The 487,587-nt window shown below is 37.6% G+C and overlaps 4 protein-coding genes, 1 long non-coding RNA gene and 2 pseudogenes across 12 annotated transcripts in view; 4 read left to right on the top strand and 3 right to left on the bottom strand.

The window, feature by feature from the left end:
- Positions 1-15,237: 15,237 nt before the first annotated feature.
- On the bottom strand, positions 15,238-275,724 carry NUBPL (NUBP iron-sulfur cluster assembly factor, mitochondrial). Its single transcript, XM_007180692.2, has 11 exons — positions 275,586-275,724; positions 274,863-275,010; positions 271,416-271,450; positions 217,169-217,259; positions 175,946-175,985; positions 175,769-175,859; positions 82,692-82,785; positions 52,501-52,586; positions 32,347-32,467; positions 28,644-28,726; positions 15,238-19,665 (listed from the first exon to the last, which is right to left on the bottom strand). Exons 1-11 carry the CDS (start codon positions 275,691-275,693, stop codon positions 19,603-19,605), a joined length of 960 nt encoding a protein of 319 aa, XP_007180754.3. The 5' UTR covers positions 275,694-275,724; the 3' UTR covers positions 15,238-19,602.
- Positions 107,500-108,292, top strand: LOC103003961 (cell division cycle-associated protein 3-like; annotated as a pseudogene).
- A 63,765-nt stretch (positions 275,725-339,489) lies between the features above and the next one.
- On the top strand, positions 339,490-340,512 carry GPR33 (G protein-coupled receptor 33). Its single transcript, XM_007180846.1, has one exon. It carries the CDS (start codon positions 339,490-339,492, stop codon positions 340,510-340,512), a length of 1,023 nt encoding a protein of 340 aa, XP_007180908.1.
- Positions 340,513-360,166: 19,654 nt separating this feature from the next.
- Positions 360,167-365,805, bottom strand: LOC103000279 (ATM interactor-like; annotated as a pseudogene).
- Positions 365,736-393,929, top strand: DTD2 (D-aminoacyl-tRNA deacylase 2). Of its 2 annotated transcripts, XM_057544181.1 has the most exons (4): positions 365,736-365,914; positions 369,531-369,600; positions 390,750-390,821; positions 393,879-393,929. In XM_057544181.1, the coding sequence occupies exons 1-4, from the start codon at positions 365,804-365,806 to the stop codon at positions 393,884-393,886; spliced, it is 261 nt and encodes an 86-aa protein (XP_057400164.1). In that variant the 5' UTR covers positions 365,736-365,803; the 3' UTR covers positions 393,887-393,929. The 2 variants fall into 2 exon arrangements, with proteins under 2 accessions (XP_057400164.1, XP_007198663.2); XM_007198601.2 differs by lacking the exons at positions 390,750-390,821; positions 393,879-393,929 and adding an exon at positions 373,273-374,801.
- Positions 393,930-397,843: 3,914 nt separating this feature from the next.
- HEATR5A (HEAT repeat containing 5A) overlaps positions 397,844-487,587 on the top strand; it is a 118,704-nt gene continuing 28,960 nt past the window's right edge. For 2 of the 5 annotated variants that reach the window (XM_007180690.3, XM_007180688.3), the window contains exons 1-23: positions 397,844-397,979; positions 418,675-418,875; positions 420,465-420,676; positions 422,542-422,650; positions 426,217-426,366; positions 427,048-427,222; positions 432,781-432,941; positions 434,386-434,641; positions 435,255-435,410; positions 437,186-437,436; positions 439,799-439,910; positions 444,868-445,020; positions 446,041-446,140; positions 461,654-461,763; positions 467,192-467,355; positions 467,579-467,754; positions 474,122-474,227; positions 474,986-475,176; positions 476,492-476,651; positions 479,660-479,849; positions 480,753-480,922; positions 483,310-483,336; positions 485,588-485,726. In XM_007180690.3, the coding sequence (XP_007180752.2) occupies positions 418,750-418,875; positions 420,465-420,676; positions 422,542-422,650; positions 426,217-426,366; positions 427,048-427,222; positions 432,781-432,941; positions 434,386-434,641; positions 435,255-435,410; positions 437,186-437,436; positions 439,799-439,910; positions 444,868-445,020; positions 446,041-446,140; positions 461,654-461,763; positions 467,192-467,355; positions 467,579-467,754; positions 474,122-474,227; positions 474,986-475,176; positions 476,492-476,651; positions 479,660-479,849; positions 480,753-480,922; positions 483,310-483,336; positions 485,588-485,726 (3,394 nt within the window). In that variant the 5' untranslated portion in view covers positions 397,844-397,979; positions 418,675-418,749. Of the gene's footprint in view, positions 397,980-398,069; positions 398,204-418,674; positions 418,876-420,464; positions 420,677-422,541; positions 422,651-426,216; positions 426,367-427,047; positions 427,223-432,780; positions 432,942-434,385; positions 434,642-435,254; positions 435,411-437,185; positions 437,437-439,798; positions 439,911-444,867; positions 445,021-446,040; positions 446,141-461,653; positions 461,764-467,191; positions 467,356-467,578; positions 467,755-474,121; positions 474,228-474,985; positions 475,177-476,491; positions 476,652-479,659; positions 479,850-480,752; positions 480,923-483,309; positions 483,337-485,587; positions 485,727-487,587 lie in introns of those variants that run through there. The other 3 variants (XM_007180689.3, XM_057544687.1, XM_028166007.2) reach the window with 3 other exon arrangements.
- Positions 426,279-487,587, bottom strand: part of LOC114237727 (uncharacterized) — a 140,351-nt gene continuing 79,042 nt past the window's right edge. The window contains exon 7 of one of the 3 annotated variants that reach the window (XR_009007791.1): positions 426,279-426,358. This is a non-coding gene — a long non-coding RNA (uncharacterized LOC114237727). Of the gene's footprint in view, positions 426,359-444,857; positions 444,945-468,182; positions 468,308-487,587 lie in introns of those variants that run through there. The other 2 variants (XR_009007789.1, XR_009007792.1) reach the window with 2 other exon arrangements.

Here is a 487,587-nt window from a genome sequence, read left to right as displayed (position 1 = left end):
GAGCCACGGTGCCCATTCATTTGGTCAAACGTTATTCTGGATGTTTCTGTGAGGGTGTTTTCAGATGAGGTTAACATTTAAATCAGTAAACTTTAAGTAAAGCATATTGCCCTCCATAACGTGGGTGGGCCTTAGCCAATCAGTTGAAGGCCTTAATAGAACAAAAGACTGACCTCCCCCAAGCAAGAAGGAATTCTTCCAATACACAGCCTTTGGAATTGAACTGCAACACCAGAGTTTTCCATGGGTCTCCAGCCTACCAGCCCACCCTGCAGATTTTGGACTTGCCAGACTCCATCATCATGTGAGCCAAGTTCAGTGAAGGTTAACAGAATGTGGGAACAGGAAGAATGGTAAATTACTAAATTCACAGTTAGGGGAGTTTCAGAGTTCAGATGCAGAGCAGAACTGAATGAGAACAGAGTCAGGAGAGTGGAGGCAGAGAATGAGGTGCAGGTGCGTCTGTGGGCTGTCTGCCCACATGCACTCTGAGGCAGTGCACTCAATGAGTGTGGGAGAATGGAGGGAGAAGACTGCAAGCCAGGGTGCCAGCAGACAGGGAGGGCTGCTTGCTCACATTCCAACGGCTCCTTATCACCTCTAGGGAATAGCAGGAACCCTTCATGACCTGGCCCTTCGCCCCTTGCTGGCTCACCTCTGCTCAGCCCCAGGCCAGCCCAGCCTCAGCCACCCTGACTTTCTCATCTGTGGTGCATAAGCTGACTAAACTCTCAGTCTTCAAGCCTTTGCACGTTCCATTCTTCTTGCCCTTCTTGGAAGGGCAATCCACTCCTCGCCTTCCCCCCACCCCATTCATACTGGCAGTTTCAAATGAAACCAAAAAGAATTCTCACCTTGACAAGCACGCCTAATAAACCCAAGACCATCTGGGCAACAGTCTCTTAAAAGGTCAGGAAAATTTCTTCCTATACTCAGTAATTAGCTGTACCTTGAATGAAACAAACTGCACTTTCCTGGGGAACTGCAAGTTCCACAAATCCTTTAAAAACTTTCAGGCTGCTCAATCCAAATCACATCCCAGGATTTGAGCTTTCAAGATTTACTGATAATTCAGGTAGCATCAGAGAACTGTATTAATTACTTGCAAAGATGATAACAGGTGGCAACAGATGGACTCACCTCCAAGCTCTTCATTATCTGCAGGCCCTTGCCCATTGCCAGACTTCGAATCTCAATGTTCAGTGCAGAGACAGGCTTTCTGCCTTGATTTCTTTTCCTATTCTTGATTTTCCCCCCTATAGCCTCTCTTGAACTTAGGGCTTTACCTAAAAAGTGGTAAATAAAACATGAGCCTGGTTTTAACTTTTAAAGCATAAAGTAGTTCAATAAATAGAAGAGTGGATGGATGTTAATCAATTACACTTGATTCATGGCTTTCCACCTGATACCTGCATCAGAGACTCTGGCAGTAAACTTTAAGGAACCAGGAGCTCTGATTTCTTTCTTTGGCCTGAGAAAAATTCACCCCTTTGGCTCATTTTCTTCCCTCCGTAAAGATTGTATGGTGGTGGGGAGAGACCTTAGGGGACTGGAATAACTCTATTCCAAGTGGCCACCCTTGCATGTTTGCTCATCTTCCCAAACCATTGTCTTCAAGTTCTCCCTAGTGATACAGACGACAGCATCATTATAGAGTCACACTGATGAGCAGAGTTGTCCACAGGTGACCCTTTTTACATTAAGCAAGCTGAAGCTCTTAGTGGCAGACACAAAATATGATTCCTTGCTTTCTTAAACTAAATGCTCTCCTTCTTTAATAAACTCCTCATTCACTGTGAAATTGAAAACATAGCCTTTTCCTGATGACCAGATGGCCTAGCAAACTTAATCACTTCAAGCACTCCACACTTCCTCCCCACTACCCTCCACAGTGGGGAAATCAAGAGGCAAACTCCTTATTCCTCCCATATGCCTACCTCTCTCAAGGGCTACCCCCAATCTTTATTCTTTAAAAAGACAGAGCAATGGAGTTGGGAGAAAGCAAATATTTCTTTAAAGCTCTAAAATAAATCTTTCAGAGGAGGGTAATAGTAAATGAATAAAAGAAATGAGTCAAAATTATACCTTGACTAATATTTAATTCAACAAGAATGTCACTTATGGTTATTCTAATTTATCTGGTATAGTTGTTTCAATTACAATTTCCCTTCAAATTCATATCTAGTATTCCAGACAGTAAAGCAAAGAAATTCTGATGGGTAATGTAGGGCAATGTGAGTAGAATCTTACCTCCATCAGTTGATATCCACTTAATACTATGGACTGTTCCAGCTAATAAAAGCTTATCATGATTCCTGAGTTTCTTTGGGTTTATTTTTCTTTGACAATCTTACCTAGGCAAATTTATTGAACTTCCCAAACCTATTTCTTCTACCTGAGAAAATGGGTACCTTAGGCTTACCAATATATGAAAAAATAAAGGGAAAGAAATTCATGTTGGTAAGCTACTTTCCTGCACAGATAAATTGACTACCAAAAGGAATTATTCCCACAGTTCGGTCTCTCACATCATCAGGAAATCTACCCTCTCCTCCTTCTTCAAACCAGTTTCGGAGATGGTGACTAATGTTCTTATTTACATGGGAACTGATATCTCCTTCATTTATTGTTTAAAATAGTAGCATGTTAGGGTTGCTATGAATTGTCAAGGAAAATTAGCTTGCAACAAGAATTTTTATTAACAGAGTTGTGAAGTGAAACCAAAACTGAAGTGGCAGCAGCTATTCTGCATTTGGAAAATATGGTCTCAGAAAATGCACAAGCAAGTCACATACACACTTGTTTCTAAAAGCTCAGGATACTAAAGCGTTCTCAAAAGCATGGCAATAAAGCCATCATTCAGAAATAAAAGTGGATTATACAGGTTCCAGCCTAAACACTTAGATGGCATATTTTCCTATCCTTTCAATATTTCATTTTATAAAAAGGCAACTTGACTAAATAGCTCCTGTGTCCTATTCTTTACTAACAGGAAGTGGTTATTATGAATCTTCATTTTTTATATTCATTGTAAAATGTAGTTAATTGGAAGCTTTAGATAAATACAAAAAGCTTGTTTATATGAAAATTCCTCCCTAGAAAGGATAAGAAATCCTCCCGGTTCAACAGAAAACAATTACTCACTAATTCAAGACAGTAAAAACTCTCTCCTCACCATAAAAAGGCATAAACTAATAAAAAGTTTTGATATTTTTGTTTATTGGTGATTTTATGCATACTATGTATACAAATTGGTTAGTGCAGAGGGAGACTAAATAATGTTAACTGTTTCAAGCAATAGTCTGAACACTAATTAAAGAGTAAAGAGCTAGAACAATGTTTTTTCCCTCCACAAAACATTTTAACTAGAGGGTCATAGGATATTTATTTTAAAACTTTCTAATCAGTAAAAGAAACATCTCCTTGGTGCAAAAAAGGAGCAAACATCACCCAACATTCCCTATAAATTCTTCAGCAAGGAAAATTGGGCGTAATAGAAAAAAAAGAAAAGAGCACAGATTTTTGTTCCTAAAATAAACTTTATGCAATCACAGGAAGCACTTAGATCCCTTTTTTTCCTCCTCTTGCAGGAAAATGAAACAATCTCTGGGCCGCAGAAAATAACACAAGTTTTAGAAAATCCCTGTGGTATGAGAGAAAAAAAACTTCAAGTGAATCTCTTCTGAGTCCCATCAATGATGTAAAGGACAACAGATGTTGAAAGACTCAGGTACTTCAACAAGAAGTAATTGATTTGTACTGGTGAGAGTGATGACTCCATCCGAGGTTCAGGAAAACAGGACAGCAGAGAGTCACACACACAACACTACAATCAATACGTCTGCACACAACTAGCTCCTGGCTTCATTTTGGCTAAAAGAGCAAGTGTAAGAAGAGTAATGATGGCAAGAAGTGCAGAAGAAAAGAAGCATAAGAAGAGGGGAAGGAGAAAAAGTGGATAGGACTATTTTATTTTAGATTGCCAGCAGATTCCACTAAAAATTAGTAAAAATATGGGCATGCCAATCATGGATGGGGCAATTTAAGAAAAATCAATTCACACCTGTGGATACATATGATACATATTTAAAAATTCATATCATAATGCGATTGGGTGGAAGAAAAAGTTTATAACATTTTCATTAAATTTAATTATAGGTATCAAGAGAATAATATAATATTTTCTGCCTTAAAAGTACTTTTTCTTAGAATATCCAGTTAGGAGGGTATTTTTGCCATTGCTACAAAGGGCACATTAGTAGGCAAACATTTGTATAATCCCACCATAGACTTATCAATTAAGTCCTTCTCAGGATGAAAGATCAAAATATAGTTTATACAGAGTAAATCAGGGAGAACTTCAGACTTTGTAGAGATTTCTCCCTCTGTGGCTTTAATGTAAAAGGTGTTTCCACAAAATCTTAAGACCATCTATTTGGGCTGTGACATTCCATGACCACACCTTGAATTTAACAGGTCATAATAAAATAAGTTGCATTCAATAGATTAAAAATGTAGTTTCACATGACTTTTTAGACTGTTGGGTTTTGGCAACAGCAACTAGGCAGAATGAACTGCTAAATCATTTATGGTGCCAAAATACACATTTCACTTCCTCACGCTCTTCCATCACCCTTCTCCAGCCCTGGTTCCCTTAGGGCGCTCTTCCTGTGATGGTTTTCCAGCTGGTCTCCCTATTTTCCCAGATTTTGTTACTGAATTCCCCTCCCTCGTACCCCCAGCCCATCACCACGGCCCTCACTTCCTACATATGGCTGGATCAACCTTTTAAAAACATGGCTTCCATAAGTCACTTCCAGAGTCAAGAACTTATGAGAGCCAGTTTCTTCGTTATCTTACTGAGATAGCTGACACATGCATGCACAAACACGTATGCATGTGTGTATGTTTTAATGCAGGTTGTAGCTTTCCACGTACACTTTTTCTTTTAACAACATAACCCAGGGATCATTCCATTTCAGAACATATGGAGGTGCTTTATTCTCTTTCAAAAGCTGCATGATACTCCGCTATAGGGATGTTCCACAATTTATTTAACAAGGCTCTGTGGAAGGGAAATGGGTGGTTGACTGAGTAGAAGGAGGAAATACATTTTTTTCTACAAATGATATTTTTAAGGTTACATCATACACACAAAAGAATATGTACAAGTGAATATGTACAAGAAACAAAACAATACCAGTGACTCCACCCATCCTCGCAAGTTAAAAAAAAAAACTAGTTTACCAACACTGTATTTACCTTTGTGTTCCTTTCATGCCTCACTCCCCTGTTTCTCACCCTAAAAGTAACTCTTCCCTGATTTTAATGTTTATCATACCTATGAGTTTTTAAGAAAATTTTATCATATATGTTTATATGGCTAAATCAGAAATTAGTTGGTTTTGCTTGTTTTTGAGCTTTATAAGATGTTTTTGCAAAGGTGTTGCTGAAATAGGATCTCCATACTGTAAATAGTCTTCTGTAACTTGCTATTTTTGCACATCGTTTCTAAGATTCATCCATTTTTAAAAAGTAGCTGTAGTTCATTCATTATCACTGCTGCAGAATATTCTACTGTGTGACTACACTACAATGAATTTATCCATTCTTCTATTGCCAGACACTTGGGTTATTTGTAGGCTTTTGCTACTCCGAACAGTGCTGCTATGAACACTCATATATGTCTTCTGGTGCACATGTGCAAGAAATCCTCTAGGAAATACCAAGAACAGAGTAGTAGGTTATGTGACTGTAATATTATAACAAAGTGTTCTTCAAAGTGGTGGTTTACCATCTTACCACTAATGTCTAGGATATGTCCCTTCTAATACTTGGTTTATAAGACTTCTTAATTTTTACAATCCAGTGAGTATAAATGGTCTCTCATTGGTTTTGATTTGCATTTTCCTCATTACTACTGGGACTGAGCTGCTTCTCTTATGTTTACTGGCCATTCATGTTTTCTCTTCTGTGAAATGCCTGTTTTGTTTCTATTGCCTAGTTTTCAATTAAGCTATCCTTTCTAAATTTTCTTACTGATTTGTAGGAATTCTTGAATTCTCAGGAATAACTAGTTATAGGCACTGCAATGTGTTCTCTCAGTTTACAATTTATCTCCTCAATTTCTATATGATGTCCTTTACCAAAGAGACATTCTTAATTTTAATGTAATGCCAAATTTATCAGTCTTTTCTTTTATGATTAGTACCTTTTATATCTTAAGAGATTCCTCACTCCTAAGGTCACAAAGTCCTATATTTTCTGCAAAATTTTATAATTTTTACTTTTAAAATTGATTTTTATATGGCATAAGGTAGGGATCCAATTTTTTCTGTCCCAGCACTGTTTCCCCAATGATCTGCAATACCCATTTTGTGGTAAATCAAATATTCAAATATGCACACACTGTTTCTAGGTTCTCTATTTGTCAATTTTCTATCTTTTATTAACACTATCTTAATTACTGTCAGTTTATAGTGTCTTGATATCTGGTAGGACAAGTTGGCCTCCTTGTCTTCCTGCTTATTTTTCTTCTTCTTCAGGAGTTTCTTAGCTATTCTTGGATCTTTACTCTTCACATAAATTTTGAAATCAGTTTGTTAGGCTCTATTAAAAGGGAGAATTATTTTTCATGGAATGTCTTTTTATATCTTTAAAATTTTGTCTGGAAGGCATGTATTATAGATAAAAATATATTTTTTAAATCTTATGACTGCTTGTTGTGTCAAGGTCGAACTGCACTTCATGTCATTCAAGGCCCTCTGTAATCTGATCAGTTTTTCCCATGCTATTATCCTATTACCCATGACATCCAAATATGAAACTACATCTCTAAGTAGGCTAGTTTTCCCACAGCTCCCCAGGAGACACTATATTCCGCCCACTTACACTCATTTCTTTGCTCGTATTATTTCCTCCTATTTAACCCCCTATTCTTCAAACCTGATTCCAGATCTTCTTTCTCCAACCCATTTCCCTAAAACTACTAATGTACTTAGAGTCTGGCTCTTATGCATTTTAACATTTACTTTGTGATAGTTTAGTGTCCTCAATTAAAGTAGAAGCTCCCTATGGACAAGTAGGGGCTGGGAAACAGTTGAAGAAATATTTTTGATTGGTTCTTCTCAATGTTAAATGGATTTTAGACTAATCACTATTGTTGACCTTTGGGTCCAGTCACAATAAGGCCTTTTAGCCTGAATATGTTGGCTTTCTTTTGTACTTGATCTCGGTGAGTAACTAGATTAGTGAACTACAAGAGAAAGCCAGTAATTAATGGAATTTATTTGCAAGGAACTTTTACAACATAATTAGAAAATACTTTCATCCGCAAAGACAGCCTAATAACACATTCTCATGGTGGTTTACAATGTATCTGTATAGTCCTCCATCTGAAGAGGTGATAAAGAAACAAGTGTGTGAACCATAATTAAATCCATTAGGCACAGTGTGAGAAATAATGTTTAAACAACCGTTCAACAGCCGCAACACCCATATTCTACCAAATGTTTTTTTAATGCTTGAAACAGATACAGTTAAAGATAATTTATTGTTCCTATCTTATATTTCAAAATGAATAACAAAAAAATAAAAATTATTATTATTGCTTGATAACATTCAATTTGTAAAAGACAACTGATGTTATTGTAGAGATCCAAAGTAACCTACAGTATTAAAATTACTCAAGCCATGGGGTATAAATGAGCTAAAACAAAAAATAACAACTACAGAACTTTAAAATATCTACAAAAGATTAAAAATAATAAAGAGTAGGAAAGTAGTTTGCAAAAATCTTCAAAAAACACAACCACTTTCTGTCTTCTTTTTAAATTAAAGGATACTCTTTTGTTTTAAACATCCTTTACGTATTAATCAAGGTATCTGTTGTTATGAACCTGACATTCCTGGGAATAAAAGTCAGCTGCTTTTCAGTTAATAAGTTGAAAGCATGGTACATCCATGTTTATACAGGCCATCTAATTTCAGACTTTAACGAGGTTTTCAAAGCACTGATATACTTTAAAGGGAAGATCGGGTTTAAATGTTATTCAAATAAGAGTTTCTGATTAGAAAAGTGGCCTATGACCAACTTCTATACTATACTCTATAGAGACTTGAAGCCAAATTATTTAAAAATAGCTTTAAATGTGAAAACAATTTGCTGCTTCGGGTCATACAAGCAGACGTGGCAAAAGTAAGGAAAGAAAGCAAATAACTGAACTGATTATGCTTCAAGTTTCCATCTGAACTCCAAACATCAGTAGTCACTCAGACTGGCACAAGGAAGAGACATTGCTCGTCTAGTTGTTCAAAAAGGTATCTTTAGTTAAAAAAACCAAGAGAGACTTTGAAAAAGGGATTTGAAAACAACTATACATGGAAACTGTGACATTTCAGGCATTTAAAAAAGGTGATCGGGCTTCCCTGGTGGCGCAGTGGTTGAGAGTCTGCCTGCCAATGCAGGGGACACGGGTTCGAGCCCTGGTCTGGGAATATCCCACATGCCGCGGAGCAACTGGGCCCGTGAGCCACAACTACTGAGCCTGCGCGTCTGGAGCCTGTGCTCCGCAACAAGAGAGGCCGCGACAGTGAGAGGCCCGCTCACCGCGATGAAGAGTGGCCCCCGCTCGCCGCAACTAGAGAAAGCCCTCGCACAGAAACGAAGACCCAACACAGCCAGAAATAAATAAATAAATAAATAATTTTTTTTTAAAAAGGGTTATCTTCTTATAAAAATACTATTCTGGAAAGTATAATCCAATATCAGAAAGCAATTCATGAATACATCATTCTTTTTTTTAATAACCTTATTGAAGTATAACTGATGCACAATAAACTGAACATATTTAAAGTGTACAACTTGATGAGTTTTGATCTAGGTATATACCTGTGAAAACTTCACCATAATCAAGTTAATGACCATTCCATTACTTCCCAAAGTTTCCTCATTTCCTTTTTAATCTGTCTCTCTCTCCATACCCTTTCTCTCCCAGTACCCATGTCCAGGCAACCACTGATCTACTCTGTCTAGTAAAGTATGCATTTTCTATAATTGTATGTACATAGAATTACACAGGTTGTACCCTTTTTGTCTGCCTCATTCATTCAGCACTATTATTTTAAGAGTTAATAATTCATTTTAATAATTCACTCTCAAGATTTAATAATTCATTTTAAGATTTAATAATTCATTCCACTTTATTGCTAAGAAGTATTCCATTGCATAGTTACAATTTGGTTTATCCATTCACCTTTTGGTGGACATGTGAGTTCTTTCCAGCATTTGGATAATATAAAATAAAGCTGCTAGGAATATTTGTATGTAAGTCTTCATGTGGATATATACTTGTTTCTCTTGGATAAATATCTAGGAGCAGAAGAGTTAGATTGTATGGTAAGTGCATCTTTAACTTTTTAAGAATGTGCCAGACTGTCTTCCAAATGTAAATGTACTATTTTACATTCCCACCAACAGTGTATGAAAGTTCCAGTGGATTCACATCATCATGGACACTTGGTGTGGTCAGTCTTTTTCATTGTAGCCATTTTTATAGCTGTGTAGTGGTATCTCATTGTGGGTTTTTTGTTTTGTTTTGTTTTGTTTGCATTTCCCTAATGACTAAACATGTTGAGTATTTTTCATGCTACTTTTCAATGGTATCTCTTCTTTGGTAAAGTCTCTAGTCACATTATTTGCCCATTTTAAAACTGGAGTTTTTGTCTTCTTATTAATGGGTTGTAAGAGTTCTTTATATAGTTTAGATACAAATTCTTTGTCAGATATGTTTTACAAATATTTTCTCCCAGTCTGTAAATTTCCTTTAAATTTTCTTAATTATGTTTTTCCAACAGCTGTTTTAAATTTATGAAGTACAATTTATTAACTTTTTCTTTTATAGATTTATAGTGATTTTCTGTGCCCTAATTAAGAAATCTTTGCCTAACTCAAGATCATGAAGACTTTTCTCCTATGTTTTCCTTTTAGAAGTTTCATAGCTTTAGATTTTACATTTAGGTATATGATCCATTTTGATTTTATTTTTGTAGATATGTAAGGTACAAGGCAAGGTTCATTTCTTTGCAAAAAGATGACCACAGTTGCTGAAAAGATGATCTATTCCTCATTGAATTGCCTTGGCAATTTTCTTGAAAATCAAGTTGTCATATCTGTATATGTCTATTTCTGAACACTCTATTCTGTTCCATGGATCTATCTATCTTACACCCATACCACACTGTCTTGATTACTGTTGCTTTATAAATCTTAAATCAAGTAATGTAAGTCCTCTGACTTTAATTTTATTTTTTGGAAACTGTTTTGGCTCTCCTAGACCCTCTTTTGTTCCATATAAATTTTAGAATCAAGTTGTCAGTTTCAACAAACGAGTCTCCTGGGATTCTGATTGGGATTGCATTGGATATAGATCAATATGGGGAGAATAGATATCTTAACAATACTGAGTCTTTCAAACAATAAACATGATATCTCTCACCATTTATTTGTTTTCTTTGATTTCTTTCATTAGTGTTTTGTATGTCAGCATAGCAGATCTTGCACATATCTTATTAGATTTATATTTAAATATTACATGTTTTGTGCTATTATAAATTGTACTATTTCCATTTCAAATTCCAATCATTCACTGCTAATATATAAAAATAAAATTCATTTTTGTATATTGACTTTGGATACTACAACTCTACTAAATTTACTTATTAGTTCTAGTTACTTTTGTGTATATTTTCTCCATAGACAATCATGTTACTTGTGAAAAGACACAGCATTATTGCTTCCTTTCCAATATGTATGTTTTTATTTCTTTTTCTATTGCACTGATATGACCTCCAGTACAATACTGAATAAAAATGGTGAGCATGGAGAACCTTGCCTTGTTCCCTTTCTTAGGAGGAAAGCAGTCTTTCACCATTAGTTAAGATATTAAGTGCAAACTTTTTGTAGATGCCTTGAGTGAAAAAGTTGTCTTTTATTCCCACATTGCTGAGAATTTTTATCCTAAATGTTGAATTTTGTCATACGCTTTTTCTACACCTTTTAGAGAAACATATGGTGTTTCTTCCTTGGTCTGTCCTTCTTCAGTTTCTTTTTTTCTTTAATCTGCTGTTTACACTGATTGATTTTCAAATGTTGAACCAACCTTGCATTCCCAGGAAAATGACCCCCTTGGTCACAATGCATTACCCTTTCTATATAATGCTGGATTCAATTAAATAATATTTTGCTGAGGATTGTTGTATCTATGCCCACGAGGAGTATTTGTGGTCTTCTTGTACTGTCTTTGTCTGGTTTGGGTATCAGGATAATGCTGGCTTCAAAAAATGAGTTGGGAAGTGCTCCCTCCTCTTCTATTTTTTGGAAGAGTTCATGTAGAACTGGCATTATTTCTTCTTTAAATGTTGGGCAGATTTTGCCAGTGATGGCATGTGGGACTGGAGTTTACTTTGTCAATTTACAACTACAACATACATTTCCTTTGGTGATTTATGACATTAAAGTTATTTCTTTTTTAGTGAGCATCCTTCTTCATTCCTGGTAACGTTCCTTATTCTGAAATCTGCCGTACCTGATACTACTATAGCCACTCCACCTTTCTTTTGATGACTGTTCATACTGTATATCTTTTCTATCTACTCCTTTTAATCTATTTGTGTCTTTATATTTAGGATGAATTTTTTTTAGACAGTATAGAGTTGGGTCTTGCTCTTCTATCCACTCTGACAATCTCTGATTAGTCTGTTTTAAACATTTATATTCATTGTAATTATCAATATGTTTGGATTAAAATCCTCATCTTGCTAGCTGTTTTCTATTCATTCTGTTCTTCATTCCTTTTATACTTCGATTTCTGCTTGATTTTGGATTATGTACTTAGGATTCCATTTTATCTCTACTACTGGCTTATTATTAACCTCATTTTAAAAAATGTTAGTAGTAGTAGGCAGTCAACTGTCTTTTAGAATGATCAAAAACAAGTCAATAAGTTTTTTTTTTTTTAATTTTTTTATAGCTACTTTATTTATTTATTTATTTATTTATTTATTTATTTTTTGGCTGTGTTGGGTCTTCGATTCGTGCGAGGGCTTTCTCTGGTTACGGCAAGTGGGGGCCACTCTTCATCGCAGTGCGGAGACCGCTCTTCATCGCGGTGCGCGGGCCTCTCACTAACGCGGCCCCTCCTGTTGTGGGGCACAGGCTCCAGACACGCAGGCTCAGTAGTTGTGGCTCACGGGCCCAGCTGCTCCGTGGCATGTGGGATCTTCCCAGACCAGGGCTCGAACCCGTGTCCCCTGCATTAGCAGGCAGATTCTCAACCACTGCGCCACCAGGGAAGCCCAATAAGTATTTTTTTATATTTATTTTTAACCATTTTCAGAGATCTTCATTTCTTTGTACAGATCAAAATTTCTATCTGGTAAGATACCTGGTATTCTATTCCTTCTGCTTGAAGAACTTCCTATATAGCATTTATTGTAGTAAAGTCTGCTATTAATGAATTCTCTTAGCTTTTGTCTGAAAGAAGTGTGAATTGTTTTCACTGACTGCCTTCGAGATTTTCTCATCCTTGTTTTTCCAGCAGTTTTAATATGATATATCCAGGTTTTTAAAATCCCACTTGGAACTTTCTGAGTTTTGTTAATTCCCTAGTTTAATAAATTTTATTTTATTTAGAGAATTCTTAGCAGTTATCTCTTTAAATATTTTTTCTGTCCCAAGGTCCCTCTCTTCCTCTTCTCCTTATGAGATACAATTTATCCCCAGCTCTTGTTTGTGTGTATGCGAGTTTTAAACTGTTTATACTCTTCGTATTTCAATTTGGGTAGTTCCTGTTTACCTATCTTCCAAGTTCATCAACACTTTCTTCATTTGTGTCAAGTTTCCTAATGAGCCCAAAGGTATTCTTCTTCCCTGTTACTGTGTTTTTAAATTTCTAGCATTTCTATTTTACTTGTTCTTACAGTTTCCGTCTTCTGTGAAATTCCTCATCTAATCAAGCTTGTTGTTCACTTTTTCCATTAGCCCCTTTAACATACTAATTAGCCATTTTAAAGTCCTTATTTGATAGTACCAACATCTGAGTCATCTCTGTGTCTGGTTCTGTTAAATGTTTTGTCTATCAAGTAGGGGGTTTATTTTTCTTGCTTTTTATGTTTTATAATTCTTTCATTAAATACTGGTTATCACAAGTAGGACAGTAAAGACTGAGGTAAATAGCATTTATAGCTGAAAATGGGCATGCCTCTTATTTTGCTAGAAACTTAAGGTGTAGGACTGAGTCAATTTCATCAGGAGTTGATCTTATTTAGGTTTTCTTGTTGTTATGGTTAAAGTGCACCACTGGCTTCAGATCTCTCTGGTATTACCTTGTGCTTAAGTTGAAGGATGGAGTTGCCAAAGGATTTTTTCTTATTGTTCCTGCTCTACCCTTAGCTTTTGACCTTCTCTATTCACATTTTTGCTCCCTCCTCCAACAGTAGACTGCTGTTGCTTGATACTTAGTGCTTGCTAGCTTGCTGTGGGGCAGGGGGTTCTCAGTTGTCCTGTCTCAGCCTCAGCTTTGGGCAAGTCCTGTGTCCCTGAGCCTTGGTCATTGGGCTTTCTTGGTGGTCTTCTTCCTCCCCAAGGATAGGATATTTTTAATGGTCCCTGGGGCCAGGATGTCTTTCTCTTCCTATTCCCCTAGGAATAGAGGGTTTTTCTGTTTCCTCTCCCCAGTCATAATGGGTCTTCATCTGATGACAATAAGATTTGTTGCCCTCCCCCAGTGACTTACAGTATTTGTTCCACAGGGAAGGGAGGTCAGGCAGGGCTCTGTTTTTCTCACAGAAGCAACTGCTCTCCTGCTCCAGGCCTATACACTAAGAAAGGCTTTTTTCAGTCCCTTACCCCATGCTCAAATCTTCTCTTAGGTACCCAGTGAAGTCCACAGAGAAAAGTCTGTAAGTGGGTGTAAACTCCCCTTCTGTTAGTAGCTTCCAGGGGTTCTAGATTCTCCTGTTATCCACACTCAACTTTTAGCAATGTGTGAAAATTTTTCACTGAATTTGTCTTACCTGTTTGTAGGGAGCTTGATGTCTTTTGTCTGTGCTCTGCCAAAGGTGGGGAAATGCTTACATCCTGTCTCTCCTTGGAGGGCTCTGTCTTTCCTTACATTTCAGGCTACTACGTTGCACTGTAACTTAGGTTCTCTGGTCAGTTTAATTAAAAGTTATGATTTTGTAGATCATATAGTTCTTTCTTATAGTAAGGGTGGGTACGACGTTCTTTCCAGTCTTCTCCATCCCAAGCAAAATTGAAACTCTCCAGTACTTTGCTGTTGTTGTTTTTGAACTTCACAAGCTGGCCCTAAAATTTATATGGAAATGCAAAAAATCAAGAATTGCCAAAATATTCTTGAAGAACATCAAGGTGATGATAAACAAGACAGTGAGTTATTGGTGCAAAGACAGACAAATACACCAATGGAAAAGAATACAAAGCCCAGAAACAGACCCACAGAAACACAAACACTTAATTTACAACAGAGGTGGCATATTGCAGAATAGTGGAGGGAAACACAGTCTCACAAGTGACAATTAGATGTCCACCTGGTGGGGAGGGGGAGAAACTTACACCCACCTCACCTAATAACCAAAAGGCCAATTCCACATGGACAGTAGAACAAAACGTAAAAGGCAAAACAACTCAGTCGCTTCTACAAGTTAATATAGGGTAATATCTTCATGACTTTGAGGTATGCATAAAAAAATCAACAATCATAAAGGAAAATAATGATAAATTTGAATACACTAAGATTAAGATCCTTTGTTTATCAAAAGATACAATTAAGAGAGTGAAAGGCAAGTCATAGAGGGGGAAAGATATCTGCAACACATAGAACTGACAAGGATTCATATCAACAATATAAGAATATATACATTCTCCAACAACACGTTCAAAAAACGGGCAAGAAATTTGAATGGCACTGCATACAAGCCGATATCTAATTAACCAATAACTGTATGTAAAGGTGCTCAACTTCATTTGTAATGAGGGAAATGCAATTTAAAATCACAATGAGATACCACTAAACAACTACCAGTAATTCCACTCCCAGAAATAACTCGACAGAAATTCAAGCACATGAACACCAAGAAAATATATACAAGAACGTTCAGAGCAGCATTATTTGTAATAGTAAAACACTGGAATCAATGCAAATATCCATTTAGACAGTGGAATGGGTAAGTTGTTTATTCAAACAATGGGATTCTCTACAGCAAAGGATATGAATAAATCACAGCTATATGCAACAATAGACATGCATCTCAGAAATATAATACAGAACAAAAGCAGTCAATATAGAGCAAAATAAAAGCAGTTAATATAGAGCAAAATACCGTATAGTTCCATTTAATATAAATTTCAAAAAAACAGGCAAAACTATAATGTTTAAGGGTACAGACTTAGGTGCTAAAACATCAGTTTGTTGTTAACTTTGTAAGGGAAGAAGACGATAGTGATTGTGAAGGAAAACACTGGGGCTTTGGGGATGCTTGTTGTGGTCTACTCACTAACCTAGTTGGTAGTTACATGGGTGTTCACTTTGTAGATAATTAATTGACCTGTATATTTATGTCTTCTGTGCTTTACTACATATGTAGTATACATCATAATAACCTCCCTTCACTCTCCACCCTCCCCCCCAAAAAAACTTCTGGCCATTAATGAACTTATTTTTTACTACAGGTGCTTCAAATAGAGTGGTGGACTTATCTGAAATATATTTTTCAGTTCTAACTTTATAGGATTCTAGAAAGGTATTTTGTGTTTCCTTGGAGTCTGGTTGGGGGGATTCTTCCCCTGTTTGGAACTGAGAGACATAGAATCCAGATAATGGTTCAAAAAAAAAATTAGCTTTATTACTGACAAAAAGCTGGATTAGAGGGTATGTGACCACAATGGGCTACCAAATACCCTACCTCTAAATTAGACGGACTTGCTCACCCAAGTGCAAGGCAGAAGTGGACAGCTTCAGGCTTTCCTGTAGCCTACCTCAGAAAGCTCAGGATTTGGCTGAAATCAAAGAAACACAGATATAAAGAAATTTGCCCATGAGTCACTCCTCTTTCCCCAGGATGGAGTGAGTGGGGGAGCTTGCCCTTCCCTCCTGGACAGCGGAATGGAAATTCTCTACACTCTGTGGAAATGTGAAGAATGAGGAATAAATATTACCCCTAGCAACAGGCAGACTAGCTATGCTTGATAGTCTATTTGAAGTCAGCTCTCTGAAGCTTAGCAAAGGCTACCAGGGGCAAAAATTTTAGAATAAGCTTCATTCTTGCTCTTAAACCTACTTTCCCCTCCTCCACTTTTAAACCTGGGTATAAACCCCAACCACAATTTTTTTCAGTGGCTTTCCTGGAAGCATCTGCAGAGACTAGTAAGTGAGGGAGAAGGGAGCAGGTGATTATATATGTGAATCTTCTCTAAGTTGTATATTTATGAGTGAAGTCTATCTTTCCCATTTCTCCATGAGATGTATTAAATTCTGGTACACAACTTTAAGCACCTCTGGAGCTTATTTAAATTATTCTTTTTCCAGGTAAAGTTAAGCTTGGTTCAGTTACTTGCTTTTTGGTATTTAGAAATACTCAATGATTATCTACATTGGCCTTCTTCCAAAGACAATAAAATACAAATACATATCTACAACTTAAAGCTACTTCCTTTTCAGAGTGATGAATGATGATTACTGTGTATCCACAAATACTTTTATTCATGATTTTAATTAGCATGGATAATTTGGTCCAGGAGATTTCAGTTCAGACACAGCAGGGCAAGTGTGCTTTTTAAAATTATACTCTTATTTTTATTCTGAGATAATTGTAGCTTCACATGCAGCTGTAAGAAATGATACAGAGAGATTCCATTGTGCCCTTTACCCAATTTCCTCCAATGGTAACATCTTGCAAAGCTGTTGCACAATTTCACAACCAAGATACTGACATCCATACGGTCATGATACAGAGCATTTCCATCCTCACAAGGATTTCTGATGTTGCCCTTGTATAGCCACAGACACAATTCCCTCCCCCAACACCAATCCCCTCCTTAACCCCTGGAAACCACTAATCTGTTCTCCATTTCTATAATTTTGTCATTTCAAGAATGTTTTATAGGGAGTGTTCTAATTTCATACTTTTACATGTACCTATCCAGTTTTCCCAGCACCACTTATTGAAGAGGCTGTCTTTTCTCCACTGTATATTCTTGCCTCCTTCATCAAAGATAAGGTGACCATATGTGCGTGGGTTTATCTCTGGGCTTTCTATCCTGTTCCATTGATCTATATTTCTGTTTTAGTGCCAGTACCATACTGTCTTGATTACTGTAGCTTTGTAGTATAGTCTGAAGTCAGAGAGCCTGATTCCTCCAGCTCTGTTTTTCTTTCTCTTGATTGCTTTGGCTATTCGGGGTCTTTTGCGTTTCCATACAAATTGTGAAATTTTTTGTTCTAGTTCTGTGAAAAATGCCAGTGGTAGTTTGATAGGGATTGCATTGAATCTGTAGATTGCTTTGGGTAGTATAGACATTTTCACAATGTTGATTCTTCCGATCCAAGAACATGGTATATCTCTCCATCTATTTGAATCATCTTTAATTCCTTTCATCAGTGTCTTATAATTTTCTGCATACAGGTCTTTTGTCTCCTTAGGTAGGTTTATTCCTAGATATTTTATTCTTTTTGTTGCAATGTTAAATGGGAGTGTTTTCTTAATTTCACTTTCAAATTTTTGTTGTGCTTTTCTAGGAATTTGTCCATTTCTTCCAGGTTGTCCATTTTATTGGCATACAGTTGCTTGTAGTAATCTCTCATGATCCTTTGTATTTCTGCAGTGTCAGTTGTTACTTCTCCTTTTTCATTTCTAATTCTGTTGATTCGAGTCTTCTCCCTTTTTTTCTTGATGAGTCTGGCTAATGGTTTATCAATTTTGTTTATCATCTCAAAGAACCAGCTTTTAGTTTTATTGATCTTTGCTATCGTTTCCTTCATTTCTTTTTCATTTATTTCTGATCTGATCTTTATGATTTCTTCTGCTAACTTTGGGGTTTTTTTGTTCTTCTTTCTCTAATTGCTTTAGGTGTAAGGCTAGGTTGTTTATTTGAGATGTTTCTTGTTTCTTAAGGTAGACTTGTATAACTATAAACTTCCCTCTTAGAACTGCTTTTGCTGCATCCCATAGGTTTTGGGTCATTGTGTTTTCATTGTCATTTGTTTCTAGGTATTTTTTGATTTCCTCTTTGATTTCTTCAGTGATCTCTTGGTTATTAAGTAGTGTGCTGTTTAGCTTCCATGTGTTTGTATTTCTTACAGATTTTTTCCTGTAATTGATATCTAGTCTCATAGCATTGTGGTAGGAAAAGATACTTGATACGATTTCAATTTTCTTAAATTTACCAAAGCTTGATATGTAACTCTTTACCTAATTTTCTGGCTGCTTAACTACAGAGCAAAGGAACTCAGGCATTTGCCAAAGGTCACAGACCACCTCCTTGTAAGTGAGGATTAACTAATGACTCTTATCAGTACTTGCAGCTTTATAACCTTGGGAAGCCCTTGACTCTCTCTCTCTCAGCCTCCAAGAGACAAGATGCTTTTCAAGGTGTATTCTTTGAAATATGAACTCCAAGAAATGCTCCTAAAGGGGAGGTTGGGGGAGTTCATGGTCAAATAAGTTTGAGGAAATTCTGAATACTATAATCCTATTCCTCTTTTGAAATAAACAAATGCCCTCTGGTGTACAAAAGGAAGGATCCAGTATCCAACTGCCCAATTTCAAACCTCCACTTGCTAGACAGTAACCTTCAGGAAGACAGTTAACTTTCCCATATCTCAGTTTCCCCATCTGTAAAGTGGAAATAACAACAGTACCCCACTCATATGAATGAAAGATTAACTATAAGGACACGAGAAAACACTTGATAAATGTTAATTACTATTATTATTGCCATCATAATCAGAATCATTATGATCTTGTTAAAAACACACATGTCCAGACTCCACCCCTGGAGATTGAGATTTATTAAGTCTAGGGGAGAGTCGAGTCCAGATGAAGAAGTAGAGGTTTATCTGGAACAAGAATGTGTCCAAGATAGTACTAGAGGCAGGATTCAAACCCAGATCAAACTGCCTGATGGAGAGATGTCACACTTAACATCCATACTCACATTCAGTAAATTCTTTAACTCTGTAGTCCTGCAAAAAGAGCACAGTTCTCTCCTGAACTGAAGGTTGGGCTTGTAATATAAACTCGTGATTCCTTAAGGGGTAGTTCAATAAAATAGAATGCAGTTCTGTGACGCTGGTACACAACAGCTTGCAAAAACATTCCTAAATGTATCAGTAAGCATCGGTATGTAAAAACTTTATTTGTAAGTCATTGTTTAGCAAATCAAATCTGAGGATAAGACATTATTTCTTTAGAAATACAAGAAAACAACTATGATTGCTATTATTTCTGTAGGTTTCACCACCACACTGCTGATTTCCAAAGGTCTTACTGTCAAGCACCAGGCGGATTTCCAAGACACTTGGGGAATCACTCTGGAGGTGGCGGCAATCTTCTTACCACTTCGGTAGCAATCCTTAGGTAGGCTTTGGCCTGGAAAAGAACAGATTTGTTTGTTCTATATTTCTCCCTAGTAGACATCAAATGACTCACAAACTGTTTGCCATAGCTGTCTACTGAATTGAATAGTAGAAAGGCTGAATGAGATGAGGAAACTCAATAGTTAGAAGATACTGCTGTGAACAATGCATGTAGGGCAGGGGAGAAAGGGGTTTAGATTATTTGGAAGGTGACTTTCTGAAAAAAATATTTAGTAGCAGCAATTACTGTTTTTCACACTCTAACTCCCATGTCAGCAAACTAGCAACCCAGTCTAGCTGCAGAAAACTTACACCTTCCTCTTCTGACAAACTGATATCTTGAGTTAGATACTGCCAAACTTCTTTGGCGTAAGGGTTATTAGTCATTTTTGAAAAGACTATCTATTACCGCCCTATGTTTATCTTCAGAAAGCATTTTCTTTATTCTCTCTGACAATGGTGTCTAATACCAGCACCAAGCACCTCTAGGCTCCTCCATTTGGTGAGATTTAAGTACCATGCAAGAATTCCTGGAATCAGTTGTCATACTCTTCATCTCTGGGACCCCAGTATAACAGAACACGAAAAGCAGCTCCCAGGAGCTAAGTGGGCCACAACTAACCTAATGCCTGCACAGTCCAGTTAGAACAATGGTCATGGCATTTGCATTTTAAAGTTTTAAACAATTGAAATGTAAATACTACTTATTTCTCCTATCTTATCTATAAAAAGTAACTGTAAGACAATAGTAAGATTTTCTAGAACCAGTAATATATACATTTATATATTTACAGTTGTATACATACTACTTCTACTACTACTACTACTACTACTACTACTACTACTACTACTGCTGCTGCTGCTGCTACTGCTGCTGCTGCTGCTGCTGCTGCTACTGCTACTACTACTGCTACTACTGCTACTACTGGAAGTAATGCTAATGGCTAAAATTTGCTTGAGTACTTAATATCTGCCAAGTATTATTTCATCTATCCTCAAGTTATCCTAAGGGGTAAATTCTGTCACTATTCCCACTTTATATACAAGAAAACCAAGACCACGAAAGGTGAAGAGTCTTGTCCACAGCATCACAGCTAGTGAGATGAGCTGGGCTCTGAATCCAGGCTGACCAGCTCCCTGACTCTGCATGGTAAAAGGACTGTTTGAGGCTTCTTTACCCTGACTTGATGAAGTACTTAACTGTGTTTCACACGTCTTGATTTTTTAAAACTATGCTTGAAAGTAAATATTTCCTCCATTTGGGGAAATATTTTAATATAGACCTCTCTGTATTTACATTATGAAGTTGATACAATGTATTAAGAAACCAGCAATTTGAAAAACAAAAGAATTATTTTTATGTAATATATAATTATATACATATATATATAAAATCTTGTGCCACAAAGAGAAACCCATATTTGTAACTCACATCAGAAACTTAAATATTTGCCACATATTAAGATCATAAAGAAAGAACAAAAAATGAATATACGCACACACATATTTGTGTGTGTGTATATGTACCTGTATCTGTGGATACATATGTATGTATACATATATATATATAAACAAGGAGCTACTGTATAGCACAGGGAATGCTGCTCAATATTCTGAAAAGAATTTGAAAAAGGATAGATACATATATATGTTAAAAAAAAAAAAGTTACTTACATTTGCCCCCTGGGGGGTGGTGAAAAAAGCCAGTCATGTCTGTTATCTCTCAATCAACATGTTGGAAAATTGTTCATTATGAAAATTTTAAATGATACTAATTACAATAATGACAAACCTTTAAGTGTATGTTGTCTGTATGTATACTGCCATGCTACTTGTTTTATTGTTGAAACATAAAATATATGTTTCACGTTACTACTTTAAATCTTATATTTTGGCTCTACTTCTTGAAAAAAAATCCAATGATTATAGTCAGAAATGTCTGACTTTAAAAGGAGCAATTGGTTATTTATATTAATATTAATAATTGATATATTTGGGTTTGTATTTATCAAGTTTTTGTGGTCTCTCCAAAAGACCTGGTTTAATTTCTTATTCAAGCTATGTTAACTTATTTTCTACTAACTTTTAAAAATAAGTATACACTTGACCCCTTTTCTTTGGAAGTTGTATATTTAATATTTGTCAGTTTTTAACCTAGAAACATCAGTATAATTTAAAAATAATCAGAGAGTAACTCTATTTAATACCTTTAAGATCTACCTTGACAGTGTAAGGACATTACGCATAAATCTACTTTCCAATGCTACTTTTTCATTGGTGATACATATTTTAAAAACTTTTTAAAATACATGCACTGGTCCTAAGTGCACAGATCAGTGAAACTGTACACACTGAACACACCTCTGTAACTCAACACCTATGTCAATAAACAGAATACCTATGTCAGATCCCAGAAAAAAACAACAACTATGTTCGATCCCTAATAGTTGAATTATACTTTATTTTAACAGGAAACTGTTAAAATTTCATTTGCGTCCTTTTTTTAAAGAATAGCTATCAAAACATGAATAAGGCCTTACACGTTTTTACTGAGTACATACTATACCAAGTACTAGTATAAGTAATCTCATTTATGTAATCTCATAAGTAATCTCACTTATGTAAAATAAACACCATTGGTTCAATGTGGATGAAGAAATTGGAGTTGTCTGCTCAAAGTCACAAAGTCAGCAGGCTGGAGAACATTCACACGTGGGTCCGCCTGACTCCAAAGCCCAGCTCCTTCTACCACATCACATATTAAACAGCAAATCCAAAATACAAGTAATTCTAATCATAATTCTCTATCTAAAAATGGTTTCAGTCTCTGCTATAGTTAACAGAAACAACAGACTTTGTTTAAAAATGGAAATAACATATACTTTATAAAGAAGTATTTCTCTTAAATCTAAAAGTGCTGATTTTCAGCCATGTATCTTTTTTTTTTAAACATCTTTATTGGAGTATAATTGCTTTACAATGGTGTGTTAGTTTCTGCTGTATAACAAAGTGAATCAGCTATACGTATACATATATCCCCATATCCCCTCCCTCTTGCGTCTCCCTCCCACCCTCCCTATCCTACCCCTCTAGGTGGTCACAAAGCACTGAGCTGATCTCCCTGTGCTATGTGGCTGCTTCCCACTAGCTATCTGTTTTACATTTGGTAGTGTATATATGTCAATGGTACTCTCTCACTTCGTCCTAGCCTTACCCTTCCCCCTCCCTGTGTCTTCAAGTGCATTCTCTACGTCTGCATCTTTATTCCTGTCCTGCCCCTAGGTTCATCAGAACCTACAAGGAATAAATGCTGGAGAGGGTATGGAAAAAAGGGAACCCTCTTGCACTGTTGGTGGGAATGTAAATTGATACAGCCACTATGGAGAACAGTATGGAGGTTCCTTAAAAAACTAAAAATAGAACTACCCTATGACCCAGCAATCCCAGTACTGGGCATATACTCTGAGAAAACCACAATTCAAAATGAGTCATGTACCACAGTGTTCATTGCAGCTCTATTTACAATAGCCAGGACATGGAAGCAACCTAAGTGTCCATCAACAGATGAATGGATAAAGAAGATGTGGTACATATATACAATGGCATATTACTTGGCCATAAAAAGAAACAAAATTGAGTGATTTGTAGTGAGGTGGATGGACCTAGAGTCTGTCATACAGAGTGAAGTAAGTCAGAAAGAGAAAAACAAATACTGTATGCTAACACATGCATCTTTATAAATACCTTTTATCTCCCAGTAGCTTTTCTAGGTGTTTAAAGCCTAATATTTTATGATGAAAATTTAAAGCTCACTAAGGCAAGCTGAGGCCGTCATTCTATAATCTTAGTTCTAATTTTTGTTAAATTAGAGACATAAACCTATCTGACTGCACAAAATACTGAATGATTCCATAATAATCAAATTTGCTACATTTAACCTTTGCTTTTTAATGGACTTTCTCCAAGCTTAAACTTTCAACATATCGCACTCAAAGCAATGGTTAGATTTTTATTTGCTGAGAAACCACTAAAAGTGCTTAGTTTAACAGTTTCAATTTCCACAAAACTGTTGAGATTGAATTTTTTCAGCCAGTGCAGTATCATTTCAACAAATACGTTTTGGTTCTTATTGTGTGCAAGGCATTGTTTCGGGAAATCTGTGGGAGGTAACAATAAAAAAGGGAGGCAGAAGTGCTCACTAGTGAAGAGGTGGGGCCTTGAGATCAGACAGGTATGGTTTAAAATCCTGGTTCCATTACTTATTAACACTGGCCCTGGGCAAGTTAGTTAACCCTTCTAGGCTCAGTTTCCATAGGTGTAAAATGGTTATAATAATAGTATCTACCTCAAAGGGCTTGGGGGCATATTAAGTAAGAATAAACTATGTGAAGTACTGGAATATAAGAAGCAAATAATAAATACTAGTGGCTACTATTATTACTATTATGTCCTCAAGTAATTTACAATCTCATTGAAGGGCTCATATTAACATATCCTTTTGGAAACTTTCCCTGCCTGAGGAATAAGTAAATTAAATCCCTTCCTTTTGTTTAATCCACAACTAGGAAAAGCAAACACATACATGTCATATGTAAAAAATATGATTTAGATTTCTCAGACTATTAATACTCTCTTTCTCACCAACTCAACTCTACATGAACTAACCCTTCTCTCCTATTCAAGATCTTTCACTGGGCCATCTAGAGACACAGATAATACAGCTGGATCTTATTTGTCTGCTCTGTCATTACCAAGTAAAGGAACTGGACGGCAACCAAAGTGCAGAAGTTTTATGGAGAGCTTTTCCCTTTGTCTTTGTTTTTAAATATTTGAAGTTCTAATTTTCCATACACAGTCATTTCATATTAGGACTATGAGGTAATAATATAGAAATGATAAGATAATAAAGTTTCTACTTACATTTAAACGTCTTTACCAGGAATATCTTATAGCACACCTTTTAACACACCAATATTAAGATTTTCACTTGACAAAAAGAATGAAACCACAAAATTAATAGTCAATCATGAGTCCATCACTGTGTCCTGGACTCAATCAAAGGCAAAAGGTAGATATAGTTGAATGAACAATTATAATTACACAAACAAGAGGAAATGCTATTGAATTTAAGAGTTCTGAATCCTAAAGTGTCCACTTTCTCTCCCTTCCTCTATTGCTTTCTCTGGCTATTTCACACTACTTGTATTTGGAGTTTCAATTACTCCCCTTTCCTCAGTGGTGCATGTATTCAGAAGGTTCTGGCCTTTGGCTGAGTAGGCAGAAGCCTGATGGAGATTTTTAATTGGTACTGTAACCCTTCCCAACTTTTCCAATGATGCCTCAAAGTCAGCACATTTCATACCTCTCGATTAATCACTGTGTTTTTAGTGTTTGTCTCTTCTGAAAGTTAAATATTACTGGGAGAGTTAAATCCCTAATGCCTAATTTTAAAAGATTTTATGGGCAGAGAATGAGAGCCCTGGAACCTGGTGCTGAGAGGAGGGAGTGATGGAAGATGGAGAAGAGAAGGTGGAATTAGAAAGAAGACAAAAAGCTAAAGATGAAACTTTTACTTATTAATAAATTTGCCTGTAGTAAACCCCTAAAAGCAAACAATAAAAAGTATCAATCTAAGGGGCTAACAATTAACAAATAATTTTGCATATTCCGTCCCATTAACTTTTGCAGAAGTTTATCACGTTGGCAAATAAACACTTCCTTCATTCTTTAAATGAAGACATGCAGGTAGAATGGGCACTAAGCTTCCATGCATATGGCAGAATTTGTTCAGAGGGCTGTGACCAGCTTCTGAGAGCGTATTTCCATTTAAGTTCATAGGGGAAAAGGGAAGGGGATTATCAGGAGGTAAGATTCACCATAAGAATAACCAGAAGGATCCTGATTCCAGGACTCAACAACAGCTTCCTAATATCTAGGACTTAATATCTTTAACGCTGAAGCTGAGAATTCTACCCATATGTCATGATTCAAATTCTGCTCTGATTTTTAGATGCCACCAAAGAGTGACATTTACTTGAAGCTACGTAAGGGGAAGGGCATAAATGGACTCAATCCTTTGATAAAGGGCAGAAGAAAGACATTTATTATTATAGCATCTTATACAGAACATTTCAGAAGACATAAATACTCATAGTTGTATTCTACTTGGCATTTTTCAAAGTATTTTCACATTATCATCTCATTTAATCCTTCTCATTATGATATCAATTTACAGATGGAGAGAAAGGTTCAGAGACATGAGGGAACTTGCCTAAGGTCACACTTAGAAAGTGGCATTCTTCTTAATGAAAACCCAAGCTAATACAGATCAACGCTTTTCCTTTCATGCAGAGACCTCTTTGAGAATCTAATAAAGCCCTTGTTCGATTCCCCAGAAAAATGCACACTCATACATTCCGGATATAACTTCAGGGGATTCTCAGACCCAGGTTAGGATCCTCTCCGTATTATGCCCTGTGGTTGTGCACACCAGTGGGACTTGAGGGGCAGAGTGTGCCCACCCTCTTCTCTAGATCTCTGTGATATGAAAAGGAGGTGAACTGAAAGCTAGCCTAAATATACACAATAGACAGACACTGAAGTAATCTTGCAATTAATTAGGAAGGGAAGCAGATACTGCACCGGGAAGAGGATACATGGGCTATGGTTTCAGAGCTGAGTGTGGAAATAGCCTCTGGTACTACCTTGGACAAATTCCTTACTATAAATGGATCTCTGCTTCTTCATCTGAGAAATGGAGATTATCATACATGTCCCACAAATGTGCTATGAGAATCAAATAATATATTGTATTTAATACACTCAAGTACTGTACTCACTTCTTAGAAGGAATTGAGGAAATCACGGCTATTAGTAGAGGACCCAGAAGGTGATACAATGGAACGACAACAACATTTGGAAGGAACAGACTTGCCTTTTAATCACATCTTGCCATTTATTAGTTCTGTGACCTTGGGAAAATTATTTAGCTTCTATGAGCCTCAGTTTCCTCATCTGCAAAATGCGGACTATTTATATATTACATTAAGTTCTTGTGAGCATAGAAAGTATATAAATGTCTAACAGTGTCTAGCATACTCTAACTGCTATTATTATTAGGAAGATGGTTAATAATAATGAATGTCTACAATCTAAGAGTAGGAAGCAATAACTTCCATGGAAACAAAATAAATACAAGGCTCCATTTTTTTTCCTTTTCATGGACATGTCTAAATCTTAAAATTGCTCATAAGTCTTCATATATAAGGCAGAAGTCTTCACATGTAAGGCTGACGATGTGGTGCATGAAATTCTTACTACTTTAGCAGAGACCTCACTAAATCAAATCTAACTTAAACCCCAAAGAGGCAGCTTGCTCACATTCCCATAAATGTCACCCAGCAACAGCAAAATAATAGGTCTAATGTTTATGTAAATGTAAATGAGATTTTAAAAACATGTAACTCCAACAAACTCTACAAACACTGCTGTTTAGAGTTTTAAATCATATTACCTTTTGATGGTTGCTATATGCTCTCTGTTATATTACATTCCTTTAACTTTTTGAAATGTTTCTTGCTTTTGGAGAATCTCAAAGAAAAAAAGCAATAATGGACAGGTGGGAAAATATTTAAAAATGTAAATTCATAATTGAATAAACTAGTAGGTAATTATTTGTATTCACCACAGAATGTCTTTAAATAGTCTCTTCTCAGGAAGCATTTAAAAGTGTGTAATTTAAAAAACCCTCAATTTTCGTACAACTTTTCATTCACTGCATAAAGTACACCTATGGTAGTTGGGATTGCCAGACTTCAATTCTGAAAGCAATAAAAGGTTATGGTTTTTGCTTATCCGAAAGATTTCTAAGAAAAGACTGAAAAGGAAACTTAACATTTATTACCTAAAAGGCAGAGAAAAGAAAAACAATGATAAGTACTACACTACATTTACTCAGAGATCATATTCCCAGCAACCCAATCACCTATACCATAACTGCCAACCCTTAAGAAAGAGAAAGAAGCTCTGGGCACCTAAAAGAGATAATTCAGAGTGAATCTACTTTACCAATCTGAGACTCCTGACTGTCAGTTTTGCCCTTACTTTATTCACAGCTCTAACCAAGCTTGGCTCTTTTATTTTCCAGGTCACATGGGATTAGAAGAAGCAAACTAGAATGAAAGGGGTAGTAGTTATGGACAGACAAAATAATGGTACTCTAAAGTTATACTCATTACATACGGGAAAAAAAAGAAACTACTAAAAGACTGATTGGGGCTGTTTGGCAAAGGAGCACAAAAACTACATCAAAACTGATGTACCAGATGATGGCTCACTTTCAAACTTAAATAGCAACTGCTACTTAGGAAAGAAGAGATATATATGGCTGATTTTATTTCTATTTTAAAAAGGAGTAAAATTAAAGAATTTATGCTGAAAGGGATTAAGCTTCAGCAATCTTTGAAAATCTATCAACTGTATCCCCAATGATATTAGCTAATGAAACACTACTAGTTTTCCCACCTCACCTCCTCAATCTTATTTATTAAAATAAATGCAATGAAAATCCCGTCTCTAAAGGTATATACAGTTTCCCTATAACCGACTCAATATTTTCTTGTATTAGGTTTCCTTCTCCCAACAATCAGCTGAACTTCTAATACCGAAATATGATAACCTCGGGCAGTTAGATATTGCTAGCCAGCAAGATAAGAACTCTACAAGCGCTACTGTTCGTGTTCTTCATGAAAAAACTGGTTGGGTGATGATTCTTTCTAGGTGAACGTGTCCAGTTGATAATTCAGAGTCAGCACTGGTATGTCTACCACATAAAATAGTAACTTAAAGATACTTTGGATAAGTTAACTAATCTTTGTTTAACATATGCATTCCAAATAGACAAACTTGATCTCCCCAACTTTCTTTCTATACATCAAAAAGTATATAACCTGTGAAAAGAAATTAAAATACATATTTAGAAATATAACTTACCTCATCACTTTCAGGCTGTGAAAACACAATCGGCTGGCCTGTATCTGAAGCTTCCCGTATATTAAGATGTAAGGGAATGTCTCCTAAAAGAGCCCACCAGACATCCATTAGTACCACAAAAGTTTATATAGGCTTTTGGAATTTAATTCTTTGAATTGCAGAAAGAAAACAAATCGACTCGAATCAACTTGAGTTATGACTATCCTCAAATTGCTAAATCTCTGAAAAACAAATTTCAAATGAAAATTAGGGGCAAAATATTCCATTTGAGGGCAGTTCCATGATCACATATGTATATATGACAGCAGTGTGGCAGCCAATCATGGAATAAGGCCTCTGATTTATTCTTTGCTGGAAGTCTTTCAGCAACAAATGGCCTGGAAGACATCTGTAAATTTTTCTCCCTGTAATAACTGATATAGACATATCTTGCCACATAATAAGAGGAAATTGAAGAGGAAAAGATGGGGCGGCAAAGTAGTTTAAAAAAAGCCAACAAAATAATCTTCCTGATGGCAGATGACTGAGCTAAGAGAACTGCTGAAAAGTAGGCCAGACCTGTTATTTCAACTATCTGCCTCTTTATCAGATAGAATTATTTTTCTTTTATTATGTATTAATCTATACAGCATTATATATAACTTGTGAGCTTGATGAGCTCTCAGAAAATATATAAGAACCCCCAATATACAGACTTGAGGTCAGAGAGGATATGTGTCTTCCCTGAGGATATATTAGGTAGTAGGATTTAGAGGAAAAATGCTCTGATCCATCATCCAATTGACTCTTTCTACCACACCATCACAAATGAAGCCTTTCAAAAGGCTGAGATTAAAAATGCAGTAAAAGGAGTAGAAGAGTTGACTTGTCATGGTACTCAGCATTATTACACCTGCTCCAAGTCTACCCAAAGGTTATTAAAACGTGTGTGTGTGCATGTGTGTGTGTGTGTTTTATATAAAGAATTCATTCAGCACCATGCCAGGCAATGGAAATAATGCAGAAGAATGTGTTACAAAATTACAAACCTACTATAATTTATATTATGAGCTACATGGAGGAACAGATATTTCATGCTCCTCCTACCAGCAAATTGTGAGATCTTAACCAACTCTTTAACTCTTTCCTAAAAGTTCAATAGACAAAATACATGAATACTTCAGTAACCATTTAAAGACCAGCTTTTCAGTAAATTTGATGTCTGTTCTACAGATCAACTTTAGACTGTAGGAAGCTATCACAGGGGCAGGCAGGAGAAGATATTACAGAAAATACTTAGAAACCCACAAAGTTTTTTCTCTTGATTTATGAACTGCCATTATATAGTAAAGAATCCTGAATGCTTTCATTTCTACTGCAGTAATGAAAGAAAAAAAAGTAAAACCTTCTCCATTTTATAGCCACCTAGTGACATCACTTCTGCCCTCCAGAGACTCACAATCTGCAGAAGAGTAGAACAAGAAAGATGAAAACCTTGTTAGAAAACAGGTGGCACAGTGAGAGCAGTAATGGGCTAACAATCGTACACAGAGAAGGATAAAAAGGAGTAAAGGTAATGAGATTGGGTGAGGTTCAGCCTGGCCTTGAAGAAGAGTATTTTTGAGGGGTTAGGGCTGAAGGAAGCACATTTCAGAGACATAAGTTAAAGGGGTTTCTGTGGCATGATCTGAGAGCTTTAACTACTATGTACAAACTGTCCCTGTAGGTGAATATGGATAAAGTTCTGAAGAGCCATTTTACCAAATAATCATTTGAAACACAGCCCCATGGATGAAAATAAGAGGCAGCCAGAGAGTCAGTAAAGGGTCCTGGGGGTTTCACCCAGCCAGGAGGCCATAGCTGTGAGAGTTCTTTCCCTGATTTCAGTTCCTCATTCCCAATTCCAACCTCTTCATCATCAGAGCCCCTGCTCCAGTTCATGGGAGATCCCTCTGGGTCCCATGACCACATTAAAAGGAGGAGATGTGCTCGACATTAGAACTCTAAATTATTTTTCCCATAACACTTTGAGATACAGCAGTCTATAGCACTACCCACTTTCTGTGATCAGTAATTAGTGTTTCTGATTTTCTGATTACACTTGTGAGCTGTTGGTTAAAATGTATCTTCCATATGTGAAATTGTTTCTCTAGGAGACATGTTTCAAATTCTAAATAACTGACTTACAAAATCATACCACCCATTCATAAATTAGGGAATTATAATACTGTCAGCGTAATTCAATAACGTCATTATAATTACACATTTACTTTATTATATAAGTGAATGTCAATCTGTTATGTTATTATGCAGATTTGGGAAATTGAACTTCCTAGGTTAAATGAAAAACTGTTGCAGAATATAATTAGTAGCTATAATTATAACAATGTATCAAAATATATCATTAGTATTCACCTGGTACTGTGGTAGCTGCTTTAGTACAAATGCATAAAAACAATAATACATTTAACATCAACTTTTAGAAACTTAATTATAATAAAGAATGTTTTGAAACTCCTTGATCTTTAAGGGATCTTAATTGTTAACTACCCTAAACTAATAATTCACTCTATGCCTCCCTTATTTAGCATCTAACATCTGCCTTTGCTCAGAACAGAAACTCATAAGTAGGGACTTCCCTGGTGGCACAGTGGTTAAGAATCCGCCTGCCAATGCAGGGGACACGGGTTCAAGCCCTGGTCCGGGAAGATCCCACATGCCGTGGAGCAACTAAGCCTGTGTGGCACAACTACTGAAGCCTGTGAGCCTAGACCCCACAAGCCACAACTACTGAAGTCCATGAGCCTAGAGCCCGTGCTCTGCAACAAGAGAAGCCACCGCAATGAGAAGCCCATGCACCACAATGAAGAGTAGCCCCTGCTCCCCGCAACTAGAGAAAGCCCACAGGCAGCAACGAAGACCCAATGCAGCCAAAAATTAAATAATTAATTAATTAATTAATTAAGGAAAAAAAAAAAAACAACTCATAGTAGAATATCAAAACATGTTTCCTAAAAAGTCCATTAAGTTGCTTTTGGATTTGTTACAAAACATGTTTTATCTAAAATCTGTGTTTTGCTCCTTTAACACATGATTTTACTTCTCCTCAAAACACTAATGAATCCTTCAATTCAGTAACATGAACTGTACAGACAGTGTAAATTTCAAGTGTCATATTTTATAGACATGGCATAAAAAGATTACAGAATAAAAAGGTTACATATAAAAAGATTACAGAAAACAGAAAATACTGTTTTCTACAGCAAAAGGACTAATAAATTCAGAACTGATCAGGAAGGCATTTCTTCACACATACCAAGAACTGACACTTCCAAAGGTTGCTACAACATACAGAACAGGTATTTCTGTATATATCTGCTTATACTGAGAGCTGTCTTCCCAACTTAGCAGACAAACTGATGATCATTATTTAAAATGTGGGCTTCAAATCACAGTACTCAAACCACAAAACTCTCCTCTCAAATTCAAGTTATAGGCAGTTTTTATCTATAGCAAGAGTTATCATAATTGGCAGAACAAACCCCCTATTCAAAAAGCCTTCCACTAATGAAGTATCACAAAAAGCCAAAGAAAGGTTAACACACAGAACTGTGCTATACTAACAATTTAAAACACAAAGCCAAAAGCAATTCATCCTTTTTTAAGACATTCTTCATTCATCACCATGCCATTTCCTTTACAAAAGAATATCCTGTGGTCTTACCTAGAATATCAAGATCAAGGGTCCGTGCTAGTCTCCTTGCACCATCAGCACCAAATATATGAGTTTTGTGTTTACATTTTGGACACTGGAAAACACTCATATTTTGGACAAGGCCCAGAACCTAGAATAATAAAGACACACTGAAATCAAAACAAAATTAAACCAAGTTTCAATCCATTATTTCAACAAGTTTTTACTGCATGCCTACTAGGTTCCAGTGATACAATAATGAATAAGTTATGGTCTCTGCTCTCAAGGAACTCAAGCTGGTGGGAGAGCAAGACACATGTCATTAACTCTAATAATGAGATAAATGCTAAAGAGTTATAAATGACAGGGATCAAAAAATTCTGTTTGGGAAGAATGAGAGGGACCTCTGAGTTGCCCATAGAGAATTGCTTCTTCAGGTTGAGTGTGAGAAGAGGGGTTGAGGCCTACAGCAGGAATTCTAGGCAGAAGAAAGAGCATAAGCCAAGGCAGCAGACTACAACTTGTATGGCCTATTTGGGCTGCAACCCAGTAAGCTGCCAAGGCAGAAGCTAGTTTGGTAAGAAAGGTCAGGGTCAGATGGTAAGGTGCCAAATGCCATCCCTGTATTTGAGACTTTCTTCTTGAGACAACAGAGATGGTACCAAAGCAGCAGTGATACACAATAAGATGTACGTTTTAGAAATTCACTTCTGAGGGCAACATGGGAAAAATAGCAGGAAGAAACACAGGAAAAGAAATAGTTAAGAAGCTAACTGTGGACAAAGCCTCACAGTAAATAACAGCTAACACATACTGAGCGCTTATTCTTTGTCAGGCACTGGGATAAGTGCTTTATATGCACTACCTTATTTCCTCCTCACAGAACTTTATGAGATGGGTTTTTATCATCTCCTTTCTATAGGTGAGAAAACTGACACAGCCAGCAAAATACTGAAACTCAGCTCTTATCAAAATGTTATTGTTCAAAGCAAAAAATTAAAGCTATATACAAAGTGTCCATCTCTTTCTGAGTTTCCCCAACTTCTGGCACAAACTAGATACTTCATAAACATTTGTTGAATAAATAGACAGGTTCTGCAAATATAATCCTTATTCATGATCCTTTTAATCTTACTTCTTATTGATGGGAAGCCGTGGTTCTCTTCTAGAATAAAAATGGGGAAAACAACTATCAGAGGCTTAGAGATAATAATGTCTGTATCATCCTATCAATCCCACCAATAAGATTATCATTATGGGAGATATCTCTATTAGAACATTTGCATTTTAAATGCAGAATAGCACCGATAGTCCACAATGAAACATATAAATAAGAAGGTGATCAAATTTGTTATTCTTTCTGAAAAGAGAAACAGGAAAGACTAAGGTTTTCTACAACACATGTAAATGAAGGCAAATAGTGAGGGACATGCGTTTGTAGGTAAGCATTTTCCAAATATTATATGCCCTTTTGCTGATGCAAAGTATCACAAAAAATAAATCACACTGTGTTCTGGTAATTCAGTACCATCTTCAGAAAGTTAGAGGAAAACCTAGCTAAATACCACACAGCTTATTTTATTCACTATGTCTATATAATACACTCATTACTTGGGCAGTTTTACTGCCATTTATGTTAAATGTGATATACCCCCTAACTGTAAGGCTTTCAGCTTTAATGTAAAAATATCACTCGAGAAGTGGGAAAAGGAGAAACACAACGTGAAAATTTAAGTGAGGGTATATTCTAATCCAGAGAGAATGGGAGAAGTATTCCTTCTCTGGAATCTCTTAGACTTCCCAAGATATAGAGGCATGGAGCAAGAGTGTATTTGCAGTTTGTTTGTGATTAGCTTATTATTAAATCGTTCACTATGGACTGTATAAATGTCTCAGACATTCTCTATATAGACTACATACATGTCACAGACATAAGACTATCACCAAACTCTTTAATGACATCCTATCATATGCCAGTAACTAGGCTAAACACAAGGAGTAGCATATAGTGGTGAGCAAAACAGACTTGGAGCTTGCACGCTAACTGGAGAAACAGATTGAAAAATTAGTGCAAAAATGTATTTTAAAAACTGGAACAGCTTCTCTAGAAGCAAAGTACAGAGTATTATGAGACTGTAGAAAAGAGAGGACGCTATCTACCCTGGAGTCACAGAGGACTTCCTGCAGGAAATGTCTGATCTAACAGTTAAAGAATAAGCAGGTAAAAACAAGGAGAAAGGGAGGAAACACACTCAAGACAGAAGTAGGAGCATGTCTCCTGTCTCCTTCAAGGAACTGAAAGGCAGTATAGTTGAGGTATGGGGTGAGTGGTGCGAGATGAGGCCTGAAAGGTAGGCTTGCAGGCCATGTTTAGTGTCTGGGTTGTATGAGTACAGAGACACCACTGAAGGGTTTTAAACAAGAGAGACCACTGTGCCTATAGTTGTAGGAGACTCATTTCTCAGGACTGTAGGGTTTAAAAAACAACATGGAATGGAAAAACTAAAAGGACTTGTCTTTGTGTGTTTATTTTCTTAGACAAACACAAATCCAGGGCTGTGTGCTCTGAAATCAGTCATTTCAGAGGTGATCGTTTTTAGTGCTGTCTAAAATACTCTAGGTCTCCTCCTGCACAGTTCTCTGCATAGGATTTTTCTCCTGGGCACAAGGTTAGCATTTTTCTTCTTTGCAATTAGGTGAGGACACGTAACTTGTTCTGGATGATGAAATGTGAGCTGAAGTGACATGTGTCACATCTAGGCAGAAGCTTTAAGTGCTAATTCCCCATTATGTTTCCCTCTGTCCCTGGGACTAGCAAGCTTCCAGAAAGTGTCTGCTCCATCAGCCTGGGTGCCAGAGTAAGAACAATGCAGAGGAGTGTTAAAGCCAAACCATAATGGACGTGAAGCATGAGAGAAATAAACTCATGTTGTTTTAAGCCACTGAAATTTGAGGGTTGTTAGTACACATAATCCAGCCCATACTGGCTGACACAGGGGTATAAGAAGAAAGTATTAAAATTTCTATTTCTTCCTTATGATTTCCTTTTTAATTCTAATTTTGTGTGTGTGTTATAATGAAAATAACATATTAGTACAGTAATAAATGTGTACTATATATAGATACGTAGAATTTACAATATGTATTTATATATAGTGTACATTATAAAATCTATATATAGGTACAGATAATTTATATTATATATCTATATACTTATATAATATAATTTATTATATGTCTATATACAGTATACATGATAGAATCTCTATATCTATAATTATATATATATTTTCAAACATCATTTATTAATTAGCATGTATAATCAAAACAATTTAGAGATAAACAACCCTCTGTATGTTTGAAATTAAGAGGTTGTGATACCTAAGCTTGGCTCTATTACTGATAATATTCTTCTAGTTAAAGGATAAATGCCCTAATACTGCTTCCTAGGTTACCTTGAACAAAGTAATTCCTCTTAACTCTAGAATTCCTTCATCTCAAAAACTTCCCACACAAATACCATTTTCCTTAAAAAAAAAAAAGTTGTAACGGCACAGAAGAGTGAGCCCAGAACAGACTCACACATGGAAGTCACTAATTTATAATAGAGATGACACAGTGCTGCAATGTTAATTGGATATCCATATGGAAAATAAGGAATCTTAACCTTCTATCTCACACCATACACAAATATTAATTACAGATGGATTGTAGAGCTAATATGAAAGATAAAACAAAACACATTTGGAAGAAAACAGCAAAATAAACTTATAACCTTGGAGGCAGGCAAAGATTTTTCTAGCAGGACACAAAGAAGCACTAAACATAAATGAGAATTTTTTGTTAAATTCGACTACTTTAAAATTAATAACTTATCAGAAGACATAATTAAGAGAGTAAAAAGGCAAGCTATAGAGTAAAAGATGATATCTATAATACACATATGTAACAAAGGACTTTTATCTAGAATATATAAAGAATTCCTAAAAATCAATAAGGAAAAAAAAAAATCAGATAATACAACAGAGAAATGGGCAAGAGACTTAACAGGAACTTCATAAAAAAAGATATCCAAAGACAAACAAACATAAGAAAAAGTGTTCAATTTTAATTATCATCAGGGAAATGTAAATTAGAACCGCAACGAGATACCATACATTTATGCTTAAGACCTGATTAGAACAGAAAAATGTCCTTATGACTACAACAACCCAACCCCCCCCCCCAAAAAATCCCAAATACCAAATGTTGGTGAAGTCATGGAACAACTAAAACTCATAGCTTCAGTGGACTGTAAAGTGGTACACCATTTTGGAAAACTGTTTGGTAGTTATCTACTTAAAGTGACGTATGCCTATATTAAGGCACAGTATTTCCACTCTGTTATACATTAACAAAAAATGTGAACAGTTACCAAAAGACATTACAAAGTGTTCATAACTAATTATCCAAAAATGAAAAACTACACAAATGTCCATCAACAGTAAAATGGACAAGTAAATTGTGGTATATTCACACCATTGAATGCTACACAGCAATGAGAATGAGAGAACTATAGCTACAATCAACAGTATGAGTGAAGCTGTCAAACATAATTTTAAGCAAAAGAAGCCACACAAAAGTATATACTTATTATTCCATTTATGTTAAGTGCACAGACAGATAAAACTAATCTATGGTGTTATAATTTGGGTTCCGCTTTGGGGGTAGTGATCAGAAGGTGGCACAAGGCAGGAGCTTCCGGGGATGCTGGTAATGTTCTGCTTCTTGAATACAAGCAATGGGTGTGTTCACTTTGCAAAAATTCATTGAGCTATGTACACTCACAATTTATGCCCTTTTGTGTATGTGTATCAGACTTCAATAAAATGTCTGCTTTAAAAAAAGGTGGTCATGTGAACAGTGGCCAATAAAGCAATAAGAACAAATAATCAAGATGATGTTTTATTGGGCATCTTGTGAACCTGCACACAAAAATAACTGTCTGTTTTAAACAGAAAATATTCTATAAAAACAGAGAGGTTGCAGTAAAACTAAGATGAAGTCTTTGGGAAGAACAATCCCCTATTCTTTCCACGTGACACTCCAAGGAAAGAACTGAAATAAAAGCCTAAGCCCAGAGAGCTCTGAAATGATGGAGTTCTAGACCATCAATGTCTAATAAGGTAGCCACTAGTTCACATGTGGCTACTGAACACTCGAAATGTGGCTAATCTGAATTGGGATGTGCTGTAAGTGTAAAATACACACTGGATATCAAAGACTTAGTATAAGTAAAAGAATGTAAAATATCTCAATAATTTTTTAGAGTTTACAAGCTATTCTTTAAGCTTTTTCATTGAAGTGTATCATGAATACACACAAAAAGTACACAAATCACAAGTGCATGACTGAATGGACTTATCATAAAGTAGGCCCATGTTACCATGATGCTGTCCATAAAACATTGCCAGCACCCTAGAAGTCTCCCTGTATACTCTCCAAAACGTTGCCAAAAGTATAAACGAACAACCTGATTTCTAACACCATAAATTAATTTTGTTGTCTTGAATTTGATATGAATGTAATAATGCAATGTATTCTTTTGTGTCTGTATGATTCATCCAGCTAAACCACGTACATCTGTAGTTCATTTTCAGTGAGTCCTAAGATTCCATGATGACTATATCACAGTTATGCATTCTCTTGTTAGATCATCCGTGTTGTTTCCAGATTTTTATAAACAATGCTTCTACGAACGTTTTAATACATGTCTTTTTTGATGGGTATTAGGTTATGCATATTTAACTTCAGTTTAAAAAACGCCAGTTTTCCAATAAAGTTCTACCTATTTATACTCCCACTAGCAAATGAACGAGAACTCCAGCTATGCCACAGCTTCATCAACATTTGGTGTCATCAGGCTTTTTTCATTTTGGCAAGTATGGTAAGTATGGAGTAGTACCTCATTATGCTGGATTTTCAATTGTCAATCTGTTTATACCAGGAACTATATTTCCTAGAATCTCCTTCCTTATATGGTTCCTGGTTAAAGTTCACCACAGGTAAAGTGGCATGAGATTTGGGAAGAGAAGGTGTAGGCTTAGGCCTTACACTCTAAAGGTTTCCTGTGGGCAGAGGTGGTGACAGAAGTGTGCAGAGGTAAAGGTGCATTCCAGTTTGTTCTCATTCTGCCTCTGTGCCCAGCTCTCCTGTGCACTGTGGTTTTAATTTGTGTTGCCAAAATTAGTAAGGAAGTTAAGCATATTTTTACATGATCATTGGTCATTTGTATATTCTGCTCTGTGAAGTATCTCTTCAGGTCTCTTGTCTATTTTTTCCATTGATTACATGGTTCTTTTCCTACTGAATTGTCAGAATTCCTAGTATTTTTTTGGTTTTTTTAAACTTTGGGTTTATTTATTTATTTATGGCTGTGCTGGGTCTTCGTTTCTGTGGGAGGGCTTTCTCTAGTTGTGGCAAGTGGGGGCCACTCTTCATCGCGGTGCGCGGGCCTCTCACTATCGTGGCCTCTCTTGTTGCGGAGCACAGGCTCCAGACGCGCAGGCTCAGTAATTGTGGCTCATGGGCCTAGCCGCTCCGCGGCATGTGGGATCCTCCCAGACCAGGGCTCGAACCCATGTCCCCTGCACTGGCAGGCAGACTCCCAACCACTGCGCCACTAGGGAAGCCCTCCTAGTATTTTTAAATGCAGTTCCTTTTTGCTTGATTCTCAATTTTTATATTGATTTCATGCTGAAATGACAGTATTTTCAATATACTTAGTTAAGTATACTATTAAAATTAACTTCACCTGTCTTTTTCTATTTTTAAAAAAATGGCTACTAAAAATTTTTAAATCACATTTGTGGCTTGAATTATATTTCTCTTGGACAGTGCTGCTGTTGACAACTAAAGGCTGACTGTAGAACTTATTTTGATAGTTCTCCTACCTAATGTTGTTCTAAGGTCCTAGAGATGCAAAAAAAAAAAGTATCAGGGTCTGTGATTTATGAATATTTTAAAAACTTGAACAGAAATGAAACATTTACCTTTAAGACTATTCAGGACAGATAAACTGTCAAGTTTCTTTGCTTTTAGTTGAAATTACATCAGCTGAGTGTGCTAACACTCATGTGTGGTTATCTCTTTCTGTTCAGAAGCTCATACAACAGTCGTACACACACGTATATTTAACTAGAAAAGAGAAAATAAATTACTTCCTAAGATATGCAGACTATGTGGCTGAACAACTTTTTCAAAACATGGGGTTAGCTGGAAGAAAATTTAAAAGAGAGCTTCCAGTATTAAAAAGATTAGAAAACACTGCCCTCTTCATTTACGAGCAATCCTCTATAATCAATTATTTTTGAACAGGGGGAGCTAACGTAATAAGAAAGAAGATTATAATGCCCATATTACAATGTTATTCATAAAAATTCTTCTTTTAAATAGGAAAGAATACATATCTACACGACCACCCCCTACCCTCACTCCCCCAAAAAGCCTTATATTGTGTGAATACTTTATATGTTGCTAAGCTGTTTGTGTTTATTGTAGAGCTATTTTGTGCATCCTTTGATCGTAGAAACATTAGAAAACAGTTGCTTTGCCACAGCTTAATTTACATAATACCACTGAGACGCAGCTGTAAGCGTGCTCAATCATTTTTTAATGTCTCATCAAAGTATAAGATCCTTTTTTCTTTTTACCTCAGCTGGTTTTACTGAAAAAAGTAAATGCTACGTGCCTGTCTAACATCAGCCACCACAAACCTTTAGCATGTTATTCTTATATTATTCTAATCCATCACTGGCTCAGGAGAATACTTCTTTTATTAACTTTTTAAAAATTGACTGTCTTGAAATATCAACATTGCCCTGAAATACTGGATTTTTGTGTCTAAATGTATTGAATTAAGCAGGCTCAAAAGGCCCCAATTTTAATTTCTTCTTGGCATTTTAAACCCAGATTCAGGTAAGTAACAAGCAAGATTTTCAGGTTACTATATAATCCAATTTTTCAAGGTTACAATCAGGTTAAATTCTTGCCGGTTGGAACCTGTCACAAGGATTAAGAGCTATGATTTAAGAAAAAATGAAGAGGAAAAACTCACTGTTAAACAGAGAATGAATAATAACAAATGAAATTGATTAGATTCACAAGTGTTTTTCAGTTCTCCATTAGCCTTGAACCAGTTTTTGGTATATTCCTTGAAGCGTGTGTACAGATATTATAATTTAAAAAATTAGATGGGTGTTCTTGTTTTCTCTTTCAGAAGTAGTCTGGTAATGGAAAAAACAATTAATGGGGAGGCCTGCATTCATTCTCCTCTCAGGGACCAACTAACTACCTCTGGATCCATGAAGTACAACTTAACTTCTCCATGCCTTGAATTCTAAAATGAGGGATTGTAATGATCTCTAAAACCTACCACTGTAACAATAACATTCAGAGCTACCCTTCACAATGTCATGTGCTAAGACCTATGCAAAGTACTGTACATGTAATCTCACTCAACTGCCACAACGACCTGTGAGATGGGTCACGAAACACTTAAGCTAAATTATTTGCTCAAGGTCACACAGTTAGTGAATAACAGAGCCAAAATTCAAATCAGCTGGGTCTATGTGTGGCAGTCACAAAACCAGATGACAAGTAAATGAACTGAAGGATTTTGTTCATGGAACTAGATGGCCTAAAACTATTGACCAATCAATCCAGTTCAGTAAGGAGATTTAAAATAGTAATTAAGAGCACAGTTATAAGGGAAGACCTGATGTGAACCATCTTCATCATTCACTGATGCAGCTGAGCCTCAGACATCATTCCCTTCTCCTGGCTATGAAACTCCCCTTTCCCTTAACACCCTCAGTATACCTCTCCTGACTGTCAACAAAACCTATGGTCCCCTTAACTCCTCCCCATTTTTCAATCCACCAATTTTCTGTCTTTACTTGCCCTAGGCAATCAGGACCCCAAAGGAAAGCAAATTTAAAGGAGACTCCTCTTAATCTCTCATACTGTGATATTCTACGACATTCACATTACTAAACCTCAACTCTAGATAATCCACAGAAATAGCAATTAAGAATGTGGGCTCTGGAAAGCAGACCATTTAGGATAGGATCCCAGAGGCCCACTAAACAGATGGGTAGCCTTATACGAATTATTTAGTCTCTCTGTACTACAGTTTCCTCATCTGCAAAATGGGGAAAACAATGTTACTACTTCACAGGGTTGTTGTGAGGGTTAGATTAGTTTAATTCACATAAATCACATAGAACAGCATTCCCGTTTAAAGCATATATGGACTTCTGAGAGATGCTAGAGAAAGACAAAAATGAGCAAACATCTTCAGTCTTTAAGATGCAACTATGGCCGAGATGCAGAATGCTACCTACCCAGTCTTACAAAGATTGTCACTGAAGAAAAGTCATTTTTCAAAAGTGGAAAGATTACCCAATTGTGAAGAAGGAAGCCACATGCGATACATCACGTTCAAACTAATAAATAGCGTTCCTAGAAAGAATACTAATAGCACCTTCCAAGGCCTGCAAAGCCAATAATGAAAGATTCTCTAAATACATCAAAGGTATTAAATTTCCCAAAGAATCAAGTGAGACAACTTGATGATTGGAGAGGAAAAAACTATGCTCAAGGATGAAAAGAATAAATGTGTCACTTGCCTCCATTTTTATGTAAGATTACCTATTTCTAAATCGTTTTGTGAGGTAGATAGGCTTGAGGTATTAAAGAAAATAGAACTTTTGGGGTCCAAAAGACAAACTAGATGCGGAACAAGCTCCGAGACAGATATGATGAACACATAAGTTTTGAAGGCATTCAAGGGTGAAGATGTGAAACTCCTGGTCCAAATGGATAACCTACTGCCATGAATGGTGACTGTGCCAGAAAAAGAATAAACTACAATTCTGATCCTCATCACTAGGAACAACTTGTAGGGTCTTTGGTAATAAAAATAGAAAACGGAAAGAAAACATTGATAAGAATCAACTATTTTAGGTTCTAAGATCACCTAATTTTTCTTAGGAGACAACATAATCATTAACCCTTACAAATAAATACCACAAAGTCCACACCGCAGTAGGACTCTTTGTTTTTTTGTTTTTAGCCAGCAGGAAAAGAAAACCTGCTGGCTAAAGACAAAAGCAAAATTCCTATCTCTCTTTTATAAAATAATTAACTATTTGCAAGGCTGAAATAGTTATAGAATTTTCTCTATCTCTCTCTTTTTTTTTTTTTTTGGCTGTGTTGGGTCTTCGTTGCTGCTCACGGGCTTTCTCTAGTTGCGGTGAGCGGGGGCTACTCTTCGTTGGGGTGTGAGGCTTCTCATTGCGGTGGCTTCTCTTGCTGCGGAGCATGGGCTCTAGGTGCGTGGGCTTCAGTAGTTGCGGCATGTGGGCTCAGTAGCTGTGGCTCACCGGCTTAGTTGCTTTGCGGCATGTGGGATCTTCCCAGACCAGGGCTCAAACCCGTGTCCCCTGCATTGGCAGGCGGATTCTTAACCTCTGCGCCACCAGGGAAGTCCCTAGAATTTTCAAAATTAATTATAAGAAAAAAAAAAGTTCAGTGACCAGCATTAGGCTTTAATATATTTGTTGCCACGTCAACTATAGCACAGACAGCTAGCTGCTCACCAAAATCCATGGTCTCATCTTTCTAGCTTAGCACATAGCTAACCTATGTTTCTCAGGCTCCTTGAGAGACATGACTGTGAGCACATAACAGAGTCTTAGTTGGGGGAATGAGAGTGTAAGTACGTGTGCCACAATCAGGCCTCATCCATAAAAAGCTCCCATGACATACCTATGTACTGTCTTTCTCTTCTGGCTAGCTCAAATGAGGCTGGCTCAATGGTGACCTTAGAAGTCACATTTTAAAATGGCAGAGGCTCCAACAGCCTAAATGACTTTGTGGAAGAAAGCCACCATGCTCACCTGTTAATATACTAGTACTGTTACGTGAGCAAGAAATAAGCGTCTATTGTATTTGCATCATTATAAATTTTGAGGTCTACTTGTGACAGCAATTAGCTGACATTAAATAATGCAAATTTTAAATAATGCAGAATTTTAGACTCTAAATAACTTTAACAACTTAATAAATCTAGAGAACAATTTAGGCTGAACTAAAATACTCAAGAAATAAGGAGATCTCAAAGACACTATTTATCTAAATTTTTAAAAATTTCTTGTTAGAATTCTTATTAGCAAATAAAGAGACTAGTCAAAATACCTAGGCCAAATACAAAAACACCTATGAACTATAAATTTATGTTTCATGATAGCAATTATAATAAGAAACATTAATTATATAACATTATATTGACATCGAGTGTTTAGATTGTACCAAACACTGTACTAAGCCCTCACTTATTTCTCACCTCAACCTTCTGAGGGAAATACTATTATAATTCCCATATTATGAATGAGAAAACTGAGGCACAGATTAAGTAACTTGCTCAGGTCATACTGCTACAAAGTGACAGATCTAGGATTTGAACTCTAGCATTCAGACTCCTGAGCTCACCCTTCTTAACTACTATGTAAAAATGCCTCTGTAAGCTGTACCCTATTGTCTTAAAATTATAATACAATTTCTAATGTAATTTAATTTGCAACCATAAAAGATATACTTAAAGAATATAGCTCTCTATGTGCTTTTAAAAGTCTGTGTATAAGAGGCTACAAATATACAGATAAATAAAAAATCTGGTTCGGTGAGGAGAAGGGACAGTCACATATATCATGTGATGTGAATAGTACTAAAAAGGCCAACACCAAATCATTTTCTCTGCCAGTCTCTTCCTTGCCAAACAGTTTTAAATCACAACCCTTAGAGAAGAGGGCAGGGATTTGTGACTGAGAATCTAACCTCTTATTTCTAGTTCACTGTCAACCTGAGTGAAAAACTAGCTCCTGGTAGATTTATTAACGGCAGCATAACTCTCAAAATCCCTTTGATTTCTGCCTTTTTTTTCTAACCACCCTACTCTATGTAATCAATTGCCAAGCCTGTCTATTCTTCTTTCAAAATGTCAATTACATTTATTTCCCTTTCCATTTTCATTGCCATTACTCTAAATCAGACCCTTACTGCCTATCACCTACACTAGTGTTTTCCCAACTTATTAAAACTGCCTTATAAGAAAAATATTTGACAGCTTGATCTGATACAAAAACACACGTATATATGTTTATGACTGAGACCATATCCCTATGAAATAACACTTTCTCTTCTTAAGGGCAATTTACCCTGATATTGTTTAAAAACTTTGGTTACATCTCTCAGTGAATTGATTTCCTGACTCATCTGTGGGTCACAACCTGCACTGTGAATGACTGTGACCATTGCTAACGCTTCCTTACTGCCTCCGCACTCTCCTGGCTCCTATTCTTTCTATTCATCTCCATCAGATTAAATCCTTTTAAAGCTCCATTCTTTTCTTTTTTTTTTTTTTTTAGCAATTTCATGTATCTTTATTTATTTATTTTTATTTATTTATGGCTGTGTTGGGTCTTCATTTCTGTGTGAGGGCTTTCTCTAGCTGCGGCAGGTGGGGGCCACTCTTCATCGCGGTGCGCGGGCCTCTCATTATCGCGGCCTCTCTTGTTGCGGAGCACAGGCTCCAGACGCGCAGGCTCAGTAATTGTGGCACACGGGCCTAGTTGCTCCGCGGCATGTGGGATCTTCCCAGACCAGGGCTCGAACCCGTGTCCCCTGCATTGGCAGGCAGATTCTCAACCACTGCGCCACCAGGGAAGCCCTTAAAGCTCCATTCTAACTGTCTATTTCCTATCCAGCATTCTTTACGGACGCCTCTAAAAATCTCAAGAAGAATGTCCAAATTTCTTAGTCTAGTGTCTAAAGCTTGACTAAACCTAGGCCTAGCAAAGACATATCCAAACATATCACTTCAGCTATAGACAAACTGAACAACCCTGAACACCTGTGATTTCCTGATTCTTTTCAGACTGAATTCTGTCCTTCCCCCAGTCCTGTGATATACCTATGAAAATCCTCCTCCACTCATTCATTCAGTATATATTTAGTGAGCAGCTATATGTTCTGAACACACAAGGGGATCAGTGGTTGGAGCTGACCTTATGGCACTATAAATGTGAAAGTACTGACAAAATGTGAAAACAGTTACAAAAGGGGAAACAGAGTGTTACTAAATGATACACTAGAAAGAGCTTACCTAGTCAACAGGGTCAAGGTAAGTCCCCCAGAGAAAGAGCTGTTCAATCTAAGCACCAAAGGATAAAAAGGAGCTACAGGTGAAAAGTGAGGGTAAAGCGTTCTCAGATGGGCAAACAGCATGCTGAAGTCCATGAGAAGAGAAACTATGGAAATCTTCCAGAAGTGAAAGACGACCAGTTTGCCTGTGGCAGAGATAATGCCAGTCAGAGCGGCCTTGAGGGGGGAATAGCAGACTGTGGATGGCATTATATCCCAGGTCAAATGGCAGTATAAGGAGTATTCATCATATGCATGCTATATGCCAGGTAGTGAACATTTAAGGATTTTAAGGCATGTTTCTTGCCCTCCAAGAGCTCACATTCTTCTGTTGGGACTGACAGGTAAACTTGTAGTGGGATAAGAGCCAAACTAGATATATGTTCAAGTAGTTCAGAGAAAAAATTATTAACCTTTTCTGGTAGTTTGGGAAAAGCTTCCTAGAGGATGTAATGCCTGAGCGGGGATTTGAAAAATGAATATGAACTGACAATGGCTTCTCAAGGAAGGGACCAGCATGTACAAAATTACAGGGACATTAAAAACAAACAAACAAACAAACAAAAAACATGGCTTTTCCATGAAAACTTTCCTTGATAGCCCAGAGAAAAGTGTTCTCATGTCCCTCAGAATTTAGGGCCCCTGCACCATAATGGAGTTAGTCTACAAGATGATAACATACTTAAAGAAAAAGGCTTCATCCTCACCTTTTTTTAAATCACCAATGGAGCTTACCATAGTACTTTGCTTATAGAAGGCACTCAATATAAGTAAATATATATTTGTAGAATAAACTAATAGCTATTTATTGAATTAATATTAACTAAGTGATCCCTTATGTACAGAAAGAATAAGAGAGTATACTTGAATATACTTTTCAGGAGCTGGAAAGGAGATTACCTAAGAAGAAAGGGCTGGATAGTGAAATCCCTGTGACTCTAAAAGTTCAAATGGTAGAGGAAGGGCTCCAAATTGAGGTGCCTGGTTTTCCCTTATAAAAGAAGGCAACAAAAATGGATGAGATAAACAAGATGAAAAGACAACCCTCAGAATGGGAGAAAATATTTGCAAATGAAGCAACTGACAAAGGATTAATCTCCAAAATTTACAAGCAGCTCATGCAGCTCAGTATCAGAAAAACAAACAACCCAATCCAAAAATGGATTTAGAAGACCTAAATAGACATTTCTCCAAAGAAGATATACAGATTGCCAACAAACACATGAAAGGATGCTCAACATCACTAATCAATAGAGAAATTCAAATCAAAACTACAATGAGGTATCACCTCACACTGGTCAGAATGGCCAGCATCAAAAAAATCTACAAACAATAAATGGTGGAGAGGGTATGGGGAAAAGGGAACCCTCTTGCACTGTTGGTGGGAATGTAAATTGATACAGCCACTATGGAGAACAGTATGGAGGGTCCTTAAAAAACTAAAAATAGAACTACCATATGACCCAGCAATCCCCTGCTGGGCATATACCCTGAGAAAACCACAATTCAAAAAGAGTCATGTATTACAATGTTCATTGCAGCACTATTTACAATAGCCAGAACATGGAAGCAACTTAAGTGTCCACCAACAGATGAATGGATAAAGAAGATGTGGCACATATATACAATGGAGTATTACTCAGCCATAAAAAGAAACGAAATTGAGTTATTTGTAGTGAGGTGAATGGACCTAGAATCTGTCATACAGAGTGAAGTAAGTCAGAAAGAGAAAAACAAATACCGTATGCTAACACATATATATGGAATCTAAAAAAAAAAAAATGGTTCTGAAGAACCTAGGGGCAGGACAGGAATAAAGATGCAGATGGAGAGAATGGACTTGAGGACATGGGGAGGGGGAAGGGTAAGCTGGGACGAAGTGAGAGTGGCATGGACATATATACACTACCAAATGTAAAATAGATAGCTAGTGGGAAGCAGCCGCATAGCACAGGGAGATCAGCTCGGTGCTTCGTGACCACCTAGAGGGGTGGGATAGGAAGTGTGGGAGGGAGACTCAAGAGGGAGGGTATATGGGGATATATGTATACGTATAGCTGATTCACTTTGTTATACAGCAGAAACTAACACAACACTGTAAAGCAATATACTCCAATAAAAACGTTTAAAAAAAAATGGATGAGAATGACACAGCACATAAAGTAGTCACCATTAAAAATCTGTAAGATTGAAAAATTCTTATTATTTTTTAAAAAAGTCTACCTACAAATACTGAGATAATCAAGGATTTGGCAGAGTTGATATCATTTCAGGCAGAGAAAAGAGAATTTAATAGTCATCTCTTCTTCTCCTTTCCCTATCTCAGCCTCGAGTTTTAAGAAATTATTTAAATTAACTTCAAAATGTTCTTGTAGACATTAATAAACTCTGACCATACCAATGAATTCCAAAGACATCATTGTTTCCATGGTAACTAATGCACTTCAAAAGGGGAAAAAACAGAGAGCAAGACTAAAACCCAGGAAGAAAATGAAATAAAGTGGTATACACAAGGCATAACATTTCTCCTTTGCATTTATGGAAAACCTTCTAATTTCAGACTCCGAGTGCCAGAAGGATCTCAGAGGTCATCAAATCCACACCCTACTGGAAGCCGGGATTCCTTTTACAATGCAGCTATACAGTGGCTGTCCTCCAACTGCTTACAGAGCTCTCTGCTGGAAAGTTCTCACTCATTCACTTGCAAAGATTACTGAGCACCTGTCTTGCTCTGCAGGTTAAGAGATGATTAAGACATTCTACCTCTTTTTTCAAATTTTTGCTGTTTAGAAGGCAAATAACTAAAACGGGTGAAAAACGAGGGCTATAATAAAGATATAGGAAGAGTCAAAAAACAATAGAGGGAGTATGCATTTCCAATGACTTTCATTTCCACTCCTCTTCAGCCCCGCACACCCATGAGCAACCATATCCTGTACCTTGTCGTGACCCAGGGCTGCTCCGACTCTGCAGACTTACACTCCGACATCCACTTTCAGATCACAAACAGCTCCTTTACTCCATAACTAATCCTGCACTAGTCCTATGAGCCTTATGCAGCCCAAGATCCTTCACCTGGAATACTTCCTCACAATATTTCCTTGCTGACAGCCTCAACTTTTATCCTTCAGTAGCACCCACCTAACAAAAGTCTGGCTTCTGCTCTTTTAAAAACTTTCCTCTCAAGGATTTCATGATGCTTTAGAGTGAGCTGGACACATGCCTCCACCCTCATCTTACAGAATGAGAAGCTAAGCATTCACTTAAATGCTGATAGAATGGCTATTATCCTGACCTTGAAGTGGCAGTAAGAAGGATTATGAATTATTTGTTCTCATAATTTTTGGTGGATAGCTCTCTCTAACTTTTTGCTGATTTATAGTTTAAAATCTCATATAAGTAATCTTATTTAGTTATCTGAGTAGGCATTACTTGCATCTAGTTTATCTTGGAGGGCATAATAGGAAATAATACTGTTCAACTAAAGTGCTTCACTGAGACAGTTTTCTATCTGAAATGGGCATTTGGTTACCATTGCTTTAAAATTTTTCCAAGCTAAACTTCAAACATAGAACACCATGGGGGGTTTTTATCACTCATTTATCCTCATACAAAATCAGGCCCTCAAACATTTTCCAACTCTGCTAGTGAGAATACCCTCAGATCATCTAGGAGGTAAGCACACAGGCATCATCTTTACCAGGGTCCTCAATTTTCATAAGGGCATGTTGATCCATCCAGAGCTCCATGGCTTACTAACTGTGTACAGGTCTGCACTAACTGGCAAGGGAGAACAGGTACTTGTTGAAGAGGATAACCTCAACTCCACTACTCTACAATTTTATGCTTTTCAGAAGCTCCCCTGAGATAAAAACATTTACCAAAGCTTCCCTGAGAGTCTATTCATTCTAATACATCATTGGTTCTTATACTGCATCATGCTCTCATTGAAGAATTCTCTCCATACCAAAACAAACACAAAGTGTACAATTTGGTGGGGATGGGGAAGGAGAGAGAATCATGAGACCCTCTGAAGCTAATCCCTGGCTACAGTCTAAAAAGCTCTGCTCTAGGCACAAAAACAGACATACGGATCAATGGAACAGAATAGAGAGCCCAGAAATAAAATCACACACCTAGAGTCAATTAATCTTCCACAAAGGAAGCAAGAATGTACAATGACAGTCTAGTCAGCAAATGGTGTTGGGAAAGCTGGACAACTACACATAAATCAACGAAGTTAAAACACACCCTCACACCATATACAAAAATGAACTCAAAATGGCTTAAAGACAAATATAAGACATCACACCATAAAACTCCTAGAACAGAACATAGGTAAAACATTCTCTGACATAAACTGTAGCAATGTTTTCTTAGGTCAGTCTCCTAAGGCAAAAGAAATAAAAGGAAAAATAAACAAATGGGACCTAATCAAACTTACAAGCTTTTGCACAGCAAAGGAAACCATAAACAAAATGAAAAGACAACCTATGGACTGGGAGAAAATATTTGCACATGATACAACTGACAAGGGCTTAATTTCCAAAATACACAAACAGCTCATACAACTCAACAACAAAAAAACAAACAACCCAATCAAAAAATGGGCAGAAGACCTAAATAGACATTTCTCCAAAGAAGACATACAGATGGCCAAGAGGCACATGAAAAGATGCTCAACATTGTTAATTATTAGAGAAATGCAAATCAAAACTAACAAAGAGATACCATCACAGAATGCCCATCATTAAAAAGTCTTCATATAACAAATGCTGGAGAGGGTGTGGAGAAAAAGGAACCCTCCTATACTGTTGGTGGGAATGTAAGTTGGTGCAGCCACTATGGAGAACAGTATGAAGGTTCCTCAAAAACTAAAAATAGAGTTGCCATATGATCCAGCAATCCTACTCCTGGCCATATATCTGGACAAAACTGTAATTCAAAAAATACACACACCCCAACGTTCATAGCAGCACTATTTACAATAGCCAGGACATGGAAACAACCTAAATGTCCATTGACAGATGAATGGATAAAGACGATGTGGTATATATATACAATTGAATATTACTCAGCCATCAAAAAGAATGAAATAATGCCATTTGCACCTACATGGATGGACCTAGAGATTATCATACTAAGTAAAATAAGTCAGAAAGAGAAAGACAAATGCTATATAATATCACCTATATGTGGAATCTAAAGTATGACACAAATGAACTTATCTGTGAAACAGAAACAGACTCACAGACATAGAGAACAGACTTCTGATTGTGAGGGTGTGGTTTGGACTGGGAGTTTGGGGTTAGCAGATGCAAATTATTATATATAGAGTGGATAAACAACGAGGTCCTACTGTATAGCACAGGGAACTATACTCAATATCCTGTAATAAACCATCATGGAAAATAAAAATAAAAACAAAAAGCTCTGCTCTATAAGCTCAAAAATCTAACCCTGAAATTAAGCAAGGCCACTAGGAGCCATAGAGATGGAAGCATCACGTTGGCTTCTTACTGAAATGCTTGTTCTAAACCACTCTCTAGCACAAGTCCACTTGATTTTGATGAGGCACACTAGGAGGAAGAACCCTCTATTTATGGTTACAAAGGTGACAAAAATGTGTTCATTACATACAGGGTTTCTGTTATTTCTGAGGACCTAGAGAGTTATGCCTCTCTTCTCTCACCTCTGCTTCTCTTGAGCATCAAGTTTTTAAAAAAAAATTTTATTGAAGTATAGTTGATTTACAATGTTGTGTTAATTTCCTCTATACAGCAAAGTGACTCAGTTATACATACATACATATACATATATATATATTCTTGTTCATATTCTTTTCCATTATGGTTTATCACAGGATATTGAATATAGTTCCCTGTCCTATACAGTATGACCTTGTTGTTTATCCATCCTGTATATAATAGTTTGTATCTGCTAATCCCAAACACCTGTTCCTTCCCTCCCCTACCCCCCCACCCCCTTGGCAACCACGAGTCTGTTCTCTATGTCTTTGAGTCTGTTTTTGTTTCATAGATATGTTGATGTGTATTGTACTTTAGATTCCACATATAAGTGATATCATATGGTATTTATCTTTCCCTTTCTGAGTTACTCCGCTTAGTATGATAATCTCTAGGTCCATCCATGTAGGCGCAAATGGCATTATTTCATTCTTTTTGATGGCTGAGTAATATTCCACTGCATATATGCACCACATCTTCTTTATCCATTCATCTGTTGATGGACATTTAGGTTGCTTCCATGTATTGGCTATTGTAAATAGTGCTTCAAGCTCTTTTTTTAACCTCATGGAAATGGACAGTTTTATAATGGTCCTATGTTTCTTTCCCCATGGCTGCTGGAAAATTCATGGCATACTTCTAGCATGTATTTAAGTCCCCTAATGGCATGCAAGTTATTTACAGACTTCACTTCTGACTCTATCTGATTTTAATTGTCCTTTCTCTTATTTTTATATTTTTTATTTTTTTGCCATTTTTGTATACAAAATTCTTAGATACTTTCAAGAAAATGGTGAGTTACAAATGAGTTAAACTGTAGAAGACAGAAGGAAGAAAGTTATCTTTTTCACCTGTTTCCCATCAGTGATCTGTTCAAGTGTATCTACCTAAATAAGTTCTTAAAATTCTCTTATTATTTTTACTTCAGTGATAGCTACAAATAGTTGAGAAAGGTAGTACTTGTTCAGAAAATTCATGCCTGAAGGATGTTTTAGAATTCTCCTTGATTAATATAACATGCATACATGTTTGCACCTATATGTGTGTTTTTAGAGTAACCATTAAAATGAAGTAGGGTGTTCATACAGATTTCTGCACAGAACTAAATTAAAATTTGGATTGTATTTCTCAATGATTTGCTTTTTCAGTTAGAAGTGTTTCAGATTTTTGCAACAATGAAGGTGTAAATGCTTACAGGCACGTGGACTTTTCGAAACATCTCAGCTCCCTTATGTGCGTCCATCAATGCAATGTCCTGGGGTGTGGAGACAATCACAGCTCCTAACCAAAAGAAAACAAAAAGACAGCAAAATGATGCTATCATATAATTCCTTATGGAAAGATTACTTCCAAAATTATGTTGATTACACACTAAAAGAGTCTACTATATTAACTATTTAGGTAATTTGTATAAATTTCACATATATGAATGGGAAAGACAAGGAAATGTCTACTTTGCTCTTGCCTATTTTTGACTCCTCATTCCTAAAATTACAACTGACCTGTGATTCAAGATCACAGCTATATCATCAGAACCCTCCTCCTTTTCAGACAATGTGCTACGTAAAAGATGCACAAGGTAGGCTTCACTTTTAAGAACCTAACATCCTACTTGGGGAGACCCAAAAATTAAGGATTCAACACAGTGTGCTAAGCATTTTAATAAAGGTAGGCCTAGGGTGTTATGGAGTTATAAAACAAGAATAAAGGAAAGGTAACTAATTCAATCTAGGGGAGAGGATAGTGAAGGTGATAATGGATAGGGTCAGGAAGCAGGTAATAAGAAGAAATAGGGCTATAAGTAGAAATAGCCCTATACTTATAGGGCTATAAGTAGAGCTTATAATAGAGCTATAAGTTTAAGGAATTTCTGTTTATGCTTAAAGTAGTCTAACAATAAAAATAAGTCTATTTGGGGCATGGGGCAGATTATTTTCCTTTAGAAGGAGGGTCTATTCATTAGTCAAGTTTCAGAAACACTAGCTTTGGAATTCAAACAGAATCAGAAATCAAATTTTTATTCCATAGCTGACTACCGGTGTGACTAGGGTAATAACTTAATCTCTTTGAGATTCAGTTTCTTCATCTACAAAATGGCATAGTAATACTTAGGTCACAGGGTGCAATAATTTAATGAACTAATGTACATAAGATACTTGACATGATGCCACAGGGTAAACATTCAATAAATGGTAGCTGTGTCGGTAACACCATTTTTATTATCTTTATTATTGTTATTAATAAAAATGTCTTAGAAGTTGCTAGCAAGGTCATTTTCATATTTGCCATCAGGCAGCTCATCCTACTTTTCAATTTGTTCCATGGATCACTACATTCTTCTATTTTGATTTATTCTTCCGAAAAAAACAAAAACGAATTAACATTTCTCTTTTCCCTCTTTTAAAGATTGATGGAAATAACTTCTCTGCAAAAGTGTACTCAACTCTACTCTTCACAAACAATGTATTTCCATAACTTGCCAACTTGTAGATTCTGTTATCATATTCAGGCATTTGGAGGGGAACTAATTCCAGTTCTGCCCCCATCCACCTGTGTGACTAACCTTGGGCAAATAACTCAGAATCACTCAGGTCTCAGTTTCCTTAGCTGTAAAATTAATGCAAGGACAGACAGCCTTCAAGGTCTCAGCTAGCTCTCTGATTATGTGATTTAGCATTCTCTCTTAACTATAGTTTCCAAAACCACCCCTGTTCAACCTGACTGCCTCAGTAATCCTATTTAAGCAAGTGTGAAATACTACCTCCTCCAAAAATTATGGCCCCTCAATCTCAGAGCAATTCTCTTCACATGGAAACAAAACCTCCTTGGCTATTTCCTCCAAATTCTCTCATAACTATATACTAGTACGCAGGGAGTTTTCTACTGCTTTAGCCCTAAAAAGTACCTTTAGCTTTTATATAATATAAACATTTTTGTTTGAAACACCCTTTGTCCACTCTTTGTATTACCACTGCACAATATAGTTTCATGGATGGTTATGATTTTTCTCAATTTTTTATCAAACAAAAGTAATAACACAATGCTGTGCACAAAACAGGCACTTAACAAAGGATCAGGGCTTAAATAATTTTCCTATATTTTCAAATCATTCTAGACTACAACTGTATGAACTCTTAGTTCGTAACTCCTTGAACCAGGAGTCAAAAGCTCTGAATTCTGGTTTTGTTGACTATCCTAATGTACTACATAATCTTGAATAGCTCACTAAATCTAAATACATCTCAATTAACTCCTCTATAAAATGACCCTATTTCCATTGGTCCTATTTAATTTAAAGAGCTGTCTCATTTTTAAAAAAGAATGTAAAACTGTTACAAAAATGCTTGGTGACATTACTTTGATAGCTGTAAGACCCCAGAGAGAGGGATTAAAGTGACTTGGTTTCCTCTGTACTTAACCCTAACACAGTATCACAAATAAGCATCTATGCCACCTGAGTTTCTTTGTAATCTAAATAGCACCACTCACATTATCATAGTAACTTCTTGACAAGGACAACGATCATCTTCCATGTCCCATCAAATGCTCACAAAACATGTAAACATTCCATTGGAACTACCAGCCACATTTATAAAAGACTTCTGTAAGTTTTTTTTCCCTGAAATATATGTTCTTAGCTAATGACTAAGTCCTTAATCACAACGCAGTCAGTCTTTAGAATGCTCTTCTGAGAAAAAAATTTCTAGCCCTTGTTAAAAAATACAAAAACATAACTGGCTCATGCATAAATCACACCTCTTTTGCTATACCAAATTTTAGTACATCATACAAGTAACCATTTCAGACACCCCTAAAATGACCTCTGGAATTTATAAAGAAATAAAGCAAACAAAAGACAAACAAAACCTCCAGTAAAATTAATCATTAGCCAATCTGTGCATCACAACACATATTTTTAAATTTTAAAGGAATTATGTCGATTTTTTTCTTGTTAATATATCTCAACTTAAAACATGGTCTCCATATCTGATATTACAGTTTATCTCTATAGTTCTTGGCTTTCTACTCAATAAACTTTAATTTTTCTCAGGGACCCTGGAACATGAACCAACATGAACTAGCCTAGATTTTCCCCTTTATACCATCACTGATGATGTCACTTCAGTTTGTGATGGTTTGTTAGAAAACTTGTGCTCCCTCTACTGACCATAAGGAATGCTAATAGCAATAAAGAGAATGTTTAGTTTGCAATAAATGGAATTATTTTCTGGGGGTAAAAACACAGTATCATAAAACACCCATCTCAAGAATCCCATGGAGAATTTTCTATCCATTGTCTAGGGTAAATGTCTAAGTCCAAATAATTAAATAATATTGTTTAAATGTTATTTTCCAAGTTGTAATCTGTGTAAAGGCTTTTTATCAGCTGAGATTTACTGTAAGAGGTTAGTTGTCTATTGGATTCTGGCAAATATGTAAACATCCTAAAAAATAATTATTTTGCGTATTGTCTTAATTGCCAATTCTCTTGAGTATTGAGAGGAAAAAAACTGCATATCTGGATTTGGGTCAGAGTTCAGAGTAGTTAAGCATTTAAAACTGATTATTCCAGATGTTAGGCTGATAATAATTATACCAGTGTGGAATTACCCAATTATGCCATTCTAAGTCTCCAAGGCATAAATTGTATCTAATTCCCAGGCTTGATTGAGAACTTCAGGGCTGGAACCTAATAAAAATGTACAACAGAAACTGCCCATAATTATACCTGGATGAGTAATTCTATACAGTCCTTGAGCATGTCAGTGTAAAGTCAACTAAGACCTAAAAGAAGAAATCAACTGCTATTCTTAATGTTCACAGTGCTCTAATATTTACTGCTACTGATGCTCCTTGATTTATTTAAAGATACTCGCAGCAAAAGAAAATAATCATTTTCTGCTAGCTTAACATAAACACAATTGTTTACTGACTATAAAGGAGATTGGTATTTTTTAGCTCTCCCCTGTCATTCTCCTCTACAACTCCCAAACCTCCTGAATTATAAACATTATTTGCTTTAATATCAAGGAATGCCCACTAATATTAGTATCAGATTAACTAAAACATAATTAAAAAGGTAAAGTCACATCAAATGTACCCACAGACTGTGTTTCAACAGGGAATATAAGTAATTCTTTCATGAGTCACTGTTTTGGACTCTATGCTCCACTCTAGCAGAGGAGAGAGAGAATTGACTATAGTCACAAAGGGGATATGCTTTATTAATTTAAAGATCAATCATTATTTTGCTCACTTTAGGAATGAATTTTGTTACAGGAAATTATGTCAATTGCTGCCAAAAAGAATTATAAAACACAATAATTAGTGGAAAGCACAGTATTTCAAAGTCACTAGTGAGAGAGAGCACTTGCACTTTGGAACTTAATTAAGAATTCAAGTTTGTCAAAGGAATCTGGATGCGTATCTGCTGTTTAAGGATAAAGACTGGCTCTTCAATAATGGAGTCAACAGGCTTCCAATCACCTCCCCTTAATGATGCTAACAAAGAATTCACCAGGGGATCCAGACTACATTCACTGTGAACCACTGGGGACAGGTGAAGCTTCTAGAGATTCTAAAGAGCTTGGGCTGGAATCAAACAGTTCTCTTATGCTCACACTTCACTCTCTCTCTCTCTTTCATTCTCATCCTCCCCCACTTCTGATATTTCCAGTAAAGTTAAGATAAAATCCTGGCTTCTCTCCAGTCTTGAATCCATCATTATGTTGATCAGTAAACACCTAGGGGAGCCTACTTGTTGTACACGTATTTCTCTGCAACTCAGAGAACTCTTTTGCTCTTCTGTGAGCATCTGTTCATGTTGGGCTCTTAGATTTAATATTTTGTATTTCAAATTCTGTTAGATGCACATAAAGCTCAGCCGCCCATGCTCACAGTGAGCTACCACCAAAGGCTGTTTGTTTAATAATGAAACACATTCCTTTTTATACATATTCTTTCTCTAACATAAACTCCAGAGAGGAGAACTGCTATACCCTGATTACCTAAACTTTATTTAGCCAGGTGTATTTCAGGAAATAAAGGCTGAGACTTTACATGGAAAAGCTTTGCTCCATTTCCAAATACTGTCATACTTAAGACGTGAAGACATTCTTCAGAGCTACACATCAAACTCTGATCAAATTTCTAACATCAATGACAAAGTGCAAAAATTTTTAAATGATAGACTGTGGGACTTGTACTTTTTCTACATATAAATGTTTAATAGATGTAAAAGTAGTTTCGAATATGAATCTGACTACCCATTGGCCATTAACTATTCATTGAACTTCAAGATATTAAGGAATTTTAGCTGTCAGACATATTATGAAGAAAATGCCTAGAAATTCTTCAACGACAAAACTGAATGAACTATATCAGAAGCATCCCATCCAAACACAGCCTAGATAATCAAGGAATTCAAACATCAGATAAGCTGGTCTAGACAAAGTGATTCTGAAAGCTGACTATATAAGAATCATTTGGGAGTTTTAAAAATCCTGGGTCTTTCCATGTCATAGTTCAAAAGTTGTTAATTCTCCGGCTATTCCTTTGAACTGTTAACTAACATACTATAACTTCTACCTATAATATATGTTGACCCAAATACAAGAGCTCTGCTTCTTAAATTTAGATTGGAAACACTGTTGTTCATTAACCAATGGCATTATATCAATATCTGCTTTATAATTTGATTCCCAATCTAACAAGGACTGAAGTTTCAGACTGAGTACCAGGAGTGTCCTTAAAGATAAAACATTGGCCACTAATATGTATAAAATAGATAACTAATAAGAACCTGCTGTATAAAAATAAATAAATAAAATTGTATTAAGAAAAGGATAAAACATTGGAATACAATTCCTAGTCTTTAACCCTTGGCTACAATTTGTCTAACAACAAAACAAATTTATTTTGGAAAGAATTTTTATAATTTGATGGATAAAACAATAATTCTCTTCCACATCATGCGATTCTTTGCCAAATATCCATTAATTATAATCCTGCCCAACATTTGCATGGAAAGACACCTGGAAGAAGTCCAAAATTGACTGTCTCCTTTAAAGTTTCACACTACAAACTGAAAACATAATGAAGATTTACTATCTCTGAATACCAGGAAAAGCTATGACTTAAGTCTACCACCTATTAGGTACAAGCATGTTTCAAGCTTTACAATTTGAGGTAATTATAAGTTATAAAATGTAGGGGAAAAATAGCACAAAAATCCGAAGTAGCCAAAGATGGCCCATGGTCATTTACTTATTTAACGATGGCAACAGTAAGTTTCTGATTCTCCAAACCCCAGTAGGTTTTCATGTTATAAAAACTACTGTCCAAATTGGCAAAGAGTATTACTGTAAAAGAGATAATTGAGGCCAAGCAAACTGCTGTTGGTGGGGAAAATACTAGTGTGGACTTGTACACTTTTTCTCAAGAATCTATCATGAGTGAATAGGAGTTCAGTTAATGTGGCAAAAGGCCCACTGCCTTTCACAAGCAATAAATGCCTTTCACTTTAAATGATGACTGAAATATTAAGGTGGCTTAATTTAAAATTCCCACCCCATCTCATTTAAGTGAATGAGAGGCAGAAAAGCCTCTGGCTTTCCTTCTATCTGTAGAGTCCAGACAGGAAGAAAGGGCATCGCCTCATTTTCATAATGTAATGCCAGTCTGCTAGTGCAGCTTCTCTTGAGCCCATGGATATTTAGCATATTGTCTGACTACTCTCCCATATACAGTAGCTTCTCCCTCCCTATAGAAAAGAAATCAAGACAGGACCCACACTAGGACTACTTGGCTGTTTTCTCTGCCCTCCCCTGGAAGAAAAAGAGAGAGGACCAAGATGGGATCGTGTTGCTCCCCTTGCGAGTGCTCAGTCTTTGTCCCTTCTAAGAACCATTTCCAAAAGTTTTATTCCTGCATCAATCTTTACTTAATAAAGTGAAGGAGAACTTTTTTCATAACTCTACCCTATCAAAATAAACTCTTCTATCCATTACTCCCCACTGCAACAAAATATACTTACATCAGAGTTTATCTCCAATATAAATACTCATTTGATGACAGTAAAATTTTGCTTTCTGATAGCATGGATTTTCACTAATTTGACTGTACTACTGACATCTGTATTAGCTTCAAACTTTTAGAGGGCAGGAATCTTTGCTTTGTATTTCATCTATTGCAAGTCACTAATTCACAGTTACAATGAAGATCATGAAGAAAAAATAAACTTCTGGTTATTTTCCACCTGCTGTGCTCCACTTCCTTCCTCTCCACCTTCCCCAAGCTCTGCTTCATTCTCTGCCCTGATCAGTGCCCAGGTAGCTGACCTCTGTGGACTGTATCACCTGAGTTTCCTTACCCTCTGGCTGTCAATAAGGATCTGCCAGTAGGAGGTACCAGCGGGACATGAGGCTGTGGGAGGAGAAAGAGGCTCTAGTACTATTAGTACCACACACAACTGCTCCCTCCCTGCCTTGCAGGAGTTCTGCCCTTGGCTCTGTTCCTCTGTGGCCACAAATCCCAACAGGCAGCCCCTCCTCCATGGCTTCAGCAGTCGCCAGGTCCCACTGACACAGTTCACTCTCTGCCCCTTCAGGCAGAGAGACAGTAAAAATTCCTACTGTCACTAGTCTCTGGGTACTTCACCATCTCTTGTTGGTTTCCTTAATGCTGCCCACACCTCGGTAACTAGTCCCTTCATTAAACCCACTCTGTTAATTCCTTTAAAGATGTGTCATCTCTTTCCAGCCAGGACCCTGACTAATATAGTACCTTAATATGAATAACTTACTAAAACTCTCCAGTCTCTCAAAAAACAAAAATATGCTTCACAGATTTCATGAGGCATATACTCTTAATTCCAAGAGTTAAAGTCAAATTAAGATAGTCTTCAGATAGTCATACAGAGGATCTTGGTTGAAGCAAAGGAAGGAAGAAAAATATTTTAGGCAACATTTATTAGAATTCAAATACTAGCATAGTGCATATATTTTCAAAATTTCAAGGAACTTATAATGTTCCTCAAAGAAATATTAATCCTCTTCCATTATGGATGAGCAGTTAAGTGTTCAATAATTCCCAAGAGTTCATCACTATTCATTAAAAAAACAAAAACCTGGAAGTCAACAATGGAATCTACCCAATTCAATATACGGCACCAACTAATTTACAAGTGAAACAAACAACAAGCAAAAACTCAGCAAACTTCAAAAAAAAATTAAAAAAAAAAAAAAAGAAGTAAGAAAAATAACAAAACAAAACCAGCACTGATAACTCTGGCTTTTTCCCTCGGCAGGTTCAACAAGACAAGAGTAAATCCAAAGACTGTAACTGGTTATTTCCCACCCTCTATTCTGTCTCCTTTCCCTCTAGCAATTACTACAACTACAAGGTACTTGCAGTATGTAATGATTCAGTAGTCCACGTAAGCTCAAATTTAAATCATTAGCCACTAATACTACTGTCAACACATTTATCACTATTGTTGCTACACGATTTTAACACAAATAAGAGGATGATTTTTTTTTCTTTAAAGTTTCTTCTTATAATAAGCTTGTCATCTATCCCATGGAACAAAATCGAACACATACAAAGAGTTGCTAATTAGCATTCAGAAAGAAGGTCTTTTTGCTTGTACAGGTCTGCCTCCATGAATTTTGCAAAAGGATGTCTCTTTACAAGTATAAAACACTTAATTTCATTCTCAACATGGCTTGGAGAAATGCAAAGTTCATATAAAGGCTCTTTGTAATTCACAACATTTCACCATCCACCCCCCCCCCAAAAAAAACCTCTTTTAAAGTGTTCAAGTAGTTTCTAAAAAATACCATACATTTAGATGGAGCTTTTATATTCATTATCTCATTTGATCCTTATAAGTCTATGGGGTAGGCAGGTGTTCCACAGGTAAGGATAAAGAGAGAGGTACTTAACACCTTGCTAAATATCCCTGCAAGTAAATAAAAGAATTTCTTACTATTATCTTACAATGGAACAACGCTAGTGATTCTCACCAATAATTTAATACAGAGCCTGCATGTAACCAAATAACAACTGCCCACATGCACACTATTATCCCAGACACCAAAAAAAGTTAATACTAAAAGGTATCAACTAACCACAAGGATGTTATATATAGTACAAGAAAAAAGATAGCATAAAGAAATCTCTAAAATGAAAATATTTTTCTCTCAAAGGAAGAGGGAAATAAAATGTATGTTTTTAAAAATAAATGCTTTCTTTAACTTACACATAGAAAAAAAGCTCCTAGGTAAAAACAGTTGGGGTGGGAGAGATCACAGGAATGAGTTAGCAGGATGGTAAGAAAGATAACAGGGCACAGATCTGTTCACATAAACAGTGACAATTAGTCAACTAGCTTTGTCATTTATTCAATCAGTATTAATTGCATAAGCCATTGCCCAAGGTACTCTAAGAAATACTATGATAAATAGGAAAAAATTATTGCATTCAAGCAGCGTACCACCTAGTTGGGAAGATAATACCAACACAGATAAAACACTCATTCATTGATCAACATTCCCTGAGTGGTCACAGGAAGGCACTGAGTTTAGCATTGTGAGAAACACAAAGATGAATGAAACAGAGCCTTAGCCCTCCAGGGTGTAACAGTCTGGTAGAGAAGATAACACAGTTATGCAAGTTTTGAACAGAGAACATAAGAAGTGCTATAGGAACGGTCCAAATAAAATGCTACGTGAATTCTAAAGAGGGAGAAATGGTTCCTAAATGGGGGTTTGGGGAAAATGGTAAGTAGTAGGCATTCAGAATAAAGGGTATGCAGGATTGGGGTACCCACTGACTGGGGAGGAAAGACATTTTAAGTGAGGGTCAAACGTACGTTAAGTTAGAGATTCTGGAAAGTAAAGGAAGGAAAGAGGGGGCAGTGAGTATATAAGGTATTGGGGGAGTGATCCCATGGTATGTGAAAGCGTTTAGTGGGTAAGAAAGGGAAGTCAAATCACAGGGGGGCTCAAATGGGAGTCTAAAAAGCTTATGTGGTTTGTGGGATATGGGACATAAGAAAAAGTAGAACACAGCACATCTTAAAAGAGATCTAAAGTCAATGATAAGAGGAAAGGAAGATTAGGTTCATAAGTAGAGAAAAGATAATTCAATTAGGTCTAGAAAGGCAGACATGATTCTGACAGTCTGCTCCAGATTATATAAATTGATGAAAGCCATGGTTCAAGCCAGGCCAGTAACCCTTTGGTTGGTGCCCTTCCGTCTAAATCTTGGGAGGTGGCTCAATTCTGGTATCTACTTAGATATGTTAGTTGTAAAATGACATTGGCCTGAATAAAACCAAACCTCAGGAACTAAGCCTTTAGCAAACACACATATACAGAGACACAATCATCATATGCACCTGTCCCCACCAAATCCCCCTCACATCCTTTTTGGTAGGATACTTTCTTTGTTTGCTATTTTTTTCTAATTATAAAATTAAGACATATTGACTGTAGAAAATCTAGTCTTCTCATTGCCATTAATTTTAACATTGACATAATAAGCCATAGTATGACTGTATTAACACTGATAGCTACAATGCTATACTGAGAGCCAGTGTGCCTGGAAACCAGCCATATGCCCAAGACCAGTATGGTCAGCCCAAAGACAATATTGGTCTTCCCAAGAATCATTTGGGGCTCTCCTCCTAAAGCCCAAAGGAGACTGCTTCTAGACTGCCTCCAACCTTCCCAGGATGTATAAAGGGGCCCAAAGCAATCTCTCAGGAGTCAAAAACAAACAAGCAAAAACCGTGAATATAAGAGACACCAATCTAGACCATTGGCTGGATACTCACCATGTAGGGGTGCACAGGTTTAGGCATATTCATTGACAAATTTATTTTTATCAGAGATTGCCTAGATTAGAGTAATTATAACCTAAATAGGTTGAATGGACCGGAACTAAACTTAGAAAACCAATGAGTCAAATATTGTTGGGTTTTGTATTAGGGCAGCTTGATGTAGAGGTTAAGGGCATGAGCTTTAAACTCAATCAGAACTGATATGAACCTCAGTTATGACCCACTGTAACTGTGTGGTCTTGGGAAAGTTACTTAACCCTTCAAAGATTTAAGAAAATAGGGATAATATAACACCTGTGATCATTAAATAAAAAATGAATATATGGAAGACTGTCATTAAATGCCAGTTTATTAATAACAGCCAATCATCATGGTACCAATTTACACAGAAATTTATTGTCCTTAAAGAATGCATGCTTTCTCAGCAAAGGAAACCATAAACAAAATGAAAAGACAACCTATGGATTGGGAGAAAATATTTGCAACTGATATGGCCGACAGGGCTTAATTTCCACAATATACAAACAGCTCACACAACTCAAAAACAAAAAAAACAAACAACCCAATCAAAAAATGGGCAGAAGACCTAAACAGACATTTCTCCAAAGACATACAGATGGCCAACAGGCACATGAAAAGATGCTCAACATCGCTAATTATTAGAGAAATGTAAATCAAAACTATAATGAGTTACCACCTCACACTGATCAGAATGGCCACCACTAAAAAGTCTTCAAATAACAAATGCTGGAGAGGGTGTGGAGAAAAGGGAACCCTCCTACACTGTTGGTGGGAATGTAAGTTGGTGCAGCCACTATGGAAAACAGTATGGAGGCTCCTCAAAAACTAAAAACAGAGTTGCCATATGATCTAGCAATCCTACTCTTGGGCATATATCCAGACAAAACTATAATTCAAAGAACCATGCACCCCTATGTTCACGATAGCATTATTTACAATAACCAGGACATGGAAACAACCTCAATGTCAAATGACAGATGAATGGATAAAGAAGATGTGATGTATATATATACAATGGAATATTACTCAGCCATAAAAAGGAATGAAATAATACCACGTGCAGCACATGGATGGACCTAGAGATTATCATACTACGTGAAGTAAGTCAGAAAGAGAAAGCCAAATACAAATACTGTATGATATCACTTACATGTGGAATCTACATATGACACAAATGGACATACTTACAAAACAAAAACAGACTCGCAGACATGTGGTTGCCAAGGGGGAAGGAGGCAGGGGGAGGGACGGAGTGGGAGTTTGTGGTTAGCAGATGCAAACTACTACATATAGAAATGTTAAACAACAAGGTCCTACTGTATAGCACAGGGAACTATATTCAATATCCTGTGATAAACCATAATGGAAAAGAATGTGAAATAGAATGTATGTATATGTATTACTGAATCACTGCTGTACAGTAGAAATTAACACAACATTGTAAATCAACTATACTTCAATTTAAAAAAAAGAAAAACAAGAATGAGTGCTATCTACTTTTTAAATTATAAAAATATACACATTCATTATAGAAAATTTAGAAAATACTGATAAACAATAATTTTATTGTCATAGTCCAGATATAGCTAAGTTTATGTATTTTCAAAAACATCTTTAGTACCTGGCCCTATTGTTTTTTTTTTAATGAATCAGACTTGGGAAGTGAAATATACGTTAAGTTTCCATAACAGAATTATAGAACACTAGAAGTTTCATTTTCAGATATTCAGATTTCTTTCCCAAGAAAAGACAAAGCAAACTAGGTATAGTGCTATCTTCAATGTGCTACAATGAATCTCATTTATTCTTTAAGGTTCATCTCCATGATGTGTTTTACAATTCCCTTCAAACTCATGATCTCTTCTTCCTTTGATCCTCTATACCATAGGGTTTACATCTCTCATACAGCACTTCTCATACTCCACATTGTAGCTATCCATGTTTTTTTTCCTTACCTGCCACTCCCTCTCCCTGCCCTTCCCCTTGCTCTATCTCCTAGGGCTGGGACCTTTTTTTTTTTTTGGAGTATAGTTGATGTACAACATTATATATGTTACAGGTGTACAATATAGTGACTCATAATTTTTAAATGTTATGTTCCATTTATAGGTATTATAAAATATAATATCCTTGTAGCTTATTTTATATCTAATAGTATGTACCTCTAAATCCCCTACCCCTATACTGCCTCTCCCCCCCCTTCCCTCTCCCCACTAGTAACCACTAGTTTGTTCTTTGTATCTGTGAGTCTGTTTCTTTTTTGTTATATTCACTAGTTTGTTGTATTTTTTTGGATTCCACATAAAAGGGACATCATAGTATTTGTCTTTCTCTGTCTGACTTATTTCACTTAGGATAATACCCTCCAAATCCATCCATATTGTTGTGAATAGCAAATTTTCATTCTTTTTTACAGCTGGGTAGTATTCCATTGTGTGTGTGTGTGTGTGTGTGTGTGTGTGTTTTGTGTACATCTTCTTTATCCATTCATCTGTTGATGGGCATTTGGGTTGCTTACATATCTTGGCTTTTGTAAATAATGCTGCTATGAACATTGGGGTGGCATGTATCTTTTCGAATTAGTGTTTTTGTTTCTTTCAGATATATATATATATATATATATATATATATATATATATATATATATATATATATATATATATATATATATATATTCAGGAGTGGAATTACTGGGTCATATGGTAGTTCTATTTTTAGTTTTTTGAGAAATCTCCATAATGTTTTCCCCAGCAGCTGTACCAATTTACATTCCCACCAATAGTATACAAGGGTTTAGGGATGGGACTTTTAACTGGAGGACTGCAAACCTTCTGAAGTCATACATAAAAATAGTGTTTCTGTAGGTACAAATACATTTTCCTGGATGGAATCCATTTATATAACAAATACTCAAAAAAAGGTCCAAGAATCGAAAAAAGGTATGGAACGCTTGTCTAGGGCAGCAGTCCCCAACCTTTTTGGCACCAGGGACTGGTTTTGTGGAAGATAATTTTTCCACGGATGGGAGGGGGATGGTTCAGGCAGTAATGCGAGAGATGGTTCGGGTGGTAATGGCAGCAATGTGGAGCGATAGGGAGTGGCAGATGCTAGGGGAAAGACTTGTAATTTAATTATCCTTGGATTCTCTACAGCAGGGGTCCCAAAGCCCCAGGTGGTAGACTGGTACCAGTCTGCAGCCTGTTAGGAACCAGGCCACATAGCAGGAAGTAAGTGGCGAACAAGCGAGCAAAGCTTCATCTGCCGCTCCCCATCGCTCCCCATCACTCGCATTACTGCCTGAACCAACCGCCCCATCGCTCACATTACTGCCTGAACCATCCCCATCCCCTCCGACTGTGGAAAAATTGTCTGCCACGAAACCGATCCCTGGTGCCAAAAAGGTTGGGGACCGCTGCTCTACAGTGCTTAGCACCTACCTTCATATGGATAATATTTGCTGATTTACAACCTTAACATTGACTATACTTCAATAAAAACATAAAATGTAAAAAAGAGAAACAAAAACAAAAACTTGAAAAGAAGAAGAAACAGTAGCAAAAGCAGCAGCTACCTACTATGGAATATATTGCAAACTTTGAGTTGATGAGTTTTTCCCAAAGGAAGATTCTAAGAATGACAACAAAATAAAGTAAGCACTGGTTTCCTCATTAAAAAAATAAAATAAAATTTTATTAATAAATCATAAAATCAATGTTAGGTTTATGTTTAATGCAATCTTAAAAAATATGTTTTCCTCATGCTTCATTCTCTCATCTTATTATAAAAAATACTGTTTCTGAAAGGAGAATGGTGCTTACCAGGGGCCAGGGGGAGGAGGGAATTCAGAGTTATTGTTTACTGGGTAAAGAGACTCAGTTTGGGAAGATGAGAAAGTTCTGGAGAAAGATGGTGGTGATGCTTGCACAACAATGTGAATGTACATAATGCTACTGAACTGTTATGTATATTTTACCACAATTTTAAAAATGCTGCTTTTTATTCTCATCTAATATGAATCACCTATTAGAGGGTAGACTCTTCATCAGAGGTAAGAAACAAAGAAATATACTGCTTAAATTTTAGGATATAAGAAACAAAGCCTCAAAGGAAAAGTAAATATTAACCCCAATCTACACATTGTTGGTTTTAGAATATAAGCACAAATTAAAACAGGGTGATATAATAAAAAATCCTGTCCAAAGAGAGGGGCTGTTATCTCAGTAAACAAAGGAAAATTGCTAAGGGAAATCAGTTTATCGGTGTGAAGTAAATTAAACTTTTTCAAGGTACCAACTCACAACTCAGGGAATAACTGATAATTTAGCTCAATTTTACCAATAGTATCCACATAAATAAGAGTTTTGGAAAACTGCAAGATGCATTTCAAACTTCCAGGAGTACAATTTAGTCAATAAACATTTATAAACATTCTTTTTTTTTTTTTTTAACATTTTATTGGAGTATAATTGCTTTACATTGTTGTGTTACTTTCTGCTGTATAACAAAGTGAATCACCTATACGTATACATATATCCCCATATCCAATCCCTCTTGCGTCTCCCTCCTACTCTCCCTCCCTATCCCACCCCTCTAGGGGGTCACAAAGCACTGAGCTGATCTCCCTGTGCCATGTGGCTTCTTCCCACTAGCTATCTATTTTACATTTGGTAATGTATATATATCAATGCCATTCTCTCACTTCTTCCCTGCTTACCCTTGCCCCTCCCTGTGTCCTTAAGTCCATGCTCTATGTCTGTGTCTCTTTTCCTGTCCTGCCCCTAGGTTCTTCAGAACCATTTTTTTTTTTTTAGATTCCATATATATGTATTAGTATACAGTATTTGTTTTTCTCCTTCTGACTCACTTCACTCTGTATGACAGACTCTAGATCCATCCACCTCACTACAAATAACTCGATTTTGTTTCTTTTTATGGCCGAGTAATATTCCATTGTATATATGTACCACATCTTCTTTATCGATTCATCTGTCGATGGACACTTAAGGTTGCTTCCATGTCCTGGCTATTGTAAATAGTGCTGCAATGAACATTGTGGTACATGACTGTTTTTCAATTGTGGTTTTCACAGGGTATATGCCCAGGAGTGGGATTGCTGGGTCGTATGGTAGTTCTATTTTTAGTTTTTTAAGGAACCGCCACACTGTTCTCCATAGTGGCTGTATCAATTCACATTCCCACCAACAGTGCAAGAGGGTTCCCTTTTCTCCACACCCTCTCCAGCATTTACTGTTTGTAGATTTTTTGATGATGGCCATTCTGACTAGAGTGAGGTGATACCTCACTGTAGTTTTGACTTGCATTTCTCTATTGATTAGTGATGTTGAGCATCCTTTCATGTGTTTGTTGACAATCTGTATATCTTCTTTGGAGAAATGTCTATTTAGGTCTTCTGCCCATTTTTGAATTGGGTTGTTTCTTTTTCTGATATTGAGCTGCATGAGCTGCTTGTATATTTTGGAGATTAATCCTTTGTCAGTTGCTTCATTTGCAACTATTTTCTCCCATTCCAAGGGTTGTCTTTTCATCTTCTTTATGGTTTCCTTTGCTGTGCAAAAGCTTTTAATTTTCATTAGGTCCCAACTGTTCATTTTTGCTTTTATTTCCATTCCTCTAGGAGGTGGGTAAAAAAGGATCTTGCTGTGATATATGTCATAGAGTGTTCTGCCTATGTTCTCCTCTAAGAGTTTTAAAGTATTTGGCCTTACATTTAGGTCTGTAACCCATTCTGAGTTTATTTTTGTGTATGGTGTTAGGGAGTGTTCTAATTTCATTCTTTTACATGTAGCTGTCCAGTTTTCCCAGCACCACTTATTGAAGACGCTGTCTTTTCTCCATTGTATATTCTTGCCTCCTTTATCAAAGATAAGGTGACCATATGTGTGTGGGTTTATCTCTGGGCCTTCTATCCTGTTCCATTGATCTATATTTCTGTTTGTGTGCCAGTACCATACTGTCTTGATTACTGTAGCTTTGTGGTATAGTCTGAAGTCAGGGAGCATTATTCCTTCAGTTCCGTTTTTCTCTCTCAAGATTGCTTTGGCTTTTGGGGTCTTTTGTGTTTCCATACAAATTGTGAAATTTTTTGTTCTAGTTCTGTGAAAGATGCCACTGGTACTTTGATAAGGGATTGCACTGAATCTGTAGATTGCTTTGGGTAGTATAGTCATTTTCACAATGTTGATTCTTCCAGTCCAAGAATATGGTATATCTCTCCATCTGTTTGAATAATCTTTAATTTCTTTCATCAGTGTCATAGTTTTCTGCATACAGGTCTTTTGTCTCCTTAGGTAGGTTTATTCCTAGGTATTTTATTCTTTTTGTTGCAATGGTAAACGGGAGTGTTTTCTTAATTTCTCTTTCAGATTTTTCATCATTAGTTTATAGGAATGCAAGAGATTTCTGTGCATTAATTTTGTGTCCTGCTACTCTACCAAATTCATTGATTACCTCTAGTAGTTTTCTGGGAGCATCTTTAGGATTCTCTATGTATAGTATCATGTCATCAGCAAAAAGTGACAGCTTTACTTCTTCTTTTCTGATTTTGATTCCTCTTATTTCTTTTTCGTCTCTGAATGCTGTAGCTAAAACTTCCAAATCAACGTTGAATAACAGTGGTGAGAGTGGGCAACCTTGTCTTGTTCCTGATCTTAGTGGAAACGGTTTCAGTTTTTCACCACTGAGAATGATGTTGGCTGTGGGTTTGTCATATATGGCCTCTATTAGGTTGAGGTAAGCTCCCTCTATGCCTATTGTCTGGAGGGTTTTTACCATAAATGGTTGTTGAATTTTGTCAAAAGCTTTTTCTGCATCTATTGAGATGATCATATGGTTTTTTTCCTTCAATTTGTTGATATAATGTATCACATTGATTGATTTGCATATATTGAAGAATCCTTGCATTCCTGGGATAAACCCCACTTGATCATGGTGTACGATCCTTTTAACATGCTGCTGGATTCTGTTTGCTAGTATTTTGTTGAGGATTTTTGCATCTATGTTCATCAGTGATATTGGCCTGTAGTTTTCTTTCTTTGTGACATCGTTGTCTGGTTTTGGTATCAGGGTGATGGTGGCCTTGTAGAATGAGTTTGGGAGTGTTCCTCCCTGTGCTATATTGTGGAAGAGTTTGAGAAGGATAGGTATTAGCTCTTCTCTAAATGTTTGATAGTATTTGCCTGTGAAGCCATCTGGTCCTGGTTTTTGTTTGTTGGAAGAGTTTTAGTCACAGTCTCAATTTCAGTGCTTGTGATTGGACTGTTTATACTTTCTATTTCTTCCTGGTTCAGTCTCGGAAGGTGGTGCTTTTCTAAGAATTTGTCCATTTCTTCCAGGTTGTCCATTTTATGGGCATATAGTTGCTTGTAGTAACATCTCATGATCCTTTGTATTTCTGCAGTGTCAGTTGTTACTTCTCCTTTTTCATTTCTAATTCTTTTTTTTATTATTTATTTATTTATTTATTTATTTATTTATTTATGGCTGTGTTGGGTCTTCGTTTCTGTGCGAGGGCTTTCTCTAGCTGCGGCAAGTGGGGGCCACTCTTCATTGCGGTGCGTGGGCCTCTCACTATCGTGGCCTCTCTTGTTGCGGAGCACAGGCTCCAGACGCGCAGGCTCAGTAGTTGTGGCTCACGGGCCTAGTTGCTCCGCGGCATGTGGGATCTTCCCAGACCAGGGCTCGAACCCATGTCCCCTGCATTGGCAGGCAGATTCTCAACCACTGCGCCACCAGGGAAGCCGTTCATTTCTAATTCTGTTGAGTTGAGTCTTCTCCCTTTTTTTCTTGATGATTCTGGCTGATGGTTTATCAATTTTGTTTATCTTCTCAAAAAACCAGCTATAGTTTTTTTGATCTTTGCTATCATTTCTTTCACTTCTCTTTCATTTATTTCTCATCTGATCTTTATGGTTTCTTTCCTTGTGCTAACTTTGGGGTTTTTTGGTTCTTTCTCTAATTTCTTTAAGTGTAAGGTTAGGTTGTTTATTTGAGATTTTTCTTGGTTCTTGAGGTAGGATTGTATTGCTATAAACTTCCCTCTTAGAACTGCTTTTACTGCATCCCATAGGTTTTGGGTCATCGTGTGTTCATTGTCATTTATTTCTAAGTATTTTTTGATTTCTTCTTTGATTTCTTCAGTGATCTCTTGTTTATTTAGTAGTGTATTGTTTAGCCTCCATGTGTTTGTACTTTTTACACTTTTTTCCTGTAATTGATATCTAGTTTCATAGCATTGTGGTCAGAAAAGATACTTGATATGAATTCAATTTTCTTAAATTTACCAAGGCTTGATTTGTGACCCAAGATATGATCTATCCTGGAGAATGTTCCATGAGCACTTGATCAGAAAGTGTATTCTGTTGTTTTTGGATGGAAAGTCCTATAAATATCAATTAAGTCCGTCTTGTTTAATGTACCGTTTAAAGCTTGTGTTTCCTTATTTATTTTCATTTCGGTTGATCTATCCATTGGTGAAAGTGGGGTGTTAAAGTCCCCTACTATGATTGTGTTACTGTCGATTTCCCCTTTTATGGCTCTTAGCATTTGCCTTATGTACTAAGGTGCTCCTATGTTGGGTGCATAAATATTTACAATTGTTAAATCTTCTTCGTGGATTGATCCCTTGATCATTATGTAGTGTCCTCCTTTGTCTCTTGTACTAGTCTTTATTTTAAAGTCTATTTTGTCTGGTATGAGAATTGCTACCCCAGCTTTCTTTTGATTTCCATTTGCATGGAATCTCTTTTCCATCCCCTCACTTTCAGTCTGGATGTGTACCTAGATCTGAAGTGTATTTCTTGTATACAGCATATATAGAAGTCTTTTTTTTGTATCCATTCAGCCAGTCTATGTCTTTTGGATGGAGCATTTAATCCATTTACATTTAAGGTAATTATCATTATGTATGTTCCTATTACCATTTTCTTAATTATTTTGGGTTTGTTATTGTAGGTCTTTTTCTTCTCTTGTGTTTCTTGCCTAGAGTAACTTCTTTAGCATTTGTTGTACAGCTGGTTTGGTGGTACTGAATTCTATTAGCTTTTGCTTGTCTGTAAAGGTTTTAATCTCTCCGTCGAATCTGAATGAGATCCTTGCTGGGTAGAGTAATCTTGGTAGTAGGTTCTTCCCTTTCATCACTTTAAATATGTCCTGCCACTCCCTTCTGGCTTGCAGAGTTTTTGCTGAAAGATCAGCTGTTAACCTTATGGGGATTCCGTTGTATGTTATTTGTTGTTTCCCCTTGCTGCTTTTAATATTTTTTCTTTGTATTTAATTTTTGATAGTTTGTATCTTGGCGTGTTTCTCCTGGGATTTATCCTGTATAGGACTCTCTGTGCTTCCTGGACTTGGTTGACTGTTTCCTTTCCCATATTAGGGAAGTTTTCAACTATAATCTATTCAAATATTTTCTCAGATCCTTTCTTTTTCTCTTCTTCTTCTGGGACCCCTATTATTCGAATGTTGGTGCGTTTAATGTTGTCCCTGAGGTCTCTGAGACTGTCCTCACTTCTTTTCATTCTTTTTTCTTTATTCTGCTCTATGGTAGTTATTTCCACTATTTTATATTCCAGGTTACTTCTCTGTTCTTCTGCCTCAGTTATTCTGCTATTGATTCCTTCTAGAGAATTTTAAATTTCATTTATTGGGTTGTTCACCATTGTTTGTTTGCTCTTTAGTTCTTCTAGGTCCTTGTTAAACGTTTCTTGTACTTCCTCCATTCTATTTCCAAGATTTTGGACCATCTTTACTATCATTACTCTGCATTCTTTTTCAGGTAGAGGGCCTATTTCCTCTTCATTTGTTTGGTCTGGTGAGTTTTTACCTTGCTCCTTCAACTGCTCTGTAATTATCTTTCTTCTCATTTTGCTTAACTTACTGTGTTTGGGGTCTCCTTTTCGCAGGCTGCAGGTTTGTAGTTCCTGTTGTTTTTGGTGTCTGCCCCAGTGGGTAAGGTTGGTTCAGTGGCTTGTGTAGGCTTCCTGGTGGTGGGGACTGGTGCCTGTGTTCTTGTGAATGAGGCTGGATCTTGTATTTCTGGTGGCCAGGACCATGTCTGGTGGTGTGTTTTGGGGTGTCTGTGAACTTAATATGACTTTAAGCAGACTCTCTGCTAATGGGTGGGGTTGTGTTCCTGTCTTGCTAGTTGTTTGGCATGGGGTATCCAGCACTGGAGCTTGCTGGTCATTGAGTGGAGCTGGGTCTTAGCGTTGAGATGGAGTTCTCTGGGAGAGCTCTCGCCGTTTGATATTATGTGGGGCCAGGAGGTCTCTGGTGGTCCAATGTCCTGAACTCAGGTTTCCCACCTCCGAGGCTCAGCCCTGACACCTGCCCGGAGCACCAAGACCTTGTCAGCCACACAGCTGATCCGGAGAACTTCCAGGAGAGGAAGCTACAGCTCATTCAGTCCATGAAGAACTTCCTGCGAATCGACAACTCCCGCTTCGGCAAGTTCAAGTTCAAGAGCCACTCAGGGGAGCTCAGACTGGGCGTGATCTCCTCAGCCCAGTATTCCAAGAACTGCCTGTACCTGCCTGCTGGGGAGAATTTGCAGAACATCTTTGACGAGCTGCTGGTGCTCGCGCACCTGGATTTTGGTGGCTTCGAGCGGGCTGCCCGCACCACCACCAGGAAGAACAAGAAGAGTGCGTGGCGGTCCAGCAGCTGCCAGGTGGCCTGGACTTCAAGACCCACCGGCCAGCAGGTGCGCTCTAGCAGCAAAGTCAGCAGCCACCAGGGGCTGCATGTGGCCACCACCAGGAGTCTCAAGTATCTCTCCCCACCGTGGGCAGGGGCTGCCACATCCATGAGCCTCCTTTCTCCTTCCTCCTTCGCCTGGGCTACCAGGCAGCCGGGTGAGGCCCTGGGGAGGTATCCTGCTCAGGCTCTTTGCCGCCGGCTGCCTTAGTGACCATTCTTAATATTTAAAAATACAAAAGTCCCAAAACTACTTTAAAAAAAAAAAAGCAGACTATATAGAACGCTTACTACAAAAAGGATGAATTATTTTCCTATGTTACTTCACTTTACTCCCATCTCATGCTTTACAATTTGTCTCAACAAAGAAAAAGGCTCAGACTTCAGAAAGGTTATAAATCTATCTAAAACAGCAAAAATACACATAATTATTAGTGACATTATAATCATATTTCCAAACAATGTGTATATATTATCAAATACTTAATTTCTAAACCTTTTGATGATTGTCAGTGATATCTCTTGGTTATTTATTACCAATAAGTAACTGATTTAAAAAGACATTTAAAAATTGCATTATTTCCCCCAAAGTCCTCATATGTATATAAGAGAGATTTACAACTATTTCTCCATTGGGATCTAGGAAAATCCTTAGAAACAGATTCAACATAAAAGCTAATACTAATATTAAAATCCATAGCATAAAAAAGATATCCACTACCATACTGAAGTATTGTGCATTTGATGTAAACTAATGTTTACTGCTCTCAACTTTAACATTAACTAATTAGCAGGATATAAAATTTTCCCATAGTTGTATTTATCAAAAAGCCAAATTTTCCCAATATATATTCTTATTCAGCATTTACTCAATAAATTATTACTGAGTGCCTGCCACATATCAGGCACCATGCTATAAGTGCTGGAGAGCTATGAACCAAACAGCCATGTTTTACCTAAACAATACTTAAGCACTGCTCCTTTTCTAGAACACAGATATACATCACCACCTTTTCAAAGTGTCTTTATGTTTTGTAAACATGTTCATTCTGGCAATATTTTGAAAAATTTAGTTCATGAATCAGATCTCTAAAGGTAAATTTATATGTTTTTTAATTTTAAAAATTTAATGTTTTTTAAGACATAGAAATGTTTGCCTGTCATGGAGTGTGTTTTTCTGTATGGCAATAACAAAACATCAAAGATAGCATATATTAATTTAAACTTTAAGAGTTACCTGAAATAGGGGGGCAGAGTCAAGATGGCGGCATGGGAAGATGCGGAGTTTGCATCTCCCCAAAACTAGGGCACCTGCGGACGCTGGTGGGGACCTTGATGCCCAAGGAGACGGGGAGGAACCCCTGAGTGACCGGGTAGGACATGGGGGGAGTGAGGGAAGAGGAGAAGTGGAGTCCAGACAGGACTGGTGCCCCTGAGGGGTGGCTGGGAGGGGGGAGGAGTTCCCACACGGGAACCCCTGGGGAACCTGGGGAGCCTGTAGGATCAGCGGGGAGTGCGCTTAGTGTTTCCCTTGCCCACTCAGGCCCCAGGAAGCCTGCTGGGCTCCTGGGACTGGTCCTTCGTTCTGCAAGGCCCCCTCCGGCTGTGGGGGTCCAGGCCTGGTCCTCTGCCTCCTGGGGCCTCCTCTGGCCGCATGGCTCCAAGAGGCATGGGGGGGCCATGTGGAGAAGAAGAAACGCCAATGGAAAGGGGCCCTTAGGGATCGGAGGATCAGGGGGAACGCGCCTAGAGTTTCCCCCGCCCACTCGGGGCCAGTGAACCTGATGGGGTCCTGGACCTGGTCCTCCAACCTCCAAGGCCAGAGGCACTCCTGGGCCCCTCCTGCTGCACTGAGCCTAAGCCCCACCCCTTACTCCACCCCCAGAGCCTTTTCCAGCCCCATGGGTCCTAAGCATAGGCCCCACGTACTGCCTAAACCCCACCCCCCGCCTAAGCCCCGCCCCCCACAGACAAGGCCTTTTCTGGCTTTTTTTTTTCTCCCCTCTTTTTTTACTATTGTGGCTCTGTTTTACCTTCCGCTTGTTGTTTCAACTATATTTTTATTTTTTTATTCTTTCTAACATATCTGTTAGTTTTCTATCTTATTTTTTACTCTTTGTTATTGTTCTGCTCCGTTTTTTCTTTTCTTTTTTTTTTGCCGCCCCGCACAGCTTGCAGGATCTTGGTTTGTGAGCCCGGGGTTGGGCCAGAGTTCCTGCAGTGGGAGGTCCAAGCCTGAACCACTGGATTAACAGACAACCTCAGACTCCAGGGAATATTCATTTGAGTGAGGTCTCCCGGAGGTCCTCATCTCGGCACCAAGACCCAGCTCTAACCAACAGCCTACAAATTCCAGTGCTGGAAGCCTCAGGCCAAACAAGCTGTGAGACAGGAACACTATCCCACCCATCAAAAAAAAGGGGGGGGGGAGGGTGACAAAAAAATATGTCACAGATGAAGGAGCAAGGTAAAAACCTACAGGACCAAATAAATGAAGAAGAAATAGGTGACGTACCTGAAAAATAATTCAGAGTAATGATAGTAAAGATGATCCAGAATCTCGGAAATAGGATGGTGGCATGGATTGAGAAAATACAAGACACGTTTATCAAAGATCTAGAAAAACTAAAGAACAAACAAACAGATGAACAAGAAAATAACTGAAATGAAAAATACACTAGAAGGAATTAATAACAGAATAGCTGAGGCAGAAGACTGAATAAGTGAGCTGGAAGACAATGGGGGAAATAACTGCCAAGGAGCAGAATAAAGGGAAAAGAATGAAAAGAATTGAAGACAATCTCAGAGACCTCTGGGCAAACAATAAATGCACCAACATTCAAATTATAGGGGTCCCAGAAGAAGAAGAGAAAAAGAAAGGGTCTGAAAAAATATTTGAAGAGATTATAGTTGAAAACTTCCTTAATATGGGAAAGGAAATAGTCACCCAACTCCAGGAAGTGCAGAGAGTCCCATACAGGATAAACCCTAGGAGAAACACACCAAGGCACACATTAATCAAACTAACAAAAATTAAATTCAAAGAAAAAATATTAAAAGCAGCAAGGGAAAAGCAAAAAACAACATACAAGAAATCCTCATGATGTTATCAGCTGATTCTTCAGCAGAAACTCTGCAGGCCAGAAGGGAGTGGCAGGATATACTTAAAGTGATGAAAGAGAAAATCCTACAACCAAGATTACTCTATCTAGCAAGGATCTCATTCAGATTCAACAGAGAAATCAAAAGCTTTTCAGACAAGCAAAAGCTAAGAGAATTAAGCACCACCAAACAAGCTCTACAACAAATGCTAAAGGAACTTCTCTAGGCAGGAAACACAAGAGAAGAAAAAGACACATGAAAACAAACCCAAAACAATTAAGAAAATGGTAATAGGAACATTCGTATGGATAATAATCTTGAAAGTAAACGGATTAACTGCTCCAAACAAAAGACACAGGCTGGCTAAATGGATACAAAAACAAGACCGGTATATGTGCTGTCTACAAGAGACCCACTTCAGACCTAGGGACACATACAGACTGAAAGTGAAGGGATGGAAAAAGATATTCCTTGCAAATGGAAATCAAAAGAAAGCTGGAGTAGTAATACTCATATCAGATAAAATAGACTTTAAAATAAAGACTGTTACAAGAGATAAGGAAGGACAATACATAATGATCAAGAGACCAACCCAAGAAGAAGATATAACAATTATAAATATTTATGCGCCCAACATAGGAGCACCTCAATACATAAGTCAAATGCTAATAGCCATAATAGGGGAAATCGACAGTAACACAATCATAGTAGGGGACTTTAACACCCACTTTCACCAATGGACAGATCATCCAAACAGAAAATAAATAAGGAAACACAAGCTTTAAATGATACATTAAACAAGATGGACTTAATTGTTATTTATAGGACTGTCCACCCAAAAGTGGCTGAATATACTTCTTTTCAAGTGCACACGGAACACTCTCCAGGATAGATCACATCTGGAGTCACAAATCAAGCCTCGGAAAATTTAAGAAAATTGAAATTGAATCAAGCGTCTTTTCTGACCACAACGCTATGAGATTGGTAATCAATTACAGAAAAAAAACTGTAAAAACCACAAATACATGGAGACTAAACAGTGTGCCACTAAATAACCAAGAGATCACTGAAGAAATCAAAGAATAAATTAAAAAATACATAGAAACAAATGACAACAAAAACACGACGACCCAAAACGTACGGGATGCAGCAAAAGCAGTTATACGAGGGAAGTTTATAGCAACTCATTCTCACTTCAACAAACAAGAAGAATCTCAAATAAACAATCTAACCTTACACCTAAAGCAACTAGAGAAATAGGAATCAAGAAAACCCAAAGTCAGTAGAAGGAAAGAAATCATAAAGATCAGATCAGAAATAAATAAAACAGAAATGAAGAAAACAATAGCAAAGATCAATAAAACTAAAAGCTGGTTCTTTGAGAAGATAAACAAAATTGATAAACCTTTAGCCAGACTCAACAAGAAAAAAAGGGAGAGGATGCAAATCAACAAAATTAGAAATGAAAAAGGAGAATTCATAACTGACACTGCAGATATACAAAGGATTATAAGAGACTACTACAAACAACTATATGCCAATAAAATGGACAACCACGAAGAAATGGACAAATTCTTGGAAAGATACAATTTTCCAAGACTGAGACAAGAAGAATTAGAAAATATAAACAGACTTACCACAAGTAATGAAATTGAAAAAGTAATTAAAAATCTTCCAACGAACAAAGGTCCAGGACCAGATGGCTTCACAAGCTAATTCTATCAAACACTTAGAGAAGAGCTAACACCCATCTTTCTCAAACTCCTCCAAAACACTGCAGAGGGAGTAATACCCCCAAATTCATTCTATGAAGCCACCATCACCCTGATACTAAAACCAGACAAAGATATCACAAAAAAAGAAAATTACAGACCAATATCACTGATGAACATAGAAGCAAAAATCCTCAATACTACCAAACAGAATCCAGCAACACATTAGAATGATCACACAGCATGATCAAGTGGATTTATCCCAGAAATGCAAGGATTCTTCAGTATATGCAAATCAATCAGCGTGATACACCATATTAACAAATTAAGGAATAAGAACCATATGATCATCTCAATAGATGCAGAAAAACCTTTTGATAAAATTCAACACCCGTTTATGATAAAAAATCTCCAGAAAATGGGCACAGAGGGAACCTACCTAAAAATAATAAAAGCCATATATGACAAACCCACAGCAAACATCATACTAAATGGTGAAAAACTGAAAGCACTTCCACTAAGATAGGAACAAGACAAGGATGTCCATTCTCGCCACTCTTATTCAACATAGTTTTGGAAGTCCTAGCCACGGCAATCAGAGAAGAAAAAGAAATAAAAGGAATACAAATTGGAAAAGAAGAAGTAAAACTGTCACTGTTGGCAGATGACATGATACTATACACAGATAATCCTAAAGATGCCACTAGAAAACTACTAGAACTAATCATTGAATTTGGTAAGGTTGCAGGATACAAAATTAATGCATAGAAATCTGGCACTCCTATACACTAATGATGAAAAATCAGAAAGAAAAATTAAGGAAACACTTCCATTTACCATTGCAACAAAAAGAAAAAAATACCTAGGAATAAACCTACCTAAGGAGGCGAAAGACTTGTAATCAGAAAACTATAAAACACTTATGAAAGAAATCAAAGATGACATAAACACACGGAGAAATATACCATGTTCTTGGATTCGAAGAATCAATATTGTGAAAATGACTATACTACCCAAAGCAATGTACAGATTCAATGCAATCCCCATCAAACTACCAATGGCATTCTTCACAGAATTAGAACAAAAAATTTTACAATTTGTATGGAAACCCAAAAGACCCCGAAAAGCCAAAGCAATCTTGAGAAAGATAAACGGAGCTGGAGGAATCAGGCTCCCCAACTTCAAGCTATACTACAAAGCTACAGTAATCAAGATAGTATGGTACTGGCATAAAAACAGAAATATAGATCAATGGAACAGGATAGAAAGCTTGGAGATCAACCCACGCACATATGGTTACCTAATTTATGACAAAGGAGGAAAGAACATACAATGGAGAAAAGACAGCCTGTTCAATAAATGGTACTGGGAAAACTGGACAGCAACATGAAAAAGAATAAAATTAGAACACTCCCTAACACCATACACAAAAATAAACTCAAAATGGATTAAGTACCTAAATATAAGACTGGACACTATAAAACTCTTGGAGGAAAACATAGGCAGAACACTCTATGCCATATATCACAGCAAGATCCTTTTTGACCCACCTCTACAGAAATGGAAATAAAAACAAAAATAAACAAATGGGACCTAATGAAACTTAAAAGCTTTTGCACAGCAAAGGAAACCATAAATAAGACGAAAAGACAACCCTTGGAATGGGAAAAAATATTTGCTAATGAAGCAACTGACAAAGGATTATCTCCAAAATATACAAGCAGCTCATGCAGCTCAATATCAAAAAAAACAAACAACCCAATAGAAAAATGGGCAGAAGACCTAAAGAGACATTTCTCCAGAGAAGATATACAGATTGCCAAAAAACACATGAAAGGATGCTCAACATCACTAATCATTTGAGAAATGCAAATCAAAACTACAATGAGGTATCACCTCACACCAGTCAGAATGGCCATCAGCAAAAAATCTACAAACAATAAATGCTGGCGAGGGTGTGGAGAAAAGGGAACCTTCTTACACTGCACTGTTGGTGGGAATGTAAATTGATACAGCCGCTATGGAGAACAGTATGGAGGTTCCTTAAAAAACTAAAAATAGAACTACCGTACGACCCAGCAATCCCACTACCGGGCACATACCCTGAGAAAACTATAATTCAAAAAGAGTCATGTACCACAATGTTCACTGCAGCTCTATTTACAAGAGCCAGGACATGGAAACAACCTAAGTGTCCATCAACAGATGAATGGATAAAGAAGATGTGGCACATATATACAATGGAATATTACTCAGCCATAAAAGGAAACGAAATTGAGTTATTTGTAGTGAGGTGGATGGACCTAGAGTCTGTCATAGAGACTTAAGCCAGAGAGAGAAAAACAAATACTGTATGCTAAGACATATATATAGAATCTAAAAAAAAAAAAAAAAAGGTTCTGAAGAACCTAGGGGCAGGACAGGAATAAAGATGCAGACATAGAGAATGGACTTGAGGACAAGGGGAGTGGGAAGGGTAAGCTGGGATGAAGTGAGAGAGTGGCATGGACATATATACAGTACCACAAGTAAAATAGATAGCTAGTGGGAAGCAGCCGCATAGCACAGGATTATGAGCTCAGTTCTTTGTGACCACCTAGAGGGGTGGGATAGGGAGGATAGGAGGGAAACGCAAGAGGGAAGAGATATGGGGATATATGTATATGTATAGCTGATTTGCTTTGTTATAAAGCAGAAACTAACACACCATTGTAAAGCAATTATACTCCAATAAAGTTGTTAAAAAAAAAAAACTCTTAGAGGAAAACATAGGAAAAACACTCTTTGACATAAACTACAGGAAGATCTTTTTTACCCACCTCCTAGAGTAATGAAAATAAAAACAAAAATAAACGAATGGGACCTAAGGAAACTTAAAAGCTTTTGCACAGCAAAGGAAACCATAAACAAGATGAAAAGACAACCCTCAGTTTGGGAGAAAATATTTGCAAATGAATCAATGGACAAAGGATTACTCACCAAAGTATATAAACAGCTCATGGAGCTCAATATCAAAAAAACAAACACCTCAGTTAAAAAATGGGCTGAAGACCTAAATAGACATTTCACCAAAGAAGACGTACAGATGGCCAAGAGGGACATGATAAGATGCTCAACATCACTATTTATTAGACAAATGCAAATCAAAACTACAATGAGATATCACCTCACACCGGTCAGAATGGCCAGCATCAAAAAATCTACACACGATAAATGCTGGAGAGGGTGTGGAGAAAAGGGAACCCTTTGCACTGTTGGTGGGAATGTAAATTGATCCAGCCACTAGGGAGAACAATATGGAGGTTCCTTAAAAAACTAAAAATAGAACTACCATATGACCCAGCAATCTCCTGCTGGGCATATACCCTGAGAAAACCACAATTCAAAAAGAGTCATGTACTACAGTGTTCATCGCAGCACTATTTAAAATAGCCAGGACATGGAAGCAACCTAAGTGTCCCTTGACAGATGAATGGATAAAGAAGATGTGGCACATATATACAATGGAATATTACTCAGCCATAAAAAGGAATGAAATTGGGTCATTTGTAGAGATGTGGATGGACCTAGAGTCTGTCATACAGAGTGAAGTAAACCAGAAAGAGAAAAACAAATATCGTATATGAACGCATACACATGGAATCTAGAAAAATGGTACAGATGAACCTATTTGTAGGGCAGGAATAGAGATGTAGACGTAGAGAACGGACATGTGGACACGTGGGTAAGGGGAGGGTGGGAAGAACTGGGAGATTAGGTTTGACATAAATACACTACCATGTGTAAAATAGATAGCTAGTGGAAACCTTATATAGCCAGGGAGCTCAGTTTGGTGCTCTGTGACGACCTAGATGGGTGGGATGGAGGGGTGAGAGGGAGTTCCAATAGGGAGGGGATAAGGGTGTGCATATAGCTGATTCACTTCATTGTACAGCAGAAACTAACAAAACATTGTGAAGCAATTTTACTACAAAAAAAAAAAAAAAGAGTTACCTGAAATAGGAATATTCTGTGAGACTGATAACTGCACATCTCCAGTTCCTGGTGGCATGTCAACAACTAAATAGTCCAGTTGACCCCAATCTACCTAAAAACCAAGATGACACAAATAACATCACTGTATAAACAAATGTGGTGAATAGTGATATAAACAAAAATAAATGAATTAATAACAAAGCTAAAATAATAGCTTTCACTTGAGCCATTAGTAAATGCCAGGGACTGTGCTGAGGGCTGATAAATGAATGAATAAGAAACAATCTTTGCCTCTAGCAGACCTTTTCTGACCAATAAGGTTAAATTTTCAAATGACACTGCAAAACACACACATACCGCCGTAATGGTGAACTCCTTGCACAATGGACTTCTATTCAGGACCACTCATTTATTTTCACTGAAAATAGCCCGTATTTTACCTAAGGAGGTCTTAGCTTTTTGTCCTTTGTGGTTTTTGGTACAGTGTTTCCTATAGCAGATCTTAATATAATTTTTTAAAGTTTATTATTGTTCCTTCATAAAACACACTAATAATGAAAACCAAAACTTAATAAGAAAATTTTAGAAATATAACTAGAGTTCCAAATTAACATTTTAATTATTTTTTTTCAGGCACTTTTCTAAGTATCTATATCTAGAAAATTCAGCTGTTTAACCAAGTCCTTAATGCTCAGCCTCAATTAGATAGGGCTCAAGGGTACCTCAGGCTCTTTTCTCCTCAAGTGGTTCTTCCTTCTGAGTCCCCAGTTTCAGTGAAAGGCCCTAGGATCCTCTTAGCTACCTAAGGCAAAGGCTTGGGATAATACTTAACTGTTCCCTTTCCCTCGCTATCCCCAGTCACTGATTATGCCTTCTAAAAATCTCTCAAATGTATCCACGTCTCTCTTTCTGCGTGGCCGAGAACCAAACATAGGCCACAGGCATCTATCACTAAAGTCTCCCAACCAATCTCTCTGGTCTAGCACTGCCCATACAGTGTGTTCCTAATACCAGTGAAAATTGGTTTGATAATGCCACTTTTTTGCTTAAAACTCTTCTATTGCTTTTAGGATAAAATCTAAGCTTTAGCTTCAGAACCTCTGCCTGGTCTTCTTCACTTGCTAATTCCTCCTCATTCTTTAGATCGTAGCTTGAAATTTACTTCCCATAACTTCCATTAAAGATTAGATATGGTGTTCCTACTATGTAGGAACAATTCTTCTAATCGTTTGTTCATTCATTCATTCACCCAACAAATGTTTATTGAGTACGTACTATATATTAGGCATTGAGCTAGGTATTAATAATTAAATGGTATCATGGTCCTTAGCCTCACAGAATTTACAATACAGAGGGAGACAGATATTAAGCACATAACGATATAACCTGTGCAAAGAAGTTAGTGAGAGAAACTGAAAGATCAACATAGCTGAAGAGCAGTGCAAGGGGAAAGATGGCATTCATTTACTGTTATTTCAGTATCTGTCTTCTCATGAAACTGTAGATGACTTAGAATACATAACAAAGAATGGATACATAGGAGATGCTCAATAAGTTTTCTTTCAAGGAATGAATGAATAAATAAACACATGCAAAGATCCAAAAATTTCTAAACGTAAATGTAAATCATACTGTGTATATAATCCCATATCCTGCTTCTTAAAACTTAATAATGTGGGGGAGAGAAGATGGCGGAAGAGTAAGACGCGGAGATCACCTTCCTTCCCACAGATACAGTAGAAATACATCTACACGTGGAACTGCTCCTACAGAACACCCACTGAACGCTGGCAGAAAACGTCCGACCTCCAAAAAGGCAAGAAACTCCCCCCGTACTTGGGTAGGGCAAAAGAAAAAAGAAATAACAGAGACAAAAGAATAGGGACGGCACCTGCACCAGTGGGAGGGAGCTGTGAAGGAGGAAAGGTTTCCACGCACTAGGAAGCCCCTTCGCGGACAGAGACTGCGGGTGGCAGAGGGGGGAAGCTTTGGAGCCACGGAGGAGAGCGCAGCCACAGGGGTGCGGAGGGCAAAGCGGAGAGGTTCCCGCACGGAGGATCGGTGCCGACCAGCACTCACCAGCCCAAGAGGCTTGTCTGCTCCCCCACCGGGGCGGGCGGGGCTGGGAGCTGAGGCTCGGGCTTCGGTCGGATGGCAGGGAGAGGACTGGGGTTGGCGGAGTGAACACAGCCTGAAGGGGTTAGTGCACCACAGCTAGCCGGGAGGGAGTCCGGGAAAAAGTCTGCAGCTGCCGAAGAGGCAAGAGACTTTTTCTTCCCTCTGTGTTTCCTGGTGCGCAAGGAGAGGGGATTCAGAGCGCCGCCTAAATGAACTCCAGAGACTGGCGCGAGCCGCAGCTATCAGCGCGGACCCCACAGCAACAGGGGCGCAGAGGAAAAAACGGAGAGATTCCCGCACAGAGGCTCGGCGCCAAGCAGCACTCAGCAGCCCGTGAGGCTTGTCTGCTCACCCACCGGGGTGGGCGGGGCTGGGAGCTGAGGCTCGGCTTCAGTCGGATCGCAGGGAGAGGACTGGGGCTGGCGGCGTGAACACAGCCTGAAGGGGTTAGCGCACCACAGCTAGCCGGGAGGGAGTCCGGGAAAAAGTCTGCAGCTGCCGAAGAGGCAAGAGACTTTTTCTTGCCTCTTTGTTTTGCTGCGCGCAGGGTGAGGGGATTCAGAGCGCCGCCTAAACGAACTCCAGAGAAGGGCGCGAGCCGTGGCGATCAGCGCGGACCCCAGAGACGGGCGTGAGACGCTGGGGCTGCTGCTGCCGCCTCCAAAAAGCCTGTGTGTGAGCACAGGTCACTCTCCACACCGCCCCTCCCGGTAGCCTGTGCAGTCTGCCACTGCCAGGGTCCCGGGATTCGGGGACAACATCCCCGGGAGAACGCACTACGCGCCTCAGGCTGGTGCAACGTCACGCCGGCCTCGGCCGCAGCAGGCTCGCCCCGCCTCCTCTGTACCCCTCCCTCCCCGCGGCTGGGTGAGCCAGAGCCCCCGAAGCAGCTGCTCCTTTAACCCCGTCCTGTCTGGGCGGGGAACAGACGCCCTCAGGCGACCTACACGCAGAGGAGGGTCCAAATCCAAAGCTGAACCCCAGGAGCTGTGCGAACAGGGAAGAGAAGGGGAAATCTCTCCCAGCAGCCTCAGAAGCAGCGGATTAAAGCTCCACAAACAACGTGATGTGCCTGCATCTGCTGAACACCTGAATAGACAACGAATCAGCCCAAATTCAGGAGGGGGACTTTGGGAGCAGGATATGTTAATTTTTCCCCTTTTCCTTTTTTTTGCCGTGTGGACGAAAGGCTCTTGGTGCTCCAGCCAGGCATCAGGGCCGTGCCTCTGAGGTGGGACAGCCAACTTCAGAACACTGGTCCACAAGAGACCTCCCAGCTCCACGTAATACCAAACGGCAAAAATCTCCCAGAGATCTCCATCTCAACATCAAGACCCAGCTTCACTCAACGACCAGCAAGCTACAGTGCTGGACATCCTATGCCAAACAACTAGCTAGACAGGAACACAACCCCATCCATTAGCAGAGAGGCTGCCTAAAATCATAATAAGGCCACAGACACCCCAAAATACACCACCAGACGTGGACGTGCCCACCAGAAAGACAAGATCTAGCCTCATCCACCAGAACTCAGGCACTAGTTCCCTCCACCAGGAAGCCTACACAACCCACTGAACCAACCTTAGCCGCTGGGGACAGATACCAAAAACAACGGGAACTACGAACCTGCAGCCTGTGAAAAGGAGACCCCAAACACAGTAAGATAGGCAAAATGAGACGACAGAAAAACACACAGCAGATGAAGGAGCAGGCTCAAAACACACTGGACTTAACAAATGAAGAGGAAATAGGTAGTCTACCTGAAAAAGAATTCAGAATAATGATAGTAAGGATGATCCAAAATCTTGGAAATAGAATAGACAAAATGCAAGAAACATTTAACAAGGATGTAGAAGAACTAAAGAGGAACCAAGCAATGATGAAAAACACAATAAATGAAATTAAAAATACTCTAGATGGGATCAATAGTAGAATAACTGAGGCAGAAGAAAGGATAAGTGACCTGGAAGATAAAATGGTGGAAATAACTACTACAGAGCAGGATAAAGAAAAAAGAATGAAAAGAACTGAGGACAGTCTCAGGGACCTCTGGGACAACATTAAACGTGCCAACATTCGAATTATAGGGGTACCAGAAGAAGAAGAGAAAAAGAAAGGGACTGAGAAAATTTTTGAAGAGATTATAGTTGAAAACTTCCCTAATATGGGAAAGGAAATAGTTAATCAAGTCCTGGAAGCACAGAGAGTCCCATACAGGATAAACCCAAGGAGGAACACGCCAAGACACATATTAATCAAACTGTCAAAAATTAAATATAAGGAAAACATATTAAAGGCAGCAAGGGAAAAAAAACAAATAACACACAAGGGAATCCCCATAAGGTTAACATCTGATCTCTCAGCAGAAACTCTGCAAGCCAGAAGGGAGTGGCAGGATATACTTAAAGTCATGAAGGAGAAAAACCTACAACCAAGATTACTCTATCCAGCAAGGATCTCATTCAGATTCGATGGAGAAATTAAAACCTTTACAGACAAGCAAAAGCTGAGAGAGTTCAGCACCACCAAACCAGCTTTACAACAAATGCTAAAGGAACTTCTCTAGGCAAGAAACACAAGAGAAGGAAAACACCTACAATAACAAACCCAATACATTTAAGAAAATGGGAATAGGAACATACATATCGATAATTACCTTGAATGTAAATGGATTAAATGCTCCCACCAAAAGACACAGGCTGGCTGAATGGATACAAAAACAAGACCCATACATATGCTGTCTACAAGAGACCCACTTCAGACCTAGGGACACATCCAGACTGAAAGTGAGGGGATGGAAAAAGATATTCCATGCAAATGGAAATCAAAAGAAAGCTGGAGTAGCAATTCTCATTTCAGACAAAATAGACTTTAAAATAAAGACTATTACAAGAGACAAAGAAGGACACTATATAATGATCAAGGGATCGATCCAAGAGGAAGGTATAACAATTGTAAATATTTATGCACCCACCATAGGAGCACCTCAATACATAAGGCAAATACTAACAGCCATAAAAGGGGGAATCGACAGCAACACAATCATAGTAGGGGACTTTAACACCCCACTTTCACCAATGGACAGATCATCCAAAATGAAAATAAATAAGGAAACACAAGCTTTAAATGACACATTAAACAATATGGACTTAATTGATATTTATAGGACATTCCACCCAAAAACAACAGAATACACATTTTTCTCAAGTGCTCATGGAGCATTCTCCAGGATAGATCATATCTTGGGTCACAAATCAAGCCTTGGTAAATTTAAGAAAATTGAAATTGTATCAAGTATCTTTTCCGACCACAAAGCTATGAGACTAGATATCAATTACAGGAAAAGATCTGTAAAAAATACAAACACATGGAGGCTACACAATACATTACTTAATAGCGAAGTGATTACTGAAGAAATCAAAGGGGAAATCAAAAAATACCTAGAAACAAATGACAATGGAGATACGACGACCCAAAACCTATGGGACGCAGCAAAAGCAGTGCTAAGAGGGAAGTTTATAGCAATACAAGCCTACCTCAAGAAACAGGAAACATCTCGAATAAACAACCTAACCTTGCACCTAAAGCAATTAGAGAAAGAAGAACAAAATAACCCCAAAGCCAGCAGAAGGAAAGAAATTATAAAGATCAGGTCAGAAATAAATGAAAAAGAAATGAAGGAAACAATAGCAAAAATCAATGAAACTAAAAGCTGGTTCTTTGAGAAGATAAACAAAATTGATAAACCATTAGCCAGACTCATCAAGAGAAAAAGGGAGAAGACTCAGATCAATAGAATTAGAAATGAAAAAGGAGAAGTAACCACTGACACTGCAGAAATACAAAAGATCATGAGAGATTACTACAAGCAACTCTATGCCAATAAAATGGACAACCTGGAAGAAATGGACAGATTCTTAGAAATGCACAAACTGCCGAGACTGAACCAGGAAGAAATAGAAAATATGAACAGACCAATCACAAGCACTGAAATTGAAACTGTGATTAAAAACCTTCCAACAAACAAAAGCCCAGGACCAGATGGCTTCACAGGTGAATTCTATCAAACATTTAGAGAAGAGCTAACACCTATCCTTCTCAAACTCTTCCAAAATATTGCAGAGGGAGGAACACTCCCAAACTCATTCTACGAGGCCACCATCACCCTGATACCAAAACCAGACAAAGATGTCACAAAGAAAGAAAACTACAGGCCAATATCACTGATCAACATAGATGCAAAAATCCTCAACAAAATACTAGCAAACAGAATCCAACAGCACATTAAAAGGATCATACACCATGATCAAGTGGGGTTTATCCCAGGAATGCCAGGATTCTTCAATATACGCAAATCAATCAATGTGATACACCATATTAACAAATTGAAGGAGAAAAACCATATGATCATCTCAATAGATGCAGAGAAAGCTTTCGACAAAATTCAACACCCATTTATGATAAAAGCCCTGCAGAAAGTAGGCATAGAGGGAACTTTCCTCAACATAATAAAGGCCATATATGACAAACCCACAGCCAACATTGTCCTCAACGGTGAAAAACTGAAACCATTTCCACTAAGATCAGGAACAAGACAAGGTTGCCCACTCTCACCACTATTATTCAACATAGTTCTGGAAGTCCTAGCCACAGCAATCAGAGAAGACAAAGAAATAAAAGGAATCCAAATCGGAAAAGAAGAAGTAAAGCTGTCACTATTTGCAGATGACATGATACTATACATAGAGAATCCTAAAGATGCTACCAGAAAACTACTAGAGCTAATCAATGAATTTGGTAAAGTAGCAGGATACAAAATTAATGCACAGAAATCTCTTGCATTTCTATACACTAATGATGAAAAATCTGAAAGTGAAATTAAGAAAACACTCCCATTTACCATTGCAACAAAAAGAATAAAATATCTAGGAATAAACCTACCTAAGGAGACAAAAGACCTGTATGCAGATAATTATAAGACACTGATGAAAGAAATTAAAGATGATACAAATAGATGGAGAGATATACCATGTTCCTGGATTGGAAGAATCAACATTGTGAAAATGACTCTACTACCCAAAGCAATCTACAGATTCAATGCAATCCCTATCAAACTACCACTGGCATTTTTCACAGAACTAGAACAAAAAATTTCACAATTTGTATGGAAACACAAAAGACCCCGAATAGCCAAAGCAATATTGAGAACGAAAAATGGAGCTTGGGGAATCAGGCTCCCTGACTTCAGACTATATTACAAAGCTTCAGTAATCAAGACAGTTTGGTACTGGCACAAAAACAGAAATATAGATCAATGGAACAGGATAGAAAACCCAGAGATAAACCCACACACATATGGTCAACTTATCTTTGATAAAGGAGGCAAGCATATACAGTGGAGAAAAGACAGCCTCTTCAATAAGTGGTGCTGGGAAAACTGGACAGGAACATGTAAAAGTATGAAATTAGAACACTCCCTGACACCATGCCCAAAAATAAACTCAAAATGGATTAAAGACCTAAGTGTAAGGGCAGACACTATCAAACTCTTAGAGGAAAACATAGGCAGAACACTCTATGACATACATCACAGCAAGATTCTTTTTGACCCAGCTCCCAGAGAAATGGAAATAAGAACACAAATAAACAAATGGGACCTAATGAAACTTAAAAGCTTTTGCACAGCAAAGGAAACCATAAACAAGACCAAAAGACAACCCTCAGAATGGGAGAAAATATTTGCAAATGAAGCAACTGACAAAGGATTAATCTCCAAGATTTACAAGCAGCTCATGCAGCTCAATAACAAAAAAATGAACAACCCAATCCAAAAATGGGCAGAAGATCTAAATAGACATTTCTCCAAAGAAGATATACAGATGGCCTACAGACACATGAAAGAATGCTCAACATCATTAATCATTAGAGAAATGCAAATCAAAACTACAATGAGATATCATCTCACACCAGTCAGAATGGCCATCATCAAAAAATCTAGAAACAATAAATGCTGGAGAGGGTGTGGAGGAAAGGGAACACTCTTGCACTGTTGGTGGGAATGTAAATTGATACAGCCACTATGGAGAACAGTATGGAGGTTCCTTAAAAAACTACAAATAGAACTACCATACGACCCAGCAATCCCACTACTGGGCATATACCCTGAGAAAACCATAGGTCAAAAAGAGTCATGTACCAAAATGTTCATTGCAGCTCTATTTACAATAGCCAGGACATGGAAGCAACCTAAATGTCCATCGACAGATGAATGGATAAAGAAGATGTGGCACATATATACAATAGAATATTACTCAGCCATAAAAAGAAATGAAATGGAGGTATTTGTAATGAGGTGGATGGAGTTAGAGTCTGTCATACAGAGTGAAGTAAGTCAGAAAGAGAAAAACAAATACAGTATGCCAACACATATATACGGAATCTAAGGGAAAAAAAAAAAAGGCCATGAAGAGCCTAGTGGCAAGACGGGAATAAAGATACAGACCTACTAGAGAATGGACTTGAGGATATGGGGAGGGGGAGGGGTGAGATGTGACAGGGTGAGAGAGTGTCATGGACATATATACACTACCAAAGGTAAAATAGATAACTAGTGGGAAGCAGCCGCATAGCACAGGGAGATCAGCTCGGTGCTTTGTGACCACCTAGAAGGGTGGGATGGGGAGGGTGGGAGGGAGGGAGATGCAAAAGGGAAGAGAAATGGGAACATATTGTATATGTATAACTGATTCACTTTGTTATAAAGCAGAAGCTAACACATCATTGTAAGGCAATTATACTTCAATAAAGATGTTTTAAAAAAAAACTTAATAATGTGAAATAAGCCTTTTCCATATAATCACATATTTTTAAAATTAAAATTTAGATGATACTGGGTCAGATGGATTCATTCATGTATTAACACATTTATTCAACACATATTTACTGAGAATTGATGCCAGGCACTGTTCCAGGTGATGAAGACACAGCAGTGAAAAAAACAAAGTCCCAGCCACCAGGCAACTAACGTTTTAGTGAGGAAGACAGGTAGATAAACAGGCAGAAAGACAAGCAAATCAAAGACAAGCGCTACAAAGAAACAAGTACCCCTTACTATACAAAATTACTTGGTTCCTGATTTGGATATATCCAGATCAAGTAGCAAGAGACAGTTTTGGGGACTTCCCTGGTGGTCCAGTGGTTAAGACTCCGTGCTTCCAACACAGGGGGCATGGGTTCAATCCCTGGTGGGGCAACTAAGATCTCACATGGCACACGGCATGGCCAAAAAACAAAATTTAAAAAAAAAAGAGAGATAGTTTTAAAATCTTTAATTCCTGAATTTCAGAGGGCAAGTAGTAAGAGTTCAGACAGCTAAGGATTTATCAAAGAATTTCTTTGAGTCTCTTCAGTTCCCAAGGTCCGATGGTGAGAAACACATGAAGAAGAGGGAAAAGGAATAGAGTAGTAGAAGATGCTACTTTCGACAGGGTGGTCAGAGCCTGGAGTGAAGTGAGAAAAATAACTGATGCAATTCTCAGAAAGCATTCCAGGCAGAAGCAATAGCAAGTGCAAAGGACCTGAGATGGGGATATGCTTGGCACATTCAAGGAATAGCTAGGAAGGCAGTACAGCCTTTCTAAAATAGCACTCCCCCAACCATCAGTCTCTTTCCTTCTCTGAATGTGTCCTTCTTCGACACATTTATCAGTATATGTCATTATATACTGACATGTCTTTTAGGAATTCTATTAATATTTCTCAAACACAAGTACTTGACACTGATTTAATGACACATTTTAAGAGAATGATGAAATGATGAACATGAAGTAGTTCATTTTCAATATAGGGTTTCTTGGTTTGAAAAACAGTTACCCCTAAGTTACCCATGGCCATCATCTATGAAACTGTTTACAAAAAAGGTAAAGGATACTTTTCATTTTATATCCTCTGCACTGAAACTCCTAGCACGGGCAGACTAACAAGTCTCTTTGTTTCAGAGGACATCAAATGACTGGTGCCAACAATTTATCATTGTGGTTCCTTGGCACTTAATCATATTTATCACATTGGCTCCAATTTCTTATTTCTTTAAAGAGAACTGCTATTATGGTTCCAAGGAACTAAAAATATATCACTGTTAAGGCAATTAATTTCAAATGACTGAAACTGAATTCAAACTTTCTGGGGGGGAAAAAAAAAACCTGGACCAACACCTTCATCTCACATAGTAGGCATTTCACAAAGGCTTGCAGACTTGAAATGAACTGAAGTCAGTATCTGAGTTCCAGTTTTAGAGCATTCACTAATATTAATATTGAAATATACTGGCTGCCAGGAAGTTCCAGTTCTCTTGCAAAATAATCACGAAAGCATTGATTTTAGAATGATTTAGGGATTCTCTAGTTTCTACTCAGTGTTTGTTTATGCATATAAATAATTTATTACTAAATGTAGAAAAATAAGTACTAGCAAAACACCCCGGTATCTCATTTAGTAAAACCAAGCGACCAATCCAGATTTTGTGTGGCCTGAAACATATACAATTTGGGTGGTCTTCTCTAAGAATTAGAATGCAGTTAGGAATGCAAAATTTGGTACAAAAGTAAATATTTATTTAGAATGTACAAGAAATCATCATAAAATGCTGGAGTCTTAGAGATTCAAGTTCCTTTCTCTGAGGTCTCTTGAACAACAGAAATGCTTACGTACAAATGCTTCCTGACTGCAACCGGCTTCCTCTCTCCACTGAGAACACTCTACAACTCCCAGCATCTCTTAGGAGCCCATGACAGTGTGGAACCCTGAACTTAAGCTTCATTAGCCTCAAGGTAACCCCACCTCTAGTAAAACCTTCTTGGCCCCCTCTCAGGCTCCAGACTCAAAGGATCTCAGCAGAACAGACTGAATCAGTCTAGAAGTGGAGTTACCAAGGTAGTTCAGAGATGCCCTGTGGATAAAGAGGCAGTGCTGCAGCAGAGAATTCAGCAGTGCAGCCAGGAAATCGAATATGTGCATTACCTCTAAAGGGGGATATAAACAGCATAATGGGAGAGTAAAAAAATAAAATAAAATCCAATGGTCAGGGCAATTGTGAAGGCTGGGATGAGGTACAGATTAGGGGCAGCATTCAGACCTGAGTCTGCCAACAGAGGCTTTGTGCAAGATGCCTCTTTTACACAGTAGTACATAACCTTTATTCCCCTCTAAAGTGTTTGAGATACAGGACTTCTGGAATCAAATATTGATATAATGTAGTCACTGAGCTTTTGTCCAAAGACATTGAGATAACATTAGAACAGCTGTTTTTCATGTGTCCTATAAATATGAATTTGTAATTGCTATAACAGCACAACTTATGGTATTGCTTTTTTTTACTGTTCTTTTCTTTGTTTATTAAGACAACCAACACTTGAAGTTTATGCTATCAGAAATAATTACTGGGACTTCCTTGGTGGCACAGTGGTTAAGAATCTGCCTGCCAATGCAAGGGAAGTGGGTTCGAGCCCTGGTCCGGGAAGATCCCGCATGCCACGGAGCCACTAAGCCCCTGTGCCACAACTACTGAGCCTGTGCTCTAGAGCCCGCGAGCCACAACTACTGAGCCCACATGCCACAACTACTGAAGCCCATGCACCTAGAGCCCATGCTCCGTAACAAGAGAAGCCTGTGCACCGCAACAAAGGGTAGCCCCCACTCGCCACAACTAGAAAAAGCCCACACACAGCAACAAAGACCCAACGCAGCCACAAATAAATAAATTTATTTTAAAAAATAATTACTAAATCTCTGTTAAATTATTTTTATTTCTCTCTTGTCAACCTTACACAGGGAAAATATTCCAAACTAGCACTGACTAGGGTAATTTTAGGCCAATATGTCTTCTCCAAACAATACTTTGTATTTTATATTCAGAATAATGCCTGATAATCTGAGGGTAACTCAAAAACTCAAATAAAGGCAATTCCCTCTTTTCTGAGGAATGACTGGGAGATAAAAGTGTGTCTTATATTTGGACAGATAAGGTTATGAAGACATCAGGACATCAGTTATGAAGACTGTGGTGCTATGAATGGGTAAAGAAGGGGGACCACTTTCTTCCATGGATACTTCTATTAAGAAGCTGACCAAAGCAGCAGCTATCAGGCCTTGCTCCAGAGGATGCCAGGAGCACAAGTGCAAAGTGGCTGAGTTGTAAGTGTTGAAAAGAAAGGGCCCGTAGATGCATTCCATTTTTGGCTTCTCAGCTGGCGGGAGCAGTGTACCACAGTCAGCCTCCAGGGTAGCGGACTCCATCATCAGCACCACACAGGCCACGTTTAAGTGCCACAGGGTCAACATATGCTTTTCCACAGCAAAGGCAGAGTGTCCCAGCTATCCCAGGTCTGCTAGCAAGGCCAATGTGAGCCAGGTGAAAACAATATCAGCAGGGGTGGGCCCTGGGCCCCTGTGGAATCAGGGAGGAAAAGCACTGCCAAGAAAGAGAGGCAGAGCTATAACCTGCTGGATCCAAAGTGGTGGCCAAGACTCCTGAGGGCAAGAAAAAGGTAACTTAAGAATGAAAAGAGGAATCACGAAGCAGGAGAAATGGGACAAAATCTACACTGAGTAATTTAAAAGTGGGCTGTGTCCCGGCAGCCCATTCATATAATGCTTAGAATATTCCATCAGTGAGAGGGCAAATTCTTAAAGGAAGTTGGGCTGAGCCAGACATTGCCTCTTTCCTTCCTGTCTGCTCTTAATTAGTCACTGAATAGTTGGTTTTGACTCTTATGCCTACTTGACTCATAATTAGTAGATCTCAAGGTAGTGTCCTGATGTCTGACTCTGTCTGTCTGGCCTGGTCTGTATCTGTTGCTACTTCTATCCTGTACCTAAGTCCTGCTACCTGTCCCTGATTTCCCGGTTCTCCAACCACTGTTAGGCATGTTTCAACCCTAATAGCAAATAGAACAGTGTACCTGTGCTTTGCTCAGAATCCCAGACATGAAACCATGCCACTACTGGCATAGGAGATGCAGCTAACCTTGTCTCAGGCCCGCGGACAAATTTGTCAGGCAAATTACCAAGCTCCTAGGATTTTTGATTCAACTAATTTCCAAGGTTTGAATGGGTCTTCAAGCTCTAAGAATTCTAGGGTAACTATTTTTATACAAAATTATCTCCCCAACTTCAGTGTAAGCTTCCTGACAGAAGAACCCATTCTTTATACATCTCCAGACTCCCCTTCCACAGCCAATCCCCTCTCTAATGAACCAGTGTTCAGTGTTCAATCAATAACCACTGACTGATTCTGAGTCAAGTTGCTCCTTACAATTTTTTTTTTAAACTTCTTTATTGGAGTATAATTGCTTTACAATGGTGTGTTAGCTTCTGCTTTATAACAAAGTGAATCAGCTATACATATACATATACATATATCCCCATATCTCCTCCCTCTTGTGTCTCCCTCCCACAGTCCCTATCCCACCCCTCTAGGTGGTCACAAAGCACTGAGCTGATCTCCCTGTGCTATGCAGCTGCTTCCCACTAGCTAACTATTTTACATTTGGTAGTATATATAAGTCCATGCCACTCTCTCACTTCGTCCCAGCTTACCCTTCCCCCTCCCCACATCCTCAAGTCCATTCTCTACGTCTGCGTCTTTATTCCTGTCCTGTCCCTAGGTTCTTCATAATCTTTTTTTTTTTTTTTTTTTTTAGATTCCATATATATGTGTTAGCATACGGTATTTGTCTTTCTCTTTCTGACTTACTTCACTCTGTATGACAGACTCTAGGTCCATCCACCTCACTACAAATAACTCAATTTCGTTTCCTTTTATGGCTGAGTAATATTCCATTGTATATATGTGCCACATCTTCTTTATCCATTCATCTGTCGATGGACACTTAGGTTGGTTCTATGTCCTGGCTCTTGTAAATAGAGCTAAATAGAGCTGCAGTGAACATCGTGGTATATGACTCTTTTTGAATAATGGTCTTCTCAGGGTATATGCCCAGTAGTGGGATTGCTGGGTCGTAGGGTAGTTCTAGTTTTAGTTTTTTAAGGAACCTCCATACTTTTCTCCATAGTGGCTGTATCAATTCACATTCCCACCAACAGTGCAATGTAAGAGGGTTCCCTTTTCTCCACACCCTCTCCAGCATTTATTGTTTGTAGATTTTTTGATGGTGGCCATTCTGACTGGTGTGAGGTGATACCTCATTGTAGTTTTGATTTGCATTTCTCTAATGATTAGTGGTGTTGAGCATTCTTTCATGTGTTTGTTGGCAATCTGTATATCTTCTTTGGAGAAATGTCTATTTAGGTCTTCTGCCCATTTTTGGATTGCTCTTTACAATTTTACTATACTACTAAAATTAACTTTTTTGCCATGTGAGGTACCTTTTATATAAAATATAAATCTAAAATAGAACACAAAATAGGATTAAGTCTGAACCATATTTTTTGCTCTGCCCAGTGACTTATTCATAAAATCATGCAATATTTTATTTTGGTTGCAAGAAGAAAATTGCTATAAAGGTGAAATTATTTAAATATAAATACCACAATAAAAATCTGAATAACAAAAAAATTTCTACTTGAGTCGATGGCCTACTGGCTTGTGGAAATAAATGACACAACAAAATATAATGAACTTATCCTTGAGACTATTTTGATAACAGCTGACCCAGTTATAAGATGAAAACACATTATTTAAGTTACAACAATGATCTAAAACTTCTTCCCTAATATTTTCATTTATTTTCGGATGAAAGTTCTCTAATCCATTTTCAACTTTCTTCCTTTCTGGGACTTCTCTGGTGGTGCAGTGGTTAAGAATCCGCCTGCCAATGCAGGGCTCGAGCCCTGTTCTGGGAAGATCCCACATGCCGTGGAGCAACTAAGCCCGTGCACCACAACTACTGAGCTTGTGCTCTAGAGCCCGCAAGCCACAAATACTGAAGCCCACGCGCCTAGATCTTGCGCACAGCAACAAAGAGTTGCCCCCGCTCACCACAACTAGAGAAAGCCCGCGTGCAGTAACGAAGACCAACACAGCCAAAAATAAATAAAAACAAATAAACAGATTTATTAAAAAAAAAAAATTTCTTCCTTTCCATAGGAAAGGGGGGTGGGGGTGGAAAACTTCTTGACTAAATCCCTCCAAAGGCACTACCAACCCATGTGATAGCAGTAATGTTTTGAGAAAGAAAGAAACCGTACTCTTTATCTTTCCCTTTATCATCATCTCACATTTCCTTAATTGTTCTAGCAGAGATACAGAGCAAGACTGACCCTGACAACCTGGAGATAGCATCAATTCACAGAGGACTTCTTATCCAAAAGTTGATATATGGGTCAATCTTTGTTACCTAGTTTCTAAAATAATGTTTTAAAGATTATCCAATTCCCAGGCTAGCCCACAGATGTCCCATGTAAATCCATAGTACAACTGAAACAGTAAAACTTCACAATATAAAAATAATGATGTTATCACAAAAGTAACAATATTTCAGTTAATTATGAGAACATCTCTCTAAATTCTCCAGAGTCTTGCTTTAGGCCACAGATGTTCATCACCCAGGAAGAAGATGTTAGTGAAGGATAGGACTGCTACCAAAAAAGGCCTAAAATATCACAAACTTGCCTGAGAATCATATTTTTATTTTTAAAAATTACTAAAAGAAATTAAAAAATAAAAAATAAAAACTCTCCCTAATCTTATATGTTCTGGTATAATGTTATAAGTAATAATCCTAGTTATTACTTTAAAATGTATATCTCAGAAATAACTAATTTTCTTGTCAACTGCATTATTATGAACTTTCATCAAATCTTTAACCGTGGTCATTTTTAAGTCTTTTGTCATTTACAGACAGTTCTGGGTGTACTCTGATGATTTTGCAAATATGTTCCTATAAAAGGGTTTCATCTTCAAGAAATTCATGGAAAAGACTCTGACAAGTACAGGTTTCTGGTAACTGACTGTACTGCTGAACTGAATGAATAAGCATTTTCAGAACTCTAATGAAAAACTGATGAACTCATAAAAGTGCTAACAAAAGATCAAGATAAAAAAAAAATTAATTACATGGGACTGAGTGAACTGATGAGGATGAGTATAATTTTTGTGACTTTCTGTCTGAATTTAAAAAAAAAAAAATCCCACAAGGACTCAGAGGCAAAGAATATACAAATCAATTTTCACTGCAAAGTAAAGGAGCTGTTACAGTGGAGGATTAGTGGACTGAATGTCAATATTATGACATAGTATGAGTGTGTTTCATGTTTGGTAATTGCAATCATTGTTGCTTTTGTTGTGGTCATCCATGTACAATGCTTGGTGTCAGTCTATTTATCTCTTGTAAAAATAAAATACAGTGTGTGTGTGTGAAAAAAAAAAAACTCTCCCTATATACCTAAAGGCTGAAGCTTCAGAATTTTTTTTTTAAGTAGGAGTAACAAATCACTTTATTAACTTAATCTGGGACAGTTTATAAAATATATTTAGATGTGTGGTACTCCCTTTAATTAGGAAAACTATAAAACCATAATACTCTTTTTACAAAATTCCTTAGAAAAAATATTGTACTTGGGAGGATTCAAGGTCCTGAAGGAGCAAGATGGTAGCTGCCATAGAAGCTGCATGGAGCCCCAGTCATTGTCCAATGGTTTTGATGGTTCTTAAAGATGTTCCTGAACTTGAGGGACACTATGTTCCAGGAGAGCAGTCTACCCAATGTAGTACTGCATGCTAGAGATGATCTGTCCCAGTCGAGCTTATTTCTTTAGCTCTAGTTACCTGTGATCTGGAGTCCTACATTTGAGTCTTAGGGGCCATCAGGTCGAACTGGCTAGTGAATAGGGAAGAGGTGAGGAGGAGGGTCTACAGAAAACAGGTAAAGGAGTGCAAATGGAAATGAATAGTTAATGAGAGCCTATTATAGGGTAGATACATTTACGTAACATTGTAAAATGGGCATTATAATCTCTTATTTTACAGAGATAAGAATATTCAGGATTAGGGAAGTTAAGAAAATTGCCCAAGGTCAGGCTGATGCTGAGTGATGGAGTTGGGATATAAATCCTGGTCGGTGTGACTCAAGTCATGCTCCCAAGTCTCCCAGAGAATTGGGTGCAGCGTCACTATTCTCCAAGCCCCTGAAGACTTCTGCTACCACAAACCCCAAGAACAAATGAGCTTTACGGGACTTCCCTGGTGGTCCAGTGGTTAAGATTCCATGCTCCAAATACAGGGGGCCCAGGTTCGATCCCTGGTCAGGGAACTAGATCCCACATTACACAACTAATAGATCTCACATGCCTCAAAGAAGATTCCCACGTGCCGCAACTAAGACCCAGCGCAGCCAAATAAATAAATAAATATTTTTTAAAAAAAGAACAAATGAGCTTTACTACACCACTTTTTCAGAGTATGATAAAATAGACATATAAAGTAGACACTATAGACCCACAGAAAATTATTTACTTAGATAATATAAGTAAGAAATAGAAGAATCATTTGTTTCCTTCCCCCCCCCCCCATTTTCCTGGTTAATTATAATGATGTTTCTTCTATTTCTGAGCATTTTTTTTTATGGTATATCACAGTATTCTTTCCTTACATTATCCTTTAAGAGTCTTTTATATATTAAAGCACGGTCTTGTAACCAGGGGAATGTTGACTTTGTGCTGTTAAAGAATATTTTATCTTTCAATAATCCACCACTAAATTCTAGTTTTGTTTTAAGTCAATAACCATCATTCTACCCACCGTCTATTTTTATTCTAAAAATTTAAAGATCTAACTCACATCAAATAGAAAACCAACTGTGAGAAACTGTAGCTCCATATTCAGTTACATTTTAAGTATGAGCTATTATAATGCAGCTTTCAGATTTCAAATTCTGATTCAGACATTAATCACTATGATTAAAAAAAAAAACAGCACTGGAAAGGAGGAGTTTGGTAAAAATCAAGACTATGAATCTAGCTGGGTACAGGTAACAGTCCAGATATCTACTCATCAAACAGAAGAATTCTAGTGTGGAAAATTGGCATACCTAAATTCCAATCATTTTTATCACTAATTAGCTAGATTACCATGGGTCAGCCAATTAACCTCTCTGGCCCTCAATTTTCTCATCTGTTAAAGTGTTTTAGATTAGATGATCACTAAGGTTCCTTCCAACTACTTAAAAAAAGAAAATGTGACCATGACCTGTTTATGTAACTTGAAAAACATCTGTGAGAGATCTGCTTACAGAAAAAAGTAAATAGAAAGTGTTCTTATCAAAAGCACCAAAATGACAAAACAAGCTATTTTTTTTTAAAGGGAGCACTTTATATAAAAACAAGAAAGCTAAAAGAAAATTGGTATATTTAAAAAATTTATTTCATGGAACAATCATATTTCTTATGGAAAATTAGCTTAAATTTACAAAGAACTCAAATCTAAATTTGTTTTGAACTACAATCTACTCTGACTGCCATCCTAAAATACCTCATTCTGGCTCATCTAGGAATTAATGTGTTATATCTATATAAAATGTCATAATTTACAAAATAGATGCATTCCTGAAAAGTTGTTGAGGGAACCACCACTGAGTTGAGGAGTGGGGAGGGGATTCAATCACAAACCCTTAAAGGTCGAGAGATCTAATCCAATTTTCCAGCTAATACAAAACACTCATGACTGAGATATACTCAACCAACAAAAGGAAGCTCGAATCATTCCAATGCTTATCACACATTCAGACACAAATTGTAGAATAATTTGCACAATAATAATAATAATATAAAATAAAAGGATGGAAGAAAATTGTCACAAGAATCTTTTCTATTTTTTTCTTTTGCTATACGTAAACTTGGTTTACTTTTGACTTACATTATTACTCATACTTCATAACTTAAGATATGCTTTGTTTTCTGATTTGTCTTTTGTTGCTATGGGAACCGCTGTTTGTAAGACCTCCTCCTTTTAAAAATATGAATAAGCACCTACTAAATCACAAGGATTTAACTTGAGACTACAGAAATATATTTGAGCTTTTAGAAAAATAAAAAGGATTATATTTGTAGCATAATTTTTTTTCACTGATATGTTTTCTGTAAGGAAAGAAAGAAATCAGCAGTTTCAGTTTCTGGCATAATGGTAGTGTGAAAGTGTCAATAAATAGGTCAGTAAGAAAGTCACATATCAAGGTTTTATTATTAATTCATTGTTTGAACTTACCCAAGCTGCTTAACTTTTTTATGCCTCTGTTTCCTCATCTTACAATGGTTATAAACAGAGAATTTTAGAGCTAGGAGGAACTCTAGAGATTATCTTGTCCAATGTCCTTATTTTACAGATAAAGGAATGGAAACTCTGAAATCAAATGATTTGCCTAAAACTTACTCTGCAAAATATGGATAATAAAAATAACTTTGTCTGATTTATAGAGGTTTCTTTCTGAAGAGGAAATGAAATCACGGATTTTCTAAAAAGCATTAAATAATTAAATAGTAGTATTGTATTGAAAAAAGTTACTTTAAAGAGAAGCTTGTCATATCATGCAAGTCAAAATTAAAATTTCTCTCAGTAAGCCTATCATGTCTACTCTTCTAACCAGGTGCTAGGAAAATATTTGTCTATTTCTGAGGTCACCACATTCCAAAATGACCTGAACAAGTAATTTAAAAATATATTTTCCATATGTTTAGATGTCATAAACTGAGTTAAGTGGCTTTTTGCAAATTAAAGGGAAATTTCTCTCCAGTAAAATTAAGCATGAAAACACTGGGTCAAAGTACAATTTAAAAGATGTAAATGACGAAAAATAAGGGCTAGGAAGTGAGCAGAAAAGAAGGCACATCTGTTGTTTGAATATATTAATTAAATTTCTACATTTTAGTGACCTGTATCTTGCTCCTGTTAAGTAGACCTGCCACCTACAAAGGTGAAGAAAAAAACAATAAATGTACTGTCACATGTGACTTTTCCTAGCGAAAACTAAAAAATGCAGCAGCTTTTAGCTATAACTACGTTTAACAAAGGATTTTGAGAAGGATTAAGGATGGAGAAAGAATAGAGATGAAGGTGATACAGATATAGATTGGAAGTAGGTTTGAGGACAGAGGGGGAAAAAAACACACGTAAAACAATCTAATTCCCATCTCATCAACTTCAGCACTTTCCGACTTCCTAAACTACATAATTACTTCAGACATACCCAAAAGACATCCAAGAAACCTGAAATCACTAAATTGCAAAGAAACAGGAAAACAGACTGAAGTTTATGCATCTCATTAAAAGACCGTTAAATGAGCAGCTGTTTCTCCGTTCTCATTTATGCACACTGGTCATTATATGCAGGCTTGTTCACAATAATCTTGTACCCTGATGAGCATGTGAATGTTGTACTATATCTAGAAGTTGTTCTCTCCTCAACAGGTATCTTCATATTTATCTTAATATTTCAGATCACACATTAATATGCATGCCTAAAACCAGAATATAAATAAGTGGATACACAGAATCATCATTATAGAGTTTAACCCTAACTTAGAAATTAATACCAACATTTACATGTGCCACGCGCTGTTCTAGACACTGGGAATACAGCAATGAACAAGATACCTGAAGCTCCTGTCCCCATGAAACGGGGATAGGAGGACAATAAACAAACCAATTAGTATATCACCTGTAATCTTGATGAAAGTTATCTTTCTAGACCTCAGTTTGTTGTCTATAAAACTGGAAAACTAATATTGCTTAAGTATCATCATACCCTTCTCAAACAAAAATTACCCCCAAAACCTGTAAATAAATAGAACTTGTGCCCTAATTCTCCCTAACATATCCCTGCCTCCAGTGGCACGTGCATAATAACAGAATGCAGGCCAGAGTAGGAAGTAAGCAATGCCATGAAGTACAAGAAAACTAACTGTATCATGGTGAGGCTCAATACAAACCTGTGTTCTATACAGAAACTAACTCTCGTTAGTAAGCTATGGTTTCTCAGATAAGATAATAATGATACATATATGTTATTTTGGAACATATTTTCTCTTAGTTTCGTACTGATGTCCAGATAAGTCATTTTTAATTTAAATATCATGGTTGTCCATTTAAAAATCTTTGTTATCAGCTAGACTCTTGTTAATCAGATTATAAATTTCAAGTCACATTTAACATGAGAATTCTTTTTTTTCTCTTCCAGTTGAAGAAATAATTTTATTTAATATGAGTACATACTTTTGCAAAATTGCATCAAAATAGGCATATAGTATGAGGTTTGATTCTTGTATTTAAAACAGCAAACTAGTTATGAATGAACAAATAAAGCTAAAGGTTGAAGTTCTGACCAAACTACTTTGGCATCAGAAAGCAAGACTATCTGGATGTAAGAAATTAACTCCTTGAATCAGGTATAGTCTCAATAATTCTGAAATATTAACATATAGGACAATAAGTCAGAGTAAAGAAATATATGCGGATACCTAACATAAAATGTAAGTTGATTTTATGGCCTGAATCAGTCCGTTGGTATCTCTCCCCTCTCTCTCAATTCCCCCAATCAATGAAAAAATAAAAATAGGGGGGGAAGAAAGACCAACAGTGAGCAAACTAAGACTAAAACTTGAGCACAAACCAAAAAACTGGAAGAAATGTGTACTAACAATACAGCCAAACTGCTGTCCTCCTATTTAAATAGTAGTCTTATTCACTTTTATATCTTCAGGCCAAGTATAGTACCCAGGTACGTATATACCCAATAAATGCCTAATTTTGTTGAAAAACATAGACAATCAAAAGAGACCTTCCACATCCTCCCACCACCAAAGCTACTAACCTTCTGTCACCACAGCCCACATTCTTTCCATATAATGTACCGCCTTTCCATAACAGTTACCCCATCCCCACTGTCCCATTCCTCTTCCAACATCCTCCAAAAGAAGAAGAGACATAGACATTTCTTACATAGACTCTTGATGAAAGCTCAGAACATAACATTTTCATGGTTTTGCAAAGATGACCTACACAAGTGATCTATGAAGAAAACCTGAGAATGACTGGTTAGCATTCCTCAGCTAGGCTCTTTCAATCCACAATCATCTTAGGCTTGTGCTAGATATTTGGCCAAACATTATAACATAAATTCAGCAGCAAATATCTATGAATCAAAAAGTCATGTGCTTTGAAATTTGATGCTCAAATGCAAAAATGTTGTGTTGTAAAAATAAAAGCCTGACTGGTATTCTCACCTTCATGGAGGGCTACTCCTCCCCCATTAGCAGTGTGGGCCAGGGAAGTTCCTATACGCAGGATCAACACATCTCTCAAAAATTGGATCTGGATGCATTTAAACTGCCAAATAATTTTGGCAACAAAGTTCTGCACATGAAATTTTCATCAACACTCCCAATTTTGTTCTCTGCTTTTTATAACAACTGAAATCACTGAAATTTGTCATCTGACGTAGCCATTCACAGAAACATGAAGCACCTAAAATCAATACTGACAGTTATTGGATGTTTGTGGGCCCTGGGTTTCACACTAGGAGGTGCTATAAGCATCGTCACCACAGGAGAAGTAGACTTGCCTAATGATGGCCATCAAACTGAAGGAAAAACGAACCACCCATGAAGCTACAAGTAAGGCGTCTAGCTCTTTCAAGAACTACTTACTCATTCTAAATTTTTTTTAACATATATACTCAATTTCATAGGTCCTGTCACATCTTTAAAAACCATTAAGAGTTTAGTTAAGTAAGAAACATCCTGAGATACAGATGATTCAGCAGTATTATCTTTACCTAAAGGCCTATGCATAACATGTTATGCTCCAATATAGTTAGAGAAGATTTTTACAAGATACCCTCAACTCTGTATTTTGAAAACATAGGCCTTCTGTCCTTTTCTCCAAAAACTAACTGTGGCAACAATTCAATTTCATTTTGGGTAATTATAGCATGACTAAATAAATTTTCTGATATGTTTCTGTTTAAAAAATTTTAAGAAACTATTTCCCCAAGAATATACAACAGGGAAAGGATAGTCTCTTCAATAAAAGGTGTTGGGAAAACTGGACAGCCACATACAAAAGAATGAACCTGGACCCCTATCTTAAACCATACACAAAAATCAACTCAAACTGGATTAAAAAATTGAAAGAGACCTGAAAGTAGAACTCTTAGAAGAAAACGGGGGTAAGCTCCTTGACATTGGTCTTGGCAATGACTTTCTGGATTTAACACCAAAAGCAAAGCAAACAAAAGCAAAAATAAACAAGCGGGACCGCATCAAACTAAAAAGCTACCGCACAGCAAAGGGAGCAATTAACAAAGTGAAAATGCAACCTACTGAATGGGAGAAAATATCTGCTAATCACATATCTGATAAGGGGTTACTATTCAAAATATATAATGAATTCATACAACTCAACAGCAAAAAATCAAACAATTTGATTTTAAAAGGAGCAGAGGAGCCAAAGAGACATTTTTCCAAAGCAGACACATAAATGGCCAACAGGTACATGAAAAGGTGCTCAATATCACTCACTAGTCTAGTCATCAGAGAAATGCAAATCAAAACCACAATGAGATACCACCTTCACACCTGTTAGAATGGCTATCATTAAAAATACAATGAGATAACAAGTGTTGGTGAGGGTGTGCAGAAAGAGAACTTTCTGCACTGTTAGTGGGAGTGTAAACTGGTGAGCCCACTATGGAACACAGTATGGATGTTCCTCAAGAAATTAAAAATAGAACTACCATATGATCCAGTAATCCCACTTCTGGGCATATTTCCAAAGAAAATGAAAACAGGATATTCAAGAGAATATCTGCACTCCCATGTTTATTGCAGTATTATTCATAATAGCCAAGATTCTGAAACAACCTAAGTGTCTGTCAATGGAAGAATGGATAAAGAAGATGTGATACACACACACACACACACACACACACACACACACACCCCGGAATATTATTTGGCCATGAGAAAGAAGAAAATCCTACCATTTATGACAACATGGATGGACCTTAAGGACATTAAGCTAAGTGAAATAAGCTATGTGGAGAAAGACAAATAAACACTGCATGGTATCACTCATATGTGGCTTTTTTTTTAAAGTCAGATTCATAGGAACAGAGTAGAAAAGTGGTTGCCAGGGACTGGGATGTGGGGGAAATAGGAGAGGTTGTTAAATGGGTACAAACTTTTAGCTGTAAGATGAATAAGGTCTGAGGATCTATAGTAAAACATATGATCATAGTTGATAACGCTGTATTGCATAGTTGAAATCTGCTAAGAGAGTAGAACTTAAACATTCAAAGAAAGAAAGAAAGAGAGAGATAAAAGAAGAGAGAGAAAGAAAGGGGAGAAGAAAAAAGGAAGGAAGAAAGAGGTTCTCAAAAAACTTAGTACAATGTAAAGGCACCTAAGAAAATATCAAATTAATTTGTGAATCTTTGGATTTTTGTGAATCTTAAACAAACACAGAAATTATATATCCAAAAACAGTGCTATCTCATTTGCAAAGAAGCTCAATGCAATAATTTTTTTAAATAAAGAAAAAGTGGCTCAAACTTCAATGTCCTTTAAAGGGAGAATGGCTAAACAAATTATCATTAGTCAACAAACTGGAGGAGTTGCTATGCACCCAAAAGTGGAATTGGGGCCCAGCATCTTCCTAGCCTGGGCTGGGTCCTAACCCACCCTATTCCTTCTAGTTGAGATGGGTTCAGCCAAGAGCATCCCTCTCACTCCACACGGCCTCCACTGCACAGCATGCATTTGGCTCTACAGGCAGATCCCCGTTCACTTAGTGCAGGTATCCTGCGCACTCCTGTTCAAGTGCAGACCCCACACTCCAACTGACCTACAGAGAAGTAGTGGGAGGGTCTTAATCAGTCCCAGGACTCAGATGCCTGCTCTCCTACCCTGGCACTGCATGGATACCTATGAACTCCAGCAGCAGAGACCCCCCAAACCCACTGATAAAACAACTCAGTGAACTATTTGAGACTGAAACCCCCAAACTGAATCCTCCCCCAGAGCCTGCTCTGCCTCCAGAGGCACCTTCATCTGAATTGGAATTGCCCATGGGCAACAGTAATCCCTTGAGGACCAGGCAACATCTTGGAGCCAGACACCATCTTGAGCTTCCCCTCCAAGCAGGTGTTTTCCAAGGAGGAAACAGGACAGCTCACAGAAACTGTTAGGGCCAGCCGGGGCTCAGGCAAGCCCTTGAGAGACCCCGAGACTCCCTGATCTTCAGGTTCTAAGCACAATAGACAGAAACCAAATGGCAAGGTACTAGGGAGATCTCCGCTCGCCATCCTGCAGGATGACAACTCCCCTGAGACCCTGACACTACAACAGAGTAAGCGGCCTTCTCCCCTGAGTGAAAATGCTAGGGATGTAAAGGAAGGGGGCATTCTGGGAACTGAACGACTTCTAAAACTGGAGGACAAGCTTGGGAGCAAGGCCAGGACCATGACAAGGGAAATCAGCACTTTCCTTGGTAGAGAACTAGGCCCTGTGTGGCCCCAGAGCCTAGTGATATTCTGTGACTTCTCACCCCTTCTTTCCCAGGTAGACCGAGGAAACGCTCGTTTTCTCTGACTCCCCCCAAAACTAAGATAGGACTATAAATGTGTGAGCACATAGTTAACTTAAAAACTCATTCTAAAGACAATTCCAAAAGACAAGTTCCAAAAGTGGAACTAGCTAAGGCAACATCCCTGAAATAAGTATATTAAGCTATGTTCATCTCTATCTTATTCCCTGCAATCTCAAAGCTAGTGCTTTCTGCATGACAAACCACAATAAACCTGACTGAATAGAGAAATAAATAGAAAAATAAGCAAAAGAACAAACAAACAAACCCACTTAGAATAAAATATGTCTTGGCAGAGTCAAATCTGAAGAAGTTTCCAGATCTGTAGCACTTAATATGAGACAGTGAACAAGAGAAGCGCATAGTGGCATATTTCTGGTGGAAAGGCCATGATCTAAGACTCCTATTTGCCGTACATGGAGGATGATGAGAGGAGCCACCCTGGCCATGAGCTCAACTCTGGAGGCCAAATTGTGCTGTGGATGGAAAGTATCCCGAGGACACAAGGAGGAAGGAATCCACCAGTCTTTGCATCACATATGTATCTCTAATAATAAATATTAGGATGAAAATTATTTCACCAGTGAAACATATCATTTTATTCAATACCCATTATGAACAACTTCCCTAAGTTATTTTAAATGACACCACTTACATATATATGTACATATATATATGTTTGGTTGTTCATAACAAAATATATTATCTTCTTTGTTTTTTTAAAAAGAGAAGTTCTAACTTTACTGTCTCATTTTCTCTATGCATTTATCTATAAAGTATTTCTCAGTTCCTTCTTGATGAAAGATATAATTATGTCTCATTATTATTCACATGAGCCAAGAAATGTTTGCCAAATTTTCATATCACACATAAACACATATCACAAAACTTAACCTCTGGGGCTTCCCTGGTGGCACAGTGGTTGAGAATCTGCCTGCCAATGCAGGGAACACGGGTTCGAGCCCTGGTCTGGGAAGATCCCACACGCCACGGAGCAACTACGCCCGTGAGCCACAACTACTGAGCCTGTGCTCTAGAGCCTGTGAGCCACAACTACTGAAGCCCACACACTTAGAGCCCATGCTCCACAACGAGAGAGGCCACCACAATGAGAAGCCCGTGCACCGGAACAAAGAGTAGCCCCTGCTCGCCACAACTAGAGAAAGCCCATGCACAGCAATGAAGACCCAATGCAGCCAAAAGTAAATAAATAAAATAAACAAACTAAAAACAAAAACTTAACCTCTACTTATCCAGATATGAACAACAGCTTTTAGACAAGATGTGACATTAATTACACAAAATACAAATATTTTAAAATAAATGCTAAGAGAAAATGTGACATTTTGTAAATTTTTAAAAATCTTTCTGAAGCTTTGCTACTGAGCTAATTCTCCCACACGTGAGCCTTTGAAAACATTAATAATGAAAATGCCAGCTGAATATTAAATACTTTCATTAGGCAACAATAGTATATACTGTTGATATTCCAAATGTAAAAGATTAATAATGTTCTTATAATTCAACAGCTTCACAAACATTTAATTGATTTATTCAAAAACATTTATTAAGTACCAGCCATATTTGCTAGGTATTTGTCTGAAGTGCTGGGAATTTAAAAGTGAACAAGAGTCAAGATCTTACCACCACTGTCATGTAGTTTACACTCTAATGGTGGAAACTGTCAATAAATAAATAAATATAAAAGAAAATGTCAAATCATGATAAGTGTACTGACAAAAATGAAACAAGATGAGATGATTGTCACAGCCAGCTCTTCTAGGGTGACATTAAAATGAGACCTGAAAAAAATTAAAATTAAAATTAAATGAGACCTGAATGTCAAGAGGGGTCAGACACTAAAGATCCAGGGAAAGAGGGTTGCAGATAGAGAGAACAGCAATTTCAAGGGCCCTAAAATGGAAATGAACTTGTGGTATCTGCAGAAAAGGAAGAAATAAGTGTACTCTGAGCAAGGATGAGCATGGTTGAGATGAGGTAAGTAGGGGACAAATTAGGTAGAACCTGCTAAGATAAATAGTTTAGATTACAGTCTAGGCACAATGGCTTTTTGTTTTTTTAAAAATTTAATTATAGGAAGTTAAGACATATGTGAAAAATGCAAAATGGACTCTGATATCTTTATCATCCAGTTTCAATAATTATTAATTCATGGGGAATTCCCTGGCGGTCCAGTGGTTAGGACTCCACGCTTCCACTGCAGGGGGTGCAGGTTCAATCCCTGATCGGGGCACTAAGATCCTGCAAGCTGCGCAGCGTGCCCATAAAAAAGAAAAACAATTATTAATTCATCACTGGTCTTAATTAACCTGTACCTTTACTCATTCCCCTTCTATCCCTCAGACATCGTATCATTTCCTCTATACACAATTTAGTATGTATCTCTAAAAGATAAGGACTCTTGTAAATGTGACCGCTATCAATATTACCATCATTACACATTATTTTCAATAATAATTTACTACAATCATCAACTATCTAGCCAGTGTTCAAATTTCCCTGTGTATCATTTTTTTAAAAAGCTTATTGGTTCAAATCAGAATACAAATAAGGTCCAGATATTGCAATTAATCAGTTTCTTGACCTTTTTAATCTATAGATCATTGCTCCTTTACTTTTTTTTTCTCTTGCAATTTATTTGTTGAAAAAACTGAGTCCTATAAGATTGTCCACATTCTGGATTTCCTGACTGCACTCCCACAGTGTCACTTAACATGTTTCTCTTACTCATACATTTCTTATAAGCTGGTAGTGAGATCTGGAGGTTTAATCAGATTCAGGTTAGAATTTTGAGCAAGACTACTTAATAGTTTATGTTATATGCTCTAATCAGGAGGGAGATCACATACAGTGTTCACTCTCTCTATATATATAGAGAGATAGATAAGCAACCAGGATAATTACTGACTTAGATCTATAATACTTCATTAAGAGTTATAAAATGATGATACTATAATTCTATCATTCCTTCTTTATCAGCTGGAATATTTCTGTAAAAAAAAATTCCTTCATCAACTATATGGTTAATAGCACAGGAAAAATAAAATAAATACTTGATTATTTTCAAGTTTTCCAAATAATAAGATGGTTGCCTAGCAGATGGATGGTTTTAAGCAGGAAAGTTTTTAAAGATCATTCTGAATATCGTTTGAAGAACAGAGTGATATATAAAAAAGAGTTGAAAGCAGAGACACCACCTAGGAGGCTCTTGCACTATTCTAAATAAATGATGATGGATTGTACTAGGTTGGTGGAGAAGATAAGAGAAGTAGACAGATTTAAGATCTATTTGGGATGTAAAATCTAGAGGACTTGCTGATAGGTTGTATATATAGAGTAAGGGAAAGAAAGAAATCAAGAATGAGTCCTAGACTTTTGACCTGAACAACTTCGTTATGGGAAACCCTAAGAGAGGAGCAGATTTAGGAAACAAAATCATCTGGGTAATGATATGGATGAAATTAAATCAATATTTATCCAATCCTTATTACTGTTTTTTCTGTTCTTTGCCCTGACTGAAGATAATTAAAATTTTCAGGAAGTAGAAATAAAATACTGTTATATGATATTTTTCTATAAATAATATTTTTGCTGAAATAAAATTAACACCAGATAAGATAAATTCCTACTTTTTTCTTAGATAATTCACTTTCTCATTATATCTCTCCATATATATTAACAAAGAATAAGCTGGGTTAAAAATTTTAAAGAATAGTATTAAATATTATTTTAACTCAGATTTATTATCAATCTCATATCATTACTGGATCACCACAAATATAAGGGATATACAAACAGGATACAGAAAAAAGGAGAAACAGAGCTTAAAAACATTAGTCAGTTAACTAGTATTAACAAATTAATCTTGAGGGATGATTTCACTTTTTAAAAGCTAATTTTCCACTCTCCCGTTTCTACACGAGTACTAATAATTCAAATTGTCCTGTTGGTTTCCCTTGCCTGTCTCTACAAAGTAAGAAGGAGATATGGAAGGTTTAAGAGAGAAGGGAAAGAAAAGAGCCTAACCTCAACATATCACCAATATCAACAAAAATAATTAAAATTACCTCCTAAGTCAGTGGTCCCCAACCTTTCTGGAATTAGGGACTGGTTTCGTGGAAGACAATTTTTCCACGGACCAGCCGCAGGGGATAGTTTCGGGATGACTCAAGCGCATTACATTTATTGTGCACTTTATTTCTATTATTATTACACTGTAATATATAATGAAATAATCATACAACTCACCATAATGCAGAATCAGTGGGAGCCCTGAGCTTGTTTTCACTTGCCACTCACTGATGGGGTTTTGATATGAGTCTGCAAGCAACTGATTTATTATGGTCTCTGTGCAGTCAAACCTCTCTGCTAATGATAATCTGTATTTGCAGCCACTCCCCAGCACTAGCATCACCGCCTCAGCTCCACCTCAGATTATCAGGCATTAGATTCTCATAAGGAACGTGCAACCTAGATCCCTCACATGTGCAGTTCACAGTAGGGTTTGCACTCCTATGAGAATCTAATGCCACTGGTGATCTGACAGGAGGCGGAGCTCAGGCAGTAGTGTGAGTTACGGGGAGCGGCTATAAATACAGATGAAGCTTTGCTCACTCACCTGTCACTCACCTCCTGCTGTGCAGCCCGGTTCCTAACAGGCCACAGACTGCTACTGGTCCATTGCCCAGGGGCTGGGGACCCCTGTCCTAAATGACAAGATTTCTAAAGATATATTACCTAAATTTTTGTATAGGAAAGGAATATCAGATTTGTCACAAATCATTTCTACACAAAAATTTTAGAATGTTATTCTATTTTGATAATACACATCTACAAAATATCTGATTAACTGGTGAGATAAAAATGACAAATCACTCTTTTTGTAATGAGTCATTCATATATATATTATACTTATGGATAATAGTTTACAAACGCTACTGATTTCCATTAGATCTAATAACTAGTTTTATGTGTAAACATAGTTTATTTAACTTAATAGGAACTAGGTTCCAGAATACAATGTCCTTCTTTTTAATATGCAAATGATAGCTCTGGGTTACATTTCCCAGCCTCAACAATGTCCCTGTTAATTGGACTTTACTGAACTACTCAGAAGAAGTAAAGGAAACAATTCTGCCAGCTAAAAAAAGAACTATAAAGTGAGAAAATAGATGCACAAATATAATTCCAAAAATTATCAATGCAGATAAAATACCTCATAATTATATCAGAGATAGAGATACCCTGGACCTATAGGGAACTATTGAAAGAAAGGAGTCTGAGTTCATTTAGAAAAGCTTAAAAGCCACTCATAATCAATAATTTTTAAAAATTCAATATAATATATACATTAAAATATATAAAATAATTCTATTATCCCATGCACAGTTATAAAATATTTTGAATTCTGAGATATAATTGTCCCTTAAGTACTATTACATTTTATCTTACTTTTAAATGTTTTTCTTGACATTTATTTTTAAAGAAACATAATTAAGTGCTTTATGCTTCTGTGTATTTTTCTTACTCAGAATCATCATGAATGTTGTAATGCAAATCAGTTCCATCAACATCTTTATAGATGACAAATTGTATTCTGAATATCAATTATTCAAAAATGCATAGTCAGAAGATTTCTAAGCTGGTTGTTTAAACACAGAATGTACAAATCTCAGATAATATATCTATTAACATTATCTAATACAAAATAGTCCTTTATATTTATGTGACATTAGGCTGACTGACTCTTACTTAGCCTTAAATTCCTTTACTAATCTACCTTCTCCATCTAAAAGAGCACATTTTTTTCCCCATATCTACTTCATTCCCACTGACTCCCTCTTGATAAAATGTTCCCTATGTAACTTCTTTCTCATTCTCCTTATCTAGTTGCTAAGCCTTCCCCAATGTAAATAACTGACAGTTTGTTTCTTCATCAACCTTCTAATATTATATATTATCCTTACTCTGAGTAAGGTGAGAAACAGAGTTATGGCCTAGCCTGAAAACAAGCAAGGCACATATTTTCATTCCCTTAACCTTTCTGATTGCTATTTCTTTGACTTCTTCTCAAAAACACTCTTCTTAGTCCTACCCTCAATTATAAGAATTAGTGTAACACAGTTTCTAGGAGCTGGTTAGAATGTCACTCTAATTACTTTAAATGAGTAGAGAGATGCAGATCTAGAATTTCAAGGATTATCTGATCTTGGGGGAAACTGTTCTCCTATTTTAGGTTGATTAGTACCAGGACGACAATGTCGTACCACCATGAGGTGTATGCTTTCCAAGCAAACCAGATATTTCCATCAATAAAACAGGATACTCACTCATCAGAAATATTTAAAATCTTAAATTGTACAGTAAATTCAAAATTGGAAGAAAGCAGCTTCCTGAGAGAGAATATCACCATAACCTGTAGTAAGGAGTATTTTGACTTACTTGCCTACAAGAGCCATATAAAACATCCACCAACTAATTACTTAAGACACAGGCCACTCTAGAGAATCACTGAAAATTTCACTCTCCAAATCTCCTTTTAGCAAGATATTAATATCTTCTGTTTTTACTTTATTCAATATATTTTCAGAATAGCTTAGAATTTCCAGAGACCTTAAATTGTATCGATTATACTTTAAAGTAACAATTTCTTGATGACACAGATATTACTGTAATCAGTAAAATATGTGCAAATTAGATTTGAGGAAGAGAGGCATTCTGGATAGCAATTCTCATTTAAAGAATGTAGTCTTATTAAACTTAAGACAATGATCCTTCTTGCTTTTCTTTCTCATACTTTTTTCCCTTTCTTAATGTCATAGCAGTGAAGTTATCAACCCTAGAAGATCCTGGAGAAATCAGGAAAAAATGAAATTATGAAAATACACAAAAATAGAGCTTTGAATAGGGAAAGGAATAAGGAATTGAGAACTACTGCAGATATGTAGGCAAGTGTTGAAGTGGGTGGGGGAAACTAAGAATTTTCTGCCATAACTCTTGATGTTCTGCACACCCTGAGGAACAGTATCACTGAGGCATTTGAGAAGTTTGGGTTCTTTCATTTGTTAAGTAATGTGACACACAAACAACAGTTTCTATTTTCAGGAAAACTTCATCCATTTTTCTATATGAACTCTCACAAAAAAATCTCTCCCAATTTCTCAAAGATGTTTCCTTTCAAAAACAATAAAATACTTAGGATTAAATTTAACCAAGGAGGTGAAAGATCTGTACACTGAAAACTACAGAATTTTGATAAAAGAAATTGAAGGAGACACAAATAAACAGAAAGATATTCTGTGTTTATGAATTGGAAGAATTAATATTGTTAAAATGTCTATCCTTCCAAAAGCAATCTACAGATCAATGTAATCCCTATCAAAATTCCAATGCAATTTTTCACAGAAATAAAACAAATAATCCTAAAGCCCATATGGAACCACAAAAGACCCCAAATAGACAAAGCAATCTTGAGAAAGAACAAAGTAGAGGCATCACTCTTCCTGATTTCAAACTACATTACAAAGCTATAGTAATCAAAAGAGTATGATATCAGCATTGAAACAGATACATAGATCAACAGAACAAAATAGAGAGCTCAGAAATAAACCCAGGTATGTATGTCAATTACTTTTCAACAAAGGAGCCAAGAATGTACAATGGGGAAAGGATAGTCTCTTCAATAAATGGTACTGGGAAAACTGGACAGCCACATGCAAAAGAATGAAACTGGACCTCTATCTTACACCATACACAAAAATCAACTCAAACTGGATTAAAGAATGTAAAGTAGACACGAAACTGTTAAACTCCTAGAAGAAAACAAGGGGCAAGGTCCTTGACATCAGTCTTAGCAATGATTTTTTGGATTTGACACCAAAAGTGAAGGAAACAAAAGCAAAAATAAACAAGTAGGATTACATCGAACTAAAAAGCTTCTGCTTAGCAAAGGAAACCATCAACAAAATGAAAAGGCAACCTACGGAATGGGAAAAAGTATTTGCAAGCCACATACCCAATAAGAGGTTAATATCCAAAATATGTATGGAATTCATATAATTCAATAACAAAAAAACAATAACCCAATTAAAAAATAGGCAAAGTACTTGAATAGACACTCTTCCAAAGAAGACATACTAAAGGCCAACAGGTATATGAGTAGGTGTTCAACATCACTAATCATCAGGGAAATGCAAATCAAAACTACAATGAGATATCACCTCACATCTGTTAGAATGGCTATTATCAAAGAGATAAGAGATAAATAGTGGCAAGGATGTGGAGAAAAGGGAAAACTTGCATACTGTTGGTGGGAATATAAATTGGTACAGCCATTATGGAAAACAGTATGGATGTTTCTCAAAAAATTAAAAATAGAACTACCATATGATCCAGAAATCCCACCTCTAGGTATATATCTAAAGGAAACAAAATCACTAGTTCATATATCTGTACTCCCATATTCATTGCAGGACTATTCACAACATCCAAGGTACGAAAACTACCTAAGTGCCTTAGGTGGATAAAAATACGGTACATATATACAGTGGAATATCGTTCAGCCTTAAAAGAGAAGGAAACCCTGCCATTTGCAACAACATGCATGAACATGGAGGGCATTATGCTCTAAGTGAAATAAGCCAGACAGAGACAGACAAATACTGCATGGTACCACTTATATGTGGAATCTAAAAAGGGAGCTGAACTCACGAACAGAGTAGAATGGTGGTTGCCAGGGGTTGAGGGGGTAGAAGAAATAGGGAGAGGGTGGTAAAAAGGTACAAATTTTCAGTTATAAGATGAATAAGGTCTGAGTATCTAATGTATAACATGGTGACTAGCATTGGTAATAGAATTTGCTAAGAGAGTGGAACTTAAGTGTTCACACCAACAAATTTTAAAAGTAAAAAAAAAAAAAAAGGAAATATTTGAGGTGGTGAATGTGATAATCAACTCAATGGTGGGAATCCTTTCAAATCATCATGTTATACAGTTGAAATATATTTTAATATTATTTATCAATATGACTCGATACAGCTGAAAATAAAGAAAGAAATATCCAGGATTCAGTAAAAACATGGAAGGATCTCACAGCATTATGTTGAGAGAAAAACGTAAGACATAAAAGCTTCTATTACATGAAGTTTAAGGATAAGCAAAACTTATAAATACTTAAAGAAGTCATGTCTAGAGTAGATCTTAAGCATTCTGATCACATACACCAAAAAACTCATGGGTATGTGAGATGATGAATGCGTTAATTAACCTGATTGTGGTAAGCATTTCAAAGCATACATATGTCACATCATCACATTGTACGCTTTAAATATATATAGTTCTATACGTCAATTATACCTCAAAAAAGCTGAAAAATACACATGTATATATAAATAAATATCAATCAATCAATCAATCATATACTGGTTACCTCGGAGAGTGAGCACTGAGTGGGAAGGAACAAGAGGGAACCTCCTGGATATTAAAAATGTTCTAGATCTTGATCTGGGTAGCAATTATGCAGGCATGTATAATATATTAAGATTAGTGCACCTTACGTACTTTCTTGTGAAGTAAATAGTTTTAAAAATATTTTTAAAGTTACGGTGGTGGAAAAAAGGCAAAAAAAAGTCAAGAAAAATCTGGAGTGAAAAGTAACATCACAAATGGCTGCCCAGACCCTTGGGAAGCAATTTGGCTTTGTAATATAAACTCTGTAATACACAGAAGATATTCTTTCATACAAATATTTATAATCGGGGGGGAAACAAAAACACTGAATTTCTAACAATGGGGAAAAGTTGGGAAGACTGAGTTATATATACTCACTCTGGAGTATATAGCTATTGTAAGGAGTTACTTTTATTGAGCGTATGTTTTATGTGTCACTGTAGCAGTTTGTGAAGCATGCTTCAGACATTTATCACACAAGTGAAATATAAACAAACACTGTGCCTTTCTGACTGTCCAAGATTATGAATGTATATCTACCTTGATTTTTAAAACCAGGGAAGCAGTTCTGCTTCTCAGTTATAAGATCAGTGGGAGACATCTAAGCAACAGACACAGAAGAGAGAGATACTGTTCCCCTGGACTCTTCTGATATTTGAACCATACATTCAAATGTCTTTAGTTGCTGGTCCAGATATCACTTGTGAAACCAAACAAGGTAGGAATGATAGCATCTAATCCATAATTTTCCTATTGCTTGAAGCAGCTAATAGCTGCCTTTGCCACATTCTTCCTGGTTTGCTATCAGTTGTAAAAAACAACTTAATATATATCCATTTTGCATGGAAACTCACTAGATCTACAGAAATAACAAAAATGACACAAAGATATTGGCCTAGAGCGGTGTTTCTCAACCAGGTACAATTTTGACATCATCCTCAACCCAGGACATTGGCAATGTCTAGAGAAATTTAAATTGTCACAAGTGGGGCTGCTATGGGCACCTAGTGGATAAAAGCCAGATATGCTCCTAAACATCTTCCAGTGCACAGGACAGCCCCTTTTCCCCTCCCAACAAAGGATTATCCAGTCTAAAAATGTCAAAAGTTAAGTTGAAAAACTTTGACCTAGAGCTGCCATGACAGGAACTATAAAATTTTGTCATCAGAACATCCCTGATTTATCTTTTTAGCTATAATCTGGAGGTCAAAGGCCAGATCCACAGAGACTATATAGCATTCATAGAAGAGGGGTAGTTAGCAGAAGCCTGAGTATGTACAGAACCACTTACTGGAATCTTATCTGTGACTGAGGTATACAGTATTCCTGCTGCAACATTTCATATCTTTGATTATAAATAATACAGAACATCTATTTAAAATGAGGTAGCCAAAGCAATACTCAGAGGAACATTTATAGACAAGTATATTTATGATTCAAAAGAAAATTCAACTAAAAAATTAGAAAATAATAATAAACCTTGAGAAACTAGAAGAGGAAAGTAATTTAAAAATGAAGACATTTATGCTATACAAAACCAAAACGCTGAAGACAACTTTGACAATAAATCACTACAGAGATATTATAAGGGAAGAAAATTACAGACCAACATCCCTTGTGAACACAGATTAAAAAAAAACTCTTAAACTATTAGAAAAACAAATCCATCAAAATATAAAATTAATAAAACATCATGACAGAGGGATTTAATCTCATGAACACATGGTAGATCTAATTTATAAAAACTAATGTAATTTATCACAGCAGAATAAAAGAGAAGAACTGTATGATCATCTCAACATATACAGAAAAAGCATTAGACAAAATTCAATACCCATTCATAGTAACAATTCTCAGCAAAGTAGAAACAGAATGATCTGAAGCTAAGAGGTGGTATCCATAAAAAAAACTACAGCTTACTTACTTAATGATGAAATATTAAATGCTTTTCCAAAAAAGTCAGGAACAAGATGAAGAAATCCATTCTCTCCACTTCTACACTGTACTACTGAAAAAGCTAGTTAGTGTAGTAAGGCAAGAAATAAAAGGCATAAATATTAAAACTGAAAGCTTCTTTATTCCTAGAAGACATGATTACATATGCAGAAAACCCAATGGAATCTACAAAAATTGCTATAATAAATGATCTTAGGAAGAGAGCAAGATACAAGGTCAATATACAAAACTCAATTGTGACTTCCCTGGCGGTCCAGTGGTTAAGACTTCACCTTCCAATGCAGAGGGTGCAGGTTCGATCCCTGGTCGGGGAGCAGATCCCACATGCCTCATGGCCAAAAAACCAAAACATAAAGCGGAAGCAACATTGTAACAAATTTAATAAAGACTTTAAAAGTGGTCCACATCAAAAAAATCTTTTAAAAAAACCTCAATTATATTTCCATATACTAGCAATACACAATTCAAAATGAAATTAAAAACAAAACAAAAAGATATCTAGAAATAAGCCTAACAAAGATGTGCAAGTTTATTACACTATAAAATACTATTGCAAGAAATTTCAAAAGACCTAAATAAATGGGAAGATATATAATGTTCATGGATCAGAAGACTCAATATTGCTAAGATGGCAATTCTCTCCAAATTGAGCTATCAATTCCACATAATCCCTAGCAAAATTCCAGCAAACATTTTGAAGAAATTGACAGGCTGATTCTAAAATTTCTATGGAAATGCACACAATCTAAAATTCCCAAAACAATCCTTTAAAAAGAAAACAAATCCAGAAGCCTTACCCCACAGCTATCAAGACTATGTAGTATTGGTGTGAGGCAGATAACAAAATACAGAATCCAAAAACAGACTCCCCTACACTCATACACACAAATATCTATCTACTTATCTATCTATCTATACATACATACATACCTACATATACATATACATGTATTTTTCTTTCAACCAAGGCTTCAAGTCAATTAAATGAAGCAAAGTGTCTTCTTATATTTAGTGCTAGAAAACTGGACAAATGTACACACACACACACACACACACAAAAAAGCTGAACTTCTTTCTCACACCATACACAAAAATTAATTTGAGATGAAGCACAGGCCTAAACATAAAAGCCAGAACCAAAATTTAAAAAACAATCTGTCTGTCAAAAGGCACCATTTAGAAATGACTGGCAAGCCTGAGAAAATATTTTTCTCTCTTTCTCTTTACCTCTCCCCTCTCGCATTCTTGCATGCACACATACACTCTCTATCTTGCTAGCTCTCAATAGGTAGGTAAGTAGGCAGATAGATGAAATTACATCAAATTATATAATAAATATATGACTGATATCCAGAATATTAAAAACTCTTACAAATCAACAAAAAAAACAATCATTTAAAAATGAGCAAAAGACTGAATGGACTCTTCACAAAAGAAGATATTCTGATAGCTAATAACCATAGGGAAAGGTGCTCACATTTTTAGGTCATCAGAGAAATACAAACTTAAAACACAGTAAGATACCGCCACACTCTTAACAGCATGGCTAAAATCAAAAAGAATGACAGCACCAAATGTTGGCAAGAATACAGGGCAAATGGTATTCTCATACACTGCTGGTGGGAGCATAAATCACTTTGGAGAACTCTTTGGTAGTTTCTTATAAAGTTAAATGTACATCTAATCTTTAACTCAGCAATTCCATTCCTAGGCATTAACACATACAAAAATATATGTTTTATATGTTCATCACAGCAACTTTATTCATAATAGCCAAAAAAAACACCCAAAAAACAAACACAAAAAGACAAACCAACTGTCCCTCAACAAAGTAAATAAATTGTGGCATATTCATATGATTAAGCAAAAAAATAAATAAATAAAAGAAGAAATTGCTAACACACAACACTGATAAATCTCAAAAACTTTATGTTGAATAAAGGCAAAACTATTCTATGATTTCAAAAATTCATAAAGTGGTTGCCTATGGCACTGATTGAAAAGGGGCCCAAGGGAAGTTTCTGTTGTAATGGAAATGCTCTTTATCTTGTTTTGCATATTAGATCAAATACATGGGTGTACCCAAAATCAAAACCTCACCAAAATGTCCACTTATCATCCTTGTATCTTATTATGTGTAAGTTATGCCTTATTAAAACAAAGAAAAATAACCAATAAACTCAATCAACAAAACCAAAATCTTTTTTTTCTCAAAAAAGACCAATAAGACAACATTTTGACAAGGCTCACTAAGAATAAAAAAAGAGATTTGATGTTATAAGAGATTACTAAGTACAACATCTACCAACAAAATTTTCAAACTAGATGAAATGGATCATTTTATAAGAACTATAAATTAACAAAAATGACACAAGAAGTAGAAAACATGAATGAATAACACAAAAAAATGGAAAATAGTCAAAGACCAACTCATAACCCAAAAACCATTTGGTCCAGATAGTTTTGAGGAAGAGTTCTTCCAATGTGGAGATTAATACACACACAAAAAAAGAAAACTAGTGTAATCCTACATTTTAAAACTAGTGTACTTAATATAGCAGTGCATTCAAAGAATATGATCCCAGAAATGTAAAATTTGTTGAACACCAAAAGACCTATTAATACAGTTCATTAAATTAAGTGAATAAAGAAAAAATGTTTAAAAATCATTACCATAAATGCCAAAAGAAGGAACTGATAAAATTTAATTCTCAGTCCTCATTATTTTTGGAATTTGGAATATAATTTTATAAGTCTATTTTTATTGTCTGTTGTACCTGCTGGTTCTTAATCATGGTATCTTTATTTTTTTTTGTAAATAACTTTATTGAGGTATAATTTACATACCATGAAATTCACCCATTTTACATGTACAATTCAATGAATTTTTGAAGTGAAGTATAATTGACATACATTATATTAGTTTCAGGTGTACAACAATGATTCATTTGTTTGCATTGCAAAATGATAACCACAATAAGTCAATTTACCATCTGCCACCATACAAAGTTACAAAAAATGTTTTCTCTTATGATGAGAACTTCTAAGATTTATTTTCTTACTTTCAAATTTGCAATACAATATTAGTAACTATAGTTCCCATGCTGTAAACTACATCCACATGACTTACGTATTTTACAGTTGGAAGGTTGTACCTCTTGATCACCTTCACCCATTTCACATACCACCCAACACTCTTCTGCTCTGATAACCACCAGTCTGTTCTCTGTAACTATGAGTACTTTTTTGTTTTGTTTGTTCCTTTGTTTTGTTTTTTAGATTCCACACGTAAGTGAAATCATATGGTATTTGTCTTTCTCTGACTCTTATTTCACTTAGCATAATATCCTCAAGGTCCATCCATGTTGTCATATATGGAAAGATTTCATTGTTTTTTTATGGCTGAGTAGTACTCCATTGTGCAAATATACCATATCTTCTTTATCCACTTATCCACCGAGGGACACTTAGGTTGTTCACATATCTTGGTTATTGTAAATAATGCTGCTGTGAACATCAGGGCGCATATATCATTTCAAATTTGTGTTTTCATTTTCTTCAGATAAATACCCAAAAGTGGAATTGCTAAATTGTATCATAGTTCTATTTTGAATTTTTAAAGGAATCTTCATACTGTTTTCCATGGTGACTGCACCACTTTATGTCTCCAAGAACACAGCACAAGAGTTCCCTTTTCTTCACATACTCTCCAACACTTGTTATTTCTTGTCTTTTTTGTAACAGCCATTCTGACAGGTGTGAGGTGTTATTTCACTGTGGTTTTGATTTGCACTTCCCTAATGATTAGTGATGTTGAGTATATTTTCATGTAGCTGTTGGCCATCTGTATCTCTTCTTTGGAAAAATGTCTATTCAGATCTTCTGGCCATTTGTAAGTTGGATTGTTTGCCTTTTTGTTATTGAGTGGTATGAATTCGTTATATATTTTGGATATTAACCCCTTATGAGATAAATGATTTACAATTCAGTAAGTTGCCTTTTCATTTTGTTCATGGTTTCCTTCATTGTGACAAAAACTTTTTAGTTGGATTTAGTCCCATTTGTTTATTTTTGCTTTTGTTGCCCTTGCCTTGGGAGTCAGATCCAAAAAAAAAAAAAACTGCCAAGGAGTCAAGGAGCTTATCACCAATGTTTTCTCCTTGGATTTTTATGGTTTCAGGTCTTACATTCAAGTCTTCAATCCATTTTGAGTTAATTTTTGTATATGGTGGAAGACAGTGGTCCAGTTTCATCCTTTTGCATGTGGCTGTCCAGTTCTGCCAACATCATTTACTAAAGAGACTGTCCTTTTCCCTTTGTATATTCTTGTCTCCTTTGGTGTAAATTAATTGACACATATGCTTGGATTTATTTCTGACCTCTCTATTTTATTCCATTGATCTATGTACCTGTTTTAATGCCAATACCATACTGTTCTAATTACTGTAGTTTTGTAATACAGTTTTAAATCAGGGAAAATGATGCCACCAGCTTTGTTCTTCTTTCTCAAGATTGCTTTGGCTATTCAGCATCTTTGTGGTTCCAACAAGTTTTAGGACTGTTTGTTTTATTTCTGTGAAAAATGCCACTGGAATTTTGATAGGGATTGATTGCATTGATCTATAGACTGCCTTTGGTAGGACAGACATTTTAACAATATTAATTCTTGCAATCCATGAACACAAGTTCTATTTATTTGTGTCTTCTTCAATTTCTTTTGTCAAAAAATACTTTTCAGTGTACAGTGTAATAACCTCCTTGGTTAAATGTATTCCTCAGTAATTTTTTTAATGCAACTGTAAATGGGATTGTTTTCTTAATTTCTCTAATAGTTTATTGTTAGTGTATAAAAACACAACAGATTTTTGGACATTCATTTTGTATCCTGCAACTTTAATGAATGTGTTTATTAGTTCTAACAGTTTTTTTGGTGGTGTCTTTAGGGTTTTCTATATAATAAAGAAAATTTTACCTCTTCCTTTCTGAACTGAATGCCTTTTTCCTGCCTAATTGCTCTGGCTAGGATTTCCAGTACTATGTTGAATTAAATTGGAGAGAGTGAATGTTCTTGTATTGTTCCTCATCTTAAAGAAAAAGCTTTTAGCTTTCTCCACTGAGTATGACGTTAGCTGTGGGCTTGTCGTATATGGCGTTTATGATGTTGATATATACCCACTTTGGTGAGAGTTTTTTAATCATAAATGGATGTTGGATTGTGTCAAATATTTTTTCTGCATCTATTGAGACGATCATATAATTTTCATCTTTTATTTTGTTAATGTTGTGTATCACATTAATTGAACCATCTTGGCATCCCTGGAATAAATCCCACTTGTTCTTGGTGTATGATCCTTTGAATGTATTGTTGAATTTGGTTTGTAAACATTTTGTTAAGGATTTTTGCATCTATGCTCATAGGGACATTGGCCTATAATTTTCTTTTTATGTGGTATTCTTGTCTGGTTTTGGTATCAGGGTGCTGCTGGCCTAATAAAATGAGTTTGGAAACAATTTCTCCTCAATTTTTTGGAAGAGTTTGAAAGGATAGGTATTAAATCTTCTTTGAATGTTTGCTAGAATTTACCAGTGAAGCTGTCTGCTACTGGGCTTTGTTTGTTGGGAGTTTTTGGATTACTGATTCAATCTCCTTACTAGTAATTGGTCTATGCGTGTTTTTTATTTCTTCATGATTCAGTCTTTGAAGATTGTATGTTTCTAGGAATTCATCCATTTCTTCTAGGTTGTCCAATTTGTTGACACAAATAGTAGTTCATAGTAGTCCCTTATGATGCTTTGTATTTCTTTGGTGTCAGCTGTAAGTTCCCCTCTTTCATTTCTGATTTTACTTACTTAACCCCCTCTCTGTTTTTCTTAGTGAGTTTGGCTAAAGGTTTACCAATTTTGTTTATCTTTTCAAAGAACAAGCTCTTAGTTTCATTGATCTTTCCTATTGTCTTTTTAGTCTCTATTTCATTTATTTCCACTCTGATCTTTATTATTTCCTTCCTTCTACTAACTTTGGGTTTCATATGTTGCTCTTTTCTATCTCCTTTAGGTGTAAATTAGACTGTTTATTTAAGATTTTTCTTTTTTCTTGAGGTAGGCATTTATCAATATAGACTTCCCTCTTAGAATTGCTTTTGCTGCAACCCATAGATTTGGGTATGTTGGATTTCCATTTTCAATTAGCCGAAGGCATTTTTGATTTCTCCCTTGATTTCTTTATTGACCCGTTGGTTGTTCATTATCATGTTGTTTAATCTCCACATATCTGTGGTTTTTCAGTTTTCGTCCTATAATTAATTTCTAGTTTCATACCATTGTGATCAGAAACAATGCTTGATATGATTTCAATATTCCAAAATTTACTGAGACTTGATTTGTGGACTAACATGTGATCCATCCTGGAGAATGTTCCATATACACTTGAGAAGAATGTATTCTGCTGTTTTTGGATGGAATGTTCTGGGTATATATTAAGTCTATCTAGTGTAAAGTGTCACTTAAGGCTAGTTCCTTACTGATTTTCTGTCTGGATGATCCATGCACTAATGTAGGTGAGGTACTGAAGTCCCCTACTATTATTGTACTACAGTCAATTTCTCCCTTTAGGTGCTAATATTTGCTTTACATATTTAGGGGCTCCTATGTTGGGTGCATAAATATTTACAAATGTTATATCTTCTTGCTGGATTGACCCCTTTATTATTACGTAATACCCATCTCTGCCTTTTATTAAAGTCTATTTTGTCTGATATAAGTATAGCTACCCCGGCTTTCTTTTCATTTCCATTTGCATGAAACATCTTTTTCCATCCCTTCACTTTTAGTCTGTATGTGAGTGAGTCTTTTGCAGGCAACAAATATATGGGTCTTGTTTTTATATTCATTCAGCCACTCTATGCCTTTTGATTGGAGAATTTAGTCCATTTGCATTTAAAGTAATTATTGTTTGGGTTTTTTTTGTTTTGTTTTTACTTTAATTAATTAATTAATTAATTAATTTTTGGCTGTGTTGGGTCTTCCTTTCTGTGCGAGGGCTTTCTCTAGTGGCGGCAAGCGGGGGGCCACTCTTCATCGCGGTGCGCGGGCCTCTCACTATCGTGGCCTCTCTTGTTGCGGAGCACAGGCTCCAGACGCGCAGGCTCAGTAGTTGTGGCTCATGGGCCTAGTTGCTCCACGGCATGTGGGATCTTCCCAGACCAGGGCTCGAACCCATGTCCCCTGCATTGGCAGGCAGATTCTCAACCACTGCGCCACCAGGGAAGCCCCTAAAGTAATTACTGATAGCTATATGCTTATTGCCATTTTGTCAATTGTTTTCTGGATGTTTTGTAGTTCCTCTCTGTTCCTTCCTTCTTCTCTTGCTTTCTTCCCCTGTGGTTTGATGACTCTGTATAGTGTTTTGCTTAGATTCCTTTCTCATTATGTTTTGTGTATCTATTATAAGTATTTGCTTTGTGGTTACCATGAGGCATATACTTATAAAAGTTGACATAAAAGTTTTATATGTATATAAAAAATTGATAACAAGTTAAATTTGAAGTCAGTCTAACACCCTACATTTTTACCCCCCCACCCCATGTTTCATGTTTCTTGAGGTCACATTTTACATCTTTTTTAATGTGTATCCCTTATTTAATTATTGTAGTTACAGTTATTTTTACTACTTTTGCCTTTTAACCTTTATATTAGCTTTATAAGTTTTTAATCCAATACCTTTAGTATAAATTTATCTTTACCAGTGAGATTTTTATTTTCATATGTTTTCTTGTAACTAACTAGTGCTCTGTTTTTTAGCTTAAAGAAGTTCTTATTAACATCTCTTGTAAGGCCAGTTTAGTGGTGATGAACTGCTTTAGCTTTTGTTTCTCTAGAAGGCTCTTTATTTCTCCTTCAAGTCTGAATGACAATCTTGCCAGGCAGAATATTCTTGATTGAAAGTTTGTTTTCCTTTCAGCACTTCGAATATAGCATGCCATTCCCTCCTGGCCTGAAAAGTTTCTGTAGAGAAATCTGCTGATAGGCTTACAGGTGTTCCCTTGTACAGGCATACCTCATTTTATTGTGCTTCAGTTTATTGCACTTTACAAATATTGCATTTTTTACAAATTGAAGGCTTGTGGCAACCCTGCATTGTCAGATGATGGTTTGCAATTTTTAGCAATAAACTATTAATTAAGGTTTGTACATTTTTTTAGACATAATGCTATTGCACTGTTAATAGACTACAGTATAGTGTAAATGTACCTTCTATATGTACTGGAAAAACAAAATATTTGTGTGACTCCCTTTATTGCCATATTCACTTTATTGTGGTGGTCTGGAACTGAACCTGCAATATCTCTAAGGTATGCCTGTAGGTCACAAGTTGTTCTACTCTTGCTGCTTTTAAGAGTCTCCCTTTGTCTTTCAATTTTGATATCTTATATTTATATACTTGTATTTATAATTATAATATGTCTTGGTGTGGGTCTCTTTGGGTTCATATGGCTTGGAACTCTCTGGGCTTTCTGGACCTGGATGCCTGTTTCCTTCCCCAGGTTCGGGAAGTTGCAGCCATTATTTCTTCAAATAAGTTTTCTGCCCCTTTCTCTCTCTCGTCTTCTTTTGGGACCCCTATAATGTGAATACTATTCTGCTTGATGTTGTCCCATCAGTCCCTTAATCTATCTTGACTTTATTTTTCTTTTTTCTTTTTCCTACTCTGTTTGGGTGAGTTCAACTGCTCTGTCTACCAGATCACTGAGTCTTTTGCTTCATCTAGTCTGCTTTTGAGCCCCTCTAGTGTATTTTTCAGTTCAGTTACTGTATTCCTCAGCTCTATGACTTCTGTTTGGTGTTTTCTTATATTTTCTGTCTCTTAGTGGAAGTTCTTGCTGTGTTCAATAGAATAGATTCTTCTCCTCAGCTTGGTGAGTATCTTTATGACCATTACTTTTAACTCTTTATCAGGTAAATTACTTATCACCATTTCATTCAGGTTTCTTTTCTAGAGTTTTATCTTGTTTTTCATTTGTAACATATTCTTCTGTTGCCTCCTTTTGCTTGGCTCTCTGTGTTTGTTTCTATATGTTAAGCAAAAGAGCTATCTCTCCCAGTCTTGAAGAAGTAGCCTTGTGTAAAAGATGAACCTTATCATTTAACCATGCCATAGCTTTTGGCTGTCTCTCAAGCCTTTGTGATTATTCAAGCAGCCTGATTATTTTCTTAATAAGTACAAGTTGTCAAGGGTGTCAAGAACTGTCTTTCCAATTGTTTCAGACCTATGGGACCCAGAAACAAAATCCTCCCTGGCTACCAGAGATAGGTGCTCAAGGGATGTCCCCTGTGTGAACTGCACATGCCCACTGGATTTGGTGGGGCCACAGGTGTGGCACAGGGGCAGGGCGCTCATCTGGCTGGCTTTGGTGGAGCCATGGGAGCAGCACAGGGGTGAAGCACACCCACCTGCACTAGGATAGAGGGTAAGCGCCAGCACTAGCAAGGTAAAGGCAATGCAAATATGGTGCCTGCCAGTGCCTCAGTCCAACAGGTTCTTGCCCCACCAGCAGATGCTTTAGGATTAGGAAATGAATCTACTGCACATATGTTCTAGGCACTTCTCAAACTGCTGCTTTTCTGCTGGGTCCCAGGGCGAGTGAATCTGTTTGTGAGCCCTTTAAAAGCAGAATCTCCATTGTTATGGGCCTCCTGGATGCAAGTTCCATTGGTTTTCAAAGCCTGAGGTTGGGGTACATGACATGGGGCACAAACACCTCACTCCCCAGGAAGAAGTTCCATATTTGTGAGACTCCCTTCTGTCTGTGGGTCACCACACAGGGGATGGGGCTTTTGGTGAGACTGCATCTCTGCCTCTCCTACCTGTCTCAATGTGGCTCTTTCATCCTTTGTTGTGGACGAGTTAGTTTTCAGGTCCTTCCCAGAGGAAACTGCTCCATATGTAGTTGTAGATTTGTTGTGTCCATGGAAGGAGATGAATTCAGGATCTTACTATCTTGAATCCTCTAATCATGATGAGTTTTGTCCTTCTATGCCTGATTATATTTGTCTGCATGCTGGACAATGTATTTGAAAAAAATTATTTGAAAAAACAAACTGGTGCATTGGATGATGGCATCCGCCTCCACAGAGAACTTTTATTTGCTTCTGTTAGAGCTGTCAATCCAAGACCACCTTAATCCAAGGTCTAGACTTAAGATTTCCTGATCAAACAGGTGATAGGAAGTAGTGCTACAAGTTTTAGGGGGGCTAAGTTAGCATGAATTCACTGCTATTCTGAGGGCTCAGCATTTTGTGGTTCCAGCTCATAGTAAGGGACAGACTACTCTTGCCAGACTCCAGGTTTTGATTTAAATCCCTCAGTCTTGTAAGGCATCTGAAAGCAGAACTCAGCTTCAAAGCTGGTAGGCTAGGATCAATAAACATCCTTAGAACAAAAGTAGTTTTGAGAGAATGACCTATTTCTATCAGTTCTGATCTTCTCACACTTCTAAGAATTTGTTTTCCATATTTTATTCAGCTTCTTTAGTTGTCCTTAGCAAAGTGTTGGTCTAAATTACCTAGGCTGCCATTATATAAACACAGTCTTGTTTCTTCTAAATCATTAAAATCTGTAAACTGGGGGTAAATGGAAATGTTCTTAACTTGCTGAAAGGATCCACTAAAAATGTAAGGTAAACATCATACTTAGCAGTGAAAAAGGAGAGACATTGCCATCGATATCATACTTGAGACAAGGATGCCTACTATCACTGTTACTATCTTAAATTCAACTGGTTGTGCTAGACAATGCAATAAGAAAAATAAAACTATTAAGAGATACAGACACTACAAAAGAAACGACCAACTACCTAGAAATTCTATTGAAAAGCTATTAGAATAAATGATTCTGTTAAGGTGATCAAATACAGAAAAAAACACAAAAATCAAGTTCCTAGACAACAACAATTATTAATTAAAATATATATAAGCAAAAAAGGTTCCATTAATGTGGAAACAATAATAGTTTAGGTGTAACTAAAGTAATACGATGTTTTAATCTTTCTGTTCTAATAAACATAAGACACTTGTATTGGGTTGGCCAAGAAGTTCGTTTAGGATTTTCCATTAAGATGTTATGGAAAAACCCAAACGAACTTTCTGGCCAACCCATTACATCTAAATGTAGATTTCTGTGTTATGGATCATTTATAAAAGGGTAAGCCTTTGAACTATTATTAACTCGACCAAAATAAATATGTGCTATTTATTTTTGTTTACTTGCATATTATCTAACTCCCATACTAGATTATGCAAGAGGGTAGGGACTGTGCCTGTTGCATTCATCATTATATGTTCTGCATGTAGTGTCTGGTATATAGGAGGTAAGATATACATACCTGTTAAATAATTATAAGTGAATGAACTAATTCAATTTCTGATCCTTACACTCCTTAATGCTTTTAATTTTGTATAAAGTTCACCTTTTATACAGGTAATCAGTGTCATAAGAGGATACCAAAATCTGAGGTTCAAAATCAGATAACAAATAAATAATAACTTTGGCTTTCAAGTGGTTTTCAAAGCAATTTGAAAATTATCATAGAAGCATCTACTGATAGCAACAATGACATCTCACAAGAAAGAGGGAGGGGCAGAAATCAGCCAGGTTAGTGATTGCAAAGTAATACCATTCAAGGAGGGACAAGGAGAATAAGAACCCCAAATTTTGATCACTAAACAGCTATTCACTTTCTCAACTATAGAACTGTCTCCAGAATCTCATTACAGTTGATGCTTTTGAAAGTTTCTCTGTTCACAGTAATCCTGGATCTGATTTCCTATGGGCTTTGTAAAGACACTTTCATGTTCTAAGGTGGTTCTAACAAAACACTTAATGCATCTACTCAGTAAATACTTTTCAAATAAATCTATCAAAAATTTTATAGCACAACACAGGAAAAGAAACAAGCCCATTTAAGAGGCTGTCGGTTTCCATTTCCTCACTTGGGTTCATGGGAATTAAATAAATATCAAGTAAAAAGCACCTGAATCTGCTAAAAATATATGAGTGTTTCAAATGCTGTGACACAAAGTAGTAGAAAATACTAACTTCAATTTTTCCCTCTATAATATAACAAAACTTGGATTTCTGCTGACAACTTCTTTACTAGGTTTCAGCACAAAGCAATTTAGAAATAGACAAGTCAGAGACTCTTTAAAAATAAATTAAGGTTTATAATGGAAATGCTGACAGATGCTCCTTTATAATAATGCCTGGTGAGACAATATTTTACAAATGACTACATCACAATATGTATGCAAGTGTTGTATATTAAAATGCAACAATGCCTAGCTCATAATTAAATCAGGACCATGAAAAGTTCAGTAGATGTTATAAAATGTGATGTGACAAGAAAATATACTAAGTTAAAATATAATGCAAGCAAGGATTTATTAACACTTGCCATTTAGAAGATTTAAACAAGAGAAAATCTCAGCATAAATACTAATGATAGAAGTCAGAGAAGTACAAACTCAGTACAGCCTAAAAATAGTTGACTTCCAATGTGACCAGTGTATACCATAGTTACTTAAGAAATCATATCCATTTTTGAGATGATCATATCCCTAGACTAAGACCAAAGTATAAATTTATATATATATATATAACTCTTTTTAAAAAAAACCTCTAGTATTCCTTCTTCTAGAATCCGTGATCAGCACTCAGCTTTCTGCTGCTGCAAACCTTTCCTGCTATTACAGCTCATGCTGCCTTTGTTTTTGATAGCTACAAGCCACCATTTCCAGCAACCCCTGCTCTTGAACTCTCCACACCTATACTACAACATATAATGGTGGTCAAAGCAATTTGGGTCCAAAGACCCAGCATAAGCAATTCTACCACTGTCAAAGAAATATGGTAAGCCTTCATTTACTGAGAAGTCAAAACTAAAGAATCAACTTCATGTTTCAAAGCAAAGTAGAAACCCAGGAGCATTACACAGACTTCTTCATTATAAAGCTATATGCACATATTAACATACATCTCATGATACTAGTGCATAGTTCATCTTAAAACAAATAATTTACAATGAATTTTCTTAAATGATACCATTTTCTCTAATTTCATCTAATGAAAATAGTGAATTTGTCTACTTGCATTGGTGTGTCCTACTGAGTTATTCACTAACTCAGTGGCTCTCAACAAGGGACTATTTGCTCCCCAAGGGACATCTGGTGATGTCTGGAGACATTTTTCATTGTAATGAGTGAGGAGAGGGGTGCTACTGACATCTGATGAGTGTTCAGCAGCTAGAGATGCTGCTAAAAATCCTAAGATGTACAGGATAGCCCCTTCCAAAACAATGACCTGGCCCAAAATATCAACAGTGCCGCTGTTGAGAAACGTTCCACTAACTCCTTTTTTTTCTTACCAAGCAACAATTCACAGTTTCCCTTATCTTGAATCCAAATAAACACCCGAGCCATCAACCAAAAATCAGAACTAAACTTAAGGCAAACAGGAGGAGTAAGGTATGCAGATGATCTCCAAGAACAACTGACTCATTCATTCATTCAACAAATGACAGTAGTACTGTCAAATTACAGTCTGATACAGTACTAGGCATTGAAGATACCATGGTGCAAAGACAAGATCTCTGCTTTTATCTAGCTTATGTTCTAGTGATTCTCAGGCTGAAGAAATAGTCAAACTAAATAAAAAACCTTCCATGCCTGACACATTCTGGAAAACTGGTGTAGCTATGCACACAGCTCCCAATGATACAGCATTCATTCTGTTTCTGGAAATGTCTTCATTTTAATGAGCCAAAATAACCTTCCCTGTAGTTTTCACCCTCTGATCATAGTTCTGCTCTCCTGAGTCATAAAGAACAAATCCCTGTTCCACATGACAGCCCTTTATACATTTAAAGACAGCTCTCATACATCTCTGAATTTTGTCTCCCAAAAGCTAAAACAATTCCTCCAGTGCCTCTGACAGTTCTTCATAAGACACGATCCTTAAGATTGGAAGGAAAAATACTAAGGTTTTGTAAGAATTTAGGCTATTAATTAGTAATTAATAAATTTTCTTGAGCTATCCTTTTCAAACCCACAAAACTGTTTTTAATAAGAAAGAACATAACATTTACTACCCCCTATGTACAATATGCTTGACACTTTATATGCATCATCATATTTAATTATCACAACAGTCCAGTGAAGTACATAATACTATCTTTACTTTAGACATGAAGAAATCAGACTCAGAAAGATTAAAGGAATTTTTCCAAGATCAGATGCTTTTCCTAAGCCCATGCTCTTTTCAGTATACCATGTTACCTGAAAATGGTGCTGGTTTTCACATTTTAGTTCAGTCACTGAGTTTTCATTATTTCCATGAACCAGTTTTAAAACGAAGCTAAATCTCAGAGTAACTTATGCTTGCATTAAGAAGAAACTTGCTCTAAGAAAAAAGCATTCTAACATCAAGTGCCTTTTAATAAGAATATACACATTCTTGCCCTACCTACGCAATTCTCCACATATATACATTGAATTCTGTTTGATTAACAAATTCTATGTAATATATGATTTCACAAGTTGCTATCCATTAAGAAAACAATCTAATTAAGAAAGACAACATTCATTTGAAATCTATACACCTATTAGCTATATTGAAATAATATACAATGCCAAAAATTCTTAAAACTCATTCATGGGAGTCAGGCAGAATAATAAAATGGCAGAGACTGGTAACAGACTGGATTTGCCTCTTACTCTCTCTGGGCCTCTGTGTTCTAACCTAAAATTGGAGAAAATAATAAAAACTACCTCACAGGGTTGTTGGAATACTGTAACAGGTTCTGAATTGGTCTCCCTACTTCCACCATTCTCACCCCTTCCTTCCCACTCCACCTACTTCTATTCTGTACACAAGCGGCCAAAGTGAACCCTTTAAAACAAAAACCATATCATGTCACACCACTGCTCAAAAACCTCCAATAGCTTTTGTCATTTTGGAATAAAATCCCAAATCCTTATCAGAGCCTACAAGACCCTAGATGATCCAGTCCCTGGCTTCCTTACTCATGTATTCCCTCCACTTTGAATGCTCTTCCCCCAAATGCCTGGATGGCTCAATCTCTTTCCTTCCATTCAAGTCTGCTTTAAATGTCATCTTCTCAGATAAGCTTTCCCTAGTCATTCTCTATTTCTTTCCAATAGCATTGATCACTAACTAATATTATATTATGTTTTTATTTATTTGTTTATTTCTGTCTCTCCTACCAAAAAGTATAACCCATGAGAACAGGGTCTTTGTTTGTTTCACCACTGTATCTCCAGCACCAAGCATGCTGCCTAGCACACTGTAGGTGCTCAAGAGTCAATCCATGAGTGAAATGAAATAATGCAAATAAAGAGCTTAGCACAAAAAAAAAAAAAAAAAAGAGCTTAGCACAACACTTGGCAAACAGAAAACATTCAAACAATGTTAGCTATTATTACTATCAATAAAAGTATTTCTGTTATTTTTCAGACATTCATTAAACAAACTATCTCTAAACACTAAGTTTGTGCCAGGCATTGTGCTGTGTAGTTTTTTACATGTTGATATTGCACTTTGGGAAGTTTCTGAAAACTAGCTAGAGAGCCACTGGCATAAGATGATAATCGCACTTCACAAAGTAATTAAATGCCTCCAAAAGGCTTCCGGAATTCTACCCCTTACAGAACTTACGGTTTTTCCTTTAACTTGATCTGGTTGTATCCCATTAGCCCAGGCACAGTACCAGGCAACAGCAGTCGATAATACAATGTTAACAGTGGGGCATTGGAATTTCCTCCTTTAATAGTTTTTCAGGCTGTTGATTTTTCTTAAAACCAAAACCCAAGACATACTCCAGCCATGAACAATTACAAAATATATGAATCACCAAAGCTACCCACAGGCACTGATCATATTAACAATTCAAATGAGGTTACATGAGAGGCAGCTGAGGTGTAATAGAAAGAGTCCCTTCCCAGCTCTATGTGACCTTATACAAGCTATTTAACTTCCCTATGCTTCTGCTTCCTTACCCGCAAAACAGAAAAAAAAAATTATTCTACCTCATAAAGATATTATGAAAATGAAATAAAATAAACAAGGTGAGATTTCAGGCACAAACTAAGACACCCTAAATGTCTGCTCTCTCAGCTCATGGAATATAAACTCAGGCAGTAGTGTGGAATCTACTAAAAATGCTCTATACTTTTGTGTAATGTCCACACTATCTAGCACAGATTCAGTAAATATTGGCCCTGTACTATATTATATAGGGGAAACACACCTAATTACCCAGCGTTTAGATGGTAAAAGAATCAGAAACCAATTTGTCTAAGGCTTTGTAAGTCACTGATGAAGTGAAACTGATAACCATGCACTTTACAAAAGGGAATCAGCATTTCTCTAAACTTGAAAAACCCCCAACATTTTCATTATTCATATGACTCCCCAAAACTCATGTCATTTTTCAGTCATGTGTTCATTCAGTCAACACATCTTGAAATTCAACTACATGCCACCTACTATTCTAGGTGCTAGAGATGAAAAGAATCAGGCTTGGTCCCTCATCTATCCTTAAAGGAATTCAAAGGCTTTTTAAAATAGTTAATCTTAAGGGTTATGGAAGCTCTGAGGAGGAAATCAATTATTTTAGGAAAGGCTTTATAGAAGTACTCTCCAATCGGAGTTTCTGCAAGGATGAAGATGTTCTTTAACATGTACTGTCCAATACAATAGCCACTAACCACATGCAGCTATTGAACACCTAAAATGTAGCTAATATAACTGTGAAATGGAATTTTAAATTTTAATTAACTTTAATTTTAATAGCCACAGGTAGCTAGTGGTTACTGTACTGCATTGCACAGCAGAGCTTTACAGCATAGGTAATAATTGAGCTGAAATCTTGAAAGAAGGGAGTAAGGAATTGCTGGGGTGGGCGATAGCACATTCTAGGAAATGAGAAGGGCACAAACGATATGAAGGGCTATGAGGAGGATACCTTAATGTGCTCAGGGAAGGCTGCCTGGGATGTGTGGCATGTGGAAGGAGAAAAAAGAAATGAGGTTAGATAGGACCAAAATATGACTGCCCCTGAATACCAGGGTAAGGATTTAAACTTTATGCAGCAGACAACAGGAAAACATCAAAGACTTTAAAGTCAGGGAATATATGATTATATCCACACGTTGAAAGACAATTTTGACCATAAGAGGAGCAATACACTGAAAGAAGAGACCAGAGAGGTAGAAAGATCAGCTATGGATGAGACTACTGCAGTCCTCCAAGTTAGATGATGAAGACTCTGACTACCGCAATCACAGTGAGAACAGGGATGAAGGAACGAATTCAAGAGACATTTTGGAGATAAAATTAGCAGGCTTTAGAGAACTATGAGATGTGGCAGACAGACAAGAAAGAAATCAAAGTCCAAGCTACTGGGACACCAGCCTGGAAAGCCAGATAATTTAGTCACTTTCTACATTGACTGAAGGGATAAAGAAAGTTTAAAGGCTTTTACTTACAGTTGTTTATAAGAAAACAATGTAAATATCCATTAATATCTTGAAAGCTAAATAAATTATGGAACTGTTAAAGACAGTATGAGTCTATTAAAATCATTTTTAAAGAATATATAATACCAGGTTAAAATGTCACGATATGATATATGAAATAAGTAGGCTACAAAGCAGCACATACAGCATTATCCCAATTTTGTTTTGTATATTGGTAGAATTTTTTTAATTGAAGGAATATGCCAAAAAGTCAACAGTAGCTTACTTTGATAGTGGGTTAATGGGCCATTATAATTTCTTTCTTGAACATTTTTTTCACTGTCTAATTATACTACAACAAATATAGGATATTTTTTATTTAAAAATAAACTTTTGCTCTAAAGCACTGTACCTTACAGCACTGGGGCCTGTGATAAATCTACTGAAGCCTGCAGCTTCACCAACAGAGGGAATTTGACACAACCATACCCCAAAGTCTACTGCAGGTTCATTATGGGAGACTAAATTCACAACAAATTGAATAAAGCAGTTTTTTTCCACTTGAAAAATGTACCACAATTACAAAGTGTAAAATGGATTCTTTCCCATTAAGTTGATTTGTAATGTCTCATTGTGTATGGTTTATGTCTGTATACATGCAACTACAAGTGGGAATTTGCTATAAACCTGTATTTTATTCTGTGTAGTCATGCAAAAAAAGATTTATTCTGTTCATACTAAATTTCAATTACTCAGGTTCATTTGATATAGAGCAGACACTGCATGTGAAGAAGTGGTTCAGCAAATACTAATCTCTTTTATAGGTACATCCAGTCCCTTTTTGCACTTAACAAAACCTCGCTTTCTAAGCTCTAAATTTAGATTTACAAGGAAATCCTGACCTGGTATAGATAAGCCTACTAGAAAGGCATATGACTATGGCAAATCCTCCTACATCCTGGATGTGAATAAAATACAATTAGATAAGCAACTTCCTTCATTAAATAGGAAATGAATAGAATTTTTCAACTACAATTTTAATCACTTTACTTTGCCATAAGATAGGTTGTTTTTCTCTTGGGAAACCACATGTACATTAAAAAGGGAGTCTTAACCTAATATTCCTAGCCATATGACAAGCCTTATTCTGATCATTTTACAGGAGGAGAAAATAAAGGGCTAGAATTAAAAGCATTTTTCTATTTCAGATGTTTAGAAACCTGGTTTGGTTTCCTTAACTAAAATTAGTTGTATATCTTATTTCTATGTTTTCTATTAAAACACACTGGTAGAGAAGCAGTCTTTTCTCTGGGACATCTGTAAATAAGCCCCACTAGGTAGTAGAAATGGGTTCATTCAATAAATATAACGAAATTGAGGTCGAACAGTGAGACAGTAACAGATCTGGGACTAAGGCCAGGTCTCCTGGCTTGAAATCTGACAAGATTACAGTTCTTAAATTAAAATATATTTTCCCTAAGAGTTGAAACAGGGAACACGCTTTTAGGACACCAGTTAGTGACACGTGGGAAACATCAGCTAGCTCCCAAACCCAGAAGCTGCCTTAGATGTTTTAGCTAACTACCACATACTACATAGAGGGCAAGAGTCACTAAAATAAAATAATCACTCCACAAACAAAGGGAATTCAGAAATCTGCAACAGCAATTAGCCACCAGTATCTTACTATGTTTCTGTGCTCTGATGTCCATTTCCATGGAAACAGAAAAAGAAGTGAGAGGCAGCCAAGAGAAGAGATGTCAGAACTTGTCAGGTTCAGTGGCTAGAGCTGAAAGCTGCAAATGCCATTTTTTTTCTTACAAACAGCATCAGCTGACTTCTGGCACATAATCGATTCTCAAGTTAGGCAATGTCAGCTTGCTTGGAGAAGCATAAAGCTAAAAAACAGGCTTAGGTTTTTGTTTTGTTTTTGAAGGCCTGGATTAAGGGAGGAGACGCAAATTAAAAGCAAACTGTTCAAAATTCTAAATTTCTAAAGCATAAGAATGCAACAGAATTGTTTCAAATTTCACAAAGTGAAGAGAAGGATTTCTTAACTGGGATGTGGGAAAAAGTAGCATCACCACAGAGCACTATCTGTAATGAATAGCAAGAGGGTAGAGGCAGGGAAGAGACAGAAGGCAGAGGAAGCAGCAAGTACAAAGCCCCTAAGACAACAGAATGTGTGATCCTTTCAGGGCACTGCAAGCACACAAGAGCTCTTAGTGTTGGGGAGAGGGTCATCACAGAAGGCTTTCCCAAAGGAGGTAACACCTAAGCTAAGACCTGAAGGACTAGATGGAGTTATAGAAGAGAGTATTCCAGCAAGAAGGAAGAGCATGAGGGAAGTCCTAGAGGCAAGACAGCAAAATGAATCCAGGAATAGCAAATAGTTTAGGACAGCTGGAGCAGAGAGTGGGAGTAGGGGAATGAGTTGTGATCAGATCAAGAAGGGCCTTATTTCCCAAGTTGGATTTTGAACTTTTGTCCCAGAAAACAACAAATTTTCACTGAAGAGTCTAAATCAGGAAAGTACATGATGAGATCTGCATTTTAAAAAGATTAGTCAGGGGACTTCCCTGGTGGCGCAGTAGTTAAGAATCAGCCTGCCAATGCAGGGGACACAGGTTTGAGCCCTGGCCCGGGAAGATCCCACATGCCGTGGAGCAGCTAAGCCCGTGAGCCACAACTACTGAAGCCCACACGCTTACAGCCCGTGCTGCACAACAAGAGAAGCCACCGCAATGAAAAGCCCACGCACCACAACGAAGAGTAGCCCCCACTCACCACAACTAGAGAAAGCCTGCACACAGCAATGAAAACCCAATGAAGCCAAAAATAAATTAATTAATTTTAAAAAAAGATTAGTCAAACTATCTCAGATTACAGACAGATTAAAATGTAGAGTCTGTTACAGGCTTCCCAGGAGAAAGATAAGGGTGGACCACACAGTGGGGGAGGGGCAGCACAGGAGATGGGAGAACAGGACACAATGAATATGAGCAGTGGGAGAAAAAGAAGGATGAATCAAAGATGACACCCAGGATTTTGGCCTGAACAGCTACATCACTGAGTCCCCATCACAAGCACAGAAGGAGGAGTTTCAGGTGTGTGTGGTACACTGATAAGCTCTCATCTGGACTTCATGACTTTGAGATATCGATGGGACAGTCAAGCAGAGCTATCCAGCAGGCAGATGCACATGGGATGGGTGTGTCTACAACTCAGGAGAGACATCTGGGATGAATATTGTATCTGGGCTTCAGGGCTGGATACCATTGCCCAGGGAAAGCACAAGATCAGAAGGGATTTCAAAAGATGAATTATAAAGGCTTTAGAGCCTGTTCAAATGTTGGCTACACCATTTACTAATTATATGATCTAGCGTTACTTAGTCTCTAAGCCTGTGAATTGGGATAATTATACCTGTGCTAAGGACTAATATTTTTTTTAATTAGTAGAGAAAGAAGAAACTATAAAGGAGAATGAGAAAGAAGATAAAGAGTAGATATCACAGGAGAATGCAGCATTATGGAAACTAATGGAAAAGAGTATTTCAAGATTAAAGTTAATACATCAAATACTGCAAAGAGTTCAATCACAATAAGAAATGAAAAGTGTACAAAGGATTTTTTTTTTAAAGACACTTCTGGTGACTTGGGCTAAAACAGGGTGAAGGTGAATATAGACAGAAGTATATGGTAAATGAGGGAGTGAGAGACAGATTTATTAAATTCTTTCAAGAAGCTTGCTTGCAAGAGAGAAGAAAAAATAGGCTGATATCTAGTAGAGTCAAAGCAGAGTTGCTTGTTTTTGGTATTTTATTGGGAGAAATTTATGCATCACAAGTTAAGATGCTTTCAACTGCAAGTAACAGAAAACCTAACTAAAAATGCTTAAGCCATTTAGGACATGTATTGTTTATTTAATAAAAAGTCTAAAAGTAGACAACTCTGGGGATTTTTCAGAATCTTAGTGATGTCATCAGACCAGGGAATCATGTCCTTACAACATATTCCCAACAGAAAGAAAAGAAAAGAATAAACCTTGTCCCTCTGTTAGGAAGCAGAACACCTTACCTAGAGCTTTCCCCCCACTGCCCATCAGACTTTCCCTTATATCTCACTGGTTAGAACTGGGTCACATGGCCACTCTTAGCTATAAGAGAAGCGGAGAAATTGTCTTACTTTCTAGACTCAATTTGGAGGCAATAAGAGAGATAGGAGTTGAGAATGACTTTCACATAGCCAGCCAATACTGTCTGCCTCATACATGTTTATATGCTAATGTGAAAGTGTTGGTAAAGAGAAAGAAGCCAAAGATACAAAAAGGAGGAGGGCAAGAATGAGTTCAGACACAGGCTATTTTGTAAGAGGGCTAGACGGAAGTTCAGCAAGTTTGTACCATACAAATTTAATTTTCTCTGTTAAGCAGAAAATGGAATCATTCAATAAAAGTTAAGGGAAAGTTAGAAGAACAGAGGTCTTCAGAATAACAAAGCAGATTTTTAAATGGAGAATACGAGACGGTTGCCTAGCATAAGAGCTTTCTGGGCAAGAGAGGGAAAAAAAAGAATGGAAAAAAAACTTTGTACAGATCACTGGGCAACAGATGATTCAGTCAATATTAGATATCATTAATTCATATTGACACTCACAAGGAGTTCTCTAGCAGGACCCAGCAGCCTGAGAGTAAGAATAGAGAAAGTAGAATGCTGAGTGCATTCTAGATTGGAGTTAGGGTGGGTGGTACAATGGAAAGACAAGGGTACAAAGGAGTTGAAGTTATCAGCAAGCCAGTGAGATAACAGGTCATGTACATCTATGTTAGGGAAGAAATGAAAGGTATGAAAAGGCAGACAGAGAGGAATAGTAAAGGAACCTGGGGTGTAGTAGCCATAAAAAGAAGGCTAAAAGGATGAAAAGCTGTGGCAAGATGAGTAAAATGAGTACTTCCAGGGAACAAGATTGAGGGTGTACCATAAGAATGGATGGCTGACATAGAATGGAGGTTGAGGGCACTCACATTAAGAAGGTGAAGAAACTGAAAGGCTAGGATATTAATTGAATTGTCCACATGGACTCTGAAGCCACTTATCCAAGATGGTGGCTAGAACTGAGGTAAAATGAAGTGTCAGTATCTTTAGCAAATAAAAAAGAATGACCGAAGAAGAGCAGGAGAAGTTGACTATACTTTTAATAACCATGATTATCAAAAAAGAATATAAGTACGGAGGAGTACTAGAGCAGAAGCTGCCTTAGGAAACAAGAAATGTGTCAAACCTTACCCTAAACCTATGGGTACACAGTAAGTGAAAGAAGAGATGCATCCACTTAAGAAGACTTCATGAAAAGCAATGCCTACAAGGAATTGCAGTTTTCAACTAAAGCAAAGAGACAGAGGAGTTTTCAGTTAAGGATACTATGGAGAATTCATTTAATATAAATTGGAGGTCCAAGAAACAGAATCAGAATCACGAAACAAAACTTTGGGAAGAGGAAGGTAAGTTTAGGTTTAGGAGAGACGAAATCCTAAACAGCGCAAAGATGAGAAAATACTTTAGTGACCAGAGAGGTTTATATTTGGGTAATTATCAAAAGTGACAGGTATCTGGGGTGTAATGGAATTAGTAGGCCTCAAGGTGTCCAAAAGAACCAGTCTCAGCAGCCTCTCTACAGCTCGGAAAAATTGTAGTTTCAAGGAATTCCCATATTGAGTTACAATACCTAGAAATTCTCAGCAACAATGTTTTCAACATACTAGATTAGTATCCAAGTTTAGCTTTAGACATACATTCATTCTGGAAACCAGTTTTATCCACATTTTATCTGTATAGTAAATAATTTAACCTTGCTCACAAAGGCCCCCAAAAAACTGACCTTTGATTTCAGCTTCTGGGAAGTAATCTCTAAGATCTTTGTTTTCTTGGGGCCATGGGTTAGCCTGGTAGTAACAATGTGATTTAGGATGGGGGCTTTGGGTCACACTCAGAGGAGCTGGAGACTAAAGGCTGAGATCAGCCACATGGATAATCAATAATGACCATGTCACAGAGTCCCAAAAAAACTCTGAATACCAAGGCTCAGGTGAGCTTCCTTGGTTGGCAATATTCCATGCACCGTGTCACACATCAATGGCAGGAAAGTAATGTGTCCTGGCTCTACAGGGAGAAGACAACGGGAGTTCCATACTTGGTAATTCCCCAGACACTGCCCTAGGAGCTTCTTCCTTTGGCTGATTTTAATCTGTCTCCTTTCCCTGTAATAAACCATACCCATGAGTATAGTAGCTCTCAGTGAGTTCTGTGAGTCCTTCTAGCAAATTATTGAATCTAAAGATGGTCTTGGAAACCCCTGAATTTGTAACTAGTGTCAGAGTGAGGGCAGTCTTGTGGGAACCCTCTAACTTTATATTTGGTCTAAACTGAGATATCTGTTCTCTCTAACTCAATTTGTTTGCAAGGGGAAAAAATGACTTGAAAAGAACTCAATATCTGAGGTTAGCTGAAATTTGTCACTGAATAGTAACTAGTCTACTGTGCTACTAATGGCCCTCTGCTCCCATAAATTCTTCTGAGCTGTAAAGAAGTCTCAACAAATAACCACTAAAAAAAGTACTGTTGAGTTTTAATCTGGATCTAATAGCCACTCACTACATCACTGAGACAGAAAGTCATTTCTCTTTAGTGAACTACAGCTTGTTCTAGGTAACTGGGAAATGTCATTGTACCTCAGTGAAGTGTGATCAAACCCAAATAATGAATACCTATAAAACAATTTTAATTCAATTTTTTAATTTTTAAAAAAGGCATTTGATAACTACTATACTTTATAAATGAATTGTATGATTGCAGTTACTGACATCACAACATAGAAGGGTTTGTCGAACTTCCCATCACCAAACACTACCAAAAAGACTTTATAACTCGCTTGCATATAAAAACTGTACCAAAATAACATATTGTCTAAATTTTTTAAAATGCAATTGAAGTAGAATGAAAAAGAGACATTTAAATAATGAGTGTCATTGTAAAGAGATTTACCAAGACATTCTCTCAGATATGCCTTATAAGGTACAAAGTATAAAATACAAAATCTACAGTCAAATGACACAGGAAAACTCTCAATATATTAACACCCATTAGAATTTCAGAGATGATATTAAAAAGTGTGTTTTCACTCTTTTAAGTGAAAACTTAAAACTTTAAGACTTCAGTTGTACAGTTTAGTTAAAAGCTCAGCCTAGGGGGACTTCCCTGGTGGCACAGTGGTTAAGATCCATGCTCCCAATGCAGGGGGCCTGGTTTCGATCCCTGGTCGGAGAACTAGATCCCACATGCATGCCACAACTAAGAGTTCACATGCCCAACTAAGGAGCTGGTGAACCGCAACTAAGGAACCCACATGCCACAACTAAAGCAGCCGGCAAGCTGCAACTAAGAATAACAGCGCCTATTACACAGAATTCTGAAGATTAAATGAGATAATACAGGTAAACAGTATAAGCCTTGGTACACAGTAAAAACTCAATAATAGGTAGCTACTTTCAGTAGTTTAAAATTATCTAGTGATAATACATTAAGTCAACCTATTTAATCTGATGCTTTCTACACTGAGGTAACAAATACACCAGACTTACACTCTACCAAAATGAACCAATTTTAAAGTTCCAACATATTTGTTTCCTTGGACATATATATATATAAGCTTGGCATAAATACAAAAAAGAAATTTTTCTTAAAAAAGGATGTTTTAATTCACCATGAGTCATTTCGTTTCGTGCACTTTTTATCAACATCAAATTAACTAATATTATTTAAAAAAACAAGAATTAAACACACAATCATCTATGAATATAAATTAGTATAGCATTATTTTCAAACTATGAATGATTAAATAGCACTGACACTTTTTTAAAATCTATAAGTAAAGGTTCACAGGAACGAAAAAAATCTATGGCAGCAAGTTTCATGCCTTTCTTATTTACAATTTCTGTATGTCTGACCATGGAACAAATGAATAACGTCAGAGGAAAGGTTGCTGTAAAAAGTAATAGGAAGGCACTAACAGTCTTTGCAATGACTGGCATCCCGAGAATTATACATTGGGAAGAATAACCTGGCAGTCTCTGGGTAAGTAATAAGGAGGAAAATTAAGTTAGTGATGAGGGGATGAAAGAGGATGAACAGGTTGCCAAAGCTGTCACCAGCAGTTTAAAACAGTCTTTCAACAATAAAAAACCTGACCCAAATGAACGACATAGAAGCACTCTGCAGTGACTGTGAAAAAGATGAGAATACAATTCAATCAGCACTGAAGCAATCACAATCAAAATAATTACGGTATCCCCTCAAATAGAAAACACCATAGATTCTAAGATACACCATATTTTATTTACTACAAAAAAGAATAAAAAGTTAATAATTAAACTGACATGATGTCAAGATTTATTGATTATAAAATATACTCCAATTTCAAAGATACTAAAATTTGAAAAACATGTATCTTAAAAACAATTAAATGCAGACCAGATGGCAGACAGCAGAAGCAAGAACTACAATCCTGCAGGCTGTGGAACAAAAACCACATTCACAGAAAGATAGACAAGATGAAAAGGCAGAGGGCTATATAGCAGATGAAGGACCAAGATAAAACCCCAGAAAGACAACTAAATGAAGTGGAGATAGGCAAGCTTCCAGAAAAAGAATTCAGAATAATGATAGTGAAGATGATCCAGGACCTCAGAAAAAGAATGGAGGCAAAGATCGAGAAGATGCAAGAAATGTTTAACAAAGATCTAGAAGAATTAAAGAACAAACAAACAGAGATGAAGAATACAGTAACTGAATTGAGAAGTACACTAGAAGGAATCAATAGCAGAATAACTGAGGCAAAAGAACGGATAAGTGACCTGGAAGACAGAATGGTGGAATTCACTGCTGCGGAACAGAATAAAGAAAAAAGAATTAAAAGATATGAAGACAGCCTAAGAGACCTCTGGGACAACATTAAATGCAACAACATTCGCATTATAGGGGTCCAAGAAGGAGAAGAGAGAGAGAAAGAACCTGAGAAAATATTTGAAGAGATTACAGTCAAAAAGTCCCCTAACATGGGAAAGGAAATAGCCACCCAAGTCCAGGAAGTGCAGAGAGTCCCATACAGGATAAACCCAAGGAGAAACACGCCAAGACACACAGTAATCAAATTGGCAAAAATTAAAAACAAAGAAAAATTATTGAAAGCAGCAAGGGAAAAACGACAAATAACATACAGGGAACTCCCATAAGATTAACAGCTGATTTCTCAGCAGAAACTCTACAAGCCAGAAGGGAGTGACATGATACACTTAAAGTGATGAAAGGGAAGAACCTACAACCAAGATTACTCTACAACCGACCTACAACCTACAACCAAGATTATCTCATTTAGATTTGACGGAGAAATCAAAAGCTTTACAGACAAGCAAAAGCTAAGAGAATTCAGCACCACCAAACCAGCTCTACAACAAATGCTAAAGGAACTTCACTAACTGGGAAACACAAGAGAAGAAAAGGACCTACAAAAACAAACCCATAACAATTAAGAAAATGGTGATAGGAATATACATATTGATAATTACCTTAAACGTGAATGGATTTAACGCTCCAACCAAAAGACACAGGCTTGCTGAATGGATACAAAAAAAAGACCCATATATATGTTGTCTACAAGAGACCCACTTCAGACCTAGGGACACATACAGATTGAAAGTGAGGGGATGGAAAAAGTTGTTCTATGCAAATGGAAATCAAAAGAAAGCTGGAGGAGCAATACTCATATCAGATAAAATAGACTTTAAAAAAAATAAAGAATGTTACAAGGGACAAGGAAGGACACTACATAATGATCAAGGGATCAATCCAAGAAGAAGATATAACAATTATAAATATATATGCACCCAACAGAGGAGCACCTCAATACATAAGGCAACTGTTAACAGCTATAAAAGAGGAAATCAACAGTAACACAATAATAGTGGGGGACTTTAACACCTCACTTACACCAATGGACAGATCATCCAAACAGAACATTAATAAGGAGGCAGAAGCATTAAATGACACCATAGACCAGATAGATCAAATTGATATTTATAGGACATTCCATCCAAAAACAGCAGACTACACTTTCTTCTCAAGCACACGGAACATTCTCCAGGATAGATCACATCTTGGGTCACAAATCAAGCCTCAGTAAATTTAAGAAAACTGAAAATATATCAAGCATCTTTTCTGACCACAATGCTATGAGATTAGAAATCAATTCCAGGGAAAAAGACGTACAAAACACGAACACATGAAGGTTAAACAATATGTTACTAAATAACCAAGAGATCACTGAAGAAACCAAAGAGGAAATCAAAAAATACCTAGAGACAAAAGACAATGAAAACACGACGATCCAAAACCTATGGGATGAAGCAAAAGCAGTTTTAAGAGGGAAGTTTATAGCAATACAAGCCTACCTCAAGAAACAAGAAGAATCTCAAATAAACAATCTAACCTTACACCTAAAGAAACTAGAGAAAGAAGACCAAACAAAACCCAAAGTTAGCAGAAGGAAAGAAATCATAAAGATCAGAGCAGAAATAAATGACATAGAAACAAAGAAAACAATAGCAAAGATCAATAAAACTAAAAGCTGGTTCTTTTAGAAGATAAAGAAAATTGATAAAACATTAGGCAGACTCATCAAGTAAAAGAGGGAGAGGACTCAAATCAATAAAATTAGAAATGAAAAAGAAGTTACAATGGACACCGCAGAAATACAAAGCATCCTAAGAGACTACTACAAGCAACTCTATGATAATAAAATGGACAACCAGGAAGAAATGGACAAATTCGTAGAAAGGTATAACCTTCCAAGTCTGAACCAAGAAGAAATAGAAAATATGAACAAACCAATCACAAGTAATGAAATGGAAACTGTGATTAAAAATCTTCCAACAAACAAAAGCCCAGGACCAGGTGGCTTCACAGGTGAATTCTAACAAACATTTAGAGAAGAGCTAACACCCATCCTTCTCAAACTCTTCCAAAAAATTGCAAAGGAAGGAACACTCCCAAACTCATTGTATGAGGCCACCATCACCCTGATATGAAAACCAGACAAAGATACTACAAAAAAAGAAAATTACAGACCAATATCACTGATGAATATAGATGCAAAAATCTTCAACAAAATACTAGCAAACAGAATCCAACAAAACATTAAAAGGATCATACATCACGATCAGTGGGATTTATCCCAGGGATGCAAGGATTCTTCAAAATACGCAAATCAATCACTGTGATAAACCATATTAACAAATTGAAGGAGAAAAACCATATGATCATCTCAATGGATGCAGAAAAAGATTTTGACAAAATTCAACACCCATTTATGATAAAAACTCTCCAGAATGTGGGCAGAGAGGGAACCTACCTCAGCACAATAAAGTCCATATACGACAAACCCACAGCAAACATCATTCTCAATGGTGAAAAACTGAAAGCATTTCCTCTAAGATCAGGAAAATGACCAGGATGTCCACTCTCACCACTATTATTCAACATAGTTTTGGAAGTCCTAGCCACGGCAATCAGAGAAGAATAAGAAATAAAAGGAATACAAATTGGAAAAGAAGAAGTAAAACTGTCACTGTTTGCAGATGACATGATACTCTATGTAGACAATCCTAAAGATGCAAGCAGAAAACTACTAGAGCTAAACAATGGTAAATTGTTTGAATTTGGTAAAGTAGCAGGATACAAAATTAATGCACAGAAATCTCTTGCATTCCTATACACTAATGATGAAAAATCTGAAAGAGAAATTAAGGAAACACTCCCATTTACCGTTGCAACAAAAAGAATAAAATACCTAGGAATAAGTCTACCTAGGGACACAAAAGACCTGTATGCAGAAAACTATAAGACACTGATGAAAGAAATTAAAGATGATACCAACAGATGGAGAGATATACCATGTTCTTGGATTGGAAGAATCAATATTGTGAAAATGACTATACTACCCAAAGCAATCTACAGATTCAATGCAATCCCTATCAAATTACCAATTGCATTTTTTACAGAACTAGAACAAAAAAATCTTAAAATTTGTATGGAGACACAAAAGACCCCGAATAGGCAAAGCAGCCATGAAGGAAAAAAACAGAGCAGGAGGAATCAGAATCCCTGATTTCAGACTATACTACAAAGCTACAGTAATCAAGACAATATGGTGCTGGCACAAAAACAGAAATATAGATCAATGGAACAGGATAGAAAGCCCAGATATAAACCCACGCACCTATGGTCAACTAATCTATGACAAAGGAGGGAAGGATATACAATGGAGAAAAGACAGTCTCTTCAATTAGTGGTGCTGGGAAAACTGGACAGCTACATGTAAAAGAATGAAATTAGAACATTCCTTAACACCATACACAAAAATAAACTCAAAATGGATTAGAGACCTAAATGTAAGACCGGACACTATAAAACTCTTAGAGGAAAACATAGGAAGAACACTCTTTGACATAAATCACAGCAAGATCTTTTCTGATCCACCTCCTAGAGTAATGGAAATAAAAACAAAAATAAACAAATGGGACCTAATGAAACTTAAAACCTTTTGCAATGCAAAGGAAACTACAAACAAGATGAAAAGACAACCCTCAGAATGGGAGGAAATATTTGCAAATGAATCAACAAACAAAGGATAAATCTCCAAAATATATAACCAGCTCATGCAGCTCAATATTAAAAAACAAACAACCCAATCCAAACATGGGCCGAAGACCTAAATAGACATTTTTCCAAAGAAGACATGCAGGTGGGCAAGAAGCACATGAAAAGGTGCTCAACATCACTAATTATTAGAGAAATGCAAATCAAAAATACAATGAGATATCACCTCACACCAGTTAGTATGGGCATCATCAGAAAATCTACAAACAACAAATGCTGGAGAGGGTGTGGAGAAAAGGGAACCCTCTTGCACTGTTGATGGGAATGTAAATTGATACAGCCACTATGGAGAACAGTATGGAGGGTCCTTAAAAAACTAAAAATAGAATTACCATATGAACCCAGCAATCCCACTACTGGGCATATACCCAAAGAAAACCATAATTCAAAAAGACACATGCACCCCAATGTTCAGTGCAGCGCTATTTACAATAGCCAGGTGATGGAAGCAACCTAAATGCCCATCGACAGATGAATGGATAAAGAAGATGTGGTACATATATACAATGGAATATTACTCAGCCATAAAAAGGAATGAAATTGGGTCATTTGTAGTGACGTGGATGGACCCAGAGACCGTCATACAGAGTGAAGTAAGTCAGAAACAGAAAAACAAATATCGTATATTAATACAATATATGTGGAATCTAGAAAAATGGTACAGATGAACCAGTTTGCAAGGCAGAAATAGAGACACAGATGTAGAGAGCAAACGTATAGACACCAAGAGGGGAAAGTGGGGGAGTGGTGGTGGTGGGATGAACTGGGAGATTGGGATTGACATATATACACTGATATGTATAAAATGGATAAATAATAAGAACCTGCTGTATAAAAAAATAAATTAAATAAAAATTTTAAGAAATCAAGTAAATACTGTTTCTGTTTAAATAATAAAAAGGGGTCAAAATCCTATAAAATCCCCAGAAACAACCGTAACTCTCCTTATAGACTGTTTAGGATCTACTCAAATCTTTTTGGAACTTGAATAGCTCCAGCAGGCTTCTAACATATGATTCTGACCCATGATTCTCCCTCTGCACCTGAGGAGATAGAATAAGGCTTTGCCCATCCAAAGGGGCCACAGCTCTAAGCTCTCCTAAGGACCCAGTAAGTAATCTTACTTTTTTCATCTTGATCTTTACTAAGACTACTTAATTATAACTGCAGAAGACACGGTCCTACCTTTCCTAATTACCCTCATCCTAGACTCAGCCCAAATCATTGAAGCTTATCCTTAAAAGCCTGTATCAACAACACAGAAGAATGAAAAAGTTAGAAATTCTGAAGTGTTCAAGGTAGAAATGGGATATTATATGGTTTGGGCAATTAGCCTACTCAATTTATTCATTTTTTAAGGCAAATTATTTTAGCCTCATTGGTTTTTGCTGCTAATGATTTGTGTCTGACATCATTCCCCCTTTGATTAATGTATTTCACTGGCTTGGCACATTTTTCTAGTAGTGATTCCTTTTGCACTAATTTTGATTGCTGACTTCAACTGAATGAAACACTCCATTTTGTCACTTTTCTTAAAAACCAGCCAGGATTCTGCATGCTTCCTACTTATATCAGAGCTACAGTAAGAGCCACCCTTAACATGAAATGACTGTCCAAGGACCCCTATTACTTCTCTCTGGTAGTTACACAAAGAAGGAAATAGGAAAAGCTTCTCTGTGTTGTCAGACACAAAAGAATACTCAAGCATCTTTGCTTTATCAATGAAATATTGGCCTAGTTTAAACCACAATAATGACTTCAATTTCCTGGTAACTTTCTGTCCTTTCTTTCTTTTTACTTCCTTTCCTGCTCTCTTTTCAGATTCAGGCCTGGAGTTAAACCAGATGCTCTGTTTTTCTTTAATTGTCCTTACTTCCCTGTTTAGGTACCAGGAAAATCATAAATGAAATCTGTTGTTGTACTCCATTTGGACTGAATAGTCAAATTGTGCCTCTCCCCCCATTCTATGTTCTGAAAGTAAGAATCCTGATTCTCTATGTTCACTGTTGAGAATGAGAAATTAATATGAAGGGACAAAATCAGGGCAAGGCCCCATCTCTCTCTTTAGGAAGCACTTGATCCACTGACAGGGAAATAAAACCAGTAACCTGAGTCCACAGCTTCAATCATTCCTAGAGTGTGGGTGAACCTACGAATAGGCTAAGAACACGTTTTTCACTAAGGCAAAAAGATCTATCCAAAGTAAACAAGAGCTTTGAACTGGGAAGAAAGGGAATATCAGAGATACGAAACCTAATACCCTACTGCAAAGTTCTAGGGAAGAAGGACAAGTAACTAGATAGGTGGCAAAGCCTAACCTTGCCAAAGGGGAGAACCATGTGAAGAAATAGCTAATGATGTACCAAATGAGAAGGGGAGGTGACATGCTGGTTCCTGCATCCAGACCAGAGCAAGATGTGACTGAAAGGCCTAAAACCTGTGGAAGGAATTCAAGGAATTCACGACAAAGAAGAGGAAAGTACCTTCATCTTCCAAAGGTGCCAGGACTAGGGCTGATCCAAGGCCAGTCACTGATATAGAGCAGAAGATAATCTGGCTCAGCTATATACAGTCAGAGGGCTGCAGCAGGAGGCCTTCCCTGGGTGTCAGGTTAGAAAAGAAGCTCTGAGAAGCAGGGCCCTCCCAGACTTAGGAATTGCTCCAACCCAAAACTACACAAAACAAGAAGTGAGAATATCAGTAGTTAACAGTGGACAACAATAACTCTTCTTTATTTTACTTTGGTTGCTTTACTTCTATGGTTTTCTTGATAAAATTACCCATCTAAACCTCTGGTCATTAAGTAGTTTTATCAAGTGAAAAGTGTCTCTACACCTGTGTTAACAGGAACCAGTACACACAAGTAAGTTGGTGAAGTAATGACATGTTAGATCTACTCTAACGCTTGAGAAATTTGGCACAAATGGCTTGGGGTGGGGGATTAGGGAAGTTGGTGCCCGTCTAGAAAACTGTAATAGCTTTCTGTCTTAGATATCTACAATAACAACATGTAAAAATAAATTACAATATTCAAAGCTGCATATATAAGAACTCAATCATCACAGTGAGCTGGAGGAACTTATGTAACTCATCTCTGACAACTGGCAGAAAAAGAAGGGCATTTTAAGTAGGAGGAAATAGCCAGCAATTTATATTCATAAGCCATTTCTAACTCCTGAGAACTTATTCCCTTTCAATGTGACTGCAGGGTTCCTTCTGTGACATGGAACCTAAATGAATCTGTGAAATCTGGTCTCTTGTAACAATACCACCAAGTTGAATGGTCAACGCTTTGTAACACTCAGCTTTCTCCTCTAAGTTCCAACTTTGATTGCCTTAAACAAAACACTATAAAACAATATCTGAAAATCATCAAAATGTCTAACATTCTAAACATCTTGCTTATGACCACAAGTCAAAAGTAGATCTGTAACTAAAAGCTTTGACATGTTGAAAGCTGGAACTACATCTTACATATCCTTGGTCCTCAGCATCTAACCAATGGCCCAAACATGGTAAGTAGCCACTTAAATATCTGCTGCTGAAGATGACAAAAAAGTCCAATGACATTTTAAAAGTACAACAATAATTATCTGATGCCAGCTCAATAAATAATGAGTGAATAAATGCAGTGATCAAAAGAAATCCCTGTTAGGTTCATCAAATTGAGCTATTTACTAGATAATACTGCCTCAGAAAAGTATTTCAAAGAACTAGGCTTTAGTTATATTATATCTCTATTTCCTTGTTGACTAATCTATAGTTTTAAAAGGGAAAGGAGAATTCAAAACTAGGCTTAACATGCTTGACTCTGTCACCTCAGATTAAGGTCCCAAAGAAATCTAAGAGCAACAACTGAGATATTATATAGAAACTCTGCCTCATGTTTAAAGAGTTTTTAAGGTAAAAATTTTGTCTTAGGTGCCTGAAAGACTACTATCCTGTCCAACTGAATTTATTAGTGTTCTTTATTCTTTAATGCTTCATGGAGGCCTAATAAAGTCTTTTTAAATATGAGACTGCTAAGTACCTGATGATGTGAAAATCATAGAGAGAAATGAATAAGGTCAGATGCCCAAAACTGACAAGGAAAACATTCAGTAACTTCATCTACAGTTAATGCATAGTCTGAAAACCTTTTCCATGCAAGGCAATAAATTTCTTTGGTATATTTAGATATGGCTAACTTAATTATCTTAAGAACATCACTTAATATTTTATCTCTTTGCCTAAGTGTCTGGGAACTTCTGAAATTTAATATATCATACTATAAATCTCAATGAGGGAGGTAATTTATATTAGGTATTAATGTCAAAAGAAGAAAACATAATTTCCTTAGAAACTGTTTAAACTATGAATGACTAAAAAAAAGGTCATTTAAAGTCATTTTCTCATGCCTCCCTATATCTTAAGAATCAGAAGACCTCTGATCTATTACCACTGCCAAATAAGAAGGATTTAGATATGCTCCAATTAAGTACAGACGCCTTACAACTAATTAGTAATTATTTAAAGTTAAACATTAAATTGTTCAACAGTTTACTCTAAAGCGAACTATTATAATAATTGGTGTAATAATAATTTTGTGTATAGAATACTGTTTGAAATCAAGTGGGTTATAGATTAGAAAATATGTTTTTGTTATACTGACTTTATATTGAAATGGCACTGGTAATAAAAATTTCTTATATATTTTTTCTACAGCACATTGGCCAGTACTTAATAAACCTCTGTTGCCTCCAACATTAAATACAGAAAAGAATTTGGCTGTTAATTATACTGTTAAACACTGGGAAAAATACACCCATTATAGCTTCTTGTATAATCACTTGCCATTTGAGAAATGATGTATCAAACTCCTTTGGCTCTTCCCATGAGAGGTACTTAGGGGGCTCAAGAAATTTTTTTCATTTTATACAAGATTAAGCAGAGCTTAGCCCACACTCAAAAGCAAAATTCTTTAGGAAACCAAAGGCTGAGAACATTCCTTATTCAGAAATTCCATTGTCAGGGAAATCACTAATACCAACTATCAAGGGAAAATGTCTCATTCCTATTGCAGGATCAGCTAAAGTGAAACTGCTTCTTTAGTTGCTAGGAAACAACCAACTCATTATATGCCATTATCAGAGCCCTAGAGAAGAAACTGGCATCTGCTTCACATTTGGGGATACTGGAGAATGAACTAAAAGCACTGAAACTGCTGCCAAAATCCCTGGCCTCCAGGGTTTACACTGTGACCACAGCAGGTGCTGACACCAGACTAGCCTTTGAAGTTTTCCTTTCCATACTCTTCTTCTAGTAACTAAAATTATTTTTCTACAGTGTGTGTGTGTGGAAAAAAAATAAATAAATAAAATAAAATAAAATAAAATTATTTTTCCAATATCCCGCATTTTTAAAGTCAAAGATTCTAACACTTCCTCATTTGAGTAAAATTAATTACATTTATGTTGAGCACAACTTAAGGGCAAAAAATATTACTCAGGAACCTTAACAAATAACAGAAAAATTTTAAACTATTAGTTATTCATTGAGTGAAATGTACTAGATGTTTATGCCTTTAATTATTTAAAGTCAAAATGGAAAATAAAAGGAAATTGTTTCCAAAATCAGGAGAATAAAAAGAAAAACATACCGATCAATCTAGTACTCAAAATGACTTTCTAACATTTATCTGCCTAGTTTTCCTAACTGATCACAAAGTTTAACTTCTATTTTTATGGGCTGGAATGCTTTTTTGCAATGCATTACAAAGTGTTCATGAACATCAACATATTTATTCATCAGTCTCTTCCCTTCCTTTTAGCAGATGAGGTTGGAAGGAGGTGGGGTGATATTATGCAGATAAATTACTAGACATTGCAGCTGAAACCATGAGACTCCCTATACAACTGCTTCTGTATCCAGGAAAAATAAGTTATCCTTTAGAATAAGCTGCAGACATCGGTAAAAGAAGTTGACAGACTATCTTCCTTCACAAAATTACAAAGAATGCTCCTGGCAGAGCTCCCCTATCCTAATATAATTCTTTGCCCCATCTCCCACTCTGATGCTCACCCCATTTCAATTACTCATACCCGCCACTCTCACCTAAATAATGTTCCCTTGATACTACTTCATACTTTTATTCTCAAACAACTCAGTTCCACTCCACCACCGTGACTATCTTTTCCCAGCCTGACTCTTACCTGTGTCTTATGAAACATCATCTCCACTAAAGTTGCCAGATTCAGCAAATAAAAGTAGAACAAAATAAGGCCATCTGCAGCAACATGGGTGGACCTAGAGATTCTCATACTGAGTGAGGTGGGTGAGAAAGAGAAGGACAAATGTCAAATGATATCACTTATATATGGAATCTAGAAGATGGTACAAGTAAACTTATTTACAAAACAGAGAGTCACAGATGTAAAAAACAAACTTATGGTTACCAGGGGAGAAAGGCAGCGGGGATGGGGGAGGGGGGAGGAGGAATAAATTGGGAGATTGGGGTTGACACATACACACTACTATATATATGATGGCTAATTAATAAGGACCTACTGTATAGCACAGGGAACTCTTCTCAATACTCTGTAATGACCTATATGGGAAAGAATCTAAAAAAGAGTAGATATATGTATATGTATAACTGATTCGCTTTTCTGTACAGCAGAAACTAACACAACATTTTTTTTTTTTTGGCTGCGTTGGCTCTTTGTTGCTTTGAGCGGGCTCTCTCCAGTTGTGGTGAGCAGGGGCTACTCTTCCCTGCGGTGCGCAGGCTTCTCATTGCGATGGCTTCTCTTGCTGCGGAGCACGGGCTCTAGGTGCGCAGGCTCAGTAGTTGTGGTGCACGGGCTTAGTTGCTCTGCGGCATGTGGGGTCTTCCTGGACCAGGGATCGAACGTGTGTCCCCTGCACTGTCAGGTGGAGTCTTAACCACTGCACCACCGGGGAAGTCCCTAACATGACATTTTTAAATCAACTATACTCCAATAAAAAATTTTTGAAAAATTAAGAGAAAAAAAAGGAGAGGACACTAACTCAGTTAAGTTTGAACACCAGATACACAATGAATACTTTTTTAGTGTGAGTATGTCCTAAACAATATTTGGGACATATCCATACTGAAAAATTATTTGCTGTATATCTGATATTCAAATTTAACTAAGTACATCCTGCATTTTATCTAGCAACCTTATTACCACCCCACCATGAGATAATTTGATCCTTGACATTTTTCTCACTTTAATAGAAACCTGCCTTTCCTCAACAATACCACATTTCCAAAGTCAGAAGGAAGGAAAAAGGGGGGACGGGGCGGGGGGAGGAAGGGAGGGAGGAAGGAAGGAAAGAAAAGAAAGAAGGAAAGAAAGGCCCAACTTGTCTAATGTCCCTCCTTCCCTGAACAAAATCAATTTATCTGTTACTTTTTACACCTGTTCCTCCCAAGCTACTGAATCACTTCTTCCCCACAACAGATGATTTCCAATTATGTGATGCCTCCAATTTTACACAGCCTCCTGATTCCTCCTGACTACCTGTCTTCCAGGAAACCAGGCCTTGAATTCAATGTTTCCTTCATTAATGCCCTGGATGTTTTTCCCCTTTGGCCTTTCTGCCATGCCATTCTTGGATCCAACAACAGGTTTGCCCATGGCAGCTTTCAGGCTTCAGAGAGCTGCTAAAGAGTCACAAAAACCCAGCAAATCTAAAATATCATAATATTTAGCATCCAGTGGGCCTTTGCTATTACACAGGGATCGTTTATCTCTTCATCTTTTTTTTATTGCTCTGAAACCTGTTAAAAAGCACTGCCTCTGGCCCATAGTATGCCTAAGCTTGATTTCAGAACCACCAGCATTATTTAGACTCACCTGGGATAATCTATTAAAAATGCAGGGCTTCCCTGGTGGCGCAGTGGTTGAGACTCTGCCTGCTAGTGCAGGGGACACGGGTTCGAGACCTGGTCTGGGAAGATCCCACATGCCGCAAAGCAACTGGGCCCGTGAGCCACAACTACTGAGCCTGCACGTCTGGAGCTTGTGCTCCGCAACAAGAGAGGCCGTGACAGTGAGAGGCCCGCGCACCGCACCGCGATGAAGAGTGGCCCCCGCTCGCCACAACTAAAGAAAGCCCTCGCACAGAAACGAAGACCCAACACAGTCAAAAATTAATTAATTAATTAATTAATTAATTGATTTTTTTAAAAAATGCAAACTCCTTGGCCCTCCCTCAGACCTACTGAAGGAAAATATTCAAGTGGAGGAGTGCAACAGAGAGGCTACAAATTTGAATTCTCAACTAGCTCTCTAGATGATTTTTATGAATACTGAAATTTGTGAACCAAATTTGCTCTATTGAGTAAACTCACTATCTTTTTCTTTCCACTGAGAAGATCAAGGAAAAAACAATTTTGGCTAACTTCTTTTTCATGTCAGGTATGATGGGGTTCCCTCATCTATTCTTCTTTCCATTCTACTCACCAAACTTGGAACTAGAGACTTATTTTCCAAAAATAATTCATAACCCCATTTTAACGCCATTCCCTTTTGCCTCTTTCATAATATTCCTCTTTCAATAATCCCCTCCTTCTTCACTGTATCCTATACCTTGGAAAAGATATGGCTGTCCCATTTGGAAAACAAATGAAAAGGGTTTTCATTTGATACCATTCCTCCTTAAGCTTCCACCCTATTTTCCATTCCTTTTCCCCACCCCCCTGAATGGCCTATTTTATATAATGAGCAGAATACACCTCTACCTCGAAGGTTATGCTATAAATCCATCCTTAAACCCCTATAATCTGACTTTTTTCATTCACTGTTCTACTAAAGGATCACAAATGGCTACCTAGCATTTACTATTCCTTGCCCTTTTTCAATCCTCATTCTCACTGACCTATCATTCTTAAAACTCTACAAACCAGTGGTTCCCAAACTAGTCCACACACTGGAATCAGTTGGAAAGCTCCAAAAATGCTGATGCCTGGCTTACACACCAAGAGTTCATGATTTAATCTGTCTGGAGTGTGACCTGAAACTTGAAAATTTTAAAAGATTCCCAAATGATTCTAATATGCAGATATATTGGAAAACCATGGCTGCAAACACTTTATCTTTATGACATTAGTATCCTTAGTCCTTTTCCTACTTAAACTACTTCTTTTCCTCTTTACTAACTCCTTTTCCTCACAAAATCACCACCCCAAACTACGAATATTAACCAAAGAGAAGTCTTCAACTCATTACTCTTCTCTTACTATAATTAATATAATTCAAGTCATGAAAGTAGAAGAGATGTCTCAGGGAGGATGGTGGTGATGACGACAATAATAATGATACCTAATATCAACAAATCTAATACCCTACTTATTATAAGCTGTATCATTATTTTATGTAGCAAGAAAAGAGGGAAAAACACCTAAGATGAGAAGGAGTCTAATAGAAGAAGCCTACAAAAAGTAGGGACCCCAAAAGACTAAACTCTCTTAAACTAAAGGTAAATAAAATATAAATCCTCAAGTTAGAAATAAATTTCAAGGAAATGTGCATCTCTCCAGGCCCTGGCGGAAGGCAGAAAAACACCATCTAAAGACAATAAATCAGAAATTGGTACACATGGAGCTTTCCAATCTGAATTCTTACCACCTGAGTGGTCCCAAAAACCTCTAACAGAGAATTCTATTTAAAGTTGCCTCAGGTTGAAGATGTCCCAGGTGAATGGAGGCACAACACAAAACATCTCTGAAAGAACCAGAATTCAAGCCACTGATAAAGGAATTCTAAGAAGCCGTCACTTGCAAGATGCAGCCTGATTTGAGAAATGTTAACATATGGAAAAAATCTAATTTGTATTAAGACTGATAAAATACAATAATAACAGGGCACATTTATATGACACTTACTATGCTGTCTAAGCATATTACGCATATTAACTCATTTAATCTTCGCAGTGCAGTAGTTACCATTCACCCCGTTATACAGGTAAGGAACGAGAGCCCAGAGAAGTTTTTGCCCAAGGACACGCAGCTCTTCGGTGTGCAGCAGCGACTGGCCTCAGGCAGATGTGGCTCCATAGTCCATGCCCTTCGTCAACATGTAAGGGGTGGGCAGATAAAAAGAACACAGATAGAAAGGGATTCATGAAAGCTGCCAGAGAAAAAAGACATGTTACCCACAGGGGAACAATTCAGAAATGATGGCAGATTTCGAATTGGAAATAATGAAAAGCAGAAGACAATGGAACAGCACCTTTAATAGACTGAAGGAAAAAAATGCCAACACAGAATCCTACATGCACTGAAAAGAGGAAGGGAAAATAAATACATTTCCAACAAATAAAAGTTAAAAAAAACTCTTCGTCAGGAGACCCACACCACAAAAAAAGACTAAAACAACTTCGTCAGGATAAGGAAAATGGATGAAACTCAGATTTAAGGAAATGAAAAGCACAGACAAAACAAAGTTGCGGGTAAATATGAAAGACTGTTTTCTTAATTTCTTTAAAAGATGACTATTTAAGTGAATTTATAACACTGTATTGTGAGATTTAATAAAGTATATGTATTTAAAATATATCACAACAATACACACAGAATGGGAGGTGGTATTTGGTTGGCCAGAAAGTTCGTTTGGGTTTTTCCATAACATCTTACACGAAAACCCGAATGAACATTCTGGCCAACTCAATAAATGGGATAATACTGTTAGAAAGTAATTAATCATGTGATTAACAATATAAACCTTAAGAAGACTGTGAAAAGAAAGCATATTATTGTCTCTAAAATGGCCACTGAATACTATCAGGAAGAGGTTTAGTTTAAAAGCCAATAAAAGAATTTAAACGGAATTCAAGAAATATTTCATTAATCCAAAAGAATACAGTAAAAGAAAAGCAGAGGAAGAAAAAAATAGATGGAACAAATGAGAAAAAAAGTAAAATGGCAGACTTAAACCCCACCACATAAATAATTATAGTAAGTGTAAATGGATTAAGCAATCCAAATTAAAAGGCAAAGATTATTAATTAGACTTCAGACTGGATAAAACAGCAAGGCACAACTAAATGTTGTCTACAAAGATCCACATTAAGTATAATGAAATAGAAGATTAAAAGTAAAAAGATAAAAAAGATATTCTCTGGAAACGGGGTATGCACAAGAAAACTAATGTGGCTACATTAGTATCAAATAATGTAGACTTCAAAATGAGCGTTTACCAGAGATAAAGAGGAACATTTCATAAAAATAAAAACGTCAATTGACCAGGAAGACATAACAATTCTAAACAGGTGATTAGAGCTTCAAAATATATGAAGCAAAAACCAAAATACAGAAATGAACAAATTCACAATCACAGCTGGAGATTTTAACACTCCTCTCTCACTAATTGACAGAATAACTAGACAAAAAAAAAAAATCAGTAATGATATGAAAGATTTGAACAACACTGTCAACCTGACCTAAATGATATTTATTGAACATTAACCACAACAACTGCAAAATACACATTCTTTCTAAAAGCACAATGGAACAATCACAAAGACAGATCACATGCTGGTCCATAAAATAAGTCTCAAAAAATTTTAAAAGACTAATATCTTACAGAGTAAATTCTCTAACCAAAACAAAATTACACTAGAAATCAATGCCATTAAGTTATTAAGAAGATTCCCTACTGTTTAGAAATTAAACAACACACTACAAGTATCCACAGGTAAAAGAAAAGGAAATTAGAAATTATTTTGAATTGTTTGACAATGAAAACATAACATATCAGAATTTGCAGGATTCTAAGCAATGACTAGAGATAAATCTATAGCCATAACTACATACATTAAAAAACAAGAAACGTTTACAATCAATTACCTAAGTTTCTACCTTAAGAAGATAGAAAAAGAAGAGCAAATAAAACCTGAAATAGGACTTTCCTGGTGGCACAGTGGTTAAGAATCCACCTGTCAAGGCAGGGGACACGGGTTCAAGACCTGGTTTGGGAAGATCCCACATGTCACGGAGCAACTAAGCCCGTGTGCCACAACTACTGAGCCTGTGCGCCACAACTACTGAGCCTGTGCTGTAGAGCCCACGAGCCACAGCTACTAAGCCCGCATGCCACAACTACTAAAGCCCGTGTGCCTAGAGCCGCTGCTCTACAACAAGAGAAGCCACCACAAAGAGAAGCCCACACACTGCAACGAAGAGTAGCGCCCACTCACTGCAACTAGAGAAAGAGAGAAAGCCTGCACACAGGAACGAAGATCCAATGCAGCCAAAAATAAAATAAATAAATTTATTTTTTAAAAAATCAAACCTGAAATAAATAATAACAGTATGACCAGAAAACAATGAAATAAGAAATAAACATAAAATAGCGAAATTTTAAAGGGCCAGAAGTTGATCCTTTGAAAAAATTAACAAAATTGAAAAATCCCTAGCAAGAAAATCAGGAATAAAAAACAGAAAAAACAAATTGCTAATATTAGGAATTCAGAGGGAACACTGCTACATCCTATATCCTATCTGAAAAGGTAATAAGGCAATACTATGAACAAAGTTCATGTATATATTCTACAAATCAGGTGAAATGAACAAATTCCTGTAAAACTCAACAAAACTGAAACAAGATGAAATTAAAGCTCTGAATAGAATTAGTCCTCAGAAACTTTCTCCCCACCCACAGGGGCTGAGGGCAGGGCGGTGGGGAGCGGGGGAAGTGCTACTCCAGCTCTAGGCTTCCTTGGTAAACTCCACCAAATACAAACTTTAAACCAAAGCTAATAATCTTTCACAAAATAGAAGAGGAGGGAAGTACTTCCAAACGCATTTTATGAGGCCAAGATAGTTCTCATACAACACCTGAAAAAGACATTACAGGAAAAACAACTTAGAAACCAATATTCTTCATAAATATTGATCTAAAACTCCTTAATAAAATACTGGCAAATTGAATCCAGCAACATATTAAAACTAAGTATACTATTATTTATTGTAATTAAAATATCATTACCAAGGAGAATTTATCTCAGGAATGCAAGGTTTGGTCTAAGATCAGAAAATAAATCAATGTATTATAAATTACCACATTAATAGAATAAAGGAGAAAAACCACATGATCATTTCAATAAATGAAAAAAAGAAGCATTTGAAGAAGTTCAACACCTATTCAGGATAAAAGCTCCTCGGCAAACAAAGAAACAGGAAGGAATTTCTTCAACCTGATAGAGGGCATCAATAAAAACCTACAGCTATCATCTTTCCTTCTTTTTTTTTTGAATTTTTGAATTTCATTTTATTTATTTTTTTATACAGTGGTTCTTATTACTCATCCATTTTATACACATCAGTGTATACATGTCAATCCCAATCTCCCAATTCATCCCACCACCATCCCCACCACCCGCCACTTTCCCCCCTTGGCGTCCCTACGCTTGTTCTCTAAATCTGTCTCCCACTTTCTGCCCTGCAAACCGGTTCATCTATACCATTTTTTTAGGTTCCACATATATGCGTTAATATATGATATTTGTTTTTCTCTTTCTGACTTACTTCACTCTGTATGACAGTCTCTAGATCCATCCACGTCTCTACAAATGACTCAATTTCGTTCCTTTTTATGGCTGAGTAATATTCCATTGTATACATGTACCACATCTTCTTTATCCATTCGTCTGTCGATGGGCATTTAGGTTGCTCCCATGCCCTGGCTATTGTAAATAGTGCTGCAATGAACATTGTGGGGCATGTGTCTATTTGAATTATGGTTTTCTCTAGATATATGCCCAGTAGTGGGATTGCTGGGTCATACGGTAATTCTATTTTTAGTTTTTGAAGGAACCTCCATACTGTTCTCCATAGTGGCTGTATCAATTTACATTTTCACCAACAGTGCAAGAGGGTTCCCTTTTCTCCACACCCTCTCCAGCATTTGTTGTTTGTAGATTTTCTGATGATGCCCATTCTAACTGGTGTGAGGTGATACCTCATTGTAGTTTTGATTTGCATTTCTCTAATAATTAGTGAAGTTGAGCAGCTTTTCATGTGCTTCTTGGCCATCTGTATGTCTTCTTTGGAAAAATGTCTATTTAGGTCTTCTACCCATTTTTGGATTGGGTTGTTTGTTTTTTTGATATTGAGCTGCATGACGTGTTTATATATTTTGGAGATTAATCCTTTGTCCATTGATTCGATTGCAAATATTTTCTCCCATTTTGAGGTTTGTCTTTTCTTCTTGTTCATGGTTTCCTTTGCTGTGCAAAAGCTTTGAAGTTTCATTAGGTCCCATTTGTTTATTTTTGTTTTTATTTCCATTACTCTAGGAGGTGGATCAAAAAAGATCTTGCTGTGATTTATGTCAAAGAGTGTTCTTCCTATGTTTTCCTCTAAGAGTTTTATAGTGTCCGGTCTTACATTTAGGTCTCTAATCCATTTTGAGTTTATTTCTCTGTATGGTGTTAGGGAGTGTTCTAATTTCATTCTTTTACATGTGGCTGCCCAGTTTTCCCAGCACCACTTATTGAAGAGACTGTCTTTTCTCCATTGTATATCCTTCCCTCCTTTGTCATAGATTAGTTGACCATAGGTGCATGGGTTTATCTCTGGGCTTTCTATCCTGTTCCATTGATCTATATTTCTGTTTTTGTGCCAGCACCATATTGTCTTGGTTACTGTAGCTTTGTAGTATAGTCCGAAGTCAGGGAGTCTGATTCCTCCTGCTCCGTTTTTTTCCCTCAAGATTGCTTTGCCTATTTGGGGTCTTTTGTGTCTCCATACAAATTTTAAGATTTTTTGTTCTAGTTCTGTAAAAAATGCCATTGGTAATTTGATAGGGATTGCACTGAATCTGTAGACTGTTTTGGGTAGTATAGTCATTTTCACAATATTGATTCTTCCAATCCAAGAACATGGTATATCACTCCATCAGTTGGTATCATCTTTAACTTCTCTCAACAGAGTCTTATAGTTTCCTGCATACAGGTCTTTTGCTCCGTAGGTAGATTTATTCCAAGGTATTTTATTCTTTTTGTTGCAACAGTAAATGGGAGTGTTTCCTTAATTTCTCTTTCAGATTTTTCACCATTAGTGTATAGGAATGCAAGAGATTTCTGTGCATTAATTTTGTATCCTGCAACTTTACCAAATTCATTGATTAGCTCTAGTAGTTTACTGGTTGCATCTTTAGGATTGTCTACATAGAGTATCATGTCATCTGCAAACTGACAGTTTTACTTCTTCCTTTCCAATTTGTATTCCTTTTATTTCTTATTCTTCTCTGATTGCCGTGGCTAGGACTTCCAAAACTATGTTAAATAACAGTGGTGAGAGTGGACATCCTGGTCTTTTTCCTGATCTTAGAGGAAATGCTTTCTGTTTTTCACCATTGAGAATCATGTTTGCTGTGGGTTTGTCATATATGGACTTTATTGTGCTGAGGTAGGTTCCCTCTCTGCCCACTTTCTGGAGAGTTTTTATCATAAATGGGTGTTGAATTTTGTCAAAAGCTTTTTCTGCATCTATTGAGGTGATCATATGGTTTTTCTTTCTCAATTTGTTAATATGGTGTATCACATTGATTGATTTGCATATATTGAAGAATACTTGCATCCCTGGGATAAATCCCACTTGATCATGGTGTATGATCCTTTTAATGTGTTGTTGGATTCTGTTTGCTAGTATTTTGTTGAGGATTATTGCATCTATATTCATCAGTGATATTGGTCTGTAATTTTGTTTTTTTGTAGTATCTTTGTCTGGTTTTGGTATCAGGATGATGTTGGCCTCATAGAATGAGTTTGGGAGTGTTCTTTCCTCTGCAATTTTTTGGAAGAGTTTGAGAGGAATGGGTGTTAGCTCTTCTCTAAATGTTTGATAGAATTCATCTGTGAAGCCATCTGGTCCTGGACTTTTGTTTGTTGGAAGATTTTTAATCACAGTTTCCATTTCATTACTTGTAATTGATCTGTTCATATTTTCTATTTCTTCCTGGTACAGTCTTGGAAGGTTACACCTTTCTAAGAATTTGTCCATTTCTTCCAGGTTGTCCATTTTATTGGCATAGAGTTGCTTGTAGTAGTCTCTTAGGATGCTTTGTATTTCTTCAGTGTCCATTGTAACTTCTTTCTCATTTCTAATTTTATTGATTTGAGTCCTCTCCCTCTTTTACTTGATGAGTCTGCCTAATGGTTTATCAATTTTCTTTATCTTCTAAAAGAACCAGCTCTTAGTTTTATTGATCTTTGCTATTATTTTCTTTGTTTCTATTTCATTTATTTCTGCTCTGATCTTTATGATTTCTTTCCTTCTGCTAACTTTGGGTTTTGTTTGTTCTTTTTCTCTAGTTCCTTTAGGTGTAAGGTTAGATTGTTTATTTGAGATTTTTCTTCTTTCTTGAGGTAGGCTTGTATAGCTATAAATTTCCCTCTTAGTACCGCTTTTGCCGAATCCCATAGGTTTTGGATCGTCGTGTTTTCATTGTCATTTGTCTCTAGGTATTTTTTGATTTCCTTTTTGATTTCTTCAGTGATCACTTGGTTATTTAGTAAAGTATTGTTTAGCCTCCCTGTGTTTGTGTTTTCTACGTTTTTTTCCCTGTAATTGAATTCTAATCTCAGAGCGCTGTGGTCAGAAAAGATGCTTGATATGATTTCAGTTTTCTTAAATTTACCGAGGCTTGATTTGTGACCCAAGATGTGATCAATTCTGGAGAAGGTTCCATACGCGCTTGAGAAGAAAGTGTAATCTGCTGTTTTTGGATGGAATGTCCTATAAATATCAATTAAATCTATCTGGTCTATTGTGTCATTTAAAGCTTCTGTTTCCTTATTAATTTTCTGTTTGGATGATCTGTCCATTGGTGTAAGTGAGGTGTTAAAGTCCCCCAGTATTATTGTGTTACTGTCGATTTCCTCTTTTATAGCTGTTAGCAGTTGCCTTATGTATTGAGGGGCTCCTATGTTGGGTGCATATATATTTATAATTGTTTATCTTCTTCTTGGATTGATCCCTTGATCATTATGTAGTGTCCTTCCTTGTCTGTTGTAACATACTTTATTTTAAAGTCTATTTTATCTGATATGAGTATTGCTACTCCAGCTTTCTTTTGATTTCCATTTGCATTGAATATCTTTTTCCATCCCCTCACTTTCAGTCTGTATGTGTCCCTAGGTCTAAAGTGGGTCTCTTGTAGACAGCATATATATGGGTCTTGTTTTTGTATCCATTCAGCCAGTCTATGTCTTCTGGTTGGGGCATTTAATCCATTCACGTTTAAGGTAATTATCGATATGTATGTTCCTATGACCATTTTCTTAATTGTTTTGGGTTTGTTTTTGTAGGTCCTTTTCTTCTCTTGTGTTTCCCACTTAGAGAAGTTCCTTTAGCGTTTGTTGTAGAGCTGGTTTGGTGGTGCTGAATTCTCTTAGCTTTTGCTTGTCTGTAAAGCTTTTGATTTCTCCATCGAATCTGAATGAGATAATCTTGGTTGTAGGTTGTAGGTCGGTTGTAGAGTAATCTTGGTTGTAGGTTCTTCCCTTTCATCACTTTAAGTATATCATGCCACTCCCCTCTGGCTTGTAGAGTTTCTGCTGAGAAATCAGCTGTTAATCTTATGGGAGTTCCCTGTATGTTATTTGTCGTTTTTCCCTTGCTGCTTTCAATAATTTTTCTTTGTCTTTAATTTTTGCCAATTTGATTACTGTGTGTCTTGGCGTGTTTCTCCTTGGGTTTTTCCTGTATGGGACTCTGCGCTTCCTGGATTTGGGTGGCTATTTCCTTTCCCATGTTAGGGAACTTTTCGACTGTAATCTCTTCAAATATTTTCTCACGTCTTTTCTGTCTCTCTTCTCCTTCTGGGACCCCTATATTGCAATGTTATTGCCTTTAATGTTGTCCCAGAGGTCTATTAGGCTGTCTTCATTTCTTTTCATTCTTTTTTCTTTATTCTGTTCCGCAGCAGTGAATTCCACCATTCTGTCTTCCAGGTCACTTATCCGTTCTTTTGCCTCAGTTATTCTGCTATTGATTCCTTCTAGTGTACTTCTCAATTCAGTTACTGTATTCTTCATCTCTGTTTGTTTGTTCTTTAATTCTTCTAGATCTTTGTTAAACATTTCTTGCATCTTCTCAATCTTTGCCTCCATTGTTTTCCGAGGTCCTGGATCGTCTTCACTATCATTATTCTGCATTCATTTTTCTGGAAAGTTGCCTATCTCCACTTCATTTAGTTGTTTTTCGGGATTTTATCTTGTTCCTTCATCTGGTACATAGCCCTCTGCCTTTTCATCTTGTCTATCTTTCTGTGAATGTGGTTTTTGTTCCACAGGCTGCAGGACTGTAGTTCTTCTTGCTTCTGCTGTCTGCTCCTGTGGATGAGGCTATCTAAGAGGCTTGTGCAAGTTTCCTGATGGGAGGGACTGGTGGTGGGTAGATTTGGCTGTTGCTCAGGTGGGCAGAGGTCAGTAAAACTTTAATCCGCTTGTCTGCTGATCGGTGGGGCTGGGTCCCCTCCCTGTTGGTTGTTTGGCCTGAGGCGACCTAAACCCGGAGCCTACCCGGGCTCTTTGGTGGGGCTAATGGCAGACTCTGGGAGGGCTCACGCCAAGTAGTACTTCCCAGCACTTCTGCTGCCAGTGTCCTTGTCCTCACGGTGAGACAGAGCTACCTCCCGCCTCTGCAGGAGACCCTCCAACACTAGCAGGTAGGTCTGGTTCAGTCTCTATGGGGTCACTGCTCCTTCCCCTGGGTCCCGATGCCCACACTACTTTGTGTGTGCCCTCCAAGAGTGGAGTCTCTGTTTCCCCCAGTCCTGTCAAAGTCCGGCAATCAAATCCCACCAGCCTTCGAAGTCTGATTCTCTAGGAATTCCTCCTCCTGTTGCCAGACCCCCAGGTTCGGAAGCCTGATGTGGGGCTCAGAACCTTCACTCCAGTGGGTGGACTTCTGTAGTATAAGTGTTCTCCAGTTTGTGAGTCAGCCACCAGCAGTCATGGGATTTGATTTTATTGTGATTGCACCCCTCCTACCATCTCTTTGTGGCTTCTCCTTTGTCTTTGGATGTGGGGTATCTTTTTTGGTGAGTTCTAGTGTTTTCCTGTTGATGATTGTTCAGCAGTTAGTTGTGATTCTGGTGTTCTCACAAGAGGGAGTGAGAGCACATCCTTCTACTCTGCCAACTTGAACCAATCGCTATCATCTTTCTTAATGAAGAAATATTTAATGTTAATGTCACTAGATGTGACATTTCCCTTTTATTGTATAGCTTGGTAAAGAGAATAAATATCATCAAATAAGAAAAAAAAATCTGGATGAAGACTAGCATGTCTGCTTTCACCTTTTCTGTTCAACACTGTACTGGTAGTACTAGCCAGTTCAATAAGAAGACAAGAAAATGAAATGAAAAGAATAGATTGGAAAGAAAGAAATGAAGCTGTTTTACTTGCAGACAATATAATCATGTGCATACAAGGTATCAAGAAAGCTACTAAATAACTACTTAAAAACAGAAATTTGGAAAAATTATGAATACAAGGTTAATATACAAAAATCAATAGTATATATACTATGTGCTAACTATAAACAATTTGAAATTAAACACACACAAAAAATTCCATTTACAATATCATCAAAGAACACTAAAACACTTAAGATAAATCTAACAAATGAATTACAAGACGTATACACTGAAAATTACATAATATTACTCCAAGAAATTAAAGAAAATCTAAATAAATGTAGAAACATACCATGCTCAGGGTTAGAAGACTCAATGTTGTCAGGATCTCGATTCACCCAAAACTGATCTATACTGATAGTTCGATACTGTCCTAATGAAAATAGCAACATGCTTTTCTACACAAATTGGTAAGTTGAATATAAAATTTATACAGAAATGTAAAAGAACCTAGAATAGTCAAAACAATCTTAAGAAAGAACAAAGTTGGAGGACTCTCACTTTCTGATATTAAGCCTTCTATACAGCTTCAATCATCAAGACAGTATGGTTCTACTCTAAGGATTAAACTATTCATGGAACACAACACAGTGTCCAGAGATAGACCCATACACATATGCTTAATTGATTTTTGTCTAATGTATCAAGTCAATTCAATGGGGGAAGGGAAGTCTTTTAAACAAAGTGCTAGAACAATTAGATAAACTATTATAATGTGTGTTTTCCAACACCACCAAGCAATTAAGTCAATTTTGACACTATCTACCTGGAGATAGCATCAGATCCCATAGGTTAAGTGCTTAGTCCCACAAGACTGCACACAATTCAGATGCCAATCACAAGTCCAGGCTATAACATGTGCTTCTGGGCTGACTGGCTATAAATGTGAGGTTTGCATGACCCCCTCCTCAGGTTCAATTAAAAGCATACCTCATTGTATCACACTTCACAGATATTGCATCTTTCACAAATTGAAGGTTTGTGGCAACCCTCCATCAAGCAAGTCTATCAGGACCATTTTTCCAAGTGAGCATTTACTCACTCTGTGTCTCTATGTCACATTTCAGTAATCCTTGCAATATTTCAAACTTTTTCATTATTATCATATTTGTTATTGTGATCTGTGATCACTGATCTTTCATGTTACTATTGCAAAAAGATTACGACTTGCTGAAGGCTCAGATGATGGTTACCACTTTTTAGCAATAAAGTATATTTTAATTAAGGTATGTACTTTTTTTTTTAGACATAATGCTATTGCACACTTAATAGACTACAGTATAATGGAAACATAACTCTCATGTGCACTGGGAAACAAAAAAGTTTATGCAACTGCTTTATTGTGATATTCCCTTCACTGCGGTGGTCTGGAACCAAACCCACAATATCTGAGGTTGCCTGTATTTTACTAGAGCAGCTCACAGAACTCAGAGAAATGTTTAGTTACATTTACCAGTTTATTATAAAGGGTATTATAAAAGATACAGATGAACGGCCAGATGAAGAGGTAAATACAAGGTTCAGAAGGGCCCTGAGCACAGGAGCTTCTGTCCCCATGGAACTACAGTACACAACCCACCCAGAATGTGGATGTGTTTTACAACCCAGAAGCTCATCGAATCTTGTTGTTCAAGAATTTTCATAGAGTTTAATCTGCAGCCCACCCTACTTCCCCTTCCCAGAGGTCAGTAGGAGAGGCTGAAAGTTCTAACCCTCTAAATACTTGGCCTTGCTGGTGACCAGTCCCATCCTGAGGCTATCTAGGGGTTCTACCCCAAGTCACCTCACTAGCATGAACTAGCAGGCGTGCTCAAAAAGAGGCTCCTTATGAATGACAAAGGACAATCCTATCACTCAGGAAATTCCAACGGTTTTAGGAGCTTTGTGTCAGGACCCAAGGACAAAGAATAAATATATTTCCTATTATGACACAGCTATGAAAAAATATAAACCTTGGTCATTATCTCACTTCATACAAAAAAATTAATTCCAGATATACAAGCCAGACCTATAAATCTTAAAGGTAAAAATATACACTAGAATATCTTTACAACCTTGGGGTAGACAGGCAAAGATTTCCTAGAGAGGGCAGAAAAAGCACTAAGCATTAAGAAAAAAAAAAATTGGGGGAGGGATAAATTGGATTTCACGAAAATTTAAAACTTCAGCTCATCACAAGGCAAGCCACAGACTGGGAGAAATATTCCCAATACCTGTATCTGACAATGGACTCATAGCCAGAATATATTAAAACTCTTGCAACTCAATTACAAGAAGAAAAATGAGCCAAAAAAAAAAAAAAGAGAGAAAGACTTGAACATACACTTCATGAAAGAAGATACAGCAATATCTAACATGCACATGAAAAGGGGCTTAACATCACTGACCATCAGGGAAGCACAAATTAAAACCATCAGAAGATATCATTTTATACCTGCCAGTGAAGAGAATGACCACACCAAACGTTGACAAAGATGTGAAACAACTGGAACTCTTATGAACACTTGTACAAGTATTTATAGCAGCATTATTCATAATGGCCAAAAACTGGAGACTACCTAAATGTCTATCAACAGAAGAATAGCTAAAACAATATTGGGTTATATTCATGCAAAGGAATACTACTCAGCAATAAAAAGGACTCAGCTACTGATACATGCAACAAGGACGACTTCAAAAGCATTAGACTAAGAAAAAGAAACCAGATACAAAAGGCTATATACTATAAGGTTCCCTTTATATGAAGTGTAAGAACATGTAAACCTCATTTATGGTGATAGAAATCACAACAATCATGGCCTATGGGTGTGGGACTGACTACAAGAGAGCCCAAGGAAAGTTTCTAGGGGGATGGAAATGTCTTCTATCTTGATTGGGGTATGGTTACACAGTCATATATGTTTATCAAAAATCACTGAACTCAAAAAAAAAAAAAAAAATCACTGAACTCCACATATAAGATCTGTGAATCCTATTATATGTATAAGTTTAACTCAATAAATTAAAAGAAAGAGGGAAAAAAACTTTTAAAAAGATTCCAGTTCAAGATGGCAGACCTACCACAAGTATTTATCATCTCCCCACAAAATAGTAACTGGGAAGGGACAGGAGAAGAGCTTCTGGAACATTGGCATTCTATTTATCTTGTCCTGAATGATGAGTATAAAGGTATTTTCACTTTGGGATAATCCATCTATCTGGACACTTATGATCTGTACCTTCTTCTATATATGTGCTATATTCAATTTTTTTAATCAGCCAATGAACCAGGTACCCTCCACAATCCACTGCTATATAGAGTATCTATCCAACTACTATATTTTCACAAAGGATGTTAAATTTACCAAATGCTGGTCTGCTTTCTAAAGCAAAACAAAAACAAAAACAAAACACTCCTTAATTAATAGCTCAGATGATTAGCACTGGTCACGGTATGATCCGAAAATACCAGCTTTCAGCTCCTATTAAAATGTGCAGATGACAGAAGCAACTTTACAAAAGACTGTATGGCAAACATGCAGTCCAATATCCTAATATCCTAGAGGATACTCTAGGTATCCTCTAAGAATCCCAATAAAATAAGTAATGGATTCATTTTCTCGCCCCTGATATTCATTCTGATATTTTGTAGTATGTTTGCTAAAAATGTATCTTCAGCACTTATCAGAATAAACTGTGACTTTTATATGATTTATGTGCCAGCGAGTCAAATCGCCACATCTCCAGTAGGTCCTCTGCCAAACTACCAAATTCCCTAAATATTTTTTAAGCTGAGCATTTAATAAATGTTGAGAAGAATAATGAATTAAATCAGATGATTGAAGTGTTCAGAGAATGGCTAAATTCAGAAATCAAAAATATAGGATGCCAGCAATTAACACAAGAATTCTACATTCTCCAACAGTATTCAGCAGTAGATACAAAAGGCTGGGTTATGGTGGGACATTGAGAATACAGAATTGGCATCTTGCCTCCTCTTCCCTTCCCCAACACCCCACAAAATAAAAAAAATAACATACTTCTGGTTCCTTCAGACTTTTGATCTTCTCACCTCTGGTCTCAAAAAGTTTTCTTTGTTTATAAAAGCAGGTACTAAATCTAAGTGTGACCTTCAGGTGCAGTCTTTCTGCAGCCTAATTATTCGAACTGTCAGGTTTAATCTCATTCTGTGGGAAACTCCCTTTGCCCATCTCCTGAGGGCAGGTACACACTTGCTCTCTCTCTTCCAGGCTCAGGGGCTCATTTGCAGATGCTTTTGTCACCTGTTGGAATCTGAAATTTAAAAGAATCCCTGAGATTTAAAAAGGACAGAAAAGAGAGAACTTGCTCACCCCTTGCTGGGCACGGGCTATGGGGATTCTATATCTCTGAACTAGGAACACCAACCCTTGGCCTGGACTTCTGTGTCTCTTCTCACTGACTTGGATCTCTAAGTGTCTGATCACTGTGGAAAGCGGAAGTACTTCCATCTTCTTGTGGCCATCCATAAAGACTTAGGAGGAATTCTGAATCATTTCCTGTTGAGAATTCTAACACTAACATAGGAGGGGGGAAATTAATATTGTCAGTGAGAAAATGTTGCCTGCCATATCAGTAAACAAGGATGTTGCAGCCATCAAGCCATCACATTACCGCCTCCCTGACAGTTAGCTCTGAGGGAACTCAGGATAGAAACAGGATGCCCCCCATCTAGCAGTCAGCTGCTGCAGCCACCCCTGATGGTGCACCCTGAGGAAACTCAGGATGAGAAAGCACAGGATACTGGCCCCAGATAACTGAGGGCCTCAGATATCAAAGGAATGATTTCAATGGGCCCAAACTCTTGCATCCTCCCGTACATAGACAAGCGCTTAATTCCTTAACTTGAGATATGTGATTTTCTTAAATTAACAGTAATCTTTTGATGTTCTGACTACCTGTCTTTGCTGCAAAAACTCTTATCCCTTACCTCTTCGAAGCAGTCCCTTAGAGTTATCTGAGAGACTGCATCCTGGGATGAAGTCCTCAGTTTTGTCCGCCAAATAAAACATAATTCTCAACTTACAGGTTGCACATTTTTTTCAGTTGACAATATTAAAATAAAAATTCTCCTTCTGGTGTTTCCAAATTTCCATTGACTCTAACTTTAACTATAAACTGAATAAAGATTGTTTTAGAATTTCCTTAAAGAAAAAAAAAAAAACCTGGCTTAATCCACACAAATAAATGTCAAGATCACAAAGGAACTGGAATGAATGGGGTCAGGAGTATAACTGAAATAACCAACTATGGGATCTGAGTGTGAAAGAAGAAGAAATGCTGCCAAGAGACTTTAATGTGCTGAGAAAATAGGAGGATTCTGGGACCAAAGATCAAAGAGCACATTTATCAGAACTCAAGCAGCAGAAAAAAGACAAGATGTTACAATGAAAAAAGAAGAGTTTCAGAGTTCAAGACATATTATATCTACTTACTTTTACAACCGGAAATGAATATAGGAATATCTATGATTAGAACTGCCAGCCTATGGCATGGTGCCTGACCCAAAGTAAAACATGAATAAATAAGGGGTAACTGTTGTAAGTCAGTGGAGAAAATCCAAAGTACTTATAATATTTACCTAGAATATAATTAACTATAAATTCACAGTTACTAAGAAAAAAATAAAATTTATTCCTATAAATAACATAGAGCCCATCTGATATTTTTAGATTATCCAATCAACTGTTCTTTTCCTTAAGGACAAATTCAAGTTGATTGGACAGATACTATATAAGTCAATATGTAGTCATATGTACTCAGAGTAAAATAAAATTTCATTTTGTTCTGAAGCAATTTTAATCATAAGCACTGTGGTTTATAGAATTTTTTCTACATCTGAGGAATTTCTACACTGCCCTTATAACTCAATATTGGCCACAATGAAATTAACCATAAATCTAAAGAAGGCAGATTACTTATAAAATAGATTTCCTTGCCTTGCTGTAGACTCAACAGAGTCTGAACAGAGAAACAGAATAATATAAAATAAGACATTAGATTTTAGTACTGCTAAGCAACGGGAAATATTCAATCATGTGACAGTGAAAGTTGGTCTTGGTGCCACACACCTCATTATAAATTCAGTATATCGACTGGGTTCTTTTGCGAAACACCTCAAACCTGACTGCAAATTTTAACGACTCTCCAATCAGAAAACATTAACCACAGTGTGCCGATAATAAAATGATGCTTAATGCAATTTTCTTACCTGCCTCAACAGTTTCTCAATGGCTGACATTACCATAAGGCCTCTCCAAACAATGGGTGCAGTCTCTTCAACCAGGAAGCCCATGGACATACTGCAATGGGAAACCAAAAATACAACTAATTTATATAAGTTAATATTATTCTGAAAAGTAACATAAAGTAAAAAAGATATACTCACCAAGCAATACCATAATTCAAAAGAGGCCGCATTAAGTTACCTGAAATAAGAAAAAACATCTTTTAGAAGAGTAAGTCATTATACATAAACATATTGACTGTTTTCTTATCAAAGAGTATCAAATTAAAAATATAAATAAGCTACTCATATTGCTAGTCTTTCACTTCCAACTAATTCACCTCAATTTGCAACAGTTTAAACATTATACCAAGCATACAACTAATACACCCAATGGATGCACCATCTAAAAATAGATGGGATATAGTTTTATTAAGAAACACTTCATCTACAATTTTCAAATCTTCTAAAAAATAACCTCAATAAGTAATTTTGTCCACCAGGTTTATTCATATATATTGATAAATAAATTATATACATATGCTTATCTAGTATGTGTATACATGTATATTTGCCAACATACACACACAGTTATTTCTTTTCTTTACTTGAAACTTTTGAAAAATATAAGAATACAAAAAACGTAACAAACTCTATTTCGTATCTCAACATAATAAAAGCCAAATGTGAAAAACCCACAGCAAGCATCATACTCAATAGTAAAAGACTGAACCTTTTTCCTCTAGGATCAGGAATAAGATAAGGATGCCCTCTTTTGCCACTTTTATTCAACATAATACTGAAAGTTATAGCCAGAGCAATGAGGCAAGAAAAAGAAATAAACAGCATCCAAACTGGAAAGGAAGAAGTAAAGTTTTCTCTTTTCACAGATGTTATGATCTTATATATATATAACCCTGAAGATTCCACAAAAAACTATTGGAGCTAATAAATAAATCTGGTAAAGCAGAGGATACAAAGTCAAAATACAAAAATCAGTTCATTTCTATACACTAAAAATGTACAATCTGAAAAGGAAATTATGAAAATCCCATTTATAACAGCATCAAAAAGAATAAATACTTTGGAATTAACTTAATCAAGGAGGTAAAAGACTTGCAAAATGAAAACTACAAAACATTGCTGAAAGAAATTATTTAAAGCTTGTGTTTCCTTATTTATTTTCATTTTGGATGATCTGTCCATTGGTGAAAGTGGGGTGTTAAAGTCCCCTACTATGATTGTGTTGCTGTCGATTCCCCCTTTTATGGCTGTTAGTATTTGCCTTATGTATTGAGGTGCTCCTATGTTGGGTGCATAAATATTTACAATTGTTATACCTTCCTCTTGGATCGATCCCTTGATCATTATATAGTGTCCTTCTTTGTCTCTTGTAATAGTCTTTATTTTAAAGTCTATTTTGTCTGAAATGAGAATTGCTACTCCAGCTTTCTTTTGATTTCCATTTGCATGGAATATCTTTTTCCATCCCCTCACTTTCAGTCTGTATGTGTCTCTAGGTCTGAAGTGGGTCTCTTGTAGACAGCATATATATGGGTCTTGTTTTTGTATCCATTCAGCCAGCCTGTGTCTTTTGGTGGGAGCATTTAATCCATTTACATTCAAGGTAATTATCGATATGTATGTTCCTATTCCCATTTTCTTAAATGTATTGGGTTTGTTATTGTAGGTGTTTTCCTTCTCTTGTGTTTCTTGCCTAGAGAAGTTCCTTTAGCATTTGTTGTAAAGCTGGTTTGGTGGTGCTGAACTCTCTCAGCTTTTGCTTGTCTGTAAAGGTTTTAATTTCTCCATCGAATCTGAATGAGATCCTTGCTGGGTAGAGTAATCCTGGTTGTAGGTTTTTCTCCTTCATCACTTTAAGTATATCCTGCCACTCCCTTCTGGCTTGCAGAGTTTCTGCTGAGAGATCAGATGTTAACCTTATGGGGATTCCGTTGTGTGTTATTTGGTTTTTTTCCCTTGCTGCCTTTAATATGTTTTCCTTATATTTAATTTTTGACAGTTTGATTAATATGTGTCTTGGCGTGTTCCTCCTTGGGTTTATCCTGTATGGGACTCTCTGTGCTTCCAGGACTTGATTAACTATTTCCTTTCCCATATTAGGGAAGTTTTCAACTATAATCTCTTCAAAAATTTTCTCAGTCCCTTTCTTTTTCTCTTCTTCTTCTGGTACCCCTATAATTCGAATGTTGGAGCGTTTAATGTTGTCCCAGAGGTCCCTGAGACTGTCCTCAGTTCTTTTCATTCTTTTTTCTTTATCCTGCTCTGTAGTAGTTATTTCCACCATTTTATCTTCCAGGTCACTTATCCTTTCTTCTGCCTCAGTTATTCTACTATTGATCCCATCTAGAGTATTTTTAATTTCATTTATTGTGTTCTTCATCATTGCTTGGTTCCTCTTTAGTTCTTCTACATCCTTGTTAAATGTTTCTTGCATTTTGTCTATTCTATTTCCAAGATTTTGGATCATTCTTACTATCATTATTCTGAATTCTTTTTCAGGTAGACTACCTATTTCCTCTTCATTTGTTAATTCCAGTGTGTTTTGAGCCTGCTCCTTCATCTGCTGTGTGTTTTTCTGTCGTCTCATTTTGCCTATCTTACTGTGTTTGGGGTCTCCTTTTCACAGGCTGCAGGTTCGTAGTTCCCGTTGTTTTTGGTATCTGTCCCCAGTGGCTAAGGTTGGTTCAGTGGGTTGTGTAGGCTTCCTGGTGGAGGGAACTAGTGCCTGAGTTCTGGTGGATGAGGCTAGATCTTGTCTTTCTGGTGGGCACGTCCACGTCTGGTGGTGTATTTTGGGGTGTCTGTGGCCTTATTATGATTTTAGGCAGCCTCTCTGCTAATGGATGGGGTTGTGTTCCTGTCTAGCTAGTTGTTTGGCATAGGGTGTCCAGCACTGTAGCTGGGTCTTGATGTTGAGATGGAGATCTCTAGGAGATTTTTGCCGTTTGGTATTACGTGGAGCTGGGAGGTCTCTTGTGGACCAGTGTTCTGAAGTTGGCTCTCCCACCTCAGAGGCACGGCCCTGATGCCTGGCTGGAGCACCAAGAGCCTTTCGTCCACACGGCTCAGAGTAAAAGGGAGAAAAAATAGAAAGAAAGAAAGAAAGAGGCTATAATATAGTGAAGTAAAATAAAGCTATTGTAAAGCAAAGCTATACAGACAAAATCTCACCCAGAAGCATATACATATACACTCACAAAAAAAAGGAAAAGGGGAAAAATTAATATCTCCTGCTCCCAAAGTCCACCTCCTGAATTTGGGATGATTCGTTGTCTATTCAGGTATTCAACAGATCTGCACATCAAGTTGTTTGTGGAGTTTTAATCCGCTGCTTCTGAGGCTGCTGGGAGAGATTTCCCCTTCTCTTCCCTGTTCACACAGCTCCTGGGGTTCAGCTTTGGATTTGGACCCTCCTCTGCGTGTAGGTCGCCTGAGGGCGTCTGTTCCCTGCCCAGACAGGACGGGGTTAAAGGAGCAGCTGCTTCGGGGGCTCTGGCTCACCCAGGCCGCGGGGAGGGAGGGGTACAGAGGAGGCGGGGCGCGCCTGCAGCGTCAGAGGCCGGCGTGACGTTGCACCAGCCTGAGGCGCGCAGTGCGTTCTCCCGGGGATGTTGTCCCCGGATCCCGGGACCCTGGCGGTGGCGGGCTGCACAGGCTACCGGGAGGGGCAGTGTGCAGAGTGACCTGTGCTCACACACAGGCTTTTTGGAGGCGGCAGCAGCAGCCCCAGCGTCTCACGCCCGTCTCTGGGGTCCGCGCTGATCGCCGCGGCTCGCGCCCGTCTCTGGAGTTCGTTTAGGCGGCGCTCTGAATCCCCTCTCCTTGCCCGCTGCGAGACAAAGAGGCAAGAAAAAGTCTCTTGCCTCTTCGGCAGCTGCAGACTTTTTCCCGGACTCACTTCCGGCTACCTGTGGTGCACTAAACCCTTCAGGCTGTGTTCACGCCGCCAGCCCCAGTCCTCTCCCTGCGATCCGACCAAAGCCGAGCCTCAGCTCCCAGCCCCGCCCGCCCCGGCGGGTGAGCAGACAAGCCTCTCGGGCTGCTGAGTGCTACTCAGCGCCGAGCCTCTGTGCGGGAATCTCTCCGTTTTTTCCTCTGTGCCCCTGTTGCTGTGGGGTCCGTGCTGATAGTTGCGGCTCGCGCCAGTCTCTGAAGTTCGTTTAGGCGGTGCTCTGAATCCCCTCTCCTCGCGCACCAGGAAACACAGAGGGAAGAAAAAGTCTCTTGCCTCTTCGGCAGCTGCAGACTTTTTCCCCAGACTCCCTCCCGGCTAGCTGTGGTGCACTAACCCCTTCAGGCTGTGTTCACGCCGCCAGCCCCAGTCCTCTCTGCTGAAAGAAATTAAAGAAGACATAAACAAACGAAAACATATGCCATGTTCATTAACTGGAAGACTTAATATTAAGATGTCAATACTACCCAAAGCCACCTACAGATTCAATGCAATCCTTATCAAAATGCTGATAATATTTCTTGCAGAAATAAAAAATCCATCCTAAAATTCATATGGTATCTCAAAGGATCCCAAATATGCAAATCAATCTTGAAAGCAAAGGACACAGCTTGAGGACTCATACTTCCTTATTTCAAAACTTACTACAAAGCTACAGCAATCAAAACAATGTGGTACTGGCATAAAGGCAGACATATAGACCAATGAAACAGAATAGAGAGCCCAGAAATAAACCCTCACATACACAGTCAAACGATTTTTTCACAGAGAGGCCAAGATCATTCACTGGGGAAAAAGCTGGGAAAACTGTATATCCACATGCAAAAGAATGAAGTTGGACCCTTACCTAACACCACAGACAAAAAATTAACTCAAAATGGATCAAAGGCCTAAGCGTAAGAGCTAAAACTATAAAGCTCTTAGAAGAAAACATAGGGCAAGAGCTTCATGTCATTGGATTTGGCAAGGATTTCTTGGATACAACACCAAAGACATAGGCAACAAAAGCAACAATAGACAAATTGGAGTTCATGAAAGTTTTTAAAAATTGTGCATCAGGAGATAATATCAACAGAGTGAAAAGGCAACCCAAAGAATGGGAGAAAATATTTGTAAATCATATATCTTATAGAGATTAATACCCAGAATAGAATATAGAGAGAACTCTTAAAACTCAACAACAACAACAAAATTCAAAATTGGGCAAAGGAAGTGAATAGACATTTCTCCAAGGAAGATATACAAATGGCCAATAAGCACATGAAAAAATGTTCATCATCAATGATCATTAGGGAAATTTGAATCAAAATTACAATGAGAGGCCACCTCACACTATTAGGATGGCTGCCATAAAAATAAAAAAAAAACACAGGAAATAACAACAGTTGGCAATAGAGACAAATGGCAACCCTTGTGCACTGTTCATGGGAATGTAAAATGGAAATGTTATGGAAAATAATATGAGTTCCTCAAAAAATTAAAAATAGAATTACCATACAATCCAGCAATTCCACTTCTTGGTGGAATTGAAAGCAGGGTTGAAAAAAGTATTGAAGGGTATCAGTGTCTTGAAGAGATATTTGTACACTCATGTTCACAGCAGCATTATTCACAATAGCTAAAATGTGGAAACAACCCAAGGGTCCTTTAATGAATGAATGGATAAGCTAAATGTGGTATAGATATGCAATGGAATATTATTCGGCCTTAAAAAGGAAGAAAATTCTGACATATGCTACAACATGGATGAACCACAAGAACACTATGCTAAGTAAAATAAGTCAGACACAAAAAGAGAAATACTGTATGATCCCCTTATATGAGATACTGAAAGTAGTCAAAATGATAGAGATACAAAGTAGAATGGTGGTTGCCAGAGGCAGGGGAAAGTGGCAATGGAGAGCTATTGTTTAATGGATAGGGTGTTTCGGTTTTACAAGATGAAAAGAAGTATGGAGGTAGATAGTGGTGATGGCTCTACAACATTATGACTGTATTTAATACCACTGAACTGTACACTTAAAAATGGTTAAGAAGGTAAATTTTATGTTATGTTTTTTACCACAATAAAAAAAGAAAAAAAAAACTCTACTTTGTATTCTGAGACAATAAATTGTTTTAATCTCAAAAGAGAAAACCAATGTACTGCTTATGCTCAATACAAAACAAAGAAAACACACTTCATGTAGAAAAAGGTTATTATAAAATATAGTTTCTTTTATCAGACTATCTGTGTAGCCACGTCCCCAGTCATTCTTGCTACCATATCCTAGTTCTTCACCATAACAAAGTACACTAGAAGCCCTCTTGCCTTACATAACTTGGACTAGTATTGGGCTAAAAGTTTAGGGCAAAATCATAAAAATCTAGCAGAATTACATATTCAGATTTTATCATATGTTCTTTAGGTTCTTTCTCCTCTTTAAAGAGACTGAAATTTAAAATTATGATAAAACATACAGGCATGGTTTATATAAGAAATCCATTACTGAACTCTATTCACTGGATTCCCTGCACACAAAAAAAGCTACGGCCCTTCATTAAAAGATTGGTGAATAAGTATGCATTTTTATGTTCCAAGCTAAAATAAAATGTTTAAGAATATATATACTTTTTAATGGTCTCCCTCTTTAACTTCTGACTAAACTAACAAGCTCAATATCCCCCATAGATAATTTGATTGCAATATTCTTTTCCATGTAACTAACTTTGTCAATTCTTTCCAAAGCATCCAAGTTAAATTTACAGAGAAATAACCTTCCTCCATTGTGCTCTGCACAATTTTCTACTTTCCATTTTCTCCAATAACATATGCATACCAATTAAAAAGTCAAGTAGTACTATAAAAATTATTACCAAATGTCAATAATCCCCCAGCACTGTCGCATTTCTTACTCCCCAGAGCCAACAACTATTAGTTAATTTTTTTAACTTCTTATGATGAATTAATCTTAGGCTTACAGAAAGTTGCAAATATAGCCAGAGTCCTCATATACCCTTCACCTAGCTTTCCCTAATGTTAATATTTTATATAACCCTAGTACAATTACCACAACCAGGAAATTAATGTTGATACAATACAATTAGCTAATCTACCAAACCAAGAGTTTGACAATTTTTAGTTATGTCATGACATATTAAAGTATTTAGCTCTTTTTCACAAACACAGGCACACTTTTCATGCACCCATCTTCCCAATGCAATTATATCACAATTTTTATTAGATAATCATGTAAATGTTATTAATAGCTGAGCAATATAGCACACAATATTATTTTTCCTTTGTCTCCCTGATCAGAAGATCTTTGCACAGCAGGTGTGTATGTGTTTCCTTCATTTTCTATGTATTTATTAGCAATTTCTTCCTATTTTCCAGTTGTGCAAATATCAAATACATTAATCAAATGCACTAGGCATTTGAGTTCATCATCTTGAACAACGCTCTGCTGTTCTGTCCCTTTATAATGTCTTTCGAATAACAGAAGTTTTTACTTTATATGTAATCAAATTAATCAGTTTTTTCCTTTATGGTCTATCTTTCTTGGGTCTTGTTTAAGAAAGCCTTTACTAATACAGTCATTGAGATAGTATCTTATATTGTCTTCTAAACCTTCATAGTTTTGCATTTTACATCTAAGTCCTTAAGCCATCTGAAATTAATTTGTGCGTGTAGTGGGAGGATCCACTATTTTATTTCCATGTGGATAATAAATTGTCCTACCATCAATAGTCTGCAATACTAGCCTTGTCATAAATCAGGTTTATATAAGTCTGTTTCTGGACTGTCTATTTGGTTCTACTAGTTTATCTGTCTATCCTTGAGCCAATACCAAACAGGGGGCATATACTGCAGTTTTATAATAAGTCCTGTTATCTGGCAGAGCAAGTCCCCTGTGTTTTCTCTCTCTTCAAGAGTGTCTTACCTACGCACAGGCCCTTTGCTTACCTTTATAATTTGTAAATTCAACTTGGTCAGCACTTTCAACAAGTGAACTTTTGACTGGATTTGCAAGACTATTAGGAAGAACTGAGATTTTTATAAAATTTAGTCTTCCTATCCATGAACATCATTTGTTTTCCAATTATTGACATTTTGAAAATCTTTCAATAAAATTTTAGAATTCTTTTCCTCATGAAAAGTGTACATTTTCTTTGTTAGATTTGTTCCCAGGTACCCTGCATTTCTGAAGCTATTTGTATCTCTTTTTTATGATCTATATGAAGTTTATTATAAAATTAACATAAACATCAATCTATATTAAATCTATAGTTGATATAAAATGTGATATCATCCAGTATACATTCACCAAGGATTTAGCAAAAAAAATTATCAATGGTGATTAATAATTGCAACAATCAAGTCTCTCCTGATACATTCTGAATTCTTCTTCCACTTTTTTTTTTTTAATAAATTTATTTATTTATTTGTTTATGGCTGTGTTGGGTCTTCGTTTCTGTGTGAGGGCTTTCGCTAGTTGTGGCAAGTGGGGGCCACTCTTCATCGCGGTGCGCGGGCCTCTCACTATCGCAGCCTCTCTTGTTGCGGAGCACAGGCTCCAGACGCGCAGGCTCAGTAATTGTGGCTCACGGGTCCAGTTGCCCCGCGGCATGTGGGATCCTCCCAGACCAGGGCTCGAACCCACGTCCCCTGCACTGGCAGGCAGATTCTCAACCACTGCGCCACCAGGGAAGCCCTTCTTCCACTTTTTAATCCCAAGGATATTCTTCAAAGTTTACACCATATTACTCTTGCCCCATATTGGTATACACCAAAATTCCAATTCATGAGAGTATTCACACATTCATTAGATAAAAATTTACTTTATGACTCCTATGTGCTAGAGACTGGGATAGGCCCTGGTAAAACATCAGTGAATGTCAGAGATATGGTCTGATGGAGCTTAAACTCCAGTAGACAGGAGAGACAGTGGTCAAGTTTTAAAAAGGCTTATTCTGTCTGCATAGCCTATGAAAGAAAATTTTTTTAACACCTTTATTGGAGTATAATTGCTTTACATTGTTGTGTTAGTTTCTGCTGTATAACAAAGTGAATCAGCTATACGTATACATATAGCCCCATATCCAATCCCTCTTGCGTCTTCCTCCCACACTCCCTATCCCACCCCTCTAGGTGGTCACAAAGCACCAAGCTGCTCTCCCTGTGCTATGCAGTTGCTTCCCCCTAGCTATCTATTTTACATTTGGTAGTGTATATATGTCAATGATACTCTCTCACTTCGTCCCAGCTCACCCTTCCCATCCCCATGTTCTCAAGTCCATCCTCTACATCTGCGTCTTTATTCCTGTCCTGCCCCTAGGTTCATCAGAACGATTTTTTTTTTTTTTAGATTCCATATATATGTGTTAGCATACGGTATTTGTTTTTCTCTTTCTGACTTACTTCACTCTGTACGACAGACTCTAGGTCCATCCGCCTCACTACAAATAACTCAATTTCGTTTCTTTTTATGGCTGAGCAATATTCCATTGTGCATATGTGCCACATCTTCTTTATCCATTCATCTGTCAATGGACCCTTAGGTTGCTTCCATGTCCTGGCTACTGTAAATAGTGCTGCAATGAACATTGTGGTACATGACTCTTTTTGCATTGTGGTTTTCTCAGGGTATATGCCCAGTAGTGGGATTGCTGGGTCATATGGTAGTCCTATTTTTAGTTTTTTAAGTAACCTCCATACTGTTCTCCATAGTGGCTGTATCAATTTACATTCCCACTAACAGTGCAAGAGGGTTCCCTATTCTCCACATGCTCTCCAGCATTTATTGTCTGTAGATTTTTTGATGGTGGCCATTCTGACTGGTGTGAGGTGATACCTCATTGTAGTTCTGATTTGCATTTCTCTAATGATTAGTGATGCTGAGCATCCTTTCATGTGTTTGTTGGCAATCTGTATATGTTCTTTGGAGAAATGTTTATTTAGGACTTCTGCCCATTTTTCAATTGGGTTGTTTGTTTTTTCTGATATTCAGCTGCATGACCTGCTTGAATATTTTGGAGATTAATCCTTTGTCAGTTGCTTCGTCTGCACATATTTTCTCCCATTCTGAGGGCTGTCTTTTCATCTTGTTTGCGGTCTCCTTTGTTGTGCAAAAGCTTTTACATTTCATTAGGTCCCATTTGTTTATTTCTGTTTTTTCTTCCATTTCTCTAGGAGGTGGGTCAAAAAGGATCTTGCTGTGATGTATGTAATAGAGTGTTTGTTCTGCCTATGCTTTCCTCTAAGGCTTGTATAGTGTCTGGGCTTACATTTAGGTCTTTAATCCATTTTGAGTTTATTTTTGTGTATGGTGTTAGGAAGTGTTCTAATTTCATTCTTTTGCATGTAGCTGTACAGTTTTCCCGGCACCACTTATTGAAGAGTCTGTCTTTTCTCCATTGTATATTCTTCCCTCCTTTATCAAAGATAAGGTGATCCCAGATGCGTGGGTTTATCTCTGGGCTTCCTATCCTGTTCCATTGATCTATATTTCTGTTTTTGTGCCAGTACCAAACTGTCTTGATTACTGTACCTTTGTAGTATAGTCTGAAGTCCAGGAGCCTGATTCCTCCAGCTCCATTTTTCTTTCTCAAGATTGCTTTGGCTATTCGGAGTCTTTTGTGTTTCCATACAAATTGTGAAATTTTTTGTTCTACTTCTGTGAAAAATGCCATTGGTAGTTTGACAGGGATTGCATTGAATCTGTAGATTGCTTTGGGTAGAATAGTCATTTTTACAATGTTTATTCTTCCAATCTAAGAACATGGTATACCGCTCCATCTGTTTGTATCATCTTTGATTTCTTTCATCAGGGTCTTACAGTTTTCTGCATACAGGTCTTTTGTCTCCTTAGGTAGGTTTACTCCTAGGTATTTTGTTGTTGTTGTTGCAATGGTAAATGGGAGTGTTTCCTTAATTTCTCTTTCAGATTTTTCATCATTAGTGTATAGGAATGCAAGAGATTTCTGTGCATTAATTTTGTATCCTGCTACTTTACCAAATTCATTGATTAGCCCTAGTAGTTTTCTGGTGGCATCTTTAGGATTCTCTATGTATAGTATCATGTCATCTGCAGACAGTGACAGCTTTACTTCTTTTCCGATGTGGATTCCTTTTATTTCTTTTTCATCTCTGACTACTGTGGCTAAAACTTCCAAAACTATGTTGAATAATAGTGGTGAGAGTGGGCAACCTTGTCTTGTTCCTGATCTTAGTGGAAATGATTTCACTTTTTCACCACTGAGAATGATGTTGGCTGTGGGTTTGTCATATATGGCCTTTATTATGTTGAGGTAAGTTCCCTCTATGCCTACTTTCTGGAGGGTTTTTATCATAAATCGTTGTTGAATTTTGTCACAAGCTTTTTCTGCATCTATTGAGATGATCATATGGTTTTCATCCTTCAATTTGTTAATATGGTGTATCACACTGATTGATTTGCATATATTGAAGAATCCTTGCATTCCTGGGATAAACCCCACATGATCATGGTGTACAATCCTTTTAATGTGCTGTTGGATTCTGTTTGCTAGTATTTTGTTGAGGATTTTTGCATCTATGTTCATCAGTGATATTGGCCTGTAGTTCTCTTTCTTTGTGACATCTTTGTCTGGTTTTGCTATCAGGGTGATGGTGGCCTCGTAGGATGAGTTTGGGAGTGTTCCTCCATCTGCTATATTTTGGAAGAGTTTGAGAAGGATAGGTGTTAGCTCTTCTCTAAATGTTTGATAGAATTCGCCTGTGAAGCCATCTGGTCCTGGGCTTTTGTTTGTTGGAAGATTTTTAATCACAGTCTCAATTTCAGTGCTTGTGATTGGTCTGTTTATATTTTCTATTTCTTCCTGGTTCAGCCTCGGAAGGTTGTGCTTTTCTAAGAATGTGCCCATTTCTTCCAGATTGTCCATTTTATTGGCATATAGTTGCTTGTAGTAATCTCTCATGATCCTTTGTATTTCTGCAGTGTCAGTTGTTACGTCTCCTTTTTCATTTCTAATCCTGTTGATCTGAGTCTTCTCCCTCTTTTTCTTGATGAGTCTGGCTAATGGTTTATCAATTTTGTTTATCTTCTCAAAGAAGCAGCTTTTAGTTTTATTGATCTTTGCTATCGTTTCCTTCATTTCTTTTTTATTTATTTCTGATCTGATCTTTATGATTTCTTTCCTTCTGCTAACTTTGGGGTTTTTCTGTTCTTCTTTCTCTAAGTGCTTTAGGTGTAAGGTTAGGTTGTTTATTTAAGATTTTTCTTGTTTCTTGAGGCAGGATTGTATTGCTATAAACTTCTCTCTTAGAACTGCTTTTGCTGCATCCCATAGGTTTTGTGCTGTCGTGTTTTCATTGTCATTTGTTCTATGAATGACATTTAAAGTCAAGTGGGAGGAGACAGAAATAAACACTGTCAATTATGAGATAATTGTTGTAAGATATAATCTTACAAATATGTAAACAAACTACTCTTGGCCAATAAAATGAGGAATGCTTAATTCCAATTAAAGAGAACGGGACAGACTTATGAAAGAGGTGATACTTTAAAGAACAGGCTGAATCTCTTTTTTTTTCCATTTCTGTATAATTTTTTAAATTAATTTTTATTGGAATATAGTTGCTTTACAATATTGTGTTAGTTTCTGCTATACAGCAAAGTCAATCAGCTATACGTATACATATATCCCCACTTTCTTGGATATCCTTCCCATTTAGGTCACCACAGAGCAATGAGTACAGTTCCCTGCTGTATCTTTTTTGAAACTGCATTTTCTATCTCTTTACTGCTAGTATATAGAAATTTAATTTTCTCGTATATTAACCTTATATGTAGCCACCCTGCTAAATTCCTGTGTTCATTTTAATAACTGTTCTATAGATTTTTTTTAAAATTTCTATGTAAATGATGATATTTTCTTCAAATAATGACAGTTTGCTTCTTTTATTTAATTTCTTATTCATGTATGTTAGTATGTGTTTGAACTTATTTTGCAGGTTAGGAGTGCCTGTATAATGTTAAATAAAAGCTGTGAAACCAGCCTCCTTCTCTTATTCATAATTTTAAGTGGAATGTTTTCAATAGTTCACCAGTGAGTATGATTCTTGCTATATACTTTTTAGAGATACACTGTATCAGGTTAAATAAAATTCCTTTTTATTCCTAGTTGTAGAAGAGTTTTAATCCTAAGTGGTTGCTGGGTTTTGTAGGATGTTTTTTTGGCATCTTTCTGAATTATAATAAACTATAATATACTTTTTCTCCTTTAAGCTGCTAAAATGGTGAGTTACATTAACACTTTTTTTCTAATGTTGAACCAAACTTGCTTCTCTGTATTAAACCCAGTTTTATCACAGTATAGTTGTTTAATACAATGCTGAATTTGGCTTCCTAATATTTACTTAAGTCTTTTTACATGCATTAATTAAGGAGACTATCCTGTAATTTTCCCTTTTCATTCTAGCCTTCTAAGGTTTAACTAGTCTCATTAACTAAGTTGTAAAGTATTATATATTTTTCTATTCTATGAGTGAGTTTGTGTAAGACTGGGATTACTAGTTTGTGTTGGCTTGCTATCTTCATGGTAATAAGATTTTTAACTACTGATTCCATTTTTAATAAGTATTGAATAATCTAGATTTTCTAATTATTTCTGAACCTGTTTTGGTGATATACATTTTTCCAGGAATTACCTATTTCAAGAAAATGTTCAAAGGTATAGTCAAAGAGCTGTGCAAACATTTTCTCATATTTGAAACCAATGGTTGCATTTGTCAAGTCCCTTCTTTAGTTCCAATTTATTTATAGGTTGTCTCTCCATTTTTTTTTTTTTAACTCTACCTTCCCAGGCATTTGTCTAATTTATTAGTTTTTTTTTTTTTTTTGGTTCTGTTGGTCCTCTCTACTGTATCTTTGTTTTCAAATTCATTAACTTCTGCTCTTAATCACGTCTTTCCTTCTACTTTCTTTGGGTTTATTGCATTATTCTAACTTCTTAAGTTAAATAGTTATCTTACTTATTTTTAGTCTTTCTTCTTTTTAAATATAAACACTTAACGACCATTTATCTCTAAATACTACTTTAGCTTTATCCCACATGTTTTCATTTTCATTATTTCTTCTTTCAACTATGAGTTATTTAGAAATTGTTTTTAATTTCCAAATGTGTAGATGTTTTTAGTTACTATTTTATTATAAACCTCAAAATTAATTGTGTTATATTAGAGAACATGATCTGAATGATACCCATCTTTGAAATTCACTGAAACCTGTTTCAGGGCCTAGCACATGGTCAATTTTTACAAATGTTTCAGGTATACTTGAAAGGAAGAGTCTATATATAGCCATTAGAGCAAGCTTATTTATAGGTAGTAATTCCTTACTTTCAGTAATACTTTTGCTTTAAAAGTCTTTAAAGTCTATTTTGTCTATTAACATTACACCCACTTTCATTTTGCCTGATTTATCATTTCCAATCCTTTAACTTTTAACCTATGTATATTTTTATGTTTTAGGCATATCTCTTCTAAATAGCTTTAACCTATCTGGATTTTGTTTTTGTTTTATTTTGGTTTTGTTTTCTCCGGTCTTACAATATTATTCTTTTAACTGAAGAGTTGTAAAATATTAATATTTATGTTGCTGATACATTTGAATTCACATCTATTATTTTGTTTTGTACTTTCTCTTTGCTTAACTTTTTTGGGGGGCAGCCTTATTTTTTTTTTATTGTGATTCTTTCCCTCATTACATTTTTCCCTCTTTTAAAATAGAAATCATACACTCCATTTCTATTCTTAAAATGATTACCCAGTTATTTAAACAAATATTTAAAGTATAAAGGTAATCAATACCCCTAACTTTTCTCCTTTGAATGCTTAAAATCTAATCACTCTCCTTCCCAGGCCAATTTATATGCTATTGTTTTCCTAAATTTTAGTTCTGTCTTGGAAAACTCTCAATCATTCTCTCTTTAAATATTGCCTCTGTCACATTTTCTCCATTATCTCCTTCTAGAAGTCTGATTAGACCTGTGATGGACCTTCTCATGCTGCCCTCCATGTCCCTCAAACCTTCATTTTTTGTTCCCCAGTCTTCTCTATATGTTATATTCTGGGTATTTTCTTTTCATCTACATTCTAGTTAACCAATGTCCTCTTTAGTTGTGTCTAATCTTTTGCTTTATCTGTCCTTTTTTTCTTTTCTTTGCATTCTACCCAGAGCCGAGGACAAGTCCAGCATATATCCCAATAACCACCAACGTAAGGAAGAGTTATTTCATTGGTCATTTATTAAGGATGTCATCCTTTGGGCATCCCAGCTTTTACATGGTGATTCTCCATTGAAACTTCCTCCCTTCTTAGGTGCCAAACTTCATCTCCATTCCTTCAGAAACAGACCTATAAAATATAGGCCCTAAGCCACCAAGGATCAGCAGGTAATACCTGGGTAACCATCAATTCCAATGCTCACCTATACCAATTAGCTCACACTTTCTTATTATTTCTAAGTTCTGAGAAATTCTCTTCCTTTCCTACTACCTCAGTCATGCATTGAAAAGTACTTTTTGTTAATATTCCACGTAATATTTTAAGGTATATTGTTACAAGAAGCGTTTTTCTAAACATTGTCTGCCACACTGCCAGAACTAGAAGTGGAAAGCTGCTGACTTTTATTCAGTGATCTTATATCCCCCAAGATATCTTACAGAATTCTCATTATTTTTCAAGTCATTTTCTGATCATATCTTTGAATTTTCTAGGTAGACAAACATATTACATAGGTAGACAAACATATTACAAAGAATTCATGACAACTCTCTTTTCTTTTCCACCATTAATAACCCTTACTTCTTTTTCTTGTTTTAGTGCATTGGCTAAAACCTGCAGTAGCAATAGCAGCCTCATCTTGTTTTTAATGTAACATGGAAAAGATTACACCAAAATAAATTAAGAGAATCTGAGTATCATCTATTGACTTTCTCCTCCATTGAAACAGATGGTCTAAGTAGTTTGACTCTATTTAAAACAAGGGCTTAAAGTTCAAACTGGAATTAGAAATTGAAACTAGGTGATATGCACTAAATGTCTGTGGCCCCCCAAAATTCTTATGTTGCAATCCTAACCCCCAATGTGATGGTACTAGGAGGTAGGGCCTGTGGGGTGATTAGGTCATGACAGTGGAGCTCTCATGAATGGGATGAGTGCCCTTATAAAAGAGACCCCAGAGAGTTCTCTTGCCCTTTCCACCACGAGAGGACCCAATGAGAAGATGGTCATCTGTGATCCAGGAGGCAGGAACTCACCAGACCAGAATCTGCTGGCACTTTGCTCTTGGACTTTCCAGCCTCAAGAACTGTGAGAAAAGAATGTCTGTGATTTAAGCCACCCAACGTATGGTATTTTTGTTACAGTAGCCTGAATAGACTAGGACACTGGGTCAGTCAAATGTCTTTTCACGGGACTTCCCTGGTGGCACAGTGGTTAAGAATCTGCCTGCCAGTGCAGGGGACACAGGTTCGATCCCTGGTCCAGGAAGATCCCACATGCTGCAGAGCAACTAAGCCCGTGAGCCACAACTACTGAAGCCGCGCACCCTAGAGTCCATGCATCGCCAACTACTGAGCCCACGCACTGCAACTACTGAAGCCCGCATGCTCTAGGGCCTGTGTGCCGCAACTACTGAGCCCGTGTGCTGTAACTACTGAAGCCCACACGCCTAGAGCCCGTGCTCCGCAACAAGAGAAGCCACGGCAATGAGGAGCCCGTGCACCACAACAAAGAGTAGGCCCCATTCGCCGCTACTAGAGAAAGCCCGCGCGCAGCAACAAAGACCCAACACAGCCAAAAAAAAAAAAAAAAAGTCTTTTCACAAAATTGAAAATCAAAATCTCTAACACTGTAAAGGAACAATCTTTAATCTACTTTATTAGTATGTTAAATCCTAATCTAGAGAAAATATGTACTTTAAATATTTCTTGTACTTTAGTGAAAAAGCAATTGTAAACCAAAAGCTCAGCACTGTGAGCAGATTCATCACCATGTTACTTCAAAATTTACCAGTGAATAATGTATACTGAAACTCCTAAACATGTAGGGCATATACATTAAAGAGAAAGTTAAAGGCACATTCTTCACTGTCTTCTCCTATGTATCAGTAAACAAAATTGATACTGCCGGAAAGCATTTTACTCTCATTAATAAAATTACCAGAATGGAATGTTGGCATAGGCTGAAGCCATACTTTTAAATTAATAGAGAAAGACTCTGAACAACTCATGATTACAAGTACAAATTAGTTTATTTGTCCTAGACTTCAAATTAAAGAAAACGTGTACAGCCATTCCTCCACATAGACTTAATAGAAAAACTAACAAAGTACTACTGAAAGTTTACATAGATTCTTTGGAATCCATTGCCCCATGAGTAACAGCATTTTGAAGAGACCATCATTAGCAGAACTTACCATGACACAGATCATTATTTCCCACTTCCTCATATCTTCACAGTAGCTCATGCATTGAAGCACAAAAGATTCTTACTGTAAGTCAAACTATTTCAATTGCCACAATGCCACTCACAGAATGAATGACACACTGCCACATCCTCCTCATTCTACTACAACAAAGTTCTATCATTTCTAACAGGTGCAAATTTAATTAATGGATTATATGTCACCAGTGGATTTCAAACGGATTTAGAGATTACTTTTATATTATAAATTAATTGTCAAGCTAGAATAGACACTGTGACCATGTCAAAATGAAAAGCTAGGTAAAAAAGAAATAGGTATAAGAAAGGCTGTTTTAAACCTTTCTATTAAAGTTGACATCATTAAATGTTCCAAGGATAATTCTGATCTAGAATCAGGTCTTCTTTCTGCAGGAATCCCATTGTTCATGAATCAGCTAAATAGTAGACGTTCCCATTTACTTGGTATTAGCGATAAGCCTGAAAAATCTCTGTACCTTCTACTCTGCTTCCTAGCTCCAAAAATAAAGGAAGCATTTTAAATACAGTTGAACACCAAGGTCAGGAATATATGTCTTTAAAAAATTATAACTTGGCATCATAACTAAAGGCATTAAATCCATTTTTTAAATGCAGACAATGTAGCCAAGAATACACAACCTCATTTCATGAGTTTTAAGAAATATTTAAACATAGAGTCAAGTAAATAATAAAACAGTTTTATAAAAACAAGCCTTTATCCACATATTAATGAGAAGACACTCAAAGGTACAAGAACTTCAGAAAATAAGAAAGGACATCCAGTGCAAATTTTACAATTTCACTTTCTCACATCTACTTTCCTATTCCTTCTTTTCTTTCTGAAACCAAGATCCTTTCTTAGGAGAAATCAGATGTAAGAAAGGAGTTGCAACCACTATTTTTCTTTCAGGAGGACTTCAAGTGGCTGTGAGACAAAGTAGTTCTACCAATTAATAGTACCCAGGAAAGGTTTAGAATACCCTACTTGTTTACCTCGAAGAAAAGAAGGATTTAGAGAGAAAGTGAGTAAAGATGAGAATGAAATGGGTCAAAATTCAAGTGCCAACCTGGAGGGCCCATAGGCAATATAATAATACTGCAAATAGAAGTGGCAAGGAGGGGGATCTAGAATATTAGAGAAGGGAGCAGAAAGTACGACTACAAAGAAAATTCTTCAATGTTTTTACAATTGTATACCTATCACTCAGTATTAAAATTTTGTTTATCTTCAGCATACTTTCCATTTCTGTACCACCTTGCAACCCTATTACACCATCCCAGAAACCCACTCATCTCAGAGCTGAAAGCCATTCAGGCACATCTTTCTTAAAATCTAACCTTTTTCCCAATTAGAAAACTGCCCCTTTCTTTTCCAACCCATCCCTTCCCACAACTAAAACTCTCATTTTCTCATGTGGGTGGTTTCCATTAAGAAAAGAACTGGATATGAGTAAACCACATTGAGAACTTAAGCTTTGTAGAGGATATAAGTATTTTTTAAATGGAAGGTGCTTCGTAGAATATAATGGAATAATGTATAAAGAGATATTTTGGAGCAATGGTTATTATCTCAAATTCTTGTCTAATCTGGGGCTAGGAGTTTCTTCATTTAGTTAACCATTCAGCAAATATTTACTGAGTATCTAGAAATATAGGGATAAACTTGGCATCCTACTTCTGAACCTTGTCAGTTTATACTGCAGAGTTTAACAGGAAGAGTGAAAGGAGGGCTAGGAAAAAAATAGGTGATAACAGGACTATAGGTAAGGATGATAAATACTTGCTTTACATACTCCAACAACCCATGCACCACCATCCTGGCCTCCATCCTGCTTTACACCTGCCCTTGGCATCACTAACTGAGCACTAACTGATCACATTCTTTCCTGCTGAAACCAGGTGTGGATCAGAATTTTTTCAACATTATGTTCCAGATAACCAGTTGGTATTTAAAATGAAAACTATGTGTTATCTCCAAGTTAAAGGAGTAGTCAGGCATCTGTGAAAGAAAAAAATTTTAAGATGACAGAAGGAACCACTTATATTCAGTCTAGAAGAGTAACAAAAATAGCAGTTACGTTATGTGTCATACAGCACTGCACAGATACTTTAAGATACTGTACTTCACTGAATCCTAATAACAATCCTATGAAGCAGTACTATTTCCATTTCACACTTGAGGAAAGTGGAAGGCTATCCCCAGCCTCTGCTTATCTAAATCCCTTTCTTCCATGGCAGCCTCCAAACCAGCTCTCCATAGCCATCCCCTCTTCTAATCTCCTCCAGCATCGGACACTTAACAAATGTTACGCTGTATGATTATTTATCTTTTTCATGCCTCTATCCTGCCTCTCCCACTAAATACAATATTCCCCTTCCTTACTATAGCTGGTGCTCAAAAATACATGTTTACATAATGGCCAAAACAATTTTGTAAATAGCCAAACAGTCGAAAGTAAATAGATAGTAAAGGAAAATTGCACACCCTATATTTGGTCACCCAGGCATTTTTAGTACAGTAAAATATTATTTACTGTAAGAAATTAGCCACTTCTAGCTGTGGCCTTGGAAAGTTGTCTTCACATGACATATGACATGTTTATATGTCATACTTCATATAAAGTAGTTAAAGATCAGAAAACTAGACTGCCCAAAGTTATACAGCTAGCAACGAAATCAGTAAGGATCTTAGTCTAGGCCTGTTTCATCCCAAGTCCCATATTCTTACCACACACATCTCCAAAGAAGCAGAAGGTTTAAGGTCATGCCAACATACATGAGATCAAAAGATAACACACATTTGGAAGGTTAGCTAATATAGGAGCAGATTTTTCTTCTATTGCTTGATGATGCCCAGACAAGTTCCCTGAAATAATTTAACAAGCTCTGATACACCAAGTTATTCTGTAATGAATGTGTATCATCTTTAAGCCAACAAAAAGGTCTTAGCTAGGGTTACAGCTGTAAAATTGCAGTTGACTATGTTTGGTTATTTTGATATATCTTTTAACTGAATTTCTGTAATCCCTATCTTTCTGTTTATATGGTGACATTTCCAGCCTTCTTATCAAATTTACATGACATATAACACTGGTTTTATTAGCCCACCTAGCTTCTAAAAACCTCAAATTCATTTTTAAGCAGAAACAGTGAGCTCCAAGTACAAGGGATTCAGGAGCTGTAATTTGAAACATACTAGCAATACATGCCCACAAGGCAAAATAAGAGCATTTTAGCAGCAAATTAGCAAAACAGGAGTGACGTACTGAAACAAGAAAAAGTTATCTTAGCCATGTGACAAGGGCTTAGCACAAAACTGTACTTCTTACAGTAACTAAAATACCTATTAATGTGTATATTGTGAAGCAACAAAAAAGTCTAAACATTAAAAAATTAGACAAAATTAAGACAGCCAGCATTAAAAAAAATAAGAATATAGAATACAATAGAGAAAATAAAGAGATGTACAGCAAAAGAGAAAACTCTGGCTTCAGTGCAGTCTTTACACAAAAGAATTACATTAAACTCAATTTGTTTTAAGAGTAAAGGAAAAGATACAAAGCATAAAAATGAAAAACCATTTTAAGAAGACTACTAAAAAATTACTATTTATTAAATAAAAGATAATACATCTACAAATACTGAGGGGCCAACTCCTTTCTATAAACATTTTGTATATACAATAAAAGCCTTACTACATTACCCATTTAAGTTATGCTAGAGATCTGGGGACTTACATGAATGGCCCATGTATCACAGTATCTAGATAAGAAACCAGAAAAAAAGAATTAATAGGAAGCAGAGTCACTGATGTCTGTGACCCCACAGTAAATTGAAGACTACCCAGAAGGGTAATAAACCTTTGCAATGTTAGCTAGTTTTTTATTTTGGTTACGGGATACCATTAAAGCATTTATAGAATAGTAACTGATTTAAAAATTCCATTCTCTGCCATTTAAAATTATAGGCAATTAACTTATGTAATAGCTATAACCCTAAGAAAGATTAAATATAAATCACATTTCTGTAAAAATGAGTTTCATTTTAAGGCATCAATGAACACTCACCACATAAGAGATTTCTCTCCATTCACTCTCTCATTCAACATATTACTGAGCACCTACTATATACCAAGCATGAGGTCTGGAACTAGGGATACAATGGTGAAGAAAAATAGACATAGTATCTTCCCTCATGAAACATAAAGTCTATGGGACAGACAGATACTAATCACACAATCACTAGACAAATGTAAACCTGTAACCAAAACAAGTCTTACAAAGGAGAGCACAGAATTCCCTAGTTGCAGAGATCTTTGGTATAAAGGAAAACTTCTTCATTATTCAAAGAAGCACCCCACAAACTTGATAGTTTTATAAAGTTTAGTTTTTATATATTGGTATCTTTTAAATCAGGGCACAGATATTGAAAATATTATTATTGGAGAGGAAAAATGCCATCATTTATCTAAGGAGAAAGGAAACTTTAAATGTGTATTACTCAATACCTGAGATAGCCCCTTTCTCAAAAATGTCACTCATGCTAAAAAAAGCTAAGTTAAAATTTGAGAAATAATTTAGTTTTCAAACAAATAACCAAAAACCTGGAATAGTATTAAATTTCAAAAGTTTTTAGACATAGGCATTTTTATGATATCTAGCCTTCAAAGAAATAGCCAATGGATAGGAAGTATGAAGACAGCATTCTGCATAAAAAGCTTTGTTAGGTTTTCTCTTCACACACATTTGCAGTTACCTGGACTGACCCCAATGACAACTAGTTCATGTCTTAAAGACTTCCTCTGTATACATGGCTAATATTTTTGACAACACTATCACTACTGAAAAAGTGAAGCTTTAATTTGAATCTCCTAACAGGAAAGAGCTAAACTTGTCAAAGTCTCGTGAAAGATATGCAAATATTAAAGAGATTATTTACTCCCCCTTGACCACATACAATGTATACTTAAAAGCATTTAAAAAAAAAAAAAGATGTCAGCTGTCTCAACTCCGGGTGCATAGTGTGTGATCTCCTCATTAACTCCAATTATACAGTTAGGTAAATTAAGTTGCCTAAAACATTTAAAACTACATTTACAAATCAAATAAATCTGATACTCTCAAACCTTACAAATGCCTGACAGGGTAGCCTTACCATCTACCAAAATCATTCTAAATACCCAAGCAACAATTGTAAATTTAATAAACAGAACTAATAAATGAAATAAATCCAATTATCTTGAATGCTCTAACACTATTTAGAAACTTAACCAAACGATTTTACATCTTTCAAATTAAAATCCTCCTAGGTATGGTGTAGCAGCAAACTGGGAAAAAACTCTGGTTCCTGAAGACCTTGTGGAATGAAACTGTCTTATCAGTCCTGTATGGATTGCGTCATCTTATGTGAAAGAGAAATAAACCTTGTTTAAGCTAACACTGCGTTGGGTTTTCTTTCACTCACATTTAAAATAATACTAATTAATACATAATATGTTTAATATCAAAGAAACATTTCAAATTAAAATTACAAAGCTAACATGACATTCTCTAATAGGTTTAATTCTCTTAAATGCTTCTAACACCTTTAAAAACAAATACACACATATAATATCACAATGATTATAAAATTTCTTCCTAAACTTAATACAAAAATGTTAATAATACTAATGGATTTGATTTGTTTCATAAAGTAGAACATTTACCAAGATATGGTGAAGGATACAGATTATCAGTCAGGGTCAAACAGGGTCACAGAATTTAGGGGCTTCTTCCAGGAGAGTTCTACCTGGCTAGCATGCTAAGTTTTGTTGTGTTGTTGTTGTTGTTGTTTTAATGGTACTAGGACTTTTCAAGCCAATGGCTTTGCTTACAACTCGATATATGTTCCTTCAATTTTTTTAAGCAACCTCCCAACATGTCATTTAATTGCCTACTTCAAATTGGTGATATTCTGTACGCCATACTCAGATTCAACTAATCTCTTTTCTGACTGATTGGATTCTGCTTTCCTTTCTTATCTTTCTCATCTGACTCAATGCCACAGTGCTACATTCACTTTATTGGCAGGAAAGATGGAACAGAGAAATTAGTTTATTGCTGTTGTTTTTACAAATGATAATCAACAATTAGGTATGATAGAAATCAACTCTGTAAAACAGAACCTTACATGTCTACCATTATTGATTACTTGACTTCCACAGCTGGCTACTTATACAGCCTTATTTATTACCATAAAAGGTTAAAGTTAATCTTTTCAAAGGGTGACCTTTGTAAGGCCAAGAAACATTCCACACTTTCAATGGGTTTTTGAAAATGAGTATGTCTAAGTGAAGGTGCAGTGTGTAAATTCAAGTATTTCACAGTGACTGCAGTTTGTCTATTCCTTGGAGCTGAGGAACTTAGATTTTAGGGAAAAAATCACAGACTTGCAATAGGGAAACAGATTAAGAGAATCTGATGAACCCAGCTGTTTCTTTCCATACCATGAGAATTAGGTAAGCATAAGCATAAAGAAGTAAGGAAGTGTAAAGAACTGATTACACTGCTTTTCCTCTTCCACTGTATTGCTCACCGTTTTGTACCAGGTGATTAAAAATCCATTCACTATATCACTTCAGAATATGCCTAGAAATAATGTTCAAATCCTGCAACCTTATTTAAGCGGGATACTGACAAAGTGACCCACAGCCAGGAATACAATCAGAATGATAAGCATACTCAAAACTGCCTCATATGAGAAAAAGCTGAAGGCCGGACATTGTTTAGCTGAGAAAAAACTGATCATGGTGTACAAATATTTCACAGGTTATGAAAGGAAAAAGAATTAGATTAGTTCGTTCTCATGAGGGCAGAACTCGTAAAAGCATGTGAAAGTTATAAGAAGGCAGATTTGTGGGATGAATTGGGAGATTGGGACTGACATATATACATTATTGATACTATGTATAAAATAGATAACTAATGAGAACCTACTGTTTAGCACAGGGAACTCTACTCAGTGCTCTGTGGTGACCTAAATGGGAAGGAAATCCAAAAAAGAGGGGATATACGTATACAAACAGCTGATTCACTTTGCTGTACAGCAGAAACTAACACAACATTTTAAAGCAAATATATTCCAATAAAAATTAATTTAAAAAATAATAAAGCAGATTTTTGTTCAAAATTATAATAAACAGACCTATCATGAAACAGCAAAATCTACCTCACTGGAGGTGTCTGACAGAAGCTAGGTCATCACTCACCACATATTTGTGGATTCCGTTATTTTCAAATTCACAAACTGAGAGTTTCACACATAGCCAAAGATGCAAGGCAGCAGCCTCTTTCCCCAATGTTCCAAATTCACCGATAATTACCAAATATCATCCAATAAATGTTCTCTTTCTGTGTATAACAAGGAATGACTCACACTTCCCCCAAGATTTTCTTAATGATTTATAGAAAGACTGAATTAAGCCTAAAATATCCATCCATGTCCATTAATGAGTTAAAAGTGAAAGATGCATGTAACATACAGCTTACATATAAATACAGCTTACATAAATAATTGCCACTATTATGCTTCAAAGTCGAATAAACACTCTGATATACAATATTTTCTTCTCTCTTCCTCTGGATAATTTTCTTATGCACAAATACATTATGGGTTACGGAGTATCTAGATTCTGGCCCATTACCCTGGGCAAACTTTATTAATTTTTTATCTCACTCTCCTTATCTGTAAAATAACAGAGACCTGCTGATGCCCTTAATCAAATTAGGTAATCTAACATTATTTCTCCTTCCCTGCTTTCATCAATTCTCCAGTGCACACAGAGAAAATAACTTGGGAGTGACTATATATACAAAAAGGCAGAAAGATGACAATCTGTAAGTTGGATTTCCTCTCACTTCAAATCCTAGGTTTGCATCTTGAAACACCTCTGTTTCTGAGGGAGAGGGGCCAGGTGGTTACTATAACCCAGCTCCCCTGACTTTGCTGACTATCTGTCATTTGCCCCTCCAGTTCACCCTCTCTCTGACCCAGGGGTTCTTCTATGGACTGCATCAAAAGCAGATCAGAAAGAGGAAGGCGGTGGGGGGGGGGGTTGGTTTGGGTATTTCATTTCCTGGTTTTCTCTCTGTGGGGTGATCTTGGGCTGGCTGGGTGCCTCTACCGAGTGTCACTGCTCCTCCCAAGACAGCTGTTTCTACGAGGACTGCCTCCTTCCAGGTTTGATATGCTCCCTCCCCTCACCTCTTCAGGCCTAGAGGTAACTGCTCAACTGTTATCAACAGTTATTATCCTACCTCTTGTGGTTTTCCCACACTTCTTCCACATATTTATAAACAGTCTCTCTCAAATAATTTGAAAAGTGCTTCCGCGTTTTTGTTGGAAAGTGACCCCAGGAAATAGATCTTTGAAATGAGATTGAGATTACTCTAGAAACTCAGGAATAATCTCCATAGCAGGAGAAAATGGGACCAAAGGGAATGCATTTACTGTTTTCAAGATTCATGATTATACAAATCAGATGAAGGGCAAAACTGGGAGATCCTATGGTGTGATGGTTAATTTTATGGCAATTTGACTGAGTCACAGGGTACCCAGATATTTGGTTTAACATTATTCTGGGTGTGCCTGTGAGGGTGTTTCTGGATGAGATTAACATTTGAATCAATAGACTGAGTAAAGCAAATTGCCCTCCCCAGTGTAGGTGGGCCTCATCCAATCCATTGAAGGCCTAAACAGAACAAAAAGGCAGAGTAAGGGAGAATATACCCTCCCTGCCAGGCTTCAAGCTGGAACATCAGTCTTCTCCTGCCTCCAGACTCAGACTGGAATTTACACCACCAGCTCTCCTGGTTCTCACACCTTTCGACTTGGACAAGAATATACCATCAGCTCTGCTGGGTCTCCAGCGTGCTGACTGCAGATCCTGGGACTTCTCAGCCTCCTTAACCACATAAGCCAATTCCTTATTATCCATCTATCTATCTGTACCTCCTATCGGTTCTGCTTATCTGAAGAGCCCAGACTAATACAAATGGCCAGGGCACTTAATTGCTATGAAAAAAAGGTGACTGTAAAGATTGTGGACTCATCTGACTTCCTAGAGAGTATATAGGAAGAAAAAAGAAAAAAGAAAAGCTATGAACATAACTTTGCTTCTGGCCATGAAAAAGTAAAAGCAGGATTTACCCTGTAACTACCTCCCGTAGCACTCCACCCCCCTGCCCCACCAACACAAGCACACTTTGAAAAACTAGAAAACTGGACCGAAACATATAAAACTACGTTTTCAGACACAGGGCAACAGGCAGGAAGACCACAATCCTTGAAAGAAGGGAAACAAAAAGATGAGCCCTACGACTGCCCCAGTTCACTGCCCTAGAGGCAGTTTCCAGGCTGCAGCACAGGAAGGGGGAATCCAAACAAAGCCCAGTAACACTGCTGAACTGAGAAAAAAATATTCAGAGTTAGGTGAAGCCAAGGCAGCGAGAATTTACAGGGCAGTATATCAGAGAGGAGAGAGCAACACAGAGAACTGCACAGGGGACCTGAGGAGTCTCTAGCTGAGTATTCATCTGCACATGAGTGAGAGGAAATTCCCTGGGACTGAGGAAAGAATCAGCAGAGAACTGCAGTTCCCAAAGATCACATACAGCTGGAAACAGTTTCTATGCTCCCACCAACCAGAGAGGAAAGATCTCCTAATACATGGTAGAGTCCTCTGAAAGGAATCAGAGTAGTTCTGGGGTAAATTAGCCCTAGGCTAAAGGCTGCTCTGGACCCACTCGAAGTTTAAAAGCTGTCCTCAAAAGAATCAAACTGATTCCAGGTAACTTAATTGCATATAATAAGAACTGGCAAACTCTTTCTGTAAAGAACCAGACAATAAATATTTTAGTCTTTTTTCTATGGATGGACCTCCTGAACTGGGCAGAGTGTGTCAAGATATTCATGACAATTGAGGCTGAACAAAATCATTTTCGATTAAAGAAGACACAAATACGTAGGTGGGCCTTGCTGACTATCTTCCTAAAACCAATCCCATTTATTGTAAAAATAAACTAAGTCTTGGAGAGTTTAAGTCAACTTGCTCAAAGTAAACAAAGGTAATAACATAGCTTGCAGTCAGGATGTGACTCCAAGTCTCTCAGACTCTAAAATCTACGGTAACAACTCTATATCTTATTGCCTCCCTTGTAATGATTCTTTTGCTATCCCCATCTAACCGATGAATTTCATCAGAGCATGCTATCACCTTAATTGAAGCATCCTCTGTTGCTACTGACTACTTGCAATAATGGTGAAAGGCGGTGAGCATTTACTGAGACCCTTTAAATTTATGACCTCACTTATTTTTCATACGGCCTTCAAAGTTGTAGACCTTGCCCACGCGCCCACAGCAGCAAATGGTGCCATCAGGATTGGGGGCTGGGTCAGTGAGACTCCAAAGCCCAAGAGCTTCCCACCACAGCGCCCTGTCTTAATAGCAGCACAGATCATAGGCCTCAGAGCGGTCCAAAGTTAAGACGTATAAGAAAAACTATGTCCCAAACCGCAGAAAGGGACGAGGGAGTGCAAGAGGGAAACTGGGAACGGCTATTTGGGAAGGGGAAAGCTTCACTGAGAAGTGCGACGTGTCTTCTGTGCACCTTGGCTCATATGGTTTCCCTGTTTCCATTAAGGTCCAATTTAATTCTATCAGATTCATAAAGCCATTTTCTACCTCCCTGTGCCCTCTCTGGTCTCCTATATTCTTTAAACCAATTATGTGATAGCATAAACTACATTATACTGCTATTTCTGAGCGTTTATTAATCAGATTACAAGCAGCTTGAGGACATTTTTTGTATCTTATAGTCTACATTCTAACATGACTGCAGCGTCTGTGTTGATGATGATCATATTCAAGTATTATATTTTTGAAAAATTAACTAGAAGTTTTTCAAAAATAGGTTATCAATTCCAGGTACCTTAATGCCAATATAGTAAACAAAGAGAGAAAAGACCTAGTTCAACTCTCTACAGGACTTGTTTCCAAAGTGCCACATTTAAATAATATTTCCAGACTTTAGACACAAACTAATTCATTTATAAAGCACTCACTTCCACATTACTTTAAAAAAGGAACAAAAAAAAAATGAGGTCAATAATTTCCTGAAATCTATAACAAGCATGAAGCTTACCAAACTAGAAACCAAGACTTCTAACTTCTGGTTGAAGAACTTTCCATTAAACCAGTAGGTCTCCAAGTACAGTCTCTGGTCCTCTAGAGATCCCAAGAATCTTTCAGATGATCCAAGTGGGTAAGACTGTTTTCATAAAAATACTAAGATGTTATTTGGCCTTCCTCTGGGTCAACTTTTACACAGATGGTCGAAAAGCAATGATGGGTAGAACTGACGGCACCTTAGTACAAATCAAGACAGTGGCACCAAACTGTACTAGTAGTCTTCATATTCTTCCCCAGCATGAACTACAGTAAACATAAATGCCAGTCCTGGATGAAGTAGTGAAATTTATTTAATTTATTAAATCTTGACCCTTCAGTACGCATCTTTTTAAAATTCTGTGTGACAAAATGGGAAGTACAAATAAAGCACCTCTGCAGCACACTGAATTACAATTCTCAAGGGAAAGCACTTGTGCAATTGGTTGAGTTGTAAGCTAACTGGACATATTTTTCATGGATCACCATTTTTACTTGAAAGACGACACAGAGAACAGACTTGTGGTTGCCAAGGGGAATGCGGGTTGGGGAGGGAAGGAATGGGAGTTTGGGATTAGCAGAGGCAAACTATTATATATAGGATGGATGAACAACAAGGTTCTATTGTATAGCACAGAGAACTATATAAAATATCCTGTGACAAACCATAATGGAAAAGAATATATATATATATAACTGAATCACTTTGATGTACAGCAAAAACTAACACAACACTGTAAATCAACTATATCAATAAAATGAACTTTTTAACAAAGAAACTACTACTTGTCAAATTTTGGTGTAGTATCAAAGAAGAAAATTGACATTTATTTGAAATGACTACTAAAATAGCCTCCCTTTTTCTAACTACATGTCTGTGTGAGGCTGGAATTTCCTCATCTGCTTCACCCAAAACAACATATTGCAACAGACTGAATGAAAAACTAGATAGGAAAATCTAGCAGTCTTTTGTTAAGTCAGACATATAAATGATTTACAAAAATATAAAGCAATGCCACTTTTCTCACTAATTTTCTACTTCAGAAAATACAGTTATTTTTCATTAAAATGTATGTTAAGAAGTATGAGTTTGTTGTTACTTTTAATGAATTAATGAACAAGGTTTATTTAATTTCTCAGTTTTAACTCTAACTTGATAAACATCAATAAATATAACCTACATTAGGAAAAACTGAGGGGGAATCGTCATTTTTAAGAGCATAAAAGAGGGCTTCCCTGGTGGCGCAGTGGTTGAGAATCTGCCTGCCAATGCAGGGGACACGGGTTCGAGCCCTGGTCTGGGAAGATCCCACATGCCGCGGAGCAACTAGGCCCGTGAGCCACAATTACTGAGTCTGCGCGTCTGGAGCCTGTGCTCCGCAACAAGAGAGGCCGCGATAGTGAGAGGCCCGCGCACCGCGATGAAGAATGGCCCCTGCTCGCCGCAACTAAAGAAAGCCCTCGCACAGAAACGAAGACCCAACACAGCCATAAATAAATAAATAAAATAAATAAATGAAAAATTAAAAATACTTAAACAAACAAAAAAAAAGAGCATAAAAGACCCCACCGGCCAAAAAGTTTGAGGAACTACTGCACTATATTATACTATAATTGAACAGTCAGAAGAGTATTAAGAGAAGTAAACAGATTTATAATCTAAATGTTAACCATGAAAACACACAAATTTCTGGGAAAAAGTCTCACTTCACCTCTGGTCAAACTCAGGGTTAGGAGGCAGGGAGAGGACTATGGTTTGTTTTGGAGGAAAGGAATAGCTAAGAGGAAAAGCCAACTCTAGGATAAACTTACCGGTTCTCCAGAAAACCCCCAACTCCCCACAGCCCTCGGTTACAGCTACCATTTACCATCTCTGCCTGGAATTACAAAGAAACAGAAGTGGGTAGACAGGAAGGAGGAAGGTTACAGAAATGAGACAAGCCTCAGGCACATTTGAAACATAAAGGGCTATTTTGGGGTAGAGGTAGTAGAAGGTGGTAGATTATGTTGTGATTTATAAATGAAACATCCCATACGTATTTTGCTTATGACAGATAGAAGATATCACCCATAGTCTCAATGTCCATTTTTTAACACCAAAATAAAAAAGATAAACATAATCTTTCCATTAATTTTTTTAATATGCCCAAGTCTTTTGCTCTTTTAAGCCTTATCAGGATCCAGGGTTGGCTGGACTACATCACAGAAATATTAGAAGGTCCTCTCTATTTGCATGGTTCTCTGTTCATAGCTTCATACGGTACTTAGTGTGCTGACATTTCCCATCACTCCCACTGTGAGCGCCTCAAGAATAGTTTACATCTTACTCATCTTTTTTCCCTGGAGCACAGCACAGTACCATTATAGACATACTCAATAAATGATTCCCAAATGATTGATTTCCCAAAGGCCAAATATAAATACTTTATAAAATATATTTCTTCAAGAAGCACAACACAAGTTGTACACGGACGTCTTCAAAATAGTAGTTTAGTAAATTGAAAACTTGGACATACTGTCAAATTTAAAACATAATTTTTAATTCTTATCTTATTTAGTCTCTCTGAAAATGTTGACCACTTCACCCTAAAACTCTCCCTTGGCTTCCAGGGTGCAGTTTTTTCCTTGTCTTCTTCCTATTTCTCTGGCCACTCCTTCTCAGTTTTTCTCTGATCACCTTACGTTATCTCCCCCAAATTCTATCCTCAGTCCTATACCGTACTTGACTCTCTCTAAAACTCTTTTGTGTTACCTTATCTAAATCAGGATTCCTCAACTCCAGCAGAACTGACATTTTGGACCAGATAATAATTTGTTGTGAGGAGATGTCTTGTGCATTACAGGATATTTAGCAGTATCTCCAGTGTCTATCTACTAGATCCCCCAGTTGTGACAATCAAAAATGTCTCTAGTCATTGCCAAATGCCTCTGGGGGGGTGGGGGGGGAGGCAAAATCACTCCTGGTTGAGAATCACTGATCTAAACTAACAACTTCAACTATCACCTATATGTATACCACTAACTCCCAAATCTGTATCTCTAGCCCAAACCTCTCTCCTTAACTCTCAACACATTCCAATCACCTGATGACTAACTCTCTTTGGACATCAAATTCAACATAAACCTTAACTCATCACTGTTTTCCTTAAATTTATTCTTTTTTCCTATCTGCTCCATCTTGATGAGTGACACAACTATCTATCCAGTCACTCAACCCAGAAATCCAGAAGCCATCCTAAAGACCTTTTTCTCATTCATATTCAATGAATTACCAAACCCTATTCATTCAATCTCTTGAATACCTCAGTTGGGTCCCTCCCTCTCCATTTCTACTAACACAGACTTAAATCAGGCCTCATTACATCTCACCTGGATCAATGTAATAGCATCTTAATTGGCTCTACCTCTCATCTAGTCCTATTACTGTTCCTCCACAATCCTGCCAAAGCGATCATCCTAGAATTCAAAACTAACAGTGTCACTCCCCTAAAATTCATGATAGCTTCTCATAGCCTTAGAATTACACTTCAGCTCCTCAAACAAGCACAAGAAGGAATTTATGATAGTACCCTGACCTACCTTCCTGGCTTATTCTTGCAACTCACCCACAGACACTCTTCACTTCTACCATGCCAAACAACTTGCATTCTGTTAACACATGAGAGTCCCTCTGCCTGGACTGTCCTTCTCACCTTCAATCCTCAACCCCTTCTTACAACAAACTCCTGGTTCATCCATTTTTCAAAAGTTAGCTCAAAAATCACCTCCTCCAGGAAGTTTTCCCTAAATTCCCACTTTAGAGTCACCATCTCTGGGTTCACAAAAAAAGGGCTTATACTTCTGTGACAGCATTTACTTATGCTTATGATGCTTACGATCATTAGCTAATGTCTTACTCTAAGCTCCTGAGAGCAAGGATCAAATCTTATTTGAGCTGATAGCCAAAGAACCAAGTATTTCTCATGCCTACTAACTACATAGAAGATACCCAATAAATGTTTGCTAAATAAATGGAAATGATGTCTCCTTCAACATTTCACTTTTGATACAACTGCAAATTTAAAAAGTAGGTCTAAAGTAAGCATAGTTTAACAGCAAACATTTTTATTTTAAGCCAGTGCTAGTTAAGCTACAAGTAACAAAAATTTTAAGGATGCTTTACTTAAATATATATGTGTATATAGATATGTGCGTGTGTATGCTTTTTCAGCCACAGGATCTGTAATAGAAAAAAAACCCAACTGTTGCTCTAATGACTATGGTGCCCACTAAATATTCAAACGGAGCCATCTGAATTCATGTCCTCCTGATGACTAAGACCGGTATCTCAATTTTTAGTTTCTGTTCTTGTCCAATCTGACAGTAAGAACAGTCTTGCTTACGTGAGGCTTCTGGATCAAGTGTACAACACACAGTATCAAATTGTGCAATTGTTTGTTTGAAATAAGAACGTGGCTTACAGCTGGATCTATCTTTATCTTATAACCAAGAGTTAAAACTTAGCCCTTTTAGCCCTTCTAATAGAATACCAATCCCCGTAATACTACTATGCTTAAAACAAACCAGCATTACATGTCCCCCATAAACCCCAAGCATAAAGAAGCCAAATTTTCAGATCTAGACTTTGATACTCAGCTTCCTGCCTCCATCCCCATTTTTCAGAAGCCCCACATGCATCACCCCAGGCCCTCTTAGCCTCACTCATCTCTCATTCCAGCCACCACTATGGCAACCAGATCTGCTTGGACTCTGACCAGTGTCACAGAGGAACTATCTGACACTACCTTGCTTCAGGCCTATATACTGTGTGCCTCTCACCTGCCACCCCAAAACTTTTGTGTTGAAGGACGAGACATCGCCAGACACCGTAGGTCTCTGCCAGGACTTACTCATACAGAGTTCAGAAATGCAGGTGAATTAATACCTCCTGAGGTGAGCCTTTGGTCACTGCAAGATGGATACCATTAGATAAATTGTTCCCCTTTTCTCCCAGATACACTGTCTTGAGATGGAGTCTACACAATCCCATGCAATCAAGCAAGCTGTCACAGTTAGCGACAGCCAGCTAGATAGCGCATTTTCATATTGGCTCTCTCTCCCTTTCTCCTTCCTCAGCCCGGTTTGGCACTCCCTAATAAATTATTACTCTACAGGGCTCTGCTTTCTGGGGAACCCAGTTTAAGACATTCCACCACTTCAAGAAAAGTTTGTGGTTTGTACACTGCAAGGGAGATCCCAAAGACCATTAAACCGCAAGCTGCTATTTCTGCTTTCTTTTCCTTAACTGAAAGACCTCAGAGACAGCAGAATAAAATCAAAACCTACCATCACTGCTTCCTCACTCACCATTTCTCCACACCTATCATAAATACCAATCTCCAGAATAAACAGTCTCAAATAAGATCTTTACACTAATACACTCAAATAATAATCTTTGTCCATGCACTATTTTAGCCTGGCAATGTGGATGGTCTGAGGAAAAGAATGATGGTGTACACTGAGACACTAGTTCCTTCTCTTTTTTCAGGTTGTTCTTAGTCTTAGAGCTGGCATTCTGGACACTGTCCTTTCCATCATGGCCCAAATTCAGGCCCCACAAGACTCTACCCCTTATGAGTAAGCAGATCTGTACTCAACATTTCAAAACTAAAATGTGAGGCAAGACTGGCACTGTCCTACCACACTGAAACAATGTGAGCAACCATTTCACTCCATGTAACATAATTCTCAAAAGTCAAATGCCTTAACAATATAGATTCTTTCTCTTTTCCTAAAAATGGACAAAAGTAGTATAAGACAGCCACTCACATATCACAAAGATTAACTGCTAAGATAATACCTTAAAACTGTCCATATTGTTCATTAAAATATATATATTATGATTGCAAATTAAGTTACTAACATACCCAAAGCAGAAACTAAAATATGCAGCTAATGTACAAGAAATTTAGCAGGAAACTTCTTCATCTATACAACTAAGATTTACTGAGCATCTACTATATAACCAAGCATAAGCGAAACAAATCAAGCCAGAAAGCCTCTGCTCTGTGAATGTTGTATTGCCTAGTAGAGGAGATTTAAAAAATTAAACAGGGGACTTCCCTGGTGGCGCAGTGTTTAAGAATCCGCCTGCCAACGCAGGGGACACAGGTTCAAGCCCTGGTCCGGGAAGATCCCACATGCCGCAGAGCAACGAAGCCTGTGCACCACAACTACTGAGCCTGCGCTCTAGAGTCCGTGAGCCACAACTACTGAGCCCACGTGCCACGAGTTCCGAAGCCCGTGCACCGAGAGCCCGTGATCCACAGTAAGAGAAGCCACCGCAATGAGAAGCCCGCACACCGCAATGAAGAGTAGCCCCTGCTCGCCACAGCTAGAGAAAGCCCACGCACAGCAATGAAGACCCGACCCAGCCCTAAATAAAATAAATAAATAATAAATTTCTAAAAATAAATAAATAAAAGTTTTTAAATTAAGACAGATAATTCAAAAACTACCCTTGCAATTGCAATAAGGAGAGTGATGAGTCAGAGAAGGAGTCATGGAAGAAGAAACATTAAAACTGAGACCTGATAGTAGAAACTTGTTGTGGGGCAGGGGTGGAAGACAGCAGAGATGGAAGGTGTCTCAGGCAGAGAAAATAAAACACACGAGGGTCCTCAGCACAGAGCGTGGCATTTTTGAGCAACAGAGGCCACTGTGACTGGTGTTCACTAAACAACAAGGCAAGTTTATTGGAAGTGAGCCTGTAGAAGTAGAGAGAAGGCGGAAACCAGATCACAGAGGGCTTTATAACATTGGTAATGTTACAAACGGTAATATAGGTAACAATAGCATTAAGAATTTTGAATATAATAAGCTCTATCACTTTTCGTGACGTGAAAATGTAACTTTGGGCTACAATTCCTAACAACTTGAAGGCTACTGAAGTTTCCAAACTGAAAATCAGAGGTTTACAGCTAAGCTGTAAGTCTCCCAATCAAACATCACTATTCTATTTTCTCCCAGTTCTGTAATGATTGCTCTTTTAAAGAACAGATTGATTCACTGGGTCGATACCACAGACACTTATCGAAGAAACCCTGTATTGTTATGTCCAGTACTGATAATATTGCCAGAACAAATCTACCCAATTTTTTTTCCCATTTTTTAAAATTGTGGTAAAACGTACATAACATAAAATTTACCATCTTAATTATTAAGTGTACAGTTCAGTGGTATTAAATATAATGTTGTCCACCCATCACCACCATCCCTCTCCATAACTCTTTTCATCTTATAAAACTGAAATTCTATACCTATCAAACAATAACTCCCCATTTCCCCCTCCCCCAAGCTCCTGGCAACTACCATTCTACTTTCTGTCTTTATGAAGTTGACTACTCGAAGTACCTCATATAAGGGAAATCATACAGTATTTCTCTTTTTGTGACTGGCTTTATTTCACTTAGCATAACATCCTCATGGTTCATCCATGTTGCAGCTTATGTCAGAATTACCTTTTTAAGGCTGAATAATACTACATTGTATGTATATACCACATTTTGCTTAACCATTCATCCACTGATAGACACGTGGGTAGCTTCCACATTTTAGCTACTGTGAATAATGCTGCTATAAACATGGGTGTACAAAATCTATCCAATCTTGATGAACAAGATGTCATTTCAATCCAATACCCTGTATAAACGCATACCACATAGACAAAATCCAGAATGGAAGTCCAAAAGGAAAGTGAAAAAGATGCCTTATTTCATCGCTTTTTTCTTTTGGTAGCGTGTCTAATTTCTCTTCTCTCTTGCTAGCCTCACCAAATCTAGACAATCAGAACTTTTCATGCCTCTTAGTATAATTTCATTATTAATGACCTCTTGCCTTTTCCCATGGAGTTCCCAATTCACGGATGAATATTCCCCAAATCTTCCACCTTCAAAAGTCATTTTACATCCTGCTTTCACCGAACTACTTTCCTTTCTAAATGCTTTACTTTCCTGTTAGCCCAAAAAGAAAAAAAAAGGGGGGTGGGGGGAAGCAGCATATGTTTTATTAAAATATTCCTGTAACTATGAATCAGCAATAATGGGTTCTATTTTAAAACGCAAAAATTTCAGAGACTACGTAAGTAAAAATAGAGTATTATAAATAAAATTGCAAGCTATCTCCGCTCACAATACCTAACAGTAGTAAGCTTCTTTTAATTTTTCTCATCTGAGAGAAGATACTGAAAATGTGCTGATAATGTTGAGAAACATTAAATATGATCAAAAGATTAGGAAATAAGAAAACAAACAAACAAACATTTTTTCCAGTCTGGAACTAGACTGGAAAAGAGAATATGAAGTATAAATAGCCTTGAAAGATATAGCCACATTACAAATGTACCCTCCTATTAATCTACACATCTTAAGGGCAGCCCTCTGATATTACTCAAAAAGTGAAGGAGGCATAAAAGGACACCAATCTTGTCGTGGGGCAGGTGCTAATCAGAAACTCAAAGATGTAAGGACTATTTGACATATACACAGATACATCCGGTCAACACCGTTTGCTGCCATCCTGTGAAAGAAAACAAAAATTAACAGGCAATAGCTACTAAAATACACTTAGTTGTTCTGTAGATAAATAAAGCATTCTTCAATGACTTCATCTGCTGCAGCCCCTGGCTAAGATGGTTTGCAGCAGAGCAAGTAGAACTCCAAAAAGAGGCTGCCTATTCTTCAGCTCAGGACTGTCAAAGAAAAAAGGAAAAGGGTTTTACCACACTAAAAAGGTATTTAGTTCAGCCTACTCAATGACCCATGCAAGAAACAATAAGCAAAGGATGGACTTTGGTCTTGATAAAGTAGGGTGATAGGATTCTTCAAAGAACAGATCTCATCTCTGAGATATTTTAAAGATAAAAGTGCCTAAAGCCAGAGCAAACCAAACTTTATAAGAATCCTTCAACCCTGATTTACACTTTGCCTTAATATTCTAGGTATAAAAGAGATTGTAAACAAAACCCAGGAAGGCAGCAAGAAAAAAGTTATTTCTATAACACTGTGATTATGGAATACATCCCAGAATCTTTCCCAAAGATAATCAGAGGAACTCCAGCGTCAGATGAAACCCAAGGGTCCACAAGACAATGACCAGAAGAAGCAAATTATAAATGAGAAGCTTTGGGAGCTCCAACCACTGGATCAGAATTTAATCATCCATGTCAATAACTTCAGTAACACCCCTAACTCTCTGCCTTGGAAGGAAACAAGGTAATTTCAGGAATGAGTAGAATTCACTCTCATTCTTTATGCACTTAAATTATCTTAAAGAAATCTTAGTCACTTCCTGGTAGTTCTTACTGGAGATGAGTGCTGTTATTAAAGGTCATTTGCCCAAGCTGATTTTCCACATTTTCTCTGTCTCATAAGCCCATACACACATTCATTCCTAAACTTGGAAAATACTTAATACCTTAGGACAGAGAGCAGAATACTGTGACATGAGTGCAAAATTTCTAGCCCACAACAAAAGAAAAGTGAATCCTACTCAAAAAAAAGTCTCACAGTCAATCATTAATAATCACTGTGTCATCCTCAATAAAGTTACTTGACATTTCAATTTTAGTAACCTCTCTCCACAGGCCTTAACATTTTCCTACTTTATTAGCTAAGTACACTAAAAGACATTGTTTGGTAAAACTAAGTAGTAAAAAATTCACAAGAATTCTGAAGGTGATTTATCATCACAAAACTGTGAAAGAAAGCAGATTCCTACCAGTAAAAGTCAGTTGAGAAAACTTAGTGAAAAATCCTCAACAAAAAAGAATATTACAGGGCTTCCCTGGTGGCGCAGTGGTTGAGAGTCTGCCTGCCAATGCAGGGGACACAGGTTCGAGCCCTGGTCTGGGAGGATCCCACATGCCGCGGAGCGGCTAGGTCCGTGAGCCACAACTACTGAGCCTGTGCGTCTGGAGCCTGTGCTCCACAACAAGAGAGGCCACTCTAGTGAGAGGCCCGCGCACTGCGATGAGGAGTGGCCCCCGCTCGCCGCAACTAGAGAAAGCCCTCGCACAGAAACGAAGACCCAACACAGCCATAAATTAATTAATTAATTAATTAATTAATTTTTTAAAAAATCTACTTAAAAAAAAAAAGAATATTACATTAACGAATTAACAATACATTTCTGTGTGCAACCACCATTTAATATTCACTCGCAATTTCAGTTTAAAACCTTTCTAGTCAATAATTTCTAGGACTGTACTTTGAAATCTGCATATTATGTTATCTAGAAAGTTAAAAAAGAGAAAAATGACTGGTATTTGTTCTTTAAAAAAAAAAAAAAGTTAATCCACACTTAGATGATAATTTCTCAAACTACATATGGATTTTATTCTAAATTCCATTAGGTTCCCAAAGCAACTGGTCACTTGCAGCCACTATAATGTCAACCTGTTGAGGGTTTTGTACACTACTCTTTCTACAAACTGGCTAGACTTTCCATTACCATAATTTTGCATATTAACATAGACAAATCACTATTGTCATTTTAAGCTGATAGAAATATTCCCAACCTAAGAAATCCAAAACTATTATAAACTTAAATTTTTCTTCAATTACTGAATTCACTTCTCTAGAATCAAATGTAAAATTTCCCTTGGTAATCAGGCTAAAATACCGTAAGTACAAGAAGTGTGGTTTCTCTACAGTCTCCTCAAAAAGAAAAAATATATGAGAATGAATCTGTCAACCTTAACATGGAGTTTTAAAATGAACAAGTTGACCAAAACTACATGACCATATGTCTGCTTAAATAATGAAGAGAAAAAGACAATCCTGAAGTCCCACTGCCCCTATGGTTGTCTAGCTAAGTCCAGGAACAGAGGAACATTTATAAAGCTAAGATTCTGCTCACCATTCTATCTCCACAAAATCTGAACTGCTGAAAACAAATCTTTTTTCTTATTGTTAATTAGATAATTCCACGGTGCACTGTGTTTTCTATAATAGAGAGTAATACAGGATAAATTAACTTGACAAAAATGTAAAAATGTCAAAATGATGCCAATTAGTATAATGCTAGCAGGTTTATCTAAGATTCAAAAAAACAATTTATAAGATGGGCTTTCAAGAATCCACATTCTTTTAAGTGAATGCCTTAATCATTTAGTTTATTTCTGGGGACTTAAGATCAGCTTGTCAACACACAAAAAAGTATTATTCTCAGGTTTTCCAAGATTTCCAATAGCTCATTTTTACCAGAAAGCCTATTTAATAGCAGCCAATTTGCAAACATCAAATTTAATATTACAGCTTCAGTAAAACAAGAAGAAAGACATTAAAGTTCACTTCAACTATTTACATTGGCATAGACTGAACAGACTACTTAAGAAAAAACTGACACCAAGGGCTCCATTTTGCTATCACTCATGTGCTACAGGCACTAGTTTTCACATTACTTTAATCAAGAGATAGATATAACAAGTCTATCATTTAAAGTACACAAATTCATTACTCCTTCTTTGTGTAAGTTTGACATTTTGCCTCACGGCACATATTTGCAAACTAAGTATGCACTCCACTAAAAGGGCAAAGAACAAAGAAACTAGAATAACTTAGCTTCCTTAAGTTTATATTTTCACGAAACAAGACAACAACTAAGTGGGTGCTTGTAATGTAGGACTGCTAGGGTCAATTTTATCATCACTAGAGCCTCAAGTTTCCTTCAAAGTGATAGGGAGAATCCTTATTATCTGATAAATGGTTATTCAGAACTTAACGTTGTAACTGATTTCAACAACTACAGCACAAACAAAAGCACCTTAAAGAGCAGACAATGTCTAATTACCTAACTTTTAATGACAACGATAAAAAAAAAAAACTTCTATTATGTACACAGAAAATCCAATAAATACCCTGCATTAAATACAGGCATTTTGTCCTAGATTCATGGACAATAAAAGGTCTAATAAGAAACAAAAGAAATTATTCAATTTTATACTCTTAACTATAATTAGAAATAAATTTTAATAAATTAATTTCACTGAAAACTATTCTTCAAGAAGAGTTACCAGTTGTTCCAATTTTTCATTTTTTGATCACAGAATTTCCTTGTTCTTAAAGCTTTATATTTAATAGCTTTGTAAGAAAATATAATAACAAGATCAGTAAATATTAAAGATTTACTCAAAAAATTACTCTGTCCTATTGATGGCAGGGAAGGCTGGGGAGAGAAACTAAAGTTCTATGGTTTTTTCAAAAACACTTTAAGACAAATGTAACAGATATCTGATTAGAGAAAATAATTTTCAGCTCTTCTAGCACAAATATATTAGATACTTTCTATTCAAATACCCCCATACATTCACACATTTTTATATACAGAGAGGATGATGAGCTGACTTTGACCACTTACGAGGTGCCAAGCACTGTGCTTTGAACGGACTACACTTAACGGCAACTTCGTAATTGAGCGATTATGTACAGCAATTCTGTCTGGTAAGTACAACTGTTAACGCTATTTACACATGGGGGTGTTGAGGCACGAAGAGGTTGAACAATTCATTCAAAGCGACACAGTTTATCAGTGACAGAGTCAGAATTTAAACCCAGACAGTCTGGCCCCGCATCTGATTTCGGAATTACTATATTATAGTGTGTATAAGGTACACATGGTGCGTGACACAATGCCTGACACTCCGCAGGCACTAAACAGAAGTGTAACTGTTGTCATACTGCTTCTCTCTTTTTTACTTACTCTGTGATAACTCTGGATCTCCTTTCAGATTCATCATCTTCGGAATAGAAGGGCCATACACATCCACATCTAGCAAACCAACAGCCTTTGACTGTAAGAAAACAGAATTTACCGTCAGATTTTTCCCCACTCTTCATCAAAGATAAAGTGCACAAAAACAGCAGGTCTGACTACAGAAAAGACAATTTGCAAAATATTCCAAAATCATAACCTAAACTTTCAAAGCAACAGTAAGGTAAAAGAACATAAACTGCTCAGGGTAAATATTGTTTGTTGGTTTACTAATCTCTTCTAGATAACTGACTAAAGAAATCCACTGCATCCACTTTAAACACTGTGGTTCAGATCTCCCATACACTCACAAACAGACTAAGACCTTTTGATCTGAAAACTAACAAATTACTTGCACACAATGTTAAAATAATGGTTTACAACAGCAAACATAACCCCAGCAAGAAGGAGCATTAACTTTTGGAAAGACCATCTAACACACCAAAGAATACAAAATGAAAGAAAAAAAGCATAGAAACAAGACCATAATTAAAGCAAGTGAGAAATGCTGATGCAAATCTGGCATGGAAATGCTAACGAGGATAGCAGCAGACATAGTACAGGGACAACCTCTTACGTGCCAGTCACAGTTAAAAACCCGAAGTCTTCCAGAGAATTCATAAACAACTAAAACTGTTTTCCTTGATGATCCACCCAGCTGCCCAAGGGCAGAATATCCCGACTGGTCTCTTCACTAGCTGACAGTTAATCAGCAGGTTAACAAAGAAAGACAAACAAAATTCACTATTTCCAAATATGTCTTTTTATTCTTCTCCCCCCACCCCCCCCCACTGCTCTTTCTTCTTTCACAGATTAAATCAATGTTATTGTTTTTTCTCATATACAAGCAAACAGAATGCTAATACTAACTATATGCCTTTGAGTTATGTTTCCCCAAGACATACAACTCTCCCTGCTCTCTCCCTGTATCCTGGCAAGATAAAACTCTTAACCTCTCAAAAAAAATTTTTTTAAACTAAACAATCTCTCATCTTCCATGTTATCTACCTATTTCCAGATACAAAATTACTTTTTAAACCTCACTGTCTGGTTCCTATAAATAGACAAAACAAGGTACATTCAAATTTATGTCCCTAACTTTACAGTGACTCAAACTGCAATTCTAAGAAAATCATTTAATGTCCCTGTGTGACTCACAGAGGATTGGGATTAATATCTCCCTCTACCAAAAATCTCAGCTTACTGTAAAATAAATGAGAAAGGAGGAAGCACACATTACCTTTAATAGAATGGTGATATATAAAATTTGGGTTTAATACTTAAAAAAAATCATTTGTAGTGTTAGTTTCCAGCTTTCTCATCAAAAGTAGGTATAATACCACCTTACAGGGTAGCTATGAGGAGTCAATGAGAAATGTAAATAAAATCCTTACCAGAGTGCCTGGCACCCCGGAGGAATTCAAGTGGTGGGGAGATATAATCAGGGAAAGTCTAGGTGTCTATTTGGGTGATTTAGGATGGCATGTTTTTAGAGATTCTGATTTGTCCACAGAGCTGGCTGTGGAAGCCTAGTTTATGCAGGTTCTTAATATAACATTGCTGATTAACTTCCCTCCATCCTTTTCTTCCTCCCTCCTTCCCTGTGTCCCTCTTTCCCTTTCTCTTTCCTCATTTCCTACTGATCTTCATACCTTTCTCTCCTCTGTTTCCCTTTTGATGTATGTAAGCATTGGTACTAAATTTAGGTCAGTCAGTAGCTTTAAAAAGGTAGGAACATTCATTGAGAAATTCTCACTGATTTTAACTCCTTTTTAAACCACAAAGAAAAGAATTTAGTTGAATTAAAAATAGAATTAAATTCACTACAGATAAAAACATTTTCAAATGAGGGGGCCTAAAACCTTAAGAAATGTGGATAATTGTTAACTATTATCTATGGGTCTGCTAATGTTATAACTATCACCTCTTTTCCATAGCTTTTCTTGTGACACCTACAAAATTAATGCAACCAGAAAATAATAATAATGCCAATAAAAACAAAAAAGATTCTAAGATTCTTTTTCCTTGCTCTCATTTATATTAATGTTGTTTTAAAATAACGTGAAAGGGTTAGGTCTCAGTTTTCAAATTAATCTTCTAAAAATACCTGTCAAGTACATTTAAATTTATGTTTTCATGAAACAAGAAAACAACTAAGTGGGTGCTTGCAATGGAAGACTGCTAGGGTCAATTTTATCATCACTAGATCTTCAAGTTTCCTTCAAAATGTTAGGGAGAGTTTATCTATCATCTATCTGTCCTGTCTTCTAGAAGAAAACCATGCTTGTCTAAAAGTGAGTCCTTGGCATCATGGGGTAAGACAAAACTGAAGACCTGCCCTAAAATTTGCTGTGGTAGGAATGGATTTTACATATACCTAGATAGCTGCTACTACACATTATCACATAAGAGTAAAGAGGGCAGGGAGGGAGATCACAAGATGATGGAGTTCCTCTATTTCCTGGAGAATGGAACTAAGAATAATGGAAAATCCTCTATGTGTTAGGTTCTCTACATACTCTACAAGTCTCTACTGACCAACTAAATTTAGTACCAGTGCTTACATATACCAAAAAGGAAACAGAGGAGAGAAAGGTATTGAGACAGGAAGGAAAGGGGGCAGGGCACAACCATTAAAAAAATTACACAACCATTAAGAAGAAAAGGATATGACCAAAACTGATTAGAACCTACTAGGCCCAAGATAGCAGAAGATTTGACTTCCAGTATACCTTGAGCCTCATTATACACTCATTGTAATACATTAGCATATGCTAAATGACATACCCACAGGTGCCATGAGAGTTCCAAGGCCAACTGTAAAAGGCCAAAAAGTAGGTGGTGTCCCAACTCCTGGAAATTAGAATATTCCTCCCACTCATTAGCATATGAAATTACCCAGCCCATAAAAACTAACCACCCCCTCACAGCCCAGCACCACTCACTTTTCAAGAGGACTCTATGTCCTGGGGCCATCTCTCACCTTCTAAGATGGAGTGTGTCTCTGTCTAAATAAACCTGCTTTCATTTTACTATGGCTCGTTTGCTCTTGAACTTTTTCCTGCACAAAGTCAAGGACTCTCACTTGGTGGCCCATCCCAGAGACTCACCCAAGACCTGGGACATGACCAGGCTCTCACACCCCATTTTTCCTGCAACATACAAAGGTCAGCAGAAGGAGAGGAAAGAGAAAGGGAAAGAGGGACACAGGAAAGGAGGGAGGAAGAAAAGGATGGAGGGAAGTTAATCAGCAATGTTATATTAAGAACCTGCATAAACTAGGCTTCCACAGCCAGCTCTGTGGACAAATCAGAATCTCTAAAAACATGCCATCCTAAATCACCCAAATAGACACCTAGACTTTCCCTGATTATATCTCCCCACCACTTGAATTCCTCCGGGGTGCCAGGCACTCTGGTAAGGATTTTATTTACATTTCTCATTGATTCCTCATAGCTACCCTGTAAGGTGGTATTATACCTACTTTTGATGAGAAAGCTGGAAACTAACACTCAAAATGATTTTAAGTATTCTTTCTTAGAATGAAGCAGAATGGAAAGTTAAACACAAAAATATGAACCACATAAACCTCCACCATAACTTGAACATGATCTGTCTACAAAAGACTTAGATAAAAAGCAGGATCAGCATGATTCTCCCTAAAGGGCCAAATTATAGGAAATATTTTGAGAGGACCTTCAAGATGGCAGAGGAGTAAGACGTGGAGATCACCTTCCTCCTCAAAAATACATCAGAAATACATCCACATGTGGAACAACTCCTACAAAACACCTACAGAACGCTGGAAGAAGACCTCAGACTTCCCAAAAGGCAAGAAACTCCCCCACGTACCTTGGTAGAGCAAAAGTAAAAAGAAAAAACAGACAAAAGAATAGGGACAGGACCTGCACCAGTGGGAGGGAGCTGTGAAGGAGGAAAGGTTTCCACACACTAGGAAGCCCCTTCACTGGTGGAGACAGGGTGTGGGCGGGCGGGAAGCTTCGGAGCCACGGAGGAGAGCGCAGCAACAGGGGTGCAGAGGGCAGAGCAGAGAGACTGCCGCAGAGAGGATCGGTGCCGACCAGCACTCACCAGCCCGAGAGGCTTGTCTGCTCACCCACCAGGGCGGGTGGGGGCTGGGAGCTGAAGCTCCGGCTTCAGAGGTCGGATCGCAGGGAGAGGACTGGGGTTGGCTGTGTGAACACAGCCTGAAGGGGGCTAGTGCGCCACAGCTAGCCGGGAGGGAGTCCGGGAAAAAGTCTGGACCTGCCTAAGAGGCAAGAGACCATTGTTTCCTGGTGCGCGAGGAGAGGGGATTCAGAGCACCGCCTAAATGAGCTCCAGAGACGGGCACGAGCCGCGGCTATCAGCGCTGACCCCAGAGACAGGCATGAGATGCTAAGGCTGCTGCTGCCGCCACCAAGAAGCCTGTGTGCAAGCACAGGTCACTATCCACACCTCCCCTCCCAGGAGCCTGTGCAGCCTGCCACTGCCAGGGTCCTGGGATCCAGGGACAACATCCCCAGGAGAACGCACGGCGCGCCTCAGGCTGCTGCAACGTCATGCTGGCCTCTGCTGCTGCCGCAGGCTCACCCCGCATTCTGTACTCCTCCCTCCCCCCAACCTGAGTGAGCCAGAGCCCCCTAATCAGCTGCTACTTTAACCCGGTCCTGTCTGGGCGGGAACAGACGTCCCTCAGGTGACCTACATGCAGATGCAGGGCCAAATCCAAAGCTGAACTCCAGGAGCTGTTCGAACAAAGAACAGAAAGGGAAATCTCTCCCAGCAGCCTCAGAAGCAGCGGATTAAATCTCCACAATCAACTTGATGTACCCTGCATCTGTGGAATACCTGAATAGACAACGAATCATCCCAAAATTGAGGCAGTGGACTTTGGGAGCAACTGTAGACTTGGGGTTTGCTGTATGCAACCGACTAGTTTCTGATTTATTTGGTTATCCTAGTTTAGTTTTTAGTGCTTGTTATCACTGGTGGATTTGTTTATTGGTTTGGTTGCTCTCTTCTTTTTTTTTTAATTACTTTTTAAAATTTTTTTATTTTAATAATATTTTTTTATTTTTGTATCTTTTTATTATAATAACTTTATTTTATTTTACCTTTTTTTTCTTTTGCTTTCTTTCTTTTATTTCTCCCTTTTCTTCTGAGCCATGTGGCTGAAAGGGTCTTGGTGCTCCGGCCAGGTGTCAGGCCTGAGCCTTGGAGGTGAGAGAGCCGAGTTCAGGACACTGGACCACCAGAGACCTCTTGGCCCCATGTAATTATCAATCGGTGAGAGCTCTCCCAGAGATCTCTGTCTCAACACTAAGACCCAGCTCCACTCAATGACCAGCAAGCTCCAGTGCTGGACACCCCATGCCAAACAACTAGCAAGACAGGAACACAACCCCACCCATTGGCAGACAGGCTGCCTAAAATCATAATAAGTTCACAGACACCCCAAAACACACCACCAGATGCGGCCCTGCCCACCAGAAAGACAAGATCCAGCCTCATCCACCAGAAAACAGGAGCCAGTCCCCTCTACCAGGAAGCCTACACAACCCACTGAACCAACCTTACCCACTGGGGGCAGACACCAAAAACAACGGGAACTACGAACCTGCAGCCTGCGAAAAGGAGACCCCAAACACAGTAAGTTAAGCAAAATGAGAAGACAGAGAAATACGCAGCAGCTGAAAAAGCAAGGTAAAAACCCACCAGACCAAACAAATGAAGAGGAAATAGACAGTCCACCTGAAAATGAATTCAGAGTAATGATAGTAAAGATAATCCAAAATCTTGGAAAACAAGACAAAAAGGCAACCCTCAGAATGGGAGAAAATATTTGCAAACGAAGCAACTGACAAAGGATTAATCTCCAAAATATACAAGCAGCTCATGTGCTGAATATCAAAAAAACAAACAACCCAATCCAAAAATGGGCAGAAGACCTAGAGAGACATTTCTCCAAAGAAGATATACAGATTGCCAACAAACACATGAAAGGATGCTCAACATCACTAATCATTAGAGAAATGCAAATCAAAACTACAATGAGGTATCACCTCACACCAGTCAGAATGGCCACCATCAAAAAATCTACAAACAGTAAATGCTGGAGAGGGTATGGGGAAAAGGGAACCCTCTTGCACTGTTGGTGGGAATGTAAATTGATACAGCCACTATGGAGAACAGTATGGAGGGTCCTTAAAAAACTAAAAATAGAACTACCATATGACCCAGCAATCCCACTACTGGGCATATACCCTGAGAAAACCATAATTTAAAAAGAGTCATGCACCACAATGTTCACTGCAGCTCTATTTACAATAGCCAGGACATGGAAGCAACCTAAGTGTCCATCGACAGATGAATGGATAAAGACGATGTGGCACATATATACAGTGGAATATTACTCAGCCATAAAAAGAAACAAAATTGAGTTATTTGTAGTGAGGTGGATGGACCTAGAGTCTGTCATACAGAGTGAAGTAAGTCAGAAAGAGAAAAACAAATACCGTATGCTGACACATATATATGGAATCTTAAAAAAAAAAAAAGGTTCTGATGAACCTGTGGGCAGGACAGGAATAAAGATGCAGACGTAGAGATGGACTTGAGGACACGCAGAGTGGGAAGGGTAAGCTAGGACAGAGTGAGAGAGTGGCACTGACATATATACACTACCAAATGTAAAACAGATAGCTAGTGGGAAGCAGTCGCAGAGCACAGGGAGATCAGCTCGGTGCTCTGTGAGCACCTAGAGGGGTGGGATAGGAAGGGAGGGAGGAAGATGCAAGAGGGAGGGGATATGGGGATATATGTATACGTATAGCTGATTCACTTTGTTATACAGCAGAAACTAACACAACAATGTAAAGCACTTATACTCCAATAAAGATGTCAAAAAAAAGAAAAGGGAAATATTTTAAGCCTTGTGGATCATTTGATCTGCAGCTATTCAACACTGCCATTGTAGCACCAAGGCAGCCACAGACAACATGTAAATGAATGAGCATGGCTATGTTCCAATAAAACTTTATTTACAAATACAGGCAGGATTTAGTCCACAGGTCATAGTTTGCCAACGCTGATTTAGAAAATAAGCTTTTTCATGACAAAGTTATTCAATCACCCAACAATGTAATTTTTGTAAAGCCAAGAGCAGACAGGACACAATCATCTCTTTTAGTGTCAGAGGAGCTACCTCAGTAAAGATCTACTTCCTCATCCTTAATTGGCTAGTTTTCAAAAATAATAAAGAGCACATTTTTCAGGCTGTTTCACTGGAACTAAGTTAGCATGTCTTGCTTTAATTTTATATATTGTGAATAAAATCAGTGTCCATAAGTAGAAACACCAAACCCTGTATTAATTAAAGCATACTGTACTTTGATTTTGGCACAGCTACTGACTGATAAAATTACCACCAGTACAAAAAGCAGCCTACACATATTTTCAAGTCTAGAATTCAGTAACGTTCAAAAGATGCCAAATAAACCCCATTTGTTTTTCATAATTTACTCCATTATTTTTAAATAGGCTCCTATTTTAAGTGTATAAACAGTTTTTCAATTTAAACTTTCAAACAGTTTTATATTGTAGGAAAATAAATGAGCAAGGTAGAGGCTATAAATAAACATATGCAGCTGGGTGTCCAACTAACTAAGTTTTGTGAATCCTTTCCAACTTATTCCACCTAAAGTAATTATATTTAGTCAAGAAAACTCCAATTAGGGTTTTCTTTATCATTAATTTCAGCCAGGCCCGAAAGAATAATCACCACAAAAGCCTCACCAAATACACAACAGATAAAGAAAATGATTATTAGCAAATATAACTATAAATGTACTATTGTAAAGTAGGATTGCCATCTTTAATGTCACCATAAACTTAACCCAATATGTTGGTACCCTTTTTTCTGACTCTCCTGCAGTACTCAAAGTCTAACAGATGACAAAAACAAGACAGATCAAACCCCAACACACTAGATTTTGGGATTTGTTTCCTTATAATTCATAATACCCTGTGAGACCTGTAAAAGGTGGCAGAATTCTTCAGAGTGATTATACTATTTCATTACCACTGCATGAAAGCTGCAATTTGAGAGCCTACAAGTCCTATTTTTTGTGTGTTGGATTTCAAAGGCACTGACAAGAGTTTTGATACTGCTTTGTTCTTCCAACAGAATTTACACTAAAGAAGATTGTAAAGCTTCATAATGCTCTTTTTATCCATGTCATGTGCTAATAGAACCCATCAAAACAATGTCTTAGAGTGGCCCACCCCATTGTTTGAAAGTAAACATTCATTTAAGATTAAGACCTACTCAAATGTGTCCTTTCCATAGAGGTATCCAGTTAAGAATCACATGAGTCTCTACACATTACATTACACTTAATCTTGGACTGGCAACTGGGATTTATTCAATTTAAAGTTGAATCAAGCCTCTACTTTCTTCTCTCTCTAGCTAGCTTTAAATCAAGCTGCCATTCACAAGAATTTTAATCTCTCAGTAGAGAAAAATATGTTTCTTAATTCTATTACCTAACGTTAAATAAGAATCTGAATGTCAGAAGAAGTAATGGTTGGACAAAGTGATAAGAGAACAATTTCCTACTACTTATCAAAGGACTGTCTAAATCTTCAATTTCAGTCAAGAAAGAAAGAGGAACAAGGGCAACATAAAGGAAAAAGTTCACGTGGCTGGACAGAGGGCAAACAGAGATGAGCTCATGAAAAGTACAGAAGAATCTCAAATGATAAACTGCTTGTAAACAAGCTGGAAAAGTAGAAATGGAAGAGTATCAAATTAAAGACTATTTTAGAACAACAAAAACAAACAAACAAAAAAACACCTAAGAGATCATCTTAGTCTTCTGACCAGTTTTTAGTGAAGAAGAAACAGGCCCAGAGATAAATGTCATAGCTGGATCTAGCTTCCAAATCTCTTTCCCACATACAATAAAGCCTAACTGCTAACAGCCACTAACCATTCCCCTTTGTCTCTCTCATCTCATCCCTTACTATTTTTCCCCTTTTCACTCCACTCCAGACACCCTGCTCCCTGCAGTGTATTTAACACACCAGGTATGCACCTGCTTTAGGACTTTTGTAGATGCTGTTCCTTCAGCCAAGAATCCATCCCCCCAGGTATCCACCTGGTTCTCTCCATCACTTCCTTCAAGTCTTGATTCAAACATCACCATGTAGTGAGGCCTTCACTGGTCACTCTATCTAAAACTGCAACTCCCTCATCATAACACTGCATATTTCCTACTCCCCTTCCTGCTTTTTCTTTCTTCTTAGCACCTATATCAATATTTAACATACTATATATTTACTTATTTATCTTGTTTATTGTGTCTCCCCACTAGAATGTTAATTTCACTAGGGTAAGGAATTTTGTATGTTTTATTCATTGCTGTACCTAGAATCTAGAACAACAGGCAGTCGTGGAGAGACTCTTGTCTATCTCAAGAAATTCTGATTCAGTAGGTCTGGGCTGGGGTCCAACAAACTGCATTGTAACACTCTAGGGTATAAGATGACCACAATGTGAAAAACAGTAATATAGATAGTATGGAAAGGCAAAGATGAAAATTTGCTGTAAGGCCCCACGTCTTGGGACCAGCAGGACCAGAGGAACAGTGATCTCTACAGTCATCAACAGTAACAATGAAGAGGGTTTTTTTTTTTAACTATAAAAAAGTAGTTCACATTCTGCCATATGGGTAAATAGTCAGTCACATATTGCATGGGACGTATGCATATAAAAAATTATTCGCTGTTTATCTAAAATTCAAATTTAATTGAGTGGGTGTCCTATATTTTTATTTGCTAAATCTAGCAACCCTACCCTGGCATCTCTTCTCAACAGTGCAGTGAGAATGATTCAGAGTTGAAACATAAGTCAGGTCATGTCTGCTCAAAACCCTTCACTGACACCCCCTCCTGCATTTCACTCATGAAAAGCCAAAGTCCTTATGACAATTCACCAGACCCCACAAAATCTATCCAGCTCCCCAGACCCCTGCCTCCCAGCCCTGTTAACTTTCCTCACCTATTACTCCAGTCCACTTCTTACGCCAGGGGCCACAGTGGGCTTTTCACTATTCCTTGAATAATAAGCTAGACATGCTCCCACATAGGAGCCTTTGAACTGGCTGTTCCTTTTGCCTGACACAATCTTCCCACAGATAGTCACACAGACTACACTCTCACCTTCTTCAAGTTTCTGCTCAAATGTCGTATTTTCAGTGGAGCTCACCCTATATTGAAGTGCAAACCCACCCTCACACACCAGCACTTTCCCTCCCCCTTATTTCAGACTACTTTTATCACTTTCTAACATACTATTTAACTTACTTATGATGTCTAATATCTATTTATTGTAAACTCCATAAGGGTAAGGATATCTCCAAGCACCTTAAACAGTAATCATAAGATAAATATCCATTTAATGAATGGATGGATGAATGGATGAACTAATGAATGAATGAACAAACCTCCATTTGTTCCTCTGTAGAGTATCAGGGTTGATTACTATATGATCCCTACGGCCCCTCTTAAGCTCTAACATTCTACGAGTTCATGAAATTCCCTCTCCTAATACCTCTAACCTCTCCTAATACCTCTCCTAATACCTCTAACGTTTTAAGTTATAGGATTCAAAATTAACTAATGTAGGTAAAGTTTAAAATATTCTGGTGTTAAAGAAAGGGTCATAAATTTCCTTGCAGTCTATTCCTAACCACCACTTTTCCCCCAAGAAAATCCAATGTCATCTTCATTTTTCTATTGATCTCCACTCCAGAAAAATGGAACTTCATGGAATAAAATCTAGTGCAAAGACTGGCTATAGTGGGCTGCTGTAAAAAAAATATATGATAAGAGTATACTACCTTAAAAAAAAAAAAGGACACTACCTAAATCTTTGAAAACTAAAGACACAATCCGGTATGAAAGGGCTCATTAAAAACAGGGCAATTTTTTGGGCTTCCCTGGTGGCGCAGTGGTTGAGAATCTGCCTGCTAATGCAGGGGACACGGGTTCGAGCCCTTGTCTGGGAAGATCCCACATGCTGCGGAGCAACTGAGCCCGTGAGCCACAACTACTGAGCCTGCGCGTCTGCAGCCTGTGCTCCGCAACAAGAGAGGCCGCGACAGTGAGAGGCCCGTGCACCGCGATGAAGAGTGGCCCCCGCTCGCCGCAACTGGAGAAAGCCCTCGCACAGAAACGAAGACCCAACATAGCAATCAATCAATCAATCAATAAAATAAAATAAAATAAAAAATAGGGCAATTTTTAAACCTGCTCACTACCAAGATTAGGTTCAATCCAGGGTTTTAAACATAAAATGGCTGCATAGGAGTTTTGGGTGTGTGTGTGTGTGTGTGTGGTGTGTGTGTGTGTGTGTGTGTGTGTGTGTGTGTGTGTGTGTGTGTGTGTGTGTAGGTTCAATCCAGGGTTTTAAACATAAAATGGCTGCATAGGAGTTTTGGGTGTGTGTGTGTGTGTGTGTGTGTGTGTGTGTGTGTGTGTATTTTCCTTTCCAGAGCACACAAGCAACATCTTCTTTAACAAGAAGAATTCCCTTAAGTCCCACATTTTCATCTAGTAAGTAACAGAGAAAGTAAATGAGGAGTAAAACAACTAAGATTAAGAAAAGAAAAACCCTGAATCTTTGGCCTTTTAATTAAAGAGGAAAAAAAGTATTGATGCGCTTAGTAAGTACTCTTCAAAATCAGAGAAAAATTAGGAAGCCTTCTATCACCATGGTAATACAAATGCAGAAAAAGATACTTCTAGATACTAACCCCTAAAAATAACAGTCATCTTATCTGCAATATCAACCAGCCACTTTTTTGACAGAATCTAAGCCTTAAGACCTAGAGACCTAACCAAACAAGAACCTTTCCCAAATCAGACAAGGTACTGCAGCAAAAGCACTGAAAACCAACATCGATTCCTTCGGAATGTCCTTAACTAAACTGCGGTGCAGGGAAGAGCATTCACAATTCTGACAGCAGCTCTTGCAAATAAAATGCAGCAACCACAGGAATCAGATGTAAACAGAGCACCTGATATACCCTCCAGACTCAAAATCACAGGAGCCAAGCAGCTGGTTTTAAAACCCATGTCTTCATGTGCCCTCTGCTCTCTTCTCAGCTACCCTTCTAACACTGCCCTACCGAGGATTTAGGGGCCTCCTTATTCCTCAAGGAGGTGTGATGGGGGAAATAAATTACTGAGAAAAAAAAAATTGAGAAAGGAAAAATGAATTGGTGAGAGCCAAGTTAGGGAGGAAGGGGAGAATAATTAAGAAAAAAAGACAGACTGTTCTGTAAGAAAGATCTGGATAACTTCTTATTGTACAGAATCAGGTCATGAAATTCAAAGGATGTGTACCAGTTTTGCCACCAATATGTTACAAACTAAATGAAACTAAGGAAGAATATACTAAATGTAAAATTTGGGTTACTGTTCTCTTTCTAACTCACAACAAATTCAGCAACTTCCATTCCATCCCAAAGTGAGAGAACGAATTACTGGCAGTAAGCTGCACTTTACCAAAAGAAATTTAAAAGGTAGGCCAAAGGGTGCTGAGAAGGAAACACACGGCCAACAGCTTCTTAAGAGCTATTCAAAACAAAATTGCTACTGCTTCTAATGGGAAATTTCAAAGCATATTGTGCATAATGCTTTCTACCTAAAACCATACAGAAAATAGACGGGAAAAGCAGTTTGGGGCTTCTACCTTCTGAAAATTACCTTATAAAACCATACTGTTATTTTATTGTGCTTGGTAAGTGCGGTGCGTGTGTCTGTGTGCTTATGGAGAAGGAGGAAGAGTAAGTAAGGAAAAATTCCGAATACAAGATTGGCTTTAGAGTCTAGTTACATACTCCCAACCCTCCGTTACACAATTGATTTTAAAAAAAAACACACGGCCTTATCTTTCACTTTAATATTTGACATTAAGTTTCTTCTTTTCTTATGTTATTTATTTATTTATTTATTTATTTATGGCTTTGTTGGGTCTTCGTTTCTGTGCGAGGGCTTTCTCTAGTTGCGGCAAGTGGGGGCCACCCTTCATCGCGGTGTGCGGGCCTCTCACTATCGCGGCCTCTCTTGTTGCGGAGCACAGGCTCCAGATGCGCAGGCTCAGTAATTGTGGCTCACGGGCCCAGTTGCTCTGTGGCATGTGGGATCTTCCCAGACCAGGGCTCGAACCCGTGTCCCCTGCATTGGCAGGCAGATTCTCAACCACTGCGCCACCAGGGAAGCCCCAACATTAAGTTTCTTACTCAGTACACTGAATTATTCTTATAAAAGATACCAGAGAAGTAGACACACATGTCTCAAGTCAATTAATACTATTTATATACATTAGTGGTGATCTGTTAGCAAGCAAAACTGTTTATATATTCCATTAAATGTATGAACCTTGAGGATTTAGATAATTCAGTTAATCACAGATGCAGCCATATCATGAGTGAAATAAACAATTGTATTGTATTCAAATATTTATATAACTACACAACAAATAAAAATAAAGTTCAAAAACTATGGAAAACCCTCAAGGTGCCATTATGATCATCAAGTATAAAATGATGTATTACCTAAAGCCAAGTAAGTTATATTTATACAATTAATTTCAATTAAATACCTACTGCAATATACAGTATACTTTATATGGTTTTTACAGTATATATTTTTTCATTATTTTTTGTGGCTGAGTAGTATTCCACTGGATATATATCTTCTTTATCTATACATCTATTTTTTTTTAAACATCTTTATTGAAGTATAATTGCTTTACAATGGTGTGTTAGTTTCTGCTTTATAACAAAGTGAATCAGTTATACATATACATATGTTCCCATATCTCTTCCCTCTTGCATCTCCCTCCCTCCCACCCTCCCCATCCCACCCCTCTAGGTGGTCACAAAGCACTGAGCTGATCTCCCTGTGCTACGCGGCTGCTTCCCACTAGCTATCTATTTTACATTTGGTAGTGTATATATGTCCATGACACTCTCTCACCCTGTCACACCTCACCTCTCCCCCTCCCCATATCCTCAAGTGCATTCTCTAGTAGGCCTGTGTCTTTATTCCCATCTTGCCACTAGGTTCTTCATGCCCTTTTTTTTTTTTTCCTTAGATTCCATATATATGTGTTAGCATACTGTATTTGGTTTTCTCCTTCTGACTTACTTCACTCTGTATGACAGACTCTAACTCCATCCACCTCATTACAAATACCTCCATTTCATTTCTTTTTATGGCTGAGTAATATTCCATTGTATATATGTGCCACATCTTCTTTATCCATTCATCCGATGATGGACACTTAGGTTGCTTCCATGTCCTGGCTATTGTAAATAGAGCTGCAATGAACATTTTGGTACATGACTCTTTTTCAACTATGGTTTTCTCAGGGTATATGCCCAGTAGTGGGATTGCTGGGTCGTATGGTAGTTCTATTTGTAGTTTTTTAAGGAACCTCCATACTGTTCTCCATAGTGGCTGTATCAATTTACATTCCCACCAACAGTGCAAGAGGGTTCCCTTTTCTCCACACCCTCTCCAGCATTTATTGTTTCTAGATTTTTTGATGATGGCCATTCTGACCGGTGTGAGATGATATCTCATTGTAGTTTTGATTTGCATTTCTCTAATGATTAATGATGTTGAGCATTCTTTCATGTGTCTGTTGGCAATCTGTATATCTTCTTTGGAGAAATGTCTATTTAGGTCTTCTGCCCATTTTTGGATTGGGTTGTTTGTTTTTTTGTTATTGAGCTGCATGAGCTGCTTGTAAATCTTGGAGATTAATCCTTTGTCAGTTGCTCCATTTGCAAATATTTTCTCCCATTCTGAGGGTTGTCTTTTGGTCTTGTTTATGGTTTCCTTTGCTGTGCAAAAACTTTTAAGTTTCATTAGGTCCCATTTCTTTATTTGTGTTTTTATTTCCATTTCTCTAGGAGCTGGGTCAAAAAGAATCTTGCTGTGATTTATGTCATAGAGTGTTCTGCCTATGTTTTCCTCTAAGAGTTTGATAGTGTCTGGCCTTACACTTAGGTCTTTAATCCATTTTGAGTTTATTTTTGTGCATGGTGTCAGGGAGTGTTCTAATTTCATACTTTTACATGTATCTGTCCAATTTTCCCAGCACCACTTATTGAAGAGGCTGTCTTTTCTCCACTGGATATGCTTGCCTCCTTTATCAAAGATAAGGTGACCATATGTGCGTGGGTTTATCTCTGGGCTTTCTATCCTGTTCCACTGATCTATATTTCTGTTTTTGTGCCAGTACCAAACTGTCTTGATTACTGTAGCTTTGTAATACAGTCTGAAGTCAGGGAGCCTGATTCCCCCAGCTCCATTTTTCGTTCTCAAGATTGCTTTGGCTATTCGGGGTCTTTTGTGTTTCCATACAAATTGTGAAATTTTTTGTTCTAGTTCTGTGAAAAATGCCAGTGGTAGTTTGATAGGGATTGCATTGAATCTGTAGATTGCTTTGGGTAGTAGAGTCATTTTCACAATGTTGATTCTTCCAATCCAAGAACATGGTATATCTCTCCATCTATTTGTATCATCTTTAATTTCTTTCATCAGTGTCTTATAATTATCTGCATACAGGTCTTTTGTCTCCTTAGGTAGGTTTATTCCTAGATATTTTATTCTTTTTGTTGCAATGGTAAATGGGAGTGTTTTCTTAATTTCACTTTCAGATTTTTCATCATCAGTGTATAGAAATGCAAGAGATTTCTGTGCATTAATTTTGTATCCTGCTACTTTACCAAATTCATTGATTAGCTCTAGTAGTTTTCTGGTAGCATCTTTAGGATTCTCTATGTATAGTATCATGTCATCTGCAAACAGTGACAGCTATACTTCTTCTTTTCCGATTTGGATTCCTTTTATTTCTTTTTCTTCTCTGATTGCTGTGGCTAACACTTCCAAAACTATGTTGAATAATAGTGGTGAGAGTGGGCAACCTTGTCTTGTTCCTGATCTTAGTGGAAATGGTTTCAGTTTTTCACCATTGAGGACAATGTTGGCTGTGGGTTTGTCATATATGGCCTTTATTAAGTTGAGGAAAGTTCCCTCTATGCCTACTTTCTGCAGGGCTTTTATCATAAATGGGTGTTGAATTTTGTCGAAAGCTTTCTCTGCATCTATTGAGATGATCATATGGTTTTTCTCCTTCAATTTGTTAATATGGTGTATCACGTTGATTGATTTGCGTATATTGAAGAATCCTTGCATTCCTGGGATAAACCCCACTTGATCATGGTGTATGATCCTTTTAATGTGCTGTTGGATTCTGTTTGCTAGTATTTTGTTCAGGATTTTTGCATCTAAGTTCATCAGTGATATTGGCCTGTAGTTTTCTTTCTTTGTGACATCTTTGTCTGGTTTTGCTATCAGGGTGATGGTGGCCTCATAGAATGAGTTTGGGAGTGTTCCTCCCTCTGCAATATTTTGGAAGAGTTTGAGAAGGATAGGTGTTAGCTCTTCTCTAAATGTTTGATACAATTCACCTGTGAAGCCATCTGGTCCTGGGCTTTTGTTTGTTGGAAGGTTTTTAATCACAGTTTCAATTTCAGTGCTTGTGATTGGTCTGTTCATATTTTCTATTTCTTCCTGGTTCAGTCTCGGCAGGTTGTGCATTTCTAAGAATCTGTCCATTTCTTCCAGGTTGTCCATTTTATTGGCATAGAGTTGCTTGTAGTAATCTCTCATGATCTTTTGTATTTCTGCAGTGTCAGTGGTTACTTCTCCTTTTTCATTTCTAATTCTATTGATTTGAGTCTTCTCCCTTTTTCTCTTGATGAGTCTGGCTAATGGTTTATCAATTTTGTTTATCTTCTCAAAGAACCAGCTTTTAGTTTCATTGATTTTTGCTATTGTTTCCTTCATTTCTTTTTCATTTATTTCTGATCTGATCTTTATGATTTCTTTCCTTCTGCTGGCTTTGGGGTTTTTTTGTTCTTCTTTCTCTAATTGCTTCAGGTGCAAGGTTAGGTTGTTTATTCGAGATGTTTCCTGTTTCTTGAGATCGGCTTGTATTGCTATAAACTTCCCTCTTAGCACTGCTTTTGCTGCGTCCCATAGGTTTTGGGTCGTCGTGTCTCCATTGTCATTAGTTTCTAGGTATTTTTTGATTTCCCCTTTGATTTCTTCAGTGATCACTTCGTTATTAAGTAGTGTATTGTGTAGCCTCCACGTGTTTGTATTTTTTACAGATCTTTTCCTGTAATTGATATCTAGTCTCATAGTGTTGTGGTCGGAAAAGATACTTGATACGATTTCAATTTTCTTAAACTTACCAAGGCTTGATTTGTGACCCAAGGTATGATCTATCCTGGAGAATGTTCCATGAGCACTTGAGAAAAATGTGTATTCTATTGTTTTGGGGTGGAATGTCCTATAAATATCAATTAAGTCCATCTTGTTTAATGTATCATTTAAAGCATGTGTTTCCTTATTTATTTTCATTTTGGGTGATCTGTCCATTGGTGAAAGTGGGGTGTTAAAGTCCCCTACTATGATTGTGTTGCTGTCGATTTCCCCTTTTATGGCTGTTAGTATTTGCCTTATGTATTGAGAGGCTCCTATGTTGGGTGCATAAATATTTACAATTGTTATATCTTCTTCTTGGATTGATCCCTGATCATTATGTAGTGTCCTTCTTTGTCTCTTGTAATAGTCTTTATTTTAAAGTCTATTTTGTCTGAAATGAGAATTGCTACTCCAGCTTTCTTTTGATTTCCATTTGCATGGAATATCTTTTTCCATCCCCTCACTTTCAGTCTGTATGTGTCTCTAGGTCTGAAGTGGGTCTCTTGTAGACAGCATATATATGAGTCTTGTTTTTGTATCCATTCAGCCAGTCTGTGTCTTTTGGTGGGAGCATTTAATCCATTTACATTTAAGGTAATTATTGATATGTATATTCCTATTCCCATTTTCTTAAATGTTTTGGGTTTGTTATTGTAGGTGTTTTCCTTCTCTTGTGTTTCTTGCCTAGAAAAGTTCCTTTAGCATTTGTTGTAAAGCTGGTTTGGTGGTGCTGAACTCTCTCAGCTTTTGCTTGTCTGTAAAGGTTTTAATTTCTCCATCAAATCTGAATGAGATCCTTGCTGGGTAGATTAATCTTGGTTGTAGGTTTTTCTCCTCCATCACTTTAAGTATATCCTGCCACTCCCTTCTGGCTTGCAGTTTCTCCTGAAAGGTCAGACGTTAACCTTATGGGGATTCCCTTATGTTTTATTTGTTGTTTTTCCCTTGCTGCTTTTAATATGTTTTCTTTGTATTTAATTTTTGACAGTTTGATTAATATGTGTCTTGGCGTGTTTCTCCTTGGATTTATCCTGTATGGGACCCTCTGTGCTTCCAGGACTTGATTAACTATTTCCTTTCCCATATTAGGGAAGTTTTGTTTGTTTGTTTGTTTTTCTTTTTTTTTTTTATATATATTTGGCTGCGTTGGGTCTTCGTTTCTGTGCGAGGGCTTTCTCTAGTTGTGGCGAGCGGGGGCCACTCTTCATCACAGTGCGCGGGTCTCTCACTGTCGCGGCCTCTCTTGTTGCGGAGCATGGGCTCCAGACGCGCAGGCTCAGTAGCTGTGGCTCACGGGCTTAGTTGCTCCGCGTCATGTGGGATCTTCCCGGACCAGGGTTCGAACCCGTGTCCCTTGCATTGGCAGGCAGACTCTCAACCACTGCGCCACCAGGGAAGCCCCGGGAAGTTTTCAACTATAATCTCTTCAAATATTTTCTCAGTCCCTTTCTTTTTCTCTTCTTCTTCTGGGACCCCTATAATTCCAATGTTGGTGTGTTTAATATTGTCCCAGAGGTCTCTGAGACTGTCCTCAGTTCTTTTCATTCTTTTCTCTTTATCCTGCTCTGCAGTAGTTATTTCCACTATTTTATCTTCCAGGTCACTTATCCGTTCTTCTACCTCAGTTATTCTGTTATTGATCCCAACTAGAGTATTTTTAATTTCATTTATTGTGTTTTTCATCATTGTTTGGTTCCTCTTTAGTTCTTCTATGTCCTTATTAAATGTTTCTTGCGTTTTGTCTATTCTATTTCCAAGATTTTGGATCATCCTTACTATCATTATTCTGAATTCTTTTTCAGGTAGACTACCTATTTCCTCTTCATTTGTTAGGTCTGGTGTGTTTTGACCCTGCTCCTTCATCTGCTATGTGTTTTTCTGTCTTCTCATTTTGCTTATCTTACTGTGTTTGGGGGTCTCCTTTTCACAGGCTGCAGGTTCGTAGTTCCCGTTGTTTTTGGTATCTGTCCCCAGTGGCTAAGGTTGGTTCAGTGGGTTGTGTAGGCTTCCTGGTGGAGGGAACTAGTGCCTGTGTTCTGGTGGATGAGGCTGGATCTTGTATATTCATCTATTGATATTAATGGATACTTAGGTTGCTTCCATATCTTGGCTTTTGTAAATAACGCTGCTATGAACACTGGGGTGTGCACATTTTTTCAAATTAGTGTTTTTGTTTTCTTGGAATATATACCCAGCAGTGAAATTGCTGGATCATATGATAGTTCTATTTTTAGTTTTTTGAGGAAACTTCATACTGTTTTCCACAGTGGCTGCACCAGTTTACATTCCCACCAACAATGTGCAAGGGTTCCCTATTCTCCACAACCCTTGATGCAATATTTTTAAGTAAGGATCAATAACGAATGTTTTTCAAAATATTAACACCTAACTTGAAGTTCAAAAATGGTTAATCTATTAATTCTATTCCCAAGTAGCAAAAATGTTTTTTTGATAAATGAAAAACAACGTTACTTAATACCATATGGGGACTTCCCTGGTGGTCCAGTGGCTAAGACTCCATGCTCCCAATGCAGGGAGCCTGGGTTCAATCCCTGGTCAGGGAACTAGATCCCACATGCTGCAACTAAAGATCCCACATGCCTCAGCCAGATAAATAAATTTTTTTTTTTTAAATACCATATGACTCACATAAGTAATTATTATTTTTAGGATTTTTTAAAAATAACTAACTTATTAAAGGCATAGTAGAATGTATGAAAAAGCTACCTGGGATTTGCATCACTAAACAGATGGGCGATTGTAGCTAAGTTACTAACCTCACCAAACCTCAGTTTCCTTACCTACAAAATAAAGATTAAGAAGATACATACCTTACAGGATTTTTGTGAGACCGCAGAACAGTGTGAATTTGTGAAACTTAAAGAACAGTTAACAGTTATATAGAACTATAAGCCAGGTACTTCCTTAATACTTCCTTAATACTGTAGGTATGTTAGCTTATGTAATCCTCACAACTACTTCATGAGGCAGGTGTACACTATAATGTCAAGGCACGCAAAGATTAGTAATTTACCTAAAGTCACACAGCTGTAAGTGCAGGCGCTGGGATAGGAACCCAGGCAGCATGCCTTCAGAGTTCACAGGTACCCCTACAGCATGGTGCCCCTCTCCTACAAGACATACTAAGTCAACTTCCTAGCACAAAGTAAATACCCAATGTTAGTGTCTTTTCTCCCTTTCACCAAGACCTCTTTATGCACTGAAACAGGAAAAACGAGCATTCATTCTCAGTGAGTAGTAATTTATCACACAAGACAATCATCCACAATAACATCCTAATTATTAATCCAGGCAACAAGCTTTGAGAATAACAAAATGATCCTTAATGTGCACTTATTGCTTTTATCCGAAATGTCTGTTTTTTGTTTTATAAGAGCAAGGATCCTGCCTAGTTTAAGGTTTCATATGAGATTACTGTGAAAAATAGGCTCTACTAAATATTAAGTAATGTAGGGCTTCCCTGGTGGCGCAGTGGTTGAGAATCTGCCTGCCAATGCAGGGGACACGGGTTCGAGCCCTGGTCTGGGAAGATCCCACATGCCGCGGAGCGACTAAGCCCGTGAGCCACAATTGCTGAGCCTGCGCGTCTGGAGCCTGTGCTCTGCAACAAGAGAGGCCGCGATAGTGAGAGGCCCGCGCACCGCGATGAAGAGTGGCCCCCACTTGCCGCAACTAGAGAAAGCCCTCGCAGAGAAACGAAGACCCAACACAGCCATAAATAAATAAATAAATAAAAATTAAAAAAAAAAAAATATTAAGTAATGTATTTCACAGAAATTGGATTAGAGTTTTTGGTATACTCGCTGATTTTCAAATTATATACTTATACAGATTACACAGAACAGACACAGCCAAAAATGCAGTTAAGAAAATAAAGTTTATATGCTCAAGCTTAGAAGATGTTTGGCTGGGCCAAAAAAAATCAGCTATTGATTACAATGGATACTAAGCAACAAGAAAAGCAATTTATTATATTTGCTTCTTATTTTCTTTTTGTTGTAGCTTTATTGAAATTTGTTTCTTTGCTAAATCAAATACCCAGTACCTACTACAGGCTAAGACATAAAAATAGCCAGTTACTGAATCCTTACTACATGCCAGTCGTTACGCTAGACACATTACATATATACTGTATATTTCAAAAGCTATGTAAAGTAGCTATTATTGTTGTTGTTGTTACACATTTCACAGACGAGGGACCTGAGCTCTGTGAGGTCAACTGCCTTGCCCAAGTTCACACAGTCAGTAAGTGAAGAGCTGGGATTTAAATTCAGGTTTGTCTAAAACCAAAGTCCACCTTTTTCCTACCAAATATACCTAAACCTAGCTGTGCATCAGAATTACCTGGGGAGCTTGTTAACAAAATTGACGGTCAAATCCCAGACCTAAAATAATCAAATTCTCAGAGATTCTGATTTATTTAACAAGCTCCCCAGGTGATTCTTATGCAGCAAGCCGGCACTGGTCCAAGGAGTAGTCGTTAAAAACCACCCAACCACTTCCAACAGCCTCCTCCCCAGCCCATTAGGTGGGTGATTAGAAGGTAAGATATCAGGATACTAGGCCTAGGTATTAATAGGTTAAGGAGTCAACTCAATTTTAGATAGGGAAATACATTTTGGTAAATGGCATTTCAATCTCTTCATTCACCACTAAACCTACAGCCAATCTTTAATTCTTCCTTCCCTTCTAATCTGTCTCTTAAATCTGTCTGTTCCTTTGGCTTTTTACTACTAAATGGAGGATATTAGCATCTCCAAACACTACTCATTGCTAACCCCTGAGAACTCCTACTCCCACCTGTTGTTTTCATAGGCAGAGCTCACCTCCCACTGTAAAGGTGGAAAATATCAGACTCCCCACTTTCCCAGTCTCCTCTGCAGCTAAGTCACAGTCACGAGATCCAATCCTGATCAGTGAAGCTAGGAGTGCCTGGTCAAAGTTTTCTTCTCTAACAACAATAACAACAAAAAACAATATGAGAACCCACCCTTTTTCTTCCTGTTTGTGAATGAATAAGACCATTTTGTGACCATAAAGATTAAACCAAGAGAAATGCAGAAATGCCACCCCAGAGCTCTGATATAGCTGGGCTGCTTTTTAACCAACTCTTTAACTTTCAGATTTCTTTTATATGAAATAATAAACCCCTATTTTTAAGCCAATTTAAGATGATAAGTCAGTTCTCACCCTTGCTATTGCAAATGCCTCCCTTACCTCCAATATGTCTCTAATTTGTTCTTCACCATCGCTATAAATCTTACCTTTGAAAAGCGCAGATTTTATCATGAACTGTACACTAGCAGATAACTTTCTAAAGTATCCCACTGACTACAGGACAAAATCCAAAGTCCTTTACATGTCATATGCATCCAGTCTATCTTCAGCTGGATCCCCCATGAGCCCTCTCGTCCCAATATACTCTAAACTATAACCATACAGAGTACTTCTCATTCCAAACTATAATTCCTGCTTCCATGACTTTGCTCACATAGTCCCTTCAATCTAAAATTCTCTTCTTTTCTGCTATTTTTCTACCTGCCAAAATTCTACCTAGCCTTCAAATTACTGCCTCTGCTTAAAACGGGAATTAATTTCTCTCCACTCTGGTATTAACATACTCTGTTTATACTCACCAACTGCTACACTTGCCACATTCTTCCTTATATGTAAATAAATATGTGTATCTGTCTCCCCCACAAGGCTAGAAGCTTTGTGAAGGTAGCCCCCATGTAAACACAGTAAACACAGTGTCTGGTACAAGATGGTCCTTGGATTGTTCAATTTTGAATTTGTCCAAAATCAGTCAGACGTTCTCAACTACGCTGCTTAGGAGCCAAAAGGGATGAAGACTGTATTTTAAAGAGAAAGAAAAACTATAACAAAAATATTTAGGGTATTTGTGAAAATTATTTTTGTGGAACCTGAAAACTGTTTTGAACTTAAGGTACAAAATAAAATGTTTTAACTGTTAACTGCTAAATGAGAACCAGAAAGACAACGCAAAGCCTTAGAAAATGCTTAAAAATAATTACTTGCATATATGCCAATTCATCTCTACTCTCTTAAATTCTATGCCAGCCAGTAAATTGCCCTGCTTCTATCTCATTATCATTTTAGTCCAACAGAAACACTGCTGGGAAACGCAATTCAAAATCACAATGGGAAACCACTTCACACCCCCGAGGATGACAGAAAATAAGTAAGTATTGGTGAGGATGTAGAAAAACTGGAACTTTCGTACACTGCTGGTAAGAATGTATAATGGTATACCCACTCTGGAAAACAGTCTGGCAGTTCCTCAAATGGTTCAACAGAGTTGTCACATGGCCCAGCAATTCCACTGCTGGGTATATCCCCAAGAGAACTGAAAATATATATCCACATAAAAACTTATACACACACACACACACACACACACACACACACACACAAACTTATACACAAATATTCACAGCAGCATTATTCATAATAGCCAAAAAGTGGAAACAACCCAAATGTCCATCAACTGTTGAAACAGATAAATAAAACGTGTTATATGCATACAATGGATTATTACTCAGCAATAAAAAGAAATGAGGAAATGAAACATGCTATGACATGGATGAACCTTGAACACATTATGCTAAGTAAAAGAAGTCAGTCACAAAAGACCATATATTGTGTGATTCTATTTATATGCAATGTCCAAAATAGGCAAACCTATGGAGACAGAAAGTAAATTAGTGGTTGCCTAAGGCTGGGGTACATGGGGAGATTGAAGAATAATGGCTAAGCAGTACAGGGTTTCTTTTTGAGGTAATGAAAATTTTCTAAAATTGATGGTGATGGATACACAATTCTGTGAATATATTAAGAGCCACTGAATTGTAAACTTCAAATAGATGAATTGTATGGTATGTGAATCATACTTCAATAAAACCATTAAAAAATGCTAGGACTCCAGTCAGTTATAACAATTAGCAAGCCTGAAACAAAGACATAGGTTACTCGTTAGTAGGTAAAACAGTATAGACTAAAAAAAAAGTATTGTGCATTTCTATCTTGACCAAAAGTTGACTGGAAAAGTTCAATATATTTGCTGAATTTTCACAATCAGGGGCAATTCTACTGTATATCAAACTTGAAAATGTGCACGTTCTTTTTCAAATACGTTGGGAAAATGTATCTGACATCAACTCAGTTGTACAATCAAGAAACCTGGAATGGAGGTCATCCCTGACTTCTTCCTCTCCTCTCTCATATCCAATCCATTGTCAAGACCTACCAATTTTACCTTCTCCTCCATTTCCACTGCCAAAACACTAGTCCAAGACATCACCATACTCTCCTACTTAGGCTACCATAATAGCCTAAATTGGTCTCCTGTGCCCATTCTAACATCTCCTCCATTTTCCATGCAACACTGAAGTAATTTTTAAGCAAATCTGATCATGTCCATCCCCTGCTTAAAATTGCTTCCCATTGTCCTTAGGATAAATTCTAAAATTCTTGACATGGTCTCCAAGGCTGCTACTCTCCTTCTCATACTGACCGCCACCTCACTGGCCTTCCTTCGGTTCCTCCACCTCCCCATGCTCCTTTCCATTCAGGGTTTTCTGGCACAAAGGTCCTTGCTCTCCAGGAGTTTCCATTCTAATGTGGGGGGCAGGGGCGAGTAGGGGAGTCGGAGGAGGAGACAAGAAGGAAGAAGATAAACAAGAATTTGGGGCAATAACAATTATTACCATGAAAAAAATAAAACAGTAATGGGACAGAGAGTAATGGTGGTTGTTGGAAAGCAGATATGACGGATGTTACTCCCTCAGGGAAGTCTTCCCTCAACCCTCAGATTAGAATCAGTATCCTGTTATATGATTTCCTGACAACAGAATTTCTCCTTTGCAGTACTTATCACAGATGTAAATAAACAACTTGGACTGTCTTATTCACCACTCTATCCAAAATACCTACCACAGTGTCTGACATATAGCAGATAGTTAATAAACACACTTTAAAGGAATGCCTTGGGTTCTCCAGTTTCACAAACTGAATCATAAAACCACAGACCATGTGATGTAATCAGTTAACCTAGCCAACTCTACCAGAACCAAAACCAACAGTTACCAAGAAAAACGAGAGGTTATCTGCCCCACCCCTGCTCCACGAGCCTCAGCAATACCCTCTCTGCAACCTTTGATTTACTATTGCCTGTGTTATAGTCCCTGCAATGATTCATAAGACACACACTTAAACAACATCTGGCTTCCATCTTCCCTATCTAATCGGGTATAAAAATAAAACATTTATATTATCACAATCATTTCCACGGAAAATATGAAAATGTCAGAGCCCTAATTCAACGACTACAAGCAGAGGTAGCAGCTTTGCAGGGGATTTTGTCAAAGGCAGATGTTAGCTACTCAAGTTCCAATCATAGGACTTGTTTCCAAGCAAGTCTATTCTTTCCTGACTTAAATTTCCTCCTTTAAAAATGACATTTCGTAGACTCCCAAATTTCCCTTTTTCTTTTGATTACTTATAACATCCTTTAGTAACATGAAATCAAACCCCCTTCTCTCCAGTATGAAAACAATTTCTACTACCAAACTACTTTTGCAAAAATCTGATGCTCAAAACATATATTACGTATAATGGGGAAAAATTTTTTTTAAAGGATTGGTATTCACAAGCTCTGTGGTGTGACCACTGTAAAGACAAAATTGGGAGCTAATGAAGCTCAGTGGTTCTCATTAAATGGAGAAAAACAAGTAATATTAAGATTTGGCCCTTGAGTACTTGGTCAAATGCCTATGAACCAGTGTTTAGAGAAAGTTCTAGCCACGTATTGTTGCAAACATCCCTCTTATTCCAAATATGTCCTCCACCCCAACCTCACCCCACCAGAGTGGGCTGATCCTTCCTTTGAAACTTAATCCTTTTAAAAGAAAAGAGACCAGTAGTCTAACTAAAAAGCCTCTCTGCTGTTTAAAAAAAAAAAAACTACACAAATTTTCCCCCAAATGTCCTTCCCCTGGATGAGTGCCACCCTTGGTCATGCACAGCTGGTGTTTGCTCACTAAAATACTCCATTCAGAAACAAGCCCCCTCTATCCTATTATCACTAGCAACTATTAATTTTCAAATTGTCTCTACCATGATAAAATTTCTATGCTATGTAGCTTTTGGAAATAACCAGTACCCAATTCATCCTGACACAATTTTTTTTAATTCCTCAGAGAAATCCTTAAAGAATGAAGCTTACCACTATTTTAAGCCAAAGAGAATATGGGAATTGGCTAATAAAATAACAAGTAGACAACTGCTTAAAAGCAATGTGCAATACCAATTAGGACATTTAAAACCAATGTCAATTTTTTAAACTTTCTAGAGGTTTAGCAACTTAGATAAGTCTTAAAATACATGCATTCTATTATCACAACCTTAAAACGTACTACTTGTTAAAAGGCCATTTTCCAAAATCTACTCTTACTTCCCAGATGATCTTATTCAGTTTCATAGCCTTAACTACCCCTTATCAACCTCTCCTCTGAGCTCTGTATTCCTCAGTGTATCCTTTCAGGTGTCTACAAAGCATTTTAAATTTAACATATGTAGAGAGAACTGATTTTAAACCCTAATCTCTCCTTCAGAAGTCTCCAACTCAGGCTTTGCTCCTGGCCATACTTGAGGATAAGTAGGTAGTCTGTAACCCGAAGAGAGCTCTCAGTAGAACTGATCATGCTTGGCACCTTGATTTCAGACTTCCAGCCTCCAAAACTAAAAAGAAATTCCTTTAGTGTTTGACAGCTTCCACAAGAAGTAAATATGAGTGGCCGCCCATATCAGAGGATGTAAAATCTATTAAAAGTGCTTTGTATGGGAGACCTTCAAGATGGCGGAGGAGTAAGACGTGGAGATCACCTTCCTCCCCACAAATACATCAGAAATACATCTACATGTGGAACAACTCCTACAGAACACCTACTGAACGCTGGCAGAAGACCTCAGACTTCCCAAAAGGCAAGAAACTCCCCACGTAACTGGGAAGGGCAAAAGAAACAAGAAAAAACAGAGACAAAAGAATAGGGACAGGACCAGCACCTCTGGGAGGGAGCTGTGAAGGAGGAAAACTTTCCACACACTAGGAAGCCCCTCTGCGGGCGGAGACGGGTCATGGCCGGGGGGCGGGTAAGCTTCAGAGCCACGGAGGAGAGCGCAGCAACAGGGGTGCAGAGGGCAAAGCAGAGAGATTCCACACAGAGGATCGCTGCCGGCCAGCACTCACCAGCCCAAGAGGCTTGTCTGCTCACCCGCCAGGACAGGTGGGGCCTGGGAGCTGAGGCTCGGGCTTCAGAGGTCAGAGGCCAGAGAGAGAACAGGGGTTGGCTGCATGAACACAGTCTGAAGTGGGCTAGTGCGCCACAACTAGCCGGGAGGGAGTCTGAGATCCCAAAGTCTAGACCTGCCTAACAGGCAAGAGACCATTGTCTCAGGGTGCGCAAGGAGAGGGGATTCAGAGCACCACCTAAACGAGCTCCAGAGATGGGCGCGAGCCGCGGCTATCAGCGCAGACACCAGAGATGAGAAATGCTAAGGCTGCTGCTGCAGCCGCCACCAACAATCCCTTGTGCAAGCACAGGTCACTATCCACACCTCCCCTCCCGGGAGCCAGTGCAGCCCAACACTGCCAGGGTCCCGTGATCCACGGACAAATTCCCCAGAACACATGGCGCTCCTCAGGCTATTGCAACATCATGACAGCCTCTGCCGCTGCAGGCTCGCCCCGCATTCTGTACACCTCCCTCCCCCTGGCCTGAGTGAGCCAGAGACCCCTAATCAGCTGCTCCTTTAACCCCGTCCTGTCTGAGCAGAGAACAGGCGACCTTCAGGTGACCTACATGCAGAGGCGGGGCCAAATCCAAAGCTGAACCCCAGGAGCTGTGCAAACAAAGAAGAGAAAGGGAAATTCCTCCCAGTAGCCTCAGGAGCAGTGGATTAAATCCCCACAATCAACTTGATGTACCCTGAATCTGTGGAATACCTGAATAGACAACGAATCATCCCAAAATAGGGGCAGTGGAGTTTGGGAGCAACTGTAGACTTGGGGTTTGCTTTCTGCATCTCATCTGTTCTTGGTTTTGTGTTTATCTTAGCTTAGGATTTAGAGTTGATTATCACTGGTAGACTTTTTATTGATTTGGTTGCTCTCTTCCTTTTTTTTTATATGTAGATTTCTTTTTTATCCTTTTTCTCTTTTTCTGAGTATGTATGTGCATGCTTCTTTGGGTGATTGTGTCTGTATAGTTTTGCCTTCACAATTTGTCCTAGGCTTCTGTCTGTCCGTTTTGCTTTTGTTTTGTTTTGTTTCACTACAGTTCTCAGAGCTGGTTATCATTGGTGGATTTGTTTTATGGTTTGGTTGCTCTCTTCTTTCTTTCTTTCTTTTTTTCTTTTTTCTATTGCTTTATTTTTTAATAACTTTATTTTATTATTGTTTTTTCTTTCTCTCTTCTTTTCTCCCTTTTCTTCTGAGCTGTGTGGCTGACAGGGTCTTGGTCCTCTGGCCAGGTGTCAGGGCTGAGCCTCAGAGGTGGGAGAGCCGAGTTCAGGACACTGGACCTCCACAGACCTCCGGGCCCCATGTAATATCACTCAGGGAGATGGCTCCCAGAGATCTCTGTCTCAACAATAAGACCCAGCTCCATTCAACTACCAGCAAGCTACACTGCTGGACACCCTATGCCAAACAACTAGCAAGACAGGAACACAACCCCACCCATTAGCAAAGAGGCTGCCTAAAATCATAATAAGGTAACAGACACCCCAAAAGACACCACTGGACGCGGTCCAACCCACCAGAAAGACAAGATCCAGCCTCATCCACCAGAACACAGGCACCAGTCCTCTCCACCAGGAAGCCTACAAAACCCACTAAACCAACCTTACCCACTGGGGGCACACACCAAAAACAACAGGAACTACGAATCTGCAGCCTATGAAAAAGAGATCCCAAACACAGTAAGTTAAGCAAAATGAGAAGACAGAAACACACAGCAGATGAACGAGCAAGGTAAAAACCCACCAGACCAAACAAATGAAGAGGAAATAGGCAGTCTACCTGAAAAAGAATTCAGAGTAAGGATAGTAAACATGATCCAAAATCTTGGAAATACAATGGGGGAAATACAAGAAACATTTAACGAGGACCTAGAAGAACTAAAGAGCAAACAAACAATGATGAACAACATGAATGAAATTAAAAATTCTTTAGAAGGAATCAATAGCAGAAAAACTGAGGCAGAAGAATGGATAAGTGACCTGGAAGATAAAATAGTGGAAATAACTACTGCAGAGCACAATAAAGAAAAAAGAATGAAAAGAATTGAGGACAGTCTTAGAGACCTCTGGGACAACATTAAACGCACAAACATTCGAATTATAGGGGTCCCAGAAGAAGAAGAAAAAAAGAAAGGGACTCAGAAAATATTTGAAGAGATTATAGTAGAAAACTTCCCTAATATGGGAAAGGAAATAGTCAATCAAGTCCAGTAAGCGCAGAGAGTCCCATACAGGATAAATCCAAGGAGAAACATGCCAAGACACATATTAATCAAACTATCAAAAATTAAATACAAAGAGAAAATATTAAAAGAGGCAAGGGAAAAACAACAAATAACATACAAGGGAAGCCCCATAAGGTTAACAGCTGATCTTTCAGCAGAAACTCTGCAAGCCAGAAGGGAGTGGCAGGACATATTTAAAGTGATGAAAGGGAAAAACCTACAACTAAGATTACTCTACCAGCAAGGATATCATTCAGATTCGACAGAGAAATTAAAAGCTTCACAGACAAGCAAAAGTTAAGAGAATTCAGCACCACCAAACCAGCTTTACAACAAATGCTAAAGGAACTTCTCTATGCAGGAAACACAAGAGAAGGAAAAGACCTACAGTAACAAACCCAAAACAATTAAGAAAACGGTAATAAGAACATACATATCAATAACTACCTTAAATGTAAATAGATTAAATGCTCCAACCAAAACACATAGACTGGCTGAATGGATACAAAAACAAGACCCGTATATATGCTGTCTACAAGAGACCCATTTCAGAACTAGGGACACATCCAAACTGAAAATGAGGGGATGGAAAAAGATATTCCATGCAAATGGAAATCAAAAGAAAGCTGGAGTAGCAATTCTCATATTAGACAAAATAGACTTTAAAATAAAGACTATTACAAGAGACAAAGAAGGACACTACATAATGATAAAGGGATCAATCCAAGAAGAAGATATAACAATTGTAAATATTTATGAACCCAACATAGGAGCACCTCAATACATAAGGCAAATGCTAACAGCCATAAAAGGGGAAATCGACAGTAACACAATCATAGTAGGGGACTTTAACACCCCACTTTCACCAATGGACAGATCATCCAAAATGAAAATAAATAAGGAAACACAAGCTTTAAATGATACATTAAACAAGATGGACTTAATTGATATTTATAGGACATTCTATCCAAAAACAACAGAATACACTTTCTTCTGAAGTGCTCATAGAACATTCTCCAGGACGTATCATATCTTGGGTTACAAATCAAGCCTTGGTAAATTTAAGAAAACTGAAATCGTATCAAGTATCTTTTCCAACCACAACGCTATGAGACTAGCTATCAATTACAGGAAAACATCTGTACAAAATGCAAACACATGGGGGCTAAACAATACACTACTAAATAACCAAGATATCACTGAAGAAATCAAAGAGGAAATCAAAAAATACTTAGAAACAAATGACAATGAAAACATGACGACCCAAAACCTATGGGATGCAGCAAAAGCAGTTCTAAGAGGGAAGTCTATAGCAATACAATCCTACCTCAAGAAACAAGTCTCAAATAAACAACTTTACCTTACATCTAAAGCAATTAGAGAAAGAAGAACCAAAAAAACCAAAAAGTTAGCAGAAGGAAAGATATCATAAAGATCAGATCAGAAATAAATGAAAAAGAAATAAAGGAAACAATAGCAAAGATCAGTAAAACTAAAAGCTGGTTCTTTGAGAAGATAAACAAAATTGATAAACCATTAGCCAGACTCATCAAGAAAAAAAGGGAGAAGACCCAAATCAATAGAATTAGAAATGAATAAGGAGAAGTAACAACTGATACTGCAGAAATACAAAAATCATGAGAGACTACTAGAGGCAACTCTATGCCAATAAAATGGACAACCTGGAAGAAATGGACAAATTCTTAGAAAAGCACAACCTTCCGAGACTGAACCAGGAAGAAATAGAAAATATAAACAGACCAATCACAAGCACTGAAATTGAGACTGTGATTAAAAATCTTCCAACAAACAATAGCCCAGGACCAGATGGCTTCACAGGCGAATTCTATCAAACATTTAGAGAAGCGCTAACACCTATCCTTCTCAAACTCTTCCAAAATATAGCAGAGGGAGGAACACTCTCAAACTCATCCTATGAGGCCACCATCACCCTGATACCAAAACCAGACAAAGATACTACAAAAAAAGAAAACTACAGGCTAACATCACTGATGAACATAGATGTAAAAATCCTCAACAAAATACTAGCAAACAGAATCCAACAGCACATTAAAAGGATCATACACCATGATCAAGTGGGGTTTATCCCAGGAATGCAAGGATTCTTCAATATATGCAAATCAATCAATGTGATACACCATATCAACAAACTGAAGGAAAAAAACCATATGATCATCTCAATAGATGCAGAAACAGCTTTTGACAAAATTCAACACCTATTTATGATAAAAACCCTCCAGAAAGTAGGCATAGAGGGAACTTTCCTCAACATAATAAAGGTCATAGATGACAAAACCACAGCCAACATAATTCTCAATGGTGAAAAAATGAAACCATTTCCTCTAAGATCAGGAACAAGACAAGGTTGTCCACTGGCACCATTATTATTCAACATAGTTTTGCAAGTTTTAGCCACAGCAATCAGAGAAGAAAAAGAAATAAAAAGAATCAAAATCGGAAAAGAAGAAGTAAAGCTGTCACTGTTTGCAGATGACATGATACCATACAGAGAGAATCCTAAAGATGCTACCAGAAAACTACTAGAGCTAATCAATGAATTTGGTAAAGTAGCAGGATACAAAATTAATGCACAGAAATCTCTTGCATTCCTATACACTAATGATGAAAAATCTGAAAGAGAATTAAGAAAACACTCCTATTTACCATTGCAACAAAAAGAATAAAATACCTAGGAATAAACCTACCTAAGGAGACAAAAGACTTGTATGCAGAAAACTATAAGACACTGATGAAAGAAATTAAAGATGATACAAACAGATGGAGCGATATACCATGTTCTTGGACTGGAAGAATCAAATTGTGAAAATGACTATACTACCCAAAGCAATCTACAGATTCAGTGCAAACCCTTATCAAACTATCAATGGCATTTTTCACAGAACTAGCACAAAAAATTTCACAATTTATATGGAAACACAAAAGACCCCAAATAGGCAAAGCAATCTTGAGAAAGAAAAACGGAGCTAGAGGAATCAGGCTCCCTGACTTCAGACTATATTACAAAGGTACAGTAATCAAGACAGTATGGTACTGGCACAAAAACAGTAATATAGATCAATGGAAGAGGACAGAAAGCCCAGAGATAAACCCACACATATATGGTCACCTTATTTTTGATAAAGGAGGCAAGAATATACAATGGAGAAAAGACAGCCTCTTCAGTAAGTGGTGCTGGGAAAACTGGACAGCTACATGTAAAAGAATGAAATTAGAACACACCCTAACACCACACAAAAAGATAAACTCAAAATGGATTAAAGACCTAAATGTAAGGCCAGACACTATAAAACTCTTAGAGGAAAACATAGGTAGAACACTCCTTGACATAAATCACAGCAAGATCCTTTTTGACCCACCTCCTAGAGAAATGGAGATAAAAACAAAAATAAAAAAAGGGGACCTAATGAAACTTCAAAGTTTCAAGACAAAAAGACAACGCTCAGAATGGGAGAAAATATCTGCAAATGAAGCAACTGACAAAGGATTAATCTCCAAAATTTACAAGCAGTTCATGCAGCTCAATATCAAAAAGCTAACAATCTAATCCAAAAATGGGCAGAAGACCTAAATAGACATTTCTCCAAAGAAGATATACAGATTGCCAACAAACACATGAAAGGATGCTCAGCATCACTAATCATTAGAGAAATGCAAATCAGAACTACAATGCAGTATCACCTCACACCAGTCAGAATGGCCACCATCAAAAAATCTACAAACAATAAATGGTGGAGAGCGTGTGGAGAATAGGGAACCCTCTTGCACTGTTAGTGGGAATGTAAATTGATACAGCCACTATGGAGAACAGTATGGAGGTTCCTTATAAAACTAAAAATAGGACTACCATACTACCCAGCAATCCTACTACTGGGCATATACCCTGAGAAAACCATAATTCAAAAAGAGTCATGTACCACAATGTTCATTGCAACTCTATTTACAATAGCCAGGACATGGAAGCAACCTAAGTGTCCACTGACAGATGAATGGATAAAGAAGATGTGGCACATATATACAATGGAATATTACACAACCACTGAAGGAAACGAAATTGAGTTATTTGTAGTGAGTTAGATGGACATAGAGTCTGTCACACAGAGTGAAGTAAGTCAGAAAGAGAAAAACAAATACTGTATGCTAACACATATATATGGAATCTAAAAAGAAAAAAATGGTTCCGAAAAACCTAGGGGCAGGACAGGAATAAAGATGCAGATATAGAGAATGGACTTGAGGACACGCAGAGTGGGAAGGGTAAGCTGGGACAAAGTGAGAGAGTGGCATGGACATATATACACTACCAAATGTAAAACAGATAGCTAGTGGGAAGCAGCCATATAGCACGGGGAGATCAGCTCAGTGCTTTGTGACCAGCTAGAGGGGTGGTATAGGGAGGGTGGGCGGGAGATGCAAAAGGGTGGAGATATGGGGATATATGTATATGTATAGCTGATTCACTTTGTTATACAGCAGAAAGTAACACACCTTTGTAAAGCAATTATACTGCAATAAAGATGTTAAAAAAAAAAAAAAGTCTCCAACTCAGGAAATATCACTACCATCCACACAGTTGCTAAACCAAAACCAAGGAACCTAAAAAGAAATATAATTCTGGGACTTCCCTGGCAGTCCAGTGGTTAAGACTCCATGCCTCCACTGCAGGGGGTGCGGGTTCGATCCCTGGTCAGGAAACTAATAAGATCCCGCATGCTGCACGGTGCAGCTTAAGAAAAAAAAAAGCACATAATTAAAGGTTTCTATATTTAAAAAATAAAAAAAGAAATAAAATTCTGATACATGCTATAATATGGATAAACCCTAAAAATATTATGCTAAGTGAAATAAGTCAGAGATAAGAGGACAAATATTGTAGGATTCTACCTATATGAGATACCTAGAATAGTCAAATTCATAGAAAACAAAAGTAGAATGGTATGGGCTTCCCTGGTGCCTCAGTGGTTAACAATCCGCCTGCCAATGCAGGGGACACGGGTTCGAGCCCTGGTCCAGGAAGATCCCACATGCCGTGGAGCAACTAAGCCCGTGCACCACAACTACTGAGCCTGCACTCTAGAGCCCACGAGGCACAACTACTGAGCCCGTGTGCCACAACTACTGACGCCAGAGCACCCAGAGCCCATGCTCTGCAACAAGAGAAGCCACCACAATGAGAAGCCCGCACACTGCAACTAAGAGTAGCCCCTGCTCACCACAACTAGAGAAAGCCCGCGCAGCAACAAAGACCTAACACAACCAAAAATAAATTAATTTTTTTTTTTTTAAAAAAAGCAGAATGGTAGTTGCCATGGGCTAGAGATTGGGGGGGAGGGGGCGTGGCAGGGAATGGGGAGTTATTGTTTAATGGATGCAGCTTTGGTTTGGGATTATGAAATAGTTCTGGGGATGGGTTTGGAACCTAAGTATTTATATCACTACCTCCACCACCAATGTAGATGCCAGTCCAAGTTACCGTCTTTAGCCTAAACTCCTGCATTAGCTACTAGCAAGTCTCCCTGCTTCCACTGTTATTCCCCTACAGTCTAGGCTCTACAGTGCAGCCAGATCCTTCTAAAAAGTAAGTAAGATCACATAACTACCCTGGTTTAAAAATCCACATCATACTCAGAAAAAAAGTCCAAGTTTCCACCATGGCTTATAAGGCTGCATGACATGCCCCTGCCTACCTCTCCCCTGGTCCACTCTAGTCACACTGACCTTCCTCCTATTCTTTAAACAATCCAAGTTGAGTCCACCTCAGGGCTTTTGCTCTTCCCCTGGCCCAATTTCTCAGTTCATTGTGGTCTCTGCTCTAACATCTTCAGAGAGCCTCTTCCTGACAACCCTATCTAAAACAGCACCTCCCATCACTTTCTATTTCCTTACACTGCTTTGTAGTCTCTCATAACTCTTACTACTACCTAAAAGTATATGTTTATTTATTATATCTCTTCCACCAGACTGTAAACTCCTGAAAAACAGAAACTTGGACTTTTTTACCATTGTATCTCCAGGACCCAGAAAAGTACCTAGTACATGATAAATACTTAGTAAATACTTGAGCAAGTGAATGAAAGTATCTCTATTTGTAGAAGCACCGAGTATTATATCCTTCATTTTCCTTTTTTTTTTTTAATATTTATTTATTTGGCTGCGCCAGGTCTTAGTTGCGGCACGCAAGATCTTCGTTGCCGCGTGCGGGATCTTCGTTGCGCCATGTGGGATCTTTAGTTGCAGCATGCAGGATCTTAGCTGCAGCAGCATGTGGGATCTAGTTCCCCGACCAGGGATCAAACCCGGGCCGCCTGCATTGGGAGCTCGGAGTCCTAGCCGCTGGACCACCAGAGAAGTCCCTACCCCTCATTTTCATATCATACAAATAGACTTTATTGAACATTAAAGGAAATTCATGTTATTTGAAACAATCAAGAGGAGCCTCAACCATCCAAGTTCCCATTTTACATTTTTGATCAGAATCAGACCTTGAAAATGGAACAATGCAGTCAGTGTGGCTCACAACACAAAACTCTTCTATCAATGTGAATTTCACCTCAATTTCTATAATTAACTGATTTTTTTTAAAGGCTCTTCTATCAGCATCAGGTAAGTCCCCAGACAGTTTCTGCTCAGATCTTCCTCCTCTGTTCACCAGTCCCCCACTGAGGAAATATGACTGTCAGAGCTCAGACTTCTAAAGATTATCATAAATATAAAGCCCTCCCTAACTTTAGCTACAGATTGATCATTTCAGATGATGTATTAGATGTCTATAATATCTGAATACTTAATTACCTTAATTGCTCACAGATGCTTTTAACTTTTATGTCTCTGACACCGTAACTTAAACCACATTTCACTTGGCAATGGTATGATATAATAGTACTCATACAAGTCCCTCTCCATCACTAAGCAGGTAAATGGAAATTTAGCATTTGTTGTTCTATTGCATATATAAGCATAGAGGCCAAAAGACAAAATCACAAACCAATGGAATTATGCCCACCCAAAATGAGAATTTTCATTAATGTTTCTTGGCCGGAATACTCTTCAGCTGCATAGAATGTTTTAAATAGCCTAATAGAAATAGGATACAGATACCCTATTCTCCCTTTAGTAAGCTGTATTTTTAATCATTTTTAAAGAAAATACATATGTGGAGAATAGGATTACATTTGTTGGTCATCTTTTATTTAAGCCACCCCAAACAGCCCAAAGGATAGGACTAGATAGAGCTTTGGTCAGTTTCCATGGTGACTGGCAAAGAGCCCCGTCACATTCCAGATAACATTCCAGCACAAATTTGAGAGCAAGACTGTTCCGGGGTTTGGAGAAACCTTACGTGTCTTATTCTATTCAGGAAAAATCTAAACAGAGAGCAACCCTATCTCCATGCAGGGCATCTAGGCTGCCTTCCAAGACTACCTGAATACTTTCCTACCTTAATTTCAGAATGTTACATTGTTTAAGAGCCACAGGCAGTAAACCAACTAGTCATTTATTGCTCTTACAAAATCCTAGCTTGTTATCTGTCCTGACAATAATAAAATCATCTTTTAAAGGAACAGTAGGATAGAGTTCTTCCTTCCAGCTCAGTTGAAAAACAGGTGGTTGTACTTTATTACTCAAGTAGAAAATGCTGCCTGCTCTCTTTAAGCGGCCAGTTCAGACGTTTATAGACGTACAAAAGAGACTTATGTCCTTTTGGAAGACAAGAGAGGAGAGAGACTTTCTGAAGAAGCTTCTTAAGGATAATAGCTAAAGAACTATTTAAAACATCAATCCATTTTCTGTAAAATTGGTTGATGTGGTTAATTTGGCAAGGCATTTGAGAGATGAAGGAGGAAGCAAGAACACAGTGAGAGGTTCAAGCTTATAATTATTTTGTCTTATTACACCAACAATAAATAAAGACTCTTTAAAAGTTTTTCCCTTTCATCTGAATGCTCATTGACCCATTTCTGCACAGCAGTGCTAACCCCAGCCCTTTCACACAGTGCAACTGCCAAAAGTGAACTATCACATGTTCCTGACCAAAAAGAAATAGGCTGGAACAAAATCTGTAATGTGAAATATTGCAAGGCCAAAACTGGAGCTTTAAAATGCCACAATGGAAAACAATACTGTTCTGATTTCAACTTTGTTCTCATAGTTTTTAACCTTATCAAAGCTTCTTTTAAATCTAATCCTTGCTCACTTCCCTAAATTTTCTGGCACACAATAATAATATTTCAAGTATAAGTTTTTTGGTTTTCTTGTATATGTTTTAACTGAAATAAAATGTCAATACACAGAATGTAAACTCCCTCACTTCAAAGCTTCTCTAAGCATAACTCTCCCAAGGCAAAAATGTCTCCCTGGCAATTTTATAAACATTTTAGAAAGCCCAGTAACTCATTCAAACCTTTAGAGAATTCCACCAAAGTGTAATCTGTTTTCAATCACCTAGCAAGCATTTACTGAGTATATAATGATAGGCCAAGCAATAGTGGCAGACGATTTTTTTTTTTTTTTTTTTTTTTGGCTGTGTTGGGTCTTCGTTTCTGTGCGAGGGCTTTCTCTAGTTGCGGCAAGTGGGGGCCACTCTTCATCGCAGTGCGCAGGCCTCTCACTATCGTGGCCTCTCTTGTTGCGGAGCACAGGCTCCAGACGCGCAGGTTCAGTAGTTGTGGCTCACGGGCCTAGTTGCTCCACGGCATGTGGGATCTTCCCAGACCAAGGCTCGAACCCGTGTCCCCTGCATTAGCAGGCAGATTCTCAACAACTGCACCACCAGGGAAGCCCAATAGTGGCAGATGATTTAAGACATAGTCCCTGACCTTGTGGAAGCCATGGTCATTCTAATGGCAGGAGATGAACATATGCACTAATGAGGAAGAAGTGACATTATTTGAAGCCACTAAGAAGGCTTCAGAGAGGAAGTGATTGCCAACATGAGACCTGAAGAATGAAAGGAACTGGGCAAAGAAAGCACGGAAGACAGTTAATGCAAAGGAGCAACTGAAGCAAAGCCAACTGCAGAGTGGAAATTTAGGTAGACCCAACCTTTAAGAAATAAATTAAGCAATTTGGACACAGACCTGTATGCAATAAGAACTATCCTACAATCAATGTAAGGAATCATTATTTAATTCAAGGTGGGAGAGATTATATAGAGCAATTACGAGGTTACAAAAAACTCCTCTAAGTGAAAGGTAATAAAATTCTTACCTAAGTTCATGGTAATGGAGAAAGGGAGACATTTCTCAAATTTAAAAAGGCTGCACTTAGTAACTGATATATAAAAGTGAGTGGGTTTGGAGAAATGAAAGAAAAGGATAATATCAAGGTTTCTAAGTAGGACACCAACAGATCTGGTGTGATGTTTTTAAAACACGGCCACATATTTACTAATACCCCTCCCATGATGAAGTGAGGTCTATGTCTCCTCCCCCTTGAATCTGGGAAGGCACGTGAGTCCTTCAATCCAGAACCTAGCCTGACTACCAAGGCTAGGTCACAAAAGGCCATACAGCTTCCTCCTTACTCAATGGGACATTAACTCTCGAAGTCCTGAGCCACCATGTAAGAAGTCCAACTGCACTGAGGTGAGGAACGCTGTGAAGAAGTCCTTGCAATATGGAGAGGCCATATAAAGGCACTCCAATTAACAATCCCAGCTAAGCTCAGCCTTCAAATCATCCCAGTCCAAGTACCAAGCATGTGAGTGAGGAGCCCCAGATAATTCCAGTTCTTAGCCATTTGTATCTTTCCTGGTGAAGCCCCAGTCATCAGAGAAGAAAGACAAGCCATCCCAGCTGTGCTCTGTCCAGAATCTTGTCCCATAGAATCTGTGAGCCAAATAAAATGGTTGTTGCATTATATGACTAAGTTTAGGGTAGTCTGCTACACATCAATAGATAACTGAAATGGGTAATGGTAACATATAAGTGAATTATCAAAGAATACAGGAACAGGGCTTCCCTGGTGGCGCAGTGGTTGAGAATCTGCCTGCTGATGCAGGGGACACGGGTTCGAGCCCTGGTCTGGGAAGATCCCACATGCCGCGGAGCGACTAGGCCCGTGAGCCACAGCTACTGAGCCTGCGCGTCTGGAGCCTGTGCTCCGCAACAGGAGGGGCCGCGACAGTGAGAGGCCCGCGCACCGCGATGAAGAGTGGCCCCCGCTTGCCGCAACTAGAGAAAGCCCTCGCGCAGAAACGAAGACCCAACACAGCCATAAATTTAAAAAATAAATAAATAAATGAAACTTTAAAAAAAAAAAAGAATACAGGAACAGGAGGTTTAGAAGAGGAAGAAAATTATGTGGTTCCATTTCGATAATTTAAATCTGACGTATCTGTAGAACACCAAATGGAGATGTTGAGCAAACTACTGAAAATAAGGGTCTGGATCTTAAAAAAGAGATAGATGATGAAGAAGCAGTATATGAAGACAAAGGGAAGACATGTAAGTATGAGGGAAAAAATTTTTAAATATAGGAATGGAGCAATATGCAAAGTTAGAGAGGAAACTGAAAGGGTCAGAGAAAGAGAGAAGAATCAAGAGAATGATGTAAAAGCCAGACAAAGATTCTCTAAGATGTCAGCCCCTGTGGTCAGCAGTATCAAATGTGGCAGGAAATCAAGTAGAATCAAGCAATTTGGACAGAGACTATATATTTGGTGGATAGTTGGTAACTACAAGAGGAAATTCAACAGCATGGTAATAAGAAGTCAAATTACAGACGTCGAGAAATAAATGAGAATTGGGTAAACTGACACAGCCAGTGTAGACTACTCTCTCAAATATGGCTGTAACGGGAAAGTCAGAGGGGGCAGAAGCTTGAGGGGACCCAGGGGCTAAAGAAGATCTGCTGATTCATTCACTCACCCAACAAAGACACATTTATATTTTTCAGTGTGTATGAGTAAGATGAGTAGACCTCTAGACCAAGGGGAAGGAATTAGTAATGATAAACTGAAGATAACCAAAAGGAATGAATGAGTCAAATCCTAGGATCAAGAGTTCAGGTAGAAGTTTCAGGTCTGAAATCTCTTTCTCTGATGCAGGAGGGGAAGGAGGCCATGATGACCGTAGAAAGATACACTTGATAGAGGGAGAGAATAGTAAATAAGTCACCAATGAAAAGTCCATTTTTCACCTTGAATAGGAGGCAAGACCATGTGCTGGGAGTGAAGAAACTGGAATGTGGCAGACAGCTTGAAAATGGGAAAGATTTGGAGGAGCATCTGTGGTAAATGAGAAAAGAAGCGGACTGGAGACAAGTCAAGGCATACAGAGATCCTGGCTCCAGCTGAAATGACAATCTCCCAAACAAGCACTCAGGCTGTAAATTAACTAAGATGAGGACAGGGGCAGGGCTTTTTCAGCTCTGTATCCCCATGTCAAGCAGAGCACCTAGGAGATGACAGGCCCTCAACAAATGTTTGATGAATGAATGAATGAACAAACCTATATATGAAGGAATAAGATAAAAGTACTTCATTGGAAATCTATTCATTCTTTTCATTGATTACAAACTGATAATCCCCCATGAATGTATGTATGAATATGAGTAGCTATTACAATTATCAAATATTTGCAAGAAAAGTCATTATAAATAAATTTATTTATAACTGTTATAAATAAATCCATTTCTTATCCTAAAAGAAATTCTTAGTTTTAATAGAGACTTTTGCTCTAGTTACAAATGTATCTTCTGAGTCTCTCTCCTCAGTAAATGTCAAAATTTGTGAATTCAAATTCACTTATAAAACACACTTCTTACCAAGAATTACTTTTGAATTGAAGAACAAAAAGGAGCAAAAATAATGATTTTGCAATTGTTCCTTCTGGATCTCTCGCCCTAGTTTCCCCTCTAGCTTTAAAATAGCTATATTTTAAACACTAATGGTGTACCCTTCCTCCAAAATGGCTAACCATAAAACAAAACAAAATATTTTTTTCATAAGAAATGTATAATACTACCAAGCTATGATAAAAACATTAAGAACAGGTTGCTTTAATATAGAGTAATTCTTTTACAACACTGGCGTTAAAGAAAAGATGAGCCCAATCTTACAAACTTGAACTAAGTAGTATGCATCAGGATTTCCCATTAATTGTGAGAAACAGTTTCATCCATATTTAACCCAAATTCACATCATAACTAATATTCCAGATTATAATAATGTGTCCAGGCTGGTATTTGGAGTACTAGAACAGCTTCATGAGAGGAGCTCTTATTGGCACTTACTATGTGCCAGACACTGTGCTAAGTGCTTTATATGCATTATCTCTTTTAATACTCACAGCCTTAAGAGGTAGGTACAGGCAAAAGTTATACAGTTTGCGGGGCTTCCCTGGTGGCGCAGTGGTTGGGAGTCCGCCTGCCAGTGCAGGGGACACGAGTTCGGGCCCTGGTCCCGGAGGATCCCACATGCCGCGGAGCAGCTGGGCCCGTGAGCCACGATTGCTGAGCCTGCACGTCTGGAGCCTGTGCTCCGCAACGGGAGAGGCCGCGATAATGAGAGGCCCGCGCACGGCGATGAAGAGTGGCCCCACTTGCCACAACTGGAGAAAGCCCTCGCACAGGAACTGAGACCCAGCACAGCCATAAATAAATAAATAAATAAAATTTAAAGAAGACTTAAATAAAAAAGGTAAAAATCCATGTTAATAGATTGGAAAACTCAATATTACATCATGTCAATTCTTTAAAAAAAAAAAAAAAAAGTTATACAGTTTGCAAAAGGCAGAGCCAGAATCAAGCCCAGGTCTGTTTGACATCAAAAAGCTAGAATGTTAACTGCTATACACATAACTATTAATGAAGAAAATCACAGTGGTTTTTTTTTTTTTGGTTCTTTTGTTTGTTTGTTTTTTTAATCACAGTGTTTTAAGTGGCAGTACATAACATGTTCTGTTCCCAAGATAACTGAACTTTTCAAAAACCAAAACCTAAATCTTGAACTAAAACTTCCCAGTTTTTCCTAGCACGATCACAGGACTTCAAAGGCTTAAGATAATCTTAATTATGTTTAAAGAGCCATTCATAATAATTTGTGAAAAAGAGCAGTACATCTGCAAAGAATAAGTATAAAGACATTATGTGATCATGGGGAAAAAATAAATATTTTGAGATAAACATCAATGGAAAAAACTAACCAAAGAAACACAAACTCTTGAAGATAATACTACTTTCTTTTCCATCTTTCAGTCCAATTAAAATTCTACTTAATGATTCATTCTAGCAATGCAAAATAAGTAAAAACTTAAAATAAGTTTTTGTTATAATAAGTAAGTAAAATGCCTATCAACTTTTATTTTGAGATATTACTTGCAAAAAGATTTTATTTAGCTACAATACTAAAAGTGACTTAGAACTTACTATGTATCAGCCATTGGGCTAAGCACATTATCCCACTTAGATTTTAATTTCACTTCCTCAGGGGGAAAAAAGACATAATTTAGCATTGAACAAACAACAGATAGCTTATCCAACACTTAGAATCTACCACATATATGAAATATATAAGTATATATATTCACAACCACTCTTCACTTAACATGTTCCACTATCATTACCAACATTTACCAAGTGCCTACTATATACCATCACTGGACTAGGCACTGAGGATAAAAAAAGGGAACAAGACCAACAGCACTGGCCCTAAAAGGTTCACAGACTAGCACAGGAGTTAAACAAGTAAACAAACCTCTAAAATAATGTGGGAAGCACTAGTCCTTTCCTCAAAGCATCACAGCAGAGAAAATGGAGAGCAGGAATCACCTCATAGAAGATCCATAATAAGGGTCTGAATAAGACAGTGGCATTAAGGAATTAAATGAGAAGACATATTCTAGAAAGCTTTGAGTGGTAGAAGCAGCAGTAACAGGTGACTGATTGGGAGGTGGGAGGGAACCACATGACCCTCATAGGACAAAGAGAGTTATAGGAAAGAAGAGATTGGTTTTACACGTGCTGAGTTTGAATGTTGGTAAAGCATTCAAGTGTACGTCTACAGTAGATGAGAGAGCCAGGTCTGGCACCCAGGAGAGATATCCAGGCTGCTGATGCATCTGGAATCCAGGGCACACGGGTAGTAACTGGGACAGTGGGAAAAGATGAGATTACTGGATAGAGTTTAAAATGAGAAAAGGGCCAAGTAGAATCATGGAGCACACTACCTTTTAAGAAACAGGAAAAGAACAGTGTGCAGGCCACCAAGCCACAAGAAGCCCTCGCATCCCACAGCACTCCTCAAAAACCAAAGCAAAACAAAACAAAACTTTGCACTTACATACTATGAAACCCATCTATGCACTCAAATCATCCATGTAGCAAACATTTGTTGTCTATTTCCTAAGTCATAAATCACTGTGCTAGCTGCTAAGGATAGCCAAGAATGAAGACGACACAGTTCTGAATCATAAGAATCTAGACAACATAGGAGCGGTATAACAAGGAGGTTAAGAGCACAGGATCTAGGCTGCATTCAAACCTGGCTCTGCCATTTACTTCCTGGGTGAGCTTGGGCAAAATACTTAGCCTCCAGGTGCTTCTGCTTCTTACCTATGACCGCGATCATAATAGTATCTATTCCTATATGGTTGCTATGAAGAATAAATGAATTAAGAACCATGTCATGAGGAACAGTGCTTGACATATTATAAATGTTCAATAAATGTTAGTTTTATTATTTGTTATTATAAAAATGGCCAGAATGGCTACATGGGTACATAATAATAGTACCAATAAATAGTGCTATTGGATTTCACAAGATGGAAAAAAGACCCTCACTTGGAGGGAATTCAGGGGAGCACTTCACTAAGCTGCCTCTCAGGGTAAGGCTAGCTCATACAGTGCCTCAGTGTGAATTAGAAAGCGGTCTGCGGGTGCACCTGAAGAGGAGGGTAGCCTGGATTTCTGTCATCACTCGATTCCCGTGACAAGTACTCTTGGGCAGGATATAACCAGCACAGCCATACATGGCAGCCTGGAGGACAGGACGTGTAAAGCTGAAGAAGATGTAGAGAACGCTCCAGTAGAAACATAGAAGAAAGGCTGTAAGCTATCAAGAACATAACATATCCAAGCCCAAACTGGCAACAGCAAGTAACCCAGACTTGCTAGAGCACAGGGACCATTTAGAAGAGCTGAAGATAAACCTAGAAAGGTGGATGGGAGCCAGATCATAGAGGATCTTGAATCCCAGCAAAGGCATTCAGCAGTGACTCTGAGTGGGGGGAAAATGAGGTTCCAGTGGTGCTTAAGTAAGAGTAATCTAGCATTATGTACTGAATGGATTTGAGCTTGGGCAGGTAAGAGGTCATTGCAGTGGTCTGCTGGTCTGTGAGTCCCTCAAAGGGGCTTATTCCTTTCTATGTCTTATTCATTTCTAAATCCTCCAATGTAGTAAAGTGCTTGGGAAGGAGTAGGCACTCAATAACTGTCTGAGGTATAATTGAATGAATGAGCCAAAAATAAGTAATGTGACCCTTAATTAGAGTGGGAACAGTGAAAATAGAAAGATACATATTGGAAAAATATTGCAGAGACCAAAAAAGTTTATTTGCTGGCTGATGAAATGTGACAAGGATAGGGCAGAATCAATGAAGACTGTAAAACTGATAAATACTAAGTGCACTGCATTACAGGGTTCTGTGAGAGGCAAATACAATTATGTTCACGAACATGCTCTATGAAAAAAGACTGCTTTTCTCTGGAATAAAAGTTAGTCACCTTAGACAGAAACACTATTATATTTGACCTTGAACACAGCTCATCATTTTAAGACATTTATCTTCCTCTTGTCTTTACTAGATTATAAAAACTTTAAGAGTACACAGTGTGTCTACTCTGTTATAAAGCACAATAAAATCTTATTAAGTGTTGCTTTAATTTACACTTACTCACAGGAGAAACTATTATTAAACCTAATTCAGCTATAAACCACCAAAATACACAAACACAGACATACACAGAGATATATACACTTATATGATTATATATATACACACACAAAACACTGTTTTGTGAATGTAGTCTTAGTAGGCATGTTTACTTTTCTTTATACCCAGGGTGTCTGGCAATGAGTGTTAGAGGCACTCAGTGAATGTCTGTTGAACTAAAATGAACAGAAATAAATTGACTTAGGAATCTCACAGAGCTTATCAGTCGTTTCTGGTGACCTTTACCTTTCCCTCTCTAGCTTCAGTGCTCTTCTCAGTGTTTATTAAATTTACACTGTAGAAAAATGAGATCCATAATAAAGGTGGTTAAGAAGACAGAAAAAAGAAAAACTAAAATATATGACTGTCAATATGTATGATCAGTGGGTATGCCAGTAAATGTTTAACAATGGCCCAAGGTGAGGAGGGGAGTCTAATTTTCAGTATTTGCCAATTTCTATGGTTTAAATACTCCCACCATGGCCTATTTCAAGGTAACAACATAATATCAACTGGTTTGCAAAATTCTTGAAAATTTAACAATCAGCTCTCAGAACAAGCATGAGCCAGCTCCAACATACCACGGGATATAATATTTAGATGCATGGCACACATGACATAATCCCAAATTCTACTCTGCAATACTACCTTCTACATCCTCAAAGAAAAGTACAAAGGGCAAGGAAAAGGCAAGGAAAACCCACACCCTATTCCTATAAGGCCTTTACCTCCATCTACAAAGTAGTCTTCTTTTGAACTGGCGTATGATCCAGCCCAGAAATTCCTTTAGCCTAGGCCAGTGACATCCAAACTTTTTTGATCATGCACCCCGATCAGTAAAAAATGTTTAGGTATACAACCTCAATATATGTTAAGATATCCGTTGATATTTTTTATTAGAGCTACTATACTAATTTAGTATAAATTAATAAGTATATACAAAAACATAAATTTTAAAAGATAAAAATCAATAAAAAGAAAAAAGAAAAATTTCCACGTATGCTCACTCCCTCTTGCGAGAGCACTGGAATCACAACTAACTGCTAAACAATTATCGACAGGAAGACACTAGAACTCACCAAAAAAGATACCCCACATCCAAAGACAAAGGAGAAGCCACAATGAGATGGCAGGAGGGGCACAATCACAATAAAATTAAATCCCATAACCGCTGGGTGGGTGACTCACAAACTGAAGAACACATACCACAGAAGTCCATGCACTGGAGTGAAGGTCCTGAGCCCCATGTATGGCTTCTCAAGCTGGGGGTCTGGCAATGGGAGGAGGAATTCCTAGAGAATCAGACTTGGAAGGCTAGGGGGATTTGATTGCAGGACTTCGACAGGACTGGGGGAAACAGAGACTCCACTCTTGGAGGGCACACACAAAGTAGTGTGTGCATTGGGACCCAGGGGAAGGAGCAGTGACCCCACAGGAAACAGAACCAGACCTACCTGCTAGTGTTGGAAGGTCTCCTGCAGAGGCGGAGGAGGCTGTGGCTCACCTCGGAGACAAGGACACTGGCAGCAGAAGTTCTGGGAAGTACCCCTTGTGTGAGCCCTCCTGGAGTCCACCATTAGCCCCACAAAAGAGCCGGGTAGGCTCCAGTGCTGGGTCGCCCCAGGCTAAACAACCAACAGGGAGGGAACCCAGCCCCACCCATGAGCAGACAAGCAGATTAAAGTTTTACTGAGCTCTGCCAACCAGATCAACACCCAGCTCTACCCACCACCAATCCCTCCCATCAGGAAGCTTGCCTCTTAGATAGCCTCATCCACCAGAGGGCAGACAGCAGAAGCAAGAAGAACTACAATTCTGCAGCCTGTGGAATGAAAACCACATTCACAGAAAGATAAACAAAATGAAAAGGCAGAGGACTATGTACCAGATAAAGTAACAAGATAAAACCCCAGAAAAACAACTAAATGAAGTGGAGATAGGCAACCTTCCAGAAAAAGAATTCAGAACAATGATAGTGAAGATGATCCAGGACCTCAGAAAAAGAACGGAGGCAAAGATCGAGAAGATGCAAGAAATGTTTAACAAAGACCCAGAAGAATTAAAGAACAAAAAGAGATGAGCAATACAATAACTGAAATGAAAAATACACTAGAAGGAATCAATAGCAGAATAACTGGGGCAAAAGAACGAGGAAGTGACCTGGAAGACAGAATGGTGGAATTCACTCTCATGGAACAAAATAAAGAAAAAAGAATGAAAAGAAATGAAGACAGCCTAAGAGACCTCTGGGACAACATTAAAGGCAATAACATTCGCAATATAGGGGTCCCAGAAGGAGGAGAGAGAGAGAAAGGACCCAAGAAAATATTTGAAGAGATTATACTCGAAAAATTCCCTAACACGGGAAAGGAAATAGCCACCCAAGTACAGGAAGCGCAGAGAGTCCCAGGCAGTATAAACCCAAGGAGAAACATGTCGAAACACATAGTAATCAAATTGACAAAAATTAAAGAGAAAGAAAAATTATTGAAAGCAACAAGGGAAAAACAACAAATAACATACAAGGGAACTCCCATAAGGTCAACAGCAGATTTCTCAGCAGAAACTCTACAAGCCAGAAGGGAGTGGCAGGACATATTTAAAGTGATGAAAGGGAAAAACCTACAACCAGCATTACTCTACCCAGCAAGGATCTCATTCAGATTCGATGCAGAAATCAAAAGCATTTCCTCTAAGATCAGGAACAAGACAAGGATGTCCACTCTCACCACTGTTATTCAACATAGTTTTGGAAGTCCTAGCCACGGCAATCAGAGAAGAAAAAGAAATAAAAGGAATACAAATTGGAAAAGAAGTAGTAAAACTGTCACTGTTTGCAGATGACATGATACTACACATACAGAATCCTAAAGATGCCACCAGAAAACTACTAGAGCTGATCAATGAATTTGGTAAAGTTGCAGGACACAAAATTAATGCACAGAAATCTCTTGCATTCCTATGCACTAACAACAAAAGATCAGAAAGAGAAATTAAGGAAACAATCTCATTTACCACTGCAACAAAAAGAATAAAATACCTAGGAATAAACCTACCTAAGGAGGTAAAAGACCTGTACTCAGAAAACCGTAAGACACTGATGAGAGAAATCAAAGATGACACAAACAGATGGAGAGATATACCATGTTCTTGGATTGGAAGAATCAACATCGTGAAAATGACTATACTACCCAAAGCAATCTACAGATTCAATGCAATCCCTATCAAATTACCAGTGGCATTTTTTACAGAACTAGAACAAAGATCTTAAAATTTGTATGGAGACACAAAAGACCCCAAATAGCCAAAGCAGTCTTGAGGGAAAAATACGGAGTTGGAGGAATCAGACTCCCTGACTTCAGACTATACTACAAAGCTACAGTAATCAAGACAATATGGCACAAAAAAACAGAAATATAGATCAATGGAACAGGATAGAAAGCCCAGAGATAAACACACGCACATATGGTCAACTAATCTATAACAAAGGAGGCAAGGATATACAATGGAGAAAAGACAGCCTCTTCAATAAGTGGTGCTGGGAAAATTGGACAGCTACATGTAAAAGAATGAAATTAGAACACTCCCTAACACCATACACAAAAATAAACTCAAAATGGATTAAAACCTAAATGTAAGACCAGACACTATAAAACTCTTAGAGGAAAACATGGAAGAACACTCTTTGACATAAATCACAGCAAGATCTTTTTTGATCCAACTCCTAGAGTCATGGAAGTAAAAACAAAAATAAACAAATGGGACCTAATGAAACTTAAAAGCTTTTGTACAGCAAAGGGAAGCGTAAACAAGACGAAAGACAACCCTCAGAATGGGAGAAAATATTTTCAAATGAATCAATGGACAAAGGGTTAATCTCCAAAATATATAAACAGCTCATGCAGCTCAATATTAAAAAAACAAACAACCCAATCCAAAAATGGGCAGAAGACCTAAATACACATTTCTCCAAAGAAGACATACAGATGGCCAAGAAGCACATGAAAAGCTGCTCAACATCACTAATTATTAGAGAAATGCAAATCAAAACTACAGTGAGGTATCACCTCACACCGGTTAGAATGGGCATCATCAAAATATCTACAAACAACAAATGCTGGAGAGGGTGTGGAGAAAAGGGAACTCTCTTGCACTGTTGGTGGGAATGTAAATTGATACAGCCACTATGGAGAACAGTATGGAGGTTCCTTAAAAAACTAAAAATAGAATTACCATATGAGCCAGCAATCCCACTACTGGGCATATACCCAGAGAAAACCATAATTCAAAAAGACATTTGCACCCCAGTGTTCATTGCAGCACTATTTACAATAGCCATGTCATGGAAGCAACCTAAATGCCCATTGACAGACGAATGGATAAAGAAGATGTGGTACATATATAATAGAATATTATTCAGCCATTAAACGGAATGAAATTGGGTCATTTGTGGAGACGTGGATGGATCTAGAGACTGTCATACAGAGTGAAGTAAGTCAGAAAGAGAAAAACAAATATCGTATATTAACGCATATATGTGGAATCTAGAAAAATGGTACAGATGAACCTGTTTGAAGGCAGAAATAGAGACACAGATGTAGAGAACAAACGGATGGACACCAAGGGGGGAAAGCAGCGGGGGGTGGGGGTAGTGGTGGGATGAATGGGGAGATTCAGATTGACATGTATACACTGATGTGTATAAAATGGATAACTAATAAGAACCTGCTGTATAAAAAAAATAAAATTCAAAACAAAAAAAAGAAAAGATAAATTTCCCTTCCACATTCCAATGGCCTGTCCCGCATACCCCTTGGGGTTTACATAACCCAGTTTAGAGATCTTAAGGCCAACATTAAAAGTAAAATGAATAACTTCCTGGACCTGTTTCCCCTAGACCAACAAATTAATCTTATTAGATCTTCCCACTCCAATGCTGAAAAGGGGCAAGCACCAACCCAAGGAAGATAGGAGAAAAGAATTAGCAAGGTCTTTGGCAAAGCTGGCCTAAGGACATGGAAGCAACCTAACTGTCCATCAACCGATGAATGGATAAAGAAGATGTGGCACATATATACAATGGAATATTACTCAGCCGTAAAAAGAAACGAAATTGAGTTATTTGTAGTGAGGTGGATGGACCTAGAGTCTGTCATACAGAGTGAAGTACGTCAGAAAGAGAAAAACAAATACCGTATGCTAACACATATATATGGAATTTTTTTTTTTAATGGTTCTGATGAACCTAGGGGCAGGACAGGAATAAAGACACAGACATAAAGAGTGGACTTGAGGACAGAGCGGGGTGGGGAGGGGTGGGTTGGGGGGGGAGGCGAAGCTGGGATGAAGTGAGAGGGTAGCACTGACATATATACACTACCAAATGTACAATAGACAGCTAGTGCGAGATCAGCTCGGTGCTTTGTGACCACATAGAGGGGTGGTATAGGGAGGGTGGGAGGGAGGCTCAAGAAGGAGGGGATATGCGGATATATGTATACATGTAGCTGATTCACTTTGTTATACAGCAGAAACTAACACGACATTGTAAAACAATTATACTCCAATAAAAATGTAAAAAAAACAAAAGTTGACCTAAGGGTAAGCAGGTCAGAGACCCCTCTTACAATATAAGCTCCATGGAATTAAGACTCCATGGGAATGAATCACTAGATCAGTTCCAAAGACACCATCCTAACTGGAGGTTTTCAGTCCCTAAAGTAACATACCCTAGTACCATGTCCCAATAAATGTCCTTGGACATAAGCCATCTATATATACCAGCTCAGGCAATGAGAAGGGCTTGGAGGAACCTTGAGTTTTCCCTAAAGACCAAACATGCCCTCTAAATAAGTGTAATATTAATAACATCTTAAGTTGGGCAATACAGATTATAAGACTATGCCAGATACATATAAATCATATATTTATATATGATTTATCTTCTTTTCTATACACAGGCAGTCCTCTGGCAGATCACAATTTAAGCCAAACATGCTGCTCCCAAATCAAAAACACTATTAATCAAGTATACATGCTGTATAAAAGTTATCTTTCCTAAGTATATATAAATTAAGGGGACAAGACAGTAGCCAATTGTAAAACACTGTATTATGTCAGATTATCTTTGAGTTCCATAGCATGCTGCTCAAATTTCCTGGCTTTCTTCTTTTTAATTTCTAAACTAACTTTGCTACAAAATATCAAGAAATGAAAAAAAAAAAAGACCTTCATCCAGATAACAGAATACTTAAGCCCTTCCTAAAGTAGATTTTACAAACATATTAAAAAACACTTAAAGGACACTAAAATGCTTTCTGAAAAAGTGGCCCAGGGAAAAACATTGCTTTTCCTTCCTTGTTGCCAATTTCCCTGTCATACATCTAAAGGATTAAATATGAAGCTGACCATCCCTGCTCCCTGAAAGGGAAAAAAAAAGAAAAAAGAAAAAAAAAATCTGAGCTACCATCTCATCAAAACTAGCAACATCTAACATGAAGGAATCAACCCCTTTTTAACTATTCTTTTCATCCTTTGATCGTTTCTTATATAGTTACTTCGCATTGCCTTAAGAATCAAAGCTTTGGCTGAAATGATAACCAAATTAAAAGATCCCCACACCTATGAATTTATTTACTTCTCATCCGTTGAATTTTCCTTGTTTCCTCCCTTCTTTAAGGAAGATGGGGTCCCTTCTCCAAGATAACTAAGTACTCTAATAAAAACTATTTTTTAAAAAGTATTACTGGCGGGACTTCCCTTGCGGTCCAGTGGTTAGGACTCTGAGTTTCCACTCCAGGGGGCAACGGTTCGATCCCTGGTTGGGGAACTAAGATCCCGCATGCTGCAGGGCGCAGCCAAGAAAAAAACAATATTACTGGCTTTTATTTCAATAAGGTTGCCTAATCATACATGAATATCTCTCTTCCAAATTCCCATTGAAGCAAGAGAAAAAATAGCTTAAAACTAAATTAAAAATATAATCACACTGGAAAACAAAAAAGGATGCCATTAGCAATTTAGAGTTTTAAAAAACTCTACATCCATGGTTCTGAAACTTTAGCATGCATCAAAATCATCTAGAGGGCTGATTAAAACACAGACTGTAGGACTCCACCTTCAGGGTTTCTGATTCAGGAGGTCTGGGACTCAAGATTTTGTATGTTTAACAAGTTCCCAGGTGGTGCTGATTCTGCTGGTCTGAGGACCACATTATAAGAACCACCATGCTAAGTAAATAGAGATCATTAAAAGGAACATTTTTTATTAATTCTAATTAGCATCCTCAGAGAGACTCAAACGAATGGTACAACCTTTTTTTTTTTTTTAAGTGGATAGCAATTGGAAAATAAAACAGTTCTGGAAAACTGGAAAAAATATCATTTCCAAATTAAAAATAAAAATTGGAAGGGCTAAATAACAACTACAACCCAATATAGCAGTGTGGAAAATGGTCTAAGACATCTTCCAAAACACAGAGCACAAGACAAAGAGATGGAAAATATGAGAGAAAAATTAACAAGCATGAAGGGTCAATATCTACCTAATAGGTTTCTGGAGAAAGAACAAACACATTCTAAAAAGTAATCAGTGAAGAAATTTTCCCTAACCTGAAAAAGACTCAAGCCTTGTACTGCTTGGCCAATTTCCAAACAGGTAAAAAAATGTAAAGCCAACAACCAGACACATATTTGTGACATTTCTAAACTTAAAAGACATAAAGAAAACTCTTAAAAGCTTTAAAGGGAAAAACACAGGTTATTACAAAGCAATATGAATCAGACTAGCATCAGACATCTCATTAGCATGCTAGAAGAAAATGGAATATTGTTTTCAAGGTTCAGAGGGGAAATTATTGTAAACCTGGAATTCTACATCCAGTCAAACTATCATATATTAAGGCAAAATAAAGACATCTTCAGAAATTTAAGAACTAAGAAAATTGACTTCCTGTATCAGTTTCCTACTCCTACTGTAAGAAGTTATCACAGAAGTTCAAAATAGGTTTCAATGAGCTAGAATTAAGGTGCTGAGAGGATTACATACCTTTTGGAGGCCATTTCCTTGCCTTCTCTAGCTTCTAGAGGCTGCCTGAATTCCTTGACTAGTGGTCCCCTTCCATTTTCATCATCATTATTAAATATAACCAGTACTTATGGCAGATTTTTGAGTTCCTTAAAGACATGCAAATGACTATAGCTACACTATATGCCAGACAGAGTAAATGAAAAACATCAGTATGCTCTTAATCATTGCCTTAAAAAACATTTTAATAAATTAGTATTTCTATTAATAAACACCTACCGAATCATTCGCTGATAAAGCAAGTGCAAGGTTCACTGTAAGAAACAAAAAAGTAATTAAATTTAGTAACTTTCCTTCTACTAAAATTCATTTTGTCTTTTAATATGTTCAATGTAACAACCAAGGCAAATAAAGTTTTAATATATCTCCATTACAAAAAACAAGGACATGGAGAGAATACAGAAAGTAAAAAACACAAAAAAGAAAGTAACATTTCAACATAAACAGTAGATGCCTGCCCCAAAATTATCACTTTAAATAATCCATTTATCATCTGTTACAATTGTGTTTAAATAATCCAAGTTTTTTAAAAATGACGTTAATGGTATATATCATTCAATTATTTTCAAAAATATATTTTGCAGAAAAATTACCTACTTTTTAATAAAGAAAAAAGGATGTGATCCTATTGCTTTTTAAAAATAAATGCTGGTAACGCAGGAATTCCAAATATCTAACTCACAAATACCCACGTAAATGAAAGGTTGGACCAGTGAGCAGAGGGAAGAGAGGAAGGTAAAAGGCAAGGCAGTGAAACATTTTCCCAAAAGTGCCTATTGTTAGTGAATCCCAAAGACATAAAGGGGGAAAGCAGTAGTCCCCAAAACCACCTTTAGCCCAGCAATAAGGATATGCTACATCTGAGATGAAAAAGAGGTCCAAAAGTAACACATTCCCAAAACTGATAAATAAACAGACCCTCATACTGTGGATCACAATTCCTTACAGAACAGTGTTATAAATGATGCCGATATTGTTTCCTTTAAAGTATTTAAGAGCATAAACTTTCAAGGAAGACCGGGTTCAAACCCCAGTTTCACCACTCTCTGTTTTATAATCTTGAGTAGAATATTTTACCCCAAGCCTGTTTCTTCCTCTATATAATGAGGTCCTATTTCATAACTGTTGTGAGAATTAAATCAAATACTATATGTATTAAAGTATTATGCCTAAGGCACGGCACTTGACAAATTAATTTTTATAAATTATAAAATAATTCTGAATTTCAGGTTAAACATAATCCAACTTTTAGGCAGAAACTTTTAGAGAGTAATTCATTTTAATGTGAGGGTCTTTCTGCATTTACACAATAGAATCACAGAGCATGTCTGTATTAATCAAATGTCATCATTTTAATCCAAAATATCTCCGGCACACATATTCAAATAGGAAGTATTCTGAGATAGTTTGGAACAGGAATAAATACATATAATGGAAAGAAATAGAATACCAACATAGAAATAATCTATTTCTAAGGCTTATGTATGCAGATAGAGCTGTTATGAAACCATATAGGCCAATTATTTGGGACAAGTGGTATGATGCTAACAAAGAAAAAAAAGCAAGGAAGGGACACTTACTGAAGCACTTATGTGTCAAACACTGTACATTTTCTCATATATTTTCCTGTCTAACTGCTGTCACATTCCATGGTAACAGACGATCTTACAACCAAAAACAATAAACAATTTGTTTTAAACAAGTGCTAGCCTACAGACCCAACAAATTATATTGCACAAAACCCAAAGAACTTATGGCTATTATCATGAAAACACTTTCCATCTTTAACCAGTCCAAGTAAACACAGAGCTTGCAAAAGGATTCACACCACTGAATACAGGTAAATGTACTCTGAATTTTCAAAACACAAGTAGAGGTGGATTCTAGAACCCAAAACTAAGAGCTTCCAAATTTTAAAAACAAAATACCAAATAGGTGGATTGTAGGTCCTTAGGAAAGAAAGCCAAAATGTGTAGGATATAGCATAAATTCATTAAGAACAATCACTAACTAATTATTTTTAATAATAATATAGTATCTATCAAATAGTATATTAGGGGTCTATCATAACTACAATACTTAGTAAATCTTAATTTCTTCAAAACATCTGAAAAACTCTTCCACAATTACATTCAGGTCAAAATGGGAAAAAACTGAGCTAATAACACTATACAGTTGGATTTGTAGCTGGTTGTACAACTATAAAACTGCTGCATCTAGGAATTACCAAATATGGCTTTGAGTCAAGACACAAGATCTCTAGTGAAAGTCACAGAACTCTGTACCTGGCCCTTTTTATTTGAAAATGTCATTGGTTTCAATGGAACTAAGGAATTTTAAGGTACATATATGCCCCAACTTTAGGCTACTATCTGAGGAAAAAAAAAAAAAAGTTTTAGAGATCTTAGGGGGGCGGGGCAAGATGGAGTAGGTAATTAAGAGGTACAAACTACTATGTATAAAATAAATAAGCCACAAGGAAATATTGTACAACACAGGGAATATATCCAATATTTTATAATAACTATAAATGGGCTATAACCTTTAAAAATTGTAAACTATGTTGTACACCTGAAACTTATATAATATTGTACATCAGCTACACTTCAAGTAAAAAAAAAAAATGCAGAAATTTGAGTCAAAAGCTAAAAAAAAGATACATACATAAATACATAAAAGATCTTTAACAGTGTAGAACTGTGCCAAAATTAACAAAATGAAATATAATAAGGATGGTTACTTTTTTTAAATCAACTGCAAAAAAGATAGGTTGGATAAGACCTGAATTAAGCCATTTCTATTAAAATGACTGAAAATTTTAAATGAGACAACAATAAGACTTGAGAGCTTTATGACTCCAAATGAATAATACAAGCTGCCTCTGTTGAGTTGAATTGGGAGGAGGGGAGTTACCTTTTTACATTATTACACTGAAAATTTCTGTTAGAAATAAAAAGTTTCTTTTGAAAACATCTGGGAATACCTGGTCATCAGTCTTGGATGGTAACTCTTCTATTTCTGGGGGCAAAAAAATTCTCTGTTCCAGTATAATATAAAAGATACAAAGCTTAAAAGATATTTTAAATAATTTAAACATTTTCAAACATTAGATCTATGTTGGCTTTATAAATGCTGAAAATTATATTATGGTTAAATGAAAATAAGCCACAATAATGTAAACAATCTCATTGCAACTACTTAGCTGTATGTACACTGAAAAAGACTAGAAAAGAACATCAAAGAACAGAAATAAATTTAGTGTTAAACTTACTAAATGTTTAATAATAATAATAACAGCAACCAAATATTGAGTACTTACTATGTATGAAACAGTGGGCTAAGTAGTTAGCTTGTTTAATTAATTTGCATAACCATCCTATGAAAAAGATTATAATCATTGCCATTTTACAGTTAAGTGAACTGAAGATGTGATGGGCAACCTGACCACCTTTCCCTCAGTTAAGGAGTCAAAGACCTGGCTACATATCTAGTTTTGTCTAACTCCAAAATCTAAGCTCCCAATCACTACCAACTCCTCATCCTAAGGAAGCAGCTGTTAGGAACTTCACAAATACTTTTTTAAGAACAAAACTATAATTTTAATATTGTGCACTTGCCAGTTGGCATAAAGTCCTAATCAAGATGAGAATTAATATCCTATAATACCTGCTGTAGTAGACTTTCCAACTCCACCCTTTCCAGAAGCCACAACTATAACTTGTTTAACACCGTCTATTGGTTTCTGCTTTGGAAGTCCTCGAGACATGACTTGTGTTCTTCTTTGTTTTAGGGTCTCACTCTCAGCACCAGAGAACTTAAGAAGAAAAAAAAACAGTTTTAAAACAAGCCATCTCCATTATCACGCTGTAAAAGTAAAAACAATTCGGTATTTGCAATTAACAGGGCTTTCTTTTCTACTCTAATTCTGCTCATCTCCACTATTTAGGCCTTTAGTGTTATTTACCTATTGCTATTGATCACAATTGCAGAGACACATTGTTTAAACTGAAATTTATTTGCCAGGATACGCAGACGTTAAAAATGGAAAGTAAATAAGCTGCCTCTTTCCGGAGTTAAATCCTCCACGTGTTTTCCTTCTCTTTAACCTATTTTCTAAATAAACCAACACTAAGAAAGCAAGTGCAAGTCACATATCCATGTTCTAACCATCTATTTTACGCCCCTCTAAGCCTCGGCCTGGTCCCACTGGGGGCCCGCCTGGAAAGTGGGGACGTCCAGAACTGGGGTCTCACTGAGCCGCCAAGTGGGCGGGTGCCCACGAGGCACTGAAGCGAGTCCTCGGCAAGAGGCAATTGCAGAGCACCCGCAGCCCTGGCGCCCCAGCGTCTCGGACCCGCCCGCCTCCACCTGCTCTGCAGCACCACGGACCTGGCGCCCCCAAACCAACACTCGGCTTCCCCCAAGCGGCACATAGGCCCCGCCGTAGCCCCGAAGCGACGCCCCCCGAAAAAGCAGCAAACGCTGCCAAGTCCCCATGACGCAGAATGCTGCCTTGAGCCCAACCCGGAAACCGTCGCGGCAAGCGCTGGGTGATGACGTCACATGGCAACGCTCGGCTTCCTCTCCTTAACGACTAGCCTCCTTTGAGTTTCTTCAACCCAGGAATACAACTTGTTGTCGTGATCTCGTCTGTAGCCAGGTACAAACATCTTACAGCGTTTTACCAAATGTTTGTGAAGCATTTTCACGTACCTCCTCTAATTTGGCCCTCACAGAAGTTCTGGAGTAGGTAGGTAGGAGACTCTTACTAGGATCCTCTTTTCATAGGTAAGAAAACTGAGACTCGGAAAGTTTAGAAAACTGACCCAACTGAGAAGTAGGAAATGGTGGAAGTTAAAAATGACTCCAGGCGTTGTCACAGCGCAGAATATAGTCACTTAAACACTGCCACTGTTAAGGATTTTATCTTTTTTTCTCCCCCTGAGTGATCTACAGTAATAGTCGGCTTTGTGTTGACATTTACTGCTGTGTTGCTGATAATTCTCTGAGAGAGAAGTCGGGGTGCTTTGCTAGGGTCGAAAAAGTTTAACTAAATCAGAAAGCGGGTCTAATGAAGCAAATTTCACTCAAGAAGCAACTTAAGTGAGACAAAGCTTGAGGAAGGAGATGGAATTCATCCAGGTAAAAGGAAGGACATATCCCTATATTCAAAGAAGGTGAGAGTGAAGGAAATTGCTTTAGGAGAGAAAGCTGGAAAGCTGATACAGGAACCCAGACCCAGCAAAAGAATCATATAGGGTGTAGAGTGGTTTACCTTCGCATATTCTCCACAATATTTTCTAAGGTTGATTTTCATTTCTATAGCTACTTTATTTATTTATTTATTTATTTTTGGCTGTGTTGGGTCTTCGGTTCGTGCGAGGGCTTTCTCTAGTTGCGGCAAGTGGGGGCCACTCTTCATCGCGGCATGGGGACCGCTCTTCATCGCAGTGCGTGGGCCTCTCACCATCGCGGCCCCTCCCGTCGCGGGGCACAGGCTCCAGACGCGCAGGCTCAGCAGTTGTGGCTCACGGGCCCAGCTGCTCCGCGGCATGTGGGATCCCCCCAGACCAGGGCTCGAACCCGTGTCCCCTGCATTAGCAGGCCGACTCTCAACCACTGCGCCACCAGGGAAGCCCGATTTTCATTTCTTTTATGTGCTTATCTGTAGAGAGTTTCTTGTGTAATCATTCAGTTTATTTTGCTCTAATCTGATCTTTAATTTCCTTAGTTTTAATACAGGCATAACATATCAACCTCAAAGAATTATTGTAAGAATTAAATGAAATATTACCAGCAATACACATTCAATTTAGTAAGCAGTGAAAAGAATTTTCAGTTCCTTGCTTTTTCTCCCCCAATCTCACAACTTTGTCACTTCATTCAGCTTTTGTCTTCTTCCATTAGGTTTAACACTCTTACTTATTGTTTTATATCACTTTCTTATTTCATTATTTTGTGATGTGCTTTCACAGTTAATTTTATCAATTTTTAAATTTGCATCTGCTCAATTTTTATAAATTATAAGCCAAAAAAATAGGGCTAAAGGGAAATAGCTGTCAGAATAATCCATTTACTAAACAAGAAATACTGAATATCTCTTTCTCTCCAGGTAGCTTTTCGAGTTCTTCCAGAATTCTACCAAAGATTCATTCATTTAACAAATATTTATTGAGCAACTATTATGCACCAAGCACTACCCTAATCTTAGGGTTTTCAATACTAAACCTGACATAATCTTTCCACCCAATGACTTTACAATCCAGTGCAAGAGACAGAATAAGTTAACAAACAATTACAGTATGGTGTGATAAGTATAGGAGAAAATCACTGAGTGATACAAAAGTATAAAGGAGGAGCACTGAATTCAATCAGAGAAGGCTTCTGAATAGGGTAACATCTAAGCTTAATCCTGCGTGTGGGTAATGTGTAGGAGTCAGCAGGGAGAATGGCTACAGGGTTGTTGTGCAGAAGTAAGAAATGAATTGTTAAGAACTGCAAATAATCTGTGTGGCTTGAGGATAGACTGTGAGGTGCAAGACTGAAAGAGATGAGGATAGAGATTGGTAGGGTGATAGCTACCCAGATCATGAAAGGCTTTATACATCATGCAAAGGAATTTGGACTTTATCCTGAGGGAACCATAGAAGGGTTTTAAGCAGGAAAGCAGCACGATCAGATTTGTGTTTTAGAAATACCACTATGATTGACAGGCAGAAAAAGGATAGGAGGGGTCAGATCAGAGGCAGGGAGACAGGAGGTTACTGCAATAATCCAAAAGAGATGTTGAAAGCTTGACTTAACGTCTCTAAATTTCACTTTGCTTATCTATAAAATAGATAATACCTATTTGTAGAGTTGTTATGCGGTTGAATTTAAAATAATGCACACCGAATGCCTATCACATAGTACACATATTCAATAAATGTTAGCTATTGTGTTGCTTATTGGGTTGTACAGAATTTATAATGTAGGCAACTAGATGAGCGGTACTGACCCTCTGAGAGAGAGCATAAGGGGAAGAACAAGTGAGACCAATGTCTGTAGAATGAATGAATGGTTAATTTGATTTATCCTTCAGCAGATTAGGGTATCAAGAGAGTAGTAGAGCTGTCCATTGTTTCTTCTCCAACCACCACTGCCACACACACACACACACACACACCCATGGCCCCTTCTCAAGAGTATTCTCCCTTAGTTCCTAAGAACTGCTAAGTCATTTGACCCCATCCCCATGGTCACTGATTGGATTAAAGATTGACATACCACCAAAATTGGACCAATCATATTCTTTCCCCAGAGAACTTAAAACATAAGAGATGCTACTCAATCTTAGTTTGCCTTTGAACCGATAAGGCTAAAGTGACCATTTTCTACTTTGTACACAGAGAAGTAGAAAAAGCCAATGCCAAGAAAGAGAACTAAAGCAGACCATAAGAGATCATGTGCCCAGAAAAGGAAGGGACAACAGCTGTACTGATTCATAACAGCTTTCCAGTTCCTGCTTCTGGTCCACAGTGAAGTTCAGCTATACTTCCTACCCTTAGGTCCATGAGGTACGCTTACATCCAACCAACAAATTCTCTTTCTACCTTGGCCTAATGTGGGTGGGTTTCTGTGTACTTGTAACCATGGTGAGATATATTTTGTAACATTTATAGAAGATTTTCCCCCTATAATTCCTTGTACCTCATATAGCCCTTCCCCATTCAGACATGACAAGCACAATAGTGACAAACACAATGACAAAAGCCAATAGCTGAGGGCAACAAAGTGGAAGTATGGCAGGAAGATGAATTCCTGGTTATACAGTGAAGCTGCTATGCCAGTCCTGGCCTGTGTCTCCAGACCTCTTGTTGTGTGAGATAATTAATTGTTTAAACCACTGTTGGTTAGGATTTCTTTCATTTGAAGTGAGAATAATCTGTGCCTATTACAGCTCCTAAGAAGGAACCCCATACACGTTTACTACCTCTCCCCCAAGATTCAGCCCCAGTGAGGAAGGGGAACAAGAAAGCCCCAAATCAGTTTGGGGGATGTAAGAACAACAAAATCAATGCCCCCATTCCCAGATAGAACTCAGTGTAGTGGCAGGACCACAGAATGAAAATGGTTGAGTGTTGTGTTTAGGCAGACAGCCTGAGGCAGCTTCATAGGGTTTGCCCCCTACAAAGAGCCACAGGACTGGCTGAGAGAAAGCTGATCCTTAAAGAGAGCTTAACGTCAAGAAAATGGTCAAGACTTGGCAACAATCTTCATGGTTAAGTGTGTGGCATCACAATGGATGCTGGTATGGATAGATAAGGACCTTGAGGATTAAATTCACATCACCATTTGGACATCTGGACACTACATAGACACAACCCTGGTATCTATGGTGGAATCTGTACTTATCAAGATTAAGTTTCTACCACCCTGAGAGAATTTTACAAATACTGATCAAAACAAAGAGGATTGTTTTGTATGTCTCCTATGTGCAGGGTAATATCTTATACCGTTTTCTAGAAAGGAAGTATTTGTATCTGCTAGATTACCCTCCCTAAAATACATATATATCCATATATATATACATATATGTATGTATATATTTATATCCTCAGGTGACCAAGGACTCACTGAAAGTTCAGATACCCACAAATAAGGAGCCTGCCTTATTCCCTGCCCATAAGTCTCAGGACTGCCTCAGTGTTTCATTCCTTTGTTCAACTCACTAAGGAAGAATAAGGTGTTGTGGACAGTTTCCAGTCTCTGTTGAATATTCTAAATAAAGCTCGAAAACTAGTGCTAGTTCCTTCAGTTTAAGGTGACTGTCCCCAACTGAACCTCTCATCCTGTTCAAAGGGCTCACTGAAAAGAAAACCCCACCCCATCTATGGACTTGTCGAAATGACAACCCCATTCATTGACCCTACTTTGCCCCATAGTGTGATTTGTTTCCAAATCTCTCTATTCATGACTAAGCATGAAACTGGCTTTATCTACATCTAATACAAATGTTCACATTAAAATATAGAGTAATTCTGCTTAGGAGAATAGCTTCCCAATGAGCCAGTCTCTCTGTAGGAAACCTGGTCCAGAAAGTTTGTGGATGTTCCCATATTGAAGACTTTGCTGGCCTTTCAGTACCTCAGCTCACATAAAGTAGTCCTGTCAAAGAAGCTCCTCATTCTTATTTTTTAAAATTACACAAAGCAAATGTATGTACAGAGAGTTCCTATGAAACCTTTTGTAAGCTGAAATGGTGTAAGGCAAAGAAGCAATCATCTTAGGACACATCTTACTAACAGATGCACAAAATAAATCAAGATGAAGCACAGATGCTCACAGACACAGCTCAAAGCTATGGTAGCTTGATGCTGAGATGCTGAGTATAGTTCCCGGAGAAGGAGCTTGGGATGCCACTCTCGCTGCTCAGGGGGGCACTGCCTCCATAGCCACTCACTGTAAAATAAATGCTGAGTGCTATTTTCACTTTTCACCTTTTTTCATAAAAGCAAAATTCCTCTTTAGATTTCTTTCATTTAGTGAAAGTAGGTACTTATGTAGGTCCTTTCATAAAGCCAAAGTGGCATAAAGTGAACTTTCAAAAAGAGGGGGAGATACCTGTATGTTCTTAGACTGGATGGGCATCTGGGAATACGCCTCCAAATGACTAAAAATCCACCTCTAGAATGAGACAGGATGGGTTTCTAAATGCCAGTATCCAAAGCAGGATAAATCATGGGTGATTTGACATTTGAATTTCTGATTTATAAGATTGAACTGAATCCTTGGACAAAGGTCAAGGGCTCATGTTATAACTGAAAATAGTCTCTTTTTAATGCTTAAAGCTTCAAAGAAGATCCTATCCTGAAATAGAAGCCACACTATCAGAATTTAGGAAAAGTATTTGTCACCTCAGGCAAATACTTGTCATACCCAGGGCCTTAGTATTCCCAGGCTTTTGCTTTTTTATTTCATTTTCTCCAAGTACCAAACCTATGTTTTTTCAGCCATGTCCTTCCTACCCTTCAGTTGCATACTAGAGATGAGAAGACATAAGTTTCTACAAGACTTTGCTAAAACATTACTTCATTCTGTACTCAGAAGAGAATTTTCCTGTACACTTTAGAGAACATTCCAAGGACAGTGACAAAGCAGAGCCCCGTCAAGATACCAAACCTACACTTCAGCTAATGGGAAGTTCTATTTTCCTCAGGAAAAAGGAAATAATGTAGATTTTTGTCTGTTTTAAGCTGCGACCACAATGTGAGAATGTCCTCTATAATCATGTGGCTTACATAATATCGTAGTCTACTTGGCATTGTAGTACCAAATCTTGTCAATTCATTTATTGACCTTTTCTATTTAGGATTTATTAACCATAGATATTACACATGATATGTCATAATAAATTTTTGCAGGCACAAAAGTTATTCAGTCCTTTTATGTAAGTGAAGAACTCCTACCAAATCACTCTAATGTCTCAAAATATAGTCTGATTTAGAGCAATAGAACAGAAATACTGACATTAAGGGTTACAATATCAATGTGCTCTAAGATAGACTGGCAAACTTAAAAATATGAAGTGTATCTTTGTCTTCAGCCTTCCACACAACTCTTAAGCTGCTGGAAATGCTCCAGTTCATACCAACCAACCTTACAGGCAGTATTTGGGTCCATTTTCCATGGCATCTTCTTCTGCAGCTTAAAAATAAAAACAAAATAGAATTTTCCTGACCACCCATTCAGGCTAAGGAACTTATTCTCAGTCGTAGAGGCCATCCACTACTATAACTCAACAATCCAAACACTGAAGTGATAATTACTAATCTCTCCCATCTTAGGCTTTCCAGTCTTTGCTAGTCTTCAAAACAGATAAAAATGTTTTTACACAGAAAATGTTCATTTTGTGCATAATTGTTCTAAATTGTTTAATAGCTGCTGTTTTGACTTGTTAAGAATACAAAGAGCTCTTTTAATTACCTGGTGAAGTTTTGTCCATTACTCAAAGTCAACAACCTTATTACATTAATGCCACACTGAATCTCTTTTGTGAATTTCTAATCATATCCAAGAATTACTATTTTATTTAACTCGAGCTATTTTTGTGGGGTAACATGCTGGCATGTGCTGTTGAAAATGCCATTTTTAATAGAATCATTTATCAGTATAACAAAATCAACACCATTTGCTGCTGAAATATACCATTCGCTGCTAAAACATATATATATATGTATATATATGTGATTGTATTTTCCTCTAACATTTTTTTGAAGTACAACTCTTTAGCACTTTTCCAGGGTCTGATGTAGGCTATCTCATTTCATAGCTGACAGCACTGGAGAAAGAGCAGAATAGTAAAGAAAAAGTAATGTGCTTAGTAGTTTACCTTTACTTGTTTGTGATACTCTATTGCTAACTGGAAAATTCTATTAAGCCATTCCCACCAGTTCCAATTTCTTAGTGGGCGTCTCTCTTTGTAGCTTATGTCATATGTCAAATTAATCAGTTCTTTTCCAACAGACTCTAAGATAGCCAAAATGATCCTTGTCTCTTGGCATTCACACCCTTGTGTAATCCCCTCCCCTTGAGTGTGAGCAGGACACGTAACTTGTTCTAACCAATAGAAAACAACAAAGGTGATAGGATGTCACTTCTGTGATTACTTTACATAAGATTGTAACTTCTAACTTTCTAGGAGACCTCCTGGCTGGCTCTGATGAAGCAAGCTGCCATGTTGTAAACTGCCTATGGAGAAGGCCACGTGGAAAGGAACAGCTGACAGCCAGCAAAGAACTGAGGTTCTCAGGAAAACAGCCTGCAAGGAACTGAATTCTGCCAGCAACCACGTGAGCCTGGAAGTTGATCCTTACCAGTTGAGCTTTCAAATGAGGCTCAAGCCTTGGCTGACCCCTTGATTGCAGCCTTGTGAGAGATCAGGAAGCAAAGGACTCTGTTACATTGTGTCCAGAATTCTGACCCACAGAAACTGTGAGATAATAAATGTGTTGTTTTAAGGCACCAAGTTCATGGTAATTGGTTACACAGCAATAGATAACTAATACTACTCAGTAACCCAGACTTCAGTAAGAATATAGTCAAGGGGTCTTCCCTGGTGGTCCAGTGGTAAAGAATCTGCCTCCCAATGCAGGGGATGTAGGTTTGATCCCTGATTGGGGAACTAAGATCCCACATGCGGTGGGGCAGCTAAGCCCACCCGCCACAACTACTGAGCTCACACCCTCAACAAGAGAGCCCACATGTGCAAACTACAGAGTCCATGCACTCTGGAGCCCACACACCACAACTAGAGAGAGGAAAAACACGCACACCACAACTAGAGAGAAGCCCGTGCATCAGCAAAAGATCCTGGACGCCTCAACAAAGACCCCTCACACTGCAACTAAAGACCCCACACAGCCAAATAAATAAACAAATAAGCAAAATAAATTTTTAAAAAATGCGTAATCCACAAAGAAAAGATTGAAATATTAAAAAAATAAGAATATAGTCAATGTATGGTTTCTTATAGGCGATTCTCTTTTTATTTATTGTTTTTGTCTGCGTTGGGCCTTCGTTGCTGCGTGCAGGCTTTCTCTAGTTGCATCGAGCGGGGGCCACTCTTCATTGTGTTGCACGGGCTTCTCATTGCAGTGGCTTCTCTTGTTGCGGAGCTCGGGATCTAGGCGTGCCGGCTTCAGTAGTTGTGGCTCGCGGGCTCTAGAGCTCAGTAGTTGTGGCGCAGGGGCTTAGTTGCTCTGTGGCATGTGGGATCTTCCCAGACCAGGGCTCAAACCCATGTCCCCTGCATTGGCAGGCAGATTCTTAACCACTGCGCCACCAGGAAAGTCCCTCTCTTTTTTTTTTTTAATTGAGATATAATTGACATAAAAGGGCAATTCTTTTTTGCCATATGAAAAAATATGCATATTTTGTTAAGAAATCAAGTCCTTTGTGTATTCTGAACATTTGTCAAGAGTTAAATGTTATTTGAGCACTGATAATTTATTAATTTTTATAATATTAATTATCAAGCCCCATAAAATAAGATTATAGTATCAGATGCTAGAGAATAGGGACATGGAGGCAGTGAATTGAAGACTCTCTTTACATCACAAACCAAGATCTGTTTTTCTTAGTAACAACTGAACTTACTTCTTTTTGTATGTGTGTGGATTTTTTATTTTCTTTAATTAATTTTTATTGGAGTATAGTTCATTTACAATGTTGTCTTAGTGTCTGCTGTATAGCAAAGTGAATCAGTTATACATATACATATAGCCACTCTTTTTCAGATTCTTTTCCTATATAGGTCATTACAGAGTGGATACAGATATGAAGAAAGCAATTTTTTGTACATATTGTATAAATAAAAAGTAACACAAACAAGAATTTTCCAGTGACACTCTAAATAACAGCTAACTGCATAGTTGTAAATCAGCCCAGTTTATGAAAGATGATTCAGTACATATGAAGCATTCAACTAATCATACTGCACACGTATATAGTTATCTACACCCCAGGAAAAATATAATACATAGTGCTTATTAGAATCTTTGGAAACAATCCAAGTCAATGCTGCAGAGAATTCTACAGTATTTATCTCTAAAAATATCTTCGTAGAATCTCCATTAGACCATAATCTGTACAATTCTTACTACTTACTGAATCTTATCTTATATCTTATACCTGACAGATTCCAAAGCATTTTTACACACATTATCCTGTTCAGGTTTCACAACTGCCATGAGGTTGGCAGTGAAGTTATTATTAATCCCATTTCTAGATAAGGAAATACGGAGTCAGAGATGTTAGTTTATTTTTTTTAGGGCAAATTGTTGAAAGCAAAATGGAAATACAGGTCTCTCATTACCTTTAAGGAATATTGTTGAAAAAACAATATTCCATTTGGACCAGCTGTCATAGAAGAAGCACCTAGGCAAAATAGCACCACCTCTACAGGAAAAAACCTAAATTTCTACTCAACTGCTTAATTCAGTAGGCATTTTCCACCTTTAACCTTCTCATATAAATTTAGGCTTCATTAGCTTTAGTTAAAAGTAATTTATTTCAGAAACCCATAAAGATATTTAATGGCCTTCTCTTGAACTGCATTAAAATTACATTTTAAAAACAATTACATTTTAATTTATAATGTATTCAAATTTTCATTAAAATAGTGTTTGTATCCCAATTATAATAGTTTATAATCCCCTTTGCCCTTTATAATTCCATCAATCCTTGAAATTATGTCTCAAACCCTACTTCTTCCATAAAGCCTTCTCTAATAATTTCATCAAGCATTAATCTTCACCTTCTTAACAACTGTTAACATTTTATTTAACAGAGCATGAATTTAAGGTGCAATTTGATTGCATTCATTTTAATACAGCTAGCCTGTTTCAGATCTCTCTTGTACAACCTGCTTTCAATTACAGTTCTATATTGCTCTAACACAGCCAGATTTATTTAAAAATGAGTCACAGTATTACTTCTATATGCATTTATAGCATTTTATCCAAAATTTGATCCAACTTGGAACATTATTATACATTGCCTTTTACTGTTTTCTAATTGTTTCTTGTCTTACACAGGACTCTATGGTATTTGAGGATCAGAGCTATATCATAATGATAATTTATATCATCTATACATAGCCTAATGCTAGGCACATTATAGGGGCTCAGGAATTATTCACTGGTTAGCTATTATGACAGCAAAGCATAGTGTAAATATCAGTGAAGTAGAGAGGTTGGAAAGCCTGGAATATTGTCAGAACTCTGCTACTAACTAGCTCAGTGATCTTGAACAAATCATTTAACTATTACTTCATATACAACATGAAGAGATTAAACTAAATAATCTGTAGATTTATCTCCCAAGCTCATATTGAATTAAAATAAGAATTGAAGAGAACAAAGTTGTGAAGTTTCACTTTTCCTAAAATAATGTTGAGAAAAACCAAGGCAAAATAGTTTAGAGATGCTACAGAGAAGAAAAATCAGTTTATTGCCTTCCTTAAATAGGACATAAGTCACAGAATAATACATGGATTTTTCACATTTAGCATCATTAGTTCATCTTGGAAATGGTTTCTGTTCTGTCTTTTGGAACCTAGATTCTTGACTTTTCATGCTCCATAGAGTCTGCAACTCTATCCCCAGGTACTGCCTAGGAAATTATTGTTCAAAGTCCCTCTGTGTAAACAATACAAAATGGAAGAAACAAAGACTATTATAGGTTCTCTTCTGGCCTGGATCATAGAAGACCCTGTTTTCTTTCTTGACAAAGTATTAAAATACATCAACCTATAGAGACATCCATTCCTAAAAATCTCAGATTAAAAATATCAAACATTTCTTTCATCATATCTAAGATGTATAGATTTAACAAAAATCCCGGTCATAATCCCAACAATTACCAAGCTGACTCTAAAATTTATATGGAAATTCAAAGGACCTAAAATACTCAAAACAATCTTGAAAAAGAACAAAATTGAAGGACGTCTGACTTTAAGACTTAAAACTACAGTAATCGAAACAGTGTAGTAAGGGCATGACGCTCAGTAAATAGATCAATGAAAGAGAATAGAGAGAACAGAAATAGATCCACACTTATAGTTTTTTGTTTTTCAGAAAGGTGCCAAAGCATCCAATCAGGAATGTCTTTTCAACAATGGTACTCAAATAACCCTGACTCCCACCAAACACCATCAAGGTGGATCATAAACCCAAACATAAAAATCGTGACTTAGGAGTAGTCAAAAGTTTCTTAGATGGGTCATAGAACACAATAACCATTAAAGAAAAAATTGAAAAATTAAGCTTGATCAAAATTTAAAACTTCTCCTCATCAAAAGATACCATTAAGAAAATGAATAGGCAAGCCACAGATTGGGAGAAGATAATCACAAAGCATGTATCTGATAAGGACTAGTTTTTAGAACAGCACTGTCCAATATGCTAGTCATTAGCCAACGTAGCTATTTCAATTTAAACTAATTAAAATTAAATACAATTAAAAATACACTTCCTCATTTGCAGTAGCCACATTTCACAATAAATATATTGGACTATGCAGAAAATTCTATGTGACAGAACTGATCTATAATGTAAAAAAAAACCCCAAAACCCCACGGTTCACAATAAAAAGACAACTCAATTGAAAAATAGATAAAATGTTTGAAAATATGTTTCATAAAAGTGAAGATAGGGACTTCCCTGGTGGCGCAGTGGTTAAGAATCCGCCTGCCAATGCAGGGAACACGGGTTCGATCCCTGCTCCAGGAAGATCCCACATGCCGCGGAGCAACTAAGCCCATGTGCTGCAACTACTGAAGCTTGCGTGCCTAGAGCCTGTGCTCTGCGACAAGAGAAGCCACCACAATGAGAAGCCCATGCACTGCAACGAAGAGTAGCCCCCGCTCTCTGCAACTAGAGAAAGCCCGTGCGCAGCAAGAAAGACCCAACACAGCCAAAAAGTAAAAATTTTTTTAAATTAAAAAAAAAAATGAAGATACATTAATAGCCAGTAAGTACATGAAGAAAGTACTCAACATTATTAGTCAACAGAGAAATTCAAATTAAAATTACAATGGTATATCAGTTACAACACACCACTAGAATGGTTAAAATTTAAAGGAATGACAAAACCAAATATTGACAAGGTTGTGGGGTAACTGGAACTTTCTTACATTACTGGTGGGAATTTAAAATGGCATAACCACTTTGGAAAATAGTCTGGCATTAGAAGACCTAAATATATAACTATCCTATGACCCAGCAGCTCCACTCCTAGGCATAAAATGAAAACATATTTCCCTCAAAGAATTGAATGCAAGTGTTCATAACAGCTTTATTCATAATAGCTCCAAATTGAAAATGGCCCAGATGTACATAAATAGAAGAATGGATTTTTAAATTGTATATTTATAAATAACAAGCAATGAAGAGGAACAGACATGAAACAACATAGATAAATCTAAAAAACATTATGCTAGTGAAAGAAATCTTACACATGAGAGCACATACTGTATGATTCCATTTATATCAAATTGTAGAACAGGCAAAAATAATCCATGATGGAGAAAAAATTAGAACAGTGATTCCAGAGGAGGTGAGGGCAGAGATTATTTGGAAAGGGGCATGAGGGAAATCTTCTGGAGGGATGGTAATGTCCCATATGTCATAGTGGTTTGGACTACCCATACCTATGTGTAAAAGTCAGTGAATATACACTTAAGATTTGCACATTTCATTACATGTAAATTTCACATTTTAAAAACTGTACTGAACTCTAGTTATTGGTACACATACTGAATGAAGTATTTAGGGAGACGTATACTGTTAACTGCAATTAACTTTAAAATGCATCAAAAAAATTAGATGGGTTAATGGATAGACAGATGAATAGATGGCTATGTGACAGAAAAAGTAGAGTAAAAAGTTAATAGTAAACCTAGGTGGTATGAATAGATTTCACTGTAAAATTATTTCACTCTAAAATTTTTTCAACTTTGCTATATGTTTGAATTTTTTATAATAAAATGTTGGTGAGAAAGAAAAAGCTACCCCAGGCCTTCCAAAGGCAGAATTCCAGTGTTGAATCTCCAAAATAAAAATTAAGACAAAAATATAATGTCAAAATCATATTTTCTCTTGCTCTTTTCCACAGCTTCATCTTACAGGTCCCTGAGCTGCACTTCTTTATCTCATATGAGATAATTCCATCCCTTCAAGCATTCTGAGAGTTATCAAAAAAGAAACACTCAGGATCTTTGCAACTGCAATTTTTACTTAAAGCTCTGTTTTTATCTTCTATGCTTTTATCTTCTGTGCAGGTTCTGATTTAGAGTTTCTAGATTTTGGTAATCCCACCCAACTCAAAATGGGGGGACTTCCCTGGTGGTCCAGTGGTTAAGACTCCATGCTTCCATTTCAGGGGACAGGGGTTCCATCCCTGGTCAGGGAACTAAGACCCCACATGCTGCATGGTGCGGCCAAAAAAAAAAAAAAAAAAAATCAAATCAAAATGGGGATGAGCACTGACTAGTAATATTATTTCCAAAAATAAAGTAGAAACAAGGAGTCAGGAATAAAAGAAAATGATTTTAAAAGAATGTAAGTAATGCTATTCTCCAATAAAAGAGTACAGTATAAAAAAGGTGGAGGGAGAGAAAATTTACAGTAGCAAAACCTGACAAACACTACCTCAGCCAGGTGATCAAGTCAACATCAACAGAGATAGGTCATGTTGATCCGTATGTACCTGTTACATAATAAAGAACTTGACGGCCCTTTATCCCTGGTTCCTGGGAAGGAGACTCTAAATCCTTGGAATTTCCCACGTGATAGGGGTATCTTTTATTCATGAGTCCCTTGGACCATATCTGAGTTTATGGTAATAACTTAGGATGGAAGCTGGCCAGGCCAGAGAGACCAACTATGTGATTAGAGGGTTGGGGCTTTGAGCCAGGTGATAGCAGCCCAGCCTGACCCCATCCATGGAGGGGAGGTACACTGGAGATTGAGTTCAATCACATGGTCAATGATTCAATCAATCATGCCTATGTAATGAAATCTCAATATAAATGCAGGACACCAAAGCTCAGAAGAGCTTCCTGGTTGGTGAGCACATTGATGTGCTAGGTGGGTGATGCACCCTGATTCCATGGGGAGAGAGCATGGAAACTCTGTGTTGGAGATCCTCCCAAACTGCCCCCTATGTGTCTCTTCGCTTGGCTGGTCCTGATTTGTATCCTTTATAATAAAGCTGTAATCATAAACATACCTCTTTCCCGAGTTATGTGAGTTGTTTCAGTGAATTAGCAAACCTGCTAATTCAGGGGTTTGTGGGAACCCCTGAATTTGTAGCTGTTTGATCAGAAGTGCAGGTGGGCAGGGAAACCCCAAACTGGCATCTGAACCGTGGACAGTCTTGTTGACTGTGCCCTTAATCTGGAGTCTGTGCTAACTACAGGTGGTTAGCATCAGAATTATGTTGCAATATTGCAGTACCCTTGATATGATGCGATGAAAATGGCATTATATCTCCATGGTCTTCCTCCCCAAAACCCACAACCCCAGTCTAATCATGAGCAAAACAGAGAAATTCCAGTTGAGGGACGTTCTATAAAATACCTAATCAGTACTCCTCAAAATTGTCAAGGTCATCAAAAGCAAGGAAAGTGTGAGAAACTGTCACAGCCAAGGAGACATGATGATTAAATTTAATGTAGTAGCCTAGATAGGATCCTGGAACAAAAAGGACAGTAGGTAAAAAACTTAAGAGACCTGAATAAAGTATGGACGTTAATTAATAATGATGTATCAATATTGGTTCATTAATTGTGACCAGTGTAACACATTAAGGTAAGATATTTATAATAAGGAAAAGTGAATGTGGGGTATGTGAAAACATTCTGTACAATCTTCACAACTTTCTGTAAACCTAAAATTATTCTAAAATAAAAATTTTATTTAAAAAAAGGATGTAGAGGAAAAATCAAAATGGATATCTAAGGGCCTAGAACACAATACTACACTAAATAAATCAGTGGTTAGTGATAAGTTGCTGTTAACTGACAGAGTTTAGTTGCTACTACAAGCATCCAGGAATCTTAAGTCAATTCAACAATTTTTAAATGCAGTACTTACTGAGCTATCTTTCCAGTTAAGCATATCTAGCTGAACACATTTATTTGCTCTCACTAATGGGAAAAGGAAATATAAAATTTATAAACCCACAAGGACAAAGAAAATGGGAGAGAAGATAATAACCAACAAGTGATGTCAAAGTCTTAGAAGACAGAAAGCAGATGGAACAGAAGCAACAGACCCAGGAGGGCAGAGGCACTGCTGTTAAGTGCCTGCAGAGAAGCTTATTGTACTGGCAGAGCCAAAGAGAGCTTAAGACTTTGTGGCATCAGTTACCATGGAAAGCAAGAGTTAGGTATGAAACTGAAAATATAGGAATTTGTTGCAAGTCCGCACAACAAGCTGCAGATCCCTAGGTTTACTCACTTAGGCCATCACTCTTTATCCTCCACCATCCCCTTGCAGAATACCAGAACTATTTTGTCAGAAGAAAATCAACAATAGATTCCAGAGTCAGAAAGACCAGACACAGTGAAGGGTGATGGACTGGGGCTGGAAACAGCAGCAATGCTCCCGAGTTAATTTGTACCAGAGTTAATTTGTACTAGCTCATAGGAACTGCTAAATTTTCAGGAATTTTGTAAGCCGGTTGTTAAACACAGCCATTAAAAAAAATTAAACTATATAAGCTTACGACTAAATAAATTGTATCAAAAACAGACATAATATATACTCAAAGGTTATAACTTCCTAATTATTTTTCCTATGTTTTACTATTTATACTCTTGAGATTATTTATATCTATTTTATCTGCATGACAGAAATACTATACAATGATGAACTACTGTGCATGTCTTCCCAACTCTGCATTCAGTGACATCATGTTAATAGCCTGAAATTGGACATGGTGGGAATATTTATACCACAGATATTGGGTTGTTACAAATCAGGGCTTTTTCTTCTTTCAGAGAGCTAGTTGCTATTATTTGCCAGCACATCACTGAGAAGGATTAAGCAAAAGTCTAACTGTGGGACCCATAATCACTTTTACCACCACTATCCCTGCTTCTAGAATGCTTGCAGGTATCCGTATACCTCTTTGAGGATTCTTTTTTGGAGAAATTAAAATCCTAAAAGAAAATATCTACAGATGCTGCTCTTTTGGAGTTTCAAAAAAAAAAAAAAAAAGAGCGTACTTGCTACCTAACCACCCTACAAAGTAGTCCACTCACATGCATAAAACTTCCAATCAACTCTCTAGGACCTTTTGCAAAAATAAAGAGACAACTTTATATCACCTGACAGTTGAAGAAAGCCTCCAGCCTTAAAAAACAAATAACAAAAAACAAACAAACAACAAAAAAAAACAGAAAAGAGTAACTCAGAAGAAATAGAGACAATGCAGGTAGCAGAAGAAAACTTTTCAAAACAATAATTAACAGTCTCAGATTTAAAAGAGGATGTTACATCCATGAAAACAAGATGTATTTCTTAAGAACTATCAAAGAAGAGATCTCGGCAATTAGAAATTGGAGAGCCAAAATAAACAATTCAGTAGAATGGCTGAAAGCTAAAACTGAGGAAATTTCCCAGAATATTAGAACAGTGAGAAAAGGATGGGGAAAAAAAAAGGGAGAGAGAGGTAAGAAAATTAATCTAAGAGCCCCAACTAATAGGAGTTCCAAAAGGGGAATAGAGAAAATTAAGGGGAAAATTTTATCAACGAACTATGCTTCAGTTAGAAGTCATTTGGTTGCAGTTGACAAAATAGCCAAGCAAAAACAGCAAAAATAATAAAAGGGTTTAATTATCTCATATAACACGAGGTCCGGAGGTAGGCTGTTCCACGTTTGGGGCTTTGACTCAATCAACTCTGCCGTATCTCAGTATTTTGGCATTTTATCCTTAAGTTTGTTTCCTCTACATAGCAAGAAGGCTATCACAATTTTAAAGTGACAACATGCCCTTTCACAAGTACATCCAAAGCAGGGAAAAAGAGACAACACAATGAACCCTTTCCATGCATCTGACTCATATCAGAAAATAAAACCATCCCCTGAAACTCTCCTTCCCCCAGCAGACTTCTTTTATTTCACTAACCAGAAAAGCATTACATGGCCACCATTAGTTACAAAGTTAAACTGGAAAAACAAGTATCTGGCAAATGGGAATGGGATTACCATGGCTAGCTTTAACATTCATTATGTATTTGTGCTCTGGGACTGGGCACACTGTCTGGATAAAATCAGAATTCTGTTAGCAAGGAATATCGGGAGAATGTCTGTTGACCAGGCAACTAAGAGTGTCTTCTATAATAATGCAAGGAAAATGTCAAGAACTGAAGGGTATAGATTTCCAGACTGAAAGGATATATCAAAGGCCAACCACAGTGAAAACATCAAAAGACCAACACAAAGACACATCTTCTAAACACTTCTTAAAGGTACATTCAGAAGTTAGGAAATTAGAAGGACACTACACTTCTCAACAGAAACCAAAGAAATTAGAAGAAAATAAAGCAATTCAAAATTCTGAGATAAAAGCCATTTTCAAGCTAGTATTCTGTACCCAACTAGACTCTTTTTAGATATTCAAGTCTTCAAGAAGTTCACTTCCCATGTATCATTTCTTAGGACACTACTAGAGTATGTGCTTCAGCAGAACAAAGAAGTAAACCAAGAATGTCATAGGATTCTAGAGGTATTGATAGCCAGCCTAGACAATTCCTAGACATGATTAAACAGAAAGAAGGTAGGGCCCAAGAAGGAGGTTTCCAGGAAGAAATAGAATTTATAGAGTGCCTAATGTGTTCAACCATCTTCCTAGAAAAAAATTAGCAAAAATTTTTTAAAAACCTAAGAAATAAAAAAATGAAATATTAACCAACTAGTGGAAAAATAAAAGACTGTGCCAGAAAGAAAATATACTTAGGAAACACTATGGTATTTGAAATATCATATTATTTTAAACAAATTTTGAATTAACCAAAAATTTTAATATAACTAAATTGGGAGGATAGAAGGAGAGTATAGCTGTCAGTCAGATCCCAACAGGAAGTAGATGGTACCCTCAAATTAGGATAAACCAAAAGAGTGTGTTTACAAAGGGATTATTTACAAAGATGTGGGCAGTATGTAAGAGAATCACAGTATTGGACCCCCTAGGCCCTAAGGAGGAAGGAAGGGAGCAGTGGCCAAAACCCAAAAGAAGAAAGCTGTAAGGCCCCTTTGAATGAAACAATGACCTTTGTCACTGGGAGGGAGTTAGGGTAAAGTTAGGGTTAGCCTCTCTCACTTCCCTCCCTCAGACTTCCTATCTGCTCCCCACTGACCAAACCCAACAAGAAGCCAGAGAGTATGGGAGCCACAGATGTGATCCATACAGGTGAGATTCTTGGGACAGAGAGCAGGTGGATGGTGGAACTGGAGGGGCAAACAGAAGACATCTGGCACAGAGGTGAAATGTGATGGTGTGAAAGAGCTAAATCCTCATCTACCGTAATAAGTCAGTTTTCAAAACTGATGAATCAAAAGATTGTAGTATATGGATATTATTTATCTGCACAAAAGCAGTACCACAAGAAATACTTGGTAATGAACATTCCCGAAGAAGGTACTATATGGAGAAAGGTACAGAAGTAGGAAAGTTCAAGGAGTAGTCAAAGAGCAAGTGGGGGGCTTCCCTGGTGGCGCAGTGGTTGAGAGTCTGCCTGCCAATGCAGGGGACACGGGTTCGGGCCCTGGTCTGGGAAGATCCCACATGCCCCGGAGCGACTGGGCCCGTGAGCCACAGTTACTGAGCCTGCGCGTCTGGAGCCTGTGCTCCGCAACAAGAGAGGCCGCAATAGTGAGGCCCGCGCACCGCGATGAAGAGTGGCCCCCGCTCACCGCAGCTGGAGAAAGCCCTCGCACAGAAACGAAGACCCAACACAGCCATAAATAAATTTAAAAAAAAAAAAAAAAAGAGCAAGTGGCCCAGTTTGTTTATACCATAAGGAATCTGTAAAGGAAAAGTGGGAGATAAAACTGAAGTGACAGGTTGGGGTCATATCACAGCACTTCCAAATGCCAGACTGAGGATTCTGTATTTAAACAGTATTGAGCCTTAAGTAAGGGAGTGACATAATGAGAGCTGAGCTCCAAGTAAGATTGATCTGGCAGTGATAGGTAGGATTAATTAAAGTAACAAAAACCTAGAGAACATGATACTTAGTAGCTTCTATTTCATAGTCCCAGTTAGAGTTTTCAAGTACCTAATTTATAACAGTGGTAATGAGATTAGAAAGGATGACATTACCCTAAAAGATATTTGGAAACAACATTGTAAGCAGTTGTTTATTAAAGTGGGTATAGGAGGAGGATAGGGAAGAGTTAAAAAGGACTAAAAAACAACTACAAGGATTTGAGCCTGGATAAACTGGAAAATCATAGTGCTATAAAAACCAGTGATGGCATTAGTCATGGCATTAGTCATTAGGACAGGAGTAAGTCTGGGTAAATATTTATTTAACAAATATCCATTGAATACCCACCACACACCAAGCACTATTGTAGACAATGGGGAAACAGCAGTGAACAAAATTTACAGAAGTTCCTACCCTCATGGAGCTTTCATTCTGGTAGAGGAAGTCAGTGGATAAAACAAGTAAGTGCTCTGGAGGCTAGAGGTCCTAGGGAGAAATCCAAAGCAGAAATGTGAAACTGGGAGTTTGAGATGATTAATTTGCATTTAGTGATGAGTTTGAGATGGACCTGGGATATCCAGATGGAGATGCCCAGATAACTAAAACTCAAGAGAAGTTAGAGCTAGAGAAGTGAAATAGAGATTTTGGAGTTAGAAACAGGAGAGCCAGAACATGATCTAAGGGGTCAGCTTACTGTTCACAGGGTAATATCTTTTTGATTTAGCTACTACATTCCCCAGTATGAGCTCTGGTTTTGCAGATCGAAAGAAATGCTATTTTGTCTGTGTCTCCAAAGCTGACTGTGTTTGGGACAACTAACGCATGCTAAAAAACAGACTGATGTAAGGTCAGAATTTTAATTTTACAATGAGAAACCACTTTCAGCTCAACTGTAGGGCTCACTTTATTTAGAAATGTGTACATAGGTAGCTAGAATATCTGACTCCTTCTTGCTTATCACAGAATCAGAGCTAGGAGAATTAGCTGAACAATGTCAAAGCTGTGATAGCCCCATGCACTCCTTAACCCCATAGAGAGACATCTGAAGGGAACAGTAACCCTTCTGCCTGGTGATCTGTCCACCATCTTCTCAGACAGAAGTAGAAACATGATGTCAAGCTTCTCCCCTTTGACTCTCTTCCTTCTAGGTGCCTTACAGACTCTTCCCTGCATTCCCTTTTACTTAGAATAATACATAGTTCTTTTGGAACTAGGATACACTTAGATACTATTGTTATGATTTATGGAATCTTGTGGTTTGACAGGAATTAGAATGGCAATAGCCTCATCTCTAAAGTATTTAGAACCATCCAGGAACTTTTCCAGGGCTCACGGGTGGAAGCTATATGTCATAATATCCTGAGAGGACTCAAGAAAACACTTAGGAAAAACATCTTAACCTACAATCATGTTCTTCCCACCCCCTTCTACTCATTTTGGCACGTGACTTATGTCTTATGACTTATGATGTGAGAGGCTGAACTGAGAAGTGAATGAAAATGTGTTGATGTTGAAGATGTGTTACTCTATTTATTTTTTAGCACCTAATATGTGCCAGGCACTTTGCTAAATGCTAGGATATAATAGAGAGTACCTCATGGGGTTTGCAGTTTATTGAGGCAGGAAATACAAACCTTTGTCAAAGTTAATTCCTGTGAATCTGTCTTAGATGTCACATCACACCCCTGGCCCCCACAATGTCAGGACTCATCATGAGAACAATGAAGTTTTCTAAGATTCTACAAGCCAGATCTATCTCTACTGTTACCTCAACAAGGCCATGGGTATTGAGGGGGAGTGGGTGCCCCGGTCATAATAACAGCTACTGACAACAAATAATATATGCAGAAAAGAACAGGTGGAATCATGAGCCTGTATAGGCAAGAAAAGAGAGCCAAAAACAGAACCATGAAAAATGGTTCTAGGAGACGAGCAAGAAGAAATGAAGCCAGCAAAGGAAATGGGAATAGTTTGAAGAGAAATAGGAAAAGCAGATGACACTATGCCACAGAAAGCAAGGAAGAAGGGAGGAATGAGCATTGGATTCGGAGACAAAGAAGTCATTGGTCATCTTTAAGATGGTAATTTCAATGAGATGGTGGGGTTTGAAGCCAGAAAAGAAGATGAATATGAGTGGGTGTGTGGTAGAGAAGCAGCAACAACACGTGTCTCCTAGAAGAGCAAGAAACTAGCCCGTCTCCGTCTCTCCTCAAATAACCTGAGCTAAGGAGAGGAAAGGGCCCTCCTCATCCAGGAAGGCCATCTCCTCCATATTATAGAGTGACCAACTCTTCCAGTGTGCTCAGATTCTCCCAGGTTTAGCACCAAAAGTCCCACATGTGGGGCCAGTCCTAGGTAAACTGGTACTGTTGGCACCTGATATTCATATGGGTATGACACTTTATTTTGGTGAAGTTTTAGATACCTGCTGGTAATCATCGTTTTAAACAATTTTATTGTGGTATAATTTACATACCATAAAATTCACCAGTTTTGGTGATCATTTAAAGCAAGGCTCAACACAAGCTGTACATTAAAATCACTGGGGAGCTTTTAATGAATACCAGTGACAAACTCTCACTCCCAGGGATGCCCAGGTGTTGTTACTTTTTGAAAGCAAACCCAGTTAGGGTCTTCCCTGGTGGTACAGTGGTTAAGAATCCGCCTGCCAATGCAGGGGACACGGGTTCGAGCCCTGGTCCCGGAAGATCTCACATGCCATGGAGCAACTAAGCCCATGCACCGCAACTACTGAGCCTGTGCTCTAGAGCCCACGAGCCACAACTACTGAGCCCGCATGACACAACTACTGAAACCCGCACACCTAGACCCCGTGCTCCACAATAAGAGAAGCCACAGCAATGAGAAGCCCGTGCACCACAACTAAGAGTAGCGCCTGCTCACCGCAACTAGAGAAAGCCCATATGCAGCAACAAAGACCCAACGCAGCCAAAAACAAATAAAATAAAGTAAAATAAAATAAAATAAAAGCAAACCCAGTTAATTCTAATGTGCATCCAGGATAAAGAACAACACGCAATATCAATGCTCTTCTAACTTTTCAAGAAGGAGAAATGAAGTAAGCACTCAAATGGATATGATAATGTAGGCTTCTTAAACTGAGTAAATATTTGAAAAGAGTGGGAAAAAAAGAGTATTTCAAGTATTTTTTATTTTGAATTCTAGTGCCAAATTCTAGAACTTAGATGAATTTTTCCTTTCATTAAAATGCAGTATAGTAATTATCTTGCTAGGAAAATTATAATGTATGTCCACATTTTGCATGAAATCCTGCTTCTGATTACACAACAGTCCTACAAATAAGAAAGTATAATTTTTAATTTTATACAGATGAATACATGTTTCCTTGGAATGTGTAAAAGGGAATGTTTCAAAATTCAAATCTTCAGTCAGCATTCCAACAGCTTTTACATGCTAAAGCATCATTGATTTCTGTGTAAAAGGGGATTGTCTTTTCTATAACAGTATTATTCTCTGACTCCAAATCAATTAAAGATACCCTGCTATATCCACAAAAGACTCCCTAAGAACTCAATGTTAATTCCTAAAAATGTTCCAGTTTTTTAAAATTTTATTCTCTAAGGCACTGGACTGATTCATATTGAACAGGACTGGCACCCAAAAAAAGTACATTACTTGAAATTATTTATTGTATATGCTCATTACTAGCTATGAGTGAAAAAGATCCTATATAAAAGCTACTTTTTTTTTTTTACTTTTTGATTAATAATAATACAGTGATTATGAGTCAGTTCACAATTTCAGTGAGCAAGAAATATAACTTTATTTTCCTACAACTTAAATTAGTTTCTATCTCAAACCCTAATTCTGCCTGTATGGAGCATGGCATAGGCTCTATTCTTCCCTGTCTCAAATAGTCATGGGGTATACCCTCTCCTTGGGGCTTTGTCCAAAAGGCAAGGCTCAAGACCTTCAATGTGAGACCCACCAACATCTATGTTTCCATTTCTTCCTTTCTGTCGCTGCTCTTCCAAGGCACCCTGATGAAGGGCATCTATGAAAAACCCAGAGCTAACATCTTACTTAATAGTGAAAGACAGAACGCTTTTTCCCTAAGACCAGGAGGAAGACAAAGATGTCCACTCCCACCAGTTCTACTCAACATTGTCCTGGAGGTTCTAGCCAGGGCAAGTAGCCAAGTAAATGAAAAATCATCCAGATTGGAAAGTAAAAAGCAAAACTATCTCTATTTGCAGATGATCTGATCTCATACATAGGAAATCCTAATGAATCTACTAAGAACTGCTAGAGCTGATAAAACAATTCATAAGATTGCAGGATACAAAAATCAGTTGTATTTCTCCACACTAGCAATACACAACCCCAAAATGATAATCATCAGACAAATGCAAATCAAAACCACAATGAGATATCACCTCACACCTGTCAGAATGGTTATCATCAAAAAGACCACAAATGTTCAATAATAAAAGGTGGCAAAGATGTGGAGAAAAGGGAACCCTTGTACACTGCTGGTGGGAATGTAAATTGGTGCAGCCACTATGGAAAACAGTATGGAGGTTCCTCAAAAAACTAAAAATAGAACTACCATATGACCCAGCAATTCTACTCCTGGGTATACATCTGAAGAAAACAAAAGCACTAATTCAAAAAGATACATACACCCCGATGTTTATAGCAGCATTATTTACAATAGGCAAGATATGGAAGCAACCTAAATGTCCATCAACAGATGAATGGATAAAGAAGATGTGGTACACACACACACACACACACACACACACACACACACACACATATATATATATATATATATATATATATATACATACATACCTATAATGAATTACTACTCAGCCAGAAAAAAGAATGAAGTTTTGAATAAACTCATAGAAATGGAAAGTAAGTTAGTGGTTGCCTAAGTTTGGGGGGTTTGGATAGAAATTGGGAATGACTGCTAATGGTTATGAGGTTTCTTTTGGGGTAATGAAAATGTTCTAAAATTGACTGGTGATGGACGCATTACTCTGTGAATATACTAAAAACCATTGAATTCTATAGTTTAAATTGGTAAACTGTACAGTATGTGAATTATGTCTCAATAAAGTTATTTAAAAAGTAAGTGGTTGATTGAGGATATTTCTGGAAATAAGAATGAAAAGTGATAGATTTAAAGTAAGCAACACTATATATATTTCTTACCTCTAAAATTTTTCAGTATATTTGAATACACTGGACCAAAAGTCTAAATAAAACTCTAGACTGTAATCACCAGATAACAACAAACTTCACATGAGACAAAAAAGAAGTCATTTCACACCTATGCTTAAGATTCTGCCATAGATTGAATCTCACTGATTCTAAGGAGAAAATGTGTTTACATTTTGATAGCTAGCTTGTAAGATGGTTGCCACAATTCCAAACCTTCCAACCCGACATGGCAATGTGCAGCAGAAAAAGAGGCTGCTTCATCCTGTGTGCCTCTTTTTAAGAATAAGGAAACCTTTCCCAGGTTGCAGATTTCCCCTATTCCTCATTGGTCAGAATTATGTCTCATGCTCCTTCCTAAATCAGACTTTGTGCGGGTGTGGGAGGGGATTGTTATAATTGACTCAGACCAGTCAGGATTTACCTGTGTCAAGAGGATGAGGAGTAGATACCAAAACAAAATCAGGACTCTGTTGGCAAGGAAGAAGGGGGAAGGGATGTTGGGTGGGCACCAGTAGACCCTCCTGTACACCAAAGACAAAAGAGAAACATGAAATTAAAATTTCATTGCACCTTATTCAGCTCAGAACAAGGTATGTGCCCTTCATTCTGTGCCAAGTCAAAATAAAGCAAGAATTTTATGGCCTCCTGGAGCTATTGGATTTCTCCAGGGATTTTTATCCCCCTCAAAAAGCAACCTGTACTTAGTGGAAAAGGGGTTCCACGGCACACATTTTAGGAAGTCATCAGAAACTTATTTCCAAGTCTTTGCTAGCACATTATTAGCAAAAGCCACTGTTCCCTACCAGTGGTCCTTCACCATACAATTTTGGATGAATGCATAGTTATAGAACACTATCAGTTTCTTACTTCTTGGGATTAGTGTCATTCAGTCACTTAACAAATGTTTATTAAGCACAGCTAACCCAGTGCCATACTAATGATGATTAACATCTACTGAATGCCTACTACATGCCAGGTACTGTAGCTATTACTACAGTTTTTATTCCACAGATGAGTGAGTTGTCAAATGGTTAAGTATCTTGCCAGAGAACACAAAAATAAGTAAGGCATGAATCACTATTTTACAGACAACAAAGGAAAGTGAGACTTACAACAAGCCATTTGCCTGAGGATAAGTAACATAAGAGAGGAGCTGGCAGAATCAGGACTCGAACCAGGAGAGTCTAATTGCAAAGCTGGTGCTAATAAACTGCTGCACTGTGTATTCACGGAGGCTATTTTGTCTTAAAAGATGTAAATAAGGGCTTCCCTGGTGGCGCAGTGGTTGAGAATCTGCCTGCCAATGCAGGGGACACGGGTTCGAGCCCTGGTCTGGGAAGATCCCACATGCCGCGGAGCAACTGGGCCCGTGAGCCACAACTACTGAGCCTGCGCAACTGGAGCCTGTGCTCCGCAACAAGAGAGGCCACGACAGTGAGAGGCCTGCGCACCGCGATGAAGAGTGGCCCCCACTTGCTGCAACTAGAGAAAGCCCTCGCACAGAAACGAAGACCCAACACAGCCAAAAATAAATAAATAATTAATTAATTTTTTTAAAAAAAGATGTAAATAAGTGTAGTTCATGCTCACCCAGTTAGACAATGGCTTTCCAAATAATATATTCAAAAATCCATATTGATTTTGGTAAAACAGCTTCAAGAGAATGTCTTGATTATTCCAGATGCCACTCAAGTCTCAAACTTCCATCTCAGATTTCTACTGCAAAGGTGGCTGTTCTGAGCCATTTATTTGTAACACACAGTTTACCAGATTTGTGTCTAATAACAGGTACCAGTTAGGCTTACTGGATTTAAAGACAAAAACTCTGCCTACTTATACATGCTGTATATCTCAATAAAACTGGGGGGGAAAAGAACTCTGCCTGATCCGTCAATATTATAGTTCAACTCTGCCAAGCAGGTGGTCAACTTAAAAGGATGATGGAATGTATTAAGGAGAATCAGGATCAGATTGTTGGAACACCAACTGTGTATCAAAAAGGATCGACCAGTTTAACTAGATTTCTCATCCCTCACCAAGTCACTCCATAGTCAATAACAGGAGATTGTCCTGTCTGATTATCAATGGTACTCTGACTTCCATTCTACTTGCCGACATCCCGTTAGAGTCTCCTTCCTCCAGGATGTCTTCCCAGATCCCTCTCATCAGAGTCGACTGGTGTTAAAACAATTTGCTATCTTTTTCTTCCTGTTGTGAGCTGAACTGTGTCTCCCCAAAATTCATATGTTGAAGCCCTAACTCCCACTACCTCAGAATGTGACTGTATTTAGAGATAGGGCCTTTAAAGTGTGATTAAGTTAAAATGAGGCTGTTAGGGTGGGTCCTAATCCAACCTGACTGGTGTCCTTATAAGAAGAGAAAATTTGGACACACAAAGAGATGAGCACACACAGAAGAAAGACCATGTGAGGACACAGGAAGAAGGCCACCATCTGCAAGGCAAGGAGAGAGGTCTCAGAAGAAACCAAGCCTGCTAACACCTTGATGTTAGACTTCTAGCCTACAGAACTGTGAGAAAGTAAGTATTCTGTTGTTTAAGCCACCCTGTGGGTTTTTGTTATGGCAGCCCTAGTACACTAATATACTTCCCTATCTTGAGACCCTCTGAAGGAGAGTCCATGTCATATTCAACTTTGTATGTTTCACAAAGCCTTGACCATTAAAGACACTTTTAAAATGTTAATCTCATTATTATTACTGTTTTAAAATTTGCTTCAAATATCCTCATCCAATTGTAGATGCTGAGGCTCTGCAAGACCAATAAATAACAACATAACATTCAATTACAAAAAATTTATGTAATATTCTGCTACGTGCTAGGTGTTTGATACACAAAGAGGAATAAGACCATTCTTACCCTCAAGGAATTTATTTCTAGTATTCTAGAAAGACATGTAAACGAATAATTGCAATTGTGCTTGACTAATTCCAGTGACAGGGTTAGGGAATGAGGAAGTCATGCCTCAGCAGATATTTGAAGACTACTTTGCTCATAAAACTGTCTTCACTCGTTTATTTCATGAGAGAAGCATGCATCTTATTTCTATGTATATAGATGAGTCAGTGGGGCACACCAGCCTGTTCTGCTGTAGATCTTGCCACATCCAAATTAATCTGACAACGATGGTTCCACTAAAGCAGTCCCTCTAAAACCACCTGGTAACAAGCGTTTATTTCATGAGGATAAGGATGATTCTTTTCTAGCCACCACAACTGCTCAAGTGTTGTCACCTAGTGTCTTTATATCCACCCTTACAACATAGAAGCAAGCTCAATTTAAACAGACAACTGCCTTGCTGGTTCAAGGTTTTGTTAGCTCAGCAGGAAGGGATGTTATGAATGCCAGAGATTCTTCGATGTTGTCACTTTTGTTCTTTTTTGGTGAAGGAATGGTTAGGCCAGAGTAGTTGTCCGAATAGAGAACCTTTGTTGAAGGCTTTATAATTTGCTGCTATCTAAATAGTACATTTTAATCATCTAGAAAATGAGAGGGTTGAACAAGATCATCTCAAATGTCCCTTTCTGTTTTAAAATTCTTTGATTCTGTAATCAATAGCCTGATTTTTTAAATGTGAAAAAACTTCAAGAAACCTTAAGATAAGTTTCTAGCTCATTCATGCACACTTACAATTTATTCATTCAGGATTATATTACATAACAGTAGTAGTTATACATGATGCTAAAAACTAATTCATTCCTGAAATTCATTTAATTTTTACTGAACTTTGAATGTTTTTGATGTTCCATTTTAAAATTCCTCAGGGTATAGCCCAATATAATATACTACATTATCTCAATATCTAAATATGTCATTGAGGAAAAAAATATTTTTATTGATTCCAAGAATGATGCTCCTACATAAAAATACTGGATTTTAAGAAGGACATTTCCCTGGGGAAAAAAAAGAGTTTTGGTCTCTACTACAAAATAACTTACTTTGAAAGTTAATAATTGAAGTATTTTTAAGACATTAAATACTTCCTTTCTTTAATGAGAATTACTATTCAATGTTTATTTCATTTATAATAAAAGATCAGCTGAATTTCTTAATGCCAAAAAAGTTTCTCCTAATGCTTTTAATTCTCACTGAAGCTCACTCAGACCCTTATATCTGAGTGGAAATGATGTCACTAATTTCAGATAAAATTAATATATAATTCAGATGAACTGTAGTGGTTTCAAAATGTAAATCAAGGTACATGGTTTACATTCACAGATCTCCTTTATGAAATCTGACATTAATGTGCCTCTTCATTCCTTCCTTCCTCTAGACCTCATTGTCTTCTCTCTCTAGCTCTCTTTTTTCTTCTCCTTTCTTTCACAGATTAAACTAAATAAATATAAAACTTAGGTAGCTGTGACCTAGGTAGCCTATCCCAGAATGGTGTCATCGAAAGAACACAATCCAAAAACAAAAAGGAGTTCAAAAACAAGGCAAGTCCTTTCCTTGTGCTGTTCAAATACCAAGAAGAGAACTCACAATTCACTTCAACACCTCTTAAAGCCCCCTGTATTCTCTCCCACGTCCTCACACATCCCAGGTAGTTCCTTGCTTCTTTTTGAACAAGCCCCTAGAACACTTTTCACCCAACCCTAGCCCTCTTGTTCTTCTCTTGTACCCTTTTGGTCCCAATTCTTTTCATAAAATTTCAAAAGAATCAGGTTGGTAGTTCATGTGTTAGTAATTTATGTTCAGTTACACCTTTCAAGTGCTTTATAGGGTATATGAAGAAGCACAGACCCTACCCTTAAAAGCCTATAGTTGAAGAGGGTAGACTCAACATTTGTTGGGTTTCTAGGTAAGTCAAGTGCTGTGTCAAGCACCATGGATGTAAAGATTCATAGAAAGAGTGTCTGCCTTCGGGAAGCTGACAGCCAGTGTGGAGGTGGCCAAATGGACAGATAACCATAATGCAATGTGACTGATAGATGCTAAAATAAACTCTACGCAGAAAGTGCTATGGAGACCTGATAGAAATTCTTTAAAAATGACTCACTGTCCTGTACTCTTAGTTAATGATATTAGCATTCTCCTTCTTATGGGAACTCCAATTTTGAAAACAGTTCATTTTTTTTTCCCACTTTCCCTACCTCTCTGCACTACTAGCCCCCAGAGTTTTACAGCTTCATTTTTATTTCTAGTAATATCCTCCCAATACATGGTAGGCTGGGGCAGGGATGGTGAGAGAGAGGGGTAAAAAAAACCTGACCCTTATCTCCCAGAGGAAAGAAATTTTGAAACTTCCAGAAACATGATAGAGTTGTCAGAACTACACGATTCAGCCCTATGAACTATGAAATATGTGGTCTGGGTTTTTTTTGTGTGTTCCATAGCAGTATAGTAATCAAAAATTTCACAAAGATTAAAAAAACTAAAACTCACCCCTATGTTCAAGTAATCTGTGTCTTCTCAACTATCGACTCACATTCTTCCAATGCCCTTTTCATCATATCTGACTCCTGCAACACCTTCCTAAGTGGGCTCTGCTCCAGTTTCTCCCAATTCTAATCCACTAACCTACTTGTAGATTAATTATCCTAAATACTGCTTCATCATGTCACTCCCTTTAAAAAACTGCAATAGGGACTTCCCTGGTGGTGCAGTGGTTAAGAATCGGCCTGTCAATGCAGGGGACACGGGTTCGAGCCCTGGCCCAGGAGGACCCCACATGCCGCGGAGCAACGAAGTCCACGAGCCACAACTACAGAAGCCTGAGTGCCTAGATCCCATGCTCCACAACAAAAGAAGCCACCGCAATGAGAAACCCGTGCACCACAACAAAGAGTAGCCCTCGCTCACCACAACTAGAGAAAGCCCATGCAGCAACAAAGACCCAACACAGCCAAAAATAAATAAATACATTTATAAAAAATAGTAATAATAGTTGCGTTGTTTAAAAAAAATATTTTTTACATAGATAAAAAACTTCAATAACACCCCAATGCCTATAGGATAAAGTTCAAATTTTTTAGCTGCACATAAAGGGTCTTGAAAATTTGGCCCAAACTATCATCTTTGCAACCTTATTTCTTTTTATCCCTAACTCAATCATATGCTCTAGTCCAGGGGTGCCAAGCCCCGGTACCCATCCGTGGCCTGTTAGGAACCGGGCTACACAGCAGGAGGTGAGTGGCGGCCGAGGGAAGCTTCATCTGCCACTCCCCATCGCTCCCCATTGCTCACATTACCGCCTGAAACATCCCTCCCACCACCTCTCCCCACCCTGTTCGTGGAAAAATTGTCTTCCACTAAACCAGTCCCTGGTGCCAAAAAGGTTGGGGACTGCTGTAGTCTAGTCAACTCAAATGCTCAGCCTCTCCAAGAAACATCTCTTGATTTATCTGCCTAGTAACCCTTTTTCTGAGAACTGCTTCTCCCTTCCAACAACATGGTTACAATTACTGTGTCCTTACAAGGTAACCCTGATTGCCACTGGTGATTGATCCAAGGGTGACACCTGACCCAAGCTGGCCGAATGAGTTCTTTCCCTGAGGAATTTAGAATGGAAACTGAGATAGTCCATGCTCAGTCTAGCTGTCCTTTTCTGCCATGTAGACCAGAAAGAATTAAGAGCTGATCTGTAGTAAGAAATGAAGTAGATATATAGAACCAAAGACAAGAGATAAAAAGAAAGGACTACAGTCACGGTCCATTCGGTTCATCTAACCGAGCTGCATCCTGCCCTTGGTCCCCAAGAGTCACTGCTGCAATCATAATAATAAATTACCCCCCTTGCTTAGGTTATCTTAGATAGATTCTGTTACTTGCATCCCAAAAGAGTTGTAATTAATCTAATCATATTTGCATTTTAGAGCAAATGTGTCCACAATGTGGAAAGAGGATGGGCTAATAAAGAGAACAGAGGCAATGAAACCAGTCAGAAGGCCATTGGAAGGGTCCAGGAACAGGATTTAGTGATGACTGGATGTGGGAGGTGAGGAAGGGAGGTCGGGACTGAGAATGACCTGAAGGCTGTATGATGGGTGGAGAGTAAGAAAGAGAATACTAAAGAATTTGGGGGATGATACTGAGCTTAGCTATGCATGAGAAAATTTATATGGAAGCACCTAGCACAATTCCTAGGACACAGTAGGTGGTCCATACATGTCAGTGTCCTAGGTCCCTTCTCCCACATCCTTACGTTTTTTCTCCCCTGTTAGGCTGTAAGCTCCTACAGGGCAAGGATTACACACTACTGTATACTTCTCCCTTGCCCTCACAGTGACTACTCAGGTCCTGGTACACTATAGACACTCATTAAACATTTGTTGATTTCATTGATTTTATGCAAGACAATTTTGTTTTGATTGCTTATAATAATATATCTTGTCAAACTGAACACTCTGAATAGTATTGTATAGACCTGCTTTTTTAGACAAAGAATTGAAAAAATGCTTTCCTCACTGTAATCTTGTTTGATTTTGGAATGGTCTTTAAAAAGTCTGAATTCTAATAAATGATCATTTTCTTTTTGATGAGTAAGAAATAAATAAAATCCAGACACAAAAAGAATAAATAAGTAAGCTTTTCATTTATAAATATGTATAAATCTGAAAATGCTTAGTAAACATCTATGCACAATACTTAAAGATAAATCTGAAAGCTGAATACAAAGCCTGACTCCTAATATAAAAACAAACTAATTAAAGCCAAGGATTTAGAATTTGAAACAATTCCTGTTGTTGAATCTCAATATCTATCTCAGATGTAACTAGAAAACTTTTAAAGCATTAATTCCTTCTTAATTCTCTATACAAAAGATTATTCTTATTATCCAATATATATTATCTCTCTATAAATTATCTATATATTTAATATATCAACTGTATGTAATATATAACTATCATATAATAATAGATTATGTAATATATTAATATATATTATCTATGTAGAGAGAAAATGTAAATGTGGCAAATATATTGAAATTAAATACCTTTTATCTTACCTAATTCCACTGCCATGGTGATATACAATCAATCCAAGAAAGTCATGACTGGACAGCTTTTATTAACCTGAGTTGAAGAGGAGAGATGAGCCATGGTCTATGCAGAGCTGCTGTATTTGGCCAGTATACCTGTGCAGACTCCTGGGCATTAATAGAAAAGAACACAACCTGAGAAAGAACCCTCTGATGTGGGAAATGTAGGCCACCCTATATAAGGTGTGATCTGAGACGCAATGAAATGCTCACCTACCATGGTGTCCCAAATTCCACCCGTGGGAGCATTCTTTTGAGTTAAGAATATTATCTCTGGGAGACTTCTGTTAAAATGCACATATTCAGTAAAAGTGATAAAGCATTGACTTGCTGATACCTATAAATTCATTGTCATGATTCGTTTGTTTTAATAGCTCCCTATCACCTAACAGAGAACCATGTTTTGGTCCTTCGGCCTCTACCTACCTCTCTCAACCTCATTTTTTGCCATTCTACTCTTCCCAACAAACCCTTCCTTCTACCTCCATGGCTGGTGCGTTTTCAGTCCTTCAGGTTTTCAAATTAAATGCGATCTCTAAGAAAAGCCTTCCCTCACCACTCAAACCAAAGCAGGGCCCCACTCTATCAGAGCTCTCCTCAGAGCACTACTAACAATATGTTATTCTTTTATCCTTTTCATTTATTTGTTGGCTACCTGTCTCCCCCTAGGAGCTTCAGGTCAACGACCTTGAGTACGTTTTTCTCCATTATAATCCTAGCCCTACATAGTGCCAAGCACATAGTAAAGGCTTGATAAATATTTGTTAAGTAAGCAAATAAATGATAAAGTGATAGAACACTTCTAGAAGTTTGTATCAAAAGTATCAAAAGACCTTAAAATGTTGACACAGAGTGATCAAATAATTCTTCTAGGAATTTATCTTAAGGAAATAATTGGAAATGTACAGATTTATACACAGATACTTCATCACAGACTTGTTTATACAAGGAAAAACGGGATCAGAATGTCCAGAAATAAGAAAAGTATTAAATAAGTGACATTTTAAAAGAATACTTAATGCCATGATAAAATGCTCATGATATAACAGTAAACGGAAAAAGCAGGACAAAAAGAGTTTATACAGTGCGATCTCAATTTTGCAAACAGTAAAAGAGTATAAATGCATAGGAAAGAATTGCTATATGTAGCAATGTAACAAAATATTAATGGCACTTATCTATAGGTGATGGATAAGTGGCTTTTATTATTAATGATATTCTATATTTTTAAAAATTCTCTACAATAAATACGTATTGCTTCTATAAGTGGATGAAAGCAATACATTTTAAAATATAAACGTAAACACCTAATGTGTGAAAAACTAATTACTGTGCTAATTATTGAAGGATTCAACACTTTTGAATGAATGATCAACACTTTTCCCACTCTCCAGCGGTTTGTAATTTATGACATAAGTAAACTTATTTCCAAAACCAAATGGGATCTGGCAACTGGAGCCATTAGCGGATCAGGAAGAGGATGGATGAAGACGATAAAATGGTGAGATTGGGTGAGGCAGGGTGTGGCAGCACAAATGAGAAGAAGGGAAACAAGAAGGGAGATGAGGGAACTCGGAGGACAAACTTCAACTATTCTCATCCTTTCAACAAATACTTAATGAGTGTCCACTGGGCCAGGTATTTTGCTAGGCCATAGTATTTCAAAGATGAATAAAACATAGTTGTAGCCTGCCCTGAAATTACAGTGGAGCAGGCTGGTAAGAAAAGCAATTATATTAGAGCTCTATTATATAATTATTAACAAGATATTCTGTGAGTATAGACAAGGGGCACCCAGCTCACATCAGAATAGATGTGGTCAGAAAACACTTCTAAGGGAACAAAAACTCATGCTAACTCCCAAAGGACAAAATACAGAATTCCAGTCAGGTGAGACAAAACACAAGGTACAGAAGCATGAAACTGCATGGCTATCAGGAGGCTTTAATCTGCATGTAGCCCTAACTAGGACCCCAGGTATCTGCTAGAAGCAAAATGTCATTTGCTCTGGGCTCCATACAAAATGCAGATGCCTAAATGAATGGCAGGTTTGCAACCCTCCCTGAACAAGCCTTTATGGTGTAAATCCAGACGTAATTAATGTTTGTGGACAGACTAGTATGTCTCAAGTATTTTAACCTGTTATTTCTTTTTTTTTTTTTTTGGCTGCACTGTGCAGCATGCGGGATCTTAGTTCCCCAACCAGGGACTGAACCGGCGCCTCCTGCAGTGGAAGCGCAGAGTCTTAACCACTGGACCGCCAGAGAAGTCCCAACCTGTTATTTCTTTTATACTCTAAGAGATAACAAAGCTCTTTCTCAGGACAAACAGCACGTCAGGGTACTTGACTACAGGTGGCAGCTGGTCTGGAGCAGCCAGACATAGCAGCAGATCTGGAGGGCAGAGAAAAGACTTTCTTTCATTTCTGTTGCCAGCCCTTTTTCTTCAAGAAAGAGGGGAATCAAGTTGATTTAGTATACTGGGTCCATTGTACAATCAATACATCACTTGTTTTTATGTCTCAGTCTTCCCTCTTTGAAGGGCATTTAAATTCAGCTTGGTGGGATTATGTGGGCTAAGCTGTGATGACTTAGTTTCTCACCCCTTTGCCTCATGGGATACACTAGGGCTACCCTTACATCAAAGCCTGGAAGTAAAGAACTGGAGAATCTGCAGCCACTGATCTTGCTCTCCAAAATCATAAGATCTCATGTGGACCGTAGAAATATATGAAACAATTGCCATAAACACCAAATGAATAAATATTTAGTAAATAAAAAAGTAATAAAATATAGTTTACCAGAAGATCCTCTAGGCCACTTTTTTTTTTTTTGCTTTACTATTTTACGCCTTAATCTAAAGCCTAAATCCTGAATGGGCTTTTAAATCTCATTTTGAATAATTCAGAGTTTGGGGAAACAACCCATAATGTCAATATGCCAATGTAATAGCTAAAGAAGCCTTCTCACAAAGTAATATATTAAAATCAATTCAGTAAGCTCCCAGAAGGGGAATCTACCATATGTTTAACCTCTCCATACTAAATATACTACATGACTCATGTACATCTATTGATTAAATTTATGTCTAGCCCAATTGTCACTCTTCTCACTAGATTTAGGACCTCTAGAATATGTCTACATAAACATTATAAAGAATATGTATTTCCTATTCTTTGAGGATGGCATTTCCAGATACAGAATATTAGATTACAAGCACAAAATCGGCATTATGTTCAAAATAAAGAGAATACTCAACTGATTTGTCAAGTATAAACTTATTCTGGTTGGTTGTCAATGAAATGTCAACATCTTTAAAAGAGGGAATTTTGAAAAAAGGAAATAAAATTTTTACACAGACAAAATATTCAACTTCAAAGAAAAGCAAACTAAAATAATAATAAAGATCATTTTATTAGTAAAAGATGGTTGCTGATGACAGGTTGTTTTAGACTTTCTACCATGTTATGGTGTCAACACTCAACTTTTTCTTTGAGTAATTTCCCCTTCCTTATTCCAGTGATCTTGGAGGGATTGACAAACACAATTGTCCTGTCTGCCTCCCCCTTGGATGAGCACATGACACAGGCCTGATGAATCAGAGTCCTTCCCCAGGACTGATATTTGAACAAAAGTGGGAAGTTCTCTCTTTCCACACTTTTTACTGACTTTGGACCAACATAAGCCTGGAGTTGCTTGTTGGCCAGCTTCTCCAGTTGCGTGGAAGAAGTCCATTTTCTGTAGGAGAGAAGAGGGCAACAAGTAGAGGAAAACAAAGGGGAGATAGTGTAAGAGAGAGGGAAAAGGAGAAGGGAAAAAGAGATCTGACCTAATAGTATCATTGATGCCATTTAGTAAAGCCCAAAGTTAGTTCAACGCCTATATTTTCCCCAGTACATGAACAAGTAAATTCCCTTTTTTTGTTTAAACTAGTTTAGGTTAGGCATTTTGATTTGCAATTAAGATCACCAATATAGTGCCTCTCCAATTTTAGTGACAATATCCACTATTATGGAGAAATAATTATGCACATGTAATTGCTATGCATTACTATTAGATTTTCTTTTGGTCTGATGCAACAGAAATATGACTACAGTTTCTTAACTAAATATGGATTAATCTATTCTTGTAACAAGAACCAGAGGATAGAGTCCAGAGCTGGTACAGATGTTCAAGAAAATCACCAGCTGCTTCTAGCTTCCTGTTCTACCATCTTAACTTGTAGCCTTCATCCTCAAAGTTGCAAGAAGGCTGCTCTACTTATAGTCAAGGAGAAAGGAAGGGAAAAAGGGAAATGTGGTGCCAGCTGGTTCCTTTTAATTAGTGAAACAAAATTGTTTCTAAAAGCTCAACCCAGCTACCTTCATAAACCAGAATACAGTCCTAAAGACATACCCAGCTGCAAGACAGTCTGAGGAAGTGAGGTTTTTATAACAACTCACATCTCTATAAAAGAAAGTCTTTTATTAACAAAGATGAGCATGAATATTGAGTAGGTATTATTTCAGTGGCCTTATAAGTTGGTGCAGCATTTGTGGAAAGCAATTTTTTTAATTAAGAAGTTTATTGTTTATTATTTATTTATTTATATTTTTGGCTGCGTCAGGTCTTAGTTGTGGCACACTGGATCTTCGTTGAGGCATGCGGGATTTTTCATTGCAGAGCACAGGCTCTTCATTGCAGCACACAGGCTTCTCGCTAGCTGTGGCGTGTGGGTTTTCTCTTCTCTAGTTGAGGTGCACAGGCTCCAGGGTGCGTGGGCTCTGTAGTTTGTGGCACGCAGGCTCTCTAGTTGAGGTGTGTGAGCTCAGTAGTTGTGGTGCAGCATGTGGGATCTTAGTTTCCTGACCAGGGATTGAACCCGCATCCTCTGCATTGTAAGAAGAATTCTTTACCACTGGACCACGAGGGAAGTCCCTGGAAAGCAATTTAGACTAACTATAAAAGTATTCATACCTGTGATCTAATGTACTGCTTCTGGGAATTTATTCTGAAATAATTCAGAATATGAAAAGCTATAATTATAAAGATATTTATATTGATGATCTTAAAAATAGAGAAAAAATCTGTATAACAACTATATTATCCAAAAATAAGGAAATAATTATGAAAATTATAGTAAGTTTGCAGATTGTATATTGTACAGGCAACAAAAGTTATAGTTCTTAAGACTGAAACAATATGGGGAAATGTTTAGGATATAATAAGTAAAAAAATTGACTACATGATTTTATATACACTAAAGTTTTATGTACATTAAAAATTGCAAAGGAGGGACTTCCCCGGTGGCGCAGTGGTTAAGAATCCGCCTGACAGTGCAGGGGACATGGGTTCGAGCCCTGGTCCGAGAAGATCCCACACCGTGGAGCAACTAAGCCTGTGAGCCACAACTACTGAGCCTGCACTCTAGAGCCCACGAGCCACAACTACTGAGCCTGCGCTCTAGAGCCCGAGCTCCACAACAAGAGAAGCCACCACAATGAGAAGCCTGCGCACTGCAATGAAGAGTAGCCCCCGCTCAATGCAACTAGAGGAAGCCTGCACGCAGCAACAAAGACCCAACACAGCCAAAAATAAATAAATAAATTTATTTTTTAAAAATTGCAAAGGAAAAAATTACTGAAAAAAAATATACCAAAATATTAACACTGGTTATATTAAACTATTAGGGTTATAATTTATTTTTCTTCTTTCCTCTGAGTTACAATTTTAATTTTTTCCTCTACTTTAATAATAAATTAATAATTAGAACATTTATTTTTAAATCAATTAGTTTTATCAGCATATCTATCTATTCTTTGAAGTAGCTCTCAGATATATTAGATACATTCTCTGTAAGTTGATACTATTCTAGTGTTCCCCATTGTTCAGCATAACACTGGGATCAAAATGGTACCAAATAGATATTGTTGGCAGATTATTAGATGCTTATTTTTAAACAGTATTAACAGTGTATTAATCCAAGTTCTCCAGAGAAACAGAATCAATAGGATATATTTATAGAGAAAGAAAGAGATATAAGAAATTGCCTCATGCAATTATGGAGGCTGGCAAGTCCAAAATCTGCAGAGCTGATGTCCCCATTCAAGTCTGAAAGCCATTAGGCAAGAGAATCCTCTCTTACCGGGGGAGAGTCAGCCTTATGTGATAGTCAGGTCTTCAACTGATTGGATGAGGCCCACATACATTATGGAGAGCAATCTTCTTTATTCAGTCTACTGTTCTAACTGTTAAATCAGTTAAATCTCACCCAACACCTCACAGAAACACCCAGAATCATGTTTGACCAACTATCTGGGCACCCCATGGCTCAGTCAGTTGACATAAAATTAACCATCACAAACAGTTATAGGCTAATCCAAATATATTTCACACATTAGACTAATTTATGTGTTTTTAGATCACCTATGCTTTTCTGTTTTATGTTTGTGTGTTTATACATTTTGCATTTGCCCAGCAGGACTTTACCTCCATGCCTTTGCTCATTCTGCTCCCTCCACCTAAATGCTTCTCCTGTCATTGCCACAGTTCTAAATCCTGAGTATCTTAGGCCCTGCTCAAATGTCACATCTTTCACGAAGCCTTCTCTGATTCCTCCTGCCTTCACACCCTCTACCCCTGACCACTCCCCACACACACACATCAAACTAGAAGTAACTTTTCCTTCTCAACACCCATAGTGCCCTGACTCTGCTTCTCTAATGGCATGTTCCACATCTACCTTGTTTTACAGATTTTTATGAATAGGCTTTTTTAGACGATAAATTTCTTGAGAAAAGAATTCATGTCCAATTCAGTCTTGAATCTCCTGAATATCTAACACTGAATAGTTGTTCAACATTTATTTGTTGAACTAATGTATTTTATATATTTTCCTTACAACTAAAAGAGTCAGGAATTTCTTGGTTAACAAATAATTCAAAGACAATTTTCCAACAAAGTAATAGAGTTCAAGAAATTGTCTCTTGATAAATCCATGTATTGAGTAGTCTAAGAAAAACACACCTTTAGCTGGTTAGAATCTTCAGTCACTTTATAACAAGTATGTTCTATATATTTAAATATAATTTTAAGTATTAATTGTCAAATTCACTTAATGCAAAGTATTGGGGAATTGTTTTGATTATAATAGTATTTTTCCTTTACTGCCACTTTTCCCACGTTTGAAGTCTGAAGCAGTTAATCCTTTCATTATTCATCCTTATTAAGTATGTTTAGTTATTGCACTTGCTCTTTGGGTAAAGGTATAAGTTGAACAAAACTATAATTTAGCTGGTCAACCATGGAATGTGTTGTTCCTCACACTTTAGAGAAGTCACATCATCTTTCTGTTACATTATTTCTACAGGATCCCTTAGAATCGACAGATCTCCAGCAACAACTGTATCTGTGAGTGCCTTCCTTGAATTCGGATTTCACTACAATTAGTACATTTTACTACTGGTATTTAACTAATCTCTCAGATTTGTCAAAATTTTCAAAGCCTTTCTTGTTTCTCCCTCTAGTGGTCAATAACATTCATTGAAATGGAAAACCAGATGGGTGATCTTAAACGTGGGCGAAAGGTAGGGGTGAACATTCAATTTTGGTGTAAGTAAATGTGAAATGTATTCAAATCTACGTTTCATAATCTAAGAAGAGGTTTATTTGGGATACAGCTTCCTTAGACACCACACATAAATATTATTTATACTTATTTTCTGAATAACTTCTATTTCTATTTTATACTAATAATTTTTAGACATTCTGTATAATTAATTTCCTATTCCAGAAATTAGGTCCAGAAATAATTTGGTTTTCATACCAAATTATCTGATATGTTTGAGTAATAAGTACATTACTAGATAATTTTAATTTTTTTAGTGTTTCCTTAATAGGATAAACCTTCCTCCACCCCCACTTAATTTGCATTGGCTTTTTGCCATATGTAATGTTTCCTCTTTCAACCTCTAATTTCTTGCTTATAAAACATTATGAAAAACTTGTTTAATTATAAATAAATTTTAAAATTCCATGATACTGGGCTTCCCTGGTGGCGCAGTGGTTAAGAATCTGCCTGCCAATGCAGGGGACACGGGTTTGAGCCCTAGTCCAGGAAGATCCCACATGCTGTGGAGCAACTGAGCCCGTGTGCCACAATTACTGAGCCTGTGCTCTAGAGCCCGCGAGCCACAACTACTGAGCCCGTGTGCCACAACTACTGAAGCCCACGTGCCTAGAGCCCATGCGCCACAACAAGAGAAGCCACCACAATGAGAAGCCCGCGCACTGCAACGAAGAGTAGCCCCTGCTCACCAAGACTAGAGAAAGCCCGCGTGCAGCAACAAAGACCCAACACAGCCAAAAATAAAATAAATGAAATAAATAAATTTATTTTAAAAAAAAATTCCATGATACTTTTGTGAAATAATGAGATGGTCAAATGTGAATGAGATAAAGAGGGAATGTATGTGTGTGTAATAAAATTCTGATTTCAGAGGTGAAACTATGGTCAAGTACTTCTGAATGGGAAAAGTTTTAATTTTTTAAAATGTATTTATTAAAAGTAGTGCATAGTGAATCATCTTAAAAGGAATACTGTCAAATATTATGATACAGAAATTGGCCTGCTCTGCCAAGATTCACAAAATAGTACTCCTGTTTAAGAAAAGATCATTTTATTAAAAGTAGAGTTACCAGATAACTTATCATCCAAATCAGGACACTTTTGAGACCGGAGAAGACACTATTAATAATGTGGGACAACAGGTATAAACTGTGATTGTTCCAGGAAAATTGGAGCATTTGGTCAGTCTAATGATCTCTAATTTATTAAAAATATTAATTATTTAATTTATTAAAAACATAAAGCAAATTGTAGCAGTCCTTTTACTGAGAATGTTATGGTGAGTCATGCAGATGTATTTGCTTTAGGCTAAAGTTATTTCTTCTAAGATAACTCAAGGACCAAAGACCCTAGGTCTATTAGAACCCTTTTATAGGGTAACCACCTCATCCCAGTTTCCCCAGGTCTTTCCTAGTTCTAAAACTGAAAGTCCTTCATCCCAGGAACCCCTCAGGCCCAGCAAACCAGGCAGGTTAGTCACCCTAATTCCTTATAGCTACCATTTAGTAAGCTGGCATCTCCTCCATGGCCCTTCAGGTAACGTGGGGCAGGCACTCAACAAGTACCTCTTTTACCAGGGGTGACCCAGCTCTTTCCCGACCTCTGACCTAGCTCCAGCCTGTCTCCAGCTGCCCCAGGGCTCAGCCCTCATTCTAAGGACGCCGCTGACCGTGACCCTGGTGCCACAGCACGCTGTGCCTCCTGACACTGCCTTTCTGCTCCCCGGCTACCATTAACACCCTTGCTCCCACTGAGGGGCCACCAATCCACACAGGACTGAACTGCCTGGGACTTCGTGCCGCCATGAAAAGGCCTTCTGTTCTACCATCTCCTCAGAGTTTTACACACTTCACTTTTAGTGCAAGACTTCATCCTTTACCAAGCTTTGGCATGCAGGAAGGAAATGAAAAGAGTTGTTTTATCCTCAAAAAGAGGTTAATAACATTAGACAATTCCTTTAGGCTTATTGAGTCACGCGTCAAGCTGACTACGGAAAATTGTTAAAGAAATATTCTGTAATGTTAACTATAAAAAGCTACTGAACCCTAGCCTAGCAAATTTTGAGAAAGAATTTCTAAGGACGCCAAGAACACATTTTTGAAAAGGGCTACAATTTTTTTTTCCCTAAAAAAGTAAAATACAAGGACCAGGTGACAGTGAAACAGGAGGAAAGGAAGCAAGACACAACCCTTAAAGAATGACATAGCCATTGTGAATATGACATAAACTGGTTAGAACCGACTTGGCCCAAGGTGGCTGAAGGTTTGACTTCCAGTAGACATTGAGCCTTATTAGGTGTTCATTGTAATACATTAGCATATGCTAAATACACACCCACAGGCTCCATGACAATTCCAAGGCCGACCATAAACGGTCAAAAAGTGGGCAGTGGACCAATTCCTGGTAATCCCGCCCCTTCCCCAAAATAGTTGGAACAATCCTCCCACTCAGCCTATGAAATTATACAGCCCATAAAAACTAACCACCCCATATTTTGGGGCAGCTCTCACCTTTTGAGACTGACCGCATTCTGTCTGTGGAATGTGTAACTCAATAAAGCTACTTCTTACCTATCACTTTGCCTCCTGCTGAATTCCTTCTGCACTGAAACATAAAGAACCTAAGCTTCATTAAGTCCTGAGATCAGGTGTGTGATCTCAATCAAAAGACAGCAGGTTAGAGTCCCAGCCTGTGGGTTCAATGCCCAATCTGAATTTTGGCTGGGTTCGAATCCCATTTGAGTTGCGCAGTTTTAACAGCAACTTTGTCTCTTACAGAGGTTGATCTATATGGCAATCAGCTCTGTCTATTATGGAGGGTGATTTCCTCTCCAGCAAACAATCTGCTCATCACATGCACTTGATATGTAACAGGCACGCCAAATTCCACATGAGCAGAACAGAACCCATCATCTTCCCCACAAACCATCATTCTCTTTTTCCATTCTTCTTTTACTAAATAAACTGCATCTCCACCCAGCCAGATGGAGAACCAGAAATTCATGAGTCATCTTTGACTCCTCCCTCTCCCTTACCCTCAGATTTTATCAGTCCTCCATCGAAATGCTTCTCAAACCCATTGCCTTTGTTCTATCTTCACAACACACATCCTGGCAGGTCAGTATCATTTTTCACAGTAGAGTCTCCACTATTGCCCCTCTCCAATCCATTCTCTACACAACGGGCACATAAATGGTATTATGAGCTGAATCGTGTCCCCCAAATTCATATGTTGGAATCCTAACCCCTCAGTACCTTAGGATGTGACTGCATTTGAGACAGAGCCTTTAAAGAGGTAATTAAAGGATGTTAACTAGACTTGTGGTGATCATTTTGCAATATATACAAATATTGAATCATTATGTTGTACAACTGAAACTAATATAATGTTATATGTCGATTATATCTCGATTTTTAAAAAAAAATTCCTAAATGCAAAAAAAAGAGGCAATCAAGTTAAAAGGAGACCATTATGGCGGGCCCTAATCTAAACTGACTGGTGTCCTCATAAAAAGAGAAAATTTGGGCACACAAAGAAACACTAGGGGCATACACACAAAGAAATGACCATTTGAGGAGGTGGCAAGAGTGGAGCCACCTGTAAGCTACAGAAAGAGGCCTCAGAGGAAACCAACCCTACCAGCATCTTCATCTTGGACTTCCAGCCTCTAGAACTGTGAGCATATTAATTTCTGTTGTTTAAGACACCCAGTCTGTGGTATTTTGTTATGGCAGCCCTAGCAAATTAATACATGTGGTATCTTCCCCCTTCCCATCATCCTTCAAATAAAATGCAGTACAATTAACATGGCCTGTAAAGCCCTACATGATCTGGTCCTATGCACATCTCCTGCTCCATCCTTCTCCCAAACTCTCTGCCCTCTAGCCTTACTGAATTCCTCAGTCATACCTGGGGCCTTCTCACAAGTTGTTTCCTTTGCTGGAAACATCAGTTCCCCACTCTCATTACCCACCTAACTTCAAGTCTCAGCTCAAATGTCACTCCCTCAAGGAAATCTTCCTGACTCCCGGTCTAGGTCAATTTTCCCTTTACATCACTAAACACAGTTGTCACTATTTGCCTCATATGTCCTGTGTTCCCCACTAATTCAGAAGCTCCCCAATAGCTGAACCACTCCTGTCTCGTTTACTTCTCTATCTACAGTGCCACCACACTACTTGATACATAGCAATATAGTTGACCATATGACCAATGCCCTCTTTCAATATTTACAGCTTCCTCTGTTGAAGAATTGAGACCTCAGTTGACTTAGTTGGAGAAGCCACTGGGACAGCACCATAAGATGCCAAATATGCAGCTCTCCTCCCAGTGGGCTCTACACCAGCACCCACAGCTCAAAGTGTCCTTCTCAAGAAGTGTAGTCTGAAGGAGGAATGGCCAACAACAGATCTCAAAGTTCCTCTCTTAGACCCTGCTCCAAGTGACTTAGGATATGACCTAGGATCTGTCTCTATCCCAGACCATCTGATAGTGCTTCTGTCAACTGGTATTCAGAGAGGGACTATGAACTAGCCTACCAGACGCTACATACAGTATTTTGAACTGCAGCCAAGATCAGTTGCAAAAATAATTCTTGGAATGTTAAAGGGAGTATTTTAAACCTAGAAATGTAGTAGGAGGAACACATATTTTCAAATAGGAATCTGGAGTATTCCTCATGTTCTGATAATCTCGCTGAAGTGGGAGGTCACTAGTTGAATTTTGTTCCATAAGGAAGAGAACAGACACTGCTAGGGTGCTGGAAATGAAGAACTTCATAGAAATGAAAGTGAACTTTCTGCTCTGAGAAGCTATCCTTTAAGTGTTTCTTTCCTCTGGGAGTCTCCTGTGCTTCCGGGTCCTGAACTGGTATAATATACATTTTCTCTCTCTAGAGCCTCAATATTCCATGATCTTACATCAAAGTCATTGTGACCTACATCTTCTATGCAGGTTCTTGAGCCACCTTCTTTCTGGCGCCTCCAGGGATGTCTGAGACACAGGGTTCCTGGTCCTGATGTATGAGGCAATTACACGTGGAGGTCTTGCTTGAAGGCAGCCGGAGACTGCCTGTACGATGGTGGCTGGCTAGCAAAGATAAGTGGGAAAAGGTCAGCCTGCAGGCTGATTGTATGAAATCTGAAATTCAGTTCCATTTATAGTCTAGTTGTTTTTAAATTGCTAAATGCTTGTTATGGTCACATACTTTATCTCATACTATAATCCTCAAAATAGCCTGCAAGGGACTACTACATAGCTATTAAAATGATCATGTAGATATATATTTATTAACATATTAGCTTGTTGAGATGAAAGACATTTATAACATATTATTAAATGGAAAAAGTTACCAAACAGGATGCATAGTGGGTCCCTTTATTATAGAAATGTAATACATATTTAGATGTATATACCACCATCAAAAGCAAAAACTAGGACTTCCAGGGTGGTGCAGTGGTTAAGAATCTGCCTGCCAATGCAGGGGACACAGGGTCAATCCCTGGTCTGGGAAGATCCCACATGCTGCGGAGCAACTAAGCCCACAAGCCACAACTACAGAGCCCACACGCTGCAACTACTAAAGCCCACGTACTCAGAGTCCATGCTCCACAAGAGAAGCCACCACAATGAGAAGCCACCACAATGAGAAGCCTGCACACCACAATGAAGAGTAGCCCCTGCTCACTGCAACTAGAGAAAAGCCCGTACACAGCAACGAAGACCCAATGCAGCCAAAAAATTAAATAAACAAAAATTTTTTAAAAAACTAGTGAGCTATAAACTTTTTAAAAAACTCTTTAAAATGAATAGAGGATATCTGAGGGACTTCCCTGGTGGTGCAGTGGTTAACAATCCACCTTCCAATGCTGGGGACAGGGGTTCGATCCCTGGCTGGGGAACTAAGATCTCACATGCTGCAGGGCAGCTAAGCCTGCGTGCTGCAACTACTTAGCCCCATGCAGGGCAAGTAGAGAAGCCCACACGCCAAATGAAGAGCCCACTCACTGCCACGACAGATCCTGCATGCCGCAACAAAGATCCTGCTTACTGCAACTAAGATCTGATGCAGCCAAAAATAAATAAATAAATAGGGGACATCTGAAACTTAGAGAATCTAAGTGATAGGACTGAGGCTGTATCTTATAAAAAAAAAAAAAAGTAAAAGATTTGAATTCAAGTACATCTGAAGCCAAAGCTCCAAAGCTTTTTTTACTCTTTTGTTAGATTATTTTGGGGGGTTACCCTTTAAGCAGTGGCCCAGGCTCCTCAGAGGAATGCTTTATTTATAAGTAAAGAGATCTACCCTACACTCCCTAAAGGCCTCATGAAAATAAGGTTCTGGTAGGCAGTAGTAAACTCTTTACCTCCAAATTGGCTATAGTTAATGATGACTCCATAGGCCTGAGTTGCCTTAGTTTTTATACTGTCTGTATGCACAAATTCAGAGAAAAACATAAGTAAGCCACATTTGACTATGGCTTTCATAAGAATATCTTAAAAGATGCAGTTTTATAAGTATATTAAAATATTTAATTACATTCCTCTAAGTATCTCTGGACCTTTGATATTATTAGCTCATAATCTCAGTCAACAACCATTTTATATTGTCCTAAGTTATGTCACTTACTGAGCAATAAAAATTTCTCATTTCCATCATGATGATGGAGAAAGAAAAGAAACATGATTGATAAGACAAGGAACTCTGGATTCCAGTCTTATATTACCTTCTGATAATTGTGTTTTTGAAATAAGGAAAGGAAGAGAGGGCACTAGGATACTGCCTAAGAGACATGAAAGTAAAATGAGCCATAAAAAGACTGATTTTGATATCAAAAACTTGAAGAGGATTTCCTGTCCAAATAGCAAACAGTAAGAAATATTTATCTTCAGGAAGCCACCCTTACTAGCTATTTTAAGATCAAAAAAGTTAAGAAAGTTGTCATTCTAGTTGTCTAGTTCTCATTAGTAGAAACCTACACTAAGTTTAAAAATTATATCTCCCACTTAACTTGGAAATCTCAAAATAATATAAGTGGAGGAGAGTCAGAAACCATATTAATATTGCCTAGTCCACTTTAGTTTTAACATTCAATACTTAAATGCAAAATATTTTCCTTCTACTATTTATTTATAATAGTATTATTATTTATAACACATTGTAAAAGAACAGATTTCTTAAATAAACTAAATCCTAGACCTGCACTGTCTAATATGGCAGCTATCGAGCACTTGTTTGAAGTGTGGATAGTTCAAATTAAGATGTGCTTTAAGTGTAAAATACACATCAGATTTTAAAGACTTAGTGCCCAAAAAAAGGATGTAAATACTTCATCAATAATTTTGTATTGATTACATGTTGAAATTATAATATTTGAACATATTGAGTTAAATGAAATACATCATTAAAACAAATTCTACCTATTGCTTTTTTTTTTAATAAGTTATACATTTTAAATTTTATTTATTTATTTATTTTTGGCTGTATTGGGTCCTCGTTTCTGTGCGAGGGCTTTCTCTAGTTGCGGCAAGCGGGGTCCACTCTTCATCGCAGTGCACGGGCCTCTCACTATCGCGGCCTCTCTTGTTGCGGAGCACAGGCTCCAGACGCGCAGGCTCAGCAGTTGTGGCTCACGGGCCTAGTTGCTCCGCGGCATGTGGGATCTTCCCAGACCAGGGCTCGAACCCGTGTCCCCTGCATTGGCAGGCAGATTCTCAACCACTATGCCACCAGGGAAGCCCCTACCTATTGCTTTTTACTTTTTAAATGTGGCTCTGGAAAATTTTTAATGTGACTTGCATAATATTTCTATTGGACAGCACTGCCTTAGATTTTTTGCCTTTCAGTAGTTAGTATCTTGAATCAGGAGTAAGAGTACCAGACTTCATTCCTGTCTTCTTGGGATATCTTGAGCTTACAGTTTACCTTAAAAGGGGATCAGAAACGTAAGATCTTAACAAATATGGTTAACAAAATGGAAAGCATGAAACTCATGTGCACATAAGTATATATGCACCTCCTAAATCCTTTCACTTCCCCCCATCTTCATCACCACTACTTGGTCCAAGCTGCCTTTGTCTCTTGCCTGGACTAACATAATAGTCTTTTGAACAGATTTAGCAGATCCTCTTTGATGCCCACCCACAACTACTTGTTATTACTGTGTCAGTTCTTGCTAGCCAAACTTCCTCTTCCAGGATCTACTTTCTTTTAACCTCAAAACTTTCTCTGGCCAAAGGGTCCCATTCTGCTCATATGTGTGAAAAAGGAAGTACCAAGAAATTAACACCCTCTGGGAGCATCCATAAACCAAAAATTGACACGAATTCGTGTATAAATACCCAAGCTCCTTGTCCCTTGGGTGAGGTAAGCTCCTTGTCCCTTGGGTGAGGTAACCCAGGGGTATGTGTTCTACACCATTTCCCAGAGTTCCTCAGTGGAATTAAGCGTTAATTACCCACAGCTGTATCTTGTTTAATACTTCACCTTTCATTTGCTTCTGCCCATCTCTATCTCCCTTCCCCACCCCTTACCAGGGTTTCCTGAGATCATTTCAGAAAAAAACCTACTTGCTCTAAGTCTACTTCTGGCGGAACCCAAACTGAGATAATTGGTTTTCCACTGTCACTCTCACATTTCAGCAATCCATTCTCCACCTCAAAAGCCAGGCTATCTTTTTTTTTTTTTTTTTTTGGCTGCATTGGGTCTTCGTTGCTGCGTGCCGGCTTTCTCTAGTTGCAGTGAGTGGGGGCTACTCTTCATTGTGGTGCCCGGGCTTCTCATTGTCGTGGCTTCTCTTGTTGTGGAGCACGGGCTCTAGGCACAGGCTTCAGTAGTTGTGACACGTGGGCTCAGTAGTTGTGGCTCGCGGGCTCAGTAGTTGTGGCTTGCAGGCTCAGTAGTTGTGGCTCACGGGCTTAGCTGCTCTGTGGCATGTGGGATCTTCCCGGACCAGGGCTCGAACCCGTGTCCCCTGAATCGGCAAGTGGATTCTTAACCACTGCACCACCTGGGAAGTCCCAGGCTATCTTTTTAAACTACCATCATAACCATATCACTTCTTACCTAAAACCTTTCAGTGATTTCCACTGCTCTTAGGATAAAGACCATCCAATACCTTAATTTGAAGTTTCTGGATGTTGATTCCAACGACTGCTTTACTACCTGTGTTCCTCTGCCACACTCTAGAGATTTTACCATCAAACAGAACTGCCACACCTTGAACATTAAAAATTCCAATATCCCACTTCAACCACAGTCTTCTATACTCATATAAACACTACTATGCCTGCACCAGGCCTCCAGTCCCTCAACTCCACCCTCTCTCTCCCTCTGTCAAACTCATGGTGGTTTTCCTATTCTACTTAAACCCTTAGAAATATCACTTCTGCTACTTTCTTATCAGCACTCTCAACCCTGCTGGCCTCCTCTCCTGGTAATATTAGCATGGAAACCATCAGCCAAGAATATTTTGACAACCTGCTTCTTCTACACCCAGGCTGGAAGTAAATGTAAGAGTAAGTGGCTCATAATTTTACATTTGCACAGCGAGGTATCTTCCCCCGTTCCCAGGGGGAACCCACAAATAAATGATCCCTAATCCCAAATAGACCCTTAACATAGCTCAATAATTTTTTTGTGTCTCATTACTTCCATAGGAAATTCTAAATTTTCATTATTTTCCATCACCCTTCCTCTGTTCACTTTCAGCAGACTACGTTGAGTCTGAGTTTGCAGAGAAACAAATCTATGCAAGCCCTTGACTCTATCATCCTGTCAAAAGCCCATCTCTCCACCTGTGCTCCAAAGCCCAAACCTTTCTCCCCCAAGACTGAACCTGAATCCAAGTCCTTTCATAATCAAAATGTAGACCAACTTCCCAGCCTCACCTTCTGCCTCTCCTCCAGATACATCCTACCTGCAATTCTCAGAATGCTGTCCAGACATGGGGAGGATCTGGAGCCTGATGTGGTGGATCTTATCCAATAAGGCCATGAGCAAACAGAACCCAGGAGACAGTCTCCTAATAAAGATGAATTCCTGTTTCCAGAAATGCTATCACAACAAGGACCCAGCCAAGGAGGAGAATGCAAGCCATAAATCATGGCATGAAGTTGAAAGGTCATGAGCCAAAGATTCTAATAAATGGGGAGACCCAATTTGGAGAGCAAGAGCACATAGAAAGCAGAAAGGGGTCAATAGGAGGAAACAGACATGGAGCAAGAAATGAGTTAGGTACGGCATAATGCTCTTCTCTTAATCACTGCACAGTTGTCTCCTTTAGGCCATTCCAATCCCATTAAATGTCACCTATGGAAAGGTCTTTCTCAACAGCCCCACTTGACTAGCCACTTAGTTACTCATCACATTTCCATGTTTTAATACTATGCATAGTACTGTAGGTGCTAGCTGATATTTCTTTAATTATTGGTTTATTGTACATCTCTCCCAGCTAGAATGTAAGCTCCATGAGAACAAAGCTCTTCTCATTTATTCTATATCCCCAGTGACAAGAACAGTGCTTGGTAAATATTAGATAAATGAATTAAATCTCAGGAATACTCTGTTTTTTAAAGACCTCCAAGTGCTTCTGACTTCAGCCAGAATGAAAACTGTTGGGCTAATACATATATTGCTGTTCCCACCAAGATGGTGAGAAGTGATCTTGAAAAGTGCAGAACCCAGCCAGACAAATGAAACATCACTGTCTTTTGCTAGGCCTTTAAACATACTGTTTCCAAGGCCTAAAATTTGCTTTCCTCAACATTCCTAAGCTATTCTGTTTAGGCATAATCTTTTTTAATAACTATAAACACTGAAGACATTATCTTGAATTATTTGCTTTCCTCAGCCTCGAACATTCTCTGGCATGCATTAAATACTCAATAAGGTGCCCGTGGCCACCGACTTCCCTGTGCATTTAGTGCCACCAGGACTCCCACAATCCAAGCAGTCATAACACCTCTGTGCCCTGTCCTCACCTGGGCAGACCCAAGAGCTCCAAGCCAGCCTCAGGACCAGACTCCTGTGGGTGGACCACAAGTAGAGGTGGGGATAAAACCAAAGTTGAACCCCAGGGGCGGGGTGACTAAGGAAGAAGATAAAAAATTCTTTCCATCAGCTGTACCAGCTGCAGGTTAAATCCCCACAATCAGCTAGGTAGACCCTGCATCTATGGAATATCTGAGTAGACAGTGAGTGTTCCCACAAATGAAAACGGTCTAGCTCTGGCAGCTGAGGACTTTGGGGGCAAGCACACGCAGGAGTTGGGCCAGAGCAGAGTCTGAGTGGTCCCCTCAGGGCACACAGCAGGTCTAGAGACCAGCCCAGAGGCAGAGGAGAGCCTACTGGGGAGGCAGAGGTGGGCTGTGGCTCATGGCATATGCAAGGACACCTACAGCGGAGACCTCAGGGAAACATAATTATTACTATTAATTTTATTATGTTTTGATTCACTCTATTGTTGGTTCTAGCCTTTTTTTCTTTTTTGGTTTCAATTTCTTCCCCTTTTTGTTTGTTTGTTGTTGTTTTAGTTTTTTTAATATATATATAGTCTTCTGGGATCTCTCTGTTTTATAACATTTTTATTTTTTATATTTTTTATACATTTCTATTTTTACTTTGCTTTATTATTGTTCCATGTTCTTTTCCCTTATTTTTTCTTCCTCTTTTTCTGTAACATATTTTTCATTTTTTTATATTTCCATTTCTACTTTGCTTTTCTGTTGTCCTGTGGTTTTTTCCCTTTTTATTTTATTTTATTTTTATTTTTATTTTAATCATTTTTATTGGTTTGTTCTGTTTCCTTGCTTTATTCTTCAGTTGGCACACTGTTTTGGTTTTGTTTTTAGGTTATGTGTTTTTGTTAGTATTAATCCCAACTGTTTGATTTCATTTTTGAGTTCTATTTGTCTGGTCGTTCTCTTGCTTTTTGTTTTATCTGGCCCTGTTTTTGCTTCTTTTACATGTGTGTGTTTCCTTGTTTCTGTTTTTATTTGTTTGATTTTGTTTTTACCATTTCTCAGGGGTTTTGTCTTTTTTTTCTAACATATTTTCTTTTTCTTTTTCTGTATCTACATTGCTTTTCTGTTGTTCTGTCTTCGTTCCCTTTTCTCTTTTTCTTTTCTTTTTTTTAATATCATTTTTGTCAGTTTGTTTTGTCTCTTTGCTTCAATCTTCAGTTGGAACTCAGCTTTGGTTTTGTTTCTTGGTTCTGGGTTTTTGTCAGCTTTCTTCTTAACTGTCTGATTTCATTCTTCGGTTCTTTTGTTTGTCTGGTTGCTCTCTTGCTATTTGATTTATTTGGTTCTGTCTTTGCTTCTTTTGTGTGTGTGCATGTTTCCTTTTTTCTGTTTCTGTTTGATTTTACTTTTTACCATTGTCTGGGGTTTTGTTAGTCATTTTATTTTTTTTAATCCCCTTTATTGCCGGGATGAGCAACTTGCAGGGTCTTAGTACCTTGACCAAAAGTCGGGCCTGAGGCTCTGCAATGGGAGCACTGAGTCCAGGATGCTGGACCACTGGAGAATTCCCAGCCCCAGGGAAGATTAATTGCCAAGAGCACTCACGGAGGCCTCTATCTGAATCCAAGACATAGCTCCACCCAACTGCCAGCAGCTTCCAGTGCTGGATGCCTCACAACAAACAACAAAAAACACAGGAACACAAACCCACCCATCAGCACACAGACTACCTAAACTCATACTAAGCTCACAGATACCCCAAAACACACCACCTGACACAGCCCTGCTCATCACAGGGAAAAGACTCAGCTCCACCCACAGGAATGCAGGCACTAGTCCCTCATACCAGGAAGCCTACACAAGACACAGGACCAACCAGACCACCAGGGGCAGAGAAGAGAAGCAAGAGGAAGTATGACCCTGCAGCCTAGGGAAAGAAGGCCTCAAATGCTGTAAATTAGACAAAATGAGCAGACAGAGAAATATCTTACGGACAAAGGGGCAAGATGAAAACCCACAAGACCAAAAAATGAAGAGGAAATAGGCAGTCTACCTGAAAAAGAATTCAGAGTAATGATACTGAAGGTGATCCAATATCTTGGAAATAGAATAGAGAAAATACAAGAAACGTTTAACAAAGACCTAGAAGAACTAAACAGCAAACAAACTGTAATGAACAACACAATAACTGAAATTAAAAATACTCTTGAAGGAATCAATAGCAGAATAACTGAGGCAGAAAAACGTATAAGTGAGCTGGAAAATAGAATGGTGGAAATAACTGCCACAGAGCAGAATAAAGAAAAAAGAATGAAAAAAATGGAGGACAGTCTCAGAGACCTCTGGGACAACATCAAGCACACCAACATTAGAATTATAGGCATCCCAGAAGAAGAAGAAAAAACAAAAGGGTCTGAGAAAATATTTGAAGATATTACAGTTGAAAGCTTCCCCAACATAGGAAAGGAAATAGTCAATCAACTCCAGGAAGCACAGAGAGTCCCATACAGGATAAACCCAAGGAGAAACACATGAGACACATATTAATCAAACTAACAAAAATTAAATACAAAGAAAAAATATTAAAAGCAGCAAGGGAAAAGCAACAAATAACATACAAGGGAATCCCCATAAGGTTAACAGCTGATCTTTCAGCAGAAACTCTACAGGCCAGAAGGGAGTGGCAAGATAAAGTGATGAAAGGGAAAAAACTACAACCAAGATTACCCGACCCAGCAAGGATCTCATTCAGATTCGACATAGAAATTAAAACCTTTACAGACAAGCAAAAGTTAAGAGAATTCAGCACCACCAAACCAGCTCTACAACAAATGCTAAAGGAACTTCTCTAGGCAGGAAACACAAGAAGAGGAAAAGGCTTACAAAAACAAACCAAAAACAATTAAGAAAATGGTAATAGGAACATACATAGTGATAATTACCTTAAATGTAAATGGATTAAATGTTCCAACCAAAAGACATAGACTGGTTGAATGGGTACAAAAACAAGACCCATATATACGCTGTCTACAAGAGACCCACTTCAGACCTAGGGACACATCCAGACTGAAAGTGAGGAGATGGAAAAAGATATTCCATGCAAATGGAAATCAAAAGAAAGCTGGAGGAGCAATATTCATATCAGACAAAATAGACTTTAAAATAAAGACTATTACAAGAAACAAGAAAGGGCACTATAAAATGATCAAAGGATCAAGCCAAGAAGCTATAACAATTGTAAATATCTATGCATCCAACATAGGAGAACCTCAATAGATAAGGCAAATGCTAACAGACATAAAAGGGGAAATCGACAGTAACACAATAATAGTAGGTGACTTTAACACCCCACTTTCACCGATGGACCGATCATCCAAACAGAAAATAAATAAGGAAACACAAGCTTTAAATAACACATTAGACCAGATGAACTTAACTGATATTTATAGGACATGCCATCCAAAAACAACAGAATACACTTTCTTCTCACGTGCACCCAGAACATTCTCCAGGATAGATCTGTCTTGGGTCAAATATCAAGCCTCAGCAAATTTAAGAAAATTGAAATCATATCTAGTATTTTTTCCAACCACAACGCTATGAGACTAGATATCAATTACAGGAAAAAAACTGTAAAAAATACAAACACATGGAAGCTAAACAATACGCTACTAAATAACCAATAGATCACTGAACAAATCAAAGTGGAAACCAAAAAATATCTAGAAGAAAATGACAATGAAAACACGATGACCCAAAACCTATGGGACACGGCAAAAACAGTTCTAAGAGGGAAGTTTATAGCAATACAATCCTACCTCAAGAAACCAGAAAAATCTCAAATAAACAACCTAATCTTAAACCTAAAGCAATTAGAGAAAGAAGAACAACAACAAAAAAAGAAAGCCAAAGTTAGCAGAAGGAAAGAAATCATAAAGATTAGATCAGAAATAAATGAAAAAGAAATGAAGGAAACAATAGAACAATAGCAAAGATAATAAAACTAAAAGCTCGTTCTTTGAGAAGATAAATAAAATTAATAAACCATTAGCCAGACTCATCAAGAAAAAAAGGGAGAAGACTCAGATCAACAGAATTAGAAATGAAAAAGGAGAAGTAACAACTGACACTGCAGAAATACAAAGGATCATGAGAGACTACTACAAGCAACTCTATGCCAATAAAATGGACAACCTGGAAGAAATGGACAAATTCTTAGAAAAAGCACAACCTTCCAAGACTGCACTAGGAAGAAATACAAATTATGAACAGACCAATCACAAGCTCTGAAACTGAAACTGTGATTAAAACTCTTCCAACAAACAAAAGCCCAGGACCAGATGGCTTCACAGATGAATTCTATCAAACATTTAGAGAAGAGCTAATGTCTATCCTTCTCAAACTCTTCCAAAATGTAGCAGAGGGAGGAATACTCCCAAACTCATTCTACGAGGCCACCATCACCCTGATACCAAAACCAGACAAAGATGTCACAAAGAAGGAAAACTACAGTCCAATAACACTGATGAACATAGGTGAAAAATCCTTAACAAAATACTAGCAAACAGAATCCAACAGCACATTAAAGGGATCATACACCATGATCAAGTGGGATTTATCCCAGAGATGCAAGGATTCTTCAATATACGCAAATCAATCAATGTGATACACCATATTAATAAACTGAAGAATAAAAGCCACATGATCATCTCAATCGATGCAGAGAAAGCTTTCGACAAAATTCAACACCCATTTATGATAAAAACCCTCCAGAAAGTTGGCACAGAGGGAACTTACCTCAACATAATAAAGGCCATATATGACAAACCCACAGCCAACATCGTCCTCAGTGGTGAAAAACTAAAACCATTTCCACTAAGACCAGGAATGAGACAAGGTTGCCCACTCTCACCACTATTATTCAACATAGTTTTGGAAGTTTTAGCCACAGCAATCAGAGAAGAAAAAGAAATAAAAGGAATCCAAATTGGAAAAGAAGTAAAACTGTCACTGTTTGCAGATGACATGATACTATACATAGAAAATTCTAAAGATGCCACCAGAAAACTACTAGAGTTAATCAATTAATTTGGTAAAGTAGCAGGATGCAAAATTGATGCACAGAAATCTCTTGCATTCCTGTACACTAACGATGAAAACTCTGAAAGAGAAATTAAGGAAACATTCCCATTTACCACTGCAACAAAAAGCATTAAATACCTAGGAGACAAAAGATCTGTATGCAGAAAACTTAAGACACTGATGAAAGAAATCAAAGATGATACAAACATGGAAAGATATACCATGTTCTTGGACTGGAAGAATCAACATTGTGAACATGACTATACTACCCAAAGCAATCTACAGATTCAATGCAATCCCTATCAAATTACCAATGGCATTTTTCACAGCATTAGAACACAAAATTTCACAATCTGTACAGAAACACAAAAGACCCCAAATAGCCAAAGCAATCTTGAGAAAGAAAAACGAAGCTGGAGGAGTCAGGCTCCCTGACTTCAGAATATATTACAAAGCTACAGTAATCAAGACAATATGGTACTGGCACAAAAACAGAAATATAGATCAATGGAACAGGATAGAAAGCCCAGAGATAAACCCACACACATATGGTCACCTTAATTTTGATAAAGGAGGCAAGAATATACAATGGAGAAAAGACAGCCTCTTCAATAAGTGGTGCTGGGAAAACTGGACAGCTACATTTAAAAGAATGAAATTAGAACACTCCCTAACACCATACACAAAAATAAACTCAAAATGGATTAAAGACCTAAATGTAAGGCCAGACAGTATAAAATTCTTAGAGGAAAACATAGGAAGAACACTCTTTGACATAAATCACAGCAAGGTCCTTTTTGACCCACCTCCTAGAGAAATGGAAATAAAAACAAAAATAAATAAATGGGACCTAATGAAACTTAAAAGCTTTTGCATAGCAAAGGAAACCATAAACAAGACGAAAAGACAACACTCAGAATGGGAGAAAATATTTGCAAATGAAGCAACTGACAAAGGATTAATCTCCAAAATACACAAGCAGCTCATGCAGCTCAATACCAAAAAAAACAAACAACCCAATCCAAAAATAGGCAGAAGACCTAAATAGACATTTCTCCAAAGGAGACATACAGATATCCAACAAACACATGAAAAGATGCTCAACATCACTAATCATTAGAGAAATACAAATCAAAACCACAATGAGGTATCACCTCACACCGGTCAGAGTGGCCTTCATCAAAAAATCTAGAAACAATAAATGCTGGAGAGGGTGTGGAGAAAAGGGAACCCTCTTGCACTGTTGGTGGGAATGTAAATTGATACAGTCACTATGGAGAACAGTATGGAGGTTCCTTAAAAAACTAAAAATAGAACTACCATATGACCCAGCAATCCCACTACTGGGCATATACCCTGAGAAAACCACAATGCAAAAAGAGTCATATACCAATGTTCATTGCAGCACTATTTACAATTGCCAGGACATGGAAGCAACCTAAATGTCCATCGACAGATGAATGGATAAAGAAGATGTGGCACATATATACAATAGAATATTACTCAGCCATAAAAAGAAATGAAATTGAGGTATTTGTAGTGAGGTGGATGGACCTAGAGACTGCCATACCGAGTGAAGTAAGTCAGAAAGAGAAAAGCAAATACCGTATGCTAACGCACATATATGGAATCTAAAAAAACAGTACTGATGAACCTAGTGGCTGGGGAGGAATAAAGACGCACATGTAGAGAACAGACCTGAGGACACTTGGGGGATGGGGAAGCTGGGATGAAGTGAGAGAGTAGCACTGACATATATATACTACCAAATGTAAAATGGATGGCTAGTGGGAAGGTGCTGCATGGTACAGGGAGATCAGCTCAATGCTTTGTCATGACCTAGAGAGGTGGGATAGGGAGGATGGGAGGGAGGCTCAAGAGGGAGGGAATACGGGGATATATGTATACTTATAGCTCATTCACTTTGTTGTACAACAGAAACTAATGCAACATTGTAAAGCAATTATACTCCAATAAAGATATTTTTTTTAAATTAAAAATAAATAAATAAATAAACAATAAATGTTTCTTGAATTGCACTGCCTGGAGATTTGCTCCAGCCCACTGGGCTTGCTAGTGTTCTCTGATACAGCTTACATATTAATACTAACTACCATGCATTTAATACCTACCATGTGCCAGGCACTAAGTCCTTACTTATAGTATCAAATAATTATTATTAATAATTCTTAATAATATTTAGTAATAATTATTAATCCTCAAAAGAATACTTCAGGAGTGGTGATTTCTTTCTTTTTTTTACATTTACAAATGAGGAAACTGAGACTTAGAGAGGTTATATATATGGTAAGTAAGAGAGGTAGAATTTATATCTATAGTTTTGTTTTCTATCCTATAAGGTTTTGTGCAATCAATATAGTGCCTATAAGCAGTTCATTAGTATTTTTAGTGTACATTATTTCTGCCCCAAATCTTTTATTAACTAATAATGGAATCTAGGACAAGTTCTCAAATATCTCGATGGGTCTTAATCTCTTCACCTATAGCACCAGGAATTAGATGAAGTTAACTCCTTGGTCCCCTCTAGCTCTAAAATTATATGCATCTGTGAGTTACTAGACTTTCAAGCATTTGATTTTGCAACTCTATCTGCTTCTGCATTTCTATCTGTTTCATACTGTGATCACATCCAAACCACATAAAACAGTTTCCATTTCCATTAATTCTTCTCTTGAAACCACTGGACTTATTTTGAAATATGAAAAGTACAATGAATGGAGTCATATCACCAAAACCACAGAAGAGAAGCTCCTTCCTCAAACAGTCTGCGTCTTTCTCAACAGAGTTAATATCATTGGTTTAATTACCTATTAGATAAAAATACTCACTAGTGAGAGTATTTCTGAGGGGAGTAATGGAAGAACAAAATTTTAGGCTATCTAATGGTGGTACTAGCCCTTGTGCATATTTTGGTGGAGGGTGGGAGTAGGGAATTAAACACTAGTCCAAAATATATTTGTTATTTATAAAATTTACTAGTTGTAGAGTTTGGAAGTATAAGGGGGAGGAGGAAGGAAGAAGAACCTGATCCAAATCCCTTTTTGCACTGATGAAATAGTACAGGAAGGCTGAAGGAGCCCTTGGTTCTTTTCTTGGTGAAAACCTATTGTGAATCACTTAACCTCTCTAAGTGTCAGTCTGCTCATCTTCAAAATTAGTGGGTTTGGATCAAATAAGATCTCAGGTTGTTCCAAATCTGTGAATTAGCTCAAAGGGTATGAAAACCTGGCAAGAAATTGCTTTTAAAAGGCAGTAGCAAGTTTGAAAACTTATCCTTAACTTGAAGCAAAGAAAATCAGTTCTTAGGTTGAAGGTCATAGCCCCAAATGAATTAAGAACTAAAATTTAAGCCTATTTTTTTATAAGGCTACAGTAGCAATGAAAGCTTTAAAATTCTAAGTCTAACCTAAATAACAGATTCCTGAGCTTCACTGCTGAGCCACACAGCAGTTTTGATGTATTTTCTCCACTGGTGGTGCAGAGATGAAGAGGAAAGCAAGCAGGAAAGAAATCAGGACACTGAGGTCAGCACAGAGGCTGATCCTAAAAATTTCAGAGGTGGATTAGAGAGAGGAAAATAGAAAATGTAGGGCTCAGTCAGTTCATAAATGTATTACCTGTGTTGTAGGATTTTCTTATAATGCGATTGTCTTCTAGGATATGGTAACCAATTCTGTGTTCTTTCCAGCCATTCTCAACAACTGCACAAATGCAGATCATTCTGCCCATCAGTCTTCATCTTCCCAGACTAAATAATATTAATTTTTGGCCTGTTATCATACATTCCATTTCACTGTGAAACTCGATGTTTGAGTTTTCCTTTCTGATCATTTTCTCTCCAGCAGGATTAGGTAGCTCATTTCCAAATTTTATTGTTTCCATGCTTGATATTTACCACCTCCCTACGTACCCAACACCATGCATCCATATGCTAACAAACATGCTAGAATCGAGGCAGAGTGGGTGCATGGTGGGATGACCAAATATGAGAAGGTAATTTTTAATCAGTGTTTTAACACGGGAAACAAGCTTTGTTATGGAATAACAACACTTAAACAGAATAACTTAAATAGAATAACTTTGTTTATAGAATTTTTGTAATCTTTCCTTGAAATGGAGAAATGATTTGAAGAAGTACTCATCTCTCTACCTACGCCTCTATAGCACACATTCCGCAGAAAAAGGAACAGGGAAACATTAAGAAGTCACTGAATATTTAAATATTCAAGGTTCAAGGCTGGGGAGTAGCGCCAGCAAGAAGAAAGGCAGATGAGATGAAGGCAAAGTGTCACTGACTTTTGCCTCTTTCCCTGGAGAGGAGATTGCTGATATAGAGTCCTTCTGGCCTTCCCAAGACCATCTGGCATGAAGATATAACTCCAAGGTAAGATTCCTTAGCAAGCAGCTTTATCCTAGAACTATCATCTGAATAGATTCTCTAGGCTTACTCCAGATCAGTTTCCCGAGGTTCTGTGGTTCCCTCCCCCACAGTAGCTCGATGTCCCCAAGCCGAGGCAGGGTCTTCCTGAAAGTCACTTATGCCAAAGCTGTCACTATAGCAAGGCTTCAAAATAACTCTAAATCTGACAGCCTCTGCCCCTCTAGATGAACATTGAGATTTTTTCAGAAATCCCTGGTGTGGTGGTACTCTAGAATTCAGTAGGGGGCTTTGGGAAGGAAAGAAATATGACATTAAAAGGGCAAAATGAGGCTCTTGCTAGCCTTAATATAACAAATTGAGGGGACTTCCCTGGTGGTCCAATGGTTAAGAATCCACGATTTCACCGCAGGGGGTGTGGGTTCGAGGGTTCGATCCCTGGTCGGGGAAACTAAGATCCCGCATGCCACCCAATGAGGCCAAATAAAACAAAACAAGTTGAGCAAACTAAGGGGTAAAAAGTTCTTGAATGCTTAATATGTGCCATGAAGGGAGCTAAGTGGTTCATATACATTATCTCACTTAGTCCTCATAAAAAGTCACCGGGGTTTACAAGGTGAAAGGGGCTCAGAGTTAAGAGTCCAAAATCACAGAGCTGTTTAAGTGGTAGAGGTAGGATCGAAACCCACTTCTGTGGGATGCCAGAGCCCCAGTTCTGCCCCACTAATTTATAAGCAAGTACTTCAAAACCGTTTTAAAAGATGTTTAAGGTGAAGAAATCTCCTGGTCATGTGCAATAAATCAAAGTTCTTAGGAAACTTTATATGCTCTTCAGAACGACTACCAGTGTTGCTTTGCTCGAGTCCTGCATTACTTTCAGATGCCCTTCTATACAGAGCTCAGCCACACAATTTTTAATAAAATCTTTCCTATAATTCAGTTTCTCGTATGCACATACACAGAGAGACCACACACATACACACACACACCCAGACATACAAACACTACACGTATACACACTACACAGATAAATACACACAGACCGCAGATACCACAGAGACCACACACAAATACACCACAAATGCACAGATCACAGATACACACACACACACACACACACATACACACACACACACACACACACACACACAGCTCCACACACATCCCATGAATTTCTACACACACTGGAGATACACACACTAGAGATACACACACGCCACAGAGACACACACCATATATGCACATACATACACACAAATGCACCACAGATATATAGACAGACTACAGACACACACACACACACACACTTATACACACACAAATAGACACACACAGGCCATACACACACAGTATCAGAAATCCTCCATGGGATTTTGTTTCTCCTTGTCTACTCAAGCCCCAATGTCTATCCAGTTTCCACCATGTTCACCATCTCATTAACAGCTCACCTCCCGCTACTGGCCTCTTCTCTCCATCCTACTCCTTCCCAGATAGGGAACACAAGCTCTTTTCTTTCCATTCCCCAGAGCAACCACCAACACAAGAAGTTGTGATTAATGAGGTTAAGGGAGACATTACATCATGTCAAACCATAACAAATGGATTAAAATTAAATATTAGACATTCGTCATTTTAAATCCCCTGTGTCATCTCTGTTTCTCAATAGCTCATTGACCCTTCCTCCTCTGCAAGCCTCCTAGCCTCCTGCTGTGATTTCCTGGGGCCCCTCTCTGAAGACCATCCTCCCTCCTCCCCCTCTTCTCATGGTCCCAGGACCTTCACCCAGTCTCTTCCTTGGGTTCCCACTCTTTCACTCATCATTGCCTATCCATTCCATGTCCCAAAACTTCACTTTTTATTCCCAAACAGACTACCAAGGTATCTTCCTGAAGAGAACCATTTTTCTACTTTGGGGGAAATTTTTGCAACTCCCTTAGCTGGCAGAATTAACGTAGTTATGGTTTTAACAGCAATTATTTTATTTCTTCTCTCTGTATATTCTTAGGATGTTTTTGATTAGTGAAAAAAATCATTAGTAATTTCCATTGTTTTATCCAATTTATCAAAACCCAACTTGTTGATGTGACTCTGTTATAATAGCTATTTTCCAAAATATTCTCACATTTATATTTTCAATACTATAGGAGCAGTTATTCAAGAAATGGGATATTTTGGATAATCAAATACTCCATTTCATGGAGCGTTATCAAAATACACTACACATGAATTACCAGTTTTCAAAGAAGTAACATAAAACATTTATAGGGTTCCCCACCTGCCACAGTGGAGGTATGGCGGGAGATGCTGATGAATATGAAATTTAACCCCTGTAAGCCTCACTTTCTCCTCTGTTTAAACATTTGCCTTTGTATGGAAAAAAATAAATTATTTTTATATAAAGTTTCTTGCATACAACAAGTACTGGATAAATATCAGTTCCTTGACTTCTCTCTGTCTTTCCCCTCCCCAAGTAAAAAAGAACTACTGCTATATTCTACCATACACTTTCCTCTTTCATTGATGATTTTGAAGGTACTTCACAATCTTACGGTGCCGAAGGTCTCCCATATGAATATCAGTTCTTACTGTTATGTGCTGAGTGTTAGAATACTAGGTAATAGCATTTACTATATATAATTAGCTCATGGGAGAAATCTAATTATAGCTCCCTATGATTACTAACTTGCAGCCATTGTTGTCATTTTTGTTATTCAATTTCGTTAGTAACATTGCCCTGACCAAGTCTTAGTCAAGTAAAACTGATTCTACACTGCCTTATTCAAGAATCTGTGCCCATCAAGAAGGGTCAGACTTCTGGTTAATGTCTAAATAGAATTTTTTTTTTTTTGGCTGAGCCAAGGTGGCACACGGGATCTTAATTACCCGACCTGGGATAAAACTCGTGCCCCCTGCAGTGGAAGTGTGTAGTCCTAACCACTGGATTGCCAGATAATTCCCTAAATAGGACATTTTTAGCTGCCTAAATTAATTACTTAACGAAGTCAGAATATTCCAAACTTATTTCTATTTCACATTAATTTCATTGCATCTGTAGTATTTCTATTTTTGATGCCCAAATTAATCTGATCTTAATTCCTCACACAAAATAAAAGAAAAATACCTGATTTGTATTATTGTAAAAATATTGTTTGTCATTTTAAAAATATTGTCATTTTGACTATGAATATGCAAAAATTACTATTTTAATTTCTATATTTAACAATTTCTTTTGTTTCTTTTTTGTTGTTATTTTCAGTTTCTCATTCCAATTATGGATCTGATCAACTCTAATGATTACCTGCTCAATGTCTCTACTTTAATAAGAAACAGCGTTCACATTCCAACACCTGCCTCAAAAGTGATTGTTGCACTTCTTTTGTTCACGTCATTTATAATTGGCACTATCACCAATGGTCTCTACCTATGGGTGTTAAAATTCAAAATGAAAAAGACTGTTAATAATCTCTTATATTTTCATCTCATTCTCTCTTATTTTATTTCAACATTATTTTTGCCATTTCTGGCCATCTCCTACCTTCAGGACAATCACTGGAGCTTTGGAATGGTCACGTGCAAGGTCTTCAATAGCATTTTGTCTGCAGGGATGTTTGCCTCTGTTTTCTTCCTCTCAGCCATCAGCATTGATCGTTATCTTCTCACTCTTCACCCGGTGTGGTCACAGCTGCACCGAACCCCACGCTGGGTTTCCAGCATCATCTTGGGAGTCTGGATATTTGCCACTGCCCTCAGCATGCCCTATGTGGTTTTCAGGGAGGCACATGATGACCATAAAGGAAGAGTGACCTGCCAGAATAACTATGCTGTGTCTACTAACTGGGAAGGCAAAAAGATGCAAACATTAAGAAAATGGATTCATGTAGCCTGTTTCAGCAGCCGCTTCTTGCTGGGCTTCCTTCTGCCTTTCCTCATCATCACCTTTTGTTATGAAAGAGTAGCCAAAAAGATGAAAGAGAGGAGCCTCTTCAAATCCAGCAAGCCCTTCAAAGTCATGATGACTGCCGTTATCTCTTTCTTTGTGTGTTGGATGCCCTACCATGTATACCAAGGCTTAATTCTCACTAAGAACAGATCACTACTTTTCCAGTCGACTCTGATACTCACAGTGATAAGTACTTCTTTCAATACTGTCTTTTCTCCCACACTCTACCTATTTACTGGGGAGAACTTCAAAAAGGTTTTCAAGAAGTCTGTTCTTGCTCTTTTTGAGTCAACATTCAGTGAAGATTCTTCGGGAGAAAGGACACAAAACCTAAATTCAGAAGCCGATATTTAAATTCTGGATCCCAGAGCAAAGAATGGATTCTTAGTCAATGATATCACCAGAGACAGACCCTCAACTTTTGTATGATATAGTCCCTATATTAGAGAGACACCTGGGCTGTACTATACTTAGATCTATGAATATTATAAGGGCTGTAAAATGTGATGGATGATGTTGCAAATGTGATTTTTTTTTACTTTTGTTGTGGTAAAATATATATAACATATAACACCATTTTTCATTGTACATTTTAGTGGCATGACCTAAATTCACAATACTTTACAACCATCACCACTATCCATTTCCAAAATTTTTTATCACCCAAAAGAGAAACCTTACCCATTAAGCAATAACTCCTCTTTCACGCCCCCCCTGCCCTTTCCCCTAGCTCCTCATATCCTCCAATCTGCTTTCTAGCTCTATGAATTTGCTATTCTAGATATTCCATATAAGTGGAGTCATACAATATTTCTCCTTTTGTGTCTGGCTTATTTAACTTAGCATAATGTTTTCAAGGTTCATCCATGTTGTAACATGTATCAGAACTTCATTCTTTTTATGGCTAAATAATATTCTGTTATATGTATATACCACATTTTGTTTATCCATTCTTCTGTTGAGAGACATTTTGGTTGTTTCCACCTTTTGGCTATTGTGAATAATGCTACCATGAACACTGGCGTACACGTGTCTGTTTGAGTCTTTGTTTTCAATTATTTTGAATTGCTGGGTCATGTGGCAATTCTATGTTTAAGTTTTTGAGGAACTGCCACTTTTTTCCATAACAGCTGTACCATGTTGCATTCTCATCAGCAATGTACAAAAGTTCTAGTTTCTCCACACTCTCACCAACACCTATTATTTTCCTTTTTTTCAATTATAGCCATCCTAGTTGGTGTACTGATGCAAATGTGATTCTTAACCTTTGAATTTTGAGGCTATAGGAATATCATTTTCTGAATACCAATAGCACCCATCAATCTGAATTTTCTGTCACGGAATTTTCTACCAAATAGACATTTAAACCAAGGTCTTTATTCAGATAGCACCTAAATTATTTAATTGGTATGAACAAAATTTAAAGTGGAGACGACAAGGCACTCATCTTGTCATCTCCATGTTAAAGAACAAAGAATTTATACTTTAATATTTTAAGTATAAAGATACTTTAAATGTCTTTTTAATATTTATGGATTAAGCTGTCACAGAAATATGGGACTAACACAATTATAAATGTCTGTGAGCCTGCCTGGGTAATGTCACAGTACATTTAATTCTAAAATAGCAATAACAAAATTAACTTTGTTTCCCTGGTTTTCAAGTTTTGCATCAAGTTTTTGAAAAATATTACAGCACCTAAGTTATATAGGACCATATAGTATCAGTGACCTATTACCTTTTATATATTTAGTTAGTTCTATCTGTCGGTCAATACATATCAATCAATAGATAGTTCTATCTAGTTCAACTAATACAGAAGGCAGATATTTAGGCCACAACACAAACTCAGTCCCTAAATATTTCAGCTAGCTTTGCACAAACAATTCCAAGCCACAGGCGTACATCCTCCTCAGAAATCCCCCAAAAGGATGATATTAATCATAAAGAGTTACAGAGAGGAAGGGAAATTAACTTTCATTACTAACTTTTCATAGTGGGAAAGTGATAGTAGTTCTATGCCCTAGAAATTCTGCTAATTGACTTGGCATCACTGCTTTCTTGGGCAACTAGAGGCTTGGCCTCTCTCACTTTGAATATAAGGGACAAAAAATTTTGGGTAGGTGAACAGTTTCATTGTTGGCCCCTATTTCAAGCTTTTGGAGCCTTGAATAGTGTCCCAGAGATGGAGAAGTAGGATGGAAGACCAGGCTATGGCTCTGAGTGGCCCTTCAGCAAAAAGGGGCTGCTGCTCCGTCCCTCCACACACTCTCCCAGGGCCTGACAAGCCCACTGGAGTTTATGATGCAGGACTTAAGAAAGCAAGTTATTGGATGGAACATAATGATTCTTTGAAACAAGAATCCTACTTTGGAAACCTAACAGCCACAGAGCCTTTGGTCTCCCTCCTCCTATTTGCTACAGTAACAAACAAGGAAGTGCTCTTTCCAGGCTCTTTTATGTACTTTGTTCCATCTCTCTATAGATTGTAAACTCCTCAAGGACAGAGAGAAGCCTATCAATCACACTATTTCTTTTCTATAGTACTATATGTAAGTGATATCCAGTAAAAGATACTTAATGAAAATTGAATATGGGTCATCACAATATGTGATTGAAAAAGGACTTTGGGTATAAAATAATAGGATTGAACCAGGTTTTTATTTAAAAAAGATTTACATCACACTTACCTTGTGCCCAGGCATGGTTCAAAATGCTTTACAAATAGTAACTCACTTAATCCCACAGCAATTCTATGAAGTAGGTCACATTGTTATCACTATTTTACAGGCTGTGAAACTGAAGCACTTGCCCAAGGCCACACAGTAAGCAACTGGAAGAGCCAGTATTGCAAGTCCAGGCAGTCTGGTGCTAGAATCAATCCATGCTCCTAATCACCCTACCCACTGCCTGACCTCACTGTTAGGAGGCTGTGAGGCAGGGTTTCCAGCCCAGATATACATAGTCCGTTTATTTCATCAGAATTCATTATATTGACTACAAAAATCAAACAGAAGTGCCTAGAAAATGTCGGGATCCACATACAATGTAAAAAAAGAAAAAGCATTGAACTTGTAATCAGGAGATTTGGGTGGTGGTCTGGCTTTGCCTCTAGCTTGGTGTTTTATTTGGGGCAGGTTACCCACATTTCCTGGGCCTTACCTTCCTCATCTATAATATGGGACATCTCTGAATGAGATTATGTATATGAAATTACTTCTAAAATATAAAACGCTACATAAGTATAAGATATTATTAGGACGGTTTTTTAAGAAGTCACTTCAATTTTAAAAAGTAGGGTGTAAACTTGAGAAAATTCTCCCCAAATGTATTTTTTAATTTCCCTTAAAACTATGGTTAACTTTTAGAAAACCTGCTTGTTATGGTTGTGTTGATCTCATCAGCATCCTCACTACTGTGAATTCTCTGGACGCAAGAGGTTTATAAACAAAGAATTGGTGGCTTTCCTTTGCGGAAATGGTGTGTGGAGACAGTGTATTAAAACAGTGTGCCTATTAGCATCAAATTATATGAACCTGCTTCATTATATTAGCCTCAAACTGGCTCAAGAACAGAATATAGGGATGATTAGAGATAGGTTTCAAATGCCAGCTTATGTTCTTTCCTCAAGAAATGGCTCCTGGAGGAGCTTCAAGATGGCGGAAGAGTAAGACGCGGAGATCACCTTCCTCCCCACAAATACATCAGAAATACATCTACATGTGGAACATCTTCTACAGAACACCTACTGAACACTGGCAGAAGACCTCAGACCTCCCAAAAGGCAAGAAACTCCCCCACGTACTTGGGTAGGGCAAAAGAAAAAACAGAGACAAAAGAATAGGGACGGGACCTGCACCAGTGAGAGGGAGCCGTGAAGGAGGAAAGGTTTCCACACACTAGGAAGCCCCTTCACGGGCAGAGACTGCGGGTGGCGGAGGGGGGAAGCTTCGGAGCCACGGAGGAGAGCGCAGCCACAGGGGTGCGGAGGGCAAAGCGGAGAGATTCCCGCACGGAGGATCAGTGCCGACCAGCACTCACCAGCCCGAGAGGCTTGTCTGCTCAGCCGCCGGGGCGAGCGGGGCTGGGAGCTGAGGCTCGGGCTTCGGTCGGACTGCAGGGAGAGGACTGGGGTTGGCAGCGTGAACACAGCCTGAAGGGGTTAGCGCACCACAGCTAGCCGGGAGGGAGTCGGGGGAAAAGTCTGGACCTGCCTAAGAGGCCAGAGACCATTGTTTCCGGCTGCTCGAGGAGATGGGATTAAGAGCACCGCCTAAACGAGCTCCAGAGATGGGCGCGAGCCGCGGCTATCAGCGGCCAACACCAGAGACAGGCATGAAATGCTAAGACTGCTGCTGCCGCCACCAAGAAACCTGTGTGCAAGCACAGGTCACTATCCACACCTCCCCTCCCGGGAGCCTGTGCAGCCCGCCACTGCCAGGGTCCTGTGATGCAGGGACAACTTCCCCAGGAGAACACATGGAGCGCCTCAGGCTGGTGCAACATCAGGACAGCCTCTGCTGCCACAGGCTCGCCCGGGACTCCGTACCCCTCCCTCCCCCTGGCCTGAGTGAGTCAGAGCCACCAAATCAGCTGCTACTTTAACCCCGTCCTGTCTGAGCGAAGAACAGATGCCCTCAGGTGACCTACATGCAGAGGTGGGGCCAATCGAAAGCTGAACCCCAGGAGCTGTTCAAACAAAGAAGAGAAAGGGAAATCTCTCCCAGCAGCCTCAGGAGCAGTGGATTAAATCTCCACAATCTACTTGATGTAACCTGCATCTGTGGAGTACCTGAATAGACAACGAATCATCCCAAATTGAGGCGGTGGACTTTGGGATCAACGATAAATATATTTTTTTCCCTTTTTCTCTTTTTCCGTGTGGATGACAGGGTCTTGGTGCTATGGCCGGGTGTCAGGCCTGTGCCTCTGAGGTGGGAGAGCCAAGTTCAGGACACTGGTCCACCAGAGACCTCCCAGCTCCACATAATGTCAAACAGCGAAAATCTCCCAGAGATCTCCATCTCAACTCCAAGAACCAGCTCCACTCAATGACCAGCAAGCTCCAGTGCTGGACACCCTATGCCAAACCACTAGCGAGACAGGAACACAGCCCCACCCATTAGCAGAGAGGCTGCCTAAGATTATAATAAGGTCACAGACACCCCAAAACACACCACCAGACGTGGACCTGCCCACCAGAAAGAAAAGATCCAGCCTCATCCACCAGAACACAGGCACTAGTCCCCTCCATAAGGAAGCCTACACAACCCACTGAACAAACCTTACTCACTGGGGGCAGACACTGAAAACAACAGGAACTATGAACCTGCAGCCTGTGAAAAGGAGACCTCAAACACAGTAAGTTAAGCAAAATGAGAAGACAGAGAAACACACAGCAGATGAAGGAGCAAGGTAAAAACCCACCAAACTAAACAAATGAAGAGGAAATAGGCAGTCTACCTGAAAAAGAATTCAGAGTAATGATAGTAAAGATGATCCAAAATCTTGGAAATAGAATGCAGAAAATACAAGAAACATTTAACAAGGACCTAGAAGAACTAAAGAGCAAACAAACAATGATGAACAACACAACAAATAAAATTAAAAATTCTCTAGAAGGAATCAATAGCAGAATAACTGAGGCAGAAGAACGGATAAGTGACCTGGAAGATAAAATAGTGGAAATAACTACTGCAGAGCAGAATAAAGAAAAAAGAATGAAAAGAATTGAGGACAGTCTCAGAGACCTCTGGGACAACATTAAACACACCAACATTCAAACTACAGGGGTCACAGAAGAAGAAGAGAAAAAGAAAGGGACTGAGAAAATATTTGAAGACATTATAGTTGAAAAATTCCCTAATATGGGAAAGGAAATAGTTAATCAAGTCCAGGAAGCGCAGAGAGTCCCATACAGGATAAATCCATGGAGCAACACGCCAAGACACGTATTAATCAAATTATCAAAAATTAAATACAAAGAAAAAATATTAAAAGCAGCAAGAGAAAAACAACAAATCACATACAAGGGAATCCCTGTAAGGTTAACAGCTGACCTTTCAGCAGAAACTCTGCAAGCCAGAAGGGAGTGGCAGGACATATTTAAAGTGATGAAATGGAAAAATCTACAACCAAGATTACTCTACCCAGCAAGGATCTCATTCAGATTCAGTGGAGAAATTAAAACCTTTACAGACAAGCAAAAGCTAAGAGAATTCAGCACCACCAAATCAGCTTTACAACAAATGCTAAAGGAACTTCTCTAGGCAGGAAACACAAGAGAAGGAAAAGACCTACAATAACAAACCCCAAACAATTAAGAAAATGGTCACAGGAACATACATATCCATAATTACCTTAAATGTAAATGGATTAAATGCTCCAACCAAAAGACATAGACTGGCTGAATGGATACAAAAACAAGACCCATATATATGCTGTCTACAACAGACCCACTTCAGACCTAGAGACACATCCAGACTGAAAGTGAGGGGATGGAAAAAGATATTCCATGCAAACGGAAATCAAAAGAAAGCTGGAGTAGCAATTCTCATATTAGACAAAATAGACTTTAAAACAAAGACTATTACAAGAGACAAAGAAGGACACTACATAATGATCAGGGATCAATCCAAGAAGGAGATATAACAATTGTAAATATTTATGCACCCAACATAGGAGCACCTCAATACATAAGGCAAATACTAACAGCCATAAAAGGGGAAATCGACAGTAACACAATCATAGCAGGGGACTTTAACACCCCACTTTCACCAATGGACAGATCATCCAAAATGAAAATAAATAAGGAAACACAAGTTTTAAATGACACATTAAACAAGATGGACTTAATTGATATTTATAGGACATTCCATCCAAAAACAACAGAATACACTTTCTTCTCAAGTGCTCATGGAACATTCTCCAGGATAGATCATATCTTGGGTCACAAATCAAGCCTTGGTAAATTTAAAAATTGAAATCATATCAAGTATCTTTTCCCACCACAGTGCTATGAGACTAGATATCAATTACAGAAAAAAATCTGTAAAAAATACAAACACATGGAGGCTAAACAATACACTACTTAATAACCAAGAGATCACTGAAGAAATCAAAAAATACCTAGAAACAAATGACAATGAAAACACGACAACCCAAAACCTATGGGATGCAGCAAAAGCAGTTCTAAGAGGGAAGTTTATAGCAATAGAATCCTACCTTAAAAAACAAGAAACATCTCAAATAAACAACCTAACCTTACACCTAACGCAATTAGAGAAAGAAGAACAAAAAAACCCTAAAGTTAGCAGAAGGAAAGAAATCATAAACATCAGATCAGAAATAAATGAAAAAGAAATGAAGGAAAAACAGCAAAGATCAATAAAACTAAAAGCTGGTTCTCTGAGAAGATAAACAAAGTTGATAAACCATTAGCCAGACTCATCAAGAAAAAAAGGGAGAAGACCCCAATCAATAGAATTAGAAATGAAAAAGGAGACGTAACAACTGACACTGCAGAAATACAAAGGATCATGAGAGACTACTACAAGCAACTATATGCTTATAAAATGGACAACCTGGAAGAAATGGACAAATTCTTAGAAAAGCACAACCTTCTTAGACTGAACCAGGAAGTAATAGAAAATATAAACAGACCAATCACAAGCACTGAAATTGAGACTGTGATTAAAAATCTTCCAACAAACAAAAGCCCAGGACCAGATGGCTTCACAGGCGAATTCTATCAAACATTTAGAGAAGAGCTAACACCTATCCTTCTCAAACTCTTCCAAAATACAGCAGAGGGAGGAACACTCTCAAACTCATTCTATGAGGCCACCATCACCCTGATACCAAAACCAGACAAAGATACTACAAAAAAAGAAAACTACAGGCCAATATCATTTATGAACATAGATGCAAAAATCCTCAACTAAATACTAGCAAACAGAATCCAACAGCACATTAAAAGAATCATACACCATGATCAAGTGGGGTTTATCCCAGGAATGCAAGGATTCTTCCATATATGCAAATCAATCAATGTGATACACCATATTAACAAACTGAAGAATAAAAACCACATGATCATCTCAATAGACGCAGAAAAAGCTTTTGACAAAATTCAACACCCATTTATGATAAAAACCCTCCAGAAAGTAGGCATAGAGGGAACTTACCTCAACATAATAAAGGCCATATATGACAAACCCACAGCCAACATCATCCTCAGTGGTGAAAAACTGAAACCATTTCCACTAAGATCAGGAATGAGACAAGGTTACCCAGTCTCACCACTATTATTCAACATAGTTTTGGAAGTTTTAGCCACAGCAATCAGAGAAGAAAAAGAAATAAAAGGAGTCAAAATCGGAAAAGAAGAAGTAAAGCTGTCACTGTTTGCAGATGACATGATACTATACATAGAGAATCCTAAAGATGCTACCAGAAAACTACTAGAGCTAATCAATGAATTTGGTAAAGTAGCAGGATACAAAATTAATGCACAGAAATCTCTTGCATTCCTATACACTAATGATGAAAAATCTGAAACAGAAATTAAGGAAACACTCTCACTTACCACTGCAACAAAGAGAATAAAATACCTAGGAATAAACCTACCTAAGGAGACAAAAGACCTGTATGCCGAAAACTATGACACTGATGAAAGAAATTAAAGATAATACAAATAGATGGAGAGATATACCATGTTCTTGGATTGGAAGAATCAACATTGTGAAAATGACTCTACTCCCCAAAGCAATCTACAGATTCAATGCAATCCCTATTAAACTACCACTGGCATTTTTCACAGAACCAGAACAAAAAATTTCACAATTTGTATGGAAACACAGAAGACCCCGAATAGCCAAAGCAATCTTTAGAAAGAAAAAAGGAGCTGGGGGAATCAGGCTCCCTGACTTCAGACTATACTACAAATCTACAGTAATCAAGACAGTATGGTACTGGCACAAAAACAGAAATATAGATCAATGGAACAGGATAGAAAGCCCAGAGATAAACCCATGCACATATGGTCACCTTAATTTTGATAAAGGAGGCAAGAATATACAATGGAGAAAAGACAGCCTCTTCAATAAGTGGTGCTGGGAAAACTGGACAGCTACATGTAAAAGAATGAAATGAGAACACTCCCTAACACCATACACAAAAGTAAACTCAAAATGGATTTAAGACCTAAGGTAAGGCCAGACACTATCAAACTCTTAGAGGAAAACATAGGCAGAACACTCTATGACATAAATCACAGCAAGATCCTTTTTGACTCACCTCCTAGAGAAAAGGAAATAAAAACAAAAAAAACAAATGGGACCTAATGAAACTTAAACACTTTTGCACAGCAAAGGAAACCATAAACAAGAAGAAAAGACAACCCTCAGAATGGGAGAAAATATTTGCAATTGAAGAAACTGACAAAGGACTAATCTCCAAAATTTACAAGCAGCATATGCAGCTCAATATCAAAAAAACAAACAATCCAATCCGAAAATGGGCAGAAGACCTAAATAGATATTTTTCCAAAGAAGATATACAGATTGCCAAAAAACACATTAAAGAATGCTCAACATCATTAATCATTAGAGAAATGCAAATCAAAACTACAATGAGATATCATCTCACACCAGTCAGAATTGCCATCATCAAAAAATCTACAAACAACAAATGCTGGAGAGGGTGTGGAGAAAAGGGAACCCTCTTGCACTGTTGGTGGGAATGTAAATTGATACAACCACTATGGAGAACAGTATGGAGGTTCCTTAAAGAATTAAAAATAGAACTACCCTATGACCCAGCAATCCCACTACTGGGCATATACCCTGAGAAAACCATAATTTAAAAAGAGCCAGGTACCACAATGTTCACTGCAGCTCTATTTACAATATTCAGGACATGGAAGCAACCTAAGTGTCCATCAACAGATGAATGGATAAAGAAGATGTGGCACATATATAGAATGGAATATTACTCAGCCATAAAAGAAACGAAATTGAGTTATTTGTAGTGAGGTGGATGGACATAGAGTCTGTCATACAAAGTGAAGTAGGTGAGAAAGAGAAAAACAAATATCGTATGCTAACACATATATATGGAATCTAAAAAAAAAAAAAAGGTTCTGAAGAACCTAGGGGCAGGACAGGAATAAAGACGCAGACGTAGAGAATGGACTTGAGGACACAGGGAGGGGGAAGGGTAAGCTGGGATAAAGTGAGAGAGTGGCATGGACATGTATACGCTACCAAATGTAAAACCGATAGCTAGTGGGAAGCAGCCACATAGCACAGGGAGATCAGCTGGGTGCTTTGTGACCACCTAGAGGGGTGGGATAGGGAGGGTGGGAGGGAGGGAGATTCAAGAGGGAAGAGATATGGGGATATATGTATATGTATAGCTGATTCACTTTGTTATAAAGCAGAAACTAACACACCATTGTAAAGCAATTATACTCCAATAAAGATGTTAAAAAAAAAAAAGAAATGGCTCCTTGATATATATATATAAAACTGAATCACTTTGCAGTACAGTTTAAACTTACACAACATTGTTAATTAACTATACTTCAAATAAAGAAATAAATAAGAAACTGTATTAAAATTTTAAAAGAAAGAACGAAAGGAAGGAAGGAAGGAAGGAAGAAAGAAACAAAGAAAAGAAAGGAAGGAAGGAAGGAAGAAAGAAAAGAAAGGAAGGAAGGAAGGAAGGAAGGAAGAGAGAAAGAAAGAAAGAAAGAAAGAAAGAAAGAAAGAAAGAAAGAAAGAAGGAAGGAAGGAAGGAAGGAAGGAAAGAAAGAAAGGAAGGAAGGAAGGAAGAAAGAAAGAAAGAAAGAAAGAAAGAAAGAAAGAAAGAAAGAAAGGAAGAAAGAAAGAAAGAAAGAAAGGAAAATGGCTCCTTGGTTTAGTGAGATGAATGGGCTGCCCAGCTGCTAACACATCTGAGAGGGGTTTGGTATGAAGTAGGATGGTATTTGCAACACAAAGCTGATTCCATATATCCTGAGAAACTAGGGGCAACAATTATTCACAAGTATGGTTTATGTACCTGGCACTGTGGTAGGCTCTGAGAAAAGAACAGTGAATAAGACACAGTCCCTGTCTTCACGGAGCTTAAAGCCTAGTGTGGTTGGTCTGAATTGGCTCCACATTATAATTATCTGGGACACTTTTAAAAATTACCAGTGTCTAGGCCTTACTCAAACCAGTTAAAACCAAAATCTCTAGGAGCAGGACCCACGAATCTGTATTTTTTTTTTTTTTTTAAGTTCTCAGTTTGACTGTAAAATACAACCAGAGTAGACGACCACTGTTTAATGGGAAAGAAAAAGGAGTAAACAGTCATTACAGTACAAAGGAGTAAGTGCCATGTTTGGAGTAACAGACAAAAGCCTCCAACCCAGGTTTCACCAGACAGAGAAGTTTTCCCTGTTGAGTGCTGCAGAACAGTGTTAAACATCTAAAGCAGGAGAAGGACAATAAGAGGAAGCGGAATGTGTAAAAGCCCCAGAGGAAATGAGCACAGTGCTATAAAGCAGCACTACCCAAACTTGAATACTCATGAGCATCACCTAGTGATCTTGCTGAAATGCTGATTCTAATGCAGGAAATCTGCAGGAGGCTGAGATTCCACATTTCCAATAGGATCCTAGGGGATCCATTGCTGCTGACCCAAAGCAAAAGCATGATTGGAGAATAGATGTGAGAAGCAGGCACGGCCAAGATGAGCTGGAAAAGTCAACCAGGCCTAGATCCCAAAAGCCCCTGGTAAGGACTTTGGACTTGATCCTAGACTTTATCACGAGGGTAATAGGGAGCCACTGAAGGGTCTTTAGCCAAAGAGTGATAGAATTAGGTTTGCATTTTATTTTTTTAAATCAATTTATTGATTGATTGATTTTTGGCTGCATTGGGTCTTCGTTGCTGCACAAGGGCTTTTCTCTAGTTGCAGTGAGCAGGGGCTACTCTTTGTTGTGGTGCGTGGGCTTCTCACTGCAGTGGCTTCTCTTGTTGTGGAGCATGGGCTCTAGGTGCACGGGCTTCAGTAGTTGTGGCATGTGGGCTCAGTAGTTGTGGCACGCAGGCTCTAGAGCGCAGGCTCAGTAGTTGTGGCGCACGGGCATAGATGCTCCGTGGCATGTGGGATCTTCCCTGACCAGGGCTCGAACCCGTGTCCCCTGCATTGGCAGGCGGATTCTTAGCCACTACGCCACCAGGAAATCCCTAGATTTGCATTTGAGAAAGACCACTCTGACACGTCAAACTAGAGGTGAGTGATCAAATGGGACAAAGTTGCAGTAATCTGGGTAACAGATGATGGGGCCTGAATAAAGAAAGTAGAAGAGGGGAATGGAGAAAAGTGGAAAGTCTTGTCCTATAAATTCTGTTGGTTGAGGGTTCAAGGGAGAGGGAGAAATTGAAGATGACTTGTATCAGTTAGTGTCCTTGAATGCAAACAGTAGATTTCATTCTGGCTGGTTTAACCCAAAACTGGTTTATAAGAGGATATTAAGTAGTTCACAAAATTACTGGGATGTCTGGAGAAACATTCAAGGCTAAGCTTCCAGGGACAGTGCCTGACGCCTGACGCAGGCCATAAAACTACCCAGGTCAGGAATCTGTCTATTTCAGTCAATGGTACCAATTACTGCTGCTGCTGTCATTGGGCCCAAAATACCAGCAACTTTGTTTTACTGCAACTGCTACTGCCACCAATGCCACTTCTGCATCCGATCTTGAACCTCCTGTGCCTGAAAGCCCTACCAACTCCGATGTCAGGAAAATGGAAGTCCCATGCAGAGCCTGTTTATTCACATTGCTCACTCCCCAGCTTAATCTTGCATGCAACTATCTAATTGGCATGCCTGCATCCTAGCTGCAAAGGAGCTTAGGGAGCTGCATTCCGATTTGTACATGGAAGGGAAAAGGATACTTACTCATAATGTGGGAATTTCCCCAAATATAAAAGTTATTCAAAAGATGACGGGGTCCATTCACTTTAACCTAAAAAGCTTCTCGGAGTGATTAGCTTCAGAAAGAGAAGCTAAACTGCATTGTGCTGAGACGTGACAGGGAGGCGAGAATCCAGAGGCTTTAAGAGTAGCAACTCTCTTAAACTTAGAAAATTAAGGCGTTATTCCCCCTCCTTCTTCTTCCCACAGAAAGGAACTCTCACACATTCCACCAATTAGAGATGAATTTGTGTTAAGGGATTGCTATTAAAATGCAAATATACCTTTTAAGAAAGTTATGTTTCATTCACAAATTAATGGGAATTACTTTAATCAGCTTCACGCCAGCTGAGTGCAACTAAACACAGTACTTAGAATATTAGATTTTTGATTGCGGCCTAGAGGAAGGGAATCTTCTGAGTTGTAGGTCAAGCCTGGAGCAAATTTTGGAGGTGCTAAAGGCAGCATAATACGTATAGGGAATTGCTATAAAAGAGAAAGGAGACGGAGAGTTATTCCGAAGAGAGAGTTGGTGACTAAGAAAAAACTTGCCTAGATGTGATATGGCCCTGAAAATCTGGTTTATGCCAAATTGTTTAAACTGCAGACCTTATCTTCCCTGCAGTTAAGCCCAGTCACCCCAGTTTAGTTCAGGCTTTCCAGCAGGTGGCTGCCCTTCCAAGTCCTGTCCTTCTTTTACTGGTGAAACCCAGCGGGACCCTGCAAGGTCCTCCCAGATACAAAATCCCCTCAGCACCCACACCCCTATTTCTTTTTCTGTAGAAAAAATTTTAGCCTCCTAGGCTTTCCCTGAGTTCCAAAGAGCAGATTCAAACAGTTACTAATTAGGGAAGTGAGTGAATGCAGGAAAGTAGTCAAGAAACAATAGTTCAGCCACATAACAGAGTCCCAGTTACTCCTCAAGGGATATGTATAAGAATCTGATGCATATCTTTGAGTTGTCCTGCAGGAACTAAGACTCCTGCCCGGTGGAGGATGGTGACTACATGCTGAGACTGCAGACTGGTTAGAACAAGAAGATTGATGATTGAGACTCCTGGAGCACCACCCTATCACCTCACCACCAACCAATCAGAAGAAAGTCACACACGCTGTACCCTCTCCCCCCACTCCCCCCAGTGTTGCCTTTAAAAACTCTTCCCTGAAAGCCATCTGGCAGTTTTGGGGTTTTTTAGCGTGAGCTTCCTGTTCTCCTTGCTTGGTCTTGAAATAAATCTTTCTCTGCTCCACACTCTGAAGTTTCCATTTGTTTGGCCTCACTGTGCATCAGGCACATGGACTTGGGTTCGTTCAACAACATTGGGAGGGAAAGAACACAATGGTGGAAAGAGAAATCGTTTTCTAATGCTCCCTATTGTTTTCCTTGTCTCTTCCCTAAATTCTGAGCCCCCTGAGAATAAGAACAGCATCTTATTCCTCATATATTTCCAACACCTAGCTTGGTGTCTGGCATGATAAATAAATATTAATAAACAATTGGATAAATATGTGAATGCAGTTATTAAATAATTCTGAAGTTGGAATTTTCTCTATTTGTGGGGGTCTTTAGATGGTCCTTCCTCATGCATGCTGAGAATCTACAGTATGTCTTTTGCTTCACTTGCCAAAAGGAGCAAACAATCAGGGAGCTGCCATCTGATAATACTGCTTTCCCTTTTTTATCTCAAGCAAGTGCAACTGAAGATTTAGGTGTATACGAACAATTCATTATTGAAATTCTATTATTTATTTACTTCCTGCTGGAGTCAGTATGAGCTTTACTTAGTTACAACACTCAAAGACAATAAAAATCGTTCATTATTTTTTCTGTATCAAGTCAAATCTGATTCCAATTTTCTTCCCCCACAGTACAAAGAGAGCGCTAAGGGCTTAGGGCCATAGTGGTTCCCTCTAACATGCCTCTTAGTTAAGTCTGCAAGAGCCCTTGAAGGCAGTGGCTCCAACCCTTTGTGAAATAAAATTCATATTTTATGACAAGATAATAAAAATTTAAACATAAGAATTTTTCTTTGCCCTTTGACCTCATCTCTCCTCCGCTACTGTCCATTGTGTATCTGCATTATGCATCAACCAAACCTCCCCCACCTGCAGAAATACCTGCTCAGCCGTAAAAAGCAACACTCTCCTAGCATCAACAAGACAACTCCTTAAAAGGTGACGTTCTTTCTCCATCTTGTAAGGGGCCACGAGATGATGCTTAGATCTGGGTTGCATAAACTGTCAATAATGTGTCATTTAATGTACAGCTTTCTGTTTCGAAAAACTTATATAACTGTGCCTTGACTTCTAATGGGTGGAACAGTTCTCAGAGCTTTCTGAGATGCTCTTCCTGGGTTACAATCCTTGAATTTGGCTCAAATAAAATTTTCAATTTCTGTCTTAGATCGACTGATTAATTTTTCGTAGACACCTTCCTGCCATGCAAGCTGGGCTGTATAGGAGACATTTTCACCAAGGCTAGGATCGCAGCAACCATTCTCCTCTGATGTCTTGCCATATTCCCAATGGCTGGAAAAAAAGGTGGGGAGGGGTCAAGGACCTTGACTCTTCTTACACTGATAACTCACTAAGTCAAACTTCACCTCTGTAAACTCTTGGAGAAATTAAATATTTCCACTAAAAATGTTAACAGCAGCTATGTCTCTCTTTGTCTTCTCAGCTGTTACCTTCCCACAAAAAGATGACAAAAGAGACCTTAATGTGGCCTTTACAACCTCTTCAGTCAGTGTGCCAGATATCTTTTTCTGGCCATCCTGATCTACACTCAAGCATTCTCCACCCTGCTTTCTGCCCTGGAGGCTGGGACATCAACAGGTCCCCAGGCTTCCTAGCTATTGGCTGTTTTTTGCAATGGGGAGCTCTGGCAGGAAACGGAAGGAAGGTAGAAAATGCAGTCAGGTATTTATTTCCCTAGCTCTCTTCCTAAAGGGTCACCTAAAATTGGCTATGCTTCTTAGCAGAAGGTTCATTCCTTCTCTTAAGGGTCTATGTAAGTCTCTACCTCTGGATTCCAGACTCCCTCCTTTTCTCTCTTCAGGCCAAGGGAATGGTAACATCTCAGCTGTTACTACACTACCCACTGTGGTGCCCCTACAACCACACCTTTGTAAATAGTGCCTTTGTCAATAAAACTTTCCCAGGTTATCCTATTTAGAGTGTGTTATTTGATTGCTGATAGGACCCTGACTGATACAGTCAGTGTGATAAAATAACTTATTTTTTCTCTGACTATAAATAATCTTCAATATCTTCTTTTCCAAATAATGTATTTGTTTATGGCACTTATCCATGGATTTCAAAGAACTATATAAAAAATAATTCCCACATTTCTTGGTAGAACGATATGAGAATAATTTTTTAAAAAGAAAAAAATCATAATTCTCATACAAACATAAAATCAACATGTGTCAAAGATTTTTATTTCATTCATACTTAACTCAGCAAGGAAGAAACCAGTAATATATTACAGCCAGTTCAAAAAAGAACTCAAATCTCCTCAAATAAAGAATTCCAAATAATTTATGCAGATACTCCCTAGCCAAGGATCGTAACTCCCTACCCCTTGAGTATGGGCTGTGTTTAGTGATTTGCTTCCAAAGACTAAATCATGGAAGTGGGTCTGTGTGTAAGTTTACAGTGGAGAAACTTGGCAAACACACTACCCTAGTCAGGTAATTAAGGTCAACATCATCATCAATAAGACCTGTTGACAGAATGTACCATTGATATGATGTAATCAGAAGGGCACTTCATCTCTATGGTCATCCTCAAAAACCCATAACCCTGCTCTAATCATGAGAAAAACATCAAATTCCAATAGAGGGGCATCCTACAATATACCTGACCAGTACTACCCAAAACTGTCAAGGTCATCGAAAACAAGGAAAGTGTGAGAAACTGTCATGAACTAAGGAATCTTGTCAGCTAAATGTAATGTGGTATCCTAGATGGGATACAGAAAAAGGATTTAGAGAAAACCTAATAAATCTGAATAAAGTATGGAGTTTAATTAATATATCAGTGCTGGTTTCTTAGTTGTGACAAACATACCATAGTAATTTGAGATGTTAATAACAGAAGAAACTGGGTGAGGGGTATATGGGAACTCTCTGGTATCTTTGCAACTTTTCTGTAAATCTACATCTATTCTAAAATTTAAAGTTTATTAGAGAGAGAGAGAGAACTACTCAAGGTGCTATATACTTTTAGTCAGGTAAGGAATGCTGAAATGAATTCACAAATGGATGCAAAACTGGCAAAACCGGTCAATACCCACAGAGTAATAATCAAATTTTACATTTTTATAGACAGTATCAGTGTTCAAAGAGTTAACTTTTATCTCTACAGAGTTGTAAGATAGTCTAGTCAAAGACAAACCCTGTATAGCCCTATAGGACCAGGTAAATCCCACAGGTTTCAGCATTCTGTTAAAAAGATATCTAGAAATCTCTTTTGCCCATTTCAAAATCTTTCACAATTTTTTTCTACAAAGGATGCAAGTGTCAAAATTATTTTTAAAAGCCCTTACAACAGGCTGGCCTGACTTGACAAAACAGCTAACAGAAGTACACAAATATTCAAAAGGTTATGCAATGCTTTGCCAAGTTATCACAACACTATGAACTGAAAAATAACCCAAAGATCAAGATAATTTATCAGCCTGCCCTGGGGAAACCCTACAGACTGCCAAAGATATGCATCATTGCCTTACAGTTAAAAGCACTTGCTTTGTTACGTTACCTAGGCAACACACCAGCAAATGGTACAGTAATAAAATAAGAATTTAAAAAAGCAAGTTGAACAAAAGAACAGTCAACATCAAGTTCCAAACTCAATTCCATTTCCTACCTGGTTGTACAAACTATTTGTATTAAGAAGGGACTCAGCTCTTAGGTGGGAACTATCATTTTCCCAGGCCTCATATTTTTGTATTGGAGGGGCTTCAAAAGGATTAACACCATGGCATCAGTTTCTGCCTATGTAAGAAGAGACTCCATGACAAAATATCAATATATGATTATGGTTGGAGCATTTGCCCGTGGAGTTTTTATTTCAGACTCTTATTTAAATATGTATGTTTCCTTTTTCCTCACAGTCTTAATGCAAGTGCCAAGTGTCTTTTTTTTTTTTTGGCCACACCTTCCAGCATGTGGAACTTCCCTGACCAAGGATCGAACCCACGCCCCTTGCAGTGGAAGGTGGAGTCTTAACCACTGGACCACCAGGGAAGCCCCAAGTGTCTTTTTTTTTTTTTTTTTTGAGAATTCTCACTTCTCTTCAATCGCTGAGGTTCAGCTTTCTGGGGGGAAACAGTTCTTACTTGTACATGAAGAACTACTGCATCCTCAATTTTCTGTAAATAACTCAATTGGCTGGATGCCACAGAAACACAAAAATTTTTTAAAGCCATAGATCACTGCATATATATTTACAAAAAGCCATAATCAAACATGCATTTCTCCTTACTAGGAGAACTTAAATAGATGTTTGAACATTAAGGCAGTGACGACTCTAAAACATAATGAAATTCTAAGTTAAGGCTTTGTTTGTTTTGAAACCCATATTCATAGGCAACTGTAACCAAAGCAAACTTTTATCTACTAGGTTGAGTTCATCTGCCTAGGATGTATTATTTATCCACTACCAACAATTCTTCTACGGGATAGCAATTAGTAGCAAACCACTGATTTATTATACTTTAATGAATTAGTCCCCTCCTTAGGTTTTATTCTGAGGCTTTAGCCTTCGGCAGCATAAGCATGTGCCACAGAAGGAACAGAGTATTTTTTTGGGTAAACTTAGAAAAATTTACAGACTGCACTGATTTTTACTTGCTTGAAATTCGGCCAGCAATCAAGAACTCAGGACCTCCTAAATATAGAAAACCTCAAAAGCATACTTGACCACAGACCCATCTCAAAACATAGATGTTCTTGATTATTGAAGCAATCAGTCGTCACCTCACTTCCTTTGAAGACTGGTACTATCCTCTCTAAACAAAGCAACAAAATGCAGAATACCATATCTTAGATGGATCTATTCTGTAATTGCTATCCTCAAGGCACAGATACTATCCTTGCTGGACCAATGTGTTTCCTCATTCAAGGAAAAAATGAGAGGTGGATGAAAAGATTCACTTTAAAATAGTTGTTGATGCACTCTTGCCCTATCAAACTTATGCAAAGTATTGAAATTTAGTGGGGAATTTCCTTTTCTCCTTATTTTATTTTTTTTAACAATTAGAGTGACAAAACTTGGACTCAGCTGGTGGGTGCGCTTTGAGGAGGAGATCTGGAGCACCACCCTGGCCTTTTGTAGGGAGTAGGGGGGATGCTCATAGGACACACTCCAGTATGAGCTAATAGGCATGATTCCACAGCCCAGCGTTTCCATAGTTGGGGCGACTTACTGTCACTTAGACTGAAACGATCGCTATTTACACTAAGTGCTTGCTGCTACTTCTTTAAGCAAGAATTTTACAGCAACACGTCTTGTGAGGAAAGTACTATACACTTACGCTGGTATCAGTAAGAGTTCACGTAGAGGAGGGATGGCATTGACTATATGAAAATTGTCTCAAAAGCTAAAGACAGCTGTAGTTTTCCTTTGTGTCTTCAAATAAGGAAAGAGTAAGATGTCAAAGCAGATGAAGATGATGGTGTTTAAATCTGATGGTGCATCATCAGACTTCTTTAGACATTATTAGGAAACAGGAATTTCTAACAAGCACTGGCAAAAGTATTTTAGGTGCAGTTTAAGTAAGTCATATGTCAACTAAAATGTTTCAAAAATTTGAAGTTTGTACACTAGTCCTGGTGAGCCTGCTTCAGCTAAATGGCTAGATGGGTTTTAAAGGTGTGAAATACATTTTTTTTTTAAAGAAGGGAAGTCTACACTGAAAGGGCAAATGTAGGCAACACAAAAAACAATCACTTTTTTAGATCAACATCTTACACTTTATAATACACTCATAAGTTTTTACACAAATTTCATGTTTATAAGTGCAAAAGGCAAAGAACCTCAAAGAATCGAAGTAACTGTATCATCAACTACATTCAATAGAGTTAATACTGTTGTCCCCATTCTCCATCTTCTAAATCCAGAAGGGAACCGTAAATGCCATCCCCCATGTGAACTCCACTTTCGGAAGTTGGAGACTAGGTGTAGTTCGGCACACAACTGGGTTCCAACAGAGTTGAATTGAGTTTCCATTGTGTTCCAGGCCAAATCCACCAGAAGAAAGTCATCCATTGCTGTCTGAGTTTCATTGCTGTTGAAGAATAAGCTCCCCAAAGTTTCAAAGCCAGAATTCATGGTCTGTGTTTCTGCACTGCTTAACTGAACTTTGCTTTCTAGAGCAGGTAGGTGTTTAGCAGTGGAGATTCTTTCAGTTTGGGTCTCTGTGTCAGATGAATCAATACTCATGGAAAAGCTGGAGTGTTTCAGAACACTTCCCAGAGGCAGATGAGGGCTACTGTCTAAAAAGAAGTTCAAGTCCCTCTGTGTCTGCATGTCAAACATTTCAAGGCCTAAGAAGTTAGAATTTCCTCTACAATTGTAGGAGTGGGCAGAGGTGTCTGCAAGTAAGAAGTCAATTTGGGTCTCTATGTCCAGCGATTCCAAGACTGGCTCAGTGGTTATGGGGCTAAGTTCACTCTTTTCAGTTTGAGTCTGGATATTTGAGGCCGAAAAGAACTCTTCAATATCAAAATCAACTGCAGGATTCTGGGTTGGGCCAGATGGGAGCTGGGTGTCAGGTCCAGTATTTGTGTCAGATGAAGACTACAATTGTCCAGTGTCTGACCAGGCAGATTACTTGACAAGATGTTTTCTAGATCACTTAATAAATCCCTGGTTCAGGTCCGATTATCTGTCATGTTCTGTGAAGAAAGTGTACTACTCTGTGCGCTGAATGAAGTTCATGAGTGGTTCAGATTTCTCAATATCTTGATTTAAAGTTCTAGGGTGGTTCTGAGGTAACAAGCCATGAGTTACAGTCTCTGCTACTAAGCTGCTGCTTATAATTTGTCTGTAGAAACATCATATGATGAATGGACACTCTCAAAAATGTCTCCACACATTACAGCTTGGTCTATCTGTACTCGATCATCTGTTGGACTTCGCATTCCACTGGTTTGAGTTTCTCTCAAAAGAGATCCCACCTGACAGGAAACTGGGATCTATAAATACATCAGTCTGAGCAGCTATAGATGAGATTACCTTAGAACTGGGGAAAAAAGTTTGAGTATGAACACTAATGGGAAGGGAAACTTGAGAACCAAATGTCAAATCAGTTTAAGAACAAGGTGATACAGAGGAATCAGGGCTAGCCCACTGTGCAGACAGTAAAAAGTCTTGTGTGGTGTAAGACAGGTCTGCCTGTACATTGAAGAAATGCTGTTTTCTTGACATGTGTTCCCTAGTTCTTGTAAAGAGTTAGATGGACTTTTACCCAAGTTCACTTGAACACCTGTGCTAATTGGCTCCACAGCAACAGAATTTACAAATTTTGAAAGAGGGAGGCTCTCCTTGAGAGAGCAAGCCTCTGAATCTAGGCCGAGGATCAGGGTTCCTATGGACAAGGGCAGTAAGTGCACAGAACCGGGGGGACAGAGCCCTGATGATTGACACCCAACACCACAGGCTGGGCTGAGGATTCTGCTGTAGGCACAAAGACAGGCACTTCAGGCTTTGGTAAAAGCAACTTCTGAGGACACCTTGGACGTGTTGGAAGAGTCTGCTTTCTGGCATTAGAGCTGCAAGAGTCTTCAAAAGAAGCCACTAGCTTTATTTCTGAAGTTTCTAGTTCTTGAGCATCTGGTCTTGGGGTTGACTGGTTGCTCAGTGATTCAATGGTCTTACTGGACAACTTCTGGTTGTGCAGGCACTTTTCCATTTTCCTTTTCTTACTAGGTGGATCCCTGTGTTCTGCAGGGATCGCATGGCCAGTTCGGTAGATGTGGGACTGTAATGCAGTCCTTCTGGCAATAGGGACAGCCACACGTGCACTGGAAGGTCTTGCCACAATCCTCTGGATGTGTTTTCAAGTCCCACTCAGTGCCATACGAATTGCTGCACTTAACTACGTTTGTGCTGCTTTCCCGCATGCATTTTCATAAAGTGCTGTTTTCTGAGAGAAAATTGAGAACATGGTCTGTCAGGGCCTCTCGGGCAGCCTTCAATTGGACAACAGTAGAATTTCAGGACAGTTTTCAGATCTTTTCCTATTGTTGGATTCTCTATGCCATCCTGCAGGTGGTGGCTCTTGACCAGGTGCGTGTTGAGCACCGGGCTGTCGGGCAGGATCTTGCCGCCGCCGCGCGCCGGGCACAGGCTGTTGGTCCACACGGCCCGGGACAGCTCGCTCACCCACGGAGGGATGAGCTCCCCGGCCAGCTGCCCCTCAGTGGCCTCGGGGGAGGGGGACCCCACGGGCCTCCCCTCCCAGCCTGGGCGCCCCAGGCCAGAGCCGCGGGCCCTGCCACCACCGTCTCAGAGGCCGCCAGGTGCGCCAAGTGTCTTGAAGCCCGAATTCACCTGGGTCTTTCACACCTCGGTTTCAGATACCCTGGTAGAAGAGTGACTGTCTCTCATAGTAAATTGATAAAGAGACTTCTGAATATAATCTAGTATACCCTGCTTGACCACAGGGGAAAACGTGTTGATCATGCCTTAGGTGAGAATTTCCACTCCATGTCACAGCAATATTTCTTACTACAAATGAATAAATTAGTATTCTGGTTCTATCCCAATTCATGGGTAACTTAGTATGAACTAATTTCTCAGAAACTGATCACCTCCTTAGGCACTGAGGAAAAAAAAACAAAAAAAAAAACCTCTCTAAACTTTGAAGTAGGGGGCTAGATTTCTTCCAAGCCTTCCCTGAAATGAAACCTCTATGTCTTCCTGTTGCATTTCTACTGATTAACATACCTCCAAGTAAAGCCTCGGGCAAGAGGCTCATTCTAGGACTTCCCTGGTGGCGCAGTGGTTGAGAGTCTGTCTGCCAATGCAGGGGACACGGGTTCGAGCCCTGGTCTGGGAAGATCCCACATGCCGCGGAGCAACTGGGCCCGTGCGCCACAACTACTGAGCCTGCGCGTCTGGAGCCTGTGCTCCGCAACGGGAGAGGCTGCGATAGTGAGAGGCCCGCACACCGCGATGAATAGTGGCCCCCGCTCGCCGCAACTGGAGAAAGCCCTCGCACAGAAACGAAGACCCAACACAGCCAAAAATAAATAAATAATTAATTAATTAAAAAATAAATAAATAAATATATATATATATTAAAAACTTTCCCTGACAACAGAATAGAACAGAGATGAGGAAGCCCAGGGAGACTATTAAAAAAAAAAAAAAAAAAAAAAGAGGTTCATTCTAGAGCTAAATCTTAGGAAAAGCTCTGCTTAGTCCAAGAAACAGATTTCTTAGTCTATGAAACAGATTACGAAACAGTTCATTTTTCTTTCTTTTCCTCTTTACAATCAGGAAGCTTACTATCAGCTGCAAAGGATCTTTCAGAAGTGGTTCTCAGTGTTAAAATTTGAGGCAGCCAACTTGAATGAATTAAACAACTTAAAATAACTCTAAATTATTATAGCATCTCAGAGGGCCTAGAATGCATTCACAACTAATGCACTAGCTGCATGGTCTTTTCAGCACTGTAGCTGTTTGAGAACTATTCTTGCCCAGACAGTCATTTCTTGTATACTCACAAGGCAAAGCTCTCTTATGTTCCAGTGAATATTCTTCCTCTAGAGCCAACTTAATGTTGTGCTTTGCCTCTTACATCTAACTTAAAGGAAATTGTACAACATGCTCCACGTCAACATTACATGTGATGAACATAACTGTTTTATAACAAAAATTGAAATTATATATCTGTGAAAACTTTGCTACGTTATCATCTCAGCACTCCAGTCAAGAACCACTGTCTTGTCTATTTGTTTTCAATTTCCCACATTCCGACTGACATAATTCCATTTTCTTTACTCCTTATGCTTTATTTTTATTCACATTTCACTATTTTATTGCAGGTATGGCTGATCTTCTTAAATTCTTTGTGGAATGAAACTAGATGTTCAAAAAAATAAATAAAATACATAAAGTAACTACTTTCTCTTTGGTGCCTACTCTCTACTGCCCTCTGCAGGTAAAAAGAAAGAATAAGATCCTCACTTAACAGGAAGATTTAAAGTAATTGGTGTTTTTTGAGAGGCTAACCATTACCAACCAGACTCCATCTATTCACAGGAAGGATTTCTCAATTTGGTAAAGTCCCTTCACTGTGGAAAAATTTCTGGGAACCACAGACTATTTTCAAGGGAGCTCCCTATCTCCTACACCCATATACAAACGGACATGAAGTCCTCTCTTATTCTGGGCGAAGGCTAAGGGCCCTCTATGTCAAAGTTCCTTCAAGCCTGTAAAACTTGAGTCTGGGAGTGAATGAGAAAAGAGACATAAAGGTGCAGACAATGCAATTTGTCTGTGCTTTGCAGACAAATGTCAACAAATGTAGGAACCCCTACAATGCCTCAATCAGAGATAATGTGAGATTCTGCTTTCTGTTTTTACAAAAAGTGAGAGGCAGCCTGCAAGATAACCAGCAAACAGGCAGCTTCAATTCTGTGTAGAAAGGACCGTTCATTACACATGGATTATTTTCTTCAGTTACACTACTTTGTATGGATAGCAACACTGTCAGTGATGTCATCTTCTGAAACAGAGACCAGGATGTATAGGCATATTGTGCCAACCGAGCCCAAATCAATGACCTGGGTAATGCAGTCAGGGTAACACTATTATTCTTCATCTAAACCCTCCAAGCCCATAGAAAAATAATGCTAATCTGATGCAGGTTCAAGGAATACGTTATGTGGGAAAGAAAATCAAGCCCTTGTTTAATTTTATTTACATTCTAATATGTACTTACAGGAAACACCACAGAATTCAGTATCATTATGTGCATCAGACTATGTCATTTTATTTGAATTAGTAGCATGTTCAAAAATTTATTAAAATCAAACACTTTCTTGGATAAGAATATTTTTAGCAAGGATATTCCCTAAAAGATTGATCTCCAAATACGTATTCACATAGCCTACCAATACCTTTCCACAACTGCGAGAACAGAATGATTTATAGCATTCCTGATAGAGGAGGCAGCGTTGTTTTATTGTTTGGGGTAAGGAGATTTTTTTGAAAGATTTATAGCTTTCAGTTCCACCTCCGCTTGTTTTGTGATTCAATTGACTTATTCTATTTACCTATCTTCATAATGGGCATAATATGGACTTACGCAGATTAAAAATTTTTCAACGTCTGTAAACTTTCTGAGCTGAAAAATGTCTCTTTAAAAGGTATGTAGGGAAGAGAACCACTGGGTCTTTTCACTCCCTTAAAAGCATACACTGAGCGCCTTCTACCGAGTTGTACGTAGGTTGGGGTAAGGGTTAGTACCTACAAGACTTCGAAGACCGCACATCCGGGCCACCGGAGAGCCAGCCAGAGGCCCCGCCCCTCTGGAGGCGTAGCCACGGGCGACCAGCACGTCCCTCCGCCGCGTCGCGCCCCGCCCAATGCTCCCTGAGCGCCGGGGGCGGGCCTGTGCGGCGCGTGGCCGGAACCTGGGGGATATCCGCGCGGGCTTGAGCCATGGCTGAAAGTGGCCGGCCACCTCAGGCCCGGGCCCTCCTGCAGCAGTGCCTGCACGCCCGGCTGCAAGTACGCCCCGCCGAAGGGGACGCCGCGGCCCAGTGGGTGGAGGTAATGTCGGCCCCGCAGCTCCGGTTATCCTGTGGCGTGCAGGGGCGGTTCTTACCGCGCTGTCTCGGTGACTTGTGCCCGCGCGTCTCCCTCCGAGCCGGTCGCTTGGAGCCTGGCACGTGTTGTGGGCGGGGCGGGACTCACGGCTGGTCCGCCCAACGCTGCCTTCAGTTCCTGCCTGGCGTCGCCTCTCTCCTCAGTCCTGCACCACCGGCCCCGGCCCCTTCTCCCTCGGACTTATTTTCCCAGAGGAAGAGGGTGTCCCCTGCTTGGCACTCCGGGAATTGGGAGCTTCCTCTCACCGTTTGCCTACCTGAGCTCGGTGGACTTTAGGCCTAGTAGCTCAGACTTCTTGCTTCAAAAGAGCAAAAAGCCTTGCCACGCCCTGCGCGATGCTCGGGCTGCTGGTGACTTGTCCTGATCTGGTTCGAGCTTCTAGGTTAGATTTGTTGCAAGCGTTCAAGATCTGTTTTGACTTGTGCTCCGGATCCCGTCGAATTCCCTCTTAGGTTGACTGCAGCTAGGTGTTAGCACAGACGTGAGATTGCCCATGAAGCAGTTCTTTTTTCAAGAAACTTTAAAAAACTTGACTTATTTCCCACTAGGAACAAAAACGACTACTTTTATAATAATGTTGCATTGTTATCAAACACATTTCCTCCAAAGAATTGAAAACATTTACACCAATATGACATCCTTCTGCTTGAATATTTGCCTTTTTAGAAGAGCCTAACCATATGCAAAATTCCATGCAAAAACAAAATTTTCTTTAAGGCCCCTGACTTATTTTTTGGAGTAAGTTGAAATGAAGGAAAAAAATGTGTAATAATAATAAATAAAACTAGTGGAGGTACTCAGAAACTTTAATGTAGAAGCATTTCATTCATTCATCCGCTGAATTCCGTCCCAAATCTAGCACTCCTTAACACAATCCTAGTTATTATTTTAAATACTACCCATGAACTATATGTGGGTGACTATTCTTAAATCACTATCTGTTACTCCCTGGTAATTTGGAAATACTTATAAACATAAACAGTCCTATATTTTTGCCCTCCCTTTTTCTTTCTCAAAAATTCATTTCTTATTTCTTACTTTTGTTATGGTCTTAAAAATTTCTCTTCCCTGTTTTGAGATTTTATTATTTTTGCCATACTGTCCAAAGAATTGCCTATTTTTATACTTGCTTCATGGGACTATAAATCCCAAACTATTAATCATTTAGATTTCTTCCATGCTTCTTTATCTTTTTATATTCTTCATGTCACATCTCCTTGTGCAAAATCACGGATAGTTTATTGCAGCCTTCCAAACTATCAGTGTGTTTATTAACTTTAAAAGCTATTTTAAAGCTTTCTCTTCCACTCCCACACATGGCTAAATTAGCATAAAGAGCTGACGAGTAATTAGATAGTGAGAGAGTAAATTCTTTCCTCTTTCTCAAGCATCCGCTATTCTATTACTAAAAGTTCTAATTCTTTTAAAAAAACATTTTTAATTGTTTTGAAGGTTACTTTTTGATTTGAAGGTTACTTTGCGTGTTCTTGGTTTCATTCATTTAGACCTTTGCTGTCACAGGCTAATGTTTTTCTTCCTGGGAGGTGAACATTTTTAACCTACAGTGAGAATTATGTGTACTATTCTATATATTTGAAATGTTCTATTTATACCAAAAGAAGCTATAAGGAAGGTGATTCTGACTTGAGGAGGGGAATTTGTAGGTCACAACTTAAGAGCTATTGATGGAATAAACTAAAAGAAAATACCTTAATGAAGAGGTAGTGTGGTGAGTAGAAGGAAAGAACTAGTGTTTTTTGTTTGTTTGTTTGTTTGTTTTTGGCCAAGCCATGCTGCATGTGGGATCTTAGTTCCCTGACCAGGGATCTAACTCCTGCAATGGAAGGGTGGAGTCTTAACCACTGGCCCACCAGGGATGTCCCAACAGGTGTTCATTCCTGCAATTACTTAATTCTGACATTGCATGTGTCCAAATATGAATATGCTTGAGAAATTTTGGCCTGTGCTGAAACAATCCCAGTGTAGAGAGCTGTGACAGTGGTGCAGATATCTGTATTATTCAACCTGCCATCTCCTTACTGATGGGTGTGCCCTGGAGGCACTTGTTTGTTCAAGAGCACAATGACACTTATAAAAGGTTATGTCTTATCCAGGTAAATCAGGTGTGAGTGCAGAGCTGCATTTATATTTATTTAGAAGAGTATTTAGATAACACCTAGAGCCTGTAATACACAGTAGAACTTAAATGCAGTCAACAGAGTCCCTATCATGTACAAAACAGTCTGTAAAGTGCTTTGGGAGTTAAGATGTAAAATAAATTGTGTTTCAGTCCTTAAATTTCTTTTTACATAGTCACTTAATACGCACTTGTATCGCTCTTACTATGAACCAGACACTGTTCTAAGCACTTTACAGATATTAACTCAATCTTTGTAATAGCTGTTGTACTCAGAAGGTTAATCTACAAAATAAAAAATTTAATGATTCACTCTGCAGCAAAATCAAAGTCATTTGTCAAGTGTCTCTTTTCCATATAGTCTCTATCCTACAGGAGCTAATAAAGAACTATCCAAGTCATTATATAAAATAAATAAGCTTACATTCCTGATAACAGACAACCTCTTGATGTAGAACTTAATATGAATTCAATTTCCAAGATTTAATCACTGTGTATTTAATGTATTAACAAAAATAACAAAAAATAATTGGACAGCAGTTTCTTGGAGTTTATTGAAATAGAATCAGACCCTTATTTTCATTATCTATAAGTAAATGGATTAGGAGGAACAAAGAATGATGATGTCAAAAGACATATCAGTTACAGTGTTGTTTGTACATCAGCCATATCTGATATAATGTGAATTCATTTGGTGTTGAATAAATGGGCCCCTGCAAACTAAATATTTATGTCTGTCAGCCATACTTAGGAAGAGGCTAGTTCATAGTCCTAATGATTTTGATCAGAAGTACATGTTTGGGGACTTCCCTGGTGGCGCAGTGGTTAAGAATCCACCTGCCAATACAGGGGACATGGGTTTGAGCCCCAGTCCGGGAAGATCCCACATGCCATGGAGCAACTAAGCCCATGCGCCACAACTACTGATCCTGCGCTCTGGACCCTGCAAGCCACAACTATTGAGCCCACGTGCCACAACTACTGCAGCCCACACGCCTAGAGCCCGTGCTTCACAACAAGAGAAGCCACCGCAATGAGAAGCCCGCGCACCGCAACAAAGAGTAGCTCCCGCTCACTGCAACTAGAGAAAGCCCATGTGCAGCAACGAAGACCCAACGCAACCAAAAATAAATAAATAAATTTCAAAAAAAAAAGAAGTAAATGTTTGAAGGTATAACTTGGGGTCTTTACTAATCTTGGCTGTATTTTAAACTTAATTTTTGAAAGAAATGATTACTGAGGTGACTGAATATTGAAAAAGATTTTATTTTCTCACATATTTAAGAAATTAAGTCTATTATAAAAAGTTATTCCTCTTCTTCTGCATTTAACCTTTTATCTATAAAAGTTGTGAAATTTTATTCATTCACCTCTGTATATAGACGCTTCTTTCTAATCTGAATTTATTGTGGTTTCTCATAGGTCCAGAGAGGATTAGTGATCTATGTGTGCTTTTTCAAGGGAGCTGACAAAGAGCTTCTTCCCAAAATGGGTATGTGTTTGATGTTTCTTTTTTAAGAGTGAGAGTGACTAGCAATAGATAGATGAATCAGAAGGGACAAAAAGCACAATCTTAAATTGTACTGGTATGTAAGTTATAAATGACTTAACTCTGTGTACTGTTGTTGACTTTAGCTATTTGCCTTTTCCAAAGCTTAACGTAAGCAAGTGTGGTAGAATTCTTTTAAAATATCTGCAGCATTTCAGATCGTCCATAGATTGGTTTAGAAGAGTGTACACACACACACACACGAACAACACACTGAGATTCAGACGAGGATACAGAAACTTGTTGGAAGCAGGGTGGCCACATAGGGAGAAATAGATGCTGCATTTCTTAATATAGTTTCCTTATCTCTCAGAGTCCCTAACAGGGGCATAGAGGTGACACTCTATGTACACGATGTGGTTCCCATCAAATCTGTGCAGATCAGGCTTATATCATTATTATAGAAGAATTTACATTAACCATTTATGCACTTCTTTGTAGGAAATGTGTATAAATATGATTATTAAACCAAGCTCAGTATCATCACAGCCACACCTCCTCTGCGGGCAGAGAAAGAGTCAGTGTTCAGGCATCTCTGAACAATAATTTACCTGCCTGCAGCTTTCCAGTGTCCTCGATAGTCTTTATCACTGCACATTCCTTGTGATAATTACATAGGTTCCGATATACCAAATCAAATCATATACTATCTCAAGACAGTGTTTGATAGAATAATTATGTACAAAAAAAGAAGCCTGAAATAGTCAAGCTGTCCCTAAGGTTGGGGACAGGTTATATTCTCTTCATTAGTAAAGGCAGTACCCATTAGTTGGATTAATAAATATAAATTATACAGATGGGTAGTTGAAGTAGGTGGAAGTTAACCTAGAAGAGCTTTAAGTAGTGGAACTCAAGCGTAAATAGCCCATTGAGGAACAGCTTGGACAAAGGGCTAAAGCTTCTAGAGGGGATTTTATGCTGAGACATCAAACATGTTTAACAACTTTGTCAGAGGATGAAAACTAGACTTGAGAAGGGACTGCAATAGGTGAGGATGGAAAGCCAGTAACTGTAATAGTTTGAAATTTGAATCTGAAGGTTAATAGGGAGCTTTAAAGGGTTTAAAGAGAAAATGAAATGAGGTCTCCTGTTACAGAGGGTTATTGCCAGGAATTAATGCTTGGATATTGGACATTCTGTCTGTTTTTGCCTTGAATTAAAGCTTTCTTGACCATGAAAAGTATATAGTAGAAATCTTCAAAAACAGGAAGAGCATTTTTGGCCAAATTGTGGCCAAATAAAAACACAGAGGAAGTCCACCTTAACTCTTCCAGTGGATAGTCTAACACAAAGCTTTTATATATCATGATTCTCAGTAAAGAACTGTGTCTCTAAGAATCACATTCTACTGGTGTGAGTTATAAGCAAAATAAGTCCATCTATTATTGATAGTAATAGCTTGTACTTCCCTCTGTTCCAGGAGGCAAAGTAAGCCAGTGTGATGGGATTCTCTTAAACCTGACCTCATACTTATTACATGGATTCAGATCTTTCCAATCAAATCATGTAGCCCTTGGGAACATAACAGCCAGTTATATCCATAAAGTCTGAAATAGCATGGCTAATGTATAGATGTGCAGAATCTTCCTCAATTCATCTTCGGTATAATTGGACAGAGATCCAGGGCCCTGCCAAAGCTTAACTTCCCATATACATCATTAGAGATATTTGATCGATAACCTGTCTTAGGATCTTTGAGTTTCCAAGATGCCATTAATTCATTGTCTCATTTTAATTCTACTTACTGACATTTGTGTTTGTATTATATTTACTTCTACATACTGATATTTGTAGACCAACAGCATTAATTGAATTCTCAGTTAGATCCAGTAGAGGGAAGTGTGTGCAAGTATAATAAATTATACTTACCTCTCTGGCCTGTTTTTTCAAAACTGCCTCCTTAGTCTGTCACTAGCCTGAGGCCTGGATAGCTGGATAGTGATTTCCATGGAATGAAATGCTCCAGAGAATTATAGTTTTCTTAGAAGCAATCAATAGGACTGCAGGCTATATAGCAAAGTCCTATTTGTAATAGAGAAAATTAGAGGTATTTTATTTATTTATTTATTTTTGGTTGTGTTGGGTCTTCATTGCTACGCACGGGCTTTCTCTAATTGTGGCGAGCGGGAGCTACTCTTCGTTGCAGTGCGCAGGCTTCTCACTGCAGTGGCTTCTCTTGTTGCAGATGTTCTAGGCGTGCGGGCTTCAGTAGTTGCGGCACATGGGCTCAGTAGTTGTGACTCGCGGGCTCTAGAGCGGAGGCTCAGTAGTTGTGGCGCTTGGGCTTAGTTGCTCTGCGGCATGTGGGATCTTCCCAGACCAGGGATTGAACCCATGTCCCTTGCATTGACAGGCAGATTCTCAACCACTGCGCCACCAGGGAAGTCCCTAGAGGTATCTTAAAATAGGCATTAGTTAAATGAAAACTGATAGTGCTTAATGCAGAGCTTAGGAATTCATTTGGCTGTTCACCTTGGCAGGTTTTCATCAGATTAGTTCCTTGATTTGTAGAGTGGGGCCACTGTACTGAATCCTTGCTAATATTTACTACAGGCTCTCTAATAGTTGAAACCATTGACTACCCCACCAGAAAGCATACCTTTTCAAGCCTGATTATACACACAGGAGTGTGAGGTTTCAATAGTTCTTTTACCGTTTGTGTCCTCTCAGGACTATTCTTTACAAGCAGAAGTTATTTATACCCTTTATAGAGGTAGGAAGACCCTAAGGGTGTTTATATTAGGCATTTCTTTTGCTTATTGTTTTGAAAACGGCTAATGTTGAAATGTAAAGGTTTTCTAAGTTTAGATTTTTTAGCTACACATGGATATTTATGGTTATTTTGACACTTCTTATTAGCTATGAGTATACTTGCATAAATGCCATAAAAATAATAATACAATATTTTCCTGTATGTATATGAAGATAATGCCAGTAACTCTATACCTTTGGATTTACTTTCTCAGTTGACAATGAATTTCTGATGATTCTCACTTTCACCTTTATCCTTCTCGCACTGGTGATGTTTGTAAAATGATTAGTCTATGTTAATAATGTCTTCGAGGTTATAAAACTGCAAAATCAGCTAGTTTATAATGGGATTGAACCTGGAACCTTTGTCTCAGCTTAGAACTCTAGGCAACTAAGTTTAAAATAATAAATGCACTAAGGTTTTTATTTAATGTTCTTTGTTACAAAGTAGAGTAGGTGTGTGGAGGATCTGTCACGTTTTTTTTCCAGTGGGATTTGTTTTGAAATATAAAAAGGAACAAAAAGGCAAAATCTTTTCATGTATCCCCCAGGGCAACAATATCTTGAAGTTCCAGTATACAGTTAATTCTTTAGTCCTTTCTGGATGATCTTATTGTTAGGAGATCCTAACTGCCAAGTCAGATTTAAAACATCATGCCATTTTCTGCATGAAATTTTCCTTGTTTTTCATGCTTAGATCATTTAGCTTACTGAAGCAGTTTTTATAATCTAAATAGAAACTTTGGGTTAAAAACATGAGCTAACAAACTGGATTTTAAACATGAGGTTTGCTGACTAGAAGATTGTTGGTTTTCTTCATGTTTGTTTTCTACCTCAAAATGTTCTCCTTTCTTCCCTACCCAGTTAATACACTGTTAAATGTGAAATTAAGTGAAACAGAAAATGGCAAGCATGTCTCTGTATTGGATCTACCTGGCAACATTCTTATCATCCCTCAAGCCACCCTTGGGGGGAGAGTAAAAGGAAGAAGCATGCAGTATCACTCTAACTCTGGAAAAGAAGAGGGGTTAGAACTTTATTCCCAATTTGTGACTCTCTGTAAAAAAGAATTAGCTGCTAACAGCAAGTGTGCCGAAGCTGGGGTTGTGGTGGAACATGGCACTTACGGCAACAGGCAGGTGTTAAAGCTCGACACCAATGGACCATACACACACCTAATTGAGTTTTGAAAAATTAAAAGTTTCTACAGTTGTAATTAGATTCTCTTCCCCTTCTGCTTGAGTACACTAATCTGCAGCATTTTTAGACAAGAAAATCCTGGGTCCCATCCATAACTCTGCAGCCTGCTAATTGGACGACCTTGCCACGTCACCTAAACTCTGGATCTCAGTCACCTTCCATCCTGCTTTCCCCTAAACTCACACTCAAAATTTTGAAAAATGCCTTGTATTCGCTTTATGGTCATTGATAATAACATGGAAATGTTCTTAGAGAGCTGTATTTAAGCATTTTGCAATTAAGCATTTTGTGCAATCAAGAAAAATATGTTTCTTATACCCTCAAATGTATGTAGTATGTAGTAAAAATCACTATTTGTGTTATGATTATAATTTTGTCAATTTTGTTTTAGTATGTCAGATTTCCATATTTTGAATGAAAGAATATGCAATTTACTATTCCTTCTAATAATATCTATGAAAATGCAATACAGAAATGTTATTGTGCATTTTAATATTATTTTCCAAGGACATCCAAGTGCTTTAAATTATTTTAAGAATCTTTAGTTGATATAGCAATAAGGTATGGGGGACTAAAAGTTGTTTTTATTTAATATACTAATGGCTTATTATTCCATTTCTCAGTTTTTTACCAAAACAATGTGTGTTGCATTTTCTGTCTTTGGTTTTTAAAAGTTACTGTTTCATTAAATTAATGTTCATAAATTTTTTTAGGAAGTTCCTTTCTTGTTGGTTTAGATTGCTATAAAAGGAATAAAAGGAATAAAAAGGAAAGCTTTCTACTGGAATTATTTGAAAACAAGTTGACTTGTTCATTTCCATTTTATCGACTTAATGATTTGGAGCCAGTATCATTTTTTCTATTAGTGTATTTTTATGTCCTCACCCCACCCCAAAATTCATATGTTGAAGTCCCCCAATGTGATGGTATTTGCAGATGGGGCCTTTGGAAGGTAATCAGGGTTGATAGAACATGAGAGTGGGGCCCTTATGATGGAATTAGTGTCCTCGTAAGAAGAAACACCAGAGAGCTTGCTCACCCTTTCTCTGCCCACCATGTGAGAATGCAGTGAGAAGGGGGCCATTTACAAGCCAGGAAGAGAACCCTTACCAGAAACCATGCTGGCACGCTGATCTTGAACTTCTAGCCTCCAGAGCTATAAGAAAATAAATTTCTGTTGTTTGAGCCACCATAAGTCTATGGTATTTTGTTCTAACAGCCCAAGCTAAGACAGTCATGTAAGATAAACATCTAATAAGGTAGACTTTTCAAAGCCAAGAGAGGAAGATATACAAGAAATTGAAAGAATAAATGAATCAATAAAAGGTAGTATTCATTTTTTACAAACTCCTTTGACTTGATTTAATATTTTAAAGAGTGAAAATGAAATAGTGTTTCTAATTATCAAAAAGATGAAAAAATTGACTTGAAGAAACATCTTAAGTAGCTGTTGAAAATTCTTTGTGTCTTATAATTTCTTTAGGTTTATGTTCCTAAGATAGTTAAAGTTTCCGTTATCACAAAAAGTCCTATTTTCTCTATATCCTTCCTGTACTATTCTATTTTGGAACTTAAGGATCAATAACTGACTTGGTAGTGAGCTCATTTGTCCTTAACTTTTGCTTTATTGATTCGCAATACACTTATTGAAATGTAATAAACTATTCATAAACTTTCGAACTCCAATTTTCTCAAAGCTTCTCCAAGGAGGTTTATATGTCTTTCAAAAAGATTATGTGTTACCTATTTTAAATCATTTTGATGTGTGTGGGTGAAATGCTGACTCACAGCCCTAGATTGCTATTTTATAGTTCAGGCAATTCTCCTTTAGAAGAAATTTGCTTGAGGTACTTGTGGAGAATAGCAATTTCAACTACATGAAGAGTTATTAAGCAGAAGATGACAGGCAAGTTTGTTTCATTTCCAAGGAGGCTAGAACGAGGGAAAAGGCAAGAGAAATAGTAGATATGAAAATAACTACACCTTGGCTTTCTGTAGCTCTCCTGGCCCAAGGTGCTCAAAGAACCTTCAGCAGATACCTAATTTTATCTTCACAGTATATAATGACGATAATGCTGTGGAAAGTAAGAAAATGCTTAAATAATTTTCCCAAGATCACACATTAGGGAGCAATAATTTCTATCCCCCTGACTTTTCTTGTAGTGAGACTTAAAATTGATCTTCATAAAGACTTAGCATCTCCCAGTGTGGTTCACTTGAGAAAGAACAGCCAATAAATGGTTTTATGTACTAAATTAGGTGGCGGTAGGGTTACACCTCATTTTGGTGCCTTCTGCCTCTGTTTTTCAAAGATTCTAGAATGTTTAAATTAGAGTATCCTTTCTTTTAATCGAAGTATAGTTGATTTACAATGTTGTGTTAGTTTCAGGTGTACAGCAAAGTGATTCAGTATATATATATACTTTTTAAGATTCTTTTCCCTTTATAGGTTACTACAAAATATTGAGTATAGTTTCCTGTGCTATACAGTAGGACCTTGTTTGTGTATTTTATATATAGTAGTGTGTATCTATTAATCCCAAATTCCTAATTTGTCCCTCCCTCCCCTTTCCCCTTTGATTACCATAAATTTGTTTTCTATGTCTGTGAGTCTGTTTCTGTTTTGTAAATAAGTTAATTTGTATCATTTTTTTAGATAACATAAATGATATATGATATTTGTCTTTCTCTGTCTGAATTACTGCACTTAGAATATCATTCCTAAATGCTATTTTATCTGTCCATTTGGCAAACTTCATGGATTCAATTATATAAAATACTGTGTATAAGACTTGGACTACCAATGAGTATGAATTTATCTTGAATATACTCATACTAGGTAAATCAAACACTTTCACATTTCTTCATTTGTTCAAGTCAAAAGAAGGCATTGACATTTATTAATAATATCTGTATTAATGATTTATTGACTCCATAATGAAAGACCTAAGCTTATCAGATATAAGGATCAAATACTATAGAATCCTATGCCACTTGTTTTGGAGGATAACTCACATTGGTGTTAGAATGATGACATGTCAAACTTTTATTATCTATGATTAACATTGCAGAGGACCTGATTTGTTACATTATAGTTATTTCTTAAAAACTCACATGATAGTGAAACTAGTATTTCTAGAAGTGCTTTATCTATTAATTTATTGAAGTAAGACTACTTTCTGAAAGGGAAGAACTATTAGAAAACTAACATTTTCATTCTGAAGCCACACTTTGATGATGACTTTAAATGTCTGTTTATTTTGATAGTCTTAATTATTCTCCCTTCCTCCTATTTCTCCTACCTCTAATCCTTTTTTGCAGACCATCTCCAAGGTAATGTTCCTAGAAAATTCCTTTCTGTATGATATTCCACTGTTTAGAAACTTTTATAACTATTTTTTATCTACAGGACAAAGTCTAAACTTCTGAGGTTGGCATGAAGGTTCTCCTTACTCGTTAGGAGTGAATGAAATGAAGGGAGAAATGTAGAGGACCAAAGTCAGAATACTGAGAAAACATAAAGAAGAGGCAACATATGAGAGACCAGAGGATAGTATAGAGATCAAAGAGCCAGAGAGAACCAGAAAATGTATTGTTAACAAGATAGTTTTCAAGGTGTAAACAGTCAGTGCCAAATACTGAAGAAAAATGGGACAACACAAAGACTGAGGAGAGACCTCTGGGCCTAGCAGTTAGGTGTTTTCAAGCTTATGGAAAATTGGCATAAAATTTGCAAGAGTTACTACAATTAGGAAAAGATTCTTAATCTTTTGTCTTCAGGTAGAGTGTCTCAAAGTATGCCACTGGACCACCTGTACGGGAATCACCTGGGGAGACTAACTTTTTACCAAATGCAATTTTCTGGGACCATCCCAAATTTATTGAATTAGAATCTCAGGAGTTAAAATCTATCTAGTCACCTATCTCCCCCAGGTGATTCTTGTATATACTGGAATCTCAGAACCACTGTTATTCGAATGAAGCCCAGACTTCTAAAGCTGATATTACAGTTTCATAATCTGGCTCCAGCTTGACTTTCTAACCCTTTCTCCCTCTACTCCCCAATAGAAATTCTCCAGGATAGCTCTTTTTATACCTTTCTTAGATCATGCTCACTCTTCTTCAGAAGACAAGCAGAGTTGTCTTCTGCTCTCCTCTAAATCCATCATTCAATATCTAGCTCAAGTCAATCTCTTCTGACCCCACAGTAATTTCTCCTGCCTCCACCTCCCTGGGCATTATGGTTGTCCCACTCTTGTCACTTGTAATGTGTCTTATGAGATTGAGTACTTCACCTTTTTTTTTTAATGCTTGTATGTCCTAACTACAAGAATATAAACAATATTGGGCAGAGACAATATGACAGTGAGCACACATAGTATAATATAATTTTTCTTTAAATCTCCACAGTACTTCCATAGCACCGTGTTGTCCATGCTCAGTAATTCACAGTAAATGTTACCTGAATTAACATGGAGATTCGTCAGTGGCTAGAATACTCTTGATTTTGGTTCGGTTTTACCAGTATTTCACACATAGATTTCTTTGTCATTAAGGAATAAAGAGGTTGGAATGTGCAGGAAGCAAGTTTAATACTACTACCCCTTTCTTGAATACAATAGATAACACCAGAAAAGTTAAAAGACAAACTAAAACAGATTTTTGAGATTCAACACAAATGTGGGCATTGTTATTTCTACTTTGTTAGTTTATTACATCAGTGTGTTAAAGAGAAAAGCCACAGGCCCAAAATGGTGTCACTTGTGCTAAAGCCCATGATACCAAACCTAGATTTAAGATCTAACCTAATTGCAGTTTCAACCTTCACCAGAAATGTAGTGTTTTTTTTTTTACTGAAGTATAGTTGACTTACAATGTTGTGAAATTGTAGCACAATTGTAGCAGTTAATTTCTGCTGTACAGCAAAGTGATTCAGTTATATATATTTATATTTTTTTCCATTATGGTTTATCATAGGATATTGAGTATAATTCTCTGTGCTATACAGTAGGACCTTGTTGTTTATCCATTCTGTATATAATAGCTTACATCTGCTAATCCCGACCTCCTACTCCATCCCTCCCCCAACCCCCTCCCCCTTGGCAACTACAAGACTGTTCTCTATGTCCATGAGTCTCTTCTTGTTTCATAGATAGGTTCATTTGTGTCATATTTTAGATTCCACATATAAGTGATATCATATGGTATTTGTCTTTCTCTTTCTGACTTACTTCACTTAGTATAATAATCTCTAGTTGCATCCATGTTGCTGTAAATGGTATTATTTCATTCTTTTTTTATGGCTGAGTAGTATTCCATTGTATAAATGTACCACATCTTCTTTATCCATTCATCTGTCGATGGACATTTAGGTTTTTTCCATGTCTTGGCTATTGTGAATAGTGCTGCTATGAACATAGGGGTGCGTGTATCTTTTTGGATTAGAGTTTTGTCTGGATATATGCCCAGGAGTGGAATTGCTGAATCATTTGGTAATTCTATTTTTAGTTTTCTGAGTAACCTCCGTGCTGTTTTCCATAGTGGCTATACCAACTTACATCCCTACCAACAGTGTAGGAGGGTTCCCTCAGAAATGTAGTCTTAACCAGTCTGGAATTATCTGGTCAGCACCAATTAGGTAATCTGCCATGTGGGCTCTCTCCAGCCTCCAGAAGAAGAAGCTATCTATATAATAAAACCCTTGCCTTTCCCTTCACCCTTTCCCCCCCCCCCACCAAAGATGTTCTGGCCTAAAAATAGTCCTTTCTTTTCTTTTGCTAATAGCTACTTTGCCCCACCCTTCTTCCTGTAAAATCCTTCCAATTTCTACAACCCCTCACAGTGCCTGAAAAGTTGCTAGATGGGATGCTGCCTGATTCATGAATTTCCTAATAGAGTCAATTATATCTTCAATTTACTCAGTTGGATTTTGTTCATTTTAACAAGGGTGATCACTTTACATTTTCTTAAGGCTTACTCTATATTATCTTTCTAATATAGTGTAACTGTATTTATGTACCTAAGAAAGATTACAAGAATCAAGCCATTCTTAAAACACACAAGGAAAAAAAACAAATTTCATTTAAGAAAACCTGTTTTTGAGTCCTTTTTAAAATAAACTTTTTGTGAATCAAATATAAAAGTCTTTATTTTATTCATAAATATTAATTTTGATACAAGCTTTAAGACCCTTCTGTATTTAATTACAAAATAAAGCAGTTCTGTGGAATGCATCACAAATAGCCAACTTCATGATAAATATTATCCTACTTCTTTTTACTGGACTTTTCCATATGAATGAATTTTTTGCACTGTGTTAGCTAGCATTTTTCTCTTAAGAAGCTTAATGAAATTTGACTTATTACATCAGCTTTTTTTCTGAATGTGAAAAGAAAAATTTATGTAGAGAATACACCACACCCTATGTAAACAGTATCTGAGAACCATTAGCTAATACTATTATAAACAGTTGGGGTTGGGAAAGTAATTGTGAACATTTTTTTTTTGAGGGGGAGATATGGAGTCTTTTTAAGGCACGTCTGACTAGACTAGCAAAAATGCCATCCTTGACTCCAACTTTGAGATATTGTTTACTTAGCTTTATACTAACATAGATAAACTAAGACACACTTTCTACTCCAGGCATTCTTTTAATTTACTTTGCAGCCCCAAGGTAAGTTTCTTTAATGAGTAGATATGATCATCACAGTTTCATTTTCTCAGTGCCTGAATTATTTTATATCCTGATTACATTCAGGTAGTCTTCATGGCTTTGATTTCTTTTCATCATATGCATACTTGCCTTTTTTAAGCCAGGTGTTGAAAATGTTCTAACATTTTCTTAATACTGCGTCATGGATAGTTACTCTCCACTTGAAAGTTATAATCCTCAGAATCTGCAGGTCAGCAGTGGAGCTGGGAGCTGTGTGAAATACAAATTGTTCAAGATATGACCCTTAACCCCAAGGAATTTCCATCTAGTAGGGGACATGATAGACACAGAAATGAATTAGGTACTGTGTGATCAGTGTTATCTGGACAATGTTATCTCTGAGCTATAGAATAGCAGCAGAGGGAGAAGATGCTTCTGGCTAGAGTGGTGAATCACTGTGTTAAAACAGGCATGGCAACTTGAGCCATCCCTTGTAGAATGGGTAGCACGTCTATAGGCATGAGGTGTGGGAGAGGGCACTTCAAACTCTGTCTGGACTGATAGATAATAAGGTGCCACTGAAGGCTTTTAGAGAGAATAATGACATAATGAAGACCGTTTTTAAGAGGAGAGACCTGATAGTGGTACATAAGGATTACAGAGAGAAGGAAATTTTGTGACAGGAAGACAGATTTTTGTTTTTATTTTTATTTTTTTGAGTAGTGCAGACATAAAGGGATTTGGTCTCACTTATAGTAGTGGCTGTGAACATGGAAATAAACGTAATTGGAGATATTGAAAGGTGTTTTGAAGAAAAATACACTTCAGGACAGCTGATTAGCTGTGGTGGAGCTATAAAGGGAGGAATCAAAAATCACTCTAAGATTTCATGTATGGGTTACTGAGGAAGATGAATTCAGATTTTAATACATTGAGTTTGAGGCACATAAAGTAGAAATGTCTACCAGATTTGTTACTCGGGGCAGAGAGAGTATAGATTTGTGAGTCTTATTTATAACAGTGATAGTTGAAACCCTAGAAATAGATGAGATTTAATCATCCAATATTACTGAGAGCCTACTCAGGTAATTATAAGAGGCACACTAAAAATGAAAAGGCAGTTTCCTCAGGAGATTACAAAATAACTGGTGTGTTAAGATAGTTAACTGGAACACAGAGAAACTAGAGGTGCCAAAAGAGGTAAAAACAGTACTGTGGAAATTTGGAGACACAAGAAATTTCATCTAGTTAGGGGAGCACTGGCATTTCAGTATAATTTTGAAGATGAGATCTATGAGAGGTGATGTAGAGAACAACAAAGGATTTGAGGTCCAACCAAATTTATAGTAACAGAAGGAAGAGGAAAATTGACAAAGGAAAGAAAGGTCAGACAGGTGGGTGGAAAAAGTGGGAGAAGTGGAAACATCAGTGTCTTGGAGTTAAGGTTTCAAGAATTGGGAAAGTGGGTCCAAACATATAGAGAAGTTGAAATTATTGCATAGTTAACACCCACATATCCACCACCTAGATTCTACAATAGGCATCTTGCTATATTTGCTTTACTACCTATCTATCCATCTGTCCATTCCAAGAAGAGGTTATTTTGTTTGCCAAAGGTTTTTAATTTATTCCTCTTCTTTTCTCCCCTTTTGCCTCTGCTGGTTAGCTTCTCCTCTCAGAGGCCCAGGTTTTTGTTTTTGTTTATTTAATTATTATTTATTTATTTATTTATTTTTGGCTGTGTTGGGTCTTCGTCTCTGTGTGAGGGCTTTCTCTAGTTACGGCAAGCGGGGGCCACTCTTCATCGCGGTGCATGGGCCTCTCACCATCGTGGCCTCCCTTGTCGTGGGGCACAGGCTCCAGACACGCAGGCTCAGTAGTTGTGGCTCACGGGCCCAGCTGCTCCGCGGCATGTGGGATCTTCCCAGACCAGGGCTCGAACCCGTGTCCCCTGCATCAGCAGGCAGATTCTCAACCACTGCGCCACCAGGGAAGCCCCTGTTTTTGTTTTTTATTAATTAATTAATTTATTTATTTTTGGCTGCTCTGGGTCTTCGTTCCTCCATGCAGGCTTTCCCTGGTTGTGGCGAGCAGGGCCTACTCTTCGTTGTGGTGCGCAGGCTTCTCATTGTGGTGGCTTCTCTTGTTGTGGAGCACGGGCTTCAGTAGTTGTGGCTTGCGGGCTCTAGAGCACAGGCTCAGTAGTTGTGGCGCATGGGCTTAGTTGCTCCGCAGCATGTGGGATCTTCCCAGACCAGGGCTTGAACCCGTGTCCCCTGCATTGGCAGGTGGATTCTTAGCCACTGTGCCACCAGGGAAGTCCGAGGCCAAGGTTGTGTGTGAGCCTGCTGCATTTCACTGATATGCCCAGATTAACTATACTTACATTATAGGAAAGCCTCTCTACTCTGTGTGCCTTTGTCTCTAAAGGTCCCAAATAGTGACCCATGGGAGAAATAACTTTTCCACCTTTCCAGTTAGGTTAGTTAACTATCCCTGGAAGTCTGCACCTGAGACTAGAAAAGAGCCTATTTCTAAATGACCCATGATTTGCTGAACTTTCTAGTAGTTTACCAAAGTATGGTCTGAGAATCACCCTAATCAGAATTACTAGGAAAACTTGTTAAAAATGCAAATTCCTGTGTCTCACCTTGGACTTACTGAATCAGAATTTCTGAGAAAAGGCCTGGAAACTGCATTTTAAGTCACTTTTCCCCACCTGTGACTCTTATACAGACTAGCATCTGAGAACTAATTGTATAATCTTTGTGGTGATATCTCTGAACTAAGAGTCAAGAGGCTTCTGTTGAAGTCTTGGCTTTCCCATGGACTGTGTGTGTTACAGTAGCCTAGGGTAACTCAATCCCATCACGACTCATCATAAGGGAGGGAATTGCACTTGACAAATTCTGAAATTCCACTCAACTCTACCATTTTGTGGAACTCTGAAAACTGAATCTTGTAAATCAGGAGTTGGTTAAACTTTAATCCGATGAACCGGAAAAAAAAGAAGTTTCAGTTTGTGTTCATTTGAGCTATAGTTGTTTCTTTTCATTCAAGTAGTATGTGTGTTACTCATCAAAATAACTAAATTCTTCTTGCATCTCATGAGTTTTCATTTGGTTTTTAAAAGCTGGACCATAAAATGGGCTACAGGCATTTCACTTAGCCCTTTGCCATTTCATAGTTCTGTGTTTCCGTGGTGATTCCAGTGTTCATAGCCGTTACCACTCTGCATTCCTTTTACATTGTTGGTAATATCCTTTTCTTCTTCTCCTCCCTATAAAGAAAGTGACTTATTTTCTCAGGGTTCTGAGTTAGCAGAAGTTACTGCAAGTTTTAAAGCTATATTTACCAGTGAAAGAGAAAAGTGTCTGATTGTCTTAAGCAATGATTAAATTTTGTGCCCTCAGTCACCTTGGTGTTGGGTAGCGTTTTTTGTGGGGTGTTTTTTTTTTCCATTATAAATCTGGGCCTAATTTTAATTTCAAGATGATTTCAGAATACTATTTTAAATGTTACTCAGTGTTCTTGCTGTTATCTCATAAGTGATAATGATGAGTGTCCATATGCTCCAAAATAATTTTTTTTTAATCTTTTCCTTTTCGGTGGTGTTGTAAATTTGCTATGTGCTAAACTTTTCCAAACATTTTGTTGATAGATAGATTCTTATTTACTGAGGTCATAAGATCAGAATAGTTTATCTAGTACATAGCTCACATATTTGTGTTTATCCTAAAATATGTGTAGGAGTAGAGTAATGACATAATTCCTGTATTCTCTCCTCTCTTTTTCCTTGATATTTTCATTTAGAAATAGGGAAAAGAAATTATGCAAGTATTTCAATAGTGGGCCACTGCTACTCTCAGTTTGATTTATATTTGAGATTAGTTAATTAACCAGGTACTTATGACCCAGTATGTGCAAAGCAGTAGTAAGCATTATAAGAAGCAGATAAGTACATTGCAACGTGCCTACCATTAAGCTTACAATAGTAATTCATCCTGAATTACACAATAATCAGTAGGAAAAATATTGGACTTTAGCCCTCCTAGAATTTCTTTGTTAGACACACTCAGAATTCAAAAGGCATAGTCTTTTTTTTTTAATTTATTTATTTAATTTATTTATTTTTGGCTGCTTTTGGGTCTTTGTTGCTGCACGCGGGCTTTCTCTAGTTGCGGTGAGCGGGGGCTACTCTTCATTGTGGTGCACGGTCTTCTCATTCTGGTGGCTTCTCTTGTTGCGGAGCACGGGTTCTAGGTGCGTGGGCTTCAGTAGTTGTGGCACGCGGGCTCTAGAGCTCAGACTCAGTAGTTGTGGTACACGGGCTTAGTTGCTCCGTGGCATGTAGGATCTTTCTGGCCAGGGCTTGAACCCGTGTCCCCTGCATTGGCAGGAGGATTCTTAACCACTGCGCCACCAGGGAAACCCCCAAAAGGCATAGTCTTTTAAATAAGAACCTATTTAGAAGCAATTGTATACCCAGTACTGGGATACATAGTGGATAAAAAGATAAACATGTTTCCCTCCTTTGTAGGTTCATATCTTTATATATTTCAGGAGACAGAGAGATTGGGGCATCCAATGTAGATTTGGAAGTTAGCTACACATACATGGTAGTTAAAGTCACCAAGATTAATAGTTGTGGTTCCTCAAAAATTAAAAATACTACTACCATATGATCTAGCAATCCCGCTTCTAGGTGTATATCCAAAAGAACTGAAAGCAGGGTCTCCAAGAGAGATTTGCACACCCTTGTTCATAGCAGCATTATTCACAGTAGCCAGAGGTGGAAGCAGCCTAAACATCCATTGAAGAATGAATGAATAAACAAAATGTGGTATACACACACAGTGAAATATTATTCAGCCTTAAAAAGAAAGGAAATTCTTGGACTTCCCTGGTGGCACAGTGGTTAGGAATCCACCTGCCGATGCAGGGGACACAGGTTCGAGCCCTGGTCCGGGAAGATCCCACATGCCACGGAGCAACCAAGCCTGTGCGCCACAACTCCTGAGCCTGCGCTCTAGAGCCCGTGAGCCACAACTACTGAAGCCCACGTGCCTAGAGCCCGTGCTCCGCAGCAAGAGAAGCCACTGCAATGAGAAGCCCGTGCACCACAGAGAAGAGTAGCCCCCGCTCACCACAACTAGAGAGAGCCCGCTTGCAGCAACAAAGAGCTAACGCAGCCAAAACTAAAAATAAATAAAAGAAATTTATTTAAAAAAAAGAAAGGAAATTCTATTACATGCTGCAAAATGGATAAACCTTGAGGACATTATGCTAAGCGAAACAAGCCAGGCACGAAAAGAAAACTGTATGATTCCACTTATATGAGGTATATAAAGTAGTCAGAGTCATAGAAACAGAAAGTAGGATGGTGGGTGCCAGGGGCTGGGGGCAGGGTAAGTTGTTGTTGCATAAGGAGAGTTGTTGTTTAATGGCATAGAGTTTCAGTCGTGCAAAATGAAAAAGTTCTAGAGATACAACAATGTATGTAGAGATACAGCAATGTGAGTATACTTAAACTATTGAACTATACGCTTTTTAAAAAGTCACCAAAGTGGATGCCGTTGTCTAAGAGAGTGTGTAGAAAAGATGTCAAGACAGAAACAGTAAGAAGCTAATTATTTAAGAAACAGGCAGATTAAGAGATGCCATCAAGAGGCTAGCAAACAAAGAGTGGGACGAGAAGAAGCAGAAAAAGTCTAAGAGAATGCTGACATGAAATCCAAGAGAAGGAAGAATTTCTATTTAAGTAGGTCGTGGTGAACAATAGCCAATTGAGTAGAGAAGTCAAATAAGATAGAACTTTTGATAAGCCATTTGGATTGACAATTAGGAGGTCACTATGAACAGGTTCCCTGGAATTATGTAAGCCAAATGTCTCGAGGATTCAATGGGACTAAGAAAATATAGTAAATGTAGATGTCTCTTTCAGGAAGTTGAGTATGGAAGAAATTGAAGAGTTGTAGTTCTGTGGGAAAGCAGTATTAAGGTTTTTTTTTTAAGATGCAAAAAATCTGAGCATGTTTTTAGAGGAAGAGGAAGTAGAGAGAGAAATTGAAGAAAGAAGCAGAGAGGTTTATGGAGCAAAATTATGGAACAAAATATCATACAGAAAGCATAGACGGAGGAGTGCTTTTGGAAAACTGGAAAACTTTGGGTATCTCTGAGATAAGAGGAAAAGACTGCTGAGTATGGGATGAGAAGGAGAGCTCTAGTGGAATTCAGGCATCATGACCTCTACTTTAGCTGTAAAACATAAAATGCGATCATCTGGGAGAGAGGAAGTTGGCTTGGCGTAGTGGCTGGAGGACAGTAGTGAATGTCTGACATAGCCACTTTAGGAAATGGGTAAGTGAGCCAACTAGCTGAGGCTAGAAATCATAAATAATGCAACAAATTAGAAAGCACAGTTACACAATTTTCTTGGCAGTCCAAGAGCAGATCGGAAAAAGCAGATGGTTGGGTTGATTCACATTCAGGCATTAGCAGAGGAGATGCAGCGTGTTAAGGTCATGGAGTGGAAGGAACTGGGAATGTTAGTAAGAAAATGGTTGAAACAACTGACCTCATAAACCAAACTGGATAAGGAAAGGGAAAAAAAGAGTAAAATCAACTAGGAATTTACAGACTAGATGAGGGAAGAGGTCGAGAAGACTAGTGCTTTTCAGAAGTTAGAAGGAGAATTTCTAAGAGAGAGTAGGGGATGTGGAAAGATTAGAGACTGGTCGTAGTATGAGATCTCTGAGCTATTATGAGTGACAACAAAATCTAGAATGAGGCCATGGGAACGTGTAGCTGCAGTGGAGGATGTAAGGAATTTAAAAGCTAGTTCCCCATTTGGACAAGAAAGGTAACCCAGAATGGTATGACTCAGAACAGCAGGAAATACCCATGACCCTGAGCCCAAATTTTTTAATCACTGTGGAAGTGTGATATGAAGGTCAGCAAAAGGCAGAGATGTGGATGGGGAAAGAGTGATGTATCAAGGGGATGTCAGAAGAGGAACAAAGAAGAACTATATTCTGAAAACCACGAGAGAGCCAGAGGAATGTCAGCTCCATTTCCTGGTCTTGAAATAGGAATAATCTTCCCTTAAAGGGACCTTCATGGTCAGGAGGAAGTCGGGTTTCCATCATAGCAAAAAGATCAAAAGACTGTTAGGGAAAGGTTAACAATATAGGAAAGTTTATTAGCAACAGGATGGTATTTTATTTATTTATTTATTTTTCAGGATGGTATTTTAGACGATAAAGTGGGATTAGTAGGAGAAAGAGCAAGCTGAGTTGTGTAGGAAAGAGAGAGCAGAGCAAAGAAAAAGTGATTAGAGACTTATATGAGGGAGACAGGACACAGAAATACTGAAGATTGCAGGGAGGTGAGAGAAGAAATGTGAATGGAATTATAATGTTAATTTTTGGCTGACTATTGTTTGTCGGAGATGAAGCAAAAGAAGTTGAGAGAGAGAGAGAAGGGATGTTAATACAACCAAAACACTAAGTATGCCTATATATTGTTTAGAAGAGATAAAGGAAAAGATGGTGACTTAAAGGAAATGAAAACACTAAATTTTGGCTTCATATTGTTTAGGAGAGATGAAGAGAAATGGAGATTATATGGAAGTAATATCTAATATTAGTGCAGGCTCTGCTTTAAGTTTTAGATTTCAGGTTTAAACATTTTGTTCTGAGGAAAAGCATCTAGGCACCTTCTCCCACCCCGACTTTCTCCACCTATTTATCTTTCAGGAATGGTTTTTAGTATATTCACATGGCGGTGCAGTATTGTATTGTACAATATTGCAATAAGGTTGTACATCACCATTATCTAATTCCAGAACATTTTCCTCACTCTAAAAAGAAGTTTTATACTCATTAAAGTCACTCCCCATTTCCACTTTACCCCCATATTCTATAAACCACTAATTGACCTTTGATCTCTATGGATTTGCCTATTCTGGACAGTACATGTAAATGGAATCATGCAATATTTGGCCTTTTGTGTACATCTTCTTTCATTCAGCATAATGTTTTCAAGGTTCATCCCATGTCGTTTGTAGCATATATCAAAACTTCATTCCTTTTTATGACTAAATAATATTCCATTGCATAGATATACCACATTTTTGTTTATACATTTATCTAATCGGTAGACATTTGCATTGTTTACTTTTTTGGCTTTTATGAATTATGAATAATGCTGCTGTAAACATTCGAGTACAATTTTTTTGTGTGGATGTATGTTTTCAGTTGTCTTGAATATATACCTAGGAGTGGAATAGCTGGATCATATGGTGACTCTATGTTTAACTTTTTGAAAAACTGCCAAACTGTTTTCCAAAGCAGCTGCATCATTTTACGTTCCTACTGGTAGTGTATGGGGGTTCCAATTCTTCCACTTTATCACCAACACCTGTTATTTTCCATTTTTTTAAATTTTAGCCATCCTAGTGCCTGTGAAGTGGTATGTCATAGTTTTGATTTGCATTTCCCTAATGACCAATGTTGAACATATTTTCATGTGCTCATTCTCCTTTTGTGTATCTTCTTTGGAGAGATGTCCATTCAAATTATTTGCCCATTTTTTAATTGGGTTATTTGTCTTTTTATTGTTAATTATAAAAGTTCTTTATATGTTCTAGATACCTGACCCTTATCAGTAAATGATTGCAAATATTTCCTCCCATTTTATGAGCCGTCTTTTTATTTTCTTGATAATGTCCTTTGAATAACAAAAGGTTTAAATTTTGATGAAGTCCAATCTATTTATTTCTTTCGTTGCTTGTGCTTTAGGTGTCGTATCTAAGAACCTGGCATATTCATAAATAGCTCCCCTTTGACTCTCAAAAGTGTCCCAGTAGACAATAAATTATATGGACACCCTACTAATAACAGTCTCAGGGATAGTTAATTAGAAGCCCCTGGGCAGGTGGATGAGTAAATACTCACTTATTTTACCCTTACTTCACCATAGCCAGTGTTATCATTTGGCTTCTCTAAAGAAGATCTGCCAGCAGTTGTAGTTGCCATTTTGCATAGTTATTCATCAAATTTACATTGAGCAACTACTATGTATCAAGTACCTTTCCAAAGGGGGAAAATTACACCTGGAAATCGCAAAAAGAAATCTTTAAAAAATGCTTTCTTTTTTTGGGGGGTGGTAAAAGTAATATACACAATTACAGATAATGAAAAGATTAAAAAGCCTGTATGCTCATTGCTCAAATATCATTATTTCATTTTTATTTATTCCCTTATAATCTTTTTTTATAAAACACCGGTATTTTAGCATTGTTCAGTTATAAAGGGATTTTATATTTGGCTTTTTAAAAACAATATTTTATCATAATACTTAAGAAAAAGTTTTTTTTTTTTAAATTTTGATCTCAGGGAGTATAAGGGAGAGGAAGCAGACAAAAGGAGAAAAGGTGTAAGTCAATAAAATATTATTAAGATGAGCAAGTATGGTCTATAAATGGATTTGTGCTCTGGTCTGTGAACGCCTGTAAGTTAACAAATTGAGTTCGAGAGTATGTAATTCTATTCCATATTATTAACATTTTTCTTTTTCTTTCTGATCTATGACTCTGGCTCCACTGATTATCTTAACTATATTATATGGTTAATTTAATTTCTAGCTATTGTTCATAGTGGTCAGTTAAATATTTGCATCTAGATAAGGTTCTCTATTCTAAGTTTATAGCTAAACAAGAAGTTGCCATATAAACTAATTTTTATTAGAATTTCCTTCAAGAATAATGTGTCCAAAGAAGTTATAATAGATCTGTCTTCATAAACACAGTAACTGATAAGAATTTCCATAAGTATTTTTTATAATATTGTATATAGTTTTTCCTCACGTATGATAATTCAGCAAGAATACTATTTATCAACCAGTTAGAGTTCTGCCCTTTTACTGGGTAAATTCAATTTCTTGAGCTAGACAAATAATCTTATTATGAATTTTACAACAAATTATTTGAATCATCACATTATCTTGTGTGGTTATTATTCAAAGGCATTTAATTTTTAAGTGGACGATCATCCATCATAAGTTTTTACATTCAAATGTCTGCAACTGGTGAATAAGGTTTTGGTGGGATGTCTTATATGCTACTTATAAAGGATGAAACATTCCTAAATTAAAGCACTAAATTATTCTCTTAAATTGCCTGTCTACAGGTAAACAGTATACTTGCCTAAAGAGCTTGCAGCTGAAATTAAGGGTTTGTGTAATATGCTTCTTCAGTCCTAGCTCTGGCTTGACCTATCCCATTCCTTAGGTTTTGGCTCATGTTTAGAACTGAGCCACTGATGTCATTGAATTTTGCTCCTTCACCTTGATAAACTCCATGATTAGTTTGGCTTATGATGGTGTTTCCTGTGGTTCCCATCAGGAACTTCCTGGCAGGGAAAAATTGCCAAGCTGACCAAGGAGTCTTCTCATTCCTCTCAGCCCCACTTTTATTGATTCCCCACAGACACCTCCTTCCCCCTTCCTGGAGTCAGCTTCGGATCCCATCATCCAGAGCCTTCTCTCCCTGGCCACCACGGTAAGTTTGTTGCTGCCCATTCCTCCCCCTTACCACCGAAACCTTCCTCTCCTGTTGTTCACTTCTTCAGGGTCACAATTTGCCCTGTCTTCCAAGGTGAAAACTGTATTATAGAAGGAGTCAGAAGAGATCTCGAGGATTTTTTCTCCCATCTCTTGTTATAGCATTCAACATTGACTTCCTAAAGTCTCTTTCCTTGTCTTTCTTTTATGAAAGCCAGAGGAATGATTCTAACCATGAGATTTTATTGATTGATTGATTGATTGATTGATTGATTGCCACACCCTTGCAGCTTGTGGGATCTCACTTCCCCAACCAGGGATTGAACCTGCTCCCTCAGCAGTGAAAGCACAGAGTCCAGGGACTTCCCTGGTGGCCCAGTGGTTAAGACTCCGTGCTCCCAATGCAGGGGACCTGGGTTTGATCCCTGGTCAGGGAACTAGATCCCACACGCATGCCGCAACTAAGAGTTCGCATGTCACAACTAAGGAGCCCACATGCTGCAACTAAGGAGCCTGGGAGCCGCAACTAAGGAGCCTGCCTGCTGCAATGAAGACCCAGCGCAACCAAATAAATAAATAAATAAATATTTTAAAAAGAAACAAACAAAAACACAGAGTTCTAACCACTGGACCACCAGGTAAGTGCCTAGCCATGAGATTTTAAAGGCAGATATGGAGGAATAGCGGTATCATAGCAAACTACAGAACCATTTTAGGTCCTCTTCACTCCTTGCCAATTACTCGTCCCTACAGGCAGGAGATAGCAGTTTTTCCCCAGCCCTCAGGTCCATGTGATTGAGTGTTAGCAATGTCGTACCCAGGAACTGATGTTTATATGGCCAATGGTAATAAAATTACTATGAATACAAATTTGATGGGCCACATGCATATGACGTTGCTTGACATATGAGTAACAGTTAAAAGAAAACCAAATAAATGAAAATAATTTCATGGAGGTAGTAGGATTATGTCTTTGTTTCCCTGAGTTTAAAAAAAAAAATTGTGTTTTCAAGTTGATGTTAATAATATTTTAAAATAAATATGTGACCACATACCTATAAAAGAAAGACTTTTAAAGGTGTTTAACATATTTTATACAGTTTTTAATATATGTGGTACTATGATAACATGGAAAAGATATCAGACAAGGGTTCAGAAGGCCTGGTTTTAAAATCTTACTTCTGGAATTTTGTTCCAAACATGGACAAACTACTTACCTATTCTGGGATTTGGTTTCTATTTCTTTCAAATAATAACTACTCTATTTACCCTGAAGGGATTTTTGTAAGAATAACAATAGAATATTTGAATTTTAAAACGGAGATCTTAGAGATCCTCTAGTACAACATGCTCATGTTCCAGAGGAGGAAATTGAGGCCCAAAGACGTTAATTGATTTGCTTATAAAATACATGATAGCAACTTTGGAACAAAATCATAAAGTTTATGCACATGTAAAACACTGTATTTCTTAATCTGATCAGAGAATGAGAAGTTGGAAGGGATGTTAGGAGTCCTAGTCAAGTATGAACATAATTGCAGTCGATTCTTGTGTAAAGTATTATCAAATATGTAGTTACAGATCTACCTTTGCTCAGTATTCCTGCTTAGAAGCACCAGCCCTGAATTTAACTGCTTCTTTCCAGGTTAGATTGTCTACTATTACTTACTTACCCTCATGCACCAAGGTCTGTGCTATGTTGTAAGTACTTCTTGGCTGAATTTTTATAGTGGTAGTTTGCCTACGGAAGAAGATCCTGCCCGTGCCCAAAAGTTCTTAATGGAAATTTAGTGCTAAAAGCTGTCATACACTACAGCAAGCTCAGCAGTACATTGACAAATAATGCTTGATAGACCAAAAAGTAGCAAGCTGTATCAGAAAAGGCCAGCAGATCTTTTGTTGGAGTGAGGGCTATCAGTGTCATTTCAGGCTTAAGATCACACTGAAATCAACAGAGTGGAAGCTGTGCCCAACCCGAGTTTTGTGACATGAGCTTTCCACATGTACACTCCAGCCTCCTCGATGGCTTCATCAACATTGAGCAAAGTCTGCTCCCAGGAACACTAGTTCTAAAAGATATTAGTGTGCATTTTTGTTTTTTAAGATATTATATTCCATTGTCAAATAAGCTTGGGAAACACCGCTTGAAATGCAGCCTACTAATATGCCTAATGACTCTTTAAGAAACGGCTATAAAATGTTAACATATAGTGTTTCTCAAATTTATTTAAGAATGCCTTTTTAAAGGAACAACTGTTAACATCTTGAGGAGTACAATCTAGAGCAAGACCATAGAGCTACATGGGTATACAAGAGTCCCATTGTTTGGGTAATACTGTTCTACTATCATTGAATTTTTTTTTTTTTTAAAGCCAGCTGCTCACGGAATCTTCATAATAACTACCTGAAGTAGGTATTTTTTAAAAATTAATTAATTTATTTATTTATTTTTGGCTGTGTTGGGTCTTCGTTTCTGTGCGAGGGCTTTCTCTAGTTGTGGCAAGCGGGGGCCACTCTTCATTGCGGTGCGCGGGCCTCTCACTATCACGGCCTCTCTTGTTGCAGAGCACAGGCTCCAGACACGCAGGCTCAGTAGTTGTGGCTCACGGGCCTAGTTGCTCCGCGGCATGTGGAATCTTCCCAGACCAGGGCTCGAACCCGTGTCCCCTGCATTGGCAAGCAGATTCTCAACCACTGTGCCACCAGGGAAGCCCACTATCATTGAATTTTATAATCTCAGGGGTAAAAGGAATCTTAAAGGGAATCTATCATTTTCAGTTTCCCAGATGTATAGTGGTTGGAACCTAGAGTTGTATCAGATGGGTTTGAACAGTAAATTAAAGTGAGATATCACATAGCCAGTCAAATGGGTAACTACTGGTTTACTTCATCAGTTTTACATACACCATTAATTACCAACAATTCTACTTCTAAGATTGCTTCATTTATTGGTGGGGAAAATTATTCCTTTATAGAAAGTCAAGAAGATGTAGTATGATGCATTATAGGATAAATATAAAGAGAAAGTATGTAAAATTCTCCATTCCTTCAACAGATATCTGATGAGTGCCTTCTGTGTGCCCAACAGTGACACCAAGTGTGTTGACAAAAGCTGAAGTAAGTTGGGAGTAGAGATATAAGGTAAGTGCCTAATAATGCTGGCTATCATTTCACAACAGGCAACATGCCAGTTATTTTGATTATATTTTGAATCTTCAGCACACCTCAGAGAGGGAGATATTCTCATTTTAAAGTGGGGAAACTGGGCTTCCCTGGGGGCCCAGTGGTTGAATCCGCCTGCCAACGCAGGGGACACAGGTTCGAGCCCTGCTCCGGAGCAACTAAGATCCCACATGCCACGGAGCAGCTAAGCCCATGCGCCACAATACTGAGCCTGCGCTCTAGAGCCCGCGAGCCGCAACTACTGAAGCCCGCGCGCCTAGAGCCCGTGCTCCGCAACACGAGAAGCCACCGCAGTGAGAAGCCCACACACCACAACGAAGAGTAGCTCCTGCTCGCTGAAACTAGAGAAAGCCTGTGCACGGCAACGAAGACCCAACACAGCCAAAAATAAAAATAAATAAAATACTAATAAAATAAATTCTAAAAAAATTAAAAAAAAAAATAAAGTGAGGAAACTGAGACATGAAGCAGTTTTCTCTAGGTCAAGCCTACTAAGTGGTGGAATTAGGATTTGAACACAAGTCTCCAGATTTGAAAGCTGTGTTCTTTCCATTAATTATAATACAGCTTCTTCTTTATTGTGACTTAAAATCTCAATTTGAGATTGAACAAAGTATAATAGTAATTGAGAGGTGAAACATTTCCACCTGGTTAAAATTAAACTGGTTGTTCCTCAGAGTTCTGTCCTTGTTGTTTTCGCTCTTTATTTTTTGTCTTTCATTGTATTAGCTGTCCACTCCATGTAGAAACGTTTTGAATCTAGAGCTCTCGTTCTGAACCCTGTTCTAAGCTGTAGTCCTCCATTTCTCCTTGGATGCTCTACTGTCACTTCAAATATGACGTGTTTACAATTAAACTTATTATTTCCTCCTCCTAATTTAATTCTCTTAGTCACTTGGGCTCAAAGTTTGGAGCCATCTTTGAATCCCTTGTAAAATTAGTGGTTGGACTCAATGATTCATAATATCCCTTCCAGCTCTAAAATTCTAGTGTTGTTATTCTTGTACCACATACTCAGTCAAAATGAATCACTTTCTCTGCTTTGGCCAAGAATAAATAATTTTGCGCTCAAATTATTTTCCAGAGTTATTTCAGTATCTTACAGAGTATATCCTACTCATCCATTCTTATGCATTCTTCAAAGTCCATTTTAAATGCCATCTCTTTCTTTAAACCTTTCATGAGCCTCCCAACTGGACTTCACAGCATTTGCTCTCTCCTTCAGGATCTAGAATATCTTTGTATCTTTCTCAGCATAGTTTACAGTACCCTACACACACACACACACACACACACACACACTCTTGTGGGATAAGGAGGGTGCCTAGAGGGATGCTTGGCAAGGGATGGAGCCTGAGCAGGGTGGAGAGGGCTTACAGACTGGGCATGGGCACAGGGTTTGGGAGCAGGGATAAGGAAAGAGAAGGAGGGGCTTGTGGTGGCTAATTTTGGGGTTTCAGACCCTTAGTGGGATAAGGGCAGCATCCTCCAAAGGGAGAGATAGCAGCAATGGGTGATTGCTTAAATATAGGAGAGGTGTTCAAACAAGTAAATATCTCAAAGATAATAGGATCCAGCATTCTCTCTGTAGGAGAAAGGAGTTATAAATGTGGAAGGGAGGAAACTAGAATAAACTGTGTGATGCTGGATTGGAGGTATGACTGTGAACATGTGGTTTTTCAACATACATAGTTTAATAAAGAAATCTAGCTATAAATGTGTTATATGTGAGTATACATATATAGATGCACTGTATATGTGTATGAATGTACAAATATTCCTTAGCTACAAACCCTAAGACAGCCTGAGCAGTGATACCTCAATAGCAGTGAGCATGCCTCGTGCTTCTAAATACCATTCTTGGGGACTTCCCTGGTGGCTCAGTGGTTAAGAATTAGCCTGCCAATGCAGGGGACATGGGTTCAAGCCCTGGTCTGGGAAGATCTCACAGCTGCAGAGCAACAAAGCCCATGCACCACAATTACTGAGCCTGCGCTCTAGAGCCTGCGAGCCACAACTACTGAAGCCTGCACGCCTAGAGCCTGTGTTCCGCAACAGGAGAAGCCACCGCAATGAGAAGCCCGCGCACTGCAATGAAGAGTAGCCCCCACTCGCCACAACTAGAGAAAGCCCGTGCGCAGCAACGAAGACCCAACACAGCCAAACATAAATAAATAAATAAATAAATAAACTAAATATCATTCTCCACTAAAAGGAACCAGGGTTCCCGGATAAATGGCTGCATCCAGGTGCCAGAAATTAAGGGAGTACTCAAAGAATGATGGAGGTGTGTCAAAAGGGGACAGAATAGTAAAATGTTAATGAATAATATGGATGGTGGGATATATGTTATATAAAACTCTTTCAAATTTTCTGTATTTAAAAAATGTTTTACAATAATACATTGTGAAAGGATGTAAAACACACAAAGACACAGAAGCCAGCATGAATGGGTGAATCTCACTGACCAAACTTGGGACAATTTGAACTCCAAAATAAACAATGATAAATTATAACCCATTTAATAAAATAGGAAACTCTGAATTCATGCTAATAGAAATAAATTAATTGAAAGTTTGATGAGAAACAAAAAAAAGTACATAGTTTCAAAGAATTTCCCCCACAAAATACTTCCTAATTACAAAGAGGATAAAAGTAACTACTGGAGAAGCCTGGCAGACACTACCTTATTGAAATAAACACCCGTAATGAGACATTAAAATCATGTGCCACCTCATAGGATGCAATGAGAAGAACAGAGCATCACTTTTCTGAGAGTCCTGTCAAAGACATCTACCCTGAATCTAATCATGAGTAAGCATCAGACAGATGCAAAGTGAAGGCCATTCTGTAGAATAACTGGCCAGGAATCTTCACAAGTATCAAGGATATGAAAGTCAAAGAAAGACCAAGGAAGTGTTCCAGATTGAAGGTGACTAAAGATACATGACAAGTAAGTACAGTGCTTGATCCTGAACTGAATCCTTTCATCATAAAGAGCATTATTGGGACAACTGGCAAAACGTAATGTATCACATATTTTGATTTTGCTAGTTATATTGTGATTATGTAATAGAGGTGCTTATTAGTAGGACTACACACTAAAGTATTTAGGGACAATGTGGCATTGTGTCAGCAACTTAGATCACAAATGGTTCAGGAAAAAAAAGTGTTCTCTGTTCTCTATACTTGAAACATTTCTGTAAGCTTGTGCTTGTTTCAAAATAGAAATTGAAAAATTACGTTCAAAATGCTGAGTATACTAGAAAAACGCACTTGACTTGGGGCCAAGAGGTTGTTAATCCCAGTTCCGCCAGTGACTGGGTGTGTGACCTTGAGCAAGCTGCTTTACATCAGGCCCCAGAGTTTCGGGCTGTAGGACACAAAGCTCTCTAAGGCCCCTTCCCCGTCTAGCATTCCACCACCTACACCCACGGCACTCCCTGCCTGAATTTCTCCAGGCTCCAGTTGTGTCTTAGACTTCAGATGCCCCAAGGATTCTGGGTAGCGTCGAAAACAAACAAAAATGGGTGTGGCCAAGCACTCCAGACTGCAAAGACGCTGCCCTGGCCTCAATCTAGGCCGCAGTCTCCGCCATCGCTCTTTCGGAGGTGGAGCAGTCACGCCTGCCAGTGTGGGCGCTCGATAGCTCGGCGGCCGGCTGGCGGGGTCTCGGCGCGGTGCGGGGCGTGTTCCCAATCGCTGGCTCCCGCCGCACTCCAGGCTCCGAGCTTTCCGTCCCGCCCCGCGCGCGCCCCTCCCGCCCCGCTGCCTCGCAGTCGCTACCGCCTGCGAGTCCCAGCGCTGTGGATCCGATAACGTGGCGAGGCTGGGACGGTCGCTGAGTCGTGGTCGTGGCGGACCCCGGGGGCGAGCAGTCGGGAATCGCCGCAGTGGAGGCGGCTCCCGGCGCGAGGGGGCGGTGTCCGTGCTGCTTGCCGACTAGGAGGAACCACACACCGGGGCCTGCACTGTAAGTTGAGCGGCTGGAGGGTCCCCGGGGTGGTCGCGGCAGCGAAGCGGTGGAGGAAGCTGGGACCCCGGGAGCAGGAACCGGACGAGGGATTAGGCGATCTGGCCGAAGGGGCCGGAGCCCGCCGAGGAGGGGCTGAACTGCGACGCGGGGACGGCCGAGTAGCCGTGCCCTCCGTCCTTCCTCTTGGGCTCCGGGAAAGTGGTTTCCCCCGTGCACAACAGGTAGGCGGGGACTCTGGCCGCCGGCGGGAGCCCCCAGGCTTGCGGGGAAGGTCGGAAGGTCGGAGCCCGCTTCGCCGGCGCGCTGCTTCCCGGACCCGCCCTGGCGGCGCCCGCCGCGCCGGGGGTTGGCCGGGAGCGGGGCCCCAAGCCGAGCTTCGGGAGAGGTTCTCCGAACGCCCGCGCGCAACCCTGGAGGCGCGTTTCCGGGAGCAGTGGAGAGTGGATATGGATAGCGCCTTCTCGCAAGGAAAGCAAGCCTTTGCCGGGGTAGCATTTGCTAAGTACGAGGAAGCATTTCTTCTTACCCTACTTTCGGCCAGCGCAGTGTCATTTCAAGGGATTATAAAGTCTTTGGATACTTTATGAAGCGCTTTATGGTATTTACTAGTCACAGTAATGTATACCTCCGGCAAGTTAAGATGATTTTTGTTAACTGTCAAGTCAGATAATAGGTGTCAAATGATTTGCGCTCCTTTATTAAAGGTCATAGTTATACATTGTTTTTATGTGCAGTCATTTATTCAGCAAATATTCAGCATCTTTTATGTGCAGGCTCAGCGCCCTTAAGGAACTTAACAGCCTAGAGAAGACGTTAAAAGGGAAAAAAGGGGCCCGTAAGTACGGTTCAGAACTTTGTCAGAGAAAATACTCTGGCGAGATTATAGTGTAAGGAAAAAGTGTGCTTGGAGCTGGGCATTAGGTGGATGGGGAAAGGAGAATTGCCCTGTTTCGTTTTCCAAACATTTTAGAAAGTATGTCTTTGAGAAAGTGGTTTTAGATCAGCATTGAAGCCGAGATTTATCTTACATTTTAATACCATAGATTTTTTCCCCTTTAATGAAATGGGTAAGCAGGCAGGGTTTATAACAAGAATAGTGACAGTTGGGAAAAGTACAGCTATTTTATATAGATAGTTATAGTATTGGAAGACTCCTAAACTGACGGGAGACCTGAATTTTAGCTTAAGCTCCTCCACTACTGTTTACAGATCTCTGTTAACTTTTCTCTTCTTTTCTTTTTGTTTATCATTGTATCTGACTTTAGAACAGAAAATACATAATCCAAAGTACCTTAAAATTTTTTAAAATTGCACTAATAATATGTTCTCTAAGGAAAAAATTTAAGAGCTTTTCGTCTTTAAGCAATACACCTATCTTCCTTTCTGCCATTCAGCTTTATTTCAAAAACGGGATTGAGAGCATTGATAACCTTTATGAGCTTTTCTTAATTATCTTTTGAATAAAATAAAAGATTAAACTCTGGATTTGTTTAGGTCCCTTCATATTCTAAAATTCTTTTATTCTAAATCCTGATTAACCAATTTAATGACATCGGCATTTTTTAAAAAAGGCTTTATTGACTCTTGTGTTTCATTAATTATCCATAGTATAGTTGATGGGTTTGAACAGCCCCTTCGTAGGACCTTAGTCCTCTCACATAAAAGCATTTCTGCATTTTAAGGAGACTGCAGAAACTGTTATTAAACTTCATTTAAGAAATGAATTGACTGAGGCCTAAGGAATTAGTAGAGACTTGTTTATATCATTTAATTGAATCCCTTGTCTAGTTGTAGTGTTAAATTCTTTGGATTACACTAGGGGTCAGCAATTGACAGGCTGTGGGTCAAATCCAGCCTGCTGCCAGTTTTTACAGATAATGTTGTACTGGAACATAACCACACTCATCTATTTATGGCCGTTTATGTATTGTTTATGAGTAGTTGTGGTAGAGCCTGTGTGGTCCACACAGCCTAAAGTATTTACTCTCTGGTCCTTCACAGGAAAAAAGTGCTGACCCTGCACTAGAACTCTGTAAACTCTTAATCACTATGTCTTTTGTGGGAGGAAGTAGGTTAAGTTCAGTTTTAATTCTTCATCTTTTTCATTATGTTAGGTGAACTACTGGATCCCATAAATGCTTCCACATCCTAGATGTGTAATGATGGAAAAAGGTCATGCCTTTTCTGTTATATTTACCTAATAATTTTTAATTTCAGCAATTCTAGACTTTTGGAAGGCTAGAGAACAGGAAGGATTTTTACGTGTTTTCTAAAAACTTTATAGTTTCAGTTTTGTTTTTTTTTTTAATTAATTTATTTATTTATGGCTGTGTTGGGTCTTCGTTTCTGTGCGAGGGCTTTCTCCAGGTGCGGCAAGCGGGGGCCACTCTTCATCGCGGTGCGCGGGCCTCTCACCATCGCGGCCTCTCCTGTTATGGAGCACAGGCTCCAGACGCACAGGCTCAGTAATTGTGGCTCACGGGCCCAGCCGCTCCGTGGCATGCGGGATCCTCCCAGACCAGGGCTCGAACCCACGTGCCCTGCATTGGCAGGCAGACTCTCAACCACTGCGCCACCAGGGAAGCCCAATTTCAGTTTTAATTTAGGTCTGATGTGGAAATTTTTTTTCATTTAGTAAAGTCTCTTTTTAATATTTATGTTTTTCACAAGTAACAGTAAGTTATTTTTATTCAGACTTTTTGTTTTTTTACCATGAATCTAGTGACATTGATTAAAAGATCAGACAGAAAATTATTGACAGTGTAACTGTGAGCATGAAGTCAAACGTATATATACAGTAAGACCCAAATTGGAAATTGGAACCCTCTAAACAGATACCCAACAGATTGAAACTGGAGCATGTATCCTGAATCATGTTAGGGATTTTCTTTTAGTAGTAACAACTTAAAAGATAATTATTTCTAGAAAAGAAGCATATAATATAGCCGTATTAAAGTATTACATTAGTGTTACCTGCCTAAGAAATTAGAGCTAATTATGTGACAGGAAAGAAGGAAAACTTGTATGAGGTGATATTTAAATATTTAAAGCAGAGTATATACTTTTGCTAATCTTAAAACCGTGGTATGGTTCTAACTTCACTAAATAAAATATTTTATATATGTACTTCTTTGTACTTATTTTCTAGATGATGCTTCTCTATGGATATACAACAGCATCTGTCTATATCCTTTTCTCTTGTGCTTGTAAATTTCTGTATGTTGAATATATGCATGTTTTTGTATATATATTCAAAATAATACCTCACTTGTTCAATACATTTTTTATGTAAGTAAAATTATCAGAAAATTGAAATTACCCATTGAAATGCACAAAAATTTTTTAAAGATATTTTGGGAGGAAATCTGGAAAGCAAAAAAAAAAGAAAAGAAAAGTATATACAGGTACAAAATCCCTTAAACTTACAGAGTCCAAAAGGCTTTTTTCTTAACTCATTTGGCAGCAAAACATCACCTGAGCTGATATGAAGCTATTTATAGTCATTATTTATCCCACCTTTATGTGAATGTTTATCTTTTGCTGCAGAAATATCAGTGAGTTTGATTATGGAGTGCTGCCCCAGAGCAACTAGGGGTTAGAGGTTATAGATGGTATGTTCAGTGTATTACTTGGGTGGGCTATGATGGTGGCAGCCAGAAAGCAGAGGAATAATGGAGTTGTTCCAGGGAGCTGCACTTGCAATGTTAAGAGCCTACTTAGGCATCTGGCAGGGAGTAGGAAGCAGTGTCTGCTAAAAAACAAGAACCCTCAGGTAGGGCTCCAAGAGGGTCAGAACTGTAGCGAAATTATAGACTAGGCATTTCATAAGATATGTTGTAAATTAGAAGTGGGAACCGTGAGGAAAAGCCAAGATGTCAGACGATAGTGTGCATTAAGGGTGAATCTGTGAATGCTAACCAGGGTGCAAGAGCCATGAATAGTTAGAAGGGGGAAAAGGAGGGGATTCTATAGCAGGTGGACTCTAATGGCTAACTAGGAAGTCCTAGGTGGCAGATTTCATGAGCAGCAGATACAGTGATATTTTGGAAAATTGAGCAAGGATTCCTGGCCTCTGCTGAGCTGGGGGAATAATGGCATCTTGTGAACTTCGCTCTTGAACTAAGTATCCCCATATTGCCTGCTTTTTAAAATATCTGTATTAAATAGTGTTTGGGTCACTTCCGTCACTGTTTCCTGCCTGCTCTGACTTCTTCCTGCTCTCAATGAGTTTGCTTCTTCACTTTTAATATGGTGCTCTACTCCACCCTAACTAGAATCCAGATAACTGGATTATTAGTCATGTCTAAACTAAACTAAGAATGAACAGACCTTGAGAGACAAGAAACTTAACGTCAGTGAAGTTCATGATCTTTGAAACAATTAATTGCTGTATATCTTCTTTTTTTTTAACTTTTTTTGTTTTTTATTGTACTTCTTGTTACTGGATTCTTAATTAGGTACCAAGTAGTGAGACTGCTTAGATAGTGACTTTCAAATTGAGTGTGGTAGGAGATATTAGAGTAAAATTTCTCTTTTAAAATTTGCCTTCTGGAATTCCAAAGTGTCCAGAGTGAAATCTTTCTTCCCAGGGGGAGGTGGAAGAGTTGGTTTGTGGAATGAAGAGTGATAAAAATTGTCAAGAATAGCCAAAGACTAACCTAACACTGTTAGTACTTATTGATTTACTGTCTAGATGGAAAGGGCCCTCTGGAAGTTGATGTCTCTAGTAGACCTCACACTTTATCAAAAAGCCTCAAAGTATTGGAGACCTAAGAGGAGAGTGAAGTGATAAGAAAGAACAAAGTTATAAAGATTAGATGCTTCAGTGGGCATGGCAGTAACTGTCAGTAATAGCAGTGATTAGAGACTGTATGAAGAGAATGTAGAAAGTAGTTGAAGGAACATGGACATTGAAACTAGATAGATGTAGGCGTTAATCTTTCTTCCACTTGAATAGCATCTTCATCTTGGACAAATTGCTTAACTCATTATCCTCATCTGTAAAATGAGGATGATAATATCTGAGTTTCAGTGTTATGAAGATTAAATGAGAGTGAATTAAAAGTTTCTAGTAAGTAAATCCTCAAGAAATGTTAGTTCCTTTTCCTATCATTGCCTTATTAGAGTTGGTTCCTGCTGTTCAGTTCCCCTCCCCCTCCACCCATACTTCCTTTTACTCTTAAAGGTTTTCTCTTTTGTAATCTGCAAAGAGAATTCCCAGGGCTGGACTTCAAATGGGGCCCCTACTAGCAATCTCCTTCATCGAATCCAGCTTCTGCCATTCTTCGCATCCCTAATGGTAATCTGCAGCACTTTGGAAAAACAAGAGAGGAAGGCAAAGGACATTGCATCCCTACTTCTGGCCCTTTCTTACCCCAACTTATAAATTTCTGTATAACTCCTGTTTCTTTCCTATTCCATCCTAGCTTCTCTGTCTTACAGGATGTGCTACCCATCAGTTTTTGGAGTTGAGCGTATCTGCCTTTCCTATTGACTTGTATTATGCAGTGGTGAGAAGCAGCTTTCTTGCCATATCTACCAAGTTTGCAGGAAATATTGTTTGAATCTTGGTACACTGAACGTATTTTCATTATATAGTAAAACAAGGTATTAGTGCTGTGCCTGGGGCATGGTGCAAGTTAGACTTTTGTCATATGACTTAAGAAACATGGATTAAGTTGATTATATGGGAATTGTATTCAGAATCCAAAAATCAAATTTTAAAACTTATGGTACAACAAGCCATTTTTAGCTTGTTAAAAGTATGGGGGCTTCCCTGGTGGCGCAGTGGTTGAGAATCTGCCTGCCAGTGCAGGGGACACGGGTTCGAGCCCTGGTCTGGGAAGATCCCACATGCCACGGAGCAACTGGGCCCGTGAGCCACGATTACTGAGCCTCTGCGTCCGGAGCCTGTGCTCCGCAACAAGAGAGGCCGCGATAGTGAGAGGCCCGCGCACCGCGATGAAGAGTGGCCCCCGCTTGCCACAACTAGAGAAAGCCCTCACACAGAAACGAAGACCCAACACAGCAAAAATAAATAAATAAATTAATTAATTAAAAAAAAAAAGTATGAATAATACAGATTTTTATGTGAACTGATAAATCTTAAATATGCTAGGTTAATTAAAACTATTTTTTTCTTTCCTTATATTCCAGGAGTAGTAAAGAAAAGATTCTGTTTGTATTTAGAATTCTGAATGTTAGATAATTTGATCCAAAACATTAATCAGAAATGGCTACTTTTTAAATAAATTTATTATTTTTTAAAATTTTATTTATTTATTTTTGGCTGCGTTGGGTCTTCGTTGCTGTGTGTGGGCTTTCTCTAGTTGCAGTGAGTGGGGGCTACTCTTCGTTGTGGTGCACGGGCTTCTCATTGCGGTGGCTTCTCTTGTTGCAGAGCATGGGCTCTAGGCACATGGCTCTGGACACTTTGCTCTAGGCAAAACTTCAGTAGTTTTGGCATGTGGACTCTAGAGCGCAGGCTCAGTAGTTGTGGCGCACGGGCTTAGTTGCTCTGCGGCATGTGGGATCTTCCCGGACCAGGGCTCAAACCCATGTCCCCTGCGTTGGCAGGTGGATTCTTCACTGCTGCACCACCAAGGAAGTCCCAGAAATGGCTACTTTTAAGTAGAAGTGTGACATTGACTTGTTACATATTCTTCTACTTCTTAAAAAATCCTGTCACAGTATAAGCGAAAGGGAATTTTAAATTTTTTGACTTACAGTACTCTTTAATGATACGTATTTAAAGATTGTGTACTATAGAACACTGAGTTCACAGGATTCCCTGCTGGGAAAAAAAAGAAAAACGTAAAGGTGGGGCAAAGGTTCATACTTAAAAGATGTTGAGAAACATCAAGTGCTGTATATATATTGGGTGGGCCAAAAAGTTCGTTCAGTTTTTTCTGTAAGATGGCTCTAGTAGCACTTAGTTGTCTTTAACTTCATTTGAAACAATTTTGTTAGATTATATGTGACAGCTGTCATATCTGCATGCATTTAAAAAAAAGACTTATCAGGAATCCACATTGGAAAAGAAGAAGTCACTGTGCAGATGACATGATACTATACATAGAAAATCCTAAATATACCACCAGAAAACTACTAGAACTAACCAATGAATTTGGCAAGGTTGCAGGATGCAAAATTAATGCACAGAAATCTCTGGCATTCCTATACACCAACAACGAAAAATCAAAAAGAGAAATTAAGGAAACACTCCCATTTACCATTGCAACAAAAAGAATAAAATATCGAGGAGTAAATTTGCCTAAGGAGGCGAAAGACTTGTACTCAGAAAACTATAAAACACTGATGAAAGGAATCAAAGATGACATAAATGGAAAAATATACCATGTTCTTGGATTGGAAGAATCAATATTGTGAAGATGATTATACTGCCCAAAGCAATCTGCAGATTCAGTGCAGTCCACATCAAACTACCAATGGCATTCTTCACAGAATTAGAACAAAAAATTTTACAATTCGTATGGAAACACAGAAGACCCCAAATAGCCAAAGCAATCTTGAGAAAGAAAAATGGAGTTGGAGGACTCAGGCTCCGCGACTTCAAACTATACCAAAAAGCTACAGTAATCAAGACAGTATGGTACTGGCACAGAAACAGAAATATAGATCAGTGGTACAGGATAGAATACTCAGGGATAAACCCACGCACATATGGGTACCTAATTTACGACAAAGGAGGCAAGAACATACAATGGAGAAAAGACAGCCTCTTCAATAAGTGGTGCTGGGAAAACTGGACAGCTACATGTAAAAGAATGAAATTAGAACACTCCCTAACACCATAACACCATACACAAAAGTAAACTCCAAATGGATTAAAGACTTAAATGTAAGACCAGACACTATAAAACTCTTAGAGGAAAACATAGGAAAAACACTCTTTGACATAAACCACAGCAAGATCTTTTTTGACCCACCTCCTAGAGTAACGGAAATAAAAACAAAAACAAATGGGACTTAATTAAACTTAAAAGCTTCTGCACGGCAAAGGAAACCATAAACAAGACAAAAAGACAACCCTCAGAATGGGAGAAAATATTTGCAAATGGAACAACAAGGGGTTAATCTCCAAAATATACAGTTTATGGAGCTCAATATCAAAAAAACAAACAATCCAGTTAAAAAATGGATGGAAGACCTAAATAGACATTTCACCAAGGAGGACATACAGATGGCCAAGAGGCACATGAAAAGATGCTCAGCATCACTAATTATTAGAGAAATGCAAATCAAAACTACAGTGAGGTATCACCTCATGCTGGTCAAAATGGCCGTTATCAAAAAATCTAGAAACAGTAAACGCTGGAAAGGGTGTGGTGAAAAGGGAACCCTCCTGCACTGTTGGTAGGAATGTAAATTGATACAACCACCATGGAAAACAGTATGGAGGGTCTTTAAAAAACTAAAAATAGAACTACCACATGACCCAGCAATCCCACTACTGGGCATATATCCTAAGAAAACTGTAATTCAAAAAGAGTCATGTACCTCAATGTTCATTGCAGCACTATTTGCAATAGCCAGGATATGGAAGCAACCTAAATGTCCACTGACAGATGAATGGATGAAGAAGATGTGGCACATATATACAATGGAATATTACTCACCATAAAAAGAAACGCAATTGAGTTATTTGTAGTGAGGTGGATGGACCTAGAGTCTGTCATACAGAGTGAAGTAAGTCAGAAAGAGAAAAGCAAATACCGTATGCTAACGCATATATGTGGAATCTTAAAAAAGTGGTACTGATGAACCTAGTTGCAGGCCAGGAATAAAGATGTAGACATAGAGAACAGACTTGAGGACACGGAGTGGGAGGGAGAAGCTGGGGCAAAGTGAGAGTAGCATCAACATATAAACACCACCGAATGTAAAATAGTTAGCTAGTGGGAAGCAGCAGCATAGCACAGGGAGATTAGCTGGGTGCTTTCCGATGACCTAGAAGGGTGGGATACGGAGGATCAGAGGGAGGCTCAAGAGGGAGGGGATATGGGAATGTATGTGTGCATATGGCTGATTCACTTTGTTGTACAACAGAAACAAACACGGTATTGTGAAGCAATTATACTCCAATAAAGATCCGTTAAAAAATAAAAAAATAGGGCTTCCCTGGTGGCGCAGTGGTTGAGAGTCTGCCTGCCAATGCAGGGGACACGGGTTCGAGCCCTGGTCTGGGAAGATCCCACATGCCGCAGAGCAGCTGGGCCCGTGAGCCACAGTTACTGAGCCTGCACGTCTGGAGCCTGTGCTCCGCAACAAGTGAGGCCTCGGTGGTGAGAGGCCCGTGCACCGCGATGAAGAGTGGCCCCTGCTTGCCACAACTAGAGAAAGCCCTCACACAGAAACGAGGACCCAACACAGCCATAAATAAAAAAATAATAATAATAATAATAATAATAATAAATAAATTAAAAAATAATAAAAGACTTATCAAAATTGGTGAATTTTTGTGTAGCCATTTTAATATTGAAGATGGAAGAAAAACAGCAACATTTTTGGCATATTATGCTTTATTATTTCAAGAAAGGTAAAAACACAACTGAAACACAAAAAAAGATTTGTGCAGTGTATGGAGAAGGCGCTGTGACTGATCAAACATGTCAAAAGTGGTTTGCGAAGTTTCTTGCTGCATGATGCTCCACAGTCAGGTAGACCAGTTGAAGTTGCTAGCGATCAAATCGAGACATTAATTAAGAACCATCAACCTTATACCACGCAGGAGATAGGCAACATACTCAAAATATCCAAATCAAGTGTTGAAAATCATTTGCACCATCTTGGTTATGTAAATCACTTTGATGTTTGGGTTCCACGTAATTTAAGCCAAAAAAACCTTCTTGACCATATTTCCACATGCGTTTCTCTGCTGAAATGTAATGAAAACGTTCCGTTTTTAAAACAAATTGTGATGGGAGATGAAAAGTGGTTACTGTACAATAATGTGGAACAGAAGAGATTGTGGGGCAAGCGAAGTGAACCACTACCAACCACTCCAAAGGCCGGTCTTCATCCAAAGAAGGTGATGTGTATATGGTGGGATTGGAAGGGAGTCCTCTATCATGAGCTCCTTCTGTAAAACTAAACGATTAATTCTAACAAGTACTGCTCCCAATTAGACCAGCTGAAAGTGGCACTCAACAAAAAGCATTCGGAATTAGTCAACAGAAAATGCATCATCTTCCATCAGGATAACGCAAGACCGCATGTTTCTTTGATGACCAGGCAAAAACTGTTACAGCGTGGCTGGGAAGTTCTGATTCATGCGCCGTATTCACTAGATATTGCACTTTCGGATTTCCATTGATTTCGGTCTTTGCAAAATTCTCTTCCTGGAAAAAATTTCAGTTCCCTGGAAGACTGTAAAATGCACCTGGAACAGTTCTTTTGTCAAAAAGATAAAAAGTTTTGAGAAGATGAAATTATGAAGTTGCCTGAAAAATGGCAGAAGGTAGTGGAACAAAAGGGTGAATACATTTTTCAATGAAGTTTTGGTGAAAATGAAAAGTGTGTCTTTTATTTTTATTTAAAAAACTGAAGGCACTTTTTGGCCCCCCCCCAGTATATATTCTGTGTGTGTGTATACACACACACACACACACACACACACACACGCCGTCCTGGCAATACATAGTGCACATTACCATATTACATGTGTGGGGACCCTCTGTAGGAAGGAAAACTGCCAACTTGGCATTTCCCAAAATGATTTGGATTTGGACTCCGCTCCCTCACACACAACACTTATCCTCATTTCCTCGTTCTTTGGCACTATTGTTCTACAAAACACTCTTTAGGAAACACTGCTTTACCCATGGCACACTCTCAACATTTAAGATTTATGTACTTATAGTTTCCATAATTATAATTGTTAATAAGAGCCTAATACTCTTTGAAAATGTCAAACTTAAGTTAACCATTTCTCTAATGTTGGACTTTCAGGTTTCCAGTTTTCACTTTTCATAGTGCTGTAATCAACACTTATGCTTCTGATATTTTCCTTTTTCTTTCTCTGGCATGAATTTTCAAAATCTGTTGCTTTTGTCAAATGGTTTTGATATTTCTGTGGCTTCTTTATATTTTCCAAAAGAGTGGAATCTGTTTGTACTGTCACTATGAATCTGTCAGATTTTCTAAAATCTCAGTATTGGCTATGAAATTTTTATATTTATAATATTTGGATTTAAAGTACATATAATTTTGAATCACTCAGCTAAATCAAATTCTTACTGAGCTTAAATCAGTATTATACACTTAACATTTTAAAGTATTAACTAATGGGTAACTAATTTATTTTTAGGGTTATTATAGAGAACTAGAAAGACTAAATTCATGTCAAATACTAATATCATAGATTTGAATTTCATTGTCATATCCCTGCTATTTTCTAAAGCAGTTTCAGTTGTTATGGGCTTATCTAAAAATAATAATCGGGGCTTCCCTGGTGGCGCAGTGGTTGAGAATCTGCCTGCCAATGCAGGGGACACGGGTTCGAGCCCTGGTCTCGGAAGATCCCACATGCCACGGAGCAACTAGGCCCGTGAGCCACAATTACTGAGCCTGCGCGTCTGGAGCCTGTGCTCCGCAACAGGAGAGGCCGCGATAGTGAGAGGCCTGTGCACCGCGATGAAGAGTGGCCCCCGCTCGCCGCAACTAGAGAAAGCCCTAGCACAGAAACGAAGACCCAACATAGCAATCAATCAATCTAAAAAAAAAAAAAAAAAAAAAAATTTAAAAATAATAATCAAGTTAAATCTTTCTTACCCAATTTAATAGATGAATTATAGGAGAGTAGGGGACACTAATCAGCTATTAAAATTATCTATATTATCTAGTCTCAGCATTCTTTACTTATAAATTAATAGTGCTAGTTTTCTGGGGTTTTTTTAAAGCATTTTGGTTATTTTTAGTTAAAGAAAAACAGCCTTTTCCAAGGGCAACAAAATGAACTTAAAGTCAGAAGGAAACAGGGCGTGGGCTTCTTACAAGCCATTGCTCCAAAACTTGGACGTGATTTTCCTCCTGGAAAATCAGGGCTGACTGGCCAGCAGAGGGATGGCTTCAGTGGTGAATGGAGCTGCAGCCTACCCCTGGTCACCAGTTTATAATGGTGATGTGAGGATTAAATGAAAAATCCGTTTGTCACAGCACCCCAGCCTCCAGAGATTCTGATTAAGTTGGTTTAGGCTCAACTTCGGTATTTTTTAAAAGCAGCCAGAGGCTGTCATCAAAAAATCTACAAACAGGGGCTTCCCTGGTGGTGCAGTGGTTGAGAATCTGCCTGCCAATGCAGGGGACACGGGTTCGAGCCCTGGTCTGGGAGGATCCCACATGCCGCGGAGCAACTGGGCCCGTGAGCCACAACTACTGAGCCTGCGCGTCTGGAGCCTGTGCCCCGCAACGGGAGGGGCCGCGATAGTGAAAGGCCCGCGCACCGCGATGAAGAGCGGCCCCCGCACCGCGATGAAGAGTGGCCCCCACTTGCCACAACTAGAGAAAGCCCTCATACGAAAGAAACAAAAAAAAAAAAAAAAAAAAAATCTACAAACAGTAAATGCTGGAGAGGGTGTGGAGAAAAGGGAACCCTCTTGCACTGTTGGTGGGACTGTAAATTGATAACAGCCACTATGGAGAACAGTATGGCGGTTCCTTAAAAAACTAAAAATAGAACTACCCTATGACCCAGCAATCCCACTACTGGGCATATACCCTGAGAAAAGCACAATTCAAAAAGAGTCATGTACCACAATGTTCATTGCAGCTCTATTTACAATAGCCAGGACATGGAAGCAACCTAAGTATCCATTGACAGATGAATGGATAAAGATGTGGCACATATACACAATGGAATATTACTCAGCCTTAAAAAGAAACGAAATTGAGTTATTTGTAGTGAGGTGGATGGGCCTAGAGTCTGTCATACAGAGTGAAGTAAGTCAGAAAGAGAAAAACAAATACCGTATGCTAACACATATATATGGAATCTAAAAAAAAAAAAAATGTTCTGAAGAACCTAGGAGCAGGACAGGAATAAAGACGCAGATGTAGAGAATGGACTTGAGGATATTGGGAGGGGGAAGGTTAAGCTGGGATGAAGTGAGAGAGTGGCATGGATATATATACACTACCAAATGTAAAACAGATAGCTATTGGGAAGCAGCTGCATAGCACAGGGAGATCAGCTGGGTGCTTTGTGACCACCTAGAGGGGTGGGATAGGGAGGGTGGGAGGGAGACGCAAGAGGGAGGAGATAAGGGGATATATGTATATATATAGCTGATTCACTTTGTTATAAAGCAGAAACTAACACACCATTGTAAAGCAATTATACTCCAATAAAGATGTTAAAAAAATTTTTTTTAATTAAAAAAAAAAAAAAAAAGCAGCCAGAGTTGAGAACCACTAGTCTACATTGTTATAGGTCTACTGTCTTGCCATGCTTAGCTTTTAATTTTAAGTTTACCAACCTCATCTGTATTGTTCCTTTTGCTGTGTTCCCAACGCTGCCTGTTTAATTGTTTGACCCTTATCCTTGGAGGACTTCGGAGGTGAAACCTATTTTGTGATTTACTAAAAGGTGTAGGGGGAAATAGGGAGAGAACGAGCCCAAATATAAAGTAATGCCTCCCCGCCACTGCCATGCCCTGTTTATTCCACACTTTTTGTCTCTTACATCTTAATGTCAAAAATGATGTTTTTCCTTTTTTCCCCCTGTGGAAGGGCTTCCTAGCATTGAGGAAGGAGAATGAGCTTTGTTGCCAAAGGGACCTGGGTTCATTTTCAGGTCTACTGTTTATTGGTATGTAAGTTTTTTCTTCCATAAAATGGGGACGAGTAATGCCTTCCTTGCTTTCTTCCTTGTGATGATTAGAGGTGATATAAATTAAGCACCTAAAAAGTTCCTGGCTCAGTGAGTAATAGCTACTGTTGTCAATTTGTGATTTGGGAATCTGTTTGGAAAGTGAAAGGCATTGCCGTGAACTACAGCAGGCAATGCATGTGTCCTTCCCACTTGTGATGTTACCAAGATGATGCTAACAAATCGTATTATGGATTATAAAAGTAAGGAATCTAACGGAAGTTTAGTTTATTTATTCGTTTTTAAGGGTTTCATTTTAAAAGTTTTTAAATCATTAAAAATTTGGAGACTAGAGAAGATAGCATTACCCATAATGCTACTACTCTAATAACCATTGTTAACATTTTTGAATCATGATTTGGAAAAATACCAGGAGCATCTCACAATTTAAATGATGGCTAGAGAAGCCAAACATTTTATGAAGCATAACTATAATAATGGAAAAAGTGCTATACCAAGAGAAGACAGTATAATCATGAAAGGCTTCCTGAAGGAAGGCCTTTTTTTTAAGGTGAATTTTGAAATAGTAAGTTTATTGTAGGAAGAAACAAGGTATTTCAGATTCAAAAATGGAATACAGACAGGATTTTAAAATCATTAAGATGAAACTATTAACTCTAGAATTATAAGTGATTTGCTTCAATATTCGTTTTACCCTACAACCAGTGAAACACAGTGTGTCAGCAAACCAACTTTAAGACTGTGCCTAGGGATATTTAAAGTACAGTAACAGAAAGACCTCATTTTCTTTCTACCAAGGGCAGCCTTCCTTAGGCAACATCTTAATTATGACCTAATGCTCTGTGTAACTTGTGAGTTCCTATTTTGTAACCTATAATTTTGCAAAGCCTGAATCACAGGTCATTCGGAATAATAGGTCAGTAAAGAATGACCCATCTTCTTTCTAGATTAAATCTTGGGATTCAGAACGAGCTGCCCAAAGTGTGTCACTTTTGCATGAGGATTGTTTTGAACTAAAGGCAGTTGAGACTGTGGATTCAAGAGAAAATATTGCCCCTCCCTTAACTTCTTAGAGGAATTTAAATTTGGGATTTTTCCCAGAAAAGAGTTATTACTGGAGGTAATTTTTATCTAAGTAGCCCCACCTCTATGTCAGAGCAAACATCTAGTTACCAAACATCTACTCTTCTAATCGTCCTATGAATGACTCTTCGTGCCCTTTGAAGCCCCAGGCCACTGTCCCATTCCTTAGCTTAGAATGGCATAATACCTTATTTTACCTTTCTGTCTTTCAACATTTCATGTATCTGGGGTCTTTGACCCTCTTGTGTATGGGGTTCCTGTATGTCCAGAATTAAATTTTTCTCCTGTTAATCTGTCTCATGTCAATTTAATCTTAGACCATCCAGAAAAACCTAAAAGGGTAGAGGAAAGTTTCCTTCTTCCCCAGTAAGCTAATTACTGTTTTGGGTTTTTGTTTTGTTTTGTTTTTTGAAAGGTATAGATTTTAAGATTTATGTATGTACCTGAAGTATGGGAGATTCTTGAGAGGTTTTTTGTTTGTTTGTTTTACTGTATGCTTTTTGAACAAAACTGAGAAGCTAATGACTGGATGCTGAGTTGAAGCTGTTGTGATGTCTTTAAAAACGTGAGTTGAGAGTCAAAGAAAAGTAATTTAAATTTAAGTATGAGACAAATTCCGTAACTTTAACTGCTTGATACATTCTGGAATTAGTTCCATTTACTGCTGAGTGGCTTATTCATTTTGTAAATTGGTCTTTTAATGCTCTGGAAAGAAAAAAACAACAAACCAATTCGACAAACCTATCTTATTTTGTGTTTGACGGTTTCTTTGATTGTTTGTGATTTTTTTTCTCTTTTCTCTCTTCAAAATGATATAATAAATCACTTTAAAAAAACTAAAATGACCAAAAAGATTAGGGAGACTTATTCCCCCCTGCATAAACTTCAGCATATGTTCCCAAAATAGTTCTATAAACCCTATATAGATATGGTGATCATTTCATAATGTTTGCAAATGTCAAATCATTATGTAGTACACTTGAAACTAACATAATATTGCACATCAACTATATTTCAATAAAAATGAATGAATGAATAAATAAAATGCCTGGCTTCAAGGTGTTTGACAGTCTTGATTGGATGAAAGGGTGGCAGCATAGTATCTAGTGGTTAAAGCACATATATCTAGAGTCAGATTGCTGAAGTGTATGACCAGGTTCTGTGTGACCTTAGGAAAGCTACTCAACTTCTCTGTGCCTCAATGTCCTCATCTTAAAATAGTGCTAATAAAAATAGCTACCCAAGGACAGTTTTGCGAATTAATTATTCAAGAAAATGTAAAGCGCTTGGAGTAGTGCCTGGACTATAATAAGTGATCAATAAATAATTAGTTTCTGTCAAAAATAATGGCTGGCATTACAGTTGGCACACAACAGTTTGACGGAATCTTTTTTTCAAGTAGCATAACTGTACCTTGAAAAATATATTGATATATATGTTCACTTTTAATAAACTAATCACTTTGTAATCTCAACAAACATAAACATGGAAAATAAGAGAAAAACTAGAAAAATAAGCATCTTTCAGGTATATATAGCCATAGGGTTGTGGTCAGATTAAAACATAACAGTAGATTGACTACGTTTGTATTCATCATCCTAAAGTGAAACTATAGGTTAGAGCAGGAGCATCTGTTATTTGCAAAATGCATTTGCTTGTCTCATTGATGGTAGGTATGTGGAGATCGCAGGTGCATTTTAGATTTGGGGGTTTAGATGTGGGATTACCAGTGTGAATTGTCTACTTCTATTAGGAGTGATTTATATGAGGAGTGTATTGAGGGCATTGTAGATAACTTTATGCCCTGCTTATGATCTCAACCTTTTACTGAATTATTATTTCATTGTGTTAGCTATTTTGCTTCTTGATAGATCATTTTACACCACAATATTGCTGCTGCCTAAGGAAAAAAATGTCTCTAGAGTAGTCCTAATGACCTCTAAAAAGGGTAATTTGATTCTTGAGATTTTGAGTTGCCCTGGTGGTTATAAGAAGTTTTCTCTATGATACTCAGGGTTTTTTTTCCTCTCACAATCGTAGATACTGAGTGCAAACTTGCTTTTCACCTTCGGTATACTTAGTAGCTGTCTTCTGGAAATTATTTCTGTAGCATTTATTAACTTTATCCTTAATTGCATGTATTTTGGTCAGTTCACTTCAATAATTTAAGAAAGGAAAGGAGGGTTTTTTAAACAAGAAGCTAAAATTCATGTTATCTTCATAAAAGTAAATTTGTTAGCATGGTTGTTTATATTGTTCTTGTTCCTCAAAATTTACGTTTATGAAAATAATCTAATGTGCACTTCTGTTTTCTTTTGAGGGCAGTTGGTGCCAGGTCATGGGTGGCGCTGGGCGTGCGAGCAGGACTAATTAGGGAGGGACAACCCAGATGGCTAAAAGCAGCACATAGGTTTGCGAAGACAGTGGTGGATCAAAGCTGTCTTCTGGCCGCTGGTGCAGTGTCATAGTGAGAATATAGGATATTAACCCAAGCCAGAGGACGAAAGTAAGGTAAAGAGTAGGGGTTGAAAACTTGAATACCCATAGAAGTTGGCGAATAATGTAAATGAATGAGGCAGTCCAGCTGGCGACTGTGCCTGATGGAGTCTTTGCCCCTCTTAGATTCCGTCATTCATTGCTGTATGGGATATGGACCCAGATTTTTGTGTAAAATCTTGTGTTTAAATGTTAGTAACTAATTTTTTTCTCCAGTACGTACATTGCAGGCCAAATTTAGCCAACAGTGTACCAGTTTGCAACTACTGTCTTTTAAAGGGGCTCTTTTACTTATTTAACAATAATGATGATATGGTACTCTAGGTAATTTTATACCCATAAACTTTCTTGGAGAAAAAAATGAAGGAAAGAAAAGCCTTCCCATGTCTCTCCCATCTGATTTTCTAGTACATCTTGCTGGCCTCTCTACAAAAGATTGAGATTTATTTAGGGGAATATGAGCTATGTATTTCATATGGTTTAGTTTAATTACCTGTAGCATTCTGTCTGTATTTCTGTGCAGTTCCAATTACCTGTTTCTGTTTAGCTTGGAGTTTTATTTATAAGGTATCAAATTTATTTTTGATACATCAGTGAATAGGAGTATCCATCTTATATGTATATGGTACCTTCTCTGTCATTTAATGTTCTTGATGATAGCTGTTACTCCTGTAAGTAGTAGTAATGATTTTTTTTAAAGCCAGCTTGTGTTTTTTATATACAGTGGAGAAAAGACAGCCTCTTCAATAAGTGGTGCTGGGAAAATTGGACAGGTACATGTAAAAGTATGAAATTAGAACACTCCCTGACACCATACACAAAAATAAACTCAAAATGGGTTAAAGACCTAAGTGTAAGGCCAGACACTATCAAACTCTTAGAGGAAAATATAGGCAGAACACTCTATGACATAAATCACAGCAAGATCCTTTTTGACCCAGCTCCTAGAGAAATGGAAATAAAAACACAAATAAAGAAATGGGACCTAATGAAACTTAGAAGCTTTTGCACAGCAAAGGAAACCATAAACAAGACCAAAAGACAACCCTCAGAATGGGAGAAAATATTTGCAAATGGAGCAACTGACAAAGGATTAATCTCCAAGATTTACAAGCAGCTCATGCAGCTCAATAACAAAAAAACAAACAACCCAATCCAAAAATGGGCAGAAGACCTAAATAGACATTTCTCCAAAGAAGATGTACAGATGGCCAACAGACACATGAAAGAATGCTCAACATCATTAATCATAAGAGAAATGCAAATCAAAACTACAATGAGGTATCATCTCACACCGGTCAGAATGGCCATCATCAAAAAATCTAGAAACAATAAATGCTGGAGAGGGTGTGGAGAAAAGGGAACCCTCTTGCACTGTTGGTGGGAATGTAAATTGATACAGCCACTATGGAGAACAGTATGGAGGTTCCTTAAAAAACTACAAATAGAACTACCATACGACCCAGCAATCCCACTACTGGGCATATACCCTGAGAAAACCATAGTTGAAAAAGAGTCATGTACCAAAATGTTCATTGCAGCTCTATTTACAATAGCCAGGACATGGAAGCAACCTAAGTGTCCATCATCGGATGAATGGATAAAGAAGATGTGGCACATATATACAATGGAATATTACTCAGCCATAAAAAGAAATGAAATGGAGGTATTTGTAATGAGGTGGATGGAGTTAGAGTCTGTCATACAGAGTGAAGTAAGTCAGAAAGAGAAAAACAAATACAGTATGCTAACACATATATATGGAATCTAAGGGGAAAAAAAAAGGTCATGAAGAACCTAGTGGCAAGATGGGAATAAAGACACAGACCTACTAGAGAATGGACTTGAGGATATGGGGAGGGGGAGGGGTGAGATGTGACAGGGTGAGAGAGTGTCATGGACATATATATACTACCAAATGTAAAATAGATAGCTAGTGGGAAGCAGCCGCATAGCACAGGGAGATCAGCTCGGTGCTTTGTGACCACCTAGAGGGGTGGGATAGGGAGGGTGGAAGGGAGGGAGATGCAAGAGGGAAGAGATATGGGAACATATGTATATGTATAACTGATTCACTTTGTTATAAAGCAGAAACTAACACACCATTGTAAAGCAATTATACTTCAATAAAGATGTTTAAAAAAAAATTTCTCTTCTTAAATAATTTTTCCAACTTTTTATTGTGAATTTTTTAAAAATACAGAAAAATTGAAGAACAGTAAAATGATTACTCACATACCCACTACCAACATTCAACTGTTAACATTTTGCCGTATTTTATGGCTAATTGATTGATGTACTTAACCATTTGAAAATGAGTTGCAGACATCATGCTGTTTTACTGCCATATACTTGAGCATGCACCTAGAAATAAAAAATTCCATAACCACAAATGCCATCTTATAGATTTGTGTATGAGTGTGTATGTATTGTGCACACGTGCTTATGTATTGTATATAAGCAACACAGGAACTAGAGTGTACCCAGGAGATGATCATGAATCTGAAACAAAACCAAACCTCCTCTCTTATGTTGATTATTTCCTGCAACAGAAGTGAAGGCTACATTGGATCTGGGTCAGAGCAGACATGATCTTTATTGCTATAATCCCTGGACAACATCCATCCAAGTGCCTTCAGAAACATGAGTTTGCTTTCACAACAAGGCTCCCAGAGATAAGGAGGCTATCAGTACTGGTTGGGATGGGACTCTTTCCTAAAACTCCTAGCCTCAGGCAGTGTCTTTGTTAGATTGGGAGAACAGATTTTAATGGGAATAAGTCCCTCTGCTCCTGGCTTGAATCTCCAGGTAAATGACAGGTTATTTATGGAGGCAAAGATCCAGGGAGACATCAAGCTTTACTATAGAATTTTAGCAGGAGGTCTGGATATTTGGTCATTTGTTAATATGTACCCATGACCCATTTTAGTCAAAAGGTGCTTATGCTACAGAGAAAACTGAAAATCTTGAGTAGTCTAACCTTAAAATTTTCAAAATTTTAATGGAACGTCTCTTCTGTTTAGCAACTTTTTGCATGTGAATGTCAATAATCCTACTCTATTTTCCTGTCTGCTCTCTAAAAAAGGGGTTTTGTGTCAGTGTTAACTAGGGTTTACTATTGGGATTTTCCCAGTTTCACCCTAGAGCTGTTACAAAAGATGTCTCCATTTATTTATGCTTTGTGCTTTTCTGTGGAAGATTTCCAGTATTGTGATTGTGTTCCTTTTCACCCTCCTTTTAAAATATTATTTTCCTCTATTATAGGTTTTTTTCCTTAGGTATATTGACTGAAGTTTAATGAGAAGAATCGTGACCAGCTAGGAGAATTTTCTGCAAGGAATGGAATTAGCTCATAGCTTACTGCTGAATGAAGAAGCATACAATCAACTGGGTGAAGTTCAGAAGGCAGAGTTTATTTTTGATTGGTTGAGATATTTGGAGAAGCTCTTGCTAGCAACCAGCAGGGTGAGTAAAATTGCAAAAACTGTTTTTTGAGTTTTTTTTTACGTGCCAGATAATGTTTAAGTTCCTTTGATTTGCTTTTCTAGTTCTGTCCAGTATAACCTAAATTAGCTTTCGAAGGTTAGACCTTAGTAAGACTTTATATTGAAATAGGTTTCTTCTGTTCAAAAGAGCAGGAAGAAATTAGCCAGTATTTGTAGTATTACTTTCAAATATATTAAAAACTAACTACAGGGGGCTTCCCTGGTGGTGCAGTGGTTGAGAATCTGCCTGCTAATGCAGGGGACACGGGTTCGCGCCCTGGTCTGGGAAGATCCCACATGCCGCAGAGCAACTGGGCCCGTGAGCCACAACTACTGAGCCTGCGCGTCTGGAGCCTGTGCTCCGCAACAAGAGAGGCCACGATAGTGAGAGGCCCGCGCACCGCGATGAAGAGTGGCCCCCACTTGCCGCAACTAGAGAAAGCCCTAGCAGAGAAACGAAGACCCAACATAGCAATCAATCAATCAATCAATCGTCAAAAAAAAAAAAAAAAACTAACTGCAGAGCACATTGTGTTAGATTTCTTTATCATTATCCTTCTGTATCTGTGTCACTGCACATGCATGACATCCTGGTGCAGTATAGCGCTAAATAATGTGATGGGAGTTTCACTTTAAAAAAAGTGTGAGCTCTTTAAGGGGAGTAAGAATTGAGGAGTCTTTGAGTAAACATATTCCCTTTTAAAAGTTTATGAAATGGCTACCAGAAAATGAAGACTAATCACTCATACCCTTTACCGACATTCAGCAGGTGTTAACATTTTGCCATGTTTAACTGATTTACAGAGCCATGTGAGTTGCTACTTTACTTCTAATACTTTTGCATACATCTCCTAAAAATAAGGATATTCTACAGAATGACAGCACCCTATGTAATGCAAAAATGGTGCAAAGACACTACTCATGGAGACATTTAGAATTTAACAAATGACAAAAATCCGTACACTAAATTAACAAATATTTTATTGTGGAAGTTTAGGCCTCAGGGAGCACCTGAATACCGTTACCACTGTGATGATATTCTGTACTCATTTTTCAGAGCGTAGACAAGTAAAATGGAGTCACAGTATCGGCATTTAGATGCATAAGCTTGCAAAAAGAAAATTGCACTAAACTTAGAAAATGATCTGAGTAAAACAGGTAACCATTACAAGATCAGCTCTGGTGATAGATTTTAGGTTGCTGCTTATTGATCCAGATATATATTGGGCAGAGGCTTACGAACTAAGAAGCTCTAGTTAAGATATAAATTTGCTCTACCTTTCAAACCTAAGAAGAAAGACATAGAAAAAATAGAGCCCTTGTCTTTGTTCACAAAGACTCCAGTATATTGTAGTCCAGAACATATTTTTTGGAGATATCAGCAGGGCAACAAACTACCTGTTCATGAGGTGTAATAGCCATGCCACCAGCTTATTTGTACTATTTAATCAAAATAATTTTGCATTTTTCTAGAGGCTTTTAGTTCTTAATTATATGAAAGAAAAATCATATTAGAGGATTATGTGTAATTATGTTGACTTGAATTATCTTTGTTACCTTCCTTTCTAGAGTGATGTAAGGGAGAAACAGAAAACTCTTGTGGAACAGCTCCTATCTTTGTTGAACAGCTCCCCAGGGCCTCCTACTCGCAAACTCCTTGCTAAGAATCTAGCTATTCTTTATAGTATTGGAGACACATTCTCTGTTTATGAGACAATCGATAAATGTAATGATCTTATTCAAAGCAAAGATGATTCTCCAAGTTATCTTCCCACTAAACTGTAAGTTAAATGTTAAAACTGTACATAAAAGAGTTCTTCTTTGCTGTATCATTTTTATAAAGAACCCAAACTTTGCTGTACAGTAGAAATTAACACAACATTGTTCATCATCTATACTTCAGTAAAATAAGTCTTTAAAAAAACAGAACCCCTGGACTTCCCTGTTGATGCAGTGGTTAAGGATCCACCTGCCAATGCAGGGGACACGGGTTCAGTCCCTGGTCCTGGAAGATCCCACATGGCGTGGAGCAACTAAGTCCGTGCACCACAACTACTGAGCCCACACGCCACAACTACTGAAGCCTGCGTGCTCAAGGGCCCCCGTACCACAAGTACTGAGCCTGCATGCTGCAACTACTGAAGCCTGCACACCTAGAGCCCGTGCTCTGCAACAAGAGAAGCCACCTCAATGAGAAGCCCACGGACTGCAAACAGGGTAGCCCCTGCTCGCTGCAACTAGAGAAAGCCCACGCGCAGCAACAAAGACCCAATGCAGTCAAAAATACAAATATATATATTAAAAAAAAAAAAGAACCCAAACTACGTGATAATTATTATGAAACTGAATACAAATTGTTTTACTCAGTTTTTAAAGAATCTAACTTTCAGAAAGATCTAACATTTTCCCATGGACTGAGAAACAGTTCTTTTAAAAAATGCTTTAGACATTTGAAGCTTAGGTTTGGGGATCAAAACTGTCTGATAAAAATTTTAGCAGTTGAGGGACTTCCCTGGTGGTCCAGTGGTTAAGACTCCGTGCTCCCAATGCAGGCAGCCCGGGTTCGATCCCTGGTCAGGGAACTAGATCCCTCACACTGCAACGAAGATCCCACGTGCCAAAACTAAGACCCGGTGCAGCCAAATACATAAATAAATACATAAAAAATAAATAAAATTTATTTTTAAAAAATTTTAGCAGTTGAGTGTTTCAGGAACAAGTATTTTAAATTCTTCACGTTTTGTATGTTCTTTTAGTTTATTAGTTCTTAGTAGTGAAAATTAATAGTAAATATATAGAAAAATACTCTTCTAAGATCCTAAAAGAACAACTTAGTTTCTTTCTCCATAGGACTCAGTTCATTTTATCACCTGTTTTTTAGAGAAGGCAATTTGCCATGTATGGTTGCATAGTACTAATGTTATAGAAATTTGTGATTTTTAATTTTTAGCTTATAGTAGAATGTATTTTCCCATAAAGTTTTCAGACTTGATGAGAACATTGTTCTTTTTCTTTTATCTTTAAGACCATCTTTGATTATCTGATATATGAAGCTCAGTTCTATTAAAAATTGTTTTGTAAAAATTAGAGGGGATGGAATCTTTGGGCTGAGATTTAAATTAGTTGAAGATATATCTTTTTAAAATTCTTGTATTGGGGCTTCCCTGGTGGCGCAGTGGTTGAGAATCTGCCTGCTAATGCAGGGGACACGGGTTTGAGCCCTGGTCTGGGAAGATCCCACATGCTGCGGAGCAACTGGGCCCGTGAGCCACAATTACTGAGCCTGCGCGTCTGGAGCCTGTGCTCCGCAACAAGAGAGGCCGCGATAACGTGAGGCCCGCGCACCGCGATGAAGAGTGGACCCCGCTTGCCGCAACTAGAGAAAGCCCTCGCACAGAAACGAAGACCCAACACAGCCTTAAAAATAAAGAAATAAAAAATAAAAATAAAAATAAAAATTCTTGTATTGAAAATGTAATTATTTGATACTCCCCTAAGTGTCATTCCTTAGGACTTAACAGTGGAATAGATTCTGGGAAATTTTATCCTTTAAAAGTAAATTAAGTAGTCATCTTTACATGTGCTAAGATCCTTTTATGCCTGTTTTTTCATTCATGACTAATTTCTAATTTAAATGTCGTTCCAGCGCCGCTGTGGTGTGTTTGGGTTCCTTGTATAAGAAGTTGGGTAGAATACTGGGTAACACCTTTACTGATACAGTGGGGAATATTCTTAAAGCTATGAAGAGTGCAGAGGTAAATACAAACTTTATGGTTTCTTGAGTCAATAAAAGAGCTTTACCTATGACAAGCACACATAGTATGTATGTAAATATATCCATAAATGACATTTCTAGGTAGTGCACATATGTACTTTGTATGTTGAATCTTTATTAGAAAAGCAATAGTGCAATAAAATTTTGTGTATTCAGATAAATTCAAATGGGCACAAACTAAGGTGTTTCTCTGGCAGACCCATCCCTGCTCCCTCTTCTCACATCACCTTTTCCATCTGATACTACTTACTAGTGCCAGAGCAAGTGCTTGTCACCAAGGATCCAGATACGTAGTTGGTAACTACCATATACCTGATGGATGGATTAGTATTGTACCAGCATCAGAAGGGAGTAAGGAATAAAATCAGGGTAGGAAAGAGTGTGGAGGACATAAGCATGACTAGGGTCAGGATGACCTTTCAGTCGCCAGGGTATATATTGTCAGCCTTAGCCTCACTGACTTGTTGATATCATTTACCATTGTGAAACACCCTTTGTTTTTGTAACTGTCTCTTTATTGGACTTCCAAGATACACTGTAATTTCTTGCCAACTATAGTTTTAACAAATTTTGAAATTAAAGCATTTGTATGTTTGTATATCAAAAATTTTAAGTCTGTGGTCCCTTATATTTAAGGATAACTCAGCACCTTTAAATATAAAAAAAATCACACCAGTTCCTGTTCTTAACCTTGCTTAGAAAAAGTCTAGAAAACAGCCCTGAAACAATTTATAAAAATGCTGGTCTGTCACACACATTTCTTTTTAACTGTATCAAGATAAAACATGGGAAAATTCAAATGTAAAATCTGCCAAATTTCAAGAAGAATGTAACTGATTCAAGAATTTTAAGGAGAAGTGAAGTCCATAACATAAAACTGGTGAGAGAATCAACTCAGCAGATCACTTCTGAGCAGCAATAGTTTACGCAAAGATTGAAGAAGGTAATTCAGGAGAAGAGATTTTTTTTTTTGTAGTTTTTATAAGAGTTTATTACCACTTTATAAAATAAAAAACTTTGCCCAATATGTTTGAAAAATCTGAGAAAATTCAGATATTTTAAGATGGATAGAGGTTGAGATAATTTATCAGTGGCAGGTCTTTTGGTGGTGAAAGGAAAAGGAAATCTTTCTGCTCTGAAGGCACCGATGCTGGAGGTGAACAGATTTACAAAATGATACTGAGCACCATAAATGGTAACATGTGGACACAGGTATAGGCTATACTTTAATTCTTAATTTATGTAAGAGAAAGCTCATGATGAAGACAAAGAAATGGAAGGCATTGTGGGTTTTAACATATATAGAATTAGAATATATAAAAACAGCAACATAAAGCATATGAGAAGGTATATGGAATTATACTGTTTTAAGGGTCTTGCCACTATGAAGTGGTAAATAGTAGGTTTAATTAGAATGTAACGTATTAGGGATGTGTAGCATGATGGCTACAATAATCACTATTTAAAATAGTTATAACAATGTAAATAATTATACACCCCTCAGAGCATCTAAATTATAAAGCAAATATTGACAGACCTAAAGAGAGAAATACACAGCAATACAATCATAGTGGGGACTGCAGTTCCCCCCCCTTTCATCAATGGACAGATGACCCCGACAGAAATCAACATGGAAGCCTTGGAGTGAACTACACATTAGACCAGTTGGACCTAATGGACGTAACCTGATCATTCCACCCAACAGCAGCAAAACATACGTCTCTTCTAGGGCACAGAGCATTCACCAGGGTAGATCACATATTAGGTCCCAAACAAGTCTGGGCAAGTTTAAGAAGACTGAAATCGCATGAAGTATCTCTCCCACCTGCAATGATATGAAACTAGGCGCCAATAACAGCAGGAAGGCTGGAAAATTCTCAGTTATGTGGAGATAAACAACAAACCAGGAGGAGAGATTGTTAACATCCATAAATCTGGTTTTATTTAAAAGGATGTGTCTGTAAGAACTTTTATTTACTGAGGTATGGCCACTTTAAACTTTTTTTTTCTCAACTCCATTGATTAAGCTATACTTTTTAGGCCTCATGGTTAACAGAGGATTACTCTATAGGTTTCAGAAAATTTTAAGTTAGGGACTTCCCTGGTGGCTCAGTGGATAAGACTCCGCACTCCCAATGCAGGGGGCCTGGGTTCGATCCCTGGTCAGGGAACTAGATCCCACATGCATGCCGCAACTAAGAGTTTGCAGGTCACACCTAAGGAGCCTGCCTGCCACAATTAAGACCTGGTGCAACCAAATAAATTAATTAATATTAAAAAAAAAAAAGAAAATTTAAAGTTATTGCTAAGTACTTTATTGCTCCTCCACTTTTTACCTTTATGATTTAGTTGATTCAGTACCACAACGTTTTGGAGATGTCAAAAGGGATTTCCACCTTTGATACAAACCAGTAGTGATAAATAGCATTTGAAATTGGCGTAAAAGAAAGTTAAGAAGTATCCCCTTAGGACTCATTTTGTTAATGTCCACCTATAATTACTATTGTGCTCCTTTGAACAAAAATAAATTAATAACATTACTATGAAAATGATACTTGATCTTTCTCCAACTTTAACTTAGCTATAGTGGCCTTAATTTCCTGAGACATAGAAAGCATTTGGAACATTTAGTAAAGCATCATCATACAAGCAGCTACTATTTCCTGAGTGTTTACTAAGTCCAGGCACTGTGGTGAATGATTTCCCCACAGGGGCTTGTTTACTTCTCACACTGGCTCAGTGGGGTTCATCTTATCCTTGTTTCGTTTTGTCATTTCTTTTTCTTGGCCACGCTGTGTGGTATGTGGGATCTTGGTTCCCCGACCAGGCATCGAACCCATGCCCCCTTCAGTGGAAGCGCAGAGTCTTAACCACTGGACCGCTGGGGAGGTCGCTTATCCTCATTTTATAGATGAAGAAATAAGTAAGAACAACTTAAAGTCACACAGCTACTAAGGTTCAGAGCCAAGATTCAAACCCAGGTCTTTTAAAATCTAAACCCAGACTTTTAACCTCTGAGTTAAAATACTCGAACCAATAAATGATAAAATATCAATAGCTATGAACTCAACTGAACATTTACTGTGTGTCAGGCACTGTTCTAAGCACTTGACATGTAGTAACTCGTTTGATCCTCACAACAACCATTTAACAGATAAAGAAACAGATTTGCCCAGAGACATATAGCTAGTAGGTGGCAGGCCATGCACTCTTACCATGTTACCTCATTTATAGCAACCATTTATTGAATGCTTGACCACATGCAAGCCTTATGCCTGGCGCTTCCCATATAATTTCATTTAATCTGCACATCAACCCTATGAAATGTGTATTATGTTGAAGTGTAATATATACAAGGAACACTTTTAAAATAGTAAACACTGCATGAAATAGCAATTATCCATGTGTCTTGATGTCAGAATAGGTTGGTTAGTGTGTACAAAAATCTGAGTACTTCTCTAATGTGAGATAAATTTCAATGCTTAATACTGCTTTTCACAGCGAATTTTTTTTTCCTGTTCTTTAAATTTTTTTCCTCTTCGATAGTCACAAGGTCGATATGAGATCATGCTGAGTCTGCAAAACATATTGAGTGGACTGGGAGCTGCTGCTACCCCTTGCCACAGGGATGTTTATAAAGCTGCTAGATCCTGCTTGACAGATAGATCCATGGCCGTTCGTTGTGCTGCTGCAAAGGTAAAATAGTCTAATGAGTAGAATTTCTAAAAATTAATATACAGACAACTAAATCAGTTTATCCCAGTGAAAACACTAGTAACAGCTACATGATCTTAGAGCTGCAACCTTGGTATTCAGATAGGGCTATCTCATTTTAACATATGAGGAAACTGAGGCCCTGAGAGTTACATGAATTTCCCAGGGTTCTTAAAGTGGTTAGCAGCACATTGTTGGAAATGGGGAGTTCAAGTTACCAGACTCGAAGTATTCCTTCCATTCCACTGTGCTTCCTCTCTATAATTGTGTAAAATTTCCATGTATGGTTTATGTTGTTTGAAAATGATTTGTTTTTGTTTTTTATCATGCTTTCTTAGCATAGTTGGTTAGATAGTAAAGTGTTTATGTTGGAGTTATTCTCACAATTGCTCATAGCCAACAGATAGGTTCTACAGACATTTTTCATAGCCCACTGAATTAGAAATGGGTCTTTCTCCTACCCTTTGTGGACACGTTGCTTTGTATAGTATAGTTTTTATGACTTTTTAGTAAGTATTCACTTGTCCCTACAATCATTATTTAGAGACTTTGGATTTGTGTATTATTTTTGCTAGATCTTGATAAGGTCTGCAACTTATATAGATCTGAACCTGACATTTATATTTTGTTTTTCATTAATTTCTTTTTTTCCCGCTTTAATAGTGTCTCCTTGAACTTCAGAATGAGGCCATCTTTATGTGGAGTACAGACCTGGACAGTGTGGCCACACTATGTTTTAAATCCTTTGAAGGCTCCAATTATGATGTGCGGATTTCAGTTTCAAAGCTACTAGGCACAGTGTTGGCCAAAGCTATAATTTCTAAACATTCAGGAGCAGGTAAATTCATGTAGTTATTTTCATAATATCTTCTATAATTTTTTCCCAGTTGATTTAAACAAACATATGTAGAATTACTGCTACCCATTATTACTTTTGAAAAGAGACAGAATATCATATAAATTTTAGTTTGGAAACATTTCTATAAGTCCTAAGATTCCATTTTAAAACAATTCAGTGAAAGTTTGAGGAAAAAATTAAAAGAACTCTTAAATAAATGTGCTTTATTCAGTCATTGTCTTCCTCTACACCATGGCTTTTTTTTTTTTTTAAAGTGAATTGTGGAGTGTTATCCAATAAGAGATATGATCTAATTCTCGAGAATTTTTTTTTTAAGCAGCATGCATCTGATTACATACATTTGGCTTGCCATCTTCTAGATTGGTATAAGGGAGCAATGATGTAAATAATTCCAAACAGCAGATACTTGAAATTTACTGTATTTGGACAATTTGTTTTGTGCTTATTCCCTATTTATACACTCCTAGGCAGTGAGCAAGGATGGAGTATTTTTTAAAACAAAAGGGTTTGCCTGGGTTTAATCTACAGTGTATATAAAACATTGGTGAATAATTAAAAACTTACTTTATTATTCTGACTCCAAAGAATAACAGTCTCACACTAATGAAAATGTGATTGTTCTGTAGAACCTTGCTTCCTCAATATCTGCAAACCGAGAGTACTAGCATCACCTGGGAGCTCGTAAGAAATGCAGAAACCCAGACGCCACCCAACTTACTAAATCAAATTTTCATTTTAACAAGATCCCCAGATAATTTGTATGCACATTAAAGTTTTAGAATCATTGCTCTAGAAATTGTTTATTGTGACATTAAGAAGTGTTCTGGTTTCTTCTAAGCCAGTGTTTCTCAACCAGAGCTGAGAGAAGACAGTGAGTACAGCATATCAGAATCACCTAGGAAGCATTAACAGCTATATAGTCCCTTCATTCTCCAGTTGAGACCCACAAGTTTAAAATTTATAATAAATTTTTTTTTAGGTGTTGGTTCTTCTAATCTTGTAATTCAGAGTTGTTCAGGGCATTTAAGAGGTTAAATCTTAAACCATCTAAGAGATTGAAATTAGAAGAAGACATGTTTAATCAAACCCTCTTGAAAATGTGAATTGCTCGTTTCCATAAATGTATCATTAGAACTAGTACACAGTTGCAGTAAAAACAAGCAAAATACAGAATTGCCTAACAAATGTGAATAATATTTAAATGTATATCCTCCTAGAGTAGCGCTAAACTAATAACAGCATTTTTGCAATCAGACTAAGCAAAGTGAAGAATGAGCTTCACCCACACTAAAAAATCTTTGGCCTAATCTTTTGTTAGGAATTCTATCATCTTGCATCTGTAAGTTCTAGGCTTGTGTTATAATTGAGTTATTTTCATACAACTAAAAAGTGATCTAGATGTCATAATAGATTTTTTTAAAGTAGGAGACTAATAGCAACATAGTGCTTAATAATTTGGAAAGGAAATACAGTGGAAGTTTGTACACTCAACCACAGTATTCGAAGATTATGAAGTACAGAACTGAATGATTTTCCTAGTAAAATCAGCAGACTTCTAATAAATGGTATATTTTACCAAGGCATTTAAAAAGCAGGGATTGAATATGACATTTTCCTAACATTGGCATAAGTTGCCAGGGATTTATGGAATCTTTTAAAGTTACTTCTTGACCATGAACCTCAAGTCGTACTATATTTCCCTCCTCCATTCACTGTCCCACTTTCCTAATTGACTATTTTATACCTTTATCTTCTCCCATGTTACTTTCGTTTAACGGCCTATCTTCCATAGGCTCCCCTACTAAATCTACCACCTTCCAGCATCTATACCCGTATGCTCTGACTTCTCCACTGTTACGAAGGTGAATTATCTCCTCTTCTATTAAAGCCATACGTTCAATATGTATTAGAGCTCATCCTCTCACCTGCTCGAGGACATAGCTCTAGGAAGTCTCCCCTCTCCTACATCAACTTTTCCTTCTCTATTGGATTATTCCCTGTAAAAACATGTGCTTTTTCCCCTCTCATCTTAAAAAAATTTTTTTTTTCTTGTATTTTACTTCCCCAGCCAGCTGGAGCCCCATTTCTCTTCCCTTTGCAGCAGAGTTCCTCAGAGGAGTTCTTGATACTCTGTTTTTAGTCTTTCTCTTCTTTCAAACACACTTCAGTTAGGATTTTCCCCCAGTTAACTCTTTTTTTATATATAAATTTATTTATTTTATTTATTTATTTTTGGCTGCGTTGCGTCTTCGTTGCTGTGCGTGGGCTTTCTCTAGTTGCGGCGAGCGGGGGCTACTCTTCGTTGCGGTGCGCAGGCTTCTCATTGCAGTGGCTTCTCTTGTTGTGGAGCATGGGCTCTAGGCACGCGGGCTTCAGTAGTTGTGGCAGGTGGGCTCAGTAGTTGTGGCTCGTGGGCTCTAGAGCGCTGGGTCAGTAGTTGTGGCGCATGGGCTTAGTTGCTCCATGGCATGTGGGATCTTCCCGGACCAGGGCTTGAACCCGTGTCCCCTGCATTGGCAGGCGGATTCTTAAGCACCTCACTACCAGGGAAGCCCCAGTTAACTCTTGAAAACTATTTTTGTTAAGGGCATCAATGACCTCCACGTTGATCAGTTATTCGATAAATAAACAAGCGTTTATTGGGGGTTTATACAGGGCCACGATCTGTTCTGAGTGTGTAGGATGTGTTATTGAACAAAACAGATTAAAAGCCCCTGCCCTTTGGCATTTCCGTCCTATTTAGCCATGCTAAGCCAGTGGGCAGTTCTCAGTTGTCTTACTTAACCTTTCAGCAACATTTAACTCAGTTGATCTTCCTCCTCATCCTTTTTTCACTTGCCTTTTAGGACCTCACACTCCCTTGGTTTTCTTTCTTTCTTTTTCTCTAGAAGTTTCTGTTCAGTCTTTGATGATTTCTTGTCTTCTCATAGGAGAGACCCATCACCTAGTCCTTGGTCTTCTGCTCTTTACGTAGGCTCACTCTAGATGATCTTACCCAATCTCATGGCTTAAATACCATCTATATATCAGGGATTCCTGGATTTATGTCTTTAGCCCACACTTCTCTCCTGGACACCGAACTCTCATATCTAGCTGCCCATTTGACATCTCTGTTTGGATGTCTATTTGATGTTTCAAATTAACTTGTCCTAAGTGAATGCTTGATCTCCCCTCCCGCCACGAACACATACCTGCTCTCCTTGCAGTCGCAGTCTTGCTAATCTAAGTTGATGACATCTCTGTCCCTGCAGTTGTTCAAACCGCAGTTTGTAAAGTCACCCTTGAATCTTCTCTCTCACACTCAGTAACTATTCTACCTAACAACATTAAAACACATCTACAGTTGGGACTCCTTGGAGAAGTGGCTCATGGGGTCGGGGCAAGGAAAGTCTGAGGATGAACCTGGAGCGTCTTGTTGTGCCAGAAAGTGAGGAGCTTCCACTGGCCAGCTTTCTGAAGAAAAGCTGGTCAAATCCAGGACAGTATTAGAATTAATAATGATAGAAATGGATTATAACCTGTTAAATAAAAAAGGAGGGCTTCCCTGGTGGTGCAGTGGTTAAGAATCCACCTGCCAACACAGGGGACATGGGTTCGAGCCCTGGTCCGGGAAGATCCCACATGCCGCAGAGCAACTAAGCCCATGCGCCACAACTACTGAGCCCGCGTGCCACAACTACTGAAGCCCGAGCGCCTAGAGCCCATGCTCCTCAACAAGAGAAGCCACCACAATGAGAAGCCCGTGCACCACAAGGAAGAGAAGCCCCCGCTCGCTGCAACTAGAGAAAGCCCACGCGCAGCAACGAAGACCCAACACAGCCAAAAATAAATAAATAAATAAATTTATTTTTAAAAAAAAGTATCACCACAGAGGTGGCATAGTGATTACAAATGGAAAAATGATATTTTACAGTGGACAAGACTGGCAGACGCCTTATTCACGTGTTCAAAGATAATATCGCCAATGTAGGGACAGATTGACACCAAGCCTGACATTTCTTTTTGACGTTATGCATTGAGAAGGCTTACAGCATTACTTAATGTAGTTCTCTTGAGGAAAAACTCAAATTGAGGGCTTTTCTATAGCTACAACTAGCCATATATGTACTCTTCAAAACTGAGAAAGTGATAAGGAAGATATGGAGTCTAGGTGAAGGGGACATGGGAGTTTATTTTACTATTCTTGCAGCTTTTTTGTAATTTTGAAATGTTTTCTAGTAAAAAATTTAAAAAATATGTAAGTATGTATACCTCGATTCCTATCGTACCTACCTTGATCTAAGCCACCATCACTTCTTGCTTGAATCACTAAATTGCTCCTAACGGTTTTCTCTACTTCTACCTTTGCCCCTCTACAGTCTTCTCTCAGCACAGAAGCACAGTGACAGATTATATCACTCCTTTGCTCAAGGTTCTCCACTGGCACCTCACTTTACTCACCTCCTTATTATAATGATTGACAAGGTCCTATATCTTCTGCTCTTGCACCATCCTTACACCATGGTCCATCTCCTACCAGAGCCCTCCACTGAACTCACTACACATAAAAGATACCTGCTTTATTTTTTGCATGGCTTTTAATCACTGTCTAACATACTATATACTTAGTCCTTTGTTATGTTTATTGTTGTCTCTCCTTTTTAGAATTTATGATCCGCAAGACCATGGATTTTGTACTATTCACTTATGTTTGTCTTCCACGTGCCAATATAGATTTTCATCTGTTTCATCTTCAGGCTGAAGAGTATATTTTTTGTTCATGACTTGGATTAACAGAAGTTTATTTTTCCACTATTTATGACTTAAGTCAATAATGAGGATCAGAGCTTGTGACCATCATTTTTCAGAAGAATGAAAGGGTGAAGATGGGTTCTTTTTTTAAAGGAGATAGTATCCCCTAGATATTCACAGGGAGAAACTCAACTGTGTCAAACTGAAGACAAATTTAAAACATTCTGCCTAACTAAGCTCTTAATTATTGCAGCCTAAGGGTTGACCGGGCAGTTTTAGTAATATTTACCTTTGGTTTCTTCAGAGACTGAGGATATAACAAAAGTTGTACTTGCAGTTGAGAATTTTTAAAGAACAGGCCATGGTGGTTACTTTATGTAAGTTTCATTAAGAGTTGTAGAGCATTTAGAAAGATAAAATTATGATTTTGGCCTTTTTAGTATTTCAAAAGGATTTTCAAAGTGTTGTATAGCATTTTCACTCATGGAGAACTAGGGCCGTTCATTTATGTTTTCTCTTGTTTAACTTGAGGACAAGAGAGCAGTAGGTCATAATCTCAAAGTGGCATAGACTTTAAGATGTCATTGACATGATACATCAGAGTCCATTATGATTTGACCTCTGAACCCTTGTGTGACTTTATGTTTTAGTGTGTGTAATGTCCTGTAAATTTTGCCTTTTGTTTGGATTTTTAGTTTATTTTTGTTTCTGTTAACATACTGTTCAAGATCATGCAAACCAAGATCATGCATTAAAATTTAGTCTGTAAAATAGAATCACATGTTTTGTTTTGTTCTTTGTTATAGCAGCCTCACGTCAAAGTGTTCGCAGAGTATCTCTGGAGGAAGTTCTGGAATTACTAGGAACAGGGTTTCTACGTGGGAGTTCAGGATTTCTTCGAGCCAGTGGAGATATGCTGAAAGGAACCAGTTCAGTCAGTAGGGATGTCCGAGTTGGAGTTACTCAGGTTAGAATCACAAATCAGTATCTAAATGTAATTCTCACTGGCCTATAGTGAAAGTTTTAGTATCTGACTCCAGGTGGGAGTGATGCTGTGCAAGGTCATCACTTATGCTCTCATGTTTATAAATAGATGGGGTGAGGCCAAGACGCTTTATAAAAAACTAGATTACAAGTAAGAGAACCTTATTTGTACAAAGCCAACTAAAAAGGCTATTACCCACAATGTGTTTTCAGTTCGTAATGATGGGAGACTATTGTTTATTTCCTTTGAAACATAAACAACATTTTTTTGTTTGTTTCTAGGCCTTGGGCTTCCATGTGTCTTGTGGTTTAGCATGTTTTCCATTGTGTTTATGTGTGCTTATACAGTTCAGATTTAAGCTTTTAGGTACATAATATTGGGCATGGGCAATATTATATTTCTGTTTTATATGGTTTCTACTTCAAAATAAATATTACAGCATGTAATCTACTTAAGTGCTTAAATTCTTGGTCCTAAACAAAACTTAAAAAGCTAAACCCTGGGAAGAGGGTCTTAGAATAAGGCAATATAGAGGTCTTTGCATTCTTTCCTTGAACTATCTTGTTTTCTAAATGCCATTATGGTTCAAAGCAAACATGTATTTTTTTAAATTCACATATCTATCCTCATTATTTTATACTGTATGATATTAGATTTCATGAAAATATAAGACGTCCCAGTATAATTGTAAACTGTGTATTTTTAAAAAACAGATTACATAAGAAAACAACTGTCTGTATCGCTGGAGCAAGCCAAACCATTAACACTCATGAAAATAAAGAGCAGTGATTCGTCACCATAAACTTTCTTTTCTGGTTTCTAGAACTGAATTCCCTTAGAATTATGGGAATTAGACCATAGTTATGGTCTAATTATGGTATTAGACCATAGTTCGTTCTTACACTGTGTTCATATGTTTGATTTGGGTTTTCTTGTTCAGAATGTTAAAGACCTTAGGGACTTCCCTGGTGGTCCAGTGGTTAAGACTCCGGGCTTCCACTGTAGGGGGCATGGGTTCGATCCCTGTTTGGGGAACTAAGATCCCACATGCTGCTCAGCGTGTGGCCAAAAAAATTGAAGAAAAAAAAAAAACCCCACAAAATGTTAAAGAGTTTGAATGCTTTGTTTGGAGAAGTCACAGGCACATTTTACTTATTAGCTAGCTATGCTGGCTATCCTGAAACTTTGTAGTCTGACCAAAATAAAACAGGCACCATAAGTGAAATCTCAGTTGAAAGACTGTGTACTTCAATTTTGGCTTAACAAACAAAAAAATGGTACTACGTTTATATAGCTAAAGTGGCTATATAAATGAGGAAAGACTAAAAAGAAATGTTAATAAATTCTGCATATTTCATGGAAGAGAAAACATTAATATAGAACTGAAATTATTTCACTTTGAAGATAAAACTTCTTTCTTTTTTAGGCTTACGTGGTGTTTGTTTCAACACTAGGAGGAGCATGGCTAGAGAAAAATTTTGCTGCCTTTCTTTCTCATACCCTAAGCCTGGTTTCACAGTCACACCCTAAGGCCACCCAAACTCAGATTGACGCTGTCTGCAGTCGCCGTTGTGTTTCATTTATCCTTCGAGCTACTGTTGGAGGCCTTCTTGGAGAAAAGGCTCAAATTGCTGCTGCCAAGGATATTTGCCAGGCTATCTGGAAGTTAAAGAAAGTTATGGGTATGGATCTTCTAAGACAGTCTGTTTTAACAGTGCTAAAGGGATTGTCCTTTTGGAAAAGCTGGACTGGTATATAATTATATTAATACCCAAAAAACACTTTTATAATACAGGTCAGTTGTTTCAGAGTAAAGCAGCCTATATATAGATGATACATAAATTATCTAACTTGATAAGAACTATTATATATGTATGCACTGATCTTAAAGGCTGGTGGATAGTAGTTCCTCAGAATTCATAATCTTCCTATAGAAGTTAAGATACATTGTCTTTGAAACAATGAGTTCATCTCAGTTCTTGTACTGTCCTAAGTCTACTCTGCTTATCTTGAGTAATGATAAAATTGGAGTTCTCCCTTTCAGTGCCACTTGCTAAAAGAGTAATAAGGCATCTGTGATCAGGTTGCTTGAACTAAATTGGTTATGTTAGTTTAATTCTTTCTCTATAGATGCAAGTCCCCATTTTAGTATTTTAGTTACTGCCTCAAGGGTTTCACGTATATCAAGCGGAGGTATTAATTTTTACCTTCGTATGTTTCTGCTCCTAATACCTACCCTCTGTAATAAATTTTAATAAAACAATGATGCCTAGTTAATTCTTATGCTTCTGTCAGACGCTGTAATGAGTGACGGTAACTTGGAAACCCGGCTTGGCTCCGCAGATGTAGCAGCCAGCCAGCATATGTTGGTATGCGCTTTACAAGAACTTGGAAATCTCATACACAGTCTCGGCACCACAGCCGCACCTTTGCTACAGGATTCAAGTGCAGGTATCTGTTGTCTGTGACTAGTCTGAATACTTTGTTTTCACTTTTAGTTTAGGCAACTTTTCTCCAAGGAAGAAAAGCTCCCTCTTATAGCTCATTTTTTTTTTTTTAAAGCTACTTTTATTTTGAGATTTCTTTTTTTTTTTAATTAATTAATCCATCCATTTATTTATTTTATGGCTGTGTTGGGTCTTCGCCTCTGTGCGAGGGCTTTCTCCAGTTGCGGCAAGCGGGGGCCACTCCTCATCGCGGCGCGCGGGCCCCTCACCATCACGGCCTCCCTTGTTGCGGAGCACAGGCTCCAGACGCGCAGGCCCAGTAATTGTGGCTCACGGGCCCAGCCGCTCCGCGGCATGTGGGATCTTCCCAGACCAGGGCTCGAACCCGTGTCCCCTGCATTGGCAGGCAGACTCTCAACCACTGCGCCACCAGGGAAGCCCCATCCATATAGCTCATTTATTATAGATTCCACTATAGATTTATTAGAGTTTTATGAAATATATATAATCAAGATTTTTTAAAGTATGTTTTTTTTTCTTTTGCTTTTATAACTAAAGATTGTTCTCTAGGTCTCTATCTCCAGCCCCCTTTCTGGAGATATTTAAGATAACACGGAAAAATGGAGAAGTAAACCTGAACTCGTATCTCTCATCTGCAGTGAAAGTATTAGTTTCTGTATGGTACAAGTAATTTACTTCCTTAAAGGTCTTTTCAGGCATTCTCTTTTCTTTCTCTCTTTGAAAATTATTTAATCACTTTGAGAGATAATTCACATACCATAAAGTTCACCCTTTTAAAATATACAATTCAGTGGTTTTGGTATACTCACAGAGTTGTGCAAACTCTACCACTATCTGATTGCAGAATGCTTTCATCACCCCAAGAAGTCCTACACCCATTAGCAGTCATTTCCCATTTCCCCTCCCCCCCCAGCCCTGATAACCACTAATCTATTTTCTGTCTCTATGAATTTGCCTATTCTGGACAAGATTTAATATAAATGGAATCCATACAGCATGTGGCCTTTTGTGACTGGCTTATTTAATTACTTTTAAAAATCATCTTTAATGGCTTTTGTCCTTTGTGCTACACAATTCCTGCTGACTGAAGCTTACATTATATTTGGTTTGTAAGCTATTTATCCTAGGGCATATATTGTTTAAGTAGCAGTCGACATGAACTGTTAACATGTTTTGATGAAGGTATATGTTGAATTACAGCAAATGTAGACTTTTTTTTCTTACTGGTAGTGGCACTTCGCTGTCTGCATAGTGGCTTAGTAGCCCACTGGGGACCTAGTGAAGCCTTGATTTTCTTCAACATTTTGTTCTCAGGTTAAGAGAAACATGGTACATAGGGAGAATACTGATTATGTAGAGGAATGTGCCAGAAAGGATTTAAAAGAAAAGGAGGATGAAACAAGAGGTGACATTTCTTCTCAAGATGTTTTTGTTATTTACTGATAATTTTTCATTCCTAGTACCAAATTAATGATCTCAAGATAAAGTAAGCAGAACATTGGCTTATTTAGGAAATAAAAATTTCCTTTGTCTCCTGACTTAATTTAAGCCATTTTCATGAGATATATTGGTAGAAGTAACTCTTGGGTACAAAAAAATTATTTATAATTGTGTATCATTTAATTTTTTAAATTCTGATTTGGCTTTTGATAAAGATAATGTATTTCATATCCATGTGGTTGCTTACTCTGTTGACTGTTTGATGACTGAGTTTCATCTGTGTAGCTGAGTCGTCATTTGTTTATTCTGTCCTTCTAGGCATCCTTGACAATGTCACTTCAGTTACTCTTCATCCTAGCATTTCTGTTCGACTAGCAGCTGCCTGGTGTCTACACTGCATTGCTGTGGCACTACCTGCCTACCTAACGCCTCTCTTAGACCGTTGCCTTGAAAGGCTTACTGTGCTTAAGTCTTCACCTGAAGCAGTGACTGGCTTTAGTTTTGCAGTGGCAGCTCTGCTGGGAGCAGTGAAACATTGTCCTTTAGGAATTCCTCACGGAAAGGGCAAGGTAATGATTTCATTCTTCGCATATGAGAGTGATACTTCAAGTTTTTCTTAAAAACATCATTGTCTTCTTGTGTGTCACCCAGTAAAGAACCATGCGGGACAAATTTCTGAGCTGTCAGCTATACTACTACTTAAGTGCTAAGTATCATCAACGTAATTACTGTGAAAAACGAAGGGATGGTTAAAAATTTCGTATCTACACTTAAAGAGGAGTTGCTTTCTCTGCTTTTTGTTAGAAATATCTCTGGTTAGTAACAGATTTTGTTCCTGAAGGCTTTTTTTTTTTTTCTTCCATATATTCAGCTCTGCCATAGAAATACATTTTAAAATTGCATTGTAAAGGACAAAGAGAGCTTCAAAAGACATCTTAAACTTCATTTAATAATTTTATAGTTAGTGGTATTCTTGGTGGTATTATTCTGGAATTAGTTTACATACCTAGTAAGATGAAGTAGATAATGAATGTTCTTAGGAACCAGGATTTTCCATATAAAAAAAAAAAGCTACTGTTGTAGAATCAAGAAAATTAAGTAAAAGGCCCATATGTTAAATTTAAATTGAAAATATTAGTATGAGCTTTTAATTTCCTTTCACTCTGTCCAGACATAAAAGCAATGACAACCCAGTAGCAGGGAGCACCCCTAGTGCCCAGATTATGGCCCTAAATACCATTTCCAACCAAAAAGGAATTAGGGCCCCTTGGAGGAATGGCTGGTCCTAGATCCGGGGCAGGAAATGCACAGTGTAAGCCTGGAATATCTTGTCATGCTGGAAAGCAAGGAAGTCATCAGAGACTGTGTTCATTTTAAAAGGATGCAGGAGGTAACTTTAGACTCTCCCCCGACCAAAGATGGGATAATGTGTGCAAAAAAATAATGATAACAATGGATAGAAACATAGTAAATATATAAAACACCACGAGCTCATAATGATGACAAATTGCTTTGCTACTGAAAACTAATGGCTTTTGAGTGTAGCACTTTCAGAAAGATAAACGATACAGAACCTAGAAAGTAAATAACCCAGTTTTAATGTACAAAGACTTGTAAAGAGAACTAAAGAAATTTTGTTAATCAAATATAAAACACAAAACAGGCAAAGCGTGGTGTGGGAATTTTGTTTTTTTTTTTAATAGGGATTGTCAGTTGTCAGAATATTGTTTGACAGTGAAAAGCTCTCCTAATCTGGGTCCACACACACAAGAATTTTTTTAAAAATCACCATTGTTCCTTTCTTTTTTCTTGTCCCTCCACGTCATCATTAATGAATATTATGGTATATTCTCTGCAGTTTAGGCTTTGCAGACAAATACACTGTTACTTCAAAAATTCTTAAATTATCTTGAATATTGCCAATGCCTTTGGAATAAGGTGATCGGCAACTTCGGGAGGTGATGTTATTCAGTTCAATTTATTATTTTAGTTATATTCTAAACTAACACATCACATCTTGCTAATCAAAGAATTGCCATTGCGTGTATTAAATTTAATGTCCTCAGATCTTATTAATTTAGGCAGACAGGCTTGGTTTGTTTTGTCAAGTAGAGGCTGCAAGTAGTCCTAAGTTAGTAGTAAGTTGGTTGGTTGTTTAAAAATATGCTAGCCTTCCTCTTTAGAAAAGGTATGTGCCAACTCACAATATTTGCTCCTCTTCTAGAGGGGATTGGTTACAGAGATGTTTTCTTAGACATGTTAGATGCCTTTCGGCATTTGTACTCTATAAGCATGCATTATCCATAAAGGTGAAATATCTGGTTTTTCCTCTGTGTTGTTTTAGGACTGTCTATTTCTTAGACTTTTAAAATATAACATTTTAATTAATCTCCCTTTACTGTGAAGCTACTTCATTGTGTGATTATTGAGTACTTTTAACTGTGGTTATACAGTATATTGCCTCTGGAAAGACTATTACCGGCCACTCAGGTATCAAAGTAGTATGCAAAATTTTAAAAGGAGAGAGTCCTGTAATGAAACTTCCTCTGGTAATTACAGATCTATGAAGATGGTGGCTTAAAACTAAAAGTAAGTTCACATTTTATACAGCGAAACTTGAACGGTTGTACAATGTTGTCACATATACTCTGCAAAGAATTATAGGGTTGCTGTGTACAACCTAATATACCTATTGTATATCTATTATACAACCTATAATTTATCCTTGAAAAGTTACTTTTTTTAGTTTCATGTACGACATTGTCCTATGCTATAGTCTACGTGAATGACAGTCTTTTATCATGGACATTTATTATGTGTAAGAGTTAATTTTTCAAGAGATTGTTATAATTAGTTGCTGTCATTTGTCCAGTAACCTATAAACTGATATACTTTTTTTTTCTTTTACCTTGTTCTTCTATATGTCAATAGACTATTATGACATTAGCAGAGGATTTGCTATGTTCTGCTGCTCAAAACAGTCGCCTGTCAGCTCAGCGCACACAAGCTGGATGGTTGTTGATTGCTGCCCTGATGACCTTAGGTAAGTCTTGTGGAGGGTTTACATAACTACAGACCGCTTGGTGTTTTCTGAGCGTAAATACTCTATGATTTGACAAGACTAACTTAATATATACCAGAATTTAAATATCCACATAAACGTTTTTCTCCTAGCAGTCACCTTAGGAAGCCATATACTTATTTACTCCAGTCCTCAGAATGTTTTCTGATGTCCTTATTTGAAATTCTCTTCAAGACCAACTTATGAGCCTTAAGTAGGATAAGCCAATTTGATCAACTTTCACGCTTAACTCTGAATGAGTCTGGCTTTTCCCAAAATCATTCACATCTATCTTCAGAAAAAAAATTTTCTACAATATAAGGATAGGCAAGAGAACATGTGATAGCCCATGAATCCAATTCTGTAATTGTTCTGAGAATTGGTGACACTAATAAGATAGTTACATTGATGGGGATAAGGCACGTTTAAATTATATTTATTAAAAATCAGTAATTATTTTATGATCATGACTATTATATTTACATCCTGTAACTTTAAAACTCTGTTTTATTACTTTATTAAAGCTATACTTTAAGTCTCTTTGTATAGTTGTGTGGTTTACTGCTAGGATATAAAACTAGATGGATTTGACCAATAAATCATTTTGATACCTCTGAAGTAATTTGATCTAAAAGGAGCTTAATTAAAATAAACAATCATAAATGAAGAGCCACTTTAAGTAATGTTTTTGAGATGATTAAAGAGATTTATTGGACTAGATCCGAGTTCAACCTATGGGCCATATCTGGCTTGCCACCTGTTTTATACAGCCTGTGAGCTAAGAATGGTTTTTATGTTTTTAATGGTTTAAAAACAAAAAGGATATTTTGTGATATATGAGAAATATATGAAAGTCAGTTTTCAGTGTGCATAAATAAACTTTTTATTAGAGCACACTATAATCATTTGTTTACATATTGTCTATAGCTTTTAGGCACTGCAGTGGCAGAATTGAGTAATTGCAGTAGAGACAGTATGGCTTTGAAAGCCAAAAATGTTTACTGCCTGGGCCTTAATAGAAAATGTTTGTTGGCCCCTGGCATAGATCATGATTTCACAATGTGATGGGAATAATGTGGTCAAGATTTTATTTGCTTTTGGCTAGGTGTTTCATGCCTGCTGTATTGATATTCTTGGTTAATTAAAGGGGAAGATAAACTACTTAATAAATGGCACTATTTTAATGAACAAAAGCTTTCAAAACAGGGTAATCCCATTGGAAGAAGACTACAAGAGATCCTTTCTCCTTTATAAAAGAGATTAGTATATCATGTTTTAATGCACACTCATATTCAACATACCAAAAAGGAATAAAAATTAAGTTGATGTTTTATTTAGTTGCTGTTTTCTTGGGCTTTTTTTTCTTAATGCATTATTCTTTCACTTTATTATCAATTTTTAGAATGTGTTACTGGTTGCTAGTAATTTTCAAAGGGTATCAGTGAGGTTTTGCTTTTAGATATCTTTATAAACACATAGATTTTTATATGTTTATATGTTTCAATTGAATACATTTCTTTTAACATCTTTATTGGAGTATAATTGCTTTACAATGTTATGTTAGTTTCTGCTGTATAACAAAGTGAATCAGCTATACGTATATATCCCCATATCCCTTCCCTCTTGCGTCTCCCTCCCACCCTCCCTATCCCACCCCTCTAGGTGGTCACAGAGTGTGGAGCTGATCTCCCTGTGCTATCGGCTGCTTCCCACTAGCTATCTATTTTACATTTGGTAGTGTATATATGTCAGTGCTACTCTCTCGCTTCGTCCCAGCTTACCCTTCCCCCTCCCCGTGTCCTCAAGTCCATTCTCTATGTCTGCATCTTTATTCCTGTCCTGCCCCTATGTTAGCATACTTTCTCTTTCTGACTTACTTCACTCTGTATGACAGACCCTAGGTCCATCCACCTCACTACAAATAACTCAATTTCGTTTCTTTTTATGGCTGAGTAATATTCCATTTTGTATATGTGCCACATCTTCTTTATCCATTCATCTGTCGATGGACACTTAGGTTGTTTCCATGTCCTGGCTATTGTAAATAGTGCTGCAATGAACACTGTGGTACATGACTCTTTTTGAATTATGGTCTTCTCAGGGTATATGCCCAGTAGTGGGATTGCTGGGTCGTATGGTAGTTCTATCTTTAGTTTTTTAAGGACCCTCCATACTGTTCTCCATAGTGGCTGTATCAATTTACATTCCCACCAACAACATTGCAGTCATTATTCTTTGATCTTCAAATTGTTTCATCTTTAGTCATTGGGAGCCCCTAGTAGTTGGTTCATATGAACCTAGTGTTCTTTGATAGCGTCTTTATTTTTGGCATGACAAGATGTCCCAGCTTTTACATCATAATTTCTGCCTTATAATGAGGGGCAGTTAGATACAAAATTCTAGAAATGACTTACTTCCACGGAGTGGGATGTTAGGGAGAGGAGATCAGAGAGGACCCGGGTCAGAAGGCACGTAGGAGATTGGCATAGTTGTATATATTTAACTATGATTAAAGTTACGTATATGTATTTTTAAAAAAATAATAATTTCTGCCTCAGCTTGCAACCAGTCATTTCTCCAAGGAGCTCTGATTATATTTTGTGGGAACTGGAATTTAGATGACGGTCTGAGTGCTTTATTAATTTTTGCCTGGCAGTTTTAACACCTGTTTTGCATTTTCAGCATTTCCTTCACCATTTACAATTTTCATTATTATTTTTAACAAATTCACTGTTCTGAACTAATGTAAACTCATATAGACCACATTTAAGTCCATTCCTCACATGTGAACTACAACATTTTTAACCCTTTTTTGCTATACTTCCCAATTTATCTGATGCCACATACAACACCTTTGATTCACATGCAGGTATCTACAATGTGTGTTTGGTTTTTGTTAGATCCAACATTATTCTTGGCGTTAATGAACTTACTCTTGTTTATTTTTTTAACTTTGTAATTACTACAAACATTTTTAGTAGCTTAGTTTACATATGTTTCTGAAATAAATTATCTTGTTACCTCTCTGGGAAGTGATGCTACACTGTTCACTCCTGAGTTAGAGAGGTATCTTAAGGGTACAATGGCAAATATTTATGGAACTTTTGTCAACTGTGGGTATTCCCAGTGACTTCACACTTACTTTGTTTTTTTGGTATCTGACTAAATTTTGCATTCAGAATTTTCTCTATTCCCACAGCCCATTATATGAGTATGCCTGTGTGTGCATGTGAAACCTCTTACAGTCACTTATTCTTAATTGCCTTACTCCAGTTTCCTTATTTTATCCCAATTCTAGGATGTTTTTAGTACTACTTCATCAAAGAAAGTAGTGAGCAAGGAGTGAATTAGGTTTATTTTGCTGTAGGGATTAGCCTAGGGCCTCTTCCTAAAAAGCAAGTCAGGAGAAAAATGAAGAAATTATTTTGCTAATGTACTAAATTGCATGCTTAAAAAAAATGATTGGCTTGCTATTGCCCTTTCATTTTGCCATTATGCTCTCACCTCTTCATATGCAAATAAGACAAGTTTTGAATGATAACTACATAATGTCAGATATATAAATGCTTATCATGGATGGAGCACTGTTTTATATAAACGCATGCAAGCCTCAGAAACTGTCACATGAGGTAAATACTGTTGTTATCCCCATTTATAGGTAGGAAATTGAGGCACAAAAAGATTGAGTGACTTGTCCAAGTTTAAACAGCTAGTAAGTGGATGGAGCCAGGATGTTAACCTAGGTGGTCTCCTTCAGAGCCCAGTACAGTTCTGTGCTGTGCTGCCATACTGAAGAAGAAAAGCATGCAGTCAGCAGAACATGGGAATAAGAAGTAGGGAGTACTTACAGGAGAATTTTAAGATAACCCCAGAATTTTAAAGAATATTACTTGGGGAGAGAAGCTGTGCATTTGGGTTTTTATATGTCTTAGTTCTGTTTTCTTAACTGATAATGCTGCATGCTACCAAATACTTAAGTTAGCTCTCTGTATCCGTGGGTTCCAAATCCACGGATATAGAGGACAGATTGTACTATGCCACTTTATATAAGGGACTTAAGTATCCCTGGATTTTGGTATCTGGTGGGGGTGGGGAGGTCCTAGAACCAATCTCCCACAGGTACCAAAGGACAACTATAAAAAGCTATCATTGTACAGTACATTTCCTTTCATTACTGGGTTTGTGTATTCAGTTCTAAATGTTGCTTTGAAATATTAAAAAAAAAAAAGTTCCATTTAGACGTATCATATCTGATTTTTGGCCTGGAACAAAGTTGCTATCAAAAGTTAGAATTACTGGGCTTCCCTGGTGGCGCAGTGGTTAAGAATCCGCCTGCCAACGCAGGGGACACGGGTTCGAGCCCTGGTCTGGGAAGATCCCACATGCCGCGGAGCAACTAAGCCCGTGTGCCACGTCTACTGAGCCTGTGCTCTAGAGCCAGCAATGAGGACCCAACACAGCCAAAAATAAATAAATAAATTAATTAATTAATAAAATTAAAAAAAAAAAAGTTAGAATTACTTTCAGAATACAATGTTATTTGTTACGAACAATAGTACCTTGCATTTACGTAGTACATTAGTTTTTCAGGCTACTTTGAAGTACACTCTGTTGTTTGGATCTGGACAGACCTTTGGAGATAAGCAGTGCAGGTAGATCTGGCTTCATTTTACGGTTAAAAGAAATTGAGGCTCAAAGAGGTCACAGCAGTAGTAGGAGAGAGGACACCAGAGCCCAGACTTGACTGTTAGTTCCTTGTTTTTCCTCTCTGTACTCTAGTGCCTTCAGGTAGTCATTGATCAGTAGTACATGCATTGGAACCAGAGGGACAAAGTAATCCAGCAGTAGTAGATTAAAATATGTTTACTTTAAGAGGCAAGGGTTTTAAAGAGTAACCACTTTGGGTTCTTCTACAAGTGACGAGTTGAATAAATTACAGGTCCTGCGTTTGTCAGTCATCACCTTGCTCGCGTTCTGCTGTTGTGGAAGTGTGTCTTTCCAGTGTCTCCGAAAGATCTAGAAACAGAAAAGAGCCGAGGAGATTCATTTACATGGCAGGTAACCTTGGAAGGACGAGCTGGTGCTCTCTGTGGTAGGTTGAGTTTAGTCTTTTCTCTCCTTTTCCTCTGGCTTTTTCTATCCTTTAACTTTACATATACTTGTATGTTTTATTTAAGTTTGGGGGAAAAATCTGCTTCTGGGGTTTTTTTTATTGAACATAATTGATTAGTTGGTGATTATAACAGAAGTATGATGTAATAAACCAAATTTACATGTCCTTATCCTTAGGATGCATGTTTTATTATAAAGCGATCAGTTGAGAAATGTTAAGATTGCTTTGTGTTAAGTAGGCATTCATTCCTCTTTTCAGAAAAACTAGGGTTGAATTTAATTAGCATTGACTAAGTATGGTTTCCATTTAGTTTTTTATATGTGAAAGTTATACCCTTATACAACACATAGACCATTAAAAAATAGCATCCACCATGAAAATTTGAGCTTAAGGAGCCGTGGGTTCCCTGAAAAGACATGGAAGCACTGATTTTTTTTTGAAGCACATTTTCTTAAAAACCATCTTTTTTAAGAGTAAAAATGCCATGAATAAACAAACAAAACCAAAATCAGTGCTTCCTTGAAACTGAATCTAACTTTTAAATATTCACTTTATTCTACATATGAAATAACTCCTTATAAAAACTTGTGTGTTTCAGGTAACATCTATAAAACCTAACATGCTAACTTAAAAGTCAGCCTGGTTCCTTAGAACTAGTGTAGAACTGGCAAACTTGAGGGTCTAAGCTGCTACTTCTGAGCTCAACGGCTGAGTAAAATCCCAGGAAAGCAACATTTTGTTAGTTTGGTTGTTGGTCTCTTTCAGTAATTCTAGAAAGTTTGGAGGTTTTTTTGTTGTTGTTTTGTTTTGTTTTTTTTTTAGTTTGGTTGGAGGTAGAAGACACTAGCTTCCTTTTATTTTACTAGAGTTTCAAGAATTTTTTTGGTTTTAGCACATTTCTTTATTCCTCTAACAAAAATACAAATGCTGTACCATAATTGAATGCTTTCTTCATGGTTCATTACACTCTGCTAAGTAAAAGTCTGTTCTATTTTTCAGCTGTCAAGAGCTTTGTTTCCCACTGTGGTGATCTCCTTACTGAGGAAGTAATTCAGCATCTTCTTCCACCACTTCCTTGCGCTGTGGATTTGCTAACTCTGTAAGGATCCACTATTTAGACTTGATAAAAATTTTTAATAGCAATCAGTTACCCTCTAGTTATGTAATATCTTATTAAGTACCTTAATAATGCCAAGTTTCTGTGGTTGGTGAATGATTTTCCATTTGCAGAGGAAGGCAAACATTTAGTTATGTGATTTTTTTGTTTTTTAGGCTAGGATCTTGAAAGAAAAGTACATATTAAAAAGGAAGGAAAGTTATTTGGTGGATAATGTATCTTCCATACAGTCAGATTTAACCAAGAAATTAAATATTAAGCCTGTTAACCTTTTCAGGTATGCATTTTATTGGTTTGTTAGTGCTATTCTGTGTTCTTAAGAACCAGATACTTGTTAACAGTTTCAGGTTTTTGTTGTTTATATTTTCATACATTTGACTTACATTTTTTAAAAATCCAACTTATGTCCCAGTCACTTATAATTTCCCAGTTAATAAAATGTACAGTTTAGAGAAAGTCTTTCCAAAAAGTATTTAATGATGTAACATTTTATGTATACAGAAAAATACAGTTAAGATTATGGCTTATGAAGTGTCATAATAAAGTGAAAACCTGTGAATTCAGCACAACTAGCACAGAGGTTAATGAAGGTTTGCTGTAAAGGGCCAGAGAGTAAATATTTTAGGCTTTTTGGCCCAGACAGTCTCTTTTGTACCTACTCAATTCCGTTGTAGCTTAAAAGCAATCATAGCTAATCTGTAAATGAATGAATGTGTTCTAGTAAAACTTTATTTACAGAAACAGGCAATGGGCCGGATTTAGCTATCCCTGGACAAGAACACTGATACTATTGAAGTTATATGTGTGCTCCTCTCTAATACCATTCTTTCTGCCTTGGTTTAGAGGTAATCACTACCCTGAGTTTTAGAGTTGTCATTCTCTTGAATTTTTAAAAAGTGTATCACATATACATGTTTCCCTAAACAGTACCTTGTTTAGTTTAGCTTGGTTTTGATCAGGCAAATGGTATCATACTGTTTCTGAGACTTGCTTGTTTTACTCAACATGATATTTCTACACTTCTCTATGTGTCAGCTTGTTCATTCTTTTCGGTTGCTGTATAATATTTAATTGTGTGAATGTACAGCAATTTACTCTCCTGTCAATGAAATATCCAAACTATTTTCCAAAATTTTTGCGTATGTATATCAATAGTATATGGGAGTACCCTTCAGTCCATTTCTTCACCAACACTTTCTCAGACATCAACTCTGGTTAATGCAGTAGGTGTAAATTGGTATCTTGTTATGATCTTACCTTATATATCTGGTTCCTGATGCTTTAAGTGCCATTCTATATGTTTATTGTTCCTCACTATTTCCCCTTCTGTGAAATCCCAATTCATGCATATCTGTACCTATTTTTAGGTAACATTGTGTTTTGATTAATAGACATGCTTTTTTTTTTTTTTTTTTTTGGCTGTGCCACACCCCTTGCAGGATCTTAGTTCCCCAGCCAGGGACTGAACCCAGGCCCCACAGACATTCTTAATTTAAATGGCAAATTTATCAGCCTTTTACTTCTTGGTTAGTACTTTCTGTCTTTTGATTTAAAAAAATCTTTCTTCAGGGTTATAAAGATACTTTCTTTTATTTCTCTCTAAAATGTTTAAGGTTTTTGTCCTTCACATTCAAGTCATTAATCTATCTGGAATTTATTTTTATGTTTGTAGTGAGGTAGGGTTCCAATTTCATTTTCTTTTTTAATATGGATAACAAATTGTCCCATACTTTACTAAAGAAATCCATGCTTCCTCTCTCCGGTGACTGCCATTCACCTTTGTTGTGTATTATATTGCCATATAGACATGGTCTGTTTCTGTGCTCTCTATTGTATTCCATTTGTGTGTTTGCCCATTTCTGTGCCCATACCACATTGTCTTTATAATAAATTTTAGTGTCTGTTAGAGCAAGGTTTTTGGCCTTATTCATCTTTAGGCATAATTTGGCCCTTTTTGGCAATTGATTGTCTCTTGTTGAAATTTTATTTTATTTTATTTTTTTTAGCATGTATCTGTACTTTATTCCTTTTCATAGCTCAGTAATATTCCACTGTATGGATATACCACCTATATGAACAGATATTTTTTTTTTTCCACACACACACACTGTATTTTATTTTTACAAGAGATAAATAGACTGACACCAAGCATTGTACATGGATGACCACAACAAAAGCAACAATGATTGCAATTACCAAACATGAAACACAGTTATACTATGTCATAATATTGACATTCAGTCCAGTAATCCTCCACTGTAACAGCTCCTTTACTTTGCAGTGAAAATTGATTTGTATATTCTTTGCCTCTGAGTCCTTGTGGGATTTTTTTTCTTTTAATTCAGACAGAAAGTCACATAAATTATACTCATCCTCATCAGTTCACTCAGTCCCATGTAATTAATTTCTTTTTTTTTTTCATCTTGATCTTTTGTTAGCACTTTTATGAGTTCATCAGTTTTTTTTTTTTTTTTTTTGCCAGCAAAAGTTCTTATTTTCTGTTTTGAATTTCAGAAAAAACAAAAGAAATGTGTGTCATTTGAACTGAACATAATTAAACTGTCTTTCTTGAGACCTTGTATCAATCTGATTAGCAAGCAAATTGTTTTTGCTTTTAGTTCCCTGGGTTGTAAATATTCTCTCTATCTTCTAACTCCTTTTTCCAGAAGGAATTGATGACATAAATAACACAGTAGTTTCTGGTCCAAATGATTTGTTTCATAGTTTTTTTTTTGTTTTTTTTTTTTGGTTTTTTTTAAATTTATTTTATTTATTTATTTTTGGCTGCATTGGGTCTTTGTTGCTGTGTGTGGGCTTTCTCTAGTTGAGGTGAGCGGGGGCTACTCTGCGGTGCATGGGTTTCTCATTGTGGTGGCTTCTCTTGTTGCAGAACATGGGCTCTAGGCACCTGGACTTCAGGAGTTGTGGCTCGCAGGCTCAGTAGTTGTGGCTCCCGGGCTCTAGAGCGCAGGCTTAGTAGTTGTGGCGCACAGGCTTAGTTGCTCCGCGGCATGTGGGACCTTCCCAGACCAGGGCTCAAACCCATGTCCCCTGCGCTGGCAGGCGGATTCTTTTTTTTTTTTTTTTTTTTTCCACACACACACACTGTATTTTATTTTTACAAGAGATAGATAGACTGACACCAAGCATTGTACATGGATGACCACAACAAAAGCAACAATGATTGCAATTACCAAACATGAAACACACTTATACTATGTCATAATATTGACATTCAGTCCAGTAATCCTCCACTGTAACAGCTCCTTTACTTTGCAGTGAAAATTGATTTGTATATTCTTTTCCTCTGAGTCCTTGTGGGATTTTTTTTTTTTTTAATTCAGACAGAAAGTCACAAAAATTATACTCATCCTCATCAGTTCACTCAGTCCCATGTAATTAATTTCTTTTTTTTCATCTTGATCTTTTGTTAGCACTTTTATGAGTTCATCAGTTTTTCATTAGAGTTCTGAAAATGCTTATTCATTCAGTTCAGCAGTACAGTCAGTTACCAGAAACCTGTACTTGTCAGAGTCTTTTCCATGAATTTCTTGAAGATGAAACCCTTTTATAGGAACATATTTGCAAAATCATCAGAGTACACCCAGAACTGTCTGTAAATGACAAAAGACTTAAACATGACCATGGTTAAAGATTTGATGAAAGTTCATAATAATGCAGTTGACAAGAAAATTAGTTATTTCTGAGATATACATTTTAAAGTAATAACTAGGATTATTACTTATAACATTATACCAGAACATATAAGATTTTTAGACGTTTCCTGTAATGTCTGAAACATTTATATTAACATATTTCCATACATATTTCCATACAAATACAAATATAAGATTTTTAGAAATTTCATGTAATGTCTGAAACATTTATATTAACATATTTCCATACATATTTCCATACAAATACAAATATAAGATTTTTAGAAATTTCATGTAATGTCTGAAACATTTATATTAACATATTTCCATACATATTTCCATACAAATACAAATATAAGATTTTTAGAAATTTCATGTAATGTCTGAAACATTTATATTAACATATTTCCATACATATTTCCATACAAATACAAATATAAGATTTTTAGAAATTTCATGTAATGTCTGAAACATTTATATTAACATATTTCCATACAAATAACCCAATGAAAGTTTAGTATTAGTTGTTTTGTTTGTTTTTTTATACTGCAGGTTCTTATTAGGCATCAGTTTTATACACATCAGTGTATACATGTCAATCCCAATCGCCCAATTCAGCACACCACCATCCCCACCTCACCGCAGTTTTCCCCCCTTGGTGTCCATATGTCCATTCTCTACATCTGTGTCTCAACTTCTGCCCTGCAAACTGGCTCATCTGTACCATTTTTCTAGGTTCCACATACATGCATTAATATACGATATTTGTTATTCTCTTTCTGACTTACTTCACTCTGTATGACAGTCTCTAGATCCATCCACGTCTCAACAAATGACTCAATTTCGTTCCTTTTTATGGCTGAGTAATATTCCATTGTATATATGTACCACACCTTCTTTATCCATTCGTCTGTTGATGGGCATTTAGGTTGCTTCCATGACCTGGCTATTGTAAATAGTGCTGCAATGAACATTCGGGTGCATGTGTCTTTTTGAATTACGGTTTTCTCTGGGTATATGCCCAGTAGTGGGATTGCTGGGTCATATGGTAATTCTATTTTTAGTTTTTTAAGGCACCTCCATATTGTTCTCCATAGTGGCTGTATCAATTTACATTCCCACCAACAGTGCAAGAGGGTTCCCTTTTCTCCACACCCTCTCCAGCATTTGTTGTTTGTAGATTTTCTGATGATGCCCATTCTAACAGGAGTGAGGTGATACCTCATTGTAGTTTTTTTTTTTTTTTTTTTTTTTTTTTTTACAAGAGATAGATAGACTGACACCAAGCATTGTACATGGATGACCACAACAAAAGCAACAATGATTGCAATTACCAAACATGAAACACACTTATACTATGTCATAACATTGACATTCAGTCCAGTAATCCTCCACTGTAACAGCTCCTTTACTTTGCAGTGAAAATTGATTTGTATATTCTTTTCCTCTGAGTCCTTGTGGGATTTTTTTTTTTTTTAATTCAGACAGAAAGTCACAAAAATTATACTCATCCTCATCAGTTCACTCAGTCCCATGTAATTAATTTCTTTTTTTTCATCTTGATCTTTTGTTAGCACTTCTTGTTGAAATTTTAATTGGAGTTAAATTGAATCTGTAGATAAACTTGAAGATAATTGGTATTTCTATAATACCCATAAACATGATACCTCTCCTGTTGTTGAGGTTGTTTACAAAGTATAAAATTTTTTCTATGTAAAAGTCTTATATGTCTTTTAAAAAATCTCTTCTTAGCTAGATACTTCATATTTTTCTTTGCAGTTATTAAATAAGTATGTGGGAGTGTGTGTGTGTGTGTGTGTGTGTGTGTGTGTATAATCTCTTTATTGCTATTGTATTAAAACATGTAATTGATCTTATATCCAGCCACCTTGCTAAATTTTCCTATATCAAGCATTTGTTTGTAGATTCTTTAGGATTTCTCCCTTTATGATATTTACTCATATATTCATTTGTATTCTTTCTCTCCCCTTAACGTGCTAACTAGATGACTACCACTTAAAACTGAAGAGAAGTGGTTTGTTAAAGGGAATGTTTCTCATGTTTCACAAATATGAATGATGCTTGATACAGGCTTTTTAGTAGATGCTCTTTATCAGATTAAGAAAGTATCCTCTTCTTAGTTATCCACATTTTGTTTTGGTTTGGCTTTTTGTTTGTTTGGTTTGGTTTTTTATCGTGAATGAGTTTTGATGTTTTATAAAGTGGTTTAATCTGATAACTTTAATGTAAAAAATTTTATTGACTAATTTTTTTTTTAATTTTTATTTATTTATTTATTTTTGGTTGTGTTGGGTCTTTGTTTCTGTGCGAGGGCCTTCTCCAGTTGCGGCAAGCGGGGGCCACTCCTCATCGCGGTGCGCGGGCCTCTCACTATCGTGGCCTCTCTTGTTGCGGAGCACAGGCTCCAGACACGCAGGCTCAGCAATTGTGGCTTACGGGCCCAGCTGCTCCGCGGCATGTGGGATCTTCCCAGACCAGGGCTCGAACCCTTATCCCCTGCAATGGCAGGCAGATTCTCAACCACTGCGCCACCAGGGTAGCCCTATTGACTAATTTTTTACTTGATTGCATTCTTGGGATAAACTGAGCTTGGAAATAATTATCTTTTTTTGTAAACTTCTGGATTTGGTTTGCTTATGTTTGGATTTCTCCACATATATTCATCAGTGCGACTGCCCTATAATTTTCTTTCTTGGATGCCTTCCTCAGGTTTTCATCAGTTATACTAGCCTCATGGAATGAGGTAGGTGAATGTTTCATCAAGTTCTGTGGAGGGGCTTTTAGGAGATTGGAATAATGTGTCACATGAAACCACCTGTCTGTAAAACAGTCTGGACCAGCTGTTTTCTTTGTGGAAAATTTTTTTTAAACTACATATTTCATTTCCTTAATTGCTTTAACTGTTTGAGGTCTGGTTTGGGGGTTTGTTTTGCTTGTTTGTTAGATTTTTTCCAGGAATTTTGCCATTGCATCTTCATCTTCACATTTTTTGGCATGAAATTTTTCTTAATGTTCTCTTATTGTCTTAATCTCTGCTATATCTATAATGTCCCTTCATCCATTCCTGATTAGTTTTCAATATGCCTTCTCTTTTGTTTTTCCTGATCCATCTCATGAGAGGTTTATCTGTTTTGTTAACCTGTACAAAGAATAACTTTGCTTATGTTGAACTTGGGTTTTTTTTTGAATTTTATTTTATTTTTTTTATACAGCAGGTTCTTATTAGTCATCCATTTTATACATATCAGTGTATACATTGTCAATCCCAATCTCCCAATTCATCACACCACCACCCCCACCCCCCGCTTTCCCCCCTTGGTGTCCATACGTTTGTTCTCTACATCTGTGTCTCTATTTCTGCCTTGAAAACTGGTTCATCTGTACCATTTTTCTAGATTCCACATATATGCGTTAATATACGATATTTGTTTTTCTCTTTCTGACTTACTTCACTCTGTATGACAGTCTCTATGTCCATCCACGTCTATAAATGACCCAATTTCGTTCCTTGTTATGGCTAATGTTCCTTTGTATATATGTACCACATCTTCTTTATCCATTCGTCTGTCAACGGGCATTTAGGTTGCTCCATGACCTGGCTATTGTAAATAGTGCTGCAGTGAACACTGGGCTGCCTGTGTCTCTTTGAATTACGGTTTTCTCTGGGTATATGCCCAGTAGGGGGATTGCTCGGTCATATGGTAATTCTATTTTTAGTTTTTTAAGGAATCTCCATACTGTTCTCCATAGTGGCTGTATCAATTTACCTTCCCACCAACAGTACAGGAGGGTTCCGTTTTCTCCACACAGTCTCCAGCATTTATTGTTTGTAGGTTTTTTGATGATGGCCGTTCTGACTGGTGTGAGGTGATAGCTCGTTGTAGTTTTGATTTGCATTTCTCTAATGATTAATGATGTTGGGCATTCTTTCATGTGTTTGCTGACAATCTGTATATCTTCTTGGGAGAAATGTCTATTTAGGTCTTCTGCCCATTTTTTGATTGGGTTGTTTGTTTTTTTCATATTGAGCTGCATGAGCTTTTATATATTTTGGAGATTAATCCTTTGTCCGTTGTTTCGTTTGCAAATATTTTCTCCCATTCTGAGGGTTGTCTTTTCTTCTTGTTTATAGTTTCCTTTGCTGTGCAAAAGCTTTTAAATTTCATTAGGTCCCATTTGTTTATTTTTGGTTTTATTTCCATTACTCTAGAAGGTGGGTCAAAAAAGATCTTGCTGTGATTTATGTCAAAGAGTATTCTTCCTGTTTTCCTCTAAGAGTTTTATAGTGTCTGGTCTTACATTTAGGTCTTCAATCCATTTCGAGTTTATTTTTGTGTATGGTGTTAGGGAGTGTTCTAATTTCATTCTTTTACATGTAGCTGTCCAGTTTTCCCAGCACCACTTATTGAATAGACTGTCTTTTCTCCACTGTATATCCTTGCCTCCTTTGTCATAGATTAGTCGACCATATGTGCGTGGGTTTATCTCTGGACTTTCTATCCTGTTCTGATGATCTCTCTTTCTGTTTTTGTGCCAGTACCATATTGTCTTGATTTCTGTAGCTTTGTAGTATAGTCTGAAGTCAGGGAGCCTGATTCCTCCAACTCTGTTTTTTTCCCTCAAAATTGCTTTGGCTATTCGGGATCTTTTGTGTCTCCATACAAATTGTGAAATTTGTTGTTCTAGTTCTGTGAAAAATGCCAGTTGTAGTTTGATAGGGATTGCATTGAATCTGTAGATTGCTTTGGGTAGTATAGTCATTTTCACAATATTGATTCTTCCAATCCACAAACATGGTATATCTCTCCATCTGTTTTTATCATCTTCGATTTCTTTCATCAGTGTCTTACAGTTTTCCACATACAGGTCTTTTGCCTCTTTAGGTAGGTTTATTCCTAGGTATTTTGTTCTTTTTGTTGCAGTGGTAAATGGACTTCCAAGGCTATGTTGAATAATAGTGATGAGAGTGGACATCTTTGTCTTGTTCCTGATCTTAGAGGAAATGCTTTCATTTTTTTCACCATTGAGAACAATGTTCACTGTGGGTTTGTCATATATGGCCTTTATTGTGTTGAGGTAGGTTCCCTCTATGCCCACTTTCTGGAGAGTTTTTATCATAAATGGGTGTTGAATTTTGTCAAAAGCTTTTTCTGCATCTATTGAGATGATCATATGGTTTTTATTCTTCAGTTTGTTAATATGGTGTATCACATTGATTGATTTGCATATATTGAAGAATCCTTGCATCCCTGGGATAAATCCCACTTGATCATGGTGTATGATCCTTTTAATGTGTTGTTGGATTCTGTTTGCTAGTATTTTGTTGACGATTTTTGCATCTATATTCATCAGTGATATTGGTCTGTAATTTTCTTTTTTTATAGTATCCCTGTCTGGTTTTGGTATCAGGGTGATGGTGGCCTCGTAGAATGACTTTAGGAGTGTTCCCTCCTCTACAATTTTTTGGAAGAGTTTGAGAAGGATGGGTGTGAGCTTTTCTCTAAATGTTTGATAGAATTCACCTGTGAAGCCATCTGGTCCTGGACTTCTGTTTGTTGGATGATTTTTAATCACAGTTTCAACTTCATTGCTTGTGATTGGTCTGTTCATATTTTCTATTTCTTCCTGGTTCAGTCTTGGAAGGTTATACCTTTCTGTGAATTTATCCATTTCTTCCAGGTTGTCCATTTTATTGGCAAAGAGTTGCATGTAGTAGTCTCTTAGGATGCTTTGTATTTCTGCAGTGTCCGTTATAACTTCTCCTTTTTCATTTCTGATTCTGTTGATTTGAGTCTTCTCCTTCTTTTTCTTGATGAGTCTGGCTAAAGGTTTATCAATTTTATCTTCTCAAAAAACCAACTTTTAGTTTTATTGATCTTTGCTATTGTTTTCTTTGTTTCTATTTCATTTATTTCTGCTCTGATCTTTATGATTTCTTTCCTTCTACTAACTTTGGGTTTTGTTTGTTCTTCTTTCTCTAGTTCCTTTAGGTGTAAGGTTAGATTGTTTATTTGAGATTTTTCTTGTTGCTTGAGGTAGGATTGTATTGCTATAAACTTCCCTCTTAGAACTGCTTTTGCTACATCCCGTAAGTTTTGGATCGTCATGTTTTCGTTGACTTTTGTCTCTGGGTATTTTTTTATTTCCTCTTTGATTTCTTCAGTGATCTCTTGGTTATTTAGTAACATATTGTTTAGCCTCCATGTGTTTGTCTTTTTTACGTTTTTTTCCCTGTAATTTATTTCTAATCTCATAGCGTTGTGGTTGGAAAGGATGCTTGATATGATTTCAGTTTTCTTAAATTTACTGAGGCTTGATTTGTGACCCAACATGTGATCTATCCTGAAGAATGTTCCATGTGCACTTGAGAAGAAAGTGTAATCTGATGTTTTCAGATGGAATGTCCTATAAATATCAATTAAATCTATCTGGTCTGTTGTGTCATTTAAAGGTTGTGTTTCTTATTAATTTTATGTCTGGATGATCTGTCCATTGGTGTAAGTGAGGTGTTAACATCCCCCAATAGTATTGTGTTACTATTGATTTCCTGTTTTATAGCTGTTATCATTTGCCTTATGTATTGATGTACTCCTATGTTGGGTGCATATTTATTTATTTATTTATAATTTATTTTATTTTTGGCTGCATTGGGTCTTTGTTGCTGCGCGCAGGCTTTCTCTAGTTGCAGCAAGCAGGGGCTACTCTTCATTGTGGTGTGCGGACTTCTCATTACAGTGGCTTCTCTTGTTGCGGAGCATGGGCTCTAAGCATGTGGGCTTCAGTAGTTGTGGCTCACGGGCTCTAGAGCGCAGGCTCAGTAGTTGTGGTGCACTGGCTTAGTTGCTCCATGGCATGTGGGGTGTTCCCAGACCAGGGCTCGAATCCATGTCCCCTGCATTGGCAGGAAGATTCTTAACCACTGTACCACCAGGGAAGCCCCTGAGTGCATATATATTTATAATTGTTATGTCTTCCTCTTAAATTGATCGCTTGATCATTATGTAGTGTCCTTCCTTGTCTCGTAACATTATTTTAAAGTCTGTTTTATCTGATATGAATATTGCTACTCCAGCTTTCTTTTGATTTCCATTTGCATGGAATATCTTTTTCAATCCTCTCACTTTCAGTCTGTATGTGTCCCTAGGTCTGAAGTGGGTCTCTTGTATACAGCATATATATGGCTCTTGTTTTTGTATCCATTCAGCAAGCCTATGTCTTTTGGTTGGGGCATTTAATCCATTCATATTTAAGGTAATTATTGACATGTATGTTCCTATTACCATTTTCCTGTTTTGGGTTTGTTTTTGTAGGTCCTTTTCTTCTCTTGTGTTTCCCACTTAGAGAAGTTCCTTTAACATTTGTTGTAGAGCTGGGTTGGTGGTGCTGAATTCTGTTAGCTTTTTCTTGTCTGTAAATATTTTGATTTCTTTTGATTTCTCCGTTTAATCTGAATGAGATTCTTGCCGGGTAGAGTAATCTTGGTTGTAGGTTCTTCCCTTTCATCACTTTTAATATACCGTGCCACTCCCTTCTGGCTTGTAGAGTTTCTGCTGAGAAATCAGCTGTTAACCTTATGGGAGTTCCCTTGTATGTTATTTGTCATTTTTCCCTTGTTGCTTTCAGTAATTTTTCTTTGTCTTTAATTTTTGTCAATTTGATTACTATGTCTTTCGGCGTGTTTCTCCTTGGGTTTATCCTGTATGGGACTCTCTGTGCTTTCTGGCTTTGGGTGGCTATTTCCTTTCCCATGGGGAAGTTTAATCTCTTGAAATATTTTCTCGGGTGGCTATTTCCCTTCCCATGGGGAAGTTTAATCCCTTAAAATATTTTCTCGGGTCCTTTCTCTCTGTCTTTTTCTTCTGGGATCCCTATAATGTGAATGTTGGTGTTTTTAATCTTGTCCCAGAGGTCTCTTAGCCTGTCTTCATTTCTTGTCATTCTTTTTTCTTTATTCTGTTTTGCAGCAGTGAATTCCACTATTCTGTCTTCCAGGTCACTTATCCATTCTTCTGCCTCAGTTATTCTGCTATTGATTCCTTCTAGTGTATTTTTCATTTCAGTTATTGTATTGTCCATCTCTGTTTGTTTGTTCTTTAATTCTTCTGGGTGTTTGTTCTTTAATTCTTCTAGGTCTTTGTTAAACATTTCTTGCATCTTCTCGATCTTTGCCTCCATTCTTTTTCCGAGGTCCTGGATCATCTTCACTATTATTATTCTGAATTCTTTTTCTGGAAGGTTTCCTATCTCCACTTCATTTAGTTGTTTTTCTGGGGTTTTATCTTGTTCCTTCATCTGGTACATAGTCCTCTGCCTTTTCATTTTGTCTTTCTGTGAATGTGGTTTTTGTTCCACAGGCTGCAGGATTGTAGTTCTTCTTCCTCCTGCTCTCTGCCCTCTGGTGGATGAGGCTATCTAAGAGGCTTATGCAAGCTTCCTGATGGGAGGAACTGGTGGTGGGTAGAGCTCAGTAAAACTTTAATCTGCTTGTCTGCTGATGGGTGGGACTGCGTTCCCTCCCTGTTGGTTGTTTGGCCTGAGGTGACCCAGCACTGGAGGCTACAGGCTCTTTGCTAGGGCTAATGGCAGACTCTGGGCGGCCTCATGCCAAGGAGTACTTCCCAGAACTTCTGCTGCCAGTGTCCTTGTCCCCTCAGTGAGCCACAGCCACCCCCTGCCTCTGCAGGAGACCCTCCAACACTAGCAGATAGGTCTGGTTCAGTCTCCTATGGGGTCACTGCTCCTTCCCCCTGGGTCCTGATGTGCACACTACTTTGTGTGTGCCCTCCAAGAGAGTCTCTGTTTCCCCCAGTCCTGTTGAAGTCCTGCAATCAAATCCCGCTAGCCTTCAAAGTCTGATTCTCTGGGAATTCCTCCTCCCGTTGCGAGACCCCCAGGTTGGGAAGCCTGACGTGGAGCTCAGAACCTTCACTCCAGTGGGTAGACTTCTGTGGTATAATTGTTCTCCAGTTTGTGAGTCATTCACCAAGCGGTTATGGGATTTGATTTTATTGTGAGTGCGCCCTCCTACCGTCTCATTGTGGCTTCTCCTTTGCCTTTGGATGTGGGGTATCTTTTTATTGTGAGTTCCAGTATCTTCCTGTCAATGATTGTTCCCCAGTTAGTTGTGATTCCGGTGCTCTCACAAGAGGGAATGAGCGCACGTCCTTCTACTCCGCCATCGTGAATGAAACTTGAACTTGTTTTCTATTTCATTAATTATTGCTTGTTATTATTCCCATTTTCTTAAATTCTTGTTCTTCTTCTGACACCTTAATTTGAATGCTTAGCTCATTGAATTTCTTTTAATTCTTTTAATATAAGCTAAGGCCATAATTTTCCCTGTAAGGGTCCAGTTGCTGAATCCTACAAGTATTGAAATGTATTATTTTTTCAGTTTTATGTGTTTTATAATTTCATTATAATTTCTTTGAAGTTGTTTAGAAGTATGTTTTTAAGTTTCTGAATGTATGGAACAGTTTTTAGCTTGCAGTTTTGTTACTGATTGTTAACGTAATTGCATTGTACTTAGTGAATGTGATCTGTATGTTACTTGTCCTTTTAAATTTGTTGAGACTTGCTCTGTGACAAATGTTGTTCTTTTAGTCACATTGTTCTGTCTATTTTCACTAGTCTTTTCTCTGTTTAACCTGTCAATAATTGAGAGTGATGTGTTAAACTCCTCCACTGTGATATTGGGTTATCAGTTTTTCTCCAAAGTTTTATTTTTCCTTTTTCATATTTTGAGAAAGTAATTATATCTTCCCGATGAGTTGAATCTTTTATCATTATACAATAACTCTCTTCATCCTTAGTAATTATTTTTGATTAAAGTCTAATGTTTACAGTATTATATGTGTGGTATGTCTTTTTCCATGTCACTGTGTTTTTAGGTATATCATAAACTGCATATAATTGGAGTTCTTAAAAATTGAATCTCACAATTTCTGCTTTAAACTGGCAATTTGTGAATTTCTTTATCCGATTTGCTGTATATTTTGTTGGATTCATGTCTTTCAGGAGTTCTGGAAAAGTGGCTGTTATCCCTTCAAATATTGCCTGTTTTCTGTTCTTGTTAAACTTTCCTTCTGGAGCTGTGATTAAACAAATTTTCAGTCTTTTTGTATTGTCTTCCATGTCTCTTAATCTTTTTCTAATATATATATTTTTCCTTTTCTTTCTGCTGTTTTCTGGGTGATTTATTCTGCTGTCTCTTCCAGTTCACTAATTTTCTCTTCAGCTGGGTTTAATTCAATAAGCCTTTGCCTCTGCCAGGACCTGGGACCATTTAAACTACCTTCAGGAGATCCCATTTATCAACACTACCTTGCCAGGGGCACAAGCTCAATTGAAGTTCTTTTGTTGGTATTGGTATTGGTGTTCCCACTCTGATTTCAGCTCATGTTTTGTTTCATGCATTTTATGTTTGTTTGTTTGGGGGGGTGGATCTAAGTGTATTTATAGAGGAAGGCCCTTCAGAGACTCTAATCTACCCTACTTATAGAAGCAGAAACCCCTAGGAATGCTTTCCTAAGTTCTTATTTTGTTGTATAAATCTTATTTTCTTTAAACACACACATGCAAACAACCCTCTGAACTAAATTCTGTTGTATTTAAACTAAATGAATGTTGCAGGATTTTTAAGAATATAACTTGTAATTTCTTAATGTTTTGTCAATATGATTTAGTTTTGAATAGTAGAATATGAATAGTTTACTATGAATAGTTTAGAATATGAATAGTTTTCATATGTCAGCTGTAATTCTTCCAGTCTTGTTTTAGAGAAATAGAAATTACAGTGGATTTATTCTTAACTTTCATAACTAAAAAACTTCTACCCAGGTTTTATAAATGTTGTTTACTAACCTGAAAGATAAAAAATGGAACCAACTTTTTCTTTTTTAATAAAATGACAAGTTAAAGATAACTCTTTTCATCTAGAAACGAGTAAAAGCAAGCAGTATTTTTCTAGAAAATACAAATGAATAAACATTGCCAGAATTTCTTAAGAGTACCTGGAAATCTCATTCTGTGGCAGCATAGTGGATTTATTCCAGTGGCACAACAAAAGTAATTCCACTGAATTTCTCTATTGCTACAGGAGATGAAAACTACTCCAATTGATAACGTGGTACCTTGGCAAAAAGTAGTAATCCTTTAATAAATATTTGTTAGATGAATGAATATCAGTAAAATGATGTCTTAATACCAGTAGTGAGAATGAATAGAAGATTTTAAAAAGTACATGAACGTGAAAGAAGAGAGTGAACACAGGAAGTGTTAAGAGATTTTATGACTGGAACTTTTAGGGAAACATTGGCTTAGCTTGTGCTTTACTAAAAGAGAATTTGTTTTATGGTTTTGTGTATTTTGATGATTCATTTTTATTTGGTGATCACATTCCAGATCAAGTTTCTAACAGACACTTGGATTTTTCTCTAGGTATTTGTGTCTTCAATTTGTTTGTTTCTTTGGCCTGTTCCTTTTCTATGTAATAGACTTTATTTTTCACAAATGCAATGTTGTAAATTTTGGAGTTTAGTAAGAGCTGCAGCTTCTAGACAAGATACAGCCTTACAGCCTTAGAAATCTTAGCTGAATATATAGTTTTATGAAGTGTGTAGAAAAGATAGCAAAATAGTTTTCATGTGTGACACTTATAATTCCTCTTTTAACTTAAAGTCACACATTATAAAATATAATAAAAGCAGCGCTAATGTTCACTAATTATATATAGCTACTTTATATGTCAACATGTTGAATACTTATACGTTGTTGTATAACTTACATACTTAAGATGTATTTTTTCTTTTACTTTAAGGCTTTCTTCAATACTAAAAACATATGGAAGTCCTTTGAAAACACCATCAGTAGTTTATAGACAAAGGCTTTATGAATTGTTGATCTTATTACCTCCTGAAACCTATGAAGGTATGTGCCTTACAACAAAATGTTTTACTGTTTGTGGCTAATACAGTGCCTGGAAAGTAATACCTGAACAAATGAATTATATGGCAGTTATTTAGTGCTTTGTTTCTAGGAGGTTTAGGGAGTTCAGTCTTAACCCATGTGTTCACGATTTTATAGTAAATAAAATACATTAAAAAAAAAAACTACTTCTTCATTTCTTGCTGTGTTCTCTCTTCTGAGAAAAAGTCTCTAGTTTCACTGTGTGGGAGAGAATGAGTCACAAAGATTGGTCTTGATTCTACTCCAGGGTTTTCTACAGAATATATAATGGAAATCTATTAGAAATTTGGCCACTCCTAGTTTCCTTCTAGAGTGGTTATCTGTTGTATACATTTCCTTCCACTATTCCATTCTTAACTCTGCCCAGATAGAAGTTTAATTTTGAACAGTATACCAAGGTATAATTGATTTTATAAAGTTTATAATGTAGGTTTTGCTTTTATTAGGCCCAGGATGGCTTTGGAATACTAGAATACTGCATTTGGTAAAATAAACTTGCCCCTATTTTACAATTAGTTCTAAAACTTTTCTTGTAAATTTAAAATACAGTTTTAAGAAAATATATTGCTACTACTACTGAATAACTTAAGATGCTTGTTTTAAGAGGTGAAAGCTGAAAGTTGTCTCTAATGGGAGCATCTATTTTTTTTTTAATTTTTATAATTTTCAACCAACCATATTAAGTCGATTGTTTCTTCAAATCTATTTCTTGTAAAAATACTGCTTTTGTTGTTTTATATCTTTATTCTGCAAGTAAATGCAATATAATATATACCACAGTAGTTCAAAATATTGACACTAACATAACTTCTGTCTTGGCCTGTATCATTATGTGAGTGATATTGTTCCTACCACCTCTCTTCCTGGTTCACAAATGTACCTAGCAAAATGTTTGATATAAAATAAGAATTTTGTATTTACTTCTCTGGAAAAAAACTGGATACATTGCCCTTTCTCAGAAACTGTATCAAGAGTCATTTCTGTATGCCAGGTGCTGTACTAGAAATTGTATATATTACCCCATTTATCTTAGGATAATACAGTGAGTTAGTTACATTTTCCTCATTTGACAGATAAAGGCACAAAGAGGCTACAAAATCCAACTCAAGTTTATGTATCCAGTAGATAGTGGAATCAAGATAACATAGGTCTGTTTCATGCTGTGCTGCCAACCCATTTATAAGTAACCTAGTAGAGACTTAATAAATAGACGAAGCTTAGTGATAGGTCTGTCTCAAACTACAGATGAAAAAATTGATTTTTTGAAGTCTTCATTAAGCATATAGGAATATTAGGATATCAACTTAAAATCCACAGTGTATCTTTTTTTTTTTTTTTAATGTAAGGGCTTGGGTGCTCTTATACCTACTTTATTTATTTATTTATTTATTTATTTATTTATTTTTGACTGTGTTGGGTCTTCGGTTCATGCGAGGGCTTTCTCTAGTTGCGGCAAGCGGGGGCCACTCCTCATCGCGGTGCGGGGACCGCTCTTCATCGCGGTGTGCGGGCCTTTCACTATCGCGGCCCCTCCCGTTGCGGGGCACAGGCTCCAGACACGCAGGCTCAGTAGTTGTGGCTCATGGGCCCAGCTGCTCCGTGGCATGTGGGATCTTCCCAGACCAGGGCTCGAACCCGTGTCCCCTGCATTGGCAGGCAGATTCTCAACCACTGCGCCACCAGGGAAGCCCCACAGTGTATCTTCTGATAAATGATAATATAAGTCTACCCTTGAAGGACTTAAAGAGAAGAACAAAGTCTTGTACTATTTTCTCAGAATTGGAGTTTGGGAATGCAATCAGAAGTCTTTAAGGAATAATGAATATACTAGTGTATAGATTTTAAATCAGTTCCAGAGTGTTCACTGGGAGATGAAGTCAGGAATTACTATGAACTAACTTGTTGAAAAAAGAAAATCTACATTTACCCTCTTTGTCTTTTTCAAGTGTATCTATTTTTCTAACATGAATTAAAGAAGAAACTAGTTTATAGAAAAATGAAAATATGGATATATTAATATTTTAATATCTTTCAACCAAAAATAATAATTTGCCATTTTGTCTCTCTTTTTTCCATATGTACAACTATGGAAATAGAATTAAGCAATTTTTTTCCTTAAGGACTTCTGATTTTTTTTTAATGCTATTCTATTTAATAGATTCATATAATGGGTATGGGTGTATAACAATCAGAACTTTAAAATATCAACTGATATTTTAAATAACTTAGCTCAGGGCTTCCCTGGTGGTGCAGTGGTTAAGAGTCTGCCTGCCAATGCAGGGGACATGGGTTCAAGCCCTGGTCCGGGAAGATCCCACATGCCTCGGAGCAGCTAAGCCCATGCGCCACAACTACTGAGCCAGTGTGCCACAACTGCTGAAGACTGCATGCCTAGAGCCCGTGCTCCACCACAAGAGAAGCCACGGTAATAAGAAGCCCACACACCGCCATGAAGAGTAGCCCCTGCTCGCCGCAGCAACTTTTGGGGAGTTCCCTGGTGGCTTGGTGGTTAGGATTCTGGGCTTCCACTGCAGTGGCCCAGGTTTGATTTCTGCTCAGGGAACTGAGATCCTGCCAGACACCTGGCATGGCCAGAAGAAAAAAAAAGAAGAAGTTATATAACTTTTCATCATGGTTGTCCAACAAAAGCAGACTTTTGTCATAATAGTTGCTTAATTTTCTGAAGCTTAAGGAGTAAAAATTGGGTTCTTAATTTTTATTTCCCATCTTAGTTTTGTTACAGATCTCCTTTCAAGTAGTTTAATTTTCACTACACTGAACATTGCTCCTCTTTAGCATCAGAAAGTGCTGTATTTCTACAACAAAAGCATATTTGCATTTTAAAATTGAATCATCTTTGAGTACTTTGTTCAGGGACAGTTAGGCCAGCAGTCACTTTAAATGAGAAATGGAGATTTACCACTGTTGTCACGCTTAGCTGTAGTGCCAAACATATCTTGCGTATTGTACTACCAACAAAGTTATTTTTCTGAGTATCATATACTGGTGATTAAACTAACAGACATTCCTTTAAGCAACTCTCGTTTGCTTCATTAAGTTTTTATTATCCCTGTCTGCTGTCCCCAATTCCTGTGTAACCTCTCCTTTCTCTAACCTCAGCAGTTCTCTTTTCATCCTCTATGAAACTTAGTACTTCCTACCTTCATTTTATAGTTAACATGTGTGTGTCCAGTATCTTATATCTTCCTTTTTTATATATATGAATTTATTTATTTATTTGTTTTTATTTTTGGCTGCACTGGGTCTTTGTTGCTGCGCGCGGGCTTTCTCTAGTTGCGGCGAGCAGGGGCTACTCTTCATTGCGGTGCGCAGGCTTCTCATTGTGGTGGCTTCTCTTGTTGCAGAGCACAGGCTCTAGGTGCACAGGCTTCAGTAGTTGTGGCACGTGGGCTCTAGAGCACAGGCTCAGTAGTTGTGGCGCACGGGCTTAGTTGCTCCGTGGCATGTGGGATCTTCCCGGGCCAGGGATCGAACCCATGTCCCCTGCATTGGCAGGTGGATTCTTAACCACTGCACCACCAGGGAAGCCCTTCTATCTTCTTCAAGGGAGGATTATATATAATAACATCTTTGTATATTATATTAAACACAGCATCTTAAACACAGTTTGAATGAATGAATGATTGAGCATGATAGTTAAAAGCTCAAGTTCTGAAGCCTGGACTGCCTGTGTTTCAGTCAAACTCTGCCATGTAACTGCTGTGTGACCTTGGGCAATTAACAAACTCTCTGTTCCTGTTTCCTTACCTAATAAAATAACAGTACTAACTGGACCTTCTGAGGTGGTTATGAAAACTACATGTAAAGCTTTTGGGACATTTACTGATACATATTACATCCTCAATAAATATTTGTTGTTACTACTCTTACCACTACTAATAATACAGAAAATAATGGGAGGTGAGCCCCTCCTAATGAGTTATCACTTCTAATAAGTAGACTCAGTCAAGTCTTCATTTCGTTCTGATGGTGTTGCTTAAAACCAAAAGTGAATGTTTCTCCAAGATGATTTTTACTCGTTCCTAAAGTACTTAAGTTACAAGCTAGCAAAAGTCATTTATGCTCTAGGTGGATAAAATTTTCTATTGCTAATCCATCAGAAAGTAGGATACATATCTTTGAAATGGTAACTTAGGTCAATGTGATAAATGGACCAGTTTTTCCAAATGTATATATAAAAGAGACAGCCATACGTTGTCTCATGTCTTATGGAAAATCTCAATGCCCCCTATGAACTAGGTTGGCGCCCAAAATACAAACAAACCAAAAAAAAAGATGAATCCTCCCTAGATCCAGGTTCCAATTTACAAATAAATGCAGACATTAAAGGAACAAATTAAATTACCTTGGGGGCTATAATCTGTAAAAACTTCTATAGAACAAATCATCTCATTTCTTCAAATAAATTACAGGGAATAAAAGTAGAGGGAAGAACTTTAGATTGAAAGAGACTTAAGATATATCAGGTAGCTACAACATGTAGACTTCACTTAGGTCTGGATTCAAACATAAAAAGCAAACAAAAACAGGCATTAATGAAGCAATTGACAATTTGAGCACTGAACGTGTATTTGATGTTTAGTGATTTTTATTTATGTATTTAATTAATTCATTGTATTGATTTGGCTGCACTGGGTCTTCACTGCGGCATGTGGGATCTTCGTCGCAGCATGTGGGCTCTTAGTTGTGGGATGTGGGATCTAGTTTCCTGACCAGGGATCGAACCCAGGTCCCCTGCATTGGGAGTGCGGAGTCTTAAGCACTGGACCCCTAGGGAAGTCCCTGTTTAGTGATTTTTAAAACACGAAATTGTGATAATGAGATTGTTTAAAATGTCCTTAACTCTAGTGATACACGATGAAATATTTATAGATAAAATGATATGCTTTTCAGGGGTTGCTTCAAAATAATATGGGGAATGGTGAGATAGTAGATTGGGAGTATAGGTGAATGAGGTTAATCCAGCTGATTAGGATGAGTGACAGTTGTACGCTGGGGTGGTGGGGTGTTAGGGTGTCATACTATTATGCCTTCTTTGTCTGCCTTTGTATCTATTCCTCTTTTTTCATTCTGTTTTTATGCTTTATGTCATTTAAATACAATGGTTGTAGTATTTATTCAGTATCACAAAGTATACATCCACACATACTTTGAGATGTCTGTTCTTATCTTTGTGACCAGCAACACGTAGTTGAGCCATTCATCGGTAGGACCTTCTGAAGGAGGAGATATATTAGCTTCGGCTGTGATAGCTTAAAGTTAGCTGATATGTAGATTAAAGTTCAACCTGGGCTTTTTTAACCCCATTCTTGGACCAGTTAACTGCTATTACTAAATTGCTAATTGCCCTTTTTCTCTGATTCAACAGGATACCTTTGTGCTGTCCTCAGAGAGCTGGCTGCTGACTTGACTGCCCCTGATATACAGGTGGCAGCATCCACGTTTTTACTTCCACGCCTCTGTCATCAGGATGATCTTCTAATATTAAGTCCTTTGCTACAAGATACTGACCACAGATTTATTGAAGAACAGGTATGGTCATTTTTCAATAACTCTTTGGGTTGATTCAGTCTGTAAACAGTGGTTTTATTTTTATTTTGGGGCACGCCTTGTGGCATGTGGGATCCTAGTTCCCCGACCAGGGATCAGACCCGTGCCCCCTGCAGTGGGAGTATAGAGTCCTAACCACTGGACCTCCAGGGAAGTCCTGAACAGTGGTTTTAAAACCTTATATGTAATTTTTTTTTTCTTTTAGCTCCTGCTTGGTAATGGTATTGCTTGTGGAAGTCTCGAGTATGACCCTTATTCTATTTACGAGAAAGATGTAGAGGGAGATTCGGTGCCTAAGCCCTTACCTCCAACACTATCAGTTATTAGCTCTGCAGTCAAGCTCTTTGGAGTTGTATGTGCTCATGTGGGAGAAGCTCAAAGGTAAACCATCTTCAGTAGTTCACTTATCCTGAAAAAACATTTCAGGATTGGTAATTGGTTCAATGAATGCATAATAAAGAACCGGTGGGTAAGAATGATGTCAGAAGTTCTCATTAATATCAAAGATTTCTTATAGATGACAGGTGAAGGTAAGATTAAGGGCTCTTGTTCATTCACCTGGCTAATATTTAATAAGAAGTAATTAAGTCAATGATGAGATTAAACTGAAAACTGCTAGGCACTATTGTGGATGCAATGCTTTTCCCACATTAGCTGCTCATCTAGCTGAAAATACAAATGAAAAACTCAGTGACACAAGAACAGTGATTTATGAGCTATTGTTACAAAGTAAAACACTGGTTTTCTGCTTACACAAGGTCTCATAGGCTTTCTTACCTTGGAGGCTTTATCAAGCCATCATAGATCCAGGGATTAGTCTTCATTTTAGTAGATTTCAAAAATTAGATTAAAACAGATTAGTCTTCAATTTGGTGGATTCACTTCACTCAAAATGAACTTTGGTTTTTAAAAATCAAAGGCTTCTTGGACTTTCCTGGTGGCTCAGTGGTTAAGAATCTGCCTGCCAATGCAGGGGACACGGGTTCAATCCCTGGTCCGGGAAGATCCCACATGCCACGGAGCAACTAAGCCCATGCACCACAACTACTGAGCCTGCGGGCTGCAACTACTGAAGCCCGCACGCCGAGAGCCCATGCTCTGCAGCAAGAGAAGCCACCACAATGAGAAGCCCACTCACCGCAATGAAGAGTAGCCCCTGCTCGCCACAACTAGAGAAAGCCCGCGTGCAGCAACGAAGACCCAACACAGCCAAAAATAAATAAAATTTAAAAAAAAAAACCAAAGGCTTCTAATGATTTCTCATTGAGAATGAGTTTCTTAATAACAGGATAATAACTTTCTTGGGGATCAAAAAACACTTCTGATAGCTAGTAACCAGGAAATTCTGTTTCTTTCTGAGACACTATGTGGGAAGTGAATCTCTCCCATGGGCTGTGCTGGTTAACAGTTTGTAAATTATTAACTATCCTCATTCATTCCCATTCATTCTCTGTCTCTTTCATGCTAGACAAGCAACACGTATTTGACTAGATCATAGCTTTTACATCATTTTATCTGTTGTCTTCCAGAGAATACCAATTAGGTAAGGAATTTACCTTGGTCTCTTTGATGAAGACTCACAAAAAATATTTGAGTCTTGTCAGCAACACATTTCTGAAACAGGCTTTTGGATAGTTTACTTTCAGTGGATAGAAAAATGAGTAACATTTATGTTGATTTTTAATAGCTTCATGTATTTATTTAAAATGATAGTATTGATAGTATTTACTCAGTATTATATGTTACATGTATATTTTGAGATTAATTTCAAAAGATGATTTGAAATTTGTAGCCTATAGTTCACTGTGTATACTGTAACTATAAAGTTTTGGTTGTATTTTAAGATAATATATGACTAAATTATAAATGAATGCTATAGCACTAAAGGATGAGAGGAGAATCACAGTGGACTGGAATTTTCAAAGAAGAATTGATGGAGAGGATGAGATTTGTACTAGTCTGTAACTGTACTATTATCTGGTACATACAGTTAGTTTAAAGTAATTAATTTGGATTAATACAGCAGTAACTACAGTAGATGGAACAGGGGTAGCCTTGTGGGCAAAAGATTTAAATTAAGCATGTTTTTAAATGACTCCACTAAACTCTTTTTGATAGGTCTCAGATAAGAAGTGAAAAAAGTATACTTCTTAGAAGCTTTCCTTTTAAAAAACTGATGGTATTACTCTCCTAAAGAAGGTGGGGTGTTTTTTTGGTTTTCTTTTTTTTTATTTCTCCCAGATTTATTGCCTAATTACAGTCTCAAGGAAATAGTTTCTTATTTCTGTTGTTTAAAGTTTAATAGGGCTTCCCTGGTGGCGCAGTGGTTGAGAGTCTGCCTGCCAATGCAGGGGACGCGGGTTCGAGCCCTGGTCTGGGAAGATCCCACATGCCGCGGAGCAACTAGGCCCGTGAGCCACAACTACTGAGCCTGCGCGTCTGGAGCCTGTGCTCCGCAACAAGAGAGGCTGCGATAGTGAGAGGCCCACGCACCGCGATGAAGAGTGGCCCCCACTTGCCACAACTAGAGAAAGCCCTCGCACAGAAACAGAGACCCAATACAGCCATAAATGAATAAAATAAATAAATAAAAATAGTGTTAAAGTTTAATAAACTTTAAAACGTGCCAAATTTCTTTTTATCCCACCTGGATGAAAATAATATATAGAATGAATATTCAAGGGAGGAGAGGTTTTGTTTGTTTTAATAAAAAAGTTGAGACCTGGTAAAAGCAAAACATTCTGTTTGGATTCTAACTGAGTAAAAATAGTAGGCAGTGGTTTGGAGAATTTTAAAGGAAGTTGTCTAGCAGGATCCCAGATTCAGCAACTATCAGCAGTCTCCAATGGGTGCCCTTAGAGCACCACAGAGAAACATAGATAGGAAAGTTAAGTTTCTAATTTCCTGTTATCCTAGGTATGATACTTGTTTAAAATGGCAGACGTTTCTTCTTTGGGCCATAGATTTGCATTTCTAGAGAAGAAATATCTTAATCAAAGTACCTGTATTCAACAACAAGTGAATATTTTAAAGCATTTTGTTATCGTGGTTATCTTCGTGTTTAAACAGTTTAAAAGAAACTCTTGTAGTTAACATGACGTTGTCCTAAGATTAGAAATAGGTTTTTCATATTTTATTTATGTACTTAGAAATTAAATTGTCTTTAAATCAGTTGATTATCCTTATTTTTTATTAAATTTATTTATTTATTTGTTTGTTTTTGGCTGCATTGGGTCTTCGTTCTGCACGTGGGCTTTCTCTAGTTGCGAAGAGCAGGGCCTACCTTTCATTGTGGTGCGCGGGCTTCTCATTGTGGTGGCTCCTCTTGTTGCGGAGCACAGGCTCTAGGCATGCCGGCTTCACTAGTTGTGGCACACAGGCTCAGTAGTTGTGGCTCACGGGCTTAGTTGCTCCACGGCATGTGGGATCTTCCCGGACCAGGGTTCAGACCCGTGTCCCCTGCATTGGCAGGTGGATTCTTAACCACTGTGCCACCAGGGAATTCCCTAATTATCTTTATTTTGACTATAGGATTCTAAAAATAAGAGAACTTTGCATCGATAATTTTAAAGCACTAAAATGTTTAAAGCTCTGGAATATCAAGATATTTTACACAGAGAAGAAGTTATTACTGATCTTGTGCATGTGTTGTTTATGGTTACTTTTCAATATATTTTGCACCTAATTGCAACGAATGAATTACTTAATTCACCTGAAGATTGTTTCACCCTTGACTGTACATTGCAATCATTGGGACAACTTTATAAAACATAGATTCTGACTTAATAGTAATGGTATGCATACTACATTGGGCACTGAAATTTTTAAAAACTCCTTAGGTGATTCTGGTGTACAGCCAGGTTTGAGAACCACTGCTAAAAATGCTATAAAATAATGTAGATTGTGAGTTGATGGAGAGAGAGGAAAAGGATAGTTATAGTTCTCAGTAGTGAAAATTTTCACCATTATACACCCTCTCTGAAAGTATAAGTAAGGTAAATCAGCATTTTCAAATTTTATGTCTTTACTGTTTACTCAGTTACCTATGTGTTTTTATTTCATCCAGACTCAAAACTTTTAATATCTAATTTCATTCTGAATTAATAATTATATGTTATAATTGATACCACTTAGGAATACCAATTCAGTATTACTGAAAACTGGTCATCTACATCTTCCTGAAGATTCAGAATGTTTTGTTGCGATCTCTGTCAGAATTTGGGGGTAAAGGATGGAGAAAAATATTTTGGGCTCCGGTAGTCTCATTTACAGTCTTTGGCCCATGAATGTGGGCAAGAAAATAGTACAGGTCAGGTTTTATTATAATGTAACAAAATTCTCAAGCTCTAACCTTACGTATTTTTACTACTTTCAACATGACACAGTTCCATTATAGCAGGTGACTAGGATGTGATCTAATAATGATGTTTTAGGTTTTAAATTCATAAGGCTGACCATATGGTTATCCTTAATTTTTCTTCCTGCAGGGCAATTTGGGCATAAATATATTCTTGAAACATAATGACTTAAATATGATCTTGGAAAACAGGCAGAAAAAACTTTTATATGATACATTAATCATGTTATTTATAATAAAAATTAGAAATGGCCTAAATGTCCCAAACTAGGGAACTGGGTAAATAAGGTATTGTATTGCCAGACTATATAATACTAATAGCTATTTAAAATTATTTCAGTACATGTGGAATCTAAAAATACAACGAACTAGTGAATATAACAAAAAAGCAGACTCACAGATACAGAGAACAAACTAGCGGTTACCTGTGGGGAGGGGGAAAGGGGGAGGGGCAATATAGGGGTAGGGAATTACAGGTACCAACTATTACGTAAAAAATAAGCCACAAGGATATATTGTACAACTCAGGGAATATAGCCAATATTTTAAAATAACTATAAATGAAGTATAACCTTTAAAAATTGTGAATCACTATATTGTACACCTGTAACTTATATAATATTGTACATCAACTATACTTCAATTAAAATAAAAAAGAAATATCACAGGAGGCCAAGAGAAAAAAGAGAAAAAAAATTATTTCAGTGCAGTAATTAGTAAGATGGGATTAATGTTTAGGGAAATGAAAAAGAGTTACTAACAAAGTGTATACACTGTGATCCCAGTTTTCTAAAAATGATATCCATATACCTGGGGTGGGGACGGGACCGGGGAGAGACTAAAACAAAGATGTCAAATGTTAATAGTGGCTCTTTCCAGATGGTGGGATTATGGGTGAATTTTATTTTTCTTTCCTGTGTTTTTCTGAGTTTTTCAGGTTTATTATGATGAACAGAATTAACCTTGAAATAAGGAAATAAATATTTAACTAAATAGACTAATAGTTACCGTGGTTTTTCCCCAAATTTTTAGTGATCCACCATGTTTATTATATTCTCTGAGTTGATTTTATGTATATTGCTTTCCTCAAGTCATACACATGTAACTTCACACCTTCCCTTTTTTCTGACTTAACTTCTTCCACAGCTGGGTTTTTTAAAGCACAATACCCATATCTATTCTGTTTTGATAACAGAATTGTCATTTGGAACAAAACTGTATTTGGGTCTTGTGGCCTCACCAGAATGATAGAGATTTAGTTACAGGCTCAGAGATACTATTGCAAGTACGTTAGAGTTGAGTAAGAGTATCCCATGTGCCATCTTTAGCCAGTCATGCCCTGTTTTTACTCACTGGGTGCAACTGTCCTTTATATTGTTCAACAAGCACATTTGACTGCTGACTACATGCCAAACCCAGATACTAGAGAGATGAACATAAACTATAAGGTCTATGCCTACCATCAAGGTAGTTCACAACAGAAGAAGTATTCTTAAACATTGTTTCAGTTTTCCTGATTTAAAGGGAGAGAAGGGGGGAAAGGAAGTTCAGAGCTCTGAAGCAATGTTTCTGAACATTGGAGAAATTGGTGGGAAAAAATGGGGTGATTTATTTCATGGTTACATATCTTTAATCTCAACAAATGGATTTTAAAAAAGGACATGAAAAACAACTTATGGAAGCTACATTAAAACCCATGGACACATTCAACCCCACACCAAAAGTAATGTGCATATATTCATCATAGTTAGAATTGTGAAAATAAGAAATTTGCTCTCCACCAGTAGGAGAATGGTTGAATAAATTGTAATATGTGTGTAGTAAAATTTGGCTTCCTGAAAATTATCAAAGAATAAAAGTGATTTGAAAAGTGCTAAAGAGGTAATGTTAAGTAAGAAAAGCAAGTGTAAAAACTGTGTTGTATATAGTATGATCCCAAGTACATGTTTAAGATATGGTTGGGGTTCGAAAGGCTGTGCTGCTTCTCATTAACTGAAGGCAGTGCTACCTTTAAAACGAAGGAATGTATTTGAATCTAGTAAGTCCTGTTATTAAGAGCAAAAATGTTGATGCAAGTGACTTTGAAAATATTTGTTTAGAAAATAGTTGCTGAAATAGCTGAATTTGCCCAGGTAAATCTATATTAAGTGATACATGTGTTGCTATTTTTTCACAAAATAATGCTTCTCCCCCACTGTCATAATGACACATAATCAAAATAATTTTGCATTGGTTGTGATGTATTTTCACTTTCTAAAATGCTTCAGTGTGTTTGACAACAGTTTATCTCATTTTAGTAGTTCCAACAAAATGCAACAAAACAAATTTGGAGTGGATACTCAGTACTGCCCTTTGACTTACTTTATCTTTAAATCTTGTTTCTGATTTTAGGCTTCTCATACTGGAACGGCTTTTGGACAGTATAAAGCATACAAAAGGAGCTCGTCAACAAGTAGTTCAGTTACATGTTGTTTCTTCAGTTTCTAGTTTCTTGAAGGTAATTCTGTGTTTTAAAAATTCACGTTTGCTTGATTTTTTTTTTTTTTTCCCCTAATGTATGGCCAACTAAGTAGGTTGGGGAAGGTGTTTTTAAAGGGCTGGTTTTTCCCCCCCGATTTTTCTTAATGTTTCAGGATTTGTAATTCCCCTTTTACCTTTTTTTTTTTTTTTTCTTTTTTTTGGCCACACTGCATGGCATGTGGGATCTCAGTTCCCTGACCAGGGATCGAACCCACGCTCCCTGCATTGGAAGCAGAGTCTTAACTACTGGACCGCCAGGGAAGTCCCTCCCCTTTTACTTTTTCTCCATATAAAACTTGTTAGTCAGAAATCAAACTTACAATCTTGGCTTAGAACCATGCTTTAACCTACCAACCCTAATATCCCAGACCTGGGATTGGCAGACTATGGCCTATGGACCAAATCTGGCTCATTGTTGCATTTATGGCTTATTGTTTCTAAGTAAAATATAATAGGCTTCATTGATCATTTATTTTATGGAAATCCCTATTAATGTTCTTCTGAACACATATAGTGAAAATTGATCACCATATTGTTTGCCTGGAGGTTTAAAATTCTAAAGTACTTCATGAGAAAAATTATGTATGTTTAGTGTGGATTTTGGTATTCTGATTTTTTTTTAAAGGAGTAATCACCAAATATGAACATATTTGGTTAACCAGAATATACATTCCAAACTGGATAAGAGAATTTACTAGAGTTGCAAGTTTGGATTGTTTTTTTTACATGTTTCAGTATGTGGCTGGCTCTAAAGGACATTTGGGTCCAGAAGAAATGAGAAGACCTGTCCTCGCATTGGTGATGGGAGCCTTAGAAAGTCCCAGCCCACTCTTGAGATGTGCAGCTGCAGAGGCATGGGCTAGATTAGCCCAAGTGGTTGATGATGGAGCTTTTACTGCTGCATTAGCTCAAGTTAGCTTTGACAAGTAAGTGAATTTCTTATTTAGTACTCATGGGCTATGTGTCAAAACTGGGTGTAGCTTGTTGGTTTGTTGGAACTTATGAAACTTCATTCTGATAATTAACTTTAAAAAATTGAGAAATGTGTATACTTTAAAATAAAGGAGAACTTCCCCCCCCCCCGCCCCCACCACTGCCCGCCTTGGCCTGCTTGTTTTGGAACATAAAACTATTACAAGTTCTCTGGCTTTAGTTTTTATATGAGAAAGATCACTATCTATATGAGTGATGTAATAGGCCATCAGTGGACTCTGGGAGTAAGAAGCTTAAGGAGTTTTATCATGTAAAATATAGATGATAGGTAGTAAGAACAACCTAATGGAAAGAGAGAAGGCTGCAGGTCAGGAAACATAAACTGTATTTTCATTTCTACCAGCTTTGTAACCGTGAGCAGGTTACTTAATCCTCTCAATCAGTTTTCCTCTATTTCAAATAGAAGGTTATTAATACTACCCTGCCTACTAAGAATGTTAAGGTAAATGAGATAATAAATATGAAAGTAGTAGGAAAAAATAAAACAACTGCAAATAAAGTTCATGGTTATATTAGTTATACATATATAAAGCTATATTATTAGTGGTGGTAGTAACGCAGGCAGCACTTTCACCTTCTAGTCTGTTGAATCTGTGTATCTTGATTTGGTTATGAGCTCAACGTCTGATGTCAGATTACTAACTCGGTTCAAATCCCAACTCTTCCATTTAATAGTTGGTTACTTTGTTAAGAGTCACTTTGGCTAAAATGACTAAGTCATTTTGATTTCCTCATCTGTTAAAAGGAGCTGATAATATCAGTAGTGTGAATCTCAAGATTGTTGCGCGGATTAAAGGACCAAATGTAAAGCGCTTAAACTAGTATACAATTCATAAGAAAACTCCTAATAAATAATGAGTTCTCTTACTATATTTAATTTTTAAATCAAAGTTCTTGAGTTGGAACTCTATATGGAATTAGAGTATCTCAGCAATGAGAGTTTTTAAAGTATAACTTAATGATAAAGTAATAATGCCTGCCATATGAATTTAGTGTGTGTGTATTTCTGAGAGACACTGAAATTGCTTATATTTAAATAATTTTTAATAATGATAAAGACATTTTTATTTAAAATGTTTTTCTTTTCAAGATACCTTTCAGGTTATTTCAGAATTTTTTTTATCAGTTAATGGTAAATATATTTCTGAATTTTGCAACTCTTCATACAGAAAGTTTGCCTAAGTGACAGTGTGCATGCATTGGTTTTGTTTCAGTAATTGTCATTTATTTTTGTTTCCATAATCACAGACTGAAATCAGCAAGGGACGCAGTTACCAGAACAGGACACTCATTGGCTTTGGGATCCCTGTATAGGTACTTGGGAGGAATAAGTTCTTCTCAACATTTGAATTCTTGTGTTGGAATCCTTTATACTTTATCTCAGGACAGCACTTCTCCTGATGTGCAGGTAAGTACTTCATGTGATACCTTCCTTGAAATTCTTGATTTGTAGATAATGCAGATTATGTTTTTATTGACCATTACTAATTTATAAAATAATTCTTGCTCCATAATAAAATCAAAGCCATTGTTAACCTTGATGGATTTTTAAAATTCAAATCTCATTCTCTTTACTTCATACTCAGTGTCTAAAGTCAAATTCAATATCATTTTCTGAGAATGGATCTCCCTTCCATCTTAAAACAACGTCTACTATTTTGTAGAGCTTAACAGGTACCATGCATTGTATTACATTCTTCTAAACATATGAACATATTTAATCCTCACAGTAATCTAGGATTACTGTGAGGATTAAATATGTATATTCCCATATAAATATTCCCATATAAAAATTCCCATATAAATATGTATTTTCCCATTAAATATGTATATTCCCATTATACAGAAAGAAAACTGGCTTACAGAAGCTAAGTAACTTGCTCACAGCTAAAAAACTAATATATCGTCAGGTGAAGAGCATAAGTCATGGACTCTGAACTCATGTTCTTAACCACTTTACCATATTATTATACATATCTTACCCATTTCTGTCAATCATCATTCTCCTGATATCTTAATCACATCTTGAATGATTGTTACTCTTCCTGCTTTTTTAATCCCCTTATTGTATCTCTGTCCCCGCTGTGTGTCCCTAATTACTACAGTAGCCTCCTACCTGGTCACTTTATGTTTAAGTTCTTTTCTTTTCAACTCTCCCTAGATATGAAGCCAAAAATGTTTTCCTGAAAGATTTTCATCTTGCCACTTCCTTACAGAAAAGCTGGGGAAACTGCTTATTGCTTCTTAAATCAATTTCTCATTGAAGTCCCATCAACTGACCCAGAAACTTTCTCTGTTACTAACCCAAAGTACTGGTCTTCTCCTAAGCTGATCTTCCTACTTTCCTCCCACACATGTCATTCTCATATCTGCACTTAATGTTTTTCCTATTGCTCTTCTCTCTTTCTATTCCTTTCTGATAATCCACATTTTTTAGTATTCTAACATCCAGTTTAACCACCTTCCTGTTAAACTTCAACATCCTACATAGCTTTCATTCTTGAGTTACCATATTACTAATAGTTTTCTTTTTTTCACATCATCTATTAAGTTGATTTATAAGGTGTTCCATTCTTTCTTTCTTCATTCCTTTAGTACAGTACTTTTTGCTTCTGTTTATTATATTTCTCCTTTTCCCCTTCAAGAAGTCTGTTCTGAACACACATCCTTTTATATTGACTATCTTTTGTTGATTAATTTAAATTGTTCTTTCCGTGGCATCCAGTGTCATCAAATCTGACTCTTCTTGATAGCTGCAATCTCTCACCTAATGGGAGTTCATTTTTGTAGCATTTAAAGTACTGTAAGCTTTTCATATACATCTATTGATAAGAGGGGTAAAAGTTTCTCAGTTGATTTCCTAAAAGGAGGACTCTTTAGATACTTCTTGTTATAAAAAGTTCAAGCATACATAAAAGAGAACATGCTATAAGGAACCTCTTATACCCATCATCCAGCTTCAGTGGTTATCAGTGTATGGCCAGTCTTGTTTGAACCAGAGTTGCCAAACTTATTTTATAAAGGGCCAGGTAGTAAATTATTTAGGCTTTACATGTTATACAGTCTCTGTCAACTGCTCAATTCTGCCATTATAGCAGGAAAGCAGCCATAAATAATATGTCAACAGATGAGCATGACTGTGTTTCGACAAAACTTTATTTCTAAAAATAGGTGGCAGGCAAGATTTGGCTCCAAGGCGTTTTGTTTGTTTAATATAGAAATACATATTTATATATAACATGTATATTTATTTTATAAATATGAATATTTAAAATATTTATTTTTATAAATATATTTATTTTTATATATTTATAACACTGCACCTGTTAGAAGTGTTCATCTCTGTATACCTGAGTGTTTATATTATTGTTAATCTTTCTAGCATCTCTATGTTAGACATATTACTTTAAAATATTTAATATTTCATTGAATATTTTAAATCAATTGTATAAGAGAGGAGAAAATAAAATTAAGATAAAATATTCTTCTAGCATGGGTTCAACCTCTTTACCTATCATTTAAGAAGTTATCCAAAACAAGAACTAACTTAAACATCTTTACTGGAGGGTGGTCTCTGGAGAACAAACATCACATCTTATTATCTCTATGTGCCCACATTAAACCACAAACTTGTGCATATAATTGGAGTTAATATTTTGGTTATATGTATTACTATTTTTCAAACTAGGTATAACCACCCACTATAAATATCTGTAAATACTCTGTAAAAAAAAAAAAAAAAAGAAGTGTTCATCTCTGTGAATAAAGTATAGAAACTGAATACACCATGTAACCAGCACCTGGATCAAGAAACAGAACAGTATCAATACCCCAAACACTCTCCTCATGTTCTCTTCTAGTTACTACCTGTCCCACCAAGGATAACCACTATCCTAATTTGCAACAGCATATATTAGTTTTGCCTGCTTTTATACTTTATATCAATGGAATCATATGGTATGTACTTTTTTATGTCTGGCTTTCTTCAACACTGTGTTCAAGAGATTTGTCTGTAATTATTGCATGTAGTTGCAGATATTGTTGAATCTTTTAAAAACTTGAATTTTCATTCTCTATATAGATTAAACATTAAACAGTTTTCAACAAACCAGATTTAGTTCAGGCTGTTAGCTAAAGAACCAAACACTGTATGGAATTCTTAGTGCTGAGATATATGCACATATGCCATTCTAAATTAGGCATTTGTCTCTTGATTGTTTTTACTGGATATTTAAAGAGAAAAATTTTCTTAAAACTCCTGAAGTTCTCCATTTCTCTCTCCAAGTTAGTAATAACACACAAATACTTTACTGTGCTATTACGTTATCACTTGTTTCAACAAAAGAACAACCCATTGTGTTTTATGTTTCTTAATGCTGCTATAACATTTTAAATTGTTTTTCTCTGTCTTCACAGACCTGGGCACTGCATTCTCTCTCATTGATAATTGATTCTGCTGGCCCACTCTATTATACGCATGCAGAACCAACCCTTTCTCTTATTATTATGTTGTTGTTAAATGTGCCTCCTACTCATGCTGAAGTTCACCAAAGCCTTGGTCGCTGTTTGAATGCCCTTATTACTACACTGGGTCCAGAGCTACAAGGTATGCATAGCTGCTCTTGTGATGTTTTACATAAAAATATATGCATAAAAATGAATTCAGTTCCTATTATTGACTCAAACATTTCTCAATAAATTGAAGTTTAGCAGAATGCTCTTTTCAAATATATGGGCAGAATGTTGAGAACAGTCTTGGGAAGACTTTGACTCCTGGATGACGACATGATAGAAAAAACATAGAAACTTAATCTAAGCTTCACCAGCTATTACTTAATTGGGTGACTTTGGGGAAATCCTCATGTCTCTAAGCTTCAGTTTCCTCTTCTATCAAATAAGAGAAAATCTGAAAAACCCTTGTGATTGGCACATAGTAGGTGCTCAGAATATTTTGTTAAAATAAATGCCAGTCTGATTTTTCTTTCCTTGAAAAGATAAGGAGTACCATATTTAGAAAGATTAGATATGTCCTAAAAATGCTTCCCTTAACAAGTAAAATGACAGACATGAAATGGAATAGTTTAAAGAACTCTTTATCTCTTTTAAGATATAAATGACAAAGCCCCAAAACTCAGTTATTCTGATCTATTCAAATGCAAAGTACATGATTTTAATATATGAAAGCAACTCTCAACTAATACAAGCAGGGTGAAATGTATTAGCACTTTCTAATTCTACTTTTCATGAAAATTTGATGTAAACTCCAGATAGTCTTAGGTTCTTCTTTGCCTAATGATTTGTGTTACCATAAATCTTTCAGACTAAAAATAACTAACATAATCTAAAAATCTATAACCTGGATTATCCCTGCTTTTGTGGAAGAAATTTACTTCACAGAACCTTAAATTTAAGATTGGGGGGGAAAAAGAAATTTTAAGCCCAGTAATATATGTTTAAAGGGTAATGATTTTATAGGCCAATTATTAAAAGCTTTCTGCTTTCATTTTAGGTAACAGTACTTCCGTTTCTACCCTAAGGACTTCCTGTCTGTTGGGTTGTGCAGTGATGCAAGATAACCCAGACTGCCTTGTCCAAGCTCAGGCCATCTCATGCCTTCAGCAGCTTCACATGTTTGCTCCACGGCATGTCAACTTGTCTAGCCTGGTCAGCTGCCTCTGTGTGAGTATAAAATTGTATATGTCCTTAGTTTCTATTTTTGGAAATTTAAATTTAATTATTCTCTAGACTGTACAATAGCTATTTTCCCTCAGTTCTGGTCTTTTTTGGGCGGTGGGGGGCAACTTCATATAATCATATCCTAAACCTCTCATATATTGATTCATTTTTCTTCCATTAATGTTGAACTTAGTATTTGGAACATTGATTCATTAATCAGTAAAGACATACTGAGTGCTAATATCGCAGGTAGTAATATAAATGCTATAGGACATGGAAATATTTATGTGGTAACATCTATTTTTTCCTACTTCTTCTTCTTCCTCTTTCCCAAATTATTACATATAAAGTTCTTTTCATCCCAGATGGGCAGCATATGCATCAATATCTGGGTTCTAATAGTGTGTCTAATGAATATAGAAAGGTGAAGGTGATCAATAAAAAGTTCTGATGAGATGGTTCGTAATCATAAGTGGTTTTAAGATTTACCTTGAGCATCACCAGTTTCTATCTGGAATTGCCTGAAAAAGTTGAGTTACACTTGGAGTTAAAACTTGACACCGGGGACTTGCCTGGTGGCGCAGTGGTTAAGAATCCGCCTGCCAATGCAGGGGACACGGGTTCGAGCCCTGGTCCGGGAAGATCCCACATGCCGCGGAGCAGCTAAGCCCGTGCATCACAACTACTGAGCCCGTGTGCCACAACTACTGAAGCCCACATGCCTAGAGCCCGTGCTCTGCAACAAGAGAAGCTCACGTACCGCGACGAAGAGTAGCCCCCGCTTGCCACAACTAAAGAGAAAGCCCGTGCATAGCAACGAAGACACAACACAGCCTAAATAAATAAATAAATAAATAAAAACAATACTGCCATTTTTTTCTTCTTGAATCATAGTAGAAAATTTCCATTAATACCCTTTTAAAATTTCTTCTTTCACTGATACATGAATTCATTTATTAAGTAAAGTTTATTGAGAAATAAAGAGCAAGTCTAACTACTAATTCATGGTGAATTAGATCTGATCAAATTCATTACTCTCTTCTTTTACCAGACTGAGAAGGTTACATACAAAGAAGAATACAGACTGTTCTCAGATCTTTCTTTTAGGTACATTCAGAGCAACTGAGAAAATCAGAAGTAACAATTACAAGTCTTATTCATGTTACTCATAATACTTAAGCTATAAAATGATTTTTCTTATACAGAAATTAAATTCAAAAATTGCTATCACTAGCAATTTTGTGTTAGCAAAACTTGTGTTAATTTTGTATCTTAGTATTTTGATTAGTAAAGCTTTTATCCTAAATTTATTATTGTATTTTAAAGTATGCCCTGTAGTAACAAAGTTGGGGCTTCCCTGGTGGCACAGTGGTTGAGAATCCACCTGCCAATGCAGGGGACATGAGTTTGAGCCTTGGTCCTGGAAGATCCCACATGCCGCAGAGCAGCTAGGCCCGTGTGCTACAACTACTGAGCCTGTGCTCTAGAGCCCGCGAGCCACACCTACTGAGCCCTCGTGCCACAACTGCTGAAGCCCGCACACCTAGAGCCTGTGCTCCGCAACAAGAGAAGCCATCACAGTGAGAAGCCCACGCACCGCAGGGAAGAGTAGACCCCGCTTGCCACAACTAGAGAAAGCCCGCGGGCAGCAACAAAGACCCAACGCAGCCAAAAATAAATAAATAAAATAAATAAATTTATTTAAAAAAAATTGCTTTTGCTTTCCTATTAACAACTTTATGATCAGGTTTCTTTTCTACATAGAACTTAATTATTTAGCATGAAGTGTTTTCATATTAACTGAAACTCCCTGAGTATTCAGAATACATTTAATCATTAGGAAAGAATCTTACTGCAAAGGGTTTTCTTCTAACTGCATGCTATTTAACTTCCATTCTGAACTTGGCGTTAGCTACACTCGCAATTCTGACTACTCACAGTTTTAAAACTTGGCTTCCAAGAGTAAGAAATCTATAATTAACTTGTGATGAGGTAAACCATTAACTTGGTCCCTTGCTGGACACCTGTTCATGCGAATGTAATCCAGATCACTCCTTTCACACTCATGTCTACTTGTTCTGGTTTTGTTACTGAGGCTTAATGAAAGATTCCAAAGGAAAACCTAATTACACAACTGTGCATTTTGAAATTATTGTATTTTTTATATCTTTACATCTTGAGTTGACTGTTTTTAAAATCTTACCTCAACTCATATTTTAAGTTGGAAAATGAAGTATTTATGGCATATTTTTTAAAGCTGAAGCTAAGCCAGTTTGAATGATAGCTCTATTAACATTTACATTTTAATGCTTAGCTGACTGTTGTCAAAGTCATCCTAGTATTTATCTTTTGGTTTTGTCATGACCAGTCTGTCATTTGTTTTTGTGCAGGAGATCTTGTTGGATAATTCTGTGTTGGTAGGTCCCTGACCCTCGATTCCTAACTTTTTTTGAGGTTTGCAGTGCTGTTTCTTTGTGTTGTTTTTTTCTTGGTTGTAGATGTTCTTGTTTTCCACTGCATCTCTTTGTTTAAGCTAACCATTAATGCAAAGTCCAGTGTGTATAGCATGTTACATGGTGTTTATTTAATACCAATGTAAACAAATCCTCCCTAACCTTCTCCAGCTGGTGCACTCTCTCCTTGCACTTAATTTTGCATCATTTTGATTTAATATATTCATTTCAGAAAGGAATTGTAATTACAGTTTGATTTAATTTCTGTATTTTGCTTGCTTGATTTGTTTGCCTTAATCCACTCTATCCCTCTTCCCAATATAAATGCTGGAGAATGACATGGAAATATTAAGCGTCCCATTTTGCTTTGTGTGACGGCCTTTAATATTTTTTCTACCAAACAAGTAAAGAGTACTTTTGAGCATGCGTTTTCTAAAAGATTGTTTGACCAGCCTGAATAAACGCTGCACCTGCCTTGTATTATATGCTTGTAAAACTCCAGTTAAAGTAACTAGTAGATTTATTAACTTTTCTTTAAAATTGTCTTAATAGAGTGCTTTTTTGTCACTGTTGTTAAATATAGCCGTAATCTTGGGCATGAATAAACCTAATCGTTTACATTTTAACTTCTCTGTTATCCTGTGTACTAGTTTCTAACAGCAGAGTTCTTAAACATGACTAGAATGACATGACCTTGAGACTTTGTGAATGGCATTCCTGTCTTTCCACTTTTGAATTCATGATATAGCTTGAGGGTATAATAGAACATATTTATAAAGCAGTTCTCATCTGTATGTTTCACTGCTAACATATTCACAAACTTTTCTTGCCTTTTATCTTCTGATAAAATTAAGGATTTAGCTGTCTTTGCATGTATCATATATCACAAACCAGCTGCCACTACCTACTGTTTTCCTCAGAATTTTGCCTCTGCTCTGTTCAACAAACACACCTACTTCAGTCCTGTCTTTCACACATAAACCAGATCTAAAGGCACATATATGAATTATGCCATTATTTCTAAAATTTTGCTCAGAAAAATCACTATTATAAGACATATTTATTATCGTAAGCCACACCAAACTGGTCTTTATTATCATAGTTAGGACAAAATAAATTTCAAAATCTCTAGGCTTTATTCTACTTATGAAATCATTAAGAATTGGTATCCAGAAACCTTTGATTTGTTTTAATTGCTCATTTAAGGTATATCACCAATCGTATCATTTACCCTAGGTAGACACAACCTATTGAGATTTACATGGTTTAAATACTTCTCAGTAAAAAGAATATGTATTGAGCCTATCATTCTGAGCAGAAATATTCTCTATTGCTAAGACATTTACATATCTATGTACATATATGTATATTCATATATAAGTAGATATACATGTATAAAATTTGCTTTCTATAATGTCGTTTCTAGAGAGCATTTTCGGTGAATATGTTTTCTGAGTAAGACTCTTTCTGCCTTTATTTGAAAATGCATTTACTTACTATGTATGGCATCTGAATAAACTACTACTGATAGAGGCTGCATTAATAATAACTAACATTTATTGAGTGCTTACTATTTGCCAGGTACTGTGCTAAGCACTTTTGCATGTTTCTTTGTGTTGACTTCACAACAGCCCTGTGAGATGGGGGTAGTGTTATCTCCATATAACAAATGAGGAAACTGAGACACAGAGAGGTTATAAATAACTTGCCCAAGGTCACACAGCTAGTAAGTCATGGATCTAGGACTCAAACTGAGACAGTTTGACTCCAGAGCCTCCATTTTAACCAGTATGCTACAGTGCTTATATGGATTTTTATAAACTTCTACTTAGAGATTCATAAAACATTATAATATAGTTCCATGAGCACATATATATAAGCTGCAAATAAATTCTTTCTCAATTGTATCTCTTTTGTCTCTCAGAACTGTTTTACTCATATAAATTTTATGTCTTCTAACATTGTCAGGAGGCTTTTGCTTGGATTTGTTTATGAATATTGCCTAATAAGTACATGTATTACTCCTTAAGCTGTTTCTAAGTTGTATAATAAAAAATATGTGCTAGGATAGTTGAAGTTTCTGTGTATTTAATAAATTGTGTCCAGCCCAATGATGGGCTGGACACAATCAGGAGGGGTCCAGTGAATATCTATTAGATGTATTGAATGCCACCAAGAATTTCAGCTCTTTTACTTCCCAAATGGTGTTTTTCAGGTGAATCTTTGTAGTCCCTATTTGTTACTGAGACGAGCAGTACTGGCTTGTTTACGTCAGCTTGTTCAGAGAGAAGCAGCTGAAGTTTCAGAACACGCTGTTATGCTTGCTAAGGATAGCAGAGAAGAGTTGACTCCAGGTAATTCTTTTTATCAGTATTATCTCCAGCTCAGATGATTGTTTTAATCTTACATCTTCCATATAAACATGAGTTTTTAAAACGAAATTTAAAAGTTAGTGTATAATGCCTTAAACCTGCTACAAGTGATAATTGCTAACAGTGATTATCATTCCACCCAGTGATGTTACTGGTTTAGAGTAATGGTTCTCAATCTTAGGACCCCTACACCAGCGACATCCACCTCACCTTGGAACTTGTTAAAAATGCAGATTATTGGGCCCCGTCCCAAATCTGCTAGGCCAGAAATCTGGGAGTAGAGCCCAGCAATCTCTTACTTATTTTTCTACAATAATGATAATGGTACTGAAGTTTGAGAGCCATTGGTTTCAAACGAGTTTTTTCACAATAATGGATTGAAATTGGATTTAGCGCTGAAGTCATTTTATCATTATATGCCTTTCTTCCCCCTAAATCTCATTCAATAGAATTTCTCATAGATGAATCTGCTTCAAGTTAAAGGATTTTTATACCCTTTCTATATTTTAGAGCTGAATTAAAGGATTTCTTGGCAAGTAAGATTTGTTTTAAGTGTGTCTCTTCATTTTAAAGTTATGTGAATAACTCAAACATGCATATAAAGTCAAACAGCCTATAAAAATAGTAATGATAATATCTTACACTTTAAAAGTATATAGTTTCCCAAGTGCTATCACACTTTTAGAAGGTCTCAGACTTCATAAAGCTTTCCAATATCTAAAGCTCTCAGATCTATAGTGTATTTTACTGTCATGCTGTGCTCTTTAAATTAGTTTTATTATTATATTAAAACCTTTGCTCTGACCTGAGTTTATCAGCATTGCTGAACTGGTAATAGTAGTCATCAAACAGGTTGCAGAACATGGTTAATGTGTGGTATTCTCCCCAAAGTGACCTTTAACTTACATTCACCACTGGAATTATCTTTATTTGTTGCTTTAGGATTTTATTATGTAACTGTACTGGTACATAATTATTGAATTAGCTATGTGATTAAAATTATAGTAAAGGGGCTTCCCTGGTGGTGTAGTGGTTAAGAACCCACCTGCCAATGCAGGGGACACAAGTTTGAGCCCTGGTCCGGGAAGATCCCACATGCTGCAGAGCAGCTAAGCCCATGCGCCACAACTACTGAGCCTGCGCTCTAGAGCCTGAGAGCCACAAGTACTGAGCCCACGTGCCACAACTACTGAGGCCCGCGGGCAGAGAGCCTGTGCTCCGCAGCAAGAGAAGCCACCGCAACTAGAGAAAGCCCATGCTCAGCAATGAAGACCCAACACAGCCAAAAATAAAATTAATAAAATTTTTAAAAAAAATTATAGTAAAGAACTCATTATATAATTCCTTTTTAAACGTTTTGTAATTTTTCAAACCCATGGAAAAGTTGAAAGAAATGTGCAGCAAACACATAGGTTCACCTACTATGTTTATGACACTCATTTTATATATCTCTCAGTATATATACACACATACACAAACCTCATGCCAAACCATCTGAAAGCAGGTTGCAGGCATCATGATGGTTCACCCCTAAATACTTATTTGCATTTTTCAAGGATATTCTGCTACATGACCACATGTTATTTCTATACCTAGTAAAATCAACATTAATTTAGTAGCTTCATAGAATGTACAGTCCTCACACAAATTTCCCATTATAAAAAAAAAGAAAAAGTCCTTTATAAACTCTTTCCTACCCCTCTCACCCCCATCCAAATTTATGATCCGGTCACGACTCACACATTACATTGGGCTGTTCTGACTTACGGACTCCTAATCAGAAACATTTCTACCTCCTCCTTCTGATCTTTAAAAGATAACTCCTCTTTTAAAATAGTAGCAT

This window comes from Balaenoptera acutorostrata, chromosome 3, assembly GCF_949987535.1.
Source record: "Balaenoptera acutorostrata chromosome 3, mBalAcu1.1, whole genome shotgun sequence".
Lineage (NCBI taxonomy): Eukaryota > Metazoa > Chordata > Mammalia > Artiodactyla > Balaenopteridae > Balaenoptera > Balaenoptera acutorostrata.
This window is presented reverse-complemented; position numbering and strand designations above follow the sequence as displayed.

Coding starts and splice junctions, on each gene's coding strand:
- DTD2 (XM_007198601.2), top strand. CDS start 365,804: ATGGCTGAAAGTGGCCGGCCACCTCAGGCCCGGGCCCTCCTGCAGCAG. Junction 365,915..369,530: donor CCGCGGCCCAGTGGGTGGAG/GTAATGTCGGCC, acceptor GGTTTCTCATAG/GTCCAGAGAGGATTAGTGAT. Junction 369,601..373,272: donor AGAGCTTCTTCCCAAAATGG/GTATGTGTTTGA, acceptor TTCCCTACCCAG/TTAATACACTGTTAAATGTG.
- NUBPL (XM_007180692.2), bottom strand. CDS start 275,693: ATGGGGACTTGGCAGCGTTTGCTGCTTTTTCGGGGGGCGTCGCTTCGG. Junction 175,860..175,945: donor TTGAATTATGGTATTGCTTG/GTGAGTATATCT, acceptor TTCCCATTGCAG/TATGTCCATGGGCTTCCTGG. Junction 28,727..32,346: donor CCTTGATCTTGATATTCTAG/GTAAGACCACAG, acceptor GGGCTCTTTTAG/GAGACATTCCCTTACATCTT.
- GPR33 (XM_007180846.1), top strand. CDS start 339,490: ATGGATCTGATCAACTCTAATGATTACCTGCTCAATGTCTCTACTTTA.